The sequence below is a fragment of the Triturus cristatus genome, chromosome 8 (genome assembly GCF_964204655.1).
Source record: "Triturus cristatus chromosome 8, aTriCri1.1, whole genome shotgun sequence".
NCBI classification, from domain to species: Eukaryota; Metazoa; Chordata; class Amphibia; order Caudata; family Salamandridae; genus Triturus; species Triturus cristatus.
This window is the reverse complement of record NC_140591.1, coordinates 2,921,010-3,445,231: the sequence shown is the minus strand read 5'-3', so window position 1 is coordinate 3,445,231 and position 524,222 is coordinate 2,921,010. Positions and strand designations below refer to the sequence as shown.

Sequence of the window (524,222 nt, the reverse complement as noted above, 5' to 3'; positions counted from 1 at the left end):
CACTTAAGAGCAATGGCTGGGGCAGAGGGGTCCAATGTACCCATCTCTGTTGAGAGTGACCCCCAGAGGGCACCATCCATCTTTGCTACCCTTAATCAAAATGAGCTCAGGCAGTTGGCAAATATCAGGGGCCTTAAACAGCCCAAGAATCCTACTTCTGCTGAACTCAGGGAGCTTTTACAGGCTGATGAAGATCAGAAAGCTCTCAGGAAAGCCTCCCAGTTAGCCCCCTTAGGGACAGGAACAGGAGGCCCCCCTTCTGAAGATGCTACAGAGGTACCCCTTCCCAATAGTCACCCCTTAGATGGGATGCCTACCACAGAGGATGAGAGTGAGAAGGATACTGAAAGTAGTGAGGATGAAGGGAGAACTAGCCCAGTGCCAAGTATTATACGTGGCCCAGCTAACCTAAGGCTATTGGGGACTGACAGTGGGTTCACCCCATTGGATCTCCCCAGTGGACTTAACACAGGGCTTGGAAGGCAAAGGAATCGCTCAGGTGAATCCAATGCTTCCCATGGCTCTAGAGGCTCTCAAGGTCACTCCAGAAGGAGACTGACCACCCCTCAGAGGAGGGAACATGAGGCCAGAATGCAGGAAGCCCAGTTGAGGATCAGGAAGCAGGAGCTAGAAGTAGCCCTGATGGAAGAAAAACTGAACAAGGCTAGGCATCCTAAAGAGAGTGGGTCTATACCCACTGGTGGCAGCATTGTCCCTAAGGACAAAGATAGGGTCTTTGACAATAGGAACCTGTCTAAGGTTGTGCCCCCCTACAAAAGTGGGGATGACATCCACAAATGGATGACTGCTCTTGAGAGAGCCTGCAAAGTGCAGCAGGTTCCTGAAGACCAGTGGGCAGCAATCCTCTGGCTCTCCTTTGAAGGAAGAGGCAGAGACAGACTCCTCACTACTAGAGAAGAGGATGTCAGAAATTACAGAGTCCTGAAGAGTGTCCTAGTTGATGGGTTAGGCTTAACCACTGAACAGTACAGGTTAATGTTCAGAGACACCCAAAAGACACAGACTCAGGACTGGTCTGAATATGTTGAATGTGCCACTAAGGCTTTGGAGGGTTGGTTGCTGGGAAGTAAGGTATCTGATTATACAGGATTGTACAATTTGATGATGAAAGAACAGATTTTAAATAACTGTCAAAACCAGCAACTGCATCAACACTTGGTTGACTCTGAGCTGACCTCTCCCCAAGAATTGGGAAAGAAGGCAGACAAATGGGTCAGAACCAGGGTTAAGCAAAAGAACCAGAACCAGGGCCAAGGGGGTGATCAGAAGAAAACAGACCAAAAGGGTGGAGATCAGAAACCTAAAGACCAGAAGTCTTCAACAGGGCCCCAAACTACTGCTAAGGAGGGTGGGTCCCAACAGTCCAAAAAGAAGAAAGAAGGTCAAAAGAAACCCTGGTGCAATCATTGTAAAAATACAACTCACTGGACTAGTGATTGCAAAAAGGGTGGAGCCCCCAACACTGTTGCCCCTAAGGCACCTGCTCCCAGTACTACTGTTAGCAGTGTTGGTCCCCAGACAAAGGGTGTAGTGGGAATCACTATGGGAACTGAAGGAGATTCTGACTTAGACAGAACCCTGACACAGGCAGTCTTGATCTGTGATGGGGACATTGACTTGTCCCTGACTGTGAGCCCCAGTAACCTGGGCAAGTACAGACAGACTCCTTTAATAAACGAAAAAGTGGCTCAAGCCTACAGGGACACATGTGCCAGTGTCACTATGGTGACACCAGGCTTTGTGAACCCTGGACAGTACATACCAGGTGAGAACTACCTGGTGACCAATGCCAGCAATGCCACTACTTCACATAGTGTGGCAGTTATTAACTTCTCATGGGGAGGGGTAACTGGCCTCAAAAGGGTTGTGGTTAGTGCAGACCTCCCAGTAGAATGTTTGTTGGGCAATGACCTAGAGAGTTCTCTATGGTCAGAAGTGGAGTACAGGACTCATGCAGAGATGTTAGGTATATCATCACATGTCCTTGCTGTGACCAGGTCACAGGCCAAAAAGTGCCTCACTGAACCTCAGGTCTTGGATCCTGGAACAATGGACCAAGCACCTACCAAGAAGAACAGGAGGGTCAAGGCTGTGCCTTCCCCCCTGCCTCAGAGTGATGATCAGCCTTCCCAGGAAGCTGATCTAGAGGACACTGAAGGAACTGTCCCTGAAGAGCTTGAACATGATCAGGTTGAGTTTCTGGGGACAGGGGGACCTTCAAGGGCTGACTTGAGGCAGGCTCAGTTATCCTGTCCCTCTCTTGAACCCCTCAGACAGCTGGCTGCTGCTGAGGCTGCTGGGAATGCTCAAGGTACCCATAAAGTGTATTGGGATGAAGGGCTCCTTTATTCAGAGGCTAGAGACCCCAAGCCTGGTGCAACCAGGAGGTTGGTTATACCTCTGCAATTTAGGGGCTTCCTTCTTACCTTGGCCCATGATATTCCTTTAGCAGGACACCTAGGCCAGAACAAGACTTGGGACAGACTTGTCCCTCACTTTCACTGGCCTCACATGAATGAAGATACAAAGGAGTTTTGTCGCTCCTGTGTGACCTGCCAAGCCAGTGGCAAATCAGGTGGCACAACAAAGGCCCCCCTAATACCACTACCTGTGGTGGGGGTCCCCTTTAAAAGAGTGGGAATAGACATAGTGGGTCCCATGGATCCTCCCACTGCATCTGGGCACAGATTTATACTGGTGGTAGTGGATCATGCCACCAGGTATCCAGAGGCAATTCCCCTTAGGACCACTACAGCTCCTGTTGTGGCCAGGGCCCTGCTGGGAGTATTCTCCAGAGTGGGGTTTCCTAAGGAGGTAGTATCTGACAGAGGTACCAACTTTATGTCAGGATACTTGACAGCTATGTGGAAGGAATGTGGTGTCAACTACAAGTTCACCACCCCTTATCACCCACAATGCAATGGGCTTGTTGAGAGATTCAACAAGACCCTAAAGGGTATGATCAAAGGATTACCTGAAAAGCTCAGGGGAGATGGGACATCCTTCTACCCTGCCTTCTGTTTGCTTACAGAGAGGTCCCACAAAAGGGGGTTGGCTACAGCCCCTTTGAATTGTTGTTTGGGCACCCTGTGAGAGGCCCACTGTGTTTGGTGAAGGAAGGATGGGAGTTGCCTCTCAAAAAGCCTAAGCTAGACATAGTGGACTATGTACTTGGTCTCCGCTCCAGGATGGCTGAGTATATGGAGAAGGCGTCCAAAAACCTTGAGGCAAGCCAGGCATTACAGAAAGCTTGGCATGACCAAAAGGCTGCCTTGGTTGAGTTTCAGCCAGGACAGAAGGTATGGGTGTTGGAGCCAGTGGCCCCAGCAGCACTCCAAGACAAATGGTCTGGACCCCATACAATCCTGGAAAAGAAGGGAGAGGTCACCTACTTGGTGGACCTAGGAACTCCCAGGAGTCCCCACAGGGTACTCCATGTTAACAGGCTTAAAGCATATGTTGACAGGGCAGACATGGGCTTGCTCATGGCTACAGATGAGGGACAGGAGGAAGAGAGTGACCCTCTCCCAGACCTGTTGTCTCAGAACCCTGAAGATGGCTCAGTTGAAGGAGTGACCCTTGGAGGCAACCTGAATGTAGACAAGTTCTACAATCATTTTCACATATGTTTTCCTTGATACCTAGTCAAACTGACTGGTGTACCCATGTGGTGGACACTGGTGACAGTCTGCCTGTAAAGAACAAGCTTTACAGACAACCTGACCACGTCAGGGACTGTATAAAGGCTGAGGTACATAAAATGCTGGAATTAGGTGTCATTGAACCCTCAGAGAGCCCCTGGGCTAGCCCAGTGGTTCTGGTCCCCAAACCTCACACCAAAGATGGCAAGAGAGAGATGAGGTTCTGTGTGGATTACAGAGGACTCAATGCTGTCACCAGGACAGATGCACACCCTATTCCAAGGGCAGATGAGCTCATAGACAAACTAGCTTCTGCAAAGTTTTTGAGCACATTTGACTTAACAGCTGGCTATTGGCAAATCAGATTAGCTGAGGAGTCTAAGGCCAAAACAGCATTCTCAACCCCAGGTGGGCATTATCAGTTTGTGGTGATGCCCTTTGGTCTGAAGAATGCACCTGCCACCTTCCAAAGGCTGGTGAACCAAGTCCTTACTGGGTTGGATGACTTTTGCGCAGCATATCTTGATGACATTGCTGTCTTTAGTTCCACCTGGGAGGATCACCTGATCCACCTGAAGAAGGCTCTTGAGGCCCTGCAAAGGGCAGGCCTCACTATCAAGGCCACTAAGTGCCAGATAGGGCAGAGTAAGGTTGTATATTTGGGCCACCTTGTAGGTGGAGGCCAAGTTCAACCACTGGAGAGTAAGATACAATCCATCAAGGATTGGTCCCCTCCAACCACCCAGACTCAAGTTCGAGCTTTCTTGGGCTTGACTGGGTACTACAGGAAGTTTGTTAAGAACTATGGGTCCATTGTGACTCCTCTTAATGATCTGACATCCAAGAAGATGCCCAAAAAGGTTCAGTGGACAGTAAGCTGTCAAAAGGCATTTGATGACCTGAAGGAGGCCATGTGCTCTGCACCTATCCTGAAAAGTCCTGACTACTCCAAAGAGTTTATTGTCCAAACAGATGCTTCTGAGTTGGGTGTGGGAGCTGTGCTGTCACAACTTAATATAGATGGTCAAGACCAACCCATTGCTTTTATTAGCAGAAGGTTGACCCCCAGAGAGAAGAATTGGTCAGCTATTGAGAGGGAGGCCTTTGCTGTGGTGTGGGCCCTGAAGAAGCTGAGGCCATACTTGTTTGGCACTCACTTCAAGATTCAGACCGACCATAAGCCCCTCTTGTGGCTAAATCAGATGAAGGGTGAAAATCCCAAACTGCTTAGGTGGTCCATTTCCCTACAGGGGATGGACTTTACAGTGGAGCACCGGCCAGGTACTGACCATGGGAATGCAGATGGTCTCTCCAGGTACTTCCACTTAGGACATGAAGACGAGACTGGTCAAGGCTAGTTTAATGTCCCAGCGTTTGGGGGGGGGGGGGTTGTGTAGGAGAGTAGGGTCTGCTATCCTATGGTCACCCCAAATTTTTGCTTTTTGCTTCACTGGTTTTCGACATATTGAGGCTGTGGGCCTGCCAATCAGACCCCCAGCCTGCTGTTCTCTCTACTAAATTGACACTGTGCACCCTAGGTGCATAACCTATTGGAATTGGATCACCCTGTGAGCCCCTGTACCAGTGTACACTAGGTACCCAGGGCATTGGTGTATCTAAGGCCTACCTGGGGCTGAAGCATGTGTTATGCCACCCCTGGCCTGGCCTAACAAATTTGACACAACTGGCTGATCACTCAGCTGGGGTAAGTTGGTGTAACCACCTCTTACTTATGTGTAGTATACCTATACCTAACCTTAAATGGGACACCTGGTAACCTATAAGTCACTCCTATGGCAGGCCTTAACAATCCTGAAGGCAGAGTGCTTGGTTCCATGTGAGATGGTGCTCTGGCATGAGCTGAGCCTGTCTGCAGTGGTCGGAACAACTTCCTTCTACTGTTTCCAGATATCGTCATACCATATACTCTTAAGTGCATTATGAACCTCGCGGTTAAATGCTAACTTTGGTTTGGCTTTATCAAAACATGTCGAGTAAGGTGTCATACGAATTGGAATACTAACCCCTCGCCAATTCTGGCGACGGGGTTAGCATTCCACCCTTCTAGAGGGACACGACATGTACAGTACCTGAAACCCGGGTAAAATCAGACATAGCCTCAGCTCCACAAAATGGATGCTGCCACCACAGACACAAGTCTGCCCTCCTGCTGCTGGGAGTCCTTCCAGCTTGGGAGGTGTGGACAAAGGGTTTCCTGCCAGGGGAGGTGCGTGCACCACCCCAGACAGTATTTTGTGTATTGGTCAGGTAGGTCTTGAATAGAATCAGACATGCCTGAGGCTCACAAGGAGCCTCGGTGCATATGCCTGTTCAAACTGGTCCTGGGGCACACCAGTCCCGGGCCTGGGGCGAGCTGGACAAAGGATTGGGGGTGTAACCACCCCCCTTCCTGGTCCCACCCTTAGGGAGGGACCTAGCAGGTAGTCCGGCCCCTAGAATCCGCTTAAAGGTAGGAGCTGTGTCCTAAGACTTCAGACATCCTGGAATCAACTTGAAACTAAGAAGAAGACGGGAACTTTGACGCTCTGCCGCACAGAGGACTGAAGCCAATCTCCCCTGTGGTCAGGGAGTGACCACCTTGCTAACGCAAGCACCATCCAGCGAATCAACGTCTGCTTTGCCGCCACCTCCCGCCGGAGCCCGAGCCCAGAGACTGACAAGACCTGGACCTCCAGACCTCTCACTGCCCGATCCACAGTCCCTGAAAAGAGGAGACCCGTGGAGGCACCGAGACACGTGGAGCCAGCCATCTTGGAACGACTACGACAAGCTGACAAGTGCAACAACCGAGGCTCCCTCCAAGTTGTGCTTTGGGATCTGAGAAGCCCAACACCCGAGCAGCATCTGCACCAAAGGTGAGCCCTCCAGCATCTCCACGATCTGCGTGGGGCCCTTCTGCATTTTGCCACTCCACGCGCCTAACCGGTTGCTGGCCCGCTGGCTAGTGGCCATCTTGGCGATGAACTTCACGAAATACACCACTGGTCTGGTTGCTCCAGACTGGCCCTTGCTCCCCTCCAAAGGAGCAGTCCCTCTGACCTTGCTGGTCAGAACCATCAGCTTATTTCCTTTCCTACAACAATTGCTTTTGCCAAGGCTTGTTTGCTTCGATCAAGTCGACGACACCGCCGACAGCGAGAGCCTGCGTGGGACAGCTCGTGACTTGACTCCTGGACGTCGTTGACCTTCAGGGACCACGTGGCTGCAGAGACAAGCTACACCTTTCTTCCTGTTTGCACCCGACATCGCCTGGTACCCACCTGGTGCCACGCTGGTCACTGGCTAGTGACTGTGAACACTGTCCCCTCTGCTTACAGGTCTTCAACATCCCCGATCCACTCTTGGATCCACCGCATCTCTTCCAGACCGACCGCCTGCAGCATCTTTGTCCACAGGCTCCACGGAACAGATAGAAGAAACCCGACGCACTTCGACGCCTATGCACCCGCTTCCTGTGGGTGTGGTAAAGCTGGCACTCCGGTGCCCAAGTGTAGAGAATCATCTCTAGTGTCTGTGTTTCCAATCTTAAGTTCCTAGTCCATCCGGAAGATCCTCTTTGCAGTAACTTTGTACTTTTTACGCACCCATTGAAACCTATGGGAGCACGCGTGTGACTATTTGCTCTGCACACGCAACCCGTGGACCTCCTGGTCACTAACTGAAGTTAGCTCCTTGTAGGCCCAGCGATTCTAGAGGCCCTAGGCCTTTTCCCTTTTCTGTTCGTGGTACTTATACCACTATTTTAGTATATGGTTCGAGTGGCCACCAGGGCCTATCCATATAAAGTGCAACTTCTGTGTATTCTACTGTAATCTTGTTTGACGATTTGTGCTCCTGTGCTCATAAAGAGACTAGGGGTTACTTTGAGAAATAAATACATATATATTTTGAATATATATCTGTGTGGTGTCCTTTCATTGGTATAAAAGGGGGTTACTTTTGGTAAAACAGCTGGCTTAACACGCTTCACGAGTTTAGCCTCAAAGACTGCTTAGCCTACGCTACCACTAGGGCAGCTAGTCCGAAAAGGTTGACTTACAACCACACCATAAGGGTTGCTTGGCATGGTACAAGGTGGTCACTTTAACTAGTGAACATCATATACCAGGCCAACTTCTCACACCCACCCTGACGCCCGAACAACAGGAAGATTGCCGCCACTTGCTGGGGCAGTTTTCCGATAGGTTCTCCCTGGTTCCTGGTGTCACAGATTGGTGCGTCCATGATGTGGACACAGGAGACAGCTTACCTGTGAAGCACAAGGCTTACAGGGTAACTGACAGGGTCAGAGCTTGCATCAAGGAGGAGGTCTCCAAGATGCTTGCGCTAGGGGTGGTTGAGTCCTCCAGCAGTCCTTGGTCCAGCCCCGTGGCCCGAACACCTGCGCCACCTCTGGGAAGTGTTGATGGCCCTGCGCCGAGCAGGCCTCACGATCAAGGCAAGCAAGTGCCAGATCGGGCAGGGTTCCGTGGTGTACTTGGGACACCAAGTGGGGAGTGGCAAGATGGCACCCTTGCAACCCAAAATTGAGACCATCCTGGCTTGGGAACCCCCCAAGACGCAGACCGCAGTGAGGGCCTTCCTGGGGCTCACTGGGTACTACAGGAGGTTTGTCAAGGGCTATGGAACGATCGTTGCCCCCTTGACAGAGCTGACTTCCTAGAAGCAGCCCAGGAACGTGATCTGGACTGACACCTGTCAGAAAGCTTTCGACACCCTGAAGACTGCCATGTGCACGGCGCCCGTGCTCTTGGCCCCTGACTTCTCCAAGGAATTCCTAGTGCAGACAGACGCTTCAGAGCATGGTGTAGGGGCTGTTCTCTCACAGATGACTGAGGAGGGCTGGGACCAACCCGTAGCCTTCATCAGTAGGAGGTTACTTCCACGGGAAAGTAGGTGGAGTGCAATTGAGCGAGAAGCATTTGCTGTGGTCTGGGCGCTGAAGAAGCTAAGACCCTACTTGTTTGGGTCTCACTTCCGGGTTCAGACGGACCACAGGCCCCTCAGATGGTTGATGCAAATGAGGGGTGAGAACCCGAAGCTGTTGAGGTGGTCCATCTCCCTACAGGGTATGGACTTTACGGTGGAACACCGTCCTGGTACAGATCACGCCAACGCTGACGGTCTGTCCAGGTATTTCCGCCTTAGTGACGAGGAACCCCCCGGGCAAGGGTAGTTCTCCCCACATTTCAGCTGGAGGGGACACGTGTTAGACCTGGCACCTTGGCGTGAGTTTCCCTTCCACTTTTTGATGGTGTGCCTCGATTGTTTTGCTGGTGTTGTCCGCTCAGGGCACTGCGCCACGGCTAATCCGTGCCGCAGTGCAAGTGCTCCCTAGGTAAAGTGTACCTGTAATTGATGTTCATGATTGGTCTGTTGGATTCACTGTCAGTCCCCAGTAAAGTGCACCAGGGGTGCCAGGGCTTGTGAATGCCAATGCTGCTGGTGGGCTTGCAGCGCTGGTTGCGCCACCCACAGAAAGCGGCCTTGTAAAATGTGTCTAGGGTCTGCCACCGCAGACCCTGTGCGCGGTCTGGGACCGTCGCGCTGACTGCGCAAGTGCCCCCACTTGCCAGTCCCTAAACCTTCCCTTACCTACATATTAGCCACCCCTCTGGTAGGCCCAAGGGCAGCGTGCATTGTAGGCCTAAGGTAGGACATGCCCTGATGTGGGTGGCATGTCTTAGTAGTGAATTACAGCCATTTTCGTTTTTCACTATTGAAGGCTACCTGCTCTCCATAGGCCAGAATGGGCTGCTGGAATTACTACACGCTGTGACCCCAGTGGACTCAGAGAGCATGGTAGAATGTCAAGTTTAGTATGCCTGAACTCAGAATAATAAAATACTTCTTGTAGTCAAGTTTATTTTAATATCCTGGGTTTGTAAATACTACTTTTAGAAAGTTAGTATTTACTGACCTGGCCATTTCAGTCCGCCTCTGCTGTGTGTGTGTGTTCCGCCTAGCAACAGTAAGGAGCAGGGTTGGGGAATCCCCAGAGACAGGTTGGCTGCCAGGTGGTGGGTAGAGAGGTGACACCAGGATGGGTGGGAGGAGTCTTGAATAGACCTGTGCTCTGCCACCACAATGCCGGCTCCGCCCTCTGTGGAGCGGCTGATGTCTCTGCCCTGCTGCTGAAAGGAAAGAGCAGAGTCACCATAACAAAGTGCTCCAGAACTGGACTGAGCAAGGCCCAGGCCCCCTGGCGCTAAAGAACAAAAGAATCATGGTATAAAAGTAGGAGCCTGGCTCCTAAGAAATTAGAATCCTGTTTTACCACAAAGAACCTCTGCCCGACTAGAAGGAGAAGAAGACGCTGGAGGAGCTGGCCTGCTGCTTGCCTTGCTGAGAAAGGAGAGGAAGAGACTGCTGAAAAGACTTTGCTACTTTGTGCTTTAAACATTCTCCAAGGGCTTGATCTGAGCTTGCCCCCTGAACTGAACCCCAGGACCAGTGGGTTCTCTGTGCTTTTGCTCATCCTCCGATTCGAGCCGTGTGTGCATCCCGCTGGAAAGAGACTGCGCCCCTCATCGCCCCTCCTAGGGCCGTGACACTCAGGAGCTTGCCTGCCTCAACCCCGTGAGAGCCTCGCTCCGTCCGGAGCCGCTCTCTGTCCCCGGGCCAGGTTGCCTGCACCCCTGTCACCGCCTGCCACTGGAGCGCGCTGAACGCGCTATCACCCCTCCCGCCGGAAACCGTCCGACGACTGTGATCTACGCCGGGTCATCCAGCTGCACTGACCGTGCCCTGTGACCCCGCTTCGCTATCCCCGGACATCTCAGGCCGCGCCGCCCCCGCTGTGGAGACCCCCCTGCACCGCCGTGCTGAGGGTCGCTGGCCGCGCCTGCCTACCTGCCCACACCCGCTGATCGAGGACCCAAGACACTTCCCAAGCTGAGAGTCGCACCGACCGGTGCCGACTCTCCACGTCACGAAAGAAGTTCCAGTATCGGGCTCGGGGCCCGCAACGCCTTATTTCCCCGTTCGCAGGAGCCGATCTCTGTGAGTACTGGATCCACAAGTAACATTTGCAAGAGACTACAAAGTATCCATTTGAAGCTACGAACAATGAACATTTGCCTGCTTTACAACCTGGTGGCATAGCGAAAACGTTATTGGTCTTGTGATAAATCTGCTGAGATATATATACCTATTTTTACATAAAGAAGCGTATTTTTCTACATATCCAAGTCTGGTGTCCGTTTCTGGGGGGATTGATGTATTTACTGTGTGTGTGATTGTAAGTGCTTAACCAACAACGCCTGAGGAATCGCCTTGGCTGCTCACGCCACGCACCTAGAGGGTGAGCAAGGGTCATTCACAAGGGGTTATCCTGCGCCCTGACGTAGAGGAGAGGGTTTCTGCTTGACACAAGGGCAACCTTGCGCCAACCAGAGACCCCCAAGTCTAACATTGTTGGCAGCGGCTGGGATTTCGGATTTGCACTTGTAATTTGCATACAGTGAATTATTAATCACCAGATAGTGAGAGCAGACCAAGTAACACAGCCACAGGTTTTCATTTTTGAACTTTGTTGAGACATCTGCCATTATTGCAACCATGCCTGGCTCACTCTCTGCTGGAAGAGCACTCTCTGTGATTTCTGGAATGGATGAGGTGGATTGGGAGAGACTGGAAGGTTACACAGCGGAGCAATTGAAAGGCTACAGTGTAAAATTCAGAGTTCCCCATGCTGGATTCAGGAAGAAGAACCAGTACCTCAAGGCGCTGAGAGCCTGGAAGGAGTCACGAGACCCACGGAATGCGGGGGACATCGTTCCACCCGACAACCTTGAGGAGCCCAGCAGAGTCCGGTCGCCAGAGGAGCTGGCAGACAGGGCAGCAGACAGGGCGCATGCAATGGAGATGGCAAAGTTGGCAGGACAAATGGAAATGGAAAAGCAGAAGTTGGCCCTTGAGGCGCAACAACACCAAATGGATCATGATATAAGATTGAAGGAGTTGGAGCTGAAGGCGAAAGGTTTGGACACCGCTCCTTCTGGTGGCAGCACTCCGCCGGTGCAGGTAGAGTCCAAGGTGTACATCCCCAAAGATGTAGTAAAGGAGTATTTTAGAAAGGATGACATAGGGCAGTGGTTTAGAGCCTATGAGGTGGCCATGTCTTCACACCGGGTCCCTGAGAAAGACTGGGGAGCGGGGTTGTGGGGAAGGTTCCTTGCTGAAGGGCGTGACACACTGTTAGATTTACCCTTAGATCTCCAAGCCTCATACCCCCATATGAAGGAAGCTTTAATGACCAGGTATGGGTTAACTCCTGAGCTATATAGACAGAGGTTCAGGGAGACTAAGAAGATCCCTGAGAGTACGTATGTGGAGTATGTAACTTTTTTCTGCAGAGCACTGGATGGTTGGGTGAAGGGTAGCAAGGTGAATGATTATCAAGGGCTGCTTGATTTAATTGCATGGGAGCACTTGTCCAGTCAATGTTTTCCTGAGCTACGCCAGCACCTGATTGATAGCAAGCTGTCCAACCCGAGGAAGCTTGCTGAGGAGGCGGACCGCTGGCTCAGCACCAGGGTTCACAAGGGTCAAGTGGGAGACTCCGCCAAAGGTGGGCAGGGTCCCCAGCAGAAGAGTGGGGGGGACAGGGGTAAACAGAAAGGGTTCCAAAAAGGCCCCCAAAGTAATCCCCAAGGGAACCAACAGAAGGGTTCTCAGCCTCCCCCACCCCCGCAGCAGAACGGGGCCCCGACAGGTAGGCCTGTTCCAAAGGGGCCCTTCAATTGTTACAGGTGTGGTGACCCGGGTCACATTGCCTCTGATCCTAAGTGTCGCCTGTTTGGTAAGACCGCACCCACTGGTGCTCCACCCCGGCAAGTAGCTAATATTAACTTGGGGGAGGAGGTAGCAGTCCAGGGGGGTGGGGGTCCCGGGCAGATGACCCTAGTCTCGCTAGGAGACAGTGAGATGGTCCCTGAAACCTACTTACCCTCTAACACTAAGAAATATGGGCAAGTAGTGACCATCAATGGAAAGAAGGTTGAGGCTCTTAGAGATACAGGAGCCAGCGTGACCTCGGTGAGGCAACACCTGGTGTCTCAAGAGCAGATTGTACCCAATGCCTACTGTAGGGTTGTCAATGCTGACAACATAGAGAGTCGTTGTCCAATAGCTCAAGTTCCCTTTGAGTGGGGGGAGGTCTCTGGTACTCTACAAGTCGCTGTGAGAACTGACATGCCTGTAGACTGTCTGCTAGGGAACGACCTGGAGAGCTCCCCTTGGGAAAAGGTGGAGAAGACCACGCATCTGAGGATGGTGGGTCTACCCGACTGGGCGTGCGTGACCACCCGGTCCATGGCAGCCAGTAGGGGTGTTAAGAGGCTCCTGGAGCCTGAGGGAGAGGTCCAGGAACCGGCCTTAGGGAGAAGGTGCAGGAGGCGTGGGAAACCGGCCCCCGAAGTTCCCACGGCCCAGGAGGAAGTAGACCCTGAGGGGGATGCTCTGGAGCCTACCGGGGAATAGATTGCCGAACTGGGAGACCTGCCTGAGCTGACCCATTGGCAGCAAGAAGGAGGTCCCTCCAGGGAGGAATTCTGCAGGGAGCAGAAAGAATGCCCTTCTCTCGTGGGTATGCGGCAGCAGGCTGCAGACCAGGCCAATGGTGTTCAGGCCAAAACACACTACGTGTACTGGGAGAGTGACCTCCTGTATTCCGAGCCTAAGGCTGCTGAACCTGGGTCAGCCCGTGTGCTGGTGGTACCCCAGAAGTTCAGAACCTTCCTACTGGGGCTGGCTCATGATGTGCCTTTAGCAGGACATTTGGGGATGGACAAGACCTATGACAGGCTTGTCACCCACTTTTACTGGCCCCAAATGCACAAGAATTCGGATTCCTACTGCAGAACCTGTCAGACTTGCCAGGCAAGTGGTAAGAGCGGAGGGAAGCACAAGGCTCCTCTGCAGCCCTTCCCCGTGGTCGGTACGCCATTCCAGCGAGTGGGTATTGACATTGTGGGGCCTCTGGACTCCAGGACAGCCCTGGGCAACAGGTTCATCCTGGTCTTGGTGGACCATGCCACCCGGTACCCTGAAGCCATCCCTCTGAGGACAGTGACGGCCCCCGTGGTGGGACGAGCACTGATGGGAATTTTCTCCCGAGTAGGATTCCCTCTAGAGGTGGTGAGCGACAGGGGGACCAATTTCATATCCACATATATGAAATCCCTGTGGAAGGAGTGTGGGGTAACTTACAAGTTCACCACTCCTTACCACCCCCAAGGAAATGGGTTGGTTGAGAGGTTCAACCGAACCCTCAAAGGCATGATCATGGGCCTGGACGGTCCAATGAGGCGTAAGTGGGACGTCCTCTTGCCATGCCTGCTCTTCGCTTACCGAGAGGTGCCACAGAAGTCTCTAGGGTTCAGCCCCTTTGAGCTTCTGTATGGTCACCCGGTAAGAGGACCTCTGAGTTTGGTAAAGGAAGGCTGGGAGCAATCTCCCAGGAAACCTCCCCAGAATGTATGCAGTTACATGCTGGCCTTCCGAAACCAGACTAGGCGTTTCAGGCAACTTGCTGAGGCAAATCTGGAAGCCAGCCAGGAGGAGATGAAGCGGTGGTACGACCGGAATGCCACTCTGGTAGAGCTTCAACCTGGACAAAAGGTGTGGGTCTTGGCCCCAGTGGAGCCTTGTGCACTTCAGGATAAGTGGACAGGTCAATTTGAGGTTGTGGAGCGCAAAAGTCCTATCACCTACTTGGTGGACATGCAGTCTCCCAGGAACCCTTTGAGGGTCCTACATGTTAACCGCCTTAAGCCCCACTTAGAGAGGACCGAAGTGGGCATGCTGCTGGCCACTGATGATGGAATGGAAGAGGAGACCGAGCCTCTTCCTGACCTCTTAGTAGCCTCTGAGAAAGATGGGTCAGTGGATGGAGTTAACCTCTCACCCACTGTAGGAGAGTAGGGTCTGCTATCCTATGGTCACCCCAAATTTTTGCTTTTTGCTTCACTGGTTTTCGACATATTGAGGCTGTGGGCCTGCCAATCAGACCCCCAGCCTGCTGTTCTCTCTACTAAATTGACACTGTGCACCCTAGGTGCATAACCTATTGGAATTGGATCACCCTGTGAGCCCCTGTACCAGTGTACACTAGGTACCCAGGGCATTGGTGTATCTAAGGCCTACCTGGGGCTGAAGCATGTGTTATGCCACCCCTGGCCTGGCCTAACAAATTTGACACAACTGGCTGATCACTCAGCTGGGGTAAGTTGGTGTAACCACCTCTTACTTAGGTGTAGTATACCTATACCTAACCTTAAATGGGACACCTGGTAACCTATAAGTCACTCCTATGGCAGGCCTTAACAATCCTGAAGGCAGAGTGCTTGGTTCCATGTGAGATGGTGCTCTGGCATGAGCTGAGCCTGTCTGCAGTGGTCGGAACAACTTCCTTCTACTGTTTCCAGATATCGTCATACCATATACTCTTAAGTGCATTATGAACCTCGCGGTTAAATGCTAACTTTGGTTTGGCTTTATCAAAACATGTCGAGTAAGGTGTCATACGAATTGGAATACTAACCCCTCGCCAATTCTGGCGACGGGGTTAGCATTCCACCCTTCTAGAGGGACACGACATGTACAGTACCTGAAACCCGGGTAAAATCAGACATAGCCTCAGCTCCACAAAATGGATGCTGCCACCACAGACACAAGTCTGCCCTCCTGCTGCTGGGAGTCCTTCCAGCTTGGGAGGTGTGGACAAAGGGTTTCCTGCCAGGGGAGGTGCGTGCACCACCCCAGACAGGATTTTGTGTATTGGTCAGGTAGGGCTTGAATAGAATCAGACATGCCTGAGGCTCACAAGGAGCCTCGGTGCATATGCCAGTTCAAACCGGTCCTGGGGCACACCAGTCCCGGGCCTGGGGCGAGCTGGACAAAGGATTGGGGGTGTAACCACCCCCCTTCCTGGTCCCACCCTTAGGGAGGGACCTAGCAGGTAGTCCGGCCCCTAGAATCCGCTTAAAGGTAGGAGCTGTGTCCTAAGACTTCAGACATCCTGGAATCAACTTGAAACTAAGAAGAAGACGGGAACTTCGACGCTCTGCCGCACAGAGGACTGAAGCCAATCTCCCCTGTGGTCAGGGAGTGACCACCTTGCTAACGCAAGCACCATCCAGCGAATCAACGTCTGCTTTGCCGCCGCCTCCCGCCGGAGCCCGAGCCCAGAGACTGACAAGACCTGGACCTCCAGACCTCTCACCGCCCGATCCACAGTCCCTGAAAAGAGGAGACCCGTGGAGGCACCGAGACACGTGGAGCCAGCCATCTTGGAACGACTACGACAAGCTGACAAGTGCAGCAACCGAGGCTCCCTCCAAGTTGTGCTTTGGGATCTGAGAAGCCCAACACCCGAGCAGCATCTGCACCAAAGGTGAGCCCTCCAGCATCTCCACGATCTGCGTGGAGCCCTTCTGCATTTTCCACTCGACGCGCCTAACTAGTTGCTGGCCCGCTGGCTAGTGGCCATCTTGGCGACGAACTTCACAAAATACACCGCTGGTCTGGTTGCTTCAGACTGGCCCTTGCACCCCTCCAAAGGAGCAGTCCCTCTGACCTTGCTGGTCAGAACCATCAGCTTATTTCCTTTCCTACAACAATTGCTTTTGCCAAGGCTTGTTTGCTTCGATCAAGTCGCCGACACCGCCGACAGCGAGAGCCTGCGTGGGACAGCTCGTGACTCGACTCCTGGACGTCGTCGACCTTCAGGGACCACGTGGCTGCAGAGACAAGCTACACCTTTCTTCCTGTTTGCACCCGACATCGCCTGGTACCCACCTGGTGCCACGCTGGTCACTGGCTAGTGACTGTGAACACTGTCCCCTCTGCTTACAGGTCTTCAACATCCCCGATCCACTCTTGGATCCACCGCATCTCTTCCAGACCGACCGCCTGCAGCATCTTTGTCCACAGGCTCCACGGAACAGATAGAAGAAACCCGACGCACTTCGACGCCTATGCACCCGCTTCCTGTGGGTGAGGTAAAGCTGGCACTCCGGTGCCCAAGTGTAGAGAATCATCTCTAGTGTCTGTGTTTCCAATCTTAAGTTCCTAGTCCATCCGGAAGATCCTCTTTGCAGTAACTTTGTACTTTTTACGCACCCATTGAAACCTATGGGAGCACGCGTGTGACTATTTGCTCTGCACACGCAACCCGTGGACCTCCTGGTCACTAACTGAAGTTAGCTCCTTGTAGGCCCAGCGATTCTAGAGGCCCTAGGCCTTTTCCCTTTTCTGTTTGTGGTACTTATACCACTATTTTAGTATATGGTTCGAGTGGCCACCAGGGCCTATCCATATAAAGTGCAACTTCTGTGTATTCTACTGTAATCTTGTTTGACGATTTGTGCTCCTGTGCTCATAAAGAGACTAGGGGTTACTTTGAGAAATAAATACATATATATTTTGAATATATATCTGTGTGGTGTCCTTTCATTGGTATAAAAGGGGGTTACTTTTGGTAAAACAGCTGGCTTAACACGCTTCACGAGTTTAGCCTCAAAGACTGCTTAGCCTACGCTACCACTAGGGCAGCTAGTCCGAAAAGGTTGACTTACAACCACACCATAAGGGTTGCTTGGCATGGTACAAGGTGGTCACTTTAACTAGTGAACATCATATACCAGGCCAACTTCTCACATTGGTGAGCAGCGGTTGGATTTGAGCTTGCTGTGTTTTACCATTGTAATCTCTTGGTTACCAATTGAAAGATCACATAGGTACCTGTAGGTACATATAAAACAAGATTAGATATACATAAGTTCTACTGAACTTAGTTGTTGTAGAGCAAAGGGAGTAGCACACCCTGACTACAACTACTAGATAGGTTTAGTAGGTAAACCCAAGTGTAGGTAGATTGCAACACATCCACCCACACTTAAGAGCAATGGCTGGGGCAGAGGGGTCCAATGTACCCATCTCTGTTGAGAGTGACCCCCAGAGGGCACCATCCATCTTTGCTACCCTTAATCAAAATGAGCTCAGGCAGTTGGCAAATATCAGGGGCCTTAAACAGCCCAAGAATCCTACTTCTGCTGAACTCAGGGAGCTTTTACAGGCTGATGAAGATCAGAAAGCTCTCAGGAAAGCCTCCCAGTTAGCCCCCTTAGGGACAGGAACAGGAGGCCCCCCTTCTGAAGATGCTACAGAGGTACCCCTTCCCAATAGTCACCCCTTAGATGGGATGCCTACCACAGAGGATGAGAGTGAGAAGGATACTGAAAGTAGTGAGGATGAAGGGAGAACTAGCCCAGTGCCAAGTATTATACGTGGCCCAGCTAACCTAAGGCTATTGGGGACTGACAGTGGGTTCACCCCATTGGATCTCCCCAGTGGACTTAACACAGGGCTTGGAAGGCAAAGGAATCGCTCAGGTGAATCCAATGCTTCCCATGGCTCTAGAGGCTCTCAAGGTCACTCCAGAAGGAGACTGACCACCCCTCAGAGGAGGGAACATGAGGCCAGAATGCAGGAAGCCCAGTTGAGGATCAGGAAGCAGGAGCTAGAAGTAGCCCTGATGGAAGAAAAACTGAACAAGGCTAGGCATCCTAAAGAGAGTGGGTCTATACCCACTGGTGGCAGCATTGTCCCTAAGGACAAAGATAGGGTCTTTGACAATAGGAACCTGTCTAAGGTTGTGCCCCCCTACAAAAGTGGGGATGACATCCACAAATGGATGACTGCTCTTGAGAGAGCCTGCAAAGTGCAGCAGGTTCCTGAAGACCAGTGGGCAGCAATCCTCTGGCTCTCCTTTGAAGGAAGAGGCAGAGACAGACTCCTCACTACTAGAGAAGAGGATGTCAGAAATTACAGAGTCCTGAAGAGTGTCCTAGTTGATGGGTTAGGCTTAACCACTGAACAGTACAGGTTAATGTTCAGAGACACCCAAAAGACACAGACTCAGGACTGGTCTGAATATGTTGAATGTGCCACTAAGGCTTTGGAGGGTTGGTTGCTGGGAAGTAAGGTATCTGATTATACAGGATTGTACAATTTGATGATGAAAGAACAGATTTTAAATAACTGTCAAAACCAGCAACTGCATCAACACTTGGTTGACTCTGAGCTGACCTCTCCCCAAGAATTGGGAAAGAAGGCAGACAAATGGGTCAGAACCAGGGTTAAGCAAAAGAACCAGAACCAGGGCCAAGGGGGTGATCAGAAGAAAACAGACCAAAAGGGTGGAGATCAGAAACCTAAAGACCAGAAGTCTTCAACAGGGCCCCAAACTACTGCTAAGGAGGGTGGGTCCCAACAGTCCAAAAAGAAGAAAGAAGGTCAAAAGAAACCCTGGTGCAATCATTGTAAAAATACAACTCACTGGACTAGTGATTGCAAAAAGGGTGGAGCCCCCAACACTGTTGCCCCTAAGGCACCTGCTCCCAGTACTACTGTTAGCAGTGTTGGTCCCCAGACAAAGGGTGTAGTGGGAATCACTATGGGAACTGAAGGAGATTCTGACTTAGACAGAACCCTGACACAGGCAGTCTTGATCTGTGATGGGGACATTGACTTGTCCCTGACTGTGAGCCCCAGTAACCTGGGCAAGTACAGACAGACTCCTTTAATAAACGAAAAAGTGGCTCAAGCCTACAGGGACACATGTGCCAGTGTCACTATGGTGACACCAGGCTTTGTGAACCCTGGACAGTACATACCAGGTGAGAACTACCTGGTGACCAATGCCAGCAATGCCACTACTTCACATAGTGTGGCAGTTATTAACTTCTCATGGGGAGGGGTAACTGGCCTCAAAAGGGTTGTGGTTAGTGCAGACCTCCCAGTAGAATGTTTGTTGGGCAATGACCTAGAGAGTTCTCTATGGTCAGAAGTGGAGTACAGGACTCATGCAGAGATGTTAGGTATATCATCACATGTCCTTGCTGTGACCAGGTCACAGGCCAAAAAGTGCCTCACTGAACCTCAGGTCTTGGATCCTGGAACAATGGACCAAGCACCTACCAAGAAGAACAGGAGGGTCAAGGCTGTGCCTTCCCCCCTGCCTCAGAGTGATGATCAGCCTTCCCAGGAAGCTGATCTAGAGGACACTGAAGGAACTGTCCCTGAAGAGCTTGAACATGATCAGGTTGAGTTTCTGGGGACAGGGGGACCTTCAAGGGCTGACTTGAGGCAGGCTCAGTTATCCTGTCCCTCTCTTGAACCCCTCAGACAGCTGGCTGCTGCTGAGGCTGCTGGGAATGCTCAAGGTACCCATAAAGTGTATTGGGATGAAGGGCTCCTTTATTCAGAGGCTAGAGACCCCAAGCCTGGTGCAACCAGGAGGTTGGTTATACCTCTGCAATTTAGGGGCTTCCTTCTTACCTTGGCCCATGATATTCCTTTAGCAGGACACCTAGGCCAGAACAAGACTTGGGACAGACTTGTCCCTCACTTTCACTGGCCTCACATGAATGAAGATACAAAGGAGTTTTGTCGCTCCTGTGTGACCTGCCAAGCCAGTGGCAAATCAGGTGGCACAACAAAGGCCCCCCTAATACCACTACCTGTGGTGGGGGTCCCCTTTAAAAGAGTGGGAATAGACATAGTGGGTCCCATGGATCCTCCCACTGCATCTGGGCACAGATTTATACTGGTGGTAGTGGATCATGCCACCAGGTATCCAGAGGCAATTCCCCTTAGGACCACTACAGCTCCTGTTGTGGCCAGGGCCCTGCTGGGAGTATTCTCCAGAGTGGGGTTTCCTAAGGAGGTAGTATCTGACAGAGGTACCAACTTTATGTCAGGATACTTGACAGCTATGTGGAAGGAATGTGGTGTCAACTACAAGTTCACCACCCCTTATCACCCACAATGCAATGGGCTTGTTGAGAGATTCAACAAGACCCTAAAGGGTATGATCAAAGGATTACCTGAAAAGCTCAGGGGAGATGGGACATCCTTCTACCCTGCCTTCTGTTTGCTTACAGAGAGGTCCCACAAAAGGGGGTTGGCTACAGCCCCTTTGAATTGTTGTTTGGGCACCCTGTGAGAGGCCCACTGTGTTTGGTGAAGGAAGGATGGGAGTTGCCTCTCAAAAAGCCTAAGCTAGACATAGTGGACTATGTACTTGGTCTCCGCTCCAGGATGGCTGAGTATATGGAGAAGGCGTCCAAAAACCTTGAGGCAAGCCAGGCATTACAGAAAGCTTGGCATGACCAAAAGGCTGCCTTGGTTGAGTTTCAGCCAGGACAGAAGGTATGGGTGTTGGAGCCAGTGGCCCCAGCAGCACTCCAAGACAAATGGTCTGGACCCCATACAATCCTGGAAAAGAAGGGAGAGGTCACCTACTTGGTGGACCTAGGAACTCCCAGGAGTCCCCACAGGGTACTCCATGTTAACAGGCTTAAAGCATATGTTGACAGGGCAGACATGGGCTTGCTCATGGCTACAGATGAGGGACAGGAGGAAGAGAGTGACCCTCTCCCAGACCTGTTGTCTCAGAACCCTGAAGATGGCTCAGTTGAAGGAGTGACCCTTGGAGGCAACCTGAATGTAGACAAGTTCTACAATCATTTTCACATATGTTTTCCTTGATACCTAGTCAAACTGACTGGTGTACCCATGTGGTGGACACTGGTGACAGTCTGCCTGTAAAGAACAAGCTTTACAGACAACCTGACCACGTCAGGGACTGTATAAAGGCTGAGGTACATAAAATGCTGGAATTAGGTGTCATTGAACCCTCAGAGAGCCCCTGGGCTAGCCCAGTGGTTCTGGTCCCCAAACCTCACACCAAAGATGGCAAGAGAGAGATGAGGTTCTGTGTGGATTACAGAGGACTCAATGCTGTCACCAGGACAGATGCACACCCTATTCCAAGGGCAGATGAGCTCATAGACAAACTAGCTTCTGCAAAGTTTTTGAGCACATTTGACTTAACAGCTGGCTATTGGCAAATCAGATTAGCTGAGGAGTCTAAGGCCAAAACAGCATTCTCAACCCCAGGTGGGCATTATCAGTTTGTGGTGATGCCCTTTGGTCTGAAGAATGCACCTGCCACCTTCCAAAGGCTGGTGAACCAAGTCCTTACTGGGTTGGATGACTTTTGCGCAGCATATCTTGATGACATTGCTGTCTTTAGTTCCACCTGGGAGGATCACCTGATCCACCTGAAGAAGGCTCTTGAGGCCCTGCAAAGGGCAGGCCTCACTATCAAGGCCACTAAGTGCCAGATAGGGCAGAGTAAGGTTGTATATTTGGGCCACCTTGTAGGTGGAGGCCAAGTTCAACCACTGGAGAGTAAGATACAATCCATCAAGGATTGGTCCCCTCCAACCACCCAGACTCAAGTTCGAGCTTTCTTGGGCTTGACTGGGTACTACAGGAAGTTTGTTAAGAACTATGGGTCCATTGTGACTCCTCTTAATGATCTGACATCCAAGAAGATGCCCAAAAAGGTTCAGTGGACAGTAAGCTGTCAAAAGGCATTTGATGACCTGAAGGAGGCCATGTGCTCTGCACCTATCCTGAAAAGTCCTGACTACTCCAAAGAGTTTATTGTCCAAACAGATGCTTCTGAGTTGGGTGTGGGAGCTGTGCTGTCACAACTTAATATAGATGGTCAAGACCAACCCATTGCTTTTATTAGCAGAAGGTTGACCCCCAGAGAGAAGAATTGGTCAGCTATTGAGAGGGAGGCCTTTGCTGTGGTGTGGGCCCTGAAGAAGCTGAGGCCATACTTGTTTGGCACTCACTTCAAGATTCAGACCGACCATAAGCCCCTCTTGTGGCTAAATCAGATGAAGGGTGAAAATCCCAAACTGCTTAGGTGGTCCATTTCCCTACAGGGGATGGACTTTACAGTGGAGCACCGGCCAGGTACTGACCATGGGAATGCAGATGGTCTCTCCAGGTACTTCCACTTAGGACATGAAGACGAGACTGGTCAAGGCTAGTTTAATGTCCCAGCGTTTGGGGGGGGGGGGTTGTGTAGGAGAGTAGGGTCTGCTATCCTATGGTCACCCCAAATTTTTGCTTTTTGCTTCACTGGTTTTCGACATATTGAGGCTGTGGGCCTGCCAATCAGACCCCCAGCCTGCTGTTCTCTCTACTAAATTGACACTGTGCACCCTAGGTGCATAACCTATTGGAATTGGATCACCCTGTGAGCCCCTGTACCAGTGTACACTAGGTACCCAGGGCATTGGTGTATCTAAGGCCTACCTGGGGCTGAAGCATGTGTTATGCCACCCCTGGCCTGGCCTAACAAATTTGACACAACTGGCTGATCACTCAGCTGGGGTAAGTTGGTGTAACCACCTCTTACTTATGTGTAGTATACCTATACCTAACCTTAAATGGGACACCTGGTAACCTATAAGTCACTCCTATGGCAGGCCTTAACAATCCTGAAGGCAGAGTGCTTGGTTCCATGTGAGATGGTGCTCTGGCATGAGCTGAGCCTGTCTGCAGTGGTCGGAACAACTTCCTTCTACTGTTTCCAGATATCGTCATACCATATACTCTTAAGTGCATTATGAACCTCGCGGTTAAATGCTAACTTTGGTTTGGCTTTATCAAAACATGTCGAGTAAGGTGTCATACGAATTGGAATACTAACCCCTCGCCAATTCTGGCGACGGGGTTAGCATTCCACCCTTCTAGAGGGACACGACATGTACAGTACCTGAAACCCGGGTAAAATCAGACATAGCCTCAGCTCCACAAAATGGATGCTGCCACCACAGACACAAGTCTGCCCTCCTGCTGCTGGGAGTCCTTCCAGCTTGGGAGGTGTGGACAAAGGGTTTCCTGCCAGGGGAGGTGCGTGCACCACCCCAGACAGTATTTTGTGTATTGGTCAGGTAGGTCTTGAATAGAATCAGACATGCCTGAGGCTCACAAGGAGCCTCGGTGCATATGCCTGTTCAAACTGGTCCTGGGGCACACCAGTCCCGGGCCTGGGGCGAGCTGGACAAAGGATTGGGGGTGTAACCACCCCCCTTCCTGGTCCCACCCTTAGGGAGGGACCTAGCAGGTAGTCCGGCCCCTAGAATCCGCTTAAAGGTAGGAGCTGTGTCCTAAGACTTCAGACATCCTGGAATCAACTTGAAACTAAGAAGAAGACGGGAACTTTGACGCTCTGCCGCACAGAGGACTGAAGCCAATCTCCCCTGTGGTCAGGGAGTGACCACCTTGCTAACGCAAGCACCATCCAGCGAATCAACGTCTGCTTTGCCGCCACCTCCCGCCGGAGCCCGAGCCCAGAGACTGACAAGACCTGGACCTCCAGACCTCTCACTGCCCGATCCACAGTCCCTGAAAAGAGGAGACCCGTGGAGGCACCGAGACACGTGGAGCCAGCCATCTTGGAACGACTACGACAAGCTGACAAGTGCAACAACCGAGGCTCCCTCCAAGTTGTGCTTTGGGATCTGAGAAGCCCAACACCCGAGCAGCATCTGCACCAAAGGTGAGCCCTCCAGCATCTCCACGATCTGCGTGGGGCCCTTCTGCATTTTGCCACTCCACGCGCCTAACCGGTTGCTGGCCCGCTGGCTAGTGGCCATCTTGGCGATGAACTTCACGAAATACACCACTGGTCTGGTTGCTCCAGACTGGCCCTTGCTCCCCTCCAAAGGAGCAGTCCCTCTGACCTTGCTGGTCAGAACCATCAGCTTATTTCCTTTCCTACAACAATTGCTTTTGCCAAGGCTTGTTTGCTTCGATCAAGTCGACGACACCGCCGACAGCGAGAGCCTGCGTGGGACAGCTCGTGACTTGACTCCTGGACGTCGTTGACCTTCAGGGACCACGTGGCTGCAGAGACAAGCTACACCTTTCTTCCTGTTTGCACCCGACATCGCCTGGTACCCACCTGGTGCCACGCTGGTCACTGGCTAGTGACTGTGAACACTGTCCCCTCTGCTTACAGGTCTTCAACATCCCCGATCCACTCTTGGATCCACCGCATCTCTTCCAGACCGACCGCCTGCAGCATCTTTGTCCACAGGCTCCACGGAACAGATAGAAGAAACCCGACGCACTTCGACGCCTATGCACCCGCTTCCTGTGGGTGTGGTAAAGCTGGCACTCCGGTGCCCAAGTGTAGAGAATCATCTCTAGTGTCTGTGTTTCCAATCTTAAGTTCCTAGTCCATCCGGAAGATCCTCTTTGCAGTAACTTTGTACTTTTTACGCACCCATTGAAACCTATGGGAGCACGCGTGTGACTATTTGCTCTGCACACGCAACCCGTGGACCTCCTGGTCACTAACTGAAGTTAGCTCCTTGTAGGCCCAGCGATTCTAGAGGCCCTAGGCCTTTTCCCTTTTCTGTTCGTGGTACTTATACCACTATTTTAGTATATGGTTCGAGTGGCCACCAGGGCCTATCCATATAAAGTGCAACTTCTGTGTATTCTACTGTAATCTTGTTTGACGATTTGTGCTCCTGTGCTCATAAAGAGACTAGGGGTTACTTTGAGAAATAAATACATATATATTTTGAATATATATCTGTGTGGTGTCCTTTCATTGGTATAAAAGGGGGTTACTTTTGGTAAAACAGCTGGCTTAACACGCTTCACGAGTTTAGCCTCAAAGACTGCTTAGCCTACGCTACCACTAGGGCAGCTAGTCCGAAAAGGTTGACTTACAACCACACCATAAGGGTTGCTTGGCATGGTACAAGGTGGTCACTTTAACTAGTGAACATCATATACCAGGCCAACTTCTCACACCCACCCTGACGCCCGAACAACAGGAAGATTGCCGCCACTTGCTGGGGCAGTTTTCCGATAGGTTCTCCCTGGTTCCTGGTGTCACAGATTGGTGCGTCCATGATGTGGACACAGGAGACAGCTTACCTGTGAAGCACAAGGCTTACAGGGTAACTGACAGGGTCAGAGCTTGCATCAAGGAGGAGGTCTCCAAGATGCTTGCGCTAGGGGTGGTTGAGTCCTCCAGCAGTCCTTGGTCCAGCCCCGTGGCCCGAACACCTGCGCCACCTCTGGGAAGTGTTGATGGCCCTGCGCCGAGCAGGCCTCACGATCAAGGCAAGCAAGTGCCAGATCGGGCAGGGTTCCGTGGTGTACTTGGGACACCAAGTGGGGAGTGGCAAGATGGCACCCTTGCAACCCAAAATTGAGACCATCCTGGCTTGGGAACCCCCCAAGACGCAGACCGCAGTGAGGGCCTTCCTGGGGCTCACTGGGTACTACAGGAGGTTTGTCAAGGGCTATGGAACGATCGTTGCCCCCTTGACAGAGCTGACTTCCTAGAAGCAGCCCAGGAACGTGATCTGGACTGACACCTGTCAGAAAGCTTTCGACACCCTGAAGACTGCCATGTGCACGGCGCCCGTGCTCTTGGCCCCTGACTTCTCCAAGGAATTCCTAGTGCAGACAGACGCTTCAGAGCATGGTGTAGGGGCTGTTCTCTCACAGATGACTGAGGAGGGCTGGGACCAACCCGTAGCCTTCATCAGTAGGAGGTTACTTCCACGGGAAAGTAGGTGGAGTGCAATTGAGCGAGAAGCATTTGCTGTGGTCTGGGCGCTGAAGAAGCTAAGACCCTACTTGTTTGGGTCTCACTTCCGGGTTCAGACGGACCACAGGCCCCTCAGATGGTTGATGCAAATGAGGGGTGAGAACCCGAAGCTGTTGAGGTGGTCCATCTCCCTACAGGGTATGGACTTTACGGTGGAACACCGTCCTGGTACAGATCACGCCAACGCTGACGGTCTGTCCAGGTATTTCCGCCTTAGTGACGAGGAACCCCCCGGGCAAGGGTAGTTCTCCCCACATTTCAGCTGGAGGGGACACGTGTTAGACCTGGCACCTTGGCGTGAGTTTCCCTTCCACTTTTTGATGGTGTGCCTCGATTGTTTTGCTGGTGTTGTCCGCTCAGGGCACTGCGCCACGGCTAATCCGTGCCGCAGTGCAAGTGCTCCCTAGGTAAAGTGTACCTGTAATTGATGTTCATGATTGGTCTGTTGGATTCACTGTCAGTCCCCAGTAAAGTGCACCAGGGGTGCCAGGGCTTGTGAATGCCAATGCTGCTGGTGGGCTTGCAGCGCTGGTTGCGCCACCCACAGAAAGCGGCCTTGTAAAATGTGTCTAGGGTCTGCCACCGCAGACCCTGTGCGCGGTCTGGGACCGTCGCGCTGACTGCGCAAGTGCCCCCACTTGCCAGTCCCTAAACCTTCCCTTACCTACATATTAGCCACCCCTCTGGTAGGCCCAAGGGCAGGGTGCATTGTAGGCCTAAGGTAGGACATGCCCTGATGTGTGTGGCATGTCTTAGTAGTGAATTACAGCCATTTTCGTTTTTCACTATTGAAGGCTACCTGCTCTCCATAGGCCAGAATGGGCTGCTGGAGTCACTACACGCTGTGACCCCAGTGGACTCAGAGAGCATGGTAGAATGTCAAGTTTAGTATGCCTGAACTCAGAATAATAAAATACTTCTTGTAGTCAAGTTTATTTTAATATCCTGGGTTTGTAAATACTACTTTTAGAAAGTTAGTATTTACTGACCTGGCCATTTCAGTCCGCCTCTGCTGTGTGTGTGTGTTCCGCCTAGCAACAGTAAGGAGCAGGGTTGGGGAATCCCCAGAGACAGGTTGGCTGCCAGGTGGTGGGTAGAGAGATTACACCAGGATGGGTGGGAGGAGTACACCTTGACTTTTGAATAGACCTGTGCTCTGCCACCACAAAGCCGGCGCCGCCCCCTGTGGAGCGGCTGATGTCTCTGCCCTGCTGCTGAAAGGAAAGAGCAGAGTCACCATAACAAAGTGCTCCAGAACTGGACTGAGCCAGGCCTAGGCCCCCTGGCGCTAAAGAACAAAAGAATCATGGTATAAAAGTAGGAGCCTGGCTCCTAAGAAATTAGAATCCTGTTTTACCACAAAGAACCTCTGCCCGACTAGAAGGAGAAGAAGACGCTGGAGGAGCTGGCCTGCTGCTTGCCTTGCTGAGAAAGGAGAGGAAGAGACTGCTGAAAAGACTTTGCTACTTTGTGCTTTAAACATTCTCCAAGGGCTTGATCTGAGCTTGCCCCCTGAACTGAACCCCAGGACCAGTGGGTTCTCTGTGCTTTTGCTCGTCCTCCGATTCGAGCCGTGTGTGCATCCCGCTGGAAAGAGACTGCGCCCCTCATCGCCCCTCCTAGGGCCGTGACACTCAGGAGCTTGCCTGCCTCAACCCCGTGAGAGCCTCGCTCCGTCCGGAGCCGCTCTCTGTCCCCGGGCCAGGTTGCCTGCACCCCTGTCACCGCCTGCCACTGGAGCGCGCTGAACGCGCTATCACCCCTCCCGCCGGAAACCGTCCGACGACTGTGATCTACGCCGGGTCATCCAGCTGCACTGACCGTGCCCTGTGACCCCGCTTCGCTATCCCCGGACATCTCAGGCCGCGCCGCCCCCGCTGTGGAGACCCCCCTGCACCGCCGTGCTGAGGGTCGCTGGCCGCGCCTGCCTACCTGCCCACACCCGCTGATCGAGGACCCAAGACACTTCCCAAGCTGAGAGTCGCACCGACCGGTGCCGACTCTCCACGTCACGAAAGAAGTTCCAGTATCGGGCTCGGGGCCCGCAACGCCTTATTTCCCCGTTCGCAGGAGCCGATCTCTGTGAGTACTGGATCCACAAGTAACATTTGCAAGAGACTACAAAGTATCCATTTGAAGCTACGAACAAAGAACATTTGCCTGCTTTACAACCTGGTGGCATAGCGAAAACGTTATTGGTCTTGTGATAAGTCTGCTGAGATATATATACCTATTTTTACATAAAGAAGCGTATTTTTCTACATATCCAAGTCTGGTGTCCGTTTCTGGGGGGATTGATGTATTTACTGTGTGTGTGATTGTAAGTGCTTAACCAACAACGCCTGAGGAATCGCCTTGGCTGCTCACGCCACGCACCTAGAGGGTGAGCAAGGGTCATTCACAAGGGGTTATCCTGCGCCCTGACATAGAGGAGAGGGTTTCTGCTTGACACAAGGGCAACCTTGCGCCAACCAGAGACCCCCAAGTCTAACAATAATCTTGGAAATTCGATGATCTACAAGGCGCTAGATGACTGAAGAATGTCCCTTGGAGTAAAGGAGTTACTCCCCTGCAAGGCAGGCACCTAAGAAGCATCTGACCAGTTTGCATCTCCAAAGCTCCCGCCGGACTCCGAAGAATTTTGCAACACAGGAGGTGGGTTCTCACACTTCCCAGAGGCAAACCCAAGCTCCCAGCAAAGCTGAGACCCGTATCCCTCGTGGGGATTGTGGAACCAGAACCCCTGGACACAGTGCACAATTGCAAGTGCATATGCTTCTCGTCGATCCTTGAGGTTGTGCTTTGGGCTACTTGTAGTCCACACCCGAGCAGTGTCTCCACCAAAGATTACTGGCCTACACTCACCAAGTGTCCCGTGAGCTGGTATTGTGTGATTCCTCTCGAGGTCCCTTCGCGGTCCCTTGTCCATCGACTCGCTGGTCCCTGTGAAGGCAACTCTAATTTTAATTGGGCATACCTGGTTGCTCCAGACATGCCCTGACTCTCCATTGCTTGGGGAGTCCCCAGGACCTTGCTGGTCCGCACCGAAGCATCTTTTCTCTTCCAGCGTGGGTTGCTGTTGCCAAGGCTTGTTGGGTTCAATCCGAGCACCAACACCGCAGCACTCGACATCCTTCATGGGACAGCTATAATCCAGCTCCTGGTTGTCGTCAACGCCCCTGGTCCTCGTGGCTGAAGAGTCAAGCTTCACCTCTTCGCACCTGAAACACCCGACATCAGTGGTCATTTGTCTATCGTGCCCCTGGTCATTGACAAGTGACCCAGACTCTGTATCCTCTGCTTTCAGGTTCTGCTGATCTTTGATCCAGGCTTGGATCACACCGGACACTTTTCTCTTTCCTGGCAGCAGCACTTTGCAGCAGATCGCCATTGAAATCAACGACGATTCTCGACACCATTTGACACCTATGCACTCGGCTTCTCTGGGTGAGGTAACTCGAGTACTCTGGTTCTCCCGTGGGTGTTGGCCCTAGAACCCCTTAAGTCTAAAGGGGTTTGCTCAAAGTCCTCTCCTAATTGTTCTTAACTTCTAAAATTCCAACCACGACTTTCCCATAGAATAGTACGGGGCTCGCACCTGTGTTCTCACACTGCACCCGTCCCCCGTGGGTCTCCTGTGTCACTACCTTGGGTGGTTCCTTGGGGTCCCAGCGATTCTACGTGCTCTAGGCACTGTGTCTAGTCAAGTCGTGGTTGTTATACCACCTTCTTAGTATACGGTTTGGTCCCTCCCGGGGCCCAGTGTATATTGTGCTACTTATTGCTATTTTAGATCTGTATTATTGTGAATCTTTGACTCTAATCTCATAAAGAGATTAGTAGTGAGTGTTTAGAAATAAATACATATATTTTATATATGCCTTGCGTGGTTCTCCTTTCATTTGGTCATTCAAGAGGTTATAATCTGGTAAACCAAGCTGCTTTACACTCCTTCAAGACTTAGCCTGAAGGCTGCTCTCCATAGCTACCACTAGGATAGCTTTCAATAAAGGTTGTCTTTAACCTATCATCAATAAGGGGTTGTTTGGACTGGTACAGGGTGCCCACTATAACTAGTGGACAGCATATACCAGGCCAACTTCTCACATTGGTGTGCAGCGGTTGGATTCAAGCTTCCTATTGCTTTACCAGATAATCTCTTTGAGTGACTAACTGAAAACCACACCACACTAGTTATGTATTCAAGAGCAGAAGCCAGTGGGCCTCTCCCAACTAAGTATGACAGTGTCACATACCAAGAATTGAGGACTCTGTGTGTCTCTAGGAAATTGAAGACAGGGAAAAGCCCAACCACACAACATCTAATAAAGTTGTTGCTTGCAGATGACCTCAGGAAGACCCCAGGGTCTGATGAGGTAGGCAGAGTGGCTGGGGCAGAAGAAGGCGAAAGGCCAGGTAGTGAACACTACTATGACCCAGACTCTGATGCTGGCCAGGAGGATCGAAATGATTCCAACCTGGAAGAAGCACTCTTTCCTGAAGGTGAGGGAGAGGGCCCCAGTAGGCCTCTCTTTACCCCACCTGGAAGGGTTGGCAGTGTACCGAGAAGATCAAGAACTCCTTCTCTGGAGTCTAATCGTTCTGATACATCTGTAGGGACCTCTGTCTCTCAAAGGACTACTGCTCCACACCAGAGGGAGTCCTCTTATGAGAGAAAATGCAGACTGCTTGAGTTTGAGAAAGCTAAGCTTAGGATCAAGAGAGAGCAGTTGACATTGGATAGGGAATCCCTGGAGCTCCAGAGAGCTTCACAAAGATGGGGCTAGAGCCCCATGGTGGCAGCAACAGTGTCCCTAGAGGTAGAGAGCATACTCATGACCATAGGAACCTGAACAAGAATGTCCCTCCCTCCCAGAGTAGACACCTACCTGGTGGACCTTGGAACTCCCAGGATCCCCCATAGGGTGCTCCGTGTCAACAGACTAAACCCATGGGTTGACAGGGCAGACATGGGCTTGCTCATGGCTACTGATGAGGGACAGGAGGAAGAGAGTGATCCACTCCTTGACCTGCTCTCACAGAACCCTGATGATGGGTCAGTGGATGGTGTAGCCTTGGCAGGCAGCCTCACTGGCCAGCGGCAAACTGATTTAATAAAAATTCTCAATCAGTTTAGACATATATTTTCACTGACTCCAAGTCAGACTAACTGGTGCACTCATGAAGTGGACACTGGTGACAGTCTGCCTGTTAACAATAAGATTTACAGGCAATCTGACCACATCAGGGACTGCATCAGGACGGAAGTCCAGAATATGTTGGACTTGGGTGTGATTGAGCCCTCAGATAGCCCTTGGGCTAGTCCAGTGGTCCTGGTACCCAAACCTCACACTAAAGATGGCAAGAGAGAGATGAGGTTTTGTGTAGACTATAGAGGTATCAATGCAGTCACTAGGACTGATGCCCATCCAAACCCTAGGGCCCATGAGCTTATAGATACTTTGGCCTCAGCCAAGTTTCTGAGCACATTTGACCTGACAGCTGGCTACTGGCAGATCAGACTAGCTGATGATGCAAAGCCAAAAACAGCATTTTCTACCCCTAGTGGGCACTATCAGTTTATGGTAATGCCCTTTGGTTTGAAGAATGCACCTGCCACTTTCCAAAGGTTGGTGAATACAGTCCTCACAGGCCTGGAAGCCTTTAGTGCAGCATATCTAGATTATATTGCGGTCTTTAGCTCCACCTGGAAGGATCACCTGGTCCGACTGAGGAATGTTTTGGAGGCCCTGCAAAAAGCAGGCCTAACTATCAAGGCCACTAAGTGCCAGATAGGGCAGAGTCAGGTTGTGTACCTGGGCCACCTTGTGGGTGGAGGACAAGTTCAACCATTGCAGAGCAAAATCCAGACCATCATTGTTAGAACTGGGGGTCTCTAGTTGGCAGAGGTAGGTACCTGTGACCAAATAGGGACCCTTGCTTCTAAGTCAGGGAAAGGGGATTACACTACTGGATAACGCCATCTGGTAGCTTGGCACGAGCAGACAGGCTTATCTCAGAGGCAGTGTGTTAAGCGTTTGTGAACACATACAGTAATCAAGTGACAACACTACAGATGGACACCACACAGGTTTTATAAAAATAAGTATTCTTTATATAGACTTAACACAAGACCACAAATGACAAAAATCCACAATACTGTACTCAAAATAGACTTAAAGATGGTAGAAGTAACTTAGTTCAAGTTGATGGTAAATGCAAAAGAGTTCTCACAAAAGTACCTGAATGCATAACGCAAAACAAACAAAAGGTTTGCAGGGATGGTGATGCGTCGGTTCCTTACTTTTGGGGAGATGATGCATCACGCCTCAATGCTTGAGCAGAGTAGGGGATGTGTCTTGGTCCTTACCGGAGGGGAGGTGATGCGTTGATTCTCATACTGCGCTCTGGGTACGATGCGACAAGATGGCGCCTCGATGCAATGCGACAATCCGGTGCGATACGATAAGATGGCACCCTTTAGCGACGACGTGAAGATGATACGTGCACGCCCAGCGGCCATGTGGCCAACTCTGTAACTTTGGAGCCGCGACAAGCCCTGCAAAACGCTTCTCTGGTGATGCGACGGCGACCTCTGCGGCGGCGACAAGCTTCTCCGGTGATGTGTCGGGTAACAGCTTTGACGAAGGCATGCTTCTCTGGTGATGCGGCGATGATCTCTGCGGCGGCAACACGCTTCTACGGCGATGCGACGTCAACAGTCTTTAGTGTATTGGGACTGTGTGGGTGCACTCTGAGAGTGCTTTGATGTCAGCACTGGGGGCACATTTGGTGTCCCTGTGCATAGTCCAGCTCAAACCGGTTGCAGAAGCTATCAGCCCCTGCTCTGGCGTGAAACTGGACAAAGGACATGGGTGTAGTCGCCCCTCTGTCCTGACCCTCCCATAGGTAGGTCGCCAGAGTTTGTCCCACCCCTTCCTTAGGTATAAAGTGGGAACCCCTGGCTACAGGACTTTAGATTTACCTGGATGAAACTCTGCTACAGAAACGAAGTACTTCGACTATCTACACGACATTGGATGACTGAAGAATCTCCCTTGGAGTAAAGGAGTTACTCCCCTGCAAGACAGGCACCAGAAACGCATCTGACCAGTTTGCATCTACGCAGCTCCTGAAGGACTCCGAAGATTTTTGCAACACAGGAGGTGGGTTCCTGTGGTCTCTGAAGTTGATCCGTGCTCTCAGCAATTCTTAAATCTGCATCCCTCGTAGGGACCATGCAACCCAAACCCCTATGTACTATGTCCATTTGCAGCAGCATATGCTTTTTGGTGATCCCTGAGGCTGTGCTTTAGGCTACTTGTAGTACAGACCCCGAGCCTTGTTTCCACTGAAGATTACCGGCCTACACTCTACAAGTGTTCTGTGGGCTGGTATTTTGTGATTCCTCTCAAGGTCCCTTCGCGATCCCTGTTCCATCGACCTGTGGGTCCCTGAGAAGGGAACTTTAACTTTCGGTGGGCTTTCCTGGTTGCTCCAGATGTGCCCTGACTCTCCATTGCTTGGAGAGTCCCCAGGACCTTGCTGGTCCACACCGAAGCATCTTTTCTTTGACCGCGTGGGTTGCAGTTGCAAAGGCTTGTTGTTCTCCGTTTCAGACACTGACCCCCCAGCACTGGACATCCTTCGTGGGACGGCTCACTCCCGGACTTTGGTCATCGTCGACGTCTCCTGGTCCCCGAGGCTGCAGAGACAAGCTTCACCTCAACTCACCTGAAACACCCGACATTGGTGGGCATTTGTTTATTGTGCCCCTGGTCACTGTGAAGTGACCCAGACTCTGTCCCCTCTGCTTTCAGGTTCTTCTCAGCTACGATCCAGGCTTGGATCACACCGGACACTTCTCATCTTCCCGGCAGCAGCACTTCTTCGCATCACGCCATTGAAATCAACAACCGTTTCCGACACCAATTGACCCCTATGCACCCCGGCTCTCTTAGGATAGGTAACACGGGTACCTCGGTACTCGCAAGGGTGCTGGCCTTAGAACCTTTTATGTTCCAAAGGGTTTGATTAAAGTCCTCTCTGAAGTGTCCTTAATCTTTAAAATTCCAACCGCGACTTTCCCATTGAATTGTACGGAGCGTGCGCCTGTGTTCTCACACTGCACGAGTCCCCCGTGGGTCCCCTGTGTCACTACCTTGGGTGGTTTCTTGGGGTCCCAGCGATTCTACGTTCTCTAGGCACTGTGTCCAGTCAAGTCGTGGTTGTTATACCACTTTCTTAGTATATGGTTTGGTCTCCCCCTGGAGCCCGCTGTGGATTGTGCTATTTACTGTCGTTCTAGTACTTTGATATTGTGTATCTTGTTCTCTAATCTCATAAAGAGGTTAGTAGAGAGTGTTTAGTAGTAAATACATATATTTCATATATATTCCTCATTCCTTGTGTGGTTCTCCTTTCATTTGGTCATTCAGGAGGTTATAATCTGGTAAACCAAGCTGCTTTACATTCCTTCGAGACTTAGGGGGATATTATCAAGGACGGCGTTAAAGTTATCGCCGCTTTAGCGGCAGGAAACTTCCGCTAAAGTGGCGATAATGGGCTTGATAATATGCCGCAGAGAATTCCAATAGAAGCCCATGTTCACACCAGAACATCGGCTTCTATTGGAATTCTCTGCAGCATATTATCAAGCCCATTATCGCCGCTTTTAGCGGCAGTTTTCTGCCGCTAAAGCGTCGATAATTTTAACGCCGTCCTTGATAATATGCCCCTTAGCCTGAAGGCTGCTCTCCAGAGTTACCACTAGGATAGCTTTCAATAAAGGTTGTCTTTAACCAATCACCATAAGGGGTTGTTTGGACTGGTGCAAGGTGCCCACTATAACTAGTGGACAGCATATACCAGGCCAGCTTCTCACAAGTGGGGATCTACATCTTCAATCACGCAGCAGGAGATGGAGCCATTGTTTTATGGCGGCAGCCTAGGCCTCTTCACCTCCAGGGGCTACTCCTCCCCCCTACACTCCAGATGCAGGTCAGCCTGTTGCTGTCTCACCTCCTCCCCTGGGTCAAGACATTCCCCAGATCTTATCACATTGAAATCCAGACAGTCAATCCACAACCAGGCAGAGACACACAGAAATGTTAGAACACAAAAAAACAGCCACTTCTAGAAGCGTAGTTTCTAAACATACAATGGAAAAAAACAACTTCACAGAAAGATGTGTTAATAAATTGTGAGTTCAGGCATACTAAACTTCACCTCTCCATCTTAATCCTATGGGAAGATAGACTGGAAACATATTAAACAGCCTCCCCATTCTGTCCTACGGGCAAGATGGCCTTTCAACAGTGAAAAACGAAATGGAGAGTATTTCACTGTCAGGACATGGTACACACCTCAGTACATATCCCACCTTTCCCATGCACTGCACCCTGCCCTGGGGGGTACCTTGGGCCTACTAAAGGGGTGTCTGATGTGCATGGAAAGGGAAGGCTAAGGCCTGGCAAGTGGGTGCACTTGTCAGGACAGCAAGACAAACTGCGCACAGGCACTGTAGTGGCAAGCCTGAGTTCCCTTGTTAAGGCTACTCATGTGGGTGGCACAATCAGTGCTGCAGGCCCACTAGTAGCAGTTGTATTACTAGCCCTGGTACACATAGTGCACTTTACTAGGGACTTTACTAGTAAGGCAAACATACCAATCATGGTCAACCAATTACCATTACACTTTATACAGGGAGCACTTGTACTTTGACACTGATCAGCAGTGGCAAAGTGTCCAAAGCATCTAAGCCAGTAAAATGAAATCCATCACAGCATCAAAAATAGAGGAGGCAAAAAGTCAGGGGCAATCACGCCAAGAAATGCCAGGTCTAACAATGATGTCTTCCGGGACAAACTGCTCACTGCCATATGAAGAACCAGCGCCTTATGGGCCTGGCGGCGCAGGGTACGCCTTAATCTCCTGAGTTCCCCTGCTTTGTTGAACAGAGACACAGGACATTCTGTTGAGCGTAGAAGATCAGATTTATTAGCTGCAGCTAAGTACAGTTGTCCCAGAATATACACCCGGTATGTTCTTAGGAGACTGCCACTTTACTCCGTGGCGCACAATCTTTTATAGCGCATAGATTCACCAAGAACACTCCCAATATATACATGATTATCCAATGAGAAGAGTTTGAAAACAAGATATAACCAATGAGCAAAGTTTAAAAACAAGATATCAAGTAACCCAAATAAACCTCTCTTCCAATAGTTTCTGTCACCCAATCCCACAAGTTAATCAGTGGTCGTGTCTACAACTCAACTTGCAGGTGGCAGGACATTTGTATGCTTTGGAGGACAGTTGTGAAATGAGAGAATACAAGTCGAGAATTGCGAAGGCCAGAAGATAAGATAAAGTCAGGAAAGAATGGTGCGAACCAACAGACTGTCGAGACAGGGTTTAGTCAAACCGGACGAGGATTAGTGGACTCAGCCAGTCCCTGACATTAGTTTCGTAAACAGAGGCAGAAGGTTATTTGACACGTCGCAGTAAGATCAGCAGAAAAACTTTGTTCATTGTGCTGCCTGAGTGAGGGCAACACGAAATGGCGGTGAGACACAAAATGGTGGCTAAATACAAGCGAGATCGAAAATCGAATTTCCTCAGACCCTCCTTTTGCCATTACTCAGGCAAATCCTAATTCATTGCTAGGTGAGCATTTTCCATTCTACAAATTTCATTTAAGCAGGTATATGTAAGCTATCAACAGGGACACAAAGAGAAGAAAGCATCGGGTCATAATTAACATTCAGATAGCAGAAGAAAGTAATGACCATTATTACAAACAAGATTATCATTTTTTCACAACCCTAGGTAAAAGCAAATCCTAAAATTATTTAGCGAACCTTTTCAGGGCTCTTATGCATTTCAGTGACTATTGTATACTCAGGTGAAACAGTGGCGATCCTTATCAATGCTCTCAGGTGAAATGGGGATACTCTTCAACAGAGGATAGACTTCATTCTGCTTTTACTAAACAGAATACTACTCTAAAACAATGCCAGCAAAACAATAAGAATCAGTCTCCTAACACCCATTCTATGCAATTGCACGGGAACCGCTTGTGCAACCATAACTATGCCAAAGTCCGTTCTAAGCCTCTCTGGTAGGCTTTTATCGTCCATCAAATCTGCTTCTGTTGTTTTCTTCCACATTGTGCCTCTTCATTCAGGCCTTCCATGAAAATAGTGCTTCTTAGTATCCGTTGGAGTGCCCTCCTGGCAAACACTCACAGCTCACTCGAAAGTCTCAATGTCTCAAGACAGTGCACCAATATATTTCCTCTGCGGCAGGCACTACCGACATTGTGCTCTTCGTTGGTCATGGGCACAGATCATCTCGTGCAGACCCAAGTACTATTAATCGGAAAGAGCAACACTTTCAGGCTCCAACACTCGCTATTCAGTGTCAGAGGATGCTCGGGGCTGCTCTTTCATTTAATTTTTCCTTTCATCATGGGTACCACAATGTAGTGCCTTTTGGCAATCTTGGATCCTCCGGTGCACTGCCCTTCCGTTGGAGCAAAGAAAAGGGGGGGTGTGGCCAAAACTCAGGCCAAGGGGCTCAAGGGACTGCACACTGTCAGAGGTTACCAGCACATGACAGGTAGAAAGCTGAAGCCTCAAACCAGCCCTGCCATCAACAACAGGGATCCTTCTCTTTCGCTCTTTTACACTGAAACTCTAGTTTTGTGATGTCCAACGCCGTCTGATGGAGCAAGTACGATGCTTTGGAGGCGCGCTGAAGATCGCTGTCCAGCCTTGCTACTTTCTGGGTGCTGGGACTGTAGGGCCAAGACGTCCGCCTTTCATCTGTAGCTGTCACTGATGGGAATTAGTCTGAAATCAGTGTTCTGCAGGTTATTATGACTTAATTCCCGCAGAATCTAGTGACGTAGGAAATGTGACACAGTTGTTAGTTTCCTTCAGTTTAGTATAAAAACAGTTCATTGTATTTAACAATAGGACTGCAGGCAGGGGGCCTGCAATCTTCAAGGGAGTGGCCAGAAGCCGTGGGACAACTCTGGTTTAGAATGCACTGTCACTCTCATAAGATGCAAAGGCAAAGGCAGTACTTCTAGTCCAGGGGTCTCCAACGAGTAGCTCGGGAGCCACTGGTAGCTCGCCAGTACCTTCAAAGTAGCTCTCTGAGGTGAAGTTAAGCCCAGAATCAATTTCAGAGGAGGTGCCTATTAAAGAAGGCAGCACTGATCATCTCAAGACCCTAAGAGTGACAGCCAGCCAAACGTATCACAGTAACTCAAACTAACACTCAAACACAGTGTGCCAGCCTATAGGATCTGCTACATGACAGTCTGTATCCAATCTCAATATAATTAAGCCACAAGGAGATTGACCATGTTGCAGTCTCTCCTTTATCAGTCACAACATGTGTGTGAACAGTGCACCATCAAAAAGGTACGGCAGCAGTAGCCTGAGCTGTAATCAGTGCTGACCCACCAAAATGCGGGACTGCAGGAGTCAGAGTGAAAATGTGTCAGTTAGATGCATGATCAGCTCAAAACCCGAGGAGAACAGGGTATGATACAGACCAGAGAAAACTAAGAGACTTTTAGAACAGATCACCATATTAAACGCTCCTAATAGAGAAAGAGGTTGCTCCAAGGGGGGTGTGAAAAAAGAAAAAAAAAGTGCTCTTGAGGTAGGACAGATATAAAGGAGGGGAATCCAAAAAGGCAAATTCAATAACCAATCAATTAAACATTCTGGTATCATTAGTAAAACTGGACATGGTTCATAGTGGCACCAGTTTTACAGATAGGCCAGTCCCTTATGGATTTACAAATATTCATTTCAGGATTTTCTAATGGGATAAACATCTCTTAAATTGCTACATCTGTGTGTTCCTACATTCCTTATCTAGAACACCTCAAAAGGGAAAACGCATGATACAAATTATCAGGGGCGTGCAGATACCTCCCTTTAATAATTGTGCAGCAAGTGCACCATGCAATACACAGGCTAAACAATATCTCCTCATGATCACTGAGAATACCTGTCACCCTAGTCTAATAATTCTCAGGTCTCTGGTGTCTGATCTACAATTTTTCCTTTCCCTAGTCACCTGTCCGGAGGGGGCACTATACCCACTTAAAATCACAATCCTGCTACTCAGGACAGCAAATAAGAAACTCTTGGAGTCTCTTATGACTACATGTAGAAGGGCAATATCACAAGGAAAGTTAGGTCACCTTTAGCAAGAGCCACAGATTTATAGTTCATCCTTAGGGTCTAATCAGGGAACATCAATCTAGGCTGCTCGTCCCTTAAAGGAAGGAGCAGTAGCATGACTAACTGCAGGTGACACACTTTTAATCCTGTATATCTCTTTTGGTTTTTGTTTTTTTTCAATACCATTATAGCCAAATAGACATGCACTGGTGAAGTGTTGTCTGTCATATTCACAGCATGAAATATCATATCTGTGAAATTTAGTAACCAGAACAAGTCCAACCAACAGTTACGTAGTGATGGGCATCGTCATGACCATTCCCTCACAACACAGGGGAGCTTATAACAGTATTAAAAGCAAAAGCGTAAACACAACGCAAAAACAAAACAAGCATTTGCAATGCAATAGGTCTCGCATTGGCGAGAGGTTGAGGTATTGGCATTGTAAATGACTTTTGGGAAGAGAAGACTCCATTCAAAGAGATTGTAAGTAGGTTTATTGAGTAACATCAACAACCCCTAGAAGACACCGGTCCCCACTCTCCTCAGCAAAAGCTCGTCTCTGGTCAGTAAACATTCCAGAACTATGACCAGAGAGAAACCGGTTGCCAAGGAACCAAGATATTCCACAGGAATACACACTAAGAAATAATAACAAATATAGAGGATACAACAATGACAATGCCTTTTATTAATGTGTTTTGAAAACTTGCAAGCGGTGCTTAAACACGCACTTTGTACTTACTTACGAGAAGCAAGGTCGGCAGTAAAAGAGGCGCAGTTACTGCCAGCTTTGCTAGTCATAACTATAAGTACAAAGTGCATGTTTACGCACTGCTTGCAGGTTTTCAAAACACATAAATAAAAGGCATTGCCATTTACAATGCCGATAGCTCAAACGTTTTCAAATCCAAGACCTTTTGCATTGCAAATGCTTGTTGAGCTAGGAGACAGAGGGCAGCAGCAGCTATAGGAAGGCCGGGACCATGATGCCAGGCCGTGCGTTTTAAAAGTAGGAGGGCGAGATAAACAACGCTAAAGCTGGGGAGTCTAATTTAGGTCCAGTAAGATCTATGACAAATTATCAGACTATCCTGCTAAAATAAGATGAATAAAAATAATTCAAGCACACAGTCAGTGGTTAGCCTGAATGCCTGCTCATCTACTACACATGATTTATTGCATTGAAGTAGAGTTGTGTTTTGAACTATCTGCCTCTCCCTTCAGCCAATAAATGTATTCTGGAATTGCTGAGTCACTCTTTCTAGGGTTGTGGCACTATTTTGCTAACATGATGATCGACTAAGCAGTTATGGAATACTTTTATTGGTTATAACTATAAGCAAAAGTGGAGTGTATACAACATTGACACCAAATAACTTTGTATATGTTAATAATGTAATGCATGTCTGTGTCTATATAGAATCCAATGTTCCTTCCTAAGAGCATATGGATTAAGATAGCAAGAGAAGCAGACACTTGCTCTATCCCAGACAGTGTGTGACGCGGAAGAGCTCTGAAGTCTTGCCTTTGAGCATGAATTCACAAGTATAAATGAAACAGTGCACTAGTAGCGCAACCAGTGAGTGCAAAGGAGGACATGAGAACTATGGCTGCACAGCTTTAATCCGTATTCAATGTACCTTTAAGGCATCTGAGCCCCGGTGATACTGCACCTGCTGCACCAATGGAAGCTATGCCCCTGTAGTGCATACACTGCTCTATAGCTGGGCAGCCACATCATTTAACACTGCATCAAGACGCAATAACAAATGGGTGATAAGCGGCCTTGATGAATAGCATATACCTTTGCGGCGTCTGCTATATCAAGTATGATGCAACTGCTTGCTGTGTTACAAATTCATTCATTGTGGGTGGGGGGTGTTGCGGGTACGTGGAAGACTATTTGTGACATGCCAGTTGTTTTTGTACTGGTTGAAAATGCAAATAAATAAATCATTAATTGTGTTTGTTTGTATTTGTTATTTTGCTCTGATGTTTCTCACACGGCGCACAAATTGAAAACCAGAACAAACCAACTGACCTAAACGTATATAGAATAAGAAACTTTAAGCAGTATGATTAAGAGAAAAATTATTTTGGTAATCTTTTGTACATTTAATTGCATATAACTATGGAAAGTTTTAGCAGTGAAAAATAAATGCAAATTGCATATTTTATATAAAATGTTGGTGGGCAAGAAGAAGCATGGGGTGAGGGTAAAAATAAAGAGGCATAGGAATGAAAAATAAAGAAAATGCTTCTGTAATAAAAAAAATTGAGGCTATTTAAATTGTTTATAAACAGTTTTATAAATATGTTCACCAAGAGTTTGTTTTGTATGCATGTTTTTACATAATGCAGTTGCAGCAAAGTATGCAGACAGACGAAGTCAGCTAGTAGGAAGATGGGTGGGTGGTGCTATATGTGAAGTGCATAATGTTCTCTCCGTCTTTCCCCATGTACCAACAACAATAACAACAAAAATAACAACATATAGAGATATTCCTGGGATTGGCTCCCGTTGAATAAGATAATAATAAGTCATATCATTATTAATGAGTGTATTTGTAATCAATACCCTTATGCATGGGGAAAAATTACAGAGCATTTTCCTGTTTTTTATTTGCACATACTGCGCATTTAGTTTCACACATGAGGTGATTTGAGCCTCCCCGCTATTGAGAAACAGTTGTCCCAAAACACAGTGTTTACTGACTTTACCTTAGTGGTAATTGCGCTGAAAGCTATCTGTTGGACTAAACAAATAAGTTCCAATTGGGGCCTTCATGCGTTTTCTTGCTAAGGGCAAACACGAATACGCAGCAAATTATATGTACTCAAGCTTTCTAGCTTTCAGCACATTAAGGTAACATGATTTATATACTGTAGTGTGCTGGCAAAGCAAATTTGGCTGCAATAGCATAATTAATTTTAAGAATATTTTTAATTAAATGTATTTTTATTGTGAATTTTGATGAGAAAGATCAATGGCATAAGAGTAGATAACTTCCGAACACAGTCTTCAACTAGTGATTTTTGGGGTGGAAGATATGAGTGAATGTTTATTGATCCACATATTTTTGAAATATAGACTCGTAGTACTTCAAATATTCACTGGTTTGCAGTAACAGACTCAAAGCAGAGAGCTATAAATGTGTAGCTGTGTATGTGAACACGGTGCACCAATTGAAATGCAGAACGCAGGCAACGAAAATGCGAAGAGTACCTTTACCAAAGAAAACGTTAAAAAAAAAATCAGCAAGCAATGCGATAAAAGAAAGGAAAGAACGAAAAAAGAGAAACATGGTTTGCTTCCATCATCCTGTGCCAGCAGTAATGTATCTGACAGTAACCAATGACGGGTAAGGTCGCCTGGTTGTGCGGAGGAAAGGCTCTCGAGGGGGTGCAAAATAGCAAAATGCTGCCGCTAACAGATCTATTGAAAGTTAGTGTATAGCATGTGCCACCGGATGCATTCATCTGGCTATAATGCGCCCCGGCAACATGCATAAACAAACAAATGCAGCCGGCAAGCATACCTAAAGGGGAGATATGCTAAGTTCAAAGCAGGCAGTGAAGAAGTAAACAAAAGCGGCCAGCAGCCACATGAAAGGGCACCAAACTGAAAGCGCTCATTTGACCTTCTCTGAAGTTTAGAATGTACTCACCATCTGAGAGGCAATCCAAAACAAGACAAGCCCGGCGGAGCGTGGCGCGCGAGCTTGGCGTGGGCGGGGGAGCGCATTCCAGGCGGGGGAGCGGACCCTTTGAAGTGCTCCCAAAAGGCGGATTGCATGGCGGCACGATGCGCGTGATTGTGCGCGTGCTAGCCATGCAATCCGCTTTTTGGGAGCATTTTTAAAACCCCACAATAGTCTCGCTTTGCGATCGCTTACGCGATAGCAAGGTCGAGACCTAAAAACGTGCATAAAATAAAAACACACATGCCAAGCCATCAGGTATACTTGCTGTATACCAAGCACAGAAAGCATAGACAAATTTCAATATCATATGTAAATGAACTGTGACGCACAACACTATGTCATGCACTTTATGCACAATGAACCTGCAACCCAGCAACTAATATTCTGGCCTGCTTAATTTGTCAGGCTCAAAAATAATATTCCATTTTCTTACTCCCCTCTTTTGACAGCTGGTGACCGGCTGTCAAAACAACTGACTGTGTCGCTTCTGACACACAGGACCAGCAGGAACAATTCATAGAAAGACAAAATGCACAAAAATAAACACAAACATTTGTTTCCAAAGAAGTTATGCAAAAACACATCTGTTTCAACACACAGCTGACAGCACCCTCCTTTTTGCAATTTGCACATTGATTAGGTCCCACAGGGACATATGGAACACTCGTTCCACCACCTCATGATATGGACCATTGCTGTTTCGTTGGCTGTTAACCCCTGCTTTTTGCACTACTCCTCTTCACCTACTGTAACATTCTTAGTCCTTTCTAGTCTTCTCTCACCCTGATTTCCTGCCTATAGCCATTCAGGGCGCTCATTTCACCATTATTCCTTCACAACTGACATCTTCGTCAAACCAACTCACGTGTCCAACTGTAGTCTTGTCAGCCCTCGAACCACCCAGAACAATCCATGGATGATCTGTGGGCAGAAGCAAAAAAAATACACAACACAGAAAAGAAAAACACTTCACATAACACACAAAAATATCAACTATAACTTTTAATCAGGAGACAAAACATAACACACATTAACAAAACACAAAAAAAAAAAAAAAAAACTAGTGGTACTTAACTGTAACCATCTTGTCAACTTTGCAATGACTAAAACATGTAAGCATGTTAAGCCACCTTAATTTTAACTGTCTAAAAGGAAAACATTTTCACAGACACTCTGTGTTCCCTTGCGCCACAATTCCTCCTGTGAAAAATGAATCTTAATTTGCTGATCGTTTTTACCTAGGCATGTAGCCCACAAAATTCTAAGAAAGAGCTTCATCTTACTTTTTGTCTGAGGCTAATGCCACATTTGTTAAATGAAGGCAACTACGTGGACATTATTTTTCAAAAGCAGAAGTACCAATGTATCATTTTCTTCTCAGCACCCCCTTTTTTTTTGTTTGAACAATATGGGAACAGACAGGGCTCCGTAACGATTCTCGGCTGTCCTATCTTATCAGAAAAGCTAAAAATAGCACCTCAGCGCGGAACCAGCCACTGCGAGCACTCCTGGCCCCCACCACTTTTCAAGGTTCCTATAGTGTGCAAGCATTAATGTCTTCTTGTCAGAGGAGCTTTTCCAAGCAATGGTTTCTCCATCTATTTACACTCACTTCTAACTCCCACCTTACTGACCTCAAGGTCAAAATCTGCCTCGCGCTCTGCGCTCCTCAGCCCTGAAGCTTGTCACAGACAAAAAAAACCTTCCTAACTCTTCCTAACCTGCAATAATTAACCCTTTTTTAAAAACACATGTTATATATATTACTTCTTTTAGGGGCTACAATTTATTTCTATTCTTAAATTATTAAAACATTTACTGTGAATAACTCACAGAACATAATAACATAACATACTAGTTTTAGAACAAATGTTTGTTACTACCCTATGCAACGGTACTCAGTTCATCAACCTTAAATTAATGAACGTCTCAGTAGGTCCAGCTAGAGTTAGAACCTTCAATCTTGATATTAAACCCAAACCTCTGCACTGGGCACATTGGCTCACTGAGACATTAAAAGCAACCCCAAATGGGAACAACCTGCAAATTTGTATTATACCTGAATGTATGCATTTACTGAAGCCTAAGGCACTTTAAAGCTAATGTAAAGGGCAAGAATGCTGTTAAATAGTCTATTTTACCCAATTTCGACTTTGATATTTGGGGCACTTAAAAATAAATATCCTATAATTGTGCTATATATTAATCATCCTCAGAATGTTCTTTACAGATTGCAGATATTGGATATTAGACATATCTCTTGCAAATCCTTTAGAAATATGAGTTTTTTAAGCCTGCGCCAAGTGAAATTCCATTTACAAATGTCCTCACTATGCAGTACAACACAACTTAAATTAAATTATAATGCTAGGAGGTCACAGTATGAGTATTAAGCTTTATAAATATTAAAAAACGAATTTAGAAGCACTTTTTTGTAATAATTCTTTTTCATAATTAATAATTATTTTTGATAAATCCAATCATTTTTGATAATTTCACATATAAAAGCAAGCTGCATCCCTTGCCTATCATTTTAAACGCATTCATTGAGCACAGAAGCCTAATTTAAAACATGACAAATTTTTGCGCCACTTCTTTTTTTTTTTAACAGAACAATTATTTTAACATTAGATCCAAGAATATTTTTATAAAAATGCTTAAAGAGAGGAAACCCTTAATTGAAATGTCTTCCTGTAATACAAAATAATGAACCTTAGTTTTGGAACCTTTTTAAAACAACATTTTGAAATACAGAGTTTCACCCGTGTTCAACTGAGAGCGAAGTCCTGGCTGAGTAAACATTCCTGTCTATTAGAGCTGCTTGCTTAGCTGACAATAAAAGCTTGTCTCTCAGTGTTGTAACATGAGCACGTGGCAGTCTTTTTCAAACTAAGACATATCAATGCGTGTTGCGTTTGAGTTCAGCAAAAATGTACTTCAGCTGAAGTGATTGCCTGTTAATATCTAATACAATGTATGTAGGTAAAAAATACTATAAGTTTATTTTTCTACAAAACACACAATTTCGTTTTTGAGGCCATTGTATTCCTAGTGAATGTGATTTTTTTTTTTTTTTTTTAAGCATTTAACAGTTTGTACATGTGCATAATTGCTTACTCTATAAATTATATAGCAACATATAGCTATTTAGCATATCACATGGTTCATTTCCGGATTTTTATTTAATTTCTACTTAATATTAGTTAACTGACATTTTGCTTAACAGACTGAAAACATCAAGAAAAACCACAAACACACATCGAGCTCATTTCAGACATAAACAGAAAGGGGTCAAACACTCAGGACACATACATTTAACCCACAGAAACACACATTTTAACCCACAGATCAACACTTAAGACTGAAACAAAGGACAGCCCACAGACTGTACTTAAACTAAACCATTTGTAAATACTAGTTGCAAGTCATATTTACAAGAAACGCTTCTTAATAGTGTTCCAAAAGACTGCAAAAAAAAAACAGCCCAACAGACTGCTATATGTCCTGCCATATGATGTTGTCTATCTAAAACCTCAATTGTATAATCATTCTCATTATCTTTAAACTGCTGGGCAGCCTGTATAACAGTCATGCCCTTTTCCTTCCTATCTCTTTTTGCTTGTCTTATTTTTTTCTGTTTGGCTTCCTTGCGCCAAAGGCGGAAAGAGTCAAACATTGCCGGCCGGGCTTTTCTTTTAAACAAAATTGCTTCCAAATTATCTAATATGTCAGGCTCAAAGCTTCGTGTATCGGATCCATGCCTCATTAAAGGCAATGGGGCCAACACCATGTTTAGAATAAAGCTCATAAGTGGGAGTTCCAACCGGAGGAATTGGACAAGAGTCCTCCAGCCAGGAATCCCTTTCACAACCAAAACAACAAAACTTTCTAAACTTAGTCAGACCAGGCATCGTTATTTCACTGGACTGTTCACAAACATCAAGGGGTTAAATCAAATAATATAGCACAAACTGTACTTACCCCTCGGCTTCGGCTTTTGCAATAGCCGAATCAAAGACCCAAATCAAACAAAATAGTGGAAGCTACCCACCAATACTTAACTAAGTGTCTTCTTACGCCAACAGAGGCCCGTCTATCGTCTCGCGATACCATACATCACCAAAAAGGGGGCCAAAGCAAGGCGGCAGTCAGGGCAGCAGTCGTCAGCAGCCGTCAGGAAGGAGAAACCGCGCTGAAAAAGACCTTCGGACCACTTTGACATACAGGGGTCGCTTGATGTGGTTCGCGATTCCTCCAGAATTTTCTTGCGGGGTTCCTCACGACCTTCAGGCAAAACCGCTACCTCTGAAGCCGCCTCACAGAGGGCACCATTTGAAGAACCAGCGCCTTATGGGCCTGGCGGCGCAGGGTACGCCTTAATCTCCTGAGTTCACCTGCTTTGTTGAACAGAGACACAGGACACTCTGTTGAGCGTAGAAGATCAGATTTATTAGCTGCAGCTAAGTACAGTTGTCCCAGAAGTACACCCGGTATGTTCTTAGGAGACTGCCACTTTACTCCGTGGCGCACAATCTTTTATAGCGCATAGATTCACCAAGAACACTCCCAATACATACATGATTATCCAATGAGAAGAGTTTGAAAACAAGATATAACCAATGAGAAAAGTTTAAAAACAAGATATCAAGTAACCCAAATAAACCTCTCTTCCAACTGTTTTTGTCACCCCTCCCCACAAGTTAATCAGTGGTCGTGTCTACAACTCAACTTGCAGGTGGCAGGAGATTTGTATGCTTTGGAGGACAGTTGTGAAATGAGAGAATACAAGTAGAGAATAGCGAAGGCCAGAAGATAAGATAAAGTCAGGAAAGAATGGTGCGAACCAACAGACTGTCGAGACAGGGTTTAGTCAAACCAGACGAGGGTTAATGGATTCAGCCAGTCCCTGACATTAGTTTCGTAAACAGAGGCAGAAGGTTATTTGACATGTCGCAGTAAGATCAGCAGAAAAACTTCGTTCATTGTGCTGCCTGAGTGAGGGCAACACGAAATGGCGGTGGGACACAAAATGGTGGCTAAATACAAGCGAGATCGAAAATCGAATTTCCTCACATAGGCGAGTACTTTGAAACCATTGTCAGATCAGTGACAACAGAGGCCAACCTCTGTGAGGCTTTTAAGGCCTACATCTGAAATAATCCACATTTGTAAAGCGCGAACAATCACCCGTAAGGGTCTCTGGGTGCTGTGAGCCGTCTGGAAGATTACTCAAGCTATTGCCCAGAGTCACATTGAAGAAATCAAAACTTTCTCAGGGGTTTCACGGATACACCTGGTCCTTTTAAACCAACAGCAAAGAAAAGATTGGCACAGAAGCTGTAATATAGAATACATCTTTTTATTAACCTCAGATGAGGGAGATTGCGTCACACAGTAATCTCAAGTCACTGTAGGAGGCATTCTAAGGAGTACAGAGAACAGGGGCCTTATATACCCACACAGGGGCTCAAAAGAAGGCGGTACAAGTACACATGAGAAGAGTTACACAAATAGATGGTCATACAGAAAATGCACAGTCAACAAGTAGGAGTAATAAGTTGCTGACATCAGTTAGAACAGCCAGACAGTTCTATACTAGGAGCAGGTGTATTCTACTAGCTAGGCCGTTCTGAGCATGTGCGAGGCTCTGGAAGAGGGAGAAAGCAAATGGCCAGCACATAGCTAACTAAAATGGCTGCCAAATACAAAATGGCTTTCAGCGCATGCTAACAGATCCCCGTAATCTTTAACAACATGGTGCTCGGCTAATCTGCTGCCGGCGCCTGGGATCGAACCGTGATCCCCAGATTCCGGCGTCAGTCGCCTGGGCCGCGGGGCCACACCTCTTCACATTTGAGGCACATGTATTTCTAAACTTGCTGGTATTTTGCGTAACACACGGGGTTCGCTCTCACAGGCCGAGAGAGCCCTGCGAGAACTTGACGACTTTGCTATACAGCAACATGACAGCCCACAATTACTGCTCCTTGCATCTCTGAAGGACAAATTTTGTGACTTGGCTGACCGAGAGGTGGCCCACTTGGAAAATATGCCAGGGATAGGCGCTACAGTGAGGGTGAACACCCGGACCGCGCGCTGGCCTGCCAGCTCCACCCACTGAGGAGCTGGGGCTATATCCCTGAGCTCCTGCTTGATAACGGGACACGTGTCACTGACAATGGCGCTGTGCTAACTGAGCTTACACGGTACTATAGCTGTTTATACACCTCTCGCTCTTCGGGTGCAGCTGAGGACATGGCCGACTATCTCTCTGAAATAGCTATGGTTTGGCTCACCACACCGCTACAAAAGTTCCCCAGTGAACCAATCAGATGTGATCAACACTATAGATTCCCTGGACGGATCCAAGGCACCTGGACTTGATGGCCTCATGGGTGTTTTCTATAAGGCCTACAAACATCTTCTTGCGCCACATCTAGCAGCCATGTATGCCGAGTCACTTGACACCAGTGTCTTGCCCCCCACTCTTTGAGAGGCAGTGATCACACTGTTATTGACACCCGGTAAGGACCCACTCTATTGCCAATCCTGCCGACCGTTTTCACTGTTAAATTTTGATAATGAAAATCTAGCCAAAATATTGGTGACGCGGCTTTCCCTCCTGCTTCCATCTTTAAATCTACGTACGTTGTTTTCGGTCCTTAATAGAATCTCTCCCAAGGTCCCTGCTGAAGCAGCATTTCTTGACGCAGAGAAGGCCTTTGATTTATTGGAGTGTCCTTTCGTGCTTGCAACGCTTCAGAAGTTGGGCATACCCCGGTGGTTCACATCTCTCATTATGTTGCTTTACTCACAGCCCTCGGCTCGCATTTGGGTCAATGGCTCACTCACTGCCCCATTCACCATAGCTAGGGGAACGAGACAAGGATGTCTGATATCCCCTTTGTTTTTTAATATGGCCATGGCCCCCCTGGTTCGGCATTTACAGGAAAAGCACCTCGGTTGAGCCTGCAGCTCTCCAGTGGACCTCTGCTCCTCTCGTTATAAGCTGACGACATTCTGCTGTCTGTGCGTCACCAGCGGATAACTTGACTCCCATTGCTCACGAGATTCTAAGAATTGGCCTTTTTACAGGCCTTCAAATAAACTGGGGAAGATCAGAACGTTTCCACTCACTGATGCGACGACACCAGAGGTATGTAAATACCCTTTGAATCGGTGTGACGACACAGTCAAGTATCTGGGCATCCATGTCCACCTTGATAAAGAACAGGTCCTTCGGTTGAACTACGGACTGGCGGTCGAGCGCTTGACGACTCAAATGAAGAGTTGGATACGTCTCTCTCTCTCCATAGCTGGCCGCACCGCCATTATTAAAATGGCGGTCCTCCCCGTTTTTATATTTAGTTCTTAAAATCCCCATTCACCTCACCAAGGCTTTTTTCATCACGCTTCGGAGTCTTCTTCTAAGATTGGTCCGAGCAGGCCTCAGACCTCACGTGGGATGGGAGACCTTAGTAGTCCCATGTGAGCATGGTGGATTTGGGGTGCCGCACCTCCACCTTTATTACCTAGTGGCGCAATGCCAATAAGCGCACCATTGGTATTATCGGGACGCATGTCTTACATATGACAAACCCAAGCACAACCAGGCAGGAGGATTCCCGCTACGCTCTCTCCTTCCCCCAAGGGACCCCCCTTGCCTCTACAGATGTTCAAACCCCGTCGACCACCTGCCGGGCCTGGGAAACCTCCTTCAAATACTGAGTGGAGACCTTCTATGTTGTCCTTCGCTACCACTCGCTGAAAATCAATGGCTACCCCCAAGCCTGGAGTCCCTTGTGAAGAACCCTCTAGTATTCACTGCGCATGTTCGGGGATCCTTTCCCAGGTGGCCTTGCGCGTTCAAACACTGAGGATGCGCGCTTTGCTGCGGCAACACCTGTGGATCACTTTGGGATGCCCTCGATGCACAGCACCCTGCGTGCTCAAATCCCACCCTGCCCTTGACCCATGAGGAATTCATCCCACTGACCACACTGATCACTGGTACAGATGGGGGGCGTCTTGTTCTATGCTCTACTGCACCTGCCATGCTCTGCTCTCAGCCAGGGACAGTCGCATCCAGGACCTATTGGAATTACAAAGCCCTTTGATGGATAAAATTTGGTATTATTGCTGTCAACAAACTAAACTCGTCTCCCCCAATCACAGACATAAACTGATACACTTCAAGTTCCGTAGGTGCACATATGCTACCCCTTAGTTCCAGTACTGGACCCACCTCGATCCTCCGCATGCCCTAAATGTCACTCCGAAGACGCCGTCTTTGCGCATCTCACTTGGACAGGCACCCATAGCGGAGATTATTGGATAGCCATCTTTCCCCAGCTCTCCTTAATGTCAGATTCACTATTACACCCGATCCCCTCCTTGCACTATTGGGTCATGTCCGAGATATTCCAAAGGGGGTCCGTAGGTTTACGGCAATGGCACTACTGCTTGCAAAGCGTGAAATAGCTCCACACTTGGGAAGTAAACGCCTCCCAAATGTGGCAGAGTGGATTAGAAGCCTTACCTTCTGTGGCATTACTAACAAAATCTATGCTTCGCTGCTGGCACCTTCCTCCCGCCCAAAGGACATCTGGCAACCATTTCACACTTATTTACAACAACGTGAACAGTATGAGCTTACCACCACTGGCATATAACGAATTATCATCATAACACCACTGCCACCTTAGAGTGTTCCTCGTACCCAAAGACACACTGTAGAACCCATGATTGTTTATGAGATTTTCCCACCTCCGGACATGTTACACCCTCTTGTGATTATGGCTTTATATTGGATGGTCCTTTTGCTGAACGAGATCCTTTTCCATGACATGGGATGTTGTTTTTCCTATTCTTTTTTTTCTTCTTTAGTATGTACTGTTTGTGATGCAAAATGATAAATACAAATTTTAAAAAATCTCTGCAATGATGGATCTCTGCTGAGGAAATGAAAGATGGCACTTACTGCCTTCTGTGAGCGAGGGAAGCTTGCACTACACTAATATGCCCTGCTGAATCCGTTCTGCGGGGATTGGAAGGCTCCATTTACTCCCTTCCGTGAGAGGGGGAAGCTTGCACTAGTCTTCCCTGATGGATCTGTTCTGCCGGGATTGGAAGGTTCCATTTACTGCCTTCCGTGAGAGGGGGAAGCTTGCACTAGTCTTCCCTGATGGATCTGTTCTGTCAGGATTGGAAGGTTCCATTTACTGCCATTCGTGAGAGGGGGAAGCTTGCACTAGTCTTCCCTGATAGATCTGTCCTGCAGGGATTGGAAGGTTTCATTTACTGCCTTCCGTGAGAGGGGGATGCTTTCCGTAGTCTGCCAGTCTGGATCCATTCTGCAGGGATTGGAAAGTTCCATTTACTGCTTTCCATGAAAGGGGGAAGCTTGCACTAGTCTTCCCCGATGGATCTGTTCTGTGGGGATTGGAAGGTTTCATTTACTGCCTTCCGTGAGAGGGGGATGCTTACAGTAGTCTGCCAGTCTGGATCCATTCTGCAGGGATTGGAAAGTTCCATTTACTGCTTTCCATGAGAGGGGGAAGCTTGCACTAGTCTTCCCTGATGGATCTGTTCTGTGGGGATTGGAAGGTTTCATTTACTGCCTTCCGTGAAAGGGGGATGCTTACAGTAGTCTGCCAGTCTGGATCCATTCTGCAGGGATTGGAAAGTTCCATTTACTGCTTTCCATGAGAGGGGGAAGCTTGCACTAGTCTTCCCTGATGGATCTGTTCTGCAGGGATTGGAAGGTTTCATTTACTGCCTACCGTGAGAGGGGGATGCTTTCCGTAGTCTGCCAGTCTGGATCCATTCTGCAGGGATTGGAAAGTTCCATTTACTGCTTTCCATGAGAGGGGGAAGCTTGCACTAGTCTTCCCCGATGGATCTGTTCTGTGGGGATAGGAAGGCTCCATTTACTGCCTTCCGTGAGATGGGAATGCTTACAGTAGTCTGCCAGGCTGGTTCGGTTCTGCGGGGATTGGAAGGTTCCATTTACAGCCTTCTGTGAGAGGGGAAGCTTGCACTAGTCTGCCCTTGTTAGAACTGGCTATTTCTGGTTGGCTAAGGCTTGCGCCAAAGTCAGGCAGAAACCACCACTCTAGTCAGGGCAAGGAAGTTACACGCCAAAGATAACCCCTGCTCACCCCCTTGGTAGCTTGGCACGAGCAGTCAGGCTTATCTCTGAGGCGATGTGTAAAGCGTTTGCGCGCGCACCCAGCAACAACACCCAAGGCCCACCACAAAGGAAACTCCACACAAGGTATTCTATAAAAATAGCCTCTGTATTATACACAACACATTAGATAAAAACACACACTTTACACTGTGCCAACAGGCACGGGCAGAATTTACAAGGGATTATATGTACAGGGGACAGGGCCACCTGGACCACTGTCCGGAATTAGCACTTTTTAGAACGTAGCACAAAAATAATATGTATAGCACACAACCAGTACTTACTGGTATCAGGTAAGTACCACCTACGCAACCCTAACTACCTTAGGAAACTGTCACGCAGGGGACTGGAACCTCACTAGCACCACCTGTACTAGGAGAAAGCAAACAACCACCTAAGTATCACAATACCTGTAGGGGTAATAGAACGTTACACATGATGCATCACATTCAGAGGTGTAGGGAAGGAAAACACATGATGCATAAAAACATTCAGCGGTGTAAGAACAAGGCACATGATGCATCAACACACATTCAGAGGTGCAGGTAGGAACATTAGCGCAAAACTCCACATGAGCCACCACCTGTGGCAGTCCATGGGCCAACTGGCCTGGAAGGGGCTAGGACGCCCTGCGTTCAGTCAAGCTGCGCCAGCTGCGCCAGCCAGAATGTAAATTATCCCCACCTAAACGTTGCAGCTGCCCACTAAGTGCTGGGCAGCTGTAGAACTGAGCGTGGGCACCACTGTGCCCTCCAACGCAAATCTCTCGCTCTCGTGGAGCCCCTCTGGGCTCTTAAAACAATTGAAGCGCCCCCTAGAGCCTCGCGGGCTCTACACAAATATTTGGCCCCTTCGTTGGAGCGCTCCGGGCGCTCTGAACACCAGACAATACCCCCAACCACGTGGGGGCGGCCCACTGCCTTCCGGGGCCGCCCGGTACTTTTAGCGCCTCGTTGGAGCCTCACGGGGCTCGAGAAGCAATGCCCCGCACGTTGGAGCGTCTAGCGCTCTAGATACTCATGCCCCTTCTTGAGCCTCACGGGGCTCTGTCCAAATGCCCCCGGTCGTGGGAGTCCCGCACGGGGGGACTCAATGCAGACAGACACCACTATGCCCCTTTCCGTTGGAGTCCCACACGGGGGACTCTTCCACACTGCTGCCCCACACGGCCCCCACTCACCGGGACTGCGGCTCCGGTCACGGCGGCGCTGCTCTTCTGGACTTCGCAGGGCTCTCACCACTCGGGAGCCCTGCTAGGGAAGCAGACGCATGTCTCACCGAAGCGCGGGGTAGGCTCCCGTCCGCTTCTCTCCTCCCTCGCGGTCAGGATCCCAGGAGCGCGGGGTAGGCTCCCGTCCGCTTCCTGGTTGTAGAACGAGGCTTCCGTCCCGCGACACGCCCCCCAGGGGACGCCTGACTTCCTGTCTTCCCCGGGGCCACGGCGGTGATTTTCCCGGCGATAAGAGGGGTAGGCTCCCTCGTAAACACCATAAATAAGCGGGGTGGGCACCCGCCAACTAAATAATCAATTAAGCGGGGTGGGCACCCGCCAACGAGCACACAATGCGGGGTGGGCAACCGCTCGATCCGGCACACGAGGGGGGGGAATCCCTACGCCGGGGATTCCCTCGTTGGCCACGAGGTGACACCGGAGCGCGCTAGAAGCGCCAGGCATGAAATCAAGCGCTCCTAGCGCTATATAGCAAATCAGAGCGCTTCCAGGCGCTGCAAGCAAGAGTCCAGTAATAAAGTCTTCAAAAGGCAGGGGGGCAAAGACTGGGCCCAGAGCCAGCACACAGGGCCCTCCAGCAGGGAGGCAGTCCCCAGTGGCGGTCTCTCCTGGCGCCTAGCAGCAGCAGGCCCCCTCCAGATGATCCTGCAAGAGAACACCCCATGTAAGGGTACACAGCCCCTTTTTATACAGTACAAGGCTTTGTCTAAGGTGCAGGGAAGGGGCGAACCAGTTCCAACAGGTTCCTGAGCACTTTGTTTTGCTCAGCCCCTCTCCCTATTCACTGGCAGGGCTAGGGTCATTAGACGCACCACAGGGGCCGGCGCCAGCATTGTGTGGGGAAAGCCCTGTCCTATTCAGGACCCAGGTACACTCCTCCCCAGCCATCAACATGCTAACTCCCCATTCACCACTGGGTGACTCCTCCTGACTCTGGGGATTTCCCTAGTCCGTCACATGACCTCCACCAGCCAATCGCCAGACAAGCCACACATTTCATACTGCACACTGAAGTGCCCACTTCTAGAAGTGGCACTTCCACACTAGGTACATGCACGCCGCACACATCATCGCGCAACACTCAATCACACGAGTCCGCACATACCAAACTCGGGCCTGCACACCCCACGCATCAGGAACTACCAGGGACACACACATTCCCCCAGGCATTCCTATGGGCGGGCAGGCCAACCTCACTACACGCACGCACTTTACCCTGGGACACAGCGGTAAAGTGCGCAGAAGTCAATAAAATCACTACACCAAGTCACAGTATTAAGCAAAAAGTTTCGGGGTGAACCGGCCAGAAGGGCCAAGTCCAACAGCCCTGCTAGATCCATTCTGCGGGGATTGGAAAAATACTTTACTGCCTTCTGTTAGAGAGGGAAGCTTGCACTAATCTGCCCCGCTGGATCCGTTCTGCAGGGATTGGAAGATTACTTTACTGCCTTCTGTGAGAGAGGGAAGCTTGCACTTGTCTGTCCTGCTTGATCCGTTCTGCGGGGATTGGAAACCTCCATTTACTGTTTTCCATGAGAGATGGAAGATTGCACTAGTCTGCCCTGCCTTGAACGGGGGAGGTCCTGGGGTATTGCCCATTTGGCCCACACCTTAAAAACATCTCTGAAGCTTGCACTGTTTCTGCCCGAGGGGCAGCTATTCTGTGAAGATGGGTGATTCCACTGCTGTTGCTCTATGCTATAAAAAAGGATATTTTGAATTCACTTGCATAGCACGCCTTGGTCAGTCAGAAGCTTTTATTTGACCCAGGGCAAAGGTAGTTGCGCGCAGTGGCCCGGAGACACTGATGATTGCAATCACAGCTTTCCAGCTTGGCCAAACTGTGTGACCCTGGGCAATTCCTTTCTTCGACCTGCATCCTTTCCAGCAAATGGAACCCATCGATAAAACATGCCACACTGGGGAGGCGACAATTCATCATCCTACGGGAGTGTATGGTAATTCTCAACAAAGTAAGAACAGGTTTAGCGATTTCCTGTAGGAGTTTTGCACTTCCTGTATGTTTATATCTATTTATGCCTCTCACACACTCCCTGGGGGGTCTGCTGCTTGTGTTGCACCTGTCCTGTACGTGCGAAAGAATGGCGTGATGCTCTTTCGGTTGCCACCTCCTTCCTGTCCTTAACTTATTATTTGTGTGAGGGAAGCCTGCGCCACGACAGGCCATGCTGTACCTTTATTGCGTTGTGAAGCTTGGTAATAAAGCTTTTACTCCACCTAGTAAAACAAAAGCCACATTGACAATGCTTGTTTTAGTGCATGACGTGAGAGAAGGAGTGAACCCTGGTAAAATATGCGAGCAGAGTTTACCTTTGGTTTTGCACACACAACAAGCAGTTTTTTAAATGGAGCCGACAACTTTGTAAAGTAAAAAAAAAATAGCTGACAAGTGGATCCGTGACATGCGGAACAGATCCAGCGAATTCCTGCTTTTTATTCAACAACAGCCCTTAGCATGCTGCGGTTTTGATCACATAATAAAACTGCTAAAAGCAAAACTGCAGCTCCAGAATGCAACACGCTGCTGGATGAAAACAACATAGATGGTGGTTTCCTCTGCCTCAGCGCCAAAGGACACTCGTAAAATGCAAAATAAAACTGAGTTCCTGGGTTCCTGCCTTTGGCTGTGCGGGGAATCATGGGTTAAACCTCCCAGTGAGTGATAGGCCGAGATAGCCTTTCAGATGCAAATACCATAATCTCCTCTTAAGGGCTAACATAAACACTCCTTGAAAACAACGGCTTCCTACTGTGGTGTATTTGTGTTAAGCTGTGCTTGTTTATGGAATTGTTGGAATGTGGAATGCAGCTTTGGTCTATGGTGACTTGGGCGTTGAAAGGCTTTTCTTGCCTGGCCTCAGCTGCTTCGTGTTTTCTTCCTTGAGTGCCTGGTGATCTATGGATATTAAACTCAGTTTGACCCACACACCGCTTCATGCCATCATTGTGAAGACAGTCCTACAGCTACAGAGACCTGTCACCAGAGCATGGGGGGCATCAGCGGGTTAGACGTGTCTAGAGACACACAGAAAGGAATAAGGGCCTCTCACCCCCTCTTCTCCAGCCCATCCTGGGGTGTTTGTGTACTTTGGGTGGCGTTCTCATAATACAGCTGTGATGCACCCCCTGTTGTGTCGGGCGCAGGATCAGCGCCGACACTATCGGGGTCGTTTTACCGGGTGCAGGTGAGTGGGGGCTAAAAGAATTACAGGAGACACTCTTAGCTGTTACTGCAGGGTTTGGTCTCCGTCGCCCGAACTGGCGTACGTCGACGTGGCCCTTAACTTTATTGAATGTATGTCACGTGGTATAGCACGCAAGTCGCGTAGTCGTGACGGCCTGACGTCACGATATTACACCCCCCACAAACAAGTACAGCACGGGCTGCAGGCACTGTCCGCGGGAGCCACCGGGGCCCACCCAACATCCGAAGCGGAGTCTGAGGGACTTGTTGAACCAAGAAGCAGCCAGCAGCTCCGAGCAGGGCCCAGAGGAGCCTGTGTCGCAGGCATGGGTCACTGGTGCACACCTACGACACGCGACTTACAACGCAGAGGACAACCGCCCCCATGGTCCCTGGTGTGCGTCCGTCACAGTGTGTAAAGGCGTTTGTAACGCACAAACCCAGCTAGAGCGCAGTGGGGAGATGAGAGTGAGGTACAGCCTGCACCCTAAAACCAGACACATCTTCTTTTTACCCATAGTAGGGGTGTGTAGGCAAAGGGCACCAAACCCCAGTGTGGCAAGGCCCGGGGCAGGCGCTCCATGTGAAGGCCTTAGACCAATGAATGAAGAGGAAACACCTGGACAGTTTGAATAGGTGACGAATAAGTGACGTAGCTCCTTTAGTATAAAGGAGACGCTCCCTGCACTGCCAAGCATCAGGGACCCAGCCCAGGGGCTGACTTCACAGCTTCTCTTTTAACACCAAGATCCCAAAGGGGACATACCAACAAGAAGGCGGCATAAACAAGTACAAGACATGCAACGGGCAGGACATTGGAAACACCTGTAATAATATTGTCACACTCTTCTCGCAATCTTGGTCTGCAAAGACATGAGTGACTCTCAGCGTCTTCACAGCACTATCTCAGCTTCCTTGATAAGACCATGCCTCACCTCCTTGGTTTCCCAGGGTGACTGACTCTCAGCGTCTTCACAGCACTATCTCAGCTACCTTGATAAGACCATGCCTCACCTCCTTGGTTCCCCAGGGATGACTGACTCTCAGCGTCTTCACAGCACTATCTCAGCTACCTTGATAAGACCATGCCTCACCTCTTTGGTTCCCCAGGGATGAGTGACTATCAGCGTCTTCACAGCACTATCTCAGCTTCCTTGATAAGACCATGCCTCACCTCTTTGGTTCCCCAGGGATGACTGACTATCAGCGTCTTCACAGCACTATCTCAGCTTCCTTGATAAGACCATGCCTCACCTCCTTGGTTCCCCAGGGATGAGTGACTATCAGCGTCTTCCAGCACTATCTCAGCTTCCTTGATAAGACCATGCCTCACCTCCTTGGTTCCCCAGGGATGAGTGACTATCAGCGTCTTCACAGCACTATCTCAGCTTCCTTGATAAGACCATGCCTCACCTCCTTGGTTCCCCAGGGATGAGTGACTATCAGCGTCTTCACAGCACTATCTCAGCTACCCTGATAAGACCATGCCTCACCTCCTTGGTTCCCCAGGGATGAGTGACTATCAGCGTCTTCACAGCACTATCTCGGCTACCTTGATAAGACCATGCCTCACCTCCTTGGTTCCCCAGGGGTGACTGACTCTCAGCGTCTTCACAGCACTATCTCAGCTACCTTGATAAGACCATGCATCACCACCTTGGTTTCCCAGGGATGAGTGACTATCAGCGTCTTCACAGCACTATCTCAGCTTCCTTGATAAGACCATGCCTCACCTCCTTGGTTCCCCAGGGATGAGTGACTATCAGCGTCTTCACAGCACTATCTCAGCTTCCTTGATAAGACCATGCCTCACCTCCTTGGTTCCCAGGGATGACTGACTATCAGCGTCTTCACAGCCCTATCTCAGCTTCCTTGATAAGACCATGCCTCACCTCTTTGGTCCCCCAGGGATGACTGACTATCAGCGTCTTCACAGCACTATCTCGGCTACCTTGATAAGACCATGCCTCACCTCTTTGGTTCCCCAGGGATGAGTGACTCTCAGCGTCTTCACAGCACTATCTCAGCTTCCTTGATAAGACCATGCCTCACCTCTTTGGTTCCCCAGGGATGACTGACTATCAGCGTCTTCACAGCACTATCTCAGCTTCCTTGATAAGACCATGCCTCACCTCTTTGGTTCCCCAGGGATGAGTGACTCTCAGCGTCTTCACAGCACTATCTCAGCTTCCTTGATAAGACCATGCCTCACCTCTTTGGTTCCCCAGGGATGAGTGACTATCAGCGTCTTCACAGCACTATCTCGGCTACCTTGATAAGACCATGCCTCACCTCCTTGGTTCCCCAGGGATGACTGACTCTCAGCGTCTTCACAGCACTATCTCAGCTACCTTGATAAGACCATGCATCACCACCTTGGTTTCCCAGGGTGACTGACTCTCAGCGTCTTCACAGCACTATCTCAGCTACCTTGATAAGACCATGCCTCACCTCCTTGGTTCCCCAGGGATGAGTGACTATCAGCGTCTTCACTGCACTATCTCAGCTACCTTGATAAGACCATGCCTCACCTCCTTGGTTCCCCAGGGGTGACTGACTCTCAGCGTCTTCACAGCACTATCTCAGCTTCCTTGATAAGACCATGCCTCACCTCCTTGGTTTCCCAGGGTGACTGACTCTCAGCGTCTTCACAGCACTATCTCAGCTTCCTTGATAAGACCATGCCTCACCTCTTTGGTCCCCCAGGGATGACTGACTATCAGCATCTTCACAGCACTATCTCGGCTTCCTTGATAAGACCATGCCTCACCTCCTTGGTTCCCCAGGGATGAGTGACTATCAGCGTCTTCACAGCACTATCTCAGCTTCCTTGATAAGACCATGCCTCACCTCCTTGGTTCCCCAGGGATGAGTGACTATCAGCGTCTTCACAGCACTATCTCAGCTTCCTTGATAAGACCATGCCTCACCTCCTTGGTTTCCCAGGGTGACTGACTCTCAGCGTCTTCACAGCCCTATCTCAGCTTCCTTGATAAGACCATGCCTCACCTCTTTGGTCCCCCAGGGATGACTGACTATCAGCGTCTTCACAGCACTATCTCGGCTTCCTTGATAAGACCATGCCTCACCTCCTTGGTTCCCCAGGGATGAGTGACTATCAGCGTCTTCACAGCACTATCTCAGCTTCCTTGATAAGACCATGCCTCACCTCCTTGGTTCCCCAGGGATGAGTGACTATCAGCATCTTCACAGCACTATCTCGGCTACCTTGATAAGACCATGCCTCACCTCCTTGGTTCCCCAGGGATGAGTGACTATCAGCATCTTCACAGCACTATCTCAGCTTCCTTGATAAGACCATGCCTCACCTCCTTGGTTCCCCAGGGAAGAGTGACTATCAGCGTCTTCACAGCACTATCTCAGCTTCCTTGATAAGACCATGCCTCACCTCCTTGGTTCCCCAGGGTGACTGACTCTCAGCGTCTTCACAGCACTATCTCGGCTACCTTGCTGAGACCATGCCTCACCTCCTTGGTTTCCTGGGAATGAATGACTGTAGGAGAGTAGGATCTGCTTCTTATGGATAACCCCCACTTTTTGCTGTTTCACTGTTTTTCGACTTTAGTCTGGCTGGGGCCCTGCTATTCAGGACCCCAGCTTAGCTGCTTCCTCTCTAAATTGATTCCTAGTACCTGAGGTACACCAGTGGCGCAGCTAGAGCTTTTGCCGCCCGGGGCTATCCCTCAGATTGCCGCCCATGGCAGGTAGCAGGGGGAGTGGGGTGCTGGGGAAAAAGGACGGCGAACAGCGGGGTGGAATTGGAAGGGTTTAAGTTATGACGCCACTCTCTGCTCCACTGCAGGTGAAAGCAAAGGTCGGAGCGGAGGTGCTGCGTGCCCAACACTAACCTCACTATCCCTGAATATACAATGTAAGAGCTTTAGAATATAGACACGTGTGCCTATGCAAAGAGGGCATGAAATAGCTGAGATTGGGTCATAAATTCAAAGCTGTTCTGAACAGGGGCTCCAAAATACGTTCGGCCCCGGGCCCCCAAAATCCTTAAGATGTCCCTGTTCTTATTCGCTTTTCTCAGACCAGGAGGGGTAACAGTATGCTTTCATTTGGAAGTGCTTCTAGTCAACCACTGCCAGGGAAAAAGAATGCTGGGTACATGTTATGGGGTTATCGTGACCTCTGAATGTTTTCTGGTTTTCTTGCCCTCCTGTAGGGGTGTTAGGTGATCTACATTTTTTTTTGTAGGAGGGAGGCGTGGGCGTCTGGCCTGTGTGCTTGTACTCTGTTTGTATGCTCACAACAAGGGTGGGGATGTCGTCTTGACATTAGGTATGTTCGAGGAGGGCGACCCAGCGCCCAGCCCACTGAGAAGCGCAATCTCATTTGGATGATACCACTGCTCTAGAGAGGTTTTATTAGCACTTCTGCTCACAACTTGTTCTTGGATATGGAATTCTTTACAAAAGCACTTTTTTACTATACCATGCCACTTATGGTATGGGAGCTTAAAATTCATACTCGGTGCAAGCAGGGGGAGTCCCCACTGAGAGAACTATATGTGCTAGCATTGTCTTTATGCAGGCACATGGGTCATTTCAGGCAAGAGAGGCATGTGTTTCCAGCTGTTCAGGTCATGTTCCAGTTCGAGGGATCAGTGCGCTGTAAATGAGTGGCCTGCAAGGGCCGCATAATGCCACAGTGTACACAAAGTACTGTTAGGATGGATATTCTCAGCATTTTAATGTGAAGCATCAGAAGAGCACACCTCTTTGGCCACAGGCCAATGGGCGCTTAGAACGTTTCATGAGGACTCTCAAGAAAGCTATGATCATACAGCCTTAAGCACACGCCAACAATTTAAATGATAGTACAGTATGTAATCAACAACAGTATTATTTCTGTGGGTTTATTGTTTTCGGCCCACTGGCCTCTTCTTTTAAGCCTTAGCCAACACGTGTTTGGCCGTCAAAGGGCGTAACCCTACGACTTTGTCAGGGCTAAAAAACAGAAAACAATTCCAATTGTAATGCTACATGTCATTCCAAATCAGTCCCACACCCATTTTCTGGTGACATAGGTGTATTGTTAACATATTCCAATACCATTTGTGACATGTCAGTGGAAACCCATGCGCATTTTCTCACAAAACCCGTTTGATTGACTTGTTTCAGACGTTGCTTCAGTATCCCACAGTAGTCCAACACATCACTTCATTATCCAAACGTAATGTTTCCAATAATATACATGCAAAGTTAACGTTAGCATACGACATACTGCGCAGTTGAATTGTCCATCATACTTGTGGGGCAAGATAATATATTTGTCAAATTGCCCCATCATTTAAACCCTGTGAAGCGTGACCTTAAAACTAAGCGGCATGTCCTAGGTCTCTCCTGTAGGGAAAACTTGAAAGGTCACCATATGATTTTAACAAGTCTATCACATCTCTAATATGACAACCAGCGACCACCGCCCACCTGCACTGGCAGTTATAGTCCCAAGCCGGAGCATGTAAATATCCACCGTTATCACCTGAGTAAATATAAATATTCCGCATTAGTTTCCAGACGTGGGTCCTGGGCTCACTGTGCCACTGGAATCAAGCTATCCTGGCTGAAGAGGGGTGAAACCCCGAAACCGGTCCTAGGATGCTTGTTTCCAGTCCAGGGAGGACCTGGCTTGGCAGTTCGGGCTGGACTGTTCCCATGAGGCACAGGGTCAAGACTGATCTGCATATGGCCAGGTCTAAACTGGGGTGGCATGGTGAGCAAAAGAATGATGGATTTAACCCAGATCTCTTGACTGGGGGTGAATGTTTTGATTTGTTCTGCATTCTGTCCATCAATTGTGTGTCTTTTGCTAGTGTCTAGTTAAGTCATGGTTCTTATACCATTTTTTTGTATATGGTTTGGCTCGGCCCTAGGGCTTAATGTGTATTTTTGCTACTTTACTGTCTATTTTGAAGTGTAACTTATGTGCTGTTGGACAGGCCACATGAAGGGCTTGCTCCCTCCCCGCATGACAAGGCCCAAGCCCCGGACTCCCAGGTGTTACCCACAAGGGCAACCCGCACCCCGTCTCCCAACGGAACTCCTGCCCCCGGACAGCCATGTATCATGGGGCCGAACCACTACCGGCTCCCCCGGCCGGATCAGCCGCCATCTTGGACACTGCGCCACGAGGCCGCGTGGCCTCAGCTCGACCCTAACCCTGGGCCTGGCCCGGCCCCGACATCCCGGCACCACCATCCACCCAGGAGGTGAACGGACCACTTGGCAGGTCAATGGGAGAAAGAAGTGTCGATGGCTCTCCCCCGCCAGGTGCCGATCGCCCTCCAGCTCCCCCAGGCGCTGGCTCCACCCCCTGCTGGGTGTCTGGACTCCCTCATCCCGGACCCCCCGACCTCCAAGTGCGAGGGTCCGGACATCAAAGGGCGCCAGACCTATAACTAGGGCAGCTCCAGAGCAGGAAGGCAGTTGTATCCTGGAGTCGAGAGACACCGAGAAGAACTCAGCCTTGACGGACTACTGGCACTGCCGTAGCCCTGCCTTGTGAAATATCGTCCTGCCTGCTGGCGCTGCCGCGGCCTTCGGCATCATCCATCCTCGTCGGGACCTGCTGGCGCTGCCGCGGACCGTTGTAACGACCACCTTCATCGGGACCTGCTGGCGCTGCCGCGGACCGTGTAACGACCACCTTCATCGGGACCTGCTGGCGCTGCCGCGGACCGTGTAACGACCACCTTCACTGGGACCTGTGTTGTAAATTGAAACAACGATGTGATTAAGCATTTACTAAAGACATTAATCCCCCTTTTATAGATCGTGTTTTCTCTGTTATGTTGACTGAAGCTCGGACTCCATTTTGTATTGTCATGCTTCCACGTGTTCCCCACGAGAAGAGTCCAACCTCTGTGTTAGTTGCTCTTGTAATCTGCCTAGTAACAGTCTAATAATAGCTCCTTTGTCCATCTGGCGCATGCCCAGACTTGACCACATCTGTTATCAGTTAGCCTTGCTTGACCATGTTTTCGCGGGCTCAAGGAGTGCGTTAGCTCCGCCCACATATTGATTCAGTATCGAAAATGACCATAAATGGTAATGTTCTTCGGCCTCATGTTGTATCCACCCACTTATGAGCCCCTCTATTGTGTATAAAAGGGGACCATGTACGTAAGTTCTTTGTGCTACTCTATGCAATACTGAAGAGTGTTGTGTGGATTGTAGGACCACCCTTAAGGGTTAATAAATGCTGTCTTTGTACTTTGCAGTTTCCGTGCCAACTTCCTTATAGATTCCATTACAGGAGAGCGAACCCTTGTGTTCTGCGGGCCTAGCTGGGGCCTGTATTCATCAATTGGCGCCCGTCACGTGGGGCTCATCGGCGACTCAGATGCTCGAAGGACTGGTCGCGACGAAGGTGAGGAATTTGGCCGGGGACGTGATCACTGCCAGCGGCGTCTTAGCCCTGGCATCCCGAGGTTTTTCTTCCTTCCCTTCCGAGCTGACCGTCTGGGTGGCGCCGGTCCTCGACTGAGACCTCTTCTGTCGGTCTTGCCGTGAAAGCCGTTTGGGCGATTGTGGAGCTTGGCAGTTGGAATCTGGACTCTTGATTGGTAAGAACCGGTGTACGGTACTTGCTCCGAGTTTTTGAAGCCTGATCTGGCTATTTGAGTTTGATTTGTGATGACTAGTCATATTTTGTATTTGTCTTTGTGAATATATATGCGTTGCAACACATATAGGCAGGTAATGTGGAGAGATTTCTCCGGAGCTGTGTAACTTTGAACGGCGCAACGATTAAGTGCCATTTTTCTATAATATTGCATATTTTGCATTATTTCTGAGCATGCCTGCTTTCAGCGCACTCCGTAAGTGGTGTTGCTGTTTTGGGAACCGGTTGAACCTCGAGGAATCTGCTCCAGCTCCCCCAGAGGGGACTCCTAATAGGGATATGTATGTGAAGCATGGTCTTTCTTCCATAATGTACAGCACAGTATGGAGGAAATATACAAAAAAAGATCCTGAGTTGCGATGGCCTTTGTATGGATCGTTTGATATACGTAAGATTGAGTATGTGGAACAGTGTATGTGTAAGCGGCGTGCTCGTCAGGATATGTTTGAGTGTGTACGGTTGTGGGTGAAGGAGGTGTGTGAGCGAGAGAAGCGCGAGAAAGCGCTGTTTGATAAGGAACAACGGAAGAATGATCATGTGCGAGCACAGGAAGCGAAGCGTCGGGAGGACAGAGAGCAGACGGGCAGGCAAGAGAAGGAGCGTAGGCTACAAGTTTCGGGTCAATACGCTGTTCGGCAGCCACTTTATCCTGTCCTTAATAATCCTGATGATGATTTTTATTTACTAGATCGTTCTCCGCCCCCTTATGTCGGCGCATCTGCTCCGAGGCCGCAAGATTCTGTCCCGGGTCCGGGTAAGGTAGATACGCGGTCCATGTTATCAGCCGAACAAAGGGCTGAGCTTCGGCAATTTTCCTTCCGTGCACTTAAGGGCAAGATATCCATAGAGGAATTATTCCATACTTGGGGGCCGTGGCAGGAGAGAGATAAATTGTATTTTCTGGGTCATTTCGCGGAGGAAGTGATTGATGCTTTCCGGAAACGTTCTGGTGTTTTTGAGCCCGACGAAGTGTCATCGGATGCTAAAGCATTGCGTAATGGTGTTTTCTCTTTTTCTAAGGCTCCAGATACGGCTCGGCGGCTGTTCGCCTTGCGGGACGAGGTGCTGGTCTTTAAAGAGAAAGCGCGCCAGCGAGCAGGGGAGGAGAAGCAGTCGGATTCGTGCACAGCAGAGGGCCACTCATCCACCTCCCAGTCAGATAAGGATGACATAGTGCATGTTAAGCCAATGCGAGAGGCGGCGCCTTTGTATGTTCCTCCTAAAGGAGCGGGGACTAGCTCGGACATTACCTCCGCCGATGCTAAGGGATATTTTGTGTATAATTGGGTTTACACTCCATGGCATAGGGCTGATGTTATGGCATTGAAGAATGCGCTGCCCGACCCCCGCAAGAATCCAGCGGCCTTCTATGAAGAAGTTGAGGGGGCCTTGAATTCTTGCGTTATGACTTTGGCAGATATAGATTTGTTCTTTGGGCTTATTCTACCACCAGATATGTGGCGATCTGTGCGAAAGGTAGATGATGCTGCCACTTTTAAGGCTCGATGGTCTGAACTGGAGGATGAGGATAGGGAGAGGAAGCCTGCGCAGAAACCGCCCCAGAATATTTTAGATCTCCCTGCTGCTATTGTGGCTAAGTTGAAGACCATTATCCCCCCTAAAAAGATTGACTGGAATATGTTAGCTGCATGTAAACAGAAAGTTGACGAGTCAGTTGCGGACTTCTTTACGCGCTTTGAGGAGACGTTTCATGATTTTAGTGGACAGTCGCTTACTGACGATACGGGACGCCACCTTTTTGCGGATAAATATGTGGCTAATCTGCTGCCGGCAGTTGCGGCCCGTCTAAAAGCGAGTGAAAGTTCTTGGTCCTCCGCTACACCGACGGCCCTCCTGACTATCGCCCAGTATTATGAGCGTCAGGAGCAAGAAGCAAAGGGCCAGGAGGAGAAGAAGTCGAAAGATTTGAAAACAAAGGTGATGTTGGCGCAAGTCTATGGCCCGCCTCGACGGGGTAGTAATAGAGGTAGGGGAGGATCTTATGGTCCTCCCTCGGGCCGGTCTGATTTGAATAGGAATCAATGTGCGTATTGTAAGCAATCGGGTCATTGGGCTAGGGACTGCCCGGTGTTGCATGCATCGCGTCAGGGGCATACCCACGGTGGCCCCCGAGGTAGAGGGGGTTTCTCGAACTTTCGAGGGAATCCCAACGAACAGGCTCGTTTTGACTCTGCTGGGCAGCACCGAGATAGATCAAATGTTTTCGATCGCCAACATCAGTATCAGGCGTCGGGGATTGACCGGTCGGGGTACCATGACTCTCAGCATGCATAGGAATGCGTTGGATGGGGGTTAGAATCAGTTGAGGTGCCGGTCGATCAGAAGGGCCCTTATGTATCGGCTGAGGTTTTGGGCTCTACTGATCAGTTCCTAGTGGATACAGGAGCGACACGTAGTGCGCTATCTAAGCAATTGGTTCCGGGGGCTCCCCCATCCGGCTTAATGGTCACATCGGTAGGGTTTGACGGTACACTCTCCCGAAGCCCTCTTTCACAGCCCCTCATGTTTAAGGTTGATTCCTTTTCTGCACCCTGTCCGTTTCTGCTTGCCCCGTACACACCGGACAATATTATGGGTCTTGATATGTTAAAGCATTTTAGGGCTACTATCCGCTGCTCCCCTGCTGGGGTGCGGGTAATATTGAATGACAATTACCCCCGATCTGAACGGATGTGTGCGATGTCAGAGGATGCGCTGTTATCTACCCTCCCTCGTGCTTTGTGGGCAACTTCGGATACTGATGTAGGACAAATGGTGATTCCACCGGTCCACATTAGCGTCCAGGAGGGGGCGGTGTTACCACGCCTCCCACAGTACCGTATTTCCCAGGAGGGTGAGGAGGCTCTCATACAGATAGTGCAGGATTTGATAGCGGTTGGGGTAGTCGAGGAAGTCCCCTACAACATTTGTAACAGTCCGATTCTTCCCATACTGAAAAAGGATACGGATGCCAGAGTTTATCGGTTTATAATTGATTTGAGAGAAGTGAACAAGATCGTGATACCTCAATACCCAGTGGTTTCCGATATCACGACATTGCTTACCTTGGTCCCGCCTACGGCGACCATGTTCTCAGTGATTGATTTGAAAAATGCCTTCTTTTCCATTCCCATTCACCCTGATAGCCGATATCTTTTTGGGTTTACATTAAATAATAGATCTTATCGTTTTTGTAGGATTCCCCAGGGCTACACAGAAAGCCCTAGCATTTACAGTCAGGCCTTGAAAAGACAATTGGATTCTTTTGTTCTGCTCGAGGGGGTCGCCCTCATTCAATATGTTGATGACATCTTGCTGGCGGCTGACACCCTGGAGTTGTGTGAAAAAAGTACGTTATCCTTACTTTCCTTTTTAGCGTCCCACAATCATAAGGTATCTAGGAAGAAATTGCAATTCTGTAGACCAAAGGTGACTTATTTGGGTCACCTTTTGTCCAAGGAGGGACGTGCACTCACACCGGATCGTATCCAAGTAATTTTGGATACACCGAGACCGTCCACACAGAAGGATGTGCGTGCATTTTTGGGCCTTGTTTCTTTTTGTAGACAGTGGATACTGGGGTTTTCGCACATAGCTAAGCCATTGTTAGCCCTCTTGACAAAGGACACGCCTATTCCAATCCCTTGGTCAGATGAGTGTGATACTGCTTTTCAGCAACTACGACAGGCCCTTTGTTCAGCACCAGTGTTAGGGACCCCTGATTATGCAAAACCCTTTTCGTTGTATGTGCATGAGAAAGATGGATGTGCATTGTCAGTTTTAGTGCAGATGCACGGCGATAAGCAGCGCCCATGTGCATATTTTTCGGCTGTACTTGATCCTGTCGCCCGAGCATTACCAGGGTGTTTTCGCTCGGTTGCGGCGACAGCTGTGTCAATACGCCAAAGCGAGGGAATTGTGTTATCTCATAAGCTGTTGGTATTAGTCCCCCATGCTGTCGATGCCCTGCTGAATCAAACGAAGACGCAGCATTTGACCAGCGCCCGTTTAACGGGATATGAGTTGACGCTTTTGGCTCCTCATATTACGTTGAAAAGGTGCGTAACGTTAAACCCGGCAACATTGTTGCCATACCCCGAAACCCAGCCTGAGGCGCGGAAAGCGCATGATTGTATTCTCGTGACTGAGGAACAAACAAAGGGTCGTATTGATCTCCAGGATACGCCCTTTCCAGATGTAGATGGAGAACTGTGGGTGGATGGATCCTGTCTGAAGCTACCAGATGGTACGACTTCAGCAGCATATGCAATTACCACATTACAAACGATAGTGGAGACAGCACGCATACCACAGAAATCAGCTCAAGCAGCGGAACTGATAGCATTAACACGAGCATGTGAGCTCAGTATAGGACTATGTGTGAATGTTTATACAGATAGCCGCTATGCCTTCGGAGTAGCGCATGACTTTGGCCTGCTCTGGAAGGAGAGAGGGTTTTTAACGTCACATGGAGTACAGATAATGCATGGAGAGTTAGTTCACAATCTTTTAACCGCATTGACATACCCAAAGAAAATTGCCATCGTTAAGTGTAGCGCCCATAGGAAAGTGGTTGATAAAGTTGGAGAAGGGAATGCGTTAGCGGATCGAGTAGCACGGGAGACTGCTATGCAGCCCGGTACTACTGCCATGTATGTAGTGAAGTCACAGGTGGAGAGATGGCATGATGCGAAGGAGGAAGTGCGAGAAATGCAAAGGACCGCTTCTGACAAAGAGCGGGAACAATGGGCTAGCGAGGGAGAACTGGATGACGAGGGCTGCTGGAGAAATAAGCAGATGGATAGATGGAAATTACCCACGGCTTTTGTACAACCTATGGTTCAGATGGCACATGGGCTAGCACATGTTGGAGCTTCCGCAATTGTGAAATTGCTTACCCAAGTCTGGGAGCATCCAGAGATTGCTAGCACAGCGAAGAGGGTGGTGCAGACCTGTATGATCTGCCTGAGGTACAACCCAGGAAAGGGTACTCGAACTCCAGCGGGAGGATTTGTGACACCCACTGCACCCTTTGAGGTTCTGCAGATGGATTACATCCAGCTGGAGCGCTGTAATAATCTGAAGTATGTTCTAGTAGTGGTCTGCGCTTTCAGCAAATGGGTTGAAGCGTACCCTACGAAAGACAATACTGCAATGACTACTGCGAAGCTGCTGCTGAAAGAGTTCTTCCCTCGATATGGCGTCTGTAGACTTCTGTGGAGTGATAATGGCCCTCACTTTGTAGCGGATGTTATAAAGTATGTCTTGAAGGGCCTAGGCATCACTCAGAAGTTCCACGCCGTGTTTCACCCTCAGTCTGCAGGCCTAGTTGAGAAGTATAATGGTACACTGAAGCTTAAGATCGCCAAAATTCAAGCTTCGACGTCTTTGACTTGGCCAGACGCTCTGCCACTGGCGTTATTGTCAATTAGATCAGTACCGCACTCTCGAACTGGCCTTACGCCATATGAGATTGTTTTCGGACGCCCAATGAATATTTGGGGTCCGCCAAAACCTAAGGCTGTGCATGATGTACCTTGTGTGATGATGAGCGATTATCTGGCACAGTTAACGGATAACTTGGTTTCTATTCATCAACAGGTCCGGGAGGCGCTCCCTGATCGGTCTACCGGCGAAGGACATGGTCTCCGGCCTGGTGACCATGTCATGGTGAAAATCTTCGACAGAACGAACAGTTTGGAGCCGAGATGGGTGGGCCCTGAGCAGGTCCTCCTCGCAACGAGGACGGCTGTGCGAGTCTCCAACCGAAAGAATTGGATCCACTCTCTGCACTGTAGGAAGGTGCCACCCGGATTGGTGGAACCTGCCGTGCTGACCGATCAACGAGAAATCTTGGCTGCAGAGACAGGCCGTGCTGCGGAGCCAAACGTCACTGAGGAGCTCTTTCCGGACCACGCGACTCCTGGAGGAAGGCGATATCATCTTCGACCAAGGAAGTGAGTTTCCCCGTACCGGGACATACTGTCAGAACGGCCCTTGGGTTAGTGAAACGGAGAGCCGATGAGGCAAGGGGGGGGGATCAGCCCTGCATTAGTGTAGCGACACCCGTCTTGGCCCGCTGGTGAAGAAATCAACCGCTGCCCAAGGGGAAGAGTTCTGACAGACTTTTAGTTTCAGGAAGATATTGGGTTTTATTTTTGCTTTGATATGGAGAAAAAGAAAATCCTTTGTGCATTAGGGTTCATGTTGACAGTAGCCATTGTTGGGATAACCACATGGTTCGTGGAGGATGTAACTCCCGCTCGGAAGATTCTTGTGTTGACAACTCCGGTGCCCGAGGAGCACTACTTTTATACATTACCGTATCAAGAGTTGAAGCATCGACAATCTTACTTGAATAACACTTTCATCCAGATGCTGCATCATACCCACGTTGCTACGAATGCTACGAACTGTTGGATATGTGGGATGATGCCAGCTCATCAGAAGAAAGGAGGAACGCCATTTATACCACTTCCTTTCTCTCATAATGGCTCTTGTAGAGCATGGTATACTTTGCTTTTTGCCACTCGGAAACCGACAGTGGGACGATTGCTCTTCAGACTCAATAAAGAATGCCATCAAGACAAAAATGGGTATCCACAAGCGAATGGGACAATTTGGGAGTGGGAAGAGTACCGACCGACAATGAATCCATTCCCTACATCTTCACGAACACAAGAGACACTGTGGGAAAGGACAAATTTGTGATTCAAGTAGCACAAGCTCAGGGGGACCTGTGTGTCCAGAGTGTGGGTTTCATCCCTGTTGGTGTTAGTGATTGCATTACTGTTCTGAATATTGATGGGTTGAACAATAGTACCTTCTTAGCCTCCCATAATACGTACTTTGTGTGTGGAAATAAAGGTTATTACCGTCTGCCGGCTGGGTGGTCTGGGGTATGCTATGTATCATTTCTGTTACCTCCTGTATTCCTAGCACCCGCATCTTATCATAAGGATCTGAAATTATTGAATAATGTGACTGTAAATAGGTATAAACGTACTTTATCAATTGACGATGTAGATCAGACTGACACCAGTCTGCAGCAGTATATTGATTTCAACTTAGGACTGTTTTTCTTTGTTGGAGCTGCCCTGAACAGTAGGAAGATCCGAAGATTAACAAGAGTGGTAGAAGCTGTGACAAATCAGACTGCTGCTGCTCTTGGGAATCTTACGGAGGAATTGCAGATTACTAGAATTGTTGCATTGCAGAATCGTATGGTATTAGACGTTATGCTAGCTGACAGAGGAGGAGCATGTAAAATTATTGGAAGTAGCTGTTGTGTGTTTATCCCTGATCATACGCCATCAGTTTATAATGCCATCAACAAACTGCATAAAATTGCAGCTGAGATCCATACAGAAAACGGCGCTTGGTCCTTTTCTGGATGGTTTTGGGCGTTAATTACCGCCTGGGGATGGAAGGTTCTAACTGGTCTCTGCATTATTGTAGCGGTTCTGTTTTCGTGCTGTATCTGCGTTCAATGTGGTCCCTTGCTCTGCTCATTATGTGTATCATTCTGTATCCCTGATAAGAAAACTATTGCCGATGTTGCTCACCAAAAACGTTTAGCTAAGGAAGTTGAAGAAATGATGACAATTGACATATATGATGATTATCCTAACAAACCGGATGTCTTCAGTAAATGCTGAAAGGGTCGTCTGTTGTAAATTGAAACAACGATGTGATTAAGCATTTACTAAAGACATTAATCCCCCTTTTATAGATCGTGTTTTCTCTGTTATGTTGACTGAAGCTCGGACTCCATTTTGTATTGTCATGCTTCCACGTGTTCCCCACGAGAAGAGTCCAACCTCTGTGTTAGTTGCTCTTGTAATCTGCCTAGTAACAGTCTAATAATAGCTCCTTTGTCCATCTGGCGCATGCCCAGACTTGACCACATCTGTTATCAGTTAGCCTTGCTTGACCATGTTTTCGCGGGCTCAAGGAGTGCGTTAGCTCCGCCCACATATTGATTCAGTATCGAAAATGACCATAAATGGTAATGTTCTTCGGCCTCATGTTGTATCCACCCACTTATGAGCCCCTCTATTGTGTATAAAAGGGGACCATGTACGTAAGTTCTTTGTGCTACTCTATGCAATACTGAAGAGTGTTGTGTGGATTGTAGGACCACCCTAAGGGTTAATAAATGCTGTCTTTGTACTTTGCAGTTTCCGTGCCAACTTCCTTATAGATTCCATTACAGGAGAGCGAACCCTTGTGTCCTGCGGGCCTAGCTGGGGCCTGTATTCATCAATTGCTGGCGCTGCCGCGGCCCGTCCAAGCTAGAACACCGAGCTCGAGGATTGTGAGCTATCCACCATACCATCTCAGCTACCAGATTGGTAACCAGACTGTCCCGCTACCCCCTTTTCTCAAACCAAGAGACTAGAATCGAGGGGACCCCTGAGTCCAGACCTCCTTGTACCATTTCATCGTACCTTGAGAAATCACCTATAAAGAACGTTAAATCCTATCCTTGTGTGGTGTATATCTGTGGGGGGGAAGTTATTCATCTGTACGATCGCTGGAGACGGCTCTCCCCGGAGACCTCTCCCCTTGTCCTCGGCCGACCCTCCCGGTCCGTCTAACATTGGTGGCCAGCGGCGCGATCCGAATCAACGCGTAATCGTACAGAGAGTAGCTCACCCCACGACAAAACCACGATGTCAACCAAAGAGAGCGGATCCACCGAGAAATTCCAGATGGATAAATTGGAAGAGTATAGCCATCGTGAACTGAAACAATTCTGCATGGAACTAGGCATTGCTACCACCGGCCTGAGTACCAAAGACGATTTTAAGCACGCCATTGAGTCGTGGGCGGAAACCGGGGTCGCCGGATCCCCAGACCAAAACGGTGCAGCATCGGAGAGGAACGCCACGGCTCCCGAGGAGCGAGGAACAGGCCTCTCGCAGGAAGAGATCCAAGAAAGAGAAAAAAACAGATTACATGAGTTGGAAATGGCACGACTCAAAATGGACGGTGAACTAAAATTAGCCGAGCAAAAACTGAACCTAGAACATCTGCGGCTCCGAGAAGAACGGGAAGAAAAACAGAGGCAGAGAGAGCTCGAAGAAAAAAGACTAACATTCGAACACGAGCGCAAACTGGCAGAAATAGAACTACGGAAGCAGAACAAAGAACCGGAGGTGCCTGAGCGACCACGCACCCCGGGAGCAACCGAAAAGAAAGTCCACATCCCCAAGGATGTTGTCCGAGAGTATGTCCGAGAGGACGACATACAACAGTGGTTCAAAGCCTACGAGATCGCCATGACCTCCCACCGGATCGATCGGAGTGACTGGGGAGCCGGCCTATGGGGGAGGTTCGTCAACGAAGGCCGCGATGCCCTACTGCAGCTCCCAGACCATCAGATGTCATCCTATGACCACATGAAGGCTGCCCTCCTCACCCGATATGGGCTCACACCCGAAACGTACCGCCAGAGGTTCCGAGACTGCACCCGGATCCCGGGTACAACTTGGGTGGAATATGTCAACTATTTCAGCCGAGCCTTCGAGGGTTGGATCAAGGGAAGCCACGTAACGACCTACGAGCAACTTTTTAACCTTATGGTGTGGGAGCACCTGTCTAACAACTGCTTCGTCGAGCTCAGGCAGCACCTCCTCGACAGTAAATTGACTGACCCACGGCAACTCGCCGCCGGAGCTGACCGGTGGGAAAGCACCCGAGTGGGCCGGAGAGGGCCACACGAGCAAGACCGGAACAACCAAGGTCAGCACCGTCCCCGAGGAGGAGGAGGAGGCCAGGGGCGAGGGAGAGACACCGTCCCGGCCACTCCCGCGGCCAGCACCCCGCCCCCGGCCGGCCGGGGCAACCCCCCGATGCGCCCGGGGTTCCGAGCCAACGTCACGTGTCACCGATGCCAGCGAGCCGGCCACTACGCCAATGACCCGAACTGCCCGCAGAACCAAACGCCAAAACCCCGCCAGGTAGTTGCCGCCGCCCTAGGGGGAGAACAAATCTCCGAGGAACAAGAAGAATATGAGCAGGCACAACAAGAGTGGGAACCGGCCGCCATGGTTCTAGCGTGCCTAGGGGGAAAGGACATGGTCCCGCGGGCTCCCCTACCCGCCAACACCAGAAAATATAGCCAGTGGGTGAACATTAATGGGCGCCGGGCCGAAGCCCTACGTGACACAGGGGCCAGTGTGACGGCCGTCCGCTGTCACCTGGTAAAACCAGAGCAGATCCTGCCGAACATTCTCTGCCCCGTCCGCTCAGCCGACAATTCCGAGAGTCTATGTCGGATGGCCTGCGTCCCCTTCGAATGGGGAGGGGTCTCCGGCATGTTGAAGGTGACGGTCCGGGATGATGCCCCCGTGGACTGTCTCCTGGGGAATGATCTTGAGAGTTCCCCGTGGGCCGCCGTCGAAAGAAGAGAGCACCTGGGGATGCTGGGCCTCCCGGACTGGGCGTGCGTAACCACCCGGTCCATGGCCGCCCGTGCCATCCCCCGACCAGAAGAACCAGAATGGCCTGCACCTCCTCCCCCGATCGCTCCAGTAGAGGACACCGACTATACCGACCCCCCCAGAGCCAACCCCCGAAGGGGTCGCCCAGCCCCAGGACCTTCCCGGCCTGGCTCAGTGGCATCAAGAAGGGGGGCCCACCCAGGAACAGTTCCGCCAGGAGCAGAAGACCTGTCCCTCCCTCGAGGGACTCCGCCAGCAAGCCATCGCCCAGAGCGCAGGGGACTCCACCGGAGCCCATTGGGTCTATTGGGATAACGACCTGTTATACAGTGAACAAAGAATCGCGGAGTTAGGGGCCAGTCGAGTGCTGGTGGTGCCCCTCCGTTTCAGAGACTTCCTGCTAAATTTGGCCCACGATGTCCCCCTGGCTGGACACCTGGGCCAGGACAAAACCTACAGTCGCCTGGTGACCCACTTTTTCTGGCCGAGGATGCGAAACGACGTCCTCAACCACTGCCGGTCCTGCCCCACGTGCCAGGCCAGCGGGAAGAGCGGCCGCAAGCTCAAAGCACCTCTGCAACCCTTCCCAGTGGTCACCACCCCGTTCGAGAGGGTAGGAATAGACATTGTGGGGCCCCTGGACCCCCGCACAGCACAAGGACATCGGTTCATCCTGGTACTGGTGGACCACGCCACCCGCTACCCCGAGGCTGTGCCCCTGCGAACTATAACAGCTCCGGTGGTCGGCCGGGCCCTAATGGGGATCTTCTCCCGGGTGGGCTTCCCCCGAGAAGTCGTCAGCGACCGAGGCACAAACTTTATCTCGAAATATATGAAGTCCCTCTGGCAACAGTGCGGGGTCACCTACCGATTCACGACCCCCTATCATCCTCAAGGGAACGGACTAGTTAAGCGATTCAACCGCACACTCAAGGGAATGATTGGGGGATTGGAAGAGCCCCTCCGTCGCCAGTGGGATGTACTACTTCCGTGCCTCCTTTTCGCCTATCGAGAAGTTCCCCAGAAGTCCCTCGGTTTTAGCCCTTTCGAACTCCTGTACGGGCACCCTGTGCGAGGGCCCCTCAGCCTAGTCAAAGAAGGTTGGGAGATGGCCCCCCTAAAGACCCCTCCAGACGTCTTCAAGTACCTCCTGGCACTACGCAATCAGACCCGGCGATTCAGGGAAATGGCAAAAGCGAATCTTGAGGCCAGTCAGGAGGACATGAAAAAATGGTACGATCAGAATGCCTCCTCCGTCGAATTCGAACCTGGTCAACAAGTGTGGGTGATGTCCCCCACCGAACCATGTGCCTTGCAAGACAAGTGGACGGGGCCCTTCAAAGTGGTCGAACGCAAGAGCCCCGTCACCTATCTCATCGATATGGAGTCTCCCCGGAACCGCCTCCGGGTCCTCCACACCAACAGACTCAAACCCCACTTTGTGCGCTCGGAACTCAGCCTCCTGATGGCTACAGACAGTGGGGCGGAAGAAGACTCCGAGCCTCTCCCTGATCTCCTGACGACTCAGGAGAAAGACGGTTCCGTGGACGGGGTCCGGCTCTCCGATGCCCTCACCCCAGAGCAACGCCAGGGCTGCCGGGACCTCCTGCTGCAGTTTGCTACTCTGTTTTCCCTCACCCCAGGGATCACCCCCTGGTGCCTGCACGACGTGGACACTGGGGACAGTCCCCCTATCCGACAACGGACCTACCGCGTACCAGATCAGGTGCGGGCCTGCATCCAAGAGGAAGTGTCCAAGATGCTCACGCTCGGGGTCATCGAGCCCTTGGACAGCCCCTGGGCCAGCCCGGTCGTGCTGGTCCCCAAAGCCGCTGCCCCCGGCACCACTCCTGAACTCCGATTCTGCGTCGACTATCGGGGCTTGAACGCTGTCACCAGGACCGACGCTCATCCCATCCCCCGAGCGGATGAATTGATCGACCGCATGGGGGCTGCCCGCTACCTCAGCATCTTCGACCTGACAGCGGGCTACTGGCAGATCGGTCTCACACCCCGGGCCCAAGAACGGTCCGCCTTTTCTACCCCCGATGGCCACTACCACTTCAAGGTCATGCCCTTCGGCATGAAGAATGCCCCAGCTACTTTTCAGCGTCTAGTGAACCAGGTCTTGGCGGGGCTCGAAGAGTTCAGCGCCGCCTACCTGGATGACATCGCTGTATACAGCCGCCACTGGTCCGACCACCTCCACCACCTCCGAGAGGTCCTGCAAGCCCTCCAGCGGGCCGGCCTCACAATCCAGGCCGGCAAGTGCCAAATTGGTCAGGGGTCCGTGACCTACCTCGGACACCAGGTGGGAAGCGGTCTGGTGGCCCCTCTGCAACTCAAAATTGCTGCCATCCAGCCCTGGCAACCCCCAGTCACGCAGACCGAGGTCCGAGCCTTCTTGGGACTCACCGGCTACTACCGGCGGTTCGTGAGGGACTATGGCAGCATTGTGGGGCCCCTCACGGGTCTCACGTCCAAAAACCACCCGAAGAAGATTAACTGGACCCCCGACTGTCAAGCGGCCTTCGAGAAGCTGAAAGCCGCCCTGTGCACCGCCCCTGTGCTCCAGGCCCCCGATTACAGTCGGGAATTCATTGTGCAAACGGACGCCTCCGACCACGGCATCGGGGCGGTTCTCTCCCAGCTGAACCCCGAGGGTCTTGACCAGCCGGTGGCCTTCATCAGCAGACGCCTCCTGGCCCGAGAACAGCGCTGGAGCACAATCGAGAGGGAGGCCTTCGCCGTAGTGTGGGCCCTCAAAAAGCTCCGGCCCTATCTCTTCGGTACCCATTTCCGGGTGCAAACCGATCATCGACCCCTGCAGTGGCTAATGCAGATGCGGGGGAAAACCCAAAACTATTGCGCTGGTCCATCTCCCTGCAGGGGATGGACTTCACTGTAGAACATTGACCGGGCCAAGACCACGCCAACGCAGATGGCCTGTCACGCTTTTTCCGCCTCGACGAGGAGAGTCCCCAAGAGGATGGGTGACTCTCCCCGCCTTCAGCTGGGGGGGACGCATGTTGGACAGGCCACATGAAGGGCTTGCTCCCTCCCCGCATGACAAGGCCCAAGCCCCGGACTCCCAGGTGTTACCCACAAGGGCAACCCGCACCCCGTCTCCCAACGGAACTCCTGCCCCCGGACAGCCATGTATCATGGGGCCGAACCACTACCGGCTCCCCGGCCGGATCAGCCGCCATCTTGGACACTGCGCCACGAGGCCACGTGGCCTCAGCTCGACCCTAACCCTGGGCCTGTGAGGAAATATGAATTTTGTGATCAGTTATGTCCCCTATCGTAGACCCCAACGGCTCCATGTACATGCTATACGTACATGTATGTTCCCTCCTGCTCCAGTTTTGAAGACGCAAATATATGCGCGTCCACCGTCAATATGTCCTCTTTCAGATCCACCATGAATGGGTCAGATATTCCTTTTCTAAGTATGAAAGGCCACCGACTTTATGTGGTTCACTTTCCACATTTTTACAGATTCAGGCGAGTAGGCCCGAATTCTGTCATCAAGCCTTTTCCTGTCTTCCGCCTCTGAAAGCTCCAGTCTGAGCCTGCATCTGTAACCATGAACTTTGTCTCACTCCCTGCGCGGCTAACGGTGCCTGATCCAGCCCGTCGCCTGCCAAGAACTGTATTTCACCTTCAAGATTATCTCCTCCGCCCCTCATCCGATGCATTCCTGTCTAGCAGTTTAGGTAAACATTCCTCCAGCTACCGTGCAAAGGGGCCAGGCCTCGCTGTCCTCATGCAAGTAATTCATAGCCCTGTTACCATGGAATATTCCTACCCCCTCGCATTTAGTGTAGACACTTAGACGCTTGTACACGCACTAGTCAGTATAGTCAGTATAGAATAAGATTCTATCCTAAGAGACCTCTCTTTTTGGATAACACAGTTCTTTAAACATAGGATATTAGATATGATTTGGGATTAGGTTGACATAACCCCAGACTTTTGTCTCCACATGTAGAGCTAAATGTCAAGTCCCTTTCTCCCTCTAGTTGCACGTCAATCACACGTCATGCGACTGCGCACGCATCTCTGCCAAATATTTCTGCTGACATTGCAGGATTCTCTTATGGATCCACCCACTTATGACACCATGTATGATGACGTTGTCTAGTTACGCCTATTCTAGTTACGCATGCATAGTTTATTTTTCTTATCAGTTGATACGCCTACTGCATCTGTTTTACTGTAATACCTTTTCTATAAAAATGATTACCTGTCAATAATATATGCCCTTCCTTCCTGAACTTTCGTGGTGATGGAATAGAACGCCTACAATTTAAATTGTATTCCTTTGTATAGGAATAAAGCCTTTTTAAACCTCTAATACCACGGATTCTGCCTCTCATTTTACTGAGTTATTTTTAATAGACTTTACCGCATAAAAAATAGTACCGGTAACGAAATATTTACCACATAAATTGGCGCCCGAACAGGGACACTTTCTCATCTCACGCGCCGGCGGTGCGTTGCAGGCCCGGTCTCCTGCCACAGCTGAACGGACAAAAAACGCGTATCCGCAGGATTTCCTGTATCTCCCTCCGGCCAAGCGGGGACGACTGAGGCTGCGATCAACACCCAGACGAGGCGGTGAGAAGTGCGAAGTATCCCGACCAGAGCCTAGCTGAGAGAGCAAGATCCGAGGTATACAGAGACCCGCCAGGTTCCGAAGTTCCGAGTCCAGTCCGGTCCAGTCCAGTTTCAGTTCCGTTCCGAGGCCTTCCGTTCCGAGCTACCCGGTGAGTACCATTACCGGGGAGGCATTTAACGTGCACATAGTCTGTGCCGGTCAAGACGGGTTTGGGTACACAAATCCGGTCTGCACTGTTTTAGCAGTGTATCTGTACTGTTTAGCAGTATATATAATATGTTTTGCATATAAATAAGATAAATAAGTATTATCTAGTGTCAGTATTATGTCAGTAACTAGTTTTCTATTAGTTATCATTGTTCGTAAAACTGTTAAGTGTTAAATGTTTTAAATACGTTCTATATACTGTGGTGTGAATGACTGTTCATTATTGTGTTTTCTTGTATAAAGTGTGTTCTAGTAATAAGGTCTAAAAATGCCGCTCTTCTCGAAACTAAGACAGATCAAAACTAGAAAAGGAGTACTCGAAGAAGCTGTTCCCATCCCAACGAGGGACACTCCAGGGTACTTTATGTATCATAAGCATGGCCTAGATGCCGTATTATTTCTTGATTTATGGGTGGACTACACCAAAGAATTACCAGAGAGTCAGAGATGGCCCGCAGCGGGGACCTGGGATGCAGATTGCATCATGAGAGTAGAAGAAGAATTATGGAAAAAGAAAGCCAGACAGTCACAAAAAGATGCCATTGAATTATGGCGTAAAGAATCATATAGACATACAGAAAAAGCGCTCAGACAGGAAGAGAAAGGTAGGGAGAATTCAAATAAAACCCGAGAAAATCTATTACTTGAGGAAGGCACCCGAGTAAAATCAGAACAAATAGACAGACAAAGAAACGCCCTTATGAACGGTATGTATCCACTTCTGGCCGAAGGGTTACCTAAGGCTACTCCGGAAATACCAAAAGACTTGCCACCTCCATTGTTTCCGATAAAAGCACATCCCAAGGGGCATCCTAGAACCGCACAAGATGTTTTCCTTTCCTCCTATTTAGATGACACAGCTCCCGAGTATGCTAATACCGCACCACATAGACCGCTTGCCGATGATGTGCATCGCCAAGATTCTCCGTCTGTACCTCCACAACAACAAGCTTCGACACACATTCCGACAAGCACATCTGTTTCTACAGCTTTTCCCGCAACGACGGTTGCTGTCTCACCTTCAACAAATCCTTTCACGTCCAGCACCCCAGACGGTGCTATAGGAGGTACGACAGACATTTTTTCTACGCCACCCAGAGGAGATAAATTTTCCCTTAGAGAATTAGCACACCAACGTACGCCCAAACTAGCAACCCCCGACATGCTCAAGGAACTTCTAGTAGATTGTAGATATGATCCTGTACCCGGTAAACGGGACGAAATGCTGCTGTCATCATTACGTATTCGACGAGCTGCAATATATTTAACGAAGCTACCAGGTATGGCTACACATTTAGAAAATATATATCACTTTGTCCAGTCAGGACGAGGTCCTGAAAGTATTAGCAGAGCTATGGAGTACCAGAAAGCGGAGGTACAGGGACAACTGTTACGTTTCCTCATAAACTGTGTGATCAGAAATCAAGACCGGCCAGGGGTAAATACGGAAGAAATGCAAAAACTTGTCACTTGGGGTAAGAATATATCAGAAGGGAGACATGATAAACTGTTATGTATAGTAGCTATGTACCGAAAGATCCGCAAAGAAGTAGAACGAATACACGAAGAAAGATTGGAGGTAGACGCCGCTGACCTAAACAGAGAGGAGGAGGAGCAAGAATCAGACCAAGTAGATACAATAGCTTATGTAGGTAGAGGAAGATCCCATAATAATACCAGAGGTTTTAACGACCCAATACGTCCAATACGTCCAGAATGTAATAGACATCTTCCAAACCCTATGCTAAATGCAAAATCCCCTGAACACTTATTCCAAGCCGCTGATAAATTACTCCGAGATCGAAGGGGATACCACGTGCTCGATTCCATGGACGAACAAGAATTAGCCAGGTCAGCAGTACAATGGGCTGACAATCCCGGCGAATACAATGACGATGTACTTGCACACACGTTTCTGAATCTAGACCCATATGAACAGCGTCTAGCTAGTATATACATGATTCAACACCTCCTTATATTATATAAAGGCCAACACTCCGATCCAGGACCCTTACCTGACATATTGACAGAACTACTCACGAATATATGGAGAGGGTCAGGTACTGATTTGATTAAGGAAATTCTAGAATCCCGAAACCAATATTTAAATTTCGTATGCCCAGAACACGTTCCAGTTCCCATTATGGGAAGAAAAATGTATCACATAGATAGACAGAATCCGTTACGCGAGGTGCACCCAATTAGAGGTGCCGGTGATAATTTTACACGCGTGTTTGTATACACGCCTATAACTAAACTGGAATTATTAGAAATGAAGAAAGTAGTACCCAGCCATGACAAGGACCCAGCAGGTTTCCACCGTGAGATAAAAGACATGTTACTAATGGGAGAGTATACCTACCCCGACATTATGAAAATATTGAAAGTCCTATTACCAGCCGGTGTTTATGAGAAACTCAAAGAAAAGGAATGGGGGAGGTGGGAGACCAAAAGATAGATTGGACAGCATTAGAAAACGAAGAAAAGGCCCGAGCTGCAGGAGCAGGGCTTGGGGATAAGACTACAGCACTAGCAGGATTACTAATACAGGTACTGCCACGTTTATTAACTACGAAAAAGGAAGACTGGGGTGCAATCTCAGCCTGTAAACAAAAACCAGATGAAGACACTAGTGATTTCTATTCCCGATTTGAAAAATGTTTTAGTATAAATAGTGGTATAAAAGCCAGTAGTGAGTCATATCCACATCTGTTTGTGACAAAATTAGTTGAAAATTCTCTGCTACAAGTCAAGAATAGAGTATTGAAATTCGAAAGTACCTGGCAAGGTAATACCCCATCACAGATGCTACAGATGTTACAATATCACCACAATAGAATTAGAGAAGAACAAGAACACGAACAAAGACGTATGAAAGATACGAAAATGAAAATGCTTGTTGCACAATCAGTTCCGGCCGATAGTCACCAAAAGGGTGATTCCGCAAGTCCTGCGAAAGGGACATGCAACTACTGTAAACAACCAGGTCATTATATACACGATTGTCCAGTCCTGAAACATAATATTGCCACAGGTAGAACACATGAGAGACCACGTCCACCTAGACAGGATCAGAATCAACAGCAACTGCCTCAGCAGGCACAACCTAGGTTAGCTCCGCAACAATTAGCTCCGCAACAGGCAGCTCCACAACAGATCGTAGCACCACCACAAGCGCAGCCTGTCGCTGCAACTCAAGCAACAACACAACAAATGTATCAGTACGCACAAACAGATTATCCTGATTATCAACGATACTCATGAGATAGCCTAGAGAGGGAAGTTGGCTTACCCCTTATAGAGGTTCCTGTAGACCAAGAGGGACCTTATGTACATAGTGAACTATTAGGGGAAGACAGCAAGTTTTTACTTGATACAGGGGCAAGCAGAACAACTATAAGACGCAGTGAAGTTCCAGGGGCACCCCTCTCAGGCTCACAAAATATTTCCCTTGGATTCTCAGGAAAACCTATAATTAATGACGTAACACAACCTCTTCCACTTACAGTAGGTCCATTAACACGTACTACAGATTTATTGCTTACTAAATCATGTCCAGAAAACTTGTTAGGTATAAAAACATTGAAAGCTCTAGGAGCCATAATATGTTGCTCTCCGGAAGGAATACGACTATTTTTACGTGACTTTAAAGGTCACTACGTATCCAGAGACATGGATCACCGACTGCAGAATTTACCTACACATTTATGGGCACAAGGCCCCACTGATGTTGGTTGCATGCACATTACACCATATCGAGTTACACTGAAATCAGGAGTGGTACTACCACGAATGCGACAATACAAGTTACCACCAGATGCTGTAGTGGCTTTACTGCAAATCATTGACGAGCTTATTGCCCAAGGAGTGGTTGTCGAAACTGACTCCAATGTATGTAATTCCCCGATAATTCCGATTCTTAAAAGAACGGATCCAAAAGCTCCACCAGTATATCGATTGGTTATTGATCTGCGTGAATTAAATAAATGTATTGTACCACAATACCCTGTGGTCCCAGATATCTCCTCATTACTCACAGCTATTGACTCAGAAGCAACGTTTTTCACTGTAATTGATCTCAAGAATGCTTTCTTTAGTGTCCCAATTGATCCAGAAAGTCAATACTTATTCGGTTTTAGTTTAAATGGACGAAGTTTTAAATTCACACGCGCACCTCAAGGATTTACAGAAAGCCCCAGCATCTATAGCCAAGCACTGAAACGAGAACTTGACAGTATTCACATGCCAGTTAACACTGCCTTGCTTCAATATGTCGATGATCTGCTGATCACCGCCCGAAGCGAACATGAATGTGAAAAAGCGTCACTGACGGTTTTAAAATTTCTGGCCGACAAGGGGCACAAGGTGTCCCCTTCCAAGCTGCAATTCTGTGTCCAGCGAGTTGTTTATCTTGGGCACTCGCTGTCCAAGGAGGGAAGGCAGCTTACACCCGATCGCATCCAGTTAATTGCTAACATGCCACCACCCAAGACACAAAAGGAGGTGCGGGCTTTTATAGGCCTCACTTCATACTGTAGGCAGTGGATCCCTCAGTATGCATTTCTAGCAAAACCACTCATCCAGTTGACAACACAGGAGGCAGCCACATCGACTGTCCTCCCTTGGACTCCAGAACATACACATGCCTTTGAAAGCTTAAAGAAAGCTTTATGTCAAGCACCTGTCCTAGCAACACCATGTTACAGTAAACAGTTTACACTCTTTGTTACAGAACGCGAAGGTACTGCTTTGTCAGTACTCACTCAGGAACAAGCAGGATCACACAAACCATGTGCTTATTTCTCTAGTACATTAGATCCAGTAGCTCAGGCACTTCCAGCGTGCCTAAAATCAGTGGCAGCAACAGCTTTAGCAATCCGACAAAGCGATGCCATAGTGTTAGGACATCAATTGACAGTACAAGTACCACATGCAGTAGAGGTTCTCTTGAACCGCACACAAACACAACACTTGACTATAGCAAGACTCACCGGTTATGAATTAACATTGTTTCAGCCACACATAGAAATCAGACGTTGTAATACGTTAAATCCTGCCACACTGTTACCAGTAGGCGGAACAGATCCATTGGCACATGATTGTGTCGAAGTCATTACTATCACGACGAAACCCAGACAAATTGTTGGATATGTGGCCGACTCCCTCCCTATCAGAACTATAAGGGAGTTTTGCCCCTCTTTCCCTATCCGTTCACACACAATGGCTCCTGTGGAGCATGGTTTAGTTTGATTAATTCCCTAGATTCGAATTCCGCAGTTTATCAAGACAACTGGGTATGGGGAAACCTGAACTTAGTTTTGCTTAAAGTCTGCTACCCTAACAAGGAGGGACTTCCCAAAAGAACAGGAACTGATCTAGAAAATGAAGTATATGGATTAGGTAATTTTACACTTAACCTCATGATCCTGAACGTTGAATCTGAAGCTACACCAATCTTGCCCGCCATGTCCGTATTCCCAGTAAAAGGGGAACTATGTATAAGAAAGAATGGCTCCATACACATGGGCCATAGTAAATGCACCACTGTAATAAAATTCAGTGATCAAGGCAAGTCTACATTTAGAGCTTCTCGTCATTCCTACTTTATATGTGGCCAAACCGCATATATACGTCTACCTTTAGATTGGGATGGTACCTGTTACATAGCATTCCTCCTACCACCTGTTTTCCTAGCTCCTCCTGATTATCATAGAAATACTCATTTAGTACACAATAGACAGCAGAGAGATCTCCCAATTGTCGATTACACTGAAACAGCATGGGAAAAATACACAGATTTCAATAAAGGTTTCTTCCCCTATATAGGTACAGTCACTAATAGTAAGCTGATACGTAGATTAACCAGAACCCTTGAAGCAGTAGTGAACGAAACTATTTCCGCCTTAGGCAATTTAACAGAAGAGCAGTCTGCTATGCGGATTGTTGTGCTTCAAAATCGTCTTGTCCTTGACGTCATCCTAGCCGATAGGGGCGGAGCTTGTAGGGTCATCGGATCAAGTTGTTGCATTTTCATACCAGAAAATTCGCCGTCAGTATATAAAGCCATAACCCGCCTTCATAAGATTGTAAGCCAGATACACCAGAGTCCAGGCACCTGGACTTGGTCCGGTTGGTTCTGGGGCGTGTTGTCAGCCTGGGGATGGAGAATGCTCTCCTTCCTAGGTATTGGCTTTCTCATACTATTCAGTTGCTGCTTATGTTTACAATGTGGGCCAGCGATTTGTGGCCTGTGTGCCACCTCGTGTATCCCACATCCAAGTTTTCGTTCGAGATCCCGGAAGAAGAAAGAAGAACAAATGATGTTATATGAACAGATCGATGGATTGATGAAGATCGATATCTCCTAAGGGTCCGAAGGGGACAAGGAGGGAATGAGGAAATATGAATTTTGTGATCAGTTATGTCCCCTATCGTAGACCCCAACGGCTCCATGTACATGCTATACGTACATGTATGTTCCCTCCTGCTCCAGTTTTGAAGACGCAAATATATGCGCGTCCACCGTAAATATGTCCTCTTTCAGATCCACCATGAATGGGTCAGATATTCCTTTTCTAAGTATGAAAGGCCACCGACTTTATGTGGTTCACTTTCCACATTTTTACAGATTCAGGCGAGTAGGCCCGAATTCTGTCATCAAGCCTTTTCCTGTCTTCCGCCTCTGAAAGCTCCAGTCTGAGCCTGCATCTGTGACCATGAACTTTGTCTCACTCCCTGCGCGGCTAACGGTGCCTGATCCAGCCCGTCGCCTGCCAAGAACTGTATTTCACCTTCAAGATTATCTCCTCCGCCCCTCATCCGATGCATTCCTGTCTAGCAGTTTAGGTAAACATTCCTCCAGCTACCGTGCAAAGGGGCCAGGCCTCGCTGTCCTCATGCAAGTAATTCATAGCCCTGTTACCATGGAATATTCCTACCCCCTCGCATTTAGTGTAGACACTTAGACGCTTGTACACGCACTAGTCAGTATAGTCAGTATAGAATAAGATTCTATCCTAAGAGACCTCTCTTTTTGGATAACACAGTTCTTTAAACATAGGATATTAGATATGATTTGGGATTAGGTTGACATAACCCCAGACTTTTGTCTCCACATGTAGAGCTAAATGTCAAGTCCCTTTCTCCCTCTAGTTGCACGTCAATCACACGTCATGCGACTGCGCACGCATCTCTGCCAAATATTTCTGCTGACATTGCAGGATTCTCTTATGGATCCACCCACTTATGACACCATGTATGATGACGTTGTCTAGTTACGCCTATTCTAGTTACGCATGCATAGTTTATTTTTCTTATCAGTTGATACGCCTACTGCATCTGTTTTACTGTAATGCCTTTTCTATAAAAATGATTACCTGTCAATAATATATGCCCTTCCTTCCTGAACTTTCGTGGTGATGGAATAGAACGCCTACAATTTAAATTGTATTCCTTTGTATAGGAATAAAGCCTTTTTAAACCTCTAATACCACGGATTCTGCCTCTCATTTTACTGAGTTATTTTTAATAGACTTTACCGCATAAAAAATAGTACCGGTAACGAAATATTTACCACACCTGGCCCGGCCCCGACATCCCGGCACCACCATCCACCCAGGAGGTGAACGGACCACTTGGCAGGTCAATGGGAGAAAGAAGTGTCTGGCTCTCCCCCGCCAGGTGCCGATCGCCCTCCAGCTCCCCCAGGCGCTGGCTCCACCCCCTGCTGGGTGTCTGGACTCCCTCATCCCGGACCCCCCGACCTCCAAGTGCGAGGGTCCGGACATCAAAGGGCGCCAGACCTATAACTAGGGCAGCTCCAGAGCAGGAAGGCAGTTGTATCCTGGAGTCGAGAGACACCGAGAAGAACTCAGCCTTGACGGACTACTGGCGCTGCCGTAGCCCTGCCTTGTGAAATATCGTCCTGCCTGCTGGCGCTGCCGCGGCCTTCGGCATCATCCATCCTCGTCGGGACCTGCTGGCGCTGCCGCGGACCGTTGTAACGACCACCTTCATCGGGACCTGCTGGCGCTGCCGCGGACCGTGTAACGACCACCTTCATCGGGACCTGCTGGCGCTGCCGCGGACCGTGTAACGACCACCTTCACTGGGACCTGCTGGCGCTGCCGCGGCCCGTCCAAGCTAGAACACCGAGCTCGAGGATTGTGAGCTATCCACCATACCATCTCAGCTACCAGATTGGTAACCAGACTGTCCCGCTACCCCCTTTTCCCAAACCAAGAGACTAGAATCGAGGGGACCCCTGAGTCCAGACCTCCTTGTACCATTTCATCGTACCTTGAGAAATCACCTATAAAGAACGTTAAATCCTATCCTTGTGTGGTGTATATCTGTGGGGGGGAAGTTATTCATCTGTACGATCGCTGGAGACGGCTCTCCCCGGAGACCTCTCCCCTTGTCCTCGGCCGACCCTCCCGGTCCGTCTAACATGTGCTTTTGCATCTAGCCTCATAAAGGGACTAGAGGGGTGTGTTTAGTAATAAATACATATATTTTATATATATACCTGGTGTGGTTGTCTTTCATTTAGCCACTCAAGAGATTATAGACTGGTAAAACAAGCTGCTTTACATTCCTTCAAGACTTAGCCTGGAGGCTGCTCTCCATAGCTACCACTAGGATCGCTTTCAATAAAGGTTGTCTTTAAACCTATCATCAATAAGGGGTTGTTTGGACTGGTGCAAGGTGCCCACTAGAACTAGTGGCCAGCATTGAGGGCGCTGATGATGTACTAAGGTGTGCAGGGGTCTAGGCATGGTGACACCATGAACAACGGGGGACCGGCTGATACTGCGAGCCTACAAGTATTGGGACTTGATTTTTGCAAGAAATTGAATCGTTAGTGAGGGGGTGATCTATAATCAGTCCACAGGCGGCTTAGAGAGCTTTTGGCCTCATATTTGTCACAGGTTTTTCGAGCTCGTTCATTGTCAAGAAAGGGGCAGTGAATCTTGGGCGAGGCAGGGCACGCATGTAACCAGCGTGTGTTTAGATATGCAATTGCCCTCGAGTCACCTAAGATATGTGTGATCACAGGTGGAGACTGACTGTTGCACGACCATTCGGCGCGGGACCTTTTATGGAAGGGGGCTGCAGGTACGAGGGACGGCAGCAGCCACTCGGTGAATATACAAGTGTGTGCAGGGTCCTCTTTGGTTGAAAAGAGGATACGGAAGAAGTATGATGGACATAGGGTTTGTTCAAGATTGGCACTTTCTTCTTCTTTTGTGGTTTTGCCAATAACTACAGAGTCGGTGTGATAAAGGAATGAGGGGAGACTGGTTTCCCCTCCAGCCCTGACGAAGTTGCCCTAAATAAGTTTGGCAACGAAACATGTTGCCTTCTGTGAGTGAAAGTGGCCATATACATGCCTTTTTTAACCTGAGGACACACAACTCTCAATAAAGGATGTCTTGTATGTGAGTAGTCCCCCATTGCGAGTGCGAGAATAAGTGTTCTCTTTCCACTGTCGGGGACCAGTGGGCACTGAGTGACTTGGATATTCTCAGGGCTGGCTGTCATGCAATTTTTGTTTTTCACGGTTTTGATTTCTCACGTCTGAGGAATTTGAAGCACGCGCCTTTTTTAGGCCACGAAAGCAGCCGATGAGGGTAACGTGGGCATACTGGCGAGTACCGTGGGCATACTGGCGAGTACCGTGGGCATACTGGCGAGTACCGTGGGCATACTGGCGAGTACCGTGGGCATACTGGCGAGTACCGTGGGCATACTGGCGAGTACCGTGGGCATACTGGCGAGTGCCGTGGGCATACTGGCGAGTGCCATCCAGCAGCTCCGGGGGTTTGCGTACGTGAGGGGCTTTATGGCCTCGCTTCACATTTCTTGTTGGACACATGGATGTGATGGTGTGAAACCACTGGGTAATGTGTACATGATGTGGGTATTGACATGTTCTTCCTAAATTGAGCAGTAAGGACATGCAGTTCATGGACAGTAGTCTGGACGGGCCCGGGAAGCTGAAAGTTTCAGATAAAACTCCCCGAAGATCCTGAAAGTGCGAGAGTTTCTGTTCAATGGCGGTCAGACCTGATCGTGTTTATATTTGGTGGAGGGGGGGGCGGTCTGACTTCTTATCCCCTCTGCTCCTCTTGTGTATCTGATCCCCACATCCACCCTGTCCAGATGAATATTGAAATCCCTCAGAAATAAAAAAAAATGTAAGAAACGAAGGGCCCGGGGAACAGTGGCCTCGTCCAGTGCTTTCAAAAAAGCTCCTGCTGGACCGGGGGCCTGTGAGCGCTACAAGCAGACACAACCCAACAAGCTGCACCTCAGTCACGAGGCCCAACAATGCAGGGGCAGCCCTCGGTGGCTCCTCTCGCTCAGGTTACACTGTCCCTTTTGGGGTGGTGCCAAGACTGACAGTGGGTGGTGTCTGTCACTCATGACAGTGAGAATGACGGAATGGAAGGGCTCGTGCCTCGCTTTGGTTCAGGCATGTGCCGCCGCCGCTCGCTGTGCTCACCGGGGTGACGCCGCGCCTCAGCCCCCCCCCCCCCCCCCCGCCGGTATGTCAGGTAGCGCCCTGAGGCCGCACCCTCGCCCTGTGTGTCGTATAGCGCCCTGAGGCCATCCAGGCGGAGGCATCTCATCCTCCAGGTGTCTCTCCGGCCGCACCTGGTTCCATACACCGAGCTCCAGGCACAGGGACCGTCCTCCTGTCGGGACAGACATACAGGAGCTCGACCTCTGACCCCTTCGGGCCTCACCCTGGCGGACGGCAGGCGCTTTGTCGACTGGGCTACCTCGGCAGCATGGCCACCGCTGGACAAATCATATTCAGGAGGTAGGAGGGGGGGGCTCTGAGACCGAGCAAGTGCCGTGACTCGGCGCCGAGGCGCATACCTCCTATATCTGTGCACCTGTCGAGGGGTGGGGGCGACGGAGGGGCAGGTCTCGGAGGATGAAGTGAGGGAACTAGTGAGGGCAGTGAATGGCTGAGCCTCCAGTGAGGGCACTGAATGGGTGGACCTCCGTTAGGGCAGTGAGGTCAGTGAATGGCTGAGCCTCCAGTGAGGGCAGTGAGGGCAGTGAATGGGTGGACCTCCATGAGGGCAGTGAGGACGGGGAATGGCTGAGCCTCCAGTGAGGGCAGTGTGGGCGGTGAATGGCTAAGCCTCCAGTGAGGGCAGTGAGGGCGGTGAATGGCTGAGCCTCCAGTGAGGGCAGTGAGGGCGGTGAATGGCTGAGCCTCCAGTGAGGGCAGTGAGGGCGGTGAATGGCTGAGCCTCCAGTGAGGGCACTGAATGGGTGGACCACCGTTAGGGCAGTGAGGTCAGTGAATGGCTGAGCCTCCAGTGAGGGCAGTGAGGGCGGTGAAGGACTGCAGCTCCCGCGAGGGCAGTGCGGGTGGTGAATGGATGGACCTCCGTGAGGGCAGTGCGGGTGGTGAATGGCTGAGCCTCCAGTGAGGGCAGTGAGGGCGGTGAATGGCTGAGCCTCCAGTGAGGGCAGTGAGGGCGGTGAATGGGTGGACTTCCGTGAGGGCAGTGAGGGCGGTGAAGGACTGCAGCTCCCGTGAGGGCAGTGCGAGTGGTGAATGGGTGGACCTCTGTGAGGGCAGTGAATGGCTGAGCCTCCAGTGAGGGCAGTGAGGGCACTGAATGGGTGGACCTCCATGAGGGCAGTGAGGGCGCTGAAAGGCTGAGCCTCCAGTGAGGGCAGTGAGGGCGGTGAATGGCTGAGCCTCCAGTGAGGGCAGTGAGGGCGGTGCAGGACTGCAGCTCCCGTGAGGGCAGTGCGGGTGGTGAATTGGTGGACCTCCGTGAGGGCAGTGAGGGTGCTGAATGGTGGAGCTTCCAGTGAGGGCAGTGAGGGCAGTGAGGGTGGTGAATGGCTGAGCCTCCAGTGAGGGCAGTGAGGGCGGTGGATGGCTGAGCCTCCAGTGAGGGCAGTGAGGGCACTGAATGGGTGGACCTCCGTGAGGGCAGTGAGGGCGCTGAAAGGCTGAGCCTCCAGTGAGGGCGGTGAATGGCTGAGCCTCCAGTGAGAGAAGTGAGGGCGGTGAATGGCTGAGCCTCCAGTGAAGGCAGTGAGGGCGGTGAATGGCTGAGCCTCCAGTGAGGGCAGTGAGGGCACTGAATGGGTGGACCTCCGTGAGGGCAGTGAGGTCAGTGAATGGCTGAGCCTCCAGTGAGGGCAGTGAGGGCGGTGAAGGACTGCAGCTCCCGTGAGGGCAGTGAGGGCGGTGAATTGGTGGACCTCCGTGAGGGCAGTGAGGGTGCTGAATGGCTGAGCCTCCAGTGAGGGCAGTGAGGGCGGTGGATGGCTGAGCCTCCAGTGAGGGCAGTGAGTGTGGTGAATGGGTGGACCTCCATGAGGGCAGTGAGGGCGGGGAATGGCTGGACCTCTGTGAGGGCAGTGAGGGCGGTGAATGGCTGAGCCTCCAGTGAGGGCAGTGAGGGCGGTGAATGGGTGGACCTCCGTGAGGGCAGTGAGGGCACTGAATGGCTGGACCTCCGTGAGGGCAGTGAGGGCAGTGAATGGCTGAGCCTCCAGTGAGGGCAGTGTGGGCGGTGAATGGCTGAGCCTCTAGTGAGGGCAGTGAGGGTGGTGAATGGCTGAGCCTCCAGTGAGGGCAGTGAGGGCAGTGAGGGCGGTGAAGTGCTGAGCCTCCAGTGAGGGCAGTGAGGGCGGTGAATGGCTGAGCCTCCAGTGAGGGCAGTGAGAGCAGTAAATGGCTGAGCCTCCAGTGAGGGCAGTGCGGGTGGTGAATGGCTGGACCTCCATACCCTGAGGGCAGTGAGGACGGTGAATAGCTGGACCTCCGTGAGGGCAGTGAGGTAGGTGAATGGGTGGACCTTCCGTGAGGGCAGTGAGGGCGGTGAATGGCTGGACCTCCCATGAGGGCAGTGAGAGTGGTGAATGGGTGAACCTCCCGTGAAGGCATTGAGGGTGGTAAATGGGTGGACCTCCACACCCTGAGAGCAGTGAGGGCGGTGAGTGGCTGGACCTCCGTGAGGGCAGTGAGGGCAGTGAATGGGTGGACCTCCGTGAGGGCAGTGAGGGAGGTGATTGGCTGGACATCCCGTGAGGGCAGTGAATGGCTGGATCTCTGCACCCTGAGGGCAGTGAGGGTGGTGAATGGCTGGACCTCCGTGAGGGCAGTGAGGGCGGTGAATGGGTGGACCTCCGTGAGGGCGGTGAATGGGTGGACCTCCGTGAGGGCAGTGAGGGAGGTGAATGGCTGGACCTCCCGTGAGGACAGTGAGGGAGGTGAATGGGTGGACCTCAGTGAGGGCAGTGAGGGAGGTGAATGCCTGGACCTCCCGTGAGGGCAGTGAGGGTGGTGATTGGGTGGACCTCCCGTGAGCGCAGTGAGGGTGGTGAATGGCTGGACCTCCGCGCCCTGAGGGCAGTGAGGGCGGTAAATGCTTGGCACTGTTTGGGAAGTTGGGGCGGAGGTGGGCAGAGCTGAGCACCAGGGAAAGAGGGCACCACCCGACGGGGGAGGGGCGTGTAGTGTCTGGGTCAATGTGGGCTTTATTTCGCTAAATTCTGATCGTGCAAAGCAGCAGCGCTTGTGCTCAAGGTCACTCATTCCCACAAGTAATGTACAGCGCTCCATTGCTTCTGTGCTAGCTTGGTGCTGTGTAAATACCAGCACATTCATGCACACATACATACATGCCCTTGTGAGACCGGCCTCGTGGCGTGGGCCCTCCCGACCAGCAAGTCACACTACAAACACGCCGAACCCCTTGGGCACGACCTTCCGGCCTCCGTGGACCAACATCCCGAGGGCCGACCAGATCCCCAACACGCATGCCCGACCGAGGGAGAACGAAACCCCCCCCCAAACCAGACCGAGAGGCGCCGACTCTGTCACACCTCTGGACTCTTCCCCGAGGGAGGTTTCGATCGGCCACCCGGCCCCCGGCGAGCGGGCGCCTCTCCTGCTGGGCGTCTGGGGTCCCTCCCGGACACATCTGAACAGATCAAGGGGCTGAGCGACAGGAAACCCCGACACCTCGCCCCCCAGGCACGAGACCCCTCTCCGCGAGGACTCCGGACTTCAAAGAGGAGGGGGAGTATAACAAGAGGTGCTGAAGGGACGAGAGGCAGAGAAGACCTGGACTGACGAGAGCCTGCGGACCTGGTCGCGGCTCGATCGCTCACCGAACAGAAGAACCGCTATCCGTACTCTGAACCATCTGAGCCCTGCTGACGCCGTCGCGGCTCCTCGAATTCTGAACCATCTGAGCCCTGCTGACGCCGTCGCGGCTCCCCGAACGCTGAACCATCTGAGCCCTGCTGACGCCGTCGCGGCTCGTCAAATTCTGAACCATCTGAGCCCTGCTGACGCCGTCGCGGCTCCCCGAACGCTGAACCATCTGAGCCCTGCTGACGCCGTCGCGGCTCCCCGAACGCTGAACCATCCGAGCCCTGCTGACGCCGTCGCGGCTCCCTGAACGACGACCCTCCGGTGCCTGCTGAGTGACTCGCGGCCCACTCCTCCAAGAGAATCGGCAGAGATTGCTGAAGAGACGCAACATCCCCTCAGCTCGAGGATTGAGAGCTGTGCGCCGGATACCTCGCCGAGACACTGATTGAAAGACTGTCCCGCTACCCCTTTCCCATCATCATGAGATCGCTGCCGCTCGCGGCATTAATTCTGCACCTGCCTGCCGGATCATAAAGATCCCTGACAACTACCGATAAAAGCTTATTAACGAACTACTGTGTGGTGTCCCTCTATCCGAAGAGAGAGAAAGCGCAGCGCGTGCGATCCTAGGTGCGAGACCCTTCCAGGAAGGGCCTCCCTGCTCTTGCTCGGCCTAAATCTGGGAAGGGTGGGCCTCAGGGTGGTCAGGAACCCATTCCGCAGCCTCCCCGGGGAACCCCTTCCAACATTTGGTGGCAGGCGACGGGATCCGAGCCAACACCTAGAGATCGTGCAGTAGACGGCTTACGCACCACCAAGAAGAATGGAAGGAGAAACTTCCCTAGGTGCCGCAGGCACCAACCCAAGCACGGCATTTCAAAAGGACCAGTTAGAATCGTATACGCACCGAGAACTGAAACAATTTTGCAAAGACTTTGGAATCGCTACCACCGGACTAAGCACGAAAGAAGACTTCCAGGGGGCATTAAAGACCTGGGTCGAGGCAGAAACTCCCCGGTCACAAGCAGAAGGAGAGCACCCCAACGAACCACGAAGCAGCCCAGGGAGGAACGGCGCCCCCGAGGGGGGCCTATCCCCAGAGGAACTAGCGGACCGAGAAAGAAGTCGCAACCACGAACTGGAACTAGCAAAACTAAAAATCGAAGGAGAGATAAAACTGGCTGAGAAAAAACTGGCAGTAGAACAGTTACGCCTACAAGGAGAACACGACGAGAAAAAACGACAGAGAGAACACGAAGAAAAGAAACTCCAACTAGAGCACGAACGTAGCCTGAAGGAGATCGAGCTCCAGGCCAAGCGGGCAGAGACCCGACCCTCGGAAACGCAACCCATCTCCTCCACCGTGGAACCGAAGGTCCACATCCCCAAAGATGTGGTGAAAGAGTACTATAAGAACGACGACATTCAGCAATGGTTCAAGGCCTACGAAGTCGCCATGACCTCTCACCGAGTCCCGCAGAAAGACTGGGGGGCTGGGCTGTGGGGCCGGTTCCTGAGCGAGGGGAGAGATACCCTGCTGGACCTGCCCTCCACCGTGATGAACTCCTACAGTCACATGAAAGAGGCCCTGGTAACCAGATATGGGCTCACCCCTGAAATGTACCGGCAACGGTTTAGAGACTGCAAAAAGATACCCGGTACCACATGGGTGGAGTACGTGAACTTTTACAGCCGGGCCTTGGACGGATGGATCAAGGGCAGCAAGGTCTCCACCTTTGAGGAGCTGTTCGACCTGATCGCATGGGAACACTTGGACGCTAATTGCTTCGTAGAGCTGCGCCAGCACCTCCTGGACAGCAAACTCACAGACCCTCGGAAACTGGCCGTCGAGGCTGACCGGTGGGTGAACACCCAGACCTCCCGGGGCCCCATGGGAGACTACGGTCGCCACACTCAGGGAACCCCCCGCCAGAGGGGCGGAGGGAACCAAGGCCGGCAAAGGGAGCTCCCGGGGGGATCCCCGCTCAGCCCTCCCAGAGGACAATCTCCGCCCTTTCCAGCTCCGCCTCCGGCCAGCACCGGGCCACCAGGGAGGCCGGGACCCCGAGGGAGGATCACATGTTTTCGCTGCCAGCAGACCGGACACTATGCCAGTGACCCTCAGTGTCCCCTGTACCAGCGGACCACCACCACAACCCCGCCGGCTTGACAGATGGCCTCGGTAGCCCTGGGGGAAGAGATGGAAGACTCCGAAGAATGGGAACCAGCCGCCATGGCCTTGGTCTCCCTAGGGGGCCGGGAGATGGTCCCCGGAACGCCCCTGCCCGCCAACACGAAGAAGTACCGACAGCAGGTGACGGTCAATGGTCACCGCATCGAGGGGCTCCGGGACACGGGGGCGAGTGTCACGGCGGTCCACTGTCACCTGATTTCCGAGGATCAGATCCTGCCTGACGCCTTTTGCCCCGTCATCTCATCAGACAATTCCGAGAGCCTCTGCCGGATGGCCCTAGTCCCCTTCGAATGGGGGGGAGTTACCGGCAAGTTAAAAGTAGCGGTCCGAACCTCCCAGCCCGTGGACTGCCTCCTGGGCAACGACCTGGAGAACTCCCCGTGGGGACAAGTGGAACCAAGGGCCCACCTAGAAATGATGGGCCTACCCGAGTGGGTATGCGCCACCACGCGCTCGATGACTCTCCGGGCACCTTCCTCCGAGGGGGAAGAGGCCATGCCCCTGAACACCGCCACCATCCCCGAGAGCCAGGATACACCACCAGAGGCCCACGACCCCCTTCTGGACGAACCAACCGCTCCCGGCGAAGAATCCGGGCCTTCCGACCCCGCAACCCCGACCCAACTCGGGGACTTGCCAGAACTGGCCCCGTGGCCCTGCGAAGGGGGCCCCTCCCGTGAAGAGTTCTGCCAAGAACAATCCACCTGCCCGTCCCTCATTGGACCCCGACAACAGGCCGAGGCCCAAGCAGCAGGCGACCAGACTGGCACCCACTGGGTATACTGGGAGAACGGACTGCTGTACAGTGAACAGAAGACGGCCGAGTTGGGATCGGCCCGAGTACTAGTAGTACCCCTACGCTTCCGAAGTCTTCTCCTGGGCCTGGCCCATGATGTGCCCCTGGCCGGACACTTAGGCCAAGATAAGACATACCAGCGACTCGTCACCCACTTCTACTGGCCCAAGATGCGAGCAAATGTGGAGGCCCACTGCAAGTCCTGCCCCACGTGCCAGGCCAGCGGAAAGAGTGGGGGCAAGCGCAAGGCTCTGCTCCAACCCTTCCCCGTCGTCAGTACCCCTTTTGAGCGGGTAGGAATCGACATTGTCGGACCACTGGACCCTAAGACCGCCCAGGGCCACTGGTTCATCCTCGTCCTGGTGGACCATGCCACCCGTTACCCCGAAGCCATCCCTCTCCGCACCGTAACGGCCCCCGTGGTGGGCCGGGCCTTGATGGGGATCTTCTCCCGCATGGGGTTCCCCCGCGAAGTCGTGAGTGACCGGGGGACGAACTTTATCTCCCGATATATGAAGTCCCTCTGGCAGCAGTGCGGAGTATCGTACAAATTCACCACCCCGTACCACCCCCAAGGAAGCGGCCTAGTCGAGCGCTTTAACAAGACACTGAAAGGGATGATCATGGGCCTCGAGGAACCCCTACGCCGGAGGTGGGACGTCCTCCTCCCATGTCTCCTGTTCGCCTACCGGGAGGTCCCCCAAAAATCCCTGGGGTTCAGCCCATTCGAACTGTTTATGGACACCCCGTCCGAGGACCCCTGAGCCTGGTCAAGGAGGGGTGGGAAGCAACCCCCCGGGGGACCTCTCCAGACGTGTTCCGATACATCCTGGCGCTCCGCAACCAGACCCGAAAATTCAGGGAACTCGCAGAAGCAAACCTCGAGGCCAGTCAAGAAGAAATGAAGCGCTAGTATGACCAGAATGCTACGCTGGTCGAGTTTCAGCCGGGCCAACAAGTCTGGGTCATGGCCCCGGTGAGACCCTGCGCTCTCCAAGATAAATGGACTGGGCCCTTCAGGGTGGTCGAGCAGAAGAGCCAAGTCACATATCTCATCGATGTGCAGTCCCCGCGGAACCCCCTCCGGGTTCTCCACGTGAACCGCCTCAAGCCCCACTTTGTGCGGACCGAATTAAGTCTACTCCTGGCCACCGACGATGGGGCCGAAGAAGACACCGAGCCCCTCCCCGACCTCCTGGGGGCGAAGGAAGCCGATGGATCCGTGGAGGGAGTGAAACTGTCGACCGCCCTCACAGCCCAACAGACCGACGACTGACGCCAGCTACTTGGGCAGTTCGCGGATCTCTTCTCCCTGACCCCCGGGGTCACCAGCTGGTGTGTCCACGACGTGGACACCGGAGACAGCCCACCAGTGAGACATCGGGCCTACCGGGTCCCTGATCGGGTCCGGACCTGCATCCAGACCGAGGTGGCAAAGATGTTAGACCTTGGGGTGATTGAACCCTCCGACAGCCCCCGGGCCAGCCCGGTAGTCCTGGTTCCGAAGGCGACTACCCCGGGTGTTGCCCCCGAGCTGAGATTCTGCGTGGACTACCGAGGCCTCAATGCGGTCACCCGAGCAGACGCTCACCCTATCCCCCGTGCCGACGAACTCATTGACCGCCTTGGGGCCGCCTGCTACCTCAGCACCTTCGACCTGACCAGTGGGTACTGGCAGATTGCCCTCACCGAGGGAGCCAAGGAGCGCTCCGCCTTCTCCACCCCGGATGGGCACTACCGCTTTAGGGTGATGCCGTTCGGAATGAAAAATGCCCCGGCCACCTTCCAGCGGCTGGTGAACAGGGTCCTGGCCGGACTAGAGGGGTTCAGCGCAGCATACCTTGACGACATAGCGGTCTTCAGCTCCCAATGGACCGAGCACCTCCAGCACCTCCGTCAAGTCCTGCTGGCTCTACGCCGGGCCGGCCTCACCATCAAAGCTAGCAAATGTCAAATTGGGCACAGCTCCGTAACTTATCTGGGGCACCAGGTGGGGAGTGGGCAGGTCGCCCCCCTCCAGCCGAAGATCGGGGCCATCTTGTCCTGGGAACCCCCTACAACCCAAACGGAAGCCCGAGCCTTCCTGGGCCTCACCGGCTACTACCGAATGTTCATTAAAAACTATGGCAGCATCGCAGGCCCTCTCACAGAACTAACCTCCAAAAAACACCCCAAGAAAATACACTGGACTCCCGCCTGCCAGGAAGGCGTTCGACACCCTAAAGGCCGCAATGTGCGTGGCTCCAGTACTCAAAGCACCCGACTACGCCCAGGAGTTTGTGGTCCAGACGGACGCCTCGGAACACGGCATCGGGGCAGTCCTCTCACAATACGACGACAAAGGCATAGATCAGCCCATAGCCTTCATCAGCCGAAGGTTACTGCCCCGAGAACAGCGGTGGAGCACGATTGAACGTGAGACGTTCGCCGTAGTCTGGGCTCTCAAAAAGCTACGGCCCTACCTGTTCGGAACACACTTCCGAGTGCAAACGGACCATCGACCCCTGCGGTGGTTGATGCAGATGCGAGGGGAAAACCCCAAGCTGCTACGCTGGTCCATCTCTCTCCAGGGGATGGATTTCACTGTGGAACATCGCCCCGGGACTGACCACGCCAACGCGGACGGCCTGTCCCGATTCTTCCGCTTCAGTGAGGAGAACTCCCAAGTGGATGGGTAGTTCTCCCCGCCTTTCAGCTGGGGGGGGCACGTGTGAGACCGGCCTCGTGGCGTGGGCCCTCCCGACCAGCAAGTCACACTACAAACACGCCGAACCCCGTGGGCACGACCTTCCGGCCTCCGTGGACCAACATCCCGAGGGCCAACCAGATCCCCAACACGCATGCCCGACCGAGGGAGAACGAAACCCCCCCCCAAACCAGACCGAGAGGCGCCGACTCTGTCACACCTCTGGACTCTTCCCCGAGGGAGGTTTCGATCGGCCACCCGGCCCCCGGCGAGCGGGCGCCTCTCCTGCTGGGCGTCTGGGGTCCCTCCCGGACACATCTGAACAGATCAAGGGGCTGAGCGACAGGAAACCCCGACACCTCGCCCCCCAGGCACGAGACCCCTCTCCGCGAGGACTCCGGACTTCAAAGAGGAGGGGGAGTATAACAAGAGGTGCTGAAGGGACGAGAGGCAGAGAAGACCTGGACTGACGAGAGCCTGCGGACCTGGTCGCGGCTCGATCGCTCACCGAACAGAAGAACCGCTATCCGTACTCTGAACCATCTGAGCCCTGCTGACGCCGTCGCGGCTCCTCGAATTCTGAACCATCTGAGCCCTGCTGACGCCGTCGTGGCTCCCCGAACGCTGAACCATCTGAGCCCTGCTGACGCCGTCGCGGCTCCTCGAATTCTGAACCATCTGAGCCCTGCTGACGCCGTCGCGGCTCCCCGAACGCTGAACCATCTGAGCCCTGCTGACGCCGTCGCGGCTCCCCGAACGCTGAACCATCCGAGCCCTGCTGATGCCGTCGCTGCTCCCTGAACGGCGACCCTCCGGTGCCTGCTGAGTGACTCGCGGCCCGCTCCTCCAAGAGAATCGGCAGAGATTGCCGAAGAGGCGCAACATCCCCTCAGCTCGAGGATTGAGAGCTGTGCGCCGGATACCTCGCCGAGACACTGATTGAAAGACTGTCCCGCTACCCCTTTCCCATCATCACGAGATCGCTGCCGCTCGCGGCATTAATTCTGCACCTGCCTGCCGGATCATAAAGATCCCTGACAACTACCGATAAAAGCTTATTAACGAACTACTGTGCGGTGTCCCTCTATCCGAAGAGAGAGTAAGCGCAGCGCGTGCGATCCTAGGTGCGAGACCCTTCCAGGAAGGGCCTCCCTGCTCTTGCTCGGCCTAAATCTGGGAAGGGTGGGCCTCAGGGTGGTCAGGAACCCATTCCGCAGCCTCCCCGGGGAACCCCTTCCAACAGCCCTCAATGGGGCTTCTAGGTTCAGATGGGTCTGCAGCAGGCATATGCAAGCGTGGGCTCTCCCTTGCCCTGCTCTGGGGTCAGTCGGGTCTCTGCAGTGCCTCCAGGTTGGGGGCCAGGCCCCCACTCCAACCCGAGACCATTCTTCGGCAGTGAAGAGCACATCTGTTCATTTCAGCTGTTAATGACTGGACTGCTGTCCTGGGCTCCTCGGCCATGGTTCAATGTGTGCCAGTCAGAGCCACCCTTGGCAGCGCCCTGGGAACCTTGGTCACAGGTCAGTCCCCTCACTACTGCTGGTGACAGAGGGTGGGCACTGTGCACACAGGCCAGTCCTCTCACTGCTGCTGGTGACAGAGGGAGGGAGGCTCTGTGCACACAGGTCAGTCCCCTCACTGCTGCTGGTGACAGAAGGAGGAGGGGGCTTTGTGGTCACTGCCCAGCCCCCTCATGGCTGCTGGTGACTGAAGGGAAGGGGCTCTGTGGTCACTGGTCAGCCCTCTCACTGCTGCTGGTGACACCTCGTTCCTGCTGGTTACAGAGGGAGGGAGGCTCTGTACACACAGGTCAGTGCCCTCACTGCTACTAGTGACACGGGAGGGGGGGGCTCTGTGCTTCACAGGTCAGTGCCCCCACTTCTGCTGGTGACAGAAGGGGGTGGGCTCTGTGCTTCACAGGTCAATGCCCCCACTGCTGCTGGTGACAGAAGGGGGTGGGCTCTGTGCTTCACAGGCCAGTGCCCTAACTGCTGCTGGTGACAGAAGGGTGGGGGCTCTGAAGAACCAGACTCTTAAGGTCCTGGCGGCGCAGGGTACGCCTTAATCTCCTGAGTTCACCTGCTTTGTCGAACAGAGACACGGGACACTCCGTTAGGCGTAGAAGATAAGGTTTATTAGCTGCAGCTAAGTACAGTTGTCCCAGACGTACACTCGGTATGTTCTTAGGAGACTGCCACTTTACTTTGTGGCGCACAATCTTTTATAACACACCTATTCACAAAGAACACTCCCAATGCATACAGGGTTAACCAATGAAAAGAATACGAAAACAAGGTATTAAGTAACTCAAATAAGCATCTCTCCCAACTGTGTTTGTCACCCTTCCCCACAAGCTAATCAGTGTTGGCGTTCATAATTCGACTTGCAGGTGGCAGGACATATTTGTATGCCCGGAGGACAGTTGTGAAATGAGAGAATATGAGTAAAGAACAGCGAAGGCCAGAGGATAAGATAAGGTCAGGAAAGAATGGTGCGAACCAACAGATAGTCGAGACAGGGATCAGTCAACCCAGACGAGGATTAGTGGAGTCGGCCAGACCCTGACATCAGCTCTAACAGAGGCAGGAGGTTATTTGACACTTGGCAGTAGGAAGAGGAAAAACAACACCCCGTTCATCGTGCTGCCTGAGTGAGGGCAACACAAAATGGCGGCAGGACCCAAAATGGTGGCTAAATATGAACGGGATCGAAAAACTGAATTACCTCAGACCCTCCTTTTGCCATTACTCAGGCAAAACGCACGGACTCATTTCAATCTGAGTCGACGTCAATGGCCATGAGGTCATCAAGCTGTTGCTGCAACATCATTTTAATGCTCTCCGTCTTCCGTGACACAGGCCTTGGGACACACATAGTGGCACAAAGACCACAGATGGCGGGGCCACACTGCATACAGAGACAGCAGGAAAAAATGATGGCCAGTATCACTGCTAGGAAGGTTAATACCTTCCATCCCCATTTGGACAGTAATCCCTGAAACCATTCCAATAAAGACAATCTCCTTCGTCCTGATGAATTGATTCGGAGATCACATGTAATTTGGAGATGGCTTGGTATACCGTAGGGGCGCCGTCAGGTATATAAATGCAACAGCTAGATCCGATCAATTTAAAAACTCCACCACGATCCGCAAGAATAACATCCAGAGCAATCCGGTTCTGCAATGTCATGAGACGATCCGCCTGAAGTTCAGCTGTGAGGTTACTCAAGGCTCCCACAGTGACATCTATGGTAGTCTCAACAACACGAACCAATTGTCTCATGTTTCTACTGTTGGCCATTGGGCCCCAAAAAGGAAGAAATCCTTTAAGGAAATCACCTCCCTCTTGTCCTGCCGTGTCTTTAGAATCAATAATCCCTCTGCCATATCTGTTTCTGTGATGTCCCGAAGGAGCAGTGTATGTAGGGGGGAGAAGAAAGGCTATTTGCACGTTCCTGAAAAATCCGTCGGTAGCCACGTGTAGGCTCTATCGTGGCAGACAAAATACGTGCCCTGGGATGGCACTAACGGTGGTGAATTCTGAGATGTGTGAATGTATGTATGGGAACAAAAACGTTTTCCTTGTTCAGCGTCAGTAGTCTGGCCATTCATTTGTAAACAAAAGTTACCTCGATGAGGCACAGTCCAAATTGGTGGAGATTTTCCCTGTTTAACTCTATCTGTAAGGCTAGTAACGTAACGAGTCACGTTCCAACCATCGTATGCCCGTTTCTCATTGACAGGAACCCTACTATTCTCCACAATTCTAGCCATAGCCACTATTCCTTTTAACAGAGAACTATAACTAAAATCTTGTCTACTACCATATGAATCAACTGGACGTCTAAATCGGTTCTGATATGCATTTGAAAACATCACAAAATAGGCCCAAGCGGAACCTTCATAAGAAAAGGGAAGGGCTAAATATGGCATCCCTTTGTCTGTAGTATGAGGCATAAGTCCACACACCCAGCAGTCGGTTGTGTTGACTACCAATTGGTGTTGATGCAACAACTGGACAAATGAATTGTTAAAGTATTCTGTTCTCCTGATTAGTTCATGTTGGGGAAGCGTATGTAATTGATGTGGGGAGATAGTAGAATGAAGAGGCAAGGAAATAGAAGTAGGAACAGATTTGTGCTGCATAGCATGAACAATCCAACCTACACAAGCCAATAAGGTATTAAAAAACATAAGAACACACAATGTTATGCCACATTGACTGTACACTAATTTACAATATTTCTTTCTCATCTCCTCCTTCTTATTATTCTTTCCCAATTTGACATCCATCCTCTAAAATTGTTGCTCACGGCAATCTTCCTTACTCACTTGGCTGTGATTATTAGCCGTCCTATGACACTGCAAGTCCTGGGGGCCTAGCCACTATACAGGTCACGAACCAAGACTCCTACCGTGACCTTGCAACCTGGACAGATGATATATGTCACGAAAGAGATGAAAATCTTAGGTGCCCTTGACCAGTCTAGGCCTTAAATTATATCGAGTTCTGTTCAGTACAGTTTGGTCCTGAAATAGTGTCTGTGGATCTGTAGTGTTCAATCGGAGACGTGGTGGTATGGCTTCTTGTAAAACATTGTCATCTTCTTTCTCTGACCGAGCTCCATCTAGGTATGCACTACTGAAAGGTACAAACCGGGGGACCCTTTCGCCTTCGAAATCACCTACACCCTTACGGACCCACTGGTCAAAAGGCAAGGGCAAGGGCACCTTTTTGCAGTGCACGCCATGGATCCAGTTCTTTTTCCCGTCGACCTTCACTGCTGTACGTGTCACCAGAAGAACTTGTCGAGGCGCCCTCCAACGAGGTTCCAAATTCTTTGTCCTCTGAAAATTTTTCACACAGACCCAGTCTCCCGGTTGGATAGAATGACCTGGGTCTGTTGAGGCCTCTGGTAAAGCGTTTCGAACCTGTTGGTGGAGAACACGTAATTTAGTGGTGAGGTCATGCAAGTAGTCAATCAGCATTGGATATTGTATGTCAGAATACTTTTTAGGGCGAGGGACTCCCCAAACATTAGCCGGGCGTCCAAAAACAACCTCGTATGGGCTGAGTCCCAGCCGAGAATGTACAGCTGTTCTAGTGGATAGGAGAGCCAAAGGTAAAGCATCGGGCCAGGCAAGTCCTGTGCTAGCCTGTATCTTTGCAAGCTTAAGTGTGAGAGTACCGTTATAGCACTCTACCAAACCCGCTGATTGGGGATGGTTTGCCGCATGGAATTTCTGCCTAATTCCAAGACCGGCACACACCTTTTTCATAATTTGGCCCACAAATTCACTTCCATTGTCACTCCAGACAATGCGCGGCAAACCAAACCTAGGGAAGAACTCTTTTAGAAGAACTTTGGCAGTGGACAAAGCAGTGTTGTCTTTCAGGGGGTAGGCCGCTATCCATCTGGAGAAGGCACACACCAATACCAAAACATATTTGAGATTGTTGCATCGTTCCATGTGGATATAATAAATTTGCAACACCTCAAAAGGACATGTTGGGGGAGCAGAGTGACCTGCTGGAGTTGGGGTTCCCTTTCCTGGATTATGCATCAAGCAAACGATACAATGCTTCACTAAATTATCTGCACATTTTGGAATCCCTTCGTTCAGCCACACTGGAGCCAGAAGGTTGCATATTCCTTTCGCACTTAGGTGGGCTGGACCATGTGCCATAGCAACTACGGGAAGTACATAGGCATCTGGTAACAGCCAACGCTGATGCTCTGACAATTCTATCCAACATCCCATCGCGTCTAACATTCCTGTAATCTCTTTCTACTTACTCAACTCTTTCTCTGTAGCCTCTCCTTGAATCGATCTCACACTCTCTATTGTATCCTCACACATTTCTGTTTCCTTGACCCAATTTGCAGGGCCCGCAACATACATGCGACTTATAGTATCCCTAGCTGTTTCTTTCGCTACCTCATCTGCAAAAGCATTCCCGCGACCAACATCATCAGTAATCCTCTTATGCGCACTACACTTTATGATTGCTATCTGGGTAGGCAAAACATGTGACTCAAGAAGATCAGTTACCAACTGACCGTGCTGTATTTTAGTACCGTGGGAGGTAAAGAATCCTCTTTCCTTCCACAAACGGCCAAGACTATGTGCCACACCAAACGCATACTGGCTGTCGGTATATACATTCACTCTCTTCCCCTTAGATAACACAACCGCTCTGGTCAAAGCTATCAGTTCAGCTGCCTGAGCTGAATTATGTCTGATGCGTGCTGTCTCCACAATTGTATGCAAGGTGGTAACAGCATAAGCTGAAGTTGTTTCACCATTAGGGAGTTTAAAACAAGAACCATCCACCCACAGGATCCCATCCGGGTCCATTAGTGGTGTATCTTTCAAATCAATCCTACCTTTTGTCTCCTCCTCAGTACGGTGGAAACAATCATGTTGTTCCTGAATACCTTTCTCCTCTGGAAGAGGTCGCAATGTGGCTGGATTTAAAGTGTTACATCGTTTGATGTGCACATGACTAGCCAAGAGCGTCAGCTCATACCCAGACAAGCGAGCACTCGTGAGGTGCTGCGTTTTTGTCTTATTTAGCAAGGTATCTACTGCATGTGGTACCATAACAATAAGAGTGTGATCCAGCACCACTCCAGCAGACTGACGAATAGAAATTGCTGCTGCTGCTGTAGCTTTAAGACAACTAGGCAATGCTTTAGCTACTGGATATAATGTAGCCGAAAAGTAGGCACATGGCCGCTGCTTGTCTCCAAATCGTTGTGTTAAGACCGACAACGCACAACCCTCTCTTTCATGGACATAGAGCGTAAAGGGCTTACTGTAATCAGGAGTACCCAACACAGGAGCAGAGCACAGAGCAGAACGTAAATCAGAAAAACTCTTCTGACATTTGTCAGTCCAAGGAAGGGGTTGGGGTGTGTCTTTCAAAGTGAGTGCTAACAAAGGTTTAGCCAACAAAGAAAAATTTGGAATCCACTGTCTACAATAAGAGGTAATGCCCAGAAAGGCACGCACTTCTCTTTGTGTGGATGGCACAGGCATTTGTGCAATCGCTTGAATACGTTCTGGGGTCAGTCGCCTTCCCTCCTTCGACAAGAGATGACCTAAATAGGTAACCTCTTGGCGAGCATATTGTAATTTAGAAGGTGAAACCTTATGGTGAAGGTCAGACAAGTGACGCAATAGTGCAATAGTCACATTTTTGCAAATATCCTCTGAATCAGCAGCAATCAATAAATCATCCACGTACTGAATGAGGGTAGCACCTGGCGGCAAAGGAAAGGCATCAAGCTGGCACTTCAGAGCTTGGCTATAGATGGAGGGACTTTCACAATAGCCTTGGGGTGCGCGCTTGAACCGGAAACTTCGGCCTCCTAAAGAGAAGCCAAAAATATCCCTACTCTCTTCAGCAATGGGGATGCTGAAGAAAGCATTTTTCAGATCAATAACAGAAAACCAAGCTGCCGAGGCAGGTATCATAGTTAACAGGGCAGTGATATCTGGAACAACAGGAAACTGCGGTACAACAATTTTATTAACCTCCCGGAGATCAATAATAAAGCGAAAAACAGGAGGCTGGGAAGGATCAGTACGTTTAAGAATCGGGAGAACAGGACTATTGCATACATATCCACTCGTCTCCTCAACCACACCCTTCTGAACCAAATCATAAATAATAGAAAAAAGCGCTCTTTCACCATCATTGGCAATTTTGTATTGAGGGATGCGTGGCAATTTGGCATTGAGCTTGAGGGTAACGACATAGGGTGGATCTCAAGACAAGCAACATCATTTGGACCCGTAGCACAAAGTGTTGCGGGGAGAGAGAGCAATTCAGATGGAAACTGATCTTTAGACAAATACATTGGAGAAGTCAGTTTCTGCCCCAAAGCCAGATGTACACCAGAAGGAGAACAATATATTGTTGCATGCAATCTTTTCAATAAATCCAAACCCAACAGATTTTCCCCGCAACCAGTCGTTAAAAGGAGCGAAGCTTCCAAATCATAAGAACCAATTGAAATAGGCAGAGGACAAGAGACCGGGCTATGAACTGGGGCGCCAGAAAATCCTACAGATACGTTTGTTAAGCCAGACAAAGGTGCCCCAGGGAGTTTGGAGTGAATAATAGAACTTCTCATCGCACCAGTATCTAAAAGAAATGGCTCTGAAACACCCATTGTAGTGACATTAACATAAGGCCCTTTCTGATCTACTGGAATCGATACAACTCCCTCACTTTGTCTATGGCTGTCCTAGTTAGCGTGAAGACTGTCATTCTCACCTTCAACATAGTAATCATCATTGTAATACTGTGTAGACTGAGTATTTTGCAGATCAAAGTAGTTCATAGAATGTGGAGGTGGAAGGGAACGCTGTGTCTGGGGCGACATACCTCGACCTCTACCCCTGGGCAGTAACTGGGAACCACCACGACCTCGTGGAGTAGATAGTCCGCCATTACGCTGTAATAAAACCGGGCAGCCATTCTTAAAATGACCTTCCTCCCTACAATAGGCACATTGGTTAGGACCTAACAAAGGCCGTGGAATATAGGGCTCAAGCTTTTGAAACACCCTCTGAAACTGGGGAGGCTGTTGAAACTGGCGCTGAGCAGAGCGAGGAGGATAAGCTTGTTGCAGAAGAACCTTCGTTTTTAATTCTATAGTCTTTTTCTCTTGCTTATCTTTTTCCTCTTTGTCCCTGTTTTCGTAATATTGAGCAGTAGCCAATATCTGAGCAGGAGAAGAAACAGCCCATGAACTTTCAGAGTCTTTTAATTTATGTGACAACTCAGGAAGCAAATTAAATACGAATTTATCCACAAATAATTGCTGTCCACCCTCCGTAGTCATATCCTGACCACTGTGATCAATAAACGTCTCCTCAAAATGAGTGAAGAAATCGGAGACACTCTCATCTTTCTTCTGTTTACACGCAGTTAGTTTATCCCAATTAACTCGCAAGGCAGGCATCGTCGTTTTCATTAAAGTAATAATCCTACCAGGGAGTTCTGAAATCAAAGCATCAGGCTTCGCACCACCCACTTGTGCTTTATCCGAGGCAGTTATAGCAGCCCAATCGCCACCCAATGCTTGGGCGTGATCCTCTCTACGAATCCGAGCCCATAACGCTTGTGGGACTACATTTCCCATCAACATGTCAATATCGGCTAAATTCATAATACATGCTTCAACAGTATGGGACAACTCCTTATAATAGCCAGCATGGTTTTTACGGGGATCAGGTAGAGACTGTTTAAGAGCCAAAACATCAGATCTCTTCCAGGGGACATGTACCCATATATGCTGGAAGTGAGCGGGAACAGCTGGATTAGCACCTGCTTGCGCAACCTCTTCCCTCCATATCGGAGGAACCTCTCTCATTGGGTAATGTTTCAATGTCTGCCGAACAGCAGGATCAGAATCAAGAAAAGTTTGTGAAGAAAATAAGGACCTAAAAGTAACAAGTGTCCTCACGGCGTCCTCAATCTTAAAACCCACAATGAGTCCTTTATCGAAATTAGCCTGAACATCCAACAGACCCTGGGGGAGTAAACCCAAATCCATATCCTCCCATCCTTTAGCAAGAGTGTCACACATAACATTAAATACATATCTCTGCGTGGGCGCATCCCACTGATGAAAGGTGCTCATGATATCTTTCACATTATACTGGGGACCCTTCTCGATCCATTTGCGAGCGAGAGAGTCCAACGCCACCCGTTCATCGGAACCTGGAAGTTGACTACGAGACTGTCTTCGAAAAAAAGGCGGAGACATGTTCAGAGTTCCAAAGAAAGAGGACAAAAAACCGGAGACAGTATCTGTTAATCGTTTGCACACAGTAGGAGAAATAGACATAAGGACTGGGGACAAGGTATTAGGCGATACAGGAGAGGAACTGGCAGCTATAAGGGGAGCCGAAGGCAAAGGAGATTGATGCTCAGGAGATGGAGACAAAGGAATCGGGGGCACAGGAGGTGGGAGTTGCAATACCGGAAGTGGCAAATGCGGAAGAACCGGAGCAGGTGGGGGGACAACAGGCAACTGAACAGGTTGTAACAACGGGGGTGCATTAGCACCTTGTACATAGGGTGGAGGCAACCTCAATAGGTGAGACATCAAAGGGTCTTCCTCCAGATCCTTACTTTTATCAGAAGGGGAATTAGGCAACACCGGATAGCATCTATCTATTGCCATACGATGCTGTCTCTCCGAAATTTCCATTGCATTATCAATCTCATTATCTTTAAACTGCTGGGCAGCCTGTATAATCGTCATATTTTGTGCTTTCTTATCTCTTTTTGCCTGCTTAATTTCTTTCTGTTTGGCTTCCTTACGCCAGAGGCGGAAACAGTCAAACATTGCCGGCCGGGCTTGTTTTTTGAACAATATCGCTTCCAAATTGTCTAATATGTCAGGCTCAAAACTACTATTCTGTGGCCACTGTAGAACGCCATCATTCTTTGTGTATCGGATCCATGTTTTATTAAAGGCAATGGGGCCGACACCATGTTTTGAATAAAGCTCATAGGTGGGAGTTCCAACCTGAGGAATCGGACAAGAGTCCTCCAGCCGGAAATCCTTATTACAATCAAGGCAACAGAACTTCCTAAACTTACTCAGACCAGGCATCGTTATTTCACTGAACTGTTCACAAACATCAAGGGGTTAAATCAAATAATATAGCACAAACGTACTCACCCCTCGGCTTCGGCTTTTGCAATAGCCGAATCAAAGACCCAAATCAAAACAAAATAGTGGGAACTACCCACCAATACTTAACTAAGTGTCTTTGTACGCCAACAGAGGCCCGTCTAATGTCTCGTGATACCAAACATCATCAAAGGGACCAAAGCAGGGCGGCAGTCATCAGCAGCCATCAGAAAGGAGAAACCGCGCTGCAAAAGACCTTCGGACCACTTCGACATACAGGGGTCGCTTGACGTGGTTCGCGATTCCTCCAGAATTTTCTTGCGGGGCTCCTCACAATCCTCGGGCAGAACTGCTACCTCTGAAGCCGCCCCACGTTGGGTCGCCAATTGAAGAACCAGACTCTTATGGGCCTGGCGGCGCAGGGTACGCCTTAATCTCCTGAGTTCACCTGCTTTGTCGAACAGAGACACGGGACACTCCGTTAGGCGTAGAAGATAAGGTTTATTAGCTGCAGCTAAGTACAGTTGTCCCAGAAGTACACTCGGTATGTTCTTAGGAGACTGCCACTTTACTTTGTGGAGCACAATCTTTTATAACACACCTATTCACAAAGAACACTCCCAATGCATACAGGGTTAACCAATGAAAAGAATACGAAAACAAGGTATTAAGTAACTTAAATAAGCATCTCTCCCAACTGTGTTTGTCACCCTTCCCCACAAGTTAATCAGTGTTGGCGTTCATAATTCGACTTGCAGGTGGCAGGACATATTTGTATGCCCGGAGGACAGTTGTGAAATGAGAGAATACGAGTAAAGAACAGCGAAGGCCAGAGGATAAGATAAGGACAGGAAAGAATGGTGACTGAAGGTGGGGGGGAGGGAGTTGATGGGCGAGCTCTGTGCCCACAGGCTAGTCCCCGGCTGATGACGCGAGTGACTGGCCTCTCCGCTCCACCCAAGCTCCCCCGAGCCACCCAGAGCTCAGATCCTGCACGCTGGTGCCAAGATCTTCGATCTGCTGGTGTGAGGTGGTGGGAAATGTGAGGGAGAGGGCAGAGAAGGGGGTGAGGGAGTGTTAACAGCGCCCAGCAGCTTCAACATGTTTAAAAGAACTTTAAACTGAATCACTGAGGCAAGCTGTGTGAGAGGTGGGCCTAGTGGGCACCCTGTTCCAGTCCAAACAACCTCTTGTTGATGATAGGTTAAAGACAACCTTTATTGAAAGCTATCCTAGTGGCAGCTATGGAGAGCAGCCTTCAGGCTAAGTCTTGAAGGAATGTAAAGCTTGAATGACCAAATGAAAGGTGAACCAGACAAGGTATATATAAAATATATGTATTTTTTCTAAACACTCTCTACTAACCTCTTTATGAGATTAGAGAACAAGTTACACAATATCACAGTACTAGAACGACAGTAAATAGCACAATACACAGTGGGTCCCAGGGGGAGACCAAACCATATATTAAGAAAGTGGTATAACAACCACGACTTGACTAGACACAGTGCCTAGAGCACGTAGAATCGCTGGGACCCCAAGGAACCACCCAAGGTAGTGACACAGGGGACCCACGGGAGACTTGTGCAGTGTGAGAACACAGCCACGAGCTCCGTACAATTCTAAGGGGAAAGTCGCGGTTGGAATTTTAAAGATAAAGGACACTTAGGAGAGGACTTTGAGCAAACCCCTTTAGACTTAGGGGGTACAAGGCCAGCACCCATGGGAGCACTGGAGTACTCGTGTTACCACACCCAGGAAAGCCGAGTGCAGGGGGTGTCAAATGGTGTCGGGAATCGTCGTTGATTTAAATGGCGATGTGCTGCAAAGTGCTGCTGCCGGGAAGAGGAAAAGTGTCCGGTGTGATCCAAGCCTGGATCGGACATGTGAAGAACCTGAAAGCAGAAGAGACAGAGTCTGGGTCACTTGCCAGTGACCAGGGGCACGATAGACGAATGCCCACCGATGTCGGGTGCTTCAGGAGTGAAGAGGTGAAGCTTGACTCTGCAGCCACGGGGACCAGGAGACGTCGGCGATGACCAAAGTCCAGAGGTGAGTTGGCCCACAAAGGATGTCGAGTGCTGGGGGGTAAGTGTCCGGACTGAACACCAACAAGCCTTGGCAACTGCAACCCACGTGGTCAGAGCAAAGATGCTTAGGTGAGGACCAGCAAGGTCCAGGGGCCTCCCCAAGTGATGCAGAGTCAGGGCATGTCTGGAACAAGCAGGTAAGCCCAATTAAACTTAGTGTTGCCTTCACAGGGACCCACCAGTCGATGGACCAGGGATCGCGAAGGGACCAAGAGAGGAATCACACAATACCAGCCCACGGGACACTCGGAGAGTGTAGGCCAGTAATCTTTGGTGGACTCACTGCTCAGGGTGTGGACTACAAGTAGCCCAAAGCATAGCCTCAGGGATTGCCAAAAAGCATATGCTGCTGCAAATGTGCACGGTGTCCAGGGGTTCCGGTTCCACAGTCCCCACGAGGGCTACAGGTCTCAGGTTTGCTGAGAGCTCAGGTCGACCTCGGGGAAGCTTGGGAACCCACCTCCTGTGTTGCAAAATCTTCGGAGTCCTTCTGGAAATGCGTAGTTGAAAACCGGACAGATGCGTCTTTGGTGCCTGCCTTGCAGGGGAGTAACTCCTTTACTCCAAGGGAGATTCTTTGGTCATCCAACGTAGTGTAGATAGTAAAAGTTCTGGGATTCTGTAGCAGAGTTTTGACCAGATAAATCTAAAGTCCTGTAGCCAGGGGTTCCTACTTTATAGCCAAGGAAGGGGTGGGACAAACTCTGTGCTCCCACCTATGGGAGGGTCTGGAAAGAGGGGTGGCTACACCCATTTCGTTTGTCCAATTTCGTGCCAGAGCAGGGGCTGGTCGCCCCTGTAACCGGTTTGAGCTGGACTATGCACAGGAACACCAAATTAGCCCCCAGTGCAGACTTCAAAGCACTCTTGGAGAGCACGCACCCAGCCCCAATATACTAAAGCCTGTCTGGGAGGTGGTTACACCTCCCTGTGACAGGAAACATATTGTCCTGCCTCCCCTGCCAGAGTTTCGTCCAGCAGCAGGAGGGAAGACTCGTGTCTGTGGCTGAAGCATCCCTTTTGTGATGCCAGGGTTCACTTAAGCTGGTACCGGGTATACCGGTGGTGCCATGTTTCTCCCTCTAGTAGGGTGGAATCATACCTCCCACACCAGTTACTGGCACCAAACACTACATGTTTCCTTGCAGCCATTTTAAAGTTAGCATTAACGTGAGGTTATAATGCACTTAAGAGAATATGGTTGGATGCATCTCAAACAACCCCAGAATAAAGGTTCCAAATGCTGCAGAGGGGCTCTGCTCATGCATGGGCACCCTCTCACATAAACCCAGCACCCTGCCTTCAGGATTGTTAAGGCCTGCTATATGCGTGACTGATAGGTTTATATGTGCAGTGATATGGATAGATATAGGGAACCTATATCTCAGTAAGGGGTGCATGCACCACCTTACCCAGGCTGCAGTAGCAGACCTGTTGTGTCATTTTAAATGGCTTCCCAGGGGTGGCATAATACATGCTGCATCCCCTGGTAGGCCTCTGGGGTACCTATGCCCTGGGTACATAGTATACCATATACTAGGGACTGATAAGGGTACCCCAGAATCCAATCTGGAGTGTACCTAAAGTACATGCAATCAATTTAAAGGGGAAAGCAGATAGACTGGGGTCCTGAATAGCAGGATCCTAGTCAAACTAAGTCGAAAACCAGCAAAACACCAGGGAAAAAGTGGGAGCAACCATGCAGGCAGATTCCACCTTCCTACAAGCTGGAGGAACTCTAGTGTTTGCATGACATTAAAGCAGACAGCTCCGTGCACCCCGTTGTGTTGGCCTTGCATTCCAGTGGGCGTCCTTGTCTGGTGCCCCACCTCTCACCCATTGTGAAGTAGTGTGACAGACTTGCTTTACACTCCCAAATGAAAGTAATTCAGCAGTCCCACATACAGCAAGAAAACACATGGAAAGGGGCCGGTCGCAGCACTCACCAAATGAGGCACACCGAGAGACAGTTTCAGAATAAAGCGTGGGGATTCATTAGTGCCACACTCTCCAGCAGAAAGACTTTCCCCTGATGCCAAAGGAAAACAATATGCAAATATATATGTATCTATCTATATATCAATATATCTATATATTATCTACTGGCGGTCGCCAGTAGATAGTTATAGTTAGGACCGTGTTTCCATAGGAAATCTGAAAATTCTATTTTGAATAACTTTGGCGCCGGTTGACGAATCCTCGCGAAATTTTCAAAACTAATGGGGCGCTCCGCTCAACTCCTACCCTGAAAGTCTCGGGGTGATTCGTCAAGCGGGGGCTGAGAAAAAAGGGGGGTCCCAAAACGCGTTTTCCCCATGCATTTTCCCATAGGACCTTTAGTCGAAGGTACAGCCCGAACGGCTGAACAGAATTACTTGAAATTTGGCAGAGAGGTAGTTCTCAGGTCAGGCATGTGCCTTTTGCATATATGGTGTCAATCTGTTCAGTAGTTCCTGAGACAATTGCATTTAAAAGCACATCAATATCTATAAGCGCGCACCGTGCGCGCACCGTGTGTGCACGGTGCGCGCACCCTAACGTGCGCAAGTGCAATTCTGATTGGTGGATTCATGTCAGTCAACATTCGAATCGGTCAAAATCAGGAAGTGTCGGCCGCCATTTTGTGTGTTTGGTGTGTGACAGTGAAAAAGAAAGGTGGAGAACGTGAAAAGGGGGCAGGGTAGAGAGTTCCTGACCCCCTAGCCTTTGTCAGGGGGTCCCTGAAGGAACCCGAAGGGTGAAAAAAACATTTTATTTTTTTTTCAAAAATTCGCGGGGTGCGCGCACGGTGAAAAACCTTAAAAAAAACAAAAAAACATTTTAAACGAGCCATTCCATATTACAGGATACAGTCAATCTATAACTATATACATAGGTAGCTTATTGTAAAATAAATATATAAAAAATATAATAATAAATACATAACTTAGCATTTAAAAAACCTTGCAAATTCACTTAAAAAACCATAGGCTTCACACATGTTATAGTTAGCTGGACATTTCACTCGTAAAAAAACCAATGAAATTCCCCCGTTATAGTTAGTTCAGATAACTATAGCTCGCGCGACTGCCACTCAATCACAAGGATGATGTCATCAGTGATGTCATGAGTGATGCCACTGACCATGTCATGAGTGATGTAATATGTGACGTCATGAGCAGTGAATTGCGGGCGCGCGAGTTATAGTTATCGGTCAGCAGCAGGAGGCCAGACCCGTGTCTGTGGCAGTGGCATCCATTTTGTGATGCCAGGCCTCTGGAAAGTCCTACCGGGTTAGACCAGTGTGAACATGTCTCTCCCTCTAGAAGGGTGGAATGCTACCCCCGCCGCCAGAACTGGCGGGGGGGGTAGTATTCCAAAGCGCTTGACACCAAACACGACATGTTTCCATGCAGCCATCCCAAAGTTAGCATTTACCGCGAGGTTATAATGCACTTAAGAGTATATGGTCAGGCTGCACCACAAACAGCATCAGAGGAGGTACTCCGAACGCTGCAGAGGGGCTCTGCTCATGCAGGGGCACCCTCTCACATAAAACCAAGCACTCTGCCTTCAGGATTGTTAAAGCCGGCCATAGGAGTGACTTATAGGTGTTATATGTGTGTGCAATGATAGTGATATAGGTAGCCTATACCACTGTAAGGGGTGCAAGCACACCCTTACCCAGGCTGCAGTAGCAGACCTGTGGTGTCATTTTGGAGTGCTTCCCAGAGGTGGCATAATACATGCTTCAGCCTCTGGTAGACCTCTGAGGTACCTATGCCCTAGGTACATAGTATACCATATACTAGGGGCTTATAAGGCACTCCAGAATCCAATTAGATATGTACCTAATGTACATGGAAACCATTTTAAAGAGAAAGCAGATAGGCTGGGGTCCTAGATAGCAGGATCCCAGCCAGACTAGTCAAAAACCATTCAAACACCAGGAAAAAAGTGGGGGCAACAATGCAGTCAGATTCCACCTTCCTACACTGGGGTCATTCGAAGATCCAGGTCTTAAGGTCCTTCCTTAACCGGGGTAGTGTGGAAGATAGTCTGAGGTGCAGGGGTAGGGTGTTCCAGGTCTTGGAAGCGAGGAAGGAGAAGGACTTTACTCCAGTTTTGATCCTGCGGATTCGTGGGACAGTGGCCAGGTCGAGCTGGACGCAACCGAGGTGTCTTTTGTGTGCGTGGAACGGGAGGCGGCTGTTCAGGCATTCTGTTCTAGCGTTGTGGAGGGCCTTGTAAGGGTGGGTGAGGAGTTTGAAGCTTAATCTTCTGCCTGCTGGGGGCCAGTAGAGTTTGCGGAGGTGTTGAGTGATGTGGCTGGGCAAGGGAAGGTCGAGGACCAGTCTGGCTGCGGCGTTCTGGACATTCTGGAGCTTGTGCAGGTTTTTCTGGGTAACGCTGGCATAGAGTGCATTGCCGTAGTCGAGTCTGCTGCTGATGAGTGCGTGACTGACGGTCTTTCTGGATTCGGTGGGGATCCATCTGAAGGTTTTTCGCAGCAGGCAGAGGGCATTGAAACAGGCCGAGGATACTGAGTTGATCTGGTTTTCCATAGTGAGCGATGCGTCTCGTATGATGCTGAGGTTTTGTGCGTGGTACGTCGGGGTAGGAGGAGTTCTAACGCAGAGGGCCACCAGGTATTGTTCCATGCGGAGGGTGTGGATTCCAAGATGAGGACTTCTGTCTTGTCTGAGTTCAGCTTAAGGCAGCTGTTTTCATCCAGGTGGCGACGGCTTTCATCCCTTCTTGGAAGTTGTGCCTAGAGACATTGAGTTTGTTGTTGTGGGAGAGGATCAGCTGTGTGTCGTCTGCGTAGGAGACAATGTTGAGTCTGTGGCTCCTGACCATTGATGTGAGGGGGGCCATGTAGACATTGAAGAGGGTGGGGCTGAGAGAGGAGCACAGGGGCACTCTGCAGTTGGTCTCTGTTGGTTCCGAGAGGTATGGTGGAAGTCTGACCCATTGTGTTCTGCCTGTGAGGAAGGATCGGATACAGTCGAGGGCTTTGTCGAGGAAGCTGGCGTCATGGAGTCTAGTGAATCCGGTGCCGTGGGAGGTCGAGAGGTCCAGGAGGATAAAGGCTGTGGTTTCGCCCTGGTCGAGGAGGGAGCGAATGTCGCCGGGGGAGGCGAGGAGGGCAGTCTCAGTGCTGGGTTTGCTTCGGAAACTGGATTGTAAGTTGTCCAGGATGTTGTTTATTTCCATGAATTCGGCTAGTTGGTTGTTGACGGCTTTTTCAATTACTTTGGCTGGGAAGGGGAGCAGGGAGAGGGGCCTGAAGTTCTTACGGTCTGTCGGGTCCGCGGAGGGTTTCTTCAGGAGTGGGTTGATTTCAGTGTGTTTCTAGTTGTTGGGGAAGGAGGCGGTCTCAAGGGAGCAGTTGATGGTTCGACGTAGCTCGGGTGCGATGGCGGGGGCAGCTCTGTGGAAGATGCGGTGCGGGCTGGGTCCGATGGTGCTCCAGAGTGCATGCTTTTCAAGGTCTTTAGGCGGTCGTTCGTGGTGCGTGGGGTCCAACCGTCGGGGTGTCGGCATCGGTTGAGGAGGTTGCTGTTGCGGTGTGGAGGTCCTGGTTGCCGAACTTGTCATAGATCGTCTTGATCTTCTGGTGGAAGAAGGTGCGGAGTATGTTGCTGAGATCTTGGGAGGGTGGGACGTCTGTGGTTTTGCGGTAGTTAGTAAGAAGCTCTAATACTACTCAGTTTAATGGCACCTCGGTTATTGACGTCACAGGGTCTAGTTGAGATTTGACTTTCTGACCTGCTGTTCACAGCAGATGTCAGCAGCGGCTGCTAAAAACATTGTCCATATTTCTGCCTCTTAGACAGTGAACCCTTCCCTGCATGAGCTCGACAGGCGATGCTTTATAAAGGTTGAGGGGCCGAGGGAAGTTCTCAGCTCAGCTCCACTAGAAGTGAACATAGAACACATGGTATAAGTCCAGTGCCCGGCCAGTAGAAACCCACCTCCATCGGTGCAGCAGGTGCAGTGGCACCAGGGCCCATTAAACCCTGATAGATGCTGTATTGTACTACCCCAACAGCAGTCAGAGGGGCCAGTGTCCTTGCTTGCAGCAGCCCCCCACGCCCCCCCCCCCCCACCTCGGTGCGCTGCTGCCCACCCATGTGTCTCCCGGGTGCGGGGGGGGGGGGGGGGGCTCAGTGTGCTGACGACAGCTGCAGGGACGGCTCATAACTGTTCTCGTGCTGTAAAGTCACTCAGTCCACAAAAGATTGGCCTCGCTCCAGAGAATGACTCCCTGCAAACCACGGCTGTGACGTGGGCACATATCAGTGCAGCGCACGGAACCGGGAGAGCTCCCCGAGCCCGCCGGACAGGTTTTCGAGGCACTGTGAGCAGAGAAGGAGAAGAAAATACAACAACTGCAGTGAAAACAAAGAGCACCGGAGTTCATTTCCCGTCACTGCCAAGTGTCAGAATGCAGAGTATGTGCAGTGTTCAGGGGGGTATGGGGGTGCGGCGGAGGGGGCGGGGTCTTAGAAGGACGTGCCCTTGAGCTGGGGGTGTATGGGGGTGCGGCGGAGGGGGCGGGGTCTGAGAAGGACGGTGGCCCTTGAGCTGGGGTGGGTATGGGGTGCGGCGGAGGGGGCGGGGTCTTGGAAGGAAGTGGCCCGTGAGCTGGGGGTGTATGGGGGTGCGGCGGAGGGGGCGGAGTCCTAGAAGGACGTGGCCCTTGAGCTGGGGGGGGGGGGTACGGGGTGCGGCGGAGGGGGCGAGGTCTTGGAAGGACGAAGGCCCTTGAGCTGGGGGGATATGGGGTGCGGCGGAGGGGGCGAGGTATTGGAAGGACGTGGCCCTTGAGTGGGGGGGTATGGGGGTGCGGCGGAGGGGGCGGGGTCCTAGAAGGACGTGGCCCTTGAGCTGGGGGGGTATGGGGGTGCGGCGGAGGGGGCGGGGTCCTAGAAGGACGTGGCCCTTGAGCTGGGGGGGTATGGGGTGCGGCGGAGGGGGCGGGGTCTTGCAAGGACGTGGCCCTTGAGCTGGGGGAGGGCTGTGGAGGGGGCGGGGTCTTCGAAAGACGTGGCCCTTGAGCTGGCTGCTGGCCGACAGTGACTTTTCACTGCTAGTTACCGGGCGCTGGTTAAACAGCAGCCAGTATGCACTGTGTACATAGCAAAATAAACCCCTCAGGGACGTCTTAAGGATTTTTGGGGCCCCGGGCCAACATGTTTTGGGGGGCCCCTGTTCGGAACAGCTTTGCTTTATGATGCAATTTCAGCTCTTTCACGCCCACTTTGGCCTGGTCACTGCCAGTGCACAAGCACACTCGTGCAAATTCTAAGTGTGTTCACATCTAATATTGAGGGCTAGTGACGTGTGTTTTCAATATTGTACCACGGCGGCAGCGCACTGATAGTACTGCAAATAATCTCTGTGACCCCCCCCATTTCTCATATGTGAGGTCCTGTTTTGATTTCAAAGACATTTTTCTATAGATGTTAAATGAAACACACAATAATGTATCTACAAAATGTATGTAAAACACATTTTCCACATTAAAAACAAATTAAGTGAAAGTGGCATTTAAAATAATCGGTTTAAGAATGATTCAAGGTCACCAGGGCAAGACACGCTGCAGAACAGAGCTGGCTCCACCAGGGCCCCTGAAAGGCTGGGGCCCACGCTGGCCTTAAACGTCTCTGAAATCCCTGTTTACCCAGCCGGTGGCTCAGTGAGAGAGTGTGCACTGCTGAGCACTGGCCGTGCAAACAGCGAAGGCACGTCACCGTGTACTGGTAAAGAAGCATGTTATCGCCTTCCCCCGATATCCCACGGATTGGTGGAACTCCCATACCCGTACTTCTTTATGCGGATGACACCGTATTATTGGCCCGGACCCCGCTCGGTCGACAAAGATTATTGAATTCCTTTGGGAATTTTATGAAGTCTTTGGACCTTGTGGTTAATAATGATAAATCCCATATTATGGCTCTAGGTAAGGGAAAAAAACTCCTTAAAACATGTTATTGTAATGATGCTGCTATCTCCAAAGTGAAAGTATTTACCTACCTGGGTGTCGTTTTTAGTGATAATGGTACCTGGTCATCCCAAGTATCCATAAAGGCAAAAGCGGTACGTAGCTCCTCGGCTGCAATATTGGATTTTGCTAAAAGGTTGGGAGGGAAACCCTGTGAAGCTATTTAAAAAATATATCAAGCAAAATCTGTTTCTATAGCTAGGTATGGGGCGGCTATTTGGGGGTATACTAACCCGGAACCCATTCAAATCGTAGAAAACAAATTTCTACGTGCCCTTCTTGGCCTATATCAATCTACTGCAACATATTCGGTCCATTTAGAACTAGGCATTGGTTATATTTCTGATATTTTAAAAATCGCCCCAATTCTGCTATGGATTAGAATCTGGCTGAACCCGGATTTATCATTGAATCATAGCATTTTGAATGGTTGCATTAAACTTGATAATTGGAAGGAAATACAGTGGCTGTCCTACATTAAAATGATTACTAAGGAGTTAGGACGCCCTGAGTTGTTTACCAATCCCGAAGGTCTCTGTAAAGCCGACTTATTGTGGGTTAAGTCATACCATATTAAGCACTGCGAGGCGGAGCGTGAATCCATAGAGCTTGGCAAATCATTAGAAAGGGCTCACCTCTTGCTTAATTTATCCATGGATATGCACCCATATTTATCTACTGTTACGAATACTTATCATAGATGGCTTCTGACCAAATTCCGTTTTAGCCAGATTCACTTCGTATTAAGTGTCCCTCAGGGGTGGTTTAAGCCGGAAGACGGGGTTCCATGTAGATGTGACAATTTTTCTGACCAAGATATAACACACTTCTTGTTTTTTTGCCCTTTTTATCTTGATGCCAGGAAAAGGTTTATCCTTCCCATTTTGAGAGAGGGAGCTTTTGCCCAAATTAAACCTGCTTTGATGTTTTTACAATTAATGGAATCTCCTAGAACAATGTTTGGTGTGGCCAGTTTTCTAGTTGCCTCTATTAGGCTAAGGAGGTCTAGATTGGCTACCCTGGAGGAAATCATGTAGTTTTTATAAAACTGTAATCACCGGGATTAATTAATTCTCCCTTTTTATTTATGTACATGTTGAATGTTTTTAAATTGTTGATTATTGAATTGTACACTTTTATGATTTTAACTAATCGAATAAAGTGGTTTTGAATCTGAATCTGAATCTGGTAAAGAAGCACACACCTTGCACTGTTTCCAGTACTCGCGGGCACAGCAAAGAAACGTCACGTCTACCCGGTCTAAGACAAAGGCCGCACGGGTGCCACAGAGCTGTCAGTGCTTCTCCCAGGGCCGGACAAACAGCAGAGATCAGGGGGTGTGGTGTGGCACACTCCTGTCAGTACTTCTCCCAAGGCCGGACAAACAGCAGAGACCAGGGGGTGTGGCACACACCTATCAGTACTTCTCAAGGAGCCCAACAAACAGCAGAGACCAGGGGGTGTGGTGTGGCATGCACCTGCCAGAACTTCTCCCGGAGCCCAACAAACAGCAGAGACCAGGGGGTGTGGTGTGGCACACATCTGTCAGAACTTCTCCCGGAGCCGGACAAACAGCAGACATCAGGTGGGTGTTGCATGCACCTGCCAGAACTTCTCCCAGGGCCGGACAAACAGCAGAGACCAGGGGGTGTGGTGTGGCACACACATGTCAGTACTTCTCCCAGGGCCGGACAAACAGCAGAGACCAGGGGGTGTGGCACACACCTATCAGTACTTCTCAAGGAGCCCAACAAACAGCAGAGATCAGGCGGGGGGTGGCACAGACCTGTCAGTGCTTCTCCCGGAGCGGGACAAACAGCAACGGCTCAGTTCTGTTGGACTGGCAGCCAGGTGGACAGCAGCTCGTCTGTCCACAACGGGCAACAAAAAACAGAGATTCAGTACTCTGTGGCTCGTGGCCAGGCACACAGCATCCCGGCATGGCAAGCAGGCAGGTGGCCTCCGGACAAATAGCGAACGTCCTTTGCTATGTATGCGGCCAATGTCTAAATAGCAGCATATGTATTAGTAGACCAGTGGGCCAGCAAAAAAGAAAACTCCACTTTTATCCCACCCTCTGCGTAGGGAGCAGTGCCTTTATTGTTTGACCGCCGGACATAGGATGAGACGCGTTTCTTTGCTATTTTACAGGCAAACACTGCAGTATTTCTGTAATTTATCAACTCCCGGATAAATAGTGAATTCTTTGTGCTATTTGTTCGACCACCTGCCAAATGCTGCAGAATTTCTGAGCCACCACTAGTTAGCTGTACTAAACCTGCTATTTATCTGTTCCCCAGTTAAACTATACAGACTCTGTTATTTAGCCGGCTGGCAGTTAAATAGCGGCGTTTCTCTGTTATGAGCCCAACCGTTGGCCAGGCAGTACAGAGGGCCTCATTTATGTTTTTTTTTGCCGTAGGGCAGTGTGAGAAGGTGGCCTGACATATGCTGTCCACTAGTTCTAGTGGGCACCTTGTATCAGTCCAAACAACCCCTTATGGTGATAGGTTAAAGACAACCTTTATTGAAAGCTATCCTAGTGGTAGCTATGGAGAGCAGCCTTCAGGCTAAGTCTTGAAGGAATGTAAAGCAGCTTGTTTTACCAGTCTATAATCTCTTGAATGACCAAATGAAAGGACAACCACACCAGGTATATATTTAAAAATATATGTATCTAGGTTAACACACACCCCTCTAGTCTCTTTATGAGACTGGAGTTCGAAGTACTAAAGTTACAAGTAATCAAGCATCAGTAAAAGTTACAAGTTAGCAATCAACAGTAATAGCAGAAATACACGTTTGGGCCCTAGGGGCGTACCAAACCATATACCAAAAAAGTGGTAGAACAACCACGACTGACCTAGACACAAGGCCTAGAACCTGTAGAATCGCTGGGACCCCAAGGAACAACCCAAGGTAGGGACACAGGGGACCCACGGGGGTCGTGTGCAGTGTGTGAACACAGCCGCGGGTTCCTGTTAGCTTCTATGGGCAATGTCGCGGGTGGAAATTTAAATATTAGGGACACTTAGAAACGAGTCAGGACCAAGCCCTTTTGGACTTAGGAAGTTCGAGGGCTAGCACCCACGGGAGCACCGGAGTACTCGTTTTACCTCACCCAGGGAAGCCGGGTGCATTGGTGTCTTTTGGTGTCGGGTCGCGTCGTCGATTTCAATGGAAGCTGGCGAAGAAGTGCTGCTGCCGTGAAGAGGAGAAGTGTCCGAAGCGATCCAAGTCTGGATCTAGGATGGAAGGAACCTGAAAGCAGAGGGGACAGAGTCTGGGTCACTAGCCATGACCGAGGGCAGGATGGACCAATGCTCACAGATTTCGGGTGCTTCAGGTGAGTTGACTGGTGTCTTGACTCTTCAGCCACGAGGTCCAGGAGGCGTCGATGATGACCAGGAGCTGGATTCGAGCTGTCCCATGAAGTCTTTTGAGTTCTGCGATATTGGCGACCAGATTGGACCCAACAAGCCTTGGCAACGGCAAGTCACTTGGAATCAGAGAAAGGACAGCGGTGCAGACAAGCAAGGTCTGAGGGACTCACCCAGCGAGGGTAAGTCAGGGCACAACTGGAGCAACCAGGGAAGCCCAAATAGAAGAGGAGTTGCCTTCGTTGGGACCTACTAGCCAACAGGCTAGCGATCGCGAAGGAGCCTCGAGCGGTCGCACTTGAAGCTGGCCCACGGGTCACTCGTAGAGTGCAGGCCAACAATCTTTCGTGCAGGAGATGCTCAAGGCTGGGGCTACTCGGAGCCCAAAGCACAACTTTGAGGAGGACCAGAAAGATGAAGGAGCTGCAAAAAATCACGGTGCCCAGGGGTCACGGTTCCACATCACCCACGATAGCCACGGGCCTCAGCTTTGCAGTGGACTCATGGTAGCCTCGGGGAAGTCTGGAAATCCACATCTGGTGATGCAAAGACTTCGGCGTCCAACGGGAGCTTCGGAATTGCAGACCAGTCAGTTGCTTCTTTGGTGCCTGCCAAGCAGGGGAGTCACTTCTTGACCCCAAGGGAGATTTCTTCAGTCTTCTAGTCAGGATAGAACGTCAAAGGTCCAGGATATATGCTGCAGAGTTTCGTCTAGGGTAATCTTAAGTCGCAAGGACTGGGTTCCCATACTTATACAAAGTTTGGAGGTTGGACATACTCTAGGGACCCACCTATGGGTGGGCCTGGAAAGAGGGGTGGTTACACCCATTTCCTTTGTCCAGTTTCGCACCAGAGCAGTGGCAGGTAGCCCCTGCAACCGGTTTGAACTGGACTATACTCAGGGACACCAAGTGTGCCCCCAGTGCAGGACTTCAAAGCACCAGAGAGTGCACCCGCCCAGCCCCAATACACATCTGCCTGTCTGGGGAGGTGGTTACTCCTTCCTGGGACAGGAAACCTATTGTCCAGGCCTCCCCTGCTGGAGTTTCGGTCAGCAGCAGTGGGCCAGACCCGTGTCTGTGGCAGAGGAATCCATTTTGGGATGGCAGGACTCAAGAAAGTCCTACCGGGTTAGACCAGTGTGAACATGTCTTTCCCTCTAGAAGGGTGGAATGCTACACCTGCTGCCAGAACTGGCAGGGGGGGGGGGAGGGGGGAGGTTAGTATTCCAAAGCGTTTGACACCAAACACAACATGTTTTCGTGCAGCCAGTCCAAAGTTAGCATTTACCGCTAGGTTATAATGCACTTGAGTATATGGTCAGGCTGCACCACAAACAGCATCAGAGGAGGTACTCCGAACGCTGCAGAATGGCTCTGCTCATGCACGGGCACCCTCTCACACAAAACCAAGCACTCTGCCTTCAGGATTGTTAAGGCCTTCCAAAGGAGGGACTTAAAGGTTTTAGATGTGTGTGCAATGGTAGTGATATAGGTAGCCTATACCACTGTAAGGGGTGCAAGCACACCCTTACCCAGGCTGCAGTAGCAGACCGGTGGTGCCATTTTGGAGGGCTTCCCAGGGGTGGCATAATACATGCTTCAGTCCCTGGTAGGCCTCTGAGGTACCTATGCCCTAGGTACATAGTATACCATATACTAGGGGCTTATAAGGCACTCCAGAATACAATTAGATATGTACCTAATGTACTTGCAAACCATTTTAGAGAGGAAGCGGCTAGGCTGTGGTCCTGATTAGCAGGGCCACAGCCAGACTAAGGTCGAAAAACAGTGAAACACCAGCAACAAGTGGGGGTACCCATGTGAAGCAGATCCTACTCTCCTACAGGCAGCGCCTCAGGCTTTCCTGCTGCGCTGCGCCACGGCAAAAGAAAAGGGCAGGAATGAGCCATATCTCTTAAATACGGCGCATTCCTGTCCTTTCCCCGCGCCAGCGCACACTGGGCGGCCGTGTGCCAATGAAGGCAACTTTGCACCATGGTACAAGAGTGCCTGCATTGCGGGGATTATTATTTCTGGGCAGGAACCTTTCTGCACAGAAACAATCACATTGACCTGTTGCATTGCAAATGCTTGTTTAAGATGCAGTTGCTGTTTTACCGCCATGCTGTTTCTGAGAGAAGTTTATAACTCTCGGGCAGAGTCACCGAAGCCGGGCGGGTAGTATGTGACGTTCACATTGTGCACGTCTGAATGTGGGCAGTGCCAGCCTGATGCACTGGTGGCATTCACGAGCGGAGGGCGAGGGATGTGAGGCCTCGACCCCCAGGGCCTTCTAAACCTCCCACCCATGACCAGTGTCTGTCTGAGCATCAGAACTGCACGTTTCTCGATCTTACTAACAGTCAGTCAGATTTTTCACCTACTAAATGTCGGCAGATCAAACCTGACACAATGTACCTCGGAAACCACAGCACGCGCATGTTTTGGTGTGATCAGCAAGTTGTGGCGCACCTTTAGACCTGACATCTGAATTGCCATTAAATTCATACGAAAAATTACAAACCCCAGAGTATTGTAAGCGAAGACTTCATGTTTCAGGACTGGATCCACTGCCGGCACTCGCCTACGGCTTGAAGTAGTTTCCCACCTAAGACATACTCTCACACCCCATGCACCCTATTTATTAAAGGGTTGCGTTGCTTTTGCACCACGCAACAGAGTGCATGCACGACGCAACCCCTAAGATGCGATTTATCAAGCCACGCACGGCCACCTTGTGTGGTGCTGCATGCTTTGATGAATTTAGAGTCACACAACGCAGCACCAATCTCTACTTTGCGTTACTCTACCCCAGGGAGGCGTTCCGTGGGTGGAGCATGGGTGTTCCCATGTATTCACCCATGATTTTGACGCATTGCCAGATTTACCATAAGTGGTAGACCTGGGAATGCACCAAAACTGCTCCGCCTCCCCAGGTGAGGCGGAACGAGGACAAATATGTTTATTTCTCCACTAATCTTTTCCTCTTTATATGTGTGCTCCATCCAGCAGCTTATGTGGAAAGAAGAAAGTGCCTCTTAGGATTGTTTTTGTGCAGGAAGGTGTATGTTCCTGCACAAAACCAATCCTGCTGACAACGCAGGCACCATGGTCCAAGAGTGCCTGCGTTGGCTCTAGGCAGCACATTGTGCGCCAGCGTTGGAAAAAGGAAAGAATGTGCGCATTATGTTAAGTACGGCTCATTTCTGCCCTTTCCCTATCACGCAGCTCAGCGCAGCAAGTTGGCTTGCCCCCCAGCGTGACTTGTTGCTAAATAGACCCACACGTGTCCAGAGGGCCACAGTGCAGGCAAACACTAGTATACCCCAACAGCGGCTGTTGTGATTGTCTGCCACTGCCGTCCTGAGGTCAGTCCTTCTACTGCTCTACAAACTGGCCTAAGTACACCGCTTTCCACGCTTGTTCTCAGGGTAGGCGGTGTGAGCACTGGCAGACTTCTCAGGGTCTGCGGTGTGAGCACTGACGGACTCCTCAGAGTAGTGGGTGGGTGTGAGCAGTCACAGATTTATCAGGGTAGTGTGTATGAGCACTGACAGACTTCTCAGGGTCTGCTGTGGGAGCACTGACGGACTTTTCAGGGTAGTGGGTGCAAGCAGTCACAGACTTCTAGTTATGGGGTGGGTGTGGGCAGTCACAGACTTCTAGGTATGGGGTGGGTGTGGGCAGTCACAGACTTCTCAGGATAGTGGGTGGCTGTGAGCAGTCGCAAACTTCTCGGGGTAGTGGGTGGGAGCAGTCAGACTTCTCAGGGTAGTGGGTGTAAGTAGTCACAAACTCCTCGGGATAGTAGGTGTGAGAAGTCACAGACTACTCAGGGTGGTGGGTGTGAGCACTCGCAGACTTTTCAGGTTGCTGAGTGGTTGCAAGCAGTCACAGACTTCCCAGGTTGCTGGGTGTGAGCAGTCACAGACTTTTCAAGGTAGTGTGTGCGAGCAGTCACATACTTCTCTGGATAGTGGGTGGCTGTGAGCAGTCACAGACTTCTCAGGGTAGTGGGTGGGAGCAGTCAGACTTCTCAGGGTAGTGGGTGTAAGCAGTCACAGACTTCTCAGGAAAGTGAATAGGTGTGAGCAGTTACAGACTCCTCAGGGTATGGGGTGGGTGTGAGAAGTCACAGACTACTTAGGGTGGTGGGTGTGAGCACTCACAGAATTTTCAGGTTGCTGGGTGTGAGCAGTCACAGACTTATCAAGGTAGTGGGTGCGAGCAGTCACAGATTTCTCAGGATAGTGGGTAGGTGTGAGCAGTCACAGACTTCCCAGGTTGCTGGGTGTTAGCAGTCACAGACTTCTCAGGGTAGTGGGTGGAAGCAGTTAGACTTCTCAGGGTAGTGGGTGGAAGCAGGCACAGACTTCTCAGGATAGTGGATGGGTGTGAGCAGTCACAGACTTCTCAAGGTAGTGGGTGCGAGCAGTCACATACTTCTCAAGGTAGTGGGTGTGAGCAGTCACATACTTCTCAGGATAGTGGGTGGGTGTGTGCAGTCACAGACTTCCCAGGTTGCTGGGTGTGAGCAGTCACAGACCTTTCAAGATAGTGTGTGTGAGAAGTCACAGACTTCTCAGGATAGTGGGTGGCTGTGAGCAGTCACAGACGTCTCAGGGTAGTGGGTGTGAGCAGTCACAGACCTCTCAGGGTATGAGCAGTCAGACTTCTCAGGGCAGGGTGTAGGTTTGAGCAGTCACAGACTTCTCAAGGTAGTGTGTGTGAGCAGTCACAGACTTCTCAGGATAGTGAGTGGGTGTGAGCAGTCACAAACATCTCAGGGTAGTGGGTGGGAGCACTCAGACTTCTCAGGGTAGTCGGTGTAAGCGCTCACAGACTTCTCAGGTTGCTGGGTGCGAGCAGTCACTGACTTCTCAAGGTAGTGTGTGTGAGCCGTCACAGACTTCTCAGGATAGTGGGTGGATGTGAGCAGTCACAGACTTCTCAGGTTGCTGGGTGTGAGCAGTCACAGACTTCTCAAGGTAGTGTGTGTGAGCAGTCACAGACTTCTCAAGATAGTGGGTGGGCGTGGGCACTCACAGACTTCTCAGGGTAGAGGGTGTGAGCAGTCACAGACTTCTCAAGGTATGGGGTGGGTGTGAGCAGTCACAGACTTCTCAGGGCAGTGGGTAGGTGTGAGCAGTCACAAACGTCTTGGGTATTAGGTGTGAGCAGTCAAATACTTCTCAGGGTAGTGTGTGTGAGCAGTCACAGACTTCGCAGGATACTCCCGAAACTCAGGGAGGAGTGGAGCCGACCCAGATTCTGGCTCAACTGTGGAGCCAGCCCCTGAGTGGCAACGCTCCCTCGTCTCAGGATAGTGTGTTGGTGTGAGCAGTCCTAATAGTGAATCACAGCCATTTTCGTTTTTCACTATTGAAAGGCTACCTGCTCTCCATAGCACCCTTACGAGTACCGAGGTACCCATGTTACCTATCCCAGAGGATGACCAGGGGCTCGGCAAACGAATGCCCACCAATGTTGGGTGCTTCAGGTGTGAAGATAGGATGCTTGACTCTGCAGCCACGGGGACCAGGAGACGTTGACGATGACCAAACTCCAGAGGTGAGCTGTCCCATGAAGGATGTCGAATGCTGAGCGGTCAGTGTCTAGATCGAACACCAACAAGCCTTGGAAAATGCAACCCACGTGGGCAGAGGAAACAAGTCATGGTGAGGGCCAGCAAGGTCCTAGGGATCTTCGGTGGAAATACTGCTCAGGTCAGGACTACAAGTAGCCCAAAGCACAGCCTCATGGATCGCCATAAAGCATATGCTGCTACAAAAGTACACGGTGCACAGGGGTTCGGGTTGCACGGTCCCTACGAGGGATACTGGTCTCAGGATTGCTAAGAGAGTAGATCGACCTCAGAGACGCTCGGGAACCCACCTCCTGTGTTGCAGAAATCTTGTGAGTCCTCAGGAGCTCGGGAGATGCAAACCGGTCAGATGCGTTAAGATGCCTGCTTCAGCAGGGGAGTAACTCCTTTACTCCAAGGGAGATTCTTCTGTTGTCCAGCGAAGTGTAGATCGACAAAGTACTTGGTTCCTGCTAGCAGAGTTTAGTCCAGGTAAAATCTAAAGTCCAGTATTCAGGGTTCCTACTTTATACCCAAGGAAGGGGTTGTACATACTCTGGGGACCCCCCTATGGGAGGGTCAGGACAGAGGGGTGGTTACACCCATGTCCTTTGTCCAGTTTCACGCCAGAGCAGGAGCAAATGGCTCCTGCAACCGGTTTGAGCTGGACTATGCACAGGTACATCAAATGTGTCCCCAATACACTAAAGCCTGTCTGGGAGGTGGTCACACCTCTCTCTGACAGGAAACCTATTGTCAAGCCTTCCCCTGCTCGAGCTCAGCTCAGCAGCAGGAGGGCAGACTCGTGTCTGTGGCTGGCAGCATCCATTTTGTGATGCCCAGGTCGGGAAAGCTGGTACCGGGTGTAACGGTGTTTCACATGAGTCCCTTTAGGAGGGTGGAATCATAGCTCCCCCAGCAGTTACTGGCGGGGAGGTATGATTCCAAGGTGTTTGACACCAAACACGACATGTTTCTAAGCAGCCATTTTAAAGTTAGCATTTACCGCGAGGTTATCATGCACTCAAATATATATGGTTGGCTGCATCACAGACAACCCCAGAAAATAGGTTCCGAAGGCTGCAGAGGGGCTCTGCTCATACAGGGGCACCCTCTCACATAAAACCCAGCACCCTGCCTTCAGGATTGATAAGGCCTGCCATAGGTTTATATGTGCAGTGATTTAGAACAGATATAGTTAACCTATATCTAAGTCAGGGGTGCATGCACCACCTTACACAGGCTGCAGTAGCAGACCTGTGGTGCCATTTTGAGTGGTCTCTCAGGGGTGGCATAATACATGCTGCAGCCCCTGGGGGGCCTCTGGTATACCTATGCCCTGGGTACATGGTGTACCATATACTACGGACTGATAAGGGTACCCCAGTATCCAATCTGGAGTGAACCTAAAGTACATGTAATCAATTTAGAGGGAAAGCAGATAGACTGGGGTCCTGAATAGCAGGATCCCAGTCAGTCTAAGTCAAAAACAGTGATACATCAGCAAAAAGTGGGGGTAACCATAAGAAGCAGATCCTACTCTCCTATGCTCACTGGGACACTCGGGCATAGGCAGTAGCGCTACACTCACTATGACAACCAGGGCTTGGGCAGTGCTCATACACTCACTAGGACACCTGGGCATAGGCAGTGCTCATACACTCACTAGGACACCTGGGCATAGGCAGTGTTCATACACTCACTAGGACAACCAGGGCTTGGGCAGTGCTCATACACTCGCTAGGACACCCAGGACTTGGGCAGTGCTCATACACTCACTAGGACACCCGGGGCATGGGCAGTGCTCATTCACTCGCTAGGACACCCAGGGCATGGGCAGCGCTCCTACAATCACTAGGACAGCTGGGGCATGGGCAGTGCTCATACACTCGCTAGGACACCCGGGGCATGGGCAGTGCTCATACACTCACTAGGACACCCAGGGCATGGGCAGCGCTCCTACACTCACTAGGACACCCGGGGCATGGGCAGTGCTCATACACTCACTAGGACACCAGGGCATGTGCAGTGCTCATACACTCACTAGGACAGCTGGGGCATGGGCAGTGCTCATACACTCGCTAGGACACCCAGGCATAGGCAGTGCTCATACACTCACTAGGACACCCAGGCATAGGCAGTGCTCATTCACTCGCTAGGGCACCCAGGCAGTGCTCATACACTCACTAGGACACCCAGGCATAGGCAGTGCTCATTCACTCGCTATGACACTCGGGCATAGGCAGTAGCGCTACACTATCTAGGACACCTGGGGCATGGGCAGTGCTCATACACTCACTAGGACACTAGGGCATAGGCAGTAGCGCTACACTCTCTAGGACACTAGGGCATGTGCAGCACCCATACACTCACTGGGACACCCTGGGCTTGGGCAATACTCCTACACTCGCTGGGACACTTGGGCATAGGCTGTAGCGCTACACTCTCTAGGACACCTGGGGCATGGGCAGTGCTCATACACTCTCTAGGACACCTGGGGCATGGGCAGTGCTCATACACTCACTAGGACACCTGGGGCATGGGCAGTGCTCATACACTCACTAGGACACCCAGGGCTTGGGCAGTACTCCTACACTCACTAGGGCACTCGGGGCATGGGCGATACTCCTACATTTGCTAGGACACTAGGGCATAGGCAGTAGCGGTACACTCTCTAGGACACCTGGGGTATGGGCACTGCTCATACACTCACTAGGACACCCGGGGCATGGGCAGTGCTCATACACTCACTAGGACAGCTGGGGCATGGGCAGGAATCCTACACTCACTAGGACACTAGGGCATGTGCAGCGCTCATACACTCACTAGGACACTAGGGCATGTGCAGCGCTCATACACTCACTAGAACACCCGGGGCATGGGCAGTGCTCATTCACTCGCTATGACACTCGGGCATAGGCAGTAGCGATACACTCTCTAGGACACCCGGGGCATGGGCAGTGCTCAGACACTCGTTAGGAAACTCGGCATAGGCAGTAGCGCTACACTCACTAGGACACCCGGGGCATGTGCAGTGCTCATACACTCACTAGAACACCCTGGGCATGGGCAGTGCTCATACACTCACTAGGACACCCGGGGCATGGGCAGTGCTCATACACTCGCTAGGACACCCGGGGCATGGGCAGTGCTCATACACTCGCTAGGACACCCAGGGCTTGGGCAGTGCTCAGACACTCGTTAGGAAACTCGGCATAGGCAGTAGCGCTACACACTCTAGGACAGCTGGGGCATGGGCAGTGCTCATTCACTCACTAGGGCACCCAGGACTTGGGCAGTGCTCATACACTCGCTAGGACACCCAGGGCATGGGCTGTACTCCTACACTCGCTAGGAAACTCTGGCATAGGCAGTAGCGCTACACTATCTAGGACACCGGGGCATGGGCATTGCTCATACACAGTATAACAGTGTGTGAATATAGACATGCCCAGGTCTTCGCAGAGATAGTGTGTGAATATATTCATGTTCAAGTCCCCTCAGAAATAGTGTATTATAACATTTGTGTTCAAGGCCCCACAAAGGTAGTGTGTGAATATAGCAATGCAATATTCAAGTGTGGGAATGAGAGGGGTGGGCTGCTCCAAAATGCATCCTTCCATATACTACTATCAACCTCATCAAAAAACATGTCAGACATATATCCTGGTTCCAATCAATCAAACAAAATCAATCATAATGGGGCCGATTCACAGAACTAACTTAAGAAAAAATCCTAAACTTACTACTTTTGGTATTCACAGAAGTTAGGATTTTGTATTAAATTTGTCTTAAGACAAACTTAAGACAGACCTAAGACAAACTTAAGACAGACTTAAGACAGACTTAAGACAGACTTAAGACAAACTTAAGACAGACCTAAGACAAACTTAAGACAGACTTAAGACAGACTTAAGACAGACTTAAGACAAACTTAAGACAAAATCCTAACTTAAGCCTATTTCAAGTCTGTCTTAAGTCTGTCTTAAGTTTGTCTAAAGTCTCCTCCTCCTGAGTAGGCTGGTCCACTGTTCGGCAGGTCCCTGTATCCGAGGGTCAGGAGCTTGAACTGGCAACTTTTCTGTATCACGAGCCAGTGGAGTTCCCTAAGGGGGGTGATGAGGGATCATCTATGGAGATCCAGGATGAGTCTGGCTGTGGTGTTCTGTATGGTCTGTAGTCATCGCAGGAGGTGAGCTGCGATCCCTACGGAGAGAGTTTTCCCGTAGTTCAGTCAGCTGGAGATGAGGGCTTGGGTGATGGTGTGTCTTGAGTATTGGGGTAGCCATTTTAATATCTTGCGAAGCATACGGAGGATGAATAAGCAGGAGGAGGAGACAGAGTTGAGACAGAGTTGACCCGAGTCATAATGCTTAGCTTGTTGTCCACGATGATGCCTAGGTTCCTAGCGTGGTCAGTGAGGGTGGGAGTAGCTCCGAGTTTTAAGGGCCACCAGAATGCATCCCATGGGGAGAACTTGTTTCCGAAGATCATCACCGCTCTCTTGTCTGTGTTGACCTTCAGGCAGTTATCCTCCATCCAGTTGGTGGCGTCTGTCATGCAGTTGTGAAAGTTGGTCTTGGTATTGGTGGTGTCTTCGGAGAGGATGAGTTGTGTGTCGGTGCAGGAAATCATGTTCAGTCCATGTTTGTTTTTAATGCTGGCCAAAGGTGTCATATTAGTGTTGAAGAGGGTCAGGCTGAGCGAGAATCCCTTGGGTACTCCACAGATGAATTCCTTGGGTTCGGAGGTTAAGGGAGGGAAGATTTTTTGGGTTCTTCCAGTGAGGAAAGAGGCGATCCATCTGAGACCTTGGGTTCCGATGTTGTGCATCCTTTTGATGAGTGTGTGGTAGGAGACCGTATCAAAGGCAGTCCAGAGTTCCAGGAGGATCAGAGCTATGGTCTCTCCTCAGTCAAGTGGGGCTTGGATGTAGTCAGTGGATGCGATAAGGGCTGTCTCAGTGCTGTGGTTGCTGCGGAATCCGGATTAGCAGGAGTCGAGTAGGAGGTTACGTTCCAGATGGGAGTAGAGTTGTTGGTTGATGGCTTTTTCTAATGCTGTGTCTGGGAATAGGAGCAGGGAGATCAGCCATTAGTTGTTGAGTTGGCTGGGGTCTGGCGATGGTTTCTTTACAGGGGCATTGACGTCTGCATGTTTCCAGTCATTAGGGAAGGTGGCCATGGTGATAAAATTCATAGTCCAATATACTTTTATTTGATTCATAAAAAATCATAAAAGGATGGACAACCATCATAAAACGCAATACTTTAAGTATACATTTTAAAAACATAAAAAGGCCTTGAGGTCATCATCATAATAAGGGGCAGCTAATTAAATTAAAATAATGACACGTGTAACAGTGCATTTAGAAAATAGGTGCCAATTGATTGGCTACTTGGCTAGAGTCGCTTTTTTCCAGTTCTTTTGCTGCGATTTTCCACAGTTTTATGGCTCTGCAGGACATGGGAATCGACGACCGTCCAAGGCACAGAATGACTGCTGCTCTACATGTTCTTATTTGTTCCTTCCTTAGAGCCTCCCGAAGGATGGATTTTCGAGTTTCCAATAAGAAAGGGCAAGTACATAGTAGATGTAGCAGTGACCCTTCCCCTTGACCGCAGAGGCGGCATACCTTGGATGGCCATGTTATTTTCCATTTTGGGGTCAGATCCTTTGAGGGGAAAGATCCCATTCGTAGCAACGTCATATAATACTTTTTCTGGTGGGAGAAATGTTCCATCAGGTATTGTTGCGGCTTCAGCCTCTGGTAGGCCTGTATCACAGCCCAGGCGTGATGTGTTTTTTGCGAAGGTCGTTTTATCTGTTTAATAAAGAGGTCCGCTTAATGGCGTTATTGACCACGCTTTTAATTCCAGAGTACGTTGCGGGGGTGAGCCAAACCTCCTCTAGCTGTAGTGCCGATAGGGATTCCTTCAAGGCTGTTGTGGTTGAATTGACTAGACTCATTTGGTTTTCGATCTCGACCCAACAATGATGGGCTAGGGTGTTGTCTTCTGCTTCTCTCATCCTCCAGCAATATTTTACTAGCGCGCCTTGTCTGGCCATGATCTGATTTTTTAAGTGTTGAACAAGGTGATAAGTGCATGGCTGATTCTGGCTTCACCTAGGTTTAAGATGTGGTGGAGGCATGGATAGGTCGAGCCACTGAGTGGACTGAGTTCATGACGGAGGCGGTGTCTTGTGGGGCTAGTTGGCTCAATAAGGATAATTGGATGTCTGTGGTAGTAGCGAGGATGTTGCGTTGCTTGAAGAAGTCAGAGTGGGATACTGTGAAGATAGAATTGGTCTTCCTCAACCCACTTTAAGTGGTCGACATGTTTCAGCCTTATCAAGGGTGCAGAGGCTTTCATCAGGACCGAATAAAGAAATTATAAAAAAAAAAGGACCGAATCAAGTGACATAGTGTAAAAAACAGCACACACTACCTGAATCCCGAGCAGGACCGCAGTAGGTATCGAAGACGGGTGGACATGCTTGACGAATGTGTGACTACAAGAGTCTGCCCCCGCGGGATCCCCTTGAGCTGCATAACCTTTGTAGTCTTTATAATTTTTCCTGACGGTGGGAACCGTAAGAACGGTAACTTCACTGCACCACAGCACACCTTAGAGTGTGTCCTGATTTTCACACATTATCACTTGATTCGGTCCTGAAGAAAGCCTCTGCACCCTTGACGAGGCTGAAACATGTCGACCACTTAAGTGGATGAGGAAGACTAATTCTATCTTCACAGTATCCCGCTCTGTTTTTAACCGTGCCATAGAACCACAATAATAAAGGCAGTTATTGTGTACTCTAGAAGTACTTTTAAACCACACTTCCAGCACCCGCCCACTTTTAACTCAAAATCCCAAAAACAAACCCGCTCCGCTGTAGTTCAGGCATAACAGCACAGCTGGGTTGCACTTCGCAGCCCAGCTGGGAACCCAATGAGGAAGCATGCCACCAACTAGGTTGGTGGGTGAGGGTCCTTCTAAAGAACCAACTGTTTTTTTCATTCCAGTGTGTCATCCTTGTATTTGGATCCACCACTGGGCCCATCCACGTTGCTGTTTATTGATTAGATCTAGGGAGAAGGACGTTCCCTTTATCTTTCCTCGCACTCTCTTTGTTGTTACGTAGTAATTTTAGTAATCATGATAGGGATCTTAGAAGGTAATCAGGACCACTCCATCCCTCTGGAGGGGGGTTATCATCTTCGCTTCCAGTGGGTGGTTTGATCTTTAGGTTTGAGAGATTGATGAACCGTAATTGTGGTTGCACTGCTGTGTTAGTGGTTTCTAGGGTTTGTGTTATAATTATGTCTAGCACCACCTGCTCGAACCCAGGAACCTGCATGTTATAAAGTAGTCTTGTGAGGGCTTGTCATCGGATCTATTGCTCCAGAGACTAAAGTCTGCATGGTCCCGTCTCTCTGGGCCCAAGCAGCAGGCTCGGTCAAAGGTCATGGCTGTTGTGGAGGCTTTCAGGCTGATCAGCTGTTGATCAGGCCGGACAAAACCTAACCAGCATTCACAATAGGAGGGGCGGGGGCTTGGTAGGTCCAGCATACATGCCCCCCCTCCTTCCAGCACTTTCCTCTCAGGGACTGCACACTGCTTGTTTCACCAACATCCTAACCAGCCTCTTGCTGGTCCTGCCTCACAATCGCCTCTCGTATTTGCTTAGTATGGAAGGATTGCATCTTTTCTTTAAAGAGATATTGTGCCCTTGGATCAGAAATACCTCTACTCTTAGTGCCAATATCAGCCACACTCACCAGCCCTCCCGCAGCAACATACAGGTAGCATAAATAAGCAGACAAGACAACTTTTTGGTGGAGAAAATTGCTGCAGGTTTATTAGCATATCGAATATGCCAACATGGTGGGTTATCTTACAGGCGATCCAAAGGCAAGCCGCCCCTCGCGGCCAACCACCTGATGGGCCAACTTGCATCGTGGTCTTAGCCCCTCCCACTTCCGGGGAACCATCGGTCCACCATATAACTCACGCCCCCCCCCCCCCTACGAGGGGCAGAGCGTTCAAGCGACCCCCGGTTGTACAGGTTTCCTACCGCCCATAGGACAGATGGGGCACCGTCTCACCCCAGGGTCCACCGCACAGACTTCCTGGGGATATTCGGCCTCAGCACCCTTTGTGCTCCTGAAGAGGGAACCTCTGAGTACCTTTCCGCCTCTGGATCAAAATGTAACTCCGCCTGCAACACAAATAAAAAGATTAGAACATCCTTCCTCCCCCCACCCTGATTACGCTGGGTAAGTGGTAGGGAGGGAATCGGCGTCAGGGCGAGCGGACAAAGAGTCCACCAGGTGGGCGGGGGAGGAATTTATACCTCTCCCCAAACCTCACCCCGGCCGGAAGTGACGCGCGGGACCCCAAAGGGTTCTCTGGACACTATGCTGCCCAGTGTGCCATCTTGTAGCACTAAAGGGGCCGCCCTCTTATGAGGGTCCCCTGCGGTGACTTTGTCGGTCAGCCCGCATAGTGCCAATATCGTCCACACTCACCAGCCCTCCCGCAGCAACATACAGGTAGCATAAATAAGCAGACAAGACAACTTTTTGGTGGAGAAAATTGCTGCAGGTTTATTAGCATACCAAATATGCCAACATGGTGGGTTATCTTACAGGCGATCCAAAGGCAAGCCGCCCCTCGTGGTCTACCACCTGATGGGCCAACTTGCATCGTGGTCTTAGCCAATCAGTGCATAGCGGTTGTGGTGAGGAAATAGCCCCTCCCACTTCCGGTGAAACATTGGTCCACCATATAACTCACGCCCCCCCCCCCCCTACGAGGGGCAGAGCGTTCAAGCGACCCCCGGTTGTACAGGTTTCCAACCGCCTGTAGGACAGATGGGGCGCCGTCGCACCCCAGGGTCCACTGCACAGACTTCCTGGGGATATTCGGCCTCAGCACCCTTTGTGCTCCTGAAGAGGGTATCCCTGAGTACCTTTCCGCCTCTGGATCGCCATGTAACTCCGCCACATACCTGGGTGTGGTGACCGTCGCAGCCAGGGCCCCCCACCAAGGCCGGCATTCCTACTTACGTGTGCATTTCGTGTTCCCCAACACTCATTCCCGCATTTGTGGAACAGCACCACACCTGCTTAGCGGACAGCTTCCACTCAGCCTAATACTATGGCAACGTGAGCGGGGCATTATATGCATAACTTGAAGCAACCTGTTACCCGTCCTGAGAGCCGAGTGCCTCCACTTTGTTGTCGTTGACCCGACATGTGCCAGACCTTTTGATGCTAAACCATGGCGAACTGGGCTGTTCGTGTTGCGCACACTATCGCCGTCACAGCAACCATTTGGCGTGAAAACATACGTGACCTCCCAGGCTTGCTTAATTAAAGCTTGATCACAGATACACACATACCTGCTAACCAGCTGTGACCCTTGATGCTCATTACAGCTCTCGTTTTAATAATTTGTAATCCCAGGACCTAGGTCAGCCTTCATTGCTTGCATCCATGCCCCCTTACACATGGCAGTGAGGTCGGGAGCCCCTAAGTGGCTCACCACGCTGTTAGGGAAACCTTACCCCCCGCCAGTCACTGACCTGATCTGTTCAGGGTGACTCCATCACATTCCGGGAAAACCCATCCTGGCAAACTGCGTCTGGGAGACTGCATGGAGCTATTTATCCTTCTCCTACCCTGGAAAGTAACATCATTGCCTCCCAGGTGTCAGACCACAGTGATGGGAGGGGAGACGCACCCCCCGGCCCGTGCACAGCTTCTACAGAAGCTGTTCAGCGCATGCCTCACAGGAGTGCCTAAGGTATACTCACCATTCGTCTGTCCATAAAACACTTAACCTGACTTCCGACCACTCCATTGGGTGGCTGCGGATGGATGTACCTTTTACACTTATGGATTTGTAACAATCCTCCTGCATGATGTTGACCGCTCCCAAGGATATCTTGCTTAACTGACGCAGCCTGTATCATGCAGCTTTTGGATCTGAGGCCATGGAGTAGGAGATTGGTCCTTCAGATCTCTAACTCTATCCTTGAAGCCTGAACCTGCGTCTATGCCTACGAGTCCTGTAAAGTCCTGTAAATAAGTGCCAACATGATGCGTAATTGAACGCGCTGGTTCCCTGGGGGTCTGCTGGCTCTGGCACAGACAAGATGAAGCATGCCAACCTGACCTCAAACTCAGTGGAAAACCACATGTGCGAGCCTGCCACAAACTTCTGTAAAAGCATGCCAACCCACCCAACCATCTCCAGCACTCTGGGGGCACCCGGCCACTAGGTTGAAGTCCTGGATGGTCGCGAGGATCCATCTCCTGGTGCATGCTTGCAACCCTTACCATTATCACATTAGTTGGCAAAGACCACTGCCTGGCAGCAAGCTTAGGTAATCGCCTGCCTGTGCGAGCAGACCAATATTCATCGCTCCCCACTCCATCACCATCTTTCTTGCTTCCCGATGTTGGCAATATGCCGTAGATGGTGTTTTGCTTCCCTTTGCTCCAGGGGAGAGCAGTCCTGTCTGGTGGTGTGTGTACTGAATGAATTGTGTCCTGGAAGTACCATTGATATGAGTACAAATGTCATTACTTCACAGTACTTGGCGTGTTTAATAAAACTAATAACGGGTCTTATAAATCACTCGGGCATAACCCGCTTACTTTAGGCATGTTGGATTGAGGGGATCCTGTGAAATATGTAAGCTATCTCTGTTGGCATGCCATCCCTTTAACACAAGGTTTACCTCTTTAGGCATGTCACTAATTGTCTCCATCATGCGTTTAAGGCCAGTTTGAGTTCTGCTTCGGCAACATCCCTTCTAACACACTGTGTAGAGTAACTACTCATCTTTATCTCTTTTACAAGTCGTCCCCGTTTGCCTGGCACTCGTTGGACCCCGGGAAGCTTTTCACAAGCACCCTATGCAAATGTAAATACATGTTGCGCAACTAGGGGAACTATTACTTCCTCACTTCGTACTTCCTGGCATGTAAATACTGCAAAAGGTATCCCTGCTTTAGTGACTGAATAACCACTAAATAAATACCGTCTAGGTAAAAACTTACCAGTGCACCTAGCCAAGGGCCCTCCACTGCGTGTCAATCCCTGTTGTTGAGTTTTCGACTGTTGATTTTGCCAGCCCACATCCTGACCCTTCAAGTAAAACCAGCCAAACCAATCGCCTACATTGCCATTACCGTGCCAACATGTGTCCAATGAGATTAAACAAGTTAGAGGCTTTATTGTATCAGCCAGTCCCGAAGTGGAGCCAGAGCTGAATGGTCTTAGTGGGGTCAGACTGGAAGAGGTATGTGTGGCTAATGCAGGCTCAAAATCTGTGCAAATTGATAATGCATCACCATAGTGCCAACGGGCCTGAGTAAAAGAAACTGGCAATGCTGTGATACAACTTATGTAAATGTCTCAGCGTGGGCCAGAATGGGCGGTATATGTGTGGCTTGTGCAGGCCCAACTAATCTGCAGGGCTACCCAGCTTGCTCAGGCAATGTTCTGCATATTGCCTGGTATTTAGCCGCTAGGTCATTGCCTCCCTATATTACTACAAAAGGAGCACTACACCTACAACAAGCCCATCTGTTCGCTTCGTCAATGCTTCTTAGTTGCATAGGCTAAATAATCCACAATTATAGCTTTCTTACATAGCCAACCGAGAGCTAGCCGCCCCATGGCTGCCAAGGTTTCAACTGCTATGTGTGACATTTCCATCATTGCAGTGCACTAAGAGTGACATTTAAAAGACTATGAACGACAATTTTTTGCTAGAACTCAAACAATAAAGATGAGGGAGACATACCGATATCAGTAATTGTGCCAATTTGACCAACAAGAAACTCTAAGAAGACCAAGGTTTAAGGCTGCTTTTGTGAGATATTCCCAAGCTTGGAGTGTGCATGTGTGAGACAGTAACATATATACGATACTTTGGGAGTCAAAGTGCCTGGTATGGTATGGTATGAGACTGACTCATATGGAGCAGAGTATCACAAATATACACAGTCAGTCTGAACAGCCTGGCGCAGTAAGTACAGGAGATGGGCGCACACAAACTACAAGCCTTGCGCGATGTACACACCATGCGCTGAGGGGGGAGCCGTATTGTGCCGTCTTCGCCTCATACTGAGCACACCACTCACTGACCCATGGTGCCATCATCAAGCTGCACCCCAAAGGCCCCCCAAGCAGCAGCTGCACCTAGAGAGAGCACTGCCCTCCCCTACCCGAGGACGGGAGGCCCGAATCTGCCCCTCTCGAGCACAGGACACCAGCCAGGCGAACAGCCCCAACATGGCTTTGGTGTAGTAGTGTACTGAAAATGCAACGATTATGTACAGGTTTCACATGTGCTTGCGAAGAACACAGTCCCTTAACAAAATTTGCACCAACCAAGTACAAGTCTCTTTTTATTCTTCTCAACCTGTGAAGCAAAACTAACACCAACGGTCGCACTACCGACCCATAGCGCTCCGATTACCGAGCCCAGTATGCCTCCCTGCAAAGCTTCACCATGCGCCGCTTGGGCCATGTGTTCCACCTTACGAAATCACTAAAAGGTTTCTTTCAGATCAAAACAGAACCTCCTATAGGCTAGTTGGTAGAGTCACCTATTATTTTCATTACTATTAGTGGGCTGCTGCTGTGTTACCGTATTGCAAACACGTCACCATCCCTGAATATTGTATGGAAACACATTTAGAAATTGGAAGAGTTTGCCCGTGAACTGTCAGTACTCTTCCCAAAGTGGGCATGAAAGAGCTGGACTGTATCAAATTCAAAGCTGTTCCAAACAGGGGCCCCCAAATAAGTTTCCACCAAGGGCAACTGATAATACTACCGCATGTGCTGTTGTGCACGAGTGTGCACTCCTGACCTGGTTTGGAAATTATATGAATTGTGCCCACTGTGGCGCCACCGCACCCTTTCGCTGAGTGACAACTTACGCAGTTCACCCTGCAACTGACCTTGTTGCTTAATACCGCCCCTTGATGCCCTTGCCTGCCAGTCACAGACCCAGGCAACATAATGCCCCCGCAGCATGTTGGAGGGGAGAGTCCCACGTACCAGTTTGCGTTTCCATCATACCTTTACAGAGGCTCCAGTCCGTGTAAAGTGTGTGTCACTGTCCTGGCAAGGCATGCCCAGTAACCCGTCCCAATCTGTAACTGTGGTATTCTGAGATGTCGCTTTGTTCCTTTAATTGTGGGCATTTGCCTCATCCGCTGCATTTCATTTCCGTAGTGTTGTGGACCTCAATATTAGTGAACATCCTACCAGTGAACTAAGAGGCCTTCGACCACCGGGCTCACCCAAGCACGCCGGCAAGCTAACAAAACCACTCATGCCAAGACCGGCGAGGCCTTATACCAGTGTAAGTCTATCGAGAAAGAAGAAACAGCAAAACAGTGGGTCAGCGCCACCCAGTGGCGCAAACACCTAGAAGCACTCTCTGTTAAATTAAAGCGAACACTGAATTCCTTCTCAAGGACCCGTCCTAGACCGCGACTTCGCTGTAGCGACTACAGCGCACGGCCCAAATACCTTAGAAATGTTCACTGGGATAAGCACAAGACCTCAAATGACTCTGAATGCGGTGTGCCGTCAAGAAGCCAAGGAACAACAGCGATGTCCAGCCATCTCTGCTCTCTCTCACCACTACAATTCCCCCAGCAGCACCCCAGCCAGAACCGAAATTAGACGAAAACGGGTGCCACCGGCACTTCAATGCCCCGTCCGGTACATCCTGCCAGCTTCACCCACAGCAAGTATTTAAACCGCGCCTCTGCACTGTCTTCCAACTTCACACCCAACAGTAAACACTCCGTGACACGGAGCAGGAGGCCGCCACACACAGCCAAGCACGCGCCGGCCCCCTTCGGCCTCGTACGTCTCGAGAAAACCTCTGCGTGGAAAATCCAACATAGACAAAGGAGACCCTGTATGCCTCCCCAGTCTCGCCAAATTGCTGGGGCAGAACGCAGCCAAGAACTGGTGCCCGACGGGCGGGCCCGAACAGTCCTGCAGCCCCTTCGCAGTCAGGTGCCCATGTGCGCACCTGGTCAACCCAGCTACTGCCTCACGCCCGACTGACAACCGTGTAACCACGGGTGCCCGGTGAGTCCATGTATAGCATGGGGTAGGAGGGGTAGCGAGGGCTAGCCATGCTGCCTCCCCCTATAACCTTGAGGGCCTGCCAATCACACCGCTCAACCCTAAGTCAACTGGTTGGCCGGTTTTATTTCTAATGATGAAGCGACACCTGGAAGGGCTCGCACTGGCGCATAACCTTAAATATTTCAGCTGTTGGGGGTGAGCAGCACTCACGGAGTGTTGGCACGAAGAACTCAAAATGTCACTGTCCTGCTCCGAACGACAATTAGATGCCCCGATGGCAGGCCGAATAGAGCAGCGGGAGGAATAAGGCACCCTACTCGCTGACCGCTCCTCCCCAACACGCTGCCAAAACCCTGAGAGTCTGAGGCCATGCTGGCCGGCACACCCAAGCGGCCAAGGCCCTGACCTGTTCTGTGATCCCGCCAAGTGGAGAGTGAACAGCGTGGCCTGATTACCCCCCCATGCGACACTTGCCCACGTGGGCAGAGGCCCCGTCTCATCTGCCCCCAAGCCTTTAAAGACCAATACGCCTTGGAAAAGACCAATAACATTCACTCCAAGACCGAGGGGATAGCCCCTCCCACTTCCGGTGAACCATTGGTCCACCATATAACTCACACCCCCCCCCTACGAGGGGAGGGGCGTTCAAGCGACCCCCGGTTGTACAGGTCTCCAACCGCCCTTAGGACAGATGGGGCACCGTCGCACCCCAGGGTCCACCACACACACTTCCTGGGGATATTCGGCCTCAGCATCCTTTGTGCTCCTGAAGAGGGTACCCCTGAGTACCTTTCCGCCTCTGGATCGCCATGTAACTCCGCCTGCAACACAAATAAAAAGATTAGAACATCCTTTCCCCCCCACCCTGAATACGCCGGGTAAGCGGTAGGAAGGGAATCGGCGTCAGGGCGAGAGGACAAAGAGGCCGCCAGGTGGGCAGGGGAGGAATTTATACCTCTCCCCGAACCCCACCCCGGCCGGAAGTGATGCGCGGGACCCCAAAGGGGTCTCTGGACACTAGGCTGCCCAGTGTGACATCTTGTGGCACTAAAGGGGCCGCCCCCTTATGAGGGTCCCCTGCGGTGACTTTGTCAGTCAGCCCGCATAAGTTCCTGGGAACCCCATCTTTGAAGGCATTATACACTCCTCCAACCCCTGTCTTAAGCCTCCAGATGCCATCAAATGAGCCTCGATTATGATGACGGTTCTTTCCGAAGCAGTGCATTAAACGCAGAGCCTGTCAACTCGAAACCTCCAAAATGGTTTACAAATCTGCTGTGTGGGGACTGCAATTGAGGACTGTTGAGCTGTGTGTTATGTGGCGTGTTATGTGCCATATACTATATGTTATGTCATGTTTTGTTATGTTATATTATTCTTAATTTCTAAAGAACTCAGACTGGGTACTAAGGATGAGGAGAAACGTATTCAGCAAATACTCTTCAGATGGTCCCTGAAGGTGGTGCGGGAGGTTGTGGTTTTAATAGTCAACGCCAGGGCCTTTCAGAGCCGGGGGCGAGAACGGAGAAGGCCTGTCTGTTGTATTAAGGTCTCTCAAATGATGGCAGCCTCAGGAGATGACGTGGGAGTGCGCAGAGGGCGCTTGTTTGCGAGCATTGAGTGTTGGTGGGAAAAGAATCCCTGCGCTGCCCCCTGGCCGTTGAAGCAAACTCTGGCATCAAATGAAGACAGTGTACATGTGCCAGTATTGGACCAGCGTCATTGAATGTGGGCCCGGGACGATGAACCTGGGCTCGGGTTTGAACGGATTAACGTTGTTGCAGCGAAGCTCTATTTACTCTCCATTCGGTGCATCCCAAACATCTCATCTGACCAGCACAGTAATGTCTGCCCTCCTGCTTCCAAGTGTAAGGAGGGGCAGAAGAGGGTCACGTTAGCACTAATGAAAAGTACAAGAAACGATAACTGAGGAAACCTGAGACTCGATCTTCACCTTAGAATCAACTCTGACTTCCATGTTTTTAGCCCTGACCCTTGGAGCGGCACAGGGCTCGCAGAAGGTGACCACAACTGAGACGGCCCCATGGAAGAGATTGCCCCCGTTAGCAGACCGTCTCTTTTATGCAGGGTGCCCTGTTTTGTCCATCCGTTCACCTTATAGAGAGAGACACTCTGTTGTAACTTGAGAGAAAGCCTCATTTATACAAAAGATCAATTGAGTGTCATCTGCATAAATGTAAAAATTAATTCACCGCCCTATACCATGAATGACCCTAGTGCTCCAAGGTTGGTGGGGTGTCATATATTGGCAAAAAGCGATTCTCTGAGCCCTGTCTTCCAGGAAGGAGGAAACACGTTCTAATACTTTCCGAGACAGCCCAGAGATGATAAACCAGGAGATCACCATCTTATGTTCTTAGGGGCATATTTACAAGCCCCGATCGCCACCACAACGTCACTTTTCACGATGTTGTGATGGCGATGGGGGCTTCGCCTTATTTACAAGGCAACGTTAAGTCACTTAACAAAATGTAACCCTGCCTTGTAAATAAGGCCCCTTTCATGCTATACTTATACACTGGGTTCCACCGCAACACCCATTGATTTTGACGCTGCACCATAATTACAAAGGTGGCGTAAACATGGGGCACCACCAAAAATATGGTGCAGCCCTGCGTTTCAGAAGTGGCGGAGAGTGGCATTAAGCCAAGGAGGCTAACGCCGCGCTCCGCCACTGCTATTGTAAATATCCCCCATAGTGACAAACGCCACTGAGAGATGAGGCAAAAGCAGGACACCACACTTCCAGCTTATGCTGCCATGAGCAGGGCATTTATGACTGAAATAATGGCTATGAGATTGAAAATCAGTGTTGGGCCCTCAGTCATATGATTGCCTTCTGAAAGTAGCAACAGAAATTCTGTGATCTTAGTGACGGCTGACAGGAGGGAGATGAATCCGGCATTACACAGAACACGAAGATCCAGATTGACCTAATAGGTATTGAGCCTCAGAGAGAGCATGAAGCTCAGTGTGTCCATCACACCGACCCAGTCATCCCATCAGGTCATTCCGTGAAGCGCCATTGTGGAAAGCAGAATGGGGTGTGTCTTCCTACACTGTCCTGTTGTTATTACCAGACATCGATCCGTCCGTCATGGCGTAGTCAGGGAAGAAAATAACTGTGGCGTTATATACTTTCACCTTCCCCAGCTTGAGTACCTCCCACAGGACAGCTGGGAACCCTGTAGGAGGGGAGAAATGGTCTAGGTCCTGTCTCCGGCAGCGGGTGGCTCATCGGCACTCGATGGGCCTGCTCCACAACAAAGAATGGGGCGAGTGCACCTGCTGGCAGTTGCCACGATTCGCTCCCTGTGCTCTCGTTCCCACCACCAGGGGGCCGAATCGTGGGGCTTTCCAGTATTCTAATATGCTTCCAGACACTCGCCTGTATACATATCCTGACTTCCAGGCATTTGGATATCATTAAGGAATTGACATCCATTCCCAATCCATGCCGGGTTTTGTGGAAGCCAGCCTGCTCATGCTGGAAACACCATTACTTATAATCCCCTGCTCACTGCTTTTCCTCCACCCCTACAGGTCAAGGATGGGTTGAGGAATTCAGCTCACCTGTGGCTGGCTGTTGCTAGCCTGCTCACACCTGATGTGCATGAATACTGAGAGCTCTTTTAAGCCCCAGCTTCCTTTCTCCCAGAGTTGGTCATTGTAGCTGTTTTCCAGTGAGACGATCCTTGTTTCCAGTGCTCCCGAGCTTTTGATATTCCTTGATTCCTAGCTATAGTTAATCCTTGTTTCCCGAGTTCCTGGGCTATAGCTATTCCTTGTGCCTTAATTAGCTCTGCCTGCAGTGCCACCTTGTTTCCTGAGTTCCTGAGCTATAGTTATTCTTTGTTCCTGTTCCTGAGCTTTAGTAATTCCCTGTTCCTGAACCGGCACTGCCTGCAGTGCTACCTTGACTCCTGGACTGTAGTAATCCCCTGTTTCTGAACCAGCACTGCCCGCAGTGCTACCTTGACTCCGAGCTTTAGTAATTCCCTGTTCCTGAACCAGCACTGCCTGCAGTGCTACCTTGACTCCTGGGCTTTAGTAATTCCCTGTTCCTGAACCAGCACTGCCTGCAGTGCTACCTTGACTCCGAGCTTTAGTAATTCCCTGTTCCTGACCCAGCACTGCCTGCAGTGCTACCTTGACTCCTGAGCTTTAGTAATTCCCTGTTCCTGACCCAGCACTGCCTGCAGTGCTACCTTGACTCCTGGGCTTTAGTAATTCCCTGTTCCTGAACCAGCACTGCCTGCAGTGCTACCTTGACTCCTGAAGCTTCAGTAATTCCCTGTCCCTGATCCAGCACTGCCTGCAGTGCTACCTTGACTCCTGATGCTTCAGTAATTCCCTGTCCCTGATCCAGCACTGCCTGCATTGCTACCATGACTCCTGAAGCTTTAGTAATTCCCTGTTCCTGAACCAGCACTGCCTGCAGTGCTACCTTGACTCCTGAAGCTTTAGTAATTCCCTGTTCCTGAACCAGCACTGCCTGCAGTGCTACCTTGACCCCTGAAGCTTTGGTAATTCCCTGTTCCTGAACCAGCACTGCCTGCAGTGCTACCTTGACCCCTGAAGCTTTAGTAATTCCCTGTTCCTGAACCAGCACTGCCTGCAGTGCTACCTTGACCCCTGAAGCTTTAGTAATTCCCTGTTCCTGAACCAGCGCTGCCTGCAGTGCTACCTCGACTCCTGAAGCTTCAGTAATTCCCTGTCCCTGATCCAGCACTGCCTGCAGTGCTACCTCGACTCCTGAAGCTTTAGTAATTCCCTGTTCCTGAACCAGCGCTGCCTGCAGTGCTACCTTGACTCCTTAAGCTTTAGTAATTCCCTGTTCCTGAACCGGCACTGCCTGCAGTGCTACCTTGACTCCTTAAGCTTTGGTAATTCCCCGTTCCTGAACCAGCGCTGCCTGCAGTGCTACCTTGACCCCTGAAGCTTTGGTAATTCCCCGTTCCTGAACCAGCGCTGTCTGCAGTGCTACCTTGACTCCTTGAAGCTTTAGTAATTCCCTGTTCCTGAACCAGCGCTGCCTGCAGTGCTACCTTGACTCCTGAAGCGTCAGTAATTCCTTGTTCCTGAACCAGCACTGCCTGCAGTGCTACCTTGACTCCTGAGCTTTAGTAATTCCCTGTTCATGTACTAGCACTGCCTGCAGTGCTACCTTGACTCCTGAAGCTTTAGTAATTATCTGTTCCGGAACCAGCACGGCCTGCAGTGCTACCTTGACTCCTGAAGCTTTAGTAATTCCCTGTTCCTGAACCAGCACTGCCTGCAGTGCTACCTTGACTCCTGGGCTTTAGTAATTCCCTGTTCCTGAACCGGCACTGCCTGCAGTGCTACCTTGACTCCTGAAGCTTTAGTAATTCCCTGTTCCTGAACCAGCACTGCCTGCAGTGCTACCATGACTCCTGAAGCTTTAGTAATTCCCTGTTCCTGAACCAGCACTGCCTGCAGTGCTACCTTGACTCCTGACGCTTTAGTAATTCCCTGTTCCTGAACCAGCGCTGCCTGCAGTGCTACCTTGACCCCTGAAGCTTTGGTAATTCCCCGTTCCTGAACCAGCACTGCCTGCAGTGCTACCTCGACTCCTGAAGCTTTAGTAATTCCCTGTTCCTGAACCAGCGCTGCCTGCAGTGCTACCTTGACCCCTGAAGCTTTGGTAATTCCCCGTTCCTGAACCAGCACTGCCTGCAGTGCTACCTCGACTCCTGAAGCTTTAGTAATTCCCTGTTCCTGAACCAGCGCTGCCTGCAGTGCTACCTTGACTCCTTAAGCTTTAGTAATTCCCTGTTCCTGAACCGGCACTGCCTGCAGTGCTACCTTGACTCCTTAAGCTTTGGTAATTCCCTGTTCCTGAACCAGCGCTGCCTGCAGTGCTACCTTGACTCCTGAAGCTTTAGTCTCCCTGTTCCTGAACAAGCACTGCCTGCAGTGCTACCTTGACTCCTTAAGCGTCAGTAATTCCTTGTTCCTGAACCAGCACTGCCTGCAGTGCTACCTTGACTCCTGAAGCTTTAGTAATTCCCTGTTCCTGAACCAGCGCTGCCTGCAGTGCTACCTTGACTCCTGAAGCGTCAGTAATTCCCTGTTCCTGAACCAGCACTGCCTGCAGTGCTACCTTGACTCCGAGCTTTAGTAATTCCCTGTTCCTGACCCAGCACTGCCTGCAGTGCTACCTTGACTCCTGGGCTTTAGTAATTCCCTGTTCCTGAACCGGCACTGCCTGCAGTGCTACCTTGACTCCTTGAAGCTTTAGTAATTCCCTGTTCCTGAACCAGCGCTGCCTGCAGTGCTACCTTGACTCCGAGCTTTAGTAATTCCCTGTTCCTGAACCAGCATTGCTTGCAGTGCTACCTTGACTCCTGAAGCTGCAGTAATTCCCTGTTCCTGAACCAGCACTGCCTGCAGTGCTACCTCGACTCCTGAAGCTTTAGTAATCCCCTGTTCTTGAACCAGCGCTGCCTGCAGTGCTACCTTGACCCCTGAAGCTTTGGTAATTCCCCGTTCCTGAACCAGCACTGCCTGCAGTGCTACCTTGACTCCTTGAAGCTTTAGTAATTCCCTGTTCCTGAACCAGCGCTGCCTGCAGTGCTACCTTGACTCCTGAAGCTTTAGTAATTCCCTGTTCCTGAACCAGCGCTGCCTGCAGTGCTACCTTGACTCCTGAAGCTTTAGTCTCCCTGTTCCTGAACAAGCACTGCCTGCAGTGCTACCTTGACTCCTTAAGCTTTAGTAATTCCCTGTTCCTGAACCGGCACTGCCTGCAGTGCTACCTTGACTCCTTAAGCTTTAGTAATTCCCTGTTCCTGAACCGGCATTGCCTGCAGTGCTACCTTGACTCCTGAAGCTTTAGTCTCCCTGTTCCTGAACAAGCACTGCCTGCAGTGCTACCTTGACTCCTTAAGCTTTAGTAATTCCCTGTTCCTGAACCGGCACTGCCTGCAGTGCTACCTTGACTCCTTAAGCTTTAGTAATTCCCTGTTCCTGAACCAGCGCTGCCTGCAGTGCTACCTTGACTCCTGAAGCTGCAGTAATTCCCTGTTCCTGAACCAGCACTGCCTGCAGTGCTACCTCGACTCCTTGAAGCTTTAGTAATTCCCTGTTCCTGAACCAGCGCTGCCTGCAGTGCTACCTTGACTCCTTGAAGCTTTAGTAATTCCCTGTTCCTGAACCAGCGCTGCCTGCAGTGCTACCTTGACCCCTGAAGCTTTGGTAATTCCCGGTTCCTGAACCAGCACTGCCTGCAGTGCTACCTTGACTCCTTGAAGCTTTAGTAATTCCCTGTTCCTGAACCAGCGCTGCCTGCAGTGCTACCTTGACTCCTGAAGCTTTAGTAATTCCCTGTTCCTGAACCAGCGCTGCCTGCAGTGCTACCTTGACTCCTGAAGCTTTAGTCTCCCTGTTCCTGAACAAGCACTGCCTGCAGTGCTACCTTGACTCCTTAAGCTTTAGTAATTCCCTGTTCCCGAACCGGCACTGCCTGCAGTGCTACCTTGACTCCTTAAGCTTTAGTAATTCCCTGTTCCTGAACCGGCACTGCCTGCAGTGCTACCTTGACTCCTGAAGCTTTAGTCTCCCTGTTCCTGAACAAGCACTGCCTGCAGTGCTACCTTGACTCCCTAAGCTTTAGTAATTCCCTGTTCCTGAACCGGCACTGCCTGCAGTGCTACCTTGACTCCTTAAGCTTTAGTAATTCCCTGTTCCTGAACCAGCGCTGCCTGCAGTGCTACCTTGACTCCTGAAGCTGCAGTAATTCCCTGTTCCTGAACCAGCACTGCCTGCAGTGCTACCTCGACTCCTTGAAGCTTTAGTAATTCCCTGTTCCTGAACCAGCGCTGCCTGCAGTGCTACCTTGACTCCTTGAAGCTTTAGTAATTCCCTGTTCCTGAACCAGCGCTGCCTGCAGTGCTACCTTGACCCCTGAAGCTTTGGTAATTCCCCGTTCCTGAACCAGCACTGCCTGCAGTGCTACCTCGACTCCTGAAGCTTTAGTAATTCCCTGTTCCTGAACCAGCGCTGCCTGCAGTGCTACCTTGACTCCTGAAGCTTTAGTCTCCCTGTTCCTGAACAAGCACTGCCTGCAGTGCTACCTTGACTCCTTGAAGCTTTAGTAATTCCCTGTTCCTGAACCAGCGCTGCCTGCAGTGCTACCTTGACTCCTGAAGCTTTAGTAATTCCCTGTTCCTGAACCAGCACTGCCTGCAGTGCTACCTTGACCCCTGAAGCTTTGGTAATTCCCCGTTCCTGAACCAGCACTGCCTGCAGTGCTACCTCGACTCCTGAAGCTTTGGTAATTCCCTGTTCCTGAACCAGCACTGCCTGCAGTGCTACCTTGACTCCTGACGCTTTAGTAATTCCCTGTTCCTGAACCAGCACTGCCTGCAGTGCTACCTTGACTCCTGGAGCTTTAGTAATTCCCTGTTCCTGAACCAGCGCTGCCTGCAGTGCTACCTTGACCCCTGAAGCTTTGGTAATTCCCCGTTCCTGAACCAGCGCTGCCTGCAGTGCTACCTTGACTCCTGACGCTTTAGTAATTCCCTGTTCCTGAACCAGCGCTGCCTGCAGTGCTACCTTGACCCCTGAAGCTTTAGTAATTCCCTGTTCCTGAACCAGCACTGCCTGCAGTGCTACCTTGACTCCGAGCTTTAGTAATTCCCTGTTCCTGAACCAGCACTGTCTGCAGTGCTACCTTGACTCCTTGAAGCTTTAGTAATTCCCTGTTCCTGAACCAGCGCTGCCTGCAGTGCTACCTTGACTCCTGAAGCTTTAGTAATTCCCTGTTCCTGAACCAGCACTGCCTGCAGTGCTACCTTGACTCCTTAAGCTTTGGTAATTCCCTGTTCCTGAACCAGCGCTGCCTGCAGTGCTACCTTGACTCCTGAAGCTTTAGTAATTCCCTGTTCCTGAACCGGCACTGCCTGCAGTGCTACCTTGACTCCTTAAGCTTTAGTAATTCCCTGTTCCTGAACCGGCACTGCCTGCAGTGCTACCTTGACTCCTTAAGCTTTAGTAATTCCCTGATCCTGACCCAGCACTGCCTGCAGTGCTACCTTGACTCCTGAGCCTTAGCTCAATTCTTGTTCCTGCCCCAGCACTGCCTTCTACACTACTTTGTTTTCTTGATTCCTGAACCTGCTCTATTCTAGTTTACCCTTGTAGCCTCCCCTTCTGTATATCCTTTTCCAGTCCCTGTCTTTCTTCCCATTTCCTTGGTTTCAGTTTTAGTTTGCTGTCTTTCTATTCTGCTGTATTGCTTCTGTTACCTTGTATGTTCGTTACCTGCTTTCTGCTGAGTGTGCCTTGTGATTTCCTTCCTTTCCTGTTAAGCTCTCCTCCTTGCTAGCTTCTTGTCTATTGTGCGTGTATTTAGTTCTACCCCTTTGCTGTTACTGCCTTGCGTGTTCCTGTTTGATCGCCAGGATCCGTGGGCACAGCTGACGACATAGGTGGTGTTTCTTGCTCACTGTGAGTATTGTCTCTGAGTTGCATTTATAACATCTCCATAGGTATAAGCTCTACAGACCCTGCCTGTGGATTCATATCCTACATGTGGGTATTTGCAGTCAGTATCTGTAACAGCAATTGTGGGTGAGGAACTTACTGAGCTTCAGTCTTACCGTGTGGAGCTCCTGAGTGCTTTACCCCACACTCCCTTTATTGTTAATGTTGTATTATATATATGTCTTGCACGTCTGTCCTGGGTGTAGTTAGTCTGAATGCTAAATTGCCTTGTGAGTGCCCATCCTTTCTGAGTCTTAGCCATCTTGTACTGGCTTCCCCTTTGGATCCCTTTTTTTCCTCTGACTCCTTCTGTGATCCTGGGCAGCGCTGTACTGTGCTTCTGTGCACGGTACATTTTCTACCCAGTCCTTACTCAAGTCCCTGACTGTGTCCCAGACAGTTCCGGACAGTCCCTGACAGCAGTAGGTCATGCAACCATGGCTCAGTATATGCCACTGCATCAGCCCCTTCTGCTCCCTCAGACAGACCCAACACCCTCATGTTGTTACGCTGGGAGCGGCCCTTTGCATCCTCCGCTGTTCTGGCCAGTAACTTAACATGTGCCATTAGCTGCTACACCTCCAACACTGTGCTTAGGGTACTCTGTGGTACTTCTGCCAGTTCTTGCTCAATGTCGTGCACCTTGTAAGTCAGCCTGTGATGATCTGCGCAAGAAGAAGTTGACTGTGATTTTGTCTATGCAGCCCTCAAAGGAGGTGCCCGTTTGTTCGAGGGTGGGACCCACTGCGAGTACAGAGTCTAGTTTGGAGTCCAGGCTGTCCACTGTCACCTGCCCCGGAGGCCAGCGAACACCAGCCTCTCAGTTCATCGACACGGAGGAGTGGCCAACTGTTGACAACTCCCCCATCTGCAGGTGGGCCATCATTGCGCCAGACGCCCTGGCACTATGTATGACATGTGGTGCAGTGTAGTGTGGCTAGCCAGCCACTCTCCTCCAGTCAGGTGTATGCTTAGTTTGGGCAGCACTGATGGAAATCCCCCATACACCCAAGAGCTCACTACCAGAGGGTGACGAAAGGCAGTACCACCCGGTCGCCTCCTCTGATCTAACAGTGGTGACCAGATTCCATGTTCCCCAGTGCCCCAATGAGTGATGGCAGATCAAGCTGCGCACCCAAAGGCCTGGGCCTGAAATGGCCCCCGTACACCGGGAACCCGTTGCCACCAACGGCCGATATCAGCGACTAGAGCCAGTTAGTGGAGTCTCCCACCAGTCTTGTGCAGTGCCCTAGGTCATGTAGGTCAGCCGCAGTGCAGGGATTGCTCAGCGCATGGTGTGCACCAGCCACAGGCACTAGGCCTGGTTCAACTCAACTCCTGGGCCTCCTCCACTCCGCGTCCCACCTAATTTTTACTTGGACATCAACTCCGGGGCTCAAACCGCCGCGCTTTCTCCGAATCTATGACTCAGCCAGCAGGAGCCTCAGCCAGGCATGATTTCAAAAGCCTGGATACAGAAGTCACTGCAAAGTCCGCTGGGGAACCTCCAGAAGCAGGTCATGCAACAAGGCCCCCCTAGACTTGAAGTTGCAGCGCTCCCGGACACAACTTCGGCACAGCTCAGGGGCCTCACCTTCCACAGCATTCAGGCAGCGTCACATCCTCTGGCCTGTGATGCAGAGAGGCACGGCCCACCATTGGCAATCTCCTCTGTGCACCCCGGTGCAGTGGTGACATGTGTTATGCAATGCAGACATCCCTACGTCGGTGCGCAGGAGCGCCTCTACCAATCACAGCTCCTAGGGGCGCCATGCGGTCTCACACAGGTCAGAAACATGTTTCCAAGTGACCTGCCAGACTTCACCAACAGATAAGGGCGATTGCCGATGCCTCAATGTCTACCACCACGGCCCACAGGCTTGGGTCCGACGTGGCCCCCCATCCACCGTTAGGCAGCAGCAACACAATAGCACCAGCGCCTCCCACTCCGGGTCCCAGAGACTGTCCGCACTTCCAGGCATCGGCTGCCATGGTGTTGCAAGGATGGGGCTATGAAAAGTGATGCATCACCGGTGTTCCCCAGCGATGCTCCTCTTTTCATATATGTAGCCGTGATTCTGCATTTCCTCTTCCCCTGGGACTCTGGCTGGTCACCCTGGATGTTTGGAGGCTTGGGGGGTTGTCGACCTATGCTGGACTTGGTCCTGGCTGCTCCATTCTGCATTCCATTGTTTTTATTTATTTGTTTTCATTGGAGGTGGAATTGTAGGCTATTTATGCCTCTTGATGGAAAAAAAGTGACGTTGGGCTGACTAACATGAGTCTTTTTCTGCTAATTGGCGTTTCGGCTCTGTTCTCTCGCTAACGTCAATTTTTTTATCGCCTTTACGCTAGTGTTAGTGACAGTTTTTGCCGCAGCTAGCCGATACTATCGCCATGTAGCAATGTTTTATAAATACGTCGCTAACAGGGCAATCGTTTCAGGGATAGGCCACGTTAAGGAAATTGCCGCTAACCAACGCAAAAACTGGTTAGCGGCAATTCTTGTAAATATACAGTTTGAGTTTGAGTTTAAAAGTATTTGTAGAGCGCACTTTCACCAGCGGTTTCATGGCGCTGTTACAGTCAGGTCTCCAGAGTAAAAAGCAGCAGAGGTAAGAAGGGAACAGAAAAAAAGCAAGAGTTTTAAAAAGATTTGGAGAATAGATGGGCTTTGAGCTTTTTCCGGAATTGGGGATAGATAGTAAGGGATCTAAGCTCTAAAGGAAGAGAATTCCATAGAGCTGGGGCAAGGGTCGCAAATTTCGATCCTCCCCACTTCTTCCTCCGGAAACGAGAGGCTGTCAGTAGGAATAGCGAGGATGAGCGTAGTTCCCTGGTAGGAACATAGGGAACGATTTCAGATGAAATAAAGGCCGGAGCCGCGCCCAGTCGAGATTGAAAAATGATGGAAGCAAGTTTAAACTGGACGCGTTCGCGGACAGGAAGCCAGTGTAAGGATTTAAGTAGGGGCGTTACATGGTGGGTTTTAGGAAGGTTGAACACCAACCGTGCCGCCTGGTTCTGGATCAGTTGCAGACGCCTTAAGCTATATGCAGGAATACCTGCATACAGGGCGTTGCCATAATCCAGGCGGGAGATGACCATTGCCAGGATGATCAGTTTTAAGGCGTCAAAGGAAAAGAAACGAGATACCTTACGAATGGTGCGTAGTGACAGAAAGGAAGAAGACACCACAGAGCTAACCTGGGAGTGAAGAGTGTGCTGAGAATTAAGTTTGATACCTAAGGTTTTGACTGAGGTAGAAGGAACCGGGGGAGAACCTAGGGAAGGGGGCCAAAACAGTGAAGACCAAGGACTGGAGGAACCACCTGTCAACACCAGATCGGTCTTATCCGGGTTGAGTTTCAAGTGATTGTGGTTCATCCAGTCCTGGATAAAAATCATAATAGACTGGAAATTTAAGATAGAGGCAGAGGAAGAAGATAGGTTAAAGACAAGTTGGAGGTCATCCGCATAGTTATATACGCTTACCTCCATTTGCTGCAATGAAAAAATAAGGGGGGCAATATAGAGGTTGAACAAAAGAGGTGAGAGGGAAGAACCTTGGGGAACCCCGCACTGAACTTTCCGGAAGTCTGCAGCAAAATCACCTAGTCGGACAGCCTGGGTGCGGTCCCTAAGGAAGGAGGACAGCCACACCAGGGCTGTACCCCCGATCCCCGCCGCCCCGACACGGGAAAGCAAGATAGTGTGGTCTACCGTGTCAAAGGCGGCAGAGAGATCGAGGAGAACCAGAGCCTGAGCCTGGTTGGTATCCATTCCCTCCCTGAGGTTGTCCAGGACCGAGAGTACTACGGACTCCGTAGAGTGAGCGGGGCGGAAGCCTGCTTGGCGAGAAGCCAGAACCCCATACTCCTCCACAAAGGTGCTCAAAGAGATGGTAACATGACGTTCGAGCACTTTGGCCGAGAATGGTAGGAGTGAGATGGGGCGATAATTGGCGAGGACCGAAGGGTCAACGCAGGACTTTTTTAAGATGGGTACAATAACAGCTGTTTTCAGTGAGCTGGCTACAACCCCTTGGGAGAGAGAAGTGTTAAGGAAGTGGAGAAAGGGGTCTGGACAGGTTGTATAGATGTGACGAAGGATGTGCGCGGGGCAGGTGTCTAATGGGGATCCTGATTTAACAAGGGGAATTATCGAAGTCAAGGATTCCTTAGTCAAAAGGGGAAAAGCGTTGAGTTGACCCTTAGATGGAGGACACTGAGGGTCAACAAAAGTAAGGGGGGGTGAGGGAATATTGGCTTTGATGATGGCAATTTTTTCGATAAAGAAGTTGTTGAGGGAAAGACAGAGGTCCAGGGAAGGGGAGGGCTTAAGAGATGTCCTGTCAGAAAAAGCTAGTTTGTGGACAATCGAGAAGATTTCCCTTGGTTGATTCTCCGCTGCTAGGATCTTTGAGGAGAAATAGGCCGTTTTAGCAGCCAGGATAGCGTTCTTATATTGAGCTAAGATGGTAGTGAACTCAGATCTAAGTAATGGGCAATAGTTCTTCCTCCAGGCACGCTCGGCTCGGCGTACCGCAAGTTTAGTGGTCTTAAGATCCTTGTTGAACCACAGGTTGGCGTCTTTTTCCCGTTTTGAGGTCACCCGCTTCAGTGGGGCAATGGAGTCGCAGCCGAGGAGAGCCAGTGTTCGATGGCAGTGGTCTGAGAGAGGGTAGATAGGCCTTGCAGAGTGGGGTAGGAAGAGGTCAGCAGGGTGGATAAATGCGCCGGGTCCACTCGGTTCCATGAGCGGACCCAGACATTCTTTAGGAGGGGGGGCTTAACAGTGGGGTTGATGAGAAGGGTAAATGAGATCAGACAATGGTCAGACCAGGTGCAGGGTGAGATGGACAGGGAATCCACCGGACAATTCAAGGACCAAATCTGGTCTAAGATGTGTCCTTTGACGTGGGTGGGTAGACGAACATGTGGTACAAAATTAAGAGAGAGAAGGGTATCTGAAAACTCTTTCGAGGACGGACATTCTGCTGGGTCTGATGGCCAGAAATTAAAATTTACCAAAATCAGGATGGAGGAGTTGTTGACTGTAAGAGTGGCCAGTACCTCTTGAAAGTCAGGGAGAAACTGCAAGGGTGACTGCGGAGGACGATAAGTGAGAACACAGGTGAGAGGAGGAGTGGTAGATGTAGTACGGATAACGAGGTGTTCTGTAGTGGCGATTTCTGGCACAGAGAGTATTTGGAAGGGAAGGTCAGCCCGAGTAATGACTGCTACGCCGCCCCCAGCTCGACCGTCGACGCGGTCTGCTCATAGAGCATAATAAGGGGCAGGGAGGGTGGCCAGTAAAACAGGGAGAGAGTCATCACTAAACCAAGTCTCTGTTAGGAAGAGTAGATCCGGTGCGTGAAGGTCCAGCAGTACCGACAGTTCGTGTGAGTGGGCCACTACTGACCGGGTATTAAGATAATAAGCAGAGAGGGTCCTAGCTGCGACAGGGCTAGCATCTGTACTGGGAAGATGGGCGGGGATAGGGGGGGGGAAGAGGACGGGAGGACGGGGAAGCCGGGGACAAATCAAGTGAGGATATGAGAGAGCGGGTAAGGGCAGGCAGATGCGACGTGCCATGGAGACTACGAAGCTGGGAAGAAGTGTAGGTGATGAATTGGACAGGGCGACCTGCCCCTGGCCCCGGTCGGTCGCGGACGGGCGCAGACGGGCTTGTGGCAGCGTTAGGATCCGCTGTGCGTGCCTGTCCCGTAGGAGCGACTGCTCTGAAAGTGGCCTCGCTGGAAGGTGAGTGGTAATTGTTTTTAAAAGTACAGAGTAATTCGCGACAATCAAACAATTTTAAAAATAAGCAGAATGCGTGGATAAAAGCTCCCGGCTTCCACCTCAGGAGAAATGACTGTCTGAAGGTCGCTTGTGATCAGCGTATTTATGCCCGGCAGCGATGGGCGTGGCCTAGGAAGGGGCCTGGCCTCTCTCGTGTCGGCAATGGCGTCAGGGGAAGTGTTTGTGGGAGGCTACGTGGCAGCGTTAGGATCCGCTGTGCGTGCCTGTCCCGTAGGAGCGACTGCTCTGAAAGTGGCCTCGCTGGAAGGTGAGGGGGAATTGTTTTTAAAAGTACAGAGTAATTCGTGACAATCAAACAATTTTAAAAATAAGCAGAATGCGTGGATAAAAGCTCCCGGCTTCCGCCTCAGGAGAAATGACTGTCTTAACAACTTATGTCCGCCTTCTTTGCCACTTCTCCCTCACTAGTGACTGATCCAGCTGCACTCACCTCCTCACCAGCGCACCCCCAAATGCAGCAAGAGGCTGAAACCTGCTCCTCTCTCGCGCGTTCCTTCTGATACCTTCTGTCCTCGACCCCAGTATTTCCTATCTTTTATGCTGTTATCTTTACCACTCTTCGAAGCTTCTCATCTTGTGGCTTAACATTGGCATCTACCTACCACGTTTTGAGTCTACCTTCCTACTACCAATTATGAAACATCCATAACCATTTCTATATGAATTCATCTGCCTGTCAAACTGCCCTCTTTTCTGAAATCAGTGGCCATCTGGCATTAAAGGAAACTCTTCGCCAAAACACAAGCACACGTCAGTCATACTTATTCTCCTTGAAGTGCCCAACACTTTTACTTTACAGTGCATCATTCTCATCTTTTGTCCTTCTTCTATTTCTGTATCCACTTCTTCTCAGCTTTATTGTGCTTATCCCAAGCCACACACATCACTCTTCCAGCGTGCCATCCTTTGTAGACTCAGTATTAGGCAAGCTAAACTACCTGCTGTGAGCCTTCTACCTCTAAGATAGTATGTCCCCTTTTTGATGTTATTTACTGTTGCTATGCCAATAATTCTCAAATCTCCTTTGCTTTCATATGTCACACTCCTCTCCCTATTCTCAAACCTAAAGCTGCCTGCCTTACCACCACCAGACACCGTAGGCTGTACAATCTGTAATGCTCAATTCATATAAAATGGTGTTAATCTTTTTCCTTGTGATTTCCAAGTCGTTTACATTGTCTCCAGGGATGTGTTTTCCGCCTGACGTTTCTATTTGCTCCCCATATGCAATGAACCCTGAGTATGAATTGACACTAGGTTATGCAGTCACGCTCATAGCCTAATTCCCATGATATCCACTCCAGAGAGATATCAGCTACTCACTAGAAAGGTCTCCTATAGCTCCCATTCCATGGTGCTACGTCCAGCAGACGCTCATTGGGCATAGGTAAGATTACGGTAACGTCTCTTCCTGCCATTGACAAATGTGTTAAGTTTGCATCAAGAATACTCTCCCATGGCCCTCTTCTTTTCATAGACCTTGCTGCCTGCCTCTCACCCAGCAGTAGCGCAGAGTTGTAGCTGCTTGCCTTAACTTTCACGATCATTCATGGATTATCCGCCTCCACTACTCTTCTGAAACTCTCTCCCTCCATTAACTGTTTTGATACTTGCGCCCTGCCAACCTTCATCAGCTCCCCTACCCGCGTCACCAGAGGTTTGCCCCTTTAGGGACAGATTTACAAGGAACTGACACATCTGTATAGATATGTCAATTTCCTTGCACCAGCGTCAAATGTCCTTGCGCCACCATGGATGCGCTGTATTTACAGTACAGTGCTCCATGGCGCAAGGATTAACAGATGCGTCAAAAATTATGATGCATCTGTTGGCCCAAAAGTCACAAATTGCTGGAGTTGTGTCACAAGCATGACGCTACTCCAGCAATGTATTTTGAGGCCTATACTTACTGTACTGTGTCACTCCTGCCTGCTTCAAGAAGGCGACAGTTTTTGACGCAGTGGCATCCAAAAAGTGGCACAGTGAAATCTTGTATGGTCGAAAAGTATATCCTGTGGTCTTTGCAGCAGAGTATCCTTTCCGCCGTACTCTAACAGGCGGACCTTCTCTCCAGTGGAAAGTAAATCCCGCAGTCTTTGCGGCAGAGGATCTGTTCTGCCGTACCCTAACGGACGGACCTTCTCTCCGGTGGAAAGTATATCCCGTAGTCTTTGCGGCAGCGTATCCGTTCCGCCATACTCTAACGGATGGACCTTCTCTCTGGTGGAAAGTATATCCCGTAGTCTTTGCGGCAGCGTATCCGTTCTGACGTACTCTAATGGACGGACCTTCTCTCCGGTGGAAAGTATATCCCGTAGTCTTTACAGCAGAGTGTCCGTTCCGCCATACTCTAACGCATAGACCTTCTCTACGGTGGAAAGTGTATTAATGTTTGACCTCTGACCTATTGGGGCAGGAGGTGCTTGGTGTATCTGACCAATATATTGACAATGGAGTGGCTCGACAGGGTCAACAAGCAGAATTTCAATTTTTTCACCCTAAGCAGAGCCATGTTTTCTGCATTGAATAACGTACCAGGTATATTGACAGAATCTTCTTTTATCATGAAGTGGAAAAGGGTTCAATTTGTTAAGTGGAGAAACCATCCTTAAGAGAGTCCAGATTGTTGGTAAGAAGTGGTAAAGGTGCTGGAAACAAGGTTTGGGCTTGGGATCAGCTATAGGAGACGTTGGTAGGCTCTGAGAGAACAAGCAAGTTCAATTTGATGAATTCACTTAGGAAAAGCAGCTACAAAGCAGAGCAGTTCCACAACACCAGCCGATTTAGAAAATGTATTGAGAAGCCCTGATGTCTTCTACAGCCATGGGATCCATTCGAACCAGAGCTTGTGGGTGGCTCATTCACGACTATCGAGGCGTTCTTCCCTTGTGCTCATATCTATCCCTATCCATCCTCGAGGTTTGACGCCTGACTGGAGGTCATAAGTAAGCCATGTGACTGCAGGTGAGAGAACATTTGGCAGCTGAGAACAGTTTCGAGTGCATTAGAAACCCAGGGCCTGATTCACAAAGGTAAAGGTCACTTCTGTGTAAGTTTACAATTGTCTGATTTTCACAAAGGGATTTGCGAGTAGTATCTTTACGAGCGCGGAGTCTCTGCATGTGAAAAGACTTATCTTTTTATGTGCGGAGACACAGCACACATAAAGATACTATTCGGAAATCCCTTCGCGAATAGACTTACAATTATGTCTAAGTTTACGATTGTTAGCTATTATTTACAAGTAATATCTTTACGAGCGCAGAGTCTCTGCATGTGAAAAGACTTATTTTTTTATGTGCGGAGACTCCGCACTCATAAAGATACTACTCGGAAATCCCTTTGCACATAGACTTACAATTCTGTGTAAGTTTACGATTGTTTGCTGTTCACAAAGGGATTTACGAGTAGTGTCTTTACGAGTGCCGACTCGCCACACATAACAAGATGGAGCGGAGAGTCAGCACTCATAAAAATACTTCTCAGAAATCCTTTGTGAATAGACTTAAAAATTCTGTGTATGTTTACGATTGTTTGCTATTCACAAAGGGTGAGTAGTATCTTTACGAGTGCCGACTCTCCACACATTAAAAGACGGAGCGGAGAGTCAGCACACGTAAACCTACTACTCAGCAAATAGTCTAGCAGAGTTAAATAGCTGGTTGGAGCATAACACAACGAATCTAAGTGCTACCTAGCGAATGATCCTAGTGGGCGGCTTTAACTGCCATATGTGCCCCCATCTAAAGTTGGCTAAGGGTAATTGGCTAGCATGTCCCCTTACTAAAGGTCCACATGTGGAACACACGGAAACGGGAAAGGTGCTAACAAGTATTTCATATGCTTTTGGGTTAACTCACACAATGGATATGACCACTAACAAGGTTGGTCGTGTTGCACTCCCTACATATAAAGGCAGAGGGCGCCGCTCAGTGATTGATTACATATTTATATCCCACACATTAGACAGTAGTATAATAAAATTCACTATCGAACATAGCGCGTTTAGTGACCACAATCCCCTGACATTAGAACTTCAGTGTCATAATCCATCACGGGGCAGTCAGATGGAGAGGGACAGACTGAGACCTGTGGACCAGGGCAGGAGGCTTAGATGGGCCCAGGTAGACGCAGCTGAATTTAACGCCGTTTTATTTAAAAATGGGGCTAAAGACTTCAGTGACTGCTTAAACCTGGAGGTAAGAGGGGCAGACCTGATGGAGGCTTTTTTTAATATCACGACAAGGGTCAGTAACATGTTGAAGTCAACCACATCGAGACGCGTAACGGACAGTCCGCGGTGGTTTGATAGTCACTGTTCGCTGGCCCTGAGGAAACTGAAGGGGGCACTCAAGCAGAAGCCTAGGGAGAGGCAAAGGGTGCGCGCATGTCGAGCATCCTATAAGCAAGCGGTAAAAAATCGCAAAGGCCACTTGCAGCGTTTAGCATGGGAGGAGCTTGTGGATGCAGCCCAGCTGAAGGACTCCGCATGGTTCTGGAGGACCATCAACAGCCCTTGTTTCTCAGACCCGAATAAATCTGGGCTAAGTGCAAATATTCTCACTGAACATTGGAGGCAGTATTTTCAAGGCCTGTATAACCACACCATAGACACACAGGAGGAACCGCAACCCACAGCTTGTTTAGCCAGCAGTGGACCGGTCTCTTTTTCTTTAGCAGAAGTAAGGACGGGAATAGGTGGCCTCACTAGACATAAGGCCCCGGACCAGACGGGATCCCGCCTGACCTCTTTAAATGCAATCCAGAGGTATGGGCGCCCCTATTGACAAGGGTGCTAAACGAAGCAATAAGTTCCTCTATGCCAGGCTCATGGTCGTCTGCAATCATTGTGCTCATTTTAAGAAAGAGGACAGGGACAATCCGCAATGTTACCGCCCAATAGCTCTGATTGATGTATCAGCAAAGGTTCTGAGTCGGGTGATTTTAAATAGCCTGATGGACTGGGCTGAATCCACTAATATAATCACTGACATTCAATATGGGTTCCGCCCCGGTAAATCCACGGTAGCGCAATGTTTGAATCTTTACCTCATCACGGCCAAATATACATTAGCGAAGGAGGGGGTCTTCTATCTAGCGTTTATGGACCTCACGGCGGCATTTGACCGCGTGAACCAGAGAAAACTGTGGTCCCTGATGGTCAGTCAGGGTGTAGATATAGCTATAATTAACATCCTGCAGTCCCTGCACCATAATACCTCCGCCGCGGTAAGGTACATTCAGGAGGGGGATATTACAGATAAATTTGTATGCTCCAGCGGGGTCAGACAGGGGTGCATATTGGCACCTTTCTTGTTTACGTTGTATATCAACGGGTTGGATACCGCCCTGCGCGATATTAAGACAGACGTGCCGAGGATAGGGGAAAGAGCAGTTCCTGTTCTGCTTTATGCAGACGACGCTGTGTTACTAGCCCATACCCCCAATGGGTTGCAGTTGCTAATCGATGGCTTTGTGAAGTTTATGGAGAGTCTGGACTTGTCCCCAAACCTCCCAAAATCATACGTGATGGAAATGGGGAACAAGAAAGGGAAATCATACAATTTCTCTATTGGGACACACATACTAGGTAAAGTCCCAGCATTTTCCTATTTAGGAATAATATTCGACGGCCGATTAAACTTTAAGCATCTACTCGATAATAAAGCCCTGTCCCTGATTAAAGCTCCAGGTGCAATTATGAACTATGGCCAAAGACTAGGGTTTTGGACTCCGGACGTGATTTTAAAATTGTATAATTCAATTTTTTAAGGATTGCATTTAAATTAAGAACCTCAAGAGGGATTTATAATAATTAGAATTGAGTGTGTTGTCACTTCTGATCATTGATCATTTTTACGGTGTTTTTAGAGTTTTTAGAGCTTTTAATCTAGGAGGTGGACTATAATGTTAGTGGAGATATCAATATAGGGAAGACATTTTGATATGTTTAATTCTGTATTAACATTGTGAATGCTTTTATGATTTATCTCAAATCGAATAAAGAACTATAATAATAATAATACTACTCAGCAATCCCTTTGTGAATAGCAAACAATCGTAAACTTACAGAAAAGTGTACGTTTACCTTTGTGAATCAAGCCCTCAATGTATGCCACAGATATGTATATATCTGAGAAGATTATTGGGAGACACCGAGGGGCACTTTAGGATGGGATCTATAAAAGGATGCTGAAGGGCCTAAGAGATGATTCCAGTGTTGAGCCAGTTATGTACTATTTATGATTGGTGCATTGGTGATTGGTGCGAAAACAGTAATACCAAGATTGATGTTTTTGGCATTGCACACGGCAGTGGGACAAGACTCACAGCAGACTGAGTCCAGGTGCTGGGTTCAAGATGGTTGAAATCTGTTCTCTCCCTGAGGCTTCTGGTCAGGAGGCCAGCCAACTAGCCCTTGAAGTCTCTGTGGTGGTCCTGGGTTCAAGACAGAGGTCCAGTTCTTCACTCAGGTAGCAGAGTGGCAGTCCTTCTTGCAGCACAGCAGTCCTTCTGAGTCTTTCACAGGTCCAGATGTGTACAGAAGAGTTTGGTCTAAGGGTCCAATAGGTCCAGATGTGTACAGAAGAGTTTGGTCTAAGGGTCCAATATTAATACCTGGTGCCCACTTTAAAGTACTTACAAGGTGTTTTTGAGATGGCTTGAAATCTGACAGTATAAAACCGTTGATAGAAGCAACATGAGTGTTATATGAGGAACCTTTAATAAACACTGGAATCAGCCAGTCTATCCACTGATAGGCGGCTGCTAAGGGCTCAGCACAATGAGTTGTGATCCACTGCTCACCAGCTATAAATACCAGTGCATACATACATGTAGACATTCATACATACATATGCTCACACATACATACATACATACACACACATGCAAACATACATGCACACCTACACACACACATGACACAGACATGCATACATACATATGCAAACATATACATGTGCACATGCATTACTTACCTGCACATACACTACATACCTTCACATACATACACCAATACATACTCATACATACATACTTATACACTAATACAAACATTCGTACATTCTATATACATAAACACTTATATGACTTATATGCACTTACTAATATACATACGTACATCCATACACATACATTCATACACACATACATGCATGTGCTTATACATACACACATACATGCATAAGCAGATACATACACACATTCATTCATACACACAGACATACATACGGATGTGTAGACCTATAGGTGGTATTATCGGCCGGATGGACATACATGAAGCCCCTGGTCTGTGGCTGTTCTTGTCTTCTGTCTTTCCTGTGTCTTTTCTTTTCTCCTTTGGTTCACACCAGTGATATCTATGATAGGCTTGTAAATGAGGCCGGAGGTCAGAGTCTCAGCTGGATGTAGCTGCTTGAAGCTGTGGTTTACTCTTGATGGCACTAGACTGATGCCTGGGTTCTCCCCCCTTACCCCACTAACACATAGCCTGGGGTCCAGTACGCACAGCTGCACCCACTTTCACTCTTTCCTGGAATGAATGACCAGCTGATGTGCCTACCACTGCCCACTCCAAGGGGCATGCACCAGCCGAGTCATGGCAGCATGGCCACAACCTGGCATTGTGGGCTGGGGCCACACCCATGGGTCTGCGCCCTGTGAGCCTGGCGCTGTAGGCCGGGCAGGCAGTAGACTCTCTGCGCAATGCCCTACTGACCTGCCACTGTAGGTCGGGCGGGCACTAGACCCGGAGCATCATGCTCTACTATCCTGGCACTGTAGGCCAGGCGGGCACTAGGCTCAGAGCATCATGCCCTACTAACCTGGCACTGTAGACCAGGTGGGCACTAGCCTCAGAGCATTATGCCCTACTAACCTGGCACTGTAGACAGTGGGCACTAGACCCGGAGCATCATGCCCTACAGCCCTGGCACTGCAGGCCCGGACTCTGCGCCTCTCAGTGTCACTTCCCCCTCTGCAGTGAAGTGAACTGACGCCCCTGTCGTTCATTCACCGTCAGATCTGGACAGAAGGTTGTATTTCGGACAGCTAGGGTGTTAGGTTTGTGGGTGCTGATGTTCAGGGGTGCAGGGGCCCGGGGATGCAGGGGTTTAGGAGGTGCAGCGGTTTGGGGGTGCAAAGGTTCAGCAGTGCTAGGGTCCAGGGGTCAGGGGATGCAGGGGGTCGGGGATGCAGGGGGTCGGGGGTGCAGGGGTTATGGGGTGCAGGGGACCGGAGTGCAGGGGTTCAATGTTGCAGGGGTTCAACGCTGCAGGGGTTCGAACTGCAAAGGTCCAGGGCTGTGGGGTTTCACCAGTGCCTGGGTTCAGGGGTGCAGAGGTTCAGCAGTTCAGGGGTTATGGAGTACAGCGGTGAAAAAGTGTGTGGGTGCAGGTATTCAGGAGGAGCTGTTGTCCGGGGTGCACATTATCGAGAGAGCACGGTTGTGGAGGTGCAGGGGTTTTTGGTGCAGGGGTTCAGCTTGCGCAGGGGTCTAGGGGTGCAGAGGTTCAGCAGTGCAGGGCTTCAGGGGTCATGGTGCAGGGGTTCGGCAATGCAGGGGTTCATGGTTGCAGGGGTTTTGAGGGTGCAGGAGTTCAGGGGTTTGAGGAGGCATGGGTTCAGGGGTGCCGGGGGGTTCGGTGGTGTTGGGGTTCAAGGGTGCAGAGGTTCAGTGGTGCATGGTTCAGGGGTACAGGGGTTCAGGTGTGCAGGGGTGAGGGGGTTCTGCATTGCTGGTGTTCAGGAGTGAGGGGTTCAGGGGTGCAGGGGTACAGTGCTCAAGGAGTGCAAGGGTCCGAGGGTGTAATGGTTCAGAGGTACGGGGTACAGGAGTGCAGGGGTTCAGGGCTGCATGGGTTCAGGGGTGGGAGGGTTAAGGTGCAGGGGTTCAGGTGTCCGGGGGGTGCAGGGGTTCAGGAGGTGCAGGGGATCAAGGGTGCAGTGGTTCGGTGTGCAAGTGTTCAGGAAATGTGGTGGTTCAGGAGGTGCAGGGGTTCGGTATGTGTGGGGGTTCAGGGGTGCAGTGTCTCGGGGGTGCAAGTATTCAGGAGGTGCTGGGGTTTAGGGGGTACAGGGGGTCGGGGTGCAGGGGTCTGGGAGGTGCAGGGCTTCGGGGATGCAGGGGTCCAGGTGATGTATGGGTTCAGGAGGGAAAACGTTTTGGGGGTTTAGGAGGTGCAGGAGTTAGGGGGTTCAGGAGGTCCTGGGGTTCAAGAGTGAACAGGTACAGAGGTGCAGGGGTTCAAGAGGTTCAGAGGTGCAAGGGTTCAGGAGATGCAGGGGTCCGGGATTCAGGGGTGCAGGGGTTCAGGAGGGACAGGGGTCTGGGAGTCCTGGTGTTCGCGGATACAGAGATTCAGAGGTGTAGAGGTTCAGTAGGTGCAGGGGTTCGGGGTTCAGGAGATTCAGGAGTCCGGAGGTGCAGTGTTCGGGGGGTGCAGGGGTTCAGGAATGCACAGGCCCGGGGATGCAGGGTTTGGGAGGGGCAGGGGTTCAGGGGTGCAAGGGTTCAGCGCGGCTTGGATTCAGGGGTTCAGGGGTGTAGAGGCATAGGGATACAGAGGTTCGGTGGTGCAGAGGACCAGGAGTGCAGGGGTTCCACTGTGTTAGGGTTCAGGGGTCCAGGGGTTCGGGGGTGTAGGGGTTCAGGGGCCTCGGTGTGCGGGTGCAGAGGTTCAGCAGTGCAAGGGTTATGGGGTATGGGGGCAAAGGGGTTTGGGGGTGAAGGCGTTCAGTTGGAGAAGATGTCTGGGGTGCAGGTGTTCGAGGGTGTAGGGCTCCGGAGGTGCAGGGGTCTGGGGCTGCAGGGGTTCAGCGGGTGCAGGGGTCCAATGGTGCAGGGGTTTAGCAGGTTAAGGGTTCAAGGATTGGGGTGCAGTGGTTGGCAATGCAGGGGTTGGGAGTGCAGGGGTTCAGGAGGTGCAGGGGTTTAGGGGTGCAGTGGTTTGGGGGTGCAAGTGTTCCGGGGATGCAGGGCTTCAGGTGGTACAGGGGTTCGGGGTGCTGGGGTGTAGGCGCTCAGGAGGTGCAGGGGTGCAATGGCTCGGGGGTGCAAGTGTTACAGGTGTGCAGGGGTTCAGGAGTTGCAGGGTTTTTGGGGTGCTGGGGTTCAGGAGGTGCATGGGTCCGTGGTGCAGAAGGAGCAGGGGTTAGGGGGTTCAGGGTTTAAGGAGGTGTATGGGTGAAGGGGTGCAGAGGTGCAGGGGTTCAAGAGGTTCAGAGGTGCAGGGGTTCAGGAGATGCAGGAGTCTGGGGACTAATGGGTGCAGGGGTTCAGGAGGGACAGGGGTCTGGGAGTGCAGGTGTTCGTGTGGGCAGAGATTCAGGGGTACAGTGTTCAGAGGTGCAGGGATTCAGGGGTGCAGAGGTGCAGGGATGCAGGGGTGCAGAGATGCAGGGGTTCAGGGTTTCAGGAGGTGCATGGGTGAAGGGGTGAAGGGGTGCAGAGGTGCAGGGGTGCAAAGGTGCAGGGGTGCAGAGGTGCACAGGTGCAGGGGCTCAAGAGTTTCAGAGTTGCAGGGGTTCAGGAGATGCATGGGTCCGGGGTGCAGGAGGAGCAGGGGTTAGGGGGTTCAGGGTTTAAGGAGGTGCATGGGTGAAGGGGTGCAGAGGTGCAGGGGTTCAAGAGGTTCAGAGGTGCAGGGGTTCAGGAGATGCAGGAGTCTGGGGACTAATGGGTGCAGGGGTTCCGGAGGTGCAGGGGTTCAGGAGGGACAGGGCTCTGGGGATGCAGGTGTTCGTGTGGGCAGAGATTCGGGGGTGCAGGGATTCAGGGGTGCAGAGGTGTAGGGGTGCAGGGGTTCAGGAGGAGCAGGGGTTCAGGGGTTCAGGAGGGACAGGGGTCTAGGGGTGCAGGTGTTCGTGTGGGCAGAGATTCGGGGGTGCAGTGTTCGGAGGTGCAGAGTTGCCGGGGTGCAGGTGGTCAGGGGTGCAGGGGTTCAGGGGTTCAGGGGTGCAGGGGTTCAGGAGGAACAGGGGTTCAGGGGTGCAGAGGTGTAGGGGTGCAGGGGTTCAGGGGTGCACGGGTTCAGGGGTGCAGGGGTTCAGGAGGAACAGGGGTTCAGGGGTGCAGGAGTTCAGGAGGGACAGGGGTCTGGGGGTGCAGGTGTTCGTGTGGGCAGAGATTCGGGGGTGCAGTGTTCGGAGGTGCAGGGATTCAGGGGTGCAGAGGTGCAGGGATGCAGGGGTGCAGGGGTTCAAGAGGTTCAGAGGTGCAGGGGTTCAGGAGATGCAGGAGTCAGGAGGGACAGGGCTCTGGGGATGCAGGTGTTCGTGTGGGCAGAGATTCGGGGGTGCAGGGATTCAGGGGTGCAGAGGTGTAGGGGTGCAGGGGTTCAGGGGTTCAGGAGGAACAGGGGTTCAGGGGTGCAGGGGTTCAGGAGGAACAGGGGTTCAGGGGTGCAGAGGTGTAGGGGTGCAGGGGTTCAGGGGTGCAGGGGTTCAGGGGTGCAGGGGTTTAGGAGGAACAGGGGTTCAGGGGGGAAGGGGTTCAGGAGGGACAGGGGTCTGGGGGTGCAGGTGTTCGTGTGGGCAGAGATTCGGGGGTGCAGTGTTCGGAGGTGCAGGGATTCAGGGGTGCAGAGGTGCAGAGATGCAGGGGTGCAGAGGTGCCGGGGTGCAGGGGTTCAAGAGGTTCAGAGGTGCAGGGGTTCAGGAGATGCAAGGGTTCAGGGGTGCAGGGATTCAGGACGGACAGGGGTTCAGGAGGGACAGGGGTCTGGGGGTACAGGTGTTCGCGTGGGCAGAGATTCGGGGGTGCAGTGTTCGGTGGTGCAGGGGTTCAGAGGTGCAGGGGTGCAGGTGTACTTCTAGACACACGGCACGATGAAGTGACGCGTTCTCTCTTTCTCCTGCAGCATGATCGCCATCATCGTCATCCTTGTGGCCCTCATCGCGCTCATCATTGGCTTAGGAGTCTCAGGTATGTCCGGAGGGGCCCATGGGGCCAGACTGGGGGCCGCAGTGAAACCGACAGAGACCGCTTGTCATGTCTGGGTTCATCTCTGTGCTTGTTTTACTGCTGAGGGAGTGAAGCTTGCGGGGGGGGGGTCTGCCGAGATGTCAGCCTCATGGAGGGTTACACCCTCTAGAAGTTAGGGGGTGGTACAGCTCTCTCTTTGTGCCCTACACACTTCACCAGATCCACCCCACCTCACCCTTACCCCTTACCTGAGGGAATACACTCTCAACTCCATCCCAAACTGGCTGTCAACTCATCAACATTCTAGGCGTCATCCTAGACAAAAGGCTCAACCTACAGTCCCATATCAATACCATCGCCAAGAATGCAAGCTACCAGCTGCGCCTCCTCTGGGGGTTCAGCGTTTATTTCTGAGCAAGAACTAAGGGGCATATCAGCAACAACCGGCGATAATTATCGCTAAGCGCACTTAGCGCTAGGATAATTATCGCCGGCTAGCGTGGATTTTTATCGCTGAGATAGCGTGCTATTAGCAACGTGTTAGACGGACCGGGAGGGTCGGCCGAGGACAAGGGGAGAGGTCTCCGGGGAGAGCCGTCTCCAGCGATCGTACAGATAAATAACTTCCCCCCCACAGACAGACACCACACAAGGAGAAGATTTAGCGTTCTTTATAGGCAATTTCTTACGGTACGATGGAAGGTACAAGGAGGTCTGGACTCAGGGGTCCCCTCGATTCAAGTCTCTCAAGATGGGGAAAGGGGGTAGCGGGACAGTCTGGTTACCAGTCTGGTAGTTGAGGTGGTACGGTGGATAGCTCACAATCCTCGAGCTCGGTGTTCTAGCTGGGACGGGCCGCGGCAGCGCCAGCAGGTCCCGGTGGAGATGGTTGATACACGGTCCGCGGCAGCGCCAGCAGGTCCCGGAGAGATGGTCGATGCACGGTCCGCGGCAGCGCCAGCAGGTCCCGGTGAGGATGGTCGTTACAATGGGCCGCGGCAGCGCCAGCAGGTCCCGACGAGGATGGATGTTGCAGAAGGCCGCGGCAGCGCCAGCAGGCAGGACGATAGTTCACAAGATAGGGCTACGGCAGCGCCAGTAGTCCGTCAAGGCTGAGTTCTCTCGGTGTCTCTCGACTTCAGGATACAACTGCCGTCCTGCTCCGGAGCTGCCCTAGTTATAGGTCTGGCGCCCTTTGATGTCCGGACCCTCGCACTTGGAGGTCGGAGGGTCCGGGATGAAGGTGTCCAGACACCCAGCAGGGGGTGGAGCCAGCGCCTGGGGGAGCTGGAGGCGATCGGCACCTGGCGGGGGAGAGCCCTTGACGCTTCGTTCTCCCATTGACCTGCCAAGTGGTCCGCTCACCTCCAGGTGGATGGTGGTGCCGGGATGCCGGGGCCGGCCAGGCCCAGGGTTAGGGTCGGGTGAAGGCCACGCGGCCTCGTGGCGCAGGGCCCAAGATGGCGGCTTGATCCGGCCGGGGGAGCCGGTGGTGGCTCGGTCCCGTGATACATGGAGGTCCGGGGGCAGGAGTTCCGTCGGGAGACGGAGTGCGGGTGATTCGTGTGGGTCACGCCTGGCGGGCCGGGGCTTAGGCCCTGTCATGCGGGGAGGGAGCAAGCCCTTCGTGTGGCCTGTCCAACATGCGTCCCCCCCAGCTGAAGGCGGGGAGAGTCACCCATCTTCCTGGGGACTCTCCTCGTCGAGGCGGAAGAAGCGTGACAGGCCATCTGCGTTGGCGTGGTCTTGGCCCGGTCGGTGTTCCACGGTGAAGTCCTTTCCCTGCAGGGAGATGGACCAGCGCAATAGTTTTGGGTTCTCCCCCCGCATCTGCATCAGCCACTGCAGGGGTCGATGGTCGGTTTGTACCCGGAAGTGGGTACCGAAGAGATAGGGCCGGAGCTTTTTGAGGGCCCACACCACTGCGAAGGCCTCCCTCTCGATTGTGCTCCAGCGCTGTTCTCGGGCCAGGAGACGTCTGCTGATGAAGGCCACCGGCTGGTCATGGCCCTCGGGGTTCAGTTGGGAAAGAACCGCTCCGATGCCGTGGTCGGAGGCGTCTGTCTGTACAATGAATTCCCGACTGTAATCGGGGGCCTGGAGCACAGGGGCGGTGCACAGGGCGGCCTTCAGCTTTTCGAAGGCCGCTTGACAGTCGGTGGTCCAGTTAATCCGCTTCGGCTGGTTTTTGGACGTGAGACCCGTGAGGGGCCCCACAATGCTGCCGTAGTCCCTCACGAACCGCCGGTAGTAGCCGGTGAGTCCCAAGAAGGCTCGGACCTCGGTCTGGGTGACGGGGGGCTGCCAGGACTGGATGGCAGCAATTTTAGGTTGCAGCGGGGCCACCAGCCCGCTTCCCACCTGGTGCCCGAGGTAGGTCACGGACCCTTGACCAATTTGGCATTTGCCAGCCTTAATCGTGAGGCCGGCCCGCTGGAGGGCCTGCAGGACCTCTTGGAGGTGGAGGAGGTGGTCGGACCAGTGGCGGCTGTACACCGCGATATCGTCCAGGTAGGCAGCGCTGAACTCCTCGAGCCCCGCCAAGACCTGGTTCACTAGACGTTGAAAAGTAGCGGGGGCATTCTTCATGCCGAAGGGCATGACCTTGAAGTGGTAGTGGCCATCGGGGGTAGAGAAGGCAGACCGTTCCTGAGCCCGGGGCGTGAGACCGATCTGCCAGTAGCCCGCTGTTAGGTCGAAGATGCTGAGATAGCGGGCGGCCCCCAGCCGGTCGATCAATTCATCTGCTCGGGGGATAGGATGAGCGTCGGCCCGGGTGACAGTGTTCAAGCCCCGGTACTCGACGCAGAATCTCAGTTCAGGCGTGGTGCCGGGGGCAGCGGCTTTGGGGACCAGTACAACTGGGCTGGCCCAGGGGCTGTCCGAGGGCTCGATGACCCCGATCGTGAGCATTTTGGCCACTTCCTCTTGGATGCAGGCCCGTACCCGATCTGGCACGCGGTAGGCCCGGTGTCGGACAGGGGGACTGTCCCCGGTGTCCACGTCGTGCAAGCACCAAGGGGTGATCCCGGGGGTGAGGGAGAACAGTGTAGCGAACCGCAGTAGGAGGTCCCGGCAGCCCTGGCGTTGCTCTGGGGTGAGGGCATCGGAGAGCCGGACCCCGTCCACGGAACCGTCGTTCTCCTGAGTCTTCAGGAGATCCGGGAGGGGTTCGGAGTCTTCCTCCGCCCCACTGTCCGTAGCCATCAGGAGGCTGAGTTCTGAGCGCACAAAGTGTGGTTTGAGTCTGTTGGTGTGGAGGACCCGAAGGGGGTTCCGGGGGGTCCCCATGTCGATGAGGTAAGTGACGGGGCTTTTGCGCTCGACCACTTTGAAGGGCCCCGTCCACTTATCTTGCAAGGCACATGGTTCGGTGGGGGACATCACCCACACTTGTTGACCAGGTTCGAACTCGACGGAGGAGGCATTGTGATCGTACCATTTTTTCATGTCCTCCTGACTGGCCTCGAGGTTCGCTTTTGCCATCTCCCTGAAGCGTCGGGTCTGATTGCGGAGGGCCAGGAGGTACTTGAAGACGTCTGGAGGGGTCTTTAGGGGGGCCATCTCCCAACCTTCTTTGACTAGGCTGAGGGGCCCTCGCACAGGGTGCCCGTACAGGAGTTCGAAAGGGCTAAAGCCGAGGGACTTCTGGGGAACTTCTCGATAGGCGAAGAGGAGGCACGGGAGTAGTACATCCCACTGGCGACGGAGGGGCTCTTCCAATCCCCCAATCATCCCCTTGAGGGTGCGGTTGAATCGCTCCACTAGTCCGTTCCCTTGGGGGTGATAGGGGGTCGTGAATCGGTAGGTGACCCCGCACTGTTGCCAGAGGGACTTCATATATTTCGAGATAAAGTTCGTGCCTCGGTCGCTGACGACTTCTCGGGGGAAGCCCACTCGGGAGAAGATCCCCATTAGGGCCCGGCCAACCACCGGGGCTGTTACAGTTCGTAGGGGCACCGCCTCGGGGTAGCGGGTGGCGTGGTCCACCAGTACCAGGATGAACCTATGTCCTTGTGCCGTGCGGGGGTCCAGGGGCCCCACAATGTCTATTCCTACCCTCTCGAACGGGGTGGTGACCACTGGGAAGGGTTGCAGAGGGGCTTTCAGCTTACGGCCGCTCTTCCGACTGGCTTGGCACGTGGGGCAGGACCGGCAGTGGTTAAGGACGTCGTTCCGCATCTTCGGCCAGAAAAAGTGAGTCACTAGGCGACTGTAGGTTTTGTCCTGGCCCAGGTGTCCAGCCAGGGGGACATCGTGGGCCAGAGTTAGTAGGAAGTCTCTGAAGCGGAGAGGCACCACCAGCACTCGACTGGCCCCTAGTTCTGCGATTCTTTGTTCGCTGTATAGCAGGTCGTTATCCCAATAGACCCAATGAGTTCCGGTGGAGTCCCCTGCGCTCTGGGCGCTGGCTTGCTGGCGGAGCCCCTCGAGGGAGGGGCAGGTCTTTTGCTCCTGGCGGAACTGCTCTTGGGTGGGCCCCCCTTCTTGACGCCACTGAGCCAGGCCGGGGAGGTCCTGGGGTTGCGCGACCCCTTCGGCCGTTGGTTCTGGGGGGTGGGTCTCGTCGTGGTCCTCTACTGGGGCGACCGGGGGCGGAGGTGCTGGCCATTCTGGATCTTCTGATCGGGGGACGGCACGGGCGGCCATGGACCGGGTGGTTACGCAGGCCCAGTCCGGGAGGCCCAGCATCCCCAGGTGCTCTCTTCTTTCGACGGTGGCCCACGGGGAACTCTCAAGGTCATTCCCCAGGAGGCAGTCCACGGGTGCATCATCCCGGACCGTCACCTTCAACAGGCCGGAGACCCCTCCCCATTCGAAGGGGACGCAGGCCATTTGACACAGACTCTCGGAATTGTCGGCTGAGCGGACGGGGCAGAGAATGTTCGGCAGGATCTGCTCGGGCTTCACCAGGTGACAGCGGACGGCCGTCACACTGGCGCCTGTGTCACGTAAGGCCTCGGCCCGACGTCCATTAATGGTCACCCATTGGCCATATTTCCGGGTGTTGACGGGTAGGGGGGCCCGCGGAACCATGTCCTTTCCCCCTAGGCATGCTAGAACCATGGCGGCCGGTTCCCACTCTTGCTGGGCCGGCTCATATTCTTCCTGTTCCTCTGATAGTCGTTCTTCCCCCAGGGCGGCGGCCGCTACCTGGCGGGGCTTTGGTGTTTGGTTCTGCGGGCAGCTCGGGTCATTGGCGTAGTGGCCGACTCGCTGGCATCGGTGGCACGTGACGTTGGCTCGGAACCCCGGGCGCATCGGGGGGTTGCCCCGCCCGGCCGGGGGCGGGGTGCTGGCCACGGGTGTTGCCGGGATGGTGTCTCTCCCTCGCCCCTGGCCTCCTCCTCCTCCCCGGGGACGGTGCTGGCCTTGGTTGTTTCGGTTTTGCTCGTGCGGTCCTCTCCGGCCCACTCGGGTGCTTTCCCATCGGTCAGCTTCGGCGGCGAGTTGCCGGGGGTCAGTCAATTTACTGTCGAGGAGGTGCTGCCTGAGCTCGACGAAACAGTTGTTCGACAGGTGCTCCCATACCATAAGGTTAAAGAGTTGCTCGTAGGTCGTTACATGGCTCCCCTTGATCCAACCCTCGAAGGCTCGGCTGAAATAGTTGACGTACTCCACCCAAGTTGTACCCGGGATCCGGGTGCAGTCTCTGAACCTCTGGCGGTACATCTCGGGCGTGAGGCCGTAGCGGGTGAGGAGGGCAGCCTTCATGTGGTCGTAGGACGACATCTGGTGATCTGGGAGCTGCAATAGGGCATCGCGGCCTTCGTTGACGAACCTCCCCCATAGTCTGGCTCCCCAATCACTCCGGTCGATCCGGTGGGAGGTCATGGCGATCTCGTAGGCTTTGAACCACTGTTGTATGTCGTCCTCTCGGACATATTCTCGGACAACATCCTTGGGGATGTGGACTTTTCTCTCGGTTGCTCCCGGGGTGTGCGGTCGCTCAGGCACCCCCGGTTCTTTATTCTGTTTCCGGAGTTCTATTTCCGCCAGTTTGCGCTCGTGTTCGAGTGTTATTATTTTTTCCTCGAGCTCTCTCTGTCTCTGTTTTTCTTCTCGCTCTTCTCGGAGCCGCAGATGTTCTAGATTTAGTTTCTGCTCGGCTAACTTTAGTTCACCGTCCATCTTGAGTCGTGCCATTTCCAACTCATGTAATCTGGTTCTTTCTCTTTCTTGGATCTCCTCCTGCGAGAGGCCCGTTCCCCGCTCCTCGGGAGCCGTGGCGTTCCCCTCTGGTGCGACACTGTTTTGGTCGGGGGATCCGGTGACCCCAGTTTCCGCCCACGACTCAAGGGCGCGCTTTAAATCGTCTTTGGTACTCAGGCCGGTGGTAGCAATGCCTAGTTCCATGCAGAATTGTTTAAGTTCGCGGTGGCTATATTCTTCCAACTTATCCATTTGGAACTTTTCAGTGGAACCGCTATCTTTGGCTGACATCGTGGTTTTGTCGTGGGGTGAGCTACTCTCTGTACGATTACGCGTTGATTCGGATCGCGCCGCTGGCCACCAATGTTAGACGGACCGGGAGGGTCGGCCGAGGACAAGGGGAGAGGTCTCCGGGGAGAGCCGTCTCCAGCGATCGTACAGATAAATAACTTCCCCCCCACAGACAGACACCACACAAGGAGAAGATTTAGCGTTCTTTATAGGCAATTTCTTACGGTACGATGGAAGGTACAAGGAGGTCTGGACTCAGGGGTCCCCTCGATTCAAGTCTCTCAAGATGGGGAAAGGGGGTAGCGGGACAGTCTGGTTACCAGTCTGGTAGTTGAGGTGGTACGGTGGATAGCTCACAATCCTCGAGCTCGGTGTTCTAGCTGGGACGGGCCGCGGCAGCGCCAGCAGGTCCCGGTGGAGATGGTTGATACACGGTCCGCGGCAGCGCCAGCAGGTCCCGGAGAGATGGTCGATGCACGGTCCGCGGCAGCGCCAGCAGGTCCCGGTGAGGATGGTCGTTACAACGGGCCGCGGCAGCGCCAGCAGGTCCCGACGAGGATGGATGTTGCAGAAGGCCGCGGCAGCGCCAGCAGGCAGGACGATAGTTCACAAGATAGGGCTACGGCAGCGCCAGTAGTCCGTCAAGGCTGAGTTCTCTCGGTGTCTCTCGACTCCAGGATACAACTGCCGTCCTGCTCCGGAGCTGCCCTAGTTATAGGTCTGGCGCCCTTTGATGTCCGGACCCTCGCACTTGGAGGTCGGAGGGTCCGGGATGAAGGTGTCCAGACACCCAGCAGGGGGTGGAGCCAGCGCCTGGGGGAGCTGGAGGCGACCGGCACCTGGCGGGGGAGAGCCCTTGACGCTTCGTTCTCCCATTGACCTGCCAAGTGGTCCGCTCACCTCCTGGTGGATGGTGGTGCCGGGATGCCGGGGCCGGCCAGGCCCAGGGTTAGGGTCGGGTGGAGGCCACGCGGCCTCGTGGCGCAGGGCCCAAGATGGCGGCTTGATCCGGCCGGGGGAGCCGGTGGTGGCTCGGTCCCGTGATACATGGAGGTCCGGGGGCAGGAGTTCCGTCGGGAGACGGAGTGCGGGTGATTCGTGTGGGTCACGCCTGGCGGGCCGGGGCTTAGGCCCTGTCATGCGGGGAGGGAGCAAGCCCTTCGTGTGGCCTGTCCAACACAACGCTTATCTCAAAAGCGATAAAAAATCCTAGCGCTAACTGCCAAACGTGATATTATCGCTGGAAACCCAGCGATAATCCCACGAAGTTTGGCGATAGCTTGCTGATAGGGACTCACAAACTTAGCCATGATATCCACCTTCCATAGGCTATCATGGCTAAGTCAGTCCTGAAGCAGGCGTAAGGAAAGTAGCGATAACAGGGGTTATTGCTACTTTTCCTGCCGCTATGCTTCATAGCGTGGGGCTTGATGATAGGAGAAATGTCGCTTAGCGACATTTCTCCCGTTATCCTGGGGAGGAACGCCCACTTTGCATCTCATTAGAGATGCAAAGATGGGCGTTAGGAATTCAGGCGCTAAGGCAAGGTTTCACGAGATAGCGTGACCTTGCTAATATAGCGATAAAATTATCGCCGCTTTTCTGCCAAAAACAACCGCAAAAGCGGCGATAATTTTATATCGCCACCTTATAGATATGTCCCTAAAAAATATTGCCACCTTATAGATATAAACAGGTAGAAAGGTGCCTTCAAGGGATTTGTTTGGTAAATAATTTGTATAATTTCGATTCTTAATTAAAGGTAGGGCAGTTATATACATACAAATTTATTAATTATCACTTTTTCAATACTTAAATCAGCTTAGTTTGTCAGAATCAGGATTGAATAAGGTGTGAGTGAATCATCACATATTAACCTGAATACAATAAATTCAATAAACCAAAAGGAGGAGAAACAAGCGGGTGTCTATATAAAAATTGAATATATATTTCTAGTTCAAAAAAGGGTACTTCAAATTACAACAATTAAATACAGTGAAAGGAAATATTTCACAACTTGAGTGTTTAACGGTGTCGGTAAACAGACACAAGAGTAGTTTTGCCACACAGAGGCTCTTTTGAGATTTAAATAACCTACAGATTAAGACGGGAGCTTTTTGACAATCAACTGAATTTCTTTGACTACAATATACTGATTAGTTACGAATTTAGGACATCCCACTTGATTTTCAGTGGATAAAATAACCCGCTGTGATTTGAGGGGTCAACCCTGTAAATAAAATTGTCCTGAGGATGGTCTTGGTAAAGAAAACCTAAAGACCGAAACGTCGACAATCACACTGTTTTCCAGAGAAATGGCTATATATTGTTGTGAAAAAGTGTTGGATCAATTTGAAAGTGAAGGCATCAAATATTGAAATATTTCCTTTCACTGTATTTAATTGTTGTAATTTGAAGTACCCTTTTTTGAACTAGAAATATAAATTCAATTTTTATATATACACCCGCTTGTTTCTCCTCCTTTTGGTTTATTGAATTTATTGTATTCAGGTTAATATGTGATGATTCACTCACACCTTATTCAATCCTGATTCTGACAAACTAAGCTGATTTAAGTATTGAAAAAGTGATAATTAATAAATTTGTAGGTATATAACTGCCCTTCCTTTAATTAAGAATCGAAATTATACAAATTATTTACCAAACAAATCCCTTGAAGGCACCTTTCTACCTGTTTATTCATATTTGCCCGAGCCCTCAAGGGTATATTGGGTTGTCCACTGCACTTACCTTACCTTATAGATATGCCACTAAAAACCTTGGTCCAATCATTGGTTCTTTCCAGATTGGACGACTACAACTCTCTCCTTGCTGACCTCCCCAAATCCCACCTTTCCCCTCTAAAATCCATCCGCCATTCAGCGGCCCGCTTCGTATGTGGGGCTAAAAGAAATGATCACATCACACCCTTACTGTTTTCTCTTCACTGGATTACCATCAAAGCAAGGTCAATCTACAAGACGGCCTGTGTCACCCACAAAGCCTTGCAAATAAACTCAGCATCTCAGGCAGCTCCAGACCTTCACACATTGCGGAAAACGCACTGCTCGAACCTCTTACCTTCACAACGGAAAGATTTATGGCTCAGTAATTCTCTGGTAATGCGGCTAGAATTCGGAACTCACTTCCTCCATCCCGCCGGATCGCCACCTCTTTCTGGACTTTCAGAACTCTGCTCCTCCAAAGGCACTTCCTGCATTAATTCAAGCAATCTCATGACCCTCACGGAACTCACATGACGTGAACTTTGTAAATATGTATTTTATACCCGTATTAAACTAACGCTGGCACCTTTACTTTTTACAATGTAAACGTGCAACTTGTTAGTGTTGTTACTGTATATATGTAACTTGTTAGCGTGTTTAGTCTATCTTGTGTACCTTTTGTAACTTACCTGGTTCTTTTGTAAAGCACTCTGACTCCTTTGGGTAAAGTTTGCAGTATATAAAACTGCATTAAATACGTAAATAAATAAATAAAATAATACAAGGAGGGCTGTAGGCAGAACCCGGGCAACGTCTAGCTGACGATGACCTTCCAGGACTAGCAGAGTAACCCCAAAAACGAGGCAGGCCGAGAAACCCAAGCATTCCCTTATAGACATCTCCTATGCACACTTCCCTAGTTCTCCTGCTCACAGCTAAGGTGGCCCAGGTCGCAGGGAGACTATCTAGAGTAATTCCTCAATTAACACATGAGGATCAGAAGGGGTTTATCCCTGGAAGCCTAATGTGTGAGTTAACCCAACAACTAATCGGATGTATTGATACAGCGAGAGAAAGATCTGTCCCCTTGGCGGTGGTCACATTGGACGCCGCTAACGCGTTCGGTCGAGTTTGTTGGGAATATTTATGGGTAGTCCTAGAGCATATGGGGTTCGGACCTCACTTTATAATTACATTAAAAACACTATATAACAACTCTACAGCTAGGATTCTCTTAAATGGAGCCCTTACTAAGAGTTTCGAGATCACTAGAGGGACACGACAGGGCTGCCCAATTTCCCCCCTGCTCTTCAACTTATATATCGAGCCATTTGCCCAGGCGCTCCATCAAGATATCCAGGTGAAGGCTTTCCGTATAGGAATGTCCGAGAAAAAAATCTCATTATACGCGGATGATCTAATCATATATACATCAGACCCGGTTATAACGATTCCAAGGGTAGAGTAACTGGCAGACGAGTTTGGGGCCCTGTCTGGGTACCTGGTAAACAGAGAAAAAAACGGGATTATGTGCTGGAATATCCCGGATTGGAGAGGGAGTGTACAGATAGAGATGAGATATTTAGGTATTAACATTCTCAATGCAGTGCAGGACGTCCCACAGCATAATTTGGAAAGAATTACAAAGGAAATTGAAAAAAATCTTTGAAAGGTGGAAGAATCTTCCTCTGACGATATAGGGAAGGGTTAATTTGATTAAAATGGTCATTCTCCCGAAACTCACATTTCTTTTTAATTGCTTACCTCTAACATTCCCGAGCAGGCTCATAGATAGAGTGCAGGGTAAACTGGGCAGTCTTGTTTGGGCAGATAGGGGAGCACGCATGTCCTGGAAAAAACTTAGACGTAGATTGGCAGAAGGAGGGCTTGCACTACCAGATGTAAAACTATACTGCATGGCATTCCAGTTCAAAAACTGTAGGGTAATACTATGCACAACAGGGCACAGGGTGTGGGGTGGTTTGTGTGAAGAAATGATTAAAGAGTGGGGAGGGAAGGGATTTCTGTTTAAGTTTGGCGCACAGAAATTTTTCAACAAAATAAAATTAAAAATGTTGAAGGCAGCTCTCATTTTGTGGGTTAAGATCAGGAACATTTTAGGAATCGGATACTATTCAGGTGAGGCTCCAATATGGGACTCACCTGGTACGCCCGAATGCTTGCAGGACCAATTGAGTGTCCCACTTAGTGATGGATGAAGTGGTCCCATGGGATGTTTTATGGAGTAAGACAGGGGGATCTTTGTCCCGGTTTAAATTTCTCCAGCTGAAGTCTTGGGGGGAAGTGAATAGACGTGAGACTAAGAGTCTTTGTGAGTTTGAAACAAAATTAAAGAACGAAAATATAGTAAAGAAGGAACTAAGTGGATGGTACTATGCACTATTGACTTCTGAGGAGAAAAAAATCAAAGCCCCCTACGAAATATGGGATGAGGCGATGCAGACTCCTGATCCACAAAAAGTATGACATCTTTCCTTCAAGTTACTTTACAAAACAGTTAAACCATCAAACTTGAAGAGAAATCATTTCTTTACGGCAAATAGACTATATTGGACTCCACAAAAACTAGCAAAGTTTGTAACTGATGTTCCCCCCAAATGTCGCAGGTGCGGATTGATCAGTGCTAATGATAAGTGTTAGAAATGGGATTTCTGGTTGGCTAAGGCTTGCGCCAAAGCCAGGCAGAAAGCACCACTCTAGTCAGGGCTGGGGAGTTACACGCCAAAGATAACCCCTGCTCACCCCCTTGGTAGCTTGGCACGAGCAGTCAGGCTTATCCCGGAGGCGATGTGTAAAGCGGTTGCGCGCGCACCCAGCAACAACACCCAAGGCCCACCACAAAGGAAACTCCACACAAGGTATTGTATAAAAATAACCTTTGTATTATACCACAACACATTAGATAAAAACACACACTCTACAATGTGCCAACAGGCACGGGCAGAATTTACAAGGGATTATATGTACAGGGGACAGGGCCACATGGACCACTGTCAGGAATTAGCACTTTTGGAAACTAGCACTTAGAACATAGGAATAATACTGTAGTACAAAATAGCAAATGTAGCACACAACCAGTAACTACTGGTATCAGGTAAGTACCACCTACGCAACCCTAACCACCTTAGGAAAATATTGCGCAGGGAATCAGGACCTCACTAGCACCACCTGTACTAGGGAGAAAACAACCACCTAAGTATCACAATACCTGTAGGGGTCTAAGCACATAAACACATGATGCATAACATTCAGAGGTGTAGGAAAAGGAAAACACATGATGCATAAACACATTCAGAGGTGTAGGAAGGGAGACAATGACGCCAAACTCACATTAGCCACCACTGTGGCAGTCCCTAGGCCAACTGGCCTTGTCCAGGCTAGGACGCTCTGTCCCAGTCAGGCTGCGCCAGCTGCGCAAGCCAAAAGCGCAAATATCCCAACCTAAACGTTGCAGCTGCCCACTAAGTGCTGGGCAGCTGTAGGAATGCTGGGCACCACTAATATGCCCTGGGACACGAATCCGCCTCTCTCGTGGAGCCTTCGTGGGCTCTGCTAACAATATGTCCCCAAGAGCCTTCATGGCTCAAGATCAATGTGCCCCGGAGTCCCTCTGGACTCTAACAAAATCTCGCCCCCAACGTTGGAGCGTCAGCGCTCTAAAATACACAGTGGGGGCCAACGTTGGAGCGGTCCGCTGCCTTCCGGGGCCGCTCTGAGTGCCAAAGAAATGCCTGGTTTCACCTGGCAGCCTCACGGGGCTCGAGACCCCAATACTTCGCCCCTTCGCCGGAGCAACGGGGCTCAGAAACCAATGCGCCCCGTTTGGAGCCTCACAGGCTCTAACACTACTGCCCCCTTCGTTGGAGAGCGGAGCGAGGCTCTCGGTAGCAACGGGACGCGCCGGAGACGGGGGCCGCCTACAAGCTCAGCCGGTCTGGGACCGGCACCCACGGTACTCGTGCGGAGTCCGAAAGCCCTTCCCTACTCACCGGGCTGTCCTCGGGGGACTCCTTCTCCTCTTGTCCGCACTTCCTGGTCGCCGGAGCGCGGGGTGGCCTCCCGCCTGCTCCCTTCCCCAGCGCGACGTCTCTCGGGGCCTGTGAACACGTGGGCCACACCCCCTCCCGCTGAACCAATCACAGCGCGGCAGGGGGATGACGCGGCCGGGAACTCCGGGCTGCGGCGGTGAACTTCGTTCTCTCTACCGCGGCGATGAGGGGGGGGCTCCCTCGGAGGTCACGCCAACAAGCGGGGTGGGCACCCGCCAACGAGCACAGCAACGTCCCTGGCAGGGTGGGCACCTGCCAGGGGTCCTCAGGATCAGCAAAGACGGGGCAAACGCCAGGTGGGCACCGGCTTCCTGAAATAAAGCGCTCACCGTGCTATAAAAGCCCAAACAGCGCGCCCAGCGCTATAAAGTCCAAATAGCGCTCCCAGGCGCTACAAAGGCAAAAATGTCCAGCCATAAAGTCTTTCAAGAGCAGGGGGGCAAAGACTGGGCCCAGAGCCAGCTCACAGGGCCCTTCAGCAGGGAGGCAGTCCCCAGTGGCGGTCTCTCCTGGCGCCCAGCAGCAGCAGGCCCCCCCTCAAGTGGATCCTGCAAGAGAACAGATTCTGTGGGGACACAGCCCCATTTTTATACAGTAAAACCCTTTGTCTCAGGGTGCAGGGAAGGGGCGAACCAGTTACAACTGGTTCCTGAGCACTTTGTTTTGCTCAGCCCCTCTCCCTATTCAGAGTGCAGGCCAGGGTCATCAGTCGCACCACAGGGGGCGGAGCCAGCATTGTGTGGGGAAACCCAGCCCTATTCAGGACCCAGGTGTACTCCTCCCCCCCATCTAGCTGCTGATCTCCCTATTCACCACTGGGTGACTCCTCCTGACCCTGGGGATTTCCCTAGCCCGTCACATGACCTCAACCAGCCAATCGTCAGACAAGGCACACATTTCACACTGCACACAGAAGTGCCCACTTCTAGAAGTGGCACTTCCACACTAGGTACATGCACGCCGCACACATCATCGCGCAGCATTCAATCACACGAGTCCGCACATACCAAACTCGGGCCTGCACACCCCACGCATCAGGAACTACCAGGGACACATACATTCCCCATGCATTCCTATGGGAGGGCAGGCCTATCTCACCACATGCACTCAGAGTGCGCACGCACTTTACCCTGGGACACAGGGAAATTGCGCAGGAACCGAAAACCACTATCACCAAGTCACCCATAAAAGCAAAAAAGTTCAGGGGTGAACCTGCCAGAAGGGCCAAGTCCAACAATAAGCATATGTTTATCAAGTGCCCTCTGTTAGAGGAGTATTGGTCTGAGGTCGGAAAGATAATTAATTATATTTCTTGATACAAACATCGAAGTTAACCTTTTATTAGTAATGCTCGGGGTAACATATCAGTCATGTAATGACGTTAATGGGGACAAACAGGCCTTGCTATTCTATCAAATCCTTCTTGCTAGGCGGGAAATTTGCAAGAAATGGATTGAACCCTCCCCACCGCAAGGGATGGACTGGCTACGAGCAGTAAGAAGAACGGCGAAAAAAGATATTGACCTGGAGTCCAATACACGAACACATTCTAAGATATGGGTGGCCTTCCAGAATTGGGATGGAGGCATAAGTGTGTAACCCCTTCTGTCCAATGATTACACCTGCGTGGTTTGTGCAGCCAGGACACTGGAAGGGCACGAGCGCAGGAGCTATTGAAATATCGCAAAAGCCTAGGGAAGTACAGATTGGCTGACAGGCTACTATTTTGCATATAACGGTGGTAGGAGGACAAAAAGGTGGCCCAGGTCAAAATGCAGGCCTAAGGAGAGGAGTAAGGTGCCTAGAATGTTTGCTAGGTCCTTTCTACCCAGTAGTAAGGCACAGAGATTGTTTACTATCTCATTTTTACCCAGGAGTAAGGTGGAGTGACTACTGTCGCATTTATAACCAGAAGTAAGGCGGGGCGACTGCTTACCCTGGAGTAAGGCACAGAGAGTGTTTATTATCTCATTTATAAAAAAGGAGAAAGGCCCAGACAGTGTTTATCTCATTAAACCCTGGAGTAAGGCAAAGAGACTGTTTACTATATCATATATACCCTGGAGTAAGGCAGAGAAATTGCTTACTATCTCATTTATACTCTGGAGTAAGGCGAAGAGACTGGTTAGTATCTCATTTACACCCTGGACTAAGGCACTGAGAATGATCAATATCTTATTTATACCCCAAAGTAAGGCTCAAAGACTGTTCACAATATCATTGTATCCATGAGTAAAGCACAGACAGTGTTTATCTCATGTATACCCTTCAGTAAGGCAAAGAGACTGTTTAGTATCTCATGTATACCCTGGACTAAGGCACTGAGAATAATTAATATCTCATTTGTACCCAGAGTAAGGCTCAGAGACTGTTCATGATCTCATTTTATCCAGGAGTAAGGCTAGAAGATTGCTTACTATCTCATTTATACTCAGGAGTAAGGCAGTTAGACTCTTTTCTATCTAATTTTTACCCCGGAGAAAGGCTGAGAGATGGTTTACTATCTTATTTATACTCAGAGGTAAGGCGGAGAGGCTGTTTGCTATCTCATTCATACCCCGGAGTAAGGTGGAGAGACTGTTCACTATCTTATTTACACCCCAGAAAAAAGGTGCAGAGACAGACTACTATCTAACTTATTCCCAGCAGTATGGCAGAGAGACTGATAATATCTTATTTATTCCCAGCAGTATGGCAGAGAGACTGATAATATCTCATGTATACCCAGACATAAGTATCAGAGATTGTTTACCATTTCATTTATACCTGGTAGTAAGCCAGAGAGCTTCTTTACTATGTTATTTGCACCCAGAAGTTGCAGAGACGGTTTAATATTTTGTTTATACCCAGGAGTAAGGCACATAGACTGAAAATATCTCATGTATACCTAGGAGTAAGGCTCAGAGATTGTTTACTATTTCATTTATGCCGTGTAGTAAGGTGGAGAGCCTCTTTAGTATCTTATTTATACACAGGAGTAAGTTGCAGAGACTGTTTACTATCTTGTTTATGCCCAGGAGTAAGGCACAGAGACTGAAAATATCTCATTTATACCCAGGAGTAAGGCTCAGTGAGGGTTTATTATCTTATATATGCTGAGAAGTAAGGTGCTGAGACTGTTCACTCTCTCACTTATACCCAAGAGTAGGGCAGAGAGACTCTTTACTATCTCATTTAAACCCACAAGTATTTTCTATCTCATTTATTCCCATGAGTTAGGCAGAGAGACTGGTTACTAGGCCATTTATTTTCAGGAATACGGTGTAGAGACTGTTTACTATCTCATTTATACCCAGGAGTAAGGCAGGGAGGCTGTTTACTATCTAATTTATATCCAGAGGTATTTACGATCTCTTTTATACCCAGGAGAAAAGTGTAGAGACTGTTTACCATTTCATTTATACCCAGGAGTACGGCGGAGCGACTATTTACTCTCTTATTTATACCCTGGAGTAAGGCATAGAGGCTGTCTACTATCTCATTTATATCGAGGTCTCTTTTCGCTCCTCAGATACCTGTAGTAGTGCCCCTCAATGCCTGGAGACTGTAATGTAATACATTTAGCTAGCAGAGGACCTAGCAGCATGCTACTAGGAGAACTGTAACAGTGCCCAACCCCCAGACGCCCCTTTGTAGGACGACGGTGACATATTTTCAGACTATCGTGTGATCTGTTGTGTCGAATAATCCACCACTCCAAGTAGAAATGATAATATATTTATTCCAGTATTAGGCAAACATATAACGGAGCCCCCCTTCTCATGTCGTGTAGCTCCTATAAAAAGTATTCAGAATCTGCGTGTTTAGACAACATACACTGTTGGATTGTCTGACTGATCCCGGACACCCCCATGTTGGCTTTTTGTACCAACTAGCTCACAGTACCCCTAGAATCTGCTCTTACCACGGAGAGAATCGTTCTTGGCAACCATCGAACATGACAACCCTGATCCCTCAGGACCGTGGAAACAATGTATTACTTTTCGCTCAGTTACTCGTGCTTACTTAGCTTTCTCAGAGAGATACACAGAATAAACAGGCTGGGCGTTTTCAATAGGTAGTTATTGAACAGTTGTTATTCTGGTGTAGAATAGATGAGCTGCAACAACCTTTAGGCAGTATAAGATATAAATGATTAGCAGTACTATAAAGGTAAATGCATGGTATAGCTCTACCATCTTACAATGATCATGAATACATTCGAGTATATAAAACACATGATAAAAGATGCGTACTCCTACGATACCTACCTAACGGGATGCACCTAAGTGTACCTAGCATGTGTGTAGGTGTTAAGCCAAGAATCCCTCTAGGATATAGTCAACCCCATTTACCTGAAGTGAGAGACTGTGGGACCCCATCTTAGTCTCGAGTTGGACACCCCGTAAGGGATGATAGACCGCTGCGAGCTGGAGTGTCTGCATGCAGGAACCTCAGCGTCTCTGGTCAGTGTGTCGGCCGGGAAGTCTCGATCTCCTTTGTCCTCTCTTAGCAAGATGTGATGTATATATACCCATAGGTCTCCCCAGGGGTCGTACCTTTCTGTATTACTGTGTCGGCCTAAAGATGACGTCGGGCATGACCTTTATCCATAGATATTATACAGAAGGTGGTCGTCCTGCTGTGCTTCCAAGAATCCTCATGCATAATGTATGAGATCTCGAACTAGGAAATCCTGTGTTTCTAATGCAGTCTCGTATCTAGGTAAAAGGTCAGTCTCTGTAAACCGTTTTAAGTGTAATGTAGGGAAGAATATAGGTGAAGGGTAATGAAGTTACTCGGGCCTATATTATGGTACCTATATGGAATATACCACTCAGCAATTTAAAAAAAACATGTCCAACACTCAACAACCTTCTTTAAATAAAAAATGGAAAGAAAGACTTTTTGATAAAAAAAAAAAAAGTTGAAACAAAACTTCCCGGGGTTTAGCATTTGACCTTCATTGATTTCCCATTACACTTGAATCCAGGCATCATCTTCACAAACACAATTGTTGAACCATACAGGTGGCTTCTTCCTACATTTGGATTAAAAAGAATCACATTTATATTGAACAGATTCTGTACAATGAGCCGGACTATTGCCAGCATCTTGGAAAGCTCAGAATTTAATATCAGTTTCAGACCATGTAAAAACATCTCCACCATCAGACATGGCAGCTCCGTTCCCCGATGACCTACCGTCAAATGTGGCAGGTGATGACCCACGGTCAGACGTAGCAGGTGATGACCCACGGTCAGACGTGGCAGGTGATGACCCACGGTCAAACGTGGCAGGTGATGATCAACCGCCAGACGTGGCAGGTGATGACCCACCATCAGACATGGTAGGTGATGACCCACCGTCAGATATTGCAGCTCCACTCCCCGATGGCACATTATCAGATATGGCAGGTGATTACCCACCATCCGATATTCCAGCTTCACTCACTGACGATGCACCATTAGACATGGCAGGTGATTACCCACCATCAGATATTGCAGGTGATGTCACACCGTCAGATATAGCAGCTTCACTCCTCGATGATACACCATCAGACATGGCAGGTGATGACCCACCGTCAGATATTGCAGCTTCACTCCCTGACAATACACCGTCAGACGTGGCAGGTGATGACCCACCGTCAGACATTGCAGGTGATGGCCCACAGACAGACGTGGCAGGTGATGACCCACCATCAGATATTGCAGCTTCACTCCCCGATGATACACCATTAGACGTGGCGGGTGATGACCCACCGTCAGACATTGCAGCTTCACTCCCCGATGATACACCATTAGACGTGGCAGGTGATGGCCCACCGTCAGACATTGCAGGTAAAGACTCTGCTTCAGCTGAATTACACATTGCAGATTCAGACACTCCTCTACTGACTACATCATCACCCCAACCATCATTCCAACAATGGTCAGCTGACACAGAGGCAGGCCCACTAGGGGTGGAACATTTCACTACTCTTTGTAAATTCCAACCCTTTCCATCCGCAAAAGAACTGCCTCTGTTAACATTTCAATGACTTCCATAGGATCATAAAATTGACTTTCCCCCCTAGTGAACTTTATCTGGCTTCTTAAAATGGACCCACTGACCCACAACAATACGAAAATCTTTCATGTCATGCTTGATGTCATGCAGGGGTTTTCCATTGCAAAATGTAGGTTCCATTCTGTCACAAACCACATATTCTGACCAGAGTACAACACTAGCTCCAAATAACCATCCTGGATTATATTTAGATCTCAGGTTTCAGTACAAATGGGGAATACCCTGTAGCATCACGATCAGATAGTGCATACGCCCATAAAGTTTTTTCTATTTGTACCTCCCAATCACTCTTACACTTAACAGCCAATTGAATGGTGTTGCTAATCACCCCTTTGACGCGCTCCACCATACCATTATTATTCGGATGATATAATGATGTGGTCCTGTGTTTAATTCCTAATCTATCAAAGTACTCTTTTGCACTGTTTGACATAAATTGCACACCGTTATCGCTTATGAAATTGGCAGAGATACCTTCCAACAAAAATACCTGATCTAAAAAACAAACTAGCATCTGCATCCACTCCTTCCACAACCTTGAAACCAGGCCATCTAGAGGGCATATCTGATGACACAATGACAAATGTGGGGGCTAACCCAGTCGGACTCCTTACATCTATGGATACAGACTCCCACGGCAACTTTGTTATGGGAAACATACCCATAGGTGGTTTCAAAGTTATCAAGGACTTGTCTGCATTTTTTCAAACAGAATAGTCATCTACATATAGCTCAAATTCAATATCCATGCCCAGCCAAGGAGAAAATCAGCGATAACATTTTCATCTCCAGGCACATGCACAATTTTATAATTATGATCTTGCAGTCGCACAGAAGATCTAGCTGTCCCAGCCAATGCATTGATAGTGCCTTCTGTAGTGAGAAATGTTAACTAATGGCTTATGATCACATCTAAGAGTGAAACAAAACCCCCAAACAACGGCATTTGCAGCCCATGCCCAGTCAAGAATTTCTTTTCAATAACAGAATACTTCTCCTCTGTGGGAGACAGAGATCTCGAAGCACATTCAATGACGCATTCAGGACCATCCTTCTCCACTTGAGTCAAAACAGCCCTAACCCTTTACAACTTGCAGCAGTTGTAATGACACAAGGTGCATTCAGATCAAAACTCCTAAGAGAAACCACATTTGTCATACATTCCTTCATACTGCAAAAATCCAAATCAGATTCTGTTGTCCATTCATATTTACACCTATTCTTCAACAATTGTCTGATGTTATACATTTAGCTGCAAAAGTTGTAATGTATTTGGAGCAAAATTCCTCAACACAAATGAAGAATCGCACTTCATCTTTAGGACAATGAGCTGGTGCACTCCGTAGAGCATCAACCAAGGACGGTACATGCCTCAGCTATGTAACTCTATCCTCGGCAGATGAACACTTTGAAAACTCCACAGTCAAACCTCTGGATTCCAAAATGCCCAAAACCTCCTCCAAAATGGGATCATGTTCAGATGTGTCCCTCCCAAAAACCATAAAGTCATCTTGGAAAGATTTCAGACTTTTTATTCTTCCAAATAGATGATTCATCAGCCGTTGAAAAAATGCTGTGGTAGATGCCAAACCAAAAGGTAACATCCTGTAGGTGTAATAAATGCAGTTCATTATATACTATCATCTGACAAAGAAATGTGGTGGTACGCCGCAGACAAATCCATTGTGGAGAACCATTTGGCAGGTTTCAACATAGACACCAGTTCATTTATTCTGGGTAATGGAAATTGATCCACTGCAATATTACTATTTAAATGGCATGAATCGACACATAATCTTAATTTGCCATTGCAACGGTGTGCCACCACTAAAGGTGAAATCCATGCAGAAGCTTCAGTAGCCTCAATTATATCTGTGGCTACTAACTTTTCCAATTGATTCGCTACTTCTTCCCTCAAAGAAATGGGAATGTTCCTGGCTTTGTGTATTTTAGACACAGCACCTTCTTTTAATCTAATCTATGTTGAAATTCACATACATTGCCAATTTTATTACTAAAAATGTTAGGAAACTTCTTTAATGTCAAGGACCTCATTTACTATAGTTTGACGCACTGCAGCGCAGCAAGTCTTCCTGCGGCGCTGTAGTACGTCAAAATACAAGAGCAGGAATGTGCCATATTTAGGAGATACGGCGGGTTACTCTCCTTCTTCCCTGCACCGATGCACAAACAGCAGCTGTATGCCAAAGCAGACACCCTTATGCAAGTGTGTGTGTGTTGCAGGGAAGATTGTTGTTGTGCAGGAAGGGAACACTTCCGGCACAAAAACAATCATTAATGGAATGTTGTTCCTTCTATGTGGGCTACAGAGTGCAGCATGCATAGAAAGAGCAACAAGCATTTGCAATGCAATAGGTCTCGCATTTACGCGAGTTTGAGCTATTGGCATTGTAAATAACAATGCCTTTTATTTATGTTTTAAAAACAGAAACAAAAATAAAAGGCATTGTCATTTACAATGTCAATAGCTCAAACTCACGTAAATGCGAGACCTATTGCATTGCAAATGCTTGTTTTAGTTAGGGGTTAGGGTGTTAGGCCTAAGGGCAATGGGGGGTTCGGGGTAGTTATAGGGACAGCGTGGGGTGTGAGGGGGTTGGGTAGTGTATTTAAAGGAGCAGAGTTTTAGGCCTCAGGGCAGGGGAATGGGTAGTTGAGGTTGTTTTTAGGGCTTAGGGGCTAGCGGAGTCGTTTTTAGGGCTTAGGGGTGGGCGGGGTAGTTTTTAGGGCTATGGGAGGTCGGCATAGGTTTTTAAATTAGGGGTTAAGGTTTTAGGCCTGAGGGCAGTGGAAGGGGTTGGTGTAGTTTTAGGGACAGCGCGGTGAGTAGGAGGGGATCGGAGGAAGGTTTTGGGCCTCAGGACAGGGGGGCAGGTAGGGAGTTTGTAGGGCGGGGGAGGGGTTCAGAGAAGTGGCGACTTTAGCCACACATACCCCTTTACCATTCATGGCTTTACCATGAAATTGTGTGATAAAGGCATGCATGGTAAAGGAATGTGTCTTTAGGACGCATTTGGGGTTCGAGCTGCGTTGTAGAGGCACATGTGATTAAGCCATGCGTGCCTCTATCATACAATCTCTGCAGCACACATAGCAAGAGGAATACATCTTTCCCAATGGTTTTTGTGCAGGAAGGTGCCCCTCCCTGCACAAAAACAATCCTGCCTGCAATGGAGGCACCCTGGTGCAAGGGTGCTTAGGTTGGAACTAGGCAACAAATTAATCAGCGCAGGGGTAAAGAACAGGAATGGATGTATGACGTTACAACGCACACTATTACAACGCATGCACTTACAACGCATTTTTTACAACGCATAATCCATTACAACGCATGACATTACAACGCATGACACTACAACGCATTTTTAAAAAATACCTTTACAACGCACTACCATTACAACGCATACTACCTTTACAACGCATACCATTACAACGCATAATATTAAATTACATTTAAGGTAAGTATTAGATAGTATAGGGGTAAAAATTACTATTCTAACTCCAGGGGGTGCAACAGTAGGGTAAGTGTTGGATAGTGTAGGGGTAAAAATTACTATTCTAACTCCAGGGGGTGCAACAGTAGGGTAAGTGTTGGATAGTGTAGGGGTAAAAATTACTATTCTAACTCCAGGGGGTGCAACAGTAGGGTAAGTGTTGGATAGTGTAGGGGTAAAAATTACTATTCTAACTCCAGGGGGTGCAACAGTAGGGAAAGTGTTGGATAGTACAGGGGTAAAAATTACTATTCTAACTCCAGGGGGTGCAACAGTAGGGTAAGTGTTGGATAGTATAGGGGTAAAAATTACTATTCTAACTCCAGGGGGTGCATCAGTAGGGTAAGTGTTGGATAGTATAGGGGTAAAAATTACTATTCTAACTCCAGGGGGTGCATCAGTAGGGTAAGTGTTGGATAGTATAGGGGTAAAAATTACTATTCTAACTCCAGGGGGTGCATCAGTAGGGTAAGTGTTGGATAGTATAGGGGTAAAAATTACTATTCTAACTCCAGGGGGTGCATCAGTAGGGTAAGTGTTGGATAGTATAGGGGTAAAAATTACTATTCTAACTCCAGGGGGTGCATCAGTAGGGTAAGTGTTGGATAGTATAGGGGTAAAAATTACTATTCTAACTCCAGGGGGTGCATCAGTAGGGTAAGTGTTGGATAGTATAGGGGTAAAAATTACTATTCTAACTCCAGGGGGTGCATCAGTAGGGTAAGTGTTGGATAGTATAGGGGTAAAAATTACTATTCTAACTCCAGGGGGTGCATCAGTAGGGTAAGTGTTGGATAGTATAGGGGTAAAAATTACTATTCTAACTCCAGGGGGTGCATCAGTAGGGTAAGTGTTGGATAGTATAGTGCAATATTATGCGTTGTAATGGTATGCGTTGTAATGGTAGTATGCGTTGTAATGGAATGCGTTGTAAAGGTAGTTTTTAAAAATGCGTTGTAGTGTCATGCGTTGTAATATCATGCGTTGTAATGGATTATGCGTTGTAAAAAATGCGTTGTAATGGTAGTGCGTTGTAAAAGTTGCGTTGTAAAGGTTGTTCCCCAACAGGAATGCACCTTGTTTCATAAATACGGTGCATTCCACCCGTTTCACATTGGCGTAGGACAGCGCAGCAAGAAAACTTGATGTGCTGCCCTACGCCAATTCCTCGTAAATGAGGCCCATTGTTCGGGGGGGGCGGGGGGGAAATAAACACAAGCATTGAAAATGCAATAGGTCTCGCCTTCGTTTATGTTAAAGCAAGTGTAGAGAGTGGTAGTGAGAGAGGTGGAGAGGTAGAGAGTAGTAGTATAGAGTGAGTATTTGAGAGTGAGTAGTAGAGATTGAGTATTAGAGTAGCAGAAAGTGAGTATTAGAGTAATAGAGAGTGGATAGTAGAAATTGAATTGCAGAGAGTATTAGAGAGTTAGTAGAGAGTAGGAGAGAGTGAGTAATAGAGAGTGAGTAGTACAGTGAATAGCATAGAGTAATAGTGATTGAGTAGTAGAAAGTGAGTAGTAGTTAGTAGTAGAGTGAGTAGTAGAGAATGAGTAGTAGAAAGTAGAGAGTGAGTAGTAGAGAGTGAGTAGTAGAGAGTAGTAGAGTGAGTTGCATTGAATGAGTAGTATAGATGAGTAAAGAGTGAGTAGAGGGTAGAGAGTAGTTGAGGTGAGTAGTAGAGGTGAGTAGTAGAGAGTCTGTAGTAGAGTGAGTAGTAGAGTAAAGAGTAGAGAATAGAGAGTAGAGAATAGAGAGTAGTAGAGAGTGAGTAGTAGAGAGTGAGTAGTAGAGAGTGAGTAGTAGAGAGTGAGTAGTAGAGAGTGACTAGTAGGGAGTAAAGAGTGAGTAGTATAGAGTATTAGAGAGTGAGTAGTAGAGAATGAGTTTTAGAGAGTAGTGTGTGTAGTAGAGAGTAGTAGAGAGCGAGTAGTATTGAATGAGTAGCAATTAATAACAGCAAGCTGCGTACTGAAAGCGGCATTTTAATATAAGAACAGCGTAGTGACACCTTCAAAGCTTCCGTTGCTCTAACTGCAAGCTGCGTACTGAAAGCGGCATTTTAATATAATAACAGCGTAGTGACACCTTCAAAGCTTCCGTTGCTCTAACGGCAAGCTGCGTACTGAAAGCGGCATTTTTAAATAAGAAAGAGTTTTAAAGGAAGAAGGAACGGCAATTAACAGCAAGCTGCGTACTGAAAGCGGCATTTTAATATAAGAACAGCGTAGTGACACCTTCAAAGTTTCCGTTGCCAAAACAGCAAGCTGCGCACTGAAAGCTGCATTTTAATAGAAGAACAGCGTAGTGACACCTTCAAAGCTTCCGTTGCAAGCATTACCTTTAGCTGCGCACTGAAAGCGGTATTATAATAAGAAGGAACGGCAATTAATAAAAGCTCAAACACTCATCTGGATCCCTTAAGCAAGACGTGGTGCCACTGCACCTGCTGTACGTGTGACTGCACTTTGGTACGGCTGACTTTAGAGCAGTCTGTGGCCGCTGTGCTGCTGCTAGGCCATCGCTCAAGCAAGACGCGGTGACACTGCACCTGCTGCACGTCTGACTGCACTTTGGTACGGCTGACTTTAGAGCAGTCTGTGGCCGCTGTGCTGCTGCTAGGCCATCGCTCAAGCAAGACTCGGTGTCACTGCACCTGCTGCACATCTGACTGCACTCTGATAGGGCTGAAAGCGGATTGTAAAATAAGAAGGAACGGCAATTAATAACGGCAAGCTGCGTACTGAAAGCGGCATTTTTAAATAAGAAAGAATTTTAAAGGAATAAGGAACGGCAATTAACAGCAAGCTGCGTACTGAAAGCGGCATTTTAATATAAGAACAGCGTAGTGACACCTTCAAAGTTTCCGTTGCCAAAACAGCAAGCTGCGCACTGAAAGCTGCATTTTAATAGAAGAACAGCGTAGTGACACCTTCAAAGCTTCCGTTGCTCTAACTGCAAGCTGCGTACTGAAAGCGGCATTTTAATATAAGAACAGCGTAGTGACTTCAAAGCTTCCGTTGCTAGGACACCAAAATAAACAAGAAGGGCTGGGCGAGAAGGGAGGGGGGAATGCCAGCAACAGAGGAGCCCGCGAAAGTGAAAGTGATCGGATTACGATCGCTACGGAGTTAAGACACATGGCGCTGCGCGCGTGCACGTTCACGTGCACTGTAGCTTTAGGCCACGGCAGCACTTTGAAAAGCCCAGATATAAAATGTCTCTTCGAGCCTTTGGCTCGCGAGACCTAAAAAACGAGGAGAAATAAAAGTATTTTTCTTGGTTGCACCCTGGGGAGGCGTAGTATTCTGATGCATTCCCAGGTTTACGGCACTTTGTAACTCTGGGAATGCGTCAGATTCCACGAGTGTTGCATGGGAACACCCACAGCAACACCCATGGAACGCCCCTTTCACGCAGGGTAATGAGTGAAAGGGGCTCATATTTACAAGGCCATGAAAAGCCATGCTGGGTGACTTTACAAGGCCTTGTGAATATGGGCAGGCACACCGCACTGCCGGTGCGTCTCAAAAGGGGCGCACCGGCGGCACAAGAGGCTTGTAAAATGAGGCCCCAAGACACCCACTCTTGCAGCTTCATCTACCACCAATACCTGCTCTTTGCTGTTAGGATTCAAACTGACATGCATTTTTCTGATCACGCCAACCCAAAACAAAAGAACCTTTCTTACCCCCTTACAATTCACCGTCTGTATGTCTGTCCTTAAACTCAAATTTAAACCAACGAAATCCAATCCCGTCAATCCTCTCACCGCTGTAGCCCTCACGTTGGATATCCGTGGTGCTGGGTTTGTTCTAACCTTCCACACAAAATACTGCTGCAAATAATGGTATCCGAGGATACAGAATCAGCAAACCTTCTAAGATTCACACTTGCAATCTTCATCCAACATTCAGGTTTGTTTCCAGCCAACAAACACCATCCTTAATATTCAAAAACACCTTCTTTATCTTCCAGCCCTCCCTCTGCAGAATCCTCACCATCATGCTCACTTACAACCTTGACTTCCTTGGATTTCTTTCTACAAACTTTAGCAGAATGGCCCACAACGCCGCGGCCACTACATTCAACCTTCTTGCAGGACATGACTTAGTAAATGCCATACGGTGCAAATCACCAAACCTAGAACACCTTGGTGGTTCCCTAAATGAATTCCAACCCTTTCAACTACTTCCCTCCTTCCAGTTCTTAGTCCCACCAACAATGTTAGATACAACATCCATTTCTTATGTTTCAGGCTTCAAAGCACTTGCACACCACTAGATGTTTCTGCTTTGCGGACAGTAGTAAGCACCCCTCTTCCCCCACAACCTTCTTGGAGTGCAGGGTCACACGCATGCATGACCACTTGATCACACATTGAATCCTGCTGCGGCACGCCAAAAGCGCAATGTCTTAAATTCATTAACGTTCTCATCAACAGACTCACACTGATGTTGCTTTCTCTGAAGAAACGTGCCTCATGTAACACCACTGCAAACCGCAGGAGCAAACACTTATCCAGATTCTCCAAAGGATAACGTCACCGCCTTCAAGAACAGGCGCATGCGTCTGCCTGAAGGTGTTTAAACCCTGGGGCCCTAAGGAATGCATTCAAGTGTGGTCCTTCTGCTCAGAGGCCATTTCTCCATCCAAATCAACTCAATAGAATTCCATAAATATTCTTCCCACTTGTTCCAATGTAAGGAAGGTCCCGATCCTGATGGCCGCAGGCTTGTGCAGGACACAAAGAGGTTGTCTGTTGACTCATTTTGGAAATAATCTAGAATTAAAAATATCCAACAAGAAGGAACATTTCAATTCTGTTAAGGACAAGGAGGCGAGGATTATGCATTTCTTTCCTCATTTTATTTTCACAGAAGTATTAAAAGAACTTAACAAAAAAAGTAAAACATCACAGACTACACATCCATTCAAACATAGGGGAGCAGTCTCCATGGTAACCATAGTCCAATCACAGTACAGTCCACTGCATATAATCACATGACATCCCTTCTGCGTCCTCATCTCCACTGGAGGATGTTAAGCTGAGATCACCGTCCTATTCAAACTCTTGATCGTTACCTACAATATAGAGAGAGTCCCGTTACCATATTTTCAGAATATCAATATGTCAACAGTAGTCAATAATTCCAGTCAGAATACAATATCCAAACTGCAGATCTGCCATTACCAGTAATAACTCCACGAATAGCCACTAACGTGCAAGCATAGTGCTTACTGGTAACGAATCCTCCGGGGAGAGACTGAGATCGACGGGATTCTCAGGGTGGGATAATCCTCGCCTCCGCGTCCTTAATAGAATTGAAACTTTCCTTCTCGGTAGCTAGGAGACTTTTCATTCTGTGTCAGGACCAGAGGTGAGGATTATCCATGTTCAAAGCTTACTTACGACCAGAGTTGCAGCGTCCAGAACGGGTAAACTCAGAAGACAATCAGCCGCATTCATAATATCTTCCAGGCTGCCACCTTTGATGCCAGTCTTCCTCTTGTGGAATGTGCACCGAATCTACCCACAGCCACATCTGCCTCTGCCCATGACGCACTGTGCCCAACTGGCAATGGAAGGAGAGGAAACCGCTCAGAATGGTTTCTGCATGGCAATAAGGAGTTGCCTTTCCCCTGGGGGTCGGAATTCGGAAGTCATATCCTTACATGCCTTAATACACCTGAACAAACACAACTTGGGAAGTTCTGGAAAGGAAGGATAAGGTACCGACCGGGTACTGGTTTTAGTCCTCCTGGCTATAGTAAAGGTGACCCCTTCCTGGGTAAAAACTCTCACAAACATATCCAATGCTCTCACATCTGAAACCCACTTGCAGGAAATGAGACAGCAGGATTGCTAATGTTGCGGACAGCTCCTTGCGAGAAAAATATTTGTTATCCTGCAGCCAAGAAGAAGTCTCAGCACTGCATTAACGTCTCACAGGCCAGAATATCTAGGCTCTGGGGGTTAAGACAGGCCGATGCCCTTCATTAACTTACAAACACAGGGGTGCTCTCCTGCAGGTTTGCCATCAATCTCGCTGTGTCCCACTGAGATGGCCAATCGAAAAGAATTACCGGTTCGATAGGCCAGGCCCGCCTGGGTGACATCTCCAGCTCACGCATTGTGGAAGTTTGTGGTTCAATCAGGAGGCACAGATGTCCAGACTACAGGGACCCCATCTGTCCATCAACGCCAGGAAGACCACACGATCCAGTTGCCAGTCGCTGTAGTCATAGAAGTTCCAGGAGTTCCAATCCGCTACCATGTTCTGTATACCGGGAAGGGTCTCCGCTATCACTAAAATCTGCCTCTGGAGGCAATAGTGCTAGAAGTCCTTTGCCAGGTTTGATAAAGTCTTCGAGCGAGGGCTGTCCAGGCAGTTGATGTACTGGATCTCCGAGATATTGTCCATCGTCAGTAGGATGCAACATGATACACGGTCTCTAGTGTGGGACTTTACGTTAAAGGACCCAACCAGCAGTTACAGACAGTTTATGTGCAACTATAGTTCCTCCTCCGACCTTCTTCCTCTCATCGACACCTCCCCACATCTGACTCCCCAGCCACTCTGCTAGCGTCCGCCTCTATGACCATGTCTGGAGTCGATCCGAAGATCGTTCTCCCATTCCAGCCTGCCATGTGGTCGATCCACCTCTGGAGTTCCATCCTGGCTTCCTCTATCAGGGACATGATCTCCAAATAGGTGAAACCTCTTCTGAAATGTTGAGCTCTCAGTCTCTGGAGGGCCCGGTAGTGCAATGGGCCCGGTAAAATGGCCTGAATTGATGAGGAGAGAAGGCCCACTATCCTGGTCAGCTGTCGCAGCGAGATCCTGTCTCTCCAAAGGACTTGCTTGAGTTCCTTCCATATCTTTGCCACCTTTGAAGGTGGTAAACCTGGGCTGGACTGGCTGTAGCGGGCACCGGGCGTTTTCCCGGTGGGCCAGAGGGGTAGGGGCCGGTTTAATACCCGTGAAGGCACGTTTTGCAGCAGTGCGGTGCTTTTCACTAGCACCCCCCCACCCGCGGTGGTCGAGCAGCAATACTACCAGGCTGGTTGCTGTTTCCAGTCCGGCCCTGTGGTAAGCTCAGGGGGGCCGTGAGCAATGCAGAAATAGTCATGTTCAAGTTGTGGGTCAGTTGCACCACAGACTGATCCATAATCAGGATATTGTCCAGGTAGATAATCATTCTCACTCCTCTCGCACAGAGTATTTCCACCACTGGACGCAGCAGCTTGGTGAAGCACCATGGGGCCAAAGTGAGGCCAAAGGGAAGTGCTTGAAACTCGAAGATGTGACCTTTCCATGCGAACTGGAGAAATCTCTGATGAGGAGGGAAGATGGGGACTGTTAGTTAGGTGTCCTTCAAGTCCAACCTGACCATCCAATTCCCTGAATGGAGGATGTCTCGCAGTAGATGTATCCCCTCCATCTTGAAGAGGTGATATACCACCCACTCGTTGAATTTCCTTCGAATGTATGACAGGTTGGAAGCCCTTGTCCTCCTTCTCTACCAGAAAAGGGTTGCTTAGAAACCGGCCTGGGTGGAGTACTGACCTAAGTACTGACCTGCAAATGGCTCCTTTTTCAGGAGTTCTGAGACCTTGGAATCTATGAGTCATTCCTCTTCTGCTGCAAAGTCCAAGGGTCTCGGTCGCAACTCTTGGACAGAGGGCCATTGAACTCTATGTGGAAGCCACTTACAGTCAGAAGAACCCAAGGGTCCATTGTGATCCTGCCCCAGTTGTGTGCAAAGTGCAGTAGGCTCCCACCTTTGGGGGTAGGAAAGGTAAGCCTTACCAGAGGGTCCCCCTGGTGCGTTGGTGCCCCCTCTGTTGGTTCGGTTCGGACCTTGCTGGTAAATGTGGCCTGAGGAGCAGCCCCTGCCTCTTACGGCCCCAGCCAAAGCCTGCCGTGGGACTATCTTCTTAATGGACGCCTGGGCCTTATCCAGGGCAAAAAAGGTGGTGACAAACTTGTTAAGCTCCTTGACAAAAGGCTTGCCAAAGAGCTTACCCTGTGCTACGGGTCCCGCCTCAGAGGTAACTAGGTTCCCTTGTTTGGGGTCGATCTTTATGAGGAGGGACCATCTCCTCTCTAACGCCAGTGCACAGTTCGCATTGCCAAGGAGGCATATCGCTCTCTGCACCCAGCCAGCGACTATGTCCATAGACATACGACTTCCTGAAGCCTTAGATCTTTCCGCTAGTTGAATAATCTGGGTCAAGGGGCCTACTATATAGAGGAGCTTGTCCTGGCAAGTTCTCCAATATCGATCAATTCCCTTTTTGGGATCCAAAAAATACACAACTTCTCGTCAATCTCCGACGTGTTTGTCACTTTCCTCTTTAGCGAAGGCCTGTTGCATTCCCCCCGGAGTCTGGTCCTAACTTTCTTCTCCAAGGGCTGGCAGATCTTTCCCACCACATAGTCCGCCACTTAGGCATCAGAGATCTACTCTGCCGACCTGGGGTGTAAGATCTTGTAGGAGGGTGGAATCTGACTGCATGGTTGCCCCTAGTTTTTGCCTGGTGTTTTGCTGGTTTTCGACTTAGTCTGACTGGGATCCTGCTATTCAGGACCCCAGTCTATCTGCTTTCTCCCTAAAATGGATTCCATGTACTTTAGGTACACACCAGATTGGATTCTGGGGTACCCGTGTGAGTCCCTAGTATATGGTATACTATGTACCCAGGGCATAGGTACCCCAGAGGACTACCAGGGGCTGCAGCATGTATTATGCCACCCCTGGGAAGCTTTTTAAAATAACATAACAGGTCTGCTACAGCAGCCTGTGTAAGGTGATGCATGCACCCCTTACTGAGATATAGGTGACCTATATCTCTCCATATCACTGCACATGTAAACCTATCAGTCACCCCTATGGCAGGCCTCAACAATCCTGAAGGCATGGTGCTTGGTTTCATGTGAGAGGGTGCCCATGCATGAGCAGAGCCCCTCGGCAGCTTTTGGAATCTTTATTCCGGGGTTGTTAGTGATGCAGCCAAACCATATACTCTTAAGTGCATTATAACCAAACGGTAAATGCTAACTTTGGAATTGCTGCATGGAAACATGTCGTGTTTGGTGTCAAACACCTTGGAATCACACCCCCACACCAGTAACTGGTGTGGGAGTATGATCCCACCCTACTAGAGGGAGAAACATGGCACAACCGGTATACACGGTACCAACTTAAAAGAGCCCTGGCATCACAAACGGATGCTGCAGCGACAGACACGAGTCTTATCTCCTGCTGCTGGACGAAACTCCGGCAGGGGAGGCCTGGACAATAGGTTTCCTGTCACAGGGAGTGTAACCACCTCCCAGACAGGCTTTAGTGTATTGGGGCTGGGTAGGTGCACTCCAAGAGTGCTTTGAAGTCTGCACTGGGGGCACATTTGGTGTCCCTGTGCATAGTCCAGCTCAAACCGGTTGCAGGGGCTACCAGCTCCTGCTCTGGTGCAAAACTGGACAAAGGAAATGGATGTAGACACCCCTCTTTCCTGACCCTCCCATAGGTGGGTCCCTAGAGTTTGTCCCACCCCTTTGTGGGGTATAAAGTAGGAACCCCTGGCTACAGGACTTTAGATTTACCTGGACGAAACTCTGACACAGAATCCTGGAACTTCGACAATCTACAAAGTGCTAGATGACTGAAGAATCTCCGTTGGAGTAAAGGAGTTAATCCCCTGCAAGGCAGGCACCTAAAACGCATCTGACCGGTTTGCACCTCCGAAGCTCCCGCCGGACTCCAAAGAATTTGCAACACAGGCGGTGGGTTTCAAGACATCCCAGAGGCCGACCCGAGCTCCCAGCAAAGCTGAGACCAGTAGCCCTCGTGGGGACCGTGGAACCAAAACCCCTGGACACCATGCACATTTGCAAGTGCATATGCTTCTTGGCGATCCTTGAGTCTGTGCTTTGGGCTACTTGTAGTCCACACCCTAGCAGCATTTCCACTGAAGATCACTGGCCTACACTCTCCGAGTGATTCCTCTTGAGGTCCCTTTGCGATCCCTGGTCCGTCGACTGGTGGGTCCCTGTGAAGGCAACTCTAACTCTGATTGGGCTTACCTGGTTGCTCCAGACATGCCCTGACTCTCCATCGCTTGGGGAGTCTCCAGGACCTTGCTGGTCCGCACCGAAGCATCTTTTCTCTTCCTGCATGGGTTGCTGTTGCCAAGGCTTGTTGGGTTCAATCCGGGCACCGACACCGCAGCACTCGACATCCTTTGTGGGACAGCTCGAATCCAGCTCCTGGTCATCGTCAACACCTCCTGGTCCTCATGGCTGCAGAGTCAAGCTTCACCTCTTCTCACCTGAAACACCCGACATCGGTGGGCATTCGTCTGTCGTGCCCCTGGTCACTGACGAGTGACCCAGACTCTGTCCCCTCTGCTTTCAGGTTCTTTTGATCTTCTATCCAGGCTTGGATCACACCGGACACTTCTCTTCTTCCCGGCAGCAGCACTTTGCAGCAGGTCACCATTGAAAATGACGACGCGACCCAACACCATTTGACACCTATGAATCCGGCTTCCCTGGGTGAGGTAACTCGAGCACTCCCATGCTCCCGTGGGTGTTCACCCTAGAAGCCCCTAAGTCTAAAGGGGTTTGCTCAAAGTCCTCTCCTAAGTGTCCTTAAACTTTAAAGTTCCAAGCGCGACTTTCCCCATAGAAGCTAACGGTGCTCGCGGCTGTGTTCTCACACTGCACACGTCCCCCGTGGGTCCCCTATGTCACTACCTTGGGTGGTTCCTTGGGGTCCCAGCGATTCTATAGACTCTAGGCCCTGTGTCTAGTAAAGTCGTAGTTCTTATACCACTTTCTTAATATATGGTTTGGTCCCCCCCTGGGGCCCATTGTATATTGTGCTATTTACTGTCGTTTTTGAACTATATTATTGTGTATCCTGGACTCTAATCTCATAAAGAGATTATTCGTGAGTGTTTACAAATAAATACATATATTTTATATTTATACCTTGTGTGGCTCTCCTTTCATTTAGTTATTCAAGAGATTCTAATCTGGTAAACCAAGCTGCTTAACACTCCTTCAAGACTTAACCTGAAGGCTGCTCTCCATAGCTACCACTAGGATAGCTTTCAATAAAGGTTGTCTTTAAACCTATCATCAATAAGGGTTGTTTGGACTGGTGCAAGGTGGCCACTATAACTAGTGGACAGCATATATCAGGCCACCTTCTCACAGATCTCTGTAGGGTCGAACATATCTGAATTGCCCCATCCCCCTCTGGGAACTCAGAGGCTTGGGATCCTAGGCACCAGGGGCGGCTCGAGTCCCTATACTCGTCAGAGTAGAAATCTTCCTACGACACACCCACTCCTCCAGAGGGAAACCACCATCGGGGTCTGTATTTGGAACAACAGGCTTGCCTATCTCCCAGCAGGATACATGATTCTGCTTCATGCACTTTTCTGGAAGGCTTCCCTGAGCCTATCAAATCCTTCAAAGTACCCTGCTTTGTGGCCCTCACCTGGCCACCACTAGATCCTGCCTCCACCTGAGTGGGCTCACTGAATACTCCCAGGATGCTTTTGGCCATTCTTTCCACCTGGTCCCTAATGACCAGCGCTCTAAACATAGCCTGCGACAAGGGCCTGGTCTACAGCAGGGCAGAGGCGTTGGGGGGAGTCACTCTTCCTCTACCTCCTGGAATGAGGAGTAAACATGGTCCCCTCCTGGGTGGGTGACAGCAGGCCTTGCCCTTGGGTTAAAACTGGCGAAGGGTCATATACTCTGCCCTCTCTTGGGTGGATAACAGCAAGCCTTGGCCTTGGGTTAACACTGGCGAAGGGTTGTATACTCTGCCCTCTCTTGGGTGGATGACAGCAGGCTTTGAACTTTGGGTTAACACTGGCGAAGGGTCATATACTCTTCCCTCTCTTGGGTGGGTGACAGCAGGCCTTGCCCTTGGGTTAACACTGGCGAAGGGTCATATACTCTGCCCTCTCTTGTTGGGTGGGTGACAGCAGGCCTTGCCCTTGGGTTAACACTGGCGAAGGGTCATATACTCTGCCCTCTCTTGTTGGGTGGATGACAGCAGGCTTTGCTCTTTGGGTTAACACTGGCGAAGGGTCATATACTCTGCCCTCTCTTGGGTGGGTCACAGCAGGCCTTGCTCTTTGGGTTAACACTGGCGAAGGGTCATATACTCTGCCCTCTCTTGGGTAGGTCACAGCAGGCCTTGAACTTTGGGTTAACACTGGCGAAGGGTCATATACTCTGCCCTCTCTTGGGTGGATGACACCAGGCCTTGCCCTTATGTTAACAATGGGGAAGGGTCATATACTCTGCCCTCTCATGGATGGACGACAGCAGGCTTTGCTCTTTGGGTTAACACTGGCGAAGGTTCATATACTCTGCCCTCTCTTGGGTGGGTCACAGCAGGCCTTGAACTTTGGGTTAACACTGGCGAAGGGTCATATACTCTGCCCTCTCATGGGTGGACGACAGCAGGCTTTGCTCTTTGGGTTAACACTGGCGAAGGGTCATATACTCTGCCCTCTTTTGGGTGGGTCACAGCAGGCCTTGAACTTTGGGTTAACACTGGCGAAGGGTCATATACTCTGCCCTCTCTTGTGGGTGACAGCAGGCCTTGCCTCTGGGTTAACACTGGCGAAGCGTCATATACCCTGCCCTCTCTTGGTGGGTGACAGCAGGCCTTGCCTCTGGGTTAACACTGGCGAAGGGTCATATACCCTGCCCACTCTTGGGTGGATGACACCAGGCCTTGCCCTTATGTTAACAATGGGGAAGGGTCATATACTCTGCCCTCTCTTGTGTGGGTGACAGCAGGCCTTGCCCTTTGGGTTAACACTGGCGAAGGGTCATATACTCTGCCCTCTCATGGGTGGACGACAGCAGGCTTTGCTCTTTGGGTTAACACTGGCGAAGGGTCATATACTCTGCCCTCTCTTGGGTGGGTCACAGCAGGCCTTGAACTTTGGGTTAACACTGGCGAAGAGTCATATACTCTGCCCTCTCTTGTTGGGTGGATGACACCAGGTCTTGATCTTTGGGTTAACACTGGCGAAGGGTCATATACCCTGCCCTCTCTTGTTGGGTGACAGCAGGCCTTGCCCATGGGTTAACACTGGCGAAGGGTCATATACTCTGCCCTCTCTTGGGTGGATAACAGCAAGCCTTGCCCTTGGGTTAACACTGGCGAAGGGTTGTATACTCTGCCCTCTCTTGGGTGGATGACAGCAGGCTTTGAACTTTGGGTTAACACTGGCGAAGGGTCATATACTCTTCCCTCTCTTGGGTGGGTGACAGCAGGCCTTGCCCTTGGGTTAACACTGGCGAAGGGTCATATACTCTGCCCTCTCTTGTTGGGTGGGTGACAGCAGGCCTTGCCCTTGGGTTAACACTGGCGAAGGGTCATATACTCTGCCCTCTCTTGTTGGGTGGATGACAGCAGGCCTTGAACTTTGGGTTAACACTGGCGAAGGGTCATATACCCTGCCCTATCTTGTTGGGTGGATGACAGCAGGCCTTGCTCTTTGGGTTAACACTGGCGAAGGGTCATATACTCTGCCCTCTCTTGGGTGGGTCACAGCAGGCCTTGAACTTTGGGTTAACCCTGGCGAAGGGTCATATACTCTGCCCTCTCTTGGGTGGATGACACCAGGCCTTGCCCTTATGTTAACAATGGGGAAGGGTCATATACTCTGCCCTCTCATGGGTGGACGACAGCAGGCTTTGCTCTTTGGGTTAACACTGGCGAAGGGTCATATACTCTGCCCTCTCTTGGGTGGGTCACAGCAGGCCTTGAACTTTGGGTTAACACTGGCGAAGGGTCATATACTCTGCCCTCTCATGGGTGGACGACAGCAGGCTTTGCTCTTTGGGTTAACACTGGCGAAGGGTCATATACTCTGCCCTCTCTTGGGTGGGTCACAGCAGGCCTTGAACTTTGGGTTAACACTGGCGAAGGGTCATATACTCTGCCCTCTCTTGTGGGTGACAGCAGGCCTTGCCTCTGGGTTAACACTGGCGAAGGGTCATATACCCTGCCCTCTCTTGGTGAGTGACAGCAGGCCTTGCCCTTATGTTAACAATGGGGAAGGGTCATATACTCTGCCCTCTCTTGGGTGGGTGACAGCAGGCCTTGCCCTTTGGGTTAACACTGGCGAAGGGTCATATACTCTGCCCTCTCTTGTTGGGTGGATGACAGCAGGCCTTGCTCTTTGGGTTAACACTGGCGAAGGGTCATATACTCTGCCCTCTCTTGTTGGGTGGATGACAGCAGGCCTTGAACTTTAGGTTAACACTGGCGAAGGGTCATATACTCTGTCCTCTCTTGTTGGGTGGGTGACAGCAGGCCTTGCCCTTGGGTTAACACTGGCGAAGGGTCATATACTCTGCCCTCTCTTGTTGGGTGGATGACAGCAGGCCTTGCTCTTTGGGTTAACACTGGCGAAGGGTCATATACTCTGCCCTCTCTTGGGTGGGTGACAGCAGGCCTTGCCCTTGGGTTAACACTGGCGAAGGGTCATATACTCTGCCCTCTCTTGTTGGGTGAATGACAGCAGGCCTTGAACTTTGGGTTAACACTGGCGAAGGGTCATATACTCTGCCCTCTCTTGTTGGGTGGATGACAGCAGGCCTTGCTCTTTGGGTTAACACTGGCGAAGGGTCATATACTCTTCCCTCTCTTGGGTAGGTGACAGCAGGCCTTGCCCTTGGGTTAACACTGGCGAAGGGTCATATACTCTGCCCTCTCTTGTTGGGTGGGTGACAGCAGGCCTTGCCCTTGGGTTAACACTGGCGAAGGGTCATATACTCTGCCCTCTCTTGTTGGGTGGATGACAGCAGGCCTTGAACTTTGGGTTAACACTGGCGAAAGGTCATATACCCTGCCCTCTCTTGTTGGGTGGATGACAGCAGGCCTTGGTCTTTGGGTTAACACTGGCGAAGGGTCATATACTCTGCCCTCTCTTGGGTGGGTCACAGCAGGCCTTGAACTTTGGGTTAACACTGGCGAAGGGTCATATACTCTGCCCTCTCTTGGGTGGATGACACCAGGCCTTGCCCTTATGTTAACAATGGGGAAGGGTCATATACTCTGCCCTCTCATGGGTGGGTCACAGCAGGCCTTGAACTTTGGGTTAACACTGGCGAAGGGTCATATACTCTGCCCTCTTATGGGTGGATGACAGCAGGCTTTGCTCTTTGGGTTAACACTGGCGAAGGGTCATATACTCTGCCCTCTCTTGGGTGGGTCACAGCAGGCCTTGAACTTTGGGTTAACACTGGCGAAGGGTCATATACTCTGCCCTCTCTTGTGGGTGACAGCAGGCCTTGCCTCTGGGTTAACACTGGCGAAGCGTCATATACCCTGCCCTCTCTTGGTGGGTGACAGCAGGCCTTGCCTCTGGGTTAACACTGGCGAAGGGTCATATACCCTGCCCTCTCTTGGGTGGATGACACCAGGCCTTGCCCTTATGTTAACAATGGGGAACGGTCATATACTCTGCCCTCTCTTGTGTGGGTGACAGCAGGACTTGAACTTTGGGTTAACACTGGCGAAGGGTCATATACTCTGCCCTCTCATGGGTGGACGACAGCAGGCTTTGCTCTTTGGGTTAACACTGGCGAAGGGTCATATACTCTGCCCTCTCTTGGGTGGGTCACAGCAGGCCTTGAACTTTGGGTTAACACTGGCGAAGGGTCATATACTCTGCCCTCTCTTGTTGGGTGGATGACACCAGGCCTTGCTCTTTGGGTTAACACTGGCGAAGGGTCATATACCCTGCCCTCCCTTGTTGGGTGACAGCAGGCCTTGCCCATGGGTTAACACTGGCGAAGGGTTGTATACTCTGCCCTCTCTTGTTGGTTGGATGACAGCAGGCCTTGCTCTTTGGATTAACACTGGCGAAAGGTCATATACTCTGCCCTCTCTTGGGTGGGTGACAGCAGGCCTTGCCCTTGGGTTAACACTGGCGAAGGGTCATATACTCTGCCCTCTCTTGTTGGGTGGATGACAGCAGGCCTTGAACTTTGGGTTAACACTGGCAAAGGGTCATATACTCTGCCCTCTCTTGTTGGGTGGATGACAGCAGGCCTTGCTCTTTGGGTTAACACTGGCGAAGGGTCATATACTCTGCCCTCTCTTGGGTGGGTCACAGCAGGCCTTGAACTTTGGGTTAACACTGGCGAAGGGTCATATACTCTTCCCTCTCTTGGGTGGATGACACCAGGCCTTGCCCCTATGTTAACAATGGGGAAGGGTCATATACTCTGCCCTCTCATGGGTGGACGACAACAGGCTTTGCTCTTTGGGTTAACACTGGCGAAGGGTCATATACTCTGCCCTCTCTTGGGTGGGTCACAGCAGGCCTTGAACTTTGGGTTAACACTGGCGAAGGGTCATATACTCTGCCCTCTCTTGTGGGTGACAGCAGGCCTTGCCTCTGGGTTAACACTGGCGAAGGGTCATATACCCTTCCCTCTCTTGGTGAGTGACAGCAGGCCTTGCCCTTATGTTAACAATGGGGAAGGGTCATATACTCTGCCCTCTCTTGGGTGGGTGACAGCAGGCCTTGCCCTTTGGGTTAACACTGGCAAAGGGTCATATACTCTGCCCTCTCTTGTTGGGTGGATGACAGCAGGCCTTGCTCTTTGGGTTAACACTGGCGAAGGGTCATATACTCTGCCCTCTCTTGGGTGGCTCACAGCAGGCCTTGAACTTTGGGTTAACACTGGCGAAGGGTCATATACTCTGCCCTCTCTTGGGTGGATGACACCAGGCATTGCCCTTATGTTAACAATGGGGAAGGGTCATATACTCTGCCCTCTCATGGGTGGGTCACAGCAGGCCTTGAACTTTGGGTTAACACTGGCGAAGGGTCATATACTCTGCCCTCTCATGGGTGGACGACAGCACTCTTTGCTCTTTGGGTTAACACTGGTGAAGGGTCATATACTCTGCCCTCTCTTCGGTGGGTCACAGCACGCCTTGAACTTTCGGTTAACACTGGCGAAGGGTCATATACTCTGCCCTCTCTTGTGGGTGACAGCAGGCCTTGCCTCTGGGTTAACACTGGCGAAGCGTCATATACCCTGCCCTCTCTTGGTGGGTGACAGCAGGCCTTGCCTCTGGGTTAACACTGGCGAAGGGTCATATACCCTGCCCTCTCTTGGGTGGATGACACCAGGCCTTGCCCTTATGTTAACAATGGGGAAGGGTCATATACTCTGCCCTCTCTTGTGTGGGTGACAGCAGGCCTTGAACTTTGGGTTAACACTGGCGAAGGGTCATATACTCTGCCCTCTCATGGGTGGACGACAGCAGGCTTTGCTCTTTGGGTTAACACTGGCGAAGGGTCATATACTCTGCCCTCTCTTGGGTGGGTCACAGCAGGCCTTGAACTTTGGGTTAACACTGGCGAAGGGTCATATACTCTGCCCTCTCTTGTGGGTGACAGCAGGCCTTGCCTCTGGGTTAACACTGGCGACGGGTCATATACCCTGCCCTTTCTTGGTGAGTGACAGCAGGCCTTGCCCTTATGTTAACAATGGGGAAGGGTCATATACTCTGCCCTCTCTTGGGTGGGTGACAGCAGGCCTTGCCCTTTGGGTTAACACTGGCGAAGGGTCATATACTCTGCCCTCACTTGTTGGGTGGATGACAGCAGGCCTTGCTCTTTGGGTTAACACTGGCGAAGGGTCATATACTCTGCCCTCTCTTGTTGGGTGGATGACAGCAGGCCTTGAACTTTGGGTTAACACTGGCGAAGGGTCATATACTCTTCCCTCTCTTGGGTGGGTGACAGCAGGAATTGAACTTTGGGTTAACACTGGCGAAGGGTCATATACCCTGCCCTCTCTTGGGTGGGTGACAGCAGGCCTTGAACTTTGGGTTAACACTGGCGAAGAGTCATATAATCTGCCCTCTCTTGTGGGTGGATGAGAGCAGACCTTGCCCTTTGGGTTAACACTGGCAAGGGTCATATACTCTTCCCTCTCTTGGGTAGGTCACAGCAGGCCTTGCCCTTGGGTGAACACTGGCGAAGGGTCATATACTCTGCCCTCTCTTGTTGGGTGACAGCAAGCCTTGCCCTTGGGTTAACACTGGCGAAGGGTCATATACTCTGCCCTCTCTTGCTGGGTGGGTGACAGCAGGCCTTGCCCTTTGAGTTGATACCAGCAAGGGGCATGTACTCTGCCCTCTTTTGTTGGTGCATGGCCCTGCCCAAGGGTTATATTCCTCTTGTGTTGGGTGAATGACAGAAAGCCATGCCCATGGCTACACATTGACATGGGTCACATACTCTGCCCTCTCCTGTTGGGTGGATGGCAGAAGGACCTGGGAGAAAGGCCTGCCACTGAGATTACAATGGGTACAGGATAATTCATGCTCCCTTCTTGTTGTGGGTAGATGGAGGAAGGCCCTGCCCATGGCGTATACATTGGTAGATAGTCATATACTCTGCTACTTCAGTTGGGTGGGTTGTGGCAGGCCCTGCCCATGGGGTACTGTTAGACCTGTCAGCCCTTTGGGTGGTCCCTCCTCATCATTATTTATTTTGTCCCACTTTTGCCTCAAACCCTGTTATAATTTTTCCTTTTTGGGAACCACCAGACTTTTTAGTGTTGACGCAGGGTCAGGGAGCCATTTTCCCTACCCCTGGAACTTCTGTCTGAGGGCCTGAGACACAAAATGGTGGCCACCTATTGTCACCTGTGACATCACCAGAACCTCCTGGAACATTCTAGAACCCTGTGACAGTGGGAGGCAGTTTAGAATGTTGGGAGGCCATCTCAGGTTGGCAGTTGGCATCTGACTAGAGAGGAGAGAGGACCAGTTCAGAAGGAGGTAGGAGTAAGGCAGAAGGGGTGGAAACCAGTGCTTGGAGTGGGGTCCAGAAACCCACCCTTGATGCTAGTCCCTACTGACCAAGCCCAGCCTAGAGCCCTGTGTGGGACCAAGACCAGAAAAACCATCTTAAGGACCTACATATTGTGAAGAGGCCTTAAAGAAGAAGACCAGCAAGCTCCTTACCTGTTTAGCGGTGTTCTCCTGGAGTCCTGACGTCGAGAAGCCTGTAGACCTGAGGCCTGAGGTGGAGAAGCGGCGCTGACAGAAAGCAGACGTCGTACCCGGAGCCGTCAGAGGTCGAGAGAGGGCGCCGACGGAGGTCGTGGAGAGGCACCGGAGGTCGAGTAAGGAGTCACCTGAGGTCGAGGTGAAGCGCGCCGGAGGTCGGGAGTGGAGATCGCACTCCGGAGTCGCCGGAGATCGAGGTAAAGCGCGCCGGAGGTCGGGAGTGGAGATCGCACTCCGGAGTCGCCGGAGATTGAGGTGAAGCGCGCCGGAGGTCGCGAGTGGACATCGCACTCCGGAGACGCCGGAATCTGAGGTGAAGCGCGCCGGAGGTCGGGAGTGGAGGTCGCACTCCGGAGACACCCGGAAGCGGGGAGGCCGTGACCCTGCGACGCCGGAAGGCGACATCGAGCCGGAGCAGCCCAGCGACATCGAGCCGAGGCCGCCCAGCGACATCGAGCCGGAGCAGCCCAGCGACATCGAGCCGAGGCCGCCCAGCGACATCGATCCGAAGCCGCCCAGCGACACCGAACCGAGGCCGCCCAGCGACATCGAACCGGAGCCGTCCAGCGACGTCGACCCGGCGCCGAGCGGAGCCGAACATCGTGAAAAGGGCAGTAAGTGGTAGAGGGGGCGTCTGAGGCCCCGTGGAGCCCTAAAAGACCATTCTAGGGGCTAGAGGGGTGTTAGAACCAGCTTGGGAGTGCCAGGGGTGAACTGAGACTGGTGCAGTGACCTCTGTGAGGGGTTGTGTATTTTGGGAGAGCCAGATCCTTAGGTTACCCTTATTCTACCTCAGTTCAGGCCCAGCCTTGACCAATCTAGGTGGGACACCCCCCATGTCATCCAAATGACCACAATCTGTACTTGGGCAAAGTGAAACCAAACTACCTCGTGAAAGGGTGGTGAACTGTAATTGTCATTGATTGTGTTATTTAAGTTATTGAGGGTGCTTTATTTATTGTCTTCCACTGTATTTATTCCTGACTGTATTTATTTGCCATCTGTATTTATTGCACCTATATTTATTCCGTGTTTATTTATGACCTGATCCTATTTATTGAAACCCCACTGTGGTATTATTTATTTGACCTGCTATTTTCAAGAAAAGTCTTATGGTATTGTATGTATGTTTTGAAACCTGCAACTAAGATAAAATAAGATAAAGACAAACTACTTTCTTTCATAATCTTTACGGTGTAGTGTCGTTTTTGGAACGGATGAACGCATGGTTATTGTGAGGGTGTGACGTACGCTTAACACGGTGCCTGACCCCCGACCGCTCGAGCCAAGCTACCATTGTGCTGGGAACCTGGTGACTGCTAACCCGGTTGCCCGGTTTCCAACATAAAATTGGTGTTCAGCGGTGGGATAGAGCTGTGCTTGCGTCTACTCGACAATAACTGTGGGTAGTCCATAGGCCTACACCGGGAGTTTTCTCCAAGCGGACTTCCTAATTTTGAGTTTAGTTTTTTTCAAATTTACTTCTGGTGGTGGGAGGAGGTATTACAAAAGGTACCCCCCTGCATAGCTTCTGTAAGCAACTGTCTTCTATCCTGAGTGGGCAAAATGGAGTTTGTGTTGGAGGATGTGGAAACTTATACTGTGGCCCAACTCAGGGAGTTTTGTCAGCGAGAGGGCGTGTTTTGTCCCCAAGGTGCAAAGAAGGGTGAACTCCAGACCAGCTTGAGGGCTTGGGGGGAGGCACGGCGAGAAAGTAAGGTTGAGAAGGAGGACAGGGATGGAGAGCCTGACAGCGAGGGGGCTGGTTTGTACCAACCTGAGGTGGGGGACCTAGTAGCGGGGCCCAGAACACCTTCAAGGAAGGGCAGCAGTGTCTCTAGCCACGGCTTACTAGAAGCAGAATTCACTGACCGGAGGGAGAAAAGACAGCTCACATGGGAATTGGCGAAGCTGGAGAAAGAAAAGGAGGAACGGAGGATGGCTCACGAGTTGAGGCTCAGGGAGATCGATCTCCAGATGCTACGGGTCGGGGCACACCCTGCTCCTAATGGTGGCAGCGAAGAAAGAGAAATCACCAGGGAATCCAAACCCTATTTGCCAAAAGACATAGTAACTAGCTATAGTGCGGGTGATGATATCGCCAGGTGGCTAGCAGCCTATGAGGTCTCTTTAAGAGTCCATGGGGTTCCAGAGAAATATTGGGGAGGGGGATTGTATAGATACATGCCTCCAGCTGGTAGGGATACATTATTGGCCCTAGAGCAGGATGAGCAGACCCACTACCCCACCATGAAAGTGGCGCTCGTGAGAAAGTTTGGACTAACACCCGAGAAGTACAGGCAGAAGTTCCGGGGTAGCCACAAACTGGGCACACAGAATTGGGTGGATTTCTTGGACTATGCAAAGAAGGCATTAGAGGGTTGGATACAGGGCAGTGAGGTGAGGAACTACGAGGGGTTGTTTGATTTAATGTTGAAGGAACACCTGCTCGAAAAATGTTTCCCTGAACTGCGTCAACACCTGGTGGATAGCAAGCTGACCAATCCCCGGAAGCTTGTTGAGGAGGCGGACATTTGGGCTAGTACCCGGGTGTCCACAAGGGGGACCGGAGGGGACTCTCAAAAGACCGGACAGGGCGCCCCCCAGAAGAAAGAGGGAGGGGAAAAGAAAACGGAGTTCTCTAAAGGCCCCCAAAATAGTTCCCAAGGGAAGGGAACAGGATTCACCCCTAGGGCTAACCCCCCCAGAAACCCTAATCCTGGCCAGAGTCAGCAGCCAAGGGTTGTCCATTGCTTTGAGTGCGGTGGTGTCGGACACTATAAGGGAGATGTGAAGTGCCCGAAAAGACCACCCCCTCCCATCGGAGGAAAGACCCCCGGAGTAGCTAGTGTAGTGCTCGGGGAGGAGATGCCTTTAGATAAGGGAAGGGAGTGGGTGGGCGTCACTTTAGTGTCCCTGGGAGAACGGGAGATGGTTCCTAAGATCCAGGTGCCCGCAAATACCACAAAGTATGGGCAGTGGGTCACCATCAACGGCCAAAGAGGGGAGGCTCTGAGAGACACAGGAGCCAGTATGACTATGGTACGTAGTCAACTGGTGTCTCCAGAGCAGGTGATTCCCCATGTACTCCACCCTGCCGCGATGGCTGACGGCAGAATGGGCCACTATCCGGTGGCCGAGGTTCCATTTGAATGGGAAGGGGTTGCAGGGTTACTAAAAGTTGCCGTAAGCCCTGCCGTGCCAGTCGATTGTCTGCTGGGGAATGACATGGAGCATAATGCTTGGAAGGAGGTGGAATACCGGACTCATGCTGAGATGCTGGGTACACCTGACTGGGCCTGTGTCAGCACAAGGTCTGCGACTACCCGGAGGGGGAGTTCGTTTAGGCGGGAGCCTGGAACAAAGGCACCGCCGGCTGCCGACCAAGGGAAGAACCGAGGGCAGGGAGAGCCTGCCTCGGCATCCGCGCCCCGTGTGACGGATAGGCCACCGGAGGTGGTGGACCAGGAGTCCGCGGAGGGGGATGTTACCGAACTGGAGAACCTACCCATCCCGGCCGAGTGGCACGTGGAGGGAGGGCCGACCAGGGAGGAATTCTGCAAGGGCCAGAGGGAGTGTCCTACCCTTGAGGGACTGAGGCGACAGGCCGAAGCCCAGGCAGCAGGGAACGTTGAGGGGAACTACAATATTTACTGGGAGGATGGCCTCCTCTACAGTGAACCCAAGGCACCCATGCACGGATCGTCACGGGCCTTGGTTGTCCCTCAACGTTACCGAGCCTTCCTTCTGGAATTGGCTCATGAGATCCCCTTGGCAGGACACCTGGGGCAAGACAAGACCTTTGCCCGTCTTGTCCCACACTTTTATTGGCCTCAAATGAAAGTGTCGTCCGACACCTACTGCCGGACATGTGTGTCTTGTCAAGCCAGTGGGAAAACAGGGGTGAAGCTGAAAGCTCCCCTGGACCACTTCCTGTCGTTAGCACCCCCTTTGAAAGGGTGGGCATCGACATTGTGGGTCTGTTAGATCCGCCTACTACAGCTGGTCACAGGTTTATCCTGGTTCTGGTGGATCATGCCACACGGTACCCAGAGGCTATACCTCTGAGGACCATTACTGCACCTGTTGTGGCTAGGGCCCTGATGGGAATCTTTACCCGAGTGGGTTTTCCCAAGGAAGTTGTGTCCGACAGGGGGACCAACTTCATGTCAGCATACATGCGGGCCATGTGGAAGGAGTGTGGAGTGACCTACCGGTTCACCACTCCTTATCACCCCCAGACCAATGGTCTGGTGGAGAGGTTCAATAAAACCTTGAAAGGCATGATCAGAAGTCTGCCTGAAAGCCTGCGGAGGAAATGGGACGTCCTCCTACCCTGTCTACTGTTTTCTTACAGGGAAGTTCCACAGAAGGGAGTGGGCTTCAGCCCCTTCGAGCTTTTGTATGGGCACCCTGTGCGTGGACCTCTCAGCCTGGTGAGAGACGGATGGGAAAGAACTCCCAGAAAGCTTCCCCAGGACGTGGTGAGCTACATGCTGGCCTTCCGGAGCCAAATGGCTAAGTTGTGGAAGCAAGCTTCTGACAACTTGGAAGCCAGCCAAGCAGTGATGAAGGCGTGGTATGACCACAATGCTCACCCGGTGGAGTTGGAGCCTGGCCAGAAGGTGTGGGTGATCGAACCAGGAGAGCTTAGCGCCCTCCAGGATCGCTGGTCAGGACCCTTTGAGGTGTTGGAGAAGAAGGGTAAGGCTACCTACTTGGTGGATCTGAAGACCCCTCGCCAGCCCCTACGGGTGCTGCATGCCAACCGCCTCAAACCCCACCATGAAAGGCCCGAAGTCATATTGCTGATGGTGACTGACGGAGCAGAGGACGTGGAAAGCGAGCCTCTCCCCGACTTATTTGCGTCTCAAGAGAAGGATGGGTTGGTGGAGGGAGTGATTCTCTCCCCGTCCCAAACTCCTGAACAGCAGGAGGACTGCCGCCAGGTCCTGGGGCAGTACTCTTCGTTGTTCTCCCTTGTGCCGGGTAGGACTCACCTGTGCATCCATGATGTGGACACAGGAGACAGCCCACCTGTGAAGTCAAAGATCTACCGGATGACAGACAAGGTGAAGGCCAGCATTCACAGTGAAGTCACTAAGATGCTGGAGCTAGGAGTGATTGAACCTTCCAGCAGCCCCTGGTCCAGTCCGGTGGTACTAGTACCAAAAGCTGCACCACCGGGGGTCCAACCGGAACTGAGGTTCTGTGTGGACTACCGGGGACTGAACTCAGTAACTAAGACTGATGCTCATCCGATACCGAGGGCGGATGAACTGATTGACCGGCTGGGAGCTGCCCAATATCTGAGTACCTTTGACCTTACTTCCGGGTACTGGCAGATCTCTCTGACTGATGGAGCTAAGGAAAGGTCAGCCTTCTCCACGCCCAAGGGCCACTACCAGTTCTGCGTGATGCCCTTTGGGCTCAAGAACGCACCTGCCACGTTTCAGCGTCTGGTGAACCAGATCCTCACTGGAATGGAGAGTTTCTCTGCTGCTTATCTGGACGACATTGCCGTCTTCAGTAACAGCTGAGAGGATCACTTGCGTCACCTGCAAGCTGTTCTCCAGGCCCTGAAACACGCTGGTTTAACGATCAAGGCCAGTAAATGCCAGATCGGGCAGGGGTCGGTAGTGTACCTTGGACACTTGGTGGGTAGGGGAGCGGTGCAACCCCTCCAGGCGAAAATTGAGGCTATCATGGCCTGGGAACCCCCCAAGACTCAGACTGAGGTCCGAGCTTTTCGGGGCCTCACCGGATATTACCGCCGCTTCGTGAAGGGGTACGGTACCATTGTGGCCCCCCTCACGGAGCTTACGTCCAAGAAGCAACCTCGACGGGTAGTCTGGACGGAGGCTTGTCAGCAGGCCTTTGTGAAACTGAAGCAAGCCATGTGCGAGGCCCCAGTCTTAAGGGCCCCAGATTTTTCCAAGGAGTTCATTGTCCAGACAGATGCATCGGAACATGGCATTGGGGCAGTGTTATCGCAACTCAATGAAGAAGGTCTGGATCAACCCGTGGTCTTCCTATCCCGGAGACTACTTCCCAGGGAACAGAAGTGGAGTGCAATAGAGCGTGAAGCCTTTGCCGTGGTATGGGCTCTGAAGAAGTTGCGGCCATACCTGTTTGGCTCGCACTTCCTAGTTCAGACCGACCACAGACCCCTTCGGTGGCTGATGCAGATGAAGGGGGAGAATCCCAAGTTGCTAAGGTGGTCTATCTCCCTACAGGGAATGGACTTTCAGGTGGAACATCGGCCTGGAGTGGACCACGCCAATGCAGACGGTCTCTCAAGGTATTTCCGCCTTAGTGATGAGAACTCCTAAGGGGTTGGGTAGCTCTCCCCACTTTCAGCTGGGGGGGACGCGTGTTAGACCTGTCAGCCCTTTGGGTGGTCCCTCCTCATCATTATTTATTTTGTCCCACTTTTGCCTCAAACCCTGTTATAATTTTTCCTTTTTGGGAACCACCAGACTTTTTAGTGTTGACGCAGGGTCAGGGAGCCATTTTCCCTACCCCTGGAACTTCTGTCTGAGGGCCTGAGACACAAAATGGTGGCCACCTATTGTCACCTGTGACATCACCAGAACCTCCTGGAACATTCTAGAACCCTGTGACAGTGGGAGGCAGTTTAGAATGTTGGGAGGCCATCTCAGGTTGGCAGTTGGCATCTGACTAGAGAGGAGAGAGGACCAGTTCAGAAGGAGGTCGGAGTAAGGCAGCAGGGGTGGAAACCAGTGCTTGGAGTGGGGTCCAGAAACCCACCCTTGATGCTAGTCCCTACTGACCAAGCCCAGCCTAGAGCCCTGTGTGGGACCAAGACCAGAAAAACCATCTTAAGGACCTACATATTGTGAAGAGGCCTTAAAGAAGAAGACCAGCAAGCTCCTGACCTGTTTAGCGGTGTCCTCCTGGAGTCCTGACGTCGAGAAGCCTGGAGACCTGAGGCCTGAGGTGGAGAAGCGGCGCTGACAGAAAGCAGACGTCGTACCCGGAGCCGTCAGAGGTCGAGAGAGGGCGCCGACGGAGGTCGTGGAGAGGCACCGGAGGTCGAGTAAGGAGTCACCTGAGGTCGAGGTGAAGCGCGCCGGAGGTCGGGAGTGGAGATCGCACTCCGGAGTCGCCGGAGATCGAGGTGAAGCGCGCCGGAGGTCGGGAGTGGAGATCGCACTCCGGAGACGCCGGAATCTGAGGTGAAGCGCGCCGGAGGTCGGGAGTGGAGGTCGCACTCCGGAGACACCCGGAAGCGGGGAGGCCGTGACCCTGCGACGCCGGAAGGCGACATCGAGCCGGAGCAGCCCAGCGACATCGAGCCGAGGCCGCCCAGCGACATCGAGCCGGAGCAGCCCAGCGACATCGAGCCGAGGCCGCCCAGCGACATCGATCCGAAGCCGCCCAGCGACACCGAACCGAGGCCGCCCAGCGACATCGAACCGGAGCCGTCCAGCGACGTCGACCCGGCGCCGAGCGGAGCCGAACATCGTGAAAAGGGCAGTAAGTGGTAGAGGGGGCGTCTGAGGCCCCGTGGAGCCCTAAAAGACCATTCTAGGGGCTAGAGGGGTGTTAGAACCAGCTTGGGAGTGCCAGGGGTGAACTGAGACTGGTGCAGTGACCTCTGTGAGGGGTTGTGTATTTTGGGAGAGCCAGATCCTTAGGTTACCCTTATTCTACCTCAGTTCAGGCCCAGCCTTGACCAATCTAGGTGGGACACCCCCCATGTCATCCAAATGACCACAATCTGTACTTGGGCAAAGTGAAACCAAACTACCTCGTGAAAGGGTGGTGAACTGTAATTGTCATTGATTGTGTTATTTAAGTTATTGAGGGTGCTTTATTTATTGTCTTCCACTGTATTTATTCCTGACTGTATTTATTTGCCATCTGTATTTATTGCACCTATATTTATTCCGTGTTTATTTATGACCTGATCCTATTTATTGAAACCCCACTGTGGTATTATTTATTTGACCTGCTATTTTCAAGAAAAGTCTTATGGTATTGTATGTATGTTTTGAAACCTGCAACTAAGAGAAAATAAGATAAAGACAAACTACTTTCTTTCATAATCTTTACGGTGTAGTGTCGTTTTTGGAACGGATGAACGCATGGTTATTGTGAGGGTGTGACGTACGCTTAACACGGTGCCTGACCCCCGACCGCTCGAGCCAAGCTACCATTGTGCTGGGAACCTGGTGACTGCTAACCCGGTTGCCTGGTTTCCAACATACACATTGGCAAATGGTTATGGGCTCTGCCGCATGAGATGGGTGGATCACAGAAGGACCTGCCCATGGGGTACGCATTGGTAGATGGTCATAGAATCTGCAGCTTGAGTTGGCTGGGTAACAGATGGCCTTGAATTGATCTCTCATTGAATTCTGACCTCTGCCTTGCAGGAAGCATCTCCAACACTGTGAAAGCCTCCACCTCCGTGAGCCGTATTGGGGACGTGGGCATCCTGCTCTGCACTTTCACTCCTGATATAAAACAAAATAACATCATCCTGTGGGAGAAGGAGGGAGAGAGCGGCATCGTCTACCGCTATGAAAAGGGCGCTGACAACCTCAAGGACCAGAACGCCATCTTCAAGGGTCGGGCTGAGCTGTTCCCAACACAGGTGGGATCAGGTAACGCGTCGCTGAAGCTGACCGGTGTCAAGCTAGAAGATGCTGGGACCTACAAGTGCACCGTGACCACGTCTGCTGGCGCAGGAAACGCCAAGATGGAGTTCCGGGTTGGAAGTAAGTGGCATGCTTCAAAGCACTGATAGTGTCTGAGATTTGTACACTTGCACCTTTGATCAGTACAGCTCAACCTTACAGGGCTTGTGGCTCCATAAACTCACAGCATGGCATGCCTTGCATGCCGGTTTGCTAACCTACTCTTTAGTGCACAGAACAGAAGACCTTCAAGATAGCACTGAGAGGAGAGTGAGGTCTGTGGTGAGTGGAGACAGCAAGGTCTGAAACTAAGGCGGGGGCATGAATGAGTCTGAAATGCAGGGACAAGGCGGTGACCGAGGGCTGCACTGACAGTAAGAGAATCTTTGTATACCAGTCAGTAAGACATTGTCTCTAGTGACCAGAAGGTGGAGTGATGGCGACTAGCTGAGAAGGCCAGGTCTTCCGCATCCAGAAGAGACGGCTGGTCAGTAGGAAGTAGAAGACAGTATGATATCTATAGTGACAAGAAGAGGCTACATGGTTTGTAGAGACCAGGAGAGGTTACATGGTCTGTAGAGGCCAGAAGAGGGTACATGGTCTGTAGAGGCCAGGAGAGGGTACATTGTCTCTAAAGCCCAGAAGACGGTACATGGCCTGTGGAGACCATTAGAGGGTACCTGGTCTATAGAGGCCAGAAGACAGTACATGGTCTGTAGAGGCCAGGAAAGGGTACATTATCTGTAAAGCCCAGAAGAGGGTACATGGCCTGTGGAGACCATTAAATGATACATGGTCTATAGAGGCCAGAAGAGAGTACATGGTCTGTAGAGACCAGAAGAGAGTACATGGTATGTAGAGCCCAGAGGAGAGTACCTGGTCTGAAGAGACAAGAGGAGAGGAACTGATCTGTAGTCACTAGTAGAGAGTTTAGTGGACAAGAAGGAATGGCCAGGTCTCCAGTGAGTAGGAGAGGATCTCAGGGGCATATCAGCATCAACCGGCGATAATTATCGCTAAGCGCACTTAGCGCTAGGATAATTATTGCCGGCTAGCGTGGATTTTTATCGCTGAGATAGCGTGCTATTAGCAACGCTTATTTCAAAAGCGATAAAAATCCTGGCGCTAACTGCCTAACATGAGATTACCGCTGGAAACCCAGCGATAATCTCACGAAGTGTGGCGTTAGCTTGCTGATAGGGACTCACAAACCTAGCCATGATATCCACCTTCCATAGGTTATCAAGGCTAAGTCAGTCCTGAAGCAGGCGTAAGGAAAGTAGCGATAACAGGGGTTATTGCTACTTTTCCTGTCGCTATGCTTCATAGCGTGGGGCTTGATGATAGGAGAAATGTCGCTTAGCGACATTTCTCCTGTCATGTTAGGTCAGGAACGCCCACTTTGCATCTCATTAGAGATGCAAAGCGGGGCATTAGGAATCCTGACGCTAATGCAAGGCTTCACGCGTTAGCGTGACCTTGCTAATTAGGCGATAAAATTATCGCCGCTTTTCGGCCGAAAACGGCCGCAAAAGCGGCGATAATTTTTTATCGCCAGCTTGATGATATGCCCCACAGTCTGTAAAGACGAAGAGAGAGGAGGTGGTGTGTGGAGACCAGAAGAGAAAGGCTGGTCTGTAGGCTTCACATAGCACTGTGATATCTACACGGACAGGAAGAGATGGCCAGGGATATGGTGACTAGAAAAACAATCATAGTCTGTAGACACCAAAAGAGAGGTGGTGGTGTGTGGAGAGCAGAAGGGAAGGGCTGATCTGTAGGCACCACAAAGGCGCGTTATAGCTATTATGACAAGAAGACATTGCTTGGTTTCTTTGACAGGAAATGTGGCTAGGTCTACGGTGGCCAGACGTTAAGGTCTGTCCTGTAGTGACTATAAGAGAGATTTGTGTCTGCCACTACCAGAAAAGAGCAAAACAAAACAAGGTGATGGAGGGAATGCTTGAATTAATCTCAGCCACTGACAATCGCTCGGGCCGCATCCCAGTCCATCGTTGTTTGCGCACCATGCCACATCAGCTACTGTTTTGTATACTTATTGTGTCACCCTAAGTGGGATTGGTATGCCCAGATGTGGGTCCTGTGCACACCGTACCATCGGACCCAAGCTGTACCCAGCTGATGAGCCCATAACTAGGGAAAAAACAATCCTGGGTTGCTTGTGTTCCAATTCAGGGAGGACCTGGCTTGGCAGTTTGGGATGGATTGTTCTGATTGGAGCAGAGTCTATACTGATTTGCATATATCTGGGTCCAAACTGAGATCGCATGGTGTCCTATAAAACAATGGATTGGAATGCATCCCAAGTAATTACCAGTGGCTGAGATTAATTTAAGTATTCCGTTCATCACTGTTTTATATACTTATTGTGAATACCATAAAAGAGGGCAGGGTTTATAGTGTCCAGAAATGAGACCAGGTGCCAGTAGGGCACACACTCTGGGGCAGATTTACAAGCCCCTTGCGCCCCTATTACGCCGCCGTTGCGTCACTTTTGTGATGCAGCGGCGGCGCAAAACCAGCGCCATGCTGTGGGGTATTTACAACCTGACGCATCTGGGAGATGCGTCACGTTGTAAAGCCGTGCGCCAGAAGTAGGCGTTCCTGCGCAGGGCGTTCTGTCACAGGAACGCCTCCTAAAAGTGGCTGAGTGAAATCTACAAGATTTCACTCAGTCACTTTTGAGCCCATGCTGTGTAAGCAGGCGTAAGGATTGAAGCAGCATTGTAAAGATAGGGCACCCCAGAGCCTTGCTGGAGCTGCGTCGCGCTTGCGACGCAACTCCAGCAATGCGCTGCCTTTATGGCACAGATGCATCACGCAACTGTCCGTTTTTGCCCCATGGTGCGCCGCATTGTAAATGCGGCGCAACATGGTGGGGAAGCCGTGACGCACAATAACTGGCACATCCCTGCTGACATGCAGAGATGCGCCAGTTATTGTAAGTCTGCTCCTATGTCCGTACCACAATGCACCCTCAGTTATGCCTGCCCAGCACAGACAGGGACAGTGCATCCACTGTGCCTCCCTCAGTGCAGATGCAAACTCTGACTGTCCATGTCTGCCCAGCACAGACAGGGACAGTGCATCCACTGTGCCTCCCTCAGTGCAGATGCAAACTCTGACTGTCCATGTCTGCCCAGCACAGACAGGGACAGTGCAGCCACTGTGCCTCCCTCAGTGCAGATGCAAACTCTGACTGTCCATGCCCGCCCAGCACAGACAGGGACAGTGCATCCACTGTGCTTCCCTCAGTGCAGATGCAAACTCTGACTGTCCATGCCTGCCCAGCACAGACAGGGACAGTGCATCCACTGTGCCTCCCTCAGTGCAGATGCAAACTCTGACTGTCCATGCCCGCCCAGCACAGACAGGGACAGTGCAGCCACTGTGCCTCCCTCAGTGCAGATGCAAACTCTGACTGTCCATGTCTGCCCAGCACAGACAGGGACAGTGCAGCCACTGTGCCTCCCTCAGTGCAGATGCAAACTCTGACTGTCCATGTCTGCCCAGCACAGACAGGGACAGTGCAGCCACTGTGCCTCCCTCAGTGCAGATGCAAACTCTGACTGTCCATGCCCGCCCAGCACAGACAGGGACAGTGCATCCACTGTGCTTCCCTCAGTGCAGATGCAAACTCTGACTGTCCATGCCCGCCCAGCACAGACAGGGACAGTGCAGCCACTGTGCCTCCCTCAGTGCAGATGCAAACTCTGACTGCCCATGCCCGCCCAGCACAGACAGGGACAGTGCAGCCACTGTGCCCCCCTCAGTGCAGATGCAAACTCTGACTGTCCATGCCCGCCCAGCACAGACAGGGACAGTGCAGCCACTGTGCCCCCCTCAGTGCAGATGCAAACTCTGACTGTCCATGTCTGCCCAGCACAGACAGGGACAGGGCAGCCACTGTGCCCCCCTCAGTGCAGATGCAAACTCTGACTGTCCATGTCTGCCCAGCACAGACAGGGACAGGGCAGCCACTGTGCCTCTCTCAGTGCAGATGCAAACTCTGACTGTCCATGCCCGCCCAGCACAGACAGGGACAGGGCAGCCACTGTGCCTCTCTCAGTGCAGATGCAAACTCTGACTGTCCATGTCTGCCCAGCACAGACAGGGACAGGGCAGCCACTGTGCCTCTCTCAGTGCAGATGCAAATTCTGACTGTCCATGTCTGCCCAGCACAGACAGGGACAGTGCAGCCACTGTGCCTCCCTCAGTGCAGATGCAAACTCTGACTGTCCATGTCTGCCCAGCACAGACAGGGACAGTGCAGCCACTGTGCCCCCCTCAGTGCAGATGCAAACTCTGACTGTCCATGTCTGCCCAGCACAGACAGGGACAGGGCAGCCACTGTGCCCCCCTCAGTGCAGATGCAAACTCTGACTGTCCATGTCTGCCCAGCACAGACAGGGACAGTGCAGCCACTGTGCCTCCCTCAGTGCAGATGCAAACTCTGACTGTCCATGCCTGCCCAGCACAGACAGGGACAGTGCATCCACTGTGCCTCCCTCAGTGCAGATGCAAACTCTGACTGTCCATGTCTGCCCAGCACAGACAGGGACAGTGCAGCCACTGTGCCCCCCTCAGTGCAGATGCAAACTCTGACTGTCCATGCCTGCCCAGCACAGACAGGGACAGTGCAGCCACTGTGCCCCCCTCAGTGCAGATGCAAACTCTGACTGTCCATGCCTGCCCAGCACAGACAGGGACAGTGCAGCCACTGTGCCTCCCTCAGTGCAGATGCAAACTCTGACTGTCCATGCCTGCCCAGCACAGACAGGGACAGTGCATCCACTGTGCCTCCCTCAGTGCAGATGCAAACTCTGACTGTCCATGTCTGCCCAGCACAGACAGGGACAGTGCAGCCACTGTGCCCCCCTCAGTGCAGATGCAAACTCTGACTGTCCATGCCCGCCCAGCACAGACAGGGACAGTGCAGCCACTGTGCTTCCCTCAGTGCAGATGCAAACTCTGACTGTCCATGCCTGCCCAGCACAGACAGGGACAGTGCATCCACTGTGCCTCCCTCAGTGCAGATGCAAACTCTGACTGTCCATGCCTGCCCAGCACAGACAGGGACAGTGCAGCCACTGTGCTCTCCTCAGTGCAGATGCAAACTCTGACTGTCCATGCCTGCCCAGCACAGACAGGGACAGTGCAGCCACTGTGCTCTCCTCAGTGCAGATGCAAACTCTGACTGTCCATGCCTGCCCAGCACAGACAGGGACAGTGCAGCCACTGTGCTCTCCTCAGTGCAGATGCAAACTCTGACTGTCCATGCCTGCCCAGCACAGACAGGGACAGTGCAGCCACTGTGCCTCCCTCAGTGCAGATGCAAACTCTGACTGTCCATGCCCGCCCAGCACAGACAGGGACAGTGCAGCCACTGTGCCTCCCTCAGTGCAGATGCAAACTCTGACTGTCCATGCCTGCCCAGCACAGACAGGGACAGTGCATCCACTGTGCCTCCCTCAGTGCAGATGCAAACTCTGACTGTCCATGTCTGCCCAGCACAGACAGGGACAGTGCAGCCACTGTGCCCCCCTCAGTGCAGATGCAAACTCTGACTGTCCATGCCTGCCCAGCACAGACAGGGACAGTGCAGCCACTGTGCCCCCCTCAGTGCAGATGCAAACTCTGACTGTCCATACCTGCCCAGCACAGACAGGGACAGTGCATCCACTGTGCCTCCCTCAGTGCAGATGCAAACTCTGACTGTCCATGCCCGCCCTGAGGGGGGAGCATGAGTGAAATGCAGAGCTCTGAAAGGCTGAAGCTCTGCTTTTTTCATCCGGCCAATCCCACGTCATTCTTTGGACAGAGCACCTGCCAATCAAAGGATGGCTGGGGGGCCCTCAAGACCCTTGTAACCCCCGGGCACCCTGGCAGTGAGCTGCTTCTGGCCTCTCTGCCTCTTTACCTGCATCTGTAATCTGGTGCAGAGTGGAGGCAAAGGCTTGCCTCATTTGCATAGGACCCCACCCCCAAGCAAAGGAGAGCGTGCCCCCTTGAGGTCACACTGATGCACATTTAGGCCCAGATTCTCGAAGGTGTAGCTCCGGATTAGCGTTACTTTTTTATTGCAAACCCGATGCTGAGCCTGTTTTGGGATAAGCGAACAAACGTAAATTGGTTTATACGGAAAAATAATGCATAAGCCGCGCAAACCGCTGCTCTGCGTTACTTTGGATCACAGGGGCGTTACATGCGTGGCACACGGGTGCTCCCATGCAACCACCCATGACTTTTGACTCTAAACCCAATCTACTATCAGTGGCAAACAGGGTTTGGCACCAAAAATTAACTGCTGGAAAGCATGCGTCACAAGTAGCAATGTTTTAATTTCTCTGTGCTTTTCCGACTTCCATCCCTGATGTCACAGCTTCCATGGCTCAGTGAGAGATATTGACGTCAGTGATGTCACAGCTTCCATGGCTCATTCAGAGATATTGACGTCAGTGATGTCACAGCTTCCATGGCTCATTGAGAGATACTGAGGTCAGTGATGTCACAGCTTCCATGGCTCATTGAGAGATATTGACGTCAGTGATGTCACAGCTTCCATGGCTCAGTGAGAGATATTGACGTCAGTGATGTCACAGCTTCCATGGCTCATTCAGAGATGTTGACGTCAGTGATGTCACAGCTTCCATGGCTCATTGAGAGATACTGAGGTCGGTGATGTCACAGCTTCCATGGCTCATTGAGAGATATTGACGTCAGTGATGTCACAGCTTCCATGGCTCATTCAGAGATATTGACGTCAGTGATGTCACAGCTTCCATGGCTCATTGAGAGATATTGACGTCAGTGATGTCACAGCTTCCATGGCTCATTCAGAGATATTGACGTCAGTGATGTCACAGCTTCCATGGCTCATTCAGAGATATTGACGTCAGTGATGTCACAGCTTCCATGGCTCATTGAGAGATACTGAGGTCGGTGATGTCACAGCTTCCATGGCTCATTGAGAGATATTGACGTCAGTGATGTCACAGGTTCCATGGCTCATTCAGAGATATTGACGTCAGTGATGTCACAGCTTCCATGGCTCATTGAGAGATATTGACGTCAGTGATGTCACAGCTTCCATGGCTCAGTGAGAGATATTGACGTCAGTGATGTCACAGCTTCCATGGCTCATTCAGAGATATTGACGTCAGTGATGTCACAGGTTCCATGTCTCAGTGGGAGGTATTAACGTCGGTGATGTCACAGCTTCCATAGCTCATTGAGAGACGTTGACGTTGACGTTGATGCATAGGTTTGGGTGGCCAAGTATTATATCCAAAACCGACTCCCAGGGGGCCTCAGCGATGGTGGCTTTGTGTGCAGTTGGTTGCTTGAGGAGAAGGAATGAGGCAGAAAAGGTTGGGAGTGGTGAACAAAGAATCAGGAAGGCCGGTAATGATTCTTACTCTGGGGTTGAGTGGTTCTTGATGGATGTAGTCACTAGAGGTTTACTACATATAGCCAATACCCCTCTACACTTGTTGTTGTGGTGATTTCTGCAGTAGTTTGGCAGCCATGTGGCATAGCTTTGTGTAATATGGCTAACATCAAACTTTATGTGATGAAGAGGCGGTCCAGCCTAGAATGGGTCGCCAAACATGAATGTGGATTACCCTCCTATGCATCGGGCATTGATCAGGATACAAGATACGTGGGTGTGGGAGTACCAGAAGGCAGGTCAACTCTGCTGCCCTTTGTGGTGTTGGTGCTTGCTCTTGATTTTCTGTAATGGTTACCCTATAAGTTGGTTCTCCAGAGGGTAGCTCTATTGGCTTCCCTATTGGTTGGCTCTCCAGAGGTGAGCTCTATTGGATGCCCTATTGGTTGGTTCTCCAGAGGTGAGCTCTATTGGCTGCCCTATTGGTTGGTTCTCCAGAGGTGAGCTCTATTGGCTGCCCTATTGGTTGGTTCTCCAGAGGTGAGCTCTATTATTTGCACTATTGGGTGGCTCTCCAAAGGTGAGCTCTATTGGCTGCCTAAGGGGTTGGTTCTCCAGAGGGGAGCTATAATGGTTGCCCTATTGGTTGGTTCTCTAGAGGTGAGCTCTATTATTTACCCTATAGGTTGGCTCTCCAGAGGTGAGTTCTATTGGCTGCCCTATTGTTTGGTTCTCTAGAGATGAGCTCTATTATTTGCCCTATTGGTTGGTTCTCCAGATTTGAGCTCTATTGGCTGCCCTATTGGTTGGTTCTCCAGAGGTGAGCTCTATTGTTTGCCCTATTAGTTGGTTCTCCAGAGGTAAGCTCTATTGCCTCCCCTATTGGTTGGCTCTCCAGAGGTGAGCTCTATTGGCTGCCCTATTGGTTGGTTCTCCAGAGGGGAGCTCTATTGTTTGCCCTATTAGTTGGTTCTCCAGAGGTAAGCTCTATTGCCTCCCCTATTGGTTGGCTCTCCAGAGGTGAGCTCTATTGGCTGCCCTATTGGTTAGTTCTCCAGAGGTGAGCTCTATTATTTGCCCTACTGGTTGGTTCCCTAGATAGAGGTGAACACTATTGGTTGGTTGTCCGGAGGAGAGCTGACCACTCCTATACTTGATCTTGTCTATTTGCCACATAAAACATGAACAGAGAGCACTATTTCACCGTTGCTCCAAGTGATGTCAGCAGTGGGCGTGTGGGAAGAGGCACTTGCAAGATTACTTAAGCCCTTTTTGGGGTACCTGCAGTGAATCGGAAGTTGAGAGCCCCGGCTGATAAGGTGATGGTTCACACATGAACATTTGACCAAACCTATATTTACTCAAATGTTTTAGAATTGAGAAACACAATTTTGTCTAAGTGGACAAAGCTCCACAAAGTTTTTCAAGTTCCTAAGTTAGCACCCAAGCCTGCCCCATGAGTGGAGGTAGATTGCTGTAGTGGGTTCAGCCACACCTCTCTACCTCTGTGTCTACAAGACTCAGACACTGTGTAACTTTTTTATTTCCAACCAGTGTACAGCCCCGTGGATGTCACCATTCCCACCAGCCATTCTCTGATGTGCTCTTCAGATGCGTGGTATCCACAACCTACTGTGAGCTGGCTCAACAAGACCTCTGGTGCCAATCTTACCCAGAACTACAGACCGGAGCAGGGCCTGGGCATCACATGGCTGGTGAAATCGGAGCTGGCCATCACCACTGAGACAGAGTACACGTGCGTGGTGGAGAACAAACTAGCCCGGGGCTCCGTGGATGTCAAGTTGAAAGGTATGTGTGCCACCTTTACCACAAACACCACTCGTAGTACATGTGCGGTGGAGAATGAACTAGCCAGGGGCTCTGTGGATGTCAAGTTGAAAGGTATGTGTGCCACCTTTACCACAAACACCACCCGTAGTGCGTGTGTGGTAGAGAACGAACTAGCCAGGGGCTCCGTGGATGTCATGTTGAAAGGTATGTGTGCCACCTTTTCCACAAACACCACCCATAGTGCGTGTGTGGTGGAGAACGAACTAGCCCGGGGCTTTGTGGATGTCATGTTGAAAGGTATGTGTGCCACCTTTACCACAAATACCACTCGTAGTGCGTGTGTGGTGGAGAACGAACTAGCCAGAGGCTCCATGGATGTCATGTTGAAAGGTATGTGTGCCACCTTTACCACAAAAACCACTCGTAGTGTGCAAAAAATAATGTTCTCTGCTAGCGACTATCGAGCTCCATGCCACAGCATGGTGGGTGAGGTGTGGCAGGGAGGCATAGGTGAATGGGACAGGACACATGACACATTAAAGGTGAACCGGAGACACTTTGGGCCTCATTACAAGAAAGAGCTGCAGCGCGGCACCGCAAGCCCTTTGGCTGCGCCACGCTGCAGCACTTTCAGAGCACAGGGATGCCACATATTTACACTAATATGTTGCATTCCTGTACTCTCCCCTGCGCTGGGCTGCTATGCACCAACACAGGCACCCTTGCACCATGGTGCAAGGATGCCTGCATCATGGGGATGATTGTTTATGTGCAGGAAGGGTTCCCTCCAACCAGGGATCCCTGGTTGCTCCAGATGTGCCCCGACTCCCTACCAAGTGGTGAGTCCCACAGACCTTGCTGGTCTGCACCGAAGCACATTTCTCGTTTCTGCGTGGGTTGCTGTTGCCAAGGCTTGTTGAGTCCAATCCAGGCACTGACGCTGCAGCACTCAACATCCTTTGTGGGACTTAGTCAATAAAGGCTCAACTGGGCAAGGTTAGCCTTATCTCCTTTCGTTTGGGGGGGGTTATGTAGGAAGGTGGAATCTGACTGCATGGTTGCCCCCACTTTTTCCTGGTGTTTTGATGGTTTTTGACTTAGTTTGGCTGGGAACCTGCTATTCAGGTCCCCAGCCTAGCTGCTTCCTCTCTAAATTGATTGCATGTACCTTAGGTACATTCATTTCAGATTGGATCTGGAGTGCCCATATAATATGGTATACTAGGTACCCAGGGCAAAGGTACCCCAGAGGCCTACCAGGGTCTGAAGCATGTATTATGCCACCCTGGAAAGCCACCCAAAATGACACCACAGGTCTGCTACTGCAGTCTGGGTAAGGTGGTGCATGCACCCTTTACTGTGATATAGGTTACCTGTATCACTACATATATACACACATATAAACCTATAAGTCACTCCTATGGCAGGCCTTGTCAATCCTGAAAGCACAGTGCTTGGTTCTTATGTGAGAGGGTGCCCCTGCATGAGCAGAGCCCCTCTGCAGCGTTCGGAGTCCCTTCTCTGATACTGTTTGTAGTACAGCCTGACCATATACTCTTAAGTGCATTATAACCCAACGTTAAATGCTAACTTTGGACTGGCTGCACGGAAACATGTTGTGTTTGGTGTCAAACACCTTGGAATCATACTCCCATACCAGTAACTCATGTGGGAGTATGATCCCACCCTTCTAGAGGGAGAGACATGGCAGTACTGGGTTACCCTGTAGAAACTTAATAGAGCCCTGGCATCACAAAATGGATGTTGAAGCCACAGACACGGGTCTGGCCTCCTGCAGCTGACCGAAACTCCGGCAGGGGAGGCCTGGACAATAGGTTTCCTGTCACAGGGAGGTGTAACCACCTCCCAGACAGGCTTATGTGTATTGGGGCTGGGTGGGAGCAATCTCTGAGTGCTTTGAAGTCCTGCACTGGGAGCACATTTGGTGTCCATGTGCATAGTCCAGCTCAAATCAGTTCAAAGGCTTCCAGCCCCTGCTCTGGCGCGAAACTGAACAAAGGAAATGGGTGTAGCCACCCCTCTTTCCCAACCCTCCCATAGGTGGGTCCCCAGAGCTAGTCCAACCACTTCCTTAGGTATAAGTAAGGAACCTCTGTAACCAGAATTTTAGATATCCCTGGACGAAACTCTGAAGCTGACTCCTGGAACTTCGACGCTCTACTCAAGACTAGAGGACTGAAGAAATCTCCCTTGGGGTCAAGGAGGGACTCCCTTGCTTGGCAGGCACCATTGAAGCGATTTGCCAGTCTGCATTTCCGAAGCTCCCACCGGACTCCGAAGTATTTTCAGCCCAGGAAGAGGATTTCCAGACATCGCAGAGGCCGACCCGAGTCCCCAGCAAAGCTGAGACCCTCAGCCCTTGTGAGTAGCGTGGAACCGGAACTCCTGGTCACCGTGCACTTTTGCAAATGCCTTGACTTCTCGACGTTTCCTGAAGTCCTTCTTGGGCTGACTTGTAGCCCCCACCGCGAGCATTGAATCCACTGAAGATTGTCGGCCTGGTCATTCTGAGTGACCCGTGGGACACCATTTTGTGTATCATCTCGCGGTCACTTCATGATCCCTGGTTCGTTGATTGGTGGGTCCCTGAGGGGGTAACATTGAATTTTCTTGGGATTCCCTGTTTGCTCCAGATGTGCCCCAACATCTTTCTCATTTCTCAATGGGTTGGTGTTGCCAAGGCATGTTGTGTCCAATCCGGGCACCGACGCTGCAGCACTCGACATCTTCGTGGGACAGCTCAAATCCAGCTCCTGGTCATCCTCGACGCCTCCTGGTCCTCGTGGCTGAAGAGCCAAGCTTCACCTCTTTCACCTGAAATCACCCGACATCAGTGGGCATCTGTCCATCGCCTTCCTGGTCACTGGCTAGTGACCCAGACTCTGTCCCCTCTACTTTCAGGTACTTCTCATCTTGGATCTCTTCGGACACTTCGCATCTTCACGGCAGCAGCACTTCTTCGCCAGCTTCCATTGAAATCGACGACGCGACCTGACACCAAATGACACCTATGCACCCGGCTTCCCTGGGTGAGGTAACACGTGTACTCTCGTGCTCCCGTGGGTGTTAGCCCTAGAACTTCCTAAGTCCAAAAGGGTTTTGTCCTGACTCATTTTCAAATGTCCCTAATCTTTTTAAAAATCTAACAGCGACTTTCCCCATAGAAGCTAACGGGAGCTCGTGGCTGTGTTCACACACTGCACACGGCCCCCGTGGGTCCCCTGTGTCACTACCTTGGGTGGTTCCTTGGGGTCCCAGCGATTCTACAGACTCTAGGCCTTGTGTCTAGTTAAGTTGTGGTTCTTATACCACTATTTTAGTATATGATTTGGCTCGCCCCTAGGGCCTGACGTGTATTTGTGCTTTTTACTGTGATTATTGAAGTGTAACATGTGTTTTGACCTCTAGTCTCATAAAGAGACTAGGAGGGTGTGTTTAGTAATAAATACATATATTTGGACGCGCTCTTTGAAGACCTTACCTGTGACCTGGCAAACTTGCTGCTGCTATCGCCGTGAGGGGAACGGCCCTGCTGCTGGGGAAATCCGTGCTTGTAACTTCCCGAGGCCACACCGTAACGGAAGAAAAACTACATTACCTAGGGGCCCTGCTGCTGGGCGCCCGGCTGTGAGGAGATCAGCCTGCGCCCAGCCTGTTTAAAACCCACACAGGCTCAACGCGCGGCGGGACGCGCTCTTTGAAGACCTTACCTGTGACCTGGCAAACTTGCTGCTGCTATCGCCGTGAGGGGAACGGCCCTGCTGCTGGGGAAATCCGTGCTTGTAACTTCCCGAGGCCACACCGTAACGGAAGAAAAACTACATTACCCAGGGGCCCTGCTGCTGGGCGCCCGGCTGTGAGGAGATCAGCCTGCGCCCAGCCTGTTTAAAACCCACACAGGCTCAACGCGCGGCGGGACGCGCTCTTTGAAGACCTTACCTGTGACCTGGCAAACTTGCTGCTGCTATCGCCGTGAGGGGAACGGCCTTGCTGCTGGGGAAATCCGTGCTTGTAACTTCCCGAGGCCACACCGTAACGGAAGAAAAACTACATTACCCAGGGGCCCTGCTGCTGGGCGCCCGGCTGTGAGGAGATCAGCCTGCGCCCAGCCTGTTTAAAACCCACACAGGCTCAACGCGGCGCGGGACGCGCGCGGGCGAATCCCGGGCCAAGGGCGGGCCCGTCCTTGCCCGTCACTGACCGGACCAGACCGGGCCGGGCCATCCCTCTAGCATCGGTCCAACGCGCTCAAGGGACTCTGAGCAACTATAGAGGTTGAGCCAGGTTTCTGAAGGGAGTTTGTCCTATAAAAATCGCCTATAACACTTGATGTGAGAAAGCGCCCTGTGGACGTATCAACTATCAAGTACTTCCGTTCAGTGGACTTGCCCAAACCCGCCAGAAGTTCGGGTAAGACTGTTTTGCGGACACTCACTTCTGCTACTCCAATTTGTATCCTCTATCTTGGACGCTCTATTCCTCTAACTGTTGCTCCACTGATTTCCCCTTCATATTTGGTTTCTTGTTATCCCCACTTTGAGCCTGAGCTGTTTTAGCTTATCCTAGTAAAGCAGTATAATGATTACGAGGGGTAGCAAAAATGGTCCCACACATGTAACAGGCCCAATCGATCAATATATCACCAGAGCGAATGAGGCCATTAACCAAGGCATATCACTTCTTGAGCGTAGGGTGTCCCAAGACCTGGCTATGGCAAGACGCTCTTCCTTGGGGGCACTAGCTCTAGCCAAGTCTCCTGTAAATCAAAGGGAGTCTAGGCCCTCAATGTTAGTGCAGGCCGAGACACACGGAGTTCCTAATACTGTTGATCTCTCGGCATCATTAACATCTTTAGACTCACAATCTAGCACGACCCTTGCTAGGACGCCAGCCCTCCTGAGGAGCCCTGGCCAGGCGCCCCCGATTATTAATGTGTCAAGGAGCAATAGGGAAGGTGCCATCCCCAAATTTAAGAAAGCTAGGGAGGCAACCAAGCGCAAATGCAAATATACCAAAATAGCCCCTACTTCTCACCAACACAGAACCAGTATCCTCAGTCAGGGAGGCCCGTTGGATGCTCCAGCCTCCCCTCTGAATTCAGTTATGCCTGGGGTTTCTACAAGATTGGGAGAGGGGTGCAGGATTTGTGAGGCCAATGATCATCTTTTGTCCAGAATGGATGATCTTATTAAATCTCTTTTACGACCTTTGGAACTGTCACTCTTGAACATTGAAAAATTGTTGACATCTGGGAATAAATCTCTCTCGACTATGCCTCCTAAGGCAGGGCTAGGCGGCGAGCTGACTGTTTCTAGGGAACCCTTCAACCCACCCACCGGGTTGGGCTCGTTATTACTATCATCTAATGACTCGAATAAAGGATCTGAGCCCCTCATGGGTGCTTGTAGGAAGGCTGCTGAACCAGCCAAACCCCAACCCCCAGTTGCTATTTTGAATTCTGTTCCATCCAAATCCCCTGGGAGATCGAATAATAATTCTGACAACGACAGGGATTCGAATGGCCAGCGCTTAAATTTACCACCTGAAGCTGACCCCTATGTCATCATAATGACAGGTGTCCCAGTCCTAAGGCCCAGTATGGAGGAACCCCTGGACTCCCTAAAAAACAAGGTTCAACACTGGCTCACCCAAAACAGACCGCTCCCACCTTCTTGCGCAAGTAAAATCCTAATGGTACGCAGGGTGTCCTGGGTAGGTGGTGGTAAAAAGCGGGTCCGCGGGGATTGTGTTGTCGTAAATTTTGACAATCCATACACAGCGGAATATATCTGCCGCCGTGCCAGAAGTGCTAAGCAGGATGAAATTGAGACACGAAGGCTTTCCTTCTTCTATCCTCCCCCTTATTGTTATCCTGATTCACCAAGGGATGGTCTTAAGGACTCCAAGTGGGCTGGCAGTAGGGCGTGGGATGGCTGGCAGGTCCAAAGGGGTAGGACGGTACCTTTCACCTCAGGTTGGAGTGACTTGCCATTGTCTAACAGATTTAGTTGCCTGGACTCGGTGGATTGACCATCAACATCTACAAGCCAGAGTATGGTGGCTTTGGACCACATCCCTACCAGTTTTTCATTATCCACTGATGATTACCCAAATATTCTTACAGACACTATTTCCACTCCCTCGATCCAGAAGCCGGCCATTTATGCTCCCTCGCAGGTTTTACACACAAGTCCATGCGCAACTTTAATAACGGCTGCCCCCACATCTTTCGTTGGTTGCCCTAGCTCACCCAAAATTTATTCTTATCACTCATTGGACACGTTGAAGAGCCCGAGCCTCTCGTCTTCTCACGATGTGGCAATATGCGCTGGTGTGGTAACCAACACTACCAATCCAACTCCCAATATAGGAGCGACAACTCCAAGCCAGGGAAAGGACCAAATTGTGCCTCTGAAGGTTGCCAGTTGGAATATTGCTGGTCTGGCGAGAAACTTAGCCATCCCTGAGTGGAACGCATTTATTGAAACCTGTGGAATTTGCCTGTTCCAAGAAACGTGGTGTCTAGAACCACAGCATAAACTGGGCTTTACTACCTATTTTGTCCCAGCTGTTCGATCCAAGGAGGGTAAGGGCCGCCCTTCTGGCGGGCTCTTAATTTGGATAAGCATTTCCCTGCGGTGTTCAGTTAAAAGCTTTGCCACTATCTCCCCAGATTTACAGAGACTAACACTTCGAGGCCCGAGCGGAGGGCCGGAACTCGAAATACTGAATATCTATGTTAGAGGCTCTAGGGGTGGAGGATCCACTCTCCCCCTAACTGGCATTGATGAGGAACTCAAAAATTGTGGTTCAAATTCCCTTGTCCTACTAGCGGGGGACTTTAATTGTACTTTCGAACCGCTCGCAGTTGAGGATGTGCTGGGTTGTAGAGATGACGATGCTAGAAGAGGCATTCCATCTTTGTCCATCGCTCCAGTTAAAAGATGGTCTCAAAACGCCATAGACCTTAACGCGCTCTGTCTAGAATACGGTTTGAGAGCTACTAATGGCAGATCTAAATCTGATCAAAAGGGGGCACATACATTTAATAGAATAGGCCATTCGTCCAGGATCGACTATGCCATGTTGAACTTCTGCCTGTGGCCCTTCCTGGAGGATATGGAGGTTCGTCCGTCTATAGAAAGTGACCACAACCCCCTGTTTTTATCCTTCTCTCATTTGTGGAAGAGCAGCTCCTCTATTTTATTTCCGCATGTGTGGAAATCCTCACACGAAGTATGCCCTACTAACTGTGGCAGGCGCCTGAAGTGGAAGGCGTTTAGTGGTAACGAGACCAAGATGCGGGAGGCACAACTAGTAATGGCTAATATCTCATTGCGCCTAGATTCTCCCTCTATAAGTGCACTAGAGGTATCTGTAGCTTTTGCCCAAACCACAAAGGCTATAGGTGACCTATTTATAGCTAAGAATGCGGGTAAGGGGGCTAAGGGAGACTCAAGGAAGGGCCCATTCGGTTGGTTTACAGACTCTTGTCGATTAGCTAAAAGGGAACTATTAAAAGCTGTAAAAGCCAAGAACAGAAATTTAGTATGCATAGCCAGGGGCAACTATAAGAGAGCTCTAGCAAAAGCAAAGGCAGATTGGGAAGACCAGTTTTGGAGTGATCTCAAAGCCGCAAGCGCAAGAAAAGATGCAAAGGGCTTTTGGGACCTCTTGAGATCCAGGGAGAAACCGGTGGACTCATTGATTACTTGTAATGTCCCAGAGACTGCATGGGTTGATCACTTCACTAAACTTTACTCAACGCCTCAGGAAGCGGGGGCGACCCTGAGTCCCTGTCATCCTTACGACTTTGCCCAATTTAAGGATGAGCTTCAGTTTACACCTAAGGAAGTGGAGGGGGCAATAAATAATTTGGTCCCCAATAAAGCAGCAGGCCTGGATGGAATTCCCGGAGACCTGCTACGTGCTAACCCAGATCATTGGGGAAAACTTATCTCTGCCCTACTAAATTCCAACTTCGAAGGGGCATCTCTTCCAACCTCATGGAAGGGTGCTGAGGTCGTTCCTATTTTTAAGAAAGGCTGTCGGAACGACCCGGCCAACTACCGTCCAATAAGTCTTCTAGACACTTCTCAAAAGGTGGCTGGTAAGGTGGTTTTAACCAGGATACTGCAGTGGGTGGAGGACAAGGGCATCCTCTCTGATTTCCAGGCAGGGTTCAGAGTAGGCACGGGGACAATTGAGCAATCCTTCAGATTAATGATGCTTTACTGGAAGGTCGTTCTCCTGGCTAGGGGCAGTCTATATCTCGCCTTTATAGACTTGCGGACTGCCTTCGACCTAGTACCCCGTAGCCAACTCTGGAGAGTATTAAACGAACTGGGTATTCCACCCTATTTGCTAAACCTGCTAATTAATCTACATGCGGACAACTTTGCACAGATCAGGTGGGGTAGCCAGGGGCAAAAAACAGCATGCATCCCTGTAAATAGAGGGGTTCGCCAGGGATGTGTTCTTGCTCCTACTTTGTTTTCGTTATACGTTAATGGAGTGGTGGAGCACCTGCTCCAACATCCAGCAGATGCACCATCCCTGGCTGGCAAAAGAATACCTACCCTTCTATTCGCAGATGACACCCTCCTGATCTCAAAATCCCCGGCAGGTCTGCAGAGCTTGCTAACCAATTTTAAGTCCTTCTGTGATGCAAGAGGGTTGGTCATTAACACTGCAAAGACAAAGTATCTGGTCCTTAATCCCCCTAAAAAACTGGCCAAACCACCGACATTAGACTCTGTCGCGCTGGAGAGAGTCTCAGAGTTCGATTATCTGGGCGTCCGACTCTGTGACTCTATGAGCTGGAACTGCCACCTCCAAAAGATGTTGTTGACACATAAGAGGGTAGTGGGGGCCTTGCTTAAGGAACATCGTGCCTCATCCTTAAAACCTATCGCTGCTGTCCTGGACATTTACAAGGCAAAAGCTGTAAGCGCCGCTCTATATGGAGCTGAACTTTGGGGGGTCCAAAAGGCAGATCTTCTTTCTCGTTCAGAAAACAAATTTCTAAAAGATCTAATGGGGCTTCCGTATAGTACCCCAAACCTCCCCTTGTTCCTGGATACAGGAATCCGCCCATTGAGAGACCATGCAAGGCTTCGCCCTCTTCTCTTATGGGCAAGAATTTGGAGAACGCCAGAACTATCCAGCTACGCAGACGGCCTAACTGACGTGCTGGGTTCATCAGCCTGGGCCAAGATTCCTTGGTTGAGGGAAGTCAAGCGTCTTCTCTACAACCTTGGCCTCGGCGAATATTGGACCAACAGATCTGCTCCTCCTAAGTTGGAGCTGAAAACGATTTATTGGGCCTGGGTAGCGGGTACTAGAAATAGTGATGCCAATCTATGTAGGACATCCATGGATTTTCTCCTAATTAAGGATATGGGTTTCTGCGAACCTTATCTGGACATTATTACAAACCGCAAGGATAGGGCGTTGTACTTTCAATTTAGAATAGGTTTACTTCCTGTTGGTGAACTGACATCTAGGTGGAAGGCCCCAAGCCAGACAATTTCTTCCTGTCCCTTTTGCGAAAACAGGCTTGAGTCTGTGCCCCATTTACTGTTTGAATGTTTGGCTTATTCAGCCCCCCGAAGGAGATGGCTCAAGCCTCTTTGCAGAATATTGGGCACCAGGTTCCATATAGAGGCCATCCGAATACTAAAAAGTGACCCCCGTCCCCTTTTTGTTTGTGGGTTAGCCAAGTTCCTTGGTTGGGCTTGGCGTATCAGATCAATTAGGCTTGCTTATCTCGTTTAATTTGTTTTTATTCTAGTTCTCTGGTTTTTATCTAATTTATCAACACCAGTAGCGGATCTGAATTGTTTGGTCTTTTCGCAATGTACTGATGTTTTTTAAAATGTTAATGTGTGTATTTTACATGTATGCTTTTAAGATATATCTATATCGAAATAAAGCCTTTGATTGATATTTTATATATTTAACTGGTGTGGATATCTTTCATTTAGTAACTCAAGAGATTATAGACGGGAAAAACAAGCTGCTTTACATTCCTTCAAGACTTAGCCTGAAGGCAGCTCTCCCTAGCTACCACTAGGATAGCTTTCAATAAAGGTTGTCTTTAACCTATAACCAATTAGAAATTGTTTGCACTGATCCAAGGTGCCCACTATAACTAGTGAACAGCATATATCAGGCCAACTTCTCACAAAGCCCATGTCTGTCCTGTCAACATATGGTTTAAGTCTGTTGACATGAAGTACCCTGTAGGGACTCCTAGGGGTTCCAAGGTCTACCAAATAGGTGACCTCCCCTTTCTGTTTAACAATTGTATGGGGGGCACTCCATTTGTCCTGGAGGGCTGCTGGGGCCACAGGCTCCAACACCCACACTTTTTGTCACGGCTGGTAAACAGTCGGTACAGCCTTTTGGTCATGCCAGGTCTTTTGTAATTCCTGGCTCGCCTCAAGGTTTTTAGTTGCTTTTTTCATGTACTCAGCCATCCTGGAGCGAAGACCAAGTACATAGTCCACTATGTCCTGTTTAGGCGGTTTGAGAGGTAACTCCCATCCCTCCTTCAACAGACACAAAGGACCTCTAACAGGATGGCCAAACAAAAGTTCAAAAGGGCTGTAACCAACCCCCTTTTGTGGCATCTCCCTGTAGGCAAACAAAGGCAGGGCAAAAGGATGTCCCATCTGCGCCTAGGCTTTTCTGGGAGACCTTTGGTCATGCCCTTTAAGGTTTTGTTGAATCTTTCAACTAAACCATTGCATTGTGGGTGATAGGGTGTGGTGAACGTGTAGTTCACTCCACACTCCTTCCACATTGCAGTCAAGTAACTAGACATGAAGTTTGCGTCCCTGTCAAATACTACCTCCTTAGGAAAGCTTACACTTGAGTATACACCCAAGAGAGCTCTTGCCACCACAGGTGCTGTAGTGGTCCTAAGTGGGGTTGCCTCTGGGTACCTAGTGGCATGGTCCATCACCACCAGGATAAATCTGTGCCCAGATGCAGTTTGAGGATCCATGGGACCAACAATGTCAATCCCAACCCTCTCAAAGGCAACCCCCACCACAGGTAGTGGTATCAGGGGGGCCTTTGTGGTTCCACCTGCCTTGCCACTGGCTCGGCAGGTTACACAGGAGAGACAAAACTCCTCAGTGTCTTCAGACATGTGGGGCCAGTGAAAGTGAGGGACAATTCTGTCCCAAGTATTGTTCTGGCCCAGGTGTCCTGCTAAAGGAATATCATGGGCTAGTGTCAATAGGAAGCCCCTAAACTTCAGAGGTATAACCAACCTCCTGGGTGTACCAGGCTTGGGGTTGGGGTCTCTACACTCTGAATAAAGAAGTCCATCATCCCAATAAATTTTATGGGTGCCACTAGCATTCCCAGCAGCCTTATCAGCAGCTTGCTTTCTGAGGGGTTCAAGAGAGGGGCAGGTTTTCTGCTCCTGGCTCAGATCTGACCTGGAAGGGCTCCCTTTTCCCAAGAACTCAACCTGGGACAGTTCCTTTTTCAGGCTCAAGATCATATCCCTCAGGAGACTGATCTGCATTTTGAGTTAGGTGGGAAGGCACTGCCTTAACCCTACTGCTCCTCCTCTCGGGAGGCACCTGGCCAATTATTCCAGAATCCAGGGCCTGTCCAGTGTTAGACATTTTGGCCTGTGACCTAGTCACAGCAAAGACATGAGCAGGGCTCCCTAACATTTCTGTATGTGTTCTGAGCTCCACTACAGCCCGAGCTGAAGTTTCTAGATCATTGCCAAGCAAGCATTGTGCTGGTATGTCTACGCTTACCACAACCTTCTGAAGGCCAGTTACCCCTCCCCAGGAGAAGTTAACAACTGCCAGAGAATGGTCTGTTCTGACATTGCTAGCATTGGTCACTTGGTACATTTCACCAAGTATAATCTGCCCAGGATCCACAAGATCTTTTGTCACCATTGTGACACTTGCTACTGTGTCCCTGAATGCCAAAGCCTCTTTTCCATTTATCAAAGGCTGCTGTCTGTACTTGCCCAAATTACTGGGACTCACAAAGGAGGACATATCCATGCCCCCATCACAGACTAGGGCAGCCTGAGTTGGAACTCTGACTAGGCCAGAGTCCATCTCAGAACCCAGGGTCAACCCTACTACACCCTTATTCTGAACATTACCACCAGCAATTGTAGCTGTAGTAGGGGGAACAGTTGCCTTAGGGGCAATGGTGGCTGGAGTAGATTCTTTGGACTTGGTGCAGTCACTTGCCCAGTGAGTTTTCTGCTTACAGATTTTGCACTATGGTTTCTTTTGGCCTTTTCCCTTGTTAGTCTGTGAATCCCCACCTGAAGAAGATTTTTGGGGACCTTGTGAAGACTTCTGGTCTTTACCCTACTCCCCACCCTTGTCATAGATTTTAGGATCTTGCTTCTTGGGTTCACCACCTTGGTTCTGTACCTTCTGCCTCACCCTGGTTCTGACCCACTTGTCTGCATTCTTTCCCAATTCTTGGGGAGAGGTCAGATCTGAGTCCACCAGGTACTGGTGCAACAGCTAATTTTGACAGTTCTTAAGGACCTGCTCCCTCATAATTAAATTATACAATCCTTGGAAGTCATGCACTTTGCTGCCCAGTAACCAGCCCCCAGAGCCTTAGTAGCACAATCTACAAAGTCTACCCAGTCCTGAGTCTGTGCCTTCTGGGTTTCCCTGAACTTTAACCTGTATTGCTCAGTGGTTAGGCCAAACCCTTCAATTAATGCACTTTTCAGACTATTATAATCATCTGCCTCCTCTTCTCTAACAGTGAGGAGCTTATCTCTAGCTTTGTCTGCAAAGGAGAGCCATAAGATTGCTGCCCACTGCTCCTGGGGGACCCTTGGAACTTTACAGGCCCTTTCCAGTGCAGTTATCCATTTGTGGATGTCATCCCCACTATGGTAGGGAGGGACAATCTTATTCAGGTTTCTATGGTCATGAGACCTCTCCCTATCTCTATTGATGTTGCTACCACCATGGGACTCTAGTCCCAAATTTTCAAGTTCCGTAGAGCTCTAGGGCCTCCTTATCTAGGGCTACCTGCTTCTTTCTGATTTCAAGCTGAGCTTCCTCATACTTTGGCTTCTGGTAGGGACCCACTGGTTCCTGGCCTTGAAGACATTACTAGTGAGGTGTGGTGTATTGCATTACCTACTCTAGTGTGGCGTACTAAACTCTCTTGAGTTATAGAAAGGGTGTGCTAAGCCCTTAACACACAGCTCTAAGTTCAGTAGAACTTACTGTATTCTAAAGCTTGTATTTTATGTACCTAGGTTACCTTTAGTGGTTTTCAGTTAGTCACTGAATTGAGATTATCTGGTAAAACAATAGCAAGCTGGAATCCCACACGCTGCACACCAATGTGAGAAGTTGGCCTGGTATATGCTGTCCACTAGTTATAGTGGGCACCTTGCAAAAGTCCAAACGACCCCTTATTGGTTATAGGTTAAAGACAACCTTTATTGAAAGCTATCCTAGTGGCAGCTATGGAGAGCAGCCTGCAGGTTAAGTCTTGAAGGAAGGTAAAGCAGCTTGTTTTACCAGTCTATAATCTCTTGAGTGCCTAAATGAAAGACAACCACACCAGGTATATATAAAATATATGTATTTATTTCTAAACATACCCTCCTAGACTCTTTATGAGACTAGAGGTCAAAACACATAAGTTACACTTCAAATATGACAGTAAAAAGCACAAATACACGTCAGGCCCTAGGGGCGAGCCAAATCATATACTAAAATAGTGGTATAAGAACCACAACTTAACTAGACACAAGGCCTAGAGCCTGTAGAATCGCTGGGACCCCAAGGAACCACCCAAGGTAGTGACACATGGGACCCACGGGGGCCGTGTGCAGTGTGTGAACACAGCCACGAGCTCCCGTTAGCTTCTTTGGAGAAAGTCGAGGTTAGATTTTTAAAGATTAGGGACACTTAGAAATGAGTCAGGACCAAACCCTTTTGGAATTAGGAAGTTCTAGTGTCAACACCCATGGGAGCACCGGAGTACTCGTGTTACCTCACCCCGGGAAGCCGGGTGCATAGGTGTCAAATGGTGTCAGGTCGCATCGTCAATTTCAATGGGATCGGCAAAGAAGTGCTGCTGCCGGGAAGATGCGAAGTGCCCAAAGAGATCCAAGCCTGGATCAAAGTCGAGAAGAACCTGAAAGCAGAGGGGACACAGTCCGAGTCACTAGCCAGTGACCAGGAGGACGATAGGCGAATGCCCACCAAAGTCGGGTGATTTCAGGTGAAGAAGGTGAAGCTTGACTCTTCAGCCATGAAGACCAGGAGGCGTCGAGGATGACCAGGAGCTGGATTCGAGCTGTCCCACGAAGGATGTCGAGTGCTGCAGCATTGTGGCCTGGATTGGACACAAATAGCCTTGGCAACAGCAAACCACGCAGAAAAGAGAAAGATGCTTCGGTGCAGACCAGCAAGATCTGAGGGTCTCACCACTTGGTTGGGAGTCAGGGCATGTCTGGAGCAACCAGGGAAGCCCAAGGAAAATCAAAGTTGCCCACGGGTCACTCGGGGTGACTAGGCCAACAATTGTCAGTGGATTCTCTGCTTGAGGTAGGGGCTACAAGTAACCCCAAGCACGACCTCAGGAGACATCGAGAAATCAATGCACTTGCAAAAGTGCACGGTGACCAGGAGTTCCAGTTCCAAGCTACTCACGAGGGCTGCGGGTCTTAGCTTTGCTGGGTACTCGGGTCGGCCTCTGAGATGTTTGGAAATCCCCTTCCTGGGCTGCAAATACTTCAGAGTCCAGCGGGAGCTTCGGAAATGCAGACTGGCAAATTCCTTTGTTGGAGCTTGCCAAGCAGGGGATCCACTCCTTGACCCCAAGGGAGATTTCTTCAGTCCTCTAGTCTTTAGTAGAGCATCGAAGTTCCAGGATTCAGCTTCAGAGTTTCGTCCAGGGATATCTAAAATTCTGGTTACAGAGGTTCCTTACTTATACCTAAGGAAGGGGTTGGACTAGCTCTGGGGACCCTCCTATGGGAGTGTTTGGAAAGAGGGGTGGCTACACCCATTTCCTTTGTCCAATTTCGCGCCCGAGCAGCCCCTGAACCGGTTTGAGCTGGACTATGCACAGGGGACACCAAATGGGCCCCCAGTGCAGGACTTCAAAGCACTCTGAGAGTGCTCCCACCCAGCCCCAATACACATCATCCTGTCTTGAAGGTGGTTACACCTCCCTGTGACAGGAAACCTATTGTCCAGGCCTCCCCTGACGGAGTTTCGGTCAGCAGCAGGAGGCCAGACCCGTGTCTGTGGCTGCAGCATCCATTTTGTGATGCCAGAGCTCTATTAGATTTCTACCGGTTATACCAGTACTGCCATGTCTCTCCTTCTAGAAGGGTGGGATCATATCCTTACATCAAGAACTGATGTGGGGGTATGATTCCAAGGTATTTGATACCAAACAGGACATGTTTACGTACAGCCAGTCCAAAGTTAGCGTTTAAGATATAATGCACTTAAGATTATATGGTCAGGATGCCCCACTGACAACCCCGGAGAAGAGATTCCGAAGGCTGCAGAGGGGCTCAGCTCATGCCTGGGCACCCTTTCACATATAACCAAGCACCCTGCCTTCAGGATTGACGAGGCCTGCTATAGGGGTGACTGATAGGTTACTATGTGCAGTGATAGGTGAGGTATAGTGAACCTATACCTCAGTAAGGGGTGCATGCACCACTTTACCCAGGCTGCAGTAGCAGACCTATGTTGCCATTTTGGAGGGCTTTCCAGGGGTGGCACAATACATGCTTCAGCCCCTGGTAGGACTCTGGGGTACCTATGCCCTGGGTACATAGTATACGATATACTAGGGACTCACAAGGGTACCCCAGAATCCAATCTGGAGTGTACCTAAAGTAGATGCAATCAATTTAGAGAGGAAGCAGCTAGGCTGGGGCCCTGAATAGCAGAGTCCCAGACAGACTAAAGTCGAAAAACAGTGAAACACCAGCAAAAAGTAGGGGTAAACATGTGAAGCAGATCCTACTCTCCTAAAACTACTTGTTTTGATTTCGCTACAGCCAAATATTCCTTCAATTCCATCATTGGTTGAGTATGATATGTAGTGTACACACACCAATCTTATGATTGATGTATTCCTAGCCCAATTCCGAAATGGTAATGTCAATGTTTCTGATGTCGACCCCAAGGGATGGTTACTGTGGCCAATAAGTTCCGATGCATGTCAGCTGTGTTTTCTGAATACAGCGCCAGGTTTGACACAAATCAGACCTGATCCACGTTTCCTGCATTCTCATTCAGTCACCACGTATTCAGTGGAGAAACTGTGTCAGCAATGGTTGGGACACTCTACCCAGTCGTCAGTGAAACAACACCTGTCAATTTTGTCGGATATCATTGATTTTCCTGATTTTCCTTTAGGTTCAAAATCACCTAGAGCAAAACAATTTATTTATGAGGCATATAATGAATTGTGGAAACTATCACAGATGGAAGCTGCGTTGCCCCTGTGTCAAATCGACCAAGCTAATTTGGAAAAAGTTCTTGCAGTTGTTGATAATAACATTAATACATTGTCTTCCCGTATTTGCACCTTAGATAATATTGTTTCCTCTGTTATTGGTATTGTACAGAATGATGTATCTGTGTTGTATCATGGTCAAAATCAATTGCGTTCTGTGATGCAATTTGCTTGGACGTTACAAACGCTCAAAATGGGAAAAGTGAATGCTTCTGCACGTTTTTTACCATTTAATTTGACTGATAAACAGAAATGTATGTCCATGAAAGACGCAACTTATAAGTTGCTGCATATAGCTCAATTAGACCAGTTACCTTTTTCTGTAGCAGAGACTGATTCAGAGGTGTGGTTGATACATGGCATTATTTCACTGCCCTTCTCACTATTTCAGTTTACATCTTGCATGAAACACTTCCCGGTTGGGCGCTTTAAACCACTGGGTAGTGCTTTTATTCATGAATTATGGTCATTGCCTTTTTCCTACAGATGTCAGCATGCAGATAAGGAAGTTTTCCTCACAGGGGAGGATTGTGATTCCACTGTGGGACATTCCCTAGTTTGCAAGCAAGTTAAATTGCACGGCGCCTGTAACGTGTCGGCACCGAATCTGGCTTGTTTTTTAAAAGGTACGCCAGTCCCAGCTATTATTCCCGCACTAACGTTATTTTCAAATGGCAGTTATCTTATTTTGAATAACCACGACTGCTGTGGCTTACGGTCCGGCATCCCGTTTGTAGAAACGGTTTCGCAACAAGTTACTTGGTGCAGCAATGTCCTTTTTCCACCCCTGCATGGGATTGTAGATAGTTCGCTTTGGCCTTCCATTCCAACTCTGAAAACAGATTTCAATAAACTAAGCAGACTCAAAGCGCTATTGTTTCAACAAGAAGTGGCTCTCACATCAGTGTGAGAAACTTTCGAATTGCAGGTGGCGAGAACCGCAAGTGAGGTACACTCGCTACTAAATACAAATCTCTCACTCCATTTTGGAGAATTAACACACCAAATATTTAATGCGTCTGATACTGAAGGTCTTGCTCTTTTTTTAAGCTGGTGGGATCCAGCCTTGTTTCCTCTTTTTAGACTATTTTGGGAGTAATAACAGCCTTTATTCAATCTATTTTTCCAGCTCCTTCGCAGGGTTTCCATTGATCATCTTACTGGCATGCGGCGTGCTGGTACTTCTGCTCCTGTTACGCAATGGCTGCCCATCTTGTGGTACTGCACAGTCCAGGACAATTGCAACTGTTTGGATGTTTGCCATTGGCAACGCTTGGTGTGAGATATGGACTTACTTTTCGCTTCGCCTATTTCACTTGCGTGCAACCTCTGTTCTATTGCCGACGGTGCCCTTTCTGTTGGGCCTTGGATATCCGCCTCTCCAACACATCCGGTGCTGACCTAGATTATGATCTGTTAATGGGTCCGTTACTGGCCCATGACCAGGCCTGTTCTAGGGACGGCCTTTTGATGCGTGCCGGTGCACTTCGAGTGTTGGCAGGTCGTAATACCTGTGAGGGTGCACAGCGCCTCTTGCAATGGAGTTTCATCAAGTATCACGCAAGTTGCCCGGATATGCTCTTAGAGGCATTGGATTATGAGGAGCACGTGTGTGCCTTGAAACTGCTCAACTGGATGGCATCCTTCTTTGCTGTGAACGACAGGGATGACCTTTTGGAAAAGCTTGCATTCCTGCACATAATTTGGTGAATTTTCCGAACTCGCTTAAAACATTTTAAACTAAGATCTTTGCATTTTTTTACTCTGCTTATCGTTTCACTCTGTTTTTCTATGTGCTACGACCTGGCCAAGGGGAGGGTGTCACGTGGCCGATAAGGACATTGTCGATATTGCTAATTTAGCATGAGCTCGGCAGCCATGATGCAGCTGTTGCACACATTACTACATGGCTTTATTTTTTAAAGACTCTGTGTATGACTTTCACATGAGAACCATCTGCTTTGTTCGTTCCTGGAGTTTAGTCTGAAGACTGTGAGCAAGGTTGATAAACAATGCCCCTTGTTAGTCTGTTCTGGTCAGGCCCTAGCACCGAGACAAAACACGCTAACACAGCTGCACTGCTGGAAACTCATGCTTTGATATTATGGGAATGCATGTTTGGTTAACACACACTTGGAGAGTCAGCTTTCTAGGGAGAACAGCAATGCGGTTCCTATGATGTAGACATACCATCTAGGCACTAACGTATGGGGTCTGCTGACAAAGCCCAGCGGTCTCCTATTATATAATAATACTCCTTCTTCTTACCAAGGGGGGGGTAGGGTAGGCATTATGGTCCTTTCTCTATTGTCTTTATATGATGACATCTCCCTTTATAATATATGGCCGTGCTGCAATGCTAACTGTTATGCATTTTTCTGCTGGTTGTGGCATGTATACTGCATGTTAGAGCACAATAATTAAAATAAACATTTTAAACTATATTCATGCCTCAGTAAGTTCTTATTGTGGACAGGTATGAGAGAGAGCAAAAAGGTGTGTCTTGTTACCGTGATTCCTGAGAGATCCGGGAGTGTTGTGTTCTGGGGTGTCTAATCATTTGCTTCATCGTGACTGTGTTAGAGGGCAAGTGAGACACTATAGCTAGTCGGTCCTGGGCTCGTGGGCACTAAGGTGGTGGGAAGGCTTAGCCCTTTTACACCAAGGTCCCATAGTCCTGCGCATAGTTCTGTGTATGTGTAGAATCCCTGCAACACTTCCTGATCAAAAATAATTCCTGGAGGTGTTTTCCTCATTCTGTGTGTGCTGCAGAATGCAGCACACATGGAAAGGGGAAAAAATGAGGAGAAATAAAAACATATCTCCTCGTTGTGCCTGCCATGGAGAGGTTTAAGGTTTTGATGCATTCCCAGGTTTATGCCACGTTGTAAATCTGGGAATACGTCAACACCCATGGATGTTGCAAGGGAACACCCACCGCCATGACCATGGAACGCTTCCCTGACACAGTGTAAGGCAACGCAACCACCTGCACTGCATGGCCTTACACCATATCTACGTGGCCATGAAAATCAATGCAGGGTGGATTTGCGTAACCTCGTAGCTACGGGTCTGCAATCTGCACCTCATGAGCATCAGAAAAGTGATGCTCTGGAGGTGCAATTGTGCCGCAAGGGGCTTGTAAATAAACCCCCCAGTTCTAGATTGTCCTCTCAATAACCAATGTGGGGTCCATTTTTAGTGTAGACGAGTGGCCAAAGTAGCTCTAGGAGAAGCGAATCCATGGCAGATTCACATGAGATACTTTTAAATGCAGTACATTTCATAGGCGCTGGGTGTGGGGGTGCTGGGGTGCAGCAGCACCCCCATAATACCAAGGCTGCAGTTCAGATGGAGAATGAACAATAAAGACCCGTTACAGTTTGTGCTTGTCTGCTTGAGTTTCAAGGACAGAGGCCAAATTTCAGGCTGTCTTCTGATTTGTTTAGTGTGCTGCTTGGTGTTTACATTCTTTCTATGTCTTCAAAGTGAACTTTGTGACCCGATTGGGGGATTCAGGATGTGTGAAAGGAAAGGCTGTATGGTGGAACCATACAACACAATTTAAATACCTCTAAATGAACTGTTCACATATTTCATAAAACAACAAATGATGGACAGAATGCTGACAATGCAAACATTCTCCCCCAGTCAAAAGATCTGGGTTAAATCCATCATTATTTTGCCCACTACGCCACCCTACTTTGGACCCAGCCATATGCAAATCAGTCTTGACCCTGTGCCCCATGGGAACAGTCCAGACTGAACTGCCAGGTCCTCGATGGACCGCAAACAAGCATCCTAGGACCAGTTTCAAGGTATGTCACCCTTCTTCAACCAGGCTAGCTTGAATCCAATAGCGCAGTGAGCAAGGGACCCACGTCTGGGCATACCCATCCCACTTAGGGTGAAAAGTGTTACAGCAAACAAATGATGGACGGAATGCTGACATTGCAAACATTCTCCCCCAGTCAAAAGATCTGGGTTAAATCCATCGTTCTTTTGCCCACTAGGCCACCCCAGTTTGGGCCCAGCCATATGCAAATCAGCCTCGACCCTGTGCTCCATGGGAACAGTCTAGACTGAAACGGCCAGGCTAGGTCCTCCCTGGACTGGAACAAGCATCCTGGGACCAGTTTCAGGGTATGTCACCCTTCTTCAGCCAGGCTAGCTTGGCAGTTTGGGCTGGACTGTTCCCATGAGGCACAGGGTCAGGACTGATTTGCATATGGCTGGCTTCAAACTGGAATGGCATGGTGAGCAAAGAAACGAAGGATTTAAGCCCAGATCTCTATACTGGGGTGAATGTATGACATTGTTCTGCATTCTGTCCATCAACTGTTATTTTTGCATTTGTCACCCCGAGTGGGACTGGTATGCCCAGACGTGGGTCCTGTGCTCTCCATGCCACTGGAATCAAGCTATCCTGCTTGAAGAGGGGGGAAACTCCAAAACCAGTCCCAGGATGCTTGTTTCCAGTCCAGGGAGGAAATGGCTTGGCAGTTCGGTCTGGGCTGCTCCCATGAGGCAGAGGGTCAAGACTGATTTGCATATGGCTGGCTTCAAACTGGAATAGCATGGTGAGCAAAAAAACAATGGATTTTGGCCCAGATCTCTGTACTGGGGTGAATGTATGACATTATTCTGCATTCTGTCCATCAACTGTTGTTTTTGCATTTGTCACCCGGAGTGGGAAGGGTATGCCCAGACGTGGGTCCCTTGCTCTCCATGCCACTGGAGTCAAGCTATCCTGGCTGAAGAGGGGTGAAACCCCGAAACCGGTCCTAGGATGCTTGTTTTCAGTCTAGGTTTTTGCACATATTTCAGAATACATCTGCAGTTACGAACGCACAAATGAAACATATATTTTTGTAATCCTGAAGTGTGATGGAAACAAAGACTTGAACGGGCTCAGAACTAAGGGGCATATTTACAAGGCGGCGATAGAAAATTATCTGTTACCTGGTACCTGGTCTATAGAGGCCAGAAGACAGTACATGGTCTGTAGAGGCCAGGATAGGGTACATTACCTGTAAAGCCCAGAAGAGGGTACATGGCCCGTGGAGACCATTAAATGGTACATGGTCTATAGAGGCCAGAAGAGAGTACATGGTCTGTAGAGACCAGAAGAGGGTGCATGGTATGTAGAGCCCAGAGGAGAGCACCTGATCTGTAGTCACTAAGAGAGAGTTTAATGGACAAGAAGGGATGGCCAGGTCTCCAGTGAGTAGGAGAGGATCACAGGGGCATATCAGCAACAACCGGCGATAATTATCGCCAAGCGCACTTAGCGCTAGGATAATTATTGCTGGCTTACGTGGATTTTTATCACTGAGATAGCTTGCTATTAGCAATGCTTATCTCAAAAGTGATAAAAATCCTGGCGCTAACTGCCTAACGTGAGATTATCGCTGGAAACCCAGCGATAATTTCACGAAGTGTGGCGTTAGCTTGCTGATAGGGATTCACAAATTTAGCCATGATATCCACCTTCCACAGGATATCATGGCTAAGTCAGTCCTGAAGCAGACGTAAGGAAAGTAGCGATAACAGGAGTTATCGCTACTTTTCCTGCCGCTATGCTTCATAGCGTGGGGTCTGATGATAGGAGAAATGTCGTTTAGCGACATTTCTCCTGTCATGTTAGGTCAGGAACGCCCACTTTGCATCTCATTAGAGATGCAAAGCTGGGTGTTAGGAATCCCGACGCTAATGCAAGGTTTCACGCGTTAGGGTGACCTTGCTAATTAGGCGATAATTAGAAAACGGCCGCAAAAGCGGCGATAATTTTATCGCCTAATTAGCAAGGTCACGCTAACACGTAAAACCTTGCATTAGTGCACGAAATCTTAACGCCCAGCTTTGCATCTCTAATGAGATGCAAAGTGGGCGTTCCTGACCTGACATGACAGGAGAAATGTCGCTAAGCGACATTTCTCCTATCATCAAGCCCAACACTATGAAGCATAGCGACAAGAAAAGTAGCGATAACCCCTGTTATCGCTACTTTCCTTACGCCTGCTTCAGGACTGACTTAACCATGATATCCTATGGAAGGTGGCTATCATGGCTAAGTTTGTGAGGCCCTATCAGCAAGCTAACGTGAGATTATCGCTGGGTTTCCAGCGATAATGTCACGTTAGGCAGTTAGCGCTAGGATTTTTATCGCTTTTGAGATAAGCGTTACTAATAGCACGCTATCTCAGCGATAAAAATCCACATTAGCCGGCGATAATTATCCTCACGCTAAGAGTGCTTAGCGATAATTATCGCCGGTTGTTGCTGAGATGCCCCCAAGGAAGACCCTTGACCTGGAGATGCGCGGATGGTGAATATGCGGGGGACCCCAATGTCCACGCTGTATCCTTTGTGCGTTGTATGGTTTCATCAGTACACGTGTATGTGTTTGGGACAGCGTGCTCTGAAATGCATCACCGGCTCCATAACACAACCATACCACTGTTGCCTAATACATTTGCGACACTTGTTCATTGTGTAAAGCGTGGATTTCTCACGTCCCTAGGGGCATATTTACAAGCAGGCGATAAAAAATTATCGGCGCTTTTGCGGCCGTTTTCGGCCGAAAAGCGGCGATAATTTTATCGCCTAATTAGCATGACCACGCTAACGCGTGAAACCTTGCTTTAACGTGAGGATTCTTAACGACCAGCTTTGCATCTCTAATGAGATGCAAAGTGGGCGTTCCTGACCTATCATGACAGGAGAAATGTTGCTAAGCGACATTTCTCCTATCATCAAGCCCCACGCTTTGAAGCATAGCGGCAAGAAAAGTAGCGATAACCCCTGTTATCGCTACTTTCCTCACGCCTGCTTCAGGACTGACTTAGCCGTGATATCCTATGGAGGGGGACATCATGGCTAAGTTTGTGAGGCCCTATCAGCAAGCTAAAGTGAGATTATCGCTGGGTTTCCAGCGATAATCTCACGTTAGGCAGTTAGCGCCAGGATTTTTATCGCTTTTGAAATAAGCGTTGCTAATAGCACGCTATCTCAGCGATAAAAATCCACGATAGCCGGAGCTAATTATCCTCACGCTAAGAGCGCTGAGCGATAATTATCGCCGGTTGTTGCTGATATGCCCCATGGAGTGCAGGGATGAAACACTGATGGCAGCACCCCTACGCTGAAAACTGTTCCAGCGGCACTGATAAATACACAGGGCACCCCGAAACTCTGGCCTGGCCTGGACCTAGGAACCGACGCTGAACACTCCAAGCCTGGAGATGGACCGGGTGCGAGTGTATCACGCCCGGTTTATGCCGACACCGCAGGGGTTCGCTGCAGTACTACCACATTATCACTGTCAGAAATGGGGCCAGCCTGCACCTCTATCCTCAGTGTGCTGGGCTAGCCACTTCACATCTATAGGCTTGCCAGCTGGATGCTCACCAGCTCACAGTTCTTGCCCAATAGCTCACAGCTCGGTGCTCATGGCTCTATGCTCACCGGCTTGCAGCTCGGTGCTCAAGTATGATCACCATCTCACAGTTCAATGCTCATAATTCTATGCTCACCAACTCACAGCTTGGTGTTCACTTCTCTATGCTCCCCACCATACAGCTCAGTGCTCACATTTCTATGCTCACCAGCTCACAGTTCGATGCTCACGGTTCTATGCTCACCAGCTCATGGCTCATGGTTCTATGCTCACCAACTCACAGCACTGTGTTCACAGTTCTGTGTTCACAAACTCACAGCTCAGAACTCATATTTGTTTGCTCACCTGCTCACATCTCGGGTGCACTGTTTTAAGCTCACCAGCTCACAGCTTGGTGCTCACTGTAATATCGCGAGAGGCGATGGGAGAGCCCCCGCCTCTCGTCGCGATAGGGGTGATTTAGTAATGTACAAAACCCCAGTTTAACGTGTTTAGAAGTGGTCTCGACCAAGGTCCAGACCACGTGATTAAGTTAATAAAAAGCCTGGGACCCCGGCACGGAGTTAGTGTTGAGCTAACGATAATACTCTACCTGGCATACTGTGTATTTATTCAGCGTCGTGGGCCCAGACCCCCACGACACTACACTGGCGACGAGGTGGTGCCAGCTGCTGCTGCTCGACCTCAACCCCACCGTGCCAAGCGCCTACCGTCACCTCGCTCCTGCTGGTCGCCGAGCGGCCCCTCCCGCTGTTGTGCCTCGCTCGTTGTGAGCATTGCCGGAGGCTTCCCGCTGATTAACGAAGCATCGTGGCGGCCAGAACTTGCCGTTGAAGTGCGCCTGTGGTGCTGCCACATCAGGGACGACTGCAGCGTGTGAACCGATGCCCCGCAAACCGCCGTCATCAGCCCGGTGAGCATTCACCAGAGCCGTGTTTCACCCCTCCTAGAGGTCGCGCACTGCAAGCGCCCATACTGTACAGTGCCTTCAGGTCATCTGGCCACCAAGCTCCACCAGCTCTCTCAGGTGCTGCTGCCAAGCACATCCTAGAAGCTCACCTCCAGGACTTCCTCGGCCCTACCACGCCTCACAGCTTCACGCCACTTCACCGGTGGATCCTTCCCCCCCAGCTGGCGCTGGAGCTGCTGCCTGCCTCCGGGACACAACCCTGGGCTGGAGGTCAGTCCGTACCACCTGTAGTGTGCACGCCCCAGAGTGGCCCCGGACACCGTCTCCCGCTGGTCAGCCACCAGTGAAGACACCGCCGCCTGGGTTTCAATGTTTGCTTCGTAATGCCGTCTTCGCTCTGGTGCCGCACAGACGCCGTGGCATAGCCGTCCTGCGCCCCTGAGTTTACCCACTACAGTGCCGCCATGGCCACCGTCCCGCCACTGGAGCCCTTTTCCATAACTGGTCCGCCGCCTTCCCTGGCTGCACGATGGAAGGAATGGGTGGAACGGCTAGAGACATTCTTTGAAGCTGCTGAGATTAAAGAGCGACGACAGCGGTCCATGCTCCTTCATCTGGGCGGCGCGGAAATCCACAAAATAGCGAAGACTGTACACGAAGCAGGGCCCCCGAAGACCTACGCCACTTTGCGGGATGCCATCACCGCGCATTTCGAGCCATATGCGAACCCGGACTACGAACGCTTCCTCCTCCGCCAAGCAAAACAGCTCCCGGAAGAATCTGTCGACGTATTCTACGCTCGGCTCAAGGAACTTGCGAGCACGTGCACCCTGCCTGATGAAGACGATGAGGTACGAGCACAATTCATACAAGGGTGCGCTTCCTCAAAACTGTGTGAACGTGTCCTGGAAGAGCATAACATGGTGATGAAGGACATACTGACCCTGGGACGCTCCAAAGAATTGTCCAAGGCCAGTGCAGCCCATATGGATCTAAAAGCTCTGGCGTCCATCAAAGAAGAACCAGTCTGTGCTGTCCAAACCAATCCGCGAGACACACGGCAGAAGCCCAGAAGACCCTCAGCCCAAGGATCGGGACATAATCTTAAACTCCGCCTCTGTGGATGGTGCGGGGACCCGCTCCCACACGACGGCACGTGCCCAGCCCAAGGGAAGAAGTGCAGTGCCTGCGGAAAAGTCAATCACTTCTCCAAAGTCTGTCGCTCAAGACCATCAAGGCGATCACAAGGTCCTCCGCGACCAGTGCGCGCGCTGGAGCCAGCACCCGGTGATTCCTCAAGCGGAGACATGGACGATGATGAAGCCGCCACTGTGCACGTGGTGCACATGCTACATGCCCTCTCGGTGCCACTGCAAGCGGCACCCATGTGCACCGTTCAAATGCAAGGGCATCCGGTAACAACGCTCATTGACACCGGCGCCACAAACAATCTTATGGCCCTCTGCGCATACAGGCTGCTGCCCAACCCGCCAGCGCTCCGCAGCACCAACGTTCCAACGTTCAAGTGTACGCGTTTGGGACCCACACTCTACTCCGAATGTGCGGGGTAATCCAGACGGAAATCTCGCACAGTGATGTCTGTCGGTCGGCCAAAGTCTATGTTTCCAGAGAAGGTTCAGGTTTTCTACTCGGCTGTCGCACAGCCCAAGAACTGCGACTCATCCAGTTTGCGTTTGCAGTGCAAGCACACAATTTGGACAGGCTGATATCTGAGTTCGCACCCCTATTCGACGGAATCGGGTGCCTCAAAGGCCCGGCAGTTCGCCTACACATAGACAAGTCAGTCGCACCGGTGGCTCTCAGACACAGGAGAATTGCCTTCCATCTCCGACCAAAAGTGGAATCAGAGTTCCGCATGCTGGAAGCGGCCGGAATCATCGAACGGGTGAGTGGTCCCACTCCATGGGTGTCGCCCATCGTGGTCGCGAAAAAACCTGATGCCGCCCGCATATGCATCGACATGCGGATTCCGAATCTCGCCATCAAACGGGAACGCCACCTAACGCCAACGGTAGATGACATCATAGGCGAGCTTGCAGGGTCAAAGTAGTTCTCGAAGATGAACCTTCGATCGGGATATCATCAAGTCCCGCTCCACCCGGACTCGCGTCCAATCACGACATTCTCCACCCATGCCGGTTTGTGGCGTTACAAGCGCCTGAACTTCGGAATCTCCAGCACAGCCGAAGTATTCCAAAATATCATCAAAACAGTCCTGCAGGGGCTAGAAGGAGTGCTCAATGTGAGCGACGACATCCTGGTCACGCCCCTTCTCTAGAAGAACACATCGTCTGCCTCAACGCAGTGTTCACACGCCTGAGAGATCGCGGCCTCAAACTCCACAGGGAGAAGTGCGAGTTCCTCCGCCGAGACATGAGCTTCTTTGGGTACCGATTTTCAGACCGGAGCATTGGGCCTGATCCTGCCAAAGTCAATGATGTACAAGATGCGCCCACCCCCACCTCGGTGACGGAAGTCCGCAGCTTTCTAGGCATGGTCACATATTGTGGCAGGTTCATCCAGAACTTGTCGGACCTGACAGGCCCCCTTCGAGAGCTCACAAAGACCACCACCCACTGGAACTGGGGCCCAACACAGGAGCAAGCATTCCAACAGACCAAGGCCGCATTGTCCGCAGACACAACCCTTGTATACTTTGACCCACGCCATGACTCCCAACTGGTCGTAGACGCCAGCCCCACCAGTCTAGGTGCCGTCTTAGCACAACGCCAGGATTGCGGTGACTGGGCGCTGTTAGACGGACCGGGAGGGTCGGCCGAGGACAAGGGGAGAGGTCTCCGGGGAGAGCCGTCTCCAGCGATCGTACAGACGAGTAACTTCCCCCCCACAGATGTACACCACACAAAGATAAGGTTTAACGTTCTTTATAAGCAATCTTTAGGTACGATAGAATGGTACAAGGAGGTCAGGACTCAGGGGTCCCCTCGATTCTAGTCTCTTGGTTGGGAAAGGGGGTAGCGGGACAGTCTTGTTACCAATCTGGTAGTTGCGATGATATGATGGATAGCTCACAATCCTCGAGCTCGGCGTTCTAGATGGACGGGCCGCGGCAGCGCCAGCAGGTCCCGGTGAAGGTGGTAGTTACAACGGTCCGCGGCAGCGCCAGCAGGTCCTGACGAAGGTGGTAGTTACAACGGTCCGCGGCAGCGCCAGCAGGTCCCGACGAGGATGGAGGATGCAGAAGGTTGCGGCAGCGCCAGCAGGCAGGACGATAGTTCGCAAGGCAGGGCTACGGCAGCGCCAGTAGTCCGTCAAGGATGAGTTCTTCACGGTGTCTCTCGACTCCAGGATACAACTGCCTTCCTGCTCTGGAGCTGCCCCAGTTATAGGTCTGGCGCCCTTTGATGTCCGGACCCTCGCACTTGGAGGTCGGGAGGTCCGGGATGAGGGAGTCCAGACACCCAGCAGGGGGGTGGAGCCAGCGCCCGGGGGAGCTGGGGGGCGATCGGCACCTGGCGGGGGAGAGCCAGCGACACTTCTTTCTCCCATTGACCTGCCAAGTGGTCCGTTCACCTCCTGGGTGGATGGTGGTGCCGGGATGTCGGGGCCTGGCCAGGCCCAGGGTTAGGGTCGAGCTGAGGCCACGCGGCCTCGTGGTGCAGTGTCCAAGATGGCGGCCGGGCCGGGCGAGGGAGCCGGTAGTGGTTCGGCCCCATGATACAGAGATGTACGGGGGCAGGAGTCCCGTATTGAGACGGGGTGCGGGTTGCTTCTGTGGGTAACACCTGGAGGGCCGGGGCTCGGGCCCTGTCATGCGGGGAGGGAGCAAGCCCTTCATGTGGCCTGTCCAACATGCGTCCCCCCCAGCTGAAGGCGGGGAGAGTCACCCATCCTCTTGGGGACTCTCCTCGTCGAGGCGGAAAAAGCGTGACAGGCCATCCGCGTTGGCGTGGTCTTGGCCCGGTCGATGTTCCACAGTGAAGTCCATCCCCTGCAGGGAGATGGACCAACGCAATAGTTTGGGGTTTTTCCCCCGCATCTGCATTAGCCACTGCAGGGGCCGATGATCTGTTTGCACCCGGAAGTGGGTACCGAAGAGATAGGGCCGGAGCTTTTTGAGGGCCCACACCACTGCGAAGGCCTCCCTCTCGATGGTGCTCCAGCGCTGTTCTCGGGCCAGGAGGCGTCTGCTGATGAAGGCCACTGGTTGGTCAAGTCCCTCGGAGTTCAACTGGGAGAGGACCGCCCCGATGCCATGGTCGGAGGCATCTGTTTGTACGATGAATTCCCGACTGTAGTCGGGGGCCTGGAGCACAGGGGCAGTGCACATGGCGGCTTTCAGCTTCTCGAAGGCCGCTTGACAGTCTGGGGTCCAGTTGACCTTCTTCGGGTGGTTTTTGGATGTGAGTCCCGTGAGGGGCCCCACAATGCTGCCATAGTCCCTCACGAACCACCGGTAGTAGCCGGTGAGCCCCAAGAAGGCTCGGACCTCGGTCTGCGTGACTGGAGGCTGCCAGGACTGGATGGCAGCGATCTTGAGTTGTAGAGGGGCCACCAGACCGCTTCCCACCTGGTGTCCGAGATAGGTCACGGACCCCTGACCAATTTGGCACTTGCTGGCCTTGATTGTGAGGCCGGCCCGTTGGAGGGCCTGCAGGACCTCTCGGAGGTGGTGGAGGTGGTCGGACCAGTGGCGGCTGTACACAGCGATATCGTCCAGGTAGGCGGCGCTGAACTCCTCGAGTCCCGCCAAGACCTGGTTCACCAGTCGCTGAAAAGTAGCTGGGGCATTCTTCATGCCGAATGGCATGACTTTGAAGTGGTAGTGGCCATCGGGGGTAGAAAAGGCGGATCGTTCTTGAGCCCGGGGTGTGAGACCGATCTGCCAGTAGCCCGCTGTCAGGTCGAAGATGCTGAGGTAGCGGGCAGCCCCCATGCGGTCGATCAGCTCATCCGCTCGGGGGATGGGATGAGCGTCGGTTCTGGTGAGAGCATTCAAGCCCCGATAGTCGACGCAGAATTGGAGCTCAGGAGTGGTGCAGCAGCTTTGGGGACCAGCACGACCGGGCTGGCCCAGGGGCTGTCCGAGGGCTCGATGACCCCGAGCGTGAGCATCTTTGACACCTCCTCTTGGATGCAGGCCCGTACCCGATCTGGTACGAGGTACGCCCGATGTCTGATAGGGGGACTGTCCCCAGTGTCCACGTCGTGCAAGCACCAGGGGGTGACCCCTGGGGTGAGGGAAAACAAGGTCGCAAACTGCAGCAGGAGGTCCCGGCAGCCTTGGCGCTGTTCCGGGGTGAGGGCATCTGAGAGTCGGACCCCGTCCACGGAACCATCTTTCTCACGAGTCTTCAGGAGATCAGGGAGAGGCTCGGAGTCTTCTTCCGCGCCACTGTCTGTAGCCATCAGGAGGCTGAGCTCCGAGCGCACAAAGTGGGGTTTGAGTCTGTTGGCGTGGAGGACCCGGAGGGGGTTCCGTGGAGATTCCATATCGATGAGATAGGTGACGGGGCTCTTGCGCTCGACCACTTTGAAGGGCCCCGTCCACTTATCCTGCAAGGCACATGGTTCGGTGGGGGACATCACCCACACTTGTTGGCCAGGTTCGAATTCGATGGAGGAGGCATTTTGATCGTACCATTTTTTCATGTCCTCCTGACTGGCCTCAAGGTTCGCTTTCGCCATTTCTCTGAATCGCCTGGTCTGATTGCGTAGGGTCAGGAGGTACTTGAAGACGTCTGGAGGGGTCTTTAGGGGGGCCATCTCCCAACCTTCTTTGACTAGGCTGAGGGGCCCTCGCACAGGGTGTCCGTACAAGAGTTCGAAAGGGCTGAAGCCGAGGGACTTCTGGGGGACTTCTCGATATGCGAAGAGGAGGCACGGAAGTAGCACATCCCTCTGGCGACGGAGGGGCTCTTCCAACCCCCCAATCATTCCCTTGAGCGTGCGGTTGAACCGCTCGACTAGTCCGTTTCCTTGAGGGTGATAGGGGGTCGTGAATCGGTAGGTGACCCCGCACTGTTGCCAGAGGGACTTCATATATTTTGAAATAAAGTTTGTGCCTCTGTCGCTGACGACTTCTCGGGGGAAGCCCACCCGGGAGAAGATCCCCATTAAGGCCCGGCCGACCACCGGGGCTGTTACAGTTCACAGGGGAACAGCCTCGGGGTAGCGGGTGGCGTGGTCCACCAGTACCAGGATGAACCGATGTCCTTGTGCTGTACGGGGGTCCAGGGGCCCCACAATGTCTATTCCCACCCTCTCGAACGGGGTGGTGACAACTGGGAAGGGTTGCAGAGGTGCTTTAAGTTTGCGGCCGCTCTTCCCGCTGGCCTGGCACGTGGGGCAGGACCGGCAGTGGTTGAGGACGTCGTTTCTCATCTTTGGCCAGAAAAAGTGGGTCACCAGGCGACTGTAGGTTTTGTCCTGGCCCAGGTGTCCAGCCAGAGGGACATCGTGGGCCAAATTTAACAGGAAGTCTCTAAAACGGAGGGGCACCACCAGCACTCGACTGGCCCCTAACTCCGCGATTCTCTGTTCACTGTACAACAGGTCGTTGTCCCAATAGATCCAATGGGCTCCGGTGGTGTCCCCTGCGCTCTGGGCGAGGGCTTGCTGGCGGAGTCCCTCGAGGGAGGGACAGGTCTTCTGCTCTTGACGAAACTGTTCCTGGGTGGGCCCCCCTTCTTGATGCCACTGAGCCAGGTCGGGAAGGTCCTGGGGCTGAGCGAGCCCTTCGAGGGTTTGCTCTGGGGGGTCGGTATGGTCGGTGTCCTCTACTGGAGCGATCGGGGGAGGAGGTGCTGGCCATTCTGGTTCTTCTGGTCGGGGGATGGCACGGGCGGCCATGGACCGGGTGGTTACGCACGCCCAGTCCGGGAGGCCCAACATCCCCAGGTGCTCTCTTCTTTCTACGGCGGCCCACGGGGAACTCTCAAGATCATTCCCCAGGAGACAGTCCACGGGGGCATCATCTCGGACCGTCACCTTCAACATGCCGGAGACTCCTCCCCATTCGAAGGGGACGCAGGCCATCCGACATAGACTCTCCGAATTGTCGGCTGAACGGACGGGGCAGAGAATGTTCGGCAGGATCTGCTCTGGGGTTACCAGGTGACAGCGGACGGCCGTCACACTGGCCCCCGTGTCACGTAGTGCTTCGGCCCGGCGTCCATTAATGTTCACCCACTGACTATATTTTCTGGTGTTGGCGGGTAGGGGAGCCCGCGGGACCATGTCTCTTCCCCCTAGGCACGCTAGAATCATGGCGGCCGGTTCCCACTCTTGTTGTTCTTGTTCGCATTCTTCCTGTTCTTCGGAGATTTGTTCTCCCCCCAGGGCGGCGGCAGCTACCTGGCGGGGTCTCGGAGTTTGGTTCTGTGGACAGTTCGGGTCATTGGCGTAGTGGCCGACTCGCTGGCATCGGTGACACGTGACATTGGCTCGGAACCCCGGGCGCATCGGGGGGTTGCCCCGGCTGGCCGGGGACGGGGTGCTGGCAGCGGGAGCGGCCGGGACGGTGTCTCTTCCTCGTCCCTGGCCTCCTCCTCCTCCTCGGGGACGGTGCTGACCTTGGTTGTTCCGGTTCTGTTCGTGCGGCCCCCTCCGGCCTACTCGGGTGCTTTCCCACCGGTCAGCTTCGGCGGCGAGTTGCCGTGGGTCAGTCAATTTACTGTCGAGGAGGTGCTGCCTGAGCTCGACGAAGCAGTTGTTAGAGAGGTGCTCCCACACCATGAGATTAAAAAGTTGCTCGTAGGTCGTTACGTGGCTTCCCTTGATCCAACCCTCGAAGGCTCGGCTGAAATAGTTTACATATTCCACCCAAGTTGTACCCGGGATCCGGGTGCAGTCTCGGAACCTCTGGCGGTACATTTCGGGTGTGAGCCCATATCGGGTGAGGAGGGCAGCCTTCATGTGGTCATAGGATGTCATCAGATGGTCTGGGAGCTGTAACAGGGCATCGCGGCCTTCATTGACGAACCTCCCCCATAGACCGGCTCCCCAGTCACTTCGATCGATCCGGTGGGAGGTCATGGCGATCTCGTAGGCCTTGAACCACTGTTGTATGTCGTCCTCTCGAACGACATCCTTGGGGATGTGGACTTTCTTTTCTGTCGCTCCTGGGGTGCGCGGTTGCTCGGGCACCTCCAGTTCTTTGTTCTGCTTCCGTAGGTCTATTTCTGCCAGTTTGCGCTCGTGTTCGTACGCTAATCTCTTTTCTTCGAGCTCTCTCTGCCTCTGTTTTTCTTCCCGTTCTTCTCGGAGCCGCAGATGTTCTAGGTTCAGTTTTTGTTCGGCTAATTTTAGTTCACCGTCCATTTTGAGCCGTGCCATTTCTAACTCATGTAGTCTGCTTTTTTCTCTCTCTTGGATCTCTTCCTGCGAGAGACCCTTTCTTCGCTCCTCGGAAGCCGTGGTGTTCCTCTCTGATGCTGCAATGTTTTGGTCCGGGGGTCTGGCGGCCCCGGTTTCTGCCCACGACTCAATGGCGTGCTTGAAATCGTCTTTAGTACTCAGACCGGTGGTAGCAATGCCTAGTTCAATGCAGAATTGTTTCAACTCACGATGGCTGTACTCTTCCAATTTCTCCATCTGGAATTTCTCGGTGGATCCGCTCTCTTTGGTTGTCATTGTGGTTTCGTCGTGGGGTGAGCTACTCTCTGTACGATTACGCGTTGATTCGGATCGCGCCGCTGGCCACCAATGTTAGACGGACCGGGAGGGTCGGCCGAGGACAAGGGGAGAGGTCTCCGGGGAGAGCCGTCTCCAGCGATCGTACAGACGAGTAACTTCCCCCCCACAGATGTACACCACACAAAGATAAGGTTTAACAGGCGCCAGTAGCCTATGTGAGCAGAACTCTAACACCCACTGAACAGCGCTATTCACAAAATGAAAGAGAGGCCATCGCAATCCTGTGGGGGTGCCGTCATTTCCACTTCTATCTGTACGGTCACCCGTTTACAGTCATCACGGACCACAAGCCGCTCATTCCGCCATTCCTAGGCTCATCGTCCCGGCCCCTCCACGGATTGAAAAGTGGATACTGCAGCTACAGGAGTTCCAATTGAAAGTGGAATACCGACCCGGCACGCGCAACCCAGCCGACTTCCTGTCACGGCATGCCCGGCCAGTGACCCCTCCCAAAGCCGAAGAAGCAGCGGCCACAGAGGACTACGTCCGGATGGTTGTTGAACGGTCCTGACCCCTTCTGATATCACTGCAAGAAGTCATAGCAGCTACCCAAGACGACGACTTCCTTCAGTTGGCAATACAAGTGGTTGGCTCCGGAGACTGGCAGCATCTCCAAAACCCATCAATCAGGCGTACAGCCGCAGCTCAAGCCACGCTCAAATCGTTACACCAAGTCCATCACGAGTTGTCGGTGTCGACGGAAGGATGTCTCCTGCGTGGTCCGCGGTTAGTCCTACCTGCGTGCCTCACCAGACAAGCAGCACTCCGAGCCCATGGAGTACATCAGGGGATCGTCAAGTCCAAGAACCGACTTCGGAGCAAAGTGTGGTTTCCCGGCCTCGACCAACAAATTGAGTCTATCATACAACACTGTCCCGCATGCCTCGCCACAAGTCTCCCAAGCAGGCCAGCACCGGTGGTAACCGAAACGGGCCCCAGCAGCCCATGGGTTAAGATCAGCACGGATTTCGGCAGTCTCCCTGGAGGACGACACATGTTGGTGGTAGTCGATGACTTCTCCAGATACCCAGAGGTAGAATTCTTCTCCTCAACATCTGCAGCAGAAGTCATTCCCAAACTCGAGAAAGTGATAGCCACTCACGGGCTATTTGGAGAACTCAAGACTGACAACGGGCCACCGTTCACCAGCACGGAACTCGCGGAGTACCTCGCATCCCATCGGATAAAGCACCGAAAAATTATGCCTAGGTGGCCCCAAGCCAATGGTGAGGTAGAGCGGCTGATGCGGACTTTAAATAAAACCATACAGATTGCGCTGGCAGAAGAGTTCAACCTAGAGCGGGCCGTGTATCAGTTCCTGCGAGAATACCGACTCACCCCTCACTGCACCACAGGGGTGTCCCCGAGCCGCCTATGCTTTGGCCGAGCAGTCTTGCACACCATTCCTCACCATTCCAAATGGGAAAAAGCCGCAAGTCCTCCGAACCTATCAGACCTAAGGCGTACAAAAAACAACGAGGCGGCATCTCAGAGGAGACGCGCCCTAGAGAGCCCCATCGTATTGGGTGACCAAGTGCTTGTACAAGATCGGCATCCCGGAGGGAAGTTCCGGACACCGTTCGAACCAACCCCATGGACTGTCATTGCCATCAAGGGCACCATGGTGATCGCTCTGAGAGGGTCTAAGACAGTGACCCGAAATGTGTCATTCTTCAAGAAAGTCCCTCCCACAGAAGATAGCGACCCAGTGGACACTCCTGAACAAGATGGGGCGCCCCAAAGAGGACCTGCAACACCGAGGAACAGACGTGCTGGACATAGACAGCCAAGCCTATTGGTCAATCCACCAACCAGCCGTCCTCACCACCATCAGCCCGGGATTCGGAGGGAGAGCAGAGTGGGACTTCCATTCCTGATCCAGCTAACCAGGCTCCAGATTCGCAAATGCGCAGCAGTCAAAGCCGGTATCACCTCCGGCCCTGCCCCAAGCTCTCCCAAAGATACAAAGACTTTGTAACCAGTGGCTAATCGGCGACCAGATATCGGGTCGCAGCCAGGGTGAGCTGCTGCAATCCAACCCCAAGTAAGACTGTTTCATTTTGTTATGGTATGACCGGTAGTTAACGGTCAGAACTAGAATGGAATGTGGACTGTGTTGATGATTGTTTTAAGTTGTCTCCTGGTTAAGGAAGAATGTAATATCGCGAGAGGCGATGGGACAGCCCACGCCTCTCGTCATGATAGGGGTGATTTAGTAATGTACAAAACCCCAGTTTAACGTGTTTAGAAGTGGTCTCGACCAAGATCTCGACCACGTGATTAAGTTAATAAAAAGCCCGGAACCCCGGGGCGGAGTTAGTGTTGAGCTAACGATAACACTCTATCTGGAGTACTGTGTATTTATTCAGCGTCGTGGGCCCAGACCCCCACGACACTACACTCACATTTCTATGCTCACCATCTAACAGCTCGGGGCTCAGTGTTCTATGCTCACCTGCTCACAGCCCCGTGCTCACGGTTCTGTGCTCACCCGCTCACAGCTCAGTGCTCACGGTTCTGTGCTCACCTGCTCACAGCTCAGTGCTCACGGTTCTATGCTCACAGCTCAGTGCTCACGGTTCTATGCTCACCTGCTCACAGGTCAGCGCTCACGGTTCTGTGCTCACGCGCTCACAGCTCAGTGCCCAAAGTTGTATGCTCATCAAGTCAAAGCTCTGAGCCTGGTTAGCTGGATCAGGAATGGAAGTCCCACTCTGCTCTCCCTCCGAATCCCGGGCTGATGGTGGTAAGGACGGCTGGTTGGTGGATTGACCAATAGGGCTTGGCTGTCCCTGTGCTCACAAACTCACAGCTTAGTACTCATATTTGTTTGATCACCAGCTCACACCTGGGCGCACTGTTTTATGCTCACCAGCTCACAGCTCGGTGCTCACAGATCTATGTTTTCTAGCTCACAGCTCGGTGCTCACATTTCTATGCTCACCAGCTCACAGCTCAAAGCTTCCCGCAACCCTCATTATGTTCACTGCTGTGAATATACATTTTCTGTGTTTTGCTGAAAACATCATAAAACTGCACTACTGAAGATGCAAGAGTTGGGGTTCAGTTGGCACCCCATATCCACTTGTACCCCAGCAGTGCCATGCAGTGCCGCGTGCTCCTGACACTGACATTGTAGAGGCATGCACTACTGCTCAGCTCAGCAGTGTGACAGGGTCTGCCGTAGGTCTGCACACCTGTGTCTGGAGATGTGACCACATGTTCATGACATCTGTATCTTTTATTAATTTTCAGCCTCGGGCCAACTGCTGAAGGAAAGCACACTGCAGGTCCTCAGTGCCGCCCCATATCTGCTGCACCACACCCTGATTCTGGAGCCTCTCCTCACCGTGGCCGCCCTCCTGGTGACACTGCTGTAGAGCCACAGGCAGTCACCCCTACCTGCCCAGGTAAGCATGGGTAAGATGTGCATCATCTCTTCCAGCCCAGTTAAGCATGGGTAAGATGTGCATCATCTCTTCCAGCCCAGGTAAGCATGGGTAAGATGTGCGTCATCTCTTCCTGTCCAGGTAAGCATGGGTAAGATGTGCGTCATCTCTTCCTGTCCAGGTAAGCATGGGTAAGATGTGCGTCATCTCTTCCTGTCCAGGTAAGCATGGGTAAGATGTGCATCATCTCTTCCAGCCCAGGTAAGCATGGGTAAGATGTGCGTCATCTCTTCCTGTCTAGGTAAGCATGGGTAAGATGTGCGTCATCTCTTCCTGCCCAGGTAAACATGGGTACGATTTGTAAGCCAACCCTTCCTGCCCGGGCAAGCATGGAGTAAGATGTGTGAGTTAACACTTCCTGCCCAGGTAAGATTGGAGTAAGATGTGTGTATCATCTCTTCCCGCCCAGGTAAGCATTTAGTATGATTTGTGAGTCAACCCTTCCTGCCCAGGTAAGCATGGAGTAAGATGTGTGAGTTAACACTTCCTGCCCAGGTGAGCATTTAGTAAGATTTGTGAGTCAACACTTCCTGTCCAGGTATGCATGGAGTAAGATGTCTGATTGGTCCTTTCCTGCCCAGGTAAGCATGAAGAAAGATGTGTGAGTGATTCCATCCTGCCCCAGTAAGCATGGAGTAATCTATGTGAGTAAACACTTTCTGCCCTGTAACTATGGGGTAAGATATGTGGGTCAACCCTTCCTGCCCAGGTAAGCATGAAGTAAGATGTGAGTGATCCATTCCTGCCCAGGTAAGCATGAAGTACGATGTGTGTCATCCCTTCCTGCCCAGGTAAGCGTAGAGTAAGATGTGTGTCACCCCTTCCTGCCCAGGTAAGCGTGGAGTAAGATTTGTGAGCCAACCCTTCCTGCCCAGGTATTCATGGAGTAAGCTGTGTCAGTTAATAATTCCTGCCCAGTAAGCATGGAGTAAGATATGTAAATCAACCCTTCCTGCCTAGGTAAGCATGAGGTAAGATGTGTGTCATGTCTTCCAGCCCAGGTAAGCATGGAGTAAGATGTGTGTCATCTCCTCCTGCCCAGGTAAGCATGGAGTAAGATGTGTGTCATCTCCTCCTGCCCAGGTAAGCATGGAGTAAGATGTTTGTCATCTCTTCCTGCCCAGGTAAGCGTGGAGCAAGATGTGTGAGTTAACCCTTCCTGCCCAGGTAAGCATGGAGTAAGATGCATGTCATCTCTTCCTGCCCAGGTAAGCATGGAGTAAGATGTGTGAGTCAACCCATCCTGCCCCAGTATGCATGGAGTAAGAAGTGTGAGTCATCACTTCCTGCCTAGGTAAGCATAGAGTAAGATGTGTGAGCCAACCCTTCCTGTCCCAGTATGCATGGAGTAAGAGATTTGTCATCTCTTCCTGCCCAGGTATGTGTAAAGTAAGATGTGTGCGTCATCCCTTCCTGCCCAGGTAAGCGTGACGTAAGATGTGTGTGATTCCTTCCTGCCCAGGTAAGCGTGACGTAAGATGTGTGTCATCCCTTGCTGCCCAGGTAAGCATGCGGTAAGATATATGAGTCATCCCTTCCTACCCAGGTAAGCGTAGAGTAAAATGTCTGTCAACCCTTCCTGCCCAGGTAAGCATGGAGTAAGATATGTGTGTCATCCCTTCCTATCCAGGTAAGCGTGGAGTAAGATGTGTCTCATCCCTTCCTGCCCAGGTAAGCATAAGGTCACACGTGCTCTCAGTGCGGGCGCAGCACCAATCCTAAAAGGCCAGAGTTAATAAAGAAGGACCTTAGCAGCGCAGGTGAAAAACGTGAACTCCTAACAGGTAAAGACATTGTGGTCTGTTCTCATGTGGGAGGAGAGGGTCGAATGTTGAGGGCTTCAATGGTCCAGAACTGAGTATTTATTTTTCTTTCAGGACACGTGAGAGACCACCAATCAGCAGCAAGAACCCCGAAGGACCGCCCTGAAACACAGCTTCATTGAAGAATGCTTACGTCCTGCTTGGGTATCCTTGTATTCATAGGCTGCATTCGCTGCCAGTGTAACCGCCCTGCGGAGGAAAATACCAGCAGCCCAAGATCACACAGAGTGTAAGCAGAAAAAGAGATTCACTGGAGGAGCCCGCTAATGCCGAACAAAACTCAATATTCGAGATTCTATTCTTAGAAAAGGCAAAAAAATGCAACTTAAAAGACTTTTTCAATGGACAAAATGGATAAAGTATAAAAGGACAGGTTTTGTAAAAGGTGCAACAAACGGGGGAAGAGGGGGTGTCAGTGACTGTAAAAGCACAACCAGTGACAGGGTGCTACTGAGATGAAGGAAGGATTGTAAAGTATTATGTGAACAAGCAAGGGCCTGCCCCATAAGTCAAACCTGTCCAGGAGGGCAGTGGAACTACCTGTAGTGCAGGAGGACAGTAAAACTACCTGTAGTGAAAGAGGGCAGTGAAACTACCTGTAGTGTAGGAGGGCAGTGAAACTACCTGTAGTGCAGGAGGGCAGTAACTACCTGTAGTGCAAGAGGACAGTAAAACTGCCTGTAGTGTAGGAGGGCAGTGAAACTACCTGTAGTGCAGGAGGACAGTAAAACTACATGTAGTGCAAGAGGACAGTAAAACTGCCTGTAGTGCAGGAGGGCAGTAACAGTGCCTGTAGTGCAGGAGGCCTGTGAAGCTACCTGTAGTGCAGGAGGGCAGTACAACTACCTGTTGTGCAGGAGGGCAGTATCTACCTGTAGTGCAGGAGGGCAGTGAAATTACCTGTAGTGCAGGAGGGCAGTGAAACTACCTGTAGTGCAGGAGGGCAGTAACTACCTGTAGTACAGGAGGGCAGTGAAACTACCTGTAGTGCAAGAGGGCAGTGAAACTACCTGTAGTGCAGGAGGGCAGTAACTACCTGTAGTGCAAGAGGACAGTAAAACTGCCTGTAGTGTAGGAGGGCAGTGAAACTACCTGTAGTGCAGGAGGACAGTAAAACTACATGTAGTGCAAGAGGACAGTAAAACTGCCTGTAGTGCAGGAGGGCAGTAACAGTGCCTGTAGTGCAGGAGGGCTGTGAAGCTACCTGTAGTGCAGGAGGGCAGTACAACTACCTGTTGTGCAGGAGGGCAGTATCTACCTGTAGTGCAGGAGGGCAGTGAAATTACCTGTTGTGCAGGAGGGAAGTACAACTACCTGTAGTGCAGGAGGGCAGTGAAACTACCTGCAGTGCAGGAGGGCAGTGAAACAACCTGTAGTGCAGGAGGGAAGTACAACTACCTGTAGTGCAGGAGGGCAGTGAAACTACCTGCAGTGCAGGAGGGCAGTGAAACTACCTGTAGAGCAGAATGACATTGAAACTATCTGTAGTGCAGGAGGGCAGTAAAGCTACCTGTAGTGCAGGAGGGCAGTAATTACCTGTAGTGTAGGAGGGCATTGAAACTACCTGTAGTGCAGGAGGGCAGTGAAACTACCTGTAGTGCAGGAGGGCAGTGAAACTGCCTGTAGTGTAGGAGGGCAGTGAAACTACCTGTAGTGCAGGAGGACAGTAAAACTACATGTAGTGCAAGAGGACAGTAAAACTGCCTGTAGTGCAGGAGGGCAGTAACAGTGCCTGTAGTGCAGGAGGGCTGTGAAGCTACCTGTAGTGCAGGAGGGCAGTACAACTACCTGTTGTGCAGGAGGGCAGTATCTACCTGTAGTGAAGGAGGGCAGTATCTACCTGTAGTGCAGGAGGGCAGTGAAATTACCTGTTGTGCAGGAGGGCAGTATCTACCTGTAGTGCAGGAGGGAAGTACAACTACCTGTAGTGCAGGATGGCAGTGAAACTGCCTGTAGTGCAGGAGGGCAGTAATTACCTGTAGTGTAGGAGGGCATTGAAACTACCTGTAGTGCAGGAGGGCAGTGAAACTACCTGCTGTGCAGGAGGGCAGTGAAACTACCTGTAGAGCAGAATGACATTGAAACTATCTGTAGTGCAGGAGGGCAGTAAAGCTACCTGTAGTGCAGGAGGGCAGTATCTACCTGTAGTGCAGGAGGGCAGTGAAATTACCTGTAGTGCAGGAGGGCAGTAACTACCTGTAGTGCAGGAGGGCAGTGAAACTGCCTGTAGTGCAGGAGGGCAGTAATTACCTGTAGTGTAGGAGGGCATTGAAACTACCTGTAGTGCAGGAGGGCAGTGAAACTGCCTGTAGTGCAGGAGGGCAGTAATTACCTGTAGTGTAGGAGGGCATTGAAACTACCTGTAGTGCAGGAGCACGGTGAAACTACCTGTAGTGCAGGAGGGCAGTGAAACTACCTGTAGTGCAGGAGGGCAGTGAAACTACCTGTAGTGCAGGAGCGCGGTGAGACTACCTCTAGTGCAGGAGGGCGGTGAAACTACCTGTAGTGCAGGAGCGCGGTGAAAGTACCTGTAGTGTAGGAGGGCAGTGAAACTGCCTGTAGTGCAGGAGGGCAGTGAAACTACCTGCAGTGCAGGAGGGCAGTGAAACTACCTGTAGTGCAGGAGGGCAGTAACTACCTCTAGTGCAGGAGGGCAGTAAAACTATCTGTAGTGCAGGAGGGCAGTAACTACCTGTAGCAAGTAGTAGCTACTAGTAACTTGTAGTAACCACCACAATCAGCCAGCGCCACCCCTAAGGTGGGGCAGGTGATGCGGACACGACTTCTCCAATTCCTCCATCTTGGGATGGCAGGAATTAACCTATCAGGGCTAGGGTAGTGGTCCTTCCCACAGGAATTGGTCACTTATAGGGTGCAGACACAGTAAAGGTAGGTAGCCCATTGGCTACTACCTGTCTTCCACTTTAACGCCCCTAGATTTGGTATTTAGGTGGCATCGATGCCCTGGCAACTAAGATTCGTTGGATCTAAGAAGAGCAACAACCAAAGAAGAGAACCGATGACCAGCTGCCAGAAATTAGAGACAAAATCTGCTGGCTGCTTCCAGGACTCGACCATCGTGACCTGCTGTCTCACCCTGCAACTGTGAGGCCTCTAAGAACCCCGGAGCACCTCCAGCCTTCCACAAATTACCGAAAACCTCCTTTGGAGTAGAGAAGCTACTGCCCTGTAGCCTGCAGGCACAGAACCGCAAAGTCCGGTTTACCGATTATCTTCTCCCCGGCGACTAAAATGCAGCACCCAAGCACAAGAGGTAACCCAGCTCCGGAGGGTCAGATCTGTCCCCCCACCAAGTGAGAGGACACCAGGACCTACTGGAGTCGTGCCATGCCAATACCCGGGGTACCGGACCCACTACAATGATGACTGAGAAGAAAGAAGCCAATCCAGACTCCAACTACCCAGGACACAGGCATTAATCAAGGGACTTCAAGACCCCTGAGACCTGCTCTGCACGCGGCCCAGCTGTCCTGGAATCACCTCTGCCGCCTGCCTGCCTCTGAGCGCAAGGACCTTCTCGACGCACACTGCTTGGCTGCCCTATCTGCTCTGCACCCAGCCCACCCGGACTGGGTAATGACGAACCAGCTGTGCTTCCATGGTCCTCAGGCCCTTGCGACCAGCGGCGTAATACAGACCCCCGCATCCCCCGCAGTGCCGGGGGGCCCACAAGCTGCAGGGGCCCCCCTCAGCACTGCACTCATGCCGGGGAGCTCCGGATTAAATCAGGAGCGGGGGCCCCTCTGTGTACCTTGCAGGGGGGGCCCTTCAACTTTTGTTATGCCACTGCTTGCGACCTGCTCCCTTGAGTGGGACCCCTCAGACTTACCTTTAAATCCTCCTGTGCAGTGTATTTTCAAGTGGGCCCCCTACTTCATAGCGCCTGCTACCAACGACGTCAGGACCCTGCTCCCGGCTGAATCCGGGACGCTCCAGAGAACCTGCTGGTGGCACATTGGGCCTGGCCGTGCTACTTACCCGAATCCAGAAGGTGAACCTTGAGAGCCCACTGTGGGATTTTCTATGCATTTTTATATCTCTTCCCATTAACTTCTATGGTGCGTAATGGCGCATAACAGTGATTTTTTTTTGCAAACTTCAAAAATTTGTAAAATAAATATTACTTACCTTAGAATGAAGTTCTTGTTCTGAAAAATTATATAAAAATCTATGTTATTTTTACAACTTGGTCTCTGATTTATTCTTGAGTGTGTGTGTCATTTATTGCCTCTATGAGTACAGCAAATTCTTAGCACTACCCTCTGGATAAGCCTAACTGCTCGGCCACACTAGCACAAATAGAGCGTTAGTATTATCTACTTTTGCCTCTAAACACCATCAGGGGCCTTACTGGACTCTGCACAGTTAAATTCATTTTGGTACACTATATATGGGGCTAGCTTCCTACAATGTTCCACTCCTGTGGATTTGTAGAGGGGTTTGGAATCAGTACTCAAGAATCACTTTACCATTCTCCATTACTCAGTGGCGTAGCAAGAGAGGGGGGAGGGGGGAGGGGGTGCAGGGGGGGTGCGGTCCGCCCCAGGCAGCATGAGTTTTAGGGGCGCAAGCCCCTCCCCCCGCCCTTCCATGCGGCTGCCAAAAAGACAGGGTGGCAAAGTCAGGAGCCGCCACAGGTGGCAAAGTGTGTAGCTACGCCACTGCCGCTACTAGAATACATTCCCCGCCCTAGTGAAAGTGGGACCGAAAAGACTTCTGTAGAGCTGCAGCCAACAGGAAGAGGTTTGAGACCCAGGCAGATGGATTCTGAGAGACTGTCTGGCTGTGAGATAGTACGGAAAAGAGAGAAGGTGTACATGAAAGGCAGAGCTGGAGTGAGAGCTGGAGCCACGGCACAGGCTTAGAACGGTAACACCTGGGTCCCTCAGGAATGGCCATTAACCTCTTATTGTGCAATCCTCACATATCCTTGATGTCTTTTAAATCATGACGTCGAGGAATCCACATGACTGCAATGTTGAAGGCAATAAGTAAAATGTACTGGTTTAGTACAAAATGTGACCTTAAAACACAGTGTAAGGCACAGTGGTGCTGCCGAAGAGATCGTATTTCATTGTGTAAAGCCGGCAGACACTCCTACCAAAGAGATTGTGTTCCATTGTGTAACGCCGACACACACTCCTGCTGAGAGTCCATGAGCAGTGTATTCGTCAGCTGTGTGAGTACTTCCAGAAGAAAGAGGAATCTGTACAATCAAGGTTATTCGTGAGGTCATGGTTTTATTTTAGTCAATTCTGTTTTGTCTTTCGACAAAACAATGTCCGCTCTGCTGCCATTGAAGGCCAGCTTCTGCCTCCTGCCGCTTGCATAGTATAACAAGTCAGACCTTTTCTTCTATTTGCGTGAGCAGGCCATCATTACCTCCTCACTGATAGCTTTTATTGTTTCTACAAACAAAGCTTGTATGTTCCATGTTTAGCTACAACAGGACACTGAGTCGAATAACAAAGAAGCCAGAGGAAGGAACATTCCCCTCAGGCTGGAAGACAGGATGCTTCTGGACAAGGAATGTTGTCACCTTTGAGCACGAGAGCTGGTGTGTGGTTTGCAAAGACACAATATCAACCCCTTTCTACTGCTGTTTTGTTTTACTTTCTTATGCTGCCAAACTAAGGGGCTTATCAGCAACAACCGGCGATAATTATCACTCAGCGCTCTTAGCGTGAGGGTAATTATCGCCAGGTAACGTGGATTTTTATCGCTGAGATAGCGTGCTATTAGCAATGCTTAACTCCTCAGCGATAAAAATCCTGGCGCTAACTGCCTAACATGAGATTATCGCTGGAAACCCAGCGATAATCTCACGTAGTGTGTCGTTAGCTTGCTGATAGGGACTCACATACTTAGCCATGATATCCACCCTCCATAGGATATCATGGCTAAGTCAGGCCTGAAGCAGGCGTAAGGAAAGTAGCGATAACAGGGGTTATGCTATGCGTCATAACGTGGGGCTTGATGATAGGAGAAATGGCGCTTAGCACCATTTCTCCTGTCATGTTAGGTCAGGAATGCCCACTTTGCATCTCATTAGAGATGCAAAGCTGCGCGTTAGGAATCCCCACGCTAAGGCAAGGTTTCACGCATTAGCGTGGCCTTGCTAATTAGGCAATAAAATTATCGCAGCTTTTCGGCCAAAAACGGCCGCAAAAGCGGCAATCATTTTTTATCGCCAGCTTGTAAATATGACCCTAACAACTGTGTGGCTATGTCTCTCAATGAACATGCTCCTTCAACCAGTATCCTCTTTGTCATCAAACATCAGCATCAAAGGGTGAATGACGGAAGCACAAGAAACGGAGGCTGGTCTGTGCTTCACCTTTTGCATCGTATGTGCATTCGGTTGTTGGCTTAGCTCGCCTCATATCGATGATGTACTCTTGTCCTGGAGGCCCGGTTTAAAGTTTAAAACAGTTACATCTTATCAGGGAGATGTCTGCCAGAGTCCCCATTCTTCTCAGTTTGTTTCTGAAAACTTAAAACCCTAACATACCCAAATTGCATTCCACCCCTTCGGATGGGCTCCGTAGAGGAGCACAAAGCATTGCTACTTAGTCTGCAGGACTACACCCCTCTAAGGTAGCAGAGGCTTTTATTCAATCACACCTGCAGAAATACTGCTATATGAGATCTCTACACTCATCTGTCATTCCTATAATTCACCAGCAAAAAATTGGAGGGTGTAGGTTTGCGCCTTTTACATCGCTAAACTTTACCATGTTCTCCTGATGCATTCAGGTGTGATGAAGCCTTTTCCATCTAATGCCTGAACCTCCTCAATGCTGAGTCAAGCAGGCTCAGCCTTTTCCATCTCTTAATGGAACCTCCTCACTGCTACATCAAAGTGCTCAGCCTCTTCCATCTAATGCCAGAACCTCCTCAATCCTGAGTCAAGCAGGCTCAGACTCTTCCATCTATTCCTGAACCTCCTCAATGCTGGGTGGAGCGTGGTCAGCCTCTTTCATCCACTGCTTGGGCCTCCTTAATGCTGAGTCAAGCATACTCAGCCTCTTCCTTTTAATGCCAGACCCTCCTCAATGCTGAGTCAAGCATAATCAGCCTCTTCCATCTAATGCTTGATCCTCCTCAATGCTGAGTCAAGCAAGTTCCTCAATGTTTAGTCAAGCATGGTCATCCTCTTCCACCCAATGCCGAACCTCCTTAGGGCTGAGTCAAGAATGCTTTTTTCTTGCTGAGTTCCTATGCAGACGACACCAAACTCATCTGCTCACTCACAGTCGACCCTACCACCATCAGAACCAACTTCCACAGATGCATGGCAGACATCACCGACTGGATAAAGAACTGCCTGCAGCTGAACACAGACAAGACCGAAGTACTGATCTTTAGCAATAGCAGCATCACATGGAACGATTTCTGGTGGCCTTCAGAACTAGGTCCTGCACCCACTCCCTCCAACCACACCATAAACCTTATCGTCATCATTAACAACAAGCTCACCATGAAATCACAGTTCAACGCCATCTCCCCTACCTGCTTCCTCACTCTGTGCATACTACGTAAGATCTTCAAGTGGCTACCCTCACACATGAGATGCAGCGTGACACAAGCCCTCATCACCAGCCAACTGGACTACAGCAATGCCCTCTATGTAGGAATCGCCGCACACCTTCTACAGAGACTTCAGACCATAAAGAACGCAGCAGCCGGTCTCATCCTCAGCCTTCCCCGATGAACCCACATGACATCCCATCTCAGGAAACTCCACTGGCTCCCCATACATAAGAGATGCAAATTCAAGCTGCTGGTCCATGCACACAAAGCTCTAAACAACCAAGGACCCTCTTACATTAACCGCTGCCTGAACTTCCACCAAACATTGAGAAAACTACACTCTGCCTCCCTTTCACTTGCCCATACTCCTGCATCTACCAAAGCAGAAGTGGAGAACGCTCCTTCTACCACGTTGCAGCAAAGACCTGGAACAGCCTCCCCACGCAACTATGGACCATCGCCTCACTTTCGGAATTCCGAATGGCCCTCAAGACCTGGCTCCTCAAATAAGCCTCGGGGACCTGCAAGCACCTAGATACCCTATCGGGTATCACACTTTATAAATCCTGATTGATTGATTCTCAGCCTTCTCCATATGGTGTTGGACCCACCATCCAGTGAGGCAAGGTCAGCCTCTTCCTTCTAATGTTAGAGCCTCCTCAATGCTGAGACAAGCATGCTCAGCCTCTTCCACTTAATGCCAGAACCTCCTCAATGCTGAGTCAAGAAAGCCTCTTCCTTCTAATGCCAGGGCCTCCTCAATGTTAAGTCAAGCAGGCTCAGCCTCTTCCACCTAATGCCAGAGTCTCCTCAATGCTGAGTCAAGCAGGCTCAGCCTCTTCCTTCTAATGCCAGAGCCTCCTCAATGCAGAGTCAAGCAAGACTCTTCCTTCTAATGCCAGAACCTCCTCAATGCTTAGTCAAGCGTGCTCATCCTCTCCCATCAAATCCCAGAACCTCCTCAATGCTGAGTCAAGATTGCTCAGCCTCTTTCTTCTAATGCCTAAACCCCCTCAATGCTGAGTCAAGCGTAATCATCCTCTTCCATCTAATGCCTGAACTTTCTCAATGCTGAGTCAAGCACGATCAGCCTCTTTCATCCACTGCCAGGGCCTTCTCAATGCTGAGTCAAGCAGGCTCAGACTCTTCCATCTAATGCCTGAACCTCCTCAATGTGAGTCAAGCATGCCCAGCCTCTTCCATTTAATGCCAGAGCCTTCTCAATTCTGAATCAAGCATGCTCATCATCTTCCATCGAATCCCAGAACCTCATCAATACTGAGTCAAGCATGCTCAGCCTCTTCCGTCTAATGCCTGAGCCCCCTCAATGCTGAGTCAAGCATAATCATCCTCTTCCATCTAATGCCTGAACTTCCTCAATACTGAGTCAAGCATGCTTGGCCTTCTCCATATAGTGTCAGACGCAGTGTCCAGTGAGGCGTGGTCAGAAACATCCATACGGAGTCAAGCAAGCCTCTTCCTTCTAATGCCAGAACCTCCTCAATGCTGAGTCAAGCAGGCTCAGCCTCTTCCACCCAATGCCAGAGCCTCCTCAATGCTTAGTCAAGTGTGTTCATCCTCTTCCATCAAATCCCAGAAACTCCTCAATGCTGAGTCAAGCAGGCTCAGGCTCTTCCTTATAATGCCAGAACCTCCTCAATGCTTAGTCAAGTGTGTTCATCCTCTTCCATCAAATCCCAGAACCTCCTCAATGCTGAGTCAAGCATGCTTAGCCTCTTCCTTTTAATTCCTTAACCCCCTCAATGCTGAGTCAAGCGTAATCATCCTCTTCCATCTAATGCCTGTACTTTCTCAAGGCTGAGTCAAGCATGCTCAGCCTCTTTCATCCACTGCCAGGACCTCCTCAATGCTGAGTCAAGCAGGCTCAGACTCTTCCATCTAATGCCTGAACCTCCTCAATGTGAGTCAAGCATGCCCAGCCTCTTCCATTTAATGCCAGAGCCTTCTCAATGCTGAGTCAAGCATGCACAACCTCTTCCATCTAATGTCTGACCCTCCTTAATGCTGAGTTAAGCAAGCTTCCTCCTTCTAATGCCAGCACCTCCTCAATGCTGAGTCAAGCATGTTCATCATCTTCCATCGAATCCCAGAACCTCCTCAATACTGAGTCAAGCATGCTCAACCTCTTCCGTCTAATGCCTGAGCCCTCTCAATACTGAGTCAACCGTAATCATCCTCTTCCATCTAATGCCTGAAATTCCTCAATGCTGAGTCAAGCATGCTCAACCTCTTCCTTTTAATGCCTGAACCTCCTCAATGCTGAGTTAAGCATGCTCAGCCTCTTCCTTCTGATGTCCGAACTCCTCAATTCTGAGTCAAGCGTGCTCAGCCTCTTCCACCTAATGCCAGAGCCTCCTCAATGCTGAGTCAAGCAAGCTCAGCCTCTTCCATCGAATCCCAGAACCTCTTCAATGCTGAGTCAAGCCTGCTCAGCATCTTCCTTCTAATGCCTGATCCCTCTCAATGCTGAGTCAAGCATAATCATCCTCTGCCATCTAATGCCTGAACTTCCTCAATGCTGTGTCAAGCATGCTTGGCCTTCTCCATATAGTTTATGTTTGTTTATGTTTATGTTTCTTGCGTTTTTTATAGCGCGCAAATACCCGGAGGTGTCTCGGCGCTCAAACTACAGAATAATGCTGTGGCAGAGAATTAACGTGAGAAAAGCCAGGTTTTTAATTTCTTCCTAAAAATAAGAAGTGTGGGAGCCGTTTTGATGTGGAGGGGGAGAGTGTTCCAGAGTTTAGCAGTGGAAATCGTAAAACATCTGTCACCCCAGTTAGCTCTTCTGGTTCGCGGAACCTTGAGCAGATGGGCAGAGGAGGAGCGAAGCGTTCTTGAGTTATCAAGTGGGCAAAGGGCGTCTTTAAGGAACTGTGGGCCTAGGTAATTAATAGATTTATAGGCGATGCACAGTGCCTTAAACTTTGTGCGGCTCTTAACAGGGAGCCAAAGCAGTTGTTGAATGTAATGAGAGACTGAAGATAATTTAGGGATGCCCAGTAAAATTCTGGCTGATGCGTTCTGGACTAACTGCAGCCTGTTGAGGACTTTTTCCTGGGCGGTCAAAAACAGGGCATTGCAGTAGTCTGTTTTTGAGAAGACCAACATGCTAATTAAGGTTTCACCAGCTGAGGTGGGAAGGTAGGGTAGTAGCTTTTTGATCCTTTTCAAGATGAAAAATGATGTGGAGACCACAGAATTAACATGATGCTGGAAGGTCATTTTGTTATCAAACGTGACTCCAAGATTGCGGACCTTGGTGACAGGTACTGGTGGAGCTCCCATTTTCGTTGGCCACCATGTAGGGGACCAATTAGGTTCCAGTTTCCCGAATGTCATCAACTCTGTTTTATCAGAGTTAAGTTTGAGACAGTTTGATGATATCCAGGAACTTATTGCCAGCATTCCTTCTTGAAAGTTGGCAGCTACTGCTGCCCCATCGTTGTGGACAGATAACACCAGTTGAGTGTCGTCGGCAATGGTCGTAAGGGCAATGCCATAGGTTTTTATCACCCTCGCCAAGTCCGCCACATAAATGTTAAACAGCGTCGGACTTAGCGAGGATCCCTGCGGTACTCCGCAAGGAAGGGTGAAGGTAAGGGAGGAAAAATGGCCCATTCTTACTGTCTGTGGGCGGTCAGTTAAGAAGGAGGCAAGAAGCTCTCTAGCCTTATCGTGAATACCCAATGCTGAGACACGGTCGATCAAGGTGACATGATCGACCGTGTCAAAGGCTGCGGAGAGATCCAGCAGTATTAGTACTGCCGCTCCACCCCTATCTAATGTCCTCCTTATTTCGTCTGCCGCTTTTAGTAAGGCAGTTTCGGTTCCATGCCCCTGTCTAAACCCAAATTGGGTTTCATCCAGTAGGTTGTTGTTTTCTATAAATTTAGAGAGTTGAATGTTCATGGTTTTCTCAAATATCTTTGCAGGGAAAGGGAGACATGCTATGGGCCGATAGCTGGCTGGGAGGAGGGGATCAAGCGTGGTTTTTTTTAGTAGAGGCTTAATAATAGCCTCCTTCCATACTGAGGGGTAGGTACCCGTGCTAAACATGGCATTGCAGATGTTGGTCAGTGCAGGGGAGATGGCATCTGGGATGAGATTAAGAGTGGCCGGGGGGCACGGGTCTAGGGGTGAACCTGATTTTGTGCTGAAGATTAGGCGTCTAATTTGTTCCTCAGTAGTTGCTTCAAAATTAGAAAAAATAGGAGTATTAGTAGGGTGACGTTGATTCGTGGTAGTACTGGAAGCCGAGTGGGTAAATGCTGAAAAAATAGAAATAACCTTGTCTTCAAAAAACTCTGCAACAGCGTTACAGAGGGTTTGAGAAACAACAGGGCGCGGAGTGGGGGGATTAGACAGTTGAGTGACTACCTGAAACAGTTGTTTAGCAGAGTTTTTTGCCTGATTGATTTGGGAAGTATAGTAGTCGCTCTTTGCAGAGACAATGGAATGCTTGTACTTGAGAAGGCCGTTTTTATAAAGGACTTTGTCCGTAAGATTATAGTGACGGCGCCAAAGTCTTTCCAAATTTCTGCAATATTGTCTGTGAAGGCGAAGGGGTTCTGTGAACCAAGGAGCTGATGGGAGCTGTCTGCTACGATGGGAGGTTTTTACTGGTGCTAACGCTTGGCATGCTGCGTTTAAACTGTTTAGATAGTTAGTGGAGGCTAAAAGTGGATCCTGTTCAGTAATGCTGAGGCTGTCATTCAGCATGGAAGTAAGGTGAGCTGTGTTGATATTTTTCCAGTCTCTGAAGGTAATGAGAGAAGGTGAACCGGTCAAATGAGAAGTGGATTTAAGTTTGATGGAAAAGCAGACTGCTGAATGGTCTGTCCAGATAAGGGGGATCACGTCTGCAGCCCTAATAAGTGGGTTGGTGGTGAATATACCATCCAAGGTATGTCCAGCTTTATGGGTAGCCTGGTAGACAATTTGCTGGAAGTCGGTTGCTGCTAGATCATTGATTAGCATCGAAGTATCATGGTCAGAGCAGGACTCAAGATGGAAGTTGAAATCTCCCAGTATGGTAAAGTGAGGAGCTCCAGCTGTGGCCTCGATTAGGTTGTTAAGATTGTTGAGGAAATTGGCTCTGACCCCCGGCGGGCGATAAAGTAAAATGCCTACAAATGATTGGTTGTCAGAGAGACAGATGGAAAATAACACAGCCTCACAGTCATTCTGTTTGAGATCAGTAAATTTAGCTTTGAAATGATCCCGGTAAATAACAGCTAGCCCTCCCCCCTTTTTTCTTATTCTATCTAATCTATAAACACAATAATTATCAGGGGTGGCAGTTCTGAAATCTGGGCCTGAAGAGTCATCGCCCCAAGTCTCGGTGATGAACAGGAGGTCTAAGTTGTGTGACTCAATAAAATCTGCGATTTCCATTTTGTGTTTCGGCACAGAACGTGCATTAATAAGTGCCGCTGAGACTTCGATGGGGGGGTTAGCTCGGGGGGTAGAAATAGTGCAATTTGGGCACTTGTGAGGACCTATCATAGGATTTCTATACTGTAGACAAGGTGTAAGATGTGGCCAGGTTGCCGAAGACCTGAGATTTCGAAGCTGGTCGGAAGTGTATTTCCGTACTGTAGGAGTTTGAGCGATGGATGGTTCAGCGGAGCCAGAGGGGGTGGCCCCTGGCCCGAACTCGGCACGGACGAGCACAGACGAGCTTGCCTTAAGCGTGCCTTCGGCGCGCAATCGTCGCGCCCGCTGCGCTCGTCCGCTTCGCTTCCGATAGATGCACATCCTTTATGGAAGTGGAAGGGTGTTGAGGGGGGGTGTGGCCAGGGCGAGTGGGCGTGTCAGCTGGGTCGGGGAATGGCGGCAAAGATACACAACAGACCCTCACACCGCAAGAGCGATAGTTTGGCTGTGCAAGGTGCTCGACTAGCTGTGCTATGTGCCCAAGAACAGGTAATTTAAAAATCAATATCACAAGATTTTGTCATTAGTTTTAAAAACGCTATCAACTTCTCCCGGCTTCCGCCTCAGGAGGATTCTATATTCTATAGTGTCAGACCCAGTGTCCAGTGAGGCGTGGTCAGACACATCCATACGGGGTTGTAATCTCCTCAATGCTGAGTTGATCATGCCTGATCCCCCTCAATGCTGAGTCAAGCATAATCATCCTCTTCCATCTAATGTCTGAATTCCTCAATGCTGAGTCAAGCATGCTTGGTCTTCTTCATATAGTGTCAGGTCCAGTGAGGCGAGGTCAGACACATCCATGCGGAGTCAAGCAAGCCTCTGCCTTCTAATGCCAGAACCTCCTCAATTCTGAGTCAAGTGTGCTCAGCTTCTTCCCCCTAATGTCAGAGCTTCCTGAATGCTGAGTCAAGCAAGCTCAGCCTCTTCCACCTAATGCTAGAGCCTCCTCAATGCTGGGTCAAGCGTGCTCATCCTCTTCCATCGAATCCCAGAACCTCCTCAATGCTGAGTCAAGCATGCTCAGCTTCTTCCTTCTAATGCCTGATCCCTCTCAATGCTAGGTCTAGCATAATCATCCTCTTCCATCTAATGCCTGAACTACCTCAATGCTGTGTCAAGCGTAATCATCCTCTTCCATCTAATGCCTGAACTTCCTCAATGCTGAGTCAAGCGTAATCATCCTCTTCCTTCTAATGCCTGAACTCCTCAATGCTGAGTCGAACATGGTCAACCTCTTCCATCTAATTCTGGAACCTCCTCAATACTGAGTCAAGCATGCTCAGCCTCTTCCGTCTAATGCCTGAACTTCCTCAATGCTGTGTCAAGCATGCTTGGCCTTCTCCATATAGTGTCAGACCCAGTGTCCAGTGAGGCATGGTCAGACACATCCATCCGGGGTGGTAATCTCCTCACTGCTGAGTTGATCATGCTCGACTTCTTACATCTGTTGAGTGTGGTCATACAGGGTATGACCTGTGCTGTTCGGTGATTCATGCTAAAAATGGCACCACTGTGTCATGCTGGGCAAGAGGGGGGGGGGGCGAGAAAACAAGAAAGAAGAAGAGAAGAAACCTGTGACGGGGGACAAAGCAGGAATGAAACATAACCTGCAAGAGTGAAGTAAAGAAACAGGAGGAGTGGCATGGTGGAAGAAATAGGTGGCACCAGGTCCAGACAAACGAGGCACAAGTTATTGGGCAACCTCTGCCTCCCCGCATTCTACAGTCACAGTAGCGGCTCCTAGCGAAAGCTTTTGGCCCCTGCAATTGCTTTTCCCATATTAGGCACTGACTACACAAACATGCGCATATCAGCCCTGCTAAGTGCCAGGCATCTCACCTTAGAATAACTCAATTTTCTTGCATTACTGTAATGCCTGAGATTGTCACACAAAAGAACCGTGTCCTGAAATGTAGTTTCTCACTTTGCCGGGACAGATGCATAAAAGATGAGCTCTGCAGTACTGTTTTTCAAAGGCAAGAAGATGGTGCTACTGCAGAATGATACGTCAATAGATTACGTCGTGGAAATATTCTGCTATCACAGACATTCATATCCAAGCCAAACAAATTTGCAAAACCACACACCCGGAGAATTAATGTAAAAAGTACCTCCTGTTCAAACCATAGTATCAAACAGGAGTGGATGTCCAGCTGCAAACCGAAGCTACTAAACAAATGACAAAACGTGGGTCAGTCTTAAGAGCAGTAAAAGAGGGGCCTAATTGGAGGGAAGATCTCTGCTGGGTCCCCTCTCACATCCTGTAGTCGGCCTGCCTCGGGTACCACGTGGAAGAGAGTCTGGACAGACTATGTCAATTGATCATGATATGATAATGCATTCATTTGGTTGCTTGACAGCCAGGGAGGTGCAGGGTGGCTAAGGCTGGGGATCTCTGTTAAATATATTGTTTCTCTTCCACCCCGCCTGGTAACAGGTGCTGACCTAGGCTGTGCCATGCTACTACTAAGGGACTGATTATGATCTCGCTAGGAAAGCCCTCCGTATGACTTGGATCCAGAGGGCTTTCCTAGCGAATCGTGCTCTGGGAGTCTGAGCAACCGATTCCGATGCATCTGTATAGTGACGGACTTGGTTCGCTCACACTCCCATTGAACTCTATGGGAGCCTGTATACCGTACGAGTACACAGGCTCCCATAGCAAAAAGGGGTGGGTGGGGAAAAGCCTGCACCCTGTGGCATGCACCTCTTGGTGCCTGTCACACTGTGCATGGTGGAAAGGGGGGACCCATAGGTACCCCCACGGGATCGATTCGGAGTTCCCTGGGTGAAGGGGGTGTCTGCTATAGTCCCCCGAAGTCCAATTCCGACAGCCGTTTCGTTGCAGCAAAACCGAGTCGATATGGCTGTCCAAATCGTGCATCGTACTCGCTCGTTCGAAAGCCAGCTCCATTGCGCAGTACGACTCGGCTACGAATGAGTCGTACGGACAGGATCGGGTTCAGAAACGATTCGGTTGACGCAGACGAGATATTCGCATCATACTTGGTCATTCGGAAGGGGGGACAATTCGTACGGAAACAGCGGTTCCGAATCGGATTCGCTCGTTGTGGATCACGTTAGGAGCCCTTCCTAACGAGATCGTAATCGGGCCCAATGTCTGGGTGATATTCTACTGTTCACGAGAAAGTGTTACTCATAGCCCTTGACTGTCACTCATAATTACACTGAAGTTATGAAAATGTCACACACAAGAAATCTTGAACCTTGGCACCTATGGCATATGATGACCCGTTCATGTTCAAATAGAGGAGAGAAACTAGTGGCCGGGCTCAAGAGCTGTTTCACAATAAAGCGTGCGCCGAATTCCCGTCATTTTCAAGAAACAAAAAATGAAAAGGTGCATTTTTCACTGATTTGTTGTTGCTTCATTATAATAGTTACTTTAAGTCCGACCTTAAATGTGTAATAAATAAACATTGTCTTAGGCTAACATTGTTTATACTATGGATACATGAAATGCCGCCCACTTTGATAGATAGTTACAAAACGTGCTTCACAAAAACACAAAAACAATTAACACACACAAATACACAAAGACATTATGCAACTTATTTCAAATTAGTTTGCTCTTAGTAGTATGCTTACACCGGCATTCATTCACAAAAAATGCTTTTTAAAAGGACCCTGAGGGATGAATTGTGGGGAAACAAGGAGTGGATGGATGGAGGGAGGAACTAAAGTGCTTGAGGCTGAACACCTTGGGGAAAAAAGCCATGGAGAGGAAGGGAAAGCAATGAACGAGCTTAGTAGGTGGGGGGGGGGGGGGGGGGGTGAGGGAGCAACATGGAACAGGAGGGGGACAGGTGTTTTTAGGAGAAGCCACATGCAAGGAAGAGAGCTAGAATACAGGTGCACTCTCAAACAGTAGTTCCCTAAATGTGAGCAGTGGAAGGATACAAGTTAGACAATAATAGAATGGTAAAGAGGCTGTATTCCAGGGGATGGACAAACACAATTAGATGAAGGAATGCCATGGAATAAGGAGCAAGTAAATAAGAGTGGCACCATAAACAACCAATGGTAACCAAGGGACAGGCTCTAAGTCTCTATATGGTTTTGGTATGATCTATAAGAGGCCTTCAGCATCCAGACAGCTAAGCGCTGTCTGGAAGACAAGACTTAAAAACCTCTGAAATCTCCCCCCCAAAAATTAAAATGTGTAAATTGTTATTATATAACCCATACAAAAAGCACATTGGCCTGTTATATTCAACTGAGCTGACCATAACTCGAACCTCACCACACAAACCATTCCTTGATTACCTACATTTTTTAATTTGTGAACTTGAATCTCCTTTCACTCCTTCTGTTTGAGAAATAGAACTCTGTGCTTGTAAATGCAACATGCAGATCCTGTTTGGCTTTGTACACTCCCACAACAAAAATGGCATTATTTAACATTTTTGTGGCCAGGGAAAGGCCCTTTGGGACTACTCCCCCTCCCAGCCCCCCGCATGGCCCTTGGGTTTAGGTTGGCACCACCTTTGTCCATTTTAGCTCATTTACATATATATTTTACAATTTTTTTAAGGTGGTGCCCTGAGTCGGCCTCCATATTTCTGTAGTAAGGAAATAGTGGCCGCCACACCAGCATGGGCTGATATCAGTAAGTTTAGCCTGCGGTTGTTATTCTCCCACCCCTGGAATAGTAGCAAAGGAAACATTTTGTTCACTTAGAAAATAGATACATTTAGCTGGAAACGTTTTTGGAAGTGGCGTGCCGGAGGGTGTCACACTGATGGCAGCCAAGATGTCTTGATCTACCCTTGTGTGAGAAAGAGTAACTGCAGCAACTGTAGCAGTCTGAACTGAGATTTATAGCTTTATATCATTACCCTTCGAATCTCTGAAACCATTTTGGCACCAATAGTGCAAATTGCCATTATAAAACTGGGCACATTAATACGAATCACACACTATCAGTGTGGGCAATTCATGTTCAGTATTTTCAAGTTCCAGAATTAAAGCTTTCAGTTCAGTCAACTACACTGTGCAATCCCCTAATAATTGTGTTAGTGTTTTCTGTGGTTGAAATTTACCATTCAACATCACACCATGTACCAAGGCGCATGCCGCTTAGTACTGGTGTTCTGTACCTATGGCAGACTAGGCTGATATTACTTGGCATGTGCTACGTATTTTCATACTGGAGAAATCCATGAGTCTGTAACGTTGCTAAATTTTGGCAGAAAAAAAACATTTGAAATATCCAACATGGGAGAAAAGATGGCGCCTGACTGAGACAGGCAGCAAGGGGCTGATTGCCCCTTGCTGCCTGATGAATAGAAAGAATTAAACAACTTCACAAACCCTTACTCACCAAACATTTGCTTTCTTCAAACACTCACTGGCTGGAGGCTTGTACCGCGGATGTTTTGCGGAGTTTCATGGCAGCGGTGAGGGTGATCTTGGCAGAAGTGCAGAGGACGCGGAGGGCGCTGTGGCTCACGTCGGTGGCTGCCTTGGACTGGTGGAAAGGAGGGTGATGGAGCAAAGTTTTGTATAAAATAAACTTGCTCGTATGCAATCCTCTCGAATAACATGTAATAATGTAATCGACATGTTTGTGAATCCTAATATTGCACTACATTTGTTATACTGTATCAGGGGATGCTTGCCTAGGTGTATTACTAACCAATAACCCGAGTGTCATTAAAATGGAAGACGAAAACGCTGGATTTCTACTGCGCATGCATCTACTGCATCTACGTAGTATGACGTCTTCTTTTGCTTGGGGGGAGCTTTGCAGCTGCGCAATAGCTTTTAATATGGCCGCTTGAAACTCACACGTTAACCTGCATGCTATGCTGGAACTAATCTTGCAAGTTTTACTAAGCTACTAATGCAAAAGATACAATTAAGTAAACAGAATTAGAGTTGAAATAAGTGGTATGCAGTGAATTCATTTATTTTCGTATTCTAACATGTATTTCTTTGACTTTATTATTAGTTCGTATTTGGGCCTTGGAGGGTGACTGAGTACCACACATGAAATGCAGGTGGGAATAAAGTTTGGGAAAGTAAAATTAAGGGGCGGGATATTAGACAAAGAATTTAGAAAAAATATTATACTTGATATGGTGTGATGTCCTCTCCCCACTGCCTGGCCCAATCAGAATTTGGAGGTTTTCACGATATTGAAACATTTGGGGGTGGATCATACACAAGAATAGTATAACAGAGGTAGGTTAGTTAGTTAGACACACCACTATGCAGAGATGCCGCTCGAGCATGCTGAGATGCTGTTCATGAGCTGATTGAAGAATCCAACACTAGGGAAAATCGCGGAATCAGAACCGAGGAGGCACATCCAGGAAGGGGTTTCCGGACGAGCCCGAGCCGGAGAGAGTAGTACCAGAGAGGGGTGTGATGCTGGCGTTGCACTAGAAGAGGTCACCTATCCTGTCCTGAAACTTTCCTGAATATTTGACCCACTGATGTCCAGGTCCTCACACCATTCAGGGTAGCTATAATTCTGTGTAGTATGTCCATGTACTGCTCTCTGTTTGTCCCCTTCAGGTACTGTCATCACAAGATTTCGAACTGTGAATTGGATATTGAGTTAACTGTAGTTTCCTTTCCTCATGAGAAATTGGTGTATTAACGTGTATTTGATATTGACTCACAAATAATTTTGATCAGATAAACTTTTAAATCTCTTTCGAGTCTGTGGTCATTTGAAATACAGTAATGTTAATTCTTGCCTATTCTAACTACAAATTGCATCCATTGACCAGAGGAAATTATACCCGAGCAGATTAGGGTTGGTAAAAATTGGTGAGTTAGAATAATTCACTAAGGTATATTAACACTGATCGCAGTGGATATTTACTAGCTCATTGTCTGAATGTGTATGGGCCCAGGTGAGAATTGTAGTGAGTACGAATCTTGAGCTGGTAAACTCCGCTCCATCAGTATTGCTTGGTAGCAGAGGAATGGTTAATTCTAGTTAGACAGGTAGGAATTTGTGAATTGAATTATTGATTTATGTTTTAACTAAACCCGTTATGTATTGTTTTATGTTGTCTGGAAATTCCCGGGAATATTGAATAGCGGGTGGCGAATGGAAGCCACACTGCAGTGAGGTTACTTGTCTGGATCAGGAAGGTGCTGAAAGTTACGCAGGACTGGAAGCACTGAGTTAGGGATTATTTTCTTTGTGTGAAAGTGAGAATAATTGGTAGCAAGGAGTTCGCTGGTGAAACTGTGTTCTTATATCACCTAGAAAGGGAAATACTGAAGGAGTAGCAGGTTCTCTGATGCTTGTGTGAAGAGTAAGCGGAAAGGTTTTACTTGTAGTGTGTGAAGAGTAAGCAAAAATGTTTTATTCATAGTGGGCGAAGAGTAAGCGGAAGGGTTTTACTCGCAGTGGAGGAAATTGACTATTCTTTAAATTTAGCGGATCGGACACAGTAGCGAATGTTCTACGTTGTTAATTAATTACATTTGTGTAAAATTGTGAGAAAATACGTTTTTCGCATTACCTTGTGAAGGAGGGGTCAGTTGCGGGTGTTCCACTGACGTCACTGAGAGCCGTGCTAGGATTGGTTGAGACAGCGGGCGTGTAGTTGATGCGAACTTGTAAAGGAGGGGTCAGTAGTAAGGAGTGATACTGATGTCACAGAAAAGCCGCACAAGTATTGGTTAAAAGAATAAGCAGAGCAAAAGTTGGTTGGTCGCCAGAATTGAAAACGCACTGGTATTGGAGAATCATTAGAATAAAAGCGAACACCTGATTGGTCATAAAAATAGAAGTCCCAAGAATAATAATAGATAGCAGAGTTTGCGTGTACGATCCGACATTAATAGGCACCCGACAAGATAGAAGATTTGTATGTTTTGCTTACGAACAGTATCTTACCCAGCACAGGCACGCAATGTACGGAGAAAAGATAAAAATGTCATTTATGCAGAAAATGTAAAATTATTTTAAGAAGGATAAACCCATTAAGACCAGAGAGGGAATTCTTATCCCTCCCCCAAAAACACCTGCATCATACATGATGGAAGAAAGAGGCTACCATACCTGTGTATGGTTAGAAAATTGGGTAGAATATACAAAAGATGATGGAATATTAGCATTTCCTGAGTTCGGAACCTTTAATGGGAGAATTTTGCACAATTTACGGTCTCGAATGAATGAACTAGAATCCAGACCTAGATTGACCCAGTACGAAGCCCTAGAAGAGTGGGAGACAGAAGCATTTGAGAGTGATAGACCACGAAGTAACAGGAGTCTGAGTAAATATCATCCAAAATTTGCCCGAGAGACTGGAGATAGTCAAATGAAACATTGGAGACAGACCATGGTGGCGGAAGGCTTATATCCTGTGTTAATGACAGAGGAACAGGCTGGAGGCAAATTCTCAGAGAAAACAAAACATTTAACGATGGCAGGTAGCGGAGATTTAGAAGATGATTATTTAGAAGACCTTTTAATGAAAAATCCTCCGACTCATCAAGAGGGTCCAAATAGAATTTCCCAGAGTGCCCCGATATTGGAAACACCATTTGTTCCACAGGTTATTCATGAAACCACAATGGAGAGAGTACTTCAGGAAAAAGAAAGGGAAGCGATGAATAAGAATAGAAGTGAATTGGTACAGAAAATAACTCAGTTAAGTACACGCCCTGAAGCACGAACGATACCAGTAACTATAGGTCCTGTAGTCCCATTATATGGGGAAAAGCCGAACTGTCCTAAAATACCTGTCATGACTACTCCAATCATTGAACCTAGAAAAGAAAATATAATAATTGATGATCAAGCTAGTGAATGTGAATCAGTAATTTCACTAATGGACTTGCCAATAAGAGGGCAGATAAATGACACACCTAGAGGAGTTACCCCAGGGTGTTCAAAGGAAGTGCGAATGGAGACATCCACAGGGACGAAAAGTGCCACAATAGTAACCCCAGAAGAAATAGAAAGATGGGCACAATAAATAGAGAAGCCGAAATCCCAGCTGAAAATCTTAGACATTTTCAAATTACGAGTGGAATTGGAAGAGATGATAACTGGAAATGTGCGTTTAGATAGGTTAAACCATATAGGGAGGAAGAGTTACTGTTCATTTGCAGAAGCATTACCCGAAATACAAAAATATTTAATGAGAAATTGGCAAACTTGGCATCTGAAATCGGAATTGACATAGGGAAGTCCAACGTGTTGCAGAAACCATAAAAAAGCAGAATTTTCGTCTAAAGATTTGGAAAACATGAATGTGTCAGGAAGAAAATTACAGATCAGAGAGTTCTTATTTTTATTGCAAAAATGGGGAGATCTAGACAAATGGAAAACTAGGTGGACAACGAAAAAAGAAGAAGCACAGGCAAATCGAACGAGATCCGAATATTCAATGAGAGAAACAGAAAAGGTTGAGAGATTGTGTCCGATGAGGGAGGTACCAGGAGGAGGATATGTACATGTCCCATGGACCCGACAGGATATTTTGACTTTTAATAATGATTTTCCAAAATTGAGAGAAAAACCAGTGGAATGGTACAGGCAAGTTGAAAGGTTTGTGAAGGTTTCCAAGGTTTTGCTGAAAGATCTGGATAGTCTGTTTGACATAGTGGTACCTGCTGATTTGTGGACAGAATAAAAAATTACCATAGATTGGCCTAGTGATGAGTACCCAAGGAATGCAAAGACAGGAGCCCCGTCAGAAGACGTAATGAAAAAGTATCACCAGGTGATCACTTTCCTGAAAGGGAAAATTCCCCCAAAAGAAACTGATTGGGTAAAAATAGACAGAACAACCCAGGAGAAAGACGAGTCTGTACATGCATACTATGAACACCTTTTACTGGTATAGTGGCTTTGAGAGTATTGGAGATAAAGACATGACCCACTTTGTGTACAGGTTTGTGTCAGGACTAATGCTAGAGATATCCCAAATGATTAAGCAGCACATGCTGTGCTGGCAATCGAAGCCCATAGGCGAGATCCTCAAATACGCCAAGTACTGTGGCGATGAAATCGATAACAGACGAAGGACTTTAGAAGAAAAGGTAATGTGGGCTCAAGTAAAATTAGCAGACCAGCAAGAACTCCAGTTAAACAATCAGTCAGGAAATCAAGGAAAGGGGCAAGGCCAGGGTGATAATAGTGGGGGTAAACCAAGAGGAAGGTAGAATAGAGACGAGGCAAAGAAAAAGTTTCCCTGTCACGGGTGCCGAAAATTGGGGTATTGGAAAAACGAGTGTAAAAATATACAGAATAATAATGGCCCAAATCAAAATTTAAATCGACAGACGCAGAATGAGGTGTTAATGAATCAACCGCAACAGGTTGTAAATCTACAGAGCCAATAGCCTCCTGCCCCTAAGCCAAATTTTGTGAGTCAAGCCACGTACAGTGTGGACATCGGATTTCCAGAAGGAAGTGGTAAGAACATTTTTGTAACATCACAGTTTCTTTTGCAGGATCCATACCTTGACTATGATCTACAATGACGGTGCCTGAGGGGGGAGGAAGGGGAGTGTGTACTTGGCGCATCCCTAACGGTAGATCAGTCAGGTCCATATATTGAGGGTAAAGTAGAAGGAAACGATATCACCTTCCTGTTAGTCACTGGTGCTACCCGTTCCACTGTCAGAACAGCAAACATTCCAAACCTACCCCTCTCGGGTGAAGCAATCCAAGTAGTAGGTGTTTCAAACAAACAGATTAGAACTCCAATCACAGAACCCATGGAGGTGCGAATTAGTAATTTCAGAGAGATGCACAAATTTGTACTGTGCGACTCTAGTCCAGTAAACTTGCTCGGAAGAGATTTATTGTGTAAAATAAATTGCACGATATTTTGCACACCACATGGTGTTGCAATTCAGACCCTAGATGAAGACGGAGTCTACAAATTCATGTTAGCCAAACAAGGAATGGAGGTAGGCGAAATGTATTCTCTGATGACAAAAGGTGAGTTACCAGATGAGGTCAAACTAACAGTAATTCCTGAAGTATGGGATTTTACTAGAAAAGAAATAGGATTAATGGCAAATGTAGATCCTGTGAAAGTGGCGGTGAAAGAAGGTGCCATTTACCCAACTACTCGACAATACAAAATTAGTCCTGAAATTAAGCCTGGGTGGTAAATTCCGTTCCGCTTGCGGAATTCGGGTAATTTCGCGTTCTGCGGAGAACGCGGAATTGCACAAAATTCTGCGTTCCGCGGCTTCGCGGAATTTTTTGCTTGTTCGGGTTCTCAAAATGTGTGTTCGTGAGACATTTTCCACCGAGCATGCAAACAGCATTCGCGAACAGGAAAAAAGCACCGCGAACAAGCAATTCCGCGTGTTCGCGGAATTTCTGCGTGTTCGTGGAGATTTTTTACAGTTTCGCAGAGCTTTGCGTAGCGCGACTACGCAGATTTCGCCCACCCCGAAATTAAAGTAAGGGTTGCAGCAGAAATTGATCGACTAGTGAAGCAAGGCATTATAAAAGAAATAATGAGCAGTCCATGTAACTCACCCATAATTGGCATTAAGAAACCAAACGGGAAATATAGGGTGGTGCAAGACCTGAGGAAAATAAACAAGATTGTTGTACCATGTTGCCCTGTAGTGCCCAACCCAGCTGTGATTCTGTACCGGATACCATGGAAGGCAGGCTGGTTTACTGTAATTGATTTATGGCATGCCTTGATCCTGAAACGACTACAACGCATACAAAACGCCTCCGCCAGCCTGATCCTCGTTATCCCTCGACACAGCCACATCACACCCCACCTGAGAGACCTGCACTGGCTGCCCATCAACAAGAGGATCACCTTCAAGCTCCTCACCCACGCACACAAAGCACTCCACGACACCGGACCAGCATACCTCAGCAGACGACTCTCCTTCTACATCCGAACCGCCAACTCCGCTCCGCCGACCGCACCCTCGCTACCGTCCCCCGCATCCAAAGAGCGACCTTCGGTGGCAGATTGTTCTCCTACCTCACCGCCAAGACCTGGAACACCCTCCCCATCCTCCTACGGCAGACCCAAAACCTACTAACCTTCAGGAGGCTACTCAAGACCTGGCTATTCGAGCAGTAGCAGCACCCTCCTCCCCCCCAGCGCCTTGAGAACCTCCCGGGTGAGTAGTGAGCTCTACAAATTTCCTGATTGATTGATTGATTAGCACCACATCAAGAATATCCAAAACACCGAGAATGTAACATTTGAACACTGAATTAACGAAAAAGAGAGAGCAGTAAAAAACTGACAGAAAAGAAATGGTGACTTTGTCAAAAAGAACCTTAGCCCGCTCCTAGCACATGCAGCCCGATGACGAGGGGAGAATACGCGGTACACACGGTACTAATTGAGCCCAACAGTATGTCAATATCAGCTCTGGGACAAAGATAGCAGCAATTTACAAGGAGAAGAAGAAACAACTTGACAACCACAGGCCCTCCTTGGCCCAAGCTAATCTCCGAGATACAAATTTTCTCTAACGTCCGAATTACACTCTTTATCACACACAGGGGTCATGCATACTGGCTGTGTCACGCCCAGTGGTCCAAGCGAATAGCACCTCTCACTTCTTTCAGATACTACCAGTGTTAAGAATTTAACAGCACTGAGAAAACCCTTTAGACTAAAAAATAAGATTGAGGTGTTGGCCCTATATCACACCCAGGGCCTATGCGCACCTTTTATATCACAGCCAGGGGACAAGCGTACTGACTGTGTTATGCCCAACGATCCAAGCGACAAACAACCTTCAGCTTTCCTAGCTTGTTGGCTATCGAAGAAATGGGAACTCTGCGGGATCACCTCTTAGGCCGCCTTGCAACTACTGAGTTTGGACACATGATGGGGGCAATATGTCAGATTTCTGTTAGAGGTACTGCGCTCAGGTTAAATTTCTACACTTCTTCCTAGTTTGTCATACGCCAGATGCTGGGACTACGGATCAGATGTAGTCTGTTACCTACTAATGGCAGCTTCAGGCTGGACCGCCGCCCCGTGGATTCAGCAGAACTTTCAATCAACTGTGGCGTCTGCTCACCTTCCTTGCTGTGCAGATGTGAATACATGCGGGTGGGTTCCTTTTTCTTCAGGGGTAGTCGGGCTAGAAGAACCAATCTCTCCTATTTGGCTCACCATAATGTTGATGGAATATGAATTCTCCTTGAAAAAACAAAAGACAAGAGGCGTTTGGCAAAACAGGAACAGTTGGTTTAATTTAAAGCTGCGGCCGGGAAACATCCACAAAATGAGTCCAAGGACTGTCTCAACATACATTTGTTACGTGTGTTGTTATATACAGTTTTTGGAGCACCATAAAACAATTTAGATCTTATTTTAGAGAAAGGAATACTACATTTTTTTTTCTTCAAACAATGTCTGAAACTGAGAGAATGTTGAGGGGGAAGGAGCTGTAAACATTACAGAAAACTGCACACATGCGGTTACTATGAAATTGTTACATTACGGTCTCCCAGCTATGGGCGCAAGCATTACTTTTGTGGTTGAGGCACAGGAAGCATTCAGGACAGAGGCATTCTCTTCCTGGGTTAAATTTACGGCTACAGACGCTCGCACACAATTGTTTCACACTTACATTGAAGATGAAACACCAGATAAATACATTCCATATGTGGAGATAGAAATTCCTCTCTCTTACCAAGAGCATATAAATTAGTTTAAAGGCGTACTCCCACATACTACAGAAAAAGTGAGACTCAGTCCGCTCAGTAAAGAAGGAGCAACATGGCCAGTCTTAGGTGCTTACACACCGCATCCTAATTTAGCTAATTTAGATGCAGGAGAATTAAGAGCAGTATATGAAGATTTTATGAACATTTACAAAAATCTCACACAATTCATAATGTGAACGCTCCCAGTTAACCCGGCATCGACTGCTCAAGTTAGACAGCCACACTTGGCTACCACGGGTATCAGACCACAAACACTGAATGCTATTATGGGAAAGATTCCCACCAGTCGGAAGCAAATTATGTTCAGGATAGCACAAAAATCAAGCCAGCTTGAAGCAGTTTCTCTCTGTAGCGGCCTGTAGGAAAAACACAGAATATTGACTATTTGCTATCCAATTGAGATGGCTCCCCCGGTGGAAGACTAGTCAATTTGGGGCACAGTCTTCGCTGCAGTTTACATCAGGACACATGGTACCCCTTCATTGGCTGTTTTGCCTGTGGTATTGAAACAGGTACAGGGGGAGTACGAGGCAGCACCTGCACTGGACTTGGGAATAAATATGATGGGCAATTTTTCCACAGTATAAGCAATTATGTTAAGTAACATAAAGGGGGAGGCAGCAGCATTGGCTATACACCAACGCCTGAGAGAGTTCACTCCTGCACAGCAGGAGCAGGAATTGCCTAAAATTATTGAAGAATTCTATGCTATGCAGGGTAGAGATAATTTGGGATCCAGACTTGGGAAACCACAACTTAAGGGCAATCTGAAAAGGTTGACTGTAAGCAAGCACCTCGATTCTTCGAAGAAGAAGTGGGATAATAAACAAAAAAATATAAAAACAAGACACAATCACCAGGTGGGACTCCTCAAAAGGAAACCACTGAGACAAATATAATTTTAGAAACCGTGATAACATTAGAAAGCCTGACAGGTATGAGGATACTGATGCACGTTCCTCTCGTTCCTTTCAGGATTCATCCGATACACGTTCGGAGAGAGGTGGATGGTCAGAGTGCAGATCAGAAGAGCACGTGAAGCCGACAAAGGAATCACAACGCTCATCAGACTGCATCATTAAAAAAGAAGACAAATCAAAGACTCTTAAACCTCAACAAAAGAAGGTATTTGGGATTAAAATAAGACATGCCCAGGCTGCTGCTGAGGATTCTGCTTATAAACGGGGAATGGGCAATGACGATGCTGGACAGCGCGGCAGAAGTCACAATAGCTCGCCGGAACCTGATGGATTATCTGGCGGCAGTAGCGCTGAGTGAGCATATCCCGATGGAAACACCTGATACCAGGGTAAGAGTTCCCCATCGTTTATACAAAATAACGCTCCAGTTGGAAGGGGGACATACCGAGGAACTTCAGGGCTCTCTTTTGGGAGAACCGGCCATTTGGTTACAATATTCTTTTGGCTGAAAAAGACTGGCCACCTGAGTTCGTAATGGAGAGCCCAAAAGGGGAAAATGTAATTTTACCAGCTTTCTCTGACCCCATTGCAGAATCAATTAAACATTCTTACGCCAAGGAGAGGGTGTTAGCGCTAGTTCCTGCACTATACCGCAATCATGTTGGGTGGGATGACGAGTCTCCTCATCAGGGGATCCCATTAAAATGAATTCCTCAACCCCAGAGACAGTACCCAATAATACATATGGCTAAAAAAACAAATTAGGGAAATTCTTGAACAACTTAAATACCAGGGGGTAATAGAAAATTGCACCTCGGCAATGAATAATCCCTTGTTTCCTGTAATGAAACCGGACAATTCATACCGTCTAGTATTAGACTACAGACATTTAAACACATCTATTCGCACATTTGCACCACAAAATGCACACTAATGAAAAACATTGTGCGGAAGAAATACAAAACAACACTAGATATCTCAAATGGATTTTTCTGACATGACATAGCACCTGAAAGTCGATATTTGACGGCATTTTCAGCGCTAGGTTCACAGACGTAATTTTGCAGTTACTTCAAAATTTTGATGAGGAGGCGTTGTCCTATGTAGATGATATCTATCTAACGGACGATGAATTAATGCAACACTTGGACAGAGTAGATCGCATAATTCTGAGGTTTGCTCACCCGGGTTACATATTTAATTTAAAAACAATCAAAAATAGCCCACCTAAATGTCCTCTTTTTAGGATATGAACTGTTGAGTGAAGGCAAAAGTCTGGCAGTCCATTTTTTAGACAAATGTGCGTTGCTCCAACCTCCAACGACTCTGAAAAGACTACAATGCATTTTAGGATTTTTAAGTTTGGCAGAACATACATTTTGGATTACGCAGAAAGAGTAAAATCGTTCTACGATTAAATTAGACCGGACTTTTCAATAACAATTTAGATAAGGAACGTACAAAAAAATTCCGTTCAGTTCAAAATGATATGATAGTTTCCAAACATCTACACACATGTGTAAACGCGATCAACCTGGTGATCCGCGTAGTTGCTGGACCAACTGATACAGTACCTATGGCATACAAATCACATTTGTACATAAACACAGAAATGCGTTTTGCACCCACTGAAATAATTCTCTTAGCTGTAAAGATTGCTGTAGAGAGGGAGAGAGCACTAGCACAGGGGAAACACATAATTGTTGTTACCCCGGTACCGACCTTACAGGACGTTACCCAAGAAAGCACTCTAAATGCCAAAGCATTACATCCACAGTGGATACAATGGGCTAACTCGCTCACTGCAACAGATGTAGGCTACAGATTTGTTTCTACATTACAAACACAAGCATTCTTCCAGTACGAACAAGAATATCCTCTGCCGAATGAAATAATGCCACTAGATCAATCGAATTACATCATTTACACTGATGGGTCTGCTCAGCCTGCGGTAAAGACAAGACAGCAATACTCCGCAGCGCGCGCAATCGTAAAGGAGGGCATGCAAGATAGCAAGGTAGATCCAAAATAAACACACACACAGTCCCTAGAGTCCTGTACAGCGCAGCTGGCAGAACTTAAAGCCCTGATACTGGCACTACAAAATATGGATTCCCCACACTTAGAGTGTGTGATTCGTATTACTGTGTTCAGTCATGTAATGAATACCTTCACTATTGGGGCCAGAATGGATTTCGAGATTCCAAGGGCTGCACACTTAAGCACTAGCTTCTTTGGGTACAGGTGGCAAAGCTGAAAGAATGTTTGCCATGGGCTCATGCAATTCACACAGAATTAGCAACATTTTGGCGTTCACGTTGCAGGGAATTCCATGGCTGGTGAAGTTGCTAGGGCGACGGTTCGTACTGCTGCCATTGCTGCAATCACTCATTCTAGTACGAGATTAGACAGAGACATCATGGTGGCTGACAATACTGCGCGCAACAACACACAGCTGCCGAAAGGTTTTCCACTCAAGTACTCCTACAAGTTAGACGTACAAAACATACCCTATGCTCAGATTCCAGGAGTGGAGGATAGAGTTATACCAAAAAATGATCGCAGATTGGGTTTAATACTAGCTGCACCTGAGGGTCTGGGTCCAACACACACAGGGGTTACTGTTACAATTTCATAATTGAAGCAGCGTTATTGGTGGCCTGGTCTTACTAAACAAACCAAGGACTTCGTCCTTAAATGTGAAAGACTCAACCATAGCACGTCCACAACAGACACTTCTATTGATTTCAGACAAGCCTCTGACTTGTGTTTTTTTGGATCACTGCAACCCTTTACATGCAGACAGGGCTTACAAGTACATCTTGGTGGCAGTGCATTCATGCTTCAGATTCCTGTGGGTTTGACCACAGCGCTCGGCTGACGGTTGAACTGTTATAAAGGATTTGCGAGTCTTTATTGGGACATACACAATTAGCACACGACATACTGACCAGGGTCCGGCGTTTAGCTCTATGGATTATAAAGAAGAAGCCATGGGAAGTTTGGGTGTGACCATGCGGTACTCCTCTCCCTACCCTTCCTGAGGGAAATCCGGTAGTTGAGAGGAAAAACCGTGAATTAAAGCAATAATTAACAGCAAGGGTATTAGGCCCGGGTCATAGTTGGGGCCATCACCTACATAGGGTCCAGAGGGCACTCAATAACATGCCAAGAAAATCCCTGGGTGGTCGTACTTCATATAAAATCCTGTTTGGAATGAGAATGTGGGTACCAGACCTCGATAATGTCAGCACAGTGGTGGCGGAAACACCATTTGACATCAGTGAACGTTTGGCTGTTGTACAGGAACTCAATGAATTCCAGGAAACACAAAGCAACGTCCGAGTAAAACGTATCGCCACTGGGGAGTAAAGGTTGTTCCGGCAAGACCCAGTTAGGGCCCAAAGATTTGGGATCTGGTCATGCAGAAACTTGTTAAAAGAATTTGGGCCGTTTTACAGAGCACCCGTACCTGTCCTGGCTGTTGAAGGTACATGTACTGAACTTCTTCCACGCCTTGAGTCATCTTCCAGTTCTACAAAACCTGTTGAGCTGCCAAAAATAGACCGAACAGCATCAGAATTCTTTGTGAACTATGACGACTTCTCATCGGATTCAAGTGAACCTGAGATTCAGCAGCCACCGCCTCTCCCTTTCATGCTACAAGTGCGTGCTCTCTATGTTTGCTTGAAAAATACACACTTTGTTACTCCTTGGTTACATCTCTGGATAACAGTTGGATTGCTATTTCTAGTTTCTGGATTGGTATGATGACTGTCTTTTTCCTGCTTCTGAATGGATGCTATTTCCCAGCACGCTCTGCAGTACAACTTGTAAACTTAGTAAGGAAACCACCTGCATCATTGCATCGTGAACAAAAGGACCTATCGCTGGTGAACATTACAGCAGTTCCAGTTCCAGAAGGAATAGTGTGAAACAGGGTATTGTATGATGTATGTGGTTCTACTGATCTTTTGCAAATACGACATTTGCTTAAAATTCCTTAAATTATATTATCACAGCCATACCGGGGGACTACTAATCCCGGCAAAGACTTAACGAGGCACTACTAATCCCGGCACCACCTGCGGCAGCACGCTGCCAACAATGCCGCAATTTCCGGTTTGTGCCTGGAGGCGCATAAGAGGGCCCAAGAGCTCCCGCAGCGCGGGAGAACACAGCCATACCGGGGGACTACCAACCCCGGCAAAGCCTTACCGGGGAACCACTAATCATGGCACCACCTGCGGCAGCACGCCGCCAACGATGCCGCAATTTCCTGTTTGCGCCTGGAGGCGCATAAGCGGGCCCAAAAGCTCCTGCAGCGCGGGACGCATGTGGGAGTGCCCGGGCCAAGGGCGGGCCCATCCACGCTCATCTGAGACCGGAGGAGGCTAGGCCCCCCCTCTAAGTTCTGCTGTGACCTATCGCTGGTGAACATTACAGCAGTTCCAGTTCCAGAAGGAATAGTGTGAAACAGGGTATTGTATGATGTATGTGGTTCTACTGATCTTTTGCAAATACGGGGCCCGATTCACAGAACTAACTTAAGACAAAATCCTAAACTATACCATTTGGGTATTCACAGAAGGCACTTACTCATTTTGGTATTCACAGAAGACACTTACGCACTTCGGTATTCACAGAAGTTAGGAGTCCTAACTTTAGGACTCCTAAATGCCTGCTGTGAATACCGAAGGTCTTAAAATTAGGATTTTTCTCAGTTTAGTAGTCCTAAAGTTAGGACTCCTGACTTTACTACTACTAAACTGAGAAAAATCCTAATTTTAAGGCTTTCGGTATTCACAGAAGGCATTTAGGAGTCCTAAAGTTAGGAGTCCTAACTTTACTAGTACTAAATTGAGAAAAATCCTAATTTTAAGACTTTCGGTATTCACAGAAGGCATTTAGGAGTCCTAAAGTTAGGAGTCCTAACTATACTACTACTAAACTGAGAAAAATCCTAATTTTAAGACTTTCGGTATTAACAGAAGGCATTTAGGAGTCCTAAAGTTAGGACTCCTAACTTCTGTGAATACCGAAATGAGTAAGTGCCTTCTGTGAATACCAAAATGAGTAAGTGCCTTCTGTGAATACCAAAATGGTAGTAAGTTTAGGATTTTGTCTTAAGTTAGTTCTGTGAATCGGGCCCACGATATTTGCTTAAAATTCCTTAAATTATATTATCACAGCCATACCGGGGGCCTACTAATCCCGGCAAAGACTTAACGAGGCACTACTAACCATGGCGCCACCTGCGGCAGCACGCCGCCAACGATGCCGCAATTTCCTGTTTGCGCCTGGAGGCGCATAAGCGGGCCCAAGAGCTCCTGCAGCACGGGACGCACGTGGGAGTGCCCGGGCCAAGGGCGGGCCCATCCACGCTCATCTGAGACCGGAGGAGGCTAGGCCCCCCCCCTCTAAGTTCTGCTGTGTCAATCGTCGTCACTAAGCTCCTGAAGGACTAAATCACTCCAGGGCCGGCAGTCACCAACACAATGGGTAAGCGCAAAGCCACAGCGCAAGCGAAAGGGGGGAAATTGTAAATACACTAGACTGCTTCCTGGCAAGAGCTGCGAATGTGATATCTAAAGAAATTGAGGTTACAGAGCGACGTCTATCCCTGGAGGGAGGAAGGCAATCTGGCCCCACGTTGCAACCACCCCCCCCCCCACCTTCACAGATAACTGTACTTGCTGGTGACAACCCATTTGTTATCTCTGACTATTTTGCGCCTGTGCCTGTATCCCCCCCAATACATTGCCTCACTCGGCTTCTTTTGCATCCCATGTGTTAAATGACTTAGCAGTCAAACCTGCAGTAAAAAGGGAAAAACCTGGGGGGAAACAGAAACAGACGCCAAGATCACAGAGAGCGCCAAGACCGAACAAACTGGCTAATGGACCTGGGACTGTAGCGCCACCTAATCTAGGAGAGGACTCTGGGGTTGGCAACGGAGAGGACATTCTTAAAAAATTGGAAAAAGTGGTTCTTAGTCTTTTGGGGCCATTCAATAGCCTACTAATAAGGATTGAGGAGAAGCTAAAACTTCTCACCAAAAGGGATTTAAGTGGTAACAGCACGTGAGGATGGAACAACCTCCCTCACCTGATCTAAACCTAGGGGCGCGGGCAATCTTGGCAGGGGGGGATCAGGAGGAGTTAAACAGGAGAATCCACACTACTCTGCCAAACCCCCCAATGCCACAAAACATCCCTCACCGCATCCCTAGCCCCCCACAGATTCCACCTACCCTGCTGGTGGTCCATGTCATAAGAAAAACTCAGGGCACTAATAATACCCACGCAGAGGGTGGACCGAGACCCCAGAACTCCCATAATCCAACAGGCCTAAGTGTTAGACCAGTGAGTGGCTCAGATCATAGCCGAGAGCCTTTGTTAACAGGTCCGATAGAGCTCCCCACTCTAGATCTTCCCCCGGCAGCCCTCCCTTATGTTCTGGCTTTGGCTGGTGTGCCCCCGTTGAACAGGGGTCAGAGGGAATCCACTGCCCAGCTAATGGCTAAAGTTCTTTTCTGGTTTAGTTCCCATGCGAAAGGGTTTGGCTTATGGGGAACCAGACTAGACGCACACTTTATTATGGACAGGAGGGTACGCGGGGTTGGGCCTTATCCCAAATTATCATGTGGGGATTGTGTAGTCGTGAACTTTGATAACCAGCACATGGTAAGGAACCTGCTGACGGTTTGTAACAATTCTCCATCTCCTAATTCTAAAATCACTGTTTCCCTGCTAGCAAATGTTTACAGACCCACTCCACGACCCGCACTTTACGACAATATAGATCTGAAGGAATGTACGAGCTGTCAAACAGATTCAAGCCCATGACTGATTTAGAGTCCTGTGATTGACTACCTAAGGATGGCACATTAGGAACTATTAATAGCCCTAAGGAGTCAGCTAACGTCCCGGAGGCACTGACTCTTATGACCCAGACTAAACCAACAGTGGGAGGATACATTGATAAGGCAATAGGTGACTTCGAGCAAATTAGCACTACAGACATACTGTCCCCTGTAGAAAGAACGGGACCCCAGAAGCATGCAGTGCAAATAGCCACCTGGAACGTGCCAGGTTTTGCTAGCAAGCAGGCCTTACCAGAGTAGGTACCAATATGGCCAGGTAGAGATATCATCTGTTTCCAGGAAACTTGGGCAATAGATACCATTTCAATGAATGGCTATCGATCTTTTCAAACCAATGCCGTTCCATCCCCAACAGGCAGAGCAGAAGGAGGTTCGCTCACTTTAATCTCAAATACTTTAAATGCTAAGATTATAAAGCACGAATATCACATCCCCCAACTTCCACTTTCTAGTTTTAAGAGCTGAATGCCCGCAAGTATGGCTAATGGTAAACTATAATAATAATAATTTTGGGGGTAACATGGCGGCAACTGTAGACTCCTTGGGGAGAGAGTTGACAAAATGTATAAGGGCATTGCCAGTGAAGGATATTAACATTCTCTGGGCAGGAGATTTTAATGCTCAAACATGCTCTCACCTAGCTGAACGCAGGGGGATCCATTGGTGTATTTCAAGCACAATGAACACGGAAATAGTTTAAATAGGCTGCTTACCACTTGGAACTTAGAACTATGTACCAATAGAGATCCAGACCGAGGTGGTCTAGATAATACTTTTTTCCGCTGCAACTATGGGTCGACAATCGACTTCATACTCGCCTTGTAGTATGGGTTAACCACTCCCTATGTACAACGCTAAGTTAGCATAACCTCGTCGGCTGTTAGAAAGCCAGCTTGCCGCTTTTGCTGCTTTTGCATGCGACACTGTTGTTACATGTTATTCATTCGCGAACTGCTGACTCGACTTTGCTTCACATGAGAACCGTCTGTTGTTTAACATCCTTAAAAGTGAGCAGTGACCTTGGTCTGTACACCGTGTAAAGAACGAGTCTGGGTCACTAGACGGTGCAGGTTGTTGTGTTCAGGTTGATCGTACCACTTCTTAGCCATAACATACATACAGCTGCCAATACCTGAAATACGAGCCCTTTGATATTACAGAGCAGCATGTTTTCTGCTACATTCGAAACGAAGAGCTGTTGCAGGAGAGAGCCTAGCTGATCCTGTGATGTGATTCCACTAAGCTGATCTATAAGGTATGGGGTCCCCTATGCAAGCCTAAGAGACCTTCTTTTAGTCTAATAATAACTTATTAGTTGCTAGAGAAAGGAGGGTGGTCGCTTTCCACTGTCATTATTATTATGATTGCTCCTTTCATTTTCTATGGTATTGTAACAATGCTGATGGTGCTGATCCTAACCATTTGTCTGCTTGTGTTAGCCAAAGTACTGCATCTTAGGACGCGAGGTTTATAAAATAAACTCTTTAAACTTTACCGTGTCTTTGTTATTCTGTTGTGGACTGATATATAGCTACCAACGGGTATTTTGGATTCCCACCACTCCTGAGAGTATCTAAGTCACTTGTTCTGGGTTGTCTATACATTGGGACCGCCGATCTAAATCTCGGATAACGAATGTGACACTAAGCTAGTCGGATAGGGGTTCTTGGTTCTGAGGGGAGTTTCTGGTACACCACAATTCTCTGAGGTCCTGGTTTCCTGCGCATAGTTCTGTGCATAAGCAGAATCCCTGCAACAGCCTCTGCCCATTCCTGCGGCAACATCGCCCACACTATCACAAAATTCTCTCATTTTAGTGACCATGCGATACTGTTTGAGGTCACTGGTGTGGGTGCTTACCCGAGGAGGACAGAAAAGGTCCCCATACAAATTCTAGCCAGACTGAACAGGTTCCAGCTGAAATGGGATAGAACAGATAGAAGCAAATCATTCAGCAGGTTGTAACTAACAAATTAGATCCGATCATGAAGTGCCCAGACATGCATGTAGAATATGACACCTTAATTCTAGAATTACTTAAGGAAATTAAACTAACCTTAACTCGGCCAAATTTAATTAAAAAAAGACTGTAAATCGGCTAGTTCGATGAGGCTTGCTCCCAGGCCCTACAAGATATTCACAAGGCCCTTAAGGCATCTCCCAGAGACTCCCTGATTAAGGTTTTATGTCTGAATTATAAGAAATCAAGGAAGAATAGGGAAGCGGAGATGAAAGACAAGGCATGGGATGACCTAGTCAAAGCAGCCTCTTCTAATAACTGTTGGGACTTCTGGAATGTTGTGAACGCTCACTTTTTTAAGAACATATTTGTGAGTAAGAATATGACGAGGGACGATCCCTTCGACTCTACGGTATTACCAAGTGAGTCTTTGCTTTTTAATTTGGAAGAGGTAAGAACAGCACAGCTCAATTTCATCCGTGCCACAGCTACCGGCCCGCACGGGGTTCCAATTGACTTATTTCTAGAATATCAAGAGCTGTGGGCCCCACTGCTAACCATCATATTTAACAAAATTGTTAAGAAGGGACCGCCTTCTTCATGGAAAACAAGCATCATAGTCCCAATACACAAGAAAGGTGATAAATCTAACCCTCAGCATTATCGCCCAATTTCTCTTCTGGACTGCACAGGTAAACGGCTAGGCAGTGTGCTATTGAACAGGCTAGAAGATTGGGCGAGGGAAAAATATATTTTATGCCAACCCAGTACGGCTTCCAGAAGGGACGAGGAACGATTGACCAATGCCTAAATCTTAGCATGACCATTGCAAGGTATACCGTAGCCAAGGGAGGGTGCACTTACATGGCTTGTATGGATTTATCGGCAGCTTCGACTGCGTAAGCCATGTGAAGTTATGGTCTATAATGCTAGAGATAGCGACCCACACCTGATTAACATAATCCGTGAAACGTACTCGCAGGCGACTGCAAGCGTGCGGTATGGCAGAAAGGGGGAATGCACAAGAGCTATCCAGATTATTCCTCTTCTCGTTCCATACAAACAGGGTGGAAGCTGCATTAACAGGATCTACAGCAGACATCCCAGCCTTCCCCCCAGCCTCACGACCGATCCTGGCTAACACGGACAATGCAGTCCTAATAGCCAAGACGGGAGTTGAACTTCAACGTTTAATAAATGCCTACGTGGGGTACATGTCATCACTGGACGTAAAGGTTAAGGAGTCCAAATCCTTTGTTATGGTGTCAGGTGCTTCACCCCTGAACAGTCTACCATATTTTTATATAGGGACAAGGAAATTAGAAATAGTGGAGACTTTCTCATATCTGGGAGTTTCATTTGATAATAAACAAACTTGGGCGCACATGTTGAAGTGTAGGGCGTTAACAATGGAAAGAACTCCGATTGCAATTCCCAGCTTTTGTAAAACAGGGATCTAAACCCATAGGGACGATAAAGAAGATCTACAATGCAAAAACAATTTTGGCAACAACGTACGGGACCGGGCTGTGGGTGGTTTGTGCCCGGGTTCGGCCCATGTAGCAACGATTCACATTTCCTTACATTGTCCTCTATTCTGTACAATAACATTATTGCTGTGACCTTTTGCACATACTAGCATGCACGACAATGTTGGAGTTGTTTCCCTGAAACTGCTTTGCCTATACATCTAGCTTCGGGCAGCATTATCATGATGACTCGAACAACAAGTACAAAGCCTTTACGCACAATGTACAAATGTCGATCTATCTTCATCCACAGGGCAATCTAAAACATTGCTAATCAATACGTACATCGGAAGAATGCTTTTTATTATAATAATAAGCATCCCAGAAGATTAGCAGGGGAGGCACTGCAGCTGACACCAAGGGTCCCTGCATGCTGAGACTTCACCACGCAGCAGTCCGACATCTCCCTGAGAGTGTCCAGTTCCTGCCCAGGACGGGGTCCTACATTCTTTTCCACCTACACACATTATAGACATACAAAGCATAGCAATTGCATAGTAGGAGTGGCCTGATTACTATCTTGTATTATATGCCTGCATTTATACACTGTCTTAGCACCACGGTGGACCAATATCTGCTCGTTACTTTTTTGGTGATTGTAATCACTTTTATCTGCTTCTGTCTACTGATTATCGCAGCACATGTATTCTATACAAGAATAACATTAGTTCAATAAATATATTGAAAACGTCCCAGTGTGTATTCTCTATATATTTCTCTGAGAAGAAGAGAGCACAAGTGACTGAGCGAAAGGGTTCTACATCTGTTCTTACGATCCCTGCGGGGTCAGGATGGTCATGTTCAGTGGTTGCCAGAAACCTTTTGTTCCTTGGTTGGGTTTGGGGGGCTTATGGTGGCACTGTGAGCTAGTTGGTCCCTAGGACAACATATTTTGTGGGGGTGCCCAGAGTCAGGACACTTGAATTTCACCTGAACCAAAAGGGAGACGCCTATGGGGAAGAGATAAGCAATCGTTTTCCCTTACTCTGTTAAGGAGATTTAACTAGGTCATTTGACTAATTTGTTTCTGATATTTAACATTCTACACAATAAAGTAGTCCAAGGGGTCAAGAAATCCTCCCAGAATTAACTATGTCCTGAAGATGGTCTCATAGATTTGTTTCAGCGAAGATCGAAATGTCAACGACGATTCCATTCTCCTTAGAAATTGTTACAAATTATTTTCCTTTGGGTATTTGTTCCTATGTTTAGGACAGACTCATTTTTCTCTGTGGAGATGGATACACACATTGAGAACTAAGATATTTTTTGTGTACTTAATGTATGTATGTTCTGTTGTCAATGTGATTTCAGTTTTTGTCACTGTATTTCTTTGTAACCCTGTATATTAGTCCTGTGTACTTTATGACGCGTTTTATTTTATGACCTTTTGAAATACATTTGTGTATCACCTATAACCCCGTTGCTTTAATTATTTACCAATTCGATCTAAAATAACTTTTGATTTACACTTTTTAGTGTTATCAGTTATCACTCCATAGATATATTTTTTGAATTTCTTCAATTTTGTTCTTTAATAAATTCCTTGTAGGGAGCTTTACCTTACAGCTTTTCTACCCAAGCCCACAAGGGTTGACTGGGCTGCCCATTACCGATCACAGAATCAGTCTAGCCACCTCGCCCAAAGTTTATGTAGTCTAACATGCAGATCCTACGGATAAGTAGGAACTACACAACTACTGTGTATGCTGTGCTCTGATTGGCTGAGTGTTCCTAACTTCATGTGGCATCTAACTTTATGGAGTTTTGGAACCGCAGCACCCCTCCGGCCATATGTGCTTTATTGGGGTCAAGCTCCTGGGACCACTGTGGTGTTGCAGCCTATCTGTGGGACTAATCTGGGTTTTTCCTGTTTGTGTGTTTGTCTGGCTGGTTACGTGCCACCCCACCTCTGATCTGTCAATCAGTAGCCTCAGGCCTAGGTCGCAGGGTCTGCCTGACCACATATTTCTGATCTCGGGATTGATGGAGAGGTCATCTTGGGAAATTGACAACAATGACTTGATCTTGTTTTTGAATATACATGTATTGTTGCATAGACTGTCATCAATATTAACAAAATAATTAAAATACAACAAAAATATAAAACCTGACAGAGGAAAGGAAAATAAGAAATATTCCTTAGCTATGGTGAAGAAGAAACATTTCAACAAGAGATGTCACCTAAATCAGAGAAGAAAATAAATGTAAGCCACTGCATGTTATCTGCAGCCAGGTCTGTACAACCAACCAATAAACACCTCATACATGACATCAGCGTTAGCCTACCGCTCACTTGTTAGCATCAGTGAACCTGTATCAATATAGAAACTAGACCCTCCCTGAGAGCAGAACACCTTACAAAATCGGAATATTATCAATTTACATTTTTGTCTGGTAATGTTTGAACTTTTCAAGCAAGCACTAGTTCGCAGTTTTGCTAAACCTATTTATTATACAGGAAATAAAAACGCTAGAGATAATACATTCAAGCAATATGTGAAGTTAATATACCATTTCTTAGCATGTGAGATTAATACGACAATGTTAAACACATTAAATTAATAAACATTTGTTCAACACATGCAATTAACAACCACTGAGAAACTTGTGAAATTAATATAGCATTGATAAACACTACGAGTGTGCAAAGATTTTTGCTCCCAAACTTTGCCGACGTCTTGCAAAAACGATGAAAAATAAGTGAACTACTAGAGATGGGCTTTTACATGAACACTACGACCTACATGAGCATTTGAATGAGAGGTGCATTTTTGGTGGGGTCACTTGTGAGCAAAAGCTCCGCACTTGAGAATAAAATGCTTACGAGTGATGCTTTCACAGCTCTCTCAACAAAAAGCTAAAGTGGTCTGCACTCATAAACGGTTTGCAAGTGTTTGAGAGCGCTCCTGCATGCACATTTTTTATAACTTTCGGACACGAAGTATCAGTTACAAGAGAAAATTATAAGAGAACACAGGATAAGACAAGCAGGAAACTTCATCAACTATGGGAAAGTCAATGACCGGAAACAAAAAAAGACTAAGGGGTCGGAATAAAATCGTCACATGTCTAATGAGAACATACACGGGAGCCACTAAATATGTGAAATACTCTTTCAAAAGGGAAAGTAACAAGGAGCGAGAATAATATTTAAAATGGTGCATTTAATTAATGCATTGACTTTAACACGCAGCTCACTGCGACTGCCCATCTGTCCTGCGCCAGTGCAGAGCGCAGAATACATGGGTGGGACTCTGGGATTGTAGGCACAATAACGGCAAACATGTCACCAGAACCAAGTAGGCATAATTCCAATCAATTATGGCATTTGGCAGACAACCTACCCTCTGTGGATTCGTCTCCGGAAACCACGGGGGTTACGATGTCCGCCAAATGCGCATCCACACGAACGAGTTGGTCGCGACGCTACTGTGCGTCCTGTGACTCCGGAGCCTTAGGCTCTCTTAACAGTTTATCCCTGGGCCCCATCTGGGAGGGCCCTTGATGCTGTTGGTGTATTTGGTCAGGGCATGCTTTCCTATACCTAGATGTGAACCACCCTCTTATGAGTAGGTCCTGGTGAAATGCCACGGTCTTTAAGATGACATAGGGCATGAAACATGTCGACCGCTATTCTCACTTAATGCTTGCTGAGATTATTAGAATCTCCTCATACAAGCAGCTAGATTTTTAATCATGACATGGAACCTGCTCATTAAAGTTAGTCCAGCTGGTTCCCATGGTTATTTTTAAACTCGCACACTTCCTACACACTGCTCACATTTGTATATACACCACACGTCCTACACAAACACCTGCTTCATCCTGACCAGGAACACAGGCTAAAAGATCTCCGGCAAAGTGCCCCGTGTGGGGCCCGTTGGGCATTGCAGCGCCGCCCCAATGAGGAGCTGCCCTATGATGAAGCATGCCACTGTTCGGGGTGTGTGAGGGCCCTTGCTCCTTAATGGAGCTATTCCACCCAGTTCCTTTTCCTTTCTTAGGAACAGCACACCTTACTATTTCCAGTTCATCCTCTACCAGACCTCTCGGACTACGACCGCACTCCCATAACACATTCTGAGGTTAGGACTGCCCTGGGCTGGAGCATCCCAAATAAAGCCCCAGGTTTTGACAAGGTTTCTGGGGACTTATTTAGGGCTGAAAAGGATATCTGGTGTCCGTACATGGATCTATTCTTGAATGCGGTTTTGAAAGATGCATCAATGCCACCCACTTGGGCAGGGGCTGAGATAATTTAAATTTTTATAAAGGGTTCTCGGTCCCTCCCCACTGACTACAGGCCCATAAGCCTTATCGACTGCACGCAGAAAATCTTTAGTAGGGTTATCCTGGCTAGGTTGTGTGAGTGGCTCACGGCTGCTGCTATATTGACACAATTACATGCTGGTTTCAGAGAAGGTGTTGGTGCTATCAACCAAGTGTTCCGACTCCAATTATTGCATTAGTGGTATGCACTACTTAGGGGCTGTTATGTGATGTTCGTTGACCTTCGGTCAACTTTTGACCTTCTTTCCAGGGATGTCCTCTGGAAGGTTTTGAAAGGAATGTGTATTGCCAAGTATCCTTTGCCGTTCTTCATTAGGCTACACTCTGGCAACTGTGCATAGGTACACTGCGGGTCCCAGGGTGAACTTACGGATGCTATTCCTGTTAACCAGGGTGGGGAGGGGGTTCGACAGGAGTGCGTTCTCGCCCCAGCCCTATTTTTGCTATTTATTAATGGTCTGGTGGCGTAGTTGAGCTGATGATGCACCGAGCCTCGCTGAAGTTAGGATCCCGGCCCTACTGTTTGCGGAGGATACCCTGCTGATTTCTAGATCTCCGACGGGCCTCCAGGAGCTCTTGGTTCAGTTTGGGTGCTTCTGCAAGCAAGAGGACTTGGAGGTCAACATTGGAAAGACCAAGCATATGGTACTCAATCCTTGTTCAACATCTAGGGCCAACCCTGAACTTCATGGAGTATGGTTGGAGCGAGTCCCAATCTTTGATTACCTAGAGGCTACAATTACTGAACCTTTTGATTGGGCTCCACAAATTGTAAAATGCAGGCTGAAGCTTGAAAAGTACTCTGGTGGGATTTCAAGGTCTCTAAGGGGATTCCAATTTCGCCCCATTTTCCCAGTCCTTCAAATTTATAACATGCACGCTGTGGTGGCTGCTTCGTATTGTGCAGAACTTTGGGGCCACAAAGATTGCAGCTCATTGGGGAAAGTCAAAAATCGTTTTATGCGCTCAATAACCTATCTTCCTGTTAGCACCCCGCTTATTCCCCAGCGATTAGACCAGGGACAGAGAGCACTCAGCGCAAAAATAGTGCTTAGACCACTTTTGTATTGGCGCAGGATATGGGTGACCCCCGAGCTTCTTCCCTATCTGCAGGGGTTAGAGGATTTCCTTAGGTCACCAAGGGCCTCATGTAGGTAGCCAAATACCGGTCGGTAACGGCCGATTTTCGGTAAATATGCCGTTACCGACCGGTATTCAGACAAGTGAGATGTAGGAGTCCAAAAACGACTTTTCGGTAAATATGAGGCGGTAAATACCGAATCATATTTACCGAATTCTAAAATACCGAATCAGATTTACCGAATACATACTTAACGAATCGGTAAATATGAAGTGGTAAATATGAAGTGGTAAAAATTAAAATGACATGTAGGAGCACTCGGTAATTAAGAAATCCAAGAAAATCGGTAAATAAGAGTCGGTAATTAACACGGATTGAAAGCAGGTGGTAACCATCAACAGTGCATATAAGCAATCCCAAAATGCAACAGCGTGGACAACATGGCCGCTATGTATGTCATTGCAAGGCGCCTACGTCTACAGGCAGCAGGACTGAGGGTTTGGCGACGGGAGGAACGCATCTACAGACAGCGCATCACACTATTCCACCTGACTGATGCAGAGATACATGAGAGGTACAGGCTACACCCCGAAACCATCATGGACTTAATCAGGGACCTTCACCCACTCCTGGACCAGCCAATAAGAAGGGCGCACGCCATACCCCCACATGTGCAGGTGCTCTGCAGCCTACATCTGCTGGCATCCGGCAGTTATCAGGTGGTGATAGCTGCGGTGGGTGGTGTATCCCAGAGTTGCCTGTCACGTTTCTTCAGGAAGTTCCTGGATGCCATGATGCAGAGAATGCACCACTACATCAGCTTCCCAAACACACAGGCTGCACTGCAGAAAACAAAAACAGACTTTTATCACATGGCACAGTTCCCCCATGTCATCGGCTGTATTGATGGTACACACATCCCAATCTGTCCACCAGCTGACACAGAGCACATCTACAGGAACAGGAAGTCCACCCACTCCATCAATGTGCAGGTGATCTGTGATGCAGGGAACATCATCACAGATATTGTTGCAAAGTTTCCTGGGAGCACCCACGACTCGTACATCTTCCAGAATAGTGGGATCTACACACGACTGAGTGCCGGAGAATTTGGAGAGGGATACCTGCTAGGTGAGTAACAGTGACGCCCCTTGCAACCTGCAAATCATAGTGTAAAGAAGCATGTGACTGATGTTTCCCTTTAACTCATCTAGGCGACAGTGCATATGCATGCCGGTCATTCATCCTCACTCCCTACCTACACCCAGCAACCCAGAGTGAGAGACGATACAACGTGGCACACAAAACAACACGCAATGTGGTGGAGCGCACGTTTGGACTACTGAAGAGCAGGTTCCGCTGCCTCCACAAGAGCGGAGGCGCACGCCAGTACACACCCATCACCTGCTGCAAGATTATTGCCACTTGTGCAATGCTGCACAACCTTGCCACGAAAAAAGGTACAGATGTGGAACTAACATATTTTGAGGACAACGAGGATGAGTCAGGCCAGCCACAGGGCAACGCAGCTAGAGTGCCAACTGCAATCGATGGGAGAGAGAGACGGACAGAGATCACATGCAACTATTTCTGAGTAAGTAAGGGGACACAGCCAGTTGTGATTAGTCATGACGTAGTTTTAATGTGGCACCACGCCATGAACACATGAACAAGCCAATCTGGCAATATACCATCTATACAAGGAGTATGTCCAGGGTTACGTCACCCATTGGGAAGTGGCTAAGCAGGGCCACATCAATGTTTGCGCATACGCGCTGCAGTGGTGGATGGCACGGCCTGTGCATCCTCACTAGAGCCAACCCCAAGCCGCCTGCTGCTCCTGCGTCCTTCTGGGACGGGGGGTGTGATGCTGCTCCTGCTGCTGGTGTCGATGCTCTCCGCAGCATCCCCTGCAGCAGTTGTCGACGCCTGACTAGTCAATAGCACCCCTAGTGCACTTGTCACCTGCACCATCCCCCGAGACAGGTCGCTGCAGCAGTGTGTTAGGCCCTCCTGCATCGTCACAGAGCGCCGGCACAGTAGAGAAGTCGCAGTTGCCAGACGGTTGAGTGCCCTGTTGGTAGTGTCCCTTCTCTGCCGTTCCCGGCGCCGTGCCTCGATGTCAGCATCTAATTTGCTGCACAACTGCTGGATTGACTGGGACATGTCCCGAATGCCCGCAGCCATGCCGCTGATGTTATTGTCCATGTTGACTAATGTAGTTTTCATCACCCGCATGTGCCTCTGGACTGTCATGACTGCCTTTGTTTGCAGGCGCTGTTGTTTCAACATTTGGCCCTCGAGACCCAAGAAGACACCATGGCCGTCAATGGGTGCTGGTGGACTCTGGACACGCGACCTGCGGCGCCCTCTTGCTCCCGTCTGTGCTGCCTGTGAGGTGTGGGGCACAGTGGCATGGCTTCCTTCCTGGGGCCTGGTGAGTTCTTCAGGGCCCATGCTGTCGTCTGACGAGGTGTCTAAGGCTCGTAGCCTGGCTGCTGGACGCCTCCTCATTCCCACACCTGCAAGCGGAGATGTGGCCGGTGATTCAAACATGAGTGGCGATGCTGGCTCTGGGTGAGGTGATGCTGGCTCTGGGTGAGGTGATGCTGGCTCTGGGTGAGGTGATGCTGGCTCTGGCTGCGGCGAGGCTGCCTGTGTTGGTGGTGCGGCTGCCAGTGGGCCTGCTCCCTGGTCTGAACTTGTGCTGGCTAGAGGTGATATTTGTGGCCGGTGTGCCGTCTCTCCTGCAGCATGCCCTGTCCTGCATGATGTCACATCTGTGGACAGAAATACAACATTGGCTCAGTGTCCCTGAAGGGCTGCATTGAAAGCGTCACAATAAATAATTTCACATTCCAAAATGTCCTCTGTCTCCTTGTGCCTCGAGTGCGTGACATGCCTTGTTGCCCTGTAACATTTACGTCATGGTTGGTGTTTCCCTGACTACATCTCCCGGAATGCATTGCCTGTCTGCACTGACACGTGTGGACTGCAGTGTGATTCTCGTTTCACAATGGGGGATGTGGGATAGGGATAGGGGGTGCTACATTGCTGTGCTTTCGTCTTACCTTGTTGTGTGGCGGCTCTGGCAGAGCTGTCGGCGTCCCCAAGACCCACGACGCTCTCTTGCTCGATTGTGGCCCCCACCAGCTCCTCCAGTTCGGTGAGGGCAGGTGCCCTGTTGGTTCCACCTCCAGTCTGGCTGGCCTCCTTCTGGATGTCGCCCATCTTCCTCTTGGTTACAATCCTCAGGTCATACCAGCGCTTCTTTAGGACCTCTATGTCCCTGTGGGTCACTCCCACAGCATTCACATGGGCCTGGATGGCCAGCCATATGTTGCGCTTTTCAGCCTCAGGCACTTGCAGGGATTGCCTTCCAAACAGCTTCTGGTGCTGCTTCACCACCTCCTCCACCAGCACCTGGAGTTCCTTGGGGCTAAATTTCAGCTTCCTCCTCATTTCCCCTCCGTCTCTCTGTGTTCTCTGGCTGGACATGATGTTCGTTTTCCCGCTCGCACAGGCACCGGCTCCCTGCCTCTCCTCTGCACTCCAAGCCTCTCCAGGGTCGGCTAATTATGTACACCTGCCTGGGTGTGGCCACTTCCTGGTTGGGTGGGCTGTGGTTGCACAGGATTAGCTGTTTCGTCAAGTCATGTGATTTTATTTACCGATTCCGTACATACCGATTCGGTATTTTCCGATTCGGTAAATACCACCTCGGTATTTTCCGATTCGGTAAATACCACCTCGGTATTTTCCGATTCAGTAAATACCACCTCGGTATTTACCGATTCGGTGAATTCCGATTCGTGATTACCGAATGTTACCGAATCGGTAACTGTTACCGAATTTTTACCTACATATAACTTACCGATTCTAATTTACCGATTCGGTACGGCTCGGTATTTAAGAAACGGTAAAATTTATTTACCTACATGAGGCCCCTAGTGCTTTAAAAATACCATGGGTTAGTTATATCAAGCAATCTTTTATACAGCGAGGCTGCAAGAGTCTTTGGACTACCCCTACTGGTTTCAGCGGGGTAACCAAGGCAGCCTTAAAGAGTCTATATTGGCAGCATAAGCTAGCCACATATTTTGGGCAAGTCGGAACAGGTTCCCTAAAATCTGCATTCCTCGATTTTAAAGTAGATTTTAAACTGGAACCCTTCCTTGATGAGGTTAAGACCCTTTTAGCTATGTCACTGTACTTGAAATTCCCTCTATGTTCTTTTACTTCCAAATGGCAACGAGCATCAAGGGATCTGGATGGGATCTGCCCTGTCTGTGTTTGAATCAGTGAGACCATTCAACATGTTGTGTTTTTTTGCCCCGTGTGTACAGCATATCAGAATAAATGGTCTCTCCCAGTTTGTCGGCTCCTGGATGTAGGAGATTATAGAGCAGCGATAAGGATACTGAGAAGTGATGCACAGCAATCCGTAGTGTTTGTGGTCTCAAGTCTTCGGTTACGCATGAGGAGACCAAGATCCAAAAACGACAGCATCGTGATTCTGTTCAATTGCTGCTTGACTTGGCTCATATTTTGTATGTACATTTGCTGATAAACTGCATTGTTTCAATGATCTTATTAACTCGCCTAATTATGCTCTGCACCTCTTGATTTTAACTAAAAAAAATATTTTTCAAAATGTTCTTTTATGGCTCTGTGCCGAATAAACATTTTGAAAGTAAATTAAGTTTTTATACAGTGCACTTTATGGACGAATCCACGTTAGCCGATTTGACGATTTTTGGCCCAGACTTGAGGCAGATTAATATCCTATTTCCATTTTACGGGGCTATAAATGTACATGTTCGTCATTTATGCAGTCGCATCATGACTGCAATGAACCTTATTCTAAATCTTTGTGTTAAATGTTGGCACTGGAGAGCTTCATGAAATCACAGACCTGTCATTTTCTGTAATTCTCATCATGCATTTTACGAAGCTAAGAAGCGAAGGAATCTGTCTAGTAATGCATTGATTATATGTTTAGTTTCTCTGTCATCAAAAATAGTGTATTGTAGATAGTAGATTGTGAGACGTTAATATTAAATGTACTTGTTGTTAGACTAAATATATTTTGTTTTGGCAAGTCTAGTCTTTCAGTTGCTATCATTCCTGGTTTGTGATTGGTTTGCTTCTTATATATGTATATTTCGGCTGTCCAGATTTCAGTTTTTATTTTTTGTGGGTTGCAGTGGTGTTTTCTAAACCTTTTGAAACCAAGTTTTTTGCCATATAGGTTATAAAGCACATATTTAATTTAAAGGAGAAGTAATACAAGGTATGTAGTGGCTTCTCATTGGAAGTCTGTCCACTGGACTCATGTGAGATTGTTTTAAGCATAGAAAGTCTGTGTTTTACATGATTACACTTGCATCTCATTCTCTTCCTCATCTCCTTATCTCTCACACTCTCTCTCTCTCTGGACTCGGTCTGGTTTATAGGACTGTTACTGGATTAATAAAGTTAAAGTGTTATATTGAAATGTTCTAATAACAAAGTTATTGAAAATCAAAACAGCGATATGATTAAGCATTCACTAAAGACATGAATTCTCCTTCCTCAGAACATGTTTCTCGTCTTATGTTGACTAATGTCTGGACTCCATTTTGTATTGTCATGTCTCCACGTGCTTTGCACGAGAAGAGTCCTACCTTTTCGCTAGTTGCTCTTGTAATCTGCCTAGTAACAGTCTATAAATAGCTCCTTTGTCCGTCTGGCGCATGCCCAGACTTGACCACATCTGTTATCAGTTAGTCCTTGTTTGACCATGTTTTCGCGGGCTCAGGAAATTGTTAACTCCGCCCACATATTGATCCTGTATCAAAAATGTCCATAAATGGTAATGAATTTTGCTCTATGTTGTATCCACCCACTTATGAGCCCCTCTGTTGTGTATAAAAGGGGACCGTGTACGCAAGTTCTGTGTGCTACTCTATGCAATACTGAAGAGTGTTGTGTAGGTTGTAGGACCACCCTTAAGGGTTAATAAACTCTGTCTTTGTATTTGCAGTTTCCGTGCCAACTTCCTTCTAGCTTTTGTTACAGGAGTGCGAACCCTTGTATTCTGCGGGCCTAGCTGGGGCCTGTACTCATCAATTGGCGCCCGTCACGTGGGGCTCATCGGCGACTCGGATGCTCGAAGGACTGGTTGTGACGAAGGTAAGGAATTTGGCCGGGGATGTGATCACTGCCAGCGGCGTTTTTAGTCCTGGCATCCCGAGGTTCCTTCCTTCCCTTCCGAACTGACCATCTGGGTGGCGCCGGTCCTCGACTGAGACCTCTTCTGTCGGTCTGCCGTGACAGCCGTTTGGGCGAATTTTGGAACTTGGCAGTTGGAATCTGGACACTCTTGATTGGTAAGAACCGTTGTTCGGTACTTGCTCCGAGTTTTGAAGCCTGGGTTGGCTATTTGAGTTTGATTTGTGATGACCTGTGAGAATATATGCGTTGCAACACATATAGGCAGGTAATGTGGAGATATTTCTCCGGAGTTGTTTAAATCTGTACGGCGCAAAGTTTAAGTGCCATTTTTGATAATACTGCATATTTTGCATTATTGTTTAGCATGCCTGCTTTTAGCGCACTCCGTAAGTGGTGCTGCTGCTTTGGAAACCGGTTAGATCTTAAGGAATCTGCTCCAGCCCCCCCAGAGGGGACACCTAATAGGGATATGTATGTGAAGCATGGTCTTTCCTCTTTAATGTACAGCACAGTGTGGAGGAAATACACCAAAAAGGATCCTGAGTTACGATGGCCTTTGTATGGATCGTTTGATATGTGTAAGATTGAGTATGTGGAACAGTGTATGTGTAAACGGCGTGCTCGGCAAGACATGTTTGAATGTGTTCGGTTATGGGTGAAAGAAGTGCGTGAGCGAGAGAAACGTGAGAACGCACTGATTGATAAAGAGCAACGGAAAAATGATCATGTGAGAGCACAGGAAGCGAAGCGTCGGGAGGAAAGAGAACTGGCGGAGAGACAAGAGAAAGAGCGTAGGTTGCAAGTCTCGGGTCAATATGCTGTCCACCAGACACTTTATCCTGTCCTTACTAATCTTGAAGATGATTTTAATTTATTAGATCGCTCTCCGCCCCCTTATGTTGGCGCGTCTGCCCCGAGGTCACAGGATTCTGGATCGGTGTCGGATAAGGTAGACACGCGGTCCATGTTATCAACTGAGCGTATGGGTGAGCTTCGGAAACTTTCTCTTTTTTACGGGGCTATAAATGTACATGTTCGTCATTTATGCAGTCGCATCATGACTGCAATGAACCTTATTCTAAATCTTTGTGTTAAATGTTGGCACTGGAGAGCCCCATGAAATCACAGATCTGTCATTTTCTGTAATTCTCATCATGCATTTTACGAAGCTAAGAAGCGAAGGAATCTGTCTAGTAATGCATTGATTATATGTTTAATTTCTCTGTCATCAAAAATAGTGTATTGTAGATAGTAGATTGTGAGACGTTAATATTAAATGTACTTGTTGTTAGACTAAATATATTTTGTTTTGGCAAGTCCAGTTTTTCAGTTGCTATCATTCCTGGTTTGTGATTGGTTTGCTTCTTATATATGTATATTTCGGCTGTCCAGATTTCAGTTTTTATTTTTTGTGGGTTGCAGTGGTGTTTTCTAAACCTTTTGAAATCAAGATTTTTGCCATATAGGTTATAAAGCACATATTTAATTTAAAGGAGAAGTAATACAAGGTATGTAGTGGCTTCTCATTGGAAGTCTGTCCACTGGACTCATGTGAGATTGTTTTAAGCATAGAAAGTCTGTGTTTTACATGATTACACTTGCATCTCATTCTCTTCCTCATCTCCTTATCTCTCACACTCTCTCTCTCTCTGGACTCGGTCTGGTTTATAGGACTGTTACTGGATTAATAAAGTTAAAGTGTTATATTGAAATGTTCTAATAACAAAGTTATTGAAAATCAAAACAGCGATATGATTAAGCATTCACTAAAGACATGAATTCTCCTTCCTCAGAACATGTTTCTCGTCTTATGTTGACTAATGTCTGGACTCCATTTTGTATTGTCATGTCTCCACGTGCTTTGCACGAGAAGAGTCCTACCTTTTCGCTAGTTGCTCTTGTAATCTGCCTAGTAACAGTCTATAAATAGCTCCTTTGTCCGTCTGGCGCATGCCCAGACTTGACCACATCTGTTATCAGTTAGTCCTTGTTTGACCATGTTTTCGCGGGCTCAGGAAATTGTTAACTCCGCCCACATATTGATCCTGTATCAAAAATGTCCATAAATGGTAATGAATTTTGCTCTATGTTGTATCCACCCACTTATGAGCCCCTCTGTTGTGTATAAAAGGGGACCGTGTACGCAAGTTCTGTGTGCTACTCTATGCAATACTGAAGAGTGTTGTGTAGGTTGTAGGACCACCCTTAAGGGTTAATAAACTCTGTCTTTGTATTTGCAGTTTCCGTGCCAACTTCCTTCTAGCTTTTGTTACAGGAGAGCGAACCCTTGTATTCTGCGGGCCTAGCTGGGGCCTGTACTCATCAATTGGCGCCCGTCACGTGGGGCTCATCGGCGACTCGGATGCTCGAAGGACTGGTCGTGACGAAGGTAAGGAATTTGGCCGGGGATGTGATCACTGCCAGCGGCGTTTTTAGTCCTGGCATCCCGAGGTTCCTTCCTTCCCTTCCGAACTGACCATCTGGGTGGCGCCGGTCCTCGACTGAGACCTCTTCTGTCGGTCTGCCGTGACAGCCGTTTGGGCGAATTTTGGAACTTGGCAGTTGGAATCTGGACACTCTTGATTGGTAAGAACCGTTGTTCGGTACTTGCTCCGAGTTTTGAAGCCTGGGTTGGCTATTTGAGTTTGATTTGTGATGACCTGTGAGAATATATGCGTTGCAACACATATAGGCAGGTAATGTGGAGATATTTCTCCGGAGTTGTTTAAATCTGGACGGCGCAAAGTTTAAGTGCCATTTTTGATAATACTGCATATTTTGCATTATTTTTTAGCATGCCTGCTTTTAGCGCACTCCGTAAGTGGTGCTGCTGCTTTGGAAACCGGTTAGATCTTGAGGAATCTGCTCCAGCCCCCCCAGAGGGGACACCTAATAGGGATATGTATGTGAAGCATGGTCTTTCCTCTTTAATGTACAGCACAGTGTGGAGGAAATACACCAAAAAGGATCCTGAGTTACGATGGCCTTTGTATGGATCGTTTGATATGCGTAAGATTGAGTATGTGGAACAGTGTATGTGTAAACGGCGTGCTCGGCAAGACATGTTTGAATGTGTTCAGTTATGGGTGAAGGAAGTGCGTGAGCGAGAGAAACGTGAGAACGCACTGATTGATAAAGAGCAACGGAAAAATGATCATGTGAGAGCACAGGAAGCGAAGCGTCGGGAGGAAAGAGAACTGGCGGAGAGACAAGAGAAAGAGCGTAGGTTGCAAGTCTCGGGTTAATATGCTGTCCGCCAGACACTTTATCCTGTCCTTACTAATCTTGAAGATGATTTTAATTTATTAGATCGCTCTCCGCCCCCTTATGTTGGCGCGTCTGCCCCGAGGTCACAGGATTCTGGATCGGTGTCGGATAAGGTAGACACGCGGTCCATGTTATCAACTGAGCGTATGGGTGAGCTTCGGAAACTTTCTCTTCGTGCGCTTAAGGGCAAGCTATCTCTGACTGAATTATTGGAATCTTTGGAAAATTGGCAGGATAGAGAGAAGCTGTATTTTGTTGAAACTTTTTCTGATGAAGTGATTACTGCCTTTCGGAAATATTCAGATGTTTTCGAGGCTGATGCTGTAGTATCAGACGCTAAAGCATTACGTAACAGTGTTTTTTCTCCCTCTAAGGTACCCGATGCGGTCCGACGGCTGTTTGCATTGCGGGACGCGGCGTTTGAACTTAAAGAGAGAGCGCGCCTAAAGGCAGGGGAGAAGGAGCAATCGGATTCACACATCGGCGGCGAACGATCATCTACTTCCCATTCAGATAAGAGCGAACTAGTGCATGCTAAACCGATGCGAGAGGCGGCACCTTTGTATGTTCCTCCTAAAGGAGCAGGAAATAGTTCAGACATGTCTTCCCCCGATGCTAGGGGATATTTTGTGTATAATTGGGTTTATACTCCCTGGCATAGGGCTGATGGTATGGCATTAAAGAATGCATTGCCTGACCCCCGCAAGAATCCAGCGGCCTTTTACGAAGAGGTCGAAGGGGCCTTGAATTCTTGTACTATGACTTTAGCGGATATAGATTTGTTCTTTGGGCTCATTTTACCACCGGATACGTGGCGATCTGTGCGGAAGGTGGATGATGCTACCGCTTTTAACGCTAGGTGGTCTGAGATTGAGGATGAGGATAGGGAGAGAAAACCCGCGCAAAAACCGCCCCAGCTTATTTTAGATCTTCCTGCTGCTATCTTGACTAAATTGAAAACAATTATCCACCCTAAAAAGATTGACTGGAACATGTTAGCCTCATGTAAACAGAAGGTTGATGAATCAGTTTCAGACTTCTTTACGCGCTTTGAGGAAACATTTCATGATTTCAGTGGTCAGTCACTTACGGATGATACGGGTCGACATCTTTTCGTCGATAAATATGTGGCGAATTTATTACCGGGAATAGCAGCTCGATTGAAAGCGAGTGAAAGTTCTTGGTCCACCTCGTCTCCGGCATCCCTCCTGACTATGGCTCAGTATTATGAGCGTCAGGAACAAGAAGCGAAGGGGAATGAGGAGAAGAAATCGAAAGATTTGAAAACTAAGGTGATGCTAGCACAAGTGTATGGTCTGCCTCGTCGAGGTGTCGAAAGAGGTAGAGGAGGATTCTATGGTCCCCCTTCGGGTCGGTCAGATGTTAATAGAAATCAATGTGCGTATTGTAAACAGTTGGGTCATTGGGCCAGAGATTGTCCGGTGTTATATGCATCTCGTCAGGGACGCGGTCAGGGACCACCGAGAGGTAGAGGGGGCTTTTCGAATTTTAGAGGGAACTCTAATGATCATACTCGATTTGAGCCTAACGTACAGCAACGGGACAGACCTAATGTATTTGATCGGCAACATCAGTATGAAATGTCTGGGAACGACCTTTCTGGGTACCATGATTCACAGCATGCGTAGGATTGCGTTGGATGGGGGTTGGAATCAGTTGAAGTGCCGGTTGATCAGAAGGGTCCTTATGTTTCAGCAAATGTTCTGGGTTCTACTGATCAGTTCCTAGTTGATACAGGAGCTACTCGCAGTGCGCTGTCCAAACAATTGGTTCCGAGGGCTCCCCCATCTAGCTTAATGGTTACATCGGTAGGGTTTGATGGTACACTCTCTCGAAGCCCTCTATCCCGACCCCTTGTATTTCATGTTGACCAATTTTCTGCACCCTGTCCGTTTTTGCTTGCCCCGAACACGCCCGACAACATTATGGGTCTTGATATGCTTAAGCACTTCAGAGCTACGATCCGCTGCTCCCCTACTGGGGTACGTGTGATCTTAAACGATAATCACCCTATGACAGAACGGATGTGTGTGGTTGCGGAGGATACTGTATTAGCTTCTCTCCCTCATACTTTGTGGGCCACTTCGGATACTGATGTGGGACAGATGGTGATTCCGCCTGTCCACATTAGCGTCCAGGAGGGTGCGGTGTTACCACGTCTCCCTCAGTATCGTATTTCCCAGGAGGGGGAGGAGGCACTCATACAGATTGTGCAGGATTTGATTAAGGTGGGAGTGGTAGAGGAAGTTCCCTACAATGTCTGCAACAGTCCTATTTTACCCATTTTGAAGAAAGATACCGATACTAGGGTTTATCGTTTTATCATTGACTTAAGGGAAGTGAATAAGATAGTGATACCTCAGTACCCAGTGGTTTCTAATATCACGACGCTGCTTACTTTGGTCCCGCCAACGGCGACCACGTTTTCAGTTATTGATTTGAAAAATGCTTTCTTTTCGATTCCTATTCATCCTGATAGCCGATACCTTTTCGGCTTTACTTTGAATAATAGGTCTTATAGATTTTGTAGAGTCCCTCAGGGTTATACAGAGAGCCCTAGTATTTACAGTCAAGCATTGAAAAGACAATTGGATTCCTTTGTTCTGCCTGATGGTGTCGCCCTTATACAATATGTCGATGACATCTTGTTGGCGGCCGACACTCCTGAGCTGTGTGAGAAGTGTACGTTATCCTTGCTTTCCTTTTTGGCATCGCACAATCACAAAGTGTCGAGGAAGAAATTGCAATTCTGTAGACCAAAGGTGACTTATTTGGGTCACCTTTTGTCTAAGGAGGGGCGTGCACTCACACCAGATCGTATTCAAGCAATTTTGGACACGCCAGTACCTTCCACACAGAAGGATGTGTGTGCATTTTTGGGCCTTGCTTCTTTCTGTAGGCAATGAATATTGGGGTTTTCACATATAGCTAAGCCATTGTTAGCACTTTTGACAAAAGACACCCCAATCCCTCTTCCTTGGTCAAATGAGTGTGAAATTGCTTTTCAGCAATTACGACAAGCCCTTTGTTCAGCACCAGTGTTAGGTACCCCTGATTATACGAAGCCCTTTTCACTGTATGTGCATGAGAAAGATGGATGTGCATTATCAGTTTTAGTGCAGATGCACGGCGACAAGCAGCGCCCTTGTGCATATTTTTCGGCTGTACTTGATCCTGTTGCCCGAGCATTGCCTGGTTGTTTTCGCTCGGTTGCGGCGACAGCTGTGTCAATACGCCAAAGCGAGGGAATTGTGTTATCTCACAAACTGTTGGTATTAGTTCCCCATGCTGTTGATGCCCTGCTTAATCAGACAAAGACGCAGCATTTGACCAGTGCTTGTTTAACGGGATACGAGTTGACGCTTTTGGCTCCTCATATTACGTTAAAGAGGTGTGCAACGTTAAATCCAGCCACATTGTTGCCGTTTCCGGAAACTCAGTCTGAAGCACGGAAAGCACATGATTGTATTCTTGTGACTGAGGAACAGACAAAGGGTCGTATTGATCTCCAGGATACGCCCTTTACAGATGTAGATGGAGAACTGTGGGTGGACGGATCATGCCTGAAGCTACCAGATAGTACGACTTCAGCAGCGTATGCAATTACCACATTGCAAACAATAGTGGAGACAGCACGCATACTGCAGAAATCAGCTCAAGCAGCGGAACTGATAGCATTAACACGAGCATGTGAGCTCAGTACAGGATTGTGTGTGAATGTTTATACAGATAGCCGCTATGCTTTCGGAGTAGCGCATGATTTCGGCCTACTCGGGAAGGAGAGAGGGTTTCTAACGTCACATGGAGCACAGATAATGTATGGAGAGTTAGTTCACAACCTCTTGACTGCATTAACTTATCCAAAGAAGATTGCTATAGTTAAATGTAGCGCCCATAAAAAGGTGGTTGATAAAGTTGGAGAAGGGAATGCTTTAGCAGACCGGGTGGCACGAGAGACTGCGATGCAGCCTGGCGCTACTGCAATGTATGTTGTGAAGTCACAGGCAGAAAGATGGCACGATGCTAGGAGAGAAGTGCTGGAGATACAGAGAACCGCTTCCGATAAGGAACGGGAACAGTGGTCTAATGATGGAGAATTAGATGACGAAGGGTGTTGGAGAAGTAAGCAGATGGATAAATGGAAGTTACCGACAGCTTTCGTACAACCTATGGTTCAGATGGCACATGGACTAGCGCATGTCGGAGCTTCCGCAATTTTCAAATTACTCACACGAGTTTGGGAGCATCCGGAGATCGCTAGTACGGCAAAGAGGGTAGTGCAGACCTGCATGATTTGCCTGAGGTATAACCCGGGAAAGGGTACACGAACTCCAGCAGGAAGATTTGCAACACCTACTGCACCCTTTGAGGTTTTGCAGATGTATTACATTCAGCTTGAGCGCTGTAACAATCTGAAGTATGTCCTAGTAGTGGTTTGTGCCTTCAGTAAATGGGTTGAGGCATACCCTACGAAAGACAATACTGCAATGACTACCGCCAAGATGCTATTGAAGGAGTTCTTCCCTCGATATGGTGTTTGTAGATTGTTGTGGAGTGATAACGGACCTCATTTTACAGCAGACGTTATCAAGTATGTCCTGAAAGGGCTAGGCATTACCCAGAAGTTTCATGCAGCATTTCACCCTCAGTCTGCGGGATTGGTTGAGAAATATAACGGTACTTTGAAGCTTAAGATCGCTAAGATCCAAGCTTCGACTTCTTTGACTTGGCCAGATGCTTTACCGCTGGCATTATTGTCAATTAGATCGATACCGCATTCTCGGACCGGTCTCACACCCTACGAGATCGTGTTCAGACGCCCAATGACTATTTGGGGTCCACCGAAACCGAAGTCAGTGTATGATGTACCTTGTATAATGATGAATGATTATCTGGCACAGTTAACGGATAATTTGGTTTCTATTCATCAACAGGTTCGAGAAGCGCTCCCTGATCGGTCCACAGGTGAAGGACATAACCTCCGACCTGGGGATCATGTCATGATCAAGGTGTTCGAAAGGACGAACAGTCTGGGGCCGAGATGGGTTGGTCCTGAGCAAGTCTTGCTCGCAACGAGGACAGCTGTGCGAGTTTCCAATCGGAAGAATTGGATCCACTCCTTGCACTGTCGAAGAGTGCCGCCTGGATTAGTGGAGCCTGCTGTATTGACCGACCATCGAGAAGTCCTGACCGCAGAGAAAGGCCGTGCTGTGGAGCCGAACGACACTGAGGAGCTCTTCCCGGACCAAGCGATTCCTGGAGGAGGAAGATATCATCTTAGACCGAGGAAGTGATTTTTTCTGTATCCAGATACGTTGTCAGAACGGCCCTTAGGTCAGTGAAACGGAGAGCCAATGAGGCAAGGGGGGGGATCAGCCCTGCATTAGTGTAGCGACACCCGTCTTGGCCCGCTGGTGAAGAAATCAACGGCTGCCTAAGGGGAAGAGTTCTGACAACCTTTTTAGCTTCAGGAAGATATTGACTTTTTACTACAAGATGGAGAAGAAGAAGATTCTTTGTGCGACAAGCTTTATTATCATTGTAGCTATTGTTGGTATAACCACGTGGTTTGTTGAGGATGTGACTCCTGCCCGTGAGTTACTTGTCTTGACTACTCCAGTGCCTGAGGAGCACTACTTTTACACCCTTCCGTATCAAGAATTGAAGCATCGTCAGTCTTATTTGAATAATACTTTCATCCAGATGTTGCATCATACCCATGTTGCTACAAATGCTACGAACTGTTGGATATGTGGTATGATGCCAGCTCATCAGAAGAAAGGAGGAACGCCGTTCATACCTCTTCCTTTCTCTCATAATGGCTCTTGTAGAGCATGGAACACTTTGCTTTTTGCCACACGGAAACCTACAGTGGGACGACTACTTTTTAGACTTAATAGGGAATGTCATCAAGATAAAGATGGCTATCCACAAGCGAATGGGACAATATGGGAATGGGAAGAATATCGACCAGACAATGAATCGATCCCCTACATCTTCACGAACACCAGAGACACTGCTGGGAATGAACAATTTGTGATTCAAGTGGCACAATCTCAAGCGGATCTGTGTGTTCAGAGTGTGGGTCATATTCCTGTTGGTGTTAGTGACTGTATTATTGTTCTGAATATAGATGGATTAAATAATAGTACTTTCTTAGCTTCCCATAATACATACTTCGTATGTGGGAATAAGGGTTATTATCGTTTACCAGCCGGCTGGTCCGGAGTATGTTATGTAGCGTTTTTATTACCCCCTGTATTCTTAGCACCTGCATCCTATCACAAAGATTTGAAGTTGCTGAACAATGTAACTGTAAATAGGTATAAACGTACTCTATCTATTGATGATGTTGATCAAACTGATCCTAGCTTACAGCAGTATGTTGATTTTAACTTAGGATTGTTTTTCTTTGTTGGAGCTGCCCTAAATAGTAGGAAGGTTCGAAGGTTAACAAGAGTTGTAGAGGCTGTGACGAATCAAACCGCTGCTGCTCTTGGGAATCTTACGGAAGAATTACAAATTACCAGAATTGTTGCATTACAGAATCGTATGGTATTAGATGTTATGTTAGCTGACCGAGGTGGAGCATGTAAAATTATCGGAAGTAGTTGTTGTGTGTTCATTCCTGACCACACGCCATCAGTTTATAACGCTATTAATAAATTGCATAAAATCGCAGCTGAGATTCATACAGAAAATGGCACTTGGACGTTTTCTGGATGGTTCTGGGCATTGATCACTACATGGGGATGGAAGGATTTAACTGGTCTCTGTATTATTGTAGCAGTTCTGTTTTCCTGTTGCATCTGTGTTCAATGTGGTCCTTTACTCTGTTCCTTATGTGTGTCATTCTGTATTCCTGATAAGAAAGCTATTGCCAATGTCACCTATCAGAAACATTTAAACAAAGAGGTGGAAGAGATGATGAAAATTGACATATATGATGATTATCCTAATAAGCCGAATGTCTTCAGTAAATGCTGAAAGGGTCGTCTGTTGAAAATCAAAACAGCGATATGATTAAGCATTCACTAAAGACATGAATTCTCCTTCCTTAGAACATGTTTCTCGTCTTATGTTGACTAATGTCTGGACTCCATTTTGTATTGTCATGTCTCCACGTGCTTTGCACGAGAAGAGTCCTACCTTTTCGCTAGTTGCTCTTGTAATCTGCCTAGTAACAGTCTATAAATAGCTCCTTTATCCGTCTGGCGCATGCCCAGACTTGACCACATCTGTTATCAGTTAGTCCTTGTTTGACCATGTTTTCGCGGGCTCAGGAAATTGTTAACTCCGCCCACATATTGATCCTGTATCAAAAATGTCCATAAATGGTAATGAATTTTGCTCTATGTTGTATCCACCCACTCCTGAGCCCCTCTGTTGTGTATAAAAGGGGACCGTGTACTCAGGTTCTGTGTGCTACTCTATGCAATACTGAAGAGTGTTGTGTAGGTTGTAGGACCACCCTTAAGGGTTAATAAACTCTGTCTTTGTATTTGCAGTTTCCGTGCCAACTTCCTTCTAGCATTTTGTTACAGGAGAGCGAACCCTTGTATTCTGTGGGCCTAGCTGGGGCCTGTACTCATCAAAGTGGTGGACACGGTTGGGGTCATTCATCTATTCCTTACTGAATATTATGGCATTGTAGGGATGATCAATCCAGTCAACAGCATTTTACCTTGTGAAATGTTAATGCTGAATTACGCCAGCTTAAATTGTAGCCCTGCATTCTCCAACACCCAAAACGTTAAGCTTTAATCTTGTTCACCACTGCACCTTTTGCCTGACTACATTAAGGTGGTGCTGATGCTGTGTGGACACGCATTGCTGCCAAGTGACTCCATGGTAAATGTCTCCATTTAAGTCAGAGCTGACCTTTTAAGAGACATCACACTGTGCCCTGGGACTTGAAATGTGTTGCTGTTAACATTGTAATATTGGGCTCTAAACCCCCAGCAGTAAAGTGCAGCTGGTTGAAAAGCTAGGGTTAGCTGAAGGTATCACAAACAAGTATTTCTAGCTGCTACCTTGCACAACGAAGTTACATTAAGTGGGCCACTTTAGGAAGAAATAGATGTGACTCATTCTCTCTCACTTTCCTTTCTTGGAATGGCATTTTAGTTTGTGGTTTTGCAGGTGTTTATTAGGGTTTGTTTACGCTGATAAAGGCGGTTTCTCTTTTGGTGGGGTTTTATAAGCTATTATAAGTTTAGATCTAAAATAGGATAGCCTATTTATATTCTGGAGTTTGTTTTTTGTATACTTACATTTCAAAAAGGTGTGTGCAGGTTTATTGGTGGATGAAGCATGTATTCTTTTCTCAGGAGTAACATCCAGACCTTTAGGTTTTTTGCTGTTGTTGCACATTCTGTTGTCATTTAATGGTTAAACGCTGCTTATGTAGCAAATGTATATAAAGCTCCTACCCTCTTTCTTGTCACTTAATATACATTTTGATATATGCTGTTTTTGTAATTAAACTACTGGCCTTGCCTGGCATTTTTCATGGAGATGATAGGATCCAAGTTCCCTGGGGCAGTGGTTCCCAAACTGTGCACCATTGCTCCCTGGGGAGCCGTCAGACCTAGCCAAGGGAGCCGCACACCAAGCACTTAAATGCATATAATGTCGAAAGGTCTGTTGGCTTCAGTTAAACTAATTAGACTTAAACGCATGATGTTGATGATTTGTAAGAGACATGCCTAAAGCTGTAAACATAGTGCTTAATTGATGGCATGTCGAGGGAGATGACCTCCATATTTCACTGGATCCCCATGTTCCAACACTCCCAAAGTAAGCAGAAGTTGCCTGATTTATTTTGTGAGACTTGTTAATAGTTTTGTTTTTTTCCAAATGCATTTTACACCAACGCAAGTTATCAGGTAAGTAGTTGTCCTGTGTATTAAACACACTATGGGGCCGATTACGATGTCGGTCGGAAACTCTTCCTGAATCGGTTTTGTAATGGTTTCCGACCGAATCGGGTTCTGCGAGTCTGACCGACCAATTCCGATGCTTCCCAACTTTGTTCGGTCGGATTCGCACTGACTTAAATGGGAGCCTTTGTTCCGAACGAGAACACAGACTCCCATTGAAAAAAGGGGTGGTTGGAGAAAAACTTGCACCCTGTGGCGGGCACCTCATGGTGCCTGCCACACTGTGCCTGGTTGCACAGAGGGGACCCATGGATACCCCCACGGGCCCCAACCGGAGGCCTATGGGTGAATGGGGGCCTGCTATGGGCCCCCAAAGTCCGATTCAAACAGCTGTTTCATGTCGAGCAAACCGTTTCGGAACGGTTGTTAAAATCGCCCATCGTAATCGCTCGGTCAGAAACCGTGTCCATAGAGCTGTACGATTCGGCTTCGAATGACTCGGGCTGTCCAAATGCTGATCGAAACCGCATTCTACAGCCTAAACGGTTTCCCTGCATCGTAATTGGTCGGTTGGAAATGTATCCAATTCATGCTGAAACATAGGTTCCAAATCGGATTCTGAGAATCCAAATCCCGTTCGGAGCCTTTACGACTGACATCGTCATCGGCCCCTAAGTATTAATAAGTACTGACATTTGTACTTGAATCATAGGTACTACGAGTACACATTTCTTTCAGCACACACACATTTCCAGACAGGCCTGCCCTCTCCTTGAGCACAAAGAAGTAAAACACCATATACAGCAGAGCTTTCCAAAGTATGTGTTGCGACACGGTACTGTGTCGCCAGACATGTGGGTATGTCGTGCGACAGTGGTAAATTCTCGCGCATTAGTCCGTCTGCGCATGTCAGTGACGCAGTACAGTACGGCATGTACACGGAAGCAGGAGAGGAGTGGAGCGTGTGCGCGTGGCTGCGTTCCCTTTGCGCCGCTCCACAAGCTCCATGCCCCCCTCTGCGCTCACTGGATCATGGTGGCACCATACTCCCACCAGGAAGCCAGAGCCACTGTCGGGAGCCTCCATTTATAGTCTGCGGGAGGCAGTGGGTAAGTGCTTTATATTATAATATCGGCAGCTCCAGGAACAAAGCTGCCAAATAAGTGGGACCACCTATCAGTAGACTCTGGAGCACTGCAGGAAGCAGCACGGCGAGCTCTCAAAGTACTTTTGTAGTTAATTATACATTCTGTGTAGCCGCTACACTTTGGGAGCTCGCCGTGCTGCTTCCTGCAGTGCCTCAGAGTCAACTCTAGACAGTTTACTTAGCTCCGTTCTGCGCGCACCACTGCTGCTATGGTGACCAAGTCTTCACTAATGCGTTGTTTCTCCAGCGCTGGACGGGCTGAAAAAAAAAAGGTCAGGTGTATTTATTGTCCAGCCTAAATCTAATCTCAAAAGATAGCACATGCAGGATCCATGGGTGCCTTCTTTTACTTTACCGGTCAATATAGGTGCTTACGCCACACTCCATGGTTCAGGCCCTGAACCATGAAGTGCGGTGTAAGACCCCTATTGCCTTCAGGCGGTTGGTCAAGGCTTTTATAACCCATAAACCTGCCACTCCGCACGAGCAACTGTGGTTTAAGTGGGGCTCTGTGCACAGGTGCAACATGGCAGGATATGCATGCCCATGATGCCGTCCCTTAGTTGCAATCACATTGCTGAGAACTCTGGGGGCTCACCGGCTGCTGCACCGGGTCTTTCCTGATGCTTCTGGATGGCGCAGTCAGGCTAAGGCGCTGTACTCTCGCAGTCTCAAGGCAGATCGTCATCAGCTGCCTAGCACCAGTGCAGAGGCACCAGATTTAAGTTCTGAGCAGTGTCAGGTGAGAGCTCAAAAATAAGTATGTGGTTTCTATAATAATGATTAGGATTAGGTAAACTGCTTTACTGCTATTTTATGGCACTACTATCACATAGCTGCCAAGGTTTCAGATTGCTATGTGTGACATTTTCATAATTTCAGTGTAATGAGTGACATTTTGAGATGTTTGGGAATATAACTGTAAAGCTAGAGTTGTTCACTTACCCATCAAGATAGAGTTGCACTCTGGTTGTTTGTACATTCTGAAAGACACGTTTCAAGCAAGCTGCTTTTTTTGTGTTTTTTTTTTGTTGCTGTTAAGTAAATGCCTTGTTTATATTTATGACTTTCAAAATTGGTTGCAATTCCAGGTCTGTGTTTACTGCTTACTCTTCCAGTGTATATCAATATAAATTATGCTGGATTAATTGTCATATAGCTGGGTCTGAAGAGAGGTGGCGAAGTGAGCTAAAGAAAGATGATGGATTCAACCCAGATCTGGGACTGGGGGGTGAGTGCCTGTAAAGTTTCAGCGCTCCGCCCATCATCTCCTTGCATTTGCTTCATTGTTTTATAGACCAATCTTAAGTCCTGCGATGTTATTGACTACATTAGAACTAGATTCTTGAAAGATGGGAGCCATTATTTTCAACACAGCTTGAGTAACAGTTTGATTTCACAAGCATTTGACAAGGTTCAGAAACATTGTCCTTTAACTTAATTAGAATTTCCCGTGGACAATGTTGGCGTGGCTCTTCCACCTTCAATGTCATGTTTTCCGCGTGCCGCACTGCTACCTCATTTAGGTTGCCTGTCTCTGATCCAGTCAAAAAGGCTTCAGTGTCATAGCAGAGCAATAAGTGGTTGTTTATGTGATTATCTCTTGATTGCTTCCTGTTAAAATAAGTAGATTAAAACATTAACTTGTTTTTTAGGAAAGTAAGCAATCTAGTTTGGCAGGGAAGACCATGGCATGGAAATGTAAGGGCCTTCTGATAAAAGATGGAATACAATTGTGAGTTCTGGACAGCTCACTTGTGTGTTATATTATAAATCATATATATTTTTTTTTTAAATCAAAGGTTTTCGTGAGATATGTTTGTGTCCCAATACATTTTGATATTTACAAATTGGAGATGTGCATTTGTCCTTATTTCTTTTATGCAGTTCATTTTACCTCAAAGTGCTGAATGGAAAAACATATGACTCGTCTTATTTTGTGTAACTCATATTCAGCAAGGCAGCAGGCAGACTTTGTGCATGGATGGCAGTGCGTGCACCCGCCCTTATTGTGCCGTAAAACACTGGGGCATGTGTCAATGTGCGCATGATTATATTCTTGTTTCAGGCACAAACCTAACCTTACACCCTGTTTTGCCAGTCACTGTCTTTGTTAGAACAGATTCACAATTGCTTTATTAACCTTCCTGCTTTCTCAAATTTGCTTGAAAATGCACCATTTGCCCACTTTTTTTTCAAAATTTTCTTTGAGAGTCTTCCCGAACCCCCCTTAGGGATTTCAGGATCGCTCTCTACGCTTGCTCGATACACTGCCTTACTGTGTCACAAAACTGATGCATCAACAAAAAGTGTGTCACCAACATGAAAGGTTGTGAAAGCTGTGATATACAGCATAATGCCACCGTTTGGAAGCAAATAAGAGGGACGTTTAAAAAAAATAAAAGTCTGAGGAATTGATTTCCTTTCATTGATTTGGAGGCAATTTTAGGGAGGAGACAGCTAAAATAAAGAAGCATGTGGTTTAAAAAGTCACCTTGCTGAGACAGGTGTGTTGACATGTATGACATGGGTAGAAATGGAAGTGCATGCAAATATTCTTCAAAAGCAGAAACACTTTGGCAATGGGACCTACATGCATAGGGGTGTTATCTAGCACTGTAAGTGTGTGGTACTGTAAAAATCGGAACCGTGTAGGTGGCATGGTCCCACCATGCCAAGTTTGGTATCAGCGAACCGCACATGAGCAACACGGTATGTATGAGTGTTTTCGTCATGTTTCACTAATGAATTCACCGTGTATACGATACTACATATTGTATCCATGGGTTCCATTTTACAGTAGTAGCCATTTTGTGGTTGCCCTCACATAGGCTGCGCACTAAGGCCATGCCTAGGCTTAAAGGACACGTACACCCTCTGTGACTTCTCTCTGACCTGTGTAAGCCGACTCCGCTGCCCGAGGTCAATCCTGTCCGGCCGGTTCCTTTCTCGCGGCCTAACATGATTAGCATCAGGGCTCGACCCATCATAAAGCCCCTGTTCGCACACGATCCCTGACTAAGCTGTTTTCACACCTGACTCTGTTTCCCACTTTATGGCTTGTTTTACGAGCAGGAGGTGCCCGTTTTATTGGGGTCTGCTGTTATCTGATGAGGGTTCTGAGCCTTGCTGGGTACAATAACTGCATGCTTAATGAACTGAAATGTGGGATTGTCATTATGGCTCTGCTGTTCCTTTGAAACCAAAATATGTGAATGACCACTTGTAAAACAGGGGCGGTGTTGCCCCCAAAGCGTAATTTTGTGTATATAAGTAAAGACTGGTTTTTGGTTCGGGAGCAGTCTCCTGAGAACATACATCGTGTTGTACTTCTCGGATATCTGTGATTGGTCTGCAGCCAATAAAGACGTTCTTTGATTTCACCTAGAAGACTCTGTGTTTCTGTGGGTCTGAAACAGGAAGAATCCGAAGTCTTAGAGTGTGTTCCCCTGCACCGCTGGGTTCGAAAAACCCGGTACTTCAGTTGGCGCCCAACGTGGATTGTTTATCCTTCTAGGTATGATGTAGAATCTGTTGTTAATGTTTTTCATCAGTGGGAAGCGCCACAACAGCGGTACGTTTTTGAGAAAATGTGTGAAATTCTATGTGAGGAATTGGAAGATAATGATGTAGACTCCAGTCCGCAAGAGTTGTGTCAAGTGCGATTTGAATTTGGAAAAGGTACGATTGTGGGATCTGATGTTGAGAAAGCAGTTGCGACACTGCTGTCTTTCAGGAATGGGGATTGTCAGCAATAGTTGTTTGGACAGGAATTCCCTGAAGGGAAACAAGTAAAAACGCGACAATATCCGATGCGTGAGGTTCCTCCAGTTTGACCTGGTGATGCGAATGCTGTTCCACCTGTTCTGCCACATTTTCAGCGTGTTTGGGTACATGTTCCCTGGAAACGATCTGAAGTCTTAGCGCTTAAGCAGACTTTGCCTGACCCCCGTAAGAACCCTGCAGGATATTATAAGGAGTTATCGCAGACTGCAGAATCGTGTGTCATGAACCTGGCAGACATAGATATGTTGTTCGGAAATGTTGTTCCACAGCCTTTGTGGGGATTGATTCGTAATGCAGATCATGCTGCAGAATTAGGTGACACATGGGCTAATATCCTTAATGCGGACAATAGACAGGTCGGTGGTGCCAAGCCTGAGCCCGTGGTAGCAGAACTCCCTGGTAGGATAATTAATTATATGAAAACTTTAATGCCCGCAATACGTGTAAACTGGGATAAATTATCCGCGTGCAAACAGAAGAAAGATGAAACAGTGTCCGATTTCTTCACTAGGTTTGAAGAAACATTGATCGACCACAGTGGTCAGGACATGAGTACAGAAGGTGGCCAACGGTTATTTGTCGATAAATTTGTGCATAATTTGCTTCCAGAGTTGTGTAAGAAATTAAAAGATTCGGAGAGTTCTTGGGCCGTTTCCTCTTCAGCACAAATACTGGCTACTGCACAGTATTATGAAAATAGGGATAAAGATGAGAAGGATAGAACAGATAAGAAAACGAAAGAGTTGAAAACGAAGGTTCTTTTACAGCAGGCTTATCCGCCACGTGCAGGTCAGAATAATTATAGGCAAACCCAGGGTATCTATCAGCAACCCCAACAGTCCCAGAATAATCAGCAAATGTATGGGTATTATCAACCAATCAATCAATAAGCTTTATTCGGCAATTAAGTCATAAAAGCACGTTTACAGTAATTACATAAAATGGTAGTTAATAAATTACCTAAAAAAGAGTTAAAATACAATTAAATTTGGACAACCGTCAAGCTAACAAATTTGTTTAAAACTTGTTTAAAACAACAAAACAAAGAAGAGGGAACATTCTTTATAGGGTCAGCCCAGGGAGACTTGTGTTACATGGAAATTAGCAAGATTACGTTTTACGGACACATGGCCTATTTATTTGTATGTGGTATTTACGTAGAATAGAGTTCAATAATGACGTTAGATTTTAAGTGGGGAGGGTTACAGCATTCCTCAAGGTTTTTGACCTTATGCCCCAGGCCCACCCTAAACATTTGGCCACAGCTATACAGATCGGGGGTGCAGGGTCTGTACTTAGAATGCGAAGAGCTATAGCATACCTTCTGATACCCAGGAGTTTACAAATTGGCTTTATCCATCTTTCCCGGGGTGCTACATACATTGGGCAGAAGAATAATACATGTCCTATAGTCTCGCATTCTTCCTGACAATTATAGCACCTATCATTCTTACTTCCTTTGCCCCCCCATCTAGAAGTAAATTCTGCAACGGGTAAAGTACCCACCCGTAGCTGGAAATATAGCTTGCGATCTATAGTTTTTTCGATAATATCCCAATACTCCTCTAGGAGAGGGTAGGTTTTTAGATCGAAAAAACGGCACAATAGCTGGGAGGAAAGACCTTGGGAAATTTCCAGCTTGTAAACCCATTCCCAATATAATGTTTTCAAATTTTCTTTAGAAGGGAAAACAGCATTTGCGGGATCTTTCCAAAGTTCAGTCAAGCCTAAACTACCCAGGAGGAGTTTGATCCCGTTTAACCACTTTATTTTTTGGGACCTGTCAGATTCAATTAAGTCCACAAAGCCACTCCTGTAATGGACAAGTTCATCTGTGCACCAAAGTCGACGCCAATATAGTATTGGACGGAGCTTCGCCAAATGTTCAAGTGGCTTTTTACCAAGGTCCAGAAGTAGAGGTCGCATTGGTGTACTTGAAGGTAGGTTTGTAACCTTGCGCAAAAACGCATTTTCTAGTGTCTTCAAGCTATTCAGATTTTCGAGGCCCCAAAGCTCGGCACCATACAGGCAAGAGCTCAGGACCTTTGTCCCATAAATTTCTAAAACTGGAGAAATTGGCTTAGTAAACGAGGATTTAAATCTCGACATAAGGGCACCTGATTTTTGTTTATGTTGCAACATAACACGGTCTAGTTGGCAACCCCACCGCATATCAACCACGTGTCCCTATCGGTCCCAATCAATGTTCATATTGCAAGGAGGAGGGTCACTTTAAAAATAATTGTCTTAGATTGTTGCAGCGCACAAATATTGCTTATGGCGCAAGAGGTAGAGGTGGCCAGCAAGCCCCAAGAGGTAGAGGGCGTGGAAATGTTCCCCGGAACGCGCGTCCTCTTCCGCCTCAAAATACGATGAATAGTTTTGATCAGCAAGCCAATGCGACTGGCAAGACAGCGCAGTACTATAATAATGACTACTATGCAGAAGATGATAATACAGAAGGGAATGATTACTAGGACAGCCATAGACAGAGAGAGGGAGTTGTTTCAGTGCCAGTGGATCAGAGCGGACCATATGTTAAGGTGACTACAGCGGGTGTAAGAGAGCCCTTTCTGCTGGACACTGGTGCTGCAAAGAGTTCTATTATGCGCTCCAAACTCCCTGGCGCGCCTTTGTCTGGCGACATGAATGTTTCCGTAGGTTTTTCTGGCGCCCCGGTTAGGAACCCGATCTCAAGTCCTATGGCCCTTCCTGTTGGACCTTGTGAGCTGAAAGCACCCCTCATCCTGACGACAGGATGTAATGAAAACTTGTTAGGATTGGACCTGTTGAAGAGATTACATGCGACATTATATTGTTCTCCCTCAGGAGTACAACTTACGCTGGGTAAGGAAGTGATTTCTCCCATGTATTTGTCAAAGACTGAACTACCAGCTGAATTATCGTCTCTTCCTGATGCCCTTTGGGCCACTGGCCCTAATGACGTGGGCCTTTTGGAAATACCGCCTTATGTTGTCACTTTAAAAGCCAATGTTTAATTGCCCCGCATTCCCCAGTATAAGATCTCTAAGGAAGGTGAAAAAGCGTTGTTAGCAATTATCTATGATTTAATTGAGAAGGATGTCATTGAAGAGACAAGAGGCAACGTTTGCAATAGTCCGGTTCTGCCTGTTTTGAAACGTACTGACCCTTCGCAGCCATCTGTTTACAGATTTGTGATCGATCTTAGAGAGGTCAATAAGGTTGTTGTGCCACAGTTTCCAGTGGTCCCTGATATAACCACCTTGTTGACCATGATCCCAGCTTCTGCTGCTTGGTTCTCAGTAATTGATTTGAAGAATGCTTTCTTCAGTATCCCGATTGCAGAGGAGAGCAGAGATATTTTTGGCTTTTGTTTAGGAGGTCGAAGCTTTCATTTTAAACGTGCTCCACAGGGCTACTGTGAAAGCCCATCAATATACAGTCAGGCTTTAAAAGCACAGCTTGATGCCCTTGTTTTACCTAAAGGTGCTACCCTTATCCAGTATGTTGACGATTTACTAATCGCCGCAGATACTGAGGAAATTTGTAAACGAGCTACATCATCATTGTTGCGTCATTTGTCTACCTTCCATCACAAGGTGTCTCTCTCTAAGCTGCAATATTGTCGACAAGAGGTGACCTATTTAGGTCATCTCTTCTCGAAGGAGGGAAGGAAGCTGACCCCAGAAAGAATTCAAGCCATTGCACAATTAAGCGTGCCAAAGACAAAGAGAGAAGTGCGTGCTTTCCTGGGCATTACTTCATATTGTAGGCACTGGATCCCGAGTTTTTCTCTATTCGCAAAACCATTGCTAGCATTAACATATAAAGATATACCAAATCCTGTCCCATGGTCTGAAGAGTGCCAGAAAAGTTTTGTGGAATTACGAGAGGCATTGTGTTCAGCTCCTGTGTTGGGTACCCCCGACTATAGTAAGCCTTTTACCCTGTATGTTTATGAAAGGGACAGTTGTGCATTGTCAGTACTGACACAGCCTTTTGGAGACAGACCGCGCCCATGCGCGTATTTTTCATCGACTTTGGACCCTGTAGCGAGGGCATTGCCAAGTTGTTTAAGAGCTACAGCGGCAGCAGCTGCGTCTATTCGACAGTCTGCTGGACTAGTGATGAATAACACATTGATTGTAATAGTTCCTCATGCAGTGGACACATTGTTAAATAGGACCAAGACACAGCATTTAACTAATGCTCGATTGTCAAGTTACGAGTTGACACTGCTAGCAAGTCATGTACACATAAAGAGGTGCAATACGCTGAATCCAGCCACATTACTGCCAATTTCAGCAGACACAGAGGAGGTTGAACAGCATGATTGTCTGTTCAGAACAGAAGAAGAAACAAAAGGGAGAGTGGATCTTAAAGATACTCCCCTGGTTGAATGTGATGGTACCTTGTGGGTGGATGGTTCATGCTTCAAGCTTCCGAATGGTGATACGACTGCTGCGTATGCTGTCACGACTCTGCACACGATTGTTGAAACTGCACGCATACCACATAATTCGGCTCAAGCAGCAGAATTAATTGCACTCACAAGAGCATGCGTGTTGTCGAAAGGAATGAAAGTGAACATATATACTGACAGTCAGTACGCTTTTGGTGTGGCCCATAGTTTTGGGAAAGAACGTGGGTTCCTGACTTCGCACGGAGCCAAGATTCAGAATGGTGAGTTAGTGAATGATCTCCTTGAGTCACTGACCTTGCCATTACAAGTTGCGATTGTGAAATGCAGCGCACACAAGAAGGTTACCGATGATGTTGGGCGTGGTAATGCATTTACTGACGAGACCGCGAAAGAAACAGCAAAAGATGTGACAACCCGAATGTATGTTGCAGGCCCCGAAAGATGGGTTGGTGATGTTGGAATGTGTGAAGACACGATAGAGAGTGTGAAGTCCCTTCAAGCTGAAGCCACAGAGAAAGAATTAAGTATGTGGAAAGAGAGTAAGGGTAAATTAGATGAAAACGGTTGTTGGATTGATTTGTCAGAACACCGGCGTTGGTTGTTACCTGACGCGTATGTGCTTCCAGTGGTTACGATGGTGCATGGAATGGCACATATCAGTGTGAAAGGGATTTGTAAGTTGTTGGCTCCAGTATGGCAGAATGCTGGAATCCCTAAATGTGCAGAGAATGTAGTCAAAAATTGCTTGGTATGTCTGAAATACAATCCTGGTAGGGGAACCCCAACTCCACCTGGTCATTTTGCGCCTCCATCATATCCTTTTGAAGTTCTGCAACTAGACTTCATCCACATGGAAAGGTGCAACAATTTGAAATATGTACTGGTTGTTGTTTGTGCCTTTTCAAAATGGATAGAAGCATATCCCCTAAAAGACAATACTGCCTTATCCACAGCTGAAGCCCTAGTTAAAGAATTTTTTCCTAGGTTCGGAATGCCAAGGATGGTATGGAGTGATAACGGGAGTGAATTTGTAGGCCGAGTGATGAAGAATGTGTGTGAGGGACTAGGCATTAAGCAAAAGTTTCACGCTGCAAATCACCCCCAATCAGCTGGATTAGTAGAGTGCTACAATGGCACCTTGAAGCTTAAGTTGGCCAAAATTCAGGTGAGCTCCGGTCTTAAATGGCCTGACGCTGTGCCCTTAGCACTCCTGTCAACAAGAATGACTGTACATTCGCGAGTGGGACTTAGTCCATATGAGATAGTGTTTGGCCGTCCGGCCAATGTGTGGGGAGTGCCAAGGCCGACAAAGTTCAGTGAAATCGAATATCCAGTACTGCTTGATTACCTGTATGAATTGATGGCTAAATTGCGTGTCTTACACCAACAGGTTCACGATACTCTGCCCCAGGCCTCTGAAGCTCCAGGACACCCTATTAATCCTGGAACGTGGGTGCTAATTAAAATTTTCAACGTACAAAGAATGATGAGCCCCGTTGGATCGGCCCCCACCTAGTCCTGCTATCGACAAGATCAGCAGTTTGAGTGAAAGGGAAAAAGAATTGGATTCACGGCATACACTGTAAGAGGATCCCTTTACCCCTACCGTATGATCGGTGGGTCCAGGAGGGGATCGCTGACTCCGAGGCTGAGACTGTGCCTCGTTTTGTGCCTTTTAGCGATGCACGTGTAAAGGGGACAAATACAGAGCGAGAAAGTGACGACGTTCTGCAGGAAGCTGTATCGCCATCAATTCGATTGGATACCACAGAGCCTGAACTTTTGTTTCAAGACCAGACAGTGCCTGGCAGAAATAGGTATAATTTGAGGCCAAGAACTATGGACAAATAAAAATCTTTTTCTTTGATATCTTCAAAAGTGCAGCTCTCTCACCTGAAAAACCTTTTGACTTTTTGTTTTTCGAACCACCATCCGGGTTCAGCTGCAGGGTCGCGGTGCAAAGACTTTGGGGTACAAGCCGAAGACGTTAGGTCAACGGTTCTGGTTGGTCTAGGGCGTTCCCTGAACTGACAGGTGTACTCCTTAGCAGAAGATACTCATCCGCCGCGAGCAGCACGATTAGAGGATGGAGTTTTTCAGGATGAAGAGGCCCACCGAGGAAATAAATTTTAAGAGCAGAATATGTAAAATAATGAATAGCAAATGTTTTATAGTATTATGTCTGTTCGTGCTCTCTAGCATAATGATGTTTTCTGTAGGTTGTGTATTATTGTCTTTCCAAGTGTCATTTGCACCCACTGTACAGCCCACACCTCTTCCTACTGTTTCCCAACACTCTTTTCACCCTCTGCCAGAACACGAACAAGCTAGACGTGCTGAATTTGTAAACAATTCGTTCATTCAACTCCTGCACCAGCACCAACTAGTTATGAATACAACGAACTGCTGGGTGTGTGGTTTGATGCCGCACACCATTAATAAGGGCATCCCATATCTAGTACTGCCATTCGGCTACAATGGTTCATCATGGGCATTCCAGACCATGTTTCTTTTTGCGCTTGAAATCTACTCCCAGCGACCCCCGCGTTCCATTAGACCTAACTCGAATAATAAAGCCTTGATGAAGGGAGTTGCAGATATGAGTAGAGATATCGATGCATATACATGTATTCCCAAGGATGAGTTGCGAGCTTATGTAGGCTGGAACGCGACTGGGTATAGCATCAGTTTGGGTGAAAAACAGCGCAAAAGTTCATCTCCGATTTGGGTCGTACCCCACATAGGTCGGTTCTGTCTACAAGATAATGGTCAGAATCCAAGAGCTCAACTAGGGAATAGTAACTGTACTGAAACATACACTTTTCCATCACAGTTTTCCCCTGCGTTTTTGGCTGCCAAGGGCACATACTTTGTCTGCAATGATCGAGCATATATATGGTTGCCCCCTGATTTCTCGGGCACATGCTATGTTGCGAATTTGCTACCGCCAACATTTACTGCCGCCTCTGATTATCACAAGACCAGAGTTGTGAGAGGCGTCGTTAGTAAGGAAGATACTGCCGGTCAGGAAGCAGGAGACTTTTTCCTGGGTTTCCTGCCGTTTTGGGGACCAATGGTCAATAGTCGGAACCTGAGACAACTGACCCGTGTAGTTGAATCCACTGTTAATGTAACGGCCGGTGCCCTTGGTAACTTGACAGCTGAGCTTCAAGCAGATCGCCTGATGACGTTGCAGAACCGTATGGTTCTAGACGTCATACTTGCAGACCGTGGTGGGGTATGCAAGGTCATCCAATCAAGCTGTTGTATTTTCATACCGGATAACGCTCCGACAGTCTACCAGGCCATTTCCAAACTGCATAAGATTTCCGAATCCATTCACGTAGATAAAGGAGATTGGTCGCTGATGGGGTGGTTCTGGGGATTGATATCAGCTTGGGGATGGAAGATTTTAATAGTCATTGGAATGATCTTAGCCATTCTTTTCCTGTTCTGTTTATGTATACAGTGTGCCCCTGTAATGTGTAGCCTCTGTGTTACATCATGTGTAAGGAAACCTATATCGAAGGATGAGCTAAGCAATAGGATGATGCTACAGCAACATCTCCATGAATTTATGAATATAGACTTGGACTCTGATTAGTATAGTTCTTGCCTATGTAAGGGTAAAAGGAGGGTCTATAGTACTGTAAAAATCAGAACCGTGTAGGTGGCATGGTCCCACCATGCCAAGTTTGGTATCAGCGAACCGCACATGAGCAACACGGTATGTATGAGTGTTTTTGTCATGTTTCACTGATGAATTCACCGTGTATACGATACTACATATTGTATCCATGGGTTCCATTTTACAGTAGTAGCCATTTTGTGGTTGCCCTCACAGGCTGCGCACTAAGGCCATGCCTAGGCTTAAAGGACACGTACACCCTCTGTGACTTCTCTCTGACCTGTGCAAGCCGACTCCGCTGCCCGAGGTCAATCCTGTCCGGTCGGTTCCTGTTTCGCGGCCTAACGTGATTAGCATCAGGGCTCGACCCATCATAAAGCCCCTGTTCGCACACGATCCCTGACTAAGCTGTTTTCACACCTGACTCTGTTTCCCACTTTATGGCTTGTTTTACGAGCAGGAGGTGCCCGTTTTATTGGGGTCTGCTGTTATCTGATGAGGGTTCTGAGCCTTGCTGGGTACAATAACTGCATGCTTAATGAACTGAAATGTGGGATTGTCATTATGGCTCTGCTGTTCCTTTGAAACCAAAATATGTGAATGACCACTTGTAAAACAGGGGCGGTGTTGCCCCCAAAGCGTAATTTTGTGTATATAAGTAAAGACTGGTTTTTGGTTCAGGAGCAGTCTCCTGAGAACATACATCGTGTTGTACTTCTTGGATATCTGTGATTGGTCTGCAGCCAATAAAGACGTTCTTTGATTTCACCTAGAAGACTCTGTTTTTCTGTGGGTCTGAAACAGGAAGAATCCGAATTCTTAGGGTGTGTTCCCCTGCACCGCTGGGTTCTAAAAACCCGGTACTTCAAGTGGAGTGAAAAAAGTTTGAAAGTGTACTATAAACAAGCATTTGCAATGCAAATAGGTCTCGCATTTGTGAGTTAGAGCTATTGACACTGTAAATGGCAATGTTTTTTACCTACACGTTTTATTTTTGGAGTTAATGTATGTAGTGTGCAAAATCCCTTGGAAAGGTCCTGCAGCACTTCATAATAAATATATTGAAAAAGACGAAAGTGTGGATTGTGTCAACAATTGCTTGGCACGTACCTCAAGGGTGAAGTGTCGCAAAACACATGCACACCGTGGTGCTTTACTAATGCGAAACTCATTAATAAAAGTAGTGCATACAGACTAATTAAGGTGATTGGGATCGGAGCATTTGAATCCGAATCCTGGCTTCTCTTTCATTTTCTATACTATTTGACTCACTCTCCTGCGTATTGGTTATCCCCTAAACACTGGGAGGCAATGAAGTTTGCCAAGGGGGCGGGGGGCAGAGGGGCAGAGGGGGTACATGAAAATGTATTCATTGCCTAGTTGTCAAAGGTCGCCCGGTGCTATTAGTTAAAAGTATGCAATTTCATTAAAATAGTACTTTACTCGCATCTATGAGAAAATCGACATTCACTAAACAAAATGCCAGCATGCGTGTCAGTTTTCACAGTGTTTTAGACAGTACTGGTTGCTTAGTTTCATTGCAATAATTTTTGTATTTATTCTTTTACACAGCATCCAAAGTAGGTTACCTAACCCCAAAGCCCCGAGTTGTTAAATGACCCATAGAAGGGAGTGTTTTATAGTTGAGCAAATGTGTCCAAATGTAATTTTGGTAGAGCCATGGAATGATCAGCCAATGAGGTACTCGACGAGCAGGTATTTAACTACACTTTCAAAATGTACGGTATTGTGGCTGTTGTTTGTTTTTACACAAGCACCTCTCTGAATGTGTTTATTAACACAGAGGCAGTGCCCACAGAGGGGCGACTAAAGCACAGAACAGAATGTATTCATTTATCCTGAATGTGAAGGCACCCGGAAGGCTTAGGTGCCCGCCCAGAGAGGCAAGGGATCCCAGCACTTCTACAGACTGCCTTGCTCCTCTGTACCAGCAGGGCACAGCTCAAAATCTGCCGCTTCTGCTAAGAATAGGTGAGGGGGAGGAGGTTGGGGCATGCGGGAGTTGCCGGCAGATTTCCAGGTTATTGAAAGTGATGATTCTGACGTGAGGCAATGGAGACTGACTTAGTCTGTTTGTCTGCACCAGTCTATTTCTCAACCATCTACCGGGTTCACTGTCACGTATCCATTTATCTCTCTTTGTTAGAGGTGCGCGAGCCAATATATTAATTAACAGGTAGAGCCAGCCGGAGACGAGCCAAGCGTATACAAGTCAGTGGACGAGCCTTGAAAATGATCGGTATGTTAATCATACAGTAAACATGATGTAAAGGTGTGATAATGTCTCTTCAAAATTCAAAAAAGTGCATTTCTTTAGTGCTTCACCCCGGTAAACAAGATTATAGCACTGAATTGAGAGGACGTTATTAAAAGTGCTTGTTTTAAGCTTGAGTTAAAACACTGCCGCTCCTCCCGCCCGTCAACAATGCCATTTGTGAACTAAGAGGCGTCAGTTGCAATGCATACCCCGAATGTTGCCTAGAGTCTTATTATATTTAGAGTAACATTAAAATCTAGTTCATTAAACACAAGAAGTTTTTGTACAGCACACATCTTGAACTCGCATATTTCAAGGTGGCAATAATAAAGATGAAAACTGAAGTGCCGACAGGCAAGAAAACACGAACGGGGGGTGGGGGAGTGTGAGAAGTCACAGACTGAGGGAGAGGGCAGTGCGATGGGGAGACAGAGAAGAAAATAGTGATAGGAGTAAAGGGGCCAATAGCCGTGGAAGGATACACATGATGAATGAGGAGGGACTAACAAGCCTCAAACCAATCAGATGGCAGCATTTAAGACAAAAGCAAATGGGCAGACAGTGGGCGGAGCTTCCACACTACAGTATATACTACATGCTTCGCAAAGCGATGGCAGCGCATTCGCGCTGCAACGCTAGGCGAGACCTAAAAAGGCATGAGCAAAGAAGTGTAATTAAGAATATTTTATCAGAGGCAAGGCCTTAGTAATACGAAATACCCTGCGTATAAGATTATAATAGTTTCATCCCAATTATTTTCAGGGAGAAAAATGCAAATACTCCAGAGAATGGGCTTACATCCACCCCACCCTCCAAAAAGAGTAACTTTGGAGAGCCACGGGCAATGGGTAATGGGTCAAGGGAGCCGCAGGATGAAAAAGTTTGGGAACCACTGCCATGGGGTATTACAAACCCACGATGCTGAGCTCAACCAAGTCTCTAATTTAAACACACCTTGGTTAGTGGGTACAGCACCAGAGTAATCAAAAATACACTTTACAAACATATAGCCCCATTGGTATTAAAAATGTAAAATCTTTACCCACTGGGAAGAGGTTTCAATTGTGATATTTAGGTCACAACATATATGTCAGATAATATTTATTTTGTCAACATATAACGCAGCTGTTGGTACACAGCACAAGTGCCAGATGGGTAATGGTGTGTGAGGGGGGGGAAACACAATACATAGTAACCGGTAGTGCCTTTCAATAGTTTGCATCTCCTACTTCTGTGTGGTCTTTTTGCTCATGGAATGGAATGTGATATCATGGGTGATCAGGCAAATTAGACTTTTGTAGAAAATGCCTTGCCACAATCAGTGTGATTATGTTTTCTTAACAATATGGCTCAGCTGAGGTACTGTGTATATGTGTATGGTATTACCAGAGCACAACCAAGCAGAAGGGCAGGTGAGGTACTTTAAATGGTCAAAGACAAGCATAAAGTCAATGAGTGACAGGAGAGGTTGTGGATGGTAATGCACTGTGAAGGATCAGTGATCTCTTCATGGTGAAATCCGTTTGACACTCAGAACATCTATATGGTTTCTGAGCAGTGTAATTCTCTGATGTGCTATCTGCTGGCCCTCGCCGATGAACACATTTTCACACAAAGATCATCTGCATGGCTTCTTTTCAGTGTGATTCTTCACGGGTAGTAACTGATCCTTTTCCTTCAAAGCCCTGCCACATTCAAAACATTTATACATCTTTTCCACAGTATGTTCAGCTCCCGTAGAATCAGCTACCCACTCGAACTGACTGGTTTCCCCAGTATGGTATTGCTAAAGTACCATCAGCTGCCTACTTGTACTGAAAACGTTGTCCCATAGACTACTTTGATATGGTTTATCTCCCGTGTGATTTCTCTGATGTTGTGATAAGTGGTCCTTCCGCTTAAAAGCTTTTTCACATTCATCGCATTTGTATGGCTTCACTCCTTAGTGATTTCTCTGATGTAGGGATAAGTGGCCCTTTTGTCTGAAAGCCTTGTTACACTCTGAACATACATATGGCTTCTCTCCAGTGTGGCTTCTCTGATGTACCAGTAAATTAGTTTTTTGCTTAAACGTCTTATCACACTCTGTGCATTCATAGGGCTTTTCCCCAGTATGGTTCCGTTCATGGATAGTCAGATAAAACTTTACAGTGAAAGCCTTGTCACATTCATTACATTTATACGGTTTCTCACCAGTATGATTTCTCTGATGTATCATCAGTGATATTCTTGCAGAGTAAGCCTTGTAACATTCAGAACATTTATACGGTTTCTCACCAGTATGATTTCTCTGATGTATCATCAGTGATATTCTTGCAGAGTAAGCCTTGTTACATTCAGAACATTTATACAGTTTCTCACCAGTATGATTTCTCTGATGTATTGTCAGTGAATTTCTTGTAGAGTAAGCCTTGTTACACTCTGAACATTTATATGGTTTTTCTCCAGTATGGGTCCGCTTATGTAGTATCAGGTTTCTCTCTGCAATGAAACCCCAGTCACATTCAGTACATTTGTATGGTTTCACTCCTGTGTGATTTCTCTGATGTAAGGATAAGTGGCCCTTTAGCCTGAAAGCCTTGTCGCATTCAGTACATTTGTATGGTTTCTCTCCAGTGTGGATACTCTGATGTAGTATCAGGTTTCTCTCTGCAGTGAAAGCCTGGTCACATTCAGTACATTTACACGGGTTCTCACCAGAATGGTTCGCCTCATGTAGTTTCAGTGATCTTTTCACAGTAAAAGCTTTGTCACATTTTGAACATTTGTATGGTTTCTCCCCAGTATGAATTCTCTGATGTAATATTAGCGCATCTTTTGTTATGAAAGCCTTTTCGCATTCAGTGCATTTGTACGGTTTCTCTCCAGTATGGGTCTTCTCGTGTAGTTTCAGTGATTTATTTGTAGTGAAAGCTTTATTACACTCAGAACATTTATAAGGTTTCTCACCAGCGTGAGACCCCTGATGTAGAATCAGTTGCCCCTTTCTAGTGAAAGCCTTATCACATGCTGAACATTTAAATGGCTTCACTCCAGTGTGACTTCGCTGATGTACCAATAAGTTACTTATTTGCTTAAACGTCTTATCACACTCAGTGCATACATAGGGCTTTTCCCCTGTATGGTTCCGTTCATGGATAGTCAGACAATGTTTTGTACTAAAAGCTATATTACATTCAGAACATTTATATGGTTTCTCACCAGTATGACTCCTCTGATGTATTGTTAGTGAACTTCTTGCTGTGTAAGCCTTGTTACATTCAGAGCATTTATATAGTTTCTCACCAGTATGATTCCTCTGATGTATTTTTAACCTGGTTTTTGTAGAAAAAGCCTGATTACATTCAGAACATTTATACGGTTTCTCACTTGTATGGTTTTGCTGGTGTACTATCAATGATCCTTTCGTAGTGTAAGACTTATTACATTCAGAACATTTATACGGTTTCTCACCAGTATGGTTTCGCTCATCTCTTATCACCTCTCCCTTTGTCTGTAAAACCTTGTTACACTCTGAATATGGATACACTTCCTCATCAATATTACTTTCCTGATGTATTGATAAACATCTCATTTTCTTGACAGCCACCTCACGTTCCAAACATATATATGCTTTTTCACTTTTCTGGACCCTCAGGTATGTCCCCAATTTTCTCTTTGTAATAAATGCCCATCAGATTGCCTCCAGTGTGTGAATTTAATACTCAAATTACCTTCTCATTGCAAATAATTCCTTTTCTTATTCAGTGAATGATACAGTCCCCTCCCGGCAGAGTGCCCCATGATGATTTTATGCAATTTTCTTTGATATTTTTGGTGCATGTTAATAGCATATTTTCCGTTTACTTCATCAAGTGGCTCGGAGTTCCATTTAGTAGTAATATTATGTCATGTTAACGAGACATATAGCACCTCTTTGGCGAGTGGAAGAAACTTTGATTCTCTGCATTTGAGCTCCTCTCATATTAATAACCATTTGTTAGACATCTTCGGTGGAAATGAACATGTTCAAGATAGGTTTCATTTCGTTCACAGTATCAGTGCATGGAATATAAGATTTGATTCTCTGGTCCCTGTGAAATCTTCCCTTAACATGTCTGTCAGAATGGGATACACAGGTCAGTGTTCACTGCCTGTCCCACGTATGACTCTTTTCAGAAAAAGGCGTTAATATTTCGTTTTTCCCTTCGTACTGCATTAATTCACCTGTTGGAATGGAAAAGATATATCGAATCAATGTCAGAAGAGTTAAAAACATAGAAATAATGCTAAACAATCCATTGTAAATTTGAAAAATATAAGTTATGTATAAAAATGAGACAATGAAAACCTGGCATACAACTAAGTCACTCAGGACACTAGGATAGTAATGGCGTCTGTGCAGTCTGAACTCCTCCTCTGTACCAAGGTAAGACACTGCTGATACAAGTACCATATTTACAGCATGAATTAACAAAGAAAGCAAGATATGGGTGACACAGGGGGCCCACGAAAACAGCATGAATTAACAAAGAAAACAAGATGTAGGTCAACCAAGGGCACACCAACAGAATGTATTAACAATTAAAGCATGATGTAGGTGACAACGGGCCACAAAGATTAACAAAGAAAGCAAGATATGGGTGACACAAGGCCCCACATAAAGAGCATGGATAAACAAAGAAAGCATAATATATGTGACAGAAAGGAGACATCACCTACGTGAATTAACAAAGAAAGTAAGATATGACTTTGGAAACAGTGACTACAAAAGGCACGCCTGGTTTCATTCCGGAGAACCTTGATAATTTAATATCAAGCAACTTCCCTTAGAAAGTAACTGAAATACTGACCTTAACAAGGGTACGGGAACTTCCTTCAAATAACACGCTAAATTAGCCATGGACGCATTAAAAGCTCTATGAAGTGTTATTTCTTTACAGACTAATAAATGGCCAAAAGAAATTCCACAATTGTTTCCACTGACAAAAATTGCTTGGTCCCCACTCATAAATCTGTCATCGAAGGGAAGAATCCTGGTTTCATTTTTTTTTTTTAATTCACCCATTTTCTTATTTCTGCCTACTTGAAAAGGTTTCAGACATGATGCAAAATGAAAGATAGAAATTAGTAAATAAATGAACCCATTACTGAGCCATACAGCAGTTGGAGTTTCAGCTAGAGTGAAATGGAACTTCTCTAAATGCTCTGTATTAAGCAAAGTGTAGGGCGCATCTTTTTTTCACGATCACCGTCTCTGGCACTCTATTTGATTTTACAAGCTGCAATGTCCAACTCAATTGCAAAATCGATCTGAACTAACTCGGACCATGTTGAAGCACACATCTTTTTGTGTGATATTGAATGCAAAGTAACAAAGTGAATAAATATCAGTTGACAATGTAATCAGGCCATAAATGACAACAGCTAAAGATTTTTTTTTTTTTTAATTCTTAGCAATTTGTCGTAAACGTTCAGCAGCTTCTTACTGAGTACCTTCCCATATTTCACTGTAAGTGGCATATATGAAACGCTTTGAACGAGGGAATCTAGGACCTAATAAAAAAATCTTGTGAGTCCACATCATCTGAAAAAAGAGACAGGTCTACTTTAACTGCGGACAAGGTGGAATGCCTTATACATTGCTGGTATAACTTTCCTACGCTATAGTTAGTAACCACACCCAAGTGTTGTGACTGAATATACTGGGGTTCTAGCCTGCTTCCTTTGAACCCCTTGGAAGAGGTTTAAAAAACTTGAATTGCAGTCATTAGTGTCAACGGGCCACACTAACCACCCATAGGAACCAGAAAGTGAAGAGTTGAATGCTTCATTCTGCACAATTTAATGAAGCTGTTCTTCTCTGAAGTTAATGTACTTTCACCAATTGTCGAACCTTGCAAATAATGGAATGATAGGTGTATTTAAATGTTTAATATTAGCCAAGCAAAGACACGTAGTCTGTTGTACTGCTTTGTTTAAAAAGATCACTTCTCGAGGGATCAGACAAGCCCTAAATAAAGCATATATACCAGGACCTGCCAGTGTCGTGTACCCCAAACTGATTTTATGTCAATACTATCTTTCCAATTGTCATAACCTTTCAGGCTTAATTGTGAGATAAAGGAGTAAGAATAAATCTATTTTTTTTTAATTAGTATATTTTTCTTTGGTCAGGAAGGGTTAAGGTTAAAATAAAATGAGACTGGGTCTGTAGGGGCATGACAAGAAAAAAAGGGAACTTTTTGAAGTATGTTTTGGGACTACCCATAGGTGGTGTGACAGGCAGTGTATATTTTAAAACAGCACCTGGAGTACTAGTTCTGTGTAAATAGTGATGTGCATAATAATGGCAGCAAGCCTTTTCACCATAATTTACAGAATTTAAATATAAATCCTCAAGTTTGAATACTGTGTAAGATTATAATTCAGATTGTATATTAGAAATGGTCGCAACATCCCATTAATCAGAAATGGAACCTGGGGTATTAACATCATCCATAGCGATTCTAAAAACATACAGAATTTGCAATGTCTCTGAGGGACCAAAAATGTCACATGGGACCTTCTCCCAAATAATACCACCATGGACAGGAAATGCAGTAATGTTCACAAGGGACCAGTCTATTCAGACCTTATATGAAGAAGAATGGAACGTAAGCACCTCTGCTACCAATTTTGCAGGCGAATGATCTGGGAGATATATCCATTCAACAGCAGAAATAAAACCATAACAAATCCAATCCAGATAAGGAGAAGAAATTCTGAAAGAAAAATCCAAAGGGAAGACCATGGAGGAATAAAATAAGTCTGTTTCAGTCAAAAGAACAGTGCACGCACACCACGCAAAGAGGTATACAAAGAAATTAAGGAAAAATCATCTACGTTAACTAAATAACAAAAGGCAGTCTGAGTAAAAACAGGAACCTCATTAGGAATTGTAGAGCAGGAAGACACCCCCAAAGGAGGTTGATAGTATACAACTTCAGTGCCAGGAGCAGCAGTAGAAAACTGCAAACTCGCATCAGATACATTTCCTGTACTGGCAATAGCAACAGATACTAATGACAGTTCAGCATCAGAAGTCCCCAGCCGGGGAGTGGTAAGATTAGGACTGCTTAGTGCATGTAGAGGAATCTCTTGTCAGATAGGGAGAGGAGACAAGGAACTACCCAGATGCCCTCATGGTCTCCTGAGGAGAATTGGCCACATGATGTAACTTGATCTCAGTTTGAGTACCCTGAACAGCAAGGACATGCATTGTTGCACGGTAGGATGAACCAAACTCTTTCTTGTCTGCAATCTTTTTCCAGACTAGTTCCACAACGTTAGGAATGCACCAGACATTTTGGGGTCTGCTCATCAGTAGCAGAACATTTAGAGTTTAATTTGAGTGTTAATCTCAGAAGTCTTGTAATTCCTGTTAGACAGTAAAACACTCATTGATGTCAAAGGGTGCATCTGCGCCACTGTACTAGAGTTATCAAGATCGGGAACATACATTTGAATTCCAAAAAGGAAAGCGTAAGGGGTCCAACGATCAAAGATCTTCTAGGGAGTTTATTTAAAGCTCTCTGTACACCATGGACCTAACTACGACCTGAACCTAATACTCTTCTGTTCCACTATCTAATTACCCTAAGGATGATAGGGTACGGAATAATGCACAGCAACACCCAGGGTGCACTGGTAAGCCTTAGAGGCAAACGCCGGTCTCTGGTCCAAGTGGAATGCCGCCACTAAATATGTACTCAGAAAGACCTGCAAATCTTTAATAATAGTGTGGGCGTCAGCCGATCACTGTGGCCACACCCATAGAAATCAAGAACAAGAATTGACAGCCAATAAGAAAAAATATATATGTGTAGTCTAGTCAGAAAAATCCAAAAGATTACGCGCACCGTGGAATGCAAGGTGCTCCAAAAGGGCATCATTGTCGTTAAGAAAAAAAGAGGAGATTCCATCCAATTCAGAAGAGCGGATGAACATTCATGTTCCTCGTAATCCAGTGCATCCAGCAGAAGAATATGGCAACTTGCGTGATATTCAATTAAACTCTCTTGCAAGAGGCGCTGTGCAGCATCACAGGTATTCCAACATGCCAACACTCAAAGTGCAGCCGCATGCATCATACGGGCATCACCAGAACTGTCCTGGTCATGTGCTAGCAAAGGACCCACCAACAGATAATAATGCGGGTCAGCGCCTGATGTTGTGGAGACGCAGATATCCAAGACCCAATAAAAAGGGCACCGTCGGCAGTGGAACACAGGTTGCATGCAAGTGAAGTAAGAAAAGCGAAAGGTAAGCCCATAGCTCACACTGAGTGCTGCCAGAGGCAAGCAGCCAAAATGTTGCCGCATTCATTCACAGTATAGTCGCCATGGGCCTGGTCTGTGCAGAACCACATGATCGGCATTCATTGCATAACAGGAGGAGAAGTACCAGCACTCCACACGTCAGCAAGAGAATAAGTGGTAAACCACCGAAGGCGCTGGAAAAACAAGAATTTATAAAGGCGGTATTACTCCAAAAATCATCTGAAAAGTTTAAACAAGGCCGGAGCCCACGGGCCCGATTCACAGAACTAACTTAAGACAAAATCCTAAACTTACTACCATTTTGGTATTCACAGAAGGCACTTACTCATTTTGGTATTCACAGAAGGCACTTACTCATTTCGGTATTCACAGAAGTTAGGAGTCCTAACTTTAGGACTCCTAAATGCCTTCTGTGAATACCGAAAGTCTTAAAATTAGGATTTTTCGCAGTTTAGAAGTAGTATAGTTAGGACTCCTAACTTTAGGACTCCTAAATGCCTTCTGTGAATACCGAAAGTCTTAAAATTAGGATTTTTCTCAATGTAGTAGTAGTAAAGTTAGGACTCCTAACTTTAGGACTCCTAAATGCCTTCTGTGAAAACCGAAAGCCTTAAAATTAGGATTTTTCTCAGTTTAGTAATAGTATAGTTAGGACTCCTAACTTTAGGACTCCTAAATGCCTTCTGTGAATACCGAAAGTCTTAAAATTAGGCTTTTTCTCAGTTTAGTAGTAGTATAGTTAGGACTCCTAACTTTAGGACTCATAAATGCCTTCTCTGAATACCGAAAGCCTTAAAATTAGGATTTTTCTCAATTTAGTAGTAGTAAACTTAGGACTCCTAACTTTAGGACTCCTAAATGCCTTCTGTGAATACCGAAAGCCTTAAAATTAGGATTTTTCTCAGTTTAGTAGTAGTAAAGTTAGAAGTCCTAACTTTAGGACTCCTAAACTGGGAAAAATCCTAATTTTAAGACTTTCGGTATTCACAGAAGGCATTTAGGAGTCCTAAAGTTAGGACTCCTAACTTCTGTGAATACCGAAAGGAGATACTGGCACATGCATCAATATAGGGTTTTGCGATTCCTTAATTGCGATTATTAAGGAATCGCAATTAAGGAATAGCAAAACCCTATGCATGCAGGAATCGCTAAAGAAATAGCGATTCCCACAAATTCCTTAATTGCGACTCGCAAATTGCGAGTCGCAATTAAGGAATGTCTTCCCATTCATTCCTATGGGCCTCCAGGCCCATAGGAATGAATTGGAGATTGCGGGAGCAATTTGCGAGTACCAGTAGGTACTCGCAAATTGCTCCCGCAATTTCTATGGTGCAAGGGTGTCAAAATGACACCCTAGTGCACCCATGTATGTGAACTCTGCACAAATGTTGCATACACACATGCTCTAAGTCCAGCTTCATGGTAATTTACTCCCGCTAATAGCGAAATCGCTATTTTTTACGCTTTAATGCATTGCATTTAAGGAATCTCAATTTGAGATTCCTTAAATGCACTCGCAATTTAAGGAATCGCTATTTTGACATTCCTTAAATTGCGATTTTTGCATTTGGGATGATGCATCCCAAATGCAAAAATACCGGTCGCAAAGGGGCAGATTCTGAGAATCTGCCCGTTTGCGACCGGTTTTGTGGTTGATGCATGTGCCTGTAAGTGCCTTCTGTGAATACCAAAATGAGTAAGTGCCTTCTGTGAATACGAAAAGGGTAGTAAGTTTAGGATTTTGTCTTAAGTTAGTTCTGTGAATCGGGCCCCACAAGTTTAAAAAAAAGTGCACAAGGCCTTCAGTATCAGACGCATTAAACTTTAGTGAATCAGTTCCCCAAAATGTAGTGGGAAATTCATATTCAGCAGTGACTGAATCTCACTAGATGTTCTAGCCACCTGCAATTCGAAAGTCTCTTGAGCAGAAGTTAGAGCGACTTGAGTCTGCTTAGTTTATTGAAGTCTGTTTTCAAAGTGGGAATGGAAGGCCAGAGGGAGCTATCTACTATCCCATGCACAGGCGAAAAAAGAAGATTGCTGCAACAAGTTACTCTTTCGGAAACCGTTACTATATACGGAATCCCTGCCCATAACCCGCAGCAGTTGTGGTTATTTAGGATAAGATAACTACCGTTAGAAAGCAATATGAGTGTGAGAGTTATTGAGGGAACTGGTGTTCCTTTCAGAAAACAGGCCAAATTGGGCACGGACACGTTGCATGCGCTGTGAAGCTGATCTTGTGTACAAACTCACGCGTGTCCTCTCCTGTCAGGAAAACCTCCTTATCCTCACGCAGACAGTGAAACGTAACAGTAAAGACCACATTTCGTGCAGAAAGGTACTACCCAGGGGTTCCAATCTCCCTATAGTCTCTGATACGATACTAGCCAATATAAAAGGGTAAGCAGTTAGTTTGCAGGTGAGTCAGCGCCTTGAGGCAGTAGCAGACGTTGATAAACAAAGCAAAATGCCTAAGATTATTGCTAAGGTGTATAAAGCATTAGGACATAATAAATGAGGAATAAACCTTTTACTCAGCTTCTGACAAATTCCCCTCCTGAAAAGGAGGGGTGTCCATGTATTCCTAAAAAGAATTGGAACAAGAATAAACAACAACAACATCAGAAGCAAGGTTTGCATGCTGGTTCATCGACACCTGAGGCTTCAGAGTGTAGGTGACCGCTCTAAGATTAAGACACCAGAGAGGTTTCAGGTTCCTGATCCTATTTCTCCTCGTTCCTTACAGGACTCGTCGGATCAAAAGTCCAGTGGAGGGGAGCGTCAAGATTGTAGACAAGGCAAAACCACGCAACAACGACGTGATCCACCACGCCAGTTTGACGGAAAGGCCAAACCAGAGGGACAATTGCTGTTTCGAACCCAGTTTCAAAATAAAAAAGTTGCTGCTTTAACAGCGAGGTATGCTCAGATGGTGAGAACCCTGCTCCTTGATTGGAGGTGGGCTGTGACACTCCTAGACAGCGGTGGGGAAATTACTATAGTACGGGAGGTTCTCCGTCATTGTCTGGAGGCGAGAGCAACTGATACGTTAATTACAGTGGAAACAGCTGATACAAGAGCTGCACCCCCTGATAGACCTTTATGACACAGTCCTCCAAATTGAAGGTGATACACAATGTACAATTGAGGGTATCTTAAGGTCTGTATGGAGTGGTCCGCAATGATCTAAATAGACACATTATAATGGCTTATCTGATACTATAAGGGGTGTCTGCAGTGGACGTGTAACAGTGGAACTTCTAACTTGTTGACAAATGTCACAACAAAGTTTTAGTCTGCTTATAAAGACCCTGCCACGAATATTGTTTCTGCAATAAAGAAATTGTAGCCCCCACACCACCAAGGGCAGACGTAATTCCTTCTTGATCACCAATTATTAATTCTAACCTGCAGACCTCGTTCGGTATCATTGGATCACACACCCTGGGAATGCAGGGAAACAAAATATTCTGAGCACTCAGATAGGAGTATTTGGCTCGATAGCTTTTAGGTCGGGGTGTGCTACTAGGCGAAGTAGTGACTGCACCTATAATGTCATCATCTACGCTCGTATGTGAACAAATAATCGCAGCTACTAAAACAATCTGAACAGCCGCTGGTCGGGCTGGACCTTCCCGTTGGGAGCAGGGTCAAGACTGATTTGCATATGGCTGGGTTCAAACTGGAAGGGCATGGTGAGCAAAAAAACGATGTACTTAGGCCCAGATCTCTGTACTGGGGTGAATGTATGACATTGTTCTGCATTCTGTCCATCAACTGTTCTTTTTGCATATTTTAAAACAGCACAGACTCATCCTCTACCGAACGTATCACATTCACCCTTTTTCTTACAAACGTACATTCCTTCATATACCTGAAACCATGGGTACATTTCATATCAATATCACGAGGTTCGTTGTACCGCTCCTGTGCCACCGTATCCTGCTGATTGCACGATCAATAGTCCTCGTCAATCATATACTTTCCAAATTACTCGTCAATGATAATCTGAATCATTTTCTATTTGGATACCCAATATCCCTTTATACCTCGCGACTATAACAGGCATAAATTGAGTGGTAAAATCAATAATTCCAATGCACAGATGCCCAAAATCTATTTTTCCCTCATGACTATAGTAGACATAAATTGAGTGATAACATCAATTAATACTATGCACTAAATAACAATGGTGTTTCCATTTGGAGATAGTACAGGTTTATCCGTCCAATTCTTATGTATTTTGAGTGGCTTGTACAATGTTATCAATTCGCGTTTCGGAATGAAAAGCCTTTATTAGGACAGCCACTACTTCTTTGATCCTAGTCTGTACCCAGCCGACCTGCAAAAACAAAATACAGAGCCATACTGAGCCACATAACTCAAATTTAATACTGGAAAATAAACTGAAAACGGGTTTAAGGCGACCAAACACCTAAAATGAACCTCTACCGTGCAAAAATTGTGTCCCATGCAAAATTCACACCGAAAAGAATGAAATTCCAAGAAACTTCGCAGACAAGAACTAGCCCCCGCCCTGGAATGATCCAACGTGTGGCTACTGCTCAGCTAAACATCCAACATCAATCTGTAAAAACAGAAATGAGAAACATGTAAAAATAAACACGTCTAAAATAGAACATACCAATGTGGAATAAAATGACACCATCAGATGGTTTACGCGGTCTTGAATATTTTATGAATCCAGGGTCCTTCCAATTATACTCTAGTTAAACGAAAAACGTGTTTTAAAGAACAAACAAAAAGGAAAGCCTCCCAAATGTAGTAAATTGAGGGAAATCTCAAAGTAAGGACAGAGCAGGGAATATCGCTACCTGTGCTCTTATTAGAAATCCTTAGGTGAACTGGCATGAGTTGCCGCCTATTCCTTATGGGGTGAATGGAGTCTGCGTGGTGAACTTCTGTTTTCGTCTCCTGAAGATCAAAAAATTAAAGAGACCTGAATTTAATTTCCCTAGATATGGCTAAAAGAAGCCGAAAAGCCCAAACCTGCCCGGATAGGCTCACCCTGCCATGAACAAGAGATATGCTTGTCACTGTTCCTGTGGGAAAGGCTCGATAGAAGCATCCAATATACTGAGCACACCTAGACACAAGCCACATCTTTTGCAATGTGCTGAATAGTTCGGCACAGGGAATAAAGTGACAACTTCACCAACCCCACATCCCTTCGGTCTGTTGAAGGGCTCCGCTTCATATTCGGTCCAGCACACAATCTCTGGTCTTTGCTTGTAAATCTGCTACACACGGGATTCCAAGAGGATCGGGCATCAGAGAAGGGCGTAAAATGATGCTCCCCTTATAAACCGGAAGTATCCCGTCCCCCTCTGTAGTGCAAGCCATATAACCCATCCTGCACAAAGCGCCAGCCATCTGAACGTGGCATTTTGTTATCTTAATACCGTATCAGAGCACCTCATGGAATGTTCGAATTGTATACCCCAGACCCAAGCTCTTGCTTGAAGAAAGGGCCATCGTCTTCTCTACACATCACCCTAATGTATAGGGCATAGAATAATCCGAAGCCAATAAGTGCCTGGTTGTCCTCTTGAAGGGCGCATTCGACCATGGACACTCGCCTAAGCGATGCATCTAAGGCGGAGGCCATTTTAACATAGTTTGATGGAGAACCAACGATTCATAAAGCGTATCTCGCTGCTTCATAAATCTTGTCTGCGCCCCAATTCTTACAGGAGCCATTATTATGAGTAGAGATAACGACCTCTATTCAGTAGATGGTGGCTCATTCTCATACAGCTCGTCATTCGTATCTTGTGGCTCTTTCCGAAGGGGTCTCGCTGTGGAGGGTGAAGATACAGAGCTCTTCTCTCAACCTCCTATCGGCGGAATCTCCATCTTCCTTGGCCACAATCTTCTCCAGAATAAGCCACTGCATGTTCTCTGGTTAATGTCTCTTTTCTATCGAGCGTTTTACCATGGGGGCAGCTATCTTGTGAGTTTTAGTCGCTGACTATGCTCTGTGAGGCAAATGTGAGAGCTGCGGACGGTTTCGCCCGCATACCCTGGACTACAAGGGCAGACTCAGTAGATAACGAACATTTGACGTCTTACAGTTCGTCATCGTTTGTAGATGTATGTTATGCTCATTCTGAGCGGGAGTACTTACTCCTACGGCCACGTCACATGCTGGATATTGGCCACATCTAAAATGTCATTTATGGGGTTAACGCCGTCAATCAACTATTCAGAATGTGCCCATTAGAATAAATGGCATGTCTTACTTTTCGCGAAGCACGCGATGATGCGCTATCCGGCTGTAAATTATGTGGCTGAAGGGGCCTGACTGCGGGGAACTAATCCGCCGAACTGCGCCCTCAGCTTATATCACCCATTAGCGGTGAGTCGCATCGTGCCTTATCCCTCACCCCCCTCCCCTTATTCATTAGGGCCGGGCACAGCTTTAATATCTACAGGGGCGGGGTGCAGCACAGACTTCACCCTACCTGCACCCTGCTGGGCGGGATCGTCCTGCTCCACGGAAGAGGCATTTGGTGCTGGTGCCCCCGGGGGCCGAGTGGACTCTTTCTACGGTCAGAGCTGGAACATATTGCCCAAACCTGAGGCAGAGCCCTGACATAAATCAGAGGGCGCTCCTGTATATGTGGGGGTGCTGGCCCCAACCTCGAATAAGCGCCCTCCCTACTCTACAGCCAATACAGCTCTGCACAATATTTACGCCCCACACCGGAGGTGGCTCACAGCCATTGCACCCTCCACTGCCCGCAGGCCCGATCTACAGCGCCCTGAAGCCAAAGCTAAGCTGGTGACTGCCCTATTCACCCGTGCATTCGCCTGGTTTGACTCTACCTTACAGCATGGGGGCACTGACCCTCGTAAGCGTCCGCTCCCTTTTGAGGTGCCCAAGACCCCTCGACGTGGCAGGGAGGATGACTCCCGGGGAGCGGGACGGTACTGCATCTGAGGGGACGGTGACAACCCCTGCAAGCTGGTTTTAAATCTGTGGATACTCGATTAGACGCACTAGCCACGCAACTAGACAATATGCATGAGCGAGCCGAGCGACATGAGGCGCGTCTTACTTCAGCTGAGCAACGCATGTCAGACCTCAGAGGTACCAGTGCTGCCGCTTCATAGCGCAGAAAGACTGGAGAAAGCGCCAAACTCACTGCAGCGAAAGCGGAAGATTTGGAAGCAAGGTCCCTCAGGAACAACATCCGCATCGCAGGAGTTGCTGAATCCACCAACACGGGACGTATGTGTTCGTATGTAGAGTCGCTACTTATAGACCTATTTGGCAGGGAAGTGTTCTCACCCACGTTCTCAGTTGAGAGGGCACACAGAACCATCGGCCCGTGCCCGGCTCTGGGTGCACCGGCCCGCTTGACCATCGCTAGGCTCCTCAACTACCGGGACCGGGACACTGCCCTGCGCCTCGCTAGGGAGAGTTCCACCTTGCAGCACCAGGGCACGGCCCTATCCTTTTTCACTAGCACCTTTTTGGCTGCCTGGTGCCAACTCAGGCTTCCTTGCACCATGTCTGCGTTGTAGGCAGCATTGTTTTTGGGCAGAAAGGTGCACCTTCCTCACAAAAACTGTCCTGAGAGGCTTTTTCATCTGTCTATGGGCCCAATAACAAGTTTGGCGGTGTGGGAGCGGGACTGCCCCGCTCCCACACCGCCAAACCTGTGTGTGCACTGCCCACTAGATTACAACTTTACAGTCACTTACGAGCGGATCTTTGGCGGCCCCATGGCGGTGACTATGAAATAGGCACTGCAATGACAACGCCAAAGGCAGTAACTGCACGGCTTGCAGGTATCGGCGTGCATGCACACGGGGGGCTCAGCATTTGCCCCCCTTCATGCACCCCGTGGCCCGAGGGAACAGGGGGCCCTGTAGGGCACCCTTTGTTTCCTCTCTGCCACGGTTTTCAAGGAGTAGGAAACAGCATCAAATCGCGGCGGAGAGGAAACTGGTAATATGCCTGGTGGGACCGCGGCGGTCTCGCCAAGCATATTGCGCCTCAACACTGCCGCACCGCCGCCAGGGATCTTTGATCCCTGGCGGTTGCAATGATGCAATAGCGGTCTGATTGCCCAAGTTGTAATATGGTGGTCAGACCGCTGGAGCCCTAAAGCTTTTAAAAGCGGTAATAAAAATCTGCACCTAAAAGGTTCATAATATTTGCAAACGAGGGTAAAGTGTTGTAGGGAGGTACCATCACAGGGGCACACCACTGTACGTTTAACATCATACTGGCCCAAGGAGAAACAAAGATTGCATCCGATAGAGCTCAGCCGGAACTTGGTCAAAAGTGATCCTTCCCAAACATTGTCAATACCCTGGCACGTCTTATACATGGCATACGTTCTGAAAGAAAGTTTTTCAAGTTCCTTTGTCTCTCTAGCAGCAGATGCAAGTCTCAGAAACTATTTTTTAAACCAACCAGCTTTCCTTTTATCCAACAACGGTGGAGACAAAAACAACTCCAGCCTTCCCAATCAATTGGCAATACACCTAATGTAACACAGCCATGGAATTTTACGACCCAGATCACGTTCCACACAGTTCGAAAAAACCTCCCTGTTAAATTTGGTGTGCGTGTTGCCCCCAGACTGCAATCCAGAGGAGGAATGGTGCATGCTTGATGCGGTCTTCCACAAAACCTAGGCCTAATTCTTCATCTAAGGAAAACTGGGGACTACCAGACCCTACTTCAAGCAGTCGCCCGCAGAAACGATTCTCCTCCTACTGCAGACAGGGGCAATCCTGATACCCCCATATGGATGCCCCGAAGGTTAAAACAGGTAGACATTTGAGTTCAAACACCTGTAGCAACGGCAGAATGGTTTATTGCCGAATATTCATGCCAGCTCAAAAAGCAGACCCCACTGAGGTGTTGATGCGAGAAGATCGCTTAGACAAGGCAGCCAGCTGCCCCTGGAATCAAAGGTTACCCCGATACATGAGAACTCACTGACCAGACTAGTAAAGTGCCCCTTTATCACCCTGGGTCCAATTTTCCGATGGAGCTTACCACATACCATATAATGTGTTTTCGATATACTGACTTCCAGGTCTAAGTCATGCATATAGTAGTATAAGCTTTATTCGATATAAAAAATATCATAAAAGCAGTACATTTCCAGACAAACACGTTATTTACAAAGATAAAAAAAATTTAAAAAATCATTAAATAAATTGTCATGCATATATTTAATAAAGGCATCAACAAGTCCACGCAGCCATTAGGGGTCTGTGAAAGCAAAGCTGCATGATAGGCGTACAGTAAAACAGGCATATGTTTACCTTTGGCTCTCAGGAGGGGTGCAAACCGTTAATATATAGGAGGAATAAAGGGGGGGCTAAAACACACCCCTAAAGAGATTAAAAGAATCAGGGCACTCACGATCCATACGATACCCAACAGACGCATTAACCCCCCTCGTGTAATGCCTGCAAAAATGCAACTAGCGAATAGGGCAGACCTGGCCTAGATAACATTCCCCAGAGTTTTGAACGATTTACCCAATAAAAGGCGTCACTAAGGTCTATAAAACCAAGACATACTGTTCCTTTTTTAGCAATCGTATATTTGCCTATAATCAAATGTAGATTTAAGCATTTGTCCAGGGTCCCAAGGCCTTTGCGGAACCCATACTGTGCTAAACTGAGGATACCATTTCCTTGGGCCCAGCTCAAGATTCTGTGTATTATGAGATACGTCCGACAATCTTAACTACTGAATCCAATAGAGATATTGGTCTATAACACTAAGGGTCCTTCCTATTTCCTTTCCTAAAAACAGGTACTATACAAGCAGACTGCCATAAAATGGGTATTTTCGCAAAGAAGGTGGCATTAAAGAGCTTTGTGATAATGCGTGCCCACAGAGAGATATTCTCTTTGTAGATGTCCATCGGCAACCCATGAGGGCCTGGCACCTTTTTAGATGGACTCTTCTCAATGGCTGCTAAAACCTCTTCCAGATAACATCTAATCTTCAGGGGAAAGTGCCAATCAACTACCTTCCCATCCTTCCCTGGTTTGTCCCCATAGGAATAAAGTTGACTAAAGTGATCATACTAGCATTCGGGGGGGCATATAGGATCCTAAACCCTCTGTAGTTGCGCAACTATAGCTCCCTTTTTCCACAGTGTTCCAGAATCTCCTAGCATCCTTCATGTTGCATCCCTGCACAAGAGTCTCCCACATTTCCCTCTTAATCCCCAGTTTCCTGTCTTTGATGAATTGTTTATATACACGCCTGACGGCTGCCACCAGCATCTTATCGCTAGGTTCATTACTAAGAGTTAGGCGCAACTTCTTATTGGCAGCTCTACGTGAGCTGTCAAACCAACCAGGGTAGAGGCTCCTAGGAGGCCTACTGCTGCCAGTGATCAAATCCCACACTGAGCTATTCAGCTTCTCGAAAGCCAGAAGGGTTTCAGATGGAAATGGATGATCTACCAATAGTCACTAAAATCAGACCTTGGTTAGATCCCACCAGGGCAGTCAATAAGGATGGATTATGAGCTCTTCACCAACTGACCCGAGCCCATTGTCCTTTATGCCCAGGTCAGTCTGCCCTGCTGGGTTACAGGTACATCAAGTGTCAGAACTTGGGGTTATGGTCAATATGCTCATATTCCTTAGCGCCCCTAGCCGTGACAAGCCGACTCTAGTCCTCAGTAACAAATATATAATCAATCACTGCACCTTGGTCCCAGCCCAGAAAGTGGGCATCTGTGCAAAGAGATCGCCGACCTTCTCAATTACAATAATCAGACCCAAATGTGAGACTGCCTCTAAAGGTTTCACCCCCCTGGGGTCAGCCGTCTGGTTAATTGAGTAATTATCCGTCAGAGCAACTAGATCTAGTAGAGTGGTATCAGTGGCACTTTTGGCATTAAAATCCCCCCTCCTATAGCATGGAATTCATTGAGCATATAGGCAGACCTGTGCTTTAGGGTAGTTAAGACAGAAAATAAGACACCAATCTGGCAACTCAGCTCACAAACAGGGTTGTAAAAGTTCATCACAAAAAATACACTTATTGAAAAGAACAACCCATACAATTAAAATCCCCTGATGCTTGCATACCACTTGAAAATCCTTAAAAACCTTAGCAATTCAAATGAGGATCACCGATCCCCCCCGGCTCTCTCCCCAGGAACTTCAATAGCAGGAACTGAGAAACTAACAGAGCCATCCCAAGGTATGTCTCCCGGGGACCATGTTTCCTGCATCATCACAATGTGAAAATTAGAGATGTATTCAAACCAATCCTCAGTGCGGGGCTTAGACCCATAACCCGCAGCATTCCAGCACACCCGATGAGATGAATCTATCCTTGAGGTAGTATCCACAAATACAGAACCCCAATATCCGCTGTGACCAGAGGCCTATTGCCAAATGGGAATTACCAATGGTTGTGTGTCAATCTACGTCCTTTACACCCAACAGGGTAGAGAACCTATTCCTGATCACAAGGGTAACTGTCCAACCTCCACCTTTGCTGTAGTCGGAAATCGCTGTAATACCGTCTCTGCCTTGGGTTGTAAATGTTTGTTAAAACACCTCAGTGGAACCAAGTTAATACCATTGACCAGCTGCTTATACCAGTTGTAAGAAAAGATCAGACGGCAAGCTAACCCTCGATGTCGGAAATTAATGACAACACATTCACCTTTCAGCGGCTTATCCGAAGCGCCAATTCAGCCGACGCGCCAGATGAATACGTTATCTTTGCATTCCTCTAAATGAAACTCAGAGTTCTGGCTTAAACAAAAACAGAGCTTGATCTTAAGTTGGACCGTGCACTCCTCAGCTGATGGCGACAGGGATGGGACATTTGTTAATATAGCAACATATGGGCAGCACTTGGGGGGAGATTTAGGCATGAGAAACTCCCCTTATGCTGTTCGGTGCCCAGCCCATCTTCCTCCGGTCTGAGATGAGAACCTTCCAAAGACCTACTTAAAATGCTCTTCCGACTTGAGACCAAGATAAAGTTGTATGACTACCCATCTGGGGTATAGAGGGTATGGTATTAATGTTTATTTTAAAAGTTTTATGTAGCGCAAACAGGACCCTAGTGGGTAGCAGAGCACTTTACATACGAGATGCGGAAAACATAGGTAGATAATTGTGGGAGAAAAGTAATGATAAATAGAAATAACATCAAGTGCAAAATGACATAATAGAGTCCGGCATTGGGGCCATACAATTGCCAAGTATCAAATTAACCAGCTGTACACAATAGGAGACAAAAAGAGAAAAGCTTCTAGCTCAGCGCTCATCAGTAAAGCTTTCACTTCCCTTTAGAAAGCAAGTGTTGAAGCAATCAGTCTGGTTTCCGCAGGAAGGGAGTTCCATATTCTCGGGGCAATACCTCAGAATGTATGATTGTAGGTTTTCATTTTTTTTTATTTCTTCGGCTTGAGCAGCAAGGTACTGGAGCTCCTTGAGGGACGGGAGCCACCCGACAGTTCAAGCCTATTTGCCAGCTACAGAGGAGTGTTGAAATGCAGTGCTCTATGGGTCAAACATGCAAGTTTTAATTGAATCCTTGCCTCAAACGGAAGCCAGTTACGCGATTTCAGGTCCGGAGAAATGCAGTTGGTTTTCTTGGATTTAGTGATGAGCCTAGCCGCCCATTCAGAGAGGCTCTGAGGGGAGCTAATCTGTGTCTCGGTAGCCAGGTGTAGACTTGATAAAGCCATTGGTAATACTCCTAGTGGCCTCACTGATTGCTTGGACTTGGGCTGGAGCACCATTATCGAGGCACGATGGCCCTTTACTACTTGCGTCACAGATCTGTTTAGACTTTTAGTGGGAGGTCTCTCTTCACTAACTGGCGAAGTAATAGCCCCAACAGGACCTAGTCTTACTGACCAGCAATCCAGGCCCTCCAAAGCAGACCCAGAACCATCCACAAAAAACAGCAACCCGCCCAAAGGTTTAACTGACTTGTGGTGGTAAGCCAGGGCTAACTTTACATTCGTAGAGCTCAAGAGATAACCAACACTCTGCCAGGTATATTTCCTTAGTGACCACCCCTACTGCTCTAGCCAAAAAGCAATCCAGAATTGTGCTGTGAGGTTCTCGAAGAGAACTAGCGTGGTCCTTAGCTCTCAAAATCTTTCTCTTCAACATCTTAGATCTGAGTTAAAGTCCACGGGGTCCCAAGAGTGCAGTCGGAGGCCCACCTAACAGGAAAACTGATGAAGAGGAAGACTTGCTCCCGTGGCAGCCAGTCTGCAAACGTTAGCTGAAGATGAAAAACAGAGAAGGAGTCCCCTGCCCAGTCTCCTCTGGGCTTTGACAGGCGCAGAAGGGCCTGCTCTTGTCCCATTCTTCGCCTGGGCACGCGCCCAGACGTGTCCCGCGCAGCGGGTTGCAGGCGAGTGCTTTATAGCACAATGAAGAACACCTTTGAATTGCTAAACCTTTGCTCTAAAAAAAAACTTTCTCATTTGGCAATGAGTTTTTTTACCAGACCAAAGGTGTAGCAATGGGTTGTGCATTCGCCCCAGAATTGGCAGTACTGTACATGTCCATGTTTGAAGAAAAATTAATCTATAATAATAACCCGTTCAAACATTTTATAACAACTTGGCTGCGGTTTATAGATGACATCTTCATGGCATGGACTGGGAACCAGGATCAATTGATCCAGTTTTTTGATTGGCTCAACCAGAGATCACTAGACATCAAGTTCAGTATCAATTCTTCATTGGTAAAGATACCGTTTCTAGATGTGGAAGTCTTTCCAGCAGAAGGACGCCTAGTGACTACATTATATACTAAACCCTCGGATAGAAACAAGGCTCTTTTATTTTCAAGCAATCACCCCAGAAGTTTAAAAGAAAACTTACCTTACGGACAGTTCTTGAGAATAAGACAGAATTGTTTCTTTAAAGATGATTACAGTATCCATGCAAACAATCTTGTTGACAAATTACGGGATCAAGGTTACCCGAAAAAACTGGTAAAAACATCTATAAAGAGAGCTTGTTGGACTCCCAGGGAAACACTTCTGATCAAAAAAGAAAAGTCCCCTACAGGACGTCAAGTATTCGTTACCACCTTTTGTCCCAACTCCAACCAGCTAAAAAAAGTGATCCACCAGAATTGGCATTTGTTTCAGAATTTGGATTCCACTCTGGAAAGTGCTCCCTTATTTGCCTATAAGAGAGAAAAAAACGTGGCCAATCACATAGTCAGGGCATCATCTAACAAGGTCATTGAACCTACATTAAGACAAATGATGGGTTTAACACCTATAAAAGGACATCACAAATGTGGGACTTGTTCGTGCTGCGACCAAACGATCGGAGGAGCCTTGTTCTCCTATAAAGGCATTCATTGGAAGCATGACACCTTTTCAAATTGTAAGACTAAATACGTCATCTATGGAATATTATGCCCCTGCACATTGAAAAAACCAATCAGGAGGTTCGCCATAGAATAACGCAACATAAATCCCGGATTAGGAAAAATGTTGAGACAGCACCACGTGTTAATCATTGGCACAAAATGTCACATGTAGAACAAGACCTCCGTTGGACGGTCATTTCAAAAGTAGAACGGGATCCCAGAGGAGGAGATTTGGAGTTAAAACTTTCACAACATGAAGCAATGCTAATTGTGAAATTTGACACCGCAATCACTGGTTTGAACGAATTATCAGAAATCTACAGATTATAAAAGTGGCAGATTTCTTCTTCATTTATCCCACAGTATTTTCAACTGTCTGATGTATTTTTGAAAGCCCCTCCTCTCTATGACTCCATCCAGGATGATGCGCCAATACCATCTAGTGCTGGGCAAGTCTATTTATATATATTTTCTTCACTGTGCATTGCAACATCTTTTCCTAAATCAGTCGACTAAATGTACCCGGGTCGTCATACTTGTATTTTGATTTCCAAACTACAACTCCCAGAATTCCAGGGTGCTCCCAGAATTCCATTTAGAAGCTTCACGGGAGTACGAGTCTAGAAGCAACAGTTTCTCATTCCGGTGGATGATATGCGCTTCCCGCCACGAATTAGGTAAACATAGTGTGTATGGAACTTTGACTTGCCGTCACTACTTGGATTATACTGTCTGAGACCTTTTTATTGATTCAGGGCCCATTTGTTTCCAGATTCGGCGGCTCCGGCTCAGTCTAATCTTGAGCGAGCAAAGTTCCAGCTGTTTGAAGCTTCCAGAAGTGTGGAGCGATCCGCTTCCACTAGATTTTGTGGCACGAAATCAAACTATTTAAGACAGTCACTCCAATTCCCTGAATGGGACCTCCGCCATTACAGTAAGTAGACGAACAGCTCTGAATTACTTGACTGACTTTGTCACTTTCCGTTTTCTGTCCATGATTTTGATTTAGTTCCTCTTTTGTCTTTGTAGTTTTGTCCATTCTTCAATAAAGAAAAGGCATTCATTAATGCGCTGCCACTTTGGTAAGATTTGTGGTACTAGAATGGTTATAAGCGTATTTGCACTCTTGGGTCATTGTATATTTATTAGGTGTAGTTACATCTTCTCCTTTTTTCTTCTTTCTTTAGTGTCTTGGTCCTGAGGAGAACCCCCTTGTGTTAACTAATAGGGGTTCGAAACACGTCAACCCTTTTCTGTTGTGTTAACAAACACTGGTGTAAATAGATTTTGTTGGTGCATTCCCCCCAATTTTTTTTTGCTCAATTGTAAAATGATTTCAGGAACAATAGGTGATATGCACCTCTAAATGGTTTTGATCAATAATTCACCAGGTTTGGATGGTCCTTTGGTAATTTTATAATAGCGGCAAGTAGGTTACCGAAGGCAGTTTTGTTTGAATGAGTGTTTTTTTTTGGATGTATGAGGAGTGGTGTACGAATGTGTTTGCAAGGTAGTACATCTGCCTAAATGGCAGTATAGTCTTTTGAGTTAAGTGTTTTTTACATGTTTTTTATATGTTTGTGTCAATAAATTGTAAATGGTGCTTCATTCTTGTATTCAAAAAAATTTCATACAAGATATATTTAAACTTCATACACTGTAGATGTTATTGAAATAAATACTACTAATCAGTTCAGCAGTGGTCGTTTGATTTTTTCTTCCACGCTTCATTCACTTGTTTGAATTAGTTATCAGCATTGGCATTCCCTTGTTTCGCAATTATAGCACAATAAAGCAGCCCCTCCTTCCTCCGCAGGCTCCATCAGGACTCTGGGACACATAGTTCCTGCACCGCTCCACCAAATGTCTCCCATATGTCCAAAGATTTGACTTTATGTCGACTAGTGTTGGCTTCATCTTTCATGACACCCTTTAATGCAGCGCAGTGGCCGAATAAAATGCTTAGTGTCAACCACGGGCTGGGCTAAACCATCAGTGTATATTATGTAAACATACTGATGTAAAGGCAAAATGTCACTAGACATGGAGTATTCTTGTTCATACTGGAGAAATACCTGTGTTCTCAAAGTTGGATCAAAAACATAATGTACATCACCAGCTGTTAAGGAAGTCGCCAACTGGATCCATATTGGATGTAAGGCTTTCACGTTAGGGACGCCGGCTTTGACGACAGCCTCTAAGGCTGGAATGAGAGACACCACAATAATGCATTTCATCTGAGCAATGGGTGCACCTTGTGAACAGGTGTTTAAACTGCGTTCACAATCTTTTCTGTTGATGCAAAACACATTTCAGCATTGGAATATAAATACGATTCATAAGCAAATCTGTACTGTCTCGCTTTCACTAACGGTGACGTATGTATAACCAGTGGAATCCGCAATGATGCGGATCACCAAATTAGTAGTTTTAACACGAGTATGTAAGTGTTTTGACTCAAGCATGTCTGTTTGTAAGGTTCTAAGTATATTAGTGTGTTCGGTAGTCCAATGTGTAGTCGAAAAATCAGGAGGAATTGAATCATTCAACAGTTTAATCCGTTGCGCATAATCTGGTATGTATGTTCTACCACAATTTAAAAAGAACAAAGCAATTGAAGCTTTTTTATGGTGTTTGGTGCTTGTAAAAACACCCATTTCTCTAGTAAATGAGGCGCTAGGCTTGTACCTTCATTGGATAATTCAAATCCTAAACATAGGGCATTGAAAAAAGCAATTTTAGATTTCGGAAGATTGCATTTATATACATGGACAGCGAATCCTGGAATTATGAGTCACTCCTGCCAAATGTGTGTTTAAATCATCTGCAAGGTAAATGTCGTCAACATAAGACAGTGCTTCTGGTGGATTTCTTGTCATTACTCAGGCAGCAAACAGATCTGCACTGTTCTCATACCCTTGAGGGAGCCTACAAAATCTTCTTTGAGCCCCTAGCATAGCGAAAGTGGTCAAGTCCCTGCTTTCAGGTGATATATTTTTACAGCAACAAAGCACTGGTGATGTCCAATGTAGTTTTGTAATTTTTACGAACAATATTATTCATTAAAGTTGTGCTGTGGGAATTTTGTACAGAAAAGGTTTGTGTTTGACTATTTAATTGTCTATAGTCTAAGATTATACAACAGGAATGATCCGGTTTAATTACAGCAAATAATGGATTATTTATAAGAGACACAAGGCTCAATCACACCTTAATGTTCTAATTATGATATAATCTCCCTAACAGCGCGTTCGCTTTCATGATCAATTGGGTACTGTGATTGCACTTGCGAAATGGACCTTATTGGTATAATATGAGACGGCGAATCCTTATCCCAACCTGATTGACTGCGATACAATGGTGGGACTTGTGTAGCAGCCCATTCTGCAGCATATGCTTCTTTAACTTCTTCAAGAACAGATAAGGAAGGTAGTGTTACATCTTCCCCATGTGGGACTTCTCGAACTAACTTAGGCGGCCAAGCTATCTCAGTCAAGAGAATCTCATATGCAACAGTTACATTCTGCAAGATTACTTTAATAGTACGCGGTATGCCACCCTCCATTTCTATGTCCAAATCATAAAGTCTATTGGGAGGGCTTAGCCGCTGATCTGGAGTTTCTACTTGTATATAGTCATTAGCTGCTCTCGAAACCAGAAACCCTTGAAGAGTCTGGTAAACTATCATCACCTCCACCACACTGCCGAGCTGTGAGTAAGTTTTTGGTTTCACATACTCTTCCGGTCTACGATCGTCTTGTCCCCCTCTTTCTGACCTTTTTTAATCTGAAGAGTCCTGTAAGGAACGAGAAGGACGTGTATCAAAATACTTATACCTATCAGGCTGTTAAAGTGTTTCACAATTATGTAGGGTGTAACTCTTTTTAGAAGACTCCAGTTGCGGAGATCCGGTCCATGTTTTATCTTTATATTCATTTTTATTTTTGTCTTACCATTTTCTTAAAAAGGCTCGAGTGTCTGCTTGGTAGTATCTGTATCAGATTTACCTTTAAATTGTGGCTTATTAGGCCTGGTTCCCAAACCATCAATACCTATAGATGACAGGTTCAGAAATTATTTTAGGTAACTTGTGCTCTTGATCTAACACTGGAACCAACGAGAGACATTGGCGTGTCGCCAAAGAAGCTGCTTCCCCTTTAATATTACTTAAAAATTATTGTGGATACCATGGCAAAGTTGCCAATAAGTTTAATCCCTAAATCCAGGGCAGGGGCTCCCCTGTGTACATTTTGAACTTGGTTAAGCACTTCAGTAAAAAACAGCAATCGATGGAGTACCGTGTGTTATTGTATATATGGCAGTGAAGACAGTACCTCATGTGGCACAATCTTCACCTGGGAGAACCATACCAAGTGGAAGACACATAGTGAGAATTCTAAATGTATCTTGGGTCCCATATGGGGAAACACCGCTTCAATCTGATTTGTTTTTTTAGCAATCCAAAACAGAGTTTCATCCTGTTTGGTAGGGGTTTTACCCATAATGGCATTAATAGTAACTGGACTAGTGGCAGGCACAGTTAACGGTGGCTGCCCAGCTTGAAAAGGTCTAGCTGGGGCAGTAGTTAATATAGCCTTATAGCCCGCCGTAACGGGCTATACCGACAATTAAAGGCCCGCTCCCGCGTTAAAGGCCCGAGCCGAAGGCAAGGGACTTTAACAAGGGACCAGTATAGCCGTGCTATGAAGGGCTATAAGGCTATTAGAACCATCTGCCATTAGAGGGCAGAATGTTCCAACAAATAAAACAAAGGCTTCTCGAAGCTCGAGGGGATTTGAATCCCCTCGAGCTTCGAGAGGCCTTTGTAAAACATTGGAATGTTGCTCTGCGGGCCTTTACCGGCCCATAGAAGCTCGGAGCACTCCATGGACTTCAATGGAGCTCCCAACATTCCAATGTTCTAAAATACACATAACAAACTGCACCAGACATTGATACAGTCTAACCAAGTTGGTATACAGACCAAGTATACCACAATTATTTAATGATGAATTATTTAATGTTCCAGCATTAAGATATGGTGTATAGCCAGCTAAGGCTGGTCAGGTTGCCCCATCATTACTGAGAGGAACCGGTCTTGAATGCTGACGTGTATGTGGGAGGGAGCCTTGGAATTAATTTTCCTGAAAAGTTAATGGTATTTCTAAGTATTGATAAGGTCTATATGCAGGCGGTACTGCAGCCTCAGTTTAAGCATGAAGTGTTTGCGAATTGGCATCAACTGCAGGAAAAGGAACCCAGGAATAATAGACTACACATTTATAAGCTTCATGCACCACCGCCCATTGGAGAGCCCATGTGCAGTTAAATGTGCAGCAACAACTTGTCTGCAATTAACAGGAATGTTACCAGATTGTACCATTTTAAATAAATGGAATTCGAAGAAAGGAAACACTATCATGGGGTAATCCTTTTAAGAGTTCAAGCTTAGACATAAATAGGTGCTTCCTATTAAGCTGAGGAGGATACATCCTAATCACCACGGACATCACCGTTGAAGGTGAAAAAAAGAGACTTGGGCAAACGCAAGAAAACTACTCAGGAGATCCATGAAATAGGTACCTAAACTAGAACATTGGTTGCGCCATGTTATACGGTTCCTACGAGTATAGTAGGACTGTGTATTATGTGAACAAGAACTTCACAATATACAGACTTACTCTACATATATCATCAGCACATGTTGGTTTGCTTTAGCTAGTTCACAGTACAACATCCAAACCCCTAACCTGAGCAGTGTAATAGATGTTTTCTGGTAACCTCGAACACGACCGCCCCGAATCCCAAGTAATTAGTCGAAACAGATCTAGCCCTTTCAGTTGTTACTTTGGTATTCCCAAGCTATAAACAGGAAAAATACAAAGGAACAAGTTACTTACCGTCGGTAACGCTATATCTGTAAGAAACATTAGTTAGGTATAGACCTTAGAATATTCCCCAGGCGTCAGACTGGATCCGGAAAGTTTTTGTCAGCAGTACCCCAGCGTGTCGGAATGTGACGTCGGTCGGCTCCGCGTCCGTCGCCGGGATCAATCAATCAATCAATCAGTTAATTTGTAAAGCGCACTACTTACCCGTAAGGGTTTCAAGGCGCTGGGGGGGAGATTACATCGCTGGAGCTACTTAGACGCCGCCCTCGCGTATTGACGTCAGTTCTGTACACTACTTTCCGCGCCAGAAACGCAGAGCCATGCAAGACACTGACCACTGGTGCACAATACTAGGGCCTTGAAAAGGGAAATACCTTAACCCTAAAAATCAGTTCGCAGAACGGGGAGGATGGGTGGGGTGGTAAGGATTCTATAACTAACTAATTTTTCTTACAGATATATTGTCAAAGGTAAGTAACTTGTTCATCTGAAAGAAACACGTTAGTTATAGATTTTTTACCTTAGAATAGATACCCCAATAATACCAACCCCGGTGGTGGGTCTGCGAACTAATCTTACAACAGGAAGTCCTGGAGAACATAACGGCCAAAGAAGCTGTCTCTCCGGACCTGACTTTCAAGACAGTAGTGTTTGGTAAATGTGTGCAGCGAGGCACACATAGTTGCTTGACAGATGTCATTCAGAGGAAAGCCTCTTCCTAGAGCAGTAGTCGTTGCCGTCGCCGGGTGAAATGGGCGCGCAGCCGCACTGGAGGCTCCTTCTTTGCCAGAGAATAACAGGCCTTAATACACAAAACGACCCATCGGGAGATAGTGCGCTTGTGTATGGCCCGACCTATCTTTGCACCCATCCACCCAGAACTGTTTGGTGCAATCCAGATAGAAGGAGAGCACACGTTTTGGGTCCAGACGATGGAGCCTCTCCTCCTCTTTTGAAGAATGCGGAGGCGGAAAGAAGGTGAACAAAGTGATGGTCTGCCCGATGTGAAAGGCAGTGACAACCTTTGGCAGGAAGGATGGATGAGTCCTAAGGACCACTTTGTCCGGATGAATAATCAATCAATCAATCAATCATAGCATTTGTAAAGCGCACTACTTACCCGTGAGGGTCTCAAGGCGCGGGGGGGAGGGATGCTGCTACTGTTCGAAGAGCCAGGTCTTGAGGAGTTTCCTGAAGGATAGAAGGTCTTCGGTCTGCCGTAGGCGGATGGGGAGGGTGTCCCATGTCTTGGCGGCGAGGTGGGAGAATGATCTGCCACCGGCGGTCACTCTTTGGATGCGGGGGATGGTGCCCTGCTAGGTTGCTCCCCAGCCACTGCGCTGCCCCCGAGTGCCGCTCTGGTTCGCCCGCTACCTGCTCCTGACTCCCACTCCCTGCTCGCCCGATCGCCGATCCCCGCCGTTTTCTCCCCGCCCCCTCCCCTCGCTGCCTGGTTCCCGCCGCTGCTCCCCTGCGGCCCCACCCCCGAGCATCCCATTCGCCACCCCGCTCCCGCCTCCCAGCTGCCCCTCCCTCCCACAGCCCCTCCTATGGAGGCCGCGCAGCGGAGGCAGCGCCGAAGGTGCGCCAAAGGCAAGCCCGTCTGCGCCCGTCTGCGCCTGGACCACGCCCAGCGCCAGAACCCCTGGACCCCGTCGCTCGCCACGACGCCAGACTCCGATACGACGCCGACTCCCTCCACGCACTCAACGCCGGCAGACACAACACCTGCTTTCAGGCCGCCCCGAAACGGACCCACGGACCCTTCTCCTGCCGCACCTGCAGCTTCACCTGCAACAGACCCACCAAACCTCCAAGAACTGGTCCCAACCACCTCCGCTGCATCCTACTTAACACCCGCTCCGCACGCAAACACGCCGTCGAGCTCTGGGACCTCCTCGACACCTTCACCCCAGACGTGGCCTTCCTCACCAAGACCTGGTGGAACGACTCCTTGGCACCCGACATCGCCATAGCCATCCCGGACGGCTACAAGATCACCCGCAGGGACCGCGCCAATGGAATCGGAGGAGGAATAGCCATCGTCTACAAGTCCACCCTCAAGGTCACCACCCACGCAGATGACACCCTCAACACCGCCGAACACCTGCACTTCCGGATCCACACCGACCCCAACACCACCCTCAGAGGAACCCTCATCTACAGACCCCCCGGACCACGAGCACAGTTCAGCGACTCCATTGCCGACCTCGCCAGCACCCACGCACTCGCCTCCACGGACTACATCCTCCTCGGGGACCTGAATTTCAACATCGAGAACAACAACGACGCCAACTCCGCCACTCTGAACGAAAACCTCGCCAACCTCGGCCTCAGACAACTCGTCACCGCACCCACCCACGCCGCAGGCCACACGCTGTACGCCGTCTTCTCAACAAGCACCCACGTCGCCTTCGACCACACCTCCGAACCCCACTGGACCGATCACCGCTGCATCCACTTCACCTTCAAAAAACCAACCACGCACCATCGCACCCAACAGCTGCTGCACCGCTGCTGGAACAAAGTCACCGAAGACCACTCAAGAAACACCCAACACCCACGCCAGCAGGAGAGCCACCGGGTTCACCGACGAGCTCCTGACCTCCAAACACGCCTGGCGTAAGCTGGAGAAGAAATGGCTCCACAAACAAACGCCAGAAAACCACGCAGCCCACAAGGACGCCACCCGCAGAAATCACCACCTCATCAGACTTGCCAAGAGATCCTCCTTCAAAGACCGCCTGGATAACAACGCACACGACAGCAAAGAGCTCTTCCGCATCGTGAAAGAACTCTCCAATCCCGACGCCAACGACATCCCGCCCTCACAAGAACTGTGCGACTCACTGGCCATCTTCTTCCACCGCAAGATCGCTGACATTCACGACAGCTTCAACTCCACGACCGCACCAACGATGCACGACTCCTCCCGCCCCGCGATCACCAACAGCGCCAACCGCCTGACCTCCTGGGCCAACACCAACGACGACGAGACACGCAAGATCATGAACTCCATCCACTCAGGATCTCCGTCAGACCCATGCCCACACCACGTATTCAACAAAGCAGACGCGGCCATCGCACCCCAACTACGGAAGGTCATCAACATCTCCTTCGAAAAAGCGACATTTCCAGAAAGCTGGAAGCACGCTGAAATCAACGCCCTCCTCAAAAAGCCCAAGGCGGACCCCATGGACCTCAAGAACTTCCGACCCATCTCCCTGCTCCCGTTCGCGGCAAAAGTCATCGAGAAAATCGTCAACATTCAACTGACCCGCCACCTCGAAGACAACAACATCCTGGACCCAACCCTATCCGGATTCAGACGTAACCACAGCACCGAGACAGCCCTCATCACCGCCACAGACGACATCAGACGCCAACTGGACAACGGCGAAACATCAGCTCTCATCCTCCTGGACCTCTCAGCCGCATTCGACACGGTCTGCCACCGCACCCTACAGACACGCCTCCAAGAAGCCGGAATCCAAGAGAAGGCCCTTGACTGGACCACGTCCTTCCTCTCCGGCAGAACATCATCTGCGGCGTCCCCCAGGGCTCATCCCTCAGCCCGACGCTGTTCAACATCTACATGGCCCCCCTCGCACAAGTGGCCCGCCACCACAACCTCAACATCATCTCCTACGCCGACGACACCCAGCTTATCCTCTCCCTCACCAAGGACCCTCACACCGCCAAAACCAACATTCACGAGGGGATGAAGGCCATCGCCGACTGGATGAGAAGCAGCCGTCTGAAACTGAACTCGGACAAGACGGAGGTCCTCATCCTCGGACCCACCCCCTCAGCCTGGGACGACTCCTGGTGGCCGACCGCCCTGGGGACAGCACCGATACCAACCGACCACGCACGCAACCTAGGATTCATCATCGACTCCTCCCTCTCCATGTCCAAGCAAGTCAACACCGTCTCCTCCTCCTGCTACAACACTCTACGCATGCTCCGCCGGATCTACAAATGGATCCCGACCGAAACAAGAAGAACAGTGACACAGGCCCTCGTCAGCAGCAGACTGGACTACGGCAACGCACTCTACGCAGGAATCCCAGCCAAACACCAACACCGGCTACAACGCATCCAAAACGCCTCCGCCCGACTGATCGTCAACGCCCCCCGCAGCAGCCCCATCACCCCCGTCCTGAGAGACCTGCACTGGCTCCCCATCGACAAGAGGATCACCTTCAAGCTCCTCACCCACACACACAAAGCACTCCACAACGCAGGACCAGCCTACCTGAACAGCAGACTCAGCTTCTACACACCCGCTAGCTCCGCTCCGCCAACCTCGCCCTCGCAGATGTCCCCCGCATCCAACGTACGACCGCCGGCGGCAGATCCTTCTCTTACCTCGCCGCCAAAACCAAAAGGAGAGCATGGTGAACTGAAAATGCTTGTGGCCTACCGTGAACCGTAGCTAACGCCGTTGGGCCAGCAGGACGGGGATGTGAAAATAGGCATCATGCAAGTCCAACACTCTCATCCAGTCTTCCGGGTCGAGGGCAGACAGGACCTGAGCAAGCGTCAACATCTTGAACTTCTCCTTCTAGAGAAAGCGGTTGACGTCCCTGAAATCCAAGATAGGACGCAGGCTCTTGTCCTTCTTGGGCACCAGAAAGTAGTGGGAGTAACAACCATGACCTACCTCTGGGGCAGGAACAGGCTCGATAGCTCCCTTGGCCAAGAGAGCCGCAACTTCCTGTTGCAGAAGTGCCAGCTGAGCCTCCGACATGCGGTGGTTTTGCGGTGGCATGGCTGGAGTGGTAGTCTCGAAAGGGAGGGAGTAGCCCCTTCGGACTATCTGCAAAACCCACCTGTCCGACGTGATAGTGAGCCAGTGGGGGAGGTGATGGCGAATCCTGCTGCCCACTGGCATTTGATGGGCCTGAAATGTCAAACTAGGAAGGTTTAGAGGCTGCTGCAGTGGGGGGGGTTTGTGGACTGGCCCGCCCGCTGGCCCCCTGAACCGTGATGGTGGTTACCACAACCGCGCGAAGCTTGGGCAGCTTGCAGCGGTCCGTGGCCCTGGGCCGAACGTAGTGGGGCACCCCTTCCGTAGACCCGAAAGGGACGAAAAGTAGACTGCGCTGGACAGCTGGAGGGGCCCAAGGACTTGGCCGTAGCTTGTGAGTCCTTGAAAAGCTCTAAAGCGTTGTCTGCTTTGTCACCAAAAAGGTGACTGCCATCAAAGGGCATGTCCTTGAGGGTTTTCTGGACATCGCCCTAAAAACCAGTGGATCTCATCCAGGCGTAGCATCTTGGGGCTACCGACGTGGAAATCGTTCTGCCCAGAGAGTCTGCAGAGTCCAGCCCACAACGGATGGCAAACTTGGATGAATTTCTCCCATGGGCAACAGCCTGGGAGAGCAGTGCCCGGGCCTCCTCCGGACACTGAGGCAGCACGTGTGCAACCGCACCCCACACAGGGTGGGAATAACGGCCCAAAAGACATGCGGTATTTACCGACCGCACTCCCAAGCTGGCGGAAGAAAAAAAATTCTTACCAAGGTGGTCCCAGCTTTTTGGATTCCCTCTCCGCCGGGGCGGTAGGGATTGCGCTTTTGGAGGCGGAGGCTTGGACCACCAAGCTCTCAGGGGTGGGGTGTTGGGAGAGGAAAGTGGGGTCGCCCGGAGCTGGGCGGTGGCGTCTGGTGACCATCCTATCCACAGGAGCCACTGTGTTGGGCCTGGACCAGGTGCCCAAAAGGATGTCTGTCAGTGCTTCATTAAAAGGTAGCAGGGGCTCCGAAGAGCTTGCTTCCGGCTGAAGCACTTCCGTTAGGAGGTTAGTCCTAACTGCCACAGTTGGGAGCTCAAAGTTAAGGGCCTCGGCTGCCCTGCGTAACACCACTATGTATGATGCTCCCTCCTCCGTAGCTACGGTAGGAGGAGACAACATGCTAAGATCTGGGGATGTATCCAACCCACTAGCATCCCGCAGTTCCTCTCTCCAGTCCTGATCCATGGAACGAATAGGGGCACAAAGGTCCCACCCGGCGCCGACTCCGTTCTAGGAAGGAGGCCGGGGTCGACGCCGGCCAGGGGGCCGACCAGCGTCGGGTGCGGTTCTGGTGCCGGTGGAAGCGGTGCCAGTGGAGGCGTAGTGAGGTCAACCGGTACTGATCTGGACCCAGGCCTGGGTCAAATGTGTGTCATCGGCGCCGGAGCCGGGGAAGGTCTAGACCGTCCCCAGCCGAGTCCAAGGGGCCCAAATGCGCGACGGCGGGTTCTGGCTGCCACCCAAAGATGGCATGCATGGCTTCGTAGACTGTGCGAAGCTGGGCGGGAGTCGCACTGGGTCCTGGAAAGGGAGGGAAGCCCAGAGTGAACTCTTCAGGCTCTGCGCGCGGAGCCACGGAAGGGACACCGCCCGCGTCCCTCGGTCGGTCTTCTTGCGCTTCGACTTACCCGACCTAGAGTGCGAAAACTTGCTCGAGTGGTGATGACTCCGCAGCCGGTCCCTCAACCTCTCTCTCGACCGGGACCTCGAGCGGTGCGGAGCCGACAGCCGGCGCTCCAGAAGCTTTCGAGACAGCTCCCACAAAGTCTTCGGAGCCATGTACCAGCAGTCGAAGCACGACGTGGGGTCATGCTCCAGGCAAAAGAGGCACACGCGGTGCAGATCCGTTACCGACATCAGTCGGTGACAGGAGTCGCAGGCCTTAAACCCAGGCATCCCTAATGTGCTCCAGGAGTCGAAGATTCAAAAAGATATCGACAAAAGTCGCTCAAAAAAGTTAGTAAAAAATTTACTGAGGTACTGCTCTCTCCAGATCTGCGCTGGCTGGCGTGGAAAAAGAAAGAACTGACGTCAGTGCGCAAGGGCGGCGTCTAAGTAGCTCCATCTACGTTATCCCGGTGACCACGATGCCGGATGCAGAGCCGACCAACGCCACCTTCTGACACGCAGGGGTACTGCGGACGAAGACTTTCCGGATCCAGTCTGACGCCTGGGGAATATTCTAAGGTAAGGAATCTGTAACTAATGTGTTTCTTTCAGATATGCATTTCAAAACATTTATTGGAATAATCGTATTCTAGTAAAGAAAACATGAGCTGCGTTTATTAGGCAGGGGAGACACATTATTGTAATAAGCATTATTAGAATGGTGAAAATGCAAACAATTCACTCATGTTAATTGCTACTAACATTACTATACTCCGATCTGTCACCTATACTAAAGAGAGCATAGCGAGAGTACCCTCTGCCAGATCCGTTGGGATAGTCTAAACCTCATAACTTGGTATTATATACCAGGAAGCCGGTCTAAGGCCCTCATTTCGATGTCAGTGGGCTCACCACCAACTGGCCGTCGGTGGCAGGCACACCAACATCCATTGAATCGGCCCAACCGCCAGATTACGATCTGGCGGTCGGAGGTATCTGGGGGAGGGAACAACCGATGCTGTTCCGACGGGCTCAAGGAGCCCATCAGGGCAGCGGTGGGACCATAATCCCTACAGTAGGGGCGGTGCGTGCTCAGGCACTGCTGTAGTGATTACAATGTCCATTTCCTTTTGCCTGTCTATGGCGGTCCGACCGTAATAGAAAGGCAGATGGATAGGGACTTTGGGGGCCCCTAGCAAGGCTCCCATCCACCCAGGGCCTCCGCTATGCTAAACAACCATGCACCGTGTGGCAGGCACATGGATGTTTGAAAACATCAATTTTTCTATTGCAGCTTGTGCTGCAGCCCTTTTCCGGCCACCACACAAGCTGCAATGGAAGGATAGAGGTTTGCGACTGCTATAGGGTGGTCGTATCCTAATTCGGCAGGTGGACCCGCCAACTAAAAGTCGGGCGGATTCAATCCCGCTATGGTGTCGACATCGTAATAGGCCCCTAAGTGTGCTGACTATCTTCAGTCGCAGGATAAAGGCCGGAGTTGGTTTATATAACAAAACATTTTCCTTAGCGCACTGTATCAGAGGTGCAGGACTGCTTCTTTGGTTTTTCTAGCTTCTACAAGTTGTCTCTGATGAGCAGAGAAAATAAACCAAGGGCATTAATTCTTATTGTACAACACTATAACTATTCAGACCACAAGGCGACAATGCCTACCAAGAATAAATGGGTTTGCAGCACAGTCTAATGTTAGAAATATGTAAAAAGTCACCATTGGAAAATATATCAAGTAAAAAGGAAAATCTAAAATGTAGACTAAGCGTGGGCCCTACAACAGGGTGACACAAGGGACTCACAATAACAGCGTGGATTAGCAAGGAAAGCAAGATATGGGCCAGTCGAGGGCACACCAACAGCATGGATTAACAAAGAAAGCAAGCTATGGTTGACACAACGACACCACCAACAAAATTGATTAAGCAAGAAAGGAAGAGGTCTCCCTCGACTCAACTAAGATGTTATGGTGCTCTTCTGTGGCCCGTGTTTACAGGAGGGGAGACAAAAATGGGAAACTGCTCCATAACCTCATATCCCAAGGCTAACCGCATTATCCCTGAAAACAGTGATGCTGATGGTGTTCATCACTGTACCTCCCGGGCTATTGCCCAAACCTTCGCGGAATATTACGCCCTGCTCTACTCCGCCCGGGCCCCAGGGAGTTCTCTGTCTGCCCTGCTGGAGCGCGCCGAGGTCCGGCTCCCTTGCATTGCCCGGGAGGAATCCACAGCCCTCGACCTGCCCTTTACTCCCGAGGAGGTGCAGGGAGCTATCTCCCTTTGCACACTGGCAAAACACCTGGGCCAGATGGCTTCCCGCAGGAATACTATGCGACATACCGCGATGTCCTGATCCCCCACTTAGTTGATCTTTTTAAACACGTGACAGACAGCGGCTCCTTCCCTCTGGAGACTGATGTGGCAACTATTGTGGTCATTCCAAAGACCCAGCAGCCCTCTCTCTCCTGCACGGACTACCGCCCGATTTCTCTCATTAACACAGAGATGAAGATCTTTGCCACTGCTCTGGCCCAGCGCCTCCGTCCCCTTCTACACGGACTGATCCACCCAGACCAATGTGGCTTCATGCCCGCTCGGGGTACCCGGCACTTCATACGACGCCTCCACCGCGCCCTTGCACACCGTCACCTCCTTACCCCATACCTGGCGCTGCTCCTTGTGGACTTCGAGAAGGCCTTCAACACGGTCGACTGGAGCTATCCAGAGGACGTTCTCACGGCGATGGGCTTCGGCCCCCTTTTTAGACAGGCTATCCATGTCTTTTGTATTCCAACCCTAGAGCACGAGTCCTCACTAACGGAGCCCTCTCCGCGGCCTTCCCTATTTGGAGAGGTACCCGTCAGGGATGTCCCCTCTCGCCACTCTTATTCGCGCTGGTGATGGAGCCCCTGGCCTGCCTTGTGCGTGCTGACCCCCTAATTCGAGGCTGTTCTGGAGACCCCCACCATGTCGACAAAATTGCTCTAAATGCAGATGATGTCCTCCTTTTTTTGGCCGAACCGGAGGGCTCTGGCCCACGATGCCTAGAGGTTCTCCAGGCCTTTGAGGGTGTCTCTGGCCTTCGGCTTAATCCGGCGAAGTCCACTTTGTTCCCCCTCCACTTGTCTAGGGCCTGCTTTGATTGGCAATCGAATATCCCTTTGCGACGCCAATCATTCAAATACTTGGGAATCGGGATAACTTTGCTTCCAGAGCTGGAATTGGCTCTTAATCTTACACCGCTAGTCACAAAGGTCAAGGCTGATCTAAAAACGCTGGCAGTCTCTTCTGCTCAACCCCCTCAGAAGAGGGGCGCTTTTAAAAATGATGATTCTCCCCCGCTTTTTGTATCTTCTTCAAAATATAACCTTTATCTACCGGCCAGTTGGTTCCGCGAGTTTGACGGTGTACTCACCAGGTTTCTATGGGGAGGCGGGAGGCCTCGTGTGGCCCTGGCCCGCTGCCGAATTCCTCCCTTTGATGGAGGTATGGGCATTACCAACCTTCACCTGTACTACCTGGCTACGAGGCTCATTGTGGTGCATGACTGGCTCGCCTGTGGCTGGTCCGACCCAGCTTACCGCACCGAGCTTAGGACCATGGACTTTCCGCAGCTCCTCGCCTATCTCTACGGGGCCCCCCATTTCACAAGACATCCCGCCTGTCACTATAGCGGTCCTAATGGCTTGGCGCTCTGCCCTGTGCTATACGCAATGGGACAAGAGACTCGCCCAGCACATGCCATTGCGGCACGGCATCTGGCTCCACGAGGAGTCGACCTTTCAGGGTTGTTGGCAGTGGATTCGGATTCGGGATTTCACTCCTCGGGGATATTTGGGTGGGAGATCACATAAGAACCTTTTCAGACCTGCAACACCGTCATTCCCTTCACTCCTCCCAATTCTATAAATATTTGCAGCTCCGACATGCCCTTATTGCCCACATCCCACCAGCCACCTCCCTCCCTGAATTCAGCCCTCTGGACGCCCAGGTCATGATGGGTGACTTGGGTAAGGGGGAGTGTCATGGTTTTACCGCTCCCTGGTGAACAATGGCCCTGCGACCCTGGACTCTCCCCGCACCCGCTGGGAGGGTTGGGTGGGCCCCTTGGAAGAGGCAGACTGGCGGCACGCACTTATGGCCCCTAAAACCCTGTCGACCTCCTCTAAATTACGTCTTGTGCAACTTTATTATTTACACACGGCATACCATACTCGTCCACGTCTGTACAGGGCTGCGCCCCTCCTCAGCCTGCACTCGTTGTCATCATACCCCAGCTGATTTCTACCACATGGTCTGGCAATGTCACCTTCTAGCTTCCTTCTCGACGGGGTTGAGTCAGAGCTCACGCAGACTTTGGGATGGATGGTTCCCCATGACCCCGTACGTCTCCTTCTGGGCAATTTTTATGGTCTTGACGGCTCCAGAGCAGACAAACGCTTCTTGGGCACTGCGATTGTGGTGGCTAAGAGACATAGCAGCGACTTGGTCCCAGGCTAGACCCCCTGCTGTGCGAAAATGGCGACGAGGGGTGGATTGGTGTGCGACCCAAGAGGAACCCCTCTTCGAGGCTAGGGTGTGTCCTGAGAAGTTCGAAAAGGTGTGGGGCAAATGGCAAAATTTGTTGTTCTGATTATTATGCAAGCTTCCTTTAACTTATGCTGTATCCATGAGGTGACCCCTTCGAGGTCCCTAGTCATAGACCCGATATGCTGCTGCCGGATGTCGATGGAATCTGAAACACTGTATAAATTATCACTGTCTCTATATATTTTGTTTGCAATAAATGCCAATCAACTTGATTATCAAAAAAAACAAAAAGAAAGGAAGATATAGGTGACACGATGGCCCCGCAATAACAGCATGGATTACCAAAGAAAGCAAGATATGGGCGATACAAGGACATCACATCGACAGAATGGATTCATAAAGAAAGCATGATTTAAGTGACACAAGGGCCACATCAATTGCACTTATTATTCCATGCTATTAAACAATAATAGCATGGAATAGCAAAAAAAGCAAAATGTGGGTCAGCTGAGGGCACAGCAACAGCATGGATTAACAAAGAGAGCACAATATATGGGCGAGACAAGGACCCCACATCAATTATTTGTATTAGCAAACAAGCAAGATATGGCTGACACAAGGGCCCAAAACACAGCATGGATAGGCAAGGACGCAAGAAATGGGGCAGTCGGGGCACACCGACAACATGGAGTAACAAAGCAATATATGGGCGAGACAAGGACCCCACATCAACAGAATGGAATAAACAAAGAAAGCTTAATATAGGTGACGCAAGGGCCACTTCAACTACATGGATTAACAAAGAAAGCCAGATATGGGTGACACACGGGCACCACAATAACAGAATGGATTAACAAAGAAGGCATGATAAATCGATGACACAGGGAACACATCAACTATATGGATTAAACAACAAAGTATTGGGGGCGTGGCTTAGAGCCGCCGGCAATGGAGCACACTCGAGGAGCTCCGGGCTTGATAGCGTGATAGCCCTATATCCGCTAAAAAACCCGGACTGGCACAGGGGTGAGAAGTGCAGCACTGACCCCCGCACCCCGACAAACCATTGAGCCAGCCTGCAGCTTCGTGAGGCGGGCAGCAAACGCAGAAACCACCGCCCTGAGCACGAGGCCGGAGAAGCGGGAGGCCTAGAAGCGGTGATAGCAGCGCTCCAACACCAGCGGCTGCACCGGAAACGCAAGACTGACCACTGCGGAGGCTTCCCTGGCGACTGTGAGAGGCCCCCCCGGCAGCAATGCGGGCAGGGGGTCTGTAGCTGCGGCGCATGTGGGGACCTGCGACCGAGGGGCCCAGAAGCGGCGACAGCCGCGCTCCAACACCAGCGGCCGCACCGGGCACACAAGAGGGACAACAACGGAGGCTTCCCAGGCGACTGTGAGAGGCCCCCCCCCCGGCAGAAGTACATACCGAGGACAGGGGGTCTGTAGCCGCAGCACCACCAGGGACCCGCGACAGAGGGGCGGGGCCGAGGCTGCGGGTGATCCCGAGACAGGAGGCGGCGGAGACGGCGCAGCAGGGCCAGGGCAAAACTAGAGCAGGGACTAGTGCTATCTGCGGTGCCAACGTTTCAGGGAGCCGGTGCCCACAGGTGGCGGTGCAAGCAGAGGCTCGGTGGCGGCGTCAGCAGGTGTCGCCGGTGAGACCAGGGTTGTAGTGCGGCGTTGCGGCGATGCCCTCTGCGGTGCATTCGGGACACGGAGTCGGCAGCGGCGTCGAGGTTGAAGTCTTTGCTGTTCCTGAGAATTCCTGAACAGGGAGCAAGCTCTACCTCAAGCCCTTGGAGACACTCACAAAAGTAGATTGCAGAAAGTTCAGTCCTTTCACTGCCCAAGCAAGAAGCAGCCACTGCAGACCAACACAGCAAAGCACGCAGCAAAGTGGCAGTCCCTCCTCACAGTTTCTCCAGCTCTTCTTCTTGGCAGTCTTCTTGATCCCAAAAGAGTTCTAAAGTTCTGGTGACTGGGTCCCCCTTTTTATCCTCAATTTCTCTTTGTTCTCTGAAGGCAGAGAGGCCTTTGCATAGTCCAAACCAGTTCTGGTCAGTCTTGGAACACTTTGTTGACAAGACTCCTTCTTTCCTTTCACAGTGCAGGCCAGGGACATCTGATGCACCATAGGAGGTGGAGCCAGCATTGTGGAGGGAAGGCACAGCCCTATTCAGGTCCCAGGTGCAACTCCTCCCACCCATCTACATGTAGATGTTGCTATTCAGCCCTGTGCTGACTCACCCCGTCTTCTGGAATACCCCAACCCCTGTCACTCACACTCCAGACAAGGAATACACAATCTAGCAGAGGCAAGCTTGGATGGTTAGACTAAAAAATACCTACTTTCTAAAAGTGGTATTTTCAAACACAGAATGTTAAAACCAACTTGACTAAAAGATGCATTTTATCATTCTGAGTTCAGGCATACTAAAATCTAATTTCTACCATGTTCCCTGGGTCAGTTAGGATTATAGGATGTAATAGTTAAACTGCCCATTTTGGCCTATGGGGAACAGGTAGCCTTGCAATAGTGAAAAACAAAGAAGGCTGTAATTCACTATCAGGACATGCCAAACACATAAGGGCATGTGCTGCCTTTCACATACACTGCACCCTGCCCACAGGGGTACTTTGGGCCTACCTTAGGGGTGCCTGACATGTAAGAAAAGGAAAGGTTAGGGACTGGCCAGTGTGTGCATGGGCCAAGTCAGCATGACAGTTACAAACTGTGCGCAGACTCTGCAATAGCAGGTTTGAGGTACCTTTTCCGGGCTACTCACGTGGGTGACACAATCCGTGCTACAGGCCCACGCGTAGCATTTGATTCCCAGGCCCTGGCACACTCAGTGCACTTTACTAAGGGCTGATAAGAAAACCAAACAGCCACTCATGGAAACACCAATCCATAACATACTTTACCACAGGAGCACTTGCACAGGGAAACAGGGAGGGCAGAAAGCAAAAACTTAGGGGAAACACGCCAAAAGATGCCAAGTCTCACAATAGTATGTGGCGGTTTCCCCGACAACCCAGGAGAATGGACTCTGTAGGCTTCAGGGGTTTCCTGTTCATGCAGGGGCTCCCTCTCACTTAGAACCAAGCACCCTGCCCTCAGGATTGTAAATGCCTGCTATAGGTTTTAAGTGCAGTGACCCTTAGATATAGTAAATCTATAACTTTAGTAAGGGGTGCATGCACCACCTTTCACAGGCTGCAACGGCAGGCCTGTAGTTCCATTTTGAATGGTCTCTCATGGGTGGCATGATACATGCTTCAGCCCATGGGAGACCTCTGGGGTACCTATGCCCTGGATACATAGGTACCATATGCTATGGACTGACAAGGGAACCCCAGTATCCAATCTGGAGTGTACCGAAGTACATAACAGTTTAGGGAGAAAACAGATAGATTGGGGTCCTGATTAGCAGGATCCCAGTCAGACTAGTCCAAAACAGCTTAGCACCAGGCAAAGAGTGAGGGTATCCATGCAGAAGGATCCTACCTTCCTACAGTCCATATGTATAACTTCTAATTGGTCCATGTGATTAATGAAAACAAACCCTTTGCTATTAGGGTGAGTGTTCTAAAGAAATGCAGGGAGCTCAGCTTGCAGTACGGACACTGGTTCCACTATCAAGGGATAGCAGGGTCAAACAGTCACAATCGACTCTTGGAGAGTGGAGGGCTGGATAAGGGCAGTATCAAGATAACATGTCTGAATGAAATAGTCTAGTTAGTGTTATTTCTGTTTTTTATTATATAAGACTTGTATTCCTATTAAGTTAAATTCATTATTAAAACAAATACCCTTCATTTGATAACCAAAGAGCGTGGCGCAAAGGTTGGGGGCACTCTTGTTGTAAGTGCACACATTTCAGCACAGGGGTGTGTGTGGTGCCAGGTCTGCGAGAGCAAGGCACAGCACTCAGTACCATCTCAGCACACTGGCAATCAACAGGGCAGCAGTTCAAAGGGACCAAGTTCCGCAGTCGATTGTGGGGTCAGGAATCCCATTGCAGGAGCAGAAGGGTGTTCTACCAGTCGGAGCACAGCATTCAGTACCACATGGGCTTCTCATGCAGCTATGAGCGGTCTACGAAGACCACAATCCGTACTAGATACCACTGCAGCTGGTATTTGATGGTGTAGTGTCTAGAAGTCCTCCTTCTATAACACTTTTACTAAAGTGCTTGACAAAGTTATTGAGATGTTGAACTAGTATATTATAAAACAAACAAAAAGAAACAGGAAAGAAAGCGACGAGCAGGAGAGAGTTCACTGTAAAAAGACAAAAGAACAAGCACTGGCAAAGCCAATAGGTAGAGCCTATGCAAGAGATATTGGCTTAGACAATGTCTAATAGCAATGTTTTAGGGCAGTGTGGCTTCTACTCAGAATGGCTAAAAGTAGGGGGATGGCACACAGGAGAGTGGAGGGAGCGGCAAAGAGTATAGTGGCGGAGAGTGAATGGCACAAAGTGGAGTAGAGGGAAAAAAAGTACAGTAGAGTAGAGGGAAGTGATGTAGAGTACAGGGGAGTAGCGTAGATGGGAGGGGAGTGGCTTAAATTGGAATGGCACAGTGGGTGGAAAACTTCACTCCTCTGGCAGAAATTGCCGAGTTGCACCACTCTGCATGGTGTTTGGCATAAACTCCACTAACCGCCGCGTGGAGGAGTTTACCGACACTCACCCCTAGTCTGCAGGCGATTTTGTTACCCGTGCGGTGGTGCTTCAAGCGGTGGTTGCTGTTAGTATGCATGCTGCGATGAAGTAGGTTCTAGCATTCTGCAGAGGGAGCGATACTGCAGAGCAGTAGGTTCAAGTGTTGCTACAGGTAACCCTGTAGGAAGCTGTGGTGGCTGTCAGGGAGGGGCACGTGCTCACACGGTACCTGAGAAAGTTATCAGGCTCGGTTGTATCACACCAGAAACAGAGGATGTGCATGAAAGAGACTCTGTCAGCGTAGAAAGAGAGCGCTGGACGGCTGAGGGTGCAGATCTGCAAACACTCTTCACAACTGGACTGCTGGATGGGCGCACAGGCCCTGAGCCATGAGAAGCGGCGGGCTCTGTGAGATAGACCTGGGCGTCCCTGAGAAGAATGAGGGTACCCTGTGGATGGGGTGCAGCCTCACCTGGGGGCTGGTGGTGGGACACTTGGGGAGCGGCGACGGCTTCAACGAGCGGCGACGGCTTCAACGAGTGCCACGGGGACCAGATGATTGGTGGCAGCGCTGGCTCCCAGAGCCCTGTTGAGGTGCCTCCTATGGGGCCCTTGAACCGCGTCTCTTTGCTGGTAAGCAGCCTCCTAGTGAAACTCTATGGCAGCTTCATCAGTGGCCAGAGCGGGGGCTGCCGAGCACCAGTAACAGGACAGAGTGGAGGGCTCCGCCGACACAGCGGGCTCCGACATCTTCCAGGACCGAGGTGGCCCAGAGTGCTAATCCTTGCATGAGCTGCAGGAGAGAAGAAGCCGGAGACCTCCCTACGGGGAACAGGTGAGACTATTCCTGGAGAGCGGGGAGCGAGAGTACAACTTGAACTGTATACTTGTGGGGGCAGATTAGTACTCACGGCCCTGGAGTGGGTATATCTGCGAGAGGGGCTTATTATAAGAACTAATTCAGTTCCATTATAGCTGTTTGTCCGCGCGAGCTACTGTGATCTCTTCTGTAGATGATGTGCAGACAAAAAACGATGTAATATCAAAGGCCTGTCCTCCTGAGGTGCCACTGAGCACTGCATGCAGTAGAACTGTACAACACTGAATGTTCATTTCTGTTGTGTGCTTTTAGAATTTCTCAACTCGGAGGTCGTGTTGCTGAGGGAGCTTTGCACCACATCTCAGGTGGATTCTTTGCGGATCGCTGCTGCTTGGTAGGTCACACCAGCTTGCTGGGCCAGCGTCCCGGGTGGCTCCAGGGCTCCTCCGAGGTGTAAACTATAAGATTGTGCAGGCAGATGGCAGCATTACTGCCTCCAGCAACTGTGATAGCTGCGCACACGAGACCGCACCAGCAACCGAAGATCACGCAGGCAGCTGTGACATGGTGAGTAGGGGTGGGTGGAACTCCGCAGAATCTCACTGAGTTTTTATGTAACTCCACAGGGTAAAACTCTGCGTTTTGTGCCCACCCCTTGCGTAGAGTAGTGTGGCATAGAGTGGAGGGGAGTGGCGCAGAGTAGAGAGGAGTGGTGCAGAGTAAAGGAGAGTGACGTAGAGTACAGTGGCAAGGAGAGATATAGAGAAGAGCGCCATAGAGTGGAGCGCCATCGAGTTGAAAGGCGTGGACTGGCTTAGAGCAGAGTGGCATTGAGTGGAGTAGGACAGAGTGACATGAAGTGGAGTTGCGTAGAGTATTGGAGTCGCATAGAATAGAGTGGAGAAAAGTGGACTGGAACAGAGTGGAGTGCCGTGGCGTAGAGTAGGGTACAGTTGAATGGAGTGGCATAGAGTGGTGTAGAGTGCTGTAGAGTACAGTGCCATGGAGTAGAATGGCGATGGTATGGAGGGATATGGAGTAAAGTGGAGTGGCATAGAGCGGAGATGGTTAGAGTGGAGTGGCATAGAGTAGTGTGGTGTAGAGTGGATGAAGGAGAATTGTATAAAGTGGAATGGAGAGGCAGAGAGTGCAGCGGAGTAGAGTAGCATAATGTAGAATGAAATGGCGTAGAGTGGAACGGCGTAGAGTAGCATAAAAAAGTAGTGTAGAGTGGCGTGACGTAGAGTTTACTGGCATTTATTGGAGTAGACTGGCTTAGAGTGGTGTGGCATGGAGTAGAGTGTCAGAGTGGAGTAGCATAGAATGAAGTGCAGTAGAGTAGCATGAGTATAGAGGTGTGGGGTGGAGAGGCATAGCATGGCGTAGGGTGGACTGGCTTAGAGTGGCGTGGCATGGAGTAGAGTGTCAGAGTGGAGTAGCATAGAATGAAGTGCAGTAGAGTAGCATGAGTTTAGAGGTGTGGAGTGGAGAGGCATAGCATGGCGTAGGGTGGACTGGCATAGAGTGGGCTGGCACAGAGTAGAATGGCATAGCACAGAGTGGAGTGGCACAGAGTGGAGTGGCACAGAGTGGAGTGGCACAGAGTGGAGTGTCAGAGTGGAGTGTCAGAGTGGAGTGTCAGAGTGGAGTGTCAGAGTGGAGTGGCGTGGCGTATAGAAGAGTGGTGTGGAGAAGAGTGAGGTGGTGTAAGAGTAAAATGAAGAGGTGTAGAGCAGAATGGTGTAGAGTGGAAGGGGGTTGGGGTGGCACAGAATGGCATGGAGTGATGCAAGAGTGGAGTAGAGTGGCATGGAGCAGCTTGGACGAGAGTGTAGTGCCAGAGACTGGAGTGGCGTTCAGTGGAGTGGCATAGAGAATGGCATAGAGTAGAGTAAAGTGGCATAGAGAGTGGAGTAGAGTGGCGTAAAGTGACATCAAGCAGAGTACAATGGAGTGGCGTAAAGTGGTGTAAAACAGAGTGAGGTAGATTGGAGTGGTGTAGAGTAGAATGGCGTGGCATAGAGTAGACTGGAGTGGAGAAGAGTGGAGTGGAGTACCGTAGAGTGGTACAGAGTGCCATATCGAGGCATTGTGTGGAGTGGAGTGACAGAGTGGAGCGGCGCAGAGTGACACTGTGTGAGGTGAGGTGGAGCAGAGTGGCGTGGTGTGGCATATAGTAGAGTGAAGAAGAGTAGTGTGTCATGGAGGGCATAAAGTGACGTGGAGGGTAGTGGAGTGGCATGGAATGGACTTGCATGGAGTGCAGTGAAGGGGTGTAGAGTAGGACAGTTGTGGGTGTAAATGGCAAACAAGGAACCAAACTTAAAACGACCGCAACACCAGCACCCTGCTCGACAACCTCGCCAATCTTGGACTCAAGCAACTGGTGTCCACCCCCACCCACCTCGCCGGACACACACTCGACGCAGTCTTCTCCTCCAGCACAGACATCGACTTCAGCCACGCCACAGAGCTTCAATGGACGGACCACAGCTGCGTCCACTTCACCTTCAAGAGAACGACGGCCCACCACCACCAGCATCAGGCCGCCCGCAGAAGCTGGAACAAGATCACAGCAGACCAGCTCGCCGCTTCCCTGAGCCAGCACCCTCCCGCCAGCTCAGCGAACCCCAGCCAGGCCGCCGACAACCTCACGAGGTGGATCAGCAACTGCGCGGACGAACTCGCCCCGCTGAGAACCCCGCCCAGCAGATCCGGCAGCAAGAAAGCCCCGTGGTTCACCGACGAACTCAAGAGCTCCAAGAAGAACTGCCGAGCCCTCGAGAAAGTCTGGAGAAGGGATCCTACACCAGACAACAGGACCACCTTCAAGCTGGCCACCCGGAAGCACCACCAGCTGATCCGCGCCGCCAAGAAAACTGCTTTCAAGGACCGGCTGGACAACAACGCACACAACTGCAAGGAACTCTTCAACATCGTGAAAGAGCTCTCCAACCCCAGCGCAGGAAACAACGACATCACCCCATCGCAAGACCTCTGCAACTCCCTTGCTTCATACTTCCACAACAAGATCGCGGACATACACAACAGCTTCAACAACCAACCAACGAACACCAAGACCGAACAACCACCCCCCACCACCACCCTCCACGCCTGGACCCCGGTCAGCACCGAAGACACCATCCGCACGATGAACTCCATCCACTCCGGATCACCGACCGACCCCTGCCCTCACCACATCTTCAACAAGGCTGACGCTGTCATCGCACCCCACCTGCGAGACATCATCAACACTTCCTTCAACACCGCCACCTTCCCTGAGAGCTGGAAGCACGCCGAACTCAGCGCTCTTCTCAAGAAACCCACAGCGGACCCCACCGAACTCAAGAACTACCGCCCCATCTCGCTCCTCCCGTTTCCAGCCAAAGTCATCGAGAAGACCGTCAACAAGCAGATGGCCGCCTTCCTTGAGACGAATGGATCCCTCGACCCCTCACAGTCCGGCTTCCGAGCCAATCACAGCACCGAGACCGCCCTCATCGCCGCCACCGATGACATCCGAGCCCTGATGGACAACGGAGAAACAGCGGCCCTCATCCTCCTAGACCTCTCCGCGGCTTTCGACACTGTCTGCCACCGCACCCTAGTACAGCGCCTCAGCAATATCGGAATCCAGGACAAGGCACTGGAATGGATCATCTCCTTCCTCGACGGAAGAACACAGAGAGTCCGTCTATCACCGTACAAGTCAGAGGCCACCGAAGTCATCTGCGGCGTCCCTCAAGGATCCTCGCTGAGCCCCACCCTCTTCAACGTCTACATGAGCCCCCTCGCGGCCATCGCACGCCAGCACAACCTCAACATAATCTCCTACGCCGACGACACCCAGCTGATCCTTTCCCTGACCAACGACCCCGCCGCCGCCAGAGCCAACCTGCACGAAGGGATGAAAGAGGTAGCCGACTGGATGACGACCAGCCGCCTGAAACTGAACTCGGACAAGACGGAGGTCCTCATCCTGGGCTCCTCACCCTCCGCCTGGGACGACTCCTGGTGGCCTCCCGCCCTGGGCACCGCACCCAAACCGACAGACCATGCACGCAACCTGGGCTTCATCCTGGACTCCTCCCTCTCCATGACCAGGCAAGTCAACAACGTCTCGTCGACATGCTTCAGCATCCTCCGCATGCTACGGAAGATCTTCTGGTGGATCCCCGCCGAGACCAGGAAGACCGTCACCCAGGCCCTCGTCACCAGCCGACTGGACTACGGCAACGCCCTCTACGCCGGTACCACCGCCAAGCTCCAAAAAAGACTCCAGCGGATCCAGAACGCCTCGGCCAGACTCATCCTCGACATCCCACGAACCAGCCACATCTCCGGACATCTGAGAGACCTCCACTGGCTCCCCGTCAACAAAAGAATCACCTTCCGCTTCCTCACCCACGCACACAAAGCCCTACACGACCAAGGCCCGAGCTACCTCAACAGCCGAGTCAACTTCTACGCTCCCAAACGCCTCCTCCGATCAGCCAACCACGCCCTCGCCGACGTCCCCCGCATCCGAAGAGCGACCACAGGAGGAAGGTCCTTCTCCTACCTGGCCGCCAAGACCTGGAACTCCCTCCCGACCGACCTGCGCCTGACCCAAGACCACCTCTCCTTCAGGAAGAAGCTGAAGACCTGGCTGTTCGAGCAGTAGCGGCACCCCCTGTCAGGATTACAAACAAGAAGCCCAAGTCAAGACTCTCTGTGAGCGTTTTAGCTTTAAGGCGTAAGCTGAGACACCGAACCGAGAAAAGGGTCACAGGCAGTTTCCAAGATGGCGGTCCAATTAACCGCGGTAGGAAACTACGTGGCGCGTTCTAGTTCTGCGGTGCAATCATTGTCGAGCAGGTGTCAAGCGCGAACTGAGGCGCACTTCACCTGAACCGTGAGGAGGACAGTACGCACTAGAAAATTCCTCAGCAAATTTGAACTTCGAAGGCCAACGCAGTTTCAGAGATACTTCGGCTTCTAGCAGAGAAGCTTCAGACTACAGTAAGACTGTTCCGAATTAATTCTCCAGCAATGTACTAGCGAGTGCTCAGGCGAAATTTTCAAGAAGACGCTTGAGTTTAATTGTCTGCTATTACCATTTTAAGGAAGTACAATTATCCTAAGTGTGAAGAGACCAGAGTATAGGGCAAGAGCAATACCAGTCAGAAGGAGTACACGTTAACAAATTAGGTCGGCTAGGACAAATCACTAGCGGATAGCCAACCAGTAAAGAGAAGGTGATGCTAAGTCAGGACAACACTAATAAGAAGATTTCAACAACCTAAAGAAAAGACAAATCATTAATAAGACCAACTTGACCTAGGAGGTGAGGAATAGAGCAGGTAGTATACACTTATCCAGAAGACTAGAGGCAATAGTTTGAGAATAGTATTAACCCCAATATGTCGTTACAGAGAAACCAGGGTCAAGAATCACACAACCAAAAATAAGAAGAGGAGCAAGTTCACACCACATCAGGGTAGGTAGAGTTACAGAGGGGGAGTTGTGGGAGGGGTTAGGAGGAGTTCCAGCAGTAAAGTAATTAACGCATTTTTTACAGCAATACCTATTACAAGAAAGAACCAACAGCAGACGCCTGACGCTGAAGCAAGAAGCAGACGGTGTGAGCAGTCTCTTCTCTGTCCAATTCCCCTTTCCCCCTCTGGGGTTTCAGCATTGCGCGACTAACTAAAAAGCGCTTGTGGGAACACCTAGAAGGGGCATTGGGAGCTAACGTCCTTCTGCTCCCGTGCAAGTGGAACACAGCCTCTGACAGAGTGAAGTGCCCACGTTTTTAATCGCACCTGAGCAGAATGGCTGAGGGACTTGACCTCAAAAAGTTGGGGGAGGTTTTAGAAGGAATTCAGAGGGAGTTAATATCAGTGAGAGAGGAGAACAGTGAGCTTAGAAAGGAAACCGTAGACTTGACTTTTAAAATGAATAATTTCCTGTCAGCTCCTAGTGTAAAATTTCCCACTTCTCAAGAAGGAAACTCGAGTGATGCTTCAACCTCTCAGCCTAAAATTACAACTCAAGTAATTCATTCTTTATCACCTGTAATTCCCTTAGCCCCCCCAGAACGTTTTAATGGGGATCCCCAGAAAGCTCAAGTTTTCTTGACTCAGTGTACCCTTCATTTTATGTGCCGCCCCGCACTTTTCCCAGATGCGCAGTCTCAAGTGGCATTTATACTTTCTTACTTAAGTGGAGATGCAGCTTCGTGGTCAATGCCCATGGTGTCCAGAAATGACTCCATTTTGTATAACCTAGATGAATTCAAAAAAGAGTTCCTGAGAATATTTGACAGACGAAAGGCCACACAGGCAACAGATAACGAGTTGCTGGAAATGAAGCAGGGAAACCGCGACCTAATTTCTTATTTGGCGCAGTTCAATAAGCTGGTGGTGGAGACGGAGTGGCCAGAAAACAAGAGGGCGGCAGTGTTCTACCGAGGCTTAAAAGATGAGTTAAAAGACGCTTTGGCTCAAGTACCAAATAGACCTTCGGAAATTTCGGCACTCATAGATTTAGTACTAGAAATAGACTTTCGTCAAAATGAGAGGAGAGGTGAGAAAAGGAAGGAGTTTCGCTCCAGTGTTCCAAGATTCGACCGAGTCAAAATAGAAGGTGGGAAGGAAGCGGATTCGGGTCGGGGAGGAGAACCAATGCAAATTGGAACTATTCGAGGTCCCCTCACAAAAGAGGAAAAGGAACGAAGAAGAAATAATAAACTGTGTCTCTATTGTGGAGGCAGCGGTCACTTTGTTCGAAACTGTCTTAAGAAACCTAAGCAATCACCGGCGGAAAACGCCTTGCACCACCAGTAAATGGAGTTGGACGGGTGGTTGCGAGTGAAGAAACAACTCCAGAGGCACATACTTTGGCCAATACCTTACAGTCTGCATCCCCACATTTAATTATTATGATGACCATGCGATTCCAAGAGAAGACCTTAACTCAAGTAGCCGTGATGTTGGACTCAGGAGCTACTGGCAATTTTTGCGATTTGAAGTTTGCTGAAGGAATCGGGTTGAGAGCCATCAGGAAGGAGCGCAGTGAAGCAGTTCGCGCAGTAGATGGTACCAACCTTTCATCTGGCCCCATAGTGAGTCATACAGAACCTGTAGAATTGGAGTCAGACGAAGGACACCTGGAAACATTGCAGTTTAATTTGATTGATGCTCCACAGTTTCAGTTAATCTTAGGCTTGCCATGGCTCACCGAGCATAATCCGGCAATAGATTGGGGGGCCCGAACCGTAGTACTAAGATCAAAATATTGTGAGGAGAATTGTTATAAGAAATGTTTGGGTGAATCCACGAATTCTCCTGCGACATTTGTGAGCGAGAAAGAAGCAACGATCTGTGTTGTTACGACTACCGAATTGCCCGAAGAGTATTCTGAATTCCAAGATGTCTTTAGTGAGGTAGAAGCCGACAGACTCCCTCCACATAGGGACTACGATTGTAAAATCGAATTGGAGCCCGGCACAAACCTTCCGTGCAGTAGAATTTATGCTCTAACTGAGCGAGAGGACGCTCACCTGAAGGAATACTTGGAAAAATATCTCGAAAATGGGTTCATACGACCATCTCAGTCCCCAGTCTCTTCACCACTTTTTTTCATCCCCAAAAAGAATGGGGAATTAAGAACTTGTATAGACTATCGAGCCATCAATCGGATCACCGTGAAGAACAGGTACCCCTTACCTTTAATCTCTGTCCTATTGGATCAAGTAAAGGGAGCACAAGTATATACCAAATTGGATTTAAGGGGGGCTTATCACCTAGTGCGTATACGAAAAGGTGATGAGTGGAAAACCGCCTTCCGAACAAAGCATGGACTATATGAATACCAAGTGATGCCCTATGGACTGTGTAATGCTCCTGCAGCATTCCAACACTTCATAAATGATGTGTTAAAGGAGTTCATAGATCAAACAGTCATAGTGTACTTGGATGATATACTGGTCTATTCCAACTCAGTGGAGGAGCACGAAGAGCAGGTGAAAAAGGTGCTACAAAGGTTACGGGAGAACAAACTATATGTTAAGTTGGAGAAATGCGCCTTCAAGGTTTCCTCTGTGGAATTCCTAGGCTTTGTGCTCTCCCCTGAAGGAATCACCATGGATGAAAACAAGATAAGAGCAGTAATGGATTGGGAATCCCCGAAATCGGTGAAGGAGATACAAAGTTTCATCGGTTTTGCCAACTTCTATCGAAGATTCATTCAAGACTTCTCTAAGAAATTGATTCCAATAACCAAGATGTTAAAGAAGGGGGTGAGTTTTGAGTGGTCAAAGGAGGCAGAAGAAGCATTCATGCTATTGAAAAAAGACTTCACATCAGCACCAATTCTGCTTCATCCAGATCCTTCCGAACCATTCTATGTGGAAACGGATGCCTCTAACTTTGCCTTAGGAGGGGTATTATCACAAAGACACAAGACAACAGGGCAATTGCATCCAGTGGCCTTTCGATCACGAAAGTTGACCTCGGCTGAGGTTAACTATACCATCACGGAGAAGGAACTATTGGCAATAAAAGACGCCTTTAAAGATTGGAGGCACTACTTGATGGGCGCCAGACATGTAGTCACTGTCTATACGGATCATCGGAATTTGAAGTTTTTAAAATCTGCCAGAACGTTAACTCCCAGGCAATTGCGATGGTCCCTATATTTCGCAGACTACGATTTCATCATCACTTATCGGCCTGGATCACAAAATGGTAAGGCAGATGCCTTATCAAGATTGGGTTCAGAAGAAAATTCCGAAGAGATCCCGAGTCAAGAAATAATACCTGCAGAACGGGTGATTGGTGCGGTCTTAAAAGAATTCCCTGAAGGAGAAAATCAGAAGGTAATGACCTCAGAAGAAGTAGCTGAATGGTTAAAAGAAGATTCCAATCGAGAAGTAAAAGAGGGGTTACTGTATCACAAAGGAGCCCTATATCTGCCTACCCTGGAGATGCAACAAAAGGCCTTACAGGAATGTCACGATAATGTACTAGCAGGTCACAAAGGAATATCGAAGACCGAAGATCTGATCCGAAGAAGATTCTGGTGGCCAAATATGATCAAAGATATACATCAATATGTAGCCACATGTGAGACTTGCGCAAGGGGAAAATCGGAGAGACGAGCTCCACAAGGGTATTTGCAGCCTTTGCCTACTCCACCTTATCCTTGGCACACAGTCACCTTAGACCTGATTGTAGAATTACCCTCTAGTCAAGGTTTTGATACAATACTAGTTTGTGTAGATTCCTTTTCCAAAATGGCACATTTTATACCTTTGAAGGGAATACCCACTGCCAAGACACTAGCTCAAGTATTCAGTCAAAATATAGTTCGAGCTCATGGGATACCCAAGGTTTTAATCTCAGACAGGGGCTCCCAATTTCTTTCCCATTTTTGGAAATCATTCACTGAGAGGTTGAACATCGAATCCAGGTACACCACTAGTTACCACCCAGAAACAGATGGCCAAACTGAGAGAGCAAATCAAGAACTGGAACAATACCTTAGATTATGTCTGTTAGAACAAGAAGGGGAATGGCCAGAATATTTGTGGGCGGCTGAGTTCGCACATAATAATGCAAAAAATGTATCCACAGGCTATTCACCCTTTTATCTGAACACAGGTAGACATCCCAACCAATCTTTAAATTTTCAAGAAGCAGATGTCCCAGCAGTTACAGACTTAGTGGAACACATGACTAGGGTACATAGTTCGGCCATTAAAAATTTAATCATAGCAAAGGAAAATTACAAGCATTATGCAGACAAAAAGAGAAGAAAGGAACCAGAGTTACGAGAGGGTGATAAGGTTTGGTTGAACACTAAGAATCTAAGATTAAAAGGAAATAGGAAGTTTCAACCTAGGTTTATTGGCCCATATTCCATTGAGAAAAAGCAGAGTGCCTTGACTTATCGACTGAAGCTACCAACGGGATTATCTGTTCATCCAGTGTTTCATATTTCCTTATTAAAAAAGGCATCAAATGAGGTGCGCTTAAATCAACCACCTAAGCCAATTCAGACCGAACAAGGAGAGGAGTTTGAAGTGAAGCAAGTGTTAGACGCCAAGATTCGGAGAGGACACTTGTATTACCTTCTGGACTGGAAGGGTTTTGGACCCGAGGAAAGATCGTGGGAGTTGTCCACAGATGTCCATGCTCCAAGATTAATAGATGAGTTTCATAAGAAATTTCCAGACAAACCCAAGCCGAGAGGAGCTACTTTGAGGGAGGGTACTGTCAGGATTACAAACAAGAAGCCCAAGTCAAGACTCTCTGTGAGCGTTTTAGCTTTAAGGCGTAAGCTGACACACCGAACCGAGAAAAGGGTCACAGGCAGTTTCCAAGATGGCGGTCCAATTAACCGCGGTAGGAAACTACGTGGCGCGTTCTAGTTCTGCGGTGCAATCATTGTCGAGCAGGTGTCAAGCGCGAACTGAGGCGCACTTCACCTGAACCGTGAGGAGGACAGTACGCACTAGAAAATTCCTCAGCAAATTTGAACTTCGAAGGCCAACGCAGTTTCAGAGATACTTCGGCTTCTAGCAGAGAAGCTTCAGACTACAGTAAGACTGTTCCGAATTAATTCTCCAGCAATGTACTAGCGAGTGCTCAGGCGAAATTTTCAAGAAGACGCTTGAGTTTAATTGTCTGCTATTACCATTTTAAGGAAGTACAATTATCCTAAGTGTGAAGAGACCAGAGTATAGGGCAAGAGCAATACCAGTCAGAAGGAGTACACGTTAACAAATTAGGTCGGCTAGGACAAATCACTAGCGGATAGCCAACCAGTAAAGAGAAGGTGATGCTAAGTCAGGACAACACTAATAAGAAGATTTCAACAACCTAAAGAAAAGACAAATCATTAATAAGACCAACTTGACCTAGGAGGTGAGGAATAGAGCAGGTAGTATACACTTATCCAGAAGACTAGAGGCAATAGTTTGAGAATAGTATTAACCCCAATATGTCGTTACAGAGAAACCAGGGTCAAGAATCACACAACCAAAAATAAGAAGAGGAGCAAGTTCACACCACATCAGGGTAGGTAGAGTTACAGAGGGGGAGTTGTGGGAGGGGTTAGGAGGAGTTCCAGCAGTAAAGTAATTAACGCATTTTTTACAGCAATACCTATTACAAGAAAGAACCAACAGCAGACGCCTGACGCTGAAGCAAGAAGCAGACGGTGTGAGCAGTCTCTTCTCTGTCCAATTCCCCTTTCCCCCTCTGGGGTTTCAGCATTGCGCGACTAACTAAAAAGCGCTTGTGGGAACACCTAGAAGGGGCATTGGGAGCTAACGTCCTTCTGCTCCCGTGCAAGTGGAACACAGCCTCTGACACCCCCCCCCCCCCCCCAGCGCCTTGAGACCCCACGGGTATGTAGCGCGCTCTATAAATGTCTCTGATTGATTGATTGATTGAATGGCTGAAAGGCAATGAAAATAGGTGTGCAGCAGCAAGCATCCAGAATGTGTAAGGTGCTAGCGTGGCATTAGTGGCTTAATCCAACCCACGTAAAATTTTATTTTATTTTAGTTGTACTACGAGCAAGCCAAAAGATGAAGGTGTAGATAAACACTATCCAAAAAGGTGTTTGAAAATAGAACAAATGCAGAACGCAGCACGAGAACTGTAAGCAGAGGAACGGTCCTAAAGCGCGCACCTGAATAACAGCACGATCAGCGGCAGACACTAATTAAGATGAATCGATGTGTACTTGGTCCATGCTCCACAGAAAGAAAAGAAAGTGATGCCCGGCACACACTGGCGAACTAGGAGGCAGCACAGAGGAGTGACAGCAAAGGGTAAGGTATGGCCAGGCGCCTGGCCCTTTATTGTAAACAATACTCTTCGCTAGCAAGAGCGCATGCCCTGTGGCAGGCGAGCCGTAAAAACGTATTTACAATAGGAAAGAGAAGAGGATGTAAATAATGAATTCAATACAAACTTTAACTTTAATCTCAACACCTACTCAAAGGAAAGGAGCCAACAAGAGAGTCTATAACCAACTCCTTCCAAATAGCCCCGAAGATGGAAAGAGTTGAAAACTCTGTAGGCAAAAAGTGGAACCAGGTGTCCAGCACCAAGAGAGGCACATCTGGCGAAGAAGACAGCTGGATGGAATGGCAAGCAGGCAGCTGAACACAAGAGCCCATAGAACATAAAGGCAATAGGAAGAGCAGAGTTGTGAATGTTTACAGCTGTGCCATGTACAGAGTTTCTAACCCCACACGACCTGTCTAAGAAAGCCATTAATCACTCAGCTGTAGTACAATGAGGATCAAACACTAAAAGGGTGAACTTGGGGCTCAGTTTTGTGTCCATTAGTAGGTGAGTCCATGGTACTTCAGTGGTAAAAGGTCCCCTTTTACACAAAATGTCAATACTCCTGTGTGCCTCGTACTTCGAACCAGTCCCTAAAGTTACCCTGAATTCCACATAGGAATGTGGGTCCCTAGCACTGTAACAACAACAGTGATCCTGAACTATCATTAAAATACAGTAAAACAAAACCGTCTGATTGGAAAGCACAACAGCTCATTTTACACAGGTGGTTCTAGCAAAAGTCCTCCTGTCAAATACACAAACTATTTTGAAACTGGAGTGTGTGTGGATTCTGGTGCACATCTGGAGCTTTACGGGGCGGCTGCGTAAATCTGGGGTGCCTCAGTTAAAAACTGCAGCTTAGTCAAAATCTTTAGGTGAAAGTCCAGGCCAAAATGAGGAATTAATGGGGGCATCAGACCCAAAATTACAGACTTCCCTGGTAATTCCCCATTTCTTAGTGGCCCCTCAGGCTCCAACTCATAGTGAGCGGAACCTTCCCCAGCCCTGCAGTGACCCGCAGCCCCGAGGTCAGTAACTCTGGAGGTGACCAGAGCACTTATAAAGGGGGTCGAAGTGTCATTCTCTGTAATCTTTTTTGTTTGAATCTGTTTATTGAATTTTTGTCTTTTTTTCACCAAGTACACATTGCAGCAAATTATTCAAATGCTGATTCGTATGTTAAGCAGTGAGATACAAAAGAACCTGAAAATCAAGCAGAGCGGGGCCCTAGTCTCAAGCGTAGACTGTACACGCGCAGCGTAGCAGCGAATGCTGCTGAACCCATAAGAGGGAATATTTATTTATTTTGAGTTTTATAGAACACGAACCAGACCCTTGAGGGTATCAGAGCGCTTTACAGGATTGACAGGTGATATACAAGACTTAGGAAGGGTGGAGACAATTGACATACAAGCATGAGATACCAAAATAAAACCTCTGTCCCATGGGTACAGATTTATGCCCCTACCTAGACAGCAACAAGACAGTCCCTTCAATGATGCATCAGAAATGTTGCACACATTTAAACTATGATAACTCTAATACAATAACGCAACACACCACGCAGTTGTATAATTTAAGTCTGTCCTATGAACCCTCCGTGCCTGGCAAATACTGTGTGGGATGTCCGTACCACAGAGCTTCGGGGAACGGGCGCATGTGGGGGGCGACGTGATGATGAATTCAGCCTTCAACCGTAGTCAGTGGTGACGGATGATTTGTCTGCGCAGGCAGTCAGTAAGTCAGTTAAAATGATGTCCCAGTAAGTGGTAATAAGGTATGTTTGCCTGCCAAGCGTGTGTTCCCTATGCAGGGCTGTGTTTTCGGCTTGTGCCCAAATGCCCATTGAGGGTTTCCAGGCCAAGACCGGAGGGGTGTAGAGGATTTCCATCTGCGAGTAATAAGCCGCTTCGCGATTATGAACCCTGAGTCCAGGAAGCGGGAGGTCACCCTACTTTTCTGGTGTCTGTGGTGGAGTCGAACGTAAGGGAACCATCAGCTGGTTCCCATGCAGGCTGCACAGCTATGTGTTTGAATGAATCCAATCAATCAAATATTCGATACTCGATACTCTTATTTTTAGTTTTATCCATTTTAAACTCGATTTGCTTTTCACCATGTTCATTATTCTTCAATACATTTTATTCATCCACGAACGATGCTTAAATGTTCACAAAAACACAGCAGAAGTGGTTGCCTCATGTCACTTCTTTATTAAAATTGCCCAATGCATTTCGAGAGAATTCTCTTCCTCAGGGGCGTCTAAAAAGCAAACATGTTCAGATAGTTTATATGTGTTACATATTTTTTGTCATCGCGCATATTATCAGATCACTATTCCCTCAATTAGTTTAACCATAAAACATTATAGATTTCATAATGAGTAAATTAAGGGATATTTTAACACAAATTGGATTTCCCCGGCTAAAAATTATGTAAATCACCTTTACAAACGACCCGCATTAGTTTCATTTATCCTAAATCCAAAGTTCGACCCTCGATGTTTAACGTTCGTCTTTCCCACAATATACACGTACGAGAACTTAGGGGCATATCAACAACAACCGGCGATAATTATCGCTCAGCGCTCTTAGCGTGAGGATAATTATCGCCGGCTAGCGTGAATTTTTATCGCTGAGATAGCGTGCTATTAGCAACGCTTATCTCAATAGCGATAAAATTCTACACGCTAACAGGCTAACGTGAGATTATCGCTGGAAACCCAGCGATAATCACACGTTACCTTGTTGATAGGGACAGGCAAACTTAGCCATGATATCCTCCTTCCATAGGATATCATGGCTAAGTCTGAAAATTAGCAGACGTAAAAAAGCAGCGTTAACCGCGGTTAGCGCTGCTTTTTTTGTCTCTAACAGGGTTAGCGACATTCTTGATAATAGGAGAAATGTCGCTTAGCGACATTTCTCCTATTATTTTACTCTGGAACGCCCCCTTTGCATCTCATTAGAGATGCAAGGGGAAGCGTAGAGTAAAAGGGTGCTAACATGCAAATTTGCATGTTAGCACCCTGTTGTTGATAGGGCGCTAGTTTTATCTCTGCTTTTTTGGCTTTTAAAGCCAAAAAAGCAGAGATAAAGCCCTTGTTGATATGCCCCCAAGTCTCTTTAAGCTTACCGTGACATATGTTTTTCAATCCATTAAAAAACCACCCGTACTCGTAAGGTCCTGTTCATCTTAAAAGTTTAGCATTTGACTCGCGCTTATTCCTCTTAAGGTGCCACGATTCAAATGCTAAACTTTTAAGATGAACAGGACCTTACGAGTACGGGTGCATTTCAAAAGAAGGGTTTCTTGTGGGAAAGACGAACGTTAAACATCGAGTTTTTTTTCTTTTCACACCCTCATGCTATTTAACTTGAACTACCACACCCACCTCCAGGTGGCCAATCATGACTTTCTAAACATTCAAAAACGGACTCACGTTTCCTTTCTTGTACTCATTTCAGAAATACTACATTACCCAACATGCCTCGAAATGAATCTCTGAAGAGCATTAGTGCGTTCTTTAACACCATTTTTAACCAAAAAGTCGTCCCAACCATACCATAATCATTACCCTGCATTTCAACCACCCACCTATAATGCAGTCTGTATTATTTGTATAGAGAATATTGATATCGGCATGTATACGATACATTTAAACAAATTCATGAATGGTCTTGCATTAAAATCATGTGCAATGCGCTTTGATTGATAATTAAATATATTTGCTTTGTCTGTTAGTAATAGTTCATAGCGATGTCTGTTCATAGCGATATCTGTGGTGGAGTCCCAGAAGACAGACCTCCCATGTGTGCAGATGGTGCAAGCAGATATGGTTGATGTGATGGTATACCAGTTAGTGTGTGGGGACGGGCGAGCCCAGAGCATATGTAGCAAACCGGCACCTATGCACGCGCGTCGCGGACACGCTGCGTCCACTCTATGTAAAACCGTAAAAGCTTAGACTCGGCATTGCGTAGGTCCCTCCAGTAAGGCAGCCCACTCCTGGTCAGCGCAGGGACACAAGTCCACCTCCAAACGCTGTTGCAACGTGAGAAGCTGTGGAACCGTGTGAGAGCGCATAGAGTCCGCAACACAGCGTGTGAGGTATCTGCCCCCCCGTCCCTTGTAAGTTGGTGGCTCAGAGTTCACATCACCCCAATGATTTCACAGGGCAGCAGGCCATCCTCTTCCATCAGCATTTCATATGATGCCAGTGTACCGTCCCTATACAGGCCCCCTAGTGTGCGTGAGCCTACAGCGTGCCATGCGGTCCGTGCTGCTGTCGTCGTTGGTCTAGGAGCCCTTGGGGTGCCCAGTAACGTTGGGGAGCACATGCTTGGTGGTGCGCAGGCCTCTCCGATAACATTGATGCGCAACTCTTCATAAGAGCGATTCTGGTGCCAGCGGTCATTCTCTTTCCTGATAATTAAAATGTACCATATACTTTCCATACTGAGGTCTGCTCTGGCATTTTCAGCTGAGCATAGACAGAGGCCCCATCCCCCACCCTATTTCCTGCAGCTGCCGGAACCAACTTTTAATCTAAAAAACAAACCTGGAGTCCTCCCTCTGGTGCACGGAGTCTGCGATATCATTCACTCTCACTCACTCGCTGACTCAGAGTGAGGTTAGAAGTGAGGGACTGTGTTTGATTAGGGGTTTCAAGCAAAGATGTGAGTTCCCACATTCAACTAGAAGCTTGTGTGGAGTAATAGTGGCGAGAACACGACATCTTCCCCTTTGGGGCTTTTTATTCATTTAAGTTTCTACTTATGGTCTCTGGCTGACATCTGTGGGACTGTACAGCAGCAGCCACAGCATGAAAGGAAACAAACTCCTTAGGACGTGGTTGGTGGGTCTAAGGAACATTACCTGCTGCCCCAGTGTCCAGGCGTCCGCTTGATGAAGATGTGAGGTCCAAGTCTTTAGGCCAAAATGCTTCACATTCAAACAATTCAGACTTCTGCTTTAAGCTCTGACGTCAGAACGGCGAGTAGACCCAGCGTGGAGCTGCTTCACTTGTACCTGTTTGAGAGGAACTCAGCTTTAGGTTCCTTGGAAAATACCCAAAAGTTTTATATGAAGAATTTAAATCCGTAAACTATCCCGGCGCGTATCCTCTAACTCCTTAGTAATAAACGAGAAATTAACTAAGGGGAAGAATTAATTAGAGAAATGAGTCAAGCTGATGACGTGGCAAATCTATTTAAGCAGCCCTGTTGGGGAACCCCTGGTCCACACACAACGGTAGGAGTCTTAACAAACACAATGAGAACATGTCCATCGATTAGACCTCAGCTGCGAGGGGTGGGAGTGAACCCAATGCAGGAGTCTCCAGAGTGCAAATGAGCCCTGAAATACATGAAGGGTCACTGGAGAATGTGATGAGTGAAGTGAAACTGTGGAGCCAGTGAGAAGTCGTGTGTATTTGGCTCTGTTCAATGAAGGCAGCTAGGAGGTCTGGGCGCGCCTTTATCTATCTTCTCTGCATCTTGCAGGAGCCCCCACTGTCTCATGAAACACACACACGGTAGGATGTGTGAGTGAGTCAATAGGTGACCTCACAGCGGTGCTCTCGGCTCTTCGAAGACACTTTCATTAGAGCAGAGGTTGAGCTGAGTAGCATAAGTTATTAACTTGCAATTTAATATCCAACCATAGTATGATGAAGCAGCAATAATCCAGAGCATGGATATAAAAAATACGCTTTAATTATAATTATATTAAATGAAAAAACATAAGCCCACCCCCAGTGGATGAAACTTCAGACGATATGAATTAAATGCTACAAATGGCAGCAGGAGGTGTGTAGTGTGAGCTCGTGGGAAACGAGACCGGGGATCGAGGAGCCCAGGTTTGTCATACAGAGAGGGCAGGTTACTCAACTCTAATATACAGAAAACAAATAAAGGCGCACAGATAGTAAAAGCAATGTCCGTAAATTAACATTTACTTCGCTCTATTGTAAAGCGCTCTGACACCTGCGGGGTAAAGTTCGTGCTATATAAAAATGCATAAATAAATTAACAGATGACGATGTTAAGGAGAGAAAGGGCCACCTGATGAGCGAAACAAGTATCACTAGGAGGAAGATCTCTGAGCTCCTCCCCCCCCCCCCAGAGCTCAGGGTGCACCCAAAGGTCACCGGGGGTCACCAGATGGGTCACAGGGGTCACCAGGCGGGGGCACAGAGGTCACCAGAGGGGGACACAGGCGTCACCAGAGGGGGGCACAGGGGTCACCAGAGGGGGGCACAGGGGTCACCAGAGGGGAGCACAGGGGTCCCCAGAGGGGGGCACAGGGGTCCCCAGAGGGGGGCACCTGGGTCACCAGAGGGGGCCAAGAGGTCACCAGAGGGGGCCAAGAGGTCATCAGAGAGGGCCAAGAGGTCATCAGAGGGGGCAACAGAGGTCACCGGAGGGGGACACAGGGGTCACCGGAGGGGGACACAGGGGTCACCAGAGGGGGCACAGGGGTCACCAGAGGGGACACATGGGTCACCAGAGGGTTGCACAGAGGTCACCAGAGGGTTGCACAGAGGTCACTAAGGGTCACCAGAGGGGGCCAAGAGGTCACCAGAGGGGGCCAAGAGGTCACCAGAGGGGGCCAAGAGGTCATCAGAGAGGGCCAAGAGGTCATCAGAGGGGGCAACAGAGGTCACTGGAGGGGGACACAGGGGTCACCGGAGGGGGACACAGGGGTCACCGGAGGGGGACACAGGGGTCACCAGAGGGGGCACAGGGGTCACCAGAGGGGGGTACAGGGGTCACCAGAGGGGGGCACAGGGGTCACCAGAGGGTTGCACAGAGGTCACCAAGGGTCACCAGAGGGGGCCCAGAGGTCACCAAGGGTCCCCAGAGGTCAGGGATTCCCTATGAAGCCCGGTTGGTTTCTGCAGTGAAAGGTACAAGTCTTTCCCCAGACCTGTGATGCTGGGGCCGGGGGCCGCTTCTAAAGTAAGAATAAAGCTCCAAGCTCGTTACTTGCACCGGCCCCTGCTGCAGGAAGGATCCTGGCAGGAGTATTTATTCTGCATTTCCAAAGCAAGGGATACAAAGCCTGCAATCCCGTGGGTCCGCTCCGTTCAAGGGCATTTGAGCCCCTTTGAGATGGCCAGTTGGCCAGGGGGACTGGGAGGTTTGTTGGGCGCCAGGCCCGAATGTGATTATGTAGTGCTAGGAAATGTATTTCATGTAGTATGATTTTCGCACCCTGTTCTGGTTACTTATAAATGTGGTTTTTAGGTCTCGCCTGGCGAACGCAGCACGAAAACGCTGTCGCCAGCGAGATCTATTGTTGCTGACTTGCCTCGGAAGTGGGACAGGAGATGGGCACGCGCAGGGCGATTCGCACCTGTGTACGCGCACGTGAACACGCACATCTACACACGCGATGTGCACATCTCCTGTCCCCCTTCCGACCACATGCCATCCCCGTTGGAGCGGCCTGCTGCAAGACGGGGCCACTCAGAATGCGAAAAGGACACTGTGCCTTGATCAGGCACCAACAATAGCCCACACGGAGCCCCCCAGCCCTTCTTCGCTCACCGGGCTGCCCTCTTCTGGCGGGGGATCCCCCTCGCGGCAGCAGCACTTCTCTTACGGGGCTTCCCTGCACTTCTGGGGCCCCGCGCTGCCGTGGGCAGCCTCGGCCGCCCGCACTCTTCACCCGGGCCCACTCCTGGGACCCGGGGCTTTTCTCCACTCCAGCCACCACCGCGGGGCTCTCCCTTCAGCATGGGAGCCCCGCGTTAGCATGGCATGCCGGTTTCTCTTCCTGCCGGAGCAGGCGCCGCCCATGTCCCGGGCAAGGGCGCCTGACTTCCGGTTTTGCCAAACAGGGTCATGGTGGTGATTGCTTCTCGGCGGCAAGAGGGGTAGGCTCCCTCGAGAGTTAAAATAAATGTACCTGCTCAAAGGATTTTGTCTTGTGTAATGCTCTTGAGCACCTTTGAGTTGGTACAGTTAATTTGCATTGTCTTCTCACAACATAACAAGGGTGAAAGTGGCCTGTGGTTTCTGCAGCTAGCCTAGGTGTGGGCAATGCGTTGCTTTGCACACATTGTGCAGTTGCTTCCTGTCACTTGATTTCCTAGAGGCATCAGTGAAAGGTTGGCATCCGTGGCTATTCAGAAATTGTTTTCTTCATTTGATGATGGGGTCTTTCATTTCTTGGCGCCTATGGTTGTAGGTTGGAAGTTTCCCCGTTGCCCACAGGTTAAAATCTAATTTTTGGAGGACCTGTTTAAGATGGTGACACAGCATCCATTCATCTGTGGCATGCAGACGGTGGTCAAGTCCTGATGATTTTGGGCTCTTTGGTTTTTCTAGGTTTACCGTGGTCTGTATGTCGTCAATGACATTTTAACAGGTAAAGTTGAAGGATATGATCTGGTCTAGTAGGGGCATACACTTAAAGTTGAACAGGAGTGCTTAGACGATGCAGCTTTGGGATGCTCCAGTGTGCAGTCAAAGGACTTGATATTAACAGATAGTGGAGAATGAATGCTATGTCTGCCTTGGAGTTAAGAGCGGATGCAGTTTGATACTTCCCTGTATGCCAAGGCATACAGGGAACTGTAAAATATTGTGATTACCAACAATTTTTAGGTTTTTGCGAGAGTTTGTTATTGGCATTGTAAATGACAATACCTTTTATTCATCTATTTTAAAAACAACACATAAATAAAAGGCATTGTTATTTACAATGCCAATAGCTCAAACTCTCATAAATGCGAGACCTATTGCATTGCAAATGCTTGGTATGATTAGGAGGTTGTCTTGCATATTATGGTTTATGCTAGTGAGACTATGTTCCACCCTGTGCTTTATGCCCCTAATGTTAGTGATACTTAGGAGGTTAGGGTCTAATATTACACTGTTGAGATTATGGGGGTACAATGCGCTTGACGCCTAATGTGATGCTGTGCATAATGTGGTTTATGTTACAGTGGTTACTGGTTGTACGTTTATGATCTGTTTTACTTTTACTAAGTTTGCTTTGTGATGGTTCTGACAGTGGTCCTGTTGGCCCTGTCATGTTTAAAAATTCCCTTGTACATATGATCTAGTGCCAGGTGGCACCATGTATTTTATATGATTACCTAGGTGAAGGGCCCATCAAATACCAGCAGAATCTTAGAGACTCCCAAGCAGTAAAGCTTTCTTGACTACTGGAATCTGTGCCCCCATCTTCTCCTGCTCTGAAGTAACAACCTGTTCCTAATGGCCTCACTTCCCGGACTGCACATTAGTTCAGATATCTCCACTTGACGTCTGGAATATGTGCCCCCTTTTTGTCCTACTTCTCCTCACCACCGCTTTCCTAGTAACACCCTTCTTATATCCCCATCACCCTCCTCCTCCTCATTTTTCCAACATGGCCACCACTCGAGTTAAGTCTGGAATGAATTGCTACAAAATTATTTATCCTCCTAACCTGACTAAAGCTTCAGCAAAACGATTCAAGCATAACACCATTGAATGTTTCCCTGATTCCCTTTTTGTTGATCAATTCTACAATGGTCGTTATGGGAGGCTCAAAAAAGATTTCATTTTTTTCACTCACGACATCCCCTCTTGGTCCACCAGCTTATATAATTCCCTTAACGTCACCTCCTCCTCCTCTATCCCTCATGGGAAACAGCTAAAAATGTTCCCCTCTGCGTGTTTCAACGGCTCCCTCACTATCTCACTCTATAACAACGGTACTGTCATGATCCAAGCCAAAGACACCTGTCTCTCTCTCTTTGACCACCTCTTCCCTCCCCTACCCCCTCCCCTGTGACCATGCTATCCCTTGACTCTTCATCTAGCTCCATCCATTACCCCCTTTCTCCTCCCCTGACCCCCCTAAACCCCAATAGGCTGCACCCTCGAGAGGCACAGGTCGACTCTCTTCCTTCCCCCTCCCCTGTGCCCTCTTCTCCCATTCTTCCCCCCTCACAGTATGCCCACCCTCATCACTTCAGCCTTACCTCTAGCTAATACGCTCCTCGTCCAATCTGCACCGTCCCGGTACTCCAATCTCATCTCCTCTCCCCTATCCCTACCTGCCACCCCCCTTTTTAGTCCGCCTCTCCTCCAACCTCTCCCCTAGTTAACTTTCCTTACATTCCCCTTATTCCCACCTCTTCTCCTCTACCCCCTCCTCCCCTCGCTATATACCCCGATTTCTCCAAAAACCCATTGCATCTCTCTCCTTCCCCCCACTCCTCCAGCAATGCCGTGCTACCCCCTTGGTAACCCTTTCCCTCCCTCTGGCCTAGCAGAACCACTTCCTTTCTTCAACTTCCCTATCTCCCAACCCCCCTCACTCTGCCAGATGCCCGTTCCCTCACAGCCACCTCACCTAGCTGACAGGACCTCTCCAACCCCCTCCCCTCTTTTCCTCCCAAACCTCCTTCATTCCTATGACTCCACACATTCCTCCCCTCTCCTTCCGCCGCACCACCTCGCTCCTCACCTATCTCCCCCTAACTATGTCCTTCATTCCTATCCTTCTTGCAACGCCAACAAAGACAACTCTCCTTTCACCTCTGATGCACCAACGCCCACTCCCAACCACCACCTTTCCCCACCTCTGAACCCTGTACCCCAACACCCCTCCCATTTCCCCACCTCTCCCTGCCTTCCACCGCCAACTGCACCCCCTCCTGTTTCCAGGAGGGGAGCGGTGCAGCCAAACAAGGAAGCTAATGTCTCACTTCCGGTATACTGACGGCAGAGATAGCACCAGCAGAGGGCAGTGCATCCAAACAAAGAAGCCAATGTCTTACTCCGGGTCATTGAGGGCAAACACAGCACTAGTAGAGGACGGTGCGGCCAAACAAGGAAGCTAATGCCTTACTTCCGGGTCACTGGCGGTAAACATCTAAACAAGGAAACCAGTGCCTTACTTCCGGGTGACTGACAGCAGAGATAAAACCAGGAGATGGTGGTGCCTGCAACAAGAAAGCCATGGTTTCACTTCTGGGTAACAAAGTCCTGCCAAGTACTACGCATCATGCATTAATGTAACACATTTCATTGTGGTGGTCCGCATCACCGCACTGAAATGGTAAATCACACATTATAGCGCCTCCTCAGCTGCTATAACACGCTTTAACTGAACTGCTGTGACTCAGGCTCAGCGTGGTGTGCGCTGATCCCGGCAGGCTAAGGGGGCTGGCTCATGATCTGCTGAGTGCTTGCAGGTCTGCGAGTACTGCTACCAAGTATCTATGTTGAAATAACAGAGACACACCCCCAGCGACAGGCGCGCGTAACTTGAACTGAATGATGTCAGTCAAGTGTGCCCAATGGCTTGACTAGTAAGAAGACAGTGGATTTAGAGACACCGTTTAATAGACATGGGGGGGGGAGGGGTTATGGGTCCGCTGCTGCGCTTCCTTTGGGCAAGTTAAATGCGCAGCTCCAATCCTAATTCGCCGCTCGAACCGCCGAGCGGACTGTGGGGATCTGAGGGATCTGAGGTGGTTGGATCAATTCCCGCCAATGCTGGCCGCGGACTCCCACTCTCTTTTAGTCCTCTCAGTGCTGGGCAAGTCAGGCTGAGTGGTGAGCTGTACTTACCGCTGCCAGTGCCCGCAGTAAAGAATGGAATCCTGTCTGGGTGAGATTCCCACCCACGCGACCCGGCCCAGAGCGGTGGTCTCAGTTGGAGTCACTGAGGCGGGCAAGTCCCATCCACAGAGTGGGTATAGCTCTAAGCTGAGCTGCCCGCCGTACGTATGACAGGCCGCGGTGGCCCAGTGGTATCACATCACGTGGCGAGCGAGAAGGCCCGATCCCAGCCCATCAGGCTCGACATCAGCAGCCGTGCTTAGCTGTAAAATGTTCCACCAAGGAGCTCTGCATTATAAATCAACAGTAAGCGTATGACAGTTAGAGTTGGTATTATTAAAGTGAACACATCTCTGACTGACAACTATTGCTGGTGTTAGACCCAGTCATCACGAGGCCATTGCGCAACTGACTCTCATGTTATAGTGGGTGATGCAGCATAACAAAAAGGAGCCAAATGGGAAAGGAAAAGACTGGGTCGTCCCCCACTCAAACAGTTTTCCAACAAAAGGGACCCAATCTATTAAGTACAGGAATAATTTACACGCTGTGTAACAGAAGGAATCGAGAGGTATCAAATTCGCCTCTTCAAAACCACCCCCAATTAACTGAATTTGTGGGGTGGATTCCCAATTTACCAAGGTCTGTACTAATTTATAAAAAAGTTTTGCAAGAACCCTAAATCAATGTAGCAGTCATTGTGTTGAAAAAAAAAAATTTTTTTTATAAACATGTGAAAAAATTCCATCACAGGGATACGACACCCCACACCGTGAATATCAGTGAAGAAAAATAAGGAAAAATGTGTGCTTGAGCCGGGAGGTAGTGTCTGCACTCGTTATTATTTTAAAGTTTACTTAACTGCCTGCGCGCTCGCTTTGCTTCGCGCATTGTATTTTACATGTGTTTTTTTCTGCTCTATTGCTCCGTTTTTAAATTGCACTAAACTTTGGCACTTCCAGCCTACCTTTGACGCCTGTGCAGGGTGTTGGGACAGGCGGTCCTACTCGATCGGCACCCCGGCATCAGTCACAGCTACCGGGGGGACGCCCAAGGCAAGCCCGTCTGCGCTCGTCCGCGCCTGGACGTCGCCAGACGCCAGACATGCTGCTAGTTTAAACCCTAGGCTGCTTAAATACTCTAGAGAATCTCTATTATCCATCGGCCTAAGTGTATATCCTTGTCAATCCCCGTCTAGAGTAGTGCTGGAGGGGCCCTTTTGTTGTAATAGCTGTAGGTATAACTCATACCGGCTCTGCTTATTCCACCCTCAAATCGGATTAAGACCCCTTTTAAAATACTTTATCTGAATGTGCGTTCTCTAGTCAAGCACTATAGTGAGATTCATGATCTCATTGAGCACGAGTCGCCGGATGTATTTTTTATTACTGATACTTGGCTCAACAAAGACACAGTAATTGAACCCGGCCTCGCTCTTCCTCTGGGATATACCTGAAGAGGAAGCCCTGCTGCTGTTCTTTGCTCTCTGCCTACTGGGGACCTGCCTTTAATATCAACTGTTCGCCGGACCCGCTTCGCGGGTCCCGCTTCACCAGCATTACCTTGGGGAGAACTGCGCTGTGTCCGTGAGGCTTGTGGTGCTCTGGGGATCTGGGTAGGGCTGCGAGCGTTTCAGCAGGGACTCCGTGTCCCAGGAGTCCCTGCCTGGCCGATTGAAAACACCTGGCCCGCTCTCCCTCTCAGCCCCGCCCTCTGCGCGTCACTCTAACTATATTTCTGCCATCCCTCCCCGTTGCGCGGGAGCGCGCGGGGGAGCGCCCGGGGCTAAGCCCGGGCAAAGGGCGGGCCGTTTGAGGCCGTTCGAGGACGGTGGAGGCCGGGACCGGGCCACCCCCCCTTTATTTGTCCTGTCTCACCGGACCTCCCTGGGGTTCATACACCTGCCCCTTTATATATTCATCGGCAAGCCATCTATCCCACTGATACAATGGTGCTTACAAGAGGCAGGAAAAAAAAGGCCGCGGGAGGGGTGGGTAACCTCCTAGGACCAATGGACGATTTTATCATTAAGGCAAACTCTTTTATTGATCAGAGTATCAGCCTTATGGAGGGTAGGGTCTCTTTAGACCTTGCACGCGCCAAGAGATCTTCCTTGGGTACTCTAGCGAGTGTAAGATCCCCTGAGCTAGTTACTGCTCCTGAATCTAGGTCACTGAATGAAGGTAGGCGTAGCTTACCAAGCATGGTGGATTTATCTGCATCTCCGCTATCAGACCTACAGACCAGCACAGATCTGGAAAAATCCCCCGACCTCCTCCCGCAATCCCCACAGCTATCCTCGCAAGTTACACCAGACGAAACAAGAAGAGATAGAGGGAGGAGGGAGGGTGCTGTGAGGAAAAGGAAGATAGACATAAACCAGCCTTCCCCAGTTCCCAATACACCAGTTTTTAATAAATCAGTTTCTAGGCCTAGTTCAACTGAGAACTTACTCTCGAGAAAGGTACAAGTAGTTCACTCTGCGATACTACATCGATAGTTCCGACCCCATCTTTGTGGCCTCATTGACTGATGTCCCTAGTGGTGGAGACCCACTTCGGTCTGATAACTTACAGATGTCATTAAACAGTATAGCGGATCTATTGAAATCACTACTCACCCCAATAGAACTTAGGTTAACGAAAATAGAAAATAAATTGACCAATCTTTTAAATCTGCATAAGACTAAGCAGGTATTAGGGATACAAATTCCACGAGCAAAAAACCAGATTCAGAATCCAGCCAAATCAGCACCCCCACAAAATCGTATTTCTACTCCTACTGCCCCATTACAAAAATTAATTCCATCTACTAACTCAAAAATTAAGAGTCCAGTAAAACCCGCCCCTAAAAACACCGCCACCTCAACAGTGGCAAGTACCCTGCCCCAAAAAACAATGGTACAAAATGCTCAAGCCTCAACAAATTCGGCCTGGCCGTTGATAGCTTCAAAAACGGCACCCTCAGTTTCTGACACAGGTGGTATGAGGGTAGATCAACTGCCCAGACTTCCTGTTGACTTGCCCCCGGAAGCCTACCCCCTTGTGGCAGTAATGACAGGTGTCCCTGAACTCTTGGATTATAATTCAGAACCCACATGGTCCCTAAAGAATAAAGTGCAATTCTGGCTCAACACTAATTGCCCTGTCCCACGACAAGGTCCTACAGGATCCTTATGGTACGTAGAACCACCTGGGTGGGCCAAGGCCGGAAATCACTGCCAGGTGATTGTATCGTGGTAACCTTTGATGATCCTAGAGCAGTCGACCATATCTGTGCATGGGAAAAATCATGTGAAAGTGGAGGAATAAACATCAAACGGCTTTCCTTCTTTTACCCACCAAGGTTGTCAAACATCCAAGAGCCATCTTGGCAACCGATGGGTCCCCGCTATTTCGACCATGACAGCCACAGGCAGACAATGGGTCCCTGCCATCCCCAATATGACAATTCTTGGAAAACGGTGGGGCATCGACACCTGGGTAGAGACTGGGACAGCTGGGGTGGGACACACACGTTGAGGGCGGTAAACCATGAGCGCACTCGCTGGGTTCCTTGGTCCGGTATTTCCACACATAACCGATTCAGTGGTCTAGAAATGGTCGATTGACCACTAACATTGATTGACCCCATTAACCCAAAGTCTATTATGGACAATGTCAATACACCGGATTTAAACAACCCAGTTATATTTGGCGAAACAGAGGGGACTGGGGTAATAAGGACACAGGCGCTTGACGGCGCTAGCACAACCACTAGGGAATGTAGGCTTTCTTCCTCCATTGTGACTCCTCAGCTATTAACGACACAACATTTACCCAGCGATATTAGCTTTAGTATAAGCTCCAGTGTAGCAACCACGGAAGTTAGGCCGAGTTTTTCATCTTACAGCCTGATTACGTGGAACGTGGCAGGTTTGAGTAAAAAGGCCCACCAGCAAGCATGGCTGGATGTTATTAATAAACATACCATAGCCTGTTTGCAGGAAACCTGGATGACCGAGGAAATCCACATCATAGGATTCCAAACCTTTCATTCACCCGCACTTATTAGTAAGCAGGGCAGGAATAAAGGAGGCCTTTGTACTTATGTGGCTACAACTGCGGAACTCAGGGTCAACAAGTGTCTTAACGCAGAGTTTTATCAGGTCCTGGTCTTTAAAGGGCCCCGCTCTGTCAATGTAATTTTTTTTTTTTTTTTTTTTTTTTTTTTTGAAACCGTTTATTGCAGTTCGTAAAAGTTACAGGTATGGGCCTACAACCATCCGGCCGGCCGCTAGAATGACAAAAACATATTGCACACTTACAGTAAAAGTCTCTAGTCAGTGCAGAGCAGTGAAACAGGAGTAATCAATGGTGCAGGCCACACAGCTCCAAGCCCACAGTACGGTTCCCTTTTCTTGAAACAAAACAACACCAAAAAACCACACCCGCAAGGCAACCCGCGATCCAAAATAACAGCACGTGCTCCATAAGTGGGGGATCCAAACCAGCAGCAGAACTCTGGAGAGGGGAATGGGAATAGATCAGGGACTGGGGGACCGCGCGCCCGCGGCTGAGGGAGGGGGGCCGTCTAGGGAGACGGAGCAGGCGAGGCAGCCGGTAGCAGTGGTGGCTCACAAATACCCCCGCGGTAGGCGTTCCAGGGGCCCCAGAGTTTCACCCACGCCCCAGGCTTACCTCTCGCCACATACACCACCTTTTCACGAAACATACACCAATCCATATGCTCTTTCCAGGCCGACACCGCAGGGGGCCTCTGGGATCCCCACAATTGAGCAATGTCGCGCTTGGCTATCATGTATCCCAGAGTCACCCACCGCGTCTGCGGGTCCGAATAGTCATTCGGTTCCCATACATTCAGCAAGCATCTCCTCGCTTCAGGCAGCAGCGCAACACGCGTCACCACACGCAGGACCTCAAGCACACCACGCCAGAATCGCTCCACCTTCGGGCACTCCCACAGTATATGCATGAAAGTCGCCAACGCACCACAGCCACGCTTACACATTCCGTCACCAGCAAAACCCATACGCAGAAGCCTTGGCCCCGTCACGTAAACCCGGTGAAGGATCTTGAGCTGGACGAAACGAAGGCGAGCCGGGATGGCCACCTCTTTCGGAGAGGCCACCGCGGAAATCCAATCCTCATCGTCCAGCTCCAGCCCGTCGGCAACCCAAGCCTCGCGGAGATTAGTCAGCAGGCACGATCTATCGTTGATCAGTTTTTTGTATATGAGGGAGATCGTACTGTCCGGGACATGGCCATCTAGGACTCTGTCCTCCAGGGGGGAAGACTCCGGAATGGATGCGACATCCGGGAAGACGGAGCCCAGCGCATGCCGGACCTGTAGGTACCGAAAGTACTCACTGCCCTGCAGCTGGAACTCCGCCTGCAGCGTCTCAAAAGTTTTGAATCCCCCCCTCGTCCAGAGATCTCCCACTGTGCTGATTCCGATCGTGTCCCACTTCTCGAAGCCCTTCGATGTCCACAGGGAGCCCAACCTCTCAGACGCATATAGCGGTGACGCCCGGGTCAAACGGTCCTTCCACCCCATAGCTGCATTAGCCGCGTGCCAGACACGCACCATGACACGCGTCGGCCCCGTCAGACGGGAGTCGGGCGCGCCAGAGTAGAGCGTTCGATTGTAATCGCCACCGGGCAGGAGCATCTTATCCATCTCAAATGCCGGGTTCAAGGCGGGCCCGTAAAGGCCATGATTAATTGCAGCTAGTTGGGAGGCCCAGTAATACCGTTTAATGTCAGGGAGGGCGACCCACCCATCGTACCACGGGAGCGTCAATTTAGCCAGAGCAATGCGCGGCCTCCCGTCCCAGAACAGGCGCCGCTGGAGGCCCTCCACCTCACGGAAATAGCGTGCCGGGACCAAGTCCATAGTATTCTGGAGGGCGTAGAGGAAGCGTGGCAGGGACATCATTTTAAACAAGGCCGCTCGGCCGAGCGGCGAGAGCGGCAGACGCCGCCAGCGCACCACGTCCTCCCTCAAACGCCGGAGGGGGGGTAACAAATTCCGCTCATAGCGGGCCTCCGGGTCAAGAGTGATATAGATACCCAGGTACCGAAAACCTTGGGAGGCAATCTGGATCGGACAGTCCCGTGGTAAGGCCGGAGCCTCCCCGGAAAGCACATATACACAGGATTTCGCCCAGTTGATGACCAGGCCTGAGTTGCGACCGAATGAACGCAAAACATCAACCAGGACGATCAGTGATTTACGCGGGGAGGCGAGATACAGAAGGATATCGTCAGCATAGAGGGACACACGGTCCTCATGCTCGGGAGTCCAGCGGAGACCACGGATAGAAGGGTGCCACCGCAGCCACTCCGCCAGGGGCTCCAGGGCCAGAGCAAACAGGAGAGGCGACAGGGGGCAGCCCTGTCGCGTACCCCTCCCCAGCGCGAATGGGGCCGAGACTCGCCCATTCACTACCACCTGCGCCAATGGGCCCGAATATAGCAATTTGACCCAGCTAATGAAACCCGGGCCAAACCCGAATTTTGCCAGCATCGCCCAGATGTATGGCCATTCAAGCGTATCAAACGCCATGGTGGCGTCCAAGGACGCCAAGATGGCCGGCTCCCGCACAAATGGGACACGCGCGAGCACCCCGTGCAAGCGCCGCAGATTGAGCGCCGTGTTACGGTGCGGTATAAAGCCAGATTGGTCTTGGTGGACCAAATCGCCCACCACGCCAACCAACCTGTTGGCCAACACCTTGGCGAGGATTTTGGGCTCCGCGTTCAAAAGCGAAATCGGCCTATAGGATGTGACCCGTTCACGGGGCCTCCCCTCCTTGTGGATCACCACAATTGTGGCTAGACGCTGGTCCGGCGGGAGGGAACCCCGCGAGTGGGCCGCCAGGAACATCGCGCGCAGGTGGGGCGCCAACACATCCGGGCGTAGCTTGTAGAGCTCGATGGGAATACCATTGGGGCCCATGGCCTTGCCGGATGCAACCGAGCGAATAGCCAAGGCAATTTCGTCCGAGGTGGGAGGGGCGTCCAGCGAATCCCTGTCCTCCACCGTTAGGGAGGGCAGTGCGATGTCCCGAAGCAGGGCATGGGAGTCTGCCTCCGAGCAGGGGGAAACCGGGGAGTAGACTTCGCGGAAATAATCCGCGAAGCAGGAGACAATGGCTTCCGGCTCAGTGACACACGCACCATCAACACTCTCAATCAAAGGCACCACACGGCTCGCTCTCTCCCTCTTATCCAACCACGCAATCAATTTGCCAGCCTTATCACCCACATCATACAATCGCCCCTGCTGCTCTCTACTGAGGCCCCTGGCCGCCTCCGTGACGAGGGCCCGATAGGCCGCCTGCTTTAGGTGTAGAACATGCAACTTGTCGTCTGTTACCCCGCTTCCCAGGGCACCCTCCAGTTCTGCAATCTCGGCCTCTACCCGGGTCACCTCCTCCCGCTCGCGCCGCCGGGCATGGGAGATAAAGGAGAGGGCCTCCCCTCTAAGGACTACCTTGAAAGCCTCCCACAGGGAGATGGCCGAAGAGACCGACCCCACATTCTCATCGAAATATCGCTGTAGGGATTTGATCAAATCGGCACGAATGGTGGGGTCGCGCAAATACCATGCATTGATTGGGGCCACCCTGCCATCCCCCCTCGGGAAGACATCGAGATGCAACAACAATGGGGAGTGGTCTGAGATACCCCGCGCCAGATGGCGCACCTCCCCCACCCTCCCTGCGTGGGCCGCCGGGACAAGGATGTAATCAAGCCGCGAGAGGCTACCATGGGCACCCGAGTGGAAGGTGTACTGTCGCAATGCAGGATGCTTTAATCGCCAGCAATCCACCAGGCCCAGCGTGTCCAGAAGGCCGGGCAGCCACGCCTGTGCCCGGGGGAGGTCCCTAGGGGGATGGCGATCCATAGACCCAGAGGCTACCGCATTAAAATCCCCTCCAACCACCAGCAGGCCACTCGGAAGGTCCAGAAGGAGGCGCCCCAGGTCCGCAAATGTGGTGGCTTGTAACCCAGGCGGGACGTACACTGATATAAAGATAAACACTCTACCCTCCATTCTTCCCACCAGAACCGTGTAGCGTCCCCTCTCATCATGGCGCACCTCATCAATCTCCAACGGGAGCGAGTTCTTGATCATAATACCCACCCCCCGCGAGCCCGAGGTGAAGCCAGAATGGGCCGCCAAACGATATCCCCGCCGGTTCATTGCATGAAAGGAGTTACCTATAAGGTGCGTCTCCTGCAGGAAGACAACATCTGGTGAAATACGTTTTAAGTACTGCAGGACCACACCACGCTTAATTCTATCCCCCAGGCCGTTAACATTCCATGACAACACAGCCAAATCCCTACCCCCCATCATACGTCGAAACAATCGGTCGTCCCCCATCGAGCATCCTAAAAACAACAACATAGTAGCGGGTTTGCCCTGCGGTGCTAACAAACAACACACCCCCCCCACCCCCCGGTCCCAACAAAACTCCCCCCTCCCTGCACCCCTGCATGAGCCCAGACAGCCCCCCCAAAGTGCAGTGTGCCTGTCGCCCCATAGCTAAAATACTAACTAGTCCCCCAGAGGAGGAGGGAAGCCCCCAACAGACCCCGCACGACCTCCATAGGAGGGGAAAATACGCAATCAATAAATGGTGAAGGAACAACGTCCAGAGCAAGGCCTATGCAGTCACCCCTCAATTCTACTCCGGCGGGCCCTCCTCGCCAGCCGCGCCCCCCCCGCCCCCCCGGCCCCGATCTCCAGGCAGAGTGTCCAGCCAGTCCCCAGCCGCCTCGGGCCGGTCGAAGAAGTGCGTGCGACCATCCACCTCTACCCTCAGCTTAGCTGGAAAGAGCATTGAGTACTTGAGGTTCAGGTCCCTCAGGCGACGTTTAACACCAAGAAAGCTCTGCCGCTGCTTCTGGACCGCCGGGGTAAAGTCTGGGTAGAAATGTACCTCCATGTTGTCAAGCTTGACCGGTCCCTGTTGTCTGGAGGTCTGGAGGATAGCATCTCTGTCCCGGAAATTAAAAATCCGGGCAATGAGAGGCCGCGGCAGGGCACCAGTCTTAGGTCTGCCCCCGGGGACTCGGTGAGCACGCTCCACCGCAAAAAACTTACTCAGCCCCCGGGGCTGGAGATGGGTCAGGATCAACTCTTCCACGAAAAGATCCGCCGCCTCCGCCTCTCGTCCCTCCGGCACCCCCACAATACGGACATTATTCCTCCGGGCCCGACCCTCGGAGTCCTCCAGTCGCCGGTCCATCAGGGCGCTCGCCTGGCCAAGCCGGCGCACCTCCTTCTGGAGGGCCACCACGTCTGTCGTGAGGCTCGTCGTGGTGTGGGCCAGGGAGTCGACTCGGTCGTTTGTTTTGGACAAGTCTGCCCTCACAAGGCTCACATCCACCAGGACCGAGTCTATTTTTTGCGCTAAGGTGTCGAAACGCTGGTCCACCGAGGCCTTCATCTCTGCGATGGCGCCCATGACGTCCCGGAGGGTCAGATCCACCGGATGAGCGGATGCCTCCGTCGGGCCCACCGGGGATGCACGCGATGTCTCCGGAGAACCCTTCTGGAGCGTGTAGCGGTCCATACTGTTGGCCTGGTGCGCCGTGCCACGGCGGGTCGTCTTCACCTTCGCCCGGTCGCCATCTTGTTTGGTGGACATGCTGGCTCTTCCACCGTCGTGCCAAGCACCCCAAACGGGCCGCTATACCAAGTCACGGGTGCCAGGGGGGGGGTAGGGGCGACCACCGAACCGCGGGTCAACCCACCGCCGGCGGGTCAGCCGGGCTCCTGGACAAGGCCACACCACCACACCCCGCTCCGCAGTCCGACCCCGCTTGAGAGCTAGGAGGGCGCAAAAGCGAAAGTGAAAGTGCGGGGTACGCCAGTCGCCCAGCCCCGTTCGCCGCTGTTATTCACTTTGTCCCCGGATCGCCCCACTACTCCAATCCGGGGGGCCGGCGAGGAGAAGGCCACAACCTTCGATCGATGCTCCCACCGGCGTCCGGGGTCCGATTCGAGCCCAAAAAACGGGTGGCGCCTCAGCTCCGGTTCCCCAACACAGTCCCCTCAACAAGGACAGGATATCGCCAGGATTAATTCAGGAGGTCGCGGAGGTCCTCGGGAGCCTCGCACCTACGCGGCCATCTTGGTTGCGCGCTAGGCTCCTCCTCTGTCAATGTAATTTTAATTAATTTTTATAATAATGTACCATCTATCCATACAGAGCACGTTCTTCACAACCTTCTAAATAGCATAATATCTTTAATAGACAATCTTGTAGGTGAGAAGGTGTTAATCTGGGTAGGTGACTTTAATTGCACTGTCTGCCCCCTTTCTGCAACTGGTTTGTGCGGCCTAGCAGATTATGGGGAAGACTGCCCTACCCATTTCACCCACTCAAAATTAGGCAACTCCTTAAATAACATGATGTTTAATTTGAATTTATCCTTTGTAAACGAACTGTGCAGCCCGATCGTCCCATTTCAACCAACTTTCAATGGGCGAGGGTGTAACTCCACCATAGATTTTACCTTAATGTCCCCGGCCCATGCTGGCTGCATAACCCTCTGGGAGACTGGAAAGGCTCTCTTCGGAGATCATTACCCCATATCATTCTCTGTAAAAACAATGGGAGAATGTAGTCAACTCAAGAAGAACCCTAATTATGCCCCCAAGGTTAATCTCGGTGCTATAAATGGGTATGTTGTCAAATGGGATAAAGTTGAGCCAGCTGGCTTCCTAAAGAGCTTGGTTTCGACGTCTCTTGAGGATATTCACGTATGTTTAACAGCTGACATGGAGCCTGATAAAGTCGTGGCTGCCTTTTCTAATATCCAACGGACAGCAAAAGATCTTTTATTTAGAGAACATAGGCAAACAGCTAAGCGCCCACAGGGTTGGTTTGATAATAAATGCACCAAAGCTTTGACTTCTCTCAAAAAGGCCCTACAGACTAAACCAAAAAACCAAGACCTAATCCGTCAAGCTAGAGGAGCTTACAAATTGACCATTAAAACGAGAAAAGCCACCCTTAAGCGGGAGGCGTGGGCGGCCTTACGTGAGGCCTCGCTACAACGTGATAGTACATTATTTTGGAAAGTGGTAAATGCCCCTTACCTGCAAAGCAGAGCGGAAGATATCTTAGATGTGGCTATCCCAGGGGACACCTGGGTGAACCATTTTAAGCAGTTATATAATAGTTTGACTGTAGGGCACTGTCCTCCTTCGCTAACTCTCAGTTTGATGGACCCCGGCGGACCAGGCGAGCGAAATGCTTTTCCGTTGAATATTATTTTCAGCCTCCAAGAGGTTATTAAAGCTATTAAGGACAGTCCACCCGGTAAGGCTCCGGGTCCCGACGGTGTCCCAATCGACGTCTATAAGGCAGAGATGGATTTATGGGCACCCTTACTTACCAATGTTTTAAATAAGTCTAACCAACAGGGATTTGTGGCATCTTGGCCTGACACTACTGTCGTGACAATATTCAAGAAGGGTGACAGAAACGACCCAAATTGTTATAGGCCAATCTCTCTTCTGGATGCACTGATGAAGGTGGCCGGTAGGATTATCCTAAACCGGATCCAGAGCTGGGAGACTGAAAATCAGGCCATCTCCAACTTACAATATGGTTTTAGGACGGGCAAGGGAACGGTTGAGCAGTGCTTGAACCTGGCCTTAATTATTGCAAAGTACACTCAAGCGAAGAGCGAAAAGTTATATATTTCCTTCATTGACCTAAGCTCAGCGTTCGATTGTGTGAATCATGAATTCCTCTGGAACACACTCTCTTCTTTGGGCCTTGATGCCCAAATCATCACGTTTATTCGTGAACTTTACAGGGACGCAGGGGCAAGGGTCAGATTCGGACGTCTGGGGGAATGCTCAGATAAATTCCCTATCTTGCGGGGGGTCAGACAGGGGTGCATATTGGCTCCCCTGTTGTTTACCATTTATATTAACTCTATTGGAGAACACCTAAGTAATTTTCAATATGACTACCCCGCCATAAAGGGTACCTCAGTGCCCCTATTACTCTATGCTGACGACGCGGCAATTATGTCGCGTACTAGGATAGGTCTACAGCGGGCGGTGGTTCAATTTACCTCCTTTATGAGGGATAGGGATTTAAAGGTGAACACTTCTAAATCTTACAACATGGTCTGTGGCAGAGGCCTTAGAAGTGCACCTTGTTCTATCTATCTGGATGCCCAAAAAATTGAAACCACTGAGAAATTCTGTTATTTAGGTGTGACTTTTGATAGGAGGGGGAGCTGGAAGCCGGCAATAGCAACAAGGAAATTAGCCTTTTTACGTTCTGCGGGAGCCCTGAACAATTTTTCTGCAAAAATTGGGGGGAAGCCCGCTATGGAACTAATACAAATTTATAAGGCCAAAGTCGTCTCCTCAGCCACCTATGGGGCAGGGCTCTGGGGGATAGAAAATGTGCAGAGGCTACAAAGCTGTGAGAATCAGTTTATCTGCCACTTACTAGGAGTCTCTAAATTTTCATCAACTTACATGACCCATATAGAAGTAGGCCTTCCCTACATTAGTGACATTGTTAACATCTCCCCTCTTTTACTGTGGCATAAGGTCTGGGTGACTGAGGAGACAACCTTAAATAGGGAAGTAATTACCGACTGTCTCACAATGAACGGAATGGCCAATATTAGGTGGCTCTCCTACGTGAAAAATCTTTGTGTAAAGATAGGACACCCAGAATTCTTTGATAACCCGACCAGTTTGGATGGGCTATCGAGAGCCGCCTTGAAAAAGTTGGCTCTTGACCACCGGGTAATGGAAAGATGGGACAAGGAAAAAATGAAACCTACTGTACTCCGGTTTCAGGAAATTACTCAGTGCGAGGGTCTCCAATATTATCTTAGCTCAGAATTAAGCCCATACGCACGCACATTGCTGACTCGCCTCAGATTAGGCATGTTTTTTCACTTAGTTACTTTTCCCCTCTGTAATGACTGGTCCACTGAAATTCCTTTGTGCCCATGTGATGATATCTCCAGACAATCGGACATACATTGTGTTTTCTTTTGTGTATTTTACAAAGTCCCGCGTAGAGCTCTTCTGTTACCCGTTCTGAGGGCATGGGGGATTCGTACCTGTAAATTAGCATACATGAAATTACTGCTATTAGAAGATGATTTCCTTATTCATGCAGTTTCAAGTTTCTTAAAATTAGTAATTAAATTTAGAAAATCTATGCAATCCTAATGTTCTTAATCTGTTCCCGAATTATTATGATCTGAATCTCTTTTTAATGATATTTTATCTTGAATGTATGATCGAATAAGCTTATGTTGTTGACCCTGTTTTATCTTAAAAAATGTTTGTATTATGTGCTTTTATGATTTTATCCTAAATCGAATAAAGCTTGTTTTTTTTTGATTTGATACCATTCTCACCATTAATAGAGAAACTAGAGGTGGGGGTCTGGCTGCGATTTTTAAATCTTCCCTGCACTGTATTTTTGTCAAGGAGGACGTGGCAGGGTGCGAGTGCGCTCGTTTTACCCTATCTCTCAATGCCAACTACTCCTTCTCTGGCTTATTGGTCTATCGCCCTCCTGGCCCTTCAGCAGAATTCAAAGTAGCGATCATGGAAGCCGTCCATATATGGGCTATGAGATCAGCCAATTTTAGCCTCATTGGTGATCTAAATATCCATTTTGATTTCCTGTCAGACTCAGAAGTCAGCTCCCTGATTGCAGATTTCGAAGCCTGTCAACTAAGGCAACTGGTGCTGAGTCCTACTCATGTGGCTGGACACCTACTTGATCCAGTTTTCTCTAACATCTCCTCCCTCCTGGTCCAACCACCTAGTCCGGTCTGCTGGACCGATCACCACCTCATCACCATCTCTTTCCCCCAGGTGGGGGCTATGCCCAGAGCTCCCTCCAAGGCCACTCTTAAACGTTGTTGGCACAAACTCAGGCTGGACGATCTGTTGGCCCTCCTGGCCTCCCGTACTCCTTGCCTTGACACCAACCCAGAACAAGCCTACAAGACTATTTGTGAGTGGATCTGTGCAGCACTAGACTCTCTTATTCCTGCTAAATGGTCCAAGGGCCGTGTCTCAGGTTCCAATCCTTGGTACTCTGACTCCTTGGCGGCCATGCGGACTGTGTGTAAACAACGTGAACGAGCCTGGAGGAGGAACTACGACCCTGTAGAAAAAAAACTATATCAGGATGCTATCAAAGGTTATCATAAAGCCATACAGTCAGCATGTGCTGCCTTTATCACTAACCAGATAGCTTCCAGCAACAATCCCACCAAATGTATTTTTAAGATTCTGAGTGATTTTAAAAAGAGGAAGGATCCATCTACCTCTCCTATCACTTCGGTACAATACTGTGAGGATTTGGCCTCCTACTTTGTACAAAAAGTAGAAACCATTTATAAATCCTTCCCCAACTGTTCTAGGGTTCTAGTGAAGCCTTTAACATCTATCCCTAATGCCATATTAAAGGTCATTCCCCCCATTTCTCAGCAGGAGTTTCTCACTTTGAGTGCCAAAGTTAAGTCTGGCTCTCTTCTTGACCCCATGAGACCGGCTCAGTTTAGGGAGTGCCTACCTGTAATTCTCACTCCACTATTACAGACCATCAATTCCTCTTTTAGCACGGCAGTAGTCCCTACACCCTGGAAGCAAGCTAAAGTGCTCCCACTGCTCAAGAAACCATCACTGGATCCCACTAAACCCGAAGATTTTCGTCCTATCTCTCTCTTGCCCTGGGTTGCTAAAGTGGCTGAGGCCCACGTGAATAAAGTCCTCTCTGACTTTCTAAACAATAGTAAGATCTTGGACCGGTCTCAGAATAGTTTCCGCGCTGGCCACAGCACCGAAACAGCTCTCCTGGTGGTTAGTGAGCATTTGCGGTCCATTCTAGATGAAGGTCAAACTGCGGCACTCATTTTGCTCGAACTGACTGCCGCGTTTGACACGGTCTCTCATAAGATCTTACTGCGCCGGCTTGAGGAAGCTGGAGTAAAAGATTTAGCTCTGGAATGGTTCCGCTCTTTCCTGTCAAATAGATCTTTTCAGATTTATGCTCCCCCTTTTGCTTCTTCCATCCAGCATATTAAGCAGGGAGTCCCGCAGGGCTCGGCCTTAAGTCCGGCTCTGTTTAACCTCTATGTTCAGCCTTTGGCAGTGGTTGCACGCGACCATGGTCTTAGTTTGGTTTCATATGCGGACGACACCCAGATGGTGGTGGCCCTCTCTGCTGATCAGACCAACGGTGCCCCCCAGTTCCGCAAAGGATTTGAGGCGGTGGCTGGCTGGCTTACGGAGAACTGTCTTCAGCTCAATGCAAGCAAATCCGAGGTGTTACTGGTGGGGAAGGACAAGGGACTCTGGAACACTCAGTGGTGGCCATCCTCGTTGGGAACGGCCCCCACCCCCAAGCTGGTGGTAAAGAACCTTGGCCTTTGGCTCGATTCCACCTTGGGTTTCCAAGATCACACCAAAAAAACTGCAGGCACCTGTTTTGGCCTTCTACGTGGACTGAAGCCCATTTTGGGGTTTTTTAACGCGACCACACGCCAACTTATAGTTCAGGCCACTGTCTTAGCCAGACTAGATTATGCGAACTCCCTGCTGCTAGGAGCCAATAAAGCGGAATTGAACCATCTGCAGCGTGTTCAAAACACTGCCGCACGATCTTTACTTGGACTCTCTAGAACGTGCTCTGGCAGAGACGCGGTCCGCCGCCTTCACTGGCTCCCTATCCCTAAAAGAGTTGAATTCAAATCTTTATGTCTTACCTTTAAAATTTTAAAGTCTTCCATACCTGAGATTTTGTCGGGACTGATTACTCCCTATGTTCCGGCTCGCCTACTGCGATCTTCCGAATTGGTTCTGGCGTCAGTCCCACGTGTTAAGCGTACCAGAGCAGACGGTAGGTCCTTCCGACTCCTTGCTGCCAAGCTGTGGAATTCCCTTCCTTTGAAAATCCGCAGCTTAGACTCATTGACATCCTTCCGGAAAGCTATCAAGACTTTTCTTTTCCCCATGGACTAACCGGAACTCCTTTGGAAACTGCTGTTAGCGCCGGGACGTCCCTTTGCTGGGGCAGCTGTGCGCTTTATAAATGGTGTAACATAACAACATAACATAACATAACGTGCGCAACACCTTAGCGGGCTGACACTGGTTAGATCATCACCAGTACTGCCACGTTTCTCATCATAGGTTGCCACCTCGCTCAAAGAAAATTGGATAACTCAACCAACAAAAAAGTTGAAAGCATGTGAATGACACACACCGTAGTCCTGAATAAAAATTGATAAAGAACCATGGCCATCATAATTTTATTCTTTGCTCATGGGTCAATTCAAAAATAAAAAGTGCTGTATTTTAACAGACAAGAAGCCAATAAGCCAACATGTTTCATTGCCTTACTTTTACAATTTCTTCAGGGCAACAGGACCTTATCACCTTATCACCACATTTGCAATGAACGACTTGTGACCGTTGTCAGCCCAGGTTTTTCATACCAGCTCGACAGCGTGTCAGACAGGTACCGTAAATTTTGCAGTGATCCTGTACTTCGCAGGCCCACTTATACTTTGGGCGTTCGCACAATTGTCACGTCCCGCGCTTCGTCTCAGCCGCTCCGTTAGGAGAGGCTGAGACGAAGCTCAAAGAGGCACCATATCGGGAGGAAGAGCTACCCAGGGTTCCCAGCGACAAGGTTGCCACATATTTCGACCCCGGAGAGGGGTTCCCCAACATGGGGAGGGTAATTTTGAGAAAGAAGAGGGTTCCTCTGATGAGACACAAGATTCTGGCAGGTTTTGGCACCCACAGTCATCCAGGAGTATGTGGGCAACAACATCAGACAACCACTAAGCAAGGAGGTGGGGGCCCGCCTCAGACCAGAATGTCCCCAACCATCACTGGCTGACAAGGTCACAGCTATGTTATGTTATGTTAATTGGCTTATATAGCGCATGAATCACCCCCAGAGGGGTATCTCGGCGCTTCCGGAAATGCAAAAAAAAGTGTGGTGGTAGGTTTTGCCAAGAAGAGAGCGGATTTCAGGGCCTTGCTGAATTTCAGATAATCCGGGCATTGTCTTAAGGGCAGGGGGAGCTGGTTCCATGTTAGGGGAGCCTGATAGGAGAAGGCTTTTCCTCCTGTTCGTGTTTTTTTTATCCTGGGGATTTTGAGCAGGGATTTAGACCGGGATCTCAGGTCCCTTGTAGGGATATGTTGGTGGAGCCTCTCCGCCAAGTAGGGGGGACCGTTACCCCACAGTGCCTTGTGTGTCAGGCAGCAGAGTTTGAACTTCACCCGTTTCCGTACAGGTAGCCAATGTAGTTGTTGTAGCAGCGGGAGTGAGGCTGACCTGTAGGGTGCATTAGCAACTAAGCGAGCTGCGGTATTTTGTACCACTTGCAGGCGGTTTAGGGCAGGCTCGTTGGCTGCAACCAGTAGAGTGTTGCAATAGTCTAGTTTGCTCAGTACTAGGGCTTGTTGAAGAGTCTTTCGAAAGGAGTCCGGGAGATAGGGGAGGGCTCTTCTCAGAAGGCCCCGCACCTGGAAACATGCACCGACTGTGTGGGTAACATGTTCATTCATTGTTAGAGCCTGGTCGAGACGCACCCCTAAGTTTTTTGCTGTGGTTTTTGGGGCAGGAGCAGTACCCAATACTTTGGGCCACCAAGTAGGTGTCCATAGGAGTGGAGCTTCTCCGAAAAGGATAATTTCCGTTTTACTGGCATTCAGTTGCAGAAAGTTACTGCTCATCCACTGTGAGATGGCCAGCATGCCAGAGGAAAAGGAGGCTTGAGCTGTCTGAGATGACTTATCGAAGGAGAAGATGAGTTGGGTGTCAGCTGCGTAGGATATAGGGACGAACCCGTGGCATCTCAGCAGCGTGGCCAAGGGGGCCACGTAGATGTTGAACATGGTTGGGCTCAAACATGAGCCCTGTGGCACACCCTTGGTCAACTTTTCTGTGGCGGACCGATATGGACCCAGATTGATAGTTTGAGTGCGATTGGAGAGGAAGCTGGTTATCCATTGCAGTGCTATTCCCCCCAGTCCTGCTTCCTTCATTCTTCCGAGCAAGATCTGGTGGTCAACCGTATCGAATGCGGCGGAGAGGTCTAAAAGAACCAGGAGGGTAGATTGGCCCTGATCTAGCGCAAGCCTGATGTTGTCTGTAATGGCCACCAAAGCAGTTTCTGTACTGTAGTTAGCGCGGAAACCTGATTGGGATGGATCCAGGTAGCCAGCCGATTCAATATGGTCCGAGAGGTGGTTATTGACATGTTTTTCCAGAACCTTGCTCAGGTAGGGTAGGAGGGAGATGGGGCGTAGATTGGGGAGATCTTCCATGGGGGGCTTTGGTGTTTTTTCGCAGCAGGATGATCTGGGCCGCTTTCCAAGTTGAAGGTATATGACCTTCCTTCAGAGATGAGCTACCCAGAGATAGACCCTAAGCTGTGCACCTTCTTAAGTAAATATATGAGGGACCCCAAGAAGGGGATCGATAGATCATGGAGGGCCTGCCAGGACAAGCTCCTGGATGTGGTGGGACATTAATTAAAAATCATAGAGCTAGTAGAGCGGTCCAGGTAGTAGGTCAACTCCTTCCCATAGATGACGTGGCGGGGTGGGCGCAGAGGGCAACATCAACTGCGCCCTCTCCACAGAACGCTGTCGCTCCCTTCTTCTAAAGATAGACCCTAAGTTGGGGGAGCTCTCGTCCTCAGAGGCAGGTCCCGTGGCCCAGGGCTCCCTCTTCGGCGATCCCTCATCAAGGAGCTAGGGAAGTTGGTGTCGACGTTCTCAGTACTTGACAAGGCACAGGCGGTGATGAAGAAAATCTTTCAAGGAAAGGTTTTTGGCGGGGCCAGAAGAGGCAGGGTTCGCTCTTACGGCCGCCAATCCTATCAAGGCCCTAACAGAGCCCAGGCAAGAAGAAACAATGTCTGGCAGGACGGCCGGCAAGGAACCTTGTACCTCTCTGTGGCGGAAATGGCAGGAACAACCGTGGCCGCAGAGGGGCGCACAACAACTCCAGCGGATACAGTGGTAAGCACCAGTCTTTTAACACCTCTTCGTTTAGGAGGGAGAATAAGCATGTTTTCTCACAAATGGGCAGAGATCTCCTCAGTCCCTTAGGTTCTGGAGACGGTAAGGGGGTACCACATAAAGTTCTACGGAACCCCGGTGCAAACATTCAAACCCCGTCCACTGGTCTTTTCCTCTCAGGATGAATCTTTTATAGATCAGGATTTCCACAACCTTCTGCCAAAAGGGGCAGTTTGCCGCTCAGAACTGCATCCCAGGGGGTTCCTATTTTTAGTGGAAAAGAAGCACAAGGGCTTCCACCCCGTCATCAACCTCAGGTCTTTCAACGAGTGGCTGCTTTACCACCACTTCAAGATGGAGGGGATTCAACTCCTCCGGGATCTATTGCTGCAGAACGACTGGTTGCGCGTCTCGACCTCAAGGACGAATACCTGTCTGTCCCCATCTTTCTCCCCCACTGCAGGTTTCTCTAATTTGAGTGGAGGGGGCAGGATCTATGTTCAGAGGTGGTCTTGGGGGGGCAAGAGCCAGTCCTTCTTTCATATATGGCAGACGATTTCACAGGACACATGGATACTAGAGACAGTGCAGGGGTACAGAATACAAATGTACAATTCTGCCATCAATGATGTCTTTTTCCCTTCAAGATCAGAGTTTTATCTCCTCAGAAATTTAGACTCTTTTACAAAAAGGGGCAAGAAGCGGGGAGGATCACGGCTAGTCTTGAACTTTAAGGATTTTAATGGTTGGGTTGTTTACCGCCACTAGGCATTCATCTACTCCACGATCTCCTCCAGGAAAAAGACTGGATGGTACGTCTGGATCTGAAAGACTTTTACCTATCTGTTCCCATATCTGCACCCCATCGGCGTTTCCTTCAATACCAGATACGCAGGGAGTGACTGAAAGAGAGGAGAGCATGACTGCTGTTACAGATTTAGGACCCTCAATTTATATCACTGAACATCTGTTTTATGCAACTCATCCTTACAGCTATGTTCGATGTTTTGATTTTGTCAGCAAACGAAAACACAACCCAATAGCAAAAACCATATATAAAGTTATCTGTGGAGAAAAATCAGTGAATTAATCCACCAGCAAAACAGGCAATAATACTGTAAGTGCGGTACATAATTAAACAAGCATTGGCATAGCCAATAGGTCTCGCCTTTGGGACCTTATAAGTGTTTAGCCATGCAACAGTTGATGTTGTTGCACCAAGGATATTGTGCTGCATAACTAAATACTTATAAGGTCCCAAAAGCGAGACCTATTGGCTATGCCAATGCTTGCATTTGCAATGCAAAGGTCTCGCATTACTGAAGGTTTGAGCTAATGGCGTTGCAAATAATAATGTTTATTAGTTTTGTTTTGGTTAAGAAATATCCTCGCAGTCGCATAAGTAAGGGCGCAGAACCTTGTGACCAACAGAGGTCCCTTTTCACCTCCACAGGGACACTTCGTAACATCTGTGGTATGGCATCCTCTTCTTGCTTCCTGGATTTTATTTGACTATTTAGGCTACTGCTGGAATATTTTTTTAACAAAAAAAGTAACCTAACACATTAACATTTGGGGAATAAGCAGTAATAAAACACTTCCCTTACACAAACGCAGATGTAAACTACCTTCTATGAGGTTTGTGAGATCCATCAAAGTGGATGGCATTGACTGGCAGGGAGTGGCACACCAAGGGCCAAGGAACTCTGCCTCCAAGCTTCATCAAGGCAATCATTTAGAGGTTAGCGGATGGCCCAGTGACCAAACCTGCAAGCATTGATTCAGGAATCTACCAGCATTGACAAAAAGACTTTTGAAAGGGACTCTAGCAAGGATCGCGAGCCCATGAATTTTCTGGAGCAGCGATTTAGCATGGCTGAATTTGAAACGATATTATTAATGAGCTGCAGGCAGGACAAGGAGGATTTAGAAAGTGCTAACAAAAGTGCTAGCCTAGCAAGGAACAGACTGCTAAGCATCACTGGGCAAAGTATGAGCAGATGGAGTGAACAGTCTGAGAGTTGTGCATCATTGAACGTATGCAAAGGTCCTTACCACACCCACAGGGCAAATGAAAGCTCCCATGTCTTCATGAGTAGACTCCTTACCCAAGCAGTTACTGCTTTCAATACAACGGCCAGACACTGCTCCCACTGCCAGGGCTCAGACACCGCTCCCACTGCCAGGGCTCAGACACCGCTCCCACTGCCAGGGCTCAGACACCGCTCCCACTGCCAGGACTCAGACACCGCTCCCACTGCCAGGGCTCAGACACCGCTCCCACTGCCAGGGCTCAGACACCGCTCCCACTGCCAGGACTCAGACACTGCTGCCACTGCCAGGGCTCAGACACCGCTCCCACTGCCAGGGCTCAGACACCGCTCCCACTGCCAGGACTCAGACACCGCTCCCACTGCCAGGGCTCAGACACCGCTCCCACTGCCAGGGCTCAGACACCGCTCCCACTGCCAGGGCTCAGACACCGCTCCCACTGCCAGGGCTCAGACACCGCTCCCACTGCCCGGGCTTTGAAGATGCTTCCCGATCAAGCAACAGTTGTTGACACTATGGAGGTCCTGCTGTGCATGAATCGTTGACAATTTCTAGAAAACACAATAAGGATCTAAAGCCACACCTCGCAGATAGTGCTGGTTTATAGCTCACTGTGCTATATTGTGAGGGTTGCAGCTTAAGAATTGCAAGTAACAAAAGGATATCTCCATCCACATATCAACAGAAATACAACTTTGTGATCTGCATTTTGAGGGTGGTAGTGCTTAGGGAGACCTACCAAAAAGTACAATTGAACGTGCTCTGAATCATAACTAGCGAGTGTGGATTTCGCCTAAAGAAGCCACGCTCCACTTTCTTAAATAATGATTAATCTTACTTCAAAATTCTGTAAATTCCGAGGTTCATTTTTACATTTTTCATACAGCTTTTTTATTTTTTATAAAACCCTCTAATGTTAGAGTTAAAATACAATGTTGCATAAACTATGTGAATGTCGTCGACACTGTGTTTGACCCCGGGGTTTTATTTGTCTAACATGCAATTGGCAGGACAGTTTATAAACGTTCCAATGCACCTGCTCTGCTGCCCTAGCAGGGCAACGGGACACTGGTGACAACAGAAAGTGTAAGGCCTTGAGCGTTACAAAGACCAGGGAAACAAAGGGCGACAGTACTGACTGTAGTGAAGGGAAACAATGGCGCTTGAAATCGCAGCTAATTAAGGAGATGAGCCCCGCTTGACATAAACCCGAAGTATTTCTTTCCTGTTTACGGTAGGGCACAGGCCTTTCATCTGTTCCCTACCAAATGCTGACACAGCTACCTTTAAAGTGGGCCAGCTGCAGGATGCGCCATTCTGGGGTTTTGCTCGCTGCTACAGAAGCAAAACAAGAATAGTGGCCATATTGAAGTGGTAACCAATGAACTTTCAGAAAATGGTTTGCTGTGTAGTGACAGATGAATTTAACCATTTCAATTGCTGATTTGCAATTAATTAAAAATACACTTGAATACAATTTCGGACCCAGTGAGCGACTCGTTTTTTTCTTTCTGAAAACTCATTAGCTAGATGCATTTTCTTACAACGGATACTGTATATTGTAATTTATAACACGAGTGGGCTTTTTTGAAAGTTGTCACATGAGATGCTTACAGGCACTACACGCCTGCTGCATTCTAGAACAGCAAATAAAACAAGAACGGTTCATCTGACGCCATAGTCCGGAAGAGCCACCTGGAAGCAGAGGAAGTTTACAGACCATCATTTATAAAACCGGGGAAGAAACATGGATGCGTGCAAGAAACAAAAAAAAAAAAAGAGTTTGCCCAAACAAAAGAAATGCACTGAATTACGGGCACAGTGACGGGCACGGCTTCTATTTAAGGGAAATGCTGTATTTGTGTGGGAAGGCGGAAGCAACTACGGTCGCCACCATTTTAAAGTACAGTTACCACACTCTGCTCAGGTAGTCCAGCAACCCGCTGCTCGCCTTTCACCAGTTTCTGCAGAGCACGGACAAGTGGATAATTTTGTGTTCTGACAGTCTACACTCTGATGGGGGAACATAATACGTGAAGCACGCATGCACCGCAAATATACGTTTGATGTTTGTACTGGAGCATTTGTGTGCGTAAGCATTTACGGGTGCAAAGCAACCATTTAAAAGAAGCGCGCGCGCCTTGCGCTAAAAGTTTTTTTTTAAAGCGCGCGCTCGCACTGCAAGTTAAAAAAAAAAAGAGGAGGCATGTCTGGTGAGTGGTGTGTGCGCACCATGATGAGAGAGGAAAGCCAGATGGCACCTCCGCTTGTCATTGTGCGTGTAACCACACGCTCTATGCCAGCCAAAAAGCTGTGGTCGGGCTTTTTAAAACCCAGTCACTAAATGTCTCGCCAGAGCGAGCAGCGCATGCGCTGGCTCAGGCGAGATCTAAAAAACCTCCCCAAATCAAGTAAGATAAGGTAAGAAAAGAAGTTCAGATACAAGAAATAAAGGATAACATGCTACTCCCACCGAAGAGTAAGAAGAGCCGTCCAACACCAGGTGAATCCAAGATAGAAAGAGCCGCTCATGTCCTTTAACTTCTTAGTGATGGAGCAGGGTTGAAGTAGACAACCTGCTTGGAGGCCATCTCCCTCATGACAGTATTAAGAAATGCACGAAAGACTAAAATGATGCAGAAATACACTCAGGACATGGGAGAATGCTTACGGGTATGCGCACTAATAAGAAATAATAATTAACACCCTTTAGAAAAACGTATTACTAAATTGCGCTTCGTATAATAACCATATTGCATGTGGATGGTCATGTTGTACGCTTGCACATCTTACTAAACACGGAAGAAGAATAGAAAATACCGCTTGAAATAATGCTTTGCGTAAAGAAATAACAAGGGTAAATAGTGTAGTGGGGTACTAAACAGTGAAAAATACATTTCGTTATGATTAATACCTGTTTTTGCTCAACTTTATACTAGAAAACGGAACTAGGCCGTAGCTACCGTCAAAAACAAGATGGTGACTAAATCCCCGGTCATGCGCTGTTCTATCAATGCAGCACGCGGTGAAGTGTGCTAGGAGGCCGGAAGTGCCAAGGCCATCTGGAGAACAGCCATGAAAGGCAGCCATGGGAAGACTTTGTGATGTTTCCAATGTGTCTATTGTATGAATAGATCTCTATGGACTTTAGGAAATAAGGAGATACATGTGTTGATGATGTGAGGGGGTCGGGTCAACATACGTAATGGATGGGGGGACAGGATATTTGATCTAAACAAACCAATCATGAATGAACCTGATGCGAATTTTGAAACCTTTAGAGGCTGGACATGCAAATGGTACCATAAAACTAAAGACAATCTGAAGGTTCAGGGAGCGAGGGCGGTTTCCAGAGAGAAGGAGACAGTTCGAGCAGAAGCGGCTAGAAGCGTTGCGGTGGGCGTCGAGGAGGGAGATCGATGGGTGATCGCCCCTGACTTTGAGGCTTAGCTGAATGCTGTCCTGGCTCCTATTTCTGTTCCCGCCTTAACTTTGGGGGACAACCTTTGCATTTCATCTGGTATGTATCAGTAGGGCTAACCTGTTTTGCTTAAATTGCAAACTGCATTCTTTTTGTATCTGATGTCTCTTCAACTTTCCCCTCTCAAAAGCATTTAGTTTTGACACGTGAATGAATTACAAAATTAACCGTTTTTTATTATGTTTGTGTTCTCTGATGAAATTGTCCTTGATTTACCTTATATTTCTGTTTTAAACTAAATATATCTAACCAAATATTCAGATATAAAAATCATAAAAAGCATTAAAAGGTGTCTGTGGTTCTTTAGGGAAGAATATTTTAACAAATAGAATGTTAAAAGTGTCATAGATATTATCACAACCTAAAACAACTAACAGGTCCGTCGAGTAAATAGGGATCAGTTTGGAAGTACCAATTTAATAATTTTATAGGTATTCAAACATCATCTTTCCAGCGCATTGACCCTGTTATCCTTTGCTTTTGGGGACCTAGTGATTTGTATGGTCAATCAATCAATCAATCAATCAGTGCATTTATAGAGCACGCTACTCACCCGTGAGGGTCTCAAGGCGCTGGGTTCTTGAGGTGTTTCTTGAAGGCGAGATGGTCCTGGGTCAGTCGTAGGTGTGCGGGGAGGGAGTTCCATGTCTTTTCGGCCAGGTAGGAGAAGGATCTTCCTCCGGTGGTGGTTCTGCGAATCCGTGGGACGGTGGCGAGGGCGAGGCTGGCGGAGCGGAGCTGGCGGGTGGGGGTGTAGAACAAGAGGCGGCTGTTGAGGTATTCGGGGCCCTTGTCGTGGAGCGCTTTGTGTGCGTGGGTGAGGAGCCTGAACGTGATCCTCTTGCTGACGGGGAGCCAGTGCAGGTTCCTCAGGTGGGCGGATATGTGGCTGTGGCGAGGGATGTCGAGGATGAGTCGTGTGGAGGCGTTCTGTATGCGCTGAAGTCGTTTCTGAAGTTTGGCAGTGGTTCCGGCGTATAGGGCGTTTCCGTAGTGCAGTCGGCTGGTGACGAGGGCCTGGGTGACCGTTTTCTGGTTTCGGTGGGGATCCACCTGAAGATTTTTCGGTGAGTGGAATGAGAGCCCTTTGTGTGTTGTTTATGTCTGAGGTCTCCAAGGAGGAAATATAAGGAGTAAAGGTGTGTTGGGTCTGGGCTGGATCATTAGTAATAAACATGAAATGAACGAAGGGGATGAATTAATTAGAGAAATCAGGCAAGGCGAAGAAGTGGAGAATCTATTTTAGTCACCTCTGTTAGTGACCCCTGGGCACGGAGCCGGCTTTACTGCTGATGGCGCTGGTACCACAATCATTTTAGGTGCCCCCCATGCCCTCTGCCTCCAAGGATGTCCTCACTGTCACCCTCCACCAGCGCCCCTCGTCTCCACAGCCCCCCATGCCCACTGCCTCCAAGGATGTCCTCACTCCCATCCTCCACCAGCGCCACTCGTCTCCACAGCCCCCCCATGCCCTCTGCCTCCAAGGATATCCTCACTCCTACTCTACACCAGCGCCCCTCAACTCCACAGCCCCCATGCCCTCTGCCCCTCGTCTCCACAGCCCCCCATGCCCTCTGTCTCCAAGGATGCCCTCACTCCCACCCGCCACCAGTGCCCCTCGTCTCCACAGCCCCCCATGCCCTCTGTCTCCACGGATGTCCTCACTCCCACCCTCCACCAGTGCCCCTCCTCTCCACAGCCCCCCATGCCCTCTGGCGCCAAGGATGTCCTCACTCTCACCCTCCACCAGTGCCCCTCGTCTCCACAGCCCCCCATGCCCTCTGCCTCCAAGGATGTCCTCACTCCCATCCTCCACCAGCGCCCCTCGTCTCCACAGCCCCCCATGCCCTCTGCCTCCAAGTATATCCTCACTCCTACTCTACACCAGCACCCCTCAGCTCCACAGCCCCCATGCCCTCTGCCCCTCGTCTCCACAGCCCCCCATGCCCTCTGCCTCCACAGCCCCCCATGCCCTCTGCCTCCACGAATGTCCTCACTCCCACCCACCACCAGCGCCCCTCATCTCCACAGCCCCCCATGCCCTCTGCCTCCAAGGATGTCCTCACTCCCACCCACCACCAGCGCCCCTCGTCTCCACAGACCCGCATGCCCTTAGTCTCCATAGCCCCCATGCCCTGAGTCTCCACAGCCCCCCCATGCCCTCAGTCTCCACAGCCTCCCCATGCCCTCTGTCTCCACAGCCTCCCCATGCCCTCTGTCCCACAGCCCCCATGCCCTCTGCCTCCAAGGATGTCCTCACTCCCACCCTCCACCAGCGCCCCTCGTCCCCACAGCCCCCCATGCCCTCTGCCACCAAAGATGTCCTCACTCCCACCCTCCACCAGCGCCCCTCGTCTCCACAGCCCCCCATGCCCTCTGCCCCTTGTCTCCACAGCCCCCTCATGCCCTCTGTCTCCACGGATGTCCTCACTCCCCCCCCTCCACCAGCACGCTTATCTCCACAGTCCCCCAGGCTGCAGCTCTGGCCGCGAGGCCTCATCTGCTCCGTGGCATGAATTCTATGTCAGTCTACGGAGGCTCAGATTATGCTTCTCTTTGCTTTACTGCAAAACACAGCAGCCAATAAACAACTTTAAACATTGCATACCCCCGGAAGTACAACCCCCTCCATGGTATGCACCAATCACCATCAGTCCAATACTGTATATAGTCTGTAAAGCACTTATCACTTCCTATTTCTTTGCTACTGCAGCAGCGAGTTGTGTCTTTAATTTTGTCTATTTCAACTGTATTGATTTGCTAATGTGTATTTGGCAGGGTGCGAGTGTCGCGAGATTCCTATCTGTATTTTTGGCTTCGGTGCTCTGATGGTGTAGCGTGCGCGGTGCGAGATTGATATAGTGCTGTTTGTACATGGTTCGCGCTTCGGCGCTTTAATCTTTTCGGCGCGGGTCGCGCGTTCAGATTTTGTTTGGGTCCATAACGCTACAGTGTTTGCAGGCAACAGTCGTTCTTTATGGAGCGGGAGCGGGGCAGACGCGCGCTGCGCGCTTGAGAGGGCAATCTTTCGGTTGCCACGCGGTCCGCGCATGCGCGAACTCCCGCATCGGATTTTCATTGACAATCGGGTTTTCGCGCGTCGCGGACTGCTGCTGCCTCTACCCTTAGTCCCTTTGAACGCCCAACGGGGCACATAAGCGTTTCAAGGGTCTTCCTTAGGGGAAATAGGGGTGGCTTCCTCCACAAATATTTATTTGTGCATTGAGGCAGGTTTTTGGACTAAGTTGATTGTTTATTTGTGGTGCTATAGCCTGTCAGTGTCACCCCTGGGTTTTTCCGCCCCTGAAGTTCCTCCACCCTCCTAGATTGCACTAATGGCGTACTAGTCCGAGGAGGCAGACCAGTCGGCAGAGTATACAGATGATGTGGAGTATGATGAGGTGCCTTATGAGCACCAGCTGGAGGAAAAATTGGTGGAAGCCCTCGATTCCCACGTCCAGGGTTCAGTGAATAAGGCATTAATTAATGCATTAAAACCTTTTACGCAACCCCTGCAAAACTATGGTATGCGTAAGTTTAAGTCTTCCCATGGCGGACCATCACATCATCGCTCCTCTGAGGTGCTTGCCAAGATGGCAGCAAATGTCCTTAATGACCATGGGGGCTATGGGAGCTCTCGCCCATCGTCTAGCGCATCCTTGCAGTATCAAGGGAACAACAATGACCCTTCCTCCTTGCTCCCAGACACTTCTGACTCCGACCAGTCGGAGGCTCCTAAAAAGGAACCGAAGAACAAGCGCAAGTCGCAACCCGAAAGCTCCCTTCCTTCCAGCAGGAACTTGCTCTTCAATCCCAATAACATTGTTCATCCTAGATCCACCAATTGGGTGCCATGTGCAGAGGTGGCACACTATGTCCAAGGTAATATACAGCAAGGCTTTGAGCGTGAGGTGCGTGCCGTTCTGAGATCTGAATGCCCCAGGCCGGCCCTACTGGGCAAGGGGACGGCGACCCCTGAGTTGGACCCCAATATGGCCACGTTCCTAAAAATATTTTTCTAAAGACCCCAAGAAAGGATTGGACAGGGCATGGAGGGGCTGTCAGGATAAACTCCTCGACATGTGTGGGCCCCTCACGAAAATATTGGATGCGGCGCGCAGGCCAAAGAGTCCAACACACCACTGGATACGACATAAATCTTGGAATGGGCGCAGAGGGCTCTCTGTTTTCTAGGTAACGCCAATTTTGCCGTGTCTACGTAACGGCGGCGTTCGTTTCTCATGCGTATCGACCCTCAACTGGCAGACATGGCCTCCACGGAGGCGGGCGTCATGGCGAATGGCTTGCTCTTCGGAGATAAATTTGTGAAGGAACTAGGGAAGTACGTCTCCACCTTTTCTGCTCTCGACAAGGTACAGAGTAACATCAAGAAAGTCTTCAACGCTGGCCTTTTTACCAGGGTCGGTCGCTCCAGGGGTCGGGCGTCCGGCCGTGGTTTCAATCAGACCGCAAGAGGCTCAGAGCAACGCGGAGATGGGGACTCCCACCGCTCCAACTTTTAACCCACCAGGAATCGTGGGGGTAGAGGCAGAGGCCAGAAAGGAGGATACAGAGGTCACAACAATGACAAAGACGCCTCTTTTTCAGGTAAATTTACTTCACGGGGGAGTGGTGAAAGTGGGGGGTCAGATTGCTGGGTTTCTCCACAGGTGGAGATCCCCGACAAACGATCCTTGGATATTACAGACGGTTCAAGGCTTTCCGATAGATTTTTACAACACTCCCAGACAGACTCACGTGCCGCACCCACTTCATTTTACCAATGTAGAGAGGTCTTTCATAGACGACGAAGTCGCATCTCTGATGCAGAAAGGGGCTATCGTGCAAACTACACCGCACGTCCACGGCTTCACCAGCACGGTGTTTCTTGTACCCAAAAAAGATCAGGGTTATCGTCTGGTGTTGAATCTAAAAGAGTTCAATTCTTGGGTAGTGTATCGCCACTTCAAGATGGAGGGCATACACTTACTCCGAGATCTGCTCCTAGAGGGGGATTGGATGGTGCGTCTCGATCTAAAGGATACCTACTTGACAGTTCCTATTTTTCCACCCCACAGGTGGTTTCTGCAAATTCAGTGGTAAGGCGTTTGGTACGAATAAGCTGCTCTGCCATTCGGACTTTCGTCCGCCCCTTGGTGTTTCACCAAGCTCCTCAGGCTGGTGGTGCAATTTCTGAGGGAGCGGGGGGTCAGGCTTATCATCTACTTTGAAGTTATCCTGATAATGGTTCAGAGTATCACTACAGTTCTTCGTCATCTGGCATTGACGACGCAACTCCTTCAGGAGTTGGGATTAGTCATCAATGCGGACAAATCTGTCATGACACCATCTCAGTCGATGGAGTTCCTGGGGTTCCAGGTAGACTCAGTCTCGGCTCAACTGTTGTTGCCTCTCAAGAAACGAACTGCCATCAAGAAGGAGTTGAGGAAAGCTTTGTCTGCTCAGATTAGATCATTGAGGACTTTGGCCAGGCTGGTGGGTCTGTTAGCCTCATCCATTCAAGCAATTTGTCCGGGTCCCCTTCATTACAGGGCACTCCAGAGGTTGAACATTTTACACCTCCGCAAGGGCCTCAGTTATACGGAACAGATTCTGATAACGTAGGAGGCAAGGACGGAGATCTCATGGTGGTTAGATCACATGGACGCGTGGAATGGCTGAGCCATTTTTGCGTCAGTCCCGGAAATAGTGATCGAATCGGATGCCAGCAGGTGGGGCTGGGGAGCCCGATGTGGGTCGGTAGAGACCAGAGGGCCGTTGGTCCCAGGAGGACCTGAAACTCCACATCAATTGTCTGGAACTCTTGGCGGGTTCTTTTGCGATTCGAACCTTGTCTCCATACAAAGCGAGTTGTTGCATACTGCTTCGAATGGACAATGTCTCAGCAGTACGATATATCAATCGTCTGAGTGTCACGAGGTCACGTTTGCTGGTGGAAATAACCAAGGACTTCTGGCATTATTGCCTGCAGAATCATATATCGGTGACAGCGGAGTACATTCCGGGCTGCACCAACGTGGTAGCGGACTGGAATTCCCGCTTCCTGCGTGGTTCCAGCGATTGGCGCCTTCATCCCAGAGTTTTCCATCAACTCAATGCCAAGTGGGGCCTTTGTACAGTGGATCTTTTTGCCTCCAGGCTCAATACACAACTGCCCCAGTTTTACAGTTGGCGGCCGGACCCTCTAGCGAGCAACTCGGACGCCTTTCTTCAATCATGGACGACGGGTATGCTCTATGCGTTTCCCCCATTTGCCATGATTCAGAGAACGCTGGCGCAGATCCACAGACAGAGTGCGTTTCCCGAGATTCTAACTGACCCGCTGGGTAAACCTCATCCACTGGTCCTTCAGGGTCTGCTGTCCCTCATGGCGTGGAGACTTTCCGGAGACGCCGGCAAATGCCGGGAGTTTTGGAGGACACTTTGTACTTTTTGTCCCAGTCCTGGGCGCCTTCTACACATAAGCGATATGAGTCTGCTTGGCGCAAATGGGTTGGTTGGTGTACTGCACGGCAAGGGGATCCCTTGGGATCCGATATCCATATGATTTCTAACGTCTTATCAGAGATGGCATGTACAGGTTTAGCGTATAGGATGATCAACAATTTCAGATCAGCAATTTCGGCGGGTCATCCTCATGTGGATGGCAAACCAGTGAGAGAGCATCCACTGGTCTGTAAAGTGGTGCGTGGTATCAGATTAGTCAATCCCCCCGCACCTCGATATTCTCAGTTGTGGAATGTGAATGTGGTGTTATGTTTCCTTAGGAACTGGCCGGCGAATTAAGGTCTTTCACGCAAGCAATTATCGGCCAAATTGACTCTTTTGTTATGTTTAATCCCATGTAGATGTTTCTCTGATGTTCGTTCTCTGGACATAGCAGGTAGAGTTTTCACTCCTTCAGGGGTGTCGTTTACTATTTCCAAGCATACTAAGACTAATTCTAAATGTATTTCTTACCCTGCTTTTCCACATCACAGTAAACTATGTGTTGTGTAATGTTTGAAGTGTTATGAGGATTGCACTAGAGAGTTTAGAACTGCTGTGGCAGGACAGTTGTTGATTTCTTTACAGAAACCTTTCCACCCAGTCTCTGCCACGACTCTGCCCAGGTGGGTCTCCTGGTTGTTGCAGCTGGCAGGTATTGATACTTCGGCCTTTGCTGCTCATTCAGTGAGGGGAGTGATGGCTTCCAAGGCTCTGGCTACAGGTTCTCGTTCAGAGGATATTATGACTGCGGCGGATTGGTCTTCTGATTCTACATTGAAAACGTTTTATCACAAACCAATTGTAGATGTTGCTAGTACTGTGGTGGGTCAACTTTAAACTAGCATAATCTGAGCCTCCGTGGACTGACATAGAATAAAAAAAAATTCTAGCTATCGCGACAAAGAATTTTCAATTCTATTAAGGACACGGATGCGAGGATTATCCCACCCATGAAACTGTGTTTTGCACCATGTTCTTGAATTTGCTCATTTTGTGAATAATGATGTTGACTGTATGTCTTTATATAGAGTTTCATCCCGCCCATTGTGTTGTGTATATACCTCTGGTGAATGGTATATTACGAGATCTATTCTCGTTTCAGGAGAACAGAACAAGCCGGCATAAGGCGTAGGTGACATCAACTCGGCTTCAATGGAGGAAATTTTGTGTTCAAGTTGGGACTCTCGTCGATGAAGGAATCAGAGGTCAAGTGTTCGGCAGTCAAGTTGTGGACTGTGTTAAAAGTTTGTTGCAAAGAAAGAGGAAGTGATAAGTGCTTTACAGACTATATACAGTATTGGACTGATGGTGATTGGTGCATACCATGGAGAAGGTTGTACTTCCGGGGGTATGCTATGTTTAAAGTTGTTTATTGGCTGCTGTGTTTTGCAGTAAAGCAAAGAGAAGCATAATCCTCGCCTCTGTGTCCTTAATAGAATTGAAAATTCTTTGTCGCGATAGCTGGAATTCTTTTTTACTCACCTTGAGTTAGGACCAGGGTTCACACACCGCCCGGGGCCACGAGGGACCCCTCGGGGGCTGATGACGGGCCGCGGGCCCTGGAGCCTCTTGTGCCGTCAGGTCAGACTCGGTGCCTCGCCGGGGACTAACAACAAAGCTTGTAAAAAAAAGAAGGCTTCACTTCTGGGTCACTGACGGCAGAGACAGCACCAGCACAGGGCGGTGCATCCAAATAAAGAAGCCATTGCCTTACTTCCGGGTCACCTTCTGCAGAGACAGCACGAACAGAGCGCTCTGCAGCCAAAAAAGGCAGCCAATGCCTTACTTCCGGCTCACTGACAGCAGAGACAGCACTAGCAAAGGGCACAGATGAACAAGAAAGCCAATGGTTTACTTTCCGGTCACTGGCCGCAGAGAAAGCAGCGGCATCTTTGTGTGCCAGCAGAGGTTGCCGCCTACCAATAACACCCATGTTTTACACGCATGCGAGCAGTTTCCCTTTCCGGGTCACCAACGGCAGGGACAGGACAGGCTGCCAAATCCAGCCTGAAGCTTAGGAGGAAGGAGCCCATGTGTCTCTGTGCAGTTCTCTTAATTTTTTGCCCCTTGGCCTCAACATCCTGTGAGCCTAGGCGGATGATGTAGCTCCCAGAATACCGCAGGGCCCAGGGGCGACGCAGCGGGGGTAGCAAGAAAAACGCTTCAATGTCGGAGGCAGGTTTGGGGGATACAAAGCGTGTGAGTGGGGGTAGCGAGATGGGAGGGGCATAGAGGTCCTCATTTCGCCAGCTTAAGGAAGGGAGTTAGGGGTCTGATCACAAGGTTAAGGCAGGGAACCAAGCTGCTCAGGAGGAGGTTTTTGCAAGATAAGAAGAATGGAGTCCGGCCGGTTGGGATCCATTGGGCGTTCCCCCACATCTGCGGGAGGAGGGGGGGTCAGGGGTGTTGCAGCACCAGGCACTATAGGACTCAGCAACAGTTGAGCATGGGTTGGCGCCATTTCTTACAAGGGCGGGATTCATTTGCACATGGACGCCAGTCTGGCGATATGGGGGAAAACCCTGGGTGGTGCACACATGGGCACATACAGACTCCCCCTCTCCCCCCCAGGTTCACAGCAGAAAGAAGGAGGATTTAAGGTGATGACGCATGGTACCTGGCTATAGACTGCACCGTTCTGGGGGTACTCTTACAAGGACACCGGCAGTTAGGAGAGGCTCCACAATTACGGGTACATTAGGGCTCTACCACTGGAGTTACGGTGAGCAGTAATCGGCAGGGATAATGGCTGGGTCAGCTCAATTTAATGCTCAACAAACCGGGGCCGACCGACGGAAAGATCGGCCATCCGTCATGCTGTGCAGAACAAGCCCCCACGTGCCTGCAATTGTGGTAGCGCGTTGATGTGGGTCGGGGCGAGCAGATAAAGCGCTTTTGGCTTAAAATGTAGCGTTTCCCAACAAATAAGGTGCCTCCATATTGGTGCTGGGTATAATGTAAGCATGAGAGTAGGTGGGGTCTGGGTACTTTTGGGCGAAGGGTGTTCTAAATCTAAGCAGTGCGGCAGGGCGCGGCTACACCCTCGGCTTAGCCCAGGTACCCCCTTGTGGGCCTCGCAGCAGTGCGCATTGAGGATTTCACTGCCCTCTGCGCAAAGTCATCCGGCGGCAGGATTCAAACAAGGTGTGGGGAAGAGCACATGCTTGAAGTAGTGGAGGTCGAGAGTTGCGGTGCTTGCCACAAACCTAGAGTTTGGGTGGTTAACAGGGGGATCGGAGTAGGCACACTGGGGTGGATTACGGAGGGTAGGCACCATCAGGTTTCTTCAACGGGTGGTAGAGGTGGCGGTTCAATGCAATGCAAGTGCGCACAATAGCTTAGAGATGGCATAGTGGGGTTTCAAGCACCATTCAGAAGCGATGAATGGTTGCAGTGCTCAAGCCGCTAATAGGTTACAATCTTGTAGAGAGGAAGCGCGGCAGAGGGGATGAGGAGGACTACAATGAGGTTAAAGGCGCATGGACAGCATGTGGGGTGTAGGTTGTCCTGTCACTCCAGTGAGTCCTGTCACGCCTGCGAAGGAGTCCTGTCACGCCTGGGAAGAGGTCTTACTCCTCATGATTGGAGGGGGAGGGTCAATCTTTTCTCCCTTTTACTTTGCCGGAGGTTCTCTTTGCCCCATTCAGGGGTCTTGTCACTAAACTGACAGCCCTGCCCGGCACCCCTAGCCCTCCCGCCCAGAGCACCCTCCCGGTGACAGCGGTACTCACGGCTGCTCCCATAGCCTTCTCAGCTGGGAGCTCTTGTCAAGGGTCGCGGCTGCTCCGGCGGCTCGCGGGGGCGGGGCGCACTCCTGGGACTTTGGACTCCGCCTCCTTCCCTCACTGGTTGCGCTCGCACAAACTATAACCGCCCTCCGAGGCCAAGCTGCTACAGCAAGGAGGGACTGCACGTACCAGGGTATGGGAAGACAGGACAGACTGAGGACCGCAGCAGCTAGACATAGAGGCGACCGCCTGGCAAGACGTGTGCACAGAGGACGGACTAAGTAAGGACCATGGTGGCTAAATAGAAAGTCTGCCGCCTGGCGAGACATGGGCATAGAGGACGGACTCAGTGCCGAGGCACGGGCAGATAAGAGGGACGGCAGGTCAGCTACAGCGGCTTTAATGCCCTTCATCTCATCTTATTACCACGAAAAGGAAATTGTCCTGGTGGGACGCGATATGTGCTCATGTATGTGGCTCCCAGAATTAATGGGTGGGTGTTAGACCTGGCACCATTGGTGTGGGTCACCCTTCCATTTTTGTCTGTGCCTCAATGTATTTTTGTGCTGGTGTTAGCTGCTCAGGGCACTGTGCCACTGCCATCCAGTGCCACAGTGCAAGTGCTCCCTATATGAAAATGTATTATGTGAATTGACTTCCATGTTTGGCTTATTTGGTTTACTATCAGTCCCTAGTAGAGTGCACCAGGGGTGCCAAGGGCTTGTATATCCAAATGCTGCTAGTGGGCTTGCAGCACTGGTTGTGCCACCCACAGAAGCAGCCTGGTAAAATGTGTCTAAGGTCTGCCACTGCAGAACCTGCTTGCAGTCTGGTACTGTCATGCTGACTGGGCAAGTGTCCCCACTTGCCAGTCCCTAAACCTTCCCTTACCTTCATATTAGTCACCCCTATGGTAGACCCCAGGGCAGGGTGCATTGTAAGGATAAGGTAGGACATGCCCTGAGGTGTGTGGCATGTCCTAATAGTGAATTACAGCCATTTTCGTTTTTCACTATTGTAAGGCTACCTGCTCTCCATAGGCCAGAATGGGCTGCTAGATTATAACACTGTATAATCCTAGCAGGCTCAGGAAGCATGGTAGAAATTCATGTTTAGTATGCCTGATCTCAGAATAATAAAATACATCTTTTAGTAAAGGTTATTTTAATATCCTGGGTTTGCAAATGCTACTTTTAGAAAGTTAGCCTTTGCGTGCTAACCATCTCAGTCCGTCTCTGGAGGGGAGGGCTATCTTCTTTGTGTGTAGCTTGAGTGACAGGGCTGGGAAGTTCCAGGAGACAGGCTGGGACTGCCAGGTGGTGAATAGAAAGATTACACCAGGATGGGTGGGAGGAGTGCACCCTGACTCTGAATAGGGCAGTGCTCTGCCAGCACAATGCTGGCTCCACCCCCTGGGGAGCGTCTGATGTCTCTGCCCTGCCTGCTGAAAGAAGAAGCCAGAGTCCCAACAACAAAGTGCTCCTCACTGAAAAGAACTGGACTGGGATTATGCAAAGGGACCCCTGGCCTGTAAAGACAAAAGAAACTTAGTATAAATGTAGGAGCCCTGCTCCTAAGAAATCAGATCCTGATTGAACCACGAAGAAACTCTGCCCAACTAGAAGGACCTGGAAGAAGCTGAAGGAGGAGTAACTTTCCCTGACCTGGGGGATTGGCATGCAGTTGGTGCCTTGCTGAGAAAGGAGAGGAAAAGACTGAAAGAGACTTTGCACTTTGTTTTTCAACTATCTCCAAGGGCTTGGAAGAGAGCTTGCCCCCTGAAATGAGTCCCAGGACCATTGGACTCATCTGCCTTCCAAAATTGAGTTGCCTGGACGATCTGTGCTTGTTTCCCGCTGGATTTGGCCCCAGTACGCCTCGTACCCCATCCGCCGCGAAGCCGTGTCTTTGCCGTGCGTCTACGCTGATCCAAAAGCGTTAGTACGCGCCGTATCCCTCCCGGCCGCATTGCACCTAACCTTCCCCGCCGATGCGAGACGTACAACACTGGCTGCCGAACCCTGTACGCCGGACCCGAGTTCCATCCTCCCGCAGGTACGGTCCGTACGCTGCTAACGTACTGCACCGTGCCGTACTCAGAGCCGAGAAGCCGCAGTACGCTGATCCTCCCCGTACGCTGTACAGCGCCGAGAAGTGTCGCCGCCCATCCGCACCGAAGGTATGGCTCGAACGCCGAACGCCACGGACTCTGCAAGCTGATCCGGGCCATCCGCACGTATCCCTGATGGTCCCGTACCAACGCCGCGTCCCGACGCCGCGACCCGACCAGCATCCGAATACGCTGCCGAACTACGACCTGGACCCATCAACTTGTCCCGCACTGTCCGTCGCGGACTCCACGAACTTAAGGTACTTTGTTCTGTTCGCACCGCAGCGTGCGCGTCACGGACCCCGGAGTCCGCACCGATTGTTTGACTCGTACTTTCCTTGTGTTTAATGCGGACAAGTCGCACACCCAGGTACGAACCGTACAAAGCCTGAAAAGAAGCAGAATTGAGTAAAAGAAGCCTATTTTTGCATTTTTAAGCCTTTTTACAAGAACATTGAACTTTGAAATACTACTGTGGTCATTTTAAACGTTATTCTGGTCTTGTGCTAAGCCTTATATAAAGAAACCTATTTTTAATATAACCGTGACTGGTGTCCATTTGTGGTGTGTCATTGTATTACTGTATGTGTTCACAAATGCTTAACCTATGACGCCCTGAGAATAGTCTTGACTGCTTGCGCCACACTACCTAAAGGGTGAGCAGGGGTTATTTGAAAGGGTGATCCCCTTACTCTGACTTAGAATTGAGAGTCCCTGCTTGTCGCAAGTGCATACCTGTGCCAACTAGAGATTCCCAATTCTAACATTGGTGGTCAGCGGTGAGGATTTGAATTTGCATTTGTGATTCATGTACAGTGATTGAGTGAACGCCACGTAGTGAGTTCAGACCAATAACGCAGCCACACAGTATTGATTTTTGTTTTGCTGAAGAATCTCCACTTTAAGAAACCATGCCTAGCTCAGTTAATAGAGGCGGAGCGTCCTCTATATTCTCTGGGGTTGATGACATAGATTGGGAGGAGATGGCACTGATGAAGTGCACAAAGGAAGTCTTGAAAGGATACCTCTCCAAGTACGGAATTAACCAAACTGGATTGAAAACCAAGGAGCAGTACACAAAGGCGCTGAGGGCCTGGTACGAATCCAAGTTCCCAGAGAATGTGCTGGAGGTGATACCCCCAGAAGGTGTTTCTGAGCCTGGCAGAGGCCTGTCGCCAGAGGAGATGGCCGACAGGAGTGCTGCAAGAGCACATGAAGTGGAGATGGCAAAACTGCAAATGGAAATGGAAAGACAAAGGCTGGCCATGGAGCATGAGGTAAAAATGAGGGAGTTGGATCTCAAGGCCAAGAGTTTAGACCGCTCTCCCTCTGGTGGCAGCAATTTAACAGAGTCAAGGGTGCACATTCCTAAAGATGTAGTGAAAGAGTATTATAAGCAGGATGATATTGGGCAATGGTTCAGGGCCTATGAAGTAGCCATGTCCTCCCACCGGGTCCCTGAGAAAGATTGGGGAGCGGGGTTGTGGGGAAGGTTCCTGAGTGAGGGGCGGGACACACTGCTGGATCTCCCCTCTGATGTCCACACATCCTATCCACACATGAAGGAAGCTCTGATGACAAGGTATGGGTTAACTCCTGAATTGTACAGACAGAGGTTTAGGGATTGCACCAAGAAACCTGGTACCACTTATGTAGAATATGTGACTTTTTTTTCCAGAGCGCTAGATGGTTGGGTGAAGGGTAGCAAAGTGAATGATTACCAAGGGCTGTTTGATTTAATTGCATGGGAGCATTTGTCTGATAATTGTTTTCCTGAGCTATGCCAGCACCTGATCGATAGCAAGCTGACTAACCCTAGGAAGCTTGCTGAGGAGGCGGACCGCTGGATCAGCACCAGGGTCCACAAGGGACAGACTGAGGACCGCAGCAGCTAGACATAGAGGCGACCGCCTGGCAAGACGTGTGCACAGAGGACGGACTAAGTAAGGACCATGGTGGCTAAATAGAAAGTCTGCCGCCTGGCGAGACATGGGCATAGAGGACGGACTCAGTGCCGAGGCACGGGCAGATAAGAGGGACGGCAGGTCAGCTACAGCGGCTTTAATGCCCTTCATCTCATCTTATTACCACGAAAAGGAAATTGTCCTGGTGGGACGCGATATGTGCTCATGTATGTGGCTCCCAGAATTAATGGGTGGGTGTTAGACCTGGCACCATTGGTGTGGGTCACCCTTCCATTTTTGTCTGTGCCTCAATGTATTTTTGTGCTGGTGTTAGCTGCTCAGGGCACTGTGCCACTGCCATCCAGTGCCACAGTGCAAGTGCTCCCTATATGAAAATGTATTATGTGAATTGACTTCCATGTTTGGCTTATTTGGTTTACTATCAGTCCCTAGTAGAGTGCACCAGGGGTGCCAAGGGCTTGTATATCCAAATGCTGCTAGTGGGCTTGCAGCACTGGTTGTGCCACCCACAGAAGCAGCCTGGTAAAATGTGTCTAAGGTCTGCCACTGCAGAACCTGCTTGCAGTCTGGTACTGTCATGCTGACTGGGCAAGTGTCCCCACTTGCCAGTCCCTAAACCTTCCCTTACCTTCATATTAGTCACCCCTATGGTAGACCCCAGGGCAGGGTGCATTGTAAGGATAAGGTAGGACATGCCCTGAGGTGTGTGGCATGTCCTAATAGTGAATTACAGCCATTTTCGTTTTTCACTATTGTAAGGCTACCTGCTCTCCATAGGCCAGAATGGGCTGCTAGATTATAACATAGAAATTCATGTTTAGTATGCCTGAACTCAGAATAATAAAATACATCTTTTAGTAAAGGTTATTTTAATATCCTGGGTTTGCAAATGCTACTTTTAGAAAGTTAGCCTTTGCGTGCTAACCATCTCAGTCCGTCTCTGGAGGGGAGGGCTATCTTCTTTGTGTGTAGCTTGAGTGACAGGGCTGGGAAGTTCCAGGAGACAGGCTGGGACTGCCAGGTGGTGAATAGAAAGATTACACCAGGATGGGTGGGAGGAGTGCACCCTGACTCTGAATAGGGCAGTGCTCTGCCAGCACAATGCTGGCTCCACCCCCTGGGGAGCGTCTGATGTCTCTGCCCTGCCTGCTGAAAGAAGAAGCCAGAGTCCCAACAACAAAGTGCTCCTCACTGAAAAGAACTGGACTGGGATTATGCAAAGGGACCCCTGGCCTGTAAAGACAAAAGAAACTTAGTATAAATGTAGGAGCCCTGCTCCTAAGAAATCAGATCCTGATTGAACCCCGAAGAAACTCTGCCCAACTAGAAGGACCTGGAAGAAGCTGAAGGAGGAGTAACTTTCCCTGACCTGGGGGATTGGCATGCAGTTGGTGCCTTGCTGAGAAAGGAGAGGAAAAGACTAAAAGAGACTTTGCACTTTGTTTTTCAACTATCTCCAAGGGCTTGGAAGAGAGCTTGCCCCCTGAAATGAGTCCCAGGACCATTGGACTCATCTGCCTTCCAAAATTGAGTTGCCTGGACGATCTGTGCTTGTTTCCCGCTGGATTTGGCCCCAGTACGCCTCGTACCCCATCCGCCGCGAAGCCGTGTCTTTGCCGTGCGTCTACGCTGATCCAAAAGCGTTAGTACGCGCCGTATCCCTCCCGGCCGCATTGCACCTAACCTTCCCCGCCGATGCGAGACGTACAACACTGGCTGCCGAACCCTGTACGCCGGACCCGAGTTCCATCCTCCCGCAGGTACGGTCCGTACGCTGCTAACGTACTGCACCGTGCCGTACTCAGAGCCGAGAAGCCGCAGTACGCTGATCCTCCCCGTACGCTGTACGGCGCCGAGAAGTGTCGCCGCCCATCCGCACCGAAGGTATGGCTCGAACGCCGAACGCCACGGACTCTGCAAGCTGATCCGGGCCATCCGCACGTATCCCTGATGGTCCCGTACCAACGCCGCGTCCCGACGCCGCGACCCGACCAGCATCCGAATACGCTGCCGAACTACGACCTGGACCCATCAACTTGTCCCGCACTGTCCGTCGCGGACTCCACGAACTTAAGGTACTTTGTTCTGTTCGCACCGCAGCGTGCGCGTCACGGACCCCGGAGTCCGCACCGATTGTTTGACTCGTACTTTCCTTGTGTTTAATGCGGACAAGTCGCACACCCAGGTACGAACCGTACAAAGCCTGAAAAGAAGCAGAATTGAGTAAAAGAAGCCTATTTTTGCATTTTTAAGCCTTTTTACAAGAACATTGAACTTTGAAATACTACTGTGGTCATTTTAAACGTTATTCTGGTCTTGTGCTAAGCCTTATATAAAGAAACCTATTTTTAATATAACCGTGACTGGTGTCCATTTGTGGTGTGTCATTGTATTACTGTATGTGTTCACAAATGCTTAACCTATGACGCCCTGAGAATAGTCTTGACTGCTTGCGCCACACTACCTAAAGGGTGAGCAGGGGTTATTTGAAAGGGTGATCCCCTTACTCTGACTTAGAATTGAGAGTCCCTGCTTGTCGCAAGTGCATACCTGTGCCAACTAGAGATTCCCAATTCTAACATTGGTGGTCAGCGGTGAGGATTTGAATTTGCATTTGTGATTCATGTACAGTGATTGAGTGAACGCCACGTAGTGAGTTCAGACCAATAACGCAGCCACACAGTATTGATTTTTGTTTTGCTGAAGAATCTCCACTTTAAGAAACCATGCCTAGCTCAGTTAATAGAGGCGGAGCGTCCTCTATATTCTCTGGGGTTGATGACATAGATTGGGAGGAGATGGCACTGATGAAGTGCACAAAGGAAGTCTTGAAAGGATACCTCTCCAAGTACGGAATTAACCAAACTGGATTGAAAACCAAGGAGCAGTACACAAAGGCGCTGAGGGCCTGGTACGAATCAAAGTTCCCAGAGAATGCGCTGGAGGTGATACCCCAGAAGGTGCTTCTGAGCCTGGCAGAGGCCTGTCGCCAGAGGAGATGGCCGACAGGAGTGCTGCAAGAGCACATGAAGTGGAGATGGCAAAACTGCAAATGGAAATGGAAAGACAAAGGCTGGCCATGGAGCATGAGGTAAAAATGAGGGAGTTGGATCTCAAGGCCAAGAGTTTAGACCGCTCTCCCTCTGGTGGCAGCAATTTAACAGAGTCAAGGGTGCACATTCCTAAAGATGTAGTGAAAGAGTATTATAAGCAGGATGATATTGGGCAATGGTTCAGGGCCTATGAAGTAGCCATGTCCTCCCACCGGGTCCCTGAGAAAGATTGGGGAGCGGGGTTGTGGGGAAGGTTCCTGAGTGAGGGGCGGGACACACTGCTGGATCTCCCCTCTGATGTCCACACATCCTATCCACACATGAAGGAAGCTCTGATGACAAGGTATGGGTTAACTCCTGAATTGTACAGACAGAGGTTTAGGGATTGCACCAAGAAACCTGGTACCACTTATGTAGAATATGTGACTTTTTTTTCCAGAGCGCTAGATGGTTGGGTGAAGGGTAGCAAAGTGAATGATTACCAAGGGCTGTTTGATTTAATTGCATGGGAGCATTTGTCTGATAATTGTTTTCCTGAGCTATGCCAGCACCTGATCGATAGCAAGCTGACTAACCCTAGGAAGCTTGCTGAGGAGGCGGACCGCTGGATCAGCACCAGGGTCCACAAGGGTCCCATGGGAGGCCCCGCCAAAAGTGTTCAAGGTCCCCAGCAGAAGAGTGGGGGGGACAAGGGTAAACAGAGGGAGTTCTACAGAGGGCCCCAAAGTAATTCCCAGGGGAACCAAGGGAAAGGTTCTCAGCCACCCCCACCCCCGAAGCAGACCGGGGCCCCGACAGGTAACCCTGTTCAAAGAGGGCCCCCCAGATGTTACAAGTGTAACAACCTGGGGCACTATTCCATGGATCCCAAGTGCCCCATGTATGGGAAACCAGCACCCTCTGGTGCTCCACCCCCCAAGCAGGTGGCTAGTGTAGCCTTTGGGAGGGAGGTAGATGTCCACGGGGAAGGGGTTCCCGTACAGATGACCCTAGTCTCATTAGGAGACAGTGAGATGGTCGCTGAGGCCCAACTGCCCCCCAATACTCAAAAGTATGGGCAGTGGGTGACCATAAATGGCCGAAGGGTGGGGGCTCTTAGAGATACAGGAGCCAGTATGACTGCTGTTAAGCAACACCTGGTGTCTCAAGAGCAGGTTGTCCCACACGCATTCTGCCGTGTTGTCAACGCCGACAACACAGAGAGTCAGTGTCCAATGGCTCAGGTTCCCTTTGAGTGGGGGGGGGGGTCTCTGGTACTCTGCAAGTGGCTGTGAGAGAGGCCATGCCTGTTGATTGTCTCCTAGGTAACGATTTGGAGAGCTCCCCTTGGGAAAAGGTGGAGAAAACAACTCACCTGCGGATGGTGGGTTTACCTGATTGGGCGTGCGTGACCACCCAGTCGATGGCAGCCAGTAGGGGTGTTGAAGGGACCCTGGAGCCTGAAGGAGAGGCCCAGGAACTGGCCTTAGGGAGAGGGCGCAGGAGGAACGGGAAACCGGCTCCTGAAGTTCCCACGGCACAGGAGGAAGCAGACCTTGAGGGGGATGCCCTGGAGCCTACCAGGGAACAGATAGCCAAACTGGGGGACCTGCCTGAGCTGACCCATTGGCAGCAAGAAGGAGGCCCCACCAGGGAGGAATTCTGCAGGGAGCAGAAGGAGTGCCCCTCTCTAGTTGGTATGCGGCAGCAGGCTGCAGCCCACGCCAATGGTGATCAGTCCGGTACTCACTTGATCTACTGGGAGAACAACCTCCTGTACTCAGAGCCTAAGGTTGCTGAACCTGGGTCAGCCCGTGCGCTGGTGGTACCCCAGAAGTTCAGAGCCTTCCTACTGGGGCTGGCTCACGACGTTCCGTTAGCAGGGCATTTGGGGCAGGACAAGACCTTCGAAAGGCTTGTCACCCACTTTTATTGGCCTCAAATGCGCAGGAGTTCTGACACTCACTGCAGGACATGCCAGACTTGCCAGGCAAGTGGTAAGTGTGGAAGGAAGCTGAGGGATCCACTCCAACCTTTCCCTGTGGTCAGTACCCCATTCCAGCGAGTGGGGATTGACATTGTGGGGCCACTGGACCCCAAGACAGCCATGGGCAACAGGTTTATCCTGGTCTTGGTGGACCATGCCACCCGGTACCCTGAAGCCATCCCTCTGAGGACAGTGACGGCCCCCGTGGTGGGACGGGGACTGATGGGAATTTTCTCACAAGTAGGATTCCCTCTAGAGGTGGTGTCTGACAGGGGGACCAATTTCATATCGAAATATATGAAATCCCTGTGGCAAGTGTGTGGTGTGACATACAAGTTCACCACCCCTTACCATCCCCAAGGAAACGGGTTGGTTGAGCGCTTCAACCGAACCCTAAAAGGCATGATTATGGGTCTTGAGGAACCCATGAGGCGTAAGTGGGACGTCCTCTTACCATGCCTTCTCTTTGCGTACCGTGAGGTGCCAAAGAAGTCTCTGGGGTTCAGTCCCTTTGAGCTTTTGTATGGCCACCCAGTACGAGGACCTCTTAGTCTGGTCAAGGAAGGCTGGGAGCAATCTCCCAGGAAACCTCCCCAGAATGTATACAGTTACATGCTGGCTTTCCAGAACCAGACTAGGTGTTTCAGGCAACTTGCTGAGGCAAACCTGGAAGCCAGCCAGGAGGAAATGAAGCGGTGGTACAACCAGAATGCCACTCTGGCTGAGCTTCAACCTGGTCAAAAGGTGTGGGTCCTGGCCCCTGTGGAGCCCTGTGCACTCCAGGATAAGTGGACAGGACCCTTTGAGATTGTGGAGCGCAAGAGTTCTGTCACCTACTTGGTGGACTTGCAGTCTCCGAGGAACCCCTTGAGGGTCCTCCATGTCAATCGACTGAAGCCCCACTTGGAGAGGTCCGAAGTGGGCATGCTCTTGGCCACAGATGATGGGACAGAGGAGGAGTCTGAGCCTCTTCCTGACCTCCTGGTAGCCTCAGAGCGAGACGGGTCAGTGGATGGAGTTAACCTCTCACCCACCCTGACCCCTGAGCAACAGGATGACTGCCGCCAGCTGCTGGGGCTATTTCCTGACCTGTTCTCCCTGGTTCCTGGTATCACAGATTGGTGCGTCCATGATGTGGATACAGGAGACAGCTTACCTGTGAAGCACAAGGCTTACAGGGTAACTGAAAGGGTCAGAGCCTGCATCAAAGAGGAGGTCTCAAAGATGCTTGCTCTAGGGGTGGTTGAGTCCTCCAGCAGTCCTTGGGCCAGCCCAGTGGCCTTGGTCCCAAAGGCTGCCTCGCCGAGTGCCACACCCGAACTCCGGTTCTGTGTGGACTACAGAGGACTCAATTCAGTCACGAAGACTGACGCGCACCCCATCCCCAGAGCTGATGAGCTCATCGATCGGTTAGGGGCTGCACGGTACCTCAGCACGTTTGATTTAACGTCTGGGTACTGGCAGATCGCCTTGACTGATGGGGCCAAAGAGAGGGCCGCATTCTCCACACCAGATGGGCGTTTCCAGTTCCGGGTTATGCCATTTGGGATGAAGAATGCCCCTGCCACCTTCCAGAGGTTGGTCAACCAGGTGTTGGCTGGGCTGACCGAGTTCAGCGCCGCATACCTGGATGACATCGCAGTGTTCAGTGGCACATGGGAAGAACACCTGCGACATCTCTGGGAAGTGTTGATGGCACTGCGCAAGGCAGGCCTCACGATCAAGGCAAGCAAGTGTCAGATCGGGCAGGGTTCCGTGGTGTACTTGGGACACCAAGTAGGGAGCGGCCAGGTGGCGCCCCTACAACCCAAGATTGAAACCATCCTGGCTTGGGAGCCCCCAAAGACCCAGACGGAGGTGAGGGCCTTTTTAGGACTCACAGGGTACTACAGGAGGTTTGTCAAGGGGTATGGCAGCATCGTTGCCCCCTTGACAGAGCTGACTTTGAAGAAGCAGCCCAGAAAAGTGATATGGACTGACGCCTGTCAGAAGGCCTTTGACACCCTGAGAACTGCCATGTGCACGGCGCCCGTGCTCTTGGCTCCTGACTTCTCCAAAGAGTTCCTTGTGCAGACAGATGCATCAGAGCATGGTGTAGGGGCTGTTCTCTCACAGATCACTGAGGAGGGCTTTGACCAACCCATAGCCTTTATTAGTAGGAGGTTGCTTCCCCCGGAACAAAAGTGGAGTGCGATTGAGCGAGAAGCATTTGCTGTGGTCTGGGCATTGAAGAAGCTAAGACCCTACTTGTTGATGTCTCACTTCCGGGTTCAAACAGACCACAGGCCCCTCAGATGGTTGATGCAGATGAGGGGTGAGAATCCTAAGTTGTTGAGGTGGTCCATTTCCCTACAGCGGATGGATTTCACGGTGGAACATCGCCCCGGTACAGACCACGCCAACGCTGATGGTCTTTCCAGATTTTTCCGCCTTAGTGATGAGAACTCCCTGGGGTAGGGTAGTTCTCCCCACATTTCAGCTGGAGGGGACACGTGTTAGACCTGGCACCATTGGCGTGGGTCACCCTTCCATTTTTGTCTGTGCCTCAATGTATTTTTGTGCTGGTGTTAGCTGCTCAGGGCACTGTGCCACTGCCATCCAGTGCCACAGTGCAAGTGCTCCCTATGGGAAAATGTATTATGTGAATTGACTTCCATGTTTGGCTTATTTGGTTTACTATCAGTCCCTAGTAGAGTGCACCAGGGGTGCCAAGGGCTTGTATATCCAAATGCTGCTAGTGGGCTTGCAGCACTGGTTGTGCCACCAACAGAAGCAGCCTGGTAAAATGTGTCTAAGGTCTGCCACTGCAGAACCTGCATGCAGTCTGGTACTGTCATGCTGACTGGGCAAGTGTCCCCACTTGCCAGTCCCTAAACCTTCCCTTACCTTCATATTAGTCACCCCAATGGAAGGCCCTAGGGCAGGGTGCATTGTAAGGATAAGGTAGGACATGCCCTGAGGTGTGTGGCATGTCCTAATAGTGAATTACAGCCATTTTCGTTTTTCACTATTGTAAGGCTACCTGCTCTCCATAGGCCAGAATGGGCTGCTAGATTATAACACTCTATAATCCTAGCAGGCTCAGGAAGCATGGTATAAATTCATGTTTAGTATGCCTGAACTCAGAATAATAAAATACATCTTTTAGTAAAGGTTATTTTAATATCCTGGGTTTGCAAATGCTACTTTTAGAAAGTTAGCCTTTGCGTGCATAACCATCTCAGTCCGCCTCTGGAGGGGAGGGCTATCTTCTTTGTGTGTAGCTTGAGTGACAAGGCTGGGAAGTTCCAGGAGATAGGCTGGGGCTGCCAGGTGGTGAATAGAAAGATTACACCAGGATGGGTGGGAGGAGTGCACCTTGACTCTGAATAGGGCAGTGCTCTGCCACCACAATGCTGGCTCCACCCCCTGGGGAGCGTCTGATGTCTCTGCCCTGCCTGCTGAAAGAAGAAGCCAGAGTCCCAACAACAAAGTGCTCCTCACTGAAAAGAACTGGACTGGGATTAGGCAAAGGCCCCCCTGGCCTGCAAAGACAAAAGAAACTTGGTATAAATGTAGGAGCCCTGCTCCTAAGAAATCAGATCCTGATTGAATCACAAAGAAACTCTGCCCAACTAGAAGGACCTGGAAGAAGCTGAAGGAGGAGTAACTTTCCCTGACCTGGGGGATTGGCCTGCAGTTGGTGCCTTGCTGAGAAAGGAGAGGAAAAGACTGAAAGAGACTTTGCACTTTGTTTTTCAACTATCTCCAAGGGCTTCGAAGAGAGCTTGCCCCCTGAACTGAGTCCCAGGACCATTGGACTCATCTGCCTTCCAAAATTGAGTTGCCTGGACGATCTGTGCTTGTTTCCTGCTGGATTTGGCCCCAGTACGCCTCGTACCCCATCCGCCGCGAAGCCGTGTCTTTGCCGCCCGGCACCGTGCGTCTACGCTGATCCAAAAGCGTTAGTACGCGCCGTATCCCTACCAGCCGCATTGCACCTAACCTTCCCCGCCGATTCGAGACGTACAACACTGGCTGCCGTACCCTGTACGCCGGACCCCAGTTCCATCGTCCCGCAGGTACGGTCCGTACGCTGCTAACGTACTGCACTGTGCCGTACTCAGAGCCGAGAAGCCGCAGTACGCTGATCCTCCCCGTATGCTGTACGGCGCCGAGAAGTGTCGCCACCCATCTGCACCGAAGGTACGGCTCGAACACCGAACGCCACGGACTCTGCAAGCTGATCCGGGCCATCCGCAAGTATACCTGAAGGTCCCGTACCAACGCCGCGTCCCGACGCCGCGACCCGACCAGCATCCGAATACGCTGCCGGACGTTGTGTGGGGAGGGGTGAGGTTCACCTATTCAGAAAGGATGGGCTAGACGCTTTCTTCTTTGTACCGCCACCAAGATAGTGCCTCATAGCCCCGCACCTCCCCTCCACCCCCACCAGAACGCCCCACCAATTGGCACTCGCCTTAAGCCACGACCCATGCTCTGGGCCGTGGCGTAGGGACCCGGGGTGTCCTCTCTCTCTCCTCCGGACCGCCGGGGTTGTTTGGATTTTCTGCTGCTGGTGTAGCCGTGTCTCCGTCGTCTCTCCTCGTCTCCTTCGGTGCTCCGTCACCTTCTCTGGTTCCCGCTGCTGCCGTTCCCGCACCAGTCGCCTTCGCTTCGCTCCTCCCGGCTCCCGACGATGACGACCCTTCCGCAGTCCGTCTTCTCTTTCCACCCTGGGCGTCTGACATCACAGACTCTTCCGGTTCCTTCTTCTCCGCGGCTAGAGCGCTCACCGCTTCCGGTGGTGCCTGCGTGTTCTGCTCTGCTTATCCCCACTGCGGATCCGTCCGGACATCCGCCTTCCCACACATCTCCCCCTTAGGAATGGATGTTGGGGGCATTCAGAAGACGGGTGCCGAGATAGGAAATCCGCGCCAATCTGCCTTGTCCCTGGGTTGTGGATGGTCTGGAACGAGAAGGGTTGTAAAGCAAGGAACCATCGCAGGACACGGGGGTTAGTGTCTTTATTATTCGCGAGCCAGGTGAGGGGTGCGTGATCAGTGAGAACTATGAATTTCCTCCCTAGCAGGTAATATTGTAGGGCCTCTATGGCCCACTTAATGGCGAGACATTCTTTCTCGATGGTTGAGTAGTGTACTTCATGTGAAAAGAGCTTTCTACTGATGTAGAGTATTGGTTTTAGAGCATTGCTATGGTCTGGCTGGTATAACACGGCACCCAGACCGAGGCCGGAGGCGTTGGTTTGGAGAACGAAGGTGCGGTCAAATTCTGGGCAAAGTAACACCGGTGCTGTACAGATAGCGTTTTTTAGCGTATGAAAGCTGGTCTCGTGTTGTGGGGTCCAGGTATGTATGCGGGACGGCTGGGTTTTCTTTAGGAGATCGGTTAGGGGACTAGTTAGCGAAGAGAAGTTGTGTATGAACCTACGATAGTAGCCTATAAACCCTAAAAAGGAACTGGCCTCTTCTTTGTTCTGGGCCTTGGGAGCGCTCTGATGGCCTCTACCTTATCTATTTGGGGGTAAATCCGCCCTTCCTTGATGGTATAACCCAGATATTGGATTGTGTTGGTTCCTGATAGGGATTTCTTTGGGTTAATGGTAACTCCTGCCCCTTGGAGTGCTCTGAACACGGCCTCTAGATGGCTTAAATGTTCGTCCCATGTTGGGCTATATATGACGATATCGTCGAGATAGGCCACGGCATAGGTCTTATGGGGTTTGAGGATAAGGTCCATCAGCCTTTGGAATACCGCCGGGGCCCCATGTAATCCAAAAGGAAGCACTTTGAATTGGTACAGATCAGAGGGAGTTGAGAATGCTGTCTTTTCCTTTGACTCGGGAGTTAAAGGGATCTGCCAATACCCTTTTGTGAGGTCAATGGTTGACATATACCTAGCCTTCCCTAGACATTCCACCATCTCGTCTGTTCTTGGCATGGGATATGTATCGAATTTGGTAATGGCGTTCACCTGTCTGAAATCTATGCAGAAGCACAGACTTCCATCTGGTTTTGGTACAAGCACTACTGGGGAGCACCAGTTGCTCTGGGAGGGTTCAATGATCTTGGCTTTTAACATGTCTGAAACTTCTCGCTCTACAGCCTCTCTCCGGGCTGCCGGGATACGATATGGTTTTTGCTGTACGATTTTATTTCCTAGGGACACAATGTGATGGTGCACCAAGGTGGTTAGTCCCGGCTTGGTGGAAAAGAGACCTGGGAATGCCCCTAATAAAGACTTTAGTTGATCGCTTTGTGTGGGAGACAGGCAGGACCCAGTGGGAACTATCCCTTCTATCGCCTCTTGGACCGACAAAAGGGGCACCTCCAGGGGTTTGGTGTTACAGGCGCAGTTAATGGGTATCCCCATGTTCTGGGTGGGCAAAGGGCCTTCCCATTGTTTCATCAAGTTAATGTGATATATCTGCTTTCCTTCCCTGCCTCGGTGGGGCAGTAATACGCTATATGTGACAGGAGTGACGCGTTTTTCTATGATGTATTGACCTTGCCATCTCGTTAGTAGTTTGTCTTCCGTGGAAGGAAGCAATAGGAGGACCTTGTCGCCAGGGAAAAACTCGAGTAGGCGGCTGTTTTGATCATAATACCGTTTCTGGGTCCTTTGGGCTTCTTCCAGGTGATCATGTGCAAGGCCCCATAAGTGGGTCAGGGAGGACTGAAGGTCGGCGGCGTAGCGGGATAGGGGTTTTCCTTCTTCCTCTTCCTCCTCCCACTGTTCTGCCGCCATATCCAGCAAGGTCCTGGGTTTCCGCCCAAAGACCAATTCGAATGGGGAATACCCTGTGGACTGTTGTTCATGGGTTCTCAACGCAAAGAGGACCAGATGTAGCTTCTGGTCCCAATCCCTTCCGGAATCCAAGACGACCTTGCAGAGCATATTTTTAATAGTCTTATTGTAGCGCTCCACAAGGCCATCTGTTTGGGGGTGGTAAACTGAGGTTCTTATTCTGTCAATACCCAACACAGCACAGGTTAGTGCCATGAGACGAGACATGAAGGGGGTACCCTGATCGGTTAATATTTCTTCCGGGAAGCCCACCCTTGAAAAAAATTATTTCATGGCCTGAGCTATCGCATGAGTGGCCATACTTGATAGCGGGAAAGCTTCAGGATATCTAGTGGCGTAATCTACGAGGACCAAGATGTAGCGGTGTCCTCTGGCTGAAGGTGTCAAGGGTCCGATCAAATCCATCCCCACCCGCTTAAAGGGAACGTTGATGATGCAACGGGGCTTTCGCCACACCCCCGGATTTGTATACTGACAACGAACACATGCAGCGCAATGCCTTGCTACATCTTTATAAACCCCGGGCCAGGAGAATTTTTCTAGGAGATATTTTAAGGTATTCTCCTTACCATAATGTCCCCCCCCCATTTTATTGTGGGCCAGGAGAAGCACGGGCTCTCTAAAAGGGGTCAGTACCACCAATTGTGTGAATGTTTGTGTCCCCCCTTGAACAGCTCTGTATAGTAGTCCCCGTTGTACAAGAAAGTATGGTCCTACCTGTGCTGGCTCTTGTTCGCGGACCTGCTCCCAGGCATGGGTAAGGGTGTTGTCCTCCCGTTGCGCCATACGGAAGCTAGTTGGCTTCTTCCTGTCGGTATCTATAAGGGAAAGAGGAAAAGGAGGGCATGATAGCTGTGCAAGGTTAAAGTCTCTCTTGTCTCTTCTTCTCTCTTGCCTGCTTTTTCTAATCCTGGTGATCGGAGTTTCTAACTCCATGTCACTAAACGGGGCTTCTTGTAACCAAGTCCTTTCATCCCTCTGTACGATGTCCAAATACTCCTTGAATCTAAGATGATCAGTCCCTATTTTGACCGCCACCGGTAAGGTGGGTATCACTCCTACTCTTCTCAGCTGGGGATCATGGTCTACCTCCAAGAGGACCTTGGCCACTGGGTAGGCTTTGGTATCCCCGAGAACACAGGTTACCTTAACCTGTTCTGAGTTGTTTACCTGGGCAGGGGGGACCACAGAGCTGTCCACCACTGTCACATGGCAACCTGTGTCGAGTAAAGCTAGTTGTTTCTTTCCGTTAAGGAGGACCTCCTTCCTAAACTGATGGGGACCCTGACCTGTCACGTATATACGGCCCCGGGAGTACCCAACTTTCATAGGTTCAGCTGCTGTGGTGCGGTGTGGACACTGTTGGGCTATATGCCCCCATTCTGCACAGTTCAAACATTGTGGCCCCTGCCCGCTGGGGCCCGGGGGCTGGTAGGCAGGTCTAGGCCCCAGACGGGGAACGGGTTGCGGTTTGTATTCGGGCTTAGGGGAGCCTCTTGGGACAGGGTGGTACTGGGGTCATGCTATACCAGCCTTGAACTCGGGGGACCTGTGATAAGCACAGGCGATTTCTACTGCAGATGCGGAGGTGAGGTGGGGGTGCTGCCTCACCCAGGACCGTGTACTGGGGGGTAGAACCTCCAGGAACTGCTCTAGGTATACCTTTTCTACCACCTCATCAACAGATGAGGTATGAGTGGTTAGCCATCTGTTGCCTAAGTCTCTGATGCGGTAGTAGAGGGCGCGGGGATTGTCTCCCGCTCCCCATTTTTCTTTCCAAAACCGGCTTCTATAATACTCGGGATCGCAGCCTAGGTGTTTAAGAATGGCCTTTTTCACGTCCTGATAAGCCGTGGTCCCTGAGGGATTGGCTGCCTGATAGGCAGCTTGCAACTCCCCGGAAAGAAGGGGAGCAATATACTGGCTCCATCTTTCCGGAGGTCAGGCTGCGGTAGTTGCCACCCGTTCAAAATTTAAAAAAAATAATCCGGATCATCTCCTTCTTAGTATTTTTGAAGGACAGTGCTAGGGACATTCGGGCGGACTTGGGTGTTTACAATGGCATCCGTGAGGTGCAATATGGCCGTGTCCTGCACCTGCTGGTTGGTGGAAATCAGACTAGCTTGTTCTCTAAGGGCCCCCTGGAGGGCTTCTCGGTCCATTTGAGACGTCTGGATTTGTTGCTCCACAACCAGTTGTAAGTGCCGCGGTCCTTCGGCTAATTGGGCTACAACGTCCTCGACGGGCATGGGTTGTGTCATGATGCGACACACTGATAGAAGTGAGGAATCCCACTTCTGACACCAAAATGTAATCGAGACAGTTGCTCAAACACCAGAAACTACACGTCACACGACTGTAGTAGAGGGATCTTTGGGACTTTATTTTGGATGGGGTTTTTCACACTCCCTTCTTTGTTTTGTTTGCTTGGTCTCCAAGGAAACAATATTGTCTCTTCTTTTTGGCTTAACAATAAAAGGAAACAACAAGAGTCATTATAGTCGATGAAAGGGCGCCTGAAGCGAATGATGGAGCTGCAGTGGGGTGGGCCTTTGCCTGTTGAGGTTCAAAGACAAAACAAAACTCCTCGGACTTCGGTCCTGTTCCGGATGTCGTTCTCCCGTCTTCTCTCAGGGCACTCAGAGGCAAGAGAGGGAATATAGGCAGGGGCAGAGAAGAAGAAAAAAAACAAAAGGAAACCGGTTTTAATACTTTGCGTACTTGTGTACACGTTATTGTGCCACCACCACCAGACGTTGTGTGTGGAGGGGTGAGGTTCACCTATGCAGCATGGAGGGGCTAGACGCTTTCTTCTTTGTACCGTCAACAAGATAGTGCCTCATAGCCCCGCACCTCCCCACCACCCCCACCAGAATGCCCCATCAATTGGCACTCGCCTTAAACCATGACCCTTGCTCTGGGCCGTGGCGTAGGAACCCGGGGTGTCCTCTCTCTCCTCCGGACCGCCAGGCTTGTTGTGATTTTCTGCTGCTGGTGTAGCCGTGTCTCCGTCGTCTCTCCTAGTCTCCTTCGGTGCTCCGTCACCTTCTCTGGTCCCTGCTGCTGCTGTTCCCGCACCAGTCGCCTTCGCTTCGCTCCTCCCGGCTCCCGACGATGACGACCCTTCCGCAGTCTGTCTTCTTTTTCCACCCTGGGCGTCTGACGTCACGACTCTTCCGGTTCCTTCTTCTCCGCGGCTAGAGCGCTCACCGCTTCTGGTCGTGCTTGCGTGTTCTGCTCTGCTTCTCCCCACTGCGGATCCGTCCGGACATCCGCCTTCCCACACCCATTCAGTCAGCAAGTGAATTCACACACTGAAGAACTGAACTCTAGGTCAATTGTGTTTGCATAAAAATATATGCTGTTGCTTTATTTTTAGAACCAAGCAAGCCTGGCACAGGTAAGCATTAAATACTTTACAGTAATAAGTTGATTGTAGAACAGTTTGAAAATGCAATAGAACTTGTACTTTGTTTGATTTACAGGGGATGCAGTAGGTTGCAACACTTAGCAAATACGGTACATTGGAATGAATAGGCTTTTTCAGTAAAATACAGGTAAGTTACTTTGTACGTTACTTTTCTTTCTCAGTGCTGGATACCTGGATTCAGCACTGGGACATTTCCTGTAAACAGGTAAGTAAATACGTTTTGGTTATTTGTGCTATTTTTAAAGAATATTTTTAGATTACAAAACTCCACACAGAAACGTTTTGGAAGAAAATTGTCAATGTTATCCTATGTAGGAAAAACAGGTTATCGGTTCACAGGTAAGTTATCGACTATGGGAGTTAAGGTTCTGGGGTTAGACTCAGGGGTCCCCCAGGGTCAGTGATGCACTGTTGTTGCACCCTCAGCGGCACAAGGGCGGCCGGGTGCAGAGTGTTGAGGCCCAATGTTATCCAATGGGGGATAGGGGGCCTCCCGTTGGTGGCTGCTGGCAAGCAGGCCACTGGGTTGTGGGAGCAAAGCTCCTAGGGTTATGGTCAGGGCAAATGCCGAAACAAAGTAGCACAAAAGGTGCACCCTCAGCAGCACTGGGGCGGCCGGGTGCAGAGTCGGGCGCCCTGTTGTTTTATATGGAGAACGTCCGGTTTGCAAAAGCACTGCAGGCAGGGAGACGAAGGACTTCTGGGTGTGACCACCACTTGGAGAGGCAAGTTGGGAAGTTAAGGGTTGGTTAGGCACCGTCGGTTTAGGGAACACAAGGCCGTGGGGCGTTGGGTGCAGGGGTGCCTTTTGGGGTCGGATCTTCTTACCAGCTCCTGGTCGCGGTTAGGGGGGCCTTCTGGATTTAGACTGCAGGCATCAGATGGAGGCTTGAGGCAGGTCAGGGGTCGCCGGATCTCGGGTCAGGATCGCCGGAGTGACCTCCTCATGGTGTTTTTCCACTCGAGCTCGGGCCGGGTTCGGCGGATGCAGAGTGGGCTGGATTTGTGGTCTCTGGCTGCTGCCAGAGGTTGCAGTTGAACAAATCCGGTGTTCACGGGAGAAGCAGTCTTTGGAAGTGAAGGCAGGCAGGTCCTCTGGGGTGTTTGAGGTTGCTGGCTGCAGGTCACACCGGGATTTCCATGAGCAGGTTCAAGGGGAGATAGGCCGGTAGGTCTGGGGCCAAGTCAGTGGGCGTCTTCCTCTTGTTAGCGGGCTGCACGGCTGCTCGGTCCTTCTTCTTCTTCTTTTCTTCTTGTTGTCAGGGGCTGGATCTGAGGAAGCAAGGTTCAGGGTTCCTCCTAAATACTAGATTTAGGGGTGGTACAGGTAGGTAAAGGGCAGGGACCAATGGGTCCCTTCCCTGAGGTGGGTACACCCCCTATTGTGCCACCCTCCAGTGGGAGGGGGGCAGGAGCCTGTCCCTGGTTGGTTGGGTCCCCCCATCCTCAAGATGGCGGGGACTCAGAGTTGTGCTTCACCTCGCACCCCCCACCTGAGGGATGGAGTTGGCAGAGGTGGGCACACCTCTTTCCCTCACTTGTTTTTCCCGTCGGCTCTCCCACCCAAAGTGGAGGGTAGAACCAGTGGGGACCAGTTGCTGAAAGCAGCAAATGGTCTGGGGAAGCTCACAAAGGTGGCACGCCTTTGAAGCTTCCCCTTCGTGAACCCTGCCCATCCTGGGGGAGGTGACTTAGAACCTCGTCTCAGGATATGCATTTTTTCAGGCCCCAGAGAGCAGCAGGCTCTCGACCCAGGGGTCCAGTAACATGTCTGGTGGTGGCAGCTGAAAGCAGCCACTCAGCCTGGACACTAGTGGTGCATTAGTTTTCAGGGGGCATCTCTGAGATGCCCTCTGTGTGCATTTTACATTAAATCCCACACTGGCATCAGTGTGGGTTTAATGTGCTGAGAAGTGTGATACCAAACTTCTCAGTCTTCAGTGTAGCCATTATGGTGCTGTGGAGTTCGTAATGGCAAGCTCCCAGCACCATATATTCTTAATGGCAGCACTGCACTTGTCTAAGAATGGACTCAGGCGCTGTAGGGGAACAGGCCTCATGCACCTGTACCCTCACCACTGCCATGGAGCACCCAGCTAGAGGGGTGACTGATCTATGCCAGGGCAGTGGGTTATAGGCATGGCACAAAGGGATGTGTGCCATGTCGACTCTTTACATTGTTCTGCACCAAAACACGCAGCCTGCAAAGTCAGTGTGTGTGTGTAAAGGTACAGGGCCTCTAAGGGTGGCACAATAAGTGTTGCAGCCCTTAGGTGTCTTCTCTGGTCACAGTGCCCTGGGTACCTGTGGTACCATTTACCAGGGGCTGACCTGTGACCAGAGAGGCCCATTGGGTTAGTTTTGAGGAAAGAAGACAGGCCCTGGGAACCTGATTGGCAGGGACCAAGGGCACACCAAGAAAAAGTGCATCCATAGTCTGGCAAAAAGTGGGGGGGTTACTGCAACAGAAACCCACTTTCCTACAACGCACATGGGTGCAATGGTTTGGAAAGCCAGGGTTACACTGGAGAGAATTGGAGAGTGTCATTCAAGCGTGCCGCACCCACTCAAAGGACCCAGATGTTTTAGTAATTCATCTAGGGGAAATGACCTTCCAGTGATAGGGAGGGGTAATCTGCTTCACATACTAAAGAAAAACCTCACCAATTGAGCCCGGAGCATGGATGCCACAGAAGTGGTATGGTCTGAGATCATTCCCAGAAGGGTATGGGCGGGTGCTCGCTCCCAAACAGGCATAGAGTTGTCAAGGAGGAGGCTAAACAGCCTCATGGCCAAAGTTCTGTGGGGGGCAGGTTTAGGCAGCATTAGGCATAGCCTAATTGACTTGCGGTAGCCACACTATTACAGTGCAGATGGGTTGTACCTATCAGATACTGGGACAGATGTCCTGCTACGAAATATACGAGCGGCATTGAATGCAAGAGGCTGTTGGTAGTTTGGAAGAATACGGCCGCAGGTATGGAGGGGGTGGCCTCGCTGGCAGCGATTGCTCCCAGAGAGGCATGACAGAACTTACAAAGCGATCTGACAAAAATAAAACAAGTTGCGAAACGGGAACAGGCCACAAACGGGACAGTCAGGACCCAGGGAGCAAGCTCCCCCAATGGCATTTGTTCAGGAGAACCGGAAGCAAACAATTAAGTAGACAATTAAGGGCAGAGCCTGTGTCATGGAAAAAGTTGGGTACCGGTTACAGGGTCACCTTCGCAGAGATAGATGGGGGAACATTTAACCAGGGTCTGACGGGCTGGAAGCACATATCCTTGCCCACGTAACAAAAGTTTGGACACGCCAGAAGTGAATAGTCACCCGGTGTCAGGTGCTTCCAGAACTTGCGCAGGAACAGAGATGCCTTTTCCCAATGCCCCTCCAAGGAGATCTCCAGGTACAATTATATCAACACCAATCAGAATCTCCCAAGGGGGGAAGGGGGAGTGGATAAAATAAATAAGAAGACAAAGAGACTGCTTGCGGTTATCTGCTTCCAGCCTTCTGTTTCTTCATCATGTTATGTTAACCCAAAACAACAATCTTAACACAAGTGCTATATAACCTTAGCTTTCCCTTCTAAATCCAACCCACGTACCAGGATAACCTTGGACCTTGCTTCTCTTCTATGTGTCTTCGTGTCTTCCTGCTATTGTTAAATAGCCCGCTCTTTCTGTATAATCAAGAAATATCCACTGTGTTATCTTGTGTTTTCTACCTATTCTGCTTGTCTATATTTCTTGTTAATTATATGTACTAACCTGCATTTCTATTTTTAATCTCCTTCTATTTCTGTTGTTTCCTCAGGCGACCAATACGGCGAGAGGAATGAGTTTGGTAAGTATAAGACTCCTATTACGTCTTTTCTTTTGAATATCTGTAGTTGTATTATTTGTATTCATATAACATTGTTTTAGTACTTAGCTCTGGTTAGTCTCTCTTCGATAGGCATCTTGACTTGTACGAGGAACTCGAACACTGCCTCATAAATGACTGCAATTGTTTCAGTCGAGCTGTGGAGATGCGGAAACCTTGCGTGTATTCCGCGCCTCAGGCACTATTCTCTTGGTTATGTAGCGTCTTCCCTCTATTGCGCAGGACACTGGAAGTAGCGTTCTCCTTAACAGTGGCGTGCGCATGGATTCAGAAGAAAGGCACTCAGACGAAGTGGAAATGACTGCACTGAACTCGGAGTTTGGAATTGTCCATTAATAACTTGAATAACTCACAACCGAAAGCCCGACGGACTCGGTGTATACCTGACTAAACTAACTAACTAACTTTCACGAGAAACTTGGTATGCGTGCGCTTCCGTTAAGAACTCAGGTGAAGTGCATCAACGTTCTATTGCGAGCGCCCTAAGTAGAACTCAGCATGCAGAGGAAGACTAGAACTGCACTCTTCGTGCATTGTCAGCCATCTTGGAGTTGTTCAATCTCCAAGCTTCCTTCCAGGTAATAAGCTTTACCTTCGGTATGCGTGGTATTGCCTGTTGTAGGCATATTGAACAGACAGAGAAGTTTTCATCCTTAGAAGTCCTGACAGTACCCCCTCACAAGGGAGGCTCTTCCGGTCTGGGTTTTCTTGGAAATTTCTCATGGAAGGCCTTCACCAAACGGGGAGCATTTACATCAGTATTTAGTTCCCAGGATCGCTCCTCTGGGCCATAACCTTTCCAGTCAATCAAATAATAGATTTTTCCCTTACGTTTCGTAGAATCTAGTATTCTTTTTACTTCAAATTCTTCTCCGGACTCTATTTGTACCGCTCTAGGAGGAAGTGTTAATCTCAAATCTGGTGAGGTTTTCTTTAACAGAGAAACATGAAAAACTGGGTGAATCTTCATTCTTTTGGGTAATCTTAAACGATAAGTTGCTGGGTTAATTATTTTTTCGATTTGGTAAGGGCCTACAAACCTAGGCTGAAATTTGCGAACCCCTTTTAATCTAAAGTTTTTGGCGTTCAACCATACCTTGTCACCAAATTGTAAGGTTGGGCCTACTCTTCTCTTTTTATCTGCATATCTCTTATATTTGTCCTTAGCTCTAAGCAGGTTTTCAGTAGCTGTCTGATGAATGTGTGTCAGATTTTTAATCAGATCCTTTACTGCAGGAACTGAGATTTCTCTCTCATTCGCAGAGGAATTTGGGTGTCACCCATAATTTAGATAGAATGGCGAGAATCCTGTGGAGACATTTTTTGCATTATTATACGCAAACTCAGCTGCCCAAATATATTCTGGCCAATCCCCTTCTTGATCAAGTAAGTACAACCTTAACTACTGTTCTAATTCTTGATTCACTCTCTCTGTTTGCCCATCTGTCTCTGGATGAAAGCTAGTGGAGTACCTAGTTTCTACACCCAGTCCCTCCATGAACGCCCTCCAAAAATGGGATAGAAATTGGGAACCCCTGTCTGAGACTATTACCCTGGGTACGCCATGTGCTCGTACTATGTGAGTGTTGAAAAGAATGGCTAATCCCTTGGCTGTTGGGGTTTTCCTTAAGGCAATAAAATGGACCATTTTGGTAAAGGCATCAACAAACACTAATATAGTGTTGTAACCTTGGTCTGAAGGTAAGTCCACTATTAGATCCATCGTGATCGTATGCCACGGATATGGGGGAGTGGGCATGGGTTGAAGCAAACCCTTGGGAGATTGTCTAACCGATTTTCCCCATGCACAGACCTCGCATGTCCTCACATAAAAATCTATATCTTTAGACATTTGTGGCCACCAAAAATTCCTTTTAATCAATTCCTTAGTTTTCAGAGTTCCTTTGTGACCAGCCAGCTTGTTGTCGTGTTTTTCCTCTAGGAACAATTGTCGCAACTCTCGATTAGGCAGGTACAATTTTCCTGCGCGAAATGGTAATCTGTGTCTTATTTCTCTCTCAACTTCTTGTTTTGTCCACTCTACCATCTCTTCTGATGACATGGTCTTCATTATCTTTTCCTCTATGGTCTCTTGATTCACAGTCGCCATAATCTTATCTTCTGGAATGATCGTCTGTTGTTCTGGAGGTTTTTCCATTTTTTCCACATCCAATCTTGACAAGGCATCAGCCTTTCCATTCTGAGTTCCTGGTCCGTAGGTGATCACAAAATCGTAGTCTGCGAAATATAGTGACCACCTAAGTTGACGTGGAGTAAGGGTTTTAGCTGATTTAAAAAATTTCAGGTTTCTATGGTCTGTGAACACTGTCACGGTATGTCTAGCTCCCATCAGGTAGTGCCTCCACTCCTTAAATGCAGCTTTGATGGCTAATAATTCTTTCTCCGTAATTGTATAGTTGATTTCTGCTGGGGTTAATTTTCTAGATCTATAAGCCACCGGATGGAGTTGTCCTGTTCTCTTATTTCTTTGAGAGAGAACTCCGCCAATTGCCAAATCTGAAGCATCTGTTTCCAGATGAAAAGGTTCTGCAGGGTCGGCATGCAATAAAACAGGCACGGTGGTGAACTCTTGTTTCAGTTGTCGAAAAGCCTTTTCTGCTTCTTCTGTCCAATTAAAAGGAACCCCCTTCCTAAGGAGCCGAGTAAGGGGTATGAGTTTATGTGAAAATTCATTCACAAATCTTCTATAGAAATTGGCAAACCCAATGAAGCTTTGTAGCTCTTTTACATTCTTTGGGGATTTCCAATCCAGGACAGCCATCACCTTCTCACTATCCATCGGTATTCCAGATGGCGTGAGGACAAATCCAAGGAACTCAACTTCTTTGGTATGGAATACACATTTTTCCAGAGATGCCTTTTCCCAATGCCCCTCCAAGGAGATCTCCAGGTACAATTATATCAACACCAATCAGAATCTCCCAAGGGGGGAAGGGGGAGTGGATAAAATAAATAAGAAGACAAAGAGACTGCTTGCGGTTATCTGCTTCCAGCCTTCTGTTTCTTCATCATGTTATGTTACTATCTCGGCTGTTGATTCTGAAAACCCAAAACAACAATCTTAACACAAGTGTTATATAACCTTAGCTTTCCCTTCTAAATCCAACCCACGTACCAGGATAACCTTAGACCTTGCTTCTCTTCTATGTGTCTTCGTGTCTTCCTGCTATTGTTAAATAGCCCGTTCTTTCTTGAATGAAGAACTTCTGTATAATCAAGAAATATCTACTGTGTTATCTTGTGTTTTCTACCTATTCTGCTTGTCTATATTTCTTGTTAATTATGTGTACTAACCTGCATTTCTATTTTTAATCTCCTTCTATTTCTGTTGTTTCCTCAGGCGACCAATACGGCGAGAGGAATGAGTTTGGTAAGTATAAGACTCCTATTACGTCTTTTCTTTTGAATATCTGTAGTTGTATAATTAATATTCATATAACATTGTTTTAGTACTTAGCTCTGGTTATTCTCTCTTCGATAGGCTTCTTGTCTTGTACGAGGAACTCGAACACTGCCTCATAAATTACTGCAATTGTTTCAGTCGAGCTGTGGAGATGCGGAAACCTTGCGTGTATTCCGCGCCTCAGGCACTATTCTCTTGGTTATGTAGCGTCTTCCCTCTATTGCGCAGGACACTGGAAGTAGCGTTCTCCTTAACAGTGGCGTGCGCATGGATTCACAAGAAAGGCACTCAGATGAAGTGGAAATGACTGCACTGAACTCGGAGTTTGGAATTGTCCACTTGAAGAACTCACAACTGAAAGCCCGACGGACTCGGCGTATACCTGACTAAACTAACTAACTAACTTTCACGAGAAACTTGGTATGCGTGCGCTTCCGTTAAGAACTCAGGTGAAGTGCATCAACGTTCTATTGCATGCGTGGTATTGCCTGTTGTAGGCATATTGAACAGACAGAGAAGTTTTGATCCTTAGAAGTCCTGACACCCGGACGGGTTGGAAGCAAACGCTTACCCGGAAGGAGATGTGTGGACACCGGAAGTGAAAGGTCACCCGGCCGGGTCGGAAGCAGATGCTTACCCAGGGAGTGTGTGGACACCGGAAGTGAAAAGGTCATCCGATTGGGTTGGAAGCAGACGCTTGCCCGGAGTGAAAGTAAAAGGTTGCATCCCGAGGTGATAGGTCACCTGGGCAAATGGACCTGCACTGAATGTAGGGCACAGTGCTGAGCTTATTGTTCAAGGACACAGGCGTGCCTAATAAGTTAAATGGTGTTTTAAGGATCGCTTGTAAGTTAAAAAATGCCTAATAAACTGTGGCCTCAACTCTTCTATAAACATGAAATTGGTGTGGTCTAAATTTATTGGGATCTGGGTGGGGCGACTAGATGGGGGGTGCCTCTGCTAAGACTCTTGCAGAACAGACTTCCTCATTTTGTTCATGGACACCTGGTTCTGCTAATATCAAACGTCTCTGTCACTGCCCCCAAATTGTTTTAAAAACAATAATTTCAGTCTTTACCACCTATCCAGGCAGTTACCATGATGCCTCGTATTTATACCCTCCAGAGAGCCAGCTAAAATAGAAGGATGAACTTGCTGCCTGGATGGCATCCTTTGGTCATCACCAGGTTTCTCACATACAGATGCCGGCAGAGAGTGGCATTCCTATTTTTCCTTCTTTGAGGTGTGAGCTCATCCTTTGCTTGGCAGGAGTCCACCCGGAGTGATGCTGAATAGCAAAGGCCACCTCTCGATCCGTGCATGCAAGGCTCAGGGCATCACTCGTGGTCATGTAGGAAGTTTATTGGTACTTTCCAAGGAAGAAATGGATGGCACTTTTTTTGTTCTGACTTCTGGCCTGGGCTCTTGGGACAAGACGGTCCTATGAAGTGATCAACCTTGCTATTGGCTGGGGCCAAAAGGGAGTCATTTTCCTATGCTTGAGCTTAGACACTTGAAGAAGTTAGCCACGCCCTATCTATTTAATCACAACACAACCACTATCACATTGGTGTATCTCCTACCCGAAGATATCAACACAACATAGACAAATACTTTAATATCAGTTAGGTATGTAGCACAAAATACAGAGGTCTCCAGGGGAAGACCAAACCATATACTAAGAAAGCGGAATGTGACCTGCAAAGGAGCACAGGACTTGGACCAGCAGACTCAAACGATCTGGGGACACAAGGAACCACCCAAGGTAAGTACCCAGGAACCCCCTGGAGGATGTGTGCAGAATGGAAACACAGCTACATGTCCAATAGAAGTCAAAGGAGAAGACGCGGTTGCAGTTTTGAAGAAGAAATACCCTTCCACGTGGACCCTGAAAAAACCATTTGGTAGACAGAAGGTTGGAGAGCCACCCCACCCGTGGATGCCCCAGGACCCAGGATACCTACACCAGGGAAGCCGGGTGCATAGGGGCATAGTGACGTTGGAAACTGTCGTAGACGACAATGGAACACTTTGAAGAAGATGCTGCTGGAGAAGACAGTGCATGAGTCCAGTGGAATTGAAGAGTGGATTATGGAAGTGAAGAATCTGTAAGCAGAGAGGCAGAGTCTATGCCAGTCGGTGTGGCGACCAGCAGGCACGAAGACATAATGCCCACCGATGCTGGGAGGTTCTGAAGAGTAGATGATGGCCTTGTCGCTGCAGCTGTGAGGACCAGACGATGCTGAGGAAGACCAGGAGCCATTTACGAGCTGCCCCACGATGTCGGTGACTAGGTAGTTGGTGTCCGGAGGGAGCACCAACAAGCCTTGGTAGCTGCAACTGCTGTGGATGACGAAGTAGGAGCAATGTTGGGACCAGCAAGGTCCAAGGGACTCATCAACAGCAGAGGAGTCAGAGCAGGCCCCAAACAAGCCAGGGAGCCCACTGAAACAGGAGAAGACCCTCAGAGGACACACGGGCCAAGGGCACAAGAGGACCTCGAGCAGCTCAGCAAGAAAGAAGGCCCACGGTGCAGAGGATGCAGTGAGGATGCTGAGCTTGGGAGAAAAAGATGCTGGAGGCTGGAGCTTCTTGTATCACAAAGATCTCTGGAGTGCAAATCCAACAAGCCTTGGCAACAGCAAGCCAACACTGTGCACAGTGGTTTGGTCCCGCCCGTTCAAACGAGGGATGCTGGCTCCAAAGTTGCGGAGACGACAGGTCAGGCCTCACGGGAGTTGCAGAACCACCACCTGTTTTGCTGGGCCTCAGTAAGTCCGTAGGACAACAGGAGCAGCAGACTGGTCAGCTTTGTTGCGGTGCCTGCAGATGCAGGGGAGTGACTCCTTCAATCCAAGGGAGATTTCTTCAGGTACCCTTGATGCCCACAGGCCTGTTGAAGAACCAAGCAGAAGCACAGACACAGACAACGAAGAACACTTGCAGAACTGCGAGACCAGGAGCAGCAGAAGTCTTCCTTGATGCAGTCTCTTTTCCAGGAGAAGTCCAGCGAAGTTCAAGTGTCCAGACAGTACAAGAGCGACATAGTTTCAGGGTTGAGTCTTGTCCCATGACTAATCTGAGAACCCACCCACTGGTAAGCCCTTAGGTACCCTAAGGAGAGGGTTGGAATTACTCAGGAGTCCCTCCCGGAGGAGGGGCTGGACACAGGGGAAGCTAAGGGCTCCCTGAAATGGCTCAAGCTGGAGAATGCAAGGAGGGCACCAAATGTGCCCTTCATAGCAGTCTGGTGGCGCTGGCAGGCACCTCAACCCCACACCACCCCAGCCCAATACACTAAGTCCTGTCTGGAAGGTAGTCACACCTCCCTGTGACAGCAAACCTATTGTTCTACCTTCCACTGCTTGAGCCCAGCTCAGCAACAGGAGAGCAGAATCGTGTCTGTGGTCGGCAGCAGCACTAGCTTGCTGGCAGACCCTGAAAGGCTGTTACAGGGAGTTCTGGGGACTCCTCTAAGGTGCATGGATTCATATCTCCAACACCATAATCGGTATTGGGGTATGATTCCAACATGTTTGATCCCAAACATGACCAGACTCAGCACAGCCATTATATAGTTACACATCTAGTAATGACTCATGCCTACTATATGTCTATAAAATGGCTGACCGCACTTACAAAGCCTGGAGAATCTCCGGGGTTTGTAGAGGTGGCCTGCTCATACAGGGGCACCCTCACACTTATAACCTAGCACCCTGCCCTCAGGACTTAAGAGCATGCCTTAGGGGTGACTTATTGTTTTTAAGTGCAGTGACCTCAGATATAAGGAACTTATATCTGTTGTGAGAGGCACAAGCACCAACTCACACATGCTTCATAGGCAGGCCTGTAGTCACAGTTTAAGTGGGCTCCCATGGGTGGCAGAATGCACGGGAGACCCCTGGTGTACTTATGCCCTGGGTACCTCAGACTTACATGGGTACACCAGAAGCCAATTGTGGAGGCACCTGTGAGGGGGTGGGGCCGGGAGAGCGACGCCAAACTCCTTCCTTACCTGTGGTGCGGGGAGTGCGAACGCCGGATAGAAAGCAGGGACCCCGGAATGTGACTCTGGAACACCCGTCAACCACACCCCCCTCTCATCTCTTCCCACAGATAGGCAAGAAGACGGAAGAGGGAGGGGCTAACCCCGGAAGCAATGCTTATCCACCATTCAAAGGAGACCTGGCCCAGGAAGTGCTCTCTCGGAGCGGAGAAGGAGCAGGAAGCGGAAGGACGAAGGAAGCGAAGCAGAGAGAAGGGGAGCGGAACGACGGCGAACCGGACCAGGTCGGGAACGAAGGCGGAACCGAATCAGAGGATCCGGAGGAGTTCTGGAGCGAAGACTGATGGTGTCCCCCGGAGGAAGCTGTGGAGCGGCCGCAACTCAGGAGAGTTGCGGCGAGGCCGGTGAGTGACGAAGCTCCAGGGGAAAGACCGGCAGGGAGCAGGGAGGAGGGAGGAGACTGAGCAGAGGGAGGGGGGTGGAAGCAGGTAGGGCAGGACCCCGGGCACTAATCAGTTCGTTATTCCCGAGCACCCTTAGTCCGGGCAACCCCGCATGATTTATTCCTAAGCACAGAGTGAGTTTCCGGCATTTCTTCTACCCCTGAACCTCGTTCAACCTTCCTCACCACGCGGGCTTTTCCCGACACACCCCTTTTCCCTCCCTTCTTATAATTTTCGTCTGGTACTACAACTTAGGAGAGACGACCATTGGGTTCTAAAACCATCACTCTCCAACCCTATCCTCCGCGATACAGCTGAGGGGAAAAGTTGTTACGGAAAGCAGAAACACTGGCCGAAGAAGCGAGGCAGACGCCATTGAGATCCAGCTCAGAGGAAGACGACGACGAACAGTGTTACCCCAGTACCTCTGCACGGATAGGACACGATACCTTCCCAACCGCCACATCAAAGAGGGACCTACCTGATAATAAAATATTCTCACTTGGAAAATATATTCAGCTTCCGCGTCTGTATATCCGACCCGCCCTCCCACAGGTGGTGTCAGAAGTGGGATCCAGCGGAGACTTGGAGGCTGCTTTGGCGAAGATGGCGGAGAACCAAAAACATCTGGGGAAAGTCATGGAAAGGTTCCTTACAGTGGTCGAGGAAGATCGAGGTAAAATCCAACAGGCTCTCACCGGACAAAGCCAGTCACATGGAGCCGCCATGGATAAAATTACAGAGGTATTGGGCCATCAGCGGGGACCTACCACACTTCCCTCTATGGTTCTCCAGCGATATGTACATGGAGAGGACCCTGATTTCTTTTTTAATAATTTTGAGTGCATCGCTACGGCGGCGGCCTGGCCGGCGGACAAATGGGGTCAATATTTGGGTCCCCTCCTTTCCGGTGATCTCCAAGCGGCTTATCAAGCCGCCACCATACAAGGAGTCATGCCTTATGCGGACATTAAACAATGTATCATGGAGCGCTTGGGAATAGACTACGAATCTTATGGGATCAAACTACGGCACATCAAAGAAGGTCCTCAGGAAACTCCTCGAGCATTATACTTCCGGGTGAAGGACATGACCGATCGATGGTTAAAACCCGCCACCACCGATAAAAATGGTATTATGGCAAAGATATATTTAGAACAGTATCTGACCTCTCTTCATCCACCCATACAGAAATGGGTACGACAACAGGCCCATCTCACACTGGAGACCGCCGTGGAGATAGCCAGTGCATATAGCCGGGCTCAAGAGATACAAAAGGGGAGGGAGGACCAACCTTGGAAAACGGGAGGACAGGCTACCCATAGGTCCCCTCGACCTCCGGTGGTAGGGAAGCCCGATCACATTACCGTCATACCAGGCCCCCCAATAATACGGCCTCCCACTCCAGTACCTCAATATTTTCATTGCGGTGGGATGGGTCATATTGTAAGGTTCTGCCCCCAAAAGGAAGAACCCATGGAAATAGGAGCACCACGTAACTATTATTGCTCTTATTCAACCAAAGAATTGCCCCCCTATCACTGTCAGGTAACCGTGAATGGACAGGCAGCTATGGCATTAGCTGATACGGGCTGTCGCCAGAGTGTGGTTAGGCCACAGGACTTGGAACCATGGATACAACCCAGTGGGGAAACCGTGGCTATTCGCTGTGTGCACGGAGACACGAAACAGTATCCCACCGCAAATGTCCAGATACAACATCAAAACGATCTAGGAACCCCCCTGAGGGTGGGTCTCATACCCAATTTACCAGAACAAGTCATCCTGGGAAGCGATTATCCGAACATGCCTCAAATGTTGAAGAGTTCCACGAAATCAGATAAGGATTGGTGGAGCTCAGCTCCTTTTTCAAAAGGCGAGGAACCGGAGTGGCCCCCCTCAAAACCACAGAAGAGCCGAAAGCAAAAGAGAGCAGAGAAAAAGAAAATACCCATGGCTTTAACCATTTTACAGGAGGATAATCCGTGGGAAATGGATCGAAGCTTTCATGCCGCACAAAGGGAGGATCCCGTACTGCAAGAAGCCTGGAACTCCGCCTTAGATAGCGAGGAACCCCAACGAGTAGGTCCCTATTTTTTTCTCAAAAAGGGATTGTTATACAGGAAGGGAAACCCTACACAGCGACCTCAGCTGCTAATACCGGGGCCGTTCCGAGAAAAGGTGTTATTCCTGGCACACAGTCATCTGTTGGGGGGACATTTTGGAACCGAGAAAACAGAGAAACAGATCATGGAACGCTTTTACTTGCCTGGCATATACCAACAAGTTAGAAAATACTGCAAAGAATGTCCTATATGCCAAAAGACTAGCAGATACCGCCCCCCCCCCTATTCCCCTCCGTCCCTTGCCGATCATAGACGAGCCATTTAGCAGTGTAGGGATGGATATTATAGGTCCCTTGTTGCCCTCCAGAAGCGGGTGTCGATATGTGCTGGTCATTGTCGACTACGCCACCCGATTTCCAGAAGCAATAGCCCTACGTCGCCCCAATGCCACCAATATTGCCAATGCCATGATCAAAGTGTTCTCCCAAGTAGGATTCCCAAAAGAGATCCTGACGGATCAAGGGACACCCTTTGTGTCCAAAATCATGAAACAGGTATGTGTTCAACTAGGGATTAGCCAAATTAGAACAGCCGCCTATCACCCTCAAACAGATGGGTTAGTGGAGCGGTATAACGCCACCCTCAAGACCACCTTAAAAAAATGATTCGACCTAGAAACTAGAAAGTGGGAGGATATGCTGCCCCTAGCATTATTCGCAATACGATGTAAAGTGCAGAAAAGCACTGGATATTCCCCGTTCGAGCTCCTGTACGGGCGCCAGCCAAGAACCTTGCTGGAGATGGCCCAAGAAAAATGGGAGAACGAACCAGATAACAGCAAACCATTAGTGGATTATGTATCCACTCTGAGAACCCGCCTAGGTCAAATCCGAGCTATAGTACGCAACAACCTGGAAACGTCTCAGGTAAACCAAAAGAGACAGTATGATAATGGGGCAAAAGAACGGTCCTTTAATGTAGGTGATTTGGTATTATTACTGATGGCTTCATCCGATCACAAGCTGTTGGGGCAATGGCAAGGCCCTTACAAGGTGACAGCAAAAGTAACGCAGTGACCTATCGAGTAGAAACTGATCCTACACGAGGCATGTCCCAAGTCTTCCATATTAATTTGCTAAAGAGATGGGAAGGCCCCTTACCAGTGGGTATGGCCCGAGTAGAAGACCCTTCCCCGCTGTTTGTTCAGTGCATAGATTCCACCTTAAACCCTGAATTGAGAGAGGAACTGACCACCGTACTCCTTCCCCTCCAACATAATTTCTCCCTGTCCCCGGGGAGAACATCTCTGGTAGAACATGTAATTAGGACATCCCCAGGAAAAAAGGTACGTCTCAGACCCTATAGGGTACCCGAGGCTCGTCGAAACACCATTAAAGAGGAGATCCACAAGATGTTACAAATGGACATTATCGAACCGTCCATAAGTGAATGGAATTCCCCAATTGTACTAGTGCCAAAGCCCGATGGCTCGGTACGATTTTGTATTGACTTCCGGGAAGTGAACAAAATATCAGAATTTGATACTTATCCTCTTCCCAGAGTAGATGAGATGGTCGAAAGGATAGGACGCGCCCAATATATCAGCACCCTTGATCTCTGTAAAGGGTATTGGCAAATACCCCTAAGCCCACAAGATAGGGAGAAAAACGCTTTTTCCACGCCCGATGGCCTATTTCAATTCAAAGTGTTACCCTTCGGGTTACACGGAGCTCCGGCTACTTTCCAAAGAGCCATGGACCTAATCTTACGGCCCCATGAGGAGTATGCCGGAGCCTACATCGATGATATAGTCATCTATAGCAATTCCTGGACCCAACACATGTCCCATTTATCACAAGTGATACAGGCATTAGGAGCCTATGGCCTCAAAATCAATCCAACCAAAAGCCATCTGGCGGCTCAAACCGTAAAATACCTATGGTATTTGTTGGGGGAAGGTGTCATTAGACCCCAGGGCTCCAAATTGTCGGCCATCTCCCAGATTCCTTTGCCCCTAACCAAGAAGGATCTCCGGGCCTTTTTGGGGTTACTCGGTTATTACCGACGCTTTTTCCCCAACTTTTCCCACATAGCGGCCCCCCTCACTAACCTACTGCAAAAGGCCGTAAACACAGAACTCAGACTGAAAAACCCAGCCCCTGATGTCGTGCACGCTTTTGAAACCTTAAAGACATCCCTTACCTCCAACACGGTATTAGTCAGTCCGGATTATTCCCTTCCATTCGTTTAACAGACTGATGCGTCCGACCAGGGTATAGGAGCCGTGTTATCCCAAGTATCAAACCAGGAGGAAGAAAGACCCATAACCTACATCAGCAGAAAGCTATTTCCAAGAGAAAGCAGATATGCCGTGATAGAGAAAGAGGCTCTGGCAATTAAATGGGCAATAGAGACTTTAAGATATTATCTCGAAGGAAGAGAATTCACCCTATATACAGACCATGCCCCCTTGGAATGGTTATATAGAAACAAGGGTAACAACGAAAGGGTAATGAGATGGTTCCTAGCCTTACAACCCTATAGATTCCAGACTAAGCATCGTAAGGGAACAGAACAAGGGAATGTGGACTTCCTGTCAAGATACCCCCAAGAATCTGGCCCTAGTAGTAAGACAGCAAGGGAAAGGGGATGTGAGGGGGTGGGGTTGGGGGCGCGACGCCAAACTCCTTCCTTACCTGTGGTGCGGGGAGTGCGAACGCCGGATAAAAAGCAGAGACCCCAGAATGTGACTCCGGAACACCTGTCAACCACACCCCCCTCTCATCTCTTCCCACAGACAGGCAAGAAGATGGAAGAGGGAGGGGATAACCCCGGAAGCAATGCTTATCCACCATTCAAAGGAGACCTGGCCCAGGAAGTGCTCTCTCGGAGCGGAGAAGGAGCAGGAAGCGGAAGGACGAAGGAAGTGAAGCAGAGAGACGGGGAGCGGAACGACGGCGAACCGGACCAGGTCGGGAACGAAGGCGGAACCGAATCGGAGGATCCGGAGGAGTTCTGGAGCGAAGACTGGTGGTGTCCCCCGGAGGAAGCTGTGGAGCGGCCGCAACTCAGGAGAGTTGCGGCGAGGCCGGTGAGTGACGAAGCTCCAGGGGAAAGACCGGCAGGGAGCAGGGAGGAGGGAGGAGACTGAGTAGAGGGAGGGGGGTGGAAGCGGGTACGGGCAGGACCCCGGGCACTAATCAGTTCGTTATTCCCGAGCACCCTTAGTCCTGCAACCCCGCATGATTTATTCCTGAGCACAGAGTGAGTTTCCGGCATTTCTTCTACCCCTGAACCTCGTTCAACCTTCCTCACCACGCGGGCTTTTCCCGACACACCCCTTTCCCCCCCCCCCCTTCTTATAATTTTCGTCTGGTACTACAACTTAGGAGAGAGGACCATTGGGTTCTAAAACCATCACTCTCCAACCCTATCCTCACACAGCTGAGGGGAAAAGTTGTTACGGAAAGCAGAAACACTGGCTAAGAAGCACGGGTGAGGTGACGGGTAGATCCTGTCTGTCTGCAACAATGTGGGACCAGTGAACGTGTGGGACCGTCATGTCCCAGGTCTTGCTTTGCCCAACAGTCTTCATCTGGGGGATGTCACTTGCTTGTGGTAAGAGGGATCACTCAGACTGCTGAGGGTTAACCACCTCCCTTGGGGTCCCTAATCTTAGGATGAGAGGATTCCTCACAGGGCCCACTGACATCCCAGGCCTCTGCACCACCAGGCTGACTGAGGCTTGGAAGAGAAGGGCAGGATACCTGGTACAGACTTGGGGGCATATCAGCAACGAGGCGATAAAAAATTATCGGCACTTTTGCGTCCGTTTTCGGCCGAAAAGCGGCGATAATTTTATCGCCTAATCAGCAAGGTCACGCTATCGCGTGAAACCTTGCATTATCGCCTGAATTCTGAACGCCCAGCTTTGTATCTCTAATGAGATGCAAAGTGGGCGTTTCTGCCCTGACATGACTGGAGAAATGTCGCTAAGCGACATTTCTCCTATCATCAAGCCCCACGCTTTGAAGCATAGCGGCAAGAAAAGTAGCGATAACCCCTGTTATCGCTACTTTCCTTACGCCTGCTTCAGGACTGACTTTAGCCATGATATCCTATGAAATGTGAATATCATGGCTAAGTTTGCCTTGCCCTATCATAAAGCTAACGCAAAACTTCGTGAGATTATCGCTGGGTTTCCAGCGATAATCTCACGTTAGCCTGTTAGCGCTAGGATTTTTATCGCTTTTGAGATAAGCGTTGCTAATAGCACGCTATCTCAGCGATAAAAATCCACGTTAGCCGGCGATAATTATCCTAGCGCTAAGTGCGCTTAGCGATAATTATCGCCGGTCTTTGATGATATGCCCCTAGGTTCCTCCTTGGAAGGTCCCCCTGCCCTCAGTGGCTCTGCCAGGACAGGCCCGACCTCCTATGGGGCAGTTCCTTCACAAGAGGCAGGATCATCTCCCTGAGGAAGGTGAAACTCACCTGAAGTCTGGGAGGAGGACTTTTCTTCCTCCCTTGTGCTCTCTGTGGGAGCTGAGGGGCACTCTTTCAGGCTCCACTGCTCCTCGACTTCCCTGCTTTTGGACTTGTGCCCTGGGGGTCACGCCGATCTGATCAGGGAGGCCCAGCATTTCGAGATGGGCTTTTAATTCCACTTCAGCCCAGGCTGAAGTTTCTAGATTATAGCCCAAGAGGCAATTTACAGGCAGTTTGGGGGGTACTGCAACCCTCCAAGGGCCAGTTACCCCTCCCCAGCTGAGATTGGCTATGGCCATGGGGTGATCTGTCCTGACACTGTTAGCATTTGTCACCTGGTAAATGTGCCCAGGTAGAGCTGAAGAGGGGATACGAGTTTCCCTTTCACCATGGTGATACTGGCCCCTGTGTCCCTATAGGCTACAGCTTTCTGACCATTTATGAAAGGCACTTGTCTGTACTTGCCGAATGTATGGGGCCATACAGTGAAAGTGGCAAAACCCATGCCATTATCACAGACTGCGGTGGCCTGAGTGGGGGATCTGGCTAGGCCAGTATCCACCTCAGTACCCCATGAGAACCAAAGTAAATGTTTGGGTGTACTACTACTAGGAGTGCTACTGGTAGGGGCACTAGGGGGTGTAGTAGTAGTGGTGGGTTTCCTAGCCTTAGGCCAATTGGAGTACTTTGCCGTATGGTATTTCTCTTTACAGAGCTAGCACCAAGGTTTCTTAACAGGGAAGGAGGAGGATTGGGACCCACCACGAGAGGAAGAGAGGACCTTCAGAGGACTCTTTCTTCTCTTTTGATTTTTCCCCACATTTTCCTGGCACTTAGAAGAATCCTGCTTCTTCTGGTCTCCACCGCCCTGAGACTAGGTCTTAACCCTGGTATGAACCCATTTGTCTGCCTTCTTTCCCAGGTCTTGGTGAGAGATCAGATCAGAGTCTACCAGGTACTGGTGCAGTTGTTGATTTTGACAATTATTAAGGATGTGCTCCCTCACTAGTTAATTGTACAATCCTGTGTAATCATGCACATTACTTCCATGAAGCCAGCCTTCCAGAGCCTTAATAGCACTGTCTATAAAATCTACCCATCTTGAGGGTGTGCCTTCTGTGTGTCCCTAAACTTAAGCCTAAACTGTTCAGTGGTTAAATCAAACCCATCTGTGAGGGCACTCTTCAGGACTGGGTGATTATCTGCATCCTCTTCTCTAACAGTGAGGAGCTTGTCTCTCCCCTTGTTAGCAAAGGAGAGCCATAGGATAGCTGACCACTGCCCCTGAGGGACCTTTTGCACCTTACAGGCCCTCTATAAAGCAAGGATCCATTTATGGATGGCATTCCCCTCCTGGTAAGGATGGACTATCCTGCTCAAGTTCCTAGCGTCAAAGGAGTACTCCCTAACCCTAGGTTCACTAGTGCTGAGACCATGGGATCGTAATCTCAAATTCTTCCTTGCCCTCTGAACCTGTGGGGTCTCCTTATATAGGGCTCCCTTTCTAAGGACTCCTCCTTCTTGCTAGAGATGGAGGTCCCTATAGAGCTTTTAGAGGAGGAAGAATTAACAGAGGAGGCCCTAGACCTACCCTGGACTCATTTCACGCTCCCAGGAGGAATAAAGGGGTAACTACCTTCAGGGACTCCCTCTGTGTCATTCAGACTATTCCCTGGGGGATTAGAGTTCACCAGTGAGGGGTCCTCAGACTCCTCCTGGTCAAGCTTAGAATTAGGGTGACTGGGGTGAGACACCCCTGACTCTTCTTCTGGAGCCACACCACCCATACCAACATTGTCCTGCTCTTCTGACCTATCAGGACTCTGGATGGTCATCCTGCAGGAGTTGCTCTACAAGATAATCCTTGTGAGGATTGCTGCCTGTCTTTAATCTCCTGGATCCAGCCAGGGTCCTAAGTTCCTGGAGCTTAAAACCACTGTATCTAGAGGGTTGAGCAGCTTGTTTTAGCAGTTTAATCTTTACTGTAGATTAGATGAAAATAAACCACACAGTATTTACGTAAATATAAGTCTATTTATTCACAACACAATCACTATCACATTGGTATATCTCCAGCCAGGAGATATCAACTTAACATACACAAATACTTCAAAAGCAGTCAGGTACGAGGCACAAAATACAGTAGTCTCCTGGGGGAGACCAAACCATACACTAAGAAAGTGGTATGCGAACTGCAAACGGGAACGGGACTTGGACCAGAAGACTCAGAGGAGCTGGGGACACAAGGAACCACCCAAGGTAAGTACCCAGAAACCCCCCGGGGGCTGTGTGCAGAGTGGAAACACAACCGCATGTCCAATAAAAGTCAATGGAGAAGTTGCGGTTGCAGTTTTGGAGAAGAAGGACCCTTCCCAGCGGGCCCCAAAGAAACCCTTTGGAAGGCAAAAAGTTGGAGAGCCACTCCACCCAGGGAGGCCCTGGTGCCCAGGTTACCTACACCAGGGACGCCAGGTGCATAGGGGCAAATTGATGTTGGAAACGTCCGTAGACCAAAATGGAGGACTTCGAAGAAGATGCCGCTTGAGAAGACTGTGCAAGAATTCGATGGAATCCAAGAGTGGATTCTGGAAGTGGCAAACTTGTAGGCAAAGGGGGCAGAGTCTATGCAAATCAGGTGACCAGATGGCAAGGAGACACAATGCCCACAGATGTCGGGAGGTTCTGAAGACTAGACGGTGAGCTTGTCGCTGCAGCTGTCAGGACCGTGTGATGCTGAGGAAGACCAGGAGCCGTTTGTAGGAAGGTGGAATCTGACTATATGGTTGCCCCCACTTTTTGCCTGGTGTTTTGCTGGTTTTCGACTTAGTTGGACTGGGATCCTGCTATTCAGGGCCCCAATCTATCTGCTTTATCTGTAAAATGGTTAACCTCGCGGTAAATGCTAACTTTGGGATGGCTGCATCAAAACATGTCGTGTTTGGTGTCAAACGCTTTAGAATGCTACGCCTCGCCAGTCCTGACAGCGGGGGTAGCATTCCACCCTTCTAGAAGGAGAGACATGTTCACACTGGTCAAACCCGGTAGGACTTTCCTGAGCCCTAGCATCACAAAATGGAAGCCTCTGCCACAGACACAGGTCTGGCCTCCTGCTGCTGACCGAAACTCCGGCAGGGGAGGCCTGGACAATAGGTTTCCTGTCGAAGAGAGGTGTAACCACCTCCCCAGACAGGCAGATGTGTATTGGGGCTGGGCAGGAGCACTCCCTGGTGCTTTGAAGTCCTGCACTGGGGGCACACTTGGTGTCCCTGTGCATAGTCCAGTTCAAACTGGTTGCAGGGGCTACCTGCCCCTGCTCTGGCGCGAAATTGGACAAAGGAAATGGGTGTAACCCCCCCTCTTTCCAAACCCACCCATAGGTGGGGCCTTAGAGTTAGTCCATCCCCTAAACTTACTATAAGTATAGGAATCCAGTCCCTAGGACTTTAGATTACCAAGGACGAATCTCTGCAACATATATCCTGGACCTTCAACTTTCTATCATGACTAGAAATGGAAGAAATCTCCTTTGGGGTCAAGGAGTGACTCCCCTGCTTGGCAGGCACCAAAGAAGCAACTGACCGGTCTGCATCGCTGAAGCTCCCGCCGGACGCCGAAGTCTTTGCATCTCCAGAGGTGGATTTCCAGACTTCCCCAAGGCTACCCTGAGTGAACAGCTAAACTGAGGCCCGTGGCTATCGTGGGTGACGTGGAACCCTGGACACCGTGATCTTTTGCAGCCACAGCATCTTACTGGTCCTCCTCAAAGTTGTGCTTTGGGCTCCGAGTAGCCCCAGCCTTGAGCACCTCCTGCACCGATGATTGCTGGCCTGCACTTCACGAGTGACCCGTGGACCAGTTTCAAGTGCAACCACTCGAGGCTCCTTCGCGATCACTAGCCCGTTGGCTAGAAGGTCCCCACAAAGGCAACTCCTTTTCTTCTTGGGCTTTCCTGGTTGCTCCAGACGTGCCCTGACTTACCCTTACTGGGTGAGTCCCCAGACCTTGCTGGTGTGCACCGCAGTCCTTGCTCTGAATTCCTGTGACTTGCCGTTGCCAAGGCTTGTTGGGTCCATTCTGGTCGCCGACACCGCAGCACTCGACAGACTTTGTGGGACAGCTCTAATCCAGCTCGTGGACTTCGTCGACACCTCCTGGACCTCATGGCTGAAGAGTCAAGACACCCATCAACTCACCTGAAGCACCCGACATCTGTGGGCATTGGTCCATCCTGCCCTTGGTTACTGGCTAGTGACCCAGACTCTGTCCCCTCTGCTTTCAGGTTCCTTCCATCCTAGATCCAGGTTTGGATCTCTTCGGACACTTCTCTTCACGGCAGTAGCAGTTCTTTGCAGGCTTCCATTGCAATCGACGACACGACCCGACACCAAAAGACACCTATGCACCCGGCTTCCCTGGGTGAGGTAACTCAAGTACTCCGGTGCTCCCGTGGGTGCTAGCCCTAGAACTTCTTAAGTCCAAAAGGGTTTGGTCCTGACTCGATTAGAAGTGTCCCTAATCTTTACATTTCCAACCGCGACATTGCCCATAGAAGATAACGGGAAACCGCGGTTGTGTTTACACACTGCATACAGTCCCCGTGGGTCCCCTATGTCACTGCCTTGGGTGGCTCCTTGGGGTCCCCGCGATTCTACAGGCTCTAGGCCTTGTGTCTAGTTCAGTCGTGGTTCTTATACCACTTTTTTGGTATATGGTTTGGTACGCCCCTAGGACCCAAACGTGTATTTGTGCTATTACTGATGATTGCTATCTTGTAACTTAAGTACTTCGAACTCCCGTCTCATAAAGAGACTAGAGGGGTGTGTGTTAACCTAAATACATATATTTTAAATATATACCTGGTGTGGTTGTCCTTTCATTTGATAATTCAAGAGATTATAGACTGGTAAAACAAGCTGCTTTACATTCCTTCAAGACTTAGCCTGAAGGCTGCTCTCCATAGCTACCACTAGGATAGCTTTCAATAAAGGTTGTCTTTAACCTATCACCATAAGGGGTTGTTTGGACTGATACAAGGTGCCCACTAGAACTAGTGGACAGCATATATCAGGCCACCTTCTCACACCGTTTATGAGCTGTCCCACGTCGGATGTCAGTGACTAGGTGGTCGGTGTCTGACAGAAGCCCCAACAAGCCTTGGTAGCCCCAACTGGTGTGGAAGATGAAGAAGGAGCAACGTTGGGACCAGCAAGGTCCAAAGGACTCACCAACAGCAGGTGAGTCAGAGCAGGCCCGAGCAAGCAGGGGAGCCCACTGAAGCAGGAGAAGACCCTCAGGAGGACCCTCAGGCCGAAGGCACAGGAGTCGCAGGCAGACCTCAAGCAGCTCATCAAGAAAGAAGGCCCGCGGTGCAGAGGATGTGTTGAGGATGCTGAGCTTGGCAGGAAGAAATGCTGGAGGCTGGAGCTTCCCGTAGCTCGAAGATCTCTGGAGTGCAGAGCCACCAAGCCTTGGCAACGGCAAGTCTATGCAGTAGACAGGGGTTTGGTCCCAGTGGTTCCAATGAGGCATACTGGCCTCAAAGTTGCTGAGAGGACTGGTCAGGCCTTGAGGGAGTTGCAGAAACACCAGCTGTGTTGCTGGGCCTCAGGATGTCCATAGGACAACAGGAGCAGCAGACTGGTCAGCTTTGTTGCGGTGCCTGCAGATGCAGGGGAGTGACTCTTTCACTCCAAGAGAGATTTCTTCAGGTGTCCTTGATGCACACAGGTCTGTTGAAGAACCTGGCAGAGATACAGACACAGACGATGAAGAAGACTTGTAGAACAGCGAGACCAGGAGCAGCAGGAGTCTTCCTTGATGCAATATTGGTTCCAGGTGAAGTCCAGCAAATTCCAAGTGTCCAGACGATTGAAGAACAACATCATTTCAGAGTTGAGTCTTGTCCCATGACGAATCTGGGGAACCATCCACAGGTAAGCCCTTAACTACCCTAAGGAGAGGGTGGGAACGACTCAGGCGTCCATCCAAGAGGAGGGGCTGGACAGAGGGGAGGATACTCCCATGTCGTTTGTTCAGTTTTACACCAGAGCGGGAGCCAAGAGCTCCCCGAACTGGCTCAAACTGGAGTATGTAAGGAGGGCACCAAATGTGCCCTTCAAAGCAGTCTGGGGGTGCTGGCAAGCACCCCCAATCCAATACACTAAGTCCTGTGTGGGAGGTGGACACATCTCCCTGTGACAGGAAACCTATTGCTCTACCTTTCCCTGCTCAAGCTCACCTCAGCAGCAGGAGGGCAGAATCGTGTCTGTGGTCAGCAGCAGCACTAGCTTGCTGGCAGACCCTGAAAGGCTATTACCGGGAGTACTGGGGGCTCCTCTAAGGAGCCCCCGAGTGCATGGAATCATACCTCCAACACTGGAATCAGTGTTGGGGTGTGATTCCAAAACATGACCAGACTCGGCACAGCCATTATATAGTTGGATATCTAGTAATGACTGATATCCATTATATATCTAAAAATGGCTGACCGCACTTACAAAGCCTTGAAAATCCTCTCTGGAATTGTTAGGGGTGTCCTGCTTATTCAGGGGCACCCTCAAACTTATAACCAAGCACCCTGCCCTCAGGAGTGAAGAGCCTGAAATGGGGTGACTTATAGGTTTTGAGTTCAGTGACCTCAGATATAAGGACCTTATAAATGTCGTGAGAGGTGCAAGCACCAATTCACACAGGCTGCAATGGCAGGCCTGTAGTCGCAGTTTAAGTGGGCTCCCATGGGTGGCACAATACAGGCTGCTGCCCATGGGAGACACCTGGTGTACATATGCCCTGGGTACCTTAGTACCATATACTAGGGACTTACAAGGGTACACTAGTAGCCAATTGTGGAGGTACCAAAGTACTTACCATGTCAGTTTAGGGAAGAGCACAGTTGCTGGGGTCCTGATTAGAAGGATCCCAGCAGACCAGGAGAAAAACACACTGACACCGGACAATAAGTGGGGGTAACCATGCTATAAGGATCCTACCTTCCTACACCCCATAACTGGCAGCCATGCTGCAATGCCGCCAATTCCCGCTGTACATTACACAGTAATGTTCATGCTTTTTGTCCCGCCAGGGTTCTTTGGGATGCATGCTGTGAGAAATTGAGTTTTTGGCTGAGGGGGTGTGGGACCTTGTAGGAAGCCGGCTCTCTATGTAGTGTGCTGAAAGGAAGAACACTGTGCAGATTCCAGTGAGTCCCCAATTGGTTGACGGAGGCAAACAAAGTTAATACTAACACTCTATTTGTGGTAGTGTGGGCGAGCAGTTCGGCTCATCAGAAGGTACTGGAAAGCATTTGTTGTACTCACAGAGGCAATAAATGAGACACTCACTCAAAGAATTACTCTGAGACCAATTTAGAAAAAGAACAGTTTTATAAATATATTTTCAAACCAGAACTACGTTCAAAGGTAAGTACTGTATTTCTTATTAATTTCTCAAAGATTGCAAGTAGTTCATGCACAATTATGCGCCATACATCCCTATGGGAGGAAAAAACAGGTAGGTTAAGCACACAGCACAGTCATTTTCGGGAGTTCACTTCCAGGGTTTGGAGTAGCAGGAGGCCAAGATCGAATGTTCTACCAACAGTTTGTCAGGTGCGCCCCAAATTCCGCCGGGAGCAGGATGTTGGAGTTGGTAGCTGGCACTATGGAAAAGGGGGACCTCTGAAAAAAGGCTGCACAAGACAACTTGCAGGCAAGTCCAAGAGCTCCCTACTGGGCTTTGGTCGCAAGGGCCTTAGGGACATGGGGGCACAGTCGGTCCATCGTTACGCAGGCGGACGAGCTGAGTGCAGAGCAGGTTGGTTCGCCTGCCCTGGTGCGTAAAGGTGCTCCTCGCGGTTAGGAGTCAACAGCTGTCAGGGGCAGGGTCAAGACTGCGGGGCCACTCACGAAATGGATCTCAGCAGTTCTGAAGTCCCTCAACAACGGCTGCGCTCTAGTACAGTTGGAGTCCCGGCTGGACTCGTTGATGTCGATCTTTGTTGCAGGGCGTCCAGTACTCCGGGGATTTGTGCTGCATGGCTCTGGTAGGTCCTGGTGTCTCCACACATGGTGGGGATACAGATTTGACCTCCCACAGCATAGGTACCTCTTCCTGGTCAGTTGCTGCACAGGTCGGGTGGGAGAGCTGCAAGTTGGTGGACCAGACTTTGTGGTCTTGGTGCCTTATGGCTACAGGAGAGTAGGAAATCTTGTCAATTTACAAAGACATGTGGTCCTTTGGGGGTCTTAGAGGCCATACAGCTGCAAGACGAAACAGTTCACCTCGACTGTCGAGTCTTGAAGTGACAGGCACTCAATTCTCGGGTTCAGCAGCTCTTCATTGTCCTATTCTTATTTAGGTCTGTCAAATCTGAAGTTCTAGGTTGAGGGGTACCACGTAAATACTCAATTTAGGGGCGTTAAGGGAGTACCAGGTAGTAGCCAATGGGCTACCTACCTTTAGGGTGACTACACCCTCTATATCACCACTTCCCCTGGGAAGTGGGCACAACCCTGACCCTGATTGGCTAATTCTCTCCAAACCAATATAGAGGAATCTAAACAAATGGGGTCCACATCAGCTGCCCCACCATAGGAGTGGTGTTGGCTAGGTTTTGGCACACCTCCTAATCTTACTAATTTTCCCGCCTGTCCTCCTGCCAAAAACTGGGGTCAGGAGAGGGGGGCTGGCATCTTCCACTAGCTGGAGAGGCCTGGGTCGCATTTCGAAGGTGGCATGGCCTTTAAAGCTTCCCACCCTGGAAGGCAATTCCTGCTAGGAGGAGGTGTGAACACCTCCACCCAGAGCAGGCTTTGTTCCTAGCCTCTGAGAGGGAAGACTCTCCCGCCAGGAGGTCAGAAACATGTCTAAGGATGACAGGCTGGTTGCAACCAGTCGTTGACCCCACTAGTAGTCGGAAGGTTTTCATGGGGCGCCTCCAAGGTGCCCTCTGGGTGCACTTATTAATAAATCTGACACTGGCATCAGTGTGGGTCTATTACGGTAAGATGTTTAGTACCACACGTCTTGGGGTTCAGTGAAGCCATCATGGAGCTAGGGAACTCATAATGAAGAGTGTCCAGCCCATGTACTCTCTATGGCTCCACTGCGCACTTACAATATCTAAGTATGGACTTAGATATTACAGGGTCATATCTGCTCAGGCAGATATGTCCACACATAGGATATAGTGCACCCTGCCTTCGGGCTGTAAGGCCTGCTGTATGGGTGGCTTACCTATATCTCATACCGTGTCTGTAAGCATGGCATACAGGGATGGGTGCCATGTCGACTCTTCGGTTTTGTCTGCATCAAGACACGCAGCATGCAATTGCACTTTGCATAATCTTGGTGAGGGGTCCTTAGGGTGGCACAATTTGTGACCCTCTTCAGTCCCAATGCCCTAGGTACCGGTTATACCATTTACTAGGAGCATACATGGGGGCTGAAGTTGTGCCAATTGTGGAACAGTTTGATGAAGAGCTCTGGCACTGGGGGCCTAGTTAGCAGGGACCCAGTGCACATCCAGTCGAATTCACATCAGGTATCAGCCAAAACAAACAGTTGACCAGGTCAAAAGAGGTACTTTCCTATATAACCCACCCCAAATGAAAGAGGATGAAACTAACCTTTCCCTAGAGGGTCTTCATAGTGTAAGTGGAAGAGCCTGGAAAGGACATCTGCATTGACGTAGTCAGGTCCAGGCCGGTGTTCCACTGTAAAGTCTATTCCCTGTAGGGAGATGGACCACCTCAACAGTTTGGCGTTTTCGCCTTACCTTTGCATCAGTCATCTTAGAGGCCTGTGGTCGGTTTGAACAAGGAAGCGATAGCCAAACAAGTATAGCCTCAACTTATTCAGGAACCAACCCACAGCAAAGGCTTCCCTCTCAGTGGCACTCTAACACTGCCCTCCGTAGAGTTAACTCTTACTAATGAAAGCAACAGGTTGGTCATGGCCATCATTGTTCATTTGGGATAAGACCACTCCTAGCCCATGTTCAGCGACATCTGACTGCACTACTGTTAGACTTGGCACCATTGGCGTGGGTCTCCCTTCCATTTTTCGCTTTTGTCTCCTCTGTGTTTGCTGGTGTTAGATGCTCTGGGCACTGTGCCCCTGCCATTCAGTGCCACAGCTGGAATGCTCCCTATTGTAAATTGACTGTGTGAATTGGTATAATCCTAATTGACCCAAGGAACATGATAGGAAAGCCAAATTTAGTATGCGTGTGCTCCAAATATTAGAGTGCATCTTTTAGTGACGGTTATTTTTATATTTTGTGTTTAAAATGACCACTTTTGGGAAGTAGGTATTTTCTTGCCTAAGCCTTCCAGTGTGCTCTGCTGTTATGTGTATTGGCCGTCTGGTTCTTGAGGGTCAGGGCAGGCTGAGACCGACCTGGATTAAATAGAGAGATCTGCAGTTGTAGTATGGGGAGGGTGACCCTTTGATCTGAGCAGGGCTATGTCTGGCAAGGTGAATGCTGGCTGCACCTCCCACTGTGCGTCTGATGGCAGACCCCCTCTTCCTGAAAGGCAGGATGCGGCCTCATTAATAAAGTGCTCCAGGATGACACCAAACTGGTTCTGGCTGGGTTCAGTGATTTGTGACTTTTTGAGAACAAAGACTTTTGGGGTATAAAGATCTGTGCTGAAACCCCTACACGGCGTGTTACTTCTGGATGTCAAGACGAACCTCTGTCCGTGTATCTAGAGGGAAAGGACTTTGAAACTTTCATCCATGTTGCTGAAGCAACTACCCAAGGGCCTAATTTGAGCTTGCCTCCTGCTGAAGTCTCAGGGACATTAGATTTCACCCAACAGCCTTCTGAATTCCTATTTGAGGGGGATTCTACTCCCAGGTGAGGCCTCTGTTGAGAATTCCAGAGCCTCTGGTTCTATTGCGGGGAACGCGAGCTGAAAGTAATCGTTATTGCTATTGAGGAGCTGTGCCGCTGAGTGCCCACACTAGTCACCACTTCGAGGATCTTGTAATCAACTGCGTGTGCCGCTGGGTGCCCTCCTTTAAGCCCCGTCCCAGGATTACCGCGAGTGCACACCGCGGACCGCTACAGCTGGGAGCTGTGGCCGCTGCGAGTCCGCCTGTCATCACCACGGCTTCCTTGTGAGGCTGCGTGCCGTGCCCCTTTAAACCTCAGGTACATTGTGCATCACCAGGTCGCGCGGACCCCGGCCTCGAACTAAGTTCGTTTCACCTGCTTCTGAGTGCTTTTCTTGCTTTTTAAGTGAATCTAAATTTACATGCATTGTGGCTTCTTGATCGCTTTTGAGCCTTGTGTTAAGCCTATATAAAGATACTTATTTTTCTATAGCTACTTGTGTGGTGTCCCTTTGTAGTGTCTTCACTGTGTTATTGTGTATGATCATAAGTGCTTCACACACTGCCTCTGAGATAGGCCTGTCTGCTCGTGCTGCGTTACCACAGGGTTGAGCAGGGGTTATCATCATTATCATTATCATTATTTATGATCCACATACAATAACTGGTGTACGCTATTAGTGAGTGTAGGCCTAGGCGCAACCTCATACGGTTTGATTTTGTTCTATTGTTGATTGTAATTGCCAGTTATGTCTACAATGGGTAGGCCAACGTCCAATGCTTCGGAGGATCTCATCTTTGAGGAAGAGAGGTTAGAGACCTACACTGCCAAGCAGCTAAAGTCTTTTTGCAAGCGATTCACAGTCCCTGTTGCGGGTCTTTCTAGGAAGGAAGAGTATCAGAAGGCCCTTAAGGCCTGGTTAGAAGCGAGAGAGTCCGCTAGGAATGAGGGAGAGCATGCTGGAGGGCAGCAGGACGACGAAGTGGATTTAGTGGGAGGTAAAGCACTTTCAAATCCAGGTACTAGTGTGTCCTCAAAGGGTCCGTCTCCAGAAGAGATGGAGGACAGGGAGAGAGATAGGAGGCATAGTTTGGAGATGGACAAATTAGAAGGTCAGAAGGACCTATAGACTACAAAAATGGATATTGAGAATAACAGGTTGGCATTTGAGCTTGAGAAAATGAAACTGGAGCATGAAAGAATATTGAGGGAGTTGGAGATCAAGGCTAAGAGTTTAGAGATCTCCCCCTCTGGTGGCAGCATACCTTTAGTACCTACTGAGAGTAGAGTTTACATACCCAAGGATTTCATCAAGGATTTCCATAAGAGTGAGGATATTGGGGAATGGTTTGCCGCATATGAGATAGCCATGGTGTCCCACCGGGTCCCTGAGAAGGATTGGGGAGCGGGGCTATGGGGACGCTTTATGAGTGATGGTAGGGATACCCTGTTGGACCTGCCTGAGCAGAGCAGGATGGTATATGCCCATATGAAAGAGGCTTTGATGACACGATATGGTTTGACCCCAGAAATCTACCGGCAGAGATTTAGAACCTGTAAGAAGCTAGAGGGTACCACGTGGGTTGAATATGTGTCGTTTATTTGCAGAGCAATGGATCGCTGGGTAAAGGGTAGCAAAGTGGAAACCTTTGAGAAACTGTATGATTTGTTTGCGTGGGAGCATTTATCTAGTAACTGTTTTCCAGAGCGACACCAGCACCTTGTTGATAGCAAGCTAACTAACCCTAGGAAGCTTGCTGAGGAGGCGGACCGCTGGGTGAGCACCTGGGTTCGCAGGGGTCCTGTGGGAGACTTCGTCAAAGGTGGGCAGGCTCCCCAGCAGAGAAGTGGGGGGGACAGGGGTAAACAAAGGGAGTTCCAGAGAGGGCCCAAATGTAATTCCCCAATGAGTGATGTCCCAGCCTCCCCCGAGAAGAAGCTAGTGCCCCCGACAGGTAGGTCTGTTCAAAGGGGGCCTCTTACTTGCTTTAAGTGTGGTCAAGTGGGCCACCGGTATTATGATCCCCAGTGTCCCCAGAGGGACTCCAATGCACCACCCCATGCACCCCCCACCAGATTGCCAGTGTAGCCCTGGGAGGGGAGGAGATGGGTGCTGAAGGTGGGTGGGATCCCGTAGAATCGACCCTTGTCTTGCTAGGAGACTTTGAGAAGGTCCCTAACCCTGCACTGCCTGCTAACACTAAGAAGTACAGGCAGTGGGTGACCATCAATGGCCATAGGGAGGCTCTGAGGGACACAGGAGCTAGTGTGACTGCTGTCAACTCCCGGTTGGTGTCCAAAGAGCAGGTTGTCCCCCATGCATTCTGACCAGTAGAGTCAGCAGACAACTCTGAGAGCCAGTGTGTGGTGGCTCAAGTTCCCTTTGAGTGGGGGGGTCTCAGGAACTCTTCAAGTAGCTGTGAGGCCAGCCATGCCGGTAGACTGTCTGTTGGGCAACGATTTAGAGTACTCCCCGTGGGCTACGGTGGAGAGGAAATCTCACTTGGAAATGTTAAGTCTGCCTGAGTGGGCGTGCGTGACCACTCGGTCCATGGCAGCCTGTAAGGATGTTCAGAAGGACCTGGAGCCTGAAAGTATGGCCCAGTCCCCTGCCTTAAAGAGAAGGGGTAGGGGACGCGGGAAACCGGTCCCCATGGTTCACACGGTTCAGGAGGGAGCAGACCTTGAGGGGGATGCCCTGGAGCCTACAGGGGAACAAGTAGCTGAACTGGGGGACCTGCCTGAGCTGACCCAATGGCAGCAGGAAGGAGGGCCCACCAGGGAGGAATTTTGTGAACAGCAGAGAATGTGCCTTTCTCTTGAGGGGCTGCGGCGACAGGCTGCAGCCCAGGCAGCAGGTGATCAGTCAGGGTCACATTGGATCTATTGGAAGAATGACCTTCTTTACAGCGAGCCTAAGGTTGCTGAGCCTGGGTCAACCCGTGTGCTAGTGGTACCCCAGTACTTCAGAGCCTTCCTACTGGGGCTGGCTCACGATGTGCCATTGGCCGGACATCTGGAGCAGACCAAGACCTTTGGGGGGCTGGTCACCCACTTTTATTGGCCCCAGATGCGCAGGAGCTCAGATGCTCACTGCAGGACATGTGAAACCTACCAGGCAAGTGGGAAGAGTGGGGGGAAGATCAAGGCCCCACTCCAGCCCTTTCCAGTAGTCAGTACCCCATTCGAGCGAGTGGGCATTGACATTGTGGGGCCTCTGGACCCCAAGACAGCCATGGGCAACAGGTTCATCCTGTTCTTGGTGGGCCATGCCACCCGGTACCCTGAAGCCATCCCGCTCAGCACATTGACGGCCCCCATGGTGGGACGGGCCTTGATGGTGATCTTCTCCCATGTGGGGTTCCCCTGAGAGGTGGTGTCCGACAGGGGAATCATCTTCATTTCCAAATACATGAAGTCTCTGTGGGAGGAGTGTGGGCTACCATACAAGTTTACTACTCCTTACCACCCCCAGGGTAATGGGGTGGTTGAGAGATTCAACTGGACCTTAAGGGCATGATTATGGGCCTAGAGGAGCCCATGAGGTGTAAGTGGGACATCCTCTTGCCATGCCTGTTGTTTGCTAACCGTGAGGTGCCACAGAAGTCCTTAGGGTTCAGTCCCTTTGAACTGCTCTATGGTCACCCGGTAAGAGGACCTCTGAGTCTAGTCAAGGAAGGCTGGGAGCAATCTCCCAGGAAACCTCCCCAGGACGTGTTTAGTTACATGCTGACCTTCAGGAACCAGACTCGGCGTTTCAGAAAATTTGCTGAGGCAAATCTGGAAGCCAGCCAGGAAGAGATGAAACGCTGGTACGATCAGAATGCCACTCTGATCGAGTTTCAGCCTGGTCAAAAGGTTTGGGTCATGGCCCCAGTGGAGCCCTGTGCGCTCCAGGATAAGTGGACCGGCCCATTTGAGGTGGTGGAGTCCTGTTACCTACATGGTGGACGTGCGGTCTCCCAGGAACTCCTTGCGGGTCCTGCATGGAAACCGCCTAAAGACCCACTTTGAGAGGTCTGAAGTGGGCATGCTTCTGACCACAGATGCTGGAATGGAGGAGGAGAGTGAGCCTCTTCCTGACCTCCTGTGTGCAAAGGAGCAAGATGGGTCAGTGGAGGGTGTGGTTCTCTCCACTACACTGACCCCTGAGCAGCAGAGTGATTGTCGCCAACTGTTGGGGAAATTCTGTGATCTGTTCTCCCTGGTGCCTAGTGTCACTGATTGGTGCGTCCATGAAGTGGACACTGGGGACAGTCCTCCTGTTAAGCACAAGGCTTACCGAGTGACTGACCGGGTTAGGGCATACATTAAGGAGGAGGTCTCCAAAATGTTTGCTTTAGGGGTGTTTGAGTCTTCTAGCAGCCCTTGGTCCAGCCCCGTGGTCTTGGTACCAAAAGCTGCAGCGCCTGGTACCACTCCAGAACTTCAGTTCTGCGTGGACTACCGAAGTCTCAATTCAGTCACGAAGACTGACGCGCACCCCATCCCCAGAGCTGATGAGCTCATAGATCGGCTAGGGGCTGCACGGTACCTCAGCACGTTTGATTTGACATCTGGGTATTGGCAGATCGCCTTGACTGATGGGGCAAAGGAGAGGTCGGCCTTCTCCACACCAGATGGGCACTACCAGTTCCGGGTGATGCCCTTTGGGATGAAGGATGCCTCTGCCACCCTTGAGAGGTTGGTCAACAGGGTGTTGGTTGGGCTGGAAGATTTCAGTGCCGCCTACCTGGATAACATTGGAGTGTTTAGTTCCTCATGGGAAGACCACCTGCGCCACCTCCAGGAAGTGTTGCTGGCACTGCGAAAGGCAGGCCTCGCAATCAAGGCAAGTAAGTGCCAGATTGGGCATGGTTCTGTGGTGTGCTTGGGACACCAGGTGGGGAGCGGCCAGGTGGCGCCCCTACAGCCCAAGATTGAAACCATCCTGGCTTGGGAGCCCCCAAAGACCCAGAAACAGGTGAGAGCCTTTTTAGGACTCACGGGTTATTACAGGAGGTTTGTCAAGGGGTATGGCAAAATTGTTGCACCCTTGACTGAGCTAACTTTTAAGAAGCAGCCAAAGATTGTGAACTGGACTGACACCTGTCAGAAAGCTTTTGACGCCCGGAAGACTGCCATGTGCAAAGCACCTGTACTTCAGGCGCCCAACTTTTCATAAGAATTTGTTGTCCAGACAGACGCTTCCGAGCATGGTGTGGGGGCCATTCTGTCACAGATCAAAGAAGAGGGCCTAGACCAACCTGTAGTCTTCATTAGTAGGAGGTTACTTCCACGGGAACAGAGGTGGAGTGCAATTGAGCGTGAGGCATTTGCTGTGGTCTGGGCACTGAAGAAGCTGAGACCATACCTTTTTGGGACTCACTTCCGGGTTCAGACAGACCGCAGGCCCCTCAGATGGTTGATGCAGATGAGGGGAGAGAATCCAAAGTTGTTGAGGTGGTCCATTTCTCTACAGGGTATGGAATTTACTGTGGAACACCGCCCTGGTACAGAACACGCCAATGCTAATGGTCTGTCAAGATTTTTCCGCCTTAGTGATGAGAACTCCCAAGTGGGTGGGTAGTTCTCCCCACATTTCAGCTGGAGGGGACGCATATTAGACCTGGCACCATTGGCGTGGGTCTCCCTTCCATTTTTAGCTTTTGTCTCCTCTGTGTTTGCTGGTGTTAGATGCTCTGGGAGCTGTACCACTGCCATTCAGTGCCACAGAGCGAATGCTCCCTATTGTAAATTGACTGTATCAATTGGTATAATCCTAATTGACCCAAGGAACATGATAGGAAAGCCAAATTTAGTATGCCTGAGCTCCAAATATTAGAGTGTATCTTTTAGTGACGGTTATTTTTATATTCTGTGTTTAAAACTACCACTTTTGGGAAGTAGGTATTTTCTTGCCTAAGCCTTCCAGTGTGCTCTGCTGTTATGTGTATTGGCCGTCTGGTTTTGGAGGGACAGGGCAGGCTGAGACCGACCTGGATTGAATAGAGAGATCTGCAGTTGGAGTATGGGGAGGGTGACCCTTTGATCTGAGCAGGGCTGTTCCTGGCAAGGGGAATGATGGCTCCACCTCCCACTGTGCGTCTGTTGGCAGACCCCCTCTTCCTGAAAGGCAGGATGCCGGCTCGTATATAAAGTGCTCCAGGACGACTCCAAACTAGTTCTGGCTGGGTTCAGTGATTTGTGAATTTCTGAGAACAAAGACTTTTGGGGTATAAAGATCTGTGCTGAAACCCCTACACGGTGTGTTTCTTCTGGATGTCAAGTCGAACCTTTGTCCCTGTAACTAGAGGGAAAGGACTTTGAAACTTTCATCCATCTTGCTGAAGCAACTACCCAAGGGCCTGATTTGAGCTTGCCTCTTGCTGAAGTCTCAGGGACATTAGACTTCACCCATCAGCCTTCTGAATTCCTATTTGAGGGGGATTCTACTCACATGTGAGGCCTCTGTTGAGAATTCCAGAGCTTCTGGTTCTACTACGGGGAACGCGGGCTGAAAGTCATCGTTATCGCTATTGTGGGCCACCGCAGCTAAGGAGCTGTTGCCGCTGAGAGCCCGCATGTGACTGTGTTTCTAAAGTCAACGCTATCGTTATTGTGGGCCGCAGCAGCTGAGGAGCTGTGCCGCTGAGTGCCCGCATTTGCTGTGCTACGAGAATCATCACTATCGCTATTGTGGGTCGCTGCAGCTGAGGAGCTGTGCCGCCGAGTGCCCGAATTTGCCGTCTTACGAGAATCATCGCTATCGCTATTGTGGGCCGCTGCAGCTGAGGAGCTGTGCCGCTGAGTGCCCGAATTTGCCGTCTTACGAGAATCATCGCTATCACTATTGTGGGCCGCTGCAGCTGAGGAGCTGTACCGCTGAGTGCCCGCACTAGTGCCCACTTCGAGGATCTTGTTATCACCTGTGTGTGCCGCTGGGTGCTCACCTTTAAGTCCCGTCCTAGGATTACTGCGAGTGCACGCCGCGGACCACTACAGCTGGGAGCTGTGGTTCATGCGAGTCCGCCTGTCATCACCACGGCTTCCTCGTGAGGCTGAGTGCCGTGCCCCTTTAAACCTCAGGTACATTGTGCATCACCGGGTCTCGTGGACCCCGGCCTCGAACTAAGTTCATTTCACACGCTTTTGAGTGCTTTTTTTTATTTTTAAGTGAATCTGTATTTACGTGCATTGTGGCTTTTTGAGCCTTGTGTTAAACCTATATAAAGATACTTATTTTTCTATAGCTACTTGTGTGGTGTCCCTTTGTAGTGTCTTCACTGTGTTATTGTGTATGGTCATAAATGCATCACACACTGCCTCTTAGATAGGCCTGTCTGCTCGTGCTACGTTATCACAGGGTTGAGCAGGGGTTATCAAAGAGTGTAGCCCCCCCCCAGAAAACATGGCGGCCAGCTAGTGTGCAGGTCGTGGGAGTCCGGAACCCAGAGGAGCGATGTTCGCTTTTTTAGATCTGTTTCTCTAGCAATTTGGCAGTGAAGTCAGTAGAGGAAAGGAAATGAAACGGGTTAATGGCCGGGACGGAGCACGGACAAAAGATCAGGCAGAGAATAAGTGAGCAATAACCAGAAAGAAATTACCCTTGCGCTTCTTCGTAGCGGCTTCCTCAAATCGGCAGCACGGCGGGAGGTCAGCCGTGGATACGTGAGGCGCTAGAGCTCTGCAGAGGAAGGCGCGCCGCCTCCCGAGTTTCCTTCCGGGGGAGTGGCGTCGGGACGGGCAGGTCTGCTCCGGTCCCTCTGAGCCCGATTTCGGCATAGTAGCAGAAGCAACGGAGTCTTTGTTTGAGGTACTGAACGGTGCGAATAGATCTGGGGGCATTTCTTTGGTGTTGGGGCATGCTGTGGCACCAAGCGGCCGGGGAAATTTTTTGAATAAGGTGGGGGCCCCGGTTTTCAGCTTATCTGGTCTCTCTCCTGGAACCTCTCGCCCCACCCATCCTACTCGCCCCACTCTTTTGGATTTGAATCCTATGAGCTCTAAATCACGGGGAGGGGGAGCAGGGGAGGGGTCGGAGGGAGCTAGGGGGGGCCCAGCCCTAACTAGGTATACTTTGAGAAGCGTCCAGGCTACGAATCTTGGGGCTAAAACAACGGAGCTAACCCAGAAGAAAACAGACTCTGAAATTAAAGCAGTAGAGACACAGGCGATTGGGGAGAGCCAGAGACCTCTTAGAACAGTAAAGGAACGAGTTGCTAAGGGGACAACATCATGTATTAAACCATCCAAAAAGAAATCATGTTACGAACATAAAGTCAAAGTCACTCCTTCACTTAGGACTTACTTTAATGTTCTACCCAAAACTATTATTTTGAGTAATGCTCTTCCGCTTGTAACTAAGAATATGAACGCAAGGGCTGAAAAGTCTTCACTAGAGAAGACTGACAGCGGTCTGTCTATGGCCTTGGTCTCTACCTCTCTTTCTGGACATACCCCTAGTATGGCTGACTGGTCAAACGATGTTTCTATAAATCACTATCATGTGCTGGCTGCAGAGCTTGCTCCCGCTGAGGGCCCCTCCGGCCCGGTTGAAGTTTTTACAGATCTGCCAAGTCAGGTTGAAAATGAATTGGCTGCTGAAGATTCTGGTGAGGTTTTACGTCCTCCCTTGGAAAAGTCTGCTAAGGAAGATATGTCTATTGCCAACCTCCTCACAACCCTCACGAAGGAAATAAAGAACCGTTTTGAAATCTCAGAGGCTAATCAGAAAGACATTAGAGGTGTCTGTGATAATTTGGAGAATAAATTTGACGACCTATGCTCAAGAACTGTGATCCTTGAAGGACAAATGAAGATTCTAAAAGAGACAGTAGAGGGTAATGCAGTAGAATTAGAGGCCTTAAAGAAGAAGGATAGAGAACAACAGGAGAGGTTAGAGAGATTAGAAAATTTTCAAAGGAGAAATAACTTGAAATTCCTGAAAGTAGCAGAGGGCAAAGAAGGGGAGGATATTAAATCCTTTATAGTCCGCCTGATTAAAAAAGAGTTATTGATTGAGGAATTGGAGGAGGAGATCAGTAAGGATATTCAAAGGGTACACAGGGACCCTTTCAGATCTAACCCGAATAGAGTCAAACCCAGGAAAATTCTGGTAAACTTTCAATCATACTCTCTTAAGGAGAAGATCTTATCGCGTGCCCTGTCAAAAAAGGGCATGGAGATAGATGGAGCAAAATTCGAAATTAGGTCGGATATTTCAATCGAGACTTCTAACAGGCAATGGGAGCTGGGCAAAAGAATGGATCCTCTCAGGAAGTTAGGTGCATCTGTACAATTAAAATTTCCAGCGATGTTAAAAGTAATGCTTAATAACAAGATGTACTCCTTCCGTTCTGTCGAAGAAGTTGATAAGTTCATCGAGGACGTTCAGTCAGGGTCTCTGTAAGGAGCATATGTTTCTGGCTATTCTCTGTGGAATACTGAATTCTGATTTCTAAATCTTAGGAACGACTACCTATATAGGTCTTACCTACACCCGTTTTCTCTTTTCTTTTTCCTTTCCTTTCTTCTTCTCTCTCCTTGTTAATAATCTGATGTAACTCTGGGGGGAAGGGCACCCATAGGGCTTTCCTATTTTGGTAAGTCAGGGGAGGGTTTTCCTGCGGGGTGGGAGGGCATGTTGTGGTTTAGCACAGGGTGGGGAGCATCATGGGAAAAAAACAAAAAATATCCTCATTTGCCTCAGTGATTTCTTATCTTCAGGTTTTTTTAAAGCTAAAAAATGGATCTCCTGTGTACTTGCAACAAAGCAGACGGCGGTTACCAAAGGTGTTGCAATCCTAACAAAAAAGGGGACGGATATAATGGTAGAAGGCAATGTTTCACCTATTTCGGGTAGGTGACTGGTAGCAAAGTTAATGGTCTATGGTCATAAATTCACTCTAGTTGGCTACTATGGCCCAAATCAGGATGACACAGGTCCCCTTGAAGATTTATATGCAGAGTTACTGAATCATCCTGATCCAATTATTATGGCAGGAGATTTCAATGCTGTGATCGACCATTAGCTGGATAGATCATCAAATAGTAGAGCAGTAGTCAATCCAAAAATGTCGGCACTCGTACATCACCTGATTAAACAACTGGGGCTGTGTGATATTTGGCGACAAAGAGTGGGCTTCCATAGAAGCTATACATTTCATAATAAGAAATATAAACACCACTCTCCGATCGACTACATTCTAATTGATAACAGGTTAAAGGATGGTATCAGATATCCAGCATATAGGCGTACACATCTCTGATCACTCTGCTGTAGTACTCTGTCTAAATTTGGGCCAGGTAAGGCCCCAATCTAGATGGACACTAGACCGTTCTATCCTGTTGGGCCCACAGTCTCTCGATATTTTCAAAAAGGAGACTGTAGAATTTTTTTTTTTTTTTTTAATTTTATTGTGCAGAGAAAAAGGGTACAAGCACGGGCCTACAACCTCCTGGGCCGGCCGCTAGTATTCAGAAATGATCAAGCAGCTCAAAAAACAATGACTGGCCCACAGGGGCTCCGCTAAATTACAGGAGATCAGACTGCACATAAGGGACGTCAGGATATACCCTTTTTACATAAATATCAACAAAAGTAAAGAAAAACAAAAAGCAAGGCGAAAAACATTGAAAGGGCGTCTAACCACGGCAGAGGAACTCCACACCCGACCACCCTAGGGTGGTCAATAAAAAAGGGGGGTCTGAGAGGGAGGGGGGGGGCCACGGGAAAACCAAATCTATACACAGATGAACAAATTAAGCAAGGAACCCTCAAGGATCAGGGGGACAAGGCAACCTCAGACGTATCCACCAGGGGGGGAGAACAGATAGTCCCTCGATACGCATTCCACTGACCCCAGATTCTACCCCACGCCCCCGGTTTACCACGAGCCACATACACCGTCTTCTCCCTGAACATGCACCAGTCCATGTTCTCCTTCCATACGGACACGGTGGGAGGCCGTTGGGAACCCCAAAGCTGCGCAATATCTCTCTTTGCGATCATGTTCCCAAGGGCCGCCCACCGAGCCTGGGCCGCATTATAGTCATTGGGCTCCCACACATTCAGAACACATCTGCGCACCTCCGGCAGCAGAGCGACCCCAGTGACTCGTTTCATAACATCATGCACCTGGTGCCAATATTCCGCTACCTCGCGGCACTCCCAGAGGATGTGGAGAAAGGTGGCACTGAGCCCGCAGCCACGCTTACAGAGCCCGTCGTCAGAAAACCCCATCGAGACCAAACGGGGACCCGTCACATAGACACGATGGAGAATCTTAAGCTGGACCAGACGGAGACGGGCCGGGATGGCAACCTCCTTAGGGGATGACAGCGCAGACTGCCAGTCCTCGTCGTCCAACTCAACCCCATCTCCCGTCCACGCTTCCCGAAGACGCACCAAGAGATCAGCCCGATTATTTATTAGTTTTTTATAAATCAGGGAGATAGTACTGTCGGGGACGTGTCCGTCGAGTATACGGTCCTCGAGAGGCGAAGAAACAGGGACCGTGGTCCCCTCCCCAAAGACCGAGAGTAGGGCGTGCTGAACCTGGGCATAGCGGAAGAACTCCCTTTCACTAAGCTCGTACTCGCTCTGAAGCGCCGCGAAGGATTTAACCGCGCCTTTAACCCATAGGTCCCCCACTCTGCTAATGCCGATCGTATCCCAGTGCTCAAAGCCTTTCGTTGTCCAAAGGTTTCCCAAGCGCTCTGAGGCGAATAAAGGAGTAGCACACGTTAAACGCTCACTCCAGCCCACAGCTACATTCGCCGCCTTCCACACACGTACCGCAATCCTAGTAGGGCCCGTGAGGGTCCTTCCGGCAGATCGAGAGTAAAGCGCTTTGTTATAGTTACCGCCGGGAAGCAGGAATTTATCCATCTCATATGCCGGGTTCGAACCAGGAGCGTACGTAGCATGGTTAATGGCAGACAGCTGGGAGGCCCAATAGTACCTCCTAATGTCAGGAAGCGCGATGCCCCCGTCATACCAGGGAAAAGTCAGCTTTGCCAAAGCGATACGCGCACGACCGTCCCAAACCAGTCTCCTCTGCAAACTCTCCACTTCCCTAAAGTAGGCCGCCGGAATGATATCGAAGGAGTTCTGGAGTGCGTAAAGAAATCTGGGAAGGGACATCATTTTAAACAGTGCTGCGCGACCAAGTGGAGACAAGGGCAACTTACACCACCGAGCCGTATCCACCCTCAAACGCCGGAGGGGACACAGGAGATTCTGCTCGTAGCGGACCGCCGGATCCAACGAAACGTACACCCCCAAGTATTTAAAGCCGGATTGAGATGTTTGGATCGGAAGCCGAGGCGGCAAGAGAGGAAGGCCACCGGAGATAGGATACACGCAAGCTTTGGACCAGTTAATTATCAAACCCGAATTTCTCCCGAAGGAAGTAAGGACATCAAAAAGCACATTGAGCGACTTCCGCGGTGAGGTGAGGTACAAAAGAATGTCATCCACGTACAACGAGACCCGATCCTCGAAGCCCGGGGCCCACCGGATCCCTCTGATCGAGGGCTCCCAGCGGAGCCAGGCAGCGAGCGGTTCCAAGGCGAGCGCAAAGAGCAGAGGGGACAACGGGCACCCCTGCCTAGTACCCCTCCCGAGAGCGAAGGGCCGAGAAACCCGCCCATTGACAACAACCTGAGCCATTGGTCCAGCATAGAGGAGCTTAACCCAACTAATAAATCCCTCCCCAAAGCCAAACTTCGCCAAGACGGCCCAAAGGAATGGCCACTCGATGGTATCAAAGGCCATCGTGGCGTCTAAGGAAACCAATATGGCCGGTTCAGAGAAGTACTCCGCCCTAGCGAGGACGCCATGTAGACGCCGCAAGTTGAGAGCGGTATTACGCTGAGGGATAAAGCCGCATTGATCCGGATGTATCAAATCACATATAACTCTCAGCAAGCGATTAGCGAGTACCTTGGCAAGGATTTTCGGTTCGGCATTTAGTAGGGAAATAGGCCTATATGAGGCACAGCGGTCTCGTGGCTTACCGTCCTTGGGAATCACAACTGTAGTAGCCAGACGCTGGTCGTCGGGAAGGGAACCCTGCTTGAGCGACTCCAGAAACATACGACGGAGGAAGGGCGCGATTTTATCCGGGCGTAGTTTATACAGTTCAATCGGCAGTCCGTTGGGGCCCATAGCCATGCCCGAGCGAAGGGAACGAATCGCGGTAGCAATCTCGTCGACAGACAGGGAGGCCTCCATCTGCTCACGGTCCTCGACGGATAAGCCGGGCAAGGCAATATCCCGCAGCAAGAGACGAGAGTCATCCTCATCTCTATCAGACACCGGGGAGTACACCGCCCGGAGGTGGTCAGCAAAACACTCCACAATCGCACCAGGGTCAGTCACACACACTCCATCCGAAACCCGAAGCTCCGGGACCACACGATTCACTCTCTCCTTCTTATCCAACCAAGCAATCAGTTTACCCGCCTTGTCCCCGGCATCATACAACCTACCCTGCTGCTCCCTATACATGGTCTTGGCAGCGTCAGTAACAAGAGACTTATATTCAAACTGCTTCAAGCTGAAGGCGTGAGGCCCATCCTGAGTGACACCCGTCTCCAAAGCTGCCTCCAGCCCCGATATTTCAGTCTCCAGCTCCACCACCGCCTCATTCTTAACCCTCTTAGCCTCCACTATCTGGGATAGGGCATGCCCGCGGAGCACTGCTTTGAAGGCTTCCCACAGGGACACTGAGGACAACACCGACCCCTCATTCTCGAGAAAATACTGATCAATCGACTTAACAAGGCTATCACGAATCTTGGGGTCTCGCAAGTACCAACGGTTAATAGGGGCGATCCGCCCAGCGGACCGCGTCCCGGTGTCGAAAAGCAACCACAGTGGGGAATGATCAGAGATACCCCGGGCCAGGTGCTTAACCTCTCGAATCCGGCCAGTCTGGGCCGCGGGCATAAGAAAATAATCCAATCTGGAGAGACTCCCATGGGCCCCAGAGTGAAATGTGTACTGACACTGTGTCGGATGCATTAACCTCCAACAATCCACCAGACCGAGGGTATCCAAGAGCCCGCCGAGCCACGCCTGGGCAGCAGGGAGGGCCCTGGGCGGGTGGCGATCCAGATCACCCGAAACAACCGAATTAAAATCCCCACCCATAAGCAAAAGACTGTCAGGAAGCTCAAGCAGCATACGACCCAAGTCTGAGAAAGTGGAGTTCTGGAGGCCCGGGGGAACATAAACCGAAACCAAGGAAAGGGACTGTCCCTCCCACCTCCCAGTCAGGGCCGCATAGCGCCCTCTATCGTCTAGGTCAACCCTGGTGATCTCTAGCGGAAGTGAAGATCGTAGGAGAATGCCCACCCCTCTAGAGCCGGTGGTGAAACCGGAATGGGCCACGAGTCGGTAGCCCCCCTATTCATGGCATGACAAACATTACCAACCAAATGCGTCTCCTGTAAGAATACCACATCAGGAGTCAAACGACGCAAATATTGCAGCACAACACCCCGTTTAATACGATCCCCCAATCCGTTGACGTTCCAAGACATCAATCTCAACCCGTCCCCCCCCATCCCCTCCAGTAGGTCAAGGGTCCCCCAGCAAATAGCGCGACACCTGAAACTGAAACAGAGCCAATACCTCGCCTTGAAAACAAAAAACACAAATCCAAACAACCCCTCCCACCCACCAACCCCCCCCCCCGAATTCAACTCCCCCCACCCTGCACCCCTGCGGTCCAAAAAACCACCCCAACTTGCAGTGTGCCTGTCGCCCTACAAACCCCATTCTACGAAAAGACCCCGGAGGAGGAAAGGGACCCGTCCCTGCCCGCCCCCAACACAGATCATAATTAAACAAAATGTACAAAAGAAGTAGAACCCAGCCGAACAAAACAAAATGTCAAAGTCAAGGACCAAAAGTCACTCCGAAAGAGGCCCGCCACCCTCGGTACCACCAGAAGGCCCAGGCCGGTCACCCCGGTCCGGCAGAGAATCCAGCCAGTCACTCACAGTCGCAGGACAGTCAAAAAAGGTAGTCCGGTCTTCGTATTCCACTCGGAGCCTAGCAGGAAAAAGCATAGAGTACTTAAGACCCAGGTCCCGGAGACGGCGCTTCACCCCCTGGAAGCCCATCCGCTGCTTCTGGACAAGTTGGGTGAAGTCCGGGAAAAAGTTAACGGATGAGTTCTCATATCGGACCGGGCCATGTACCCGTGAGGCCTGCAGAATCGCATCTCGGTCTCTGTAGTGAAAAAGTTTTGCAACAATAGGCCTCGGGGGAGCCCCCGGTCGCGGCCGACCGCCTGGGACTCGATGGGCCCGCTCCACGGCAAAGAACTTACTCAGGCCAGCGGGGGCAAGCTGGTTGAGGATGAGATCCTCAACCATAAGATCAACCGGGCGATTGTCGGAGGTCTCTGGAACACCTATGACGCGGATGTTATTGCGTCGAGCCCGTCCCTCGAAGTCCTCCAGCCGCCGGGCCATCAGGTCGTTGGCCGACTTGAGGTCGCCAAGAGCAGTCTGCAGGTCCGACACATCCGTACCAAGGGTGGACGTCCGCAAATCCAGCGATTGAACCCTCTCATTGGTCTTAGAGAGATCCGCCCGAATTAGCGTAACATCAATGGCCACCGTGTCGATTTTACGGGCCAAGGCCTCGTACTGCTTAGCGATGGTCTCCTTGATGCCGTTAATGGCGCCCATGATGTCCTGCAATGACAAATCCGGAGGGACGGACGGAACACCACCAGCGTCATCCGGGAGAACACTGGCCGTCCCAGGGGACCCTTTACCTTGAGTGTAGCGGTCCATGTTGTTAGTCTGGACCGGTCCCCCACGTAGGGATGTCTTGGTCTTACGCCTCTCGGGATCCCCCTTGCCACCCATGTTGAACCACGCTCATCAAAGGGGATCACCGAGCAAGCGGCGAAGGGGCACAGGCGAAGCAGACACGAGCCGTACCAGAGACCGCAATGTGGCGGTGCGAGAGGATCAAAGTCAATGGGCACACTGGTATCAGGCGGAGGCAAAGGCACCAAGCGAAGGCAGAGTGAAAACCCAGCCGCACAAAGCAACTCCACGGTCCAGCCACTCAGAGATCCAAAAGTGAAACCGAAAGTGATGGGACGGCCGCTGGCACAGCCCCGATGCCGTTGTTGTTCAACTATGCCCCGGCTCCACAGTTCACCTTCGCACCAGGCACAGCCATCAGTTGGGCCTCAAAAGTTCAAACCACCATAGATCAGGTCTCCCAGGTCCGATTTGGTTTCTGAAAAGAGTTTAGGGTTCAGCCAACGTTCATCTTCCAGAATCCGTCAACCAAGTCAGGATAAAGTCAGGATAAGTTCTGAGGAGCAGCGAGGGTCCGGGGAGCCCTGTGCTCACGCGACCATCTTGGATGCGTGCTAGGCTCCTCCTCACTGTAGAATTTTTTGATAACAATCTGGGTTCTTCTTCAATGGGAATAGTCTGGGACTCTTACAAGGCCTATTTAAGGGGTAGATTAGGTACTCTCGCAGCTGCTAGAAGAAGACTATACCATCAAAAGATTTTAGATCTAGAGCAGCAAATTCGCTCGCTTGAGACTGCTTTGATCTGTATTGGAGACCCGGAACAGCACCACACTAGGCTGACTGAAATTGAATCACGGAAAACATCTCTGTCAGCTATTGTTCAAGCAAAGGTCAGGGAAGGCTGGGAAACAAGCCGCTTAGAGCATTTTGAGTACGGGGAGGGTTCCAGTAAGCTACTTGCGTGGAAAGATAAGAGTGATTAGGTTAAGAACATAATCAAAGATTAGTTGTGAGCAAACGGGGGCTTCACTATCAGATAATCAGGCTATTGAATCGGCTTTCTTTAAATATTTTGGGTAAGTTTATCAGGAGGGTTTAGCTGTTACCCCCGAAGAAGCTGTTAGGTAGTTGGCGCAAGATTCGCTTGTACAGCTACCAATGGAGAAGTCTCAGCGTCTAAACGAAAAACTCAGTATAGGGGAATTACAGATAACATTTATCAACGGCAAGAAAGGGAGGGCCCCCGGGGCGTACGGTCTCCCCCATGAAGTTTATAGGCCCCTGGAGGATATTCTGGCACCGAATCTGTTACACATGTTTAATGACATTTTTATCTCTGGTCAGGATTTTCCGAATTCATGCCCTAATTCTGAAATCTGGTAAATCCCCAAAAAAGTGCGACTCATATAGGCCAATATCACTCCTAAACTACGATTACAAGTTATTTGCAAAAATTATAGCAGAAAGGCTTAATGGGATCACCCCTCAGATAGTGCAAGAAGATCAAAAGGGCTTTATCCGTGGTAGAATGCTTAAATAACTGACATTCAATCTTATTGGGGCAATCGATTTGGCTACCACCTACAATTTCCCTCTAGCGGTTATGGCACTTGACGCCGCTAATGCGTTCGATTGCGTCAATTGGGTCTTTTTAAAATAAATAGTTAAGCCTCTAAATCTTGGCCCAAATATATCAAAAATTCTGGAGGCAATCTATGCTGCACCGTCTGCTAGAGTTCTTGTCAATGGAGCCCTGACAGATCCAATACAGATATCAAGGGGAACAAGACAGGGCTGCCCCTTGTCCCCTCTTTTATTTGACCTGTATATAGAACCTCTAGCTAGACGGCTCAGGGGCTCTCCAGAAATTCTAGCATTCCAGCACAATGGCTGGAGTAAAAAGATTGGGTTATATGCGGACGATATCTTGGTCTTTACTAGCGACATTCATACTGCATTGAAGTCTGTTTTAACAATCACTACGGATTTCAGAAAAATCTCTGGGTATAAGATTAACAAACAAAAAACTGAGGTGATGACCTGGAATCAAACAGCAGATGGAATAAGATGCACTAAGGATATGAGGTACTTAGGGATAAGGATTACACAGGACATTGCCAAGCTCACGGAAGTAAATTTCGAGATAGTTAAGAAGGAAGTGGTTACCCTGTTGAAGACCTGGGGGCATCTCCCGCTGACTTTGTTCGGTCGGGTCAACCTCATAAAAATGGTAATCCTACCGAAGTTTACTTTCCTTTTCGAGGCTATTCCCCTCCCCTTTTGTAAAGCTTGATTTTTAAAACTCCAGGGTCAGATCAGCTCTTTCATTTGGGCCTCAAAGGGCCTAGAATTTCATGGAAGAAGTTGAGAAGAAGACTGGAAAAAGGTGGACTAGCGTTACCCGATTTGCTTATTCCTGGTCCTTTCTGTTAAAAAATGGCAAGTTCTAAGCTAGTTTCAAGCATCTAGGAGAAAAATTGGGGCCTACAATGAATTCGAGGAGAAATTGATCTCCAGACAGTCTCCAGTCAAGGAAATCGCACTCTGGTATTGGTCCATGGTGGAGATGGAAGACGGAATTTTCAGTCTACCGAATCATCTATGGGGGAGTTGCTTGCCGTCAGCTACGCTTGAAGATCAATGGCAAGTATCTATGTGCACACTATAAAAAATAGTTAAACCCGCATACCTGAGAAGGAACCATCTTTTCACCCTCCACAGGGCGTATTGGTCTCCCCAGAGGTTATCGAAGTTTGGTCGACGAGGAGATGTTGCTTGTCCAAAATGTGGCAGCATGAAGGAAGACGATCTCCACATGTTTCTACTTTGCCCAAAGATCCAACCCTTTTGGTGGGCCGTGAGTAAAGCGCTTTCTGATGCTTTGAAGATCCAAGTGAAGGTAAGCGCTTTACTAGTTATTTTTGGGCTTTTGGACTCTGGAAATGTAAGTAACGAGGACCATGCAAAGCTGATTTTCTATGCGATCCTACTGGCCCGCAGGGAGATCTGAAAATTATGGGTATCCCCGTTTCCACCACGTTATCAGGACTGGCTATCATCTGTAAAGACTGTGGCAAATCTAGATAGGTCAATTAAGGGTCGATCTAGGCAGGTATTCTGGGCACCTATTTTATTCTGAATTGAAGGAAGAAGTTCAATCCCAACCTATTAGATCCTGGGTCCTATGATTAAGCCCCCTTTTCTGCCTCGGCTGATAGCACCTTCTCCATTGTGGTAGGCTTCCTCCACTCGGTTCGGGTGTGCTGTGGATTTCAGAAGGTGGGAGCCATTTTTCCAGGGTGTCTCCCAGTGACTCCACCTCCGGCAACCTTACATCAGCAAATGAGGTGATAGACATTTCGGCTCGTAAGAAAAGCGAAATGGTGTGATAGAGGCAATAAAAAGGGTGTAGCCCCTTACTCTGACTTAGGAAGAAGGATACCTATTTGGACCTCGGCGCCAGCAGCTGCCAACTAGGGATCCCCATTTCTAACAACTATGATCTGTAGCTTTTAGAATGGGTGCTGAGCACATTGCTTCCTTCAGAGTGTCAAAAGCCTTTTGACAGTTCATTGTCCAGTTAACTTTCTTGGACATCGTCTTGGAGGTCAGTTCTATGAGGGGGGCCACAAGGGGACCCATATCCCTTCACAAACCTCCTGTAGTACCCAGTCAAGCCAAGGAATGCCCTGACTTGGGTCTGGGTTGTTGGAGCTACCCAGTCCAGGATTGTATGGATCTTAGGTAGTAAGGGTTAAACCTGGCCTCCACCTGCAAGGCTTGCCTTGATAGAGGCGTGCAAGGTGGATCAGGTGATCCTGCCAGGTGGAGCTCAAGATAGCAATATCATCAGGATAAGCTGCACTAAAGGACTCCAGGCCAGAAAGAACTTTGTTCATCAACCTTTGGAAAGTGGCGGGGGCATTCTTTAAGCCAAAGGGCATAACAGTAAACTGATAATGCTCATCTGGTGTTGAGAATGCTGATTTTCCTTTTCGTCCAGGGGTCAGACCTATCTGCCAGTACCCTGATGTCAGATCAAAAGTACTGAGATATTTGGATACCTCTAACCTGTCAATTCCTTCATCAGCCCTAGGAATTGGGCGTGCATCAGCCTTCGTCACAGCATTGAGTTCCCTATAATCCATACAAAACATCAGCTCTTTCTTTCCACTCTTGGATGAGGGTTAGGAACGAAATAAACTGATCTGGGCCAGGGGCTCACAGAGGGTTCAATAACTCCCAATTCACGCATCTCGCTTGCTTTAGCTTTGATGCTCTCTTTGACATGATCAGACTGTCTTTAGATTTTGTTTTTGAGAGCTAGGCTGTCCCCAGTGTCCACATCATGTGTACACCAGTTAGCCTGACCAGGGGACAAGGAGAAGAGCTCAGCAAACTGATTTATGACTTGTCTTCAATCAGTCTGCTGTTGGGCACCGAGGGTGCCTGACAAGACCACTCCTTCAACTGACCTATCTTTAGGGTACTTTGAGAGGAGGTCAGGAAGAGGTTCACTCTCTGCTTCCTGATCCTCATCTGTGACCATCAGCATGGTCACTTCAGCCCTGTCATGGTAGGGTTTAAGGTGGTTGACATGGATGACTCTTTTTGTTAACACTTTCCCTTCTCATGCCCGGTTCATGGTACTGCTTTCTGTCTCCTATCTGTTTTTATTCCCTCTCCACCGGCATTGGTTGTTGCACATCAGGTGGTAAGGGGAGGTTGCTATTAAAGAGCCTCCCATACCTGACACAGGTGCTTGGCTCTAATGTGCTAGAATTCCCGGCCCGAGAGGACGCAGGAGCGTGCCTCTGTTTGACTCCTATCTCTGACTCACGACTTGAGAGGACGAAGAAGCGTGCCTCTCTTTTGACCCTCTTTTAAATTTCCCAACTCCCAGAGGACGCAGGAGCGTGCCTCTCTTTGTCTCCATTGTACTTCCCGTACGCGGCAGGAGCCGCAAGTGATTTCCGTTAAGTGGCAGGAGTGACCCTTGACCCTCTGGGCCGGTCCCCCCACACACCGCGCATACTCCCCGTGAGTGTGCCCAGGCTGCCCCCGATCCCGCCAAGTGCCGCCGCTGCCCGCAGCTGTGCTCCTGGTCCTTGACCGTTGTATTTTGTATTTTGCCTCTGTTGCGTTTGCATTTTGTATTTTGCCTCTGTTTTTTTCGTCGATTGCCTCTGTTTTCCAGCGTTATTGTGTGTTTTGCCCCACTTGTTGTGCCCAGCCCCTGCCGCGTTTCCCGTCCTCTCCCCGCCGCTGCTCCCCTACGGCCCCGTCCCCCTTCTTTCTCTGTGTCCCTTCCCATTCGCCGCCCCGCTCCCGCCTCCCAGCTGCTCCTCCCTTCCACTTGGCCATTTATGGCGGAGTGCAACGGTGGTGAGCAGTGACCCTTGACCCTCTGGGCCGGTCACCCCACGCACCGCGCACACTCCCCGTGAGTGAGCCCAGGCTGCCCCCGATCCCGCCGAGTGCCGCCGCTGCCCGCAGCTGTGCTCCTGGTCCTTGACCGTTGTATTTTGTATTTTGCCTCTGTTGCGTTTGTATTTTGTATTTTGCCTCTGTTTTTTTCGTCGATTGCCTCTGTTTTCCAGCGTTATTGTGTGTTTTGCCCCACTTGTTGTGCCCAGCCCCTGCCGCGTTTCCCGCCCTCTCCCCGCTCCCCGCCGCTGCTCCCTTGCGACCCCGCCCCTTCTTTCTCTGTGTCCCTTCCCATTCGCCGCCCTGCTCCCGCCTCGCAGCTGCTCCTCCCTCCCACTTCGCCATTTATGGCGGAGTGCACGCATACGCGAAGCGTTCACGCGCAGCGGGTGCGCCGATTGTGCGCCGAAGGTGCGCCAAAGGCAAGCCCGTCCGCACCTGGACCGCGCCCAGCGCCAGAAACCCTGGTCCCCGCAGATGCCAGCCCACGCGCCGGACTTACGACGCCGCCACCCTCAACGCACTCAACACTGGCCGGATCCCCGGTTGCAACCGAGCCACCCCGAGACGCACCCACGGACCCTTCACCTGCCAAACCTGCAAATTCACCTGCATCCGGACCTGCACCGCACCCGCCAAGCCGAGCACCAGCAGCAACCACCTGAAGTGCATCCTGCTCAACACCCGCTCCGTCCACAGACACGCCGTGGAACTCTGGAACCTGCTCGACACCACATCTCCAGACGTCGCCTTCCTCACGGAAACATGGATGAACGCCTCCTCAGCGCCCGAAATCGCCGTCGCCATCCCGGGCGGATACAAGATCACCCGGAGGAGGCATCGCCATCGTCCACAAGAACACCATCCGCATCACGACCAACTCCGACAACACCCTCACAGCCGCCGAACATCTGCACTTCCAGATACACACCGACTCCAAGACCACACTCAGAGGCACCCTCATCTACAGACCCCCAGGACCTCGCACACAATTCAGCGAAGACATCGCAGACTTCATCAGCGCGCACGCCATCTCCTCCGCTGACTACATCCTCCTAGGGGACCTCAACTTCCACCTGGAGAACAACAATGACAGCAACACCGCCGCCCTGCTGGACAACCTCGCCAGCCTCGGACTCAAGCAACTGGTGAACACCCCCACCCACTATGCCGGACACACGCTTGACCCAGTCTTCTCCTCCAGCAAGTACATCTCCTTCAGCCACTCCACCGGACTCCACTGGACAGACCACAGCTGCGTCCACTTCAGCTTCAGAAAGACCACGACCCACCACCACCCGCAACAGCCTCCCCGCAGGAGCTGGAACAAGATCACCACTGACCAGCTCACCACATCCCTGAGCCAGAACCCTCCCGCCAGCCCAACGGACCCCAACCAAGCAGCCAACAACCTCACACAGTGGATCGCCAACTGCGCGGACGACCTCGCACCACTGAAAAACCATCCCAGCAGGCCCGGCAGCAAGAAAGCCTCTTGGTTCAACGACGATCTCAAGAACTCCAAGAAGAACTGCCGTACCCTCGAGAAAGCCTGGCGCAAAGACCCGACTACAGACAACATGACCGCCCTCAAGCACGCCACCCGCAAACACCACCAGGTGATCCACACCACCAAGAAGACAGCATTCAAGGAACGACTAGACAACAACGCCCACAACAGCAAGGAACTCTTCAGCATCGTCAAAGAGCTCTCCAACCCCAGCGCCGGAAACAACGACATCACTCCCTCGCAAGACCTCTGCGACTCACTCGCCTCGTTCTTCCACTGCAAGATCGCCTACATACACAATATGCCATAACGCCAGGAAACCCATGGTGTCAGTGCGCTCTACAAGTATCACTTAACATAACATAACATAACATAACACAACAGCTTCGGCGCATAGACCACGCACCCAACCACCGAACCGACGCCCCCCACTACCACCCTCCGTGCTTGGACCCCGGTCAGCACCGAAGACACCATCCACACGATAAACACCATCTACTCCGGATCACCAACCGACCCATGCCCCCACCACGTCTTCAACAAGGCCGGCTCCGTCATCGCACCCCAACTCCGGAACATCATCAACTGCTTCTTCAACACCGCCACCTTCCCGGAGAGCTGGAAGCATGCCGAACTCAGCGCCCTCCTGAAGAAACTATCAGCGGACCCCACCGACCTCAAGAACTACCGCCCCATCTCGCTCCTCCCTTTTCCTGCCAAAGTCATCGAGAAGACCGTCAACAGACAGCTTGCCGCCTTCCTCGAGACGAACGGATCCCTCGACCACTCGCAGTCCGGTTTCCGAGCCAACCACAGCACCGAGACCGCCCTCATCGCAGCCGATGACGACATCCGAGCCCTGCTCGACAATGGGGAAACAGCGGCCCTCATCCTCCTGGACCTCTCCGCAGCGTTTGATACTGTCTGCCACCGCACCCTAGTGCAGCGCCTCAGCAACATCGGAATCCAAGAGAAGGCACTGGAGTAGATCATCTCGTTCCTCGCCGGAAGAACCCAGAGAGTCCGCCTCCCCCGTTCAGATCCGAGGCCACCGAAGTCATCTGCGGCGTACCACAAGGCTCATCACTCAGCCCCACCCTCTTCAACATCTACATGAGCCCCCTCGCGGCCATCGCACGCCAACACAACCTCAACATCATCTCCTATGCCGATGACAACCAGCTGATCCTCTCCTTCACCAACGACCCCGCCACCGCCAGAACCAACCTACACGAAGGGATGAAAGACGTAGCCGAGTGGATGATGAACAGCCACCTGAAACTGAATTCAGACAAGACGGAAGTCCTCATCCTTGGATCATCACCCTCTGCCTGGGATGACTCCTGGTGGCCCCCTGCCCTGGGCAGCGCACCCAAACCAACGGACCACGCACGCAACCTGGGCTTCATCCTGGACTCCTCCCTCTCGATGACCAGACAAGTCAACGCCGTCTCATCGTCATGTTTCAACATCAACGCATGCTCCGAAAGATCTTCCGATGGATCCCCACCGAAACCAGGAAGACGGTCACCCAGGCACTCGTCACCAGCCGACTGGACTACGGAAACACCCTCTACACCGGAACCACAGCCAAACTACAGAAAAGACTCCAAAGCATCCAGAACGCCTCCGCACGACTCATCCTGGACATCCCCCGACACAGCCACATCTCCGAACACCTGAGAGACCTGCACTGGCTCCCCGTCAGCAAGAGAATCACGTTCTGACTCCTCACCCACGCACACAAGGCCCTCCACGACCTGGCCCCCAGGTACCTCAACGACCGCCTGACCTTCTACACTCCCAACCGCCAGCTACGATCGACCAGCCACACCCTCGCCGCCGTTCCACGCATCCGAAGAGCCACCACGGGAGGAAGATCCTTCTCCTACCTGGCAGCCAAGACTTGGAACTACCTCCTCATTCACCTCCGTCTGACCCAAGACCACCTCTCCTTCAGGAGGCAACTCAAGACCTGGCTGTTCGAGCAGTAGCGGACCCCCCTCCCCCAAGCGCCTTGAGACCCTCCGGGTGAGTAGCGCGCTATACAAATTTCTTGATTGATTGATTGAGCCGCGAGTGATTTCCGTTACGTGGCAGGAGCCACAAGTGTTTTCATTATGCGGCAGGAGTCGCAAGTGATTTCCTGATTCCGACCGAAAGCGCGGTCGCTTGACCTTTCACCTTCTATTGAGGTGCGCAGCCGGCAGCCTCAGCTTGTGTTTCTTATGCCCCGCATGCGGTTCTTCAGTTTGGAGTTCCCTAGAGGGGCACGGCAGGAGCCGACAGCACCGCCTCCAATGCGAGTTCACTTTGGGTATTTATTTCTGTTGTGTTCATGTTTCGGAACGAGCACCGACAGGAGTTGACAGTGCCTTGTTCCGTGTTATTTAACAAATCCACTGGGGTGGTGTGTTTTCTTGGCACCCGTGTAGGGTGTGAGCATTGATATTTCCTCCTCGTTTTGAATTCACCGCTGTGCAAGAGCCTATTCCACTACTTCGTATGGAGTTCTTTGTTTCCCCAACCATCCGTCCCTTCTACACTGCATCCATGGAGAATGACTATGCCCCCTGGAAAAGTATACCTTAGGTCAATGGGATTGTACTAA

The 524,222-nt window shown here is 49.5% G+C and overlaps 1 protein-coding gene, 1 long non-coding RNA gene and 1 pseudogene across 4 annotated transcripts; 2 read left to right on the top strand and 1 right to left on the bottom strand.

The window, feature by feature from the left end:
• The first annotated feature begins 91,205 nt into the window (after nucleotides 1-91,205).
• On the top strand, nucleotides 91,206-358,609 carry VTCN1 (V-set domain containing T cell activation inhibitor 1). Of its 3 annotated transcripts, XM_085620697.1 has the most exons (6): nucleotides 91,206-91,496; nucleotides 171,551-171,615; nucleotides 221,910-222,254; nucleotides 231,139-231,393; nucleotides 268,161-268,315; nucleotides 270,232-274,383. In XM_085620697.1, the coding sequence occupies exons 1-5, from the start codon at nucleotides 91,465-91,467 to the stop codon at nucleotides 268,283-268,285; spliced, it is 822 nt and encodes a 273-aa protein (XP_085476823.1). In that variant the 5' UTR covers nucleotides 91,206-91,464; the 3' UTR covers nucleotides 268,286-268,315; nucleotides 270,232-274,383. The 3 variants fall into 3 exon arrangements, with proteins under 3 accessions (XP_085476823.1, XP_085476824.1, XP_085476825.1); XM_085620698.1 differs by lacking the exons at nucleotides 268,161-268,315; nucleotides 270,232-274,383 and adding an exon at nucleotides 358,221-358,609; XM_085620699.1 differs by lacking the exons at nucleotides 268,161-268,315; nucleotides 270,232-274,383 and adding an exon at nucleotides 249,047-250,326.
• On the bottom strand, nucleotides 297,844-350,745 carry LOC146799818 (uncharacterized; annotated as a pseudogene).
• Nucleotides 358,610-408,038: 49,429 nt separating the features above from the next.
• On the top strand, nucleotides 408,039-477,909 carry LOC146799816 (uncharacterized). Its single transcript, XR_014968039.1, has 5 exons — nucleotides 408,039-408,171; nucleotides 440,015-440,253; nucleotides 473,560-473,589; nucleotides 476,990-477,019; nucleotides 477,131-477,909. It is a non-coding gene; the product is annotated as an uncharacterized LOC146799816 (long non-coding RNA).
• Nucleotides 477,910-524,222: the final 46,313 nt, after the last annotated feature.

Bases quoted from the DNA above. Each gene is read 5' to 3' on its own strand.
- VTCN1 (XM_085620697.1), top strand. From the start codon at position 91,465: ATGGCCACCGCTGGACAAATCATATTCAGGAG. The intron at 222,255-231,138 runs GTAAGTGGCATG...ATTTCCAACCAG, and splicing joins GATGGAGTTCCGGGTTGGAA to TGTACAGCCCCGTGGATGTC. The intron at 231,394-268,160 runs GTATGTGTGCCA...ATTAATTTTCAG, and splicing joins CGTGGATGTCAAGTTGAAAG to CCTCGGGCCAACTGCTGAAG.